The 576,716-nt window shown below is 47.0% G+C and overlaps 2 protein-coding genes across 3 annotated transcripts; both read right to left on the reverse strand.

Moving 5' to 3' along the window:
* Positions 1 to 47,591: 47,591 nt before the first annotated feature.
* Positions 47,592 to 324,082, reverse strand: NUS1 (NUS1 dehydrodolichyl diphosphate synthase subunit). 2 transcript variants are annotated; one of them, XR_011260485.1, is made up of 5 exons: positions 323,458 to 324,015; positions 237,633 to 237,758; positions 163,162 to 163,334; positions 125,114 to 125,213; positions 47,592 to 50,228 (listed from the first exon to the last, which is right to left on the reverse strand). XR_011260485.1 is itself a non-coding variant. In XM_069606624.1 (5 exons), the coding sequence occupies exons 1-5, from the start codon at positions 323,807 to 323,809 to the stop codon at positions 50,138 to 50,140; spliced, it is 822 nt and encodes a 273-aa protein (XP_069462725.1). In that variant the 5' UTR covers positions 323,810 to 324,082; the 3' UTR covers positions 47,592 to 50,137. The 2 variants fall into 2 exon arrangements, 1 of the variants encoding a protein (XP_069462725.1); XM_069606624.1 differs by having other exon boundaries at positions 163,182 to 163,334; positions 323,458 to 324,082.
* A 142,864-nt stretch (positions 324,083 to 466,946) lies between these two features.
* LOC138452894 (nephrocan-like) lies at positions 466,947 to 505,754 on the reverse strand. Its single transcript, XM_069605238.1, has 3 exons — positions 505,704 to 505,754; positions 496,582 to 497,483; positions 466,947 to 468,777 (listed from the first exon to the last, which is right to left on the reverse strand). The coding sequence occupies exons 1-3, from the start codon at positions 505,752 to 505,754 to the stop codon at positions 468,327 to 468,329; spliced, it is 1,404 nt and encodes a 467-aa protein (XP_069461339.1). The 3' UTR covers positions 466,947 to 468,326.
* Positions 505,755 to 576,716: the final 70,962 nt, after the last annotated feature.

The following is a 576,716-nucleotide window of genomic DNA, read 5'->3' on the forward strand; positions in this document are numbered from 1 at the left end:
GTGGAATTATAGGCCGTGAATAGAAAATAATAACCTATAATAAAACATCTATAGCCCCTGTAAGAAAAGGCACGGACTGGTGAAATGTATAAGGGGAGCAACCTAATTAAATAAACACGGATGTTCCATGAAGGTCTGTGAAGGCTGACAGGAAAATGAAAATAGGTATGTGAGTATGTTCAAATACAACTTCGTGAAAATAGCCGTGCCCGTGACCAAATGTCTGAGTCACAATACTGACGTTATACGGGGCTACTACACATTCGGAAACAACTATAAATCACCACAAGCTCTAAGTATAATGCGCCACTACGCGGCGTTGCAACTAAGAGCAAGAACAAATCACTGCGACAACGTGCAAATGTAATGTGGCAACAAGCCACCAACAGTACTTGCGTGAGCGCATTTGACTTGAATCTTCACTCGAGGGTCTGAGGACAGCCGTCGCCGTGACAGAATAAAATGACCTCAGGTGAAGGTAAGAAAAAAAATGAAGAGGCAAAGAAATGGTGATTCGGAGGGGAAGCAAGAGGAAGGGAACTATGGGAATAAAATTAAACAGAATATCTGTGACTGAAATAGCTGAGGTACCTGGAAGACAGGGGTAAGCGTTGTACTGCAGCTGCAGTCAATGACGCGAAGCACGGACCTCCACGGGGGCGGGGCTTATAAGGGAAACTGAAACAAATGCCTAGACCTCTAAGATTGGTATTACTGAGGCTCAAGCAGACGGCCATGATAGGAAACCAGGAAGTCCTATTATATCAATGGGAATCTAAGACTCTACCTGATCTAAGCAATACCCAGATGCCCAACTAAGATTAACCATTCAAGGTTTTCCCTTTGGACCCTACACTTGGGAGCCTGGCCAGTGGTCATACAGTATTCCCCCCCAAAGACTTCCTACCCGGTTTGTTTGGGTGGTTTCGATGAAACTTTTTTTAACAATCTAGGGCATGGATGTGTTCCAACGGTTCCCAAGATCTGTCTAGTGGTCCATACCTCTTCCAGTCAACCAAGTAAAATAATTTGCGTTGCACCACTTTGGAATGCAAAATTTCCTTAACTTCAAACTCTGGTTGATCGTTTTCAATTTCTACTGGAGTTGGTGCCTGTTGTAAAAGAGTACCTGGACTAACTGGTTTTAATAATGAAACATGAAACACTGGATGAATTTGAATCTTTTTTGGAAGTGTCAATCTCATGGCCACTGGGTTAATGACAGCTTCTACGGTAAATGGGACCAAATACCTGGGAAGACATTTCTTGGAACCTTTCAGAGCCAGGTTTCGTGAAGCCAACCAGACAGAGTCCCCTACTTGAACTTTTGGAGTATCACTACGATGGCAATCAGCGAACATCTTTTGAGTCTTTTGCTGCAGATAAACTGGTTTGAGCCTTTATGGTTGCAGTCTCTACCTGATCTAAGCAATACCCAGATGCCCAACTAAAATTAACCTTTCACGGTTTTCCTTTTGGACCCTACACTTGGAGTCTGGCCAGTGGTCATGAAAGCTGTGTAGTTGTCCACCTATTGGACCAGAAAGTAAAGAAAGCATAAAGTAAGCCTGGTTTAAAACAAGAGAATAAGTCAAAGTAATGTGTCCTAAATTCAACAATATCAATTCATTCCATCAGACGAGAAGTGGAAATGTCAGAGAACCAAACCTAGACATTCTGAAAATGTAGCTAATAAAGTGGCAACAGCCACATGCCTAAGGCCAGGTGGAAATTCTGCAGAAACAAGTTCACGTGCAGTACTGTAATAATTAAGGGTTGGTGTTGAACCCCCCCCAACCCAAGCCCTACGTCTGTGTCAATACAGCAAATATAAAACCATTTTGTTTGCGGCAAGTGTAAATGGCTTTTCGTTGACTGCAACCATAAAGATAATGTGCTAGAGTGGGCATATTTAAAAGTAGTGAATACTTGTTCTGCTTCAGAAAACCAGCACTTTAGGAGAACGTGAGGGAGGTCCAGTAATGTTTTAACAAGGGTAGCATACCCAAATATCCACTGTCAACAACATCCAGCCATTCCTAGAAAACAACACCTTTGACTGATTATTGGTAGGTGTAGGCATTTCATGATCGCTGCAATACAAGTATCTGTGCCAGTAGATACTATATCCCAAATAGAGTACTCTTGCTTCACATAGTTGCAGTTTCCCTTTAGATGCTTTATGAACTTTCATCCCTAAAACTTTAGAAGCATTGTTTGCAAGCATCGGATGACTGATATCATGCACATATTACACCAATATAGGTGTTCCAGGACACACAATGTGGTGAAATGACTTCTGCCCTGCAGGAGAACAAGGATGAGCAGAAGCTCAAACACTCACTCAGCCCTGACCCTTCTACAAACCAAGAGTCAACACAGACATAACGGTAAAATAAAGTCAACAGAGATACCTCCTTTTCCTTTTGTGGTAATGTGACCCAATGGGAGGCTATACTCTTAAGATGGGTGTGAATGTGATTCAGTAGTGACCCAAAAGGTAAAGTATCACAGCTCAAACTAAAGGGAACGTCCAATCAAGATTCTTAAAATAGAAGAAAAAAATGGAAAGGACAGAGGGGATGCAAGAATAGGGAGGAGGCAGCGCTCTGCATGAGAACACAGACGTGAGCAGGCAATTTCAGCGATCACAATGTTCTTTGTAAAGGGAATTGTTTGGGAGGGACCGGGATAGAAGGTGAAACCCAACCCAAAATGGACCAAAGGGGCATTTATCGGTCAATAGTACCTTCTTGGCGGTTTGACTACAGCAAACCAGGTTGTTCATGCCAGGCTAGGCTGTTCAAGTGCAGCGATCAGAGTCCTAGACGGAGAGCAATGTCGAGAAGCTGGTCGAACTAAGCTTGTTGCAGTTCAAAGGCGATGTGCATAGACAATCGGATCATAAGGGACACCAGAGTCAGTTCAAAGAAGCTGGTAACTGAATTCGCAGGTCAGCGGGATGGGTTTGATGAAGTGCTTGAGCTGATGCAGAGAGCAGCGACCACCATGGTCTGTTTCATGGTTGAGTAGATGGCAAAGACACTGGCAACTGGATGTGCAGGTTGGTTACATTCTCTCTAGCAGTCCTAATATGAGCTCCATACTGGCTTCTCACTGCATTTCCTTGGTAGTACAAAGCAGGTAAAAGCGGTTTGGCAATAGGGGTGGCATACAGGATATATAAGGGCACAAATATTTCTATTGGCTGGGCTTCCCTTATTCAATGAAATTCTCTCATTTATTCATTTTTATTTGGCACAAAGCCATAAAAAGCACAACACAAAAAACAATAATACATTGAGACAAAAGTTATGATTTAAAAAGCTGTCACTTAAAATTGCAGTACAAATCACACTTGCGTTGAGAAACAACATAACCAAATGTATCGGCAGGAAGAACGAGGGAGAGTATATACTGGCAACCCCCTTGTTTGAGGCCAGGTCACGTATTTGGATTCAGTATTGTTATATCTACAATTGGGCCTCAACAGTGTCATGGACTCAATGTCGACATACAGACAAGGGAGAGAACATTTTCTTAACAACCACCCCCACCCCGACTGCTAGATTCTCTATGTGACTATAGTGATGGATGGCATAGTTGCCTTTAGACAATTTCTGCATGATATACTTTAGGTTTTGGTAGCCACGTTCGATGTATGAATTTGGACACTCTAAATACAACGTTCATCTCATCCGTTCTTTAGCAAATGTCCAGGACCTCACATGTGGTACGCATATCCACTGTTTCTTAAAATTCGTTTGAGGTAGAGTGCTCTCAAGCTCTGTGTCTTGGGGGCATAAAAACAAAACGTGAGCATGGTCTCCTTACAAGTACTACAATGTGGGCACAAGCCTGCATTCCCTTCTCTCTAAGCCGTTCTGAAATTAACCAGCTTCCGCACGCTCAATGGAAAATTGATATACAAAGCATGTGCACATGGCGGATCAAGGTATTTCTCAAAACCAAGTTCACAATTTATCCTCAAATAAGTAGGGGCCAAATTCATTTTAGTACATGCTGCCACTATGTTCTCACCTTAGTGATCTATACAAAGCTTGCTTTTGATTCTCTTAGATACAATTCTCTAAATCTGGGCAGGCTATGATCATAACTCCTGCGCATTCAGGTCACACAGGCCATTTGTGACGTGGCAACCCATGGCAATTTCATGCTACCCTCCAGACTCAGCAGCAACCTCAATGTGGCACACAAAAGTTTCTAGATGCAATAAGGTGCTGGGTGTGGCGGTAATAGCAGAATAGACTTTAAAAATGTATTGTCTAGTGACGATCGGCTTTACATTTACATACCCACAAAGAGGGCCGCAGTTGTGGCAGGGGTGTTGCAAGGCCTGGAAAAGATCTGGGGCTATGTTAATTTTGGGACTGTCGGGACTGGGCGCTAGCTAGCCTTTTTGGTTATAACCCCCAAGCTTCTATCCGGGGCTACAACCAAAAGACCCGGGGCTATAGACCCCTCATCCCCCCCTAGCAACGCCTCTGAGTTGTGGCCTGTTTCACATATAAATCCAGGGCAGGTCTTATTGCCCCTCAGCCATGCCCGTTGAAGAAGACACGAATCCCATCACTATATTTCTCCAGTTTAACTGAAGCCTTTGCGTTGCCTGGCTCAGTGTGTTTTGTGAGACAGTACTGGCAGGAGACTCTTGGTTCACAGAGTACCCAACACTGTTTGCAGTCTTTCTACACTTGTTTCAGCAGGAGGAGGAGGAAGAGCAAATCCAAACACATCACAACGGCGCGAAGCGCGGCACAGTGTGCTTTGTGTATGACAGATGGTGTGAGGTGCTGGGGCAAACATGTAGTTGAACCGCATCAGTGCAGACACGAGAGCTGAAAGGCACATTGGCTGGAGGTAGAGGCTACTGCGGTCTACTGGGACCACTTACCAGGTGCGCCTGAAACTTGCTCAGAACGCTCGCTCCTGAACACAGCGTCTTTACGTGTCTGCTTGTAAGAAGCATTGCTATGGGTTGCGGAGCGCAGGCATTAGCACAGGGAAACGTGCCCGCAGCTCATCACATGGCAGGTAAAAGAAAGCCGTCTCCAGGTCCACAAAAAAAGGGAAGAAAGGCAAGGAGGGAAGGAGTAGAAAAGTGCAGTTGAAAATCACTGCTTCTTTGGGGAAACCAATACCGGTCATGTCTGTGGGTGTGGCTCCCCTCATGGTGCGGTTGAATGATGAAATTACCTCCTTTCAAGGCATAGAGTCAGCGGTAAGGGAATTCACCCACAATTGATAACAATGAGTCCTTGTTAAAACTCTGCCTGAATTTAAAACCAAACTCGCTGGGTCCCTCTTGTAACACTGCAAATATTGATATACCCACAAATTTCTCTGCCTCCCCAGATCTGGAACAATATGCTTCTACCTCAGACTTTACCACCAGTGATAGCGAAGCTGGGGGGATGGTATCCCTTACTTCATCGATTGGCCCTCCTGGCCTTTTCCCAATTGCAGTCTATTGAAGCAAAAATAGAAAAACCTCTACAACTGTGCGCCAGCATGGCAACTGAACAGTCAGATCTGAAAAGGATTACGGTGAAGTTGGTGGAGTATTTGGCTATGAATGGCCAGGCATGTGGAAATGCCAGCAATGACGTGCTGGACATGAATGTGTCCGAGACAACTGGCAGGGGGAGTGAGCACGAGTGGTTGACTATACCTCACAGGGACGTGGTACGAAAGAGTATGATTCCGTCACTATCATTGCCTGAGGATCAAGCAATCGACGCTCTATGTGCAGAATTACCGATGCTAAACAGCCCTCTCTCCTCATGTGATGAAACTTTAAAGGAACCTACTCAGAAAGGGAGCCGATCTCGACCGGTATCCAACCTGGAAAAAAAATAAAAAATTGCTGACGTTCAAGAGGTCTAAGCGGGATGCTGATAGTGGGGTGCCGGACACATCCACCGACCCATATACTACTACTAATAGGCCTGGTGATGGATCTGTGCACCAGGTGCAGTTGCATCGGCCTATGGCCAAATGGTTGGGAGCTTCGTGCACTGCAGAGACGGAGTGCCAGATTGTGATGGAGCATTCTCAAAGGACCTTTCGGAAATGTATACAAGCCAGTGTTTGATCTAAATAAAGTGACAAACTTAAAGGGACGTACTGTTAATAAGGCTAAGTGCCCTGTCTGTCCGATCTGGCTCCCCCATCCCCCCAACACCCTGACGGTTGGAGAGGAAGGAGGGGGCGAGTTCTCAATCCGGGGGTCCCTTTGCCTAGATACACAAATGGAACCCAGGAAGAGGTTGTCAGCATAGATATGGGGCCTAAGGGCACTGAGCGTACAATGCCTAAGAGGAGGGCCTGTACCATGAAGGCCTTTACCCATGATAGCTGGCTTGCGCATGTGGAGGCCCCTCGGGTTGCAAGGACAGCTTTTGTCTCGTCCTTGCCTGACCCAGATTGTTATGCTGGTCTGAAACACCTAAAATTCCTTGAAAGACACTTCACGGGAGGCAGGCCTTTTCTTAATAAGACTTGGTTACTGGATTTATTGCATCAAATTCCTGTGCAATATCACAACGAAAGACACTGCAAAGAATTGGGTTCTAATCGCCTTTGGTGGTTGAACGTATTTTTTGAATCCGAGATTTGACATTTATGTTTTTTGTCCATCTCAGCCATCAGATTATGCCTCTGACTTTACACACATGGCATATACTGATCGGGTTGAGGTTAGGGGCTCGGTCCTGATTTTTGGAGAGTGGAAGAGGAAGGTGGGCACTTGGGTAGCCCCTCCTCACTTGTCATGTTGAAATAGGGACTCTGCCAGTGCTCCCTTCCGGGTCATGTCTTGGAACACTAGAGGTCATCAGTCATTTTTTAACAATAGGGCTTTAATGATAATGATGTCTCATTATACAATAAGGCTTCGCTTGATTATATGATGTTAAATGACCTGTTTCTCTTACAGGATACTTGGCTTACTTCTCAATTTGATTCAGATGGCTACACATAATTTTTTATTGCTATCCCCCATACCAAAAGCTGGACGCCCGGTGGATGGGTGAAGTATTGGCGCAAAAGCCATCTATCAAATGAAATAGATTACTAACGTATGCATACATTTCTACTCTGTGTTGTACTTGGAGGGCCACCACTTGGCGGTGGCAGCATGCTGGTAATAACGCTCTATGATCCACCTGGTAGCACCATCACCACTGGGCTAAAGAAGGCCCTTACTGACAGACTACGAATTGCAATTGCAATATCCTAAAGTGGGTATCTTGGCGGCAGGTGAGTGACTTCAATGTGAACTGCTAGGATTATCGTCAAAGAATGGTTTTGGGGACTTTGGGGGGGGAAAATCATTATTGTCAGGGTAAAGATTGGAGAGAACTGATGGGGGAGTTTGACCTACAGCTTATAAACCCGACTCCCAATGAAGAACATTATACTTGGACCAATAGCAGACAGCGTAGCTGCCTTGATTTAATCTTTGTTAATGGCCTGTTCCTCAATTACTCCCGTGCTCCAATACATCCGGTACCCATGAGTGACCATGCAATACTGGTAAAGGAATTGCAGGCAGGCCATAATGAAAAACTTGATAAAACAGCGTATAGCCCAACTGTAAATGCCTAGGGAAATAGACTGCGATGGACGCAGGGGAATATTTGTGACCTACACGCTAGATTGATGCGGGCAGATGCAATAGGGGTTCTGACAGTGCAGTTATGCAACTGGAAGTTGGAATCCTTGCTGGATAGGTATGGACCACAGCACGATAGGCAGATAGGCAGCAGTTGACATTTGGGTAAGCTGGGTATCCCTTATGATGTGGTGATAGCAAGAAGGAAAAGAGAATTGCAGGTGGCTATTCGTAAAGTCAGGAGGAACAGCAGCTTCAGTCATAAAGAGAAATAAAACGCATCCGTGTTGCTAGAGCCTTATATAAACTATGGCTCCTTAATCATCGACACAGTAAGGCTGGTGCTGGTCAGAAGTTCATTAACCAACTTATGAAAGTGGGGGGATTCTAGAAAATTCTGCCATCTAATACGAAACCATGTGGCTGGCACCGGGACGATTGACGTCTGCAGTTTAGCAGGTATTGACTGGGAATCATTTATTAAGGAGAACTATTGGGTGGAGAAGGAAAGCCTCCTGGCCCCTCCTTACAGGCCTATGGTTCATACTGAGCTTTGGAGGCAGGTGAATGACGTGGCTATGAACTTCATTATAAAGCAAACTAAATGGATCACAATCAGCTGGCCAGACGTTTTATGTAATGTTATTTATAAGAGCAAACCAGAATATTGGGCAGCAGCATTGCAGCTTTTATTCTTGCATATTTGGGAGAGAGGCTGCATTCCTAAGTCTTGGCAGCAGTCCACATTAACAATGGTGCACGATAAGGGTCCTCAGCAGCTGCCTCAAAATTACAAACTGCTCGTGATGCAGGACAGCAGGTCCAAAGATCCTGGCGAAGCTACTCTTGGAGCTGCTGTCTAGTTGGGATAAAAGTAGGGGCCTCTTGAATCTCACGCAGACGGGCTTTCGGAAAAACTACTGCACGACCTATCCATTGTGGGTACTCCTTACATTGATCTCAGATACACTACAAGTCACCAATCTTGCATTGTACATATGTTTTGTGGACATAGCTCTGCCTTTGATAGTGTTCAGGATAAACTCTGGAGAAAGCTATAAAGTTGGGAGTTAGACTACTGTTTTGTATTTTCTTAAACTCCTCCTTAGTGACACACAGCTAAAGGTACGCCTTTCACAAGGGGGAAACCTAAGAGAATCTTTTCCCACTAAAAGGCAGGGTTGTGTACTCGCCCCTCCTCTATACAATTTAGATGTGTCTGATTTTGAATCGCATTGAGGCCTGTGAACAATTATCCACCGCAGTTTGGTAATGAGGACATATACTGCCCCACCTACGCTGATGATTTGGTCATTCTTGACAGCACTGCTGTGGGTTTACAGCACTCACTTGATGTATTAAATACATACGCGATGGAAGATGGACTCCAGGTAAACGTTGCCATGACCAAAATAATGACAACTGGGAGGCGTGCCTATGGGGCCCCGTCCTTTGTCTGGAAAATGGGTGGCCTTTCTTTGAACCTGGTAACAGAATATAATTACTTGGGTATGAGTGTCAGGGCGTCTAAGAACCAAACTCATGTGGGCAAGGCAGTTACATCTAAGGCCTAGATCAAATGGCTTACTCTTAGGAGGATTGACAGCCAAGGGAGGCTCTAATGAGACCAAGATTAATGTGTATAAGCCCTTGATAATATGCATTGGAGATGCTACGGGAGAGTGCTGTGGGCTGGTCGACACTCGTGGAGGCGCGAATACTGCGCTCACTTTTGGGCTTGCCTAGTGCAGTACCATTCCAGGCGATTAGGCTCGAACTTGGTCTCCAGTCACTGAACTCACTTTGAAAGGTGGCAGCGTGTAGGCTCTGGGCTAAGATCAGCTATGGTGATCCTAATAAGCCAAGTCTCCTGAAACTTACAGTGGGACATTCGCATAGGCTTTCTAGGAGCGTCTGGTTTAGAGAGATGGAACAAAGGGTAATGAGACATCTCTCAGACATAGGTGTGAGCGAAGTGCCAAAGACTGATGTTGAATTCCTTCTACCCAGGATTGAGAAAAAATCTAGGCATCAAGACAGCATATTGTCTCTTTCCCACTTAGCACTGTGACCCACGTATGTACAATACACACATCAAGACATGTTTTGGGATATAACACAACTATCTCACTAAGCTGCGAATTCCTGGGCTGGTTCATTTCATCATTAACTTAAGGTTTGATATCTTGTTGGTTTTGGGTTACACTGAACCCTGGGAAGGCACTCCTATAGAGATGAGACTGAAGTTGTTGAAACATTTTGACACACATTAACACAATGCCCCGATTTACAACGTTTGTACACAAAGGGATATGCTAAGATTTGTGATGTTAAACAAGATCAATCTGGAGTTTGCTCTATGGGGCTTGAATCACTTGTAGTCTCAAGTGCTTACACCATTTGGAAAATTGTCAAACAGATTGTTGGATTGAATGGGCATATATGTAATTCCTTTTTTAACATAGAATGTACTTGGAAGGAAATTGTTTTTTATAATCTTGCCATGAAGTGTGAAATTTTCGTTGTTTTGTACACATTTATTTATAGACTGCAGCCTTTGCCACCTGGCTCAACCAGTAACCCTGCTTATGGAAGTGTATTCCTAGGTAGTCATACGACGGGACTTTCTCCAGTGCAGTACCCATAACACTGGCTACCATTTTCAGTTTCCCAAGGTTGGGCTTGACTGCAAGGGTCTTTGTTTTACCAATGTTAAGGCTCATCCTCAGCTCTCCCACACTTACCCCACACACAGGATCCCCGAGCACGTCTCAACTCCATAGGGGTAGCAGCCAGAATCACAGCAACATCCGCAAAGAGTGCAGGATACGTGTTTTGGCCTAATTTTGGGAGGGTCCTTGCTTTCCACAAGCAGGGTGTTGATGATCTTCACGTATATACAAAACAGTAGAGGGGCCAAACACAACCTTGTCTGACTCCCTTGGTTACATCAAGATGTTCAGTAACCTCACCACCCAGTCCAACTCAGACAACTGCCTTGTTATTCCTATACAAAGATTGAACTGTAGTAACCAAGCTTTCAAGCATGTTTCTTTTGGCAAGCACTTCATTGCCAACCAAAACAGATAACCTTTATCTCTTGTCATATCAGGAGTTGTAGACCTTTCCTACAGCTTCCTGAGCAGTTTCTGCAGGAATATCTTCAGAACGTTGCACAAAAAATATCTTTAACCTGTCCAGATAATGCGCAGGAGATTCATTTATTCTGTTTTCAGTTACTAATTTTGGCCCAGTTCCCTTTCCTTTTCCTTGCACTCCCTTCAAGGATTGCTGCTATTAAATCACCTCTTGCTTGCTTGCTTAATTTTATGCCGATATCTGAAGAACTGGCCAAAACCATTGCCCAATTAAAAAGCACAAGCTGCAAGGGGGATCCTTGCTCTGCTGTTATGATTAAGGAGTGCTCTCCCATATAGATCCCGGCACTTATGAAATTTTATACCTCCTCCTTTGAACAAAATCGGGTTCCAGATGACATTAAAAAAATGCATTACCACACAAAAAAAAAAAAAAAAAAAAAAAAAAAATGAATCTCTGCCCACTGACACCATCCAATTACAGACCTATCACAAATATTGCTTTCTTGTTGAAAATTCTAGATCGAGTCGCTTATAATGAAATGTTGGCGTTTTTAGTTAAGAATCAAATTCTTCACAAATATCAATCAGGATTTCGACGAAACCGCAGAAAAGAGACCGCCCTTCTAGCTCTGAAATCCCATCTCCATCAAGGCATGGACAAAGGCCAAATCTGCCTACTCATGATTCTAGACCTTTCGGAAGCCTTTGACCTGGTGGACCATGCCATCTTGTCCACAAGGTTAAGGGATAATGCCAACTTTCCTACTAAGTCGATCCAATGGATCTCCTCTTTCCTGAGTGGTAGACAGGTGAGAGTTGCAAGTGACCTCGCAGAAGCTAAACCAACATCTCTCTTGTATGGTGTTCCGCAGGAGCATGCGTCTCCCCGTGTTTTTACAATATCTTCATGATCCCATTTATCTATATGTTGGAACATGAAGGGATTGTTTTTTGTGAATTACGCTGACGATACGCAATGAGTCATCCCCATTTCAGGCTTGCATAGTGAGGACAAATTCCACATCAGCAAAGTGTATCACAAGATTCAAAACTGGACGGTGGCAAATAGTCTGCCCTTAATAGTTCAAAACCAGAACTTATGCTTGCTGGCTCAGACTCTAAACTTGAGAAGTGGGGTCTGATATACAATAATTTTAATATAGAAAGCTGCTGTACTGAGGTTCAAAGTAAGGTGAAGACCTTGGGCATTCTTCACGATAAAAATTAAAAAATGAAGGCCCAGTTGAACAGTCCGATCCCAGCCTCTTTATTTCATCAAATTGTTCAGCCATCTTCGCCCTCTAATATCTGAAAAAAATTCTGAGACACTAGCCAGAGCCATTATAGGATCCAAACTGGATTTTATTGTTGTAGCCCGTTAGTGGGCATTTCCCAAACAGACCTCCAACGCCTCCAGGTTATTTAGAATGGGGAGGTGAGGGTCGTCAAGGGCCTCCACTGGAGAGACCATGTGTCAGAGGCAAGGAGTCTCCATTGGCACCCCATAAAGGCTAGGGTACATTTTAGGCTATTGCTCATAACCCACAAATGTTTGATGGGCCAAATGCCATTCTACCTAATGAAAACTATTGTAAAAAAAACCTAGCACACGGTCCCCAAGATCCGATAACAAACCTCCTCAACACCATTCCTTGCAACACCAATAAAAGCATGCAACAGAGCATTTAGTTAGCTCCAGTCAGTCCTCCAGTCAGTCCTTTAACAGTTTATACTCCACCTGTAGCTTGCAATGCCCTAATGCCGGCACTGAGAACCATTGCCTCGACTGACGTTTTCAAAAAGAAACTGAAGACTGTTCTCTTTTTCTAGTTATTAAGATATCCACCGAATCTACAGGGCAAACGTTCTTTCCAGGCCTGTTTTTATTGTGTTTTTGTTATCGGTCAGTAAGTTAGCACCCGTAAGCCTTCGGGTACCAGGAGTGCTCTACAAATGCATAAACATTCGATGAAGAGTGCACCTATTCCTGCGTCCACTCCTAGCAAGATACTGCGTTCCATTAGGAATTGCCAGATGCCAGCTGGCAAAATGATCCTCATTAACCAATTCATTACAGCTCAAAATATGTAGTAATGCAAAACCACTGCCTGATGTTCCTATAAAAAAAAATATTCAGGCTCTTCCCTTACATTTAGAAACTTAGTAAACAATTTTCCAAGGTCTCCAAGAGTCCATGGGGCATGTACAGTTACGAAATATGATCAGTTATTGATCCCAGGTTGCCATCTGATATGATATATGATCATTTATTTATATAGCACCTATACACAATGTGTTTCAAAGCGCTTCAAGGCAAGGGAGGGAACAAGGGAAAAATACAACCACATTCTTACAGGCCATGAACACTAAGGATGTGAAATTAACTATCGTACTCGGCCCGATGACATTTCAGATAGTGCAAGAGCAAAGACATAGATAAGGAAGGGAGGTGGAGAGTGGAAGGAAATGGAAACAGACAGGTGACTACCGTACTAGGCCTGACGACATTTCTGGTAGAGCCGGAGAAAAACAAAAGGTGAGAGAGAGGGGTGCAGAAAGGGAGGGGAGGAACAAAACAAGAGACTATCATACTAGGCCTGACGACATTTCAGATAGTGCTGGAGGGGTGGTGAGGAGGGAAAAAACAGTAAAGGGAGGGTGGAGAAAACAGACGAGGCTGCTATCATATTAGGTCCAGGGACAATTCTGATAGAGTAAGTGCATAGAAGAAAGTAAGGGGAGGAGATAGGAAAAGGGATAAGGGAAAAGGGAAAGGAGGAGAGAACAGAGAGTAAGCAGTCAAAAAGAGTGGAGAAGCAAGAGTGGAGAGCGAATACAATTGCAGAAGTCACTAGTAACACATAATGTTGCAAGCCAGGATACAAGATGAAGATGGGAACAACATGATTCAGGGCCACCATGAGTACAAGATGCAAAGGAAGTCCAGCATGAGAGTTGAGAAAGAGTGACGCACCATGAATGAAGTCCATAAAAGTCAAATCCAGCATTGGCCACAAGACGGTGATGGAAGGCACCAGGTGGGCGGGGCTTGCTAAGTGGTGAAAAAGAGCATCAGGCAGGAAGGCACGAGGTGGGCGGGGCATGCTAAGTCGTGAAAAAGAGCATCAGGCAGGAAGGCACCAGGTGGGCGGGGCTTAGGCCAGGTGACCTAGATCCACTTGCATCTGCTCCCCATCTGCAAAGGAAAAGAAGCTGGAGGGCTCCTTAAGTAAGGAAACAGGGCGCCAAGCAGGAAGGCACCAGGTGGGCGTGGCTTGCTAAGTGGTGAAAAAAAGCAGCAAGCAGGAAGGCACCAGGTGGGCGTGGCTTGCTAAGTGGTGAAAAAGAGCAGCAGGCAGGATGGCACCAGGTGGGCGGGGCTTAGGCCAGGTGACCTAAATCCACTTGCACCCGCTCCCCATCTGCAAAAGAAAAGAAGCTGGAGGGCTCCTTAAGTAGGGAAACAGAGCGGCAAGCAGGAAGGCACCAGGTGGGTGTGGCTTGCTAAGTGGTGAAAAAGAGCGGGAAGCAGGAAGGCACCAGGTGGGCGGAGCTTGCTAAGTGGTGAAAAAGAGCGGCAAGCAGGAAGGCACCAGTTGGGCGGGGCTTGCTAAGTGGTGAAAAAGAGCAGCAAGCAGGAAGGCACCAGGTGGGCGGGGCTTGCTAAGTGGTGGAAAAGAGCGGCAAGCAGGAAGGTACCAGGTGGGCGGGGCTTGCTAAGTGGTGAAAAAGAGCAGCAGGCAGGAAGGCACCAGGTGGGCGGGGCTTGCTAAGTGGTGAAAAAGAGCAGCAGGCAGAAAGGCACCAGGTGGGCAGGGCTTAGGGCAGATGACCTAGATCCACTTGCACCTGCTCCCCATCTGCAAAGGAAAAGAAGCTGGAGTGCTCCCTAAGTAGGGAAACAGAGCGGCAAGCAGGAAGGCACCAGGTGGCCGTGGCTTGCTAAGTGGTGGAAAATAGCGGGAATCAGGAAGGCACCAGGTGGGCAGGGCTTGCTAAGTGGTGAAACATAGCGGCAGGCAGGAAGGCACCAGGTGAGCAGGGCTTAGACCAGGTGACCTAGATCCACTTGCACCTGCTCCTCATCTAAAAGGGGTTTGGAATTACACATGGTCACAGATCTTTCCTCTCCATGTGGTTGAGTGAAGGGGCAGAAGCATCAGTCCCCTAGGCCCACTCAGGAAGTAAGCTGGTGGTGGCAATACTGCAGGTAGCTGAGGTGGCACCGGAGTTTGAAGGACAGGACACCTTGCCTAGATCGGGGCACATGCTTCGTTGGGTCAGATTGTTACTGTAGAGCTGGTGATTGTGGCGGGGAACTAGGAACAGATAAAGAAACCTATAGCATCTGCTCTCTTTGCTTTCCTATGTTAGTTGTGGGGGTACTATTGGATACCTGTTTTGTTCAGTTTTTATCCTAATTGTTTTTAACCCCTTCATTTGAAATCACTTCCCAATATGGCTGATTCCTCATACCAATCAAAATAACTTCCTAACTGTTCCCGACGTATTTTCCTCTGTGAAATTTGAGCACTTTTTTCAAATGCTTAAATGTATAGTATCTCCGTTTTTGGGACCATCATTTACATATATACAACTTACATGTTTACCTTTCAGTGGAATCTGCACACTTCTTTAGACCATCATGCCCCTTTTCAGACAATTGCTCTCTAAACCAAAAGAACACAACTCCGCTTATTCACATGACCCAAGGAAGGGAAAGTTATCAATTAATCAAAGGGATACTCTGCCTAGTTATGCGGCAGAGGCAGTATACGGGGGGGGGGGGGCACTCACTACAAAGAGAAACAATTAGGTGCAGATCAAAGAAGGAACTGATCCATACAAAATCAGATAACCACCATTGCCTTTGGAACGGACTCACAAGGGATGCCTTGGTGTGGATGGAGCAAGTTTAATACCAGACCTGGTCAGCAATTTTGTTACATGCATTTAACACCAGTCAGTCCTTTAACAGTTTATACTCCACCTGCTTAACCCTCTAACTGTGGGGCTTTCCCATTCATGTGACAGCCAGGTCGGTCATTTTCTTGATTTTCAAGTTGTGCCTTCACAGTTTCCATGTTAGTGTATTCCCGACCTAATCTGTTCAGTCCTTATATGGTTTTTCAGTTAGTAAAAGACAACAGTTCCCTCCCTCCCCATTTGTGCTTGATCTTGGTTGCTTCTATGGGAGGGGGGAAAAACATTAGTGCAAAACCACAAGTAACATTAACCTTGCAGAGAAGCCCGCTCTTGATCCCATTAGAGGCTTCAAAGGGTCCCTTACCACTCAGCTGGGCACAAGGTGTTTCAGGGAGAAAAATCCCACAATCCTGTCATTGTCACACTGGGCGAAACCACCCAAGTCACAGCACCAACTTGTGGAAGAAAAACTCTAGATTGAAATTGCAGGTAGCAACAGGTCAGAAACAATGCATGTATTGCATATGCAAGAAAATACATCAACCAGGTATCCCATCTGACCAACTGAACCTAAAGGCTAAAGATACAGACCCATGTTATAGCTTTTTATTTAGTATAGCTTTAATTCAACAATTGTCAAAAAAGCATAACACAAAGCAATTTCCACATGTTTCAACAAAAAAAGCAGAATAATAAAGTATAAAACATTGTTGCTGATGGGATATTTCCTGGTAAATGACCAGTTGCAACTGATAATGTTTTCGGTTTTGCAAACAGAGCACAGAGATAATGAGAAGGGTCACATAGTTCTGCTACTTCTAGAACCACTTGAAGCCCTAGCTGATGAGACTATCCTCAGATTTAGTTAGATAATTCAGAAATTGTTGCAATATGCAAGAAAGATGGGAGAGGGCCTCACAAATTATTGGCCAATCTCCCTTTTTGAGTATGTGGGAAAGATGTATGGGAAAGCTCATTAAAACATTTAGAGGACTGAGTAAGCTCAGATAATAGATCTAACTTGTAAGTCGGATGCCAAAAAGGAATTTGAACGATTGAGCAGTTTTTTTTAATCGTTTTTATTGATTGCAAAATTTGTTGAGTTCAGGAAGTTAGACTTTTGAGCTTCATTTGAATCAGTTTGAGGCACAAATTATGTTATGTACTAGAATAATTCAATATACCAGTTACACATTTGAGGGTGATCATGACCTAAAATTCAAGCAACTGTTTGCTGTGGTCTAGGAAGAAAGTGAGGAACACCATGGTTTTGCCTATTGAGAAAGAAGACAAGACGGGTGTGTTTTGGCCAGTCTTATTTAATCTTTTAAATCAATGATCCAGCTGAAAAATAACTTCGATCAGCAGATGCAACAGTCTTAAATGGTTCGGAAACAGGTTTTCTAATATTTGTTGATGCTAGTTTAGTGTCAAAAACACAGCCAGGTTTGAAAAACAGTTATTTGCAGACCTGTGTACTGAAAAGGGTCTTGGATTTAATTACTTGGAGAAAAAAAAAAAGATGGTACGCACAGGAAGGAAAAGGAAAGTTAAAGGCCTAAATGGATCAATCAATGGTTTTAAAATTGAGGAGGTAGCCTTTTAGAATTATCTAGGTAATAAAAAAAGAATAAAAAAAGGTTCTTGACAGGACCAAGTCACTGAACGTATTTAAAGCGAAGCTTAGAAAAGCATGTTCATATGGCACTAAAGTTTGGGGTTTATGAAATGTAACTTATTGCCCAAAAATGAAAAGGCATTCCTAAAACAGTTAATGGGACTCCCATTAACAACTTCAAATATGGCTGTTGTTGGGGTGGTGCTCCATTTAATCATTAGTTTGCTTGAAGCCTTTCCTATATTATGTTGAAGGTTATTATACCACGCACTATCAACATATGCGTCCTTCGCGCTCTGGCGGATCTGTAAAGCAAGAGGTCAAGGGGAGGTGTAAGTTAGTGGGACTGAGCAAGAGAGCTGTGATGTGCGGTTGGCAGCTTCAGTTTGGTTTACACTGTTCACGTAGGTGTGATTTTCAGTCGGTAGGCATCATCTGCTGTTGTACGAGGCTACGTGTGTTTTGTTGTGTTGTGGTGTACTGAAGTAAGTGCGATTTGTAGTGCTGTAGAAGTATGGTTGTGTTTAGTTCAGAGTTTGGGAGGTGTATGCCGAAGGATGAGTTTTATTTTTTTAGCAGGGTTGGTTAGTTGCAGTACTCTTTCTTACCCCTTCCATTTCGACTCAATGCGTCACATATTCCTTCCCATCATACACTGTGGTTTGCAACAATTACCACTCACATATTGTGTGCAGAGGTGTGGGTCATCAATAGGACTATTCAGTGGCGGTACCCTCTGCGCCCAGTGTTCAAAGAAGGAGATTTGTTTTTTGACCGACAGCCAATGCAGCATTTTTAGCGCTGGAGTGATGTGGTGCCTTTGCGAGAGTTTGAGGGGAAGTCTGGCCGCTGCTGTATACGTTGCAGTTTCTTCAGTAAATCTGGCATTCCGAATTATAGGCTGCTGGCGTAATCTATCCTGGACATGATGAGGGAGAGATTGGCCAGTGTTTTGTGCGTGAAGGGGAGGAATGGTAGAATCTTTGCGATTGTGTGTAGATGAAGCATTTCTTGATTATCGCATTAACTTATGGTTCTAGGGTTAGCTAGTTGTCCATTAGGATTCCAAGGTTTTTGACAACTTTGGATGGTGTGGGAGCGGTTCCAAGTTTTGTGGACCACAGGATGTAATGGTTGCTTCCTTGGTAATTGGATGTGATCATGATTTCCGTCTTGCCCGGGTTGATTTTGAGGTTATTGGTGTTCATCCATTGGTAGAGTTCTTTGAGACAGTCTACTAGCATTGTGTTCTCTTCTTGATCACTGTCGATTTTGTAGATGATTTGGGTGTCATCTGCATAGTTGTAGCAAGCGAAGACTTGTTTTTGATGAGGTTGATTAGTGGAGTCATGTAGAAGTTGAAGAGGAGTGGGGATAGCTAGAATCCCTGTGATACTTGTGAGAAACCAAAGGGTGTCTCACCTACTAGTCCCCAGGGATCTCTCGTGGCCAGGGCACGGCCAGCGCCTTTGGATCCAGATGCTGGGAGTGGACCAGTGCGGGAGGACCACCTGGGTGAGGGGTGTTCAGGGAGTGAGGGTGAGGCAACCGATGGTGGGTCGCAGCATTCCCCCCTTTCCCATACCCATCCTATTTTTAGGACCTCCAACGTCCCAACCCCTTCCCCCACCCCTTTTCTACACAAACACTGGGAGAGTAAAGAGGCTAACCCTTACTCATCTCATTGGACATGCCCCGCTAATCGGGTCAGGCAAAGTCACGCACTGGACTTTAATTACTTACATCTGATACCCATTAGCTCTCCCCACACGGATAAAAGGCAGAAAATAGAGAGACACTCTGAGCAAGGTGGAACACAAGAAGGAGCAGAACTTCTGGGACAAAGGCGACCCTACTGGAGCAGAGCGACAGACAGAGGGACAAGACCCAAGAGAAACCTACTGCAGCAGAGCGACCGACAGAGGGATGAGAGCCAAGGGTAGAGAAACCCAGGAGATCCTGAAGGAGGTCATTGCCTCTGAAGAACCGTGAAAGATATGCAGAGAAGGCTAAAACCCAGAGAAGAAGACTGCATTGTGTTGCAAGGGCGCCAGCGAAACTCCCGGGTGAACGACAGAGTTGGGGAGGCAAGGCCAAACCTGTGGTATTAACCTTGACTTGTGAATTAAAAACTGAAAAGACAAGAAAGGAATGCACACAGCTGGTGAGTTGGCGAGCAACATGAAAGGAAAGGCCAGTGTATGTTAAGGAAGGATTGGAGTTGCAACAATATATCACACAGTTGAAGACTGCACGCATGGGGATGAGATGCAAAAGGCAGACCTGTGGTGAACTTTTAAATTACCAAGAACTGTGAAGCCAGTGATACAGAGTAGCGGAGTGGTCCGGCCAAAGGAAGTAGCCCATTCGAAAGTCTAAGCAAAAGGTGAAATGCTTTGTTATAAAGCGACTAAGTGAATGAAATCTAAAATCGTTAGGATCAAGATTAAGCCCGGAAAAATGGGAAGTGAATGTTGAACTTTGTGCTTATGATATGGAACTACCCAGAACAAGAGATCCTGGGGCAAGTAACGCAAGAGTGTGAGCTGATGTGAAAGTCAAAGTGGTCCTCTGAAGGTGTATAGTAAAGGCCTCGCACATTCTAAAGTCTTCGACATCAGGAAAACGTCCGAGCCCGACTGAGGGAGACCGAAAGTGTGATAAGTTAGGGGAAAGGAACCCCTAAATAATGTGAATTAAACTAGGGGAAGGGAACTGCTGTAAGTGCTATGATTGAAAGCTCTGAGCCTGACCGAGGGAGACCTGTGTGAACTTTTTGTTGAACTGTGAAAGAACTTATGAAAGCTGGAATAAGTGACTTTAACGTGGAAAGCCAAGCAGGCCTCGATCCACGTTTTGAACTGCCTGTATTTTGAGAACCTGGACCGGAGTGTGCTATCCTGTTTACGGGGTCCGCCTTACTCCATGCTATCCAACGTGGGAAGGAGAGCTGCCTCAGCCACATTGATTCTTTGTTATTACACTAACTTTTCTTTGCATACATATTCCCCATAACACACTTTTTGTATAAGAGATGGGGCAGGCATCAGATTTTGTTAGTATAGGCCATTTTGATTTGACAGAGAATGACTAGGACTGTGTTTTCTTTATTATTTGATGGTAGAGACTACTCCAATCTCAGCTGTAGGGCAAAGCAGGAGTTTTTCTAAACCACGCAAATTGAATAAAGGTTTTGAAATTGTATCTCGCGTCAGTGTCATACTTGTGATAGCATGCCGCCCTTACATACTCCACAGGTGGTGTCCCATGGTGCCGATTTGAATGGTTTCAGCTATACTTTTTCTGTTCTTCCAGGACAGGAAAGATTTAATCCAGAGCAGTGCCATGTCGGTGATGCCCATTTCTTAGAATCTCTTGATGAGGGTGTTGTGGCCGACTGTGCCAAATGCTGCAGAGAAGTGGAGCAGTATCATTGCTGTGTTTGTGTGGGAATCTGCGTTGGTCTTAAGGTCGTCCCATATAGGGCAGTGCTGTCTCCATCCCTCTCATGGGTCTGAAGCCGACGTGTGCCTGGTCCAGTAGTTGGTTATTTTCTACAGGTTCCAGTGTTTGTTTATAGACGTAGGTCTCTAATAGTTTTGCTCCATAGGGGATGTTTGAGATTAACCTGTAGTTTGAGAGGATCTTCCACATTGCCTGTTGTATCTTTGGGTTGTATATGTTTTGGCCATTGCACAATTGGTCGCAGCTGAATTGACCACAGTCAATTCGGCCGTGAAGTCAATTTAGCAGCGGCAAAAAACGTCCAGTTTAAAGGTCCCCCTAACCCACCCACCCCTTACTTACCTTTACACCGTCTGTGCCTTTTCTGACCCTGCAGCATCCGATCCATCCCTCCTACGCGGGTCAGATCCAACGCTGCTGGGTCTGCTTTTTTTGTCCCCCGCCCCCATACATCTGGAAGCTGGGGGACACCCCCGCTACCCCCAAAGGCAATCACTACCAAACAAGGAGTGCGGGGGACACCCTTGCAACCCCCGTTCCCCACGTTTGGTAGCGATTACCCAAATTGGTCATTTCGAAATTACTAAATGGTACTGGCCAAATTCGGCCAATTGTACCATTTGGTCAATTCAAAATGACCAATTTGGGTAATACCTATCTTTGAGGAGTGGTTTGATGTACGCAGATTTGAATGCTTTCAGTACTCTCCTGTTGAGATGGATATGTTGAAGAGGTTTGGGTAGCACTGAGGTGTGAATTTGGATGGATTGATTTGGGAAGGGGTCCATTGGGGACCTGCCCTTTTGCTTTTTTTCACCAGGTTGAGGAGTCTTTCTCTTGACATCAAGACAATGCTTTCCAGTCTGTTCTGTGGAACTTGGGTGGGGGGGTGGTGTATGGTCTGGTAGCCAGTGTTAGCCAGTGATTTTATTCTTAAAATGATCTGCAAGATCATTACATACTATTTGTGAAGGTACCAATGGGTTATTGCATCCCAGGGGATTTCTCATCTCGTCTAGGATGTTGAAGTTTGTTTGGGGTGTTGGTGACTTTTGTTATCCAGTCGTTGTGGCATTTCTTTTTGGCTTTAAGATTTTCCTTTGTATTGAGGTGGGGCGTAAACCATCTTGCCACTGCTTTCTTTCGTGATGGGATGAGTTTTATTTCCAGGGAGATGCTGTCATTTGTTTCAGTGATCCAATTCTGGATTGGATAAAAGTATATTGATCACCAGATTGTCAACTTACAAGACAGCCATGAATGACGTACTTAATCAAAATGTATCCAACATGCTCCAGATATGTGAGTAACATCCACCAAACTACTGGAGGGCCTAACATTTGGGAAAACGCGAACAATATAAATGAGACAAACGCTTTAACTATTGAGAAATATTTATCCTGGTACCCAGTGATGCTTTTTCATCAATGCTCAAACAATGATTTATTTTTCCCTAGTTATTTCACAATTGAATGCATTATTGAATTTGATAGTAGACCACTTATAGCATTCAGGTGGACTTAACAAAAGACATTCTATTTCTTCATGGTTATGAGCTTCCTTACAGACTGCTTAGCATGCAAACAGTATACTCCTTGCACTTATGCACCCGGTAGTCACATTCCTCGTTTGTCACCCATGCATCCGCGCCTCAAGACCAAACCGACCTGTCTTCATTTAATAACACGCTATATCCCTCAATATTCTGCAAACCCTTATGGAACCTGCTGCTTTTAAGAACAATGAATCATGGGTCCCACCAATTCCAAGGGCCTGCCTTTTGTTGGCACAGGAGAGTGAGCTGGGGAAATCTTTCCTCATAGTGCAATCGTTTCCAATAGGTCTGTTTATTACATGCATTCTGGCATCTCCTAAGTTTCATGCAATTGTCTGGCACCAAAAATACATTTTGAAGTTGGCACTAAGGTTACCACGACCAGCTATACTCGCACCAATTCTTCATCTGGGTCACTGGCCGGGCATAAACCTGTGAGACATTTTTGAAAACCAGAAACCAGTCTCTTACAGGGAAATGGCAGGGGCAGGAGATTTCTAGATATGTAAGATTTTAACTGATATACAGTGTTGTATTGGGAATCAACTCCACAGTAGGAACTTATCCTCAGAACTGTTAGCTACTGATGAACTAAGTTGATTAGACTTTCCCAACATCAAACCAGTAAATGGACCCGTTTACAGGCTGGAATGGGTAGGATTAGCGAAGCAATGGTCCGATCTAGGAATCACATAAAAAATTTCAGCGTTTGTCTTTCTGGGATGCGGTCGCAGAGGTTTCCTTTAACCTGAAAAGTAGAGGGATCCAGTTTAAAGCACTGCAGCATTTCTATAATTTACCTGCTCCGAAACATGCAATGGCTGTTACTCGCTCTCCTGCCTGTTGGGAGACTGGAGAGGGGGGCGGTGGGAGGGTCAACAGGACTTTTACTCTGGTCGTGGAAATACTCGCAACACATTGGAACTGTAAGAGTGGCTTCTCACCAACATCACCTCTATTTGGGGAGGGCATCCCATTTCTCACACCTGCCATTGCTGAAAACAAGCTGATTCAGAATGTACTATTTGTGGTACACATGACGACTCTGGTTATGTGGAAAACGACTAGCCCGATAGATGGGTCTCGATGGAAAGGCCTACCCCAACTTTGCATGGAGAGGGGAAGCCTACAGAAACAATCCAATTCTACTAGATGCGAGTTTAGTCGACAATTCGAGAATTACACAATAAATTGATACATAAACCACTTAAAGATACTCTGGTCGCTCCACCATCTCAGTTCCATCCATTCCTGAGCGCTCCACCTTCTCAGTTCCATCCATTCCTGGCGCAAAGCACTATGCTCTTGAAATGTAACAGTATAAATGTTAATGCATCACTGCAGAGTGGAGTGTGCGCAAGGTATCTTTTTAAACCACCCAACTAACTCTTTTTGCCTCCTGTGCTCTTGTAGGATACTATATGTAATGACAGACTACATAGCATGAACTTCATCCAGCAGGCATGGGGTATCAGGAAACAGACTAGGGGTTAAGGCATCTGCACCTCACACCCAGCTCCCAGCACCAGATGTCCTACACTAGGTTTTCTGCATCTTGGTAGATTTATATTATAACCTTGTTGGCACCCTTATATGCAGGCATTGCACACAGAATGCCTCATAATGAAACTGGTGCGTTCCTTGATTATATATCAAGAAATAGTAACATTGCATGTAGGAAAAGACTATTTCCGGATTTTTCACTCATATTGGACCAATTGGTCTTGAACATGATATATCTGGCAGTAATGGCATTTTCTTGTGTACCAATGAGGAGGATAACGGTTTTAATTTCATATCTTCAAATTACCATGCTTCTTTGTTGATAATCATGAAATGCTGATGCAGTAAAAAAAATTAAAAAAAAAAGACATTCATTGAGTAACACGCAGCACATTGGTGGTGTTTTAAGGAAGGTTAATGTTACTTACATGTAACAATTGTTCTCCAGCACAGGTCTGGCATGGATTCACATGCTCATGAACATTCCCCATCGTCAGGCTGGAAATCCTCGGTAAAAGAAAAAACAGTTTCACTTTAAAACTGTATTTCTCCTATAAACCAATCACTGTCCTCTGAGTCATACTGCCCCCATCCAATGACAGTCCTCTCCCTAAGCTCCACCCCTGCAGGCCATCTTCAGATTTGGTAAGCATGTAAAGTGGCAGTATGAATCAAGAAGTGTGACAGAGGGGAAGACGGGAGGGTTTGCAGGTCAATCCATGCCAGACCCATGCTGCAGAACAACCATTACAGGTAAGAGACCTAAACCGTCTCTAGCATGGGGTCTGGTATGGATTCAAACTCATGAATAACGACTACACAGCAGTATATACAACCACAGGAGGGGGGTTGGGGGGGGGGCATGGCCTGAGCATATGCAGTGAGGACTGGTCTCCCTGATGCTCCTGCTGAGATCCTGAATTGATCCTTGTTTCAGCGACAATAACCGCTTTATTTCCGCAGCTGATCGCATTTACAGCAATGGGAACGTGGCTTGGGTCCTTGCCACCTACCAAACAGCCTTGCAGTCCCCCCCCCGCCCCTGCTGCTGGGGAGGAACCCGGACAGAGGAGCAGAGCAATCGCTATACTCCCACCTGCGGTAACACCAGGCGAGCGGGCCTGGGGAAAGAGTCCTCCCTGCATAGGGTAATCGCTGCATGCACCTGTATTCATCCTCACTCCGGCCCAGCTACGCATCTGCAGACAGGGGCTCCTACCATTGCTGTGAGCGCTGGGACAGTCCTTTCAGCCCGTGCTCGGGCAGCCGGACTGAATTTTTAGGACTGCCACCCTGCGGTACATAGCGGAGTGGGCTGCCCACACAATTTCAGCAGTGGACACTGCGTGATCTTGGCAGCCCACCGCTGTGATCCACCACTCACAACTGCCTTCCCCATCATGCAAGCTTACCCGGCTGCAGTGGTGCCCTGGACTGGATAGCAGGAAAACCATCCTACCTTTACGTTGAACCGGATAATCAAGCTGGGGTAACGTCCCTCCTACACTGGTAAGCCAGAGCCGGCGATAGCTGCCTGCAGGGTGGCGGCACATTCCAACACCAGCACCCCACTTTCCACATATACCGAGGATGGGCTAACATTATGCTGAACACATCAGATTAGCACTGTGCTGCCCCAACTTGATATAATGCAAAACCACCAACTGCCTCACTGCGCTGCACACTCGAGGCCGCTCACGCACAACACACAAGTACCATCTGGTTTCTCCACCACTATGGTTCTCTTTGGACATACGCCGACACCTGCTGCTCACTGGCCCTCGGAAGGCACAGGAGGTAACCCCCAATTGGTTGCATGCACCTTAAAGCAACTAGGAGCCACCGCCTGGTCGCTACAGGCCCTGCAAATTTGGGGGCTGCACATCTGGCCAACTCCCTCCAAGTGACTGTTAACTCATCCTCACTCACACGTCAGCTGCACCCAAAGTGGTCGTCCCCGGCCCAACTCAGAGGCAAGGACAACAAGGTCGAACAGCCTTCCCACCCTCACTTGCAACTAACTTTGTATAGACTCATGAACTACTGTCCAAACCAGCTGCAGGAAACCAGGGCCCACAGGAACATTTCACCCTCACGCACAAATATCTGGATTGTGTGGTGCCTGCCCCCGCCTCAGCACCTTGGACTATCGCCAACAAAGAATAAGGGCAAACCATCCACCATGGACTCATTTTCCGGCCAAAGGAAACAACGTGAGGTCAGCCAGTCCGAGGATGGCATGCAAAGCGGATTACCCACCCAAACTCAAAATCCCAAGTTCTTGCTGCTCTAAAATCAACCCCCTAAACCAGAATTGATGAGATCAAGGTCAATGTACAACTCCTCCGTCAAGATGTTAGGCAACTGGCTGAGAGGGTCACACCAGCTGAACTCGGGCTAAAAGAGTCAACCGACACCACCAAAGACCTGGTAGCACAGGTAAAGGAGCTTGAAATGTGGAACAAAGCATTGAAATCACAAGCTGAAGAGGCAGAGGACAGATCCCACCGGGACAATGTATGCATGCTGGGCCCCCCAGAGGGAACCGAGGGACCAGACCCTACATTGAGCATATTTTGCTACAAGAAATCTGTCCTGGCAACCTCTCACAGGGTTTCACTGTTGAACGCACTCATTGCTCACTTTTTAAAAAAAAAGGCACCGCCTGGATCCCATCCAAGGCCGATCACAGCCAGGATTTTGAATTTCTGTGACAGGGAAATGATCCTCAAATACTCCAGAGAGTGTGGTGACATGCAAAGGGACAGCTCCAGGATCACAATATACCCAGACTATACGCCTACAGTCCAGAAAGCCAGGAACTCCTTTGTGCCAATAAAGGCAAGGCTCTGCCAATTGGGCCTTAATACATGCTTATGTACCCTGCCAGACTGAAGATCATCTACAACAATAAAATGCCATTCCTTTAAAGTCCTGCGGCAGCCACTGTATGGATGAAGCATAATAACCTGGCTAACAAAGAGCACACAGACACCTGAACGAATACCTGGCCCGAGCAACCTTCTCTGAGGCCCCTGTCACTACGACACCGTTTAAGCTACAACATTCTGGTGATGTTTAAGGTACCATTAAGACATTTCCTGAACTTGGAGGCCAGACAAGTCATAGGCCCATCATACCATCAAGCTGTAATTGTACCCGAAACTGCTTCAATAGCACCTTTTTGTTCAGCAGGGGCAAAAGGCCCAGTCTCCCACTGCTACTCTTATCGGCCCACCCCAAGTTGATACTGGAACCAGCCTGTTGCTGGCTCTCCCGTCCTGGGACTCATTGGCTGATTCTGGCCTTGGTAGTACCGGTATACCAGAGAAATGACCCTCTGCTGGGAAACGTGTCACTGTTCTGTTATCTTTCCTTTGTTCACTCTATGCACTATGGCTCTTAAGTTGCTACGACAAAGGGGGTCATGGAGACTTGGAATGGGTACACTAGGCTTGCCTCGCCTCTTGTAGGGTGTGCAGCCTGCCACTACACTGACAGACAAGCACTGCCAGTGTCTCTATGGTACAAGATGAGTATGTCACCGTGGGTTGTGGAAGGTGAGGTTCTAGCTGGTGTGGTTTCTCTTTTCATTAACCTACGGCCCCAATTAGAATAATAACTTGGAATGTGAGGGGGGATGGGGACTGATTCTGTAGGAACAGGGTGAAATCCTTCCTGAAGCACAAACGAATATCCACAGCACTGATCCAGGAGACGCATCTGCTGGCAGACTAACAGGAATCAATTTTGAACTGCTGGGGCGGGACAGGATATGGGGCCTCAGTGTGCTAGGGGGATGCTCGCCTGGATAGACAATTCATTAGCATTCCAACTACTACACATTGAGAGGGATACAGAGGGATGGTATGCAATTCTATGAGGCTATCCAGAACACAGGGAAATCTGTATTGTGAATTTGTATTTCCCAAACCATAACATCCCATTCCATGTGTGGGCCATAAGCAGCTCAGCTGCGTCGAGACATAGGGGCTTTTTCCTATGGGGCAGAGACGTTGACTGCGTAAGGGACACTACAGTGGACATATCCTCCCCCAGCCACTATCACTTTAAACGCAGCAATAACGGACTTAGATCTGGTGGATGTCTGGAGAGAATTACACCCTATCATACGCAAGGGTCCACAAAGAACAGCTTCCCACCTTCACAGACACAAGGTCAAAATAGTGCACAACTGTCACCAAGCCAGCAATGTCATAATTTGTATAGACAAAAAATGTGAAGTTCACATATTTTAATCAATATATACAAAACATCAACATAATAAATGGGCATTAAAAACACGTGGAAGTGACATTGACATGGGCCTTATCTGACTGGGGTGCATACACCCAAGGCTTATTCCATAAATTCGAATCAGCACAGCATTTATGTGAGGTTAGTAAGAGTGAGTGATGTATTTCCATAGGTTTGTAGAGCATCTTTGTTCTAGAACTCTCCTTAAACTTAGTCAACACTAAACTGTGTTTCTAGGTGTCGGAATTAAGACTGTATGCAACTGGTTCAGTCTAGTTTGCAACGTCTGTTGGACCAGTCTTCAGGACACTGTATAGTAGCACAGATAAATTGGGGATGTGTAACGCTCACCTGATTCCCGTAGAGGCGCCGGTCTTGACTGGGCGTATACCGTATCTGCAAAGGTGATGTGTAACACACGGCTGGCTCTTTGGGCTGGACCTCTGTGCACTGTATGTCTGACTTGAAGGGTAAAATGTCTGCAGATAGAAAATATGGGATTAAGGAACTGGGTTATTGAATGTCTCTCTCTTCTTCCCTTTCTCTTCTCCTGTAGAACCCCAAAGGTTAACGCTCTCACCTTAGGTAAGTGAACGCCGTGCTCTCCATCTGCCTCGGGGCAGGGTGCTGTAACCAGTTTCTTCACTGGATAAGGGGAGCAGGCCTCTTGACTTCAGAGGACTGCTGTCCGTCGTTTACTGCACGAACGGTAAGTTTCGAGTAATTCTAATGTCTTTAAAGTCTTTAGTAATGATGTTTCTTGTTTTGCAGGGTTCCGGCGATGGCGGATGACGGGCTGAAGTGAGTTGAAGATGGAGCCCGTGTGATGAATAGAAGCGCCTGGAAGCACGTAAGTAAGCGCTTGTTGCCTGCTTCACGATGCGCTCTAACTGTCTTTTTATTTTGCAGGTACACGTTCGGAGCGGCTGCAGGGTGCCGGAATACCCACTGGGTTAGATGTGGAAAGGAGTAATGGCACGTGAGTATTAAAGTTCCCCAATGTCTTTAAACGCACCTTGTTTTGTCTTTCAGATGCGGGATGCAGCGCCGAAGGCCTCCGGAGCGTGCAAAGAGTTGGTAAGCTTTTGTCTTTCAGATGCCGGAATGCAGTGTGAAGACCTCCGGAGCGCACGAAGAGTAGGTAAGCCTTTGTCTTTCAGATGCCGGAATGCAGCGCGAGGCGTTGGCGACAGCCGATGGACCAGGTAAGTGAAGAGCTGTCACTGAAGACCGTAATGCTAACCTGTTCTTTCTTGTCTTTATAGGTGTTGCTGAAGACTGGATTCAGGATGGTAAGCCTTTTTCCTTAGGCCCAGGATCAGATGCAGAAGACACGATGAGCGTTCTGCTGCAGAGGATGCAGAATAACGCAAAGCAAGATTCATCCATCAGGTGTGGTTAAAATAGCCTCCTGTAGTGCTTAGGTGTCTCCTTCCACAGCCACGCCTAGGTAAGAAAAGAGTTCCTGCTTTCCAGAAGAGTTCCAGTGTTCTGAATCTAGGGAGTGGCTCCTGCCCCACCCAACAGGAAAAGTAGTTCCAAACAGAAGAGGATCAGAGGCTCAACTGGCAGGCAAGTAAGCAGCATGGTCTGCTGCAGGTAAGTCCACCCAAGCATTATGAGCCCGGCGCTTCCAGCGCTGGGACTGGGCATATTTATGAGCCTGGTGCCACTGGCGCCAGGACTGGGTCCAAAAGGTCCCAATTGGGACTGGTTGGCACTCGGAACCTGGGTTATGGATCTGCTACCAAGGGAGTTGGGAAAACCCTGACCTTTTGGAAGCAGAGATCATGACAGGATGGCACGATGTATCGGAATCTTCTAGTCTTGTTGATCTTAAAAAAAAAAGTGCGTATTGGTCAATGCTCACTTTAAAATCATAGTGAACTATTATGTTGGTGAGTGGTGTTGTGGCTCTCAGCACTGACCTTTCAATTTCTTTCATGGTGCGTGAGGAATTGTCTGAAATGATGACAATAGTATTTCTTCATTCATTAGTTGCTTAATACCAGCTGTTGCATGGCTATAAGAAGGAAACAGTTTTGAAGTTAATCACTGCTGTTTGCTCTAATCTCTTTTATATTAGTTTGTCACAAAAGAGCTGTTTTGTTGTCTTATCAGCAACACCAATATAGAATCAAACAATCTAATATTCTAAAAATTACAATGTTTTATAATTCCAAGAAAGTGTTTATTTTTTCATTAGGTCTCACATTTGTTTTAATTTGCTTATTATTTCAAACCGTTGTTTAATTAGTTCGATCAACAAACTTTTACAACTTTTTATAAAAATATTTTCTATGTTGCACAATTTAACTATGTTGCACATAATCTATTACAAAATTTCATTTCAATTACATTATTCATTTCTTATACGGGATTTGCTTTGCCTAATAAAGACAATTTTATATAAATAGAATTTTGAAACTTATGCTATATAATTATTGATACATTCTAATGTAGTCTTATCTCATCTACATCATTTCCTTTTGCTAAACCAACAGACTTGCGAAGAGACTTTAACAACAATGTTTCATTTCATGTCTTCAAGATAATAATAAAAATGCATCACCATATTGAATCTGACTAAGAGACATCTTTGTAGACTTAGGCGTATATGTCAGTAGAGTGAATTTGCCACACACTGTAATGCGGAATTCTCACAGCTAGTCTATATACTTTATCTGGTTAGCTGATTTGCAGCTGCGATATAAATAGCATCAACAAGTTTATTACACCATTTTCTTATTGAACATCCTCACCAATTCACTGTTTATTACCAGTAAAAATCTACACAAGGCTATTATGAGGCTCGTTCGAGTCCCCCACATACAGGCTAACCATATCCATTCCCTAGTCGCCTCAGTTAGTGAGCAATCACTTGCAATTGTTAGTGCACGGATTGACTCAAAATGAGCGCAAAATATTACTAGATGTTTAAGGGTTTCTTGAGTTGCACTATCTTTACAAAACCTACACCCTAATCCCACCTGTACCTTCCAATGCTGGCTCCAGCCACTAATTCTTTCTAGGGTCAGGGATTGGTTCATTTTGAAGCGCAAGTAAACTTCCCTAGCTTTATTACAAGGAAACTGGATTACATAAGGTTTATGCGGTCGTCTTGAGGAGCAGAAGCGTGCTGCTTCCTTGTAGCCCTTGAGATCTGCAATCGCAGAAACCGTTTTACACCAATCATTTTCTATGATACGATGTTTGACAAGGTTAGACCTGAATTCCAAATCTGCTGGTGTAAGTGCAATCTCATCCAATAGTTGAAGCATTTGTGCATGATAAGTCGTCAAAGACGATCGTTCCGGTGCAATCATTAGTTGCCCCAAATCTTCATATAGGCAGTTGGCGGGTGGATATAACATTCTGGCAAAGTTAGCCAACATGCGCCAGTTACGGCGTGCAGATAGTGAAGTGAGACCCAATTCCTGCCGTAATACAGTATTTGGTGTTGCTTTGGCTAACCTCAGGGCCCCCTTCCACATACAGCCTTGTAGTTGATCAAGGTAAGTACTTATATTTATAAGGCACATGTCCAAAGCAAAAAGAATAACTGACTCTACTTTTAAGATGTAAAATTCTATAAGTGGCAACAATGAAAATTTACAGAACTTCAGGTATACTAGTCGCATTTGCGTAGCGAGCGGTGCAGCCTTTTTCTGTAGAGCCTCTCTCCACATCGCCATCGAGTTGGAATCAGTTATGGTATATCCGAGATAACGAATTTGAGTAACTGTGGTTAGAGGAAAGTTATCAAGACTCCACTTTCGTGTGATATTACCCTTTTTGAGATTCCTGAACACTACTATGTTAGATTTTTCAACATTGCATTTTAGATTATGTGTCAAGCAATAGGACGCAAATAGATCTAATTTGATTTGCATACCTTTGGGCGTTCGATCAAATAATACAATGCCATCCACAAAGGCTAACCAATGGATCTTCAAATGGCCAAGCCTTGCTGGATAGGAGATATAGGTATTCCAAATCTCATTGATACCACATAGGTAAAGATTGAAAAGCGTGGCTGCTAAATTCCTGCTTGACACCTATGCCGATGTTTATTGGGTGAGTTGTTGCTCCTTCATTGTTTACCCTTACTAAGTAAGCTGTATTTGTGTGGAGCTTTGATATCAATTGTATAATATAAAGAGGTATCTTCATCTCAACCATTTTTTTCCACAGCAGTGCTCGTATAACTGAGTCAAAAGCAGAAGTAAGATCGATCGAGGCCATATACAAGGGACCCGAGTCCCTAATTTTATGCTTGGCTAAAAGATGCGCCATAATTGACGCATTTAGAGGTGTACCCATCCTTGAGCGGAAGCCAATTTGAAACTTGGATAAGATCTTGAGCTCGCCAATAACCGCTTGTAGTTCACCTAGGAGCAAAATGGCAAATACCTTTGCAGCTGTATCGATGAGCGCTATCGGTCGAAAATTACTTGGATCAGACCTTAATCCTTTTTTGTAAATGGGGACAATGATCGAATTTAGCCAAGACGGTGGAGTAAATGTAGTTGTCAGCATGTTGTCAAACAGTTTCTTCAGTATACCGGCCCACATAGTGGGGTATCGTTTAAATACACAAGATGGAATCCCATCCGGGCCAGCTGCCTTTGAATATTTAAGGGCAGATAAAGTGGCTTCAATAGTAGGAATCTCCCATAATGGGAAGGAAGCAGGAGCCAAATGGGTCCATTTGAATTCCAGATTTTCAAATGTTACTGGGAGAGCAAATTTTTTTTCAAAATAAGTTCTCCATGTGTGTGCTGAAATCGATGATGACTGGTCGGAGGTGAGTACAGAGGTTCCTGCCCTAAGTAAGCCCCAAGTAGACCTTCTGTCCCTGTGACAAAGTGTGTTTAACATGTTTTGATTCAGTTGGTTTTGAATGAAGTGCCTGTGATCCCTACATTGGTTCCGATAGGTATTTAATATCCTTTTTTTTCTATGCAGTAGCTCGCCCAATTTGGAGCCATTTTAAGAATCTGCCTCAGGGCCGCTCTCTTTGCTCTTTTAGCTTTCACAATAAAGTCGGAATAATGCGGGGGAGAGCCAAAAACAGGGCTCGTTGCCTTGGCACGCAAGGATTGAATTATCTCGGTTGTTATGTTAAATAGCTCATCAAGCTCTCGGTTTGACGTGGGGAGATGAGAGGTAGATCTTTGATATAGTTGGAATCGTGCGTAGATCATGTCATTGACCTTATCGCAGAGGATAGTAGTCCAACGAAGCGATAGGCCAGGCCTTAATTTGCTTAATAGATGGTGAAGTTCAGCACTATCTATAAGGAAAACTATATTGTTCAAACGTTTAACAAATAGTCACGTTTATTTTTAAAAACAATCACCTTCATTCCATTAATTTGTAACTTTGCAGAACTGTCCGGAATAGTCTTTAACAGGAGGAAATCAGTCCTATTCCCCCTTGTTGCCCTCCGAAGGGTAAGCAAGGCCTTATTAACAGACCATGGTCTTCCCCAAGAGGTGCAATCTTTCAAAAATCTGGGGATTCACAACACACACACACACACACACACACACACACACACACACACACACACTTAACACTATCAGGGTCATGGACAGCCTAAGGGCGGTCCATGTCTTTCTGGTCCAGACTACCACTGTCCCTTATGGGTAGAATTGCTATCGTGAACAAGATTGTTCTCCTTATATATCTGTACTGTTTCACAAATGATTCCTACTACATTGGGGCCCAATTTTATCATCTCCTAGATACGCCACTTAGGGATTTCCTCAGGAGACTGAACCGTCACAGATTTCCCCTAAAGGTGCTGTCGCTACCATATAGTGCAGGTGGTGTACAACTAACTCAGGTGGAACTATACTATCTAGAAACCAAACTAAACTCTGTCACAAAATGGTTGTCAGACAACCCCCACCTGCAAGTCAATGCTGCTTCTGCGCTTGGTCTCACCCGCTCGCTTCAAAGAAATCCTATGGCTCTCGCCCAGCTGTATGAACACCCTACCAAACCTTGTAACCCAGGGCAGGAAAATTTGGTCCTGAGCGATGAGGCTCCTCCATCCGTCACCCTTCCTCATCTAACGCTCCCATTGCGTCAGCTGTATGTAAAACTAAAGAGGACCTGGCATTCATCAGGCACTGGGAAGTATGGGGAATTTCTACATCAGGTGACATGTATGAGAACAGGACGTTCAGAGAATTAGATAACCTGAACCAACAGACTGGGCTTTAAAAGGGACAATTTCTGGGATACATGAAAGTCAAGAGTTGCAGGTGTCAGTTGGCAGGGGTGGCCGTCCGAGCCTGAAGAGACAGAACTCCTGGCCTTAATGTGTATGCTGGAGGATGGCTGGAGTGTTTCCAGACTGTACTGCTGCCTACTAGGTGGCTTAAACTTACAAAAGCTGAACCTGAAGACACTATGGGAATCAGATAAAGGTGCCGTGATTACAGATCATGAATGGGTACTTGTACTACACTTCCCTGAGAAAGTCTCCCGGAATGCCAGATTTAGGCTTCTCCAGATTCATGTGCTCCATCGCACTTACATGACCCCCCACCCCCCTATTAGAGTGGCGAAATTTAGCAAAGTTAAGTGTTAGTCTTGTCCAAGGTGTAAACTTGATGATGCAGGCCTAATCCCCATTTTCTGGGAATGCCCCAAAGTACACATTTTCTGTTACCGAGTTGAACACTCCTGCAGGGTGAACGGTATTGCCAGAAGAAGGGAAATCAGACATATCACCAGGTTCATAGACTGAGCCTGCATACTCGCTAAGCGACGCATCGCCATGTCTTGGAAGCAAACAAAGGGGCCGCAATACAAACTGTGGTACCTTGAATTCGCGACGCTGAGGCAAAAGCATGGGTCAGGTCACAAGGCCTAGTCTAACTTCAAGCGGGAACATATGAATCTTGGAAAACACTTCTTTGATATGTTCCACGCCTCAGACGACAAACACCAATGAACCCCCACCAAGTATTATGCCTTTTTTGCCCGACAGTATTGTGAACTGCCTCCACCCCTTATAAGCCCCTTTTTACTTTACTAAACTGGACCCCTCTAACACCCATTCCTATGCGCCCGCATCATGTCTTTGCTCCTGTATAAATGCCCCAGTTGTTTCACCCTGAAGGAGAGCCCAGTTGTTAAGCATGGAAAATGTGTTTTAATGTTTGGTTTGTTTCCAGCCCCCATGGCACAACAATAAGCACTGAGTTGTTACCCAACAATGCTTAGTTATTTGTATACTGAATCTGTTAATGTTAACTGATGTTCTGTCATTTATACCAAATGCCACTAAACAAAGTTTAAAATAAATACACAACCACAGGAGGTGGCAAGGCTCAACAGAAGCAATAAACACTCAACCCTGGAACAGACGCCCCTCAAACAAACAGGTTGCGTTGCACCACTTGGCCGGCTCGGGACGCCTCTCTGGAATCCCTGCTGACGCAGTAGAATCTCATGAAGGTGTGCATGGACCTCCACATAGCAGGGCTGCATATGTCGAGCAGGGGCACACCAGAGAGAAACGCTGTTGTAGCTGCGATGACTTTGGTGGTGTGTGCTTGACGGCCTGGCAGCGGCCAGCTAGCCAGTCGACGACAGTGCATGAAACAGCTGGAGAGCCACTTGGAGAAGGAAGCCTTTGACAAGTTATTTCCCTGATGTACAGGTCCAAAGTTGACGAACAACTGAGAAGTCTTCTGAAAATCCTTCATACATGCCAAGTAGAATTTCAAGGCACAAGCAACGTCCAGCAAATGCAAGGCCCTCTCCACCAGCGACGATGGATTCGAAAATAAGACAGGAAACACCAAAGGTTCGTTGAGGTAGAATTCAGACAATACCTTTGGCATAAAGGTGGGAGGGGGTGTACTCAGTACCACCCTTGAAGTGTGGAAAGACAAGTAAGGCTGCTTGCAACACAGGGCATGAATTTCCCTGACTCTCCTGGCCGATGTGATAGCCATGAGGAAAGCAGTCTTCCACGAGAGAAACTTGAGTGGGGCCTGATGCATAGGTTCGAAGGGTGCTCCCAGGAGCTTAGTTAGCACATCATCGAGCTCCCATGCCAGGGCAGGGCAGAAACCTTCGCCAGCGGGAAAGTCCTGAGGATTCCCTTAAGGGACTCCTTGACGAGCCTGTGATACCACAGTGAAGTTCTGCTCAGAGACCTGGTATACCTGGATATGGCAGCGCGATGCACCTTGATACAGAAGTGAGCCAATCCCGCTTTGGCCAAGGAAAGTAATCCGAGTCCAGCACCACTCGGAGAAGCATTTCCATTTATGTACGTAGCACTTCTACATTGACTAGGCTCTGGCCCTGGCCAGGATGTCCTTACATTCTGCGAGTAAAGCATAACCTCCAAACTCTAGGTCTGCAGGAGCCATGCCCTCAGGTTCAGAGACTCTGGGTCATGATGCAAAATTGCCACCCCATCCCCTTCTCTGCGAGAAGGCCCGTGGACAGCGGTAGCCCGATGCATGAGACCACCGACAGGCCTATTAAGTCCGGATACAAGATCTGCCTAAGCGATTGGTATCCTGCAGCGGTACTATGAGTGTTTTGACCACATGTGGGAGTAGTGGAAACGGGGGGTGAAAGCGTATAGGAACTGTCCCTCCCACAGGAACGCGTCCCCCAAGCTCCTCGGTTGCGGGAACCTGCTTGTGAACCTGCACTTGGTGTTCGCTGCAGTCACTAATATCAATCTAGGGTTGCCCCCATTTGTCAAACAGCAGACCAAGAAGCTCCCACTCGTGGCAAGAATGCAGTTCCCTGCTATGCGACTCTGTTTTGGTGTTCTTGACTCCCGCCAGGTGAAACAGAAAAGAGGGACATGCCTTGATGAATGGCCCACTGCCACAAGTCCTGGGCCTCTTTGGATAGTGGCAGAGATCGCCCACCCATTTCCGAATGTAGAACATGGTCGTGGTGTTGTCTGAAGATCCTCACCAACTTGTCCTTCAATGACGGCAGAAAAGACTTGAGGGCCCAGAATACGGGCTGAAGTTCCTGGACGTTGATGTATAGGTCCTTTTCCTCCGGTTGCCAGAGGCCTCTGGTGTGCAATTGCCCAGTGTGGGCTCCCCATCCCTCTAGAGAGGCATCTGTGGTGACCATCTCCTAGTAAGGAGGAACCTAAAACAGAGCTCCCAGGACGAGATGCTGCCGAACACCCCACCACTGTATCACCTGACGGAACTCTTCGTTGAGAGATCTTGTCCATAAAGTTCCGATACTTGCATCCACCTCAAATCCAGGAGCTCCTGGAGAGGTCTCATGCAGTCTGCAGAGGCAAACAAGGTTTATGCAGGAGGACAACATGCACCCAAGTGACTTGATGGATCGCACCGTCACTGCCTGGGCCAACGACAAGCGCTACACCTTGCCTTGTATGGTTTTCACCCTCTCCTCCGAGGGAGACGCCAGGCAGGTCACTCTGTTGAGTCGTGTAGCTAGGAATAGTGTGTCCTGAGATGGCTTCAAGCAAGACTTTGTATAGTTTATGGAGAACCACAGCTCGGTCAGCAGACACATGGTCCTCCCTGTGTGCTTGCTTGCCAGGGACTGCGAGCGGGCACGCACTAGCCAGTCGACCAGGTAGGGTTATACGTGAATGCCCTGCAAACAGATGTGCCGCCACCGGAGCCAGTCACTTCGTAAACATCCTCAGGCCAAAAGGCAGAGCCTTGAACTGGTAGTGCTGACCCTGAACTATGAATCGGAGAAGCTTGCAGTGCTTTCTGTGAATGGGGATGTGAGTAGGCATCCTCCAGGTCCAACAATGTCAGAAAATCTCCCTGCTCCAGCTGGCCAAGCATGTGCTGCAATGGGGCCAACAAGAACTTTTGAGACTTAAAGTACTTGTTGAGAACACGTAGATCCAGATTCTGCCTCCAACCCGATGTCTTCTTTCGAACTAGAAAGTATCTGGAATATACTCTGAGCCTCAGAGTCACGGGGGGGGACAGCCTCCTTTGCCCCTTTTCGTAACATGGACCACACCTCCTGCAGAAGCTGCTGCCCGGTGCAGTTCTTGTTGCTGAATCTGAGGGATACAAGGACACGCGTTGGAATTCTAAGGTGTGCCCTTGTCCGAGAGTGTCCAGTACCAATCTGTCCGTGGTGAGCTTTTCCCACATGCTGACGAACTCTGCCAGTCGGCCTCCCACTGGGGTGCATAAGTGGGGGCCCAGAGCCAGGCCAGTTCAGGCCTGCTTTTGCAGGGTGTTGGGGAGGGGGTAGGTGTTCTGCCTTGCAGATGGCGCTGCTGCTGACTTAAGAGCACCCCCTGTACTTTTGATTGGAAGAAAGCGAAGGCTGCCTGTAAGGGGCTATAACCCTTTGAAGATCTTCCTGGCTTTCCACTGGAGGAGTGAAAGGACGTGAATTGTCGCTCGTGCAAAGTTCCCACGGAACGTGCCGTCTCCGCGTCAGTCTTTATCACCCGCAAAGACTCGTTGACTGCCTTTCTGAAAAGGTTTTCCCCATCGAACGGCATACCCAGCACCTTGGTCTTAACATCCTGGCAGACATTTGCCGTCTTCAACCAACCTTGACAGTGCAGGGCCAACCCATTCCTCATCGGGCGAAAACTTGTGTCTGCGATGTCTACCACCACCATGATGGCGTGATCCAGGGCCACTTCACATTCTTGAAAGAGTTCCAGTACTTCGACCTTAACTTCGGGTAGGAAGTCCAGCATAGGGCCCAACTTGAACCAGAGTTCCCACTTGTAACGGGACAAAATGGCTAGGGCATTCACTACCTTGATGGTAAAGGCTGCCATGTAAATTATCCTCTTGCCCATCACATCCAGCTTGTTCCCTTCCTGGTCTGGAGGCACCATGGCTGCCGATGACTGTCGCTGAGAATTTCCTAGCCGCGGCTCAGACCACTGAATGCTAAGAGCTTAGGCACCTGGGTGCCGAGTCGTGTACCCTGTACTTCTTTTCCAATCTGTCCCGTTTGGTCAGGGCTGTACTTGGATTCATTAGGGCTTGGCCCTCCTCCCAGATTTTGTCCAGGAATGGAACAGACATGAGGGTTTTCCTCCTAGTCTCATGTAGTTGTAAAGGAAGCCCTCCTTCTTAGTCTCCTTGGGACTAAGTGAAACAGTTCCGAGGTTCTGGAGAGGACCAAATGAAAAGATCCAACTTCGTCCGGAGGGGCGGCCCCATGGGGCTAGTCTGCATGTAGAGTCTCCCCACCTGCCACAATGAAATCCTTGTCCTCGTCAGTACCAGTAGCCGTGGTAGCCATGCCTGTGTATGTGTGTGGATCCGGAGCTCAGGTAGGAGTCTGTGGTGACGAGGTGGTGGTGGTGGCAGTGACAGCAAGGTCAGATGATGCAGAGGACCTGTGTCCCCCTTGTACTTCCTCTTCCGCTGAGGAGCGTTTGCCCTCGTAGGTTCTGGAGGTACTGGCCCAACACTGCCATTCTTTGTCGGATTTCGGTGACCAGTGTGTGCAGGGTGGATAGAATGTCCAGCGATGCGTCCCTAGGTTGAGTGGTCAACGGAGTAGGATACAGGCCAATTAGTATTCTTCGGCACCGCGGACTGAGGTCTTCCCTCTTGTCCTTCCCCCTCTGAGGTCTGAGCAGCACCCCTCATGAGGTTCCTTGTCCTCTTCAGTACTAGAGTAGATCTGATCCTGTCTATCCTCAGCAGCCTGACAGTCTGCATACCTGGGCGGCTCCACAGGTGGGACAGCTTCCCTCCCGGAGGCTGTTCGGCCAGAGTGGCTGCCTGGTCTCTCCCTGGCACTGCTTCTGCAGCCGTATCTCGCGTAAGGCAGCAAAAACACCCGCTGGGCGGCCGCCACTTCTTTCCTGGACGCACTCTTTCAGAGCTACGGTGGACGTCATTGACCTAGACAAAGTACTTGTGGCAGAGGCAAAGACAGGGTAGGGCCCGAGCAGGCAAGGCCCTCCCAAAATCTATAAATGCCTACTCAGATGCGTTGTGTGGGCATTTATAGATGTTAATGTCACTGCAGTGGGCCCAACTATATTAGCGTCAGGCTTGACTTGTTAGACAATCCTGGCTACGCCTCTGGCTTGTAGCTGCCCTCGTCAACAGTGCCGTTGTTAACTGTTGACTTTACCTCATGGAAGCCTTAGCTGGCTTTGATGGGTCCTCCCCAGACTTTTCCCTCAAGACTATCCACGGACACACACACAGTTGATTGGATTAGCGACTTTCTCTTCGAAGAAGCTCCTTTCGTTGGCAGGCTCACCGTGGAGGGTGATGGCAAACACCTTTTGTCCAACCCAGGAACCGCATAAGCGGCGCACCCAGCAGAGCTAGCGTCAGAGTCTGGGCTCCTCATGGACCACCATACCCAGGGCGTCCTCAAAGAATCTTGACCGGAGGGAGAACGCTCCTCGGACCAGCCGGTCATGGATGAGGTTTGACCCTGCCCGAGGCTGCATCAGAGGCATTGCTCGCCTTGAGCTACACCGACAGTCTGCTGTATCCATCTTTCTTCGAGAAAACACAGCACACCTCGCATCCCTCCTCATCGTGGTCCGGATGCAGGCAGTACAGGCATTTATGGTGTCAATCTTCTGTGAAGACATTTTGTGCACCACACTTCACGCAGAGTTTGCAGAGGCTGCAGCCTTCCTTCTGCTCGGCCATGCTGAAAGGGCACGAAGTAGGCCTCTAGGCCAGGCCTTCTCAAAGCTTCATTGATCCGACGGTGGATGAAGATCTTAGATGTTAGCAGAGCCCTGCTGCCAGTCTCTATCCTTTGGCGAAGTTGATGCAAAGAAATAAATAAAAATAAATAAAAATCAGTCAAATTCGAACTATTTTGTAAATAAATTTACACAAAAACACAAAATTAGCTCAGAGAGCAACTTGAGGAACCCCAACAATGAAGCGTGCAGTATAAATCTGAAGATGGCCACCAAGGGTGGAGCTTAGAGAGCGGACTTCATTGGATGGGGGCAGTATAACCCAGAGGACAGCGATTGGTTTAGAGGAGAACATCAAGTTACTTACCCCTGGTAACGTTCTTTCAACTGGATGTTCCTCCCACGTATTCCTCATCTTTGATATATGTGTATCGTCAGGTTTGCTGCTTTGAAAAAAAGATTTTCACACCAGCGGGCGTTGTGCTCGATGTCGTGGCATCGATGTCCCTCGAGGGTTGCAGTCAGGTGTCAACGTCATCAGTAGTACAAATGGCTCGAGTTGCACCCGTTGGCTTCAGTTCTGTTTTTCCGCTCCCATCAATCGAGGAATTGACCAGGCGTACACAAAGACACCAAGCTCTCAGAAAGCACAGAGTGCAAAACACAAATTGTACGGCGGGGTAGGCTGGGAGGGGCAATGAGGAATACGTGGGAGGAACATCCAGTCGAAAGAACGTTACCAGGGCTAAGTAACTTGTTCTTCGAATGGATTGTGTCCTCCCACATATTCCTCATCTTTGATAGACTCCCAAATTTGGAGGAGGGAGTACCAATGAAATTAGTCATAGACCGTAAGAAGAACGGCCTTTGCAAAAAAAGACCTCCTTGAGACAAGAAGTTGCCATGCCCCTAGCAGAATAAGCCCTTAGCCCATCTGGTGGTTCTTTACCCGCCAGTCGAACATTCTCCAATTGCTAAAATTATCCATCTGTATATAGTCTGTTTAGTTACTGCCAGGCCCAATTTATGGCCGGTATACCCAATGAAGAGTTGATCATCTCGTCGAAATTTAGCAAGTCTTGAAATATAAAATCTTCAAGGCCTTTTCGGGCTAGCCTGTGAAGCCTTTCTTCCTCCTTACCGGCATATGGGGGGGGGGGGGGGGGGGGGGGGAGAGATAAAGGTCAGTAGTGTTATCTTCTGCGACAAATGGAAGTCAGACTACCTTAGGTAGGAATGATGGTTTGGACTCTAAGGATGACGGTGTAAAGAGGGTTACAAGAGAGCCTGTAACTCACTCACCCTGCAGGACGATGTTAAAGGCACTAGTAGGACTGTTTATAATGTAAGGAGCCTTAAAGGACATGAATGGAATGGTTCGAATGGAATGCATGTGAGAAATTTTAATGCCCAATTTAAATCCCAAACAGGCACATTAAAAAGGGACTGGAGGGTACACGTTAGTGAGACTGTTTAGAAATGGCACAATCAAGAGTATCTTGAAATACGAAACCTCTTCAGAGGAGCGCTTAAAAAAATGGAAAGCGCAGCAAAGTATCCTTTTATCGTTCCAATCTGAAACCCCAGATTGGGTAAATGCATCAGGAAAGAAAGCACCATAGGTGTGCCACATAGGAAAGGGCCCACATTCATATCCTTGCACCAATTACTGAACTTCTTCCAAAGACACCGGTACAAAGATATGGTTGCTGGCCTTCTGGCCGAAAGCAAAATCTCCATTATGTCGTCTGGGAGGTCCCAATCCTTATATTTCAGCCTCTCGGAAACCATGCGTTAAGGCAGAGTGTCTTGACCTCTGGATGGAGAACCCAACCTTCCTCTTGCGAGAGAAGATCCTCTTTGTGGAAGACGTATTGGAGGGCAGATGGACATGTCCAGAAGGTCCGGGTACCACATCCTCCTGGCCCAATCTGGAGCAATTAGGATCATGGATTTCCCAAACTCCTGATCACGTGAGGAATGACTGGGACTGGAGGAAACATACAGAAGCATAAATTCCCAGTCCACTACGAACGCATCCCCTAGAGATCCTCGGAGGAAAGTCCCTTGAGCAATACTGTTCGCAATTCCGATTGAGCTTGGTCATGAACAGAGACACTTGAGGGGTTCCCAAAAGGGTGATGATCTCTTGAAGGACTTCCTGAGCTAGTTCCCATTCGTGGGAGACTGCTCTGCCTGCTTAGAGCATCCGCCACAGTGTTCTGCTCTCCGGCTAGGTGAACTGCAGACAGCGATTCCTTCTTGAATTGCACATAACCAGAGCTGCATTGCCTCTCTGCACAGTGGTAGTGACCCTACACCACCTCTCTTGTTGAGGTAGTACATGGCCACTGTGTTGTCTGTCATTGTCAGGACATTCTTTCTCCGTACAGAGGGCAGAAAGGCCTTCAGCTCTAGTCCAATTGCCTTCAGCTCCAAAAGGTTGATGTGTAGTCGGTTCTCCGATGGGGAAAAACATCCGCTGATTGTCATATCGTTGGCCTGGGCTCCCCACCCAGTGAGTGAGGCATCCGTCACTACAGTAATCTCCGGCCATGGTTGCCAAAAAGAATGTCCCTGCAGGCCCACTACAGAAGGTCTTGAGCCACTCTGCTCGGAACTTTCAGTAGATCCGACATATTCCCTGAAAATTGGTAGCACTGAGTCCTGAGGGTCCATCGAAGGGATCTCATTCTCAATCGGGATTCTGGAACCAGAAAAATGCAGGATGCCAGAAGAAATCGAAGGCCGGCAGTTGCTGGGCATTTTGGAACTTTGTTACCATCAGCAGAATGTGTTGAGCTCTCACCTCGGGAGGAGAGGCTTTCCCTGAGGAAGTATCCAGGACTGCTCCGATGAATTGGAGTCATATGGGACTTCTTGTAATTGAGGGATATGCCCAGTCTGTGTAGGGAGTGGCAGGTGATTCCGAGACGTTCCGGGTGAACAAGTCCTTCTCAACCGATCATCCAGGGGGGTGGGGGGGGGGGTGGTAGATGTGAAACACCCCTCCCCTGAGACTCGATGCCACTACCGCCATCAGTTTGGTGAAGACCCTCGGGGTGGAGGTCAGTCCGAATGAGAGAACTAACTGCTAATAAGAACCACCAACCGCGAACCTCAGGTACTTGCTGTGCTTGAGATGGATTGGCACATGAAAGTAAGCATCCTGAAGGTCCAATGATACCAACTAGTCTTGAGCCTGAAGGATCTGAGAAAGGGTTACCATCTTGAACTTGTCCTTCCTGAGGAATTTGTTCAAATTTCTTAAGTCCAGGATGGGCCTCAATCCTCCGACCTTCTTGGGAAGGAGACAGTAGGGGGAATACCAACCCTTGTTCCACTCCGCTACAGGTACATGTTCTATTGCACCTTTCTCTAGCAGGGTTAAAATTTCCTGCACAAGAAGCGGATCTGGAATTTTGACAGAGTTGTATCCCGGTGGATGATCTTGAGGTTTTTTTTTTTTTAAAAAAGGAAGGCAGTAACTATGGGCTACTGTTTCCAGTGCCCAAGCATCTGAAGTAATGCCCCGCCATTTGTTCACATGCTGTGAGATTCTGCCTCCCACCAGGGTCTTGTGGGTCAAGGCCTCAGAGTGGCTTAGAGGCGGCTGCAGCAGCAGCCGGGGTTAAAGATGCCACTGCTGGGGCTGTTTTAGCACCCTTTCCTCGTCCACCACGAGGGAAATATTTTTTGTCCCTTGTCCAGCCCGTCCTCTTCCCTTTCCAAATGAGGAATAGAAAGGACAACCCCTCCAGGAAGATGAGCCTGAATAGGGTTGTTGTTGAAGTTAACTTATGGAGGCGCCAAGTGATTTAGCCACCACCTTGGAGGTCTGCAGCTTCTCCAGACTCATCTGCCTTGCTGCCAAACAACCTCAAACCGTCAAAGGGCATATGGAGTACTCCGGCCTGCACATCCGGTGCAAAGCCCAATTTTCTCAACCAGGCAAACCTGTGTAGTACGGTGCTAGAAGCCATGGACCTGCTGATACTGTCACCAGTGTCCAGTCCTGACTGGAGACACCCCCCCCATTGCCTCCTTTCCATCCTTCACTATAGCCAGGAAGCCGTCTTGTGGCAAACTAAGTTGCCTTGAATTCAACTATAACTTTCTTTTACGCAGCATAGTGGATACTTCTGGTTTAACATTCGGGATAAACTAATCAGATGGCAATGCTACATGTTGGACGCCTATTAGGTACAGTCTCTCTCGAAACAGGAGGCTCAATTTCATAATTGCATCAAGCCCATTTAGGGACAGGACTGGTTGTCGTTTCTACCACTGGTAACACAAGCCATTTCTCCATATCTTTTCTGACCGAGTTATTTGATCAATAAGGAAAGTGTATTTCTCACTACCAAAATACTTGCTGTAAAAAAAAAATATATACACATGCTGGGCAAGGCCCTTTTCAGCAACAATGAACAAGTGTGTGAGATAACCCCCAGCCTTGAAGACCACCGTCAATAGGTCAAAACAAGTGTCGCCACTTAGGCACTAGCAATCTTTCAACCCACACATGGTGTTTAGAACATGGAATAAAAGGTTCAAACCAACCTAAAAAAAGTGACTTGCCTTCAATTACGAGAAAGGAAATGCAACTACCAAAACTCACATCTGTACTCAATTATAATTAGCAGACAATTAGCTAGTAATAGACTGGGCCATGTGCTTGGTCTAAGGGGTAGCATCTTTTCATGTTATTGGTCTATAGGCTGTGGGGAAGCCGATATATATCTACCTAAGCAGCAGTCCACCTAGTATCCCTTTTCCAAAGCGTCGCTGAACAGAGAAAGCCCCACTCCCTTTGACGTTTGTCCTGAATGTCCCGATTAAATTTGGAAGCCCTCCTCTAAGCCTGGTATCGATACTTCACTTTCAAGGACATCAGAAGCCACATGTTTAGATAGCAGCAATCCCAATTAAAAGACCGCTCACCCAGCCAAGAGGTCTGCAGCAATGCCTGTTTTAGCCACCAAAAGACATTCCTGTGACCCATATCGTGTGGAGGGAGGGGCGGGGCCAACTGCTGACAGAAACAAGCCATTGGAACAAGTTGCTGTGGAAAAAGATTGTTGCACTTGTAAGCATTTCTGCTCTTCTAAAGGAGCTTGCTTGAAGAGGTCCTGTCCACAACAGAGCTTGTCCCTCCAGACAAGGCTTCAAACAGCGAACAAACCTCTGACGTGTGGGCCAATCGCCCTAGACATTGCGTGTACGGGTTGGCACCAGGACAGCCACGCGACCTGCAGATAGAAAGCCTTACTTATGGAGCAAAAGTGGGAACAGGATACAATAGGAAATAAATGGGTAGTGGACAGCAACAATTCTAATGAACCAGGAATCCATTTGGTATACTGACAATTGCTAGAAATTGGACAACTACTGATGAACCAGATTTATGGGGCAGAGAAGACATTCAGAATGTGTATATGCTGTTAGGACAGAGTGGATTTAATGGCACAGCTGGAAAGCACACAATAACATTGTTAGTAGCACTTGGAGACTCTGCAAAAAATTCATGAAATATCACATCTTTGCTCTTTTGCATTTAATGCAATTATAGGTCCTCAGATAATGTGTAATGAACTTTTTACAGCTTCAATACGACAAAGAGGAGCAGCAGCAGAGGCATGAAGACTACTCTTAAGAACCACAATGAGCAGTCTAGTTGTTGCTGGTTGCTCATTGCTCAATGAAAAGGAAGAGAGAATCGGGAAGCAGTTGTCTAATCCTCCCTGTGGGAGCTGCAGGAGCCAGCACCGTGCAGGAAGTTGGAAGGAAGCAGACCAGGATGCCAAGAGGGAAGCGCTGGACAGACCAGGGCCAGTCCAGAGTGGAAGGACCCGAAACCAAGCCGGTACAGAGAAGTTCCCCAGGTGGACCGGAGCTCACTGCAACTCTCTAGAGAGAAAGAGAGATCTGGAACCCATGAGAGACTTTACAATGGGGAAGGAAAGCCCAGGGGAAGGGAGTCATTCCCCAGGCATTGTGAACTGTGTTGAGAAGCCTGATGTGTTGAACTGTTTTAAGAAGTCTGATGTTGTGAACTGCCGAGAGAAGCCGGAGAAAGGCCTGGAGAAGGAAGACATTCCCCACACCTTTATCAAGCTGCTGAGAATTCTGACTCAAGAAGATCACCAGGGTCTTTAGTTTAGCTTAAAGTGTAAGAGGCAGAAATAGGTTTAGGACACAAGACATTGGACTATTTACTTTTCACGGACATCCTGACAGTCCTTACAATTTGGTTTGAGGCAGGGAAACCCCCTTTAGTAACAGGGCTAGGTAGGTTTTTCCCCCTTTTAATAAAACTCTTTGGCAAGATGCATACCGTCTGGTGTCAGATTCTTACTTCTGCAGCCTTACACAGGTCAAAGAAGTCAGCCAAAAATTAAGGATAAGGAGTGGTGCATGGGCAGAGTGAGCAGGGATGGAGTGTGGGGGATGCAGGGTGAGGTGGAAAAGAGGAGTGCCCAGGGTACACTGCCACCCGGCAGTTTCAAACACTTGCTTAGATCAGTAGTTTCAGGCACTTTTCCCTTTATGCAAATAGGCCTGCTGCTATCTCCCGCGTGCTAGTAAAACACACAACATAAAAAAAAGGTTAAAAAAGCAAGTTAACATGGTCTTAATAAATCGAAAAAAAAGCTGCATTCTTGAATCGATTCTTTTCAGTCAAAAAGCGGATTGTTTTTTACTGTTGGCTGGGGATGAAGTTTTGGGGCAAGAGGTAGTAGCTTTTCATGTGGAATGCAAATGTTGGCTAAAAATCAGCAGATTTGCTTTGGAGCAAATGAAACACACAAACACACACACACACACACACACACACACACACACGATAACAACCAACCACTGCAATAGGCCAGGATTTCTTAATTTTATTCAGTTGAGTTTGTTCAAGTTTCTGTACAAAAACAGGCATTTTCGATTGGTCTAAAAAAGGGCAATACATTTCTCTCAGTTCTGAGTTTCAAGCATAAAATCTGGTCTGTACTTCTGTAGCCTCATTTGTTTCAAACATAGGAACGTCAGTCACCAACATTTTCCTTTAAGAACCACTCCAGCACCACATTGTGCACGCAGTAAATTTGATGGATGGATCCACGCGTTTTAAAACTAGCCTAACTAAACACGATTGCCGCTTGTAGTGATGTACTATGAGAAAAGAAAGGCCAAAATAAAAAAATGACTTCATGAGTGGGGAACTGCTGGAACACAGACACTTGATTCCTGAACACATACACACAATACTAGCCCTCGGATGACATGACTGGAACTAAAGCGTAGTAATTACACGCTTACGAGTCATTAATTCATGAGTGGGAACCCCTCTAAATAAATTGGTACAAAGAGAAAAAAGTGGCAAGCCGCCCCACCTTCAAAGGTTTCAAATGTTAAGAACCATCTTTGCTAACTTGAATCTTAGATCAAAACCAACAACCAGAAAGAACGGATGCGAAACCAGAGTTCATCTCCTCATTTATGGTATAGACCACGTTTGGGAAACAAGCTGATTCTGTACTAGAAGGGTCCCGGTATCTGAAAATGCACTGGCTCATACATATCAGAAAGCATGGATGGTACCACAGCACAGATGGGGATGGATTTTACAGCAAAATGATAAGCTCTTCAATGACATCACACAAAAACCTCATTACAATTATGCAGTTGGAACATTCCCGTGTTTATAATGGGTAAAAAAAAAATAAACACATTGGCACTGGAACCATGCCTTAAAACAGACTCCCAGGGATCTATTAAGTGGTTTCAACTGCACTATTAGAAAGGCCTTTCACGCTCTCAAACATCTCGTCCTCCATTTCCACCTTCCCTTCTTACTCACCCAAGCTGAACACCACAAGTAGGTCACCCAAATCCGCTTTGAGCACTGGAATGAAAAATGCCAAAAACTAATGAATTTAAATCAGACAGAGGAGTGCAAACCGTCTTGCTGCTTCTTTGCGACCAGCACTGGACGTGAACAGTCTTGGAATTTAATGCAGACATAACCTGTCTTGAATGGCAGGTGTAGCTAACCGACAAGGCATGGACCAGAGTGGTCTTCTAAAACTGCGTGAGAAAATCTCTTACTCTGGCTGTGCAAGTGGGAATACCAAAATCGCTCATACTTGTTAAAAATAAAAAAAATAAAAACCTTGATATAATATCGAATTAGTAAACAAATGGTCAGAGCAAAGAATTAGCAAACTACTTACCCGCCAGATGCATAATCGTATAATCTCAGATCAGGGAACCATACATTTACCAGCAAATAATTTGCAGCAGTTGTGCAGCAAACAATGAACCAACCTGCATACTTACAGGAATGCAATAAGTGAGATTAATTTGTGCTCGTTTTAAGCACGGCTAGAGAACACCACATTTTAATTTGCACAGTCTTGGGGGAGAATAGGTACAAAAACATACATGGCACAGTCGGTTAAATGCAAATATAAAAGTACCTTGTATAGCCCTCACGACTAGAAAGATTGAGGGTCTAGAGCATGACGTGTATAAAACAAGTCACCACCATGGATCACTCTCCCATAGGATGCCTTAAAAAGACATTCTAGTTGGAGCATAATATATTAAAACTGAAATCAATAACCGGGCTAATCACCAAAAATAGCAATAAGTCATACGTGTTGCCTTCATGTCTGATAACGTTTTATTTGTCGGTCTATTTCTTTAAAGCTTGAGACCGCCAACATATCTCCAAATTGGGTGCGAGATACACCTGCACCATTGTAGGAATTAGTGCCTGAAATGCGGCCCACCATTTACTAAAATAAAAACTACAATCCCCACCAAAGTCTGACACTCTCAAATACATTGTTGCAAAACCTCTTGATAGTAAAGGAACATTTCCCATCCTTGCATAACTCAGTGCACAAAGAACAAGCACGCAAAATCTGAACAGAAGCCAGACCACATGTTCCATTTTCCAGCCCCGAGTCACAAATAAATGCAATAGAGAAGGGGACGGATTGTAGATGAGGCAATTTTGCGTGGACAAACTATGTTAAAAATAAAGAGGGAATTATTCCAAAGTCAATCTCCTCGTAAAAATCAAGGACTCTTCATAACATAATTTTTCTGATGTCTTAAACATCTTGGTCTTTAATAGTGTTCGATTGTGTGGCGACATTTAGTAGAGCTTGTGGACAACACCGAACGTCTCATGCCCGTGGAGGACCCTTCAACCGCTCTAAGACCTCCTCTACGAATGGTAGCTTGAGCACACAAACGCGCTTACTTTTCAGTAGAAAGGTAAGACACTCGTTTTTTTAAAAAATAGAATGGTCACTGTGGTGGGTTTTCAAGGAACAAAACTGTTGTAAACATCAGAAACTTTGTGCCCCATCTTTAGCAGGATCTGCTATAGAAAGTAGAAAGTCTTTGAATGAGGTCACTTCCCCAGACGCTGCTCGCAACATGCATAGCGACGGAGTGCAGAGTGGAAATCGTCGTAGCTGATGCTCACATGCGAAGGCAAAGAACTGCAAGGAAAGGAAGCAAAAACAATTCTTTAACAAAGATCACTTCAAAACACGAGAAGATTTTACTTTATTCTAAAAAATATATACATTTTAAAAGTGAATGCGGTTTAAAAGAACAGGACCATACAATTCACAGTACATAAACTGCCTGATTCATGGAATTATTTGCGTGAAAAACGCAGATTTACGCACCTTTCTGGCCGAAAATCTGTTCAAAGTATGGGGATTTCCGGGCAGAAAGGCGCGCAAATCTGCGTTTTCCACGCAAAATAATTCCATGAATCAGGCAGAAAATGCGTGACAGGCCATTCGTAGCCACATTATAGTTGTGCGAGATTGTACACAACTGACCAAGGTTTGCACACCGAATGAGCAGTTGCCAATTGGTTTATCAATTTTCATTGGATTAGTACTCATAATCTGGGAGGATAGCTCAGGGACAACGTGTCTGTCTTGGAAGCAAGAAAGCCCATAGCAACAGAGGTTCGAATCCCAGTCTCGTGCTTACAAACTGGTCTGTGGTATTAAGCGCGTTATAAACTAAGAAGTATATGGTTTACATTTTCCATCTAAATCTACCTTTATTAATGTTTTTGTTACACGTTTAGCTTCACTGCCTACTACAAGCATTATTAGTTGAGAAAAAGCTTGGAGGTGAACGCTCATCTGAGACATTGTGGAGCAGGCAGGAAAGTGGCAAATACTATTGAAACTTGCGTTTGTAGGAACCTACAGATGCCCACAAGCAAAACATTCGCGGTACCATTCGGGGAGCAATACAGTAAATCACCATCCATTTGGTATGCGCCATCAGCAAAGTACTGTAATCATTGTTAGATCCAGGATTTCAAAAAGATCTTGTAACATTTCTAGATTGGAGCTACAGGGGTCGGGGCGATGGAATATGTAGAGGCATAGAATTGTTTTAAACAAAAATGGTGCATTCTGCTGTGCATATGTTTTTGGTTGGGATCCAACATATCTTTGGAACAGAAGAAAAAAATATGCTGTAAATAAGCTACACTTTCTGTTGACATTTTAAGTTTGTTTAATTGGCAACTGACCTGCATGAGCCCAGTCAAACATGGCGACCTGTCTCCGGGTATCACCATGTCAGCAGACTGGAGACGCTACATCAGCAGTGCAATTGGTCTAAATATAATTTAGACTGCAGAGAAAGGCGCAGCAGTAGCCATTAGGAAACACATATGCAGAAAGACAGCCTTACAATTGTCCCGTCACATGTTCTGGAAGTCATATTGTTTTAGTTAATATCGATTTGCATAACTGTACATCACTTGTAGCTCTTTTTTAGTTTTGGCTATTAAGTGTGCTAATAGCTCCATCTTCAAAGCCAAAATGATTTGCACAGGAAATGAAGATAGGAAGAAGATGACACGTGAGAATAGGTTACAACCTGTGACAGTGGGCTCCGAGGCCACGTCCTCAATGCCTATTACAAAGTGTGTAGGCCTTCCCAAGGCCACTCACAGCACAAACCACACCCACCGAGGAATTATTTATAAGCGAAGGCACAGTCCACCACATTTTTCCACAAGCAAGCTCCCAGAAACTGCTAGGGTGGAGATTTGTTGCAGTATAAGAGCCCTTTAAAACAATACACCAAATACATTGGAGGCAAACGAACTGGTTAGCCACCTTCCACGAGAACATTGCTGTTTTTCACCACAAACAGGAAAGACCATGGAAAAATGGGGCTACATTTCTTTACATTTACAATCAATTCCCAGGCAAGTTGCTTACTCCCAGGCAGGCATCACGTTTACTCCTTCGCCATAGCCCTAGTCCTTTGTCATAGCCCTTCTTTTGTCCTAGTCAATCTCATTCTCTCATCTGCCCTCATTTCCACACAAAAATAATGGAGAAAAAAAACAGTCTTTTCTTTTTCTCCTTCACATGTCCCGCTTTCCCTGCCCCTTTCTCTCTGGTATGTGGTGGCAGTTGGAGTTGAAAGGGTGCAAGAAAAAGCCAAGAGGCACAGGCGAGTTTTGTAAGAGGGCGGAATAAAAAAATGTGATGTAATCCATTTCACCCGTATGCCGAAACATTCGCCCCCTAAGCATATGGATTTGTGGGTGGTACATTTTGCAACTGGCGAGTCTTGATTGGTTAATGGATTGGATTATGCATGGAATTTATACACAGTGATTCAGCTTGAAACATGCAGGCAAGGAGATTAGAACAGCTTCTTTCAATTGCCCTGAAGTGAATTGGTAAGGCACAAATGCTGTTCAAATGTTTGTCAGCCAGAAATTGTCTTACAACCTCCATGGTAGCAGCTATTTCTTTACATCAGTTATAAAAGCAATTTAGTAAGCTGAAAGAGTGCCTCTTGGTAATGTCTCTACTAGGTACCCACATGGTAATGTCCCCTTTTCAGGACTTATTCACAAAGGTGACTTGCACATTTCATAAGGGTTATGCGCCATTGCAAATGATGAACTGGTCAGTTCTTAGATACTTAGTGTTAGCAATAATATACAGCATTTCACTATAATGTATGTTAAATGGAATACACTGCAGAGAAATCCCAAAAAAAGAAAAACGAATTTCCATCACTGTCGGAGGGATAAAAACACTAGTGGGACCACAACAGTTCACAGTGCAAATGTCCGGTTTAGCATTGGGCAGCTATATATGCATTGAACAGCTCCTTGAACTGGTCCCAAACAGGCTATTGGTGGAGATGTGGATTTTCCTTGTATTGAAAAGTGTGCACAGTTTGGGAATACAAATGGGCTTCCCTTGGTGGAAAAACAGCCTCTCTAATCACCAAACATATGAAATTATGCTGCGTTATTCAGAGGGGACCAAACTGACATTGAAGTCACAATAGAGATGGTACCCTATTATATTTAAGTACCCACATGGATGGTGTGTAATAAACTTGAAGTCCCCACTGGGATGGGGTGTGATGATACTGAAGTCCCCATGAGGATAGTTTATAATGATCTTAAACTCTTCTAGAGATGGTGCATGATAATATAGATGTTTCCACAGATCTGGGTGTCATTATGTTTAAACCACCACAAAGACAAAGCGTCATAATAGAGAGGTTCCCACAAACATAGCCTAGGATGACAATTTCCCAAAGTTGATAGTGTGTGTGATGGTTCGCAAGGTTCCACAAGTCTGATGTGTGAAGATATTGAAGGCTCCACAGGGATGGTGCATGATGATCTTGAAGTTCACAAAGATTACAAATATCATTATATTGAAGTACCACAAGGATGAGGAGTTATGGGGCAATTCCCACACAGATGGTGCAAGATGTTTTGGTTGAGGATATGACTGTCCATACAGTGAGAGTGCTCGATGATTATGATTGCCTCATCAGGATATGTAATGCAAAGGGAGGGTCTCATGTCTTTTTAACAGAGATGGTGATTGATGATACATAGGTCTCTACTGGAATAGTTTGTGATAATGTTGAGGTCCTGACATGGATAGTCTGAGATTACAGCCCACTTATGGATAGTTTTCAATTTGATTCAAGTCTGCACAAGGAGGGATGTGAAATTATATTGAACTATTCACAGGAATTATGAACTTTGCCAGTGATAATCCCAGATGGATGGTGATATGGGAGGGTTGAGGTTCCAAAGCAATGTTATATTATGACTTTGGATGGGTGATACATTCTCCTCATGGATTTATTGTGCTGATATTAAGGTCTCTAAGGTGATGTGCTTTATAATGGTGCTGAATTCCTTACAGAGTGGTGTTTGGTTACATACCTCGATTGTATGTATGACCATACTGCCTGGTGAAGAACCCCATTTAAGAAAACAAACGATTACATGTGGATATATAATACCCAACAGTTGGGCCAGTCTAATGATATTCAGTATCAGGTCCCTAAAGGGATGGTGTGAGATTACATGTAGTCTCCAAGTGTATATTATAATTTGTAATGTCCCTCTGGAATATTGTTTGATAATTCCATACAGGGATATGTCCGATATTGATGTCCCTAGATGGATAGCATGTGATATGGATGTTGCTGAAGGAATGGTGTGTGATTAAATTGAAGTCCCCACAAAGATATTATGCAATGTTGAATGTCCCACATATTTCAGTTGTTGAGATGATACAATGTCTATAGATAGGCAATGTTACCATTTTTAAGTGTTCATCTGGTTGGTGCGTCATATGAAGTTCCCACTGGGATGTGTCATGGTATGGATGAGTTTACAAAGATAGTGTATGATGTTAAGTTTCTACAGAGAGTGATCTGATGCTATTAATGTTTTCACAGTGACGCTTGATGATTTGATGTCCCAGCAAAGATGTTTTTTTTAATGATATGGGAATCAACACAAAGTGTGTGTGTGATAAAACAGACTGGCCTACACGATGACATGTGTTTATATGGAAATCCTCATAGGGTGTCACATAATATTAAAGTTGGCACACGATTGATGTTCATTTATAATGACTACACAATATTGGAATCCCCACACTATTGGAATGTGATAATATTGATGTCCTCACAGATGATATCTCCAAATGGATGTTTGGAGACAGTAAATACATCACTGGGTTGGTAGGTGTTGATGTACAGTCCCCCAGGTTGTATCTGATGATTATCAAGTCTTCATATGGGTAGTATATATGGGTTCTGAAGTCCTTACAGAGATGTATGTGATGTTGAATTCCCACATGGTTGGTCCATAATGAGCATAAGTAATTCCCACAGTGATGGGGCGTATGAGAATCCTGAAGTCTCCACAGACATGTCATCTGCAGATATTGATGCACCCTCAGTGATGGTGGTTGATGAGGATGTCAAATTCCCAACAGAGATTTTGTGTGCTAATATTAATGTTCCCATAGGGATGGTGCAGTATGTTTTAGAAGTCAACAAAGAGTGTCTATAGAGACATAGAAGTCTCCATGTGAACTATGTCTGATATATTAATTTGCCTAGAGGGATAGATTAAGAGTGATTATACCAAAACCCTCGGAGGACTTAAGAAGGACTATACTTAAGTGTATATAAAGTTGATGTTAATATATACCATACATATCACAGGGAACGTCTTTGACGATATTGGAGGTGGGAATTACTGGTTATATAATTTTAAAATCACTTTCCGCATTGTGTGCAAATTAGTAAAGTCCCTTCATGGTTGTACGTGATGTTTCAATTGCCAGATGGTTGGTGTGTCACAATAGTCATGTTGCCAATGAGATTGTGTGTAATGACAAGTTCCAAATGGGACTGAGTGATATTTCCAGTAACAATCTCACAGTCAGCATCTCCTGTTCCTTGCCCTACCTTGCTAGTTTATTCTGCTCTTCCCAGAATTGCATTTTCTGTCTCACCTGCTGACGAGTCCTGGGCTCTTTTATACTTCTCTTTAATAATGCAATGATATAATACTTGTGAATTGTTATTCCCTGGTCTTTCTTTTATCCCAAAGCATAATTGGTTATTCCCCTGTTCACTTTTGAAGTGGGTCCCTCCAAGGCCTCTCACGTGTCACTGCCCTGATGGCGATTAAAATGGATTAAGGCAGTTCACGGGTATAATCAGGGGCCGGAAAAGATTGCTCACTATTCTGCAGTGCGGATGAAGAGTATTTTGATGCTGCAATTTCAGTCTGCATTGCTGTCTCTCTATTAGACCAGTGTTGAATGGTAGAAATTGCTCAGAAGAAATGAAAGGTCATTCATTCCAATTATTAAACTTCATAAACCCAACGAACAAGACTGCACATCTGAACAAGGACACCGATATCTGCAATAGTAGGTTCTATGTATGCAGTTGGTCTGCCTGAAGGGAGTTGTATGTATGAGGGAACACAGAGTGGCGAATTGCTTAGGCAATGGGAAAATTACTCCGATTATCCAAAGGGCAGAGATGCCCAGGTTTGAGAAGGTCTGAAACAGTTAATAATCCCAATGATATAAATCAAGAGTCTGAGAATGGAGGATGCTCTGGGGAATACACAATTTTCTTCCTCTAGAAAGCACATGGCACGAAGGGTGGACAACCCTGGTCAGCAGAGCGAACCCTACAGAATCAACGACTGTCCTGATGGAAAAGAAATGTACGCACTTACACTCCTTAGAGAATACCAAAATCAAAATGAATCCCAGCCTGATCCTTTGCAGACTTGGTGCTGAAAGAGTGCAGCAATTGAAGAAGAAACACCCCACTTCCTGTCAGACTGTCAACATTCAGTGATGTAAGGCATGACAAGAGCCTTACACAAATCGTGAGCACTGGAAACAGACATAACCCATGCTTCCCAGATTAGCAGCGCCAGTGCCAAAGAAAAGAAGAAAAATAGAATGATCTTGATAATGCCATGGAATATTTATCTCAAACAGAGGACGGATCACCTTTTTGCCTCCAGTCCGATAAACTATTAGGTAATTTTGGGGAATGCCAGAGGCTACTGCATGCTTCGCCTGACCCCCTCCTCCATCACATCCAATATGTTATACAGATGGCGAGTAACTTGTATAGTGATAAACACTCAGTGAAACATCTTCATGTTTTACACAGCAGTTTGGAAGTGTTTTGCCTCCACCACCTCACAGATTCCATCATCATTTAATGCAAACACGGAACACCAGGAATTTTTGGTTAACAAAGATGCAAGAGCTATTTGGTGGAAATTAAATATCCGAGCTAAGTGAAAACACAATCGGCCCGTCTACCAGAAAAAGATTGGATAACCCATTTTTTCTCCGCCTTTATGAAGGAGGAGGATGATATAGTTTTTTTAAAAAATGGATTCACAGTCTTAAGAGAAGGATGAAAATATAATGGACAGGGAGGACATTGTGCTGGCTATTACGAATTGAACCGCTCTAGAGCCTGTGGACCACATGGCATAACCAATAGTTTGCTAAGAATATAGAGTTGTGGTCTGAAGTTTAATACAAACATGTCTTGTCAAATTGTTTACTTTTTTTTAATGAAGTGCTTTTATGTTTTACCTTGATGTGTAATTCACTTTTAATGTTTGAAATGAAAATCAATTTGCATAACAGCCTATACTGGTAAAATGTTTTGTCTTTCCTCTGACTGGCTCTTTAGATAAGGTACATATAAACGAAGACTATCCTGAATCTCTTTGTTCACAAGTAGGCAACAGTTTGACTTTCACATATTTGTCTTTTACATCTAGAAGGGTTCTGCATGTTTTACAGTACTGCCTTCAGAGGTACTTGTATAAAAGAAAAGTGCACATTTGCTCAATTGACTTTGCAATCGGTTAATAAATGCACCTCTTGTGCGGACATCAAAGGTCCAGCGCTCTCAATAGGTTTGTGTTGAGGGACAACATAGTATTTCTCTAATGCAGAAAGTAGGCTCGCTTTGCGGTCCTAATTTACATTATCATTATGTAACACCTCTACTGGGCTATGGGCAATGTGGGTTCTTTCAGTTGCACCAGTAAACCAGTTCAGCAGTGGCTGGGAGTTTAGCAGGAGGAAGGGAGTCCAGGAGGGCACCTGCATTTAGACATGGGACAGAGCTGTGACATTTCAGGTTTTGCTGCTGAGTAACCATGATGTGAGAGGCGAGCATACGTGTGTAGAATACAGGTACAAGCAGGAGCTTTTACGATTGTGTTATCAGTCTAATCGGGTTATCCAAAGCAGGAAAGACCCATGCTCTGTACTTTCGCAGGAGAGACAGCAACACTGAACCGTGGACTTCCTGCATTTGGTATATTCCAAAAGACATGCACGCGATCCTTTATTATAAGACCGGTTGATGAGTCTTGGCTAATTGGGAGAAAACATGTGTTAAAGTAGTGGAACTGCTAACAGTAAAAAAAATAAAAGTAGTCGAACAGTGCTCCCAACCATTCCCGCACACTTCAGTGCAATAAGATATATTTTGCTTGTAAAACTCACCACAACGTAATGATCTGAAATGTAAACCCTGAACGCTTTTAATTAAACTAAAAAGGAAAACAACCGATTGCTGTACGTTTTCAATCTGTATGTGCTAAAGTGAACTCTTGCTTCACGTTGTTAAAACATCATTGATGCGACGATGTTTTTCTCTCCAAATGTATGCCCCCCCGAATGCCAAGGGTTAACACCTTTCACGCAGTTGAGCGGAGTTTGACCATTTAAGTGGAAAAGAGGTCGGAGCAGTCTAAAGAGGTTTGTTCTCTCCATCAAAAAGAAATGCGATATCTTTCAACCGCCAGTGCCTATTTTAATTTACAATGTTTTTACATATTCCAAATTGTTGCATAGATAAAACTCTTAAGACTCCATTTTAAAATATCTCTGTATTTGTGTTAATTTCCACGGTATGTTCACTGTTAAACATTATGTTGCAATACTTCATTTTTATAAGTGAAAAAATTACATTAACAACCATCCTCTATATTTCAAGCATGTTAATAGTGAAACTGAAATCTCGAGACTATTAATGAAATACAAAATAAGTGCAATTGTGATAGAGTTGTATTAGATAAATAGGCGAGGATATTGTTTTGAAGGATGAGGCAGTATTTTTTTTATACAGATCGGATTGAATGTATCACTTATCCAATAATGATGGTATTGGCAGAAATGCGTCATTTTACGAATGCACTGTGAACGCCAGGAAGAACTTTATACTACGCCGGTCCGACATATAGGGTGTGATCTGGGTATTTGCATAGTGCTAAACCATATTATAGACACCAATCGGCTGCATTCACGTTCGCACCTCTCCCACACTACCCAAATGGTGATTTGCCACCACAGTTACGTGACACTGATACTCAAGGTATAATTCGGAGAAACCTAGGCTAGGCAATGAATCAGAGCAGATGCCGATAGTGAAAGAAAAAAAAAAATAATCAACTTGTTGCATTTTCAAATTGTTTTGGGAGCATTCGAATGTTGATGCTCTGCTGATATCCATCAACCAACTAAAATGTGCTCAATAGTACAGCCCATTGTGACGTTCGTCCCTACGTATATCCTGCCAGGATCATAGCCTACTGTTCTATTTTCCCATTGTGATATCTGCCAACTCCAATATTGATGATCATTTATTCTAGTTGAAGTCTACGAGGTTTGTTTTACCACTACAATGTACGCTTTCTGAGATATTTACCTAATGTAACGTTTGCTAGAAGATACAGCCCACTGGAACACTAATAGTTTTCTGCTGTGATATGTGCTCCTATGTACTACCCACTCGGATGGTTGCTCAGAGGACATTTGCTCACTGGAAAATGTTCTCGTAGGTGCAGCTCGCTGGCTCATTTCGGTTCCGTGAAGCTTTCCCATCGAGATATTTGTAGCCCTGGGATAGCTGCCCACTAATATTTGCCCACTGTGGTATTTGCGCTAGGTACAGTCTTAGAATAGCTGCACATTGAGATATTTGCCTATGCATGTATTGCCTCCTATGTAGAACCAACTGTCATAACTGCCCACTGTGACATTTGCGCATCACTCAATTTGTGTCCATCACTACACAGTAACCAGTGCTGCCCATATCGCTAATCACTGTACTTTACACCATGGGAGTCTCCGCTGTTTGATACACCAAAGAGAGTTTGCTTCTGAGATAGGCATATTAACCCATGTTGTGCACAATCAGCTGTACACCAGAACCTCCACATCCATTTAAAATATTGAACCTTGCACACACCATACAGAAGCCTATTCCTATGCATATCCTCCGCTGGAACTAAAACCATTGAAGGAGATGGCTGCCATAATACACTTACACTTGGTCTGCAACCTATTAACCTGACCTGTTGGCTAATAACCCAAGAGTCTGAGCTGCATGGAGCAGATCTGAGGAACACATTGTGTGGTAAATTCTGCCTCTGAAAGTGAGCTCCGCTCATCGGTTTTGCTTTCATAAGTGTTCCATGCCAAAAGTACATTGTACTCAAACAACTTACTGTGCTTTGTACCGGCATTCAGCAGCAGCTGTCCTGCAATGGCAGCAGGGCAGAAAGGTTATACAAGCATCCCTTAACACAGCTGCTGGAACTCTCAAAGTCCCAACAGGCAAGGTTGCTCTCTGCCCGTGGTTCAAAATAGAATTGTGTACCTCAAAAGCCTGGTGCCAGAATAATACATGCAATATATAGATCACATCAGGTTTTAGCATGGTGGCTACTGAGATTACGCAATCACATAGCCACAAGCATTTGATATGATTTTATGGTCATCTTGGTAGACAGCGTCTCATTCATGATGAGGCCTGGTGTTTATTAGACTATCTTGACTGTGTGTACCCACAGCAACCCCCCCCCCCCTTTCTTGGTTCCAACCCATGAAGCCTTTTATTTGATCCCCCAAGAAGAGCTGACACCTTCATCCAAGGAACAGGAACACTTCATTGGAGGTCCCCTGGAAACCAGTGCTACAAAGCCAGTCCTGGCATTACAATGGCCACTTCACACCAGGGTGCGGATTAGTGGAGATGGACAGAGGATGGAGCGGAGTTAGAATAGCTTAGAGGAGAGCTTCTTTCCACAAAAGGGTCTATCTTGGATTTTGCTAGAGCTCCCAAATGTCCTGTCCCCTTTCTCTACTTCCTTCAGATAAAACACTCCGAGTATGACATCAGGAGGTCAGGGATGTTTGCTACAGTAGCCTCAACTGGATCCAACAGGCTTGTTCACAAACCACTGTAGTATTTTGAACATATAAAATCACTCTTCATTTAACGCGTTTAGTACTCTGCTAGGTTTATAAGCACTGTCCGATTCGAACTTGTAGAAATTGCTGATTCTTGCCCCATTTTATTTAAAAATTGCTATTTTATAATCTTACCAGATTTTAAAATACTAGGTTTTATTGATTCTCTACGCTGAATTTTGATATACTGCTTTTCCTTATTTTTAGCACCGTTTAACAAGTGCATTGCCGTCTAAAACGCTACTCGTTGTAGTGTAACTCCCTCTATTTTTGTAGTCAATTCAGTTTCCTCAATTACGCTGACCAAGCGCGTATTCGCCGGTGCATGAGGAACAAGCCAGTTAGTGCCTGTTTGTGCAAGGTTGGAGTATTAGCGTCTCCTCCTTACCGGGCTAGCACTTTGCTTAAAGGGACTCTTGGGCAAGTGCCCTCTTCTTGATCAAACTATAGTCATTACTTACCGGGCTAGCACTTTGCTTAAAGGGACTCCTGGGCAAGTGCCCTCTTCTTGATCAAACTATAGTCATTACTATATATTACTGTGATCATATCTTCCCCTGTATGAACACATGCTCAACAGAGGTGTGCTGATATTGTTCAGCAGTATCTGACAATGGTCTCTCCCCTGGGACGTTAGATTCACCAGAGCACCATGCGGATGCGCCCATTCCAGTTAATGTGGTGTCTATTAATTCAATTCCCAGCAAGACAGATTTACATATCACAAAGGAACCTATTTTGTCGCCTGCACCTAAGCTAATCACATCCAGTAAAAACACCTAGTGTACATTCTTACAGTATGACTGCCGATCATGCTAATATTTTACAAATCACTGATGTTGATTTTTCGCCCCCCGATGTCCTCACTGGCGCTTATTCAACCCGATTCCATGACTGTTCCAAAAAGTATTTTTACAATTGTCCTTTTGAACACACATTCCTTATGTGCTCATGATGTGGAAATTGGTGAGTACATTTCTCAATTCAAACCGGATCTGATTGCAGTCACAGAAACCTGGCTGCATGATACGGCTCAAATATCTGCTAGTAATGCTACACCGGTGGACTGTAATATTTTTAGAGCAGAGGCAATAGGGAAAAGAGGTGGGGGTGTGGCGTTGTTTGTAAAGGAGCACTTGGACTGCCACTCTACCCCCGATCCCCCTCTAGAAGGATGTGAGAATATGGTTATTAAACAGAAAACAGATCATAGCGTATCCACTTCCATTCTTCTATTGTATAGACCCCCTTCCTCCATTTGAAGAATAGATTTTGGCACTCGTGACTACTTTCTCAAATGGGAACTCGCACACCATTATACTTGCTGATTTTAATTTATGGGCCGACGAGGAAAATAACTAATGCCCAGTCATTGTTATATTCCTTTGACGCTATACGATTTGTTCAACTTATGGAGCAAAAAACCCATCAAGGTGGCCACATAGTAGACTGGATCAAAATATCTCAGACTCTAGTATCCATATTCGGACCTGCCCATGGTCAGATCACTTGTTAATTATATTTAAGTTTGGTCTACCGGCTGTAGCTCTTATTGGACTCGAACCCACGGGTTGAAATAAAATACAGAAAACTTAATATCTGTATTTTTGATTTCTCCAATGCACTTGTTTCCAAGATAGACGAGACAGCCATGTAGAATGACCCATCTGATTTGGCTCACTATCTAGTCAAACCTCTGCAGGGTACCATTGACACTCTAGCCCCAGAAACAAAATCACAATGAAGACTGAAACTCTTTAAAAAAAAACCTGGTTTAGTGAATCCATCATTGAGGCTAGAACAGCTAAGAGCTATGGAACGCGAATGGCGGAAGAAGCCAAGCTCTCATATCTTACGTAATTATAAGAATGCAGTAAGTTATAAAATTAGCATTACCGAGGCTAAGGCACACAACTCTCGCATTGATTGAGCCAAATCTTCATCTAGCGAACTCCTCAAAATTCTCAAGGTTTGAAAACAAAACCTCACCCTTTAACCCATTCACGAAAGATATTGCTTGGTGCCAGTCTTAACGATGAATTCTTAAATAACCTTTCTGGCCATCAAGCCAAGATTGCTAAACAGTCAACTAACATTGCTCTGGTGCAGGACTCATTCCCTGTTAAAATACCCCCCAAAATAAACTCTCCTACAATACTCCCTAAATGTGACTTCCATCAATGAACAGGAGATTCATGATACCATTATGAATCTGAAATCCACCTCATGTGCTGGTGACCCATGTCCCTCGAAATTAATCAGGGGATCTGCCGATGTGTTGACCCCTTGGATAACAAAGATGATAAATGCTTCTTTTTGTGAAGGAACTGTTCCTGCCTCACTGAAAAGCGCCTGGATCACATTGCTTTTGAAAAAGATCGCTTTGGATCCACAAGTTGCTGAGAAATACCGTCGCAATACATCGGTACCTTTTCTTCTCAAGATTATCGATAGGGTTGCCAATGTGCAGTTGCAAAACCAGACAAATGGCACTGTAGGCTTATGGCAGTCAGGTTTCAGAGCCCAACAGGGGACTGAATCTGAGCTTCTGGATCTTAAGTCAAGTATATAAAGTATCGCAGAAGGGCCATCCTGCCGTCTTAATGCTTTTGGACCTCTCTGCGGCATTCGATCTTCGAGATCATGGACTTATCCATGAGGATGATGAACGTTGCCAACTGCTCTGAGAAGGCTGCTTAATGGCTTTCATCCTTTTTGGGACCTAGATGGTCTAGAGTGGCTATGGGCAATGCAGAGGCCACTGTGGTTACTTCATCATGTGGAGTACCACAGGGTTCCTGTGTCCCCCACGTTCCTTTATATTTATCTAAGACCCTTTGACTTACGAGATAACCTGGATGTACTCTATGCAAATTACACAGATGATACCCAGGTTCTTGAGCTCACTGGCATGATATCAATGTGGCGCACATATGTAATGTATACAATGAGATTCAAAACTGGATGGCTCTCAACTTGGCATTAAATAATAAGACGGAGCTCCTAGTGGTTGCATTTGGCCAATGCTTAAAAAAACATGATTCTAGATACGCCCATTTTAATATCTTGGGCAGTGTAATTCCAGTCAGCACCATGGTGAAGCTTGGGATTCGAGCTGGACTTGGAACTTACTATGAAGCAACATGTCACCTCTGTTCGGTCCTCTTGTGGATACATTACTAGGCTTCTCAATCAGATCAGACCTTTATTTCTGTAAACAATAGATCTCTCCTAGTCACTGCATTAACTAACTCAAGGCATGATTATTGCAATAGCCCGTTTACGGGTTCCTCACAGTCCAATCTGCATCGCATCCAGACTACACAGAATGGCGCAGTTAGAGCTGTTTTTAGTCTGTCCAGAATGGACATTTGTCTAAATTTAGGAGAAAACTATATTGGCTGCCGGTAAAACAATGAATCGGGCACACAATTCTCACCTTGACTTGGAAATGCTTGAACTCCCACACTCCTCAATACCCGATTGATAGGATCTCTCTTCAGGAAAAACGTAACCCTTTGTTCTACTAACTCCCAGACTCATCAGCCCTGCTTCAAGTTGAAACATTTAATGGTTCTAGCTTTGATGTACAAGCTCCTCAAGAATGGAACTAACGTCTCATTACCATCATTCCTTACCTACTTATAATCCAACCTCCCTCATCCCTCCTTCCCTCCTCCCACCTACCCCCCACCAGCAGCCTTCAATTTTGTTGATCACAACATTCTTGGCCAACACCTCACCACCAAATGTAACTTCTCCAGAAAAGCCACCAGCTGGATCAAAGCCTCTCAGCAAGCGATCATCAAGGGACCACCACATACAATTAGGACAGGTGTAAGCAAAACCAACCTTTGGTAGAAGTCTGCACTACACAGTTTTTGGTAGCAAGCGGAGCAGCCGTGCTTATCTCAAGAGGGAATGTGAGCAGTACAAGGATGTTACACAGAGCTCTTACAATCACAGTGGTTCAAGTAGACACTCAAGGCTTCTTAGTAAAACACTTAATAATGTATTACACAGTCATTTAGAAAACATTCACTAGAAGGAGGCAATTTATTATACACAAACATACTTCAATACCAAACCAATAAGTGAGTAAATTAGGCTCCCCTGAAATAGGAGCAAAATAGCATTTCATTTACTTTGAATGGGAGAAAAAAAAGGCACAAGTTAATAGAATAGATCACAAATACTTTCTTAGGCAGTGCAAATAGGTTCAGTTTGCTAGAGGACTCGATTCAGTTCAATAGGCCTAGGCCAAAGTCAAGGGGTTAGTGCCTTGGATAGGAAAGAGCAGTTCTTGTAGTAAACGGTACAGTCTTTGCCAATGTTCTCAGAAGTCGTTTGTACGAAAAAGAACAAGTTACTCTCTTACCTGGTAACATTCTTTCGATGGGCTGGTCCGACGACGTATTCCATATCTATTTTTTTTATTTTTTTAAATTTTTTTTAAAGTATTTTATTGGCATTTATATAAGTACATAACCATCAAACGGTAACATAACAAACTATAACTAATTAACTACCACAGTCTTCGTAGCTCAATATGATGTTCATAATTGTAGCGGGGGGGGGGGGGGGGGAAGAGGGGTCGGTAGTCGGCGTACCCGAGGTCGCGGGGGATGGGTTTTCAGGTTGTCCATTCTTGGGGGTAAGCCTCAGGCAAGTCTCTAGCAAGGGTGAAAGCTCAGGGGGGTTTGTGGTCTGAGGCATATTGGATGTCGCGCACCAGGGCCTTCCATGATTCTAGGGTGTCATTGGAGTCATCATCGTTTGAGTGGATTCCATCCTGCCAGGCTCTGGTCTCTGCCTCCGTCCACTTTTCTAGGTCCTTAAGCCAACGTCCATGCCTCGGGCCCCCTGGTGATTTACATGCCATAGCTATGGACCTTTTTGCGAGGATGCAGGCTAGGTCCATTAGTTTGACCAGGTGTTTGTATTTGCTGAGTCTGGGATGGGCTCACAGTAAGCATTCCTTCGGGTTCCACTCATATCTCGTGAGTCCCGCTTTGGTGCAGGTGCTTTCCACCATGGACCAGAATTTAGCCGTTTTGGTGGAGGTCCAGAACATGTGGATCATGCCCGCTTTATCATCTCCGCACCAGGGGCATTTTGGCGGTGCTGGTTTGTTAAAGGTAGCAACTCTTAATGGGGTCATGTAAGTTCTGTATAGCACATTCAATTGGACTTGTTTGAATCTAATGTTCCTCGACACCTCTTTGGGGTATAGTAGTATTCGCTCCCATTCACTGTCAGCTAGCGTGGTCCCTAATTCGGTTTCCCATTTTTGTCTCAGGGACGCGCTTTTTGGGTTGGGTCTATCATTATGTTTGATGTATAAGCGGGAGACCGTCTTCCAACCGTCCGCTAAATCGTACATCTCCTGAAGGAGGGGGTCCGGTGGGGGTTCCTCTGGCCAGACAGGCCACTGTGCCCTGGCTGTCTGCTTGAGGCGGTGGTACCACAGGAATTGGGTGTTCGAGATGCCTTCATTAGCTTGCAGCGATTCGAGTTCTCTGAACATGCCGTCTTCAAACAGGTCTCCCCATGTGTAGATTCCGGCTCTCTCCCATTTCCTGGCTGTCGCTAAGTCTGCCCGAGTTTTGCATACATCCGCCAGGATGGGGGTATTGGGATTGTAGGGATGTTTCAGTTGTCGAAGGAAGCCAATTCTGGCCCATACCTGCCTGCCCAGGATAACAATCATGGGAACTTCAGAAGTTTGTTTCATCGGGTTCCAACGCATTTCTTTAGGGAATGGCTTGGAGGTCGGATGTCGCAGGAGCCCCACTTCCGCCGACAGGTCATCGGAGAGCCATTTCGTCCCGTGGCTGAGCTGCGCAGCTAGGTAGTACCTTTGCAGATCGGGTAGTTGTATCCCTCCTTTGTACGGGAGCGTGAGTGTAGGCAGAGAGAGCTTGTGTCTGGACGACCCCCATATGAAGTCCTTGATTAGAGAGTCTAGTTTTTTGAAGAAGGGAGGTCTGATGTAGAAGCATACGTTCGTGAAGTGATATAGGAAACAGGGGAGAACTATCATCTTGACTATTGCCGCTCTGCCCATTACTGCCAGTGGTAGCTTCGACCAAAAGTTCATAGATTTGCGGAGGGCTCTTACTGCTTTTTCTGTGTTGTGTTCGTGCGTGAGCGCAGGGGTTTGACACTTCGATTCCCAGGTACTTAAACTGCTCTGGTTGCCATTGTATCCAGACCCCCCCCCCCCCTTTAGTTTGCTAAATGTTATCCCAGAGTATCGAGCATAGTTGTCTAGGATGTCCAACGCGACTTGTGCATTGAGCTGAGGGTTATGCAGATACAGGAGGATGTCATCCGCATACATGGATATTATGGCGTGATCACTGCCCATCCCAATGCCCGCGTCGAAGTGTTTCCTGAAATAGGCAGCCACTGGCTCTAGGCCCAGTATGTATAGCATCGGGAATAGCGGGCATCCTTGCCGCGTGCCCCGCTGTATCGGCCAGGCTTCGGACACCGTCCCGCCAGTATTCACTCTCGCTGTCGGTGTGTTGTACAATACCTCGACCCACTTTACAAAGCTCTCACCAAAGCCGAATTCCCTTAGCACTTCGATCAGCCACTCCCAGTAGATGTAATCGAAGGCTTTTATAGCATCCAAGGATAGCACTGCTAGGGTCCTCGTCTCGATCATAGGTCTCTGACATGATGTGTTGGAGCCTCCTCAGGTTCGCGGTGGTGTTGCGTCCTGGTACAAAACCATTCTGGTCCTCATGAATCAGGGTTCCTATCACCCTCGCCAGCCTCTTAGCCAGGATTGTGGTCAGGATCTTGCAGTCATAGTTTAGCATGGCGATTGGGCGGTATGATTTACAGTTGTCGACAGGTTTGTTGGGTTTGAGTATAGGGATGATAATAGTCTCTTTCATGGAGGTGGGTAGGTTTCCGTTTTTTCGTATGCCTCCATATACACCTTGTGCAGTGTTGGGGCAAGGGTCAGTTCATACGCTTTATAGAATTCTGGTGGAAGCCCGTCACTCCAGGGGGTCTTGCAGGTGGTTAGCGATTTGATCGCCTCCGTCATGTCCTCTGGAGTGATTTCCGCGTCCAGTAGCTCTCTTTGGGCCTCCGTCGGTCTTGGGAGCTCAATCTCAGCCAGTGTGGCCTTTATGTCCTCCACTGGTATTTTGGTGTCGTGGGCGTACAATCTGGAGTAGAAGGCCGCAAATGCTGAGTTAATGTCTTGTTGCGTCCTGTGGGTTATCCCCTTTTCATCGGTTATTTCGGTTGGGAGGTGTCTTGGGAACTCGCGTTTGCACAGCCAGGCCAACATTCTACCAGGTTTATCTGCTTCTTTGTGTGCCCTGGCTATGTAGGTCGTGTAGTCGAATTTGGACAGTCTATTCCAGGCCAAAAGGCACTCCTCCCGGGTGCCCTTCAGTTCTGTTTCAACGTCCGGCATGATGTCGATTTCGGATTCCAGGTGCGTGATCTTGTTCTCCAGTTCCTCCAGTTCCAGGTTCAGGTGCTTACGGATGCCACCAGCACTTGATCTAACTTCTCCCCGTGTTACAACCTTCATGGCCTCCCATAGTGTGCTCCAGCTTGACACTGAGCCTGTGTTAATGTCTAGGTATTCCTCAAGTTTGGTACCAAGTTCCTCCTTAAATGCGTGGTCTGTGAGTGCTGCGGGTGGCATTCTCCATAGCGGGATTGGCAGTCTGGGTCCTCTAGGAGCCCATTGCATGATCAGCGGTGAGTGATCGGATATGGTTCTGCATAGGTACGATGTGTCGTCCACTTGTTGAGCCAGCTCACGATCTATGAACAGATAAGTCTATTCTCGTGTGGACCTTGTGCAGGGCTGAGTAATAAGAATAGCACCTCTCGGTGCGATGTTGTCCCCTCCAGATGTCTACTAGGTCGAGCTGTTCTATTGCGGTGTTTAGCGCGTTAGCGCGTTAGATGCAGGGTTATTTGAATGATGGGGGGGGTCAGATCTGTCCACAGCTCCGTTCCTGATGCAGTTGAAGTCGCCACCCCATATGAAGGCACTCTCTCTGCGAAGAATCATTTTGGCACTGAGCATTTCGAGGTGTGAGGGTATTCCGTGTTGCGGAAAGTATGAGTTCACCAGGCAGACTGGTGTGGATTCAATGGTACCCCATATTATTAAGTATCTGCCCTCTTTGTTGGCTTCATAGCCCAGTAGCTGGAAGGGCACAGTCGGGCTCACCCACGTAAACACTCCTCTGGCGAATTTGGAGTATGGCGCCCCTTTCCCGATCCCTCCCCATCTTTCGGACAATTTGGCCGTGGTTTCTTTCGTGAGGTGAGTTTCTTGAAGCATCGCTATCGACACCTTTTTCCTGCGAAGGTAGGAGTGGATCCGATTCCTTCTCAGGCACGTGCCCATGCCCCTCACATTCCATGTCATCACCTTAAGTTGGAGTGCCATTGGGTTTGTGTCTTGGTTTCATCATTCCGGTCACCCCCGTTTTCACGGGGCAGCCCTTCTCCAAGTGGTGAGGCTCTCCCTCTGGGTTCTGGTGTTTTCTCTTCCTCGGCCCCCAAGGGCCTCCGGTCCCATATTTCCGCTCCGCTAATAATTCGAGGACTGTGGTGTGAACAAAACAATTAACAAAACTAACTGGTGTGCCCAGCAACGACAAGGTCCTGCTGGTGCTCTCGTACCGTCAGGACCCATCCGGGTGTCGGGCACGAGGGGTCGGTCAGGCAACTGGCCTGTCCTGTACTGTACTGTTCGTGGGGGTAGGGCTCTGTGCTTGGCGTGGGCCGAGCGAGGGCCGCATCTTCGTTGCTAACTGTCGGGTGATTTTACTTTCTCTTAGATCATTTGCCTTGCGTCCGAGTTGGCTTTATGAGTCATGGCTTCGTCCATGCCTCAGGCGCAGGAGATTCTTCAATTCTCTGTGGGCTGAGGGTCCTTGTCCGCAGCTAGATTGTTGTCTTCCAGCCACATGTTTGCAGCTGCCGGGGATTCCAAGATCGCCCTCCCCTTGTGAATCACTTTCAGTCTGGAGGGGTATAACAACATACTTCAGGTTCAGTTGCCTGAGTCGGGCTTTAATCGGCACAAATGAGTTCCTCTCCCGTTGGACTTTCGGGGTGTAGTCGGGGTAGATCGTGATCTTAGAGCTCCCGCGTTCAATGGGGCCCTCCTCTCTGGAGTGCCGGAGGATGGTCTCTCTATCCTGGAAGTTAAGTACTTTAGCGATTATAGGGCGAGGGTGTGAGCCCGGCGGGGGTCTCTTCTGAAGTGATCTGTTTGCCCTTTCGATCGAGAATCCTTGCGTTAGCCTTCCAGCGCCCACCTCCTGTTGTATCAGGGATTCTATATAGGCCGTCGGATTCGGGCCCTCACTTCCCTCAGGTAACCCCAGTATTCTGATGTTGGCGCGTCTGGCCCGACCCTCGGCCTCCTCAGCCATGGCCTCGAGTGTGAACACCTTCCGTTCCAGGTCCAGTACCTTAGCTTTCAGCTCCGCTTTGTCTCCCGGCGTCTTTTATGGTTGTTTCGGCGGTGGTTACTCTTTGTTAGATTGCGGGCGTCCTGGCGCATGAGTTGTAGCTCGGATTTTAACTCTCGGATTCTGGAATCTATAAATGCGCGCAGTGATGCAATTGCCTCCAGTACCTGAGCTTGATTTTCGGGAGAGTCCGCCGGTTTTGCTCGGGGAGGTTCGGGAGTGGAAATGCATGGCTGCGGAGGAGTTTTCGCTTTAGCGGACACATACGTATCCATGGTGCTTGTCTTAGTCTTGTTCCTGGCCGCCATGGTGTGGGGCGGTCGGAGACGCCACTCGGACGTGTGGGGGTAGATGGTGGTGGGCATCGTTTCCTCAGCAATACCCTCACCAACCCAGTGATTTCAGTGTGTGGGCTGGGGTCAGTGTTCAAGTTCTCAGAGGGATATACAACGGCACATGTTCGAATGGTTTATGCCCTCACCCAGTGCTCTCCTCATCACCTTCTTCTGTTGTCAATGGCGGGGCTCCCCGCACCAGGGGGTCGGCGTGGCCACTCACGGTGCCGTAGTCCAGGGCCCGGGCCCGGTCTCCCCGGCCGGGAGCTCCCGGTTGGCTCCTCAGTCGGTAGCTATCGCAGCAGAGGTTCGCACCCGGGTGGAGGGGGAGGCTCCTCTCCCTTGTTTCAGTCGTGCCAGCAGCTTATGGATCGGCTTCGCTGCGAAGGCGGCTAGCGTTTTCCTCCGGCATCAGCTTCAAAAGATGGCCACCATCTTAGGTCCCGCCAACAGGGGGGACCTTTATCGGGAAGAATCCGTGGGCTTGGAGGTCCGGATCCAGGAGAAGCCCACAGTATCGTGTCTGGGGTCGGTTCCCCTTCCCTCGGAACCGGTTCTTTCCGTCTCAGGTGCGATTTCAGGCAGGTAAAAGGATCGAGATACGGCGTCTCGGCCGGAGCACGGCGACTCAGCTTCCACTCGCCATGAGCTCCAGGCCACGCCCCCCCCCCCCGACGTATTCCATATCTATAACAGTAATCACCACAGCTGTGCTGCTTCGGAAAACCTGTCTGTCTGCGTCCTGCGTCGATGACGTCGATACGCCGCCCTCGAGGACCTCCCCCGACGGCTTGTTATAAGTAGGATGCACAACGCCTGTAGCCTCAGTTGTAGTTTTTTTCCCCAGAACTTGTGGCACCAGTCTTCTGCCAGTCTGACCACACAAAGCCTTGCGGAAACGTAAGCTGCAATAGCATAAGAAATTCTGTAGCGGTGAAGGCAGGGAGGCAGCGATATGGAATACATCGTCGGACCATCCCATCGAAAGAACATTACCAGGTAAGAGAGTTACTTGTTCTTCGAGGGGATTGGTTCCTCCGACGTATTCCATATCTATGACAGACTCCCAAAGCAGTACCAAAGTAAGGAGGTGGGAAAAAGAATTTAGAAGATAGAAATGTAGAATGCCCAATAAAATTGCAGAGTAAAGGACCGCTTTGCCAAAGGCCGGATCCTGCCCACGGATACAATCGAGGGAGTAGTGACGTACAAAAGTATGGACCGAAGCCGAGGTGGCTGCATCACAGATGTTACGAATAGGAACACCCCTCTGCAGGGCAGTAGAGGCAGCCATACCCCTGGTAGAATGGGCCCGCAAGCCTATCGGAGAGTCCTTACCCGCCAAGCGGTAACATTCAGAAATGACCAGGATAATCCATCGAGACAAAGTCTGCTTAGTAACAGCTTGTCCCAAACGCCTTCCAGCGTAACCAATAAAGTCGTCCACTCTGACCCGGTTCATGCGTGAAATATAAAAGCTTAAAGCTCTCCTAGGATCCAGCCTATGGAGCCTCTCCTCTTCCTTACCAGGATGCGGAGGAGGATAAAAAGCCGGAAGAATAACCTTCTGGCTTAAATGAAATTCCGACACCACCTTCGGAAGAAAGGAAGGACCAACTCTAAGGTCAACCCTGTCCTTGTGATATACAGTGAAGGGTGGCTTAACTGAAAGTGCCTGTAACTCACTCCCTCTGCAAGCGGAAGTGACCGCAACTAAAAATACAGTTTTAAGAGTTAACAGTCTCAAAGGGCAGGAATGCAAAGGCTCAAACGGAGCACCAATTAGAAACTTGAGAACAAGGTTCAAATCCCAACCGGGCAACTGGAAAGGTGACGGAGGGAACACATTAGTGAGCCCTTTTAGAAACTGAGAAATTAAAGGGATCTTGAAATAAGAACACTTCAGATGAGCGCTTAAATATGGACAGCGCCACCAGGTAACCTTTAACGGTACCCACTTGCAGGCCCTTGTGGGCCAAAGAAAGCAAAAAAGACAGAACCACAGGAATGTCACATGAAAAAGGATCCACATTCTTAACCCTGCACCAGTCACAGAACTTTCTCCAACGGCAAAGGTACAGGGACTTAGTTGCCGGCCGTCTGGCCGAAAGCAACACCTCCATCATGTCTTCAGGGAGGTCCCAATCCTTATACCTCAACCTTTCAGAAGCCAAGCGTGAAGGTTGAGGGATCTGACCTCTGGATGGAGAACCTGACCCCCCCCCCTCCCGTGAGAGCAGATCGTCTCGGTAGGGAAGACGACGTGGAGGGCAGATGGACAAGTCGAGAAGGTCCGGGTACCACGTCCTCCTGGCCCATGCCGGAGCAATGAGGATCATCTGGGAACCGAACCTCCGTAACCTCTGCAGCACTTGAGGAATGACGGGGACTAGAGGAAACGCGTACAGCAGTGGGAATGACCACTCCACCACGAACGCGTCTCCCAAGACTCCTCTTGGAGGAAATTCCCGCGAGCATAACCTTTCGCACTTCCGGTTGACACTGGAGGCGAAGAGATCCACTTGAGGGGTCCCCCAAAGGGCGAAGATCTCCAGGAGAATCTCCTGAGCCAACGCCCACTCGTGAGAGATCGCGCTCTGCCTGCTCAGAGCGTCCATCTCGTTTTCTTCTCCGGCCAGATGAACTGCTGAGACCGGAATTTCCTGCTGGATTGCCCAGAACCAGAGCTGAATCGCCTCCCTGCACAGAGGAAGTGACCCTGCCCCCCCCCCCCGTCCCTCTTTTTGTTGAGGTAGTGCATGGCCACTGTGTTGTCCGTCAGAATCGGGACATTCTTTCCTCGCATAGTCGGCAGAAAAGCCTTCAGGGCAAGCCCGATGGCCCTCAGCTCCAACAGATTGATATGGAGTCTGGACTGAGACGGAGACCAACGACCGCTGACTGTCAGCTCGTTGGCATGAGCTCCCCATCCCGTGAGGGACGCGTCCGTCACGATCGTCACCTCCGGCCAGGGTAGCCAAAATGGAGCCCCCTTCATCAGATTGCCTTCGACAGCCCAACACAGAAGGTACTGGGCAACCGAGGCAGTACCTGAACGGGGTCCGACATCTTGCCTGAGAACTGAGACCACTGGATGGAGCTTGAGTGCCCATTGCAAAGATCTCATCCGCAACCTGGCCTCTGGCACCAGAAGAATGCAGGATGCCATGAGGCCGAGCAATCTCAAGAACTCGAACGCAGGGAGACTCTGGGCATGTTGGAACTTTTGCAGCATCTGCTGAATGTGATGAGCCCTCACCTGGGGAGGAAAACCCTGCCCCCGGAACGTGTCGAGCACTGCTCCAATGTACTGGAGCCTCTGAGTTGGCGTCAAGTGGGACTTCTTTAAGTTGAGGGAGAAGCCCAGCTTGTGGAGGGAGTGGCAGGTGACAGACAGATGATCCAGGATTTGCTCGGGAGAGCACACCCTGATCAACCAATCGTCCAGGTAGGGGTAGACTTGAATCCCCCTTTCCTGAGATGCACTGCCACCACTACCATGAGCTTGGTGAAGACCCTCGTGGCGGAGGTCAATCCGAACCGCAGGACCCGAAACTGAAAGTGCGAGTCGCCAACCGCGAACCTCAGGTACTTCTTGTGCTTTGGATGGATCGGCACATGAAAATAAGCGTCCTTGAGGTCAAGAGACACCAACCAGTCCTGAAGTTGAAGGGCCTGGAGGACTTGAGAAAGAGTAACCATCTTGAACTTTTCCTTCCTGAGGAGTTTGTGCAAACCGTGCAAGTCCATGATGGGTCCCAATCCCCCCGTCTTTCTTTGAAATCAAAAAATAAGGGGAATACCATCCCTTGTTCCTCTCCGCTACAGCTGTCATGATGCCTACTCCCGGGAAGCCAGTTCAGGCCCAGGGTCCCCGAAAGCAGACATGTCCCCAGGGAGGGACCCAGCAACCCCTTATAGGTGCTCTTTGGACATTGTCCTGGCGCCTTTGGCGCCAGGCTCAGAGAAGGCATCAGTCCTGGCACCATAGGCGCCAGGCTCATTATGCTAGTGCTTGGATGGACTTACCTGATGCAGACCATGCTGCCGGATCCAGACCTCCTTGAGGTCTGAAAGGGACTATTTTACCTATGGGACTATTTTACCACTCGGGCGTGGCTGAGGAAGAATACTTACCTGGAACTACTTTGGGGGCTATTTAAACCATGCCCCGACAGCAGCTGGACGCTCACCGCGTCTGCTCCTGTATCCTGGCTCCAGCCACGCCCGCCTGCAACCTGGAACACCTGAAAAGGAAGGAAAGGAGAGAAAGGTGAATAATTGAACTTTACCTACCTCCATCCGGAGTCCGGAACCATCACTCCGACGATCCTGAGAAAAGACATTTTTAGAAGCGCATCGCATCGCTCGCTGCAGCGCCGCGTTCCACTCACCTTCACGAGGCGCCCTCGGGCTCTTCAGCGACCATTGGCACCATCCGTCGCCTTTCAGCGCCTAAGGAGAAAAAGAGACAAAACAAAGGTGAGCAAAGGAACAGATTGAGGAAGGCCTGATTCTTCCACCTTAAGACTTACCTGATTTTTGTTGGGACAATCTTTCCTCACCTCGGGTCGGCGCCGCTTCTTTGACACTTCCATACCCCGGCCCCTAAGGGGAAAAAAGACACATGCATTAGTGGGTGAAAGCAAGATCACTAAGGAAACCATCCATCAAAAAGACTCACCAGAGTTTACCTTCGGCGAATCCATTCCTCTACGCGGATTCTTCACCCTACATCTGAAATAGAGAAAAGGACAACGGACAATTAAGGCTTGAACTTTGGCAACTGAATACTTACGGCCTCATATCGGAAAAGTCAAGCGGAGTTGAATACTCACCAAACCCGAGATCCAGTGAAGTAACTGGAAATCAACGCGCCCCTGCATCGGAAGCAGGATGGAGAGCTCGTCCTTTCAGACTCTAAGGTGAGACTCTACAGGGAATCGCGGAGGGGGTTGAGGAGTGTGAGAGGGGGAAGGGGGGGGGGGGGGGGGGGGGTAATCCGACACATTATCCAGCAGACAGTTAATCCCCTTTTCCATCTACAGAAGGATTCTTCTACGGGCCAGACAGGCGAGGTTTGGGGGTCCGGTCCAGTCCGTCTTCCGAGTCCTGCGCATCACCTTAGAAGAGGTCACAGCAGTCCAGAACAGGTCGGCGCCTCCATGGGAATCAGGTGAGCGTTACAACAGGCACCAGTTCTATGTCACCTTTCTCCAGCAGGGATTGAATTTCCTGCGCAGGGAGCGGATCCGGACTCTTCAAAGAGGTTCCCTGGTGGATTGTCGTGAGGCCTCTGCCAGAAAGGAAGACAGTAGCCGTGGGCTAGGATCTCCAGAACCCACACATCTGAAGTAATGGCACGCCATGCGACAAGATGCTGCGCCATCCTTCCCCCAACCAGCGAACCATGGGACATGGCCTCATGACTGAGCTGAGCGGCTGCGGCGTTGCCCGAGTGCAAAGAGGCAACAGCCCGAGCGGCCTTGGCACCTCGAGTACCTTGTTTTCCACCTCTGGCACTCCTACGGTAGCCCCTTTGACTAGCAGCTCCTTTCGCTTTACCAAAGGATGAGTAATAACGAAAGGAAACTCTCCTCCATTGCTGTCCCCTAGGACGAAAAGGCAGAGGTTGGCAAACTGCAGCGCCCAACGACTTCGCTGCAGCTTTTGAGGACTGCAACCTCTCAAGGCTCTCGTCAGCCTTGCTGCCAAAAAGATGGACACCATCAAAGGGCATGTTGAGGAGCCAGGCTTGCACATCAGGAGCAAACCCCGACTTGCGCAACAACGCAAACCTGCGTATTACGGTGCTCGCCGCCATGGACCGGCTGACGCAATCTGCCATGTCCAAACCCGACTGAACGGCCTCACACATGGCATCCTTGCCATCCTGGACCATAGCAAGAAAACCATCCCGTTTGTCCCCTTCGGGAATATGTTCAGCCGCTAAGGAAACAGTTCCACAGAGTGTGAAACGTGACAAGGCACATACGGAGTTGGCAGCCTGAAGAGCCATACCCCCTGAAGAAAACACTTTCTTCGCCCAGCCATCAAAACGCTTGTCGTCCCCATCAGGAGGGATGGTAGGATACGACACCACCTTTTCTGGGGCCGTAGCCGCATGCACCACCAAACTCTCCGGAGTGGGGTGCGTGGTCAAGTAGCAGGGGTCGCTACTGGCTGGGCGGTATTTTCGCGGCAAAGACTTGCCCACTGCCGGGAGACTCTCCGGAGCAGTCCAAGCCGCTGCCACCCTCCTCTGTAGAGCCATATGGAACGGCAGTACCGGGTCAGTTGGTGGACCTTGGTCGAGGATATCCGTGAGGTCATCCTGAAGAAAAATCCCCAGGGGGAGCAGACCACCCCAAGTACTCGGTGACACTTGACATAAGGCGTCGGTGCAAGGAGTCGGCATGGGTGCCAGGCTCAAGCCTGCAAAAGTCCACCTCCGGAGAGGTGTCCATACCACTGGCGTCGTGCAGTGACTGACGCAGGTCCTCAATCTGACTATGTCCCGAGAAAATCTCATCTGGCACTGTATCAGGAGCCATGCCATCATAGCCCTCATCCACCTCCGAAATGTAATCAAGATGGTGGAAAGTGGGCACAGAATGGGGAACAAAGCCATGTTTGGCCTTGGCCAGAGCCTTTCTAGGGGGTTCCACCGTACCCCGGGGTACCCCCGTCGAAACAGCCTTGAAAGGCGTTGAGTGAATCGGCGTCTAATGCGGCGCCGACAGCGTCGACACAGGCCCCGAAGGCAGAGCCCCGAGTGTGTCCTTCGACAGCCTGGGTGCCGATGGGGTAGACGACTTCCTCGGAGGCGGAGCCTCGAGAGAGTCCCTCGACTACCTCGGCGCCACAGCCGTCGACGTCTTCTTCGAAGACATCACATGTGCACACGGTCTCGAGAGCGTCGAGGACCGGGTCCTGGAACGGGCACGACTAGAACGATTCCCCTTGTCCGAGCAGGACCTTTCCTGCGAATCGTGCCGACCACCCGACCCCGAAGGCGTACGAGCAGTGTCTAGTATGGTCACGCCCAACCCCACTCAGAGGCGCGGATGGACCGGTGCCCTGCGATTCAAGAATCGCCAGCATTTCCTTACCGAAGGAAGCCCATTCCTCCGGAGTCGCATGCTTGGTGGGATAAACGACCCGCCGATGGGCGGAGTCCTCGGACGAGGACGGGGAAGGCGACCGATGACGGCGCTTCCGGGAGTACCTCGAAGATGCAGAGGAGTGGCGTGATCCACTCCGGGACCGAGACCCCCCCCCTAGACTTACAACGATGCGGAGAGTCGCCCCTCGAATCGTCCGTCGAAAGCCCAGTGGACCTCGACTTCCAGGGCTTGGACACCTTACCGACCGTTTCTTCTTGCGCTCCCGCAAGGCTTTGGACGTAAGCGACTGGCAGTCGACACAATCATCCATGTCGTGGGCCTCCCCGAGGCACCAGAGGCAGGCGTTGTTCGAGTCCGTCACCGACATCTTGGACCCGCATTTCTTGAAGCCCGGATGCGGGGTGGAAGAAGAGGAAGACATCTCGAAAACTTCTTACAACCGAACAGGTTCGAAGAACCGAAAGAACAGAAGCTCCAAAGAGTCGAGGCGCGCCAAGATCTCCGAAGCGAACACGTTCGCGGAAAAAACGGAACTGAGGCTACGGGCGTCGTGCGTCCTACTTATAACATCCAGTGACGTCGGCTGCCAGAGGAGGTCCTCGAGGGCGGCATATCAACGTCATCGACGCAGGACGCCTAAAGACTTTCCGAAGCAGCACAGCTGTGGCGATTACTGTCAAAGATATGGAATACGTCGGAGGACCCAATCCCCTCGAATCATATGTTGGGTCATAAGCTGATTAGGCCTGCAAGTTGGGAAAGTTTCACGAACTTTCACCGCGAGAGGCAAGTTCTCTCAATTGGGTTGGCACAGTACCTTAGTATGAAGAAAAAGATGCAGCTGAAGATGGTTCCTGCAGATCTTACTGTTCCTGAGCCTCAGTCATGGGGACAAGAGGGAGGACGTCGGGGGACTCCTGCACTCCACAGGGACGGGCCAAACAAGCTGGCAAAATGGAAGCTCATTGGTTTGAGTAGCTGTCTTTAAGCACACAAGCTGATGTCCTTCCCCCTGGTTAATCCTAACCAGCTCTGAGAATGGTATCCAGGTGGCTTACGAGTTGATTGTTCCCTCCAACTCAATGGAAGAAGTCGTCCTTGAAAGGGCTTCTCTGTCGAGAAGAACTTGGCGATTCGGACCTGCAGCAGGGCTTCACCGGGGAAACCAACGGTCCAGGAGTTGCAGCAGCCGTCCTCTTCCAGCTCGTCTTCGGTCTTTCATTCCAGTGGTCGACTCTGCTTTCCAGTACAAGAGACTCGCCTTTTAAACAGTTTTCTCCCTTTCATTCCAGCCTAGCTGCCACTCAACCAGCAGGGTGGCTGTCCTTACTGGGCAGTCAGCCAGCCAATCATGCCAGAGTGCATTTTGCTCTCCTAGGAGATGAAGCATAGGAAGTTTCGGGCACCTCCCTCACTTCCTGCCCACCCCATACACTCAGGCGCCAGAGGCTGTCTTCAGTCCTGAAGCCCGCCAAAGGCGTACGAACAAAGAGACCAAACCTGGTTTGGCGCACAGATATTCTAGAAGGATCTTTCCAAAAAGAAATGGCAAAAAGAGAAGACCGGGACCAGTTTAAACAAAGGTTTAAGGCGCCATCTCCAAAAACATGGCTCACGCAATTTTTAGCTACCGGTGTTCACGGTCGGGAAAAATCATGGTAGTTCATTGTAAAACCACTGCCACCAGCCATTTCGATAGGAAAGGGTAGCATTTGACCGCTACATGAGTTTCTAGACATAGGGGAATACTAGGTAACCCCCTCCAGTTCTCTATAGAAAGATAAAGTGTGCTGGGTGTATGAATTTAAAAAGACTAGTAAAGCCAACTTAACCGTACATTCTCTGGGAAACAGTAGTTTATCCCAGAGAAGGTATTTAAACCTCATGGAAGTCTAAAAAGACATCCCTGTGTTACTGCACTGAGGGTGCTGTGTAACACACATGAAAAGATGCCTATGGAGTTATCTTAAAACTCCATAAACACCACAAGAGTAAAACACACATCAAAATACATGAGAGTGGGGGCATAAAAGGCTCACTCTTTCCAGGTAAAAAAATCAAGTCCTTAAAATCCTGCAAAGTTGCTGGGGGTCTCTAAGGTGAAGGGAATTAGCACATTTATGAGAATTCTCCACAACACATTTCTTGTTCACTTACTGCTGGATTTTGGTACCATGACATTGTTGCTTGCATTGCTTCTGTACCAGCTCACAGCCATCCTGAAATGTATAGAACACCCTTGCCACGCAATAGCAAATGGGGTGGGGAAGTGTGTCGTGCTGTGGCCCCTTCATCTCTCTGATTGGGATCCTTGCTGGTTCCAAGAATTGAGGGGGGCTCGGGAGGCATTTCATCTGCCACTCATCCCTGTACTCCTGTAGAGCAGTAGTCATTTTGTCACACCAGGCATTTTCACATTGAGGGGAGGAGGATAAATGAATTTAAAAATGCAAATAAGCTCAATGGAACATGCTAAAATTCCAGTCTTTAGCCCAAACCTCCAGGGATGCACGGAGAACCCAGGGAAAATGTCCAAAGGCAGATAAATACATCCAAAATCAATTTAGGTATATTCTAAAGTTTCCCCACAGGAATCAATGGGACAGTGTCAGTCAGGCACAGTTGTGGATATGGGGAAAAGGAAAGTAAGTACCAGTTTTAGCCGCAGCTGGGGAAAAAAGACAGCAACCAGCGGCTGGGAATGCCAGGATCAACCTGCTCAAAGATCTCCAATGACAGGATCAAGACCAGCAAGAGAAGCATGCAGCCGAGAAGGATTTGGCCTATTAGAAGTCTATGGCAAGCAAACAGCAGAGACCTTCAACCATGGACCACATTAGTACAGGTGACCAAGGATGTCTCACAAAAACAGGAGAGTTGGGGAGGTATAAAAGAGTACCTATTTTCACAGTGTCAGGATGGATAACTCAGATGGAATAAGGCCCTATATTATGTACTCTTCACCTTTTTAGACTTCCCTGATCTAATGTACATAGCCATGGTTATAATGCCAAGCTAATTTCTGATATTATCAGGGTTCTATGCCCTTTTCCCAGTTTCTGAAGGTCGCATATCAAAAAGACCTTTTATTTCGGTGGATTTTGTGCGCCACTCAGAAAACGGGAAAGGGATATCACAGCAGTTTGTTTGGGCGTTTCACCCCTCCACCCCAAAGTCAAGCCCTTTGCTTCCCGTCGCCCCCACCGCATACACACATTTTGTCACACATGCGCACACAGATTGACACACACAGACACTTACCTCTGACTCCCGCAAATCGTCTATCAGTCTCGCTGTGCCAGTCAGCTCCATAATGCACTCATGTGCGGTGCAGGGGCTGACAGTTCAATTTATAAAGACCACTCTGTGCCATCACAGACCAGTCTTTCTAAATCTATCTTTTTCGGTTTCACAAAAAAAGAAAATAAAATTCTTTTGACCAAATACCCATTGCAGTCACAGGGATATGATGGCAAGCACTTTATTGGCTCCTCAGTCCAGCAAGCACTCATTCGCCTTCTTGGTGCAGATACTCACCCTTTGACCGTGCGTCATCTTAGTTTGCTTCGCTCATATTAGTTTGCACACTGTTACCAGCAAGTACTTCTCCCTTGCATTAGGGTATGACTCTGCAAGTATTTCTTACCCCTTGCCTATGGCCTTTGTCCTTGCTGTGTTAGTGCAACCCACCAAGAGCTGCTTTCGTACACCAAGGCACTAGCCACACACAACATTCACATCCACCAATACGCTGGCGACACACAGCTATAGCTCAAGATCAACTCCATCAAGGACATCCACAGGCTCAAAACCTGCCTTCGCTGATCCAGTCTTGGATGTCCAGTGCATACTTGAAGCTCAACCCATCCAAGACCGAATTCCTAGTCCTCACCAAATACACAGAACATCCAGAAATAAGGACTTCACACCCAAGCTCACCTCTTGCGCCAAGTACCCTGGGGTCCACATCGATAAAGACTGCACCTTCAAGAAACACATAAGAAACCACAGAAAGCTTGGTATCAGCTCTCCCTCCTGCAAAAAGTCAAGCCCTTTCTCCTTCCGGACAGCTTTAAATCCACTGTGCAAGCACTGTTCCCTGGATAGGGTAAAGGCCCTCCTCGAAAGCCTCCCGTCGTCCTCCCATTTGCCCTTGAGAAGTGAGCTACATGCGGCTGCACACCTCATCAAGGATCTACGCAAATAGGACCACATCACCCCCGGTCCTCATCAACCTTGACTGGCTCCCACTGCATGCATAAATCACCTTCAAGTCTTGCTGCATCCTCCATAAGGTAGTAACCCACAAGTCACCCAGGTGCCTTGCTGAGAAACTCAGCATCTCCAGTGAATAATGAATCACCAGAAAATGTGCAGACTTGAAATCCACCGCTGCAAAAAGGAAAGAACCAGAAAACAAGCCTTTTCTGCCTACACCCGAAGACTATGGAACCTCCTCCGAGTCGGTATCAAACTCGCACCCACGCTCCTACAACTCAGAAAAGAACTCAAGACCCATCACTTCAAGGAGTCTCTCCTCCTCAACATGTAGGCCATCATTTCACCCCCCCATGCCACCTGACTCACTTGATGCCATTCCTCCCGCCACCCTGTAAAGCTATACCGCTCTGTATCCAACCCCTGATGTACATCTGTTCTGGTACCTCTGAAAAGCATTCCGTTATGTATCTGTACAGTTGTATACCTCAACAAAGCGCTCAGTTGCCTCTCGAAGCTAGGTCCGTGGTCAATAAATACAATAATAAAACAGCTATAATGGATTTCTGCTTCTCCATTAAATTTTGTGGTTGCTACCAGGATCTGGGTTACAGCTCTAAGAAGTTTTGCCGAAACATGTCCTTGGCTTGTGCTCTAAGTGCAGGATGTAATCCTCCTAATCAAGATAGTAGAGCCCCAACTTAAACCCAGTATCAGGGTACTAAATACACAAATCAGACAAAAAGATACTCTTGGGTGGAATAATATAAAAAAAATACAATCCTATAACAGTTGCCTGCAAAGGTCAACATATAACCTATGTGATTCCTAAGGACTGGAATGCTGGACGCAAGTAGTTTGTGACAAAACAGCAGACTTGCTTTATTCTAATATGAAAATATCAAAAGAGCATACAAAATATATTTATTACATAGTTTGGGCTAAACAGCTCCATATATAATCTAGTTTCACCAATACGCAATTGTTTGCTGCCACCATCTTGTACAATACATTTAAAAGCCTGACAATTCAGGTTTTGAAATCAATACCTCTGTACACAACCAGGCCTGCCAACATCCAGGCTTTTACAAATTATACGCCATCAAACACCAACTGGTTTCGGCACCACTCCCTGAATATGATCGCCTTCATCAGGGTGAGTTGTGTTACGCTCACCTGAGATCCCCGGGGGCGTCTGGAAGGTTCAGATCTGGAACCCTGTATGCATAGTTGCCCAGTGCTGAATAATGAATCTTAGTTATTTGTAGGATGAGCTATCCGTCCTGCGTTTCTTGTGCACAGGCGCTTGATGTTTGTTGGCGAGCTGCCTGAGGTGCAGTACGCCTTCCTTGGGAACATGCCTGCTGTGACCCCGAATCTGCTGGTAGGCAGGTAGGTTTGTTAATTGTTAGTCTTTGTTCTGTTTATGGTGGGAATTCGTTAATGTCTTTATCTCCTTTTCGGGTGCGAAGGTCTTGATGCTGGCGTGCCAGACGGAGAGGCACGTTTCTAGGTAAGAGAAAGCGCGAAGCGCAGCGCCTTCATTGTCATTTGGAGCTAGCCTGTGTTTTCTTCTCCTCACAGGCAGCTGTGGTGCTGCAAGTGGATGACAGCGCAATGAAAAAACAGGCCCGCGGAATCCGTTAAGGGAGTGCAGCGCTTTGCGGTTGTTTAATATTGAAAGCGAACCTGAATGTGTCTTTTCCTTTGCAGATGTTGCTGTGGTGCTCCGGATGGAAGTGTGGCGTAGCGATTTGGAATTCAGGTAAGACTGATGGAATTCGATTTTTTGGAAGCGCGCATTCTAATATTGTTTTTCCCTTTCTCGTTATTGTAGGTCGCAATGTTCGAACAGCAGCTGTGGTAGCGGTTCGCCGGAAGTCCTTAAGCTAGTACTCACAGGTGTGATGTTTCTTCTTCTCTCGGTTTCCACAGATTGCAGCCCAGTTGAGATGCTGAGTGCTGGATGGTGTTTTCTCAGGTAAAACCGAATAATCTTGTTCTTGCAGAAAGATGCTGAAGACCAGAAGCTGGACATGGTGAGCGTCATGCTGCTGGTTGCAGAATAACACGAAGCATGTTCTGCAGTCACGGTGTGGTTTATATAGCCCAGGTAAAGTAGTACCAGGGAAAGTAGTTCTAGGGAAAGTAGTTCCAGGCCTGCCACACCCAAAACACTAGACCGCATGGCTTGGTTCTTAGAACTAGACTGTGTGGGTGCTTCCATGTTGGATTTAAAGGCCCATGTACATAAATGGGACCTAGTTTGAACAGCCCTTCCTTCCTATATATGAGCCTGGTGCCAAAGGCGCCAGGACTGGCTCCAGGAGCCCTTTTGCAGTGGCTTTAAGGCCCTCAGGGTTCTGGTGGGAGCCTGCTTGTGGCACAACTTTGCCCCCTCACAGTGGTCATGACAGTTGATTTTTTTATCCGGCGGAAGCAATATATAGGTTTCAATTATTCTCACAAATTAAAACCATAAGTCAATCTGTTTGTAATTCAACATGTTTTGAGTTCTCTTCCAGTCTCTGGTCTCTGCATTTGTCTGTGCTAACATCCAGAACAGGCCTGCGACAATCCCTCTTTGGCTTTTTTGCTCTTTCTCTGCACAGGATCACTGACTGTACCATTCCATGCCTTGAACTGGGCTCTTATATTGGGCCCATGACTATCTTGTTCAACCAATTATTCCTAGGATTCGCCCATATTTAGTCATGTTCCCCGTCTTTCCCAGGATCTGCCCTGCTTTGGTCTCTCTTAATTTAAGATGTGTTTCTTCTTACCTTATTGCTATGACCAGGTGCCAGCCTTCATCTTCCTACTGTTTGCCGGAGACTGACACGACACAGCAGCAGGGTAGGACATATATAGTGATGAAGAGGTGGTGGTCTCACCAAGGGGTTCTCCCAAAGCATTCTATAGGAGAATCACCCGAAGTCCACCCTGGCACACAGACACTCCCTGAACATGGGAAGAGGAGTCAAATGGAGGGCTACTGTGGAGAGAAAGATTGTTCCAATCAACTTTGAGGGGGGGGGGGTGGAATCACCTACCTGATCAGACCTGGTCAAATCCATCGCCCAGCTAGTTGGTGAGAGGATAAGGGTCTGGGCAACACAGCTGAATTTAGGAAGGGGAGAGACTAACCCTGCAGTGTTCGAAACAGCAGGAAACCAATTTGAAGAGCATCCAAGTCAGAAAACCAAACTCTGAATTCCCATCCCATCACAGAGAACAGGGGACTCCGGTCCTGTGGAGATGATCCACAGAAATCAATAAATCCAGACCTTCGTGTGAGTGTCTACTGAAGGCAGTGAGGGTGCTGGCCCCTCTGAATAATGTGCAGTCCAGCCTTCATGCTGATGTGGGGGACCAGACAGAACTTTGCTTCCCCTCCATGATGACCGAATTCTACCACCCTACATCCAGCAAACAAAAAGGGGGGTGGGGGAGAAACAGTAATGTTGGAGGAAAACCCAGACCTACCTCGCGACTGAAACTACACGCGGGACAAGACCTCAAGATGGGACAAACAGACTCCAAGGACATCCCAAGCTGGAATTGTAAGAGGAGGCCAAGAAAGTTATGCAAGATGGCAGAGAACCAGAACCAGTTGCGGATAGCGGACTCTACATTGCTGAGTTCCCTGCGAGACCCAAACAGGATGCGGAAAAATGGCTGCAGATCAACAAAAAAAAACGTGTAGAGCAAATATTGTTGTTCTTGGTCTTTTCATTTTAGGTTTTAAATTGTCATAATTTGTACATCCCTGGTGTTACAATTATTTGTTAAGAAAGAAAGTATGCGATTGAACTTATTCAAGATAATACTACAGATCAGTCATTTAAATTGTTTGTTTTTACAATATTAGGCGTGCAGAGAGTGCGAGTGTTCCACAGCCAGTGGACACCAGTTTCTTTACTACCCTTCTTAACCATGCACATTCTTTTTGGGGAAGATCTCCCGGACACTTTTGGAGGTGCAGTGGATGAATCAGTGCACACCTGATTGTATTTGAGGTGGTTCCGTTCTGAGTAACTAATCTCAGACACTTAGTTCTGCAAACTTAATGCTCAGTGTAGAAAGTTATCTTTAATCAAATTGTATGTGCTCTGAATGGCTTTCTGAAACGTCTTGGTTTCTTGCATGAGAGAAAGTCATCTGACTCTTCTGTCCCTTGGACCATGGTCTTAGAGGTCAAAGAGGAAAGCATCATAATTGCTTTTTCATGCATCTTTTTCCTATTAGTACCCAGGAGAAGAACGTCTGGTTAATCAGGTGGCTGCAATTGTGGGTGGAAACTGACAGTTACTACCCAGTTTCTCTCAGCCACCGGCGCATCTTCTCAGGTGCTCCATTTTATTTTAATCTGGTGTCCAAGGCCCCTTGCCCACAAAGGCTGTAAAACCATCACCTTTCGCCCCATGAACCACTTGCCACACCGCACTTGCTTAGCCACTCTGCCTCTGCCCTCCTACCTGCTCCTGACCACACCACATTACTAGTAAAGGGATTTACTGCCTTTGCTATAGGGTACGGCAGCCATTTTCATGCATAGTTTTATAAGAGAAACTGGGCACATGTTTCCATTTCAACTGTAATTTCCTGAACAAATTGAAAGCCCTGGGGTGCTCATAGTGATTAGCCACACATTTCCACTTGGCTCAGGTTGGTGGGACGCTTTTGGCCATAACCACCCTGGAAAACAGGGATTATTACTAAAATATGAATGCCATTTTTCCTAGGATTGTTTCTGGGTATTTCATTGTGAAAGGTTAGGTGCCTCCCTGCCTTATGAGTACACTCTCCAGGGGTCTCCTTCTCTGTCAATTTTGCAGTAAACCAGAGTCCAAATTTCAGTGCATTTGTGGGATGGTATCTTCTTTGGGGTTTTACCTCCTCTGGGCCAGTATTTCTTGCCCTTTGTCCAAACAAGACTCTTTACTCTGCTCCACGGCTACCTTCTGCATTCTTGGAAAGGTTCTCATCACTCAGGTATAGTACAGAAATCCCACCACTCCTTCATCTACACTGAATTTAATTACTTAGATGTTAGTATGACCTCAGCATAGTTTGACAACGACCTCTAGCTACTTAACTAAACTAGCCCAAACGGCACTACTTACCTGTGCCATCATAATTATGGCCACTGCCATCTTAAACCCCCCCAAGGATAGAAACCTGAGACTTCGGTCTAGACTGTCCCCTATTTACGAACCTTATAGAAACCTACCCAACAACGCAAATAATCGAACTATTACCCGGACGAAGAAGTCCTCTTCCATATTAACGCAAACCCCCAATACCACTGACCAAACTCCCCCCAAATATGACACCTCCCGAGATACCCGTTCTCACAAAATATTGCCAACTGCCAACCCTGACAGTACTCTAATGCTAACAGGGTCCCTCAAACTCTAGATCAGTAGTAGCCCATGCTACTGAAATTGCAGACATTTTAAACAACGATAATCTCGATTTACTGTCCCTAACTGAGACCCGGCTACACGAGGCCGCAGGACCAACTCTCATGTTAGCAGTACCTGACAACTACCAAATCATTAGAGTTGACCGGCCTAATGCCAGAGGCGGTGGCTTAGCCATCATCTTCAAAACAACGCACCCCATTAGACTTGCCACCCCAGCTCCCTTCACATCCTGTGAAGTACTTACCGCCAAATTGCCCCCCTCCAACAACCGTACTCTAACTATCCACTTGATTATATAGACCCCCTGGGCCCTTAGGAACCTTCGAAGATGACCTAACCAGCCTTCTAGCCAACACTAAAATTACTCTCAAACACTACTGTTGGGACACTTCAATCTAGACTTTAATGATACTGACAACAAACATGCTGAATCTATTGCAACCCTACTAAACGACTAAGGCCTCACGCAAAAAGTCCTCTCACCAACGCATATCAAAGGAAGGACCCTTGACTGGGTATCCGAACTAAACTGCAATCTCGGCATCACCGATATTGTCCCACAATCATGGACAGATCATCACTTAATAAACTTCTCTGCCGCATAAAACCTCCTCAGCCCCAAGCCTAGCATGGCACCACCTCTCCCCACCAGAAGTAAGGAGGATATTACTGCTGAAAAACTAATCCCCCCTTCTCCTCCCTGCCATCTCTGGAATGGAAAATACCAACCCCCACGCATTGGTAAATACATTCGACAATGCTATGAGTAAGGCACTGGACATGATTGCTCCCGTCAAACTGCGCAAAGCTAGGCAAGTAGCGCACCTGAATGCCTGGTTCACCCCCCAACTTCAATCCTAAAGATCACAAAAAAGTAAACTTCAATCCACTTGGCGCCACTCCCCCTCTGAAAATAACGAAAACAACCTAACAGAATTTGCAAAAATGTACAAAAAAGAAATAACTAAAGCCAAAAAGAACACCTTCAATGATAGAATTGAGAAAGCTAAATCTAACACTAAAGAATTATTCTCCATCCTCCGCGAACTAGAATCCCCAATCCAACTGGAAGACAATGCCCCAAAGGATAAAGTATGGTGTACTAATGTACAAAATGCCCTACCGAATAAAAGGTCATCATTACATGCAAAATTGCTAAAAAAAAGGCTTCACTACCACTCACTGACCAACAAACTAGTCAACCCCCGGTGCCTGGGACAACCACACCCTTTAGATTCAAGACTATCTCCATTACCGAAACAGAAAAAATAATACTCTCCCTCAAACCTTCTAACTGTAAAGGCGACACGTGCCCAGCACGGATAATAAAGGATGCAGCGAGAGATCTCGCCCCGTTTATCTCCAAGTTGATAAATTCCTCATTTAAAACTAACAGTACCAGCCAACCTTAAGGAATCTTGGGTTCTACCATTACTAAAAACACAAACTTTGGACCCCTCTATACCCACCGATTACAGACTCATCACCACTGTGCCATGTCTTCTTAAAATCTTAGGTAGAGCTGCTTACATACAAATTCAGAACTATCTGGAAGCCAACCACTTACTTGGCTCACGACAATCGGGCTTCCGTCCTCTCTATGGCACTGAAACAGCGCTGCTAGACCTTAAGACTCAAATTGAAGAATTAAAGGACAATGGAAAAATAGCTTTGCTACACCTATTGGACTTGTCGGCAGCGTTTGACTTGGTGGACCATGCAGTGTTATGCAACCACCTTCAATCGGCCGCCAACTTCACCAATGATGCTACAACTTGGGTTCAATCCTTCTTAGCCAAACGTACCATGAGAGTCTTCTCTACTTCAGCATATGCCGACCCTATCAAAATAACCTGCGGGGTCCCACAAGGTTCCTGCGTATCCCCTACCATGTATAATATCTTCACCAAGCCTTTGTTTGACAAGTTGGATAGACTGGGTGTCACCTGCACTAATTATGCAGATGACACAGAGATCCTCATACCCCTTTCGGGCAACTTCGAGGCAGACTCAGCCTTGGTGAACAAAATATACATCCTCATTCAGGCATGGATGGCATCCCATGGCCTCTGCCTGAATGACGAAAAAACTGAGTTACTAATCTGAAGTTAATATCCAAAAACTCAGCCCAAACTACACATCCTTCAACATTGATAACAACCCTATCAAGGGTGATGTCTGTAGTTAAAACTTTAGGATTCTATTTGGACTCCTCTCTCACTCTCATAAAGCAAGCCAACTCCCTTGCCTCATCCACAACGTACACCTGCAAACTTATCAGAGCTCCCAGACCTTACCTCTCTCTCTCGCTCGAGAGAGAGAGAGCTGTATAATACTAGCCAATGCTGTTATTATGTCAAGATTAAATTACTGTAATGCCCTGTACTCAGGAGCCATTAAATATATTACAAACAAAATTCAAAGACTGCAGAATAACACCCTGAGGGCAGCACTGAGCATCCCCTACAGAGAGCATATTACCAAATTCAGGAAAGAGGTTAACTGGCTGAAAATAACGGACAGAATTCCCCTCAAAACAGCATCCCTCACCTCCAAATGCCTGAATAAATTAGCACCGCCATACCTAATGGATAAAATAATTAAGAGAACAGCTACCCGCCCTACAAGATCCGCCAACTCATTTATGTTGGAGGTTCCTAGGTTCAAACGTTCGATAGCAGGAGGAACCAGCTTCCCTGTCAAAGCTGCACAATGTTGGAACAAACTACCCATCGACCTCGGACTAGTACAACCCTACCCTAAATTCAAACACAAGATACTTAATTGGCTACACACTAATGACACCTAACTGACGAACTACACTTCCACCCCCTACACGATCCTTTGTTTCCACCAGACCACACCATAGCTTGGTTAACTTTGCACGTAGTGTATATGTAGGCGTGTTTTTACTGACACTCTAGATAATGCTTTCGTGACCTACCAAGACCACTGCTTTGTATTTAATGTATCTTTTACCTTGTACCTGGCTCCTATTGCAATCACTGCTCTATGTATTGCTACCTTTGCACTGTAACTAAGTTTTAAGATTTCTTATTTCTGTTGCGCCCGTCTACCTAAGGGTTTGGTGCGCATTACCAAACAAATAAACAAACAAAAACTCATCCAGCTATCCTAGCCCTCGCACTCTTTTCCATACCACCCTTCCGACTCAGCTTCCAACCCCGTTTTATCCTGCTAGGTTGTCTTTTTGTCTTTTCAATTTTATGTTTACATGGCCTTCCCCACATTGTGACAGATTCTCCAGCTCACAACCTGGGCCTTAACTGTCCTCCTGGAGCCACAGTCCTGTGCAACGCAATGTACTGACAAGGACGGTGTGGCCGGACAAAAGCTAAGAGTTTGAGAAGTAAGGATCTTGGACACAATTACTATCCAGCAGATAAGATATAGGGAATTAGGGCCTAGGAAGTTTCCATGATCTCCGCATTGCAAGCAAATTTCCAAACCATTCCAACGAATAACGCTGCTGAGTGGGTGGAGAAAAGATACCCCTGAGAGGTCCCAGGCTGCAAGTGCCTTGGGAGGCTAAAGTTCGCAGCTGAGAGGCAGGATCTGCTCGGTAGTCCAATCTTGCCAGGGGATGCTGAATTTTGTGATGTGGACATCAAGGTCCGATATTGTTTTAGGGCAAGAGCAATAGCGACAAAGCTTAAGGAAAAGGGGAATTGCTGTCAATGGAATGCAGCAAGGCAAAGTCCAAATCGTGGATGCCGAACCTCAAGATGGCCAAGCTGCATTTTAAAAGCCTGGTCCTCGAAGGATTACCGCAAATTAATCAAACCCGAAAATGTCTCAAGGAGGAAAAAAATAAAGTTATTTTACCGAACATAATGTATGGTTTCTCCCCTGGACATTTTGAAAAAGCCCCTTCCCTCACCTGTGGGCTGCACAACTCCTTGTGTGCCACCATTTCCTGCATCCATTCGCGACACTGGTTCCCTTCACTTGTGTGGATGGGAACCAGCGCCACAGGGTACCCCTTTTCTTTTTTTTCTAGACCTTAACGGGTGCCACCAAATGGGGGGTGGGGGGGAACTTGTTCAAAATGTACAGCCGTACATAATTCGATCAAAGTCTCCCATTTCCCCCCCCCCCTTGTTTTTTGTATTGATTCCGTCCGCAAATCCATAGAAGACCAACGGCTGCAGTCCCTCTGCCTGGGAGTGGAGGCTGGTGCCATAAAACCAATCCCAGGCCCTAAGCACTTACCCAAAAATTGCGCATGAGGATCCGGAATCAAAAAGTGCATCCAAATGGAAAGATCAGGAAGAGGGTATGAAAGTAACATAAGAGTAGAGAAAGAAGCAAGAAATTAAGACGTTTTGAGGAATAGACTGTAAAATGGGGATGAGGTAATGATACAACCCTGTAAATATGGCACTCTGTATAAATCAAAAACGAAGAGGGACATTTGTTAGGGGAGTTTTCCAAAAGTCCCACTTGGAGGCAAGATTTTATTGAGCTATCGCAGTGGTTTGTAGATCCCCAACCCTTAATATCAGTCTGTACTACTCAAGGATCTTAAGAGGAAGATGTGAGCTGTAGGTAAGTACACTGAACCCAGTCAGTAATGCACCTCAAAGAACACTTACATTTATATTAAAATATATGTATTATATACACAAGAGACACTGTTAAATACTTAGCACAATAAACCAACACACAATATGATATTTTATTTATATAGCGCCCATGCACAAGTGTTTGAGCGCAAAGGTATACTTCAATACTTTCCAAGGGTCACTTCTTAGTTGGTAGTTGCTGAACATATACAATTGTTACAGGACTTTTGACAGTTCTTTCGGTAATACACGCACCGACAAAGCAATACAGAAATTGTATTTAGTCTGCATACACATACAAGATAGTGATTTTTGGCAAGGAAAACCATTGGTTAGTGTTTTCCTAGAATAGCTTCAGGTTCCAAAGGCAGTTTTGCGGCATAGCAAGCCTTTCAAAGTCAAAAACACAACCCTAGCTAAAAGGCAGTTTGTAACGGCTTAAAGTCTTGCAAAAAAGAAAAAAAAACGTTCCTGTGGATACTTTCTAGTCTCTAGGAAGGAAGCTATAAGAAGGCTTAACCAACGTTGGAGACCCTGTTAAAGCACTGTAAAAGGGACACAAGCAGCGGCTTGAGTCCGAGGTAAGAGGGGGCTGCACTGGACACCTCAATGTGTAGCCCAATGATCTGGAACAACTTTCTGGAATCAGATAATCAATACATTTCCCCCATCCCCACACACAGTACCTTAGGTTAGAAGGAAAAGTTTGTTATGGATGCTCCGCGATGCTTCAGCTTTGGATCCAACCTTCGGATTACTTGGTCTGATTACTGAAGGCAGGACAAGACAATGGACTGATCTCTCAGCAGCAAAGGGAGGATCTCTGGCATGACTTTCAGCAACTTCTATGGTCACTCAAGTTTGTGCCTTTCCTGCAGCACCAACAAAGCATCCAATCCGCCCAGTCAATCTTCTTCGCTTCCTGCAGTCCGCACTCTGATGAGGGGGGTCTGGGCGAGTTGGTTTGGATCTCGAGTGTCCTTGAGAGCTCAGCAAAGATTGACGGATTCGGCCTTTTTGCACAACGATGCACTCGAAATGGGCAGGTCTCCCGCAGCTCTCGAAACTCACACGACCTCAGGTGATGGCTCAAATCAAAGTTAGTCTTGGGACTGGTTGTTCCCATCAGCCAAAAGGTAAGGAGTCGTCCTCTTCAGAGCTCCTGTGTCGCACAGAAAACGGGGTCAGGACAGCAGTGGTCGCTTCACTGTGTTGCAAAGGGTCTGCAGGCATCTCTGGTCGACTTGCTTTTCACTCCAGAAGCCTCACCTTTTATACAGTTCCAGCACACACTCCTCTGCAATCTATCTCCTCAATTTACAGAACGGAGCGTTTGGCTGTCCAATCAGGACAGGCAGACCCCCAAGGGAGCTAGTTCTAGTCAGGCACTCTGGCAGACATAGAACAGGGGGGGTGGGAGGAATCTCCTCCTCCACTTTCTGCCTGCCCAGGGACACCCAAGGGTGGGTGGGTACGTACACACACACACACACACACACACACACACACACACACACACACACACACACACACACACACACACCTCCCTCCCCACCTCCACACACATCTCCCTCCCCACCCTCCCTCCCCACCTCCCTCCCCACCTCCCTCCCCACCTCCCTCCCTCCCGGTAGAAGGGATAACAAAACAACCACGCTAGTAATGGCGAAGGAGGGAGGACCCCAAGTTGGTACTTGGGTGCCCTATTGTGCACTACCGAGGCTATGGCCATAGCCTGCAATACAATAATTACATAATAGATGGTACAAAACACCCACTGCCACCAGCCATAACTAGGAGATTGTGACTAAAGTCATAGGTGCAGAGAGAAGGGGAATACTAGGTATCCCTTTGGCACTCCACATTAGGTGGTGCATGCCAATCTCTCAGATAATAATGTTTTTGGAGTATCTATCATTCAGAACTGTAGTTACTCTAGGATAAAGAAAATAATCTCAAAGGAGGACCCCAAGGGTCCCCAGCAACACTGCCTACAAGGAGCTGTGTGCTGCAATAGTAAAATACAGATGCCTTTAAGAGCTATGGAGGAAAATAGACTCCATAGCATAGGTAAAATAGTTCCACAAGACAGAGCCCATAAGAATGAATGAGTGGAAAAATGCTCCACTCATTTAGGATTTTAAAAAAAGTTCCAGAAGTCCAGCAAATCATTACATTTACACGCCCAGGAAGGCTTCATGGTTTACTAATACTAGGATGACAAATTACTGAACTAAGGAGCATAATGTGTTTGTTTTTCCACTGCAGTTTCCCCTTGCACTTTTGCTTGATGTCTTTTTGACAGGTTTTTTTGTTTAAAAGTATGTTATTCGTGTGCAAGGGTGAATGCGCTAGGGTGTGTTAGAAGGGGGTTTGGTGGGGGGGACCTACACAAGTGAAGGTTCATACATCAGATCGTCGACTTCATGCAGTCTGGTCTTACTGTGTAGGAAGGCATTCCCTTTGGTTGGTGGGAACATTAATGCATTAGGTTTGAGCTTCTTTGCACAGGTCATACTGTGACCAGCTTTACCAATATTAAAAACCAATATTAAAAAGGTAGGTCCTTCCATTGAAAAGAATTACCTTGTATTCCTCGACTCATTTCAAAAGGGGAAAGCTTTAGAGCTGGATGATCATAATAACACACTAATTATTTAAATTGTCATCATGTGTGGGTCTTAGATGACCTTACCTCTCAAAGATGGATAACACACAGAGTAGCAAGAAATATCACATTTATTTTACATCTGAACTCCAGAGGCATGAAGCTGCATTCTATAAGCTAGAATGTGAGTCGGAACAGGGCTACACAATTGCTTAAAAATACATAAATATATTTTTTTTTTTTTAAAAAGACTGAGTGCTTTTAAGACTTTAGGCAAACCTTTGTAATGCATGAGAAAAGTAATTCTTCTCTTTTAGGGTTCAGTTAGGAGATCAGACCCCTACAGAGATTCACAGAATTTTGCAGCAAATTGCAGTCCCCAGAGCCTCTGTCTCACACAACATTCCCTCTCAATTCTCATCCGACTTCCTGCTTTTTTTCACCCACATAAAAAGCTATAAATGTGCACGCTGAGATGACCCTTTAAGAATAGATTGTGACCTTGTAGAGATTGAACAAAAACTCTAAGAATGCAATTCAAGTTTTCAACACTATCCCAGTGGAGAAATTAATATTACTAAATTATCATCTTAGTTTGTGAGGTTTTTGACATCACTCATCATAACCCACCACTGTGGGAGTGCATTTGAAAAACGTGTTTCTGGGTACTTTCCCCATCAGTATATAATAGCATATCATTGCCCTGGAAACATTGCTATAACTATCAAACACAGGGATGTCATATAGGGGTCACCAGGGGTCGCACTTGCCACCCCTCTGGTCTCCCTGGCTACCCCTAAAAATATAATGTAAAATCCCCATTATCACATATCAGTTCTCTGGTGACCTTAACATTATTCATATCTCTTGAGATTGCAATCATCAAACACCGTTGCTGTGGGAAGTTTAAGCTCCCCATCCCGACACCGTTTTTGTGGGGACCTAAACATCACCATCATCACATACCATCTTTGTGAGGACTCCAATTTCAGCCTAATTACATACCACCTCTCTGGAGACCAGTACCATAATAATCGCATAGGACCATAACCACATACTACCATTGTGGGGACTTCAATACAACCATGATCACACATTTCTGTAGGGACTTAAAAATGAATATAAATCAAAAATCTCTTTAGGGACTTTCACATAACCATCATCACACACTAAATGTCAACAACATCACATACCATCTTTGTAAGATCTTTACTATCAGCATAATCACTATCTCTTTAAGGCCTTCAACATCATCTAAAGCAAACACTGCCTCTGTGGAGACTTGAATATTATCAATACACACCATACCAGCGTGGACTTCAACATCATCATAACCACACACTATCTCTATTAAAACATTTTTCTCACCACTTAACATCCCCAGTAGACTCATCTTTTTAGGACCATTCACAAATAGGAAATGTGGTCAAGTAGCTCAATTGATCACTAGGGAACGATGGAACCTGACCTCTAGTTCGCTCATTCTCTTCTTTACCAGCACATACCATATAGAGACTTATAAATCACCATCGCCACAGAACATCTCTTTGGAAATGAGAACATCCATATCGTCACACAAACTCCATATTGGGAGAGTAGCATAAATTATACAGTACAGCCTATGGAGAAATGTCAATCATTGCTATCTGACATACTGTAATAGGGAGTTTAACATGGACATAATTGCACATTAACACAGAGCCATAGGACAGCTATTAACCCATACAGTGAATTTAGTGATATTAACTTCACTATTATCATACACCACTGAAACCTCAACAGTAACTTCTTTACCATTGTACCATTCATGGAGCGTTTTGTAGTGTAGGAAAGAAAGTCGTAAATGGAGAATGATGAACTTGCCTTCAAATCTTAGTTCTCCCTTAATCAGTGTGATCCTGTGGCAATTATAAAATATGCCTGTGTGTTTTCTTATCCGCCCCGTTAAGACAATTTAGAATAAATCTTTATGCTCGAATGAAGTGCCTTATGCGTACATGGAAATGAAAATTGATAACCCATCTGTTATTGCCACTAATGGTATATAAAATAACTCTTACTGAAAGAGACTTGTATACATTATAGGAAGTACTTTCAATCAAGGATCAATTACTTTTCACATGAATGCATTCCATTCCAAATAAGAATCATGAGTTAAGTCCCCATAAGGATGGTAACACGTTCCAGTTCTCAATGATGGTACCGTACGCACAATTAAAAGATTGCATTTTTTGATAATTTGAAGCAGGATCGTATATTAATTTTTTTCTGAACATATTTCTGCTACTGGCACATTGCCAAAACCTTCAGAACGGTTTGACCCCCCTACAAGGCAGTTTTCCACACATAGTCCCCACAAGGTAAATAAAACGTGAGTGTGCGTTCCCCCAGAGTTGTGGAAGATGGTGTACTGGTTTCACTCACCTTCATTAAAATGAAAGCAACAGTATTCCAGAAGAGAAATCTCAAAACCGAAGGGTGCAAGGAATCAAATGGAGGCTTCCTTAACCTGGATAGGACAGTAGTGAATTAAAGGAGGAAGTCACCTGAGCACTGGTGCAAATGTCCACAAGAGACTTTTGTGGGACTGCGTAATGAGCTGAAACCATAGAATTGTATTGCATACCTACCTCGAAAGCCGCGTAGCGTTTGCATGCCTTTTTGTTATTGGCAAGAAGATGGGAGACAAGTAAACCCTGAGGGAGAGACATTCCTTTTGCACGTGGCTTCTGTGAGGGGAGTGCCTATTTCAGACCCTCCTGGGCCTTGCCATTTGCACTTTTTAATATCTTCGTAGGCCCCTAGTCTGCGCCTGCACCCTTGCACGTTTCTCCGATTCCTCCTTCCCTCCCTGCTCCCGCCTCCCAGCCCTCCCCACTCCCTCCCCTGATAGGTTTGAACTCCGTTCTTAACCGACCATCCCAGGGAAACCCTCTGCCCGTGCAGCCCCTGCGGTTAAGGTCCCCAGGCAAAGAGCAGCTCCCCATCATGTCTGCAGGTGTCAGCAGGGGAAGCCATCGGCCAGCCTCAACCAGCAGCTAAGTAAAGAAGGAGTGGCCTGGGTCAGGAATAGAGCCTTCATTCTACCCTGAACACCCTGCCACTTAGACTCTCAGATTTGGGTGTGTTTTCTCCGGTATTTAAAATTGCATTGTGAAAGCAGGGCCATTCTGTGGTTTTTGCCTTCTTAGCAAAGCATTCATCTAGCAAATATTTCCACCATTATCTGAGCTCCTGTCTTGTCCAATTGTCTATTGTCTCGTCTCTCCGTCTTCTTACGCCCCTCCCTGTGTCCTTCCCTAGAGTTCTCCCCGCAACTTCCACTCTCCTCTCCCCATCTACTCTATGGTGCTCTCTGTTTCTCCTATCTTTTCTAACTGCTTTTATAGCATCTATCCTGCTCTCCTCACTAAATCTGGTAGGAAGAAGTTTAAAAATGACATCCTGGGCCCCAACCCAGGCCTTCTTATAGCCAACACCTAAACCAGCGCCTCCACCAGGCAAACCCTCACCAACGTCCTTTTTTTCGTTCCCTCGCCACACCTATGGACTGTTCATATGGTCTCCGAGTCTTCTCCTTTCTCTTCTCCCATTATTGGTGGAACCCTGTGGGAGACCCTCCTGGCCCCCTTCTACTCCTCAGGCCAACCTTCTCTTGGATAAACGCTTCCCGTGCCTCAATTTCCTTTCCTCTCCTGCTGTCCCCTCTTCTCCCCCCCCCATGCTTCCTTGCCTCACCCCTCCCCCTCCCCCTCCTTGGCTACTGTACCCTCTCCTCCTTCCTCTTCTGCCCTTCCCTCCTTCCTCTTCTGCCCCCGCCCCCCCTTGGGCTTATTCTACACCTCCATAGGGCGTACCTCTGATTTGTACCCCTCCCCGGAAGTCTTTCAAGGACAGCAACCTTCTCCATATTGCCATTCAACTCTCGCTCTGCTGTCAAACATGCCTCTGACATCTGCCACGTCCTGGAGGAATTGGACCTCAATGTTCTCGGCCTCACCGAGACATGGTTCACAGCCGGCTCCGTCACAAGCTTTGACACTCTCCTCCCGGATGGCTACAAGATCCTCTCTGCGCCCATAACCTTCCGTTGGAGGGGTGTAGCCCTGACCGTCCCCGAATAGATCCCTGCCTCTGTCATTCCTACACAGGCCTACTCTTTCGAATGCCTCGTCTGCAGGCTCGCTCTCTCCTGGCGATTCCCTTACTGTGGCTACCATCTATCGGCCACCTGGTCAGATCTCCTTCCTCTCCGAGTGGGCGGACCTCTCCTCTTCCCTCCTGGTCTCAACCACTCAACTCCTTCTTGGAGACTTTAACATCCACCTGGATGCTTCCTGTCCTTCCTCTGGACTCTTTCGCAACCTCTGCGACTCTCCCTCACTCTCTATTCTCCCCTCTGGCCCGACACTCTGGATGTTCTGATCTCTTTAGACTTTCCCCTTTCTATCCCTCTCATTACTCCTCTCCTGGAGTGATCACTTTCTCCTTTCCTCCCAGCTCACTGTCTCTACCCCCCCCAGGCCAAGCCACTTCCAGCACTGCCACCTACCTTCTCGGTTATCCGACCCATGAAGCGTGCGTCAGTTGAGGCTGTTGCTGCCACTTTCTCCCCCCACCCCCTCACCCCCTGCCCCCTTTTGGCTGACTCACACCCCGACACAGCCCTTTCCATGCTCCACTCTGCTATATCTGATACTCTTGATGTTCTTGCTCGTCATGAGGATTCGTTTGAAGCCCAAAGTGGAACTCCCGATACTATTCAGACCTTGCTACCCTCAAACCCAAGTGCAGGATGGCTGAGAGGAAATGGCGTGCTTCCGGTACATCCTCTGGCAAACTGGCCTGCTCCCAGGGGCTGCAAGGATCAAGTTAAAAAACCTCTGCATTGTCCACAAGGCCTTCTGGGGCCTCAATACCTTCAACTCTCTTCCTAAATATCTTCCTTCTCAAGCTCTTCCCTCATCCACCTCAAACTCTCTCAGGGTCAGTCGCTTCTCCAAGCAACAAGTTGGTGGTAGATCTCGGTCTTTGGCTGGTGTCTCCCTCTGGAACAGCCTCCCCGCTGCTCTGAAAATTGAGGAAAACCATCTCTGGTTCCGGAAACACCTCAAGAACTTTTTTTTTATAACAATTTTTATTATTTTTTAACAATACAACCAAACTTTCAGTACAGTTAACATTAATATAATATTATATTCCTTTAATATATACTGCTTCCTCTACCCACCCCCCTTCCGAGCCTATTCTTCCACACCTCCTGTTCCTGCGCCTTGCAGGTGGAGTCCTTCATCCGAATTCTCTGAGTCGCGATCACTCGACCCATCATGCGTGGGCCCAAATATTGTAGCTACTAGATGTTTCCAAGCTATCAAGGTTTCTGCTTCCTCCTCTCCACCAGAGTTACTAGTCTGCTGCCATACTGCAGTTTCAGCTTCTGACCACTTTTGTAGATCTTTCCACCACACTTCTACAATCGAACCATGGCATGCCTTCCAGTTCATAGCAACACTACGTTTTGCAAGTATATACGCCAGGTCTTTAAGTTTACTGACGTGCTTCAATTTAAGTGGTCTGGGGAACCCTCCAATCAGGCACGCCCACGCCGATTCCATCGTTAGCTTAACCCCTTTTGTGCTCAGCCTATCCGCCACTCCCCTCCAGAAAGTTTCAATCACTGGGCACCCCTAGAACATGTGCACCATCCTAGCATTATTCCAGTTACATTTAGGGCATGCTTGCTGCCCTGCATTCGCAAATTTAGCTATTCTTTGGGCCGTCATGTAAGCTCTGTGGGTGATATACAACTGTATCTGCTGGAACCTGGCATTTCCCGACACCACCTTGTGATATCTTCGAGCTCTCTCCCACATCCCATCTGTCATAGGGGTGCCCCCCTCTTTTTTCCAATTCCTGTCGTAATCCCATTGGTTCTTTCCCCACTTTGGACATAACCACCTCATATAGACTGGATATCTCATGTCCTGTAATGCTCGCCTGGTATCCACGGGGACGTCACTCAGCCTGTTCTGACCTCTTACGACCTCAAACCCTTCCCTGGAGTCTACCCGACTGGAGACTGGGCCTGAAACACAGGATTGGTAGAGTTTAACTCCCTATTGTCTGTGTGCTTGAACCCCTTCTTCCCCGGGGTCCAACCCTTCCCTTTGATCCACAGCTCACCTTGTTTTCTTGGAAAGTGTGCTCTCCGTCCAGCTTTCAGCACAGGGGCACGTTGATTGATGTGGGCTTGTTGCTGCCTAGTTACTTCACTGGCAAGAGTCCGACAGGCAAGTATGAGTCTTTTGACCAGTTCACCAACTTCGTTCCTTTTCCTTAGATGATGGCCGGCGTCCGGGGATGGCGACGTGCTGCTGAGATGAGTAGCGCTGAAGGTGAGTGAGAGCGCGATGCGACCCTTTCGTATTTGTATTGAACAGAGTTATTTTTCTGCGTCTTTTAGGTGCTGCAACGTTTTCAGCGTGGATGCCGGTTATGAAGAAATGCGGTGAGTAAGCGCGGTATGCGGCGCATCTAGATGTTTCCACGCTAACCTGGAGTGTCTTTTCCCTCTTGCGGATGGATGAGAAGTTCCGAAGACAGAGCTCCCTCAGAGCGGCTGGGATTCAGGTAAGCGTTTGAAGCTCGTACAGTCTTTAAAAATAAGCGAAGATTTGCTGTATGCTTACTAATGCATTTTTTCTGTTCTTTTCACTTTTCCTTAGGAAGCGGCGTGCCGGGATGGGAATGACACTGCCGAAGATGCCCGCAGAACAGAAGAAGCGATGAATGATGGGCAGAAGCCCTGCAAGGTAAGGCTGTTCCCAAAGGTGTTCTTGCAGGAGCTGAGCGCAGAAGATAGATGCAGGCCTATTGGAGACCGATCCGAACACGGCGAGTGTCACGCTGCAGGTGCAGAAAACACAAAGCATGTTTCTCAGCCTGGGCGTGGCTTAAATAGTCTCTGGGTATCCCAGGTTTCTCTGGGCTGAACCACACCCAAAAGACTAGACTGCACATGCATCGTGGCCTGACTCCAGCCTGACATCTTGGAGGGCTGGGGACATGAGGGGCAGGAATCATGACATGTCCTCCCTCTGCTATGTCGTATATAACCTCTAGGGTGGCATCCAGTTGGCCTTCCAGTATTATCTCTAACCACGTTTCTGTAAGCCCGCCGCACCACCCTGTGGTATGTAATATATTGTCCCTTGTGTAATCCGGTTTCCACTACCAAAGTCTCAAAATCTGTAATCTTCCCATCCTGCCATACATCGCCCAGCGTTGCTATCCCAACTGGTTCCCAGTGCTTCCTGATCGTTTTCATTAGTTGGGCGTCTTTTCCCACCAGTGCCACAAGTGGCACCTGTGGAAAGCATGGGGTAGGGCTCTCCATTACCCGACAGTCCCTGTACCATATGTCCAATCCCAGCAACATAATTTTCAGGCACTCTTTCATATTCTCTCTGGGTAGCCACATCATTTCTTGTAGAACAAACAGTGCACATTCTGAACTAAACAGCCTAGATTCTGAGGTTGATTCTTCCGATAACCATTTTGCTACATATTGCAATCGACTCGCTAAGTAATAGGCCTCGTAGCATGGCAGTTTTATCCCTCCTTTCTCATGCGTATTTTGTAGCTTCCAGAGGGCTATTCTATTTCTAGTCCCACTCCATAGGAAATCTCTACATATGCTATGTAATCGGGCAAAGAATTGTATTGGGATCAGGTGCGGCATATTACTAAAGTAATGCCACAATCTCGGCAAGACCACCATTTTTAACATTGCCCCTCTTCCCATCATCACAAAAGGAAGCTTTGCCCAAAACTTCATACTACTATCGATACCCTTGACCGCCCTCTGTTTTGCAGGTGCTCCGTCTCCACCGTATGGTAGATATCTATTCCAAGGTACCTAAATGTGTCCACTTCCCACGGTATCTACCCAGCGGGAACACGCATGACTTTTTAGAAACGCAAATTGTTCCATCACCTCCAGCGCATATTGGAGGTTTTCTTCCGAGTATTTCAAGTACAACAGTAGGTCGTCTGCATACAGGGAAATGAAATGTGGCTCTGCTTTAATGGTGATACATATCACATTATACTGTTGTCTTAGGTATATTGCTAGTGGCTCTAGGGCTAAAATATGTAACATAGGGGACCATGGGCAACCCTGTCTAGTGCCCCTGCTAAGCTGCCACCTCTCCGAGATTATCGCTCCTGTTTTCACCCTGGCTAGAGGCACACTATATAACAATTGGGCCCATCTAAGGTACCACCGGCTCTTAGCTGGTCAAGGAAGCCATCATCCAGGGCCATTTTACTGAATCAAATGCTTTTATTGCGTCCAATGATACGATTGCCATCTCCCCCTCTTCTTCATTCGCATACTCAATGACTCGATGGGGTCGCCTATGGTTATTTGTAATATTTCTGCCTGGGACGTACCCAGTCTGATCTGGGTGTATGAGTTTGGTGATAATTCTTCTTATTCCATTTGCTAGAACCACTGAGTATTTTTCTGTCCTGATTTAGCATTGACAATGGTCTATATGATCCGAAACCTAATAAGTCGACCAAGGATTGTGGAAGTGGTATGATTATCGCCTCTCGCAGGGACTCTGGGAGCCCACCCTTGTCATACGCCTCATTTAGCATTGCCAACAGCGGGGGAAGCACCTGGTCTTTATATTTGTTATAAAATTCGCTTGGGAATCCATCGGCTCCTGGGGTCTTGCTTGTGGGTAGCTGCACCACTACCTCCTCCAATTCTTCCAGGGTGATCGGGGCGTCTAGCTCTTCTCGTTCTTCCAAACTAATCTATGGCAGACCTATGTCTTCTAGCGTTTCATTTATTCTCCCATGATCACTCCCCCCTTGATCGTCATATAGGGTTCGGTAGTATTCTACAAATTCTTGATTAACCGCTTCTTGGGTGTCCGCCGTACTCCCATCATCTCTCGCAATTGTCCTGATTGTGGGTCTGGGGGTTTCATTTTTATAGAGCCATGCCAACATTCTTCCTGGTTTGTCCCCTCCCACATGCAATCTCTCTACGTGCTTCCTATAATTCAGATTACACAGTCTCTCCCAGCATCCCACACATTTTTGCTGCAGCCCCATTGTCTCTACATTCTCTTCCTCAGTGGTACCATCCCTTCCAGCGCTTTCTCCAACTCTTCTTCAGCCTCTTGTAATTCAGCCACTATACCCCCTTGCAGCCCTTTGGATTGCATTATGGCCATTCCCCTTACTACTTTAAAAGGACTCCCACAGCACACCAGCGGATTCCACACTACCAGTATTAATTTCAAAGTAGCTTACTATGTCGTCTCGCAGGCTTTCTCTTAATATAGTATCTCATAGCACCTCAGCACAGAGGCGCCAAGTCGGTATCCTTGTTCTCGGGGGCTGATGTTGCCATTCCAGCATAAACAGTGAGTGGTCCGATAGCCCCCTCGCTTTGTATTCTGTAAGTGTTACCTCTGACATTAGTTCATGCGTGACAAACATGTAATCCAGCCTAGTGTGCAAATTTTGTGGTGCTGAGCAATGGGAGTATTGTCTTTGACATGTGTTGCGCTCTCCATGCATCTTCAAACCCCAGGTCCGTCAGCAGTGTCTGCAGCAGTGTCTGCAGCGCTCTGGCCGCCGGGGCAGGTCTATTTTATTATCCGATCTATCGATTCTCGGATTCAGCGTGCAATTAAAATCTCCTCCCCAGACTACCCTCCCCCCCCCCGGCAACCAACCCATCTTACTGTACAGAGACCTAAAATACGTCGCTGTATCTTGGTTGGGGGCTTATGTATTAATAATACTTATTTCTCTATTTTCTATCAACCCTCTTATCATTACCATCCTTCCGTCCTCTGCCACTGTGGATTGTAGCAATTGGAAAGGGACATGCGGCGCCACCCATGTGATCACACCTCTGGTATAGGCCGAATATGTGGCGCCTACCACAGTTCCCCTCCATTTTTTTTATCACTTCTTATCGGGCGTGAGTGTGTTTCTGGATCAAAGCTATATCTATTTTTTGTCTGCGCAGGTACATCATAACCTTGTTCTTCAGGTAACCATTGAGCCCTCTTACGTTCCACGTAGCAATTCCGAGTTTCCCCATTATTTATCAATCTGTCGCTAATCCAACTACCGGTGCAGATTCCATTCAAAGCGTTTATTCTCACCTGTAGACTCATAGGCTCGGTCCCAAACTCCAAATAACACACTCAACTCCACAACACCCGCCCTACCCTCCCTTTTCCCATCCCCTTCCCCAACTTGCCCAAACACAATATCTACCCCTCCACTGATTCCCAACCCTCCCAACTGTTGCCCAGCTCCTGGATCTCAGGCACCCCCGCATCTAGCCCTTAACCCGACAACACACGCGTCCAGTCCAGAATATGTCCAGCATCACTCATCTTGAGCAATCGATGTCATGCCCCTAGGTAGCCCCCATTATATCTCTTTTGCGGCAACCCATAGCATTGCCACACATCACTTATCTTGTGCCTCTCGTCTCGATCCTCTTCAACGTCCAGGCATCCTTGGGCATCCAGCCAGTTCGTCGCTTCTTCTGGGGTGTCAAAGAAATAGGTTTTGCTCTTGTATATTATCGAGTCTTGCAGGATACAGAAGCATGTATTTAAGGCCAGCCGTGCGTAGTCTCCTCTTCACGGCTACAAATCCATAGCGTTGCCTTTGTACTTGCATGGTATAGTCGGGGTATGCAGTTATGGTCGCTGCGGCTCTTTTTATCGACCCTCCTTTCCTGAAGAACTCCAGGATCTTCTCACGGTCTCTATAGTTAAGGGTTTTCGCCATAATCTCTCGGGTCGGGGTCCCTGGTTGCGGCCTCCGCATCAGGGCTCCATGTGCTCGTTCAATTGCGAATCCTTGAGAAAGCTTGCTGGCTCCAATCTCCTGCATAATCATGTTCTCCACACAGTCCGTTGGATCTTGGCCTTCCTCTCCTTCTGGAAGGCCCACCACACATATGTTATTACGTCTCGCTCTTCCTTCGGCTTCCTCGGCTCGGTTCTCCAAGTTCGATACTTGTTCCTTTAGTACATGGACCTCTTAACATTGCTGGTGCTGGTTTCTGTGTTGGTTTTCACCGCACTTTCCAGACTGGTCGTCCTCTCCGCTAGCGCCCTCATGTCTTGCCGCAATAGATTGACCTCTAAGCCCACTACGTCTATTTTAGTCTCCATCGCCCCTTTCAAGTCTGCCATTGTTGTCCCCCACAAAGTTAAGTTCGTGATAGCAGCCAGAATCGCCTGGTCATCTCTCAGGGGGGCAACTTCCACTGACCCGCTTGGGGGGGGGGGGTCTGTGCTGGGGTGGTCGGGGTCTTAGAGAACATATCCATGATTGATTGTTTAGCATTCGCTTTACCTCCTCTCACCGACATTATCCCACTCTTGGTTGAGTAATTGCAAGTCGTCACCACCTGGGCCTTGCCCTGGAACCAAAATCAATTCTGCTTTATGTGGTGTGTTGACCAGAGTTGGTCTCTGCCCCTCCGATGTCCACCAGCACCGATATGTCCGTGGGGATTGTGCATGATGCATGCCCACTTGCTCCTCCGTCACATACAGCACCTTTCACCAACAGTGTTCGTGTGTCTGGCCTCCTCGCCCCGGCATGCGTTATGTTTATTTTCTGTCTATAGATACCGACCTTCGGGTAGGAGTGGGCACCATCTTGTTTGAATCTCTGTTTTCCGCTGCTTCACTTCACGGAGATGCTTTGATTCACATAGGCCGCAATGTACGATCCTTGTTACAGCCGTTCACTTGTATCCAGGTCCTCTCCAATGTTTCAGATCCGCTTTTATTGGCGAGCTACGCCGTTCCGCAATGTGCCAAAGCAGCTGTCCTAAGGCTCACCCCTTTGTGCTCTCGTGGGCGCCATTTTGTATCTCTCGCCTACCGAAGCTCGTCATCTTCCTTGGCTCACAATACAGCACTTTGTACACGGGTTGCGCCAGCTCCACGACCTCCATATGCCTCTCATATTCATGTATTCATAGTTCCAATAAGTCAGCACTCCACCGACTCAAAGCATATTTTTTTGGTCGGGTCAGCAGGAGCTCATAGGGATCACGTCCTAGCCCGTGGCCATGTAGCCACGCCCCAACACCTCAAGAACTTCTTTGCTTCTGCTTTCTCTCCTCCTCTCCCCTGCTGAACTCCTGTCTGAAACTGAAACTGCACTGGACACCTGGCTAGCCTCTGTTCTTTGGCCTAGGTCCCCTAACCGCCAGTTGCACACCTGCACTGCCCCCCTGGCAGCCCTTGCCTTCTGGGGCCGTTTCTGCATCCCTATAGCCCCCCCCAACCAGCACTTGACACCCGATGTCTGCACTTACCCATGCACCTGCCACCAGCTGGCCACACTTCTCATTTATTGTTCTTACTGTTTATCCTATGTACTGCACCTCCCCTCCCTCTTTCCCCACACTTTTCCCCTCCCCCCTGCACTTGAGCAATCTCAATGCCACCCCTGGCCTAGTAAAATCGTTGTCTCCATCTTCCCTCTGTTCCCGTTCCCCTCCCTTGCCTTGTTGCGCCGTGAAACACTTGTGTATAGGCGCGTTATAAATGCCATATCATATCCCTCTCTCTTGGTCTATCGGCCTCCTGGCTCTTTTTGAAACAGTTACAGAGTTGAGACTTCACGGTTCTGGAGCAATATTGTAGGTACTGATATTTCTTCTAGTACCACTAATTCACTCCCTTTGCACAGCTCTTGCGACTTTACGGCTCTTTGCTCAGCCATGGTCACCTCTGGCGCTGTTTACAGCAGCTAGACCTTGCGGCTGTCCATCTGAGCACTGGTTCTCGGCCGAGCTTGGTAGTCTCCGTCCGGCCCAAAGGCAAGCAGAGCGGTGCATATCCTATTGCCCCATAGCACTTCATGCATTATGCAAAGCCACTGTAGTGTATCAGCATGCCGTTGTGCAAGCTGAATATTTGTCATAAAGCACCAAAGTATTGACTGAAAAGGATACGGTACTCAAAAGGATACAGATGGTAGGGTCTTCCGGATCCCTCTTCACACGATTTGATAGTTGTGAAGTCAAGTTTAGACCTTCCAAATGATACAACTCTCTGACTGATGAAACAGGCAGAGAGATGGATCACTGGAAAGGGCGTGGGTAAAGTATAGGAAGTCAGCCTAGAACAAAATAAAGTATCCTAAGAAACTGCCCCAAATCGGCTCTCTATGATAGAACAGTATTTGGCATTAATTCACACACTGACCTTATGACTAGGGTAGAAGAATCAAGGAGAAGTCTCTTGAGGAAAATCCAGAAGTAGAACAAACGACAAGGAAGGGAAGATTAGTAAGGGAGACTTATCCCGAACGGAACGAGGCTCACGCTAGATACCGGGTTGATGCACCACAGGATAGCGTCCAAAGTACTGTTCACTATCACCTTCTAACAGTCCTTGAAAAGCTTCCTTCCCACGTAGAGAAAAGTATAGAAATGAATAAATCCACCTGTTAATTTCACAGGTGCAGGAGTTGGAAATAGCGCCCTTTTGTGGAATAAACAAAGTACACGCGGTTCTGAACAGCCGCGAAGAAAATAGTGTGCGCGTGTGGAATTACACGCGAATAGGATTCACGCAGTCTTGGAAGCAGGCTTGAAGACAACGTGTGCGTATGAAATTACACGCGAACAGGATTCACGCAATCCAGGCCAGCCGCGCTTGAAGACAGCGTGCGCTTGTGGAATTGCACGCGAACAGGATTCACGCAGCCCAGGCCAGCAGCGCTTGAAGACAGCGTGCGCTTGTGGATTTGCACGCGAACAGGATTCACGCAGCCCAGGCCAGCAGCGCTTGAAGACAACGTGTGCGTGTGGAATTACACGCGAACAGGATTCACGCAGTCCAGGCCAGCCGCGCTTGAAGACAGCGTGCGCTTGTGGATTTGCACGCTAACAGAATACACGCAGCCCAGGACAGCCGCGTTTGAAGACAACGTGCGCGTGTGGAATTACACGCGAACAAACAGCTCCAGGAATCAGCGTGTGGCGGAAAACACGCTATAGAAGCCCCAAGAAGCAGCTGAGGAAAACTGCAAGGACGCAGATCGGAGGTTCAGCTACACAACGCCAAATGATTCGATCAGAAGCAGCGAGTGAAGTTTCCACGCTACTTATATACGTAATGCCGTAGTTCACGTGACGAAGCAGAATTCACGTGAATTTAGCGACGTGAAAAGTGCAGACGTCGTTTTCCCGGCAATGCATCGAACAACCGCCATTTAGAATAGAACGGTCTAGCTGTTCTATGAGCGTAAGAGGTAGAACCACGTCCAGCATTAGAACCACGTCCAGCATGCATGACAATATTCCCATTTTGTGTCTTGCGACGAAGTTGCAGTGAACTACGCTGAGGAGCTTTTTAAGTAGGTTCAGTCACTCACCTGCCTCCCCTAATCAGGCGATTCCCACACAAAGGCTCTGCGACCCTCTCCACATTCTTTGATGACAAAATTACTATTAGGCAGAAGATGGCTAACCATCTGACCTGGTCCTCCCATCTCTGGTCCGCCTTTCTGGTTTTTCAGGATTCTGATGTTATTTAAGCAACTCTGCATGAAAAATCGGCATCCCCAGCAAAGAAGATTCCTCTCAGCATTCTGAAAACCATCATCCCTACTATTGCACCTCTGGTCTACGCAGAGGTTAATCTGGCCTTCTCAAATACTCACACATTCCTGTTGCACTTAAACATGCCCCGATTATTCCCCCTTGTTAAAAAAAAAAAAAAGAATCCAATGTAGATCATTCTATTGCTGCTAATTTCCGACCTCCCCCTCTTTCTCTTCCCATGAAACTTTTGGAAGCCTTGGTGACTGCTCTCCTTTTCTTGAAGACTTTGGATTCCTCGATCTTTTCTAGTCTGGTTTTCGGCCTGGCCAGGGAACTGAATCGGTCCTGGCATCTGTGGCTAATGATTTGGCCCAGATTATGGTGGTATCACAGCCCTGATCCTTTGGGACCTCTCTGCTGCATTGTGGACAGCAGAGGACCATGGCATCCTTATTGGAGAGGCTGTCTTTGGCAGGTGCCTGCAGCCCGGTCCTGAACTGGTTTCAGTCTTTGTTTCAGATTGCTCAGGACTAATCATCTCATCTTTTAAGCTCCTCACTTGTGGTGTGCATCAAGGTTCTGCTCTTTCTCCTTAATGTCTACATTCAGCCTCTTGTCAAACTGATCCACTCTTTTGGGTTTGTGTTAATCATATGTGGATGACATTCCAATCTTGGTGCGGCTCGATCTTTCTCTTCCCACGCCTGCTGAGTGGTGTAGTTCCTGCTTATCTGCCGTCCATTTTTGGATGGCAAACAATTGGCTTTGCCTCAACAGCAAAAAAACAGAGGTCCTATTGTCATCTCCTCTTTGTCAACCCTGACATAGTGGTTAAAAAAAAAAAAACCTGGCCGTGAAGCGTTCTGCCTCACTGTCTATGCAGGCCCACATTAGTGCAGTGTTCCAGTCTATCCACTCTAAAATGCACATGCTGCAGAAGGTTCTTCCTTCCCCTTTTGTTTCGCCTCCTGGTCGTTTCCTCCTTGATGTCTGGCTCCCAGCACCACTTTAACTCTCACGCAACCTGCCTATCTCCTTCACTGACGGCAAATCCTTCAGAATTCTGCAGCCAGGTTGGCCACTGGCACTGCCCGGTATGCCTCTGCATCTCCTTTGCAAATGATTAGCACTGGTTGCCTGGCTCAATGCCCTTTGTATAGTTCAGACCTTTTACAAAAACGGGCCCGAATTTTTTCAAGCCAAATTCATTCAGTATTTTCCCTCCAGTTATGCGTGTCATTATTCCTTGTTTCAAATATTCTTGCATGGGAAGACGTTGCTTTTTGGTTGCCGCTGGGCAGTTCTAGAACTCCACTCCTGCTGTGCCTTTGTGAGATCTCGAATCACCTTTCCTTTAAACACGTCTTGAAGATGTTCTTGTTCACAGCAGGAGTCCTATGCCCCTTCATGATGCCCTAGTTGGTGAAGATTGCACTCTAGAAGTGTGTGTATGCATATATAGGTCTGGCAATGAAGTTAAGCAAGTCCTGAGGCACACACCACATGGACCACCTCTTCCATAATTTTGGCGGGTGGAATGTGTGGAATCGACCCTTCCGGCTAACAGCACCTCTGTGCACAGCTGGAAGATGAAGTGGTCAATTTCAGCCCCCCCACCGCCAACTCAGTTGTAATGATGCTGGGCTGTGGTGATACACCAAAGCCAATCAGACCTGAACAGCTTTGGTTGCACGCATAAGTTTATGGTTATCTACTCTGAGATAAACTGGTCTGGTACCAAATCAGTCTGGCCCTTTTTGGAACTATTATTATAATCTTCCAGTGGGGCAGTCAGAAGAGAGCCTGAACTTCGCGACTGCTAACAGTTTTAACCCCACAAAGAGGTCCAACAATGTCCCCAAACCCCAAAACCCAGAAGATCTGAACCGGTTGGGTCTGATCGAATTCCCACTCATGAGTAGAGGAAATGTCCCTGCTGAGGGCATCTAACAGGTTGTTGGATGCACCCAATTGTTACATCTGGATATGAATGCTGTCGTTTCTAATTTCCGCAGAGTTTGAAACTTGTTTGGCAATTGTGCCACCCTGCTTGCATAAAGAAAACATGCACGTGGTATTATCCATCTGCACGCTCATTGATGAGCGCACAGTTCTTGACCATAAGCTCTTAAAGACCAGCTGAATTGCCTGCAATTCCAAGATGTTGATGTGGAGGAGAGGGTTGTCTGTCACCCCTATCCCTCTCCTTGTTAAGAAGTTGGCTGTATTCATACCATCCCAGAAGTGAGGCATCTGTTGCTACTTTGAGAGAAGGTCCATACTGGCGTTGGACTACCACTGCAAAACCAAACTTTGGTGATAATGGTGCTCAAATGGACATGGATACAAATCTTGCAGTGTCAGCGATTGGAGAAACAAACGAGAGGGACAACCCTTTCAGTCATCTTGACATTACACAGACCCTTAGTTTTGGTTGAGGTATGGAAATACCTCCTAGAGTAGGTATAGTGGGGCCTTTTCCAGCCCCCTTTTATTTTGAATAAATGTTTATAGCCAAAACAAGGAGCCTTCTGTCCACTTCTCAATCCTGGCTCCTCACACAAAGCTGAAGGAGGCCATTACTATTTTGGGGAATCTGTATGCAGAAGGCGCCAAAGCTCATCCTGCTCAGAGGGGGTAAGACTGCACATTTTTTCAAGAGGGGCAGGCAAACACGATCAGCTCCACCATCTGAAAAACAAATTAATGGAACAGAGGGATAAGGTGGTACTGTTTCTTGGTGGTTTATCTGCAAACATTAGGGCTTTGCTTCTGTTGGGTAAGTTTTTCTTTTGCAGCTTTCCCTCCATTGACAATGGAAGCACCCTAATATTTTGCTGTGGCCTGAACCCTTTCCTGACTTTTAGAGGACGGTTACGTCTTTTTGCTTTTCCTTCCTTGCTCTGCCCATCTTTTGTGGGCACTGGTACACCCTTATGGTACCATGAACAAGGATGCTGTCACCTTTGATAGATTATTTTGTAGCTCACACATCATCTTAAAGTGAAGGTATGCTGGGGTACTTTGTATCCCCTTTTTACATGTGTCCAGGACATGCTGGTACCATATACTCAAAATGGCTGTGCCTTGTCCTTTGTAGGCCTTCTGTGGTCAGGAAATGCCATGAGGTAAGGCCCCCCCCCCCGCAACTCCCATAGTACAGCCTTAGGTTTCCCAGGCAATGTGGGGGCGTGTGCGCCTCTTGGCCGGTTACGGTTGGTTGGTTGGTACAGCCTTTCCCCAAACCACATTCCAGACAGGGTATGCCTGTTGCTGGGCAGATGTGGGGCAAGATGATTGTCAATGACTTGCCAGTTTGAATAGTGCAGATCCTTGACATTGGTGATCTGGACAGCCACAAGCTCACATTTGGGATAAAAGGTGGATCCTGCAGCCATTCCTCAAATTGTCATTTGGAGCCAAGAACCCTACGAAGATGAGCAGCCTGCCGAAGACCAGCATTATCACCAGTGAAATCGTGGCAAAGCCATGCCTCCCTCCAACGATCCACAGAAGACCCTAGTCGTTCAGCCGCTTGGGCTGGTGAAATGCACCAGTCCAGACCCCCGCTCGAATTTCCCACTGTCAGAAGCGTCCCGGAACCAAAAGGTGTCCTGGCTAGCTCTGTCAAAGGCATCTCCCATTTCAGTTCCTGAAAAAAGACAACTTGGAACTCCACAGATGGTCAACCCGTGGCCCAAGACCAGCCCTCCTGCACCTGCTGCTCTTTTGAAGGAACAGAGCCTTGCTGGAGCCATAGCTTCATCGCCATGAGTGTTGTCCGCAGCCCCTGATCAGTGTGACCTTGGCGGATAAATACAACAAGTTGAAAGTTTGCAGACCATGGTCCACAACTATTGGGAATGCCAAAGATGTTGGAGGACATTACTTACAACTATTTATTTTTTTCTTTTGAATACAGGTTTGTTTTGGTCTGTAGAGGCTCTTGGTGTAGAATAATTAAAAGGAGCAGTCTGCCCTTGAAAGTACAGGGATCACAAACAGTTTTCAACATTTCATATCTTTAAACTTAATGCATAGTTTGTCGGGCAAAAATGTTGGTTGAGGATTCTTTCCCCATCAGTTCAATACACCCTGCCCACATTCATTACTCTAGGGAAAGATTCAATCAGAAGGGACACTAGCTGTTTGGGGGTTGAAATTAGTTCAAGTTCTTTAATAGTGTGCCTCCCATGTTGTGGTAGAACATTTATTCCAAGTTGGGGAGGCAACCTAATACTTGGAAAGGCCCCTTTGCTAGTGGTATTGATGCTTATTGGACAAACCTCATGAAGGAGAGGAGTCCAATGTATCGAACATCCCCGCACTATCTGAAAATATAGAAGTAGAATTAACAAACATGGTACTTAACAGCTGCAGCCAGGCCTCCAGATAAGGTGTGTACTAGGCCTTTTTTTTTTTTTAAACATGAAAATCTTGTAAATACGAACTATTATTTTCCTGTGTACATTTACACACAGGTTTAGAGCAGAGGGCAGTGTAAAGGTCCGGTTACTTGACAGAAATCGGAAGGCTTCTTTTGATTTTTAGCAACATTGATATAATTGCGAGCCACCTCTGAAACAGAGCATTTCTCTGAAGCCTCAAACTGCACACTGTGATAAAAGGAATGGTCTCTTTCCATTTAGCTTCAGAAGCACTGCATATTTTCATAGAACTTAAGGATTGTATAATTTATCAGATGGAAAAACTAAGTTGCAATTGTGAATTAATATTTTGTAACAAATGTTGCTTTTTTTTCCAGTGAAAGCAAACTATTGTTGCACAATTGTATTTTTCAGAGTTTCAGTGCTGTGTGCATAATCACGCGGATGCAGATCATTGCTACACTTCTAATTTAATTTACACTAATTATAAAAGTAGTGTAAAATGACGACTATGCACGGTCTAGTTTACATCCATTCAACCTTACAGTCAATGGGGTACATTACTATACATAATATATTGTATTTATATAGCGCCTATACACAAGTTGCAGCAGAGTCTTTGCTCAAGTATGAATAATTGTCATTACACCAATCACAGGTGTTCTAGCCTCTCAAATTTTCAAGACTGCAGCTAAAACATCCAAATCCAGACTCTCCAGGAAGTGCAAGCGCTGTTCAGAAACAAATTAAAGTTCCATTAGTAATTGAAATAGAAACTCAGCAAAACCTGTCCCTGTGATAATCCAGATAGGTATTAAACTTTATGTAGCGCTTCATGAATGGTTCGTCCAACATGTAGGTACTGTGATTATTATACCTCAGTCAATACACTGTTAACCGACCTCTGAAGGATGTTAGCCAATAAGACAGCTCAGCCAGTTGAGAACTTGTTGTTGCAATCTATGCGTGATCTGTAGGTTGCAGGTTCAAATCCCGGCAGCTCCAACTCAGCCTTTCATCCTTTAAAGATCAATAAAGGAGTACAGACTTTGGTTTGGTGATAGATGTGTTCTATGTACAGCGCTTTGCCAAAAGCGCTAGATAAATTACCATTTGACCATTAGATTAGATATAGAATTCAGCATGGAGTCCTTGCCTCTCACCACTGTTGTATCATAACATTGGCATACCATTTGGTAGTAATATCTCCAGGAAATGCAGACTTCAACATCAAAAGACAATTCTGCTATCAAACCTCAAAACACACAATACAATTCACGTTTGCTTTACTATGCAATTGGCTAGGTTTTTGTGATTTCAACCTTGTGTGACGACACTGAGTGAGCAGTCTGCAGTCCGTGCATGTCCACTGCTCGCAGCCTGGAGTTTTCCAGTCATTCTGTGGAAACACTTCTAATAGAGCGAATACCTGTGTCACGTGAGTGCATCCTCCGTTGCGCTCTCCTAAAGGAGACCTAAACGTTTAGATTTGTGATTTTTTTCTGCCCATTAACCTTCGTTCATAGTCCATAACCCCCGATCGGCACTGTGGTTTTGAGCCGGTCCGGTGATAGCGGTCTGCGTACAAAGGTTGACCGCACACTCAGTGTCGTTGGAGTAGCTGGTCTTTACTTTTTTTTGTCGTGCACAGTATTTTGGTATTGCTACTTCTATGAGCACAGTGAGTTCAGTGAAGCTATGGCCTATAAACACTGACTTTCGGATTATTTTTTATTATCTTTATTTTACCCGTGCACAGCATTGCACATTACCTACTGTACTGGCTCGGAAAGAAACTCCTTTTTGTTCTTGACTATATTCGGAGTCGCCTGGCTTACTGGCTTTGTTGAAAATCCTGGAGAGGAGTTGAGTACTTCCATCTACTCAGAGAGGTGCTGTCCATTAACTGCAGTTCTCCAGTGAGAGACTGTTGAAAGATGAGGACTGCGGGTCTAGAGCCTTTGAGTCTTTCCGTAGCTTTGTATCCAACTACTGGGGGACTCTTTACGCAGTTCATAATGACCATTTTTGCTGACTGCCAAAATGGATTATTGCTGCTATTCACTATTGATTACGAGAGGCGACTGTGGGCCCTGTGCCTTTGAGCCTCTCCTTATTGGTTCTTGTAATCTCCTTGTTGAAGGATCTGCTACCTTTATATCCTAACTCATTCCCGGGAAATTGGTTGTCATTATATAGACGGCAAGAGGTGACTGTGGGCTTTCTGCCTTTGAACCTCGGTGACGGGAAAAACTTTGCGATAATACCTAAGAGGATACTTGTGAGGTTATACCTTTAGTATCTACGTTGGTATTCAACTGCCGACTAATGCCTGCTCTGAGAAGTGGCTTTGGTTCTATTGAAGAAGCCAGTAAAAAGGAGTCGGATTCCAAGTCTAAAACTGGTCACTATGAAGAGCAAGGAGTATGAAACTCCATTAGAGGGGGTCACAGCCTCCTCCCAGCAATCAACTACAGGGGTTGAATAAGCCAATGATTAAAAAGGGTTCAAGAGTGACTATTGAGTCTGATGCCATGGACGTAAATGTAGACTTGGGAAATGTATCACCATCCGAGAATGATAAGGGGGAAGACGCCACCAGAGAATTCGCACCCAGTCACTATGGATGATGCTATATTAGGAACTTCCCCTACCACTATGGGTTCACATGAGTTAACGGATGCAGAGTGTTTACAAGAAGGTTTACCCGCTGTAAGAAGGGTTGTATGCCTCCACACCATTGTTCACTTGCCCCTTGAATTGTCCACTTGCAGAGACCCATGAATCTTATATCTGATTTTGATTCCTCTAATGTCTTTGTATTTGGAGGACCTGGTGGTGTCTCCAGGTTTGCACCTGAATCCCTTAGCCTTTCCAAATGAGGATGTTCCTCAAAGCACCAGATCCCTGGTTCAAACCAGTCCCAGGACATACATTGGACAATGTGCCTGGGCCAGAAACAGGGGGGAGTTGGTTTGAAGGACTCATTTTATCAAGCTGCAGATGCCACAGGGGATTTGCTTAAAGAAATTATAGATCTGGGTATGCCATTGAGGATAAACAAACTCAACTATACTAAGGGAAAAAGGAGTTTGTCTGAGGGTGGATTTTCCTCAGAGGTTCCGCTGAGTTGCAATTGTAATTTTGTGCCCTTTTGCTCAGGTGCCTCACAGAACCGACTCAAGGAATTAAAACTATCATTACAAACAAGAGATCTTATCCCTGGCACAGGGGGGCTAAAGGCGTTTGGGCCAGATGATAAACTCCTCCATTGTGCGTTTCTGCTGAACGTGATCAAAGTAAGGTCTGCTATACCCCAAAGACAAAAGGAGGGACCTACGCAGTTATGGCCACTTGAGAATGAACAAGAAATCATGGCGGGTCAACAAGCAGCCTTTAATTAGTCGTCTGACATTTTTGGAGGGATTAGTTGGAGGCAAACCTCTGAATGATCATAACCCCAAAGAGGATAGTAGGTTGATGGCGGATCAAAATATTAGATTATCGATGCTAAATTTACCTTAATGGAATTTGTAACCTCAGGTGAGCGGGCATCCTCTTCCAATACTAGGGGAACGATAAGGGGGGGGCAGTGTTTTCTTGTCAAACCTCAAGAGAATCTATACAAGATGGGGTATTCCCCCCCCCTCATGTACTTGATAGTCCTACGGCTCTGTTGGTTGCTATGGGACAAATTGAGGAGGACAATCCTCAACAGGATGATGAATCATCCATTAGAGGGAGATCCTCAACTTTCTGCAATGAATAAATAAGGGAAGTATCAAAGATTCTCCCCCCCTTAGAAGGACTAAATGTAAGAAAAAGTCAAAATTTGCTAGAAAAACTTTGGAACTAGAGGTTGAGATACCAACTAGGGAGGGAATCTTGAATGTTTCCAATGAAGAAATAACGGAGGCACTCAAGACTATTACCCCCCCCCCCCCCCCCAGCAGGGGGAGAAAATGCACGAAAAAGTCTAAATTTGCAAGAAAACCCAAAAATATGCCTAGGGCAAAATAAAGGGGAGGAATTCAAATCTGAAGGCTAGTTGACCAATATCTGACCAAGAGGAACAAGCTGTCATTATAAGCCCTTGTAAACCTACCCACAGAGAGGATGTTCTCATTTCCAAGGAGCTAGTTTTCAATAATCTCTGTATGGTCAGCAGCTTCCATTCGGAAATGGCAGAGGATATGGTGAGAGGCCAAGATAATAACCTGGAGTCACTGGGTTTTAATTTGGTGGCACTTTATAGTGCTACAGAGGCAAATACTTTTCTCGCATACAAAGAACCTATGGTTATACCTGTTGTGCAAGCTGGAATTTCTAACGCTAACCTTCCACGCGATTCAACTTCAGCACTGTTGCTTATTTCCAATCTCCTAAACAATGGACAAGACTAGTCTTGGTTACATTCAGCTCTTAAAACCTTGGAGACTATAAGACAAGGAACAGGGTGTGCATGACAATTGATCTAGAGATTATCTCGTGGAATGTGTGGTGGTGCGAATCTCACTAAATACATGGCTAATCTTTCTCCAAACAGCCTTTCGTGCATCTATATGTTCCAAGAAACTATGACTCTTAACCAATCTGCTATAGAGGGCTTCCATACCTTCTCGTGCCCTGCAGTAAGGGGAAGGGTGTGGGGGGGGGACCTAGTGGAGTTTGGTCTATAGCGGTAGATCGTAACTTGGGGCTTAATTGTGACAGTCTGTAGTAAGGAATGGTTCTTTAGGTATTGCGCTGGCTACTGAATTCTTTGGAGCCTATTTCGCTTCTTAACCTGTATTGGAAACCTCCTAGAGTCCGTATTGAAGAAGGTTTGAGCGAGATTTTGTGAATGGTGTGAGAAGGGCCACGGGAAACGTGTTGTGTTGGGTGGAGATTTTAATTCATGGTGTGCCGATGGAACAAAATGGTGCTATCCCCAATGTTCTCCAACCCAATGTCAAACACAGAATCAGATGGGATCTCTTTTGGGGGGATGGGATTTGGCTATGTTGGATCACCCCCCCACCCCTCCCAACTTTTGTAATTCTAAACATACATGGCATAGGGGGCACATAGCTCTAGGATAGATTTTTCTATATTTCTTATGGACTGAAGAATGACAGTAGTTATTTGAGACCTATGCAGGCTAATCTAGCAGATCATATTCATCTTTCACCTTGACCATATCTACTCCCACTATCCACCTTAGGCCGGATTATCAGTAAACAAGCTAGAACAGTTAACTGCAATAGAAACACTATCCTGAGGTTTAAACATCTTCTTATGGACTCTGACGGATATGGTTTCCTCCAATGGGGTGGGGGCTAGTACTCAAGGTCCTGAGAATTCTTACTATAACACTATATTTGCCTCTGCTTTTAAGGTTAGCAAACTGGGAGATAATTACTAAGCTAAGCGGACCCGTGAGTGACATCAGAATTTATCATTCTAAGCTCTCCAAATGTAGGGACACTGCCACTCTCAAAAAGCAGGGCCTTACAGTGATTGAGTTAGGGGTCTTAAAAAGAAAAATCATGTTCAGGCATAAAAATCTCATGAGATCTTTGAAGATGGATCAATATCTTAATTTGCATCAGAATATGATGGAACATCTATGCAAGGGAAAGGGTGGCAAAATTTGGTCCACGGTCAATAGGACCTTTGATACCAATTGGGGGGCGAGGGGGAGGAGTAGATTGCCCTATACAAGCAAGTTGAAGGTTCTGACCTGGGACCTCCTGTGGCTGGTCAGTGCACTTGGGACCGTGATGACATTCTATGGGCAATAGGGAAACTCAAACCTTCTAGTGCTCCGGGGCCAGATGGCATTCCACCCTTTGTTCTCAAGGAAGACCCCGGTCTGCGGGCTGACCTTCTGAAGCCCATGTTTAATTACATCTTTTTACACACACACACACACACACACACACACACACACAGTTCCTGCCTCTTGGGTCCAGCCCATGGTTGTGCCCAGACAAAAAATAAAAAAAAAGGGTTGATTAACTTGACCCCAACAACGATAGGCCCATACAGGCTACGACTAAAGTATTTTCCATCTTGCTTCTCAGGGACCTCAATTCTGTGGTCAGGGGCAACTCTTTTGAGCAAATTTCAAGTTGGCTTTAGAGAGGACCTAGGTACTACCTTGAATGCAACAATACTGGCTCATCTGAGACACTAGAATACCCCAATCGAGTGATGTCTTTCTGGCCTCCTTGGACCTCTCTAATACATTTGATTACGTTATTAGATCTAGGCTTTGGTCCAAGATGTTGGCTATGAATATTCCGCATAAGATTGTTCCGCTTCTCGCACTCCTACATACCCATACTACAATATGGGTTCGTTTGACTAAGGAGGGGTCACTTTCACAGGAGATTGTTACCTATGTTGGGGTTAAACAGGGCTGCACATTGGCTCCTATACTCTTCAACCTGTAGGCCTGTGATGTGGAGGGACTGTGGCAGGGTCCTTTCATCACACCCGCCAGGTTGGGGAGCACTAGGATAGAATGAATTATGATTTTATGTTATTAGATCATACTCTGAGGCCTCAGGACTAAAATGCAGTTGTTTTTACATTATGCCGCGGCTAACTATTTTATGCCCAATGCATCTAAATCCCAGGTTCTTGTTTTTTTCTAGAAAAAAGGTGCAGATATTGGAGTGGGCTATGGGTCAGGAACAAGTTGACCAGGTTAAGACAGTCACTTATCTCGGATCTAATCTTACTGTTACTCACCGGTGAGGAGAGTGCGTGAAACCGGCGAATAGAACCGTAAAGCCGGGAAGTTGCTTGAAGAGCTATGGGTGGGGCCCCCACCCAAGCCTCTTCTCTGTGAGGGAATAAGACCTTCTAAATGATATGACCCCTTGCTGTATAATAACCAGGAAAATGGACCCATCACCCAAAAGAGCAGGGAGAACGCACTGCCACAGACCAGGCTGCAAAGGAAAGAACAAGTAGTAAGTGTTTTGAAGGTAGCCCTTATCCCCTGAGAGTCTTACTAACCAATGGAATACCTGAGCATTTCCCCCCGTTGTATGGAAAGTAAGGCACCACACAGGAAACCACCTAGGAAAATAAGACTTAGAATCTAACTGGATTAAGCTATGACATGAATCAGGAGGTGGACAGGATCTTACCAGTGGATGAGGATTGAAGGGTTGGAGAGAATCAGAACACAAGGGCAAGGATAAAATAAGAAAAAGGGGTAGGTTAGCAGGATACTAATACCCGAGCGGCATGAGGGTCGCAATGGTTTCGGGATGGTGCACAGCTGCAGAGCGTCCTTACGTGTACAAGCAAAACGAAGTTCAATCTAAAGTTCAGTTCACGAAAGCAGAATAGTCTTACCACTGGTGGCAGTAAGATGGCAGTTGTAGGAAAGAAAGCAGCAACCATACGGAATGGTAGTTCAGGGAGGAAAGGTAGTTCATGAATGCAGGCAAGATCTGGCACACTAGCGGGCAGCAACCATGGCAAAAACGTCTAGAAAAGCAGTCCGGGAACAAACAAGGGTCTGATACACGTGCAGGCAAGGACAAAGACAGAACATTCTCTTAGGGAGTCCGTGGAAGCAAGCAGGGGTTCGGTACACGTACGTACAGGAACAAAGGCAAAACGTTAATGCGGGGTCCAGGAAGATCAGCAAAGTTCCGATAGACGGGCAGACAGGTACAAGCCAGGGATATACAAAAGCGAAGTCCAGTAAACGAATCCGGGTCGATAACGTAATGAAATAAAGGCGTTGGCATTTGAAGGAGGAACTTCTAGGAGCCGGGGGTAACTTTAAACAGAAGCAGCATCCTGGCTGCAACCGCGGAATACATCAGTAAAGGAGGCGGGGCAAGCCAAGGCGAGGCTCCACAGCCAAACTACAGCACGGAGCTAGGGTTTCTGGGAAGTGTAGTTTCGTGTTGCTAACTTCCATGGTAGCTGCCACCGCGTATAGACTGGAGCAGCATTATGCCGTATCCCTTTGGGGAGTGCTACAACCCTCCTGACATTCCTTATAGCTGTACTTAGGAAACCGACTGCTCTAGGGAGCCGAGCTGCTAAGGATGCAGGAGGCAGGAGCCCCGGCACAGGACGAGGTGAATGCCCAACCGTAACACTTACTAACAGGGCTAGCCCTGAATTTTGGAAATCTGGCCTTACTAATAAAGCCTTTCAACTTAAAGCTCAACTAAAATTTTTGAAGCAGAAAGTATGTACATTTTCCTTACTAGCTATAAGGCGTTACACACTTGCTAAATTTGATCGCTTTCTTCTATATGGTTTTGACCTTTCTACTCATGATATGGGTCCCACCATAATATCATACAAGGGAAACTCTGGAAGGAATTGCTGGGCTTGTCCTTGGCCATGCCCAATGCGGTCATACGTCACAAGCTTTGTCTAATATCCCATAAAAAAAAGGTATGTTTGGAAACAAAGCGTTAGAAAAATAAGTGACCCTCCGAAAAAATTAATTTATTAAAACTTTGTGCGGTTATGTGTGCCGACTCCGTCCCCTCAATGCAGGAATTTTGCTCTAGAATGAACTTGGTCCTGGTTACCCTAGGGGCAATGGTGGAAGATCTTATTTAACGACCGGGGATACTGAAGAGGACTCATTCGGGCTGACTGCAAGGAGACCATTGATCGTATAGACACTTATACGACCTACAGGGAATATTCTAAATTTGGGCATGCTAGGGAATGTATACCACTAACTTCAAAGGTTTCCATGCCCGAACGGTCAAATGAGCTCCATGTGATTTAGGCTTAACCAGATGCCGACTCTCGAGAGGCTCAAGTATAGGAAGGACTCCCCTACAATGCTAGCACATAACCATCACGAGAACCAATGTAGACTTGGTGGTGTCAAAGATTCTTCTGAGACCTTGAGGCACACTTACTGTGTGTCCTTATTTTGATGCTATGCGTTTGGAGAGCTTCAAGACAAATTTGATAAAAATCTGGAGGCCTCAGCAAAACTTTTCTGGTGTAGATGCATGTGTGACACTAACATCTCTCTGATCTTGGCCTTAAATGTGTTTGATGTTGCTAACAATAGAATTTGACAAAAAGAATAATGGCACTTAATGGGCTTCTGTAGATGTTTGACTTGGTCATATGGATTGTGGCCATCTGTGAAGTTGGTTAAAAAAAAAAGATTAAGTTTATTTTTTCTGTATCTGATGTTATAGCTGAAGATATTGGGATGTTTGTTGAACTCCTATTTTCTATATTTTAAAGAGTTTTCTAGAGATAAGATACTTTTCTGTCTTCATTCCTGTGGTCCTTTTATATTTACTGTACTTTTCTATTTTGTACATTTTTGTATGTTGTATAAGGTTTTTGTTGTAAACTATGAACAATAAAATAAAAAAAAGATCTCTATATACAGGAGGGATCAAATGGCCAGACCTTAGAGAAATAATGAAAGGTATACTCTATCACAATGCAGAAAGCTGCCGCATAGTAATGATTTCCATAGAGTTTTTGCACACATCGGCTGGATGTCACATACATTTTACTCTTGCAAAGGAGAAAAGTCATTTTTACTCTTAAAATCGCATTTAATCTCAAAGTTTAAAAATAGGGAGTAAAAGATAAGATTTTGAGGTGGAGCACTAGCTGCAGCAACTAGCGCTTCCCCCAAATAATAAAACAGCCAAGAGCAGAAGGAACGCGCTGGCAAAACATTCTGGTCCACTCTTTCTTTGCTTGATCTTAAAGACGAGCTTTATTACCAGAGTTTAAACAAGTAACAGTTGATTATTTCTCGCACTTGTGAGATAAATAAGGGACCTAAAATCAGGTGATGAAATCCTTACCCATTTGTTTTCCTCATCAGATTTAACTAAAGTTGCACTGTGCAGCCGCTATTCCAGCCCTTCCCGCCTCTACACATTACACTCTAGGTAAGACTCCTGATCCGGTCCTGCCCATACAGTCCCAGCAAACTGATCTTTCTGACACATTGCATTTTCATGGAGGAGTGCTTGGAAGCAGAGGGTTTCAATGCTAATTCACATCAGTTCCTTTGCAGTATTGGCGAGTCAGACAACTGGACTCTGCAATGCACGTTCCATACGCAACAAAACTTCTTTTCATCTCGTCCTCCGACGTATGCTACAGTTTCTGGATCCCTCTTGGGGCCTCTTCATCCATTTGTGTGGATATAGATTTTCTGACTTCCATCCTCCGACTTTGCCTTCTTGCTCTTTGGTGACTTCAGCCTCCACCTCCTCACGATTAATTGGACTGCCCTTTAATTCCCATCACAGACACCATTCAATTGATCTATCCACCCCTCCCACATCTGTGGCTTTTTTTTTATCTCATCTTCTCCAAGCAACCTACTTATTCCCAGATGTCTGAATCATGTTTTGTCAAGTGGCCATATATCTTGCACTGTAGAAACGTTCAAAAACAAGAGACTTGCTGTGGGGAATGGAACCCAGGAGAGCTTTGGGGGGACGAGGGGGTTACCATATGGCTGAGGCTTCCATCTTGGACAGTTGGTTAGAGGATGAAGGAGAAGCCGGACCTTTTCTACTCCTGTGGGCCTGGTGACTCCCTCTGATTGCCCCCCCCTCCCATCAACTTGACATAGCTGGGAAAAACCAATAAAGCCTGCCCGTGAGCATCTCAAATGTGCTTCTTTAGATTTATCCATTTAATACATTTCCTCATGATTCTTAAAATCTTGCCCCACGCCTTTCTTCAAAATGCCATCTTCCTCCTAAACTCTTCAAATGCACTTTCTAGTCCCAACAATCTATATCTTGATTCCAATTCAGTAATACCCAACTTCAATATGATTTTCTTTAGGCTCACCCCACCGAAATTGCTGTTTTGCAGGATTTGTTTAGGTTTATCCATAATTCTAAGTAATCCTCACTTTTTCTCTTCATCTCGTCCGCAGTTTTTGACAGAGGCTCACCATTTGCTGCTCTGGCTTCTGCGTATATATTAGAAGTTTTCTGGCACTACAGTCTTTCTTTTCTGCCCATCTTTCTATTGCTGCTATTAGGTTTCACAGGCTGGCTATTCCTCTTGTGCTAAGTTTCAGTTTCCAATAAGGACTTGGTCCTTTATTACCCTCTTTATATTATTTCTTTATATTCTGTTTATTCTAGTTTTGGGTCTCAACTGTCCCTTTTACTCTGAGGATTTCCAAATATTTATTTTCAACTTCATACTTCCATCTCCAATCATGTTCTGGGTGCTCACCCATTCTGTGCACCTGAATTCATCCAAGGCCAAGATTCTCTTTCGCTCATCACAGGAGTCTTTCCTGCCAACTTTTGCCCATGCTTCTTCTGCCCTAAATCTCTGCACCCTTTCTCAATGTTCACTTTCTTAAAAATTCAAACAAATACAAAATGACACAAGTTCCAATTCTACTATAACTAGAACACAAAAAGGCACATCGTAAGAATGACAAATTGCACTCACATGATCTCAGTCAACCTGATGTGCCAAGGCAAGAACCCCAACGTGCTGTCTATAGATCCAAACTTCAATATTAGATCTGGGTCAGGAAAACCTTGGTTACCTACAAGGAAAGAAAAAAGAAATGACAAGAAAATCCACAAGGAAATAAAAACATACAGAAATATTTTTCATTTAATTCTGAAAGAATGTGCCACTTGAACCAGACGCACATTAGTTATGCTTGTCGCAAAGCACAAAGTAATGACTTGTGACTGGATTCCTCACACTCTTCCCGCAATACTCATCCATCAATAACTTACTGCAAAAATACAAACTCATTGCGCCCTCACTAAATTCTGCATTTACAATTGTTATATCTGGAAATAGTAGAGGGGGATAATTCCATATATCGTGTGTTCTATACATCAGCAGATTTGGCACCTTAAGCCCGCAACTTGCCTGTTCAGAGGCAGGTATCCCAGCGATTTATTTTGATTTGGTCATTTACATGCATACATGAGAAATCCCTTTTCACAAGGCACCAAACTAATCTTTAGTAGCACGCAGAATACCAGAGACCAGTCTGAGCGCAGGACTGGGAGTCACACCTGTGTTGGACTGCGCCATCTTACTTCCAAGTCAAACGCATTGCCTCTGAGCTAGCCTCCTGGCCAAGAAATCAAGAAAGTTGCCTTTACTTTAATGCTTTAGAGAAAATTTCTGTAAGAGTTAAAAGTTTAGGACCATGTATACAACAGCATTCAAGTACCAACTTGGCGCTGGAATGGCAGCGCCATATTATGTTAACTTTATTTACCACATGATCCTTTTTGAAAATGGGTACATCTGGCTGGCAAGGATATGTGTGCAGGACGCTTGGATAAGGAATCTCAGTTCAGAAAAGGGTACACACTCTTTGCTTCCACTCCCCATCTTAATAGACCTCGGCGTTATCGGGAGCAGGCTACTGGAAGAAAACAACAAGTTACTCTTACCTGGTAACGTTCCTTCGATGGGATGGTCCGACGACGTATTCCATATCTATGACCGTAATCACCAGAGCTGTGCTGCTTCGGAAAATCTTTCGGCGTCTGCGCCCTGCATCGATGACATCGATACGCCGTCCTCGAGGGCCTCCGTCGAGCCGACATCACCGGATGTTATAAGTAGTACGCACAACGCCCGTAGCCTCAGTTGTAGTTTTTTCCCCAGAACGTGTGGCACCAATCTACTGCCAATATGACCACAGAAAGCCTTGTGGAAACGTAAGCTGCAATCGCATAGGGAATTCTGTAGCGGGGTAGGCAGGGAGGGAGCGATATGGAATACGTCGTCAGACCATCCCATCGAAAGAACGTTACCAGGTAAGAGTAACTTGTTCTTCGAGGGGATTGGGTCCTCCGATGTATTCCATATCTATGACAGACTCCCAAAGCAGTACCAACGTAAGGAGGTGGGAAAAAGAATTTAGAAGATAGAAATTTAGAATGCCCAATCAAATTGCAGAGTAAAGGACCGCCTTGCCAAAGGCCAGATCCTGCCCATGGATAGAATCAAGGGAGTAGTGTCGTACAAAAGTATGGACCGAAGCCCAAGAGGCTGCATCACAGATGTTACGAATAGGAACACCCCTCTGCAGGGCAATAGAGGCAGCCATACCCCTAGTCTAATGGGCCCGTAAGCCTACAGGAGGATCATTACCCACCAGGCGTTAACATTCAGAAATTGCCAAGATAATCCATCTAGACAAAGTCTGCTTAGTCACAGCTTGTCCCAAACGCCTTCCAGCGTAACCAATAAAGAGCTGATCGTCCACTCTGACCCGGGACATGCGTGAAATGTAGAAACTTAAAGCTCTCCTAGGATCTAATCTATGGAGCCTCTCCTTGTCCTTACCAGGACGCGGAGGAGGATAAAATGCCGGAAGAACAACCTTCTGGCTTAAATGAAATTCCGACACCACCTTCAGAAGAAAGGAGGACGAACTCGAAGGACAACCCTGTCCTTATGAAACACAGTGAAGGGTGGCTTAACTGAAAGTGCCTGTAACTCACTCACTCTGCGAGCGGAAGTGACCGCAACTAAAAATACAGTTTTAAGGGTAAACAGTCTCAAAGGACAAGAATGCAAAGGCTCAAACGGAGCACCCATTAAAAACTTGAGAACAAGGTTCAAATCCCAACCGGGCACCTGGAAAGGTGACGGAGGGAACACATTAGTGATCCCTTTCAGAAACTGAGAAATTAAAGGAATTTTAAAATAAGAACACTCCTCAGACGAACGCTTAAATATGGACAGCGCCGCCAGGTAACCTTTAATGGTACCCACTTGCAAGCCCCTGTGGGCCAAATAAAGCAAAAAAGACAGAACTACAGGAATGTCACAAAAAAGCATCCACATTCTGAACCATGCACCAGTCGCAGAACTTTCTCCCAACGGCAACGGTACAGGGACTTAGTTGCCGGCCGTCTGGCCAAAAGCAACACCTCCATCACGTCTTCAGCGAGGTCCCAATCCTTATACCTCAACCTTTCAGAAGCCAAGCGTGAAGGTTGAGGGATCTGTCCTCTGGATGGAGACCCCCGACTCCCCCTCCCGTGAGAGCAGATTGTCACGGTAGGGAAGACGACGTGGAGGACAGATGGACAAGTCGAGAAGGTCCGGGTACCACATCCTCCGGGCCCATGTCGGAGCAATGAGGATCATCCGGGTCCCGAACCTCTGTAACCTGCACAACACTTGCGGGATGACGGAACTGGAGGAAACATGTACAGCAGTGGGAATGACCACTCCACCACGAACGAGTCTCCTAAGGCTCCTCTTGGAGGAAATTCCCACGAGCAGAACCTTTCGCACTTCCGGTTGACACTGGAGGCGAAGAGATCCACATGAGGGGTCCCCCAAAGGGCGAAGATCTCCAGGAGAATCTCCTGCGCCAACTCCCACTCGTGAGAGATCGCACTCTGCCTGCTCAGAGCGTCCGCCGTCTCGTTTTCGTCTCCGGCCAGATGAACTGCCGAGATCTAAATTCCCTGCTGGACAGCCCAGAACCAGAGCTGCATCGCCTCCCTGCACAGAGGAAGTGACCCTGCCCCCCGCCCCCCGCTTTTTGTTGACGTAGTGCATGGCCACTGTGTTGTCCGTCAGAATCAGGACATTCTTTCCTCGCACAGTCGGCAGAAAAGCCTTCATGGCAAGCCTGACGGCCCTCAGCGCCAACAGATTGATATGGCGTCTGGACTCCGGAGACCAACGACTGCTGACTGTCAGCTTGTTGGCATGAGCTCCCCATCCCGTGAGGTACGCGTCCGTCACAATCGTCACCTCCGGCCAGGCCAGCCAAAACTGAGCCTCCCCCCCCCTCATCAGATTGCCTTCGACGGCCCACCACAGAAGGTCCTGGGCGACACCTGAACGAGGTCCGACATCCTGCCGGAGGACTGACCACTGGAGCTTGAGAGCCCATTGCAAAGATCTCATCTGCAACCTGGCCTCTGGCATCAGAAGAATGCAGGATGCCATGAGGCCGAGCAACCTCAAGAACTCGAACGCTGGGAGAGAATGGGCATGTTGAAACTTGTGCACCATCTGCTGAATGTAGTGAGCCCTCACCTGGGGAGGAACACACTGCCCCAGGGACGTGTCGAGCACTGCTCCGATGTACTGGAGCCACTGAGTTGGCGTCAAGTGAGACTTCTTTAAGTTGAGGGAGAAGCCCAGCTTGTGAAGCGAGTGGCAGGTGACGGACAGATGAGCCAGGACTTGCTCGGGAGAGCGTGCCGTGATCAACCAATCGTCCAGGTAGGGGTAGAAGTGAATCCCTCCCCCCCCTTTCCTGAGAGGCACTGCCACAACCACCATGAGCTTGGTGAAAACCCTTGGGTCAGAGGTCAATCCGAACGGCAGGACCCGAAACTGAAAGTGCGCCAATCGAAAACCTCAGGTACTTCTTGTGCTTTGGATGGATCGGCACATGAAAATAAGCGTCCTTGAGGTCAAGAGACACCAACCGGTCCTGAAGTTGAAGGGCCTGGAGGACTTGAGAAAGAGTAACCATCTTGAACTTGTCCTTCCCGAGGAGCTTGTTCAAACCGCACAAGTCCATGATGGGTCTCAATCCCCAGTCTTTCTTCGAAATCAAAAAATAAAGGGAATACCATCCCTTGTTCCTCCCCGCTACAGGCACCAGTTCTATGGCGTCTTTCTCCAGCAGGGATTGGATTTCCTGCGCAAGGAGCGGATCCGGACTCTTCAAAGAGAGCTGAAGCGGCTGCTGCAGTGCCTGAGGGCAAAGAGGCAACTAAACGCGCGGCCTTGGCACCTCGAGTAACTTGCTTTCCACCTCTGGCACTCCTACGGTGGCCCCTTTGACTTGCAGCTAAAGGACGAGTCATATCAAAAGGAACCTCCCCTCCATTGCTGTCACCTAGGACGAAAAGGCGGAGGTTGGCGGACTGCAGCGTCCAACGACTTCGCTGCAGCTTCGGAGGTCTGCAACCTCTCAAGACTAGTCAGCCTTGCTGCCAAAAAGAGGTTCACCATCAAAGGGCATGTTGAGGAGGCGTGCCTGCACATCAGGAGCAAAACCCGACTTCCGCAACCACGCAAACCTGCGTATTACGGTGTTCGCCGCCATGGACCGGCTGACGCAATCAACCATGTCCAGACGCGACTGAACGGATTCACACAATGCATCCTTGCCATCCTGCACGATAGCAAGGAAACCATCCCGTTCCTCCCCTTCGGGGATAAGATCAGCCGCTAAGGAAATACAGTTCCACAGACTGTGCGTGAAAAGAGACAAGGCACAAACGGAGTTGGCAGCCTGAAGTGCCATACCCCCCCAAGAAAACACCTTCGCCCAGCCGTCAAAACGTTTGTCGTCCCCATCAGGAGGGATGGTAGGATGCGACGCCTGCTTTGCGGGGGCCGTAGCCGCCTGCACCACCAAACTCTCCGGAGTAGGGTGCGTTGTCAAGTAGCAGGGGTTGCCACTGGCTGGGCGATATTTCTTCGGCAAGGACTTGCTCACTGCCGGGAGACTCTCCAGAGAAGTCCAAGCCGCAGCCACCCTTCTCTGCAAGGCCATATGGAATGGCCGCACTGGGTCAGTTGGAGGACCTTGGTCTAAGATATCAGTCAGGTCATCCTGCTGAAAATCCCTGGGGGGGGGTGGGGGGAGGCAGACCAACCCAGGTATTCAGTGACCCTCGACATGAGGCGCCGATATGAAGATTCAGCATGCGTGCTAGGCTCCGGCCTACCAAACTCGACCTCCGGAGAGGTGTCTAGACCAGTGTCGTCGTGCAGTGACTGACGCAGGTCCTCAAGTTGGCTGTGACCAGAAACAATGTCATCAGGAACCAATGCAGGAACCTCACCTTCCTCAGACCCCTCATCCACCTCAGAAATATAATCCAGAGGCTGGAAAGAGGGTACAGAAAAAGGCACAAAGACATGTTTAGCCTTAGCCATCGCCTTTCTGGGGGGTGCCACCGTGCCACAGGGTACCTCCAACAAGGCTGCCTCGAAAGGAGTCGATGGAATGGGCGTCGATGTCTAGCGCGGTGCCGACAGCGTCGACACAGGCCTCGAGGGTGGAGCCCCGAGCGTGTCTCGACAGCCTGGGCGTCGACGACTTCCTCGGAGGCGGGGCCTCGAGAGAGTCAGTCAACGACCGCAGCGCCGCCGGCGATGAGGTCTTCTTTGGAGACTTCAGTGTCTTGCAGCCTCGATGGCGTCGAGGACCCGGACCAGGAACGGGCATGCCTAGAGCGACCAACCTTGTCCGACCGGGACCTCGGACGGTGCGGCTGGACCGGAGCCCTGCGATTGAAAAATCGCCAACATCTCCTTTCGGAACGAATCCCATTCCTCAGGGGTGGAATGCCTGTTGGGACAAGCTACCCGCCAACGGGCAGAGTCCTCGGACGAGGACGGGGAAGGCGACCTGTGACGGCGCTTCCTGGAGTGCCTCGAAGAGGCAGAGGAATGGCAGAACCGACGCCCAGACCGAGAACCCCCAGACTCACGACGACGATGCGGAGAGTCGCCCCTCGAATCGTCTGTCGAAAGACCAGTGGAACGCGACTTCCCGGGCTTGGCCACCTTACCGACCAACAGCTTCTTCTTACGCTCCCGCAAGGCCTTCAAAGTGAGCGATTGGCAGTCGACATAGTCGTCCACATCATGGTCCTCCCCGAGGCACCAGAGGCAAGCGTTGTGCGTATCTGTCAGGGACATCTTGGACCCGCACACCCGACACTTCTTAAACCCGGACCGCAGAGTGGAAGAAGCCGAAGACATTCGATAGCAATGAAGAAACAGGTTCGAAGAACCAAAAAAACAGTATTCAGTAGAATCGAGGCGCGCCGAGATCTCCGAAGCGAACATGTATGCGGAAAAAACGGAACCGAGGCTACGGGCGTCGTGCGTCCTACTTGTAACATCCGGTGACGTCGGCTCGACGGAGGCCCTTGAGGACAGCGTATCGATGTCATAGACGCCGAAAGATTTACCAAAAGCAGCACAGCTGTGGTAATTACTGTCATAGATATGGAATACGTCAGAGGACACAATCCCTTCGAAAAAAGATACAGATGGACTGCAGAATAGCCTTCAAGGATGCCCGGCTGCATATTTTAGTGAAGGTAGGTAGCTTCTCCATTGTAGGAATCGGGAGTATCTGGGAACACAATGGGCAACATCTGTGCTGCCACTTTGAAAAGAATTGGTGCCAAGAAAATATTCACTACTGAAGGGCATTTTGCAGTGCTTTGCTGCCTGCTCCCATCCTCTGGGGCAGTGCTTCGCAACACTGCTGCAGTGGTAACTTTGGCCACTGCAGCCAAGGGCTCTCCCTTTCCCATAAAGCTATATAGAGTGTTGAAAATCTTCGTTTGCGACTCCGACTGCCTTAGGGTAGATTAACAAACTCCACATGCATGGGTTTCAGGCTCCATATCCAAGCACCAAAGCAATTCACCAGTGCAGATTCAACATCTGCCTAGATAGGAGCATCAGACCCTCATGAATTAGGATTAAACTAATGTTGAGAAGCTGGGTTATTAGATCGTCACTTAGTACCAACCTGAATTGCGAGCATCCAGCATATCCCATTCAAAGCCAATACAATTCTGTTTAAAGAGAACCTCCCAGCAACAAAAAGCCAGTTATCCGTGAGGGAGGGGTTCAGAACTAATTAATTATATACAAGTCCAATTGCTGGAGTGCCTTATGCCTCGGTACAGATTTGCTGTAACAAGGAGATGCAGGCTTGCTGGGTTATGACATGGCACACATGCAGACAAGGCTTACAAGGGAGATGAGCAGATGTGAACAAAACATAGCGGAGCCAGAGGATTGTTTGGTTGTCAATGGCACACAGCGTTGCAGTCTTTTGTGGGCTAGCCAGCTCGCTTATGATTTCGCTCAATCATCCCGCGAGAGACCGTTTAACCCCTCATGTGTGAGAGCTACGAGTATCGCGAGGGGGTTGGGCATAGTTTGAGCAGCAATGTGTGCATTTTAGTGGAATATATGACATCCGAGATCTTTTATAGAAGAGACAAAATGTAAAGGGGCTCAATCCATTGTTTGAAAAGAAACTGCTCCCAATATAGATACATCAATGCTGAACTTTAAGAACCAGTTTAATTTGCATTCTGCCCAGAGACCTGGGACAGATCAGACTAGTTGGAACAGACTGAATAACCTATTCTATGGTTGGAAGTCACATTACACATGTGGAGTGACACTTTCATTTTGAACTGAACTGGACATTTAACATGGGCTGAGATTGGGGGCGAAAAGAGTATTTCTTTGCTCTTGGCAGTGGTCTCCAAGCGGATGGAAGCGTTGTATTTATGGCAAAGCTAGATTGTTAGGAAACAGTAGAGGCAGCACATTAGCAATACCATAATGCATATTGGAAAAAAGATGTGTTGTAATCGTAACTGAGCTATAGCCACATCTTTGACTTTTTTTTTTAATTCATGTTTCTATCAAACAACTGAGCTTTTGCATGCGAAGGAAATATTGGATTCAAGTTAACATACCAGTTTAAGCACAACTGAAATCAATTTGGAACTCAATTTCGTACTATCAAAATGCCTAGTGCAACTATAAAGAATTGGGACAGTAGTCAAAGATGTATTGTGTGTATGGGCATGTATGTAGTAGGTTTTAACAAAAATCAGAAATCTAATGTGATGCTCATATTTTCTAATGTTAGATACTTGAAAATTTGAGATGGTGCCAAAAAAAAGTGTTGATAATGATGTGTTGCTAATACGACAGGTCAGAATATGATGTACTTCCATCTTTAATATTGCATGTTCTAGGAGATTACAATAGGTTATTCTATTTAAGGTACCAAATAATTATCCCCCAACTCTCACCTCATGCCCGCAACCTTGGTCTCCACATCGACCCCCACCTCTTTCTTTCTCACCACATTTCTCTCACTGCTAGATCTTGCCACTTCCACCTCTACAACATCCGAAAAATTTGTCCTCTAACTTTTCACGCTAAACTCCTAATCTCCTCCCTCATCTTCTCAAGACTTCTACTGTTCCACTCTCTTCTTTGGACTCCCCCTCAAATCCATCTACCACTCAGCTATCCGCTCCCTCTGCCTTCTCTCACCTCATGACTCCATCTCCTCTTCCCTTGACTCACTAGGTTGGCTCCCTTTTCACTCCTAGCTTAAATTTAACTTCCTCCATCTAGTTTTCAAAGCTTTCCCCCCTCCTCTTCCCCCCCTCTTTTTCTTCCCCCCTCTCTTCCCCCCCTCCTACTCTTCCCCCCCCTCTTTCGCTCCTTCCAACTTCTCGCTCTTTTCCATTGGAACCGCCTTCCCCTCCCCACCCGCTCCATTACCTCCAACCCCTCAATTCACACGTCTCCAAAATCCTACCTCTTCCATTCACCACCCTAGCATCTTTCGGCTTCCTCCCTCTCCACTGAATCCTCCTCCTTTACCTACTAACCCCCCCCTCTCTCTTTGGTCCCCCTCCATATGCACTTAACCTCACCAATAATGTAAATTGTTTCTTCTACTGTTTTCAGGTTTCATTCAATGTCATGTATCGCTTGTTGGAAATGCTTGTTCCTCATGTAAAGCGCTTTGGATTAAAGTGCTATACAAATCTAAATAAATACAAATGTCAGGTAAAAAGGGTCTTAATGCGTACAGAACCAATTTGTTACAAACTTAAGGTGGCAGGAGCACATAGAAGGTGGGACTCAGTTGGATCACAGGGGATTTCTTTATGAACATGGTCTCTCGGCATGGCGCCAAATGCCACAAAGAACCATCTTGTTTTCCTAAAAAAAACACGTTCAGTCCATAGAGAACATGACAGCCCTGCATACATCTAGAGCGTGTAAACATCTTTCTGCCTTGGAAAATGGTTCTTTGGAGAATGTTTAACATGAAACGGATGAATTTTGGTTAAAACTTTGGGTGCATCCTAAACTCCACCTTGTCTTTGTTTATTACCACAAAGTGTTCAACTCAGAGGGCTTGCAGCTCACCAAGCCTTCAAATAAATTGAAGTTACTGCATTAAATAACGTTACTCTGCAACTTTGATCCTTAAGGGAACATTTCTGTGTGGGTTCAAAATGCAGTGGCAGGACAATGCAATGAATAGCATTCAGGTCCCAACTTAGCACTGGGACGGCAGGAAGTGGTGTATTATTTTAACACTTTCCAACACATGGTCTTTTTTGTAAAGTGGTACATCTGGCCATCAAGGATAGTTGAAGCTTAAGTGAACTGTATACTACTCCACTGTGCAGTGGTATTCAAACTGTGGGGGCGCAACCCTGAGGGGGGGGGGGCACTGCCTTATGTCCAAGTGGTCTCTCACACACAGTCTGAAAATAAGAAAAGAAAAATGTTATTTTTGGAGTCTGGAATCTAGAGCCCAAAGTGCCCAATTGTTTATTCTAGACAACAAAAAATCTGGGCTTCTATCTCTAGCGTTACAATAGCCAAACAGTGCACCATCACAAAGGGTAGATTTTAGATTTTTCAGGAGTGAAACTAGGCTAAATGGCTACTTGAAATGCACTGCCCTGCAGGCCTTTTAGGTATGGAATGGAAGCAGCCTGCCCTCTTGCAGAGGGTTAATTCTTACTACTCTGACCTCCAATTTCTCAGGACACATCTCTGGAAAAAGTTCTCAGCATTTCAATAGAACGAAACCTCCAACAATTCCGGCGATTCAAAGAACCAATGAAAATGCTTGCAAATTGGTGCTCATTTGTTCCTGGTCACATTTACCACAGTTAGTAACCCAACAGCGGGTTTTACCGGCAGATTGTATTTTTCACTTTTGTAATGTGAATTTCATTGAGGCTGGTGGTAATTGACAATTGTCATCAGCGCTATCCGTTCTACTCATGCAACACGGTGTATTAACGCCGAGAACCTTAAACACAGACGGGAGTCTATAAGATACCTTCACTATACAAACCAGAAAGCGTTTTCAGCTGGCATCATGAGCACCTTCATCCACTCCATACTTTAAGAGCACTTTGCACCCTGGGACTTGTAGGTCTGCTTCATTTACTATTTAATTACTTGAAGTGTTAGAATCTTTTCAACATGCCTATACATTTTTGGTATGTTTAATTAGTAAATTCCCATAGAAGACGGAAGCGCTTGGCTATCCAGTGTGTAAGAGCTACACAATCTGCAAAGTACAAATTGCAATTCTCAGTAAGATGCGGCAGAGACTGGGATAGAATCCGGCAGTATTACGACTAGCACACGCACTACTTACTGTGTTTGGATTCAGTAGCCCACATCGGATTATTGATATTCCAAGCCCTACTAAAGAACTGTGGCCCTTAAACCTGTATATTTAATACGGTTCTCTTTGGGTAAAAGGGTCACTTGTGACATACTGAAACATTCCATTAAGCGTCAAATTCTAGTAATCTTGGGAATTGTTTCCAAGCATACTGCGTGTTGGTGGCTCTCAGTTTTTAGAACATAAATGGATCTTTAAAAAAAAAAATACAGCAGCTGTCAGCGATTGTCCAGTAACAACTACCATGCCTCCCTGCTGCCCCCCCCAGTGCCAATTGTAAACGGTTTGCTGAACCTCTCGATTGGTTTGGGCTCCCTCACTACGCTTGGTTTGGTCGGTATGGAATATCTAGGGGACACATGTATGCCCCTCCCCCACACAAAAAAAAATGTAAAAAACAAAATTCACCAGCTACCACTGGTCCTGGGAATGTGGTGGGAGGAGGAGGAGGGGGGGGGGGGGGGGGGGGGGCTTGGGGGAAATGGGGGAACACAGGGTCTGTGGTGGGGCAATTGATTCATGTTATTTATAATGCACCTATACACAAGTGTTTCAAGGTGCACCCAGGCAAGGGAGGGAGAACCAGGGAGGACAAGACAATCTTAGGCCTAGTATCATTTAGATCATGCAAATGCACAGACAAGAAGTGCAGGGGAGACGGTAGGGGGAAACGTGCACCCAGAGCAGCAGGGCCCCGAGTCAAGTGCAAGGAAGGCTGGGACTCAATGGGAATCACAACCTGGTAGTGCAAGGGAGGCAGTGCTTGTCTGGTGTTTTTGTGTGTGGGGGGGGGGGGGTGGCTGCCTGTTGTCCTGTAAGACTCAGAGGAACACCAAGCAACCAGTCAGCAGAACGGTACAGGAGCAAGGGAAGGTTAACAGGGAGGGGAGATGGAGAAAGAAGGAGGAGAAAAGGAGGGTCTACAGGAACTTAAGGCGATCTAGCTCAAGGCCGAGAGAGGCTGGGAGGCTGCTCTAGAGGGAGGCACCTGCCGATGAGAGATCTACCCCCAATCTCTGCTTAGAGAAGCGACTCGCCTTCAGAATTAGAAGAGCAAAGGGCTCTAGTAGGAAGGTACTTCGGAAGAAAGGGTTGGAGCTAGCGAGGGCCCCAGCCCGGAAATCCTTGTGGACAGTGCAGAGGGTCTTCAACTTGATCCTTGCAGCCACGGGAGCCAGTGAAGGGATTCCAGGGCCGGAGAGATGCGGTCCCTGGGTAGAGGCCAAGGAGAAGTCTTGCGGTCCTGTTCTGGATGAGTTGTAGAGGGCGAAGAGTAGAGTTAACCAGATTGAGAAAGAGGCTGTTGCAGTAGTCCAGCCTAGAGAGGACCAGGGCTCTGGAGATGGTGAGCATTTGTGGGTATGTAAGAAAAGGGAGAATACCTCTAAGAAGGTGCAGCTGGAAATGGGCCTTTCTGGAAAGGTATGTGATGTGTGGACAGAAGGAGAGTGGTATCGAAGATGGCCCCAGCGTTTTTTTTTTTTCAAAATGTATAGTTTATTCAATAGTTAAACAAAAAGAAACAAATTAACTAGACAGTAGACATTGGAATCAGCACAAGGTTATGATAACATAGTTCATTACAATGGAAGAGTGGATATCTGAGTGGGGTCCCGTATGCAGTTAATTCATAACGATCTATTGATGGGGAGGGAGTGGAGGAGGGGGATGGTTCTGGAGGGGGCCGAGTTATAGCCATGCAGAGTTCACTTAAGCCAGCGGACACTGGGCGGCTTCAGAGTAAGGGCAGGGAAGCGATCCGCATAGTCTATGAATGGGGCCCAAGTGTTCAGGAAGGGATTAAGGTTGCCCCGGCGGGAAGCCGTGATTCTTTCTGCTACAATGATGTCCCAGCACTTAGCCCACCAGAGTGGAATTGAGGGGCCTTCGTAGAGCTTCCAGAGACGAACTAAGGCGATCTTGGCTGCCAGAAGTAAGTAGGAGCAGAGACGGGCTGCGTTTCCAGACATTGGCAACTCCCCATCCCCCGGGTCTCCAAGTAGAATAATTCCGGGGTCCCATGGGATGTTGAGGCCTGTTATTGCTCGGATGCGAGTCAGTACCCCCTTCCAGTAATGCAATGCTTTTGGGCAGTCCCAAAGGAGATGGAAAAGTGTCCCCCTCTTGCACACATCCTCTCCAACAGTTCGGTGAGGGTCGCACCCCCGCTTTGTGTAATTGAGACAGTGCAATATAGTACCTAAAGCATATTTTATAACCACCTTCTCTGTTGGTAAGTGGTGAGTGTTCTTGTGAAGTTTAGTCCAAATTTTGTCCCAGTTTTCAGGGTCGAGGGGACGCCCGAGATCGCGCTCCCAGTTCAGCATATACTTTTCCTTTGATTCGGGGTTGAATTTTTCTAGGGGGTTTATTAAGGGTAGAGATCTTGCCTCTTGGGGGGGGGGGGGTTGCCGTTAGTGAAAGTTTGAGGGGAGTTAGATCCCTGGAGCCTTGGTCCCTGATAGAGCGCTGAGAGATCCAGTGCCTGATCTGAGTGTACCGGAATCGTTCCTCCTCGGAGACGCTGAATTTCGCTTTACAGTCTTCAAAAGAGCGGCTGGCCATCAATTAAAAAGTCTGAGATTTTGTGGAGCCCACCCCTAGACCAATTGGCAAAGCTTCGGCGACATAGGCCGGGGGAGAAGCCTGGATTGCCGGATTAGGGGGCCCAACGAGCTTTTGATTCCCCATTTTCTGTTTGCGGCTTTCCAATTGTCCACCGTGTTACAGGCAGTGGAGGTGTTGCGGGCGGGGTATTTCGAGATTGGATGTGGGGCAGGTCTGATAAGGGAGACGAGCACCATCCTTCCTCAAGTTGTAGCCAAGCAGGGCGATCCCCTACACGGGTCCAAGCGAAGGCGTGCGCGAGCTGAGCTGCGCAGCAGTATCTAGCGATGTCCGGGACCCCGAGACCACCGAGTTGTCAACTACGGGTCATGATTCTCCTAGCGATGCGGGGCCTTTTGCCGCCCCAGATGAATTTCATAATATCGCGCTGCAGGTTTACCAGTTCCGATTCGGGGATATGGGTCGGGAGCGCGTGTCATTAATAAAGTAATCTTGGGAGCCCCAGCGGTTTTTGCCTCACAAGAGGGTGAAGACTGAAAGAGCTTCATGTCATCCGCATAACACTGAAAGTTAGAGGAAAAAAGGTAGAGATCAGGAGGGCCAAAGGGGCCAGATAGACATGGCAAAGCCAGAGAGAGAGAAAGAGAGAAAGAGAGAAAGAGAGAAAGAGAGAAAGAGAGAAAGAGAGAAAGAGAGAAAGAGAGAAAGAGAGAAAGAGAGAAAGAGAGAAAGAGAGAAAGAGAGAAAGAGAGAAAGAGAGAAAGAGAGAAAGAGAGAAAGAGAGAAAGAGAGAAAGAGAGAAAGAGAGAAAGAGAGAAAGAGAGAAAGAGAGAAAGAGAGAAAGAGAGAAAAAGAGAACCCACATTGAACCTGGGAAGGTCGGTCCAAAAGGAAAGGACAGCCATGCCAGAGCCTGATCCATGACGCCCAAGGTATCACAGACGAGTGTTCAGGATGTTGTGGTTCACCATATCAAAAGCAAAGGATAGTTCGAGGAGAATGAGGACAGAGGGACAGCTAGAGTCAAGGTTAATGAGCAGATCTTCGCAGGTGTTCAGGAGAGCAGTTTATGTGCCTCTGGCTGCTCTGAAGTCAAACCGATAGCCATAGAGGCAACCAATAGCTTTAATGTGGATGATTACTTCTCCAGGAGTTTGTCCAGGAAAGGAGTGATGGAGATCGGGCGATAGTCTGCCGGAACGTAGGAGTCGGCAGAAGGCTTTTTTTAGTAGGGAGTTAACAAGGGAGTGCTTAAGAAGAGAGGGGAAAACTCCAGTGGCAAAAGAGTGATTGCAGAAATCGGCCAGGGCTGGAACGAGAGAACTAATGTTGTCCTTAATGGTTCTGCAGGAGCAAGGGGGCACCTGTTTGGATGAGACTTTCATAGACCGGACTTGACTGAAACATCAGCTGTGACAGGAGAGAGGGAGGAGATTAAGGGGCGGCCAAGGAGGGTCAGAGAGGTAGAGGGCGAGAGACGAAGAGTGAGATATCCTGGATTTTAGGGATGAAATGAGAGGCGAGGACCATGCAAAGGGCCTGGGAAGGTGTAGAACAGTAAGATACTGCAATAGGATTGGCCAGCCCCTTGCAGATTTTGAATAGTCATCCGTGTTAGAGGTTGCAGAGATGCGGCCTTGATTACGGACCCTCTTTTTAGAGAAGAGGGTCTGTATTGCCTTTGGAGTAGGCGGCAGGCCAGTTTGTCAAAAGGGTGCACCCAAAGTGCCCCATTTCCGTTCAGTTGCTCTACATGTGCGTTTCAGAGCAGCCAGATCGCAGTCGTACCAAGAGTTGCACTTTTTGGTAGGCTTCATGCGGATCCTCATGACAGGAGAAAAGGATAACCAGAGTGTTCCAGATAGAAAGGTGAAGGTCCAGGAGAGAGGCGTAGTGGGGTTTTGAGAGGGGGATGTCTGAAGAGATGAGCATCCAAGGTGTGCCTGGCAGAGTGAGTCGGACCAGCAGGTAGAATGGAAAGGCACATAGTCGCATAGGTTGCGGAAGAGCCCAGGTGTCTGGAGAGTCCAGGTGGATTTTGAGATCTCCAAAGAGAAAAAGCTGGGAGGTAGAGGAAAGCAGAGAATAAGGGAGGTCAGCCCATTCAGAGAGGAAGAGGGTAACCTGGCCAGGTGGCCTGTAGAAGGTGACCAAGGTCTGAGAGAAGCCAGGAGAGATGGAGAGCCTGCAGACTAGACATTCGGAGGAGGAGTAGGTTCAGGTGGGGATGAAGGGGCAGCAATGGGGATCGTATCGCTCCAGGACTGAAATCTGTGCTGCCTCCCAGTGGCTGCGAGGATTATTGAAAAGCCTCTGCATCATCCACAAGGCCTTCTGGGGCCTGGGGCCTCAATACCTTCAACTCTCTCTTCCTAAATATCTTCATTCTCGAGCTCTTCGCTCATCCGCCTCCAACTCCCTCAGGGTCAGTCGTTTCTCCAAGCAACAAGTTGGTGGTAGATCTCTTTCCTCAGCTGGTGCCTCCCTCTGGAACAGCCTCCCTTAAACATGAGGAGAACCATCTCTGGTTCCAGAAGCTCCTTAAAACCTTTCTCTTTGCTTCTGCTATTTCTCCTCTCCTCTGCGGACCTCCTAGCTGTAACTGGAACGGCACTGGCTGCCTGGACACCCTCTGATCTCGGGACCAGGTCCCTCCCCCGCCAGTATTTCACACCTGCACTGCCCACCTGGCAACCCCCTCACTTGGGATCCGTCTCTGTATCCCTACAGTCCCCCTCCAAACCCCTGATGTCTGCACTTACCCATGCACTTGCCACATGCTGGCCGCTACTTACTTATTGTTATCATCTTTGCCATGTACTGCACTGTCCCTGCCCCCTTCCCACGCACTTGCGTAATCTGAATGACACCTGGCCTAGTAAGATCGTTGTCCATCCTCCCTTTGTTCCCCATACCTTGCCTCGTCGCGCCTGGAGAGGATCTTGCAGCCCTCGGGGAGGAATGTGTCGAGCTGGCCGTAAAACATATCTCGGTAAGAGCGAGTACATCTAGGTCCAGCAGTTCAAGGAGGTGGAAGATGTCAGATGCGTGTTTTGACAATAGAGCTAGAGTTAAGTAGCAATGTGTAGCAGGTTGCCACTTTTGAAAGCCTTCCGTGGAGGGGTACAGGTAAGAGGTACCCATCAAAGAGAGCACGTAAACAAGGCAGCAGCAGGGAGTGAGAAACAGCAGTGGGAGCAGGCTCTGAAGACCCTAGGGAAGAAGAAAGGCCCGGAGGGCAACAGTAGTGAAACACAGAAGAGGGGAAAGGCCTAGTGGACAAAGCATAGCATGTGAAGCACTTCCAGGAACACTTGTCTAAAGGAGAAAAAAATGCAGTAATATGCAAAAAGACAGATCAATACCATCACCCAGAGAGAGGAATCAAGAGAAAAGCTAAGAAAACAGTTCAGAGATGCAGAAGAGAGAGTATGGCTACCCGGGAGAGGGACAGCCTAATGGATGCATGGAGACAGTGCAGGTTAAGAATCGCATTGAAAAGGGTGTATGTGCGAGGTAGATCATTTCAGTAGTCTGCAGTAAATGTTGCACCCACCCCTTTCTTACCTTGCAATAGCTGCTGGTCAACAGCTGCGCTGCATGCTCGCACTCTTCGTTACGATCCCATTCTCACCAAACACCTGCGTCGATCACCACCACATCCTTGTCCTGCGAGGGATTTGCTGCAGAGAGTCCAATCCTCTGTTCTTAAAGGCTCAGAAGCATGGACAAAGCGATGCATGCTACGTGTTGTTGGGCAGCGTCTCCTGTGGCACCTGTGTCACTCAACATTGCGGCCTTGTCCTGCGAGGGGACGGGATAAGAAGAGCCCAGGGACTGGGCTAGGAGTGGGATGAGGGAGTTGTGGGACTGATGGGAGAAGGTGGAGAGCCCAGAGACTATACTGGGAGCATGGTGCGGCAACAACGTGCAATAGTTAATAGCCATTTGGACTTATTGTCCATTTGGCAATTTTTGGGTGTGCCCAGCTTGCCCACATTTTGCTCAGGGTGGCCCGGGCCAAAAAAAGGTTTGAAGACCACTGGTCTAGGAGATGTAACAAACATCAGTCTACATCTGACTTGGTGAAATGCGTTGGATTCTTTGCCAACACATACCTCTTCATATTTAAAGTAGCAGCGTGAGTTAGATGTACAGCCCTTAGGGATTCATCCATCTTTGGGGCAGTGTAATTGTCCCAATTCCGAGACATCAGGATCTTCTTCGCTATGGGAAGAACTAAATATTGAACATCTAAAAATCAATTTATCGAGTAGACAGCTTAGCAAAACAGAAGTACTATCCAGGGGCATTAATCAAACCTGGCCTCTGGACAGTATGCACAAGTACTCATTGATTTGCAAAAATTCATCAGAAAGATTAAACTAATTAAATTCTATGCAAACCAATCTAATACAATAAAATAGTATAAACACACAGAAGTGACATCACAGCTGAAGATTAAGGGGTAGTTCACTCAGAAATGTTGTTTAAAAAGATGGGCATAATCCACAATACAAATATTTTTAAAGGAAGTTCCTATGTTAAATTTTAAGGAAATGAGGCTCAAAGTCAGAAATTGTAAGCACTAAGAGGCATCCATTTTGTGAAATTAATGAGCCTCCCGTGCTTATGTTAAGCTTTGCTCTTGCAGCAATAATAAAGCAAAAGCCCCCTACTAGGAGCTATTTCTTATTACAGCCAGAGAACAGAGAATTCAGTCAGCCCCTGCCCTGCGCTACAGGCGAGTGCTTTTGGTCTCCCCTCCTTTTGTCCACTTTCCTCGGCTCCCGCGGCCCAGGGGAGCCCAGGGGACAAAGCGAAATTCCTGGCAATCAACCTCGCTGCTTGCCGTGATCGGCATGCAGCGAGGTATTTATAACTGCTGTGCGTTTCTTTAAGTCTTTTGGGCTCCCCAGAGCCAGGGAGCCCAGGAGAACTAAGTAAGAGAACAGGCAATTATAAATACAACAGAGCCTGGGAAAATGAAAGGCGCAGCAATTATGAATACTTCTCCAGACGCCGGCAGAGTACTCATAATTGCTGCAACCTTCATTTTCAGTTTCCCGGCGAAATATTTATAATGTACCTTTTCTGTTCTTCCGTGGGATTGGGGAGCACAGAAAACGTAAAGCGAAAGTCATGGCTGTTACTGTGGCCCCGCCTCACCATGTTAAGCTCTGCTCTCTGGCAGTAGTGAGCAGAAGATCCCAGTAGTGGGCTTTTGCTTTAGTTCCGTGAGAGCACAGCTAAACATGAAGAGAGGAGGCTGCTTTTTACAAAATGGATGCTCCCCAACATTTTACATAGGAACTTTGTTTAAAAAAAATGTTTATGTATATATTTTTGATTATGCCCATCTTTTTAAAAAATAACAATTTTGAGTGAACTACTACCCCTTTAAAGACAAACAATACAAGTGTATATATTCCCTTAGACACAACATGGCACAACACTATTTCAAGAATAAATATCATGCTAAAAGAGGAGAGTGGTTTGAAAGCTAAATTTAGACTTGCACTATAATATGCAACTGTGTGTACCTGGACATTTAGGCAGATCTGGTCTTGGAAAATTGGAAGTTAAATTAACCAAGACAAAAAAACACGAGCCACAGCATTGGCATACAATTAACAATATTAACATTAATGGTACAATAAAGCCCTCTCATAAAGGGGCAATACCATTATACTGAACACTCAGGATTATGTGGATGAGGCCATGCGTCGATGGAGGGATGTACACTAGTATAGAAAATTGGACAACAATCCAACTCCCGTACATAAATGTGAATTTTATTCTAAATTACAAGGATGGTATGACAATGGCCTCACAGAATGGTAGAAATAAAGTACAACCCAAAGTACAAAATAATATGTAGACCACCAGGCAGAAGAATAGTCTCCTAAATAGGATCAACCAAACACCCATTTTCGTGGACAAATTCTTATTTCCCTTTGTAGAAACCTTACATTAGGGATACAATGGATTTCTTGAATAAAATCTCAAACATACCATAGCAGAATACATATCTTAACATTAGATGTGGTCTCTTATACGCATGATAAGGGTATATTAGCTATTAAAAGGCACATCTATGAAATCTGAGTTATAGGGAACACATATTCTAGAGAGTACAGACTTGAACACAATGTCTTTCTGTTCAATGGGGCAGATCATGTACAAACATGTGGACCTGCGACGGTAATTACATTTTCACCATCATATCCATTTAGGGTTTCCATGGGAAAAGTGCTCAACAGTTTGCACAGAAACAATTATATTCTGGAGCCAACATATTGATTTTTTTCATCATTTGGGAAGGCTCCAGTAAGAATTGGGTGAGCTTTGTGACCAAGGTTAATGATAACGTGCACAACATAAGGTTCACAGAGCGTCATAATAAAAGTGAAATATACCTTTATGCGAAGGTTTATATTGCTGATGGACAACTATGAAGTTCTATACATAGAAAAACAACTAGTAGAAATGCAGTTCTGCACATGGATAGTTGCCACCCTAAGAACTAACCATAGGGTTTAAAAAGAAGAAAAAATAAAAAAAAAATTAAAAAATGGACGGAAAGATTCATAACTACTCACTTCCAATTTCAAAAATATATTGGAAAAATCCTACAGATAAGGATATCAGTTCACACATTGGCCAAAGGGTACCGATATTTAGAAAACCACAATCTCTACAAACAGATCAGCGTCCAGTTTTTTTGACGATAAAAAAAACGGAACAGAGCGATTGGTTGACTGCAACATTACAAGTTTGCCAGACGATATCAGAGCCTGACTCCTTAAATTAGGTGTTTGTAGTACACCATAGAAAAATGTGCAAGACTGAGATCTTGACCAAAAGTTCAAACCTGTTGAGAGAACGCTGATTTACCATTATTTTTGTATCTGTGATGTGTTTTTTAGCAAGATCATTGTTATATGAGTGACAGATGGTCATTTTTACCAATTTGAAAATGTATTAAAAATTGTTCTTTTGCTAATACCTATGTTCATGTGATTCATGCAGTTAAGTGTATATAATAATCACTTACAAGAATCCTCATCTCTCTGACAGTGTGTTGGGAAGTTGGGTAGCAAGTGGTATATCTTTGCTTGTGTTTATCGTATACTCCTCACATACCCTTGCCCCCTTACAAAAAAAAAAAAGGAAATAAGTGACTGTGCTCAATCCACTTACCAAATATCTATATGGGCAGTTTCCTACCACTCAGCAATTCCCTTTTTTAGCTAAATATCTTAAGATGGAATGCAAGATTCCATTTTAACTTTATCTCACTGTGGTATGCACAATCAATTTTGAAATATGGAGCGATGTGTCGCAAAAATGTTTACCTATCAACCGGACAGACAAGTAGATAGTGTACATATGAGTCATGTTGGAACATTACAATTGAGAAAGTAGTACACACACTATGCACAAAGTCAATCATCTTCATCTGGAATGTGTACGTGTACACGAAGCTCAATGCAAAGTGATCTAATTTCTTTTCACTAGCTATAACATGAATATGAGCACTATGTACTTTAAAAGCGGAAATTAAATCTCGATTTGGAGGCTATGAAGCACTAAAACTTCACTGTGAAAGTGCAATGCAAAAATGTATTGCCATCTGCTACAACACATCTGATTTTAATATTGTTGATAACGCTTTAAAAAGAATAGTGATACGCTTTTTAAAAGTACATAGCATTATACCATCCTAATAGTGTATGTGCAAGAATAATGACCAAGCTCATTTAAAAATGGTACATCACTATAGACCTTTCTTGATTAGAATCATTTTATTGCCTATATATACACACAGAACATGATAGCATAGAAAAAAATTGTGAGATAGAAATGTTATTTATGAACATGGATTATATAAAAAGAATATAGAATAAATGTGTTTTTTAATGATGAAATTCCAAGATGGCAACAATAGTTGTTCTCCTATAGACATAGGCGGAAGTCACAGTAATCCAAGATTGACTTTTTAGTGAAGCACACCCATAAATGGAGATCAAATGAGTGTTGGTTAACTCGGAGGAAGCCCTTAAGGGTGAAAAGCATCCGTTTTGTTTTCGTTGTCATACAAAAAAAAAATAAAAAATAAAAAAAACAATTTGTGACGAGGAAGGAGGAAGTGAACCTTGTATTCTTTTGAAACAGTGCGATCCAGTTGGGTGTGCCGAATCATCGGAAGGAGTTATACTTCATTTAATATAGATGTACTAACACCTATAATTCTAGGACTAAACATGAACACATGCATGACAAATCTTACATATATACAGTGCAATTAAATATCCACATTTACAGGGGTGTGGCTGCTGCAGTCAGCCACAGCCAGGACTACACTGTACCTGGTCTTTCTTTCCGCTGATGTGGTGTGTGGTGCCTACCCCAAAGCTGTGACAAGGGACTGCCCCCTCTGCCTCCAAGCACTGATCTCCATTAGGTGGTGTCCTGTGAACTGCATGGGGCACCACATTGCTGTACTTTTCAAAAGTTCTATTGCAACCCCATGTGGTGGGCCTCTGCCACAACCAAGGCACAGCCCCATGCCCCTTCATTGTTCTTGGTGGCGCCAAATGCACCACCACGCATTATCCTAATCAGGCGGCCCGTCCACCACATGGGGCCGCCTGCGTCACTACTGTGAGTTCCATTCTAGCTGCACCCCCGTTGCTATAGGGACAGTGCAACAGTTCACTGTGCTCTCAGACAGGATGGGCCCACCACCCTTCTCTGCTTCTATGAAGCACAAAAGGAGAGGCCTGCAAAATTAGTCAGTGCTCCAGCAGGTGTGACTGAGTTCCCCTCTTCATCCGGGCCAGATGGACAAAGCGTCCCACAACCGTCCATCACTACCCTGCCCGATGGGCGCGAGACAGACAGCAGCTGCGCTCCACTTCACCTCCCAGTACACCTCATGCAAACTAGGCATAAGAGGGCTTTTTTTCTAGGCCCTCACAGTCGGGCATGGTTAAGGGAGACTTTGGGAGGTGGTAAGGACAGCTTTTTTCTTTTTGTTTTTTTTTTATAGGCAACTCTAGTTAGATCACCCTGTGGGTGTTCAGTTTGCAAGGCTATCTGGCTGGCCAGACAGTTCCCAGCTTAAGGTGAATATGATTGGAAGTAGTGGGGAGAGGAAATTACAGGCAAAACAGTATAAAAACACAGGTATCTGTTTTATCAAATTTTACTGCAATATCTTTGAAGGTAAAGCTGAATGAGCGTTGGACATGTACGTTCTGGAAGAGAACTGGAGAGGAGCTGCGACTACCGACCGAGGTCAGGATGTCTATCAGGTTCTGGCATATATGGTTGAAAAGCTACATAAGGTTTACTACTCTAGATTGATTTTGCTCTCCTTTTCCATAGTATAAGAATGCAGTGGAATTTGGCCACACTGGGTAAAAAAAGTTGGAAGCAACGTTTGAAGTCATCCATTACCCACTTCACCAGGATTCCAACTTGTTTTCACTGGGTGTAAGGGGATTCTTAGGCCTCATATGGTACAAGAAATTATTTGTATTCAGAGCACTGGCAGTGTCAAAGCAGAATATTGCAGCCAAGTGGTGCACTGAGATATTCTGCTACAGTGCGCAATGGGGAGGAATGGATCACTGCCGGTCCCTGGAAAAGAGGAACTGTAGGGTATGTAGCGGAGCCCCAAAAATATGCAAAAATCCAGAACCCTTGGGAAAAGCGGTTTTGTGCAGAGACGGCGAATCAGGGCTGGAAGAATAATTCTCCGTCACTAAACGTGGATAAATGTTGAATGGATTTGTTGCTCAGAAGGAGGTGGCCTTTCAAAAGGATAAGGTGATGCAACATGATGTTAATATACCAAGTGCTTTTACTGCAAATGGGAACAGGCAGAGCTGCCCTCTGTTGCTCTACGCCCTTATAATGGAGTCAGTGGCTTAAAAGTTGAGCACCGAAACTAGGGGGTTGTGGGGATAAGTGGAGGTACTGTGAGGGTGTCTAAGTGGCATGGTTATGGATATAGACTTAATAAGGAGAAAAGATCCTCAAATATCCCCAACTTCTAAGAGGGGATTCTCTGTCTTAAGACTAATACTAAAAGGGTCATGTCAGAAAGTCTGGCTCTCTGTCCGCACCAGGAGGAGAGCTCACATCCAAGCCCGCGTCTCTGCGGCATCTAATAACTCGGCCAAACTCTTTAAAATCTGCAAGGGACTGGCCAATCCTGCTGCAGTCTCTACCTCTCCTTTCCCTTCCCATGCCCTCTGCACGGCTTTGGCTTCTCATTTCATCTCTAAAACGCAGGACATCCTGTCCTCTCCCTCTCCCCATCCACCCTCTACTCCCTGCTCTTCCTCCGACCCTTCTTCGGCCACCTCTCCTCCCTCCTTCCCTGCCTTTCCCCCGTTCTCCTCAGACGAGGTTTCTAGACAAGTCTAATCTATGAAAGTCTTGACAAAACAGGTTCATTCCATTTCCTCCAAAGCTATCAAGGACACATCGACCCCCGGGCTCCTGCTCTGGCAGACTTCTGCAACCACTCCTTCACCACTGGAGTCTTCCCATCCCTCCTGAAGCACTCCCTAGTGCACCCTCTTAAGAAACACTCTGCCGACCCGTCTTGCCCGGCTAACTATCGCCCAATCGCCATCACTCCTGTCCTGGGCAAACTCCTGGAAAAGCTGGCCATCTCCCAGCTCAATCTCCACACTGAATCTGTTGGTTGTCTTCATGATCATCAGTCTCGCTTCAGAGCTGCCAGAAGCACAGAAACTGCTCTCCTGAACATCCGTGAAGACCTGCTCTCCAACCTTGATGCCAACACCCCCAGTGTCCTCATCTTACTTGATCGCTCTTCTGCCTTTGACACAGTCAACCATGCCATCCTGCTCAACCATCTACGTGATAACCTGGGTATCACCGGTCAGGCCCTGGCGTGGCTGGCTTCTTTCCTCTCTGATCGACCCTCCCAGGTCCAGTTTGGGTCCTTCCTCTCCTCCATCTCTATCTGCATCTGTGGTGTTTCCCAGGGGTCTAACCTCTCTCCCTGGCTGTTCAACCAATAAATGGCACTTCTTGCCCACTGCATTGCCGCTCTCTGCCCCAACTTCCAGTGCCATGCGGATGACACTCGCCTCCTTTTCAGGCTACCTTCAGCCACCCCTTATCTTTCACTCATCTCTGTTATTCAGGAGTGATGAGCCGCCAATGATCTCTGCCTTAATGCCAGTAAGACTGAGATTCTCCTCATCGGCACACCCGCTCCCTCCTTTCCTGCCACTCTGGCCGGCCTCTCTTGGCCCTCTTCCTGCTTCCACCTGCAAGGCTAAAAACCTTGGGGTCATCTTCGACTCCACTCTCCTTCTCTCCTCACATCTATGAAGTCTCTAAGAAGTCACACTACCAGCTGCACCACCTCAGAGGTATACTTCCTTTCCTCTCCTTCCCCAAAAAGCTCACCGTCTCCAGCGCTCTGGTTCTCTCTAGGCTGAACTATTGCAACAGCCTCTTTCTAAATCTACCTGCTTCTACCCTCTGCAACTCATCCAGAACAGGACTGCGAGACTTGTCCTTGGCCTCAAGCCCAGGGATCGTATCTCTCCAGGACTGAAATCTCTGCACTGGTTCCCAGTGGCTGCAAGGATTAAGTTCAAAACCCTCTGCATTGTCCACAAGGCCTTCTGTGGTCTGGGGCCTCAATACCTTCAACTCTCTTCCTAAATATCTTCCTTCTCAAGCTCTTCGCTCATCCGCCTCCAACTCCCTCAGGGTCACTCGCTTCTCCAAGCAACAGGTTGGTGGTAGATCTCATCGGCTGGGGCCGCCCTCTGGAACAGCCTCCCTGAAACTTGAGGAGAACCATCTCCAGTTCCGGAAGCACCTTAAAACCTTAGTCTTTGCTTCTGCTTTCTCTCCCCCTCTCCCCTGCTGAGTTCCTGGCTGAAACTGAAACTCCACTGGTTACCTGGCCACCCTTCCGATCTCGGGCCCAGGCCACACCAGTTGCACACCTGCACTGCCTCCCTGGCAACCCCCGCACCTGTTTTCTGTATTCCTACAGTGCCCCTACCAGCACTTCTGTCTGCACTTACCTTGCAGTTGCCACCAGCTGGCCATATTTTTTTAATTCATCTTATTCGATTATCCCATGTAAAGCACTTTCCCCTCCCTCTTCGCCCATGCACTTTTCCCCTTCCCATGCACTTGCCCGATCTGAATGACACCTGGCCTAGTAAGATCGTTGTCCGTCTTCCCTCTGTCCTCCGTCCTCCTTGCCTCGTTGCACCTTGAAATACGCGTGTATAGGCGCGTTATAAATGCCATATCATATCAAAGTAATTTCCACCATCCTGTGTCACAACCTACTTCTATCCCTCATACTACAATAAAAGAAAGTTCCTTCTTTAAGGCGAGTGGCTCCCTTCTCCTGCTTCTTTGATGGTGTTCAGAAGAACAAGTTACTTACCTACTAACGTTCTTTCGATTGGATGTTCCTCCCACGTATTCCTCATCTTAGATATATATATCCTTACCTTCAGTTTCGCCTCAGAAAACTTTTCCTCTCTCCAACAGAGGGCGCTCCACTCAAGGTGACGACGTCGATGTCCCTCGGCATACTCCGTCGAGCACCGACGTCAGTTGTATAAAGGCCTCGAGCGCGCCCACTGGCTTCAGTTCTGTTTTTCCATGCATCAGAGCCCATGACTATGGTTAAAGCTGTCCCTCTTTTGACCCCAGCCTCAAAAGAAATGAGTCTAAACCACGTAAACTGTACTGTGGGGTAGGTTTGGAGGGTCAATGAGGAATACTTAGGAGGAACATCCAATCGAAAGAATGTTAGTTGGTAAGTAACTTGTTCTTCGAATGGATTGTGTCCTCCCACGTATTCCTCATCTTAGATAGACTCCCAAAGCAGTTTTCTATTCGAGGCGGGGGTACAGATATCTTTTTAGTCATGTACTGAATGTAGCACAGATTTGGCATATAGACCTCCTTCAGAGGTAGTGGCGTCCAAAGCATAATGTTTTACGAAAGTATGCATGGATGACCATGTGGCTGCTGCACAAATATCTTGTACAGGAACACCCCTTTTAAGTGATGTTGAAGTTGCGATGCCCCTAGTTGAATGAGCTCTTAAAGCCTCGGGGATCTTTTCCAGCTAGCCTATAACACACTGTTATGGCTAAGATTATCCATCTTGATAAGGTTTGTTTAGTTAGTACTAACTTACGACCAGTGTATCCCACAAACAGTTGGTCACACTGACATTTTTGACAATCTTGCGATATAAAAGCCAAGAGCCCTTCTAGGATCTAGCCTATATAGTCTTTCCTCTTCCTTACTTGTGTGAGGAGGAGGGTAGAAAGTAGGTACAATTATTTTCTGTGACAGGTGAAAGCCTGAAACTATTTTTGGCAAAAAAGAAGGTTTGACTCCAAGGACAACTTTATCTTTATGAAAGATGGTGTGAGGAGGACCACTTGAAAGTACCTGCAACTCACTCACTCACTCACTCTGCGGGCTGATGTCAATGCAATTAGAAGTATAGTTTTCAGAGTAAGAAGCCTTAATGGGCAAGAATATAAAGGCTCAAAGGGTGCACATGTCAGAAATTTCAGTACCAAATTTAAATCCCACACAGGAACCTGAAAAGGTATTGGTGGAAAAACCTTGTTTAAACATTTTAGAAATTGTATTATTAAAAAGGTATCTTAATAAGATTTTTCTTCTGACAAGCGCTTGAAGATAGATAGCGCTGCTACGTATCCTTTAATTGTACTAACCTGGAGCCCCAGATTAGCCAAATGTAACAGAAAAGATAATACCATTGCAATATCACATTGAAAAGGGTCCACATTCTTATCCCTGCACCAGTTACTGAACTTGTTCCAACGACACCGGTACAGAGATTTTGTTGCTGGCCTTCTGGTCGAAAGCAAAATCTCCATATCATCATCCGGAAGGTCCCAATCCTTGTATCTCAACCTCTCAGAAGCCATGCGTGAAGGTTGAGTATGTTGACCTCTGGATGGTTAACGTGACCTCCCTCTTGCGAGAGAAGATCCCCTCTTTTTGGAAGACGTATTGGAGGGCAGATGGACATGTCGAGAAGGTCTGGGTACCACGTTCTCCTGGCCCAATCTGGGGCAATTAGGATCATGGTTTTCCCGAACTTCCTCAACCTCCCGATTACTTGAGGGACCACAGGGACTGGCGGAAATGCGTATAGCAGGGGAAATTCCCAGTCCACTACAAATGCATCGCCTAGAGCTCCTCCTTTGAGCAATACAGTTCGTATTTCCTGTTGACACTGGTCGCGAACAGATCCACTTTAGGGGTTCCCCAAAGGGTGAAGATCTCCAGAAGGACTTCCTGAGCTAACTCAAACTCGTGTGAGACTCTGCTCTGCCTGCTCAGAGCGTCCGCCGCTATGTTTTGCTCTCCTGCTAGGTGAATGGCAGATGGAGAGGTCCCTTCTTGTATTGCCCAGAACCAGAGCTGCATTGCCGCTCTGCACAGTGGTAGTGACCCTAGACCTCTCTTGTTGAGGTAGTACATGGCCACTGTGTTGTCCGTCATTATCAGGACATTCTTTCCCCGTACAGCTGGCAGGGAGGCCTTCAGTGCTAGTCTGATTGCCCTCAGCTCCAATAGGTTGATATGTAGTTTGGACTCCGATGGAGACCAACGACCCCTGATCGTCAACTCATTGGTGTGAGCCCCCCATCCCGTAAGGGAGGCGTCCGTCACTACTGTTATCTCCGGCCATGGTTGCCAAAAAGATTCCCCTCTGAGGATGTGCTGTCTGCAAGTCCACCATTGTAGATCCTGTGCCACCCTGGTTGGAACTTGTAAAAGATCTGACATTTCCCCTGAGAATTGGGACCATTGAGGCCTGAGAGCCCATTGAAGAGATCTCATTCTCAATCTGACCTATGGCACCAGAAAAATGCAGGATGCCATGAGACCGAGCAACCTGAGAAAGTTGAAGGCCGGTAGATACTGGGCATTCTGGAATTTTGTTACCATCTGCAGAATGTGGTGAGCTATCTCTTCGGAGGCGAGGCTTTGCCCGAAACTGCATCCAAGACTGCTCCTATAAACTGGAGTTTCTGTGATGGTAAAACCCTAGTTTGTGAAGGAAGTGGCCAGTCTTGGATAGATGGTCCTGGGCTTGTTCTGGGGAACGCGCCCTGATCATCCAGTCGTCCAAATAGGGGTAGACATGAATCCCCCCTCTTCTGAGACTCGCTGCCACTACCGCCATCAACTTGGTGAAAACTCTTGGGGCGGAGGTTAACCTGAATGGCAGAACTCGAAACTGATAGTGAGAATTGCCAATCGCGAACCTCAGGTACTTTCTGTGCTTGAGATAATTGCCACATGAAAGTAAGCATCCTGAAGGTCCAATGATCCCAACCAGTCTTGAATTTGGAGAGCCTGATGGATCTGAGAAAGAGTGAACATCTTTAACTTGTCCTTCCTGAAGAACTTGTTCAAGTTTCTCAAGTCCAAGATGGGTCTCAGTCCTTCTTTTGAATGAGGAAATATGGGGAATACCAACCCTTGTTCCTCTCCGCTACAGGTACATGTTCTATTGCACCTTTCTGTAGCAGGGTTAGAACTTCCTGCAACAGGAGTGGGTCTGGATTTTTGGTAGAGTTGTATTCCGGTGGGTGATTGAGGTTTCTTTAGAAAGGGAAGGCAGTAACCTTGGGATACTGCTTCCAGCGCCCAAGCATCTGAAGTAATGCCCTGCCATTCTTTCAGATGCTGTTAGATCCTGCCTCCCACTGTGGTCTTGCGAGTCAAAACCTCAGAGTGGTTTTGCGGCAGCTCCAGCAGCGGCTGAAGGGACAGATGCTGCTGCTGGGGCAGATCTAGCACCTCTTCCTCGCCCCCGAGGAAATTTCCTTTGCCCTCTTTGACTGGCCTGTCCCCTTCCTCTCCCAAATGAGGAGTAAAAACAAAAGGGACGACCCCTCCAGGAAAATGAGCCTGTGTAGGGGCGTTGCTGAAGTTGTCTTATAGCAGCACTGAGTGACTTTGCCACTGCCTTGGAGGTCTGCAGCTTCTCCAAACTTTCATCTGCCTTGCTGCCAAACAACCTTGAGCCGTCAAATGGCATATTAAGAAGTTTAGATTGAACATCTGGTGCGAAACCAGACTTCCTTAGCCACGCAAATCTGTGCAGCACTGCGCTAGACGCCATGGACCTGCTGATCCTGTCAGCTGTGTCCAAACCTGCTTGAAGGCATTCCCCCGAAGCCTCCTTGCCATCCTTCATGATGGACTGGAAACCATCACGTTCCTCTCCTTCCGGGATGCGTTAAGCAACCACTGACATGCAGTCCCATAGAGTATAAGTGAATCTCGCCAGAGTGCAAGATACATTCGTGGATTTTAGAGCCATACTCCCCGATGTATAAACCTTTTTCGACCATGCATCGATCTTTTTGTCATCCCCATCAGGGGGAATTGTAGGGTATGCAGCATTTTTTGTTGATGTGGCAGCCTGAACTACCAGGCTCTCAGGAGATGGATGCTTACTCAAGTACTCTGGATCAGAGTTACAAGGTCTGTATTTTGCCACATATTTTTTATTTACTGCTGGAATGGATTCAGGTTTTTCCCAAGCAGCATTTACTCTCCTTTGCAATGCAATATGAAAGGGAAGTATGGGATCTGGTTGAGGACCTCCTGACAAAATATCCGTCATATCATCATCCTGGTATACAGGCGGGTTCCTACCCCATCCCATCCCATAAATTCTGTTACTTTGTTCATAAGTTTTCTGTAACCCAAATCAGCATGTTCTGCTGGATCTTGTTTTTCAAACTCGTATTCAGGGGACGTATCTAGTCCACTTGCAGATTGTAAACATTCATACAGGTCTTGCATTTTTGAGTGAGGATCAATTAATTCCTCAGGGATCTCCCTTGCACCATATTTTACCCCTGCTGATGAAAATTCAGGTTCATCTTCTTCATCCTCATTTCTCCATATATGGATGACATAGTTTGGAAAAAATCATGCCCGCTTTCTGGGTGAAATACTTTCTCAGGAATAGGTTTCACTCCTGTAATTGGTGTCAACGTCACCAGGAGCGTCGATGGCGTCAAAGTCGTGGCCGTTACCTTCGATGTTGTCGAGGCATTCTTCGACATTCGTAGCGCCTTCGAAAACATCGAAGGTATCTCCGAGACAATCGATGCCGTCGAAGGAGTCTTCGTGGTTGTTGATAGTGTACTCGACGTAACTTTTTTTGAGTGGGTCGTCAACCACTTATACTCGACAGCCTTTGATGGAGGATTCAAAGATGTTTTCGTCGAGGTTCTTCATGATGTATCAACGTCTAAAGTCTTTTTCTTAAGGTCTGCCTCCTGTTTATGCACTGGAAGGCTTTTCTTTTTAGGTGTTTGGGAAGAATCCCTAGAAGGCACCCTCGACAATTTGTCAGATTTCCTAGTTTTAGACCTTCCCCTGTCAGTTTTTTTGTGCGTAGAGGCATGATCTTCAAACATTTTTTAGGGGGTCTGGGCCGCATTCTCAAAAATGTTCATCGATGCTCTAAATGCTTTCCACTTTTTAGGGGAGTCTTGCTTTGTTGGACATGTAACAACTTCCTCCGATGTAGTCGAGGAAGAGGGAGATCTGTGCCGTCTTTTCTTTGCTTTTTTTGGACGAAGAAGAAGAGGACTTCCTCGATCTACTCCTCGATCTGGTTTTATGGTGTTTCACCGAAGACTCAGCCGAGTCTTTCTTCCCTCTCGAAGAAAACTTGAGGATTCCTCCCCCACCGCCAGTTTACCTCGTCTTTCTTTCAAGGCCTTATGGGTCATTGACTGACAAGAACCGCAGTCGATTCGATGTTCAGAACCGAGGCATCAGAGGCAGTTGCGATGAGGGTCGGTCAGACATTTTTCTTCCACACCTTTGGCATTTCTTAAAACCCATTTTCAGAGTGGATGGGTTCGAAGAAGACGACATCATTCTCTATAACTGAAGTCAGTCTGACTGGGCCAACTGAAACTGCTCGAGCATCTCTGCCACCCGCACCAGAGGTTCCCCCCCCCCCCAACCCTGCTGGGTCTACTGTACCTCCCTTTACCTCCTCGGGGCTCTATGAACATCACCTGGGCTTCCTGAGACAGGGATCTGCTTGGTTGGCTCTTCCGGCTTCTCTCTGTGTAAGGATGCACAACATGGAATCTCCCTGCACAGCTCTGCTTTTGTCCTTCCTTTGGTCTTGAAATTGGGTCTGCACTGACAGACCCAACTGGGAATTCACACAGCTGCTCACCAGCGCTCATGACGTCCCTCTCCTGCTGGACCACCAGCAGGATTCTACGCTCCTGTGCTGGAGATTGCCTGTACCCGTGTCTCCTCACGGCAGCGCTTTACTCTGCGGCTGGGCTGCCTTCTCGGATTGTCCTTTGTTGCACTTTATATACTTTGAATCCAGTTCCTCCCATGCGGTTTACAAGAGTCCTTCAAATCTGTTGATTGATCTACCTGCCTCCGCTGGACCACCTAGTATCAGTATAAATACAGTCAATGGTCTTGGTCTCATGTGTTCTTCCTCATTCTAGTACTTTTGGTGTGATGTTCGCGATCACAGTAATCCATACGTTTGCCTTCAATGTAGTGGCTCTGGACATTGGGGGGGCTGCTACGTAATGCAGCGGAATGACAACATTCAGTGGGCTGTATCCCACAGAGGGAGTGGCCTTCCCGTAAGGTCCTCCCCATTAAACCACACTGGGGGTGTGGAGGGTGTTGGGGGTGGGGGGGAGGGGAGCACTATTGGGTAGCGGCCACACCTCCAAAATAGAATTAGCTGAGATATATATATATATATATATATATATATATATATATATAGCTGCGCTCTTTAAGAGTACTCCAGGAATACATACTGGTGATACTGCAGAGGCCAGTAGATATTTGGAGAGTAAATTATTCTGAACCAAAAAGGAAAATATACAACACTTGAGATGCTTACTAGCTTAAATGGCATAACAGAAATGGATAACACTGCCGATCTTGATGGGGGGCAGGGTTGCATTGGGCAAAATGGAGGTAATGCACAAACTGCTTTACCTTTTTGTTAGTAGTTCATGCTCTTGCGCGGTTGCTCAAAAATAATTTGTGCCGGAAAACAGGCATGCATGAACCTAGATGTTTATAACAGACCACTGAAACGTGGACTAGCCATTACAGACAGGTTTGCGTGTTACCTGGTGGTGCAGCTACAATATGAGATTCCCTGGGCTGGGGGCAAAGGGGACTCCATATGTCCCAATTGAACAAGCAGAAGCCGCTCCATAAAACCACTTTCTACATGGAAACCGGGCTAGGTAAATATTAAACCCAAGGCAACGCACTATTCTAGCCTGGAAAATGTATATCAATACACCTGAACCCATCCACCTTACTCAGCACTTATCCAAATAAAACGGGCACCACACGCATGTTATTGCCATCAGTCCCGCCAGCAGGATGCAGAACACAGACTGCATTCTGGCACTGGGGAGGTTTTTCTGGAAGGTAGATTTATTGAACTCTAGAAATTTAGGGAGAAGACTGGCTAACAGGGAATGGCCACATGTCCCTATGCACAAATTCGATTACTGAAAGCCACTTTTCCTTCAGACCCAGCAATCAGCAGGCTTCCATAATACAGGAAGTCCGTGGCTGGATGCCACCATTTATTCACTGCATTGCACAGTAGTAGTAATGATGACAGGGTTAAGGAGCTGATCAAAATAAAAAGGCTGCTTAGGAGGCAGTTAGGATCCCAGATTTCTGAGGAGACGTGGACAACACATTGTCTTGCCAGGGCAGTGCCCGACTCGATTTTATAGGACTCCTGAATGGCTGCATATTCTATTTCTGAGGCAACCTGCACAAAACGTGAGCATAGCCAGGCCATGTTCTTAGATTTGCTATAGGACTGCCCAATACATCAATCTTTTTCCAGTAAAATCTCAGATCTTGGGTAAAATAGTACTATTGGGTTCCCACCTACACAGGCACTTTTTGTTAATCTAGCCATACTTACCAAGAGAAGGTCTTGCCTAGGCCAATTATCCGAGCAGAGCGTGTAAAGGACGTGATTTATTACATATGCCTGGAAATGAAAACCCCAAAAGGTAATCCATGCCATCGGGAGCTGTCATTTACACAACTGAAGCAAAAAAATAAATTATTGCTCGTGGACTGTTTTTCTTTGTTGGCTTTTTGTTTAGAGTATGGAAGGTCGGATGCTGACAAGGCCTCCAAAAGATCCGAGTGGACACTGGCAGTGTATACATTTGATCCTGAAGAGATTCAAAACAAAAGAGGAATTGCCCAGACTGCTAGAGAGCCTCGAGAAGAGACCTGCCAAGTCTAAAGGTTTTGCGGTTGGAAGGAATTGGTCTCCTGCTGGCACCATTACCTTGAGAGGCACAAAAGTACACCAGAACGACTGGTTGATTCGATAGGAGAAAATATATATAGATTTTTTTATTATTGAAGGCTGTTTCCATTTCTCCGAATACAGCATATTGAACTTTTTTTGTAGAATGTATTTTAAATTAGTGGGCGACTTGAGTTCATGTATGTGTCAAACAGTGACGTGTACCATTCCTGAGGCTAAGTCGACCTGCCCCATGGATAGCAAATCCTTAAGAAGTACATTTTGCCATTAGCTCGATTTGCTTCAGATATGTGGGAAGACTTCAGAATCCAAAGTACCTTGCTTCGCAGTCTCTTAATCTAATGAAGACAGGATGAACAGTTCTTTGCCCAAAGGGAATGTCTGGATAAATGAAACCCAAGCAATCTTGAACAGGTAAGGGAGCTTCTTAGGGGAGAAATTCTCTGTGGGCCATATGAGCAGGATGCATCTACTGGTTATTTGAGACACAAAGTGGTTTTTGTATTTATGTTCATGGCTCACACATAGCTGTGAAGCAAAAGAGCACTACCCCAAGGGCATACAGTAATGGTGTCCCGTCATGGGAGCAGCACGGCTAATTAAGGTAAGTCTGTGAGGAGGATGAATTGATTAAGAGTAATGAATTAATTTTAACTCCAGTATATTAAAAAAAAAAAAAAAAAAACCACACACAAACCCTGCATTACCCTTTTCTAAACTTAACTCCATACACAGTTTAGGTGTTTTTTAATGTTGACTTTCCCTACTCCGATTACATCTGATGCTACTGCATATATGATCATACACTATCCTTTACTAAATCGCCATCTTGGTCTTCTCATTATGGTTAGCTTTCACAGATGCCTATGCGACCTGCCTACCTCCACGGTAGAGGCTCCTCAAAAAATAAAAAACTCACTCTGTGATCAAGGTGTGGATTACCTCTGGGGGCCAGGCTATGGCCTAACCCATGCCATACCACAAGAAGATGGGTGGGGTGAGGTAGGTGGGCCAATTTCTTTTGGCTCCTGTATTGGACCCTGGCAAACTGATATTTTTTAAAATAGATCCACATGAGAAGGAAAAAAAACTGGTAAGATCACTAGGAGTATCTAAAACAAGTTGAGTATCAGTATCAATCCTATCCCTAGTCCGATTGACTATAAAAAAAATAAAGTCACACAGTTCTTATGAAGAAACTAACATTTACAGGGGCATCTATATGCTTCAATTCACTAAGGCAGCGAAACGGCACATTTGTCCCATTTTGAATCGCTAGTAAGCAGATTAGCAGGGAACATTTCTTTAATTTTATAAATTATCCTTTCATATTGATTTTATGGTTATCTCATTGTTCTGTAAATGGCAAATGTGTGCTAAAATTTCTTCTGAAACAAAGTTTTGATGAAAACCGAAGCAGTTTTTTTAAAAATTTGGTTTACCAAGCGTTTGTATAAGGGGAGATATTCTAGGGCGTAGGCGGTGAGGAGGACTGTAGAGGTCACAGGTGTGGCGGGTTTCGAGCACACAGCTATTGCAACTTGACTGTCTGGTGTCAGTTCCAGTGACAGCCTAATGACTCGCATTCACAGGTTGTGCCAGAAGATGGACCTCAAGATCCCAACTAAAGACTGTCTGCTACAAGTCTCATGACACAGAAGAGTGAAAGATGTAACTGGTGGCGGCCAGCCTCGAGATTGCCCAGCAGGCAGAAATGGAAGACAAAGGGACTAGGCTCCAGACTAAGTCGACTTGGTGGCAAACAGTTGCAGCAGCAGAGCAAGGCATGATGTCCAACAACGATGCAGCCAGCTTGGGCGCAGCACTGAAGGATTACTCTGAAATCAGACGCAGGCAGAGACCCTCAAATGGAAGTGGGGCCAAAGATTCAGGGGGCCATCGCAGATTTTGGACAGTTCACCAGAAGACACAAGGACAGCCTTTCCCTGGTCGAGACAGGAAGCGCTTCACCTTACTGGTGGCAGGTGTGTAGTTTGTCCTTTAGGTGCTACGGAATCAGAGTCCAATGGCCGACTAGTTAATAGCTCCAAATCATTCCCAGACGCACAGTAAGCTTGGCTGTGGTGCTACCGCAACTAATCCATCACGAGACATGCAGCATTCAAACCCAGAGGTTATCCAATCCTGGATAAAAAGCTTGAATGCTTCCATTACATCATTCAGGACGTGTATTAGGTTGCATTGAACCCCCCTACCCAGTTCCAAGACACAAAGGTGCCATGATTGCATGCTGAAAAGCCTATGAAGAGGCATGGCCATTCCCATCTCTAAACAGAAGGAAGATTGCCCAATACAGCCAGGGCATACAGCCAGGGAATTATAAAGTCAGGGCTTACCCAACAGTGTAGCAATTTTGGCCACTTTACTGGACAAAAGGCAACCTTGCAGTAAAAACACCAAACACAAAAGCTGCAAAGTTGTCCACCTAAAATACGTAATATGGTTAAGCCTGCCTCACTAGAAAATCCACCCAGGGTTTAAACCCCTCTCCCCCCCATAGAATTAGCCGTCAAAGGGATCAGTTGCACTACAAAAATAGATAATTGGCCGGTTAGGGTACCCGTGCAGAGACAGCTATAGGGACTGGTCATTGTTGTACTAGCAAGTGCAATGTGTCAGAAAAAACGAATTAGATAGCAAATATGCTGTGGTGGGTGTGGTCAAAGAAGGAGGTTGACAAAAAAACAAAAACTTCCAAAGAGCAATGAATACTAGTCTTCCCCTCCAATTCACCCATTCCATCCCTCAAAAGTACTGCTCACGCCACAGACTAAAACCATGGAGACTGCCCACCACAGGTGGCCACATCACAGACAACTCAAGAATACCATCAACGCTACCTGGCAGAGATGCACTTTACAAACTCTGCACACAGGAACATCCTACGTAGATTAATAAACTGCTGAAACATTCTTGCCAACATGCAGATCCTTAAAATACTTTATTTGCATTTTAAAAGCAATAAACGTGTTAACCACGCCTATCAAGAGACATTACCTAGTCAAGGGACCATAGCGAAAGCAGCCACCATGTCTATGAATCTATTATGGGCTCCACCCCTCAACAAATGTTCTTCTCCTTTCTTTCACACACCTTTCATTATATCCACTTCAGCCTCATAAACTAGTACCCTCTCTACGCCACCAACCATAGCAGAGCTCTCGATAGCTCTCTGCCCGTACCTAGTAAAGCAATGGCTCCCATGATCAACCATGCCGCCAATACATTTTACATAAGCCCGAACCAATTCGCACATGCCTCTCCATCTCGCTAATTCTGCTCTCCCATCCCCTCCTCTTCCAGAGCCATGTGCAGATAGACCAGTTCCATGTGTTAATATCCCCGCAAAAATATCGGTACACAAAAATATCGGCATATTTTTGCGGCAATGTTAAGGCATGGATCCTGCAAGGGACACACCCGCAACCTTTTTAAAGGAGCAGGAGATACCCCTGAAACCCCCGCTCCCAAAACCCCCCCAAAATTATTGCTTATGGCCGTTCCAGACCATATATACTAGATATTTTTGGTGGGAGTAATGTGTAGTGATACCAAGAGAACAAAACAGTGACAAACATTGCACAATGCAACCAATTTACATCACATCTTATTAAGAGTAATGTTGAACTTTGTCTTCCTGAATATATACTTTGTCTACCTTAAATTGGAGCTACTAGTCTTCGATTGAAATGTCCCTGCTCACATTTCTCCCTCGAGCTCACTTCACAACTTTACATTTCATTTTTACCAATAGGCTGCATTTGTATAGAATTCAGTCCTCACATATTCTAGTTTGGTTTTCATTTATATTCACTCCAAACTCCTATGCTGAGCTCTCCAAATTGGTGCAACTTCTCACTGGCTTTCCCATTCTCACTGTTGTTGGTCTTTCCTGTTGACACTCAACTCATCCTTTTCCTTTCATCCAACACTCTCCTTCCCAATCTGGTTTTTCAGCTACTACCCTCCTCTCCAATCCAAAACAATAAAATATGCTTTGCTTCAAAGACAAATTGCTGGTCTTAGACTTTACTATTGTTGGATTTCATGTGTAAAGAACTTTCATCATGTACTTTGACTTGGAAAAAATAACTACAATCACATTTTACACCCGATTGGCTAGCAACTTGAATGACGCAAGAGTGCAGCACAGAGTCCCATATATTTCATGATTTGACACATTTATGCTTAACCCAGGTAGTAGGAGGAGAAAACACATACACTCACACTCACCCACCCAGGATACAGCTTACTTTGTAGTAAATTATCCAATAAATTAACATCCATATCTGTCGGTGCCCTTTGTTTCTGTGCTACCAATTGGCAAAAGTTTTGAGCAGCTTGCACAATGCCTCCCTTTCCATCTTCTGAGGAGAGCATCTTCACGGTTGTTCGAGACTTTAAAACTGAAAGATAGAATAGGCCTCATTAGAAAAAGGGCAATGTAGAACAATTTGAAGCAATACAGGATGGTCAGCAAAAGCACGCTAGCATCCTGTTGGAAGCACAGAGAATTGAAACCCAAGCATTTGCAATACAATTCCATTTACAGAAATAACCATGCACCAACCTGTAGTGGAATTGAGAAACTGCCAAGATGCCTAAAACTCAACGTGGGGCTGGCAACACGTAAAGACCGAAATGCGTGTCATTTTTTATCCCAATACTGACAATTAAAAGTAGTGATTAGCAAAGGCCGTTAAAAACTGGGAAACATTTTCAATTAAAATAGTGGCCCTACAAGACCCATACTCACCAAGAGGTAAAAATATGATTTAACCTAGAGTTCATGCCTTTTGTATCATTTGTATAAAAACAAAATAAATACATTGACTATTCATGCAAAGTAAGCGCCACAGTATGCCCCTTACAGTCATCATTCACTTTATACCACAAACAGAGCTTACATGTTATGTTATTGTGCATTTATATAGCGCCTTATGTACCACTGGTATGGTCTGAAGGCGCTGGTAGGTTGAACACCCTTGAGAACTGAAGTTCAAGTCAGTAGAGAGAGTAGAGAGAGTCAAAGGTGCGTGTGAGCACCGGATATGTGTGCAGCTGGTATGGCATTCATGTAATAGCTGCTTCTTAGCGGTAGGTGTGGTGGTTGAGAGATCAAGAGTATGTGTTCGTTTTGGAAGGATTTATCCAGACTGATTGTGGCTGCGTTAGGCCTGAGGAAAACGCCTGGCTGGGGTGTGTCTAACCAGCAGTGATTAGAGTGATGGGGAGTATGAGGCAGATGTTGATATGAGAACAGCTATACCGAATGGTGTCATAGTATCTCTGTGTTCTAGTTGAATGGTGTGTAAAGAATAGAGTAAGCGTGGTGATGTGATATGATGGGTTACATGCTCTTTCAAACGTTCCATGCACTCCAAACCATTCTATTTAAGTCGCGCAATTCTATGCACTCTAGTCCGCTCCACGCACTTGAATCCGTTCCATGTACTCCGATCCGTTCATTTCTAAGTTGTTTTATGCACTCAATCCACGCATTTCACCCGTACCATCCACATATTACACCAGTACCTTCCCCATACTTCAGCCATTCCTTCCACATACGACACCCGATTCCATCGACATACGTCACCCGTACCATCCACATACGTCTCCCATTCCATACGCTCTACGCACTCATCCACCCTATGCACTCATCTGTTCTATGGACTCATTCGCTTTATGCACTCCTACGTCACGCTCTGGGCAACCATCAGCTCCACGCACATGTTCTTTCCACGCACTCATCTGCTATATGTACTCATCTGCTCTACAAAGTCGTTCGCTCATACGCACTCATCCGCTCTACACACTCGTCCGTTCTACACACTCATCCGCTCTGCGCATTCATCTGCTCCATGTACTCCTGCGTTTTACACACTCCTCCGCACTTACGCACTCATCTGCTCCACACACTTGTCCACTCTACACATTCATCCGCTTAACATACTCATCCGATCTACAGACTCATCTGCTCAGCGCATTCATCCACTCAGCGCACTCATCCGTTCCACGCACTTCATCCATTCCAACGATTTCATCCATCATGCATTATCGATTCAGGCCATGTCACCTTTCGTACGCACTGGATTTGTTCTGTGCTCCGTTTCATGCACTACCCCGTCTCGTGTACTTGAATCGTCTATTCTGTACTTTCCATTTATGTCATGCACTCATACAGTCGGTGTCAGTCTGTGTACTCATCAGTCTCTTGACTTCATCTTTCCATCCTCTTCTTTTTATTAATTTCGCCCATTTTGTCCATTGCACTTATTACATCCATTCCATTAATTTAAACCTCCTTACTGTTTCGTACAATTTATTCTTTTTATCCACTTCACTGCTTTGATCTAGTTTACTCATTCTATTCTGTTTGTCCTTTTAGTTTACATTGGCGGTTATTAGTTGTCGATTTCTCACATGGATCTTGATGTTGTGTTTTTTGTTTCATTGTTATTCAAGATTTAGTAGTTTGTTGGGTGTCATTGAGATGCTGTTCAGTTTGGGTTAGTTTGCGTACGGGTTGGTTTTAGGTGAAGAGCCCAAGTTTTCAGTAGTTTGCGGAAAGACATTAGATCTTCAGTTAGGCAGATGTGGGGTGGCAGTGCGTTCCACAGCGTGGGGGCCAAGGCTGAGAATGACGATCCGCCTAACCCGACTGAGTTTGTTTTAGATATGACTAGGAGGCCGGCTGAGCTTGATCTTAGAGTACGTGGAGGATGATAGGGTTTTAGCTTGTCTTGAAGATATTGAGGTCCGGTGTTATGCACTGCTCGATGAGAAATGCATAAGGTTTTGAAAGTCACCCTTCGGGCCACTGGAAACCAGTGCAGAGTTTTAAGGGCTGGCGAGAAGTGGTCTCTCGGGCCGAGCGCTAGTAGCAGTTTGGCTGCAGTGTTTTGTGCTCTTTGAAGTTTATTCAGTTGGTAAGCGTGGACTCCGAGGTAGAGGGAGTTAGCGTAGTCCAGTCTTAATATAACAATTGATTGGACCGTGGAGAGTCTGCTGGGAAAGGAGACTTTTGGAAAGAAACTGCAACGGGATCCCACGGTCCTTGTCCCTGGTTCATGTTACTACTCCCCTCCCCCCACCCCTCTGCATCATCTGGTCTTCTATCTACATCCTTCACCCGTTGTGAAGGGCACTGGTCCATCGCTCTGTAAATCAATGTTACATGTTTTGCAAGCATTTTGTGCCAAAAAAAGCATGATTTTCCCTGTAATCTTCAATAAATAAGAAGAAGCCAGTACCAAGTCTACCAAAGTTAGCAAAACGAAAATCAAAAAGCCAATTCCGACTCACAGTAGGGACAGAGGGCCAGGCAAAACAGACACCAACAGGCACACTTGACACATTGAAGTAGCCATTCTGCCTTCCTTCCACCTTCCTGTGTTCCTATTAAACTTCAAACTTCAAAATACTTGCATCAAGCAGGAGATCATATGATGCCCAAGAGTGCCCCATCACTTGGTCCTAAAACATGGCAAGGATTACAGTAAATTTGAAAACTATCAATCTCCTAATCTTGATGTCACAATCCCATTAAGAATCTGGGTGTAAAGGAAACATCATTCACACTTCGCAAACAGAACTCACGAAAAAACAGGAACGATAATTAACGGGCTGAGTTTTAATATCAAAGACTCTACTTCAACAACGCATTTCTTCAACACAGGGAAGTACTCGATTGGGTGGTTTGTAGCATCTAAATTGTACCTTAGGTATTTATTTACCTTCATATAGAGAAACATGCCATTTTGGTCACAAAGGAGTTTATGAAAGTTAATATAGCAGATGAACGGGAGGCAGTGAGACTCTTAATGGGAAGAGTTTGAGTGGCATGTTGACTGGGTTTGAGAAGAGGTATATTGGACACATACCAGGTTCTTCTTGGACCTTCCTATTTACAATAGGTCTTACAATAGGCCCTTCCTGGACCTGGACTTCCCAAAAGTTTCACAACAGGGCCATTTGGGCGTTGGCTCCTCAATGGTTTAAGCTGGTCAGGCAGCAGATATTCTTAACCCTCCTCCCACAGCTTCTGGCCCTTCAAGATTGCTGGTGGATGGTATTCGGATTCAGCCTTCCAATTCACTGTAGGCAGGAGAACAGTTGAGCACAAGCCTGGGATTCTCTCTTCCAGGGTATTAAGGTGAAGTGGTTTACACCCTGGCTCCCTCCAACTGAGCACCAAGTCTCTCAGCCTTTCTCCACAGAGTCCCATCACATCCAGTCAAGTATTTAGAATTCTCCCTTTGCATCAAAGGAGAACTGGAAGGCAAGTCTGCCTTCTCTGAGAGTCTAGCTTCAGCCGAGTTTTCCTACCTTCTCATCTGGGAGCTTGACTGATACTCCCCAAAGACAGGTCTCCTGCCAAGGTCGTTTAAATTCTGTGAGCCAATATAGTCTGTTACCCTTTAACTTGTTACAATTGAGGGCGCCATCTATAGATCTGAGCTTATTAAGGGTGTTAGCGTGAGCCTGTCAGGGTATGAACGTACCAGAGTGTGATCTCATGAAAACTTGCAGTGGATTTTGCCCAAACAAGGAGAGCAGTTCCAAGTTGTGCAGAGTGCATTCTGCAACGCTGGTGTTCTGCCATCAGACAGTGGTCTACTGCTACTAGGCAGAGTTTGGGTACTTACTGTGATCTGTATAGGAGCTTGAAAACTTTTGTTCCCGAAACCGCAGTTCATGATCCGAGTATGGAGGCTGCTCCTGATCCGTTATCACCTGAGCCAGAATTAATACCTTTTAAACATACCCTTATTTTTCTCTTCCAGGCTGTGTTTCTCCACGCTTTGATATTGTAACACAACAGCTATGGTTCACCCACCTAGAATAAGGTCTTTGGGTTCTGGGCTATGGCTCCCAACGCCACTCCTCCAGTTTCACCCTGGCTTTGGTTGCTACCAGGATATGGTTCAGAAACACTTGGGATTTCTCTTGCAGACTGGCTTCAGGGTCGGCGATAGAACCCTCAAAAGGCTCTTCATTTTCCTTTACTCCAGGTATATGCCATTCTTGGGGATATAGATCTGAACAGGTTGCTGATCAGGGCCAGTTCAAGGATTTGAGCTGCTCTAGGCAAAAAGGTCACATTGGCGCCTCCCCTCCCCACACTGGCAGTCATTCTCCAAATGCCTCCAAGCATACATGGCCAACACATTGCAAGCTATGTGAACAAACTCCACCCAACTGCTCCCATTTTAAATTGTATTTAAGACAATCACTCGTACATATCCACACAAAATGATAAAACAGATATTTAGAACACTGCCTGGTTTGTTTAGAGGAACAACTGGGCGCATTTTCCCTAACTCCCGCCCCCACATCGCCATCAAACTGGAATAGCAGTAGAAGGGCCATGTGATACTCCATGTGTTATGCCTAATCGAGCGAATGAGAGACGATATGCACTCAAACAGCCGTACCAAATGTACCCCCACACTGAGTGGAAGGATGTCAGCACACACCATTGGACATCATGGAGCACGGTTTGAAATCTAACGTGGGCAGAGCGATTTCAAAGAAGACATACAATGCCATGCTGAAACGATATGAAAATACTCAAGCAGTGATGATATACTCAAGCAGGGATGATGTAAAAAGTGACGGGAGAAGTAATCATGAAGGCAAAAGAAGTTAAAGTAACTTGTTGACCAATAAGTGTAAATACGCAGAAATGCAAGGTAGAAAAGATAAAAGCTTGCCATCGAGGAATATATAACGTGGCAAGGACGGCCATTGTTGGAAAATGGACACTGGCTCGTGCAAAGACCGGGTTCTATATTGAGATTCGATGAGCAGGAGCTAAAACCAGCTCCTAGGGGTCAGGCATCACCCTGTAGACAGGAGCTACTGCAGGGGAACCAGGAGCTACCACAGATGTTCCTTTAACTTTGTGTCCATTTTGTATGAACCATTGGGTTTAAAAGTGTATTAAAGGTGTTCCAATTCTTTATTAGCATTCTTAAATACTCAAAGTTAATATATTTACATGTATGGAAGGCACCAGTTGGCATTAGGAGCCAAAGGTTTCTCTTGGTAGCAGTTGGTTTCAAGCTAACCAGGCTCAACTATGCTAAAAGCAGGAGCTAATTAGCTATAGGCTCTGCTCAATTTCAAACCCTGAACGATTAAACTCCGAAACAGACCAGGGTTGAAGAGTCCAGAGACGCTGGAAGAACAGCTTTGTGAGCAAAACAGAGGAGTCGATGTTAACTTGGGATCAAGGAGGCTATTTTTAAAGAATAGCTGCAAAGCACAAAGGGAGGCCGATGGAATGGACATGAGACATTTCTCGAATATTAAAGAAGAAAACACTTGCAAGAACCAAGTATTGGACAATTAAAGTGTATAAAGTCTATGCAGGGTTAAGTGAGCATGTCTCTAGAGGCCAAGAGGAGCAATGGCCCAGTATAATTAAATTAAATAGCAAATAAGAGGCTGAAATTGACAAATTCGTGGTCTCTTCACACGTGACCCAGAAGTCGAAAACAAGGTAAGCCTCTAATGAAGATAGTGATGTGCTTGCACTCCTTTAAATGTCCTAGAACAGAGAACATGCTACAAGGTCAATTAGAGACGGGGAAACATTGGCTCATGACTGGACTGATGAGAGCCAAGAGTAATTGGGAAAGGGAGTAAGTAGGGAGTAATCTGGCGTGATTCAAGCACCTGGGTTTTAGTTTCCTTACGTGCTGCTAGCAGAGTCGAAATTCCAAGTTTGGGTGGGAATGCCAACCAATCAGTGGGTCTATGGAGCAACCTAAAATGGGGTGAAGGTGGGCAACACTAGTTGTATTCAATTTTGTAAAGACCTCTCAATCTCAATTAAAAATCCATTTCCGGAGCGAACAGAAGAAAAATCCATAGCACTGGACACTAGCAAAAGATCTGGGAACAACCCCGGTCCAAAATGTTGCTCACAGTAAGTTAAACTGTCATTTAACATGATTTGCTCGAGTTCAGTTAAATATTACTTTACACAATTCCGATGGGTAAAAAGCTCAGTATATATTTATTTCATCATTTATTTATTTCTTAAATGCAGCATGCAGTGCTGAAGGCAATGCATTTCGAAGTAGCGTCAGTCTTCAGGGCTAACAACTGCAGTTAATAATAATAATAATAATTTTGCATTTATATAGCGCTACGAACCCTCAGGTTTCTGAGTGCTGCTCATTATTACCCACGGTGTGTGGTGCTCATTTATCGACCTCGGAAGGATGAAAAGCTGAGTTTGGCACTGCCGGGATTCAAACCTGCGTTAGCAAGCTCTGCACGGATGTCAAAGCGAGCGCTCTACTTGCTGTGCCACTTGACCGGCCAATGAATATCATGATGTGATACAGAGTCTTCTGCGGTCACCATGTAATAGGTCTTGTAAGGTGCTGGTGCCTTAGTGAGTTACTGCCTCTATGTGGGGGTCACTATATGGGGAGCCTATCAGTAACTCACTAAGGCACTGTTAGCTTTTGGTTTGCCAGTCAATGTGGGTTCTACTAGGGCCTGGCTCTTCCTCTATGGATCCTTATCTCCCTTCAGTCTGTCTGAAGCTCCTTGCAGGTTTTTATAGTGCCTATTGTCTTGTTTACTCAAGAACAGTTGTGGTTCATTCTTGCCTGGCCGCTTTGATAGAGATTGGATATTCCTACAGTTCCCTTCTGAGACACTGCAGGAAATTTGGGAAAAAGGCAATTGCCTGGTGAAGGTCATTCTCTCCATGTTGGTAATTAGGTTGGATTGGTCCTGGGACAGCAACAACAAGAATAAAGAGCTGTCCACCATTTTTAAGCCGGGTGGAGAAGTAATGGCACTCAGGGCCCAGCGCTCTTATCTCACTTTTGAATGCCCATTAGCTGGCAATCACCCGTTGGATAAGATTTTACATTTAGAGCTAAATCTACCTCACCTGTGAGAACGCCACAACTTTTGCTGGACTAGTAGAGCATTTTTCCCTATACCTCAGTGAGTGGGAACCTTGATATTACTCGTACATTGTATTAAGTGAAACCAGCACACCCCACCTTATGTAGAGTTCTGGGGAGATAGTGCTAGTGAGAAAGGGGATACATTTTAACAGAATTGTTACAGGGACAAGCTTACCTTAAATGGCTGGTGGAAGTTCACTTTTTAACAAATTTGGTGCACCTTTACCGCAGAATGTTTTCACAATGGCGGCAAAGGCATACATGGGTGCCTATTTTACCAAAATAGCTGTCTTTTTGCCATTTTTGCCCTTCTTGATTGTTCCCCTGCCGTCGAGGGCGGGAAATACCTTTGTGTGATTTTTATCTTCGGCGGGAGATCTTGGTCAAGCCCGCCCAGGCTCCAGTGCGTTATTGAAGCCAGGAAGCGAGAGGAGTCAAAACCTCTGCAGCCCTTTGTCTTGCAGCCGGATTGCAAGAATCCAGTTCAAACTGAGAGGACAGTCCCCCCACGATCCCCAACCGAGTTTGAATGTTGAACGTCCAATTAGCTGGGTTCCTGTATAAAAGTCCAATCCTGGACGCTGAAGAAGTAGTCTACCACTGGTCCTGAAAACGAAGAAACCACGACCGAGGTGATTACCAGTGACTGGAGAGCCTGCTGTGTAACCAGAGCCTGCAGTTATCGTTCCTTCCAAATGACCTGGGGATTTCCGGAAACTACGACCACGACTCAGAGGCTGGCGAGAACCAATGGACTCAAGAGCTGTATTTTGAGCCATCCCATGCCGTGCTGTGACTTTGCGGGGCTGCAATACACTGGGACCTCGAGCCATTGTGCGATGCACGCTCTTCAGAATCGAGCGTAATGTTTGATGGCATCCTGCTGTACCTCCAAAGATGCGATTCCAGTCCTTGAGTGCTGGACCAGATTAGCAATGCGAATTCAACAGCGATATTCTGTCTCCTGAAAAAAGCAGCAAAAACTCTTGCCTGGAGCCTTCACCACTGATCCTCGCTGCAAAATCCCTTCCTAAGTCTGATCGCCCATCTTCAGGACTAAGGAATCCATCGACAGGAATTTTGGCTGCAGATCCTGAAGTCTCCCCTGCGGCAACTCTTCTTCTGTGTTGAAGGGGTATATTTACCTTAAGCCTTTGTGATTCCTGTGCAACTTAGGTGTTTCTTGTGATTGGGAGTCCTCTCATCCAGTTCACCCAAGCCCACTGCTGGAATCCTCCTAGGACGTCTTCTCAAAAGTCCCTGGACCCTTTCAACCTCTCGAAGTAAAATGCTTACCCGTTTGAACAGTCTTCCTTGGGAACGCTGCCTTTTGCTACTTCTGTGCCTTCTTGAATTGTCTGGAGACCTAGCGACCCCCTTCTGACACTGAACATGCATGCTCCAAGAATAAGGAAAATACTTTAAGGATTGGGTCTGTTGCCTAGAGAGGAGAACACCCGTTTAAAACGTACTTATTTGTAAATGAGTTGGTTGGTAACTGAGTGAGCAATTACAAAAGTTCTTACTTACCTTGAATGTGTGTTGTGCCATTCATCGGTTATTTTACTCACCTGTGGACTGGTTGTGCCTCTTCCCAAAAGTAATGCTGTTGGCTTCACCCAACCATTTCTTCCAGAATATTAGTGTAGGTTCACCAGCTGGGTCTTGCTTCCCCTGACCTCCGGTATAGCCTGTCTAAACTCAGTCTGCCTTGGGCTTTACCTACCTGGAATAGCATGGAGTAATTCTTAAAGCGTAACATTGGGTTTAGCTTTCCCTGGTCTGTTTTATACAGATGCTAAAACAGTCTTAGGTTTATACATACCTTTAAGTTGGCGATAGCTCCTTTAAAAAGGGTATATGGGGTTTTACTTACCTTGGTCTGCCTTGGGCCATCCTAAACAAGTTAGAAAGTTATTGCTCACTTTAGTCTGTGTCCCAAAAACAAGGGTAATAGTATATTACAACATTTGCTTTTACCTGCCTAGAATAGCTGTGTGCCATTCTTAAAAAAAGTTCTCTGTAGGTGTAGCTTACCTTGGTCTGTCTGGTGCAATCCAAAATTAGTATAAAACATCTGTTAAGTGATTTCTTAACTGAGAGTCCCTGCACAACTGCTAGGGTCTACCATCCTTGTATTATTGAAAGTAATCAGAAAGCAACTTATGGTTTTACTCCCATGAATAGGTGTGCCCTATACTAAATGTGTTTAATAAGGTCCGATTTCCCTAGAAATACTGTTTATTTTCTAAACAAGGTTTGTGCTTCGGTCTGTGTACCTTCAAGCACCGTGTTGTGTTTTTATAATTTGTTCATGACTCAATGACCAAGTACCTACACCCCAAGACGTAAACTGACCTAAATGTATTTATAATAAACCGTTATTGTTTATAATACTTCTAGTTGTAAGTGTTTCAGTTGAACTGTTGGTATACTACAATTTCTTTGTACATTCCTACCGCCCTTTCTCCCTCCCAAGATGAGCCTGGCTGCTCGGTCTATGCTGCCATATACTAGGTGGAACAACCTTATACTAAGAGTGGAGTTTTGTACTGTCTTAGTTGTAAGGTTGTACAAAGCCCTTTGTTGGATTACAGCAAAACTGTCCTAACACCATCTGTGGGAAACGTAAGCACAATACCATGCTACGACCCAACCAAAACAGAGGCTGTAAGCAAATCCCGGACAGTTATAGTTTCAAGACCAAATTAATGAAGACAAGATATTGGGAAACCAAACACCTTGGACTCCATGCCAAGGGCGCTCATTAAGGAGATTTGTGGCGAGTTTACCTCTGGAATCAGAACAGTGGACAGACAGGGCACAGTTAGCTTTTGCGTGCAGGTTGTGGGCATTGTAAGAAGGAGGCAGAACCGTTGGCATGTTCTTAGCCAAAGACTTTTATTCTTAACAGAAATAAAGAGGAAACCCTACCTTTCCCTAACTTGAACAATATGACATGCATTACTTGCCATAATAGCATTTCTGATAATTGTATCTGCTTGGAGTCGCATGCTGTGCATATGACCCTTGTCCCTCCAAAACCATCAAGGACCACATTGACTCACTCCCCCCAGCCCTGGCAGATCTTTGCAATAACTCCTTTTCCATTGCAGTTTTCCCAACTGCTCTTAAGCACTCCCTTGTGCACCCTCAACCCTCTGCTGACCCTCCCATTCCGGCAAACTACCGCCCGATCTCCATCACTTCGTTCCTTGGCAAACTCCTTGAGAAGTTGGCCATCTCTCAGCTGAACCTCCATACTGAATCAATTGGTTGCTTCCATGACCATCAGTCTGGCTTTAGAGCATCCAGAGGCACAGAAACTGCTCTGCTGAACACCCGTGAAGACCTGCTCTCAAATATTGACACCAACACACCCTCTGTCTTCATTCTCCTTGTTCTCCTCCACCTTTCACATGGTTAAACACAACATCTTGATCGCACGTCTTCCCGACACTCTGGGATTCACAGGTCAGGCCCTGGCGTGGTTAAACTCTTCTCTCCGACCGCACCTCCCAGTTGGAACTTGGAGCCTTCCTCTCGACTATCAACTCTCAACCTGCGGCGTTCCCCAGGGATCAAACCTATCCCCCTGTAAGGCCTATATTGCTAGCTTGGCACGCGTGATCGCCACCTTCACCTCTAATTACCAGCGTTATGTGGCTGAAAGGCAACTGTCCTTCACGCTACCCTCAGCCGTTTCCTCTTCCTTACTCCTAGCTGACTTTCTGTCATGGTGTGCTGCAACCGACCTCTGCCTCAACACCAGTAAAACTGAGATCGTTCGCATTGGGACCCCCCTGCTCCCGCTGTCCCACTTTCACTCTGGCCAGCCTCCCTTGGTCCCGTGCCCACCCCCACCTGTGGGGCCAAACACCTTGGGGTCATCTTTGACTCCACTCTCCTTCTCGCAAAAAAGTCAAACTATCAACTACACCTCCTCGGAGGCACTCTACCTTTTCTCACTTTCCCCCAGCGTCTCCACAGCCCTGGTACTCTCTAGGCTGGACTACTGCAACAGCCTCTTCCTCAACCTCCCTGCTTCTGCCTTACTCCCTCTGCAACTCATCCAGAACAGAACCGCAAGAGTCATCCTTGGTCTAAAGTCCAGGGACCGCATCACTCCAGCGCTGAAATCCCTTCACTGGGTCCCTGTGGCTGCAGGGATAAAATTCAAGACCCTCTGCATCGTCCACAAGGCTTTCTGGGGCCTGGGACCTACTTACTTGCAACGCTGCCTACCTAAATACTGTCCCTCTCCAGTCCTCCACTCATCTACCTCCAACTTTTTGCGAGTGAGCCGGTTCTCCAAGCAGATATCCTCCCTCTGGAATAGCCTCCCTGCCATGCTCCCTCTTGGGCCCGATCTTCTTAAGTTCTGGAAACTCCTCAAAACCTTCCTCTTCTCTTCCTCCTTCTCCATCTCCCTCCCCCTACCCTCTAACCTAGCTCTCTGCTCTATACATCTCTCCCTCTTCTTCCATACAGCTCTCTGACTGGCCGCCTGGTTTACCTCAAAGTCACACGTCCCTGGCACACCGCCAGTCCTCTTCGCACTTGCCTCAGGGCCGTGCACCCCCACCCCCCGGTCACTGCACTTCTGAATAAATCCAAGAGAGCTCTCTGCACTTATCCACTTATCCCAGTCTCTACCAACTGGGTGCACTTGGACACCCCGCCCCCTTGACCGTCTTGTACTTGCACGAATGGAATGCATCTCTGCCTGAAGATCATCTGTCTGTTCGCCCGTGTCTTCACCTCTTAATGTGCACCTGAAAAAAAATGCAGCATCGCCGTCAGGCCTATTTGATGTATCTAAACGGTCAAATGCATAATTATTCACTTGCTCTGCCTGTGCAGACTTATCGTCCCAGAATTTCAAGGGCTCTGAGGGACTGTTTCCCCCCCCCCCTACCCCAATTCCCATCTGTTCCCACCCTCCTTGAGTGCTTTGAAACACTGCCTGTGTATAGGCGCTTTATAAACAATACCATATAGACAGACATCTAGTGATAATTGCAGATTATTGCATCTTTCTTTCGAGGATCGAAGGGGGACATCCACATGGGCGTGCCTGTAACACTATCCCCAACGTGAAGTCTAGTGTACCCAAAATCCCTCACGCGTCAAGGTCCCTGCGATTGTGTTTTTTCTGCCATGAGGGAACCTTATGACCATCATGAGAGAGTACAGTGACAGATGGTGTAAAATGTCCATGTTCCTTCTACTCCAAGAGGGGAGGAAGGGTGGGTGCATGTGCACCTAAGCAGATACAATCATCAGAAATGCTATTACGGTAAGTAAAGCAGGTCTTCTGATGCTTGTTAATCTTAATCATGATGTGCATAGACTAGCGAGCAGTACTCTGGGATGGCGTTGGGATGAGTGAAGGAACAGTAGCAAAGAGATGTCTTAGCACCACTTGTCCCACCTGAGAATCAGACCTAGAGTGTGTATTCAGGCAGTAGTGTTTTGTAAACGTGTATACAGAACTCCAGGTTGCTGCATCACAAATGGACTCAAGAGGAACATTTGCAATAAATGCTATGGAAGCCCCTGTGCCCAGAGTAGAGCGCTCTAGGCTTGAAGGGCAGATCTCCCTTGACAAGAGAGAAACAGTGTGATGGAGTTTACAATCCACTTTGAAATTTCTGATTTAGAGATAGGGTCTCCTTTACCAGCCGCCACTGAAACTAAAAATTGGTTTGTCTTGCTTAGTGGTTTTGTTTTTTCCAGATAATAGATCACTGCTCACCTTACATCAAGTGTGTGGAGGCTTCTTTCTGCCATGTTAGTGGTGTTCTGGAAAAAAGGTGGGTAGTTCTATTGATTGGTTCACAAGGAACTTTGAAATAAATGTGGGCGCACATAGTGGGTGAGTGCGCAGGACCACCTAAACCTTGTGAATCGTGACAAATGGGTCTTAGGGCTTGCAGTTAACCAACTCTACTTATTGATGCGACTGCCACCAAGAAGGCGGTCTTGTTAAGTGAGTGGTTTAAGGCTAGCCTTATGCATAGGTTCAAAGGGAGGCCCCATTAGTTTAGTAAGTAGAACGTTCAGTTCCCATCCGGGAGCTGGGATGGAGAAAGGGGGATGAAGTCTTTTAACCCCCTCCATAAAAGCCTTGATTACTGGAATGTTCCACCACAAAACCTTTTGAGACATGGTATAAGCTGGAAGTGCAGCTTGGTGGACTTTTAAGGAATTGAAAACCAGGCCTGAATCAAGTAGGTGAGTCAGATACAGGACAAGATGTTTTGGTGAGCATTCAATAGGATTGATGCTCTTTGCATTGCACCAGATGACAAAGCACTTTGCCGGAGTAGCAATGTCTGACATTAGGTTTTCGTGCTTCTGTAAGTATGTCCATACATCTTTGAGGGAGTTGGTGCCGAACTCTATGACCTTAGGAGCCAGACTGCTAAGTTCAGAGTGTGCGGCCATGGATGAAGTGTTTCCCCAGTGTCTTTTGACAGCATGTTGTACGGGCACGGCAGCATCCTTGCAGGGGAGACTGACATTACCATAAGATGAGGCCCACATCGGGACCACCAGAATAATCGTGACTGGATCCTAGTGCATCTTGTGAACTATCATGTTGAGTGGGTGAGAAGGGAAGAGCATAGACAAATTTCCCTGACCATGTTATCCAGAGTGCGTTCCCCTTGGAGAGGTTCTGCGGGTACCTGGAGGTGTAATCTGGGCAATGTGCATTCTTCAGAGTTGCAAACAAGTCGATCTCCGGGAAGCCCCAGTCTACGAAGACATTGAGAACAAGGTCTTTGTGCAATCGCCCCTCGTACTCTACGGGTAGGGGGGGAATTCTCTGCTGAGCACTTCCACCAGAAGATTGAGTTCCCCTGGAACGTGTTGACAGGAAGAACATCTTGTGTTTCAGAGCCCATCTCCATATGCTCCAAGAGAGAGAGAGAGAGAGAGAAGGAGACCTTGTTTCTGCAGGTAATACATGGCCGTGGTACTGTCCGTGACGAGGACTGTCTTCGCCTGGTAAGTGAGTTTGAAAAGCCTTCAGGGCCTTCAACACTGCTAGCAGTTCCAATAGGTTTATGTGGTTGGATGCTACCGCTGGGGACCAAACACTGTGCGCCATCTGATAAAGGAGATGAGGGCCCCCCCCCCCGTCCCCTCTTCTAATGCATCTGTGGTGAGAGTGGCTTCTACTGCAGGGTTGGTGAAGGTTTCCCCTTAACCACCACTGCAGAGACTGAAGGAGAGCTGCCAAGACAACCACTAGATCGTCCCATTGCCCGAAGGCCCGACAGCATTGGCTCGAGAGCCACTCTTGCATGAGGCGCAGACATGCGTGTGGGACTAGATGGCTACAGGAGGCCATCATCCCCAACAGTCACATAGCTTTGTGTACGGTCACCTTGCGATTGGCTACATAGTAAGAGATCTGGAACAGCATGTTTTGAACCCTCTCGTTGGAGGGAAAGGCGAGCCAGTCTTTGGTCCAAATTAGAGCCCCCAGAAACTGCTAGACTTGGCTCGGGTCTAAGCTCGGCTTTCTCATTGATCGAGAACCCTAGACTGAAGACGAGATCTACCGTCTTCTGGGTATTTGATAGGCATGTTCCGTATGAATCCCCCGTTATTAGCCAGTCGTCGAGGTAAGGATAGACTGGAATGGACTGCCTGCGCAGGTGAGCAGCTACTACCGCCATTACATTTGTGAACACTCTTGGGACTCAGGTCATTCTGAAGGGAAGGACCCTGAACTGATAGTGATGGTCCTCCATCTTAGGTACTTTGTGTGCTGGCAACATTGAAATATGAAAGTATGCATCTTTCATATCCAATGTTGCCATGTAATCCCCCTGCGCCGTAGTGGGATTACTTCCTGCAATGTCATGATTTTTTTTGCGGCTTGACAAATTTGATCACTGGGTTGCAAGCCTAACAGGGCGCATGGTGAGATCCTTTTTAAGTACAAAGTACACTGAATAAATGCCCTAGTTTACCTGATGAACGGGGACAACTTCTATGGTGCACTTTTCCTGAAGGATCTGCACCTCTTCCAGCGGTATTTGCAGGTGTGCTGGTGTGGATGGTATCGAGGTGACCGGTGGAACACAATGCAATAACCCTGGGTGGAGGTCTTGAGCACCCACTGGTCTGAAATAATCCCTTCCCATGCATGAAGGAATGATGACAAACAACCCCCAACCAGTGAGGCATGGGAGGGGACCCGGACTGGCAAGTCATTTTGAAGCTGAGGCCGAGGAGCCTCTTGGGGTGGAGTTTCTGCCTCTACCCTTTTCCCTTTATTGTCCCCACTGCTGGTATTGGCCGCTGCCAGCTGAGCCTTGCCCGAAGCATCATGGGGTACCTCCTGCGACATACTGGCCGTGTGGAGATCGGGAGAAAGACTGGCCCCCAAAAGGAACGGCAAGAGTTTGTCCTGCCGCCCTTTTGAAATGATTTGGCTGTGATTTGATCGAGAGATCTGAGTCTCTCATGCTCATTCCTCGCCATTGACAAGGCATCACCCACAGCCTTACCGAACAAATGTGTTTCTTTCATAGGTTTGTTTCTCAAAAGGAACCAGAGTGACTTTTTTAGCCAGGCATGCCTTTTGAGAAGAGTAACTTGAGCCAGGGTACGTCCCGCTGTCTCAGCAGCGTTGAGCGTATTCTTAAGGATGTTGTGGGTCACCAGTCTTCTCTCAGAGAGAACCGCCAGCAGGCATGATCTCACAGGTTCGGGGACATCTTGGAGGCCTTCCTGAAGCAGCCTCTACTGTACATCACTAACTCGCAAGAAAAGTATTATTATTTGCAATTCTTGTAGACTATACTGCCGAATTGTTGATACATTTGCCAAGGGCATACAGGTTTTTTTTTGCAGTCTGTCGGAGGGGCACCTCTGCAGTAGACAGTGGCACCCCAACCCTTTTCCTGGTGGTGGTAACGACCAGGGAGTCTGGTGTGGTATGCCCCTGGATGTACATAGGGTCAGACAGAAAGGGGCCAAACGAGGGCGAATGGCCATTTTAAGGGAAGGGGACAGTAAGGAAGGTGCAAGGTGCTTCTTAATGGAATTCAGCAGGGGAATAGACTTGTGAGGTTTTCCCTTTAGAATGTCCACAAAAAAAAAAAAATCTGTGTCCTGAACAGCTTCCTGCGTGGCAATTTGGAAGTGGTCTGTAGCCCTTTTCAGGATTGCATTGAAAGCCATGTGTCAATAGGCAATAGCTGTCTCGGTTGAGGGGAGTAGGGAGGATCCAAACAAATAATGTCTGGGTTAGGAGTGGGTGAGAGCCAAGGCAATTCCTCTGCCGGCTGATCTGGACCCCAATCTGGGCACTGGTCAGTTGTGTCCTGCCCAAAAGGATTGTTCTCATGACTATAGAGAACCTCGCAAGTCTCTTCTGGTTCCGAAAACTCAAAAGCTGCTTCTTGTTGAGTTGGAGTTTGGCTTGTAAGCTTCTGCACCTTGGGTAAAACAGGGCAGGAATCCTCCTCCCTAGGTCTCTTGGGAGTAATGAACTTTTCAGAAAAGTCGACAAGCTGACAGTTTGTCCATGTAGTTCTCAAACCTTAATCTGGTCCACATGGATGAACCAGAGAGGTCTGGAGGAAGACGAGGCTTTCTAGAAGGAAAGGGTGCTCTAGAAGGAGGGGACGTATCAGATAAAGCCTTCGAGAGGGGCTGGGGCCCTTCAGAATACTCTTGTTGATGAGGGGGTGCTTTTTGGTTGTGCCACCACCAAAACTATAGCCGCGAGACTCAGCTTCAGCAGCTGTGAGAGGGATTTTGACGTGCCTGTAGGCTACGTTGCAGTTACCGGCTCCTCCGAAACCCTTGGGGCTTACTACATGCTCTTAGACGGCGTGTCGGCACTCGTGTGCTTTTGAGAAGAGACGCCCTTAGTAGTTGAATGCCTGGACGTATGCCAAGTAGAAGGATGCTGAGAGGGTGACGAATAGTGAAATTCGGCAGGCGCCGTCAAAGTTTTCAGCGGGCCTGTTGGGGTCCGATTCTTTGACGCATCCTTCGAGGGAGCTCGGGGGGGGGGGATGTAGTGTTATCCTTGGGTGCTGCGTGTGTGCCTGTGGCCAGGGTGTGATCTCCCCATAGCAGTACCAGTGGCCTGCCTGTCGGGGCTGGGGACCGGCACCTGGGAACCGGATGGGTCCACTAAAAGGTCTATGGCCTCCACATCGGAGCCATGGCTGCTGCTAGAATCCTTGTCACTTGAGGGGGAACAACTCTTGGCCTGCATAGCGTCGGCCGCACACCGTTTTGTCAGTCTATCTTTTAATGGCCTAGGACGAAAGAGTTTGCAGGACTTACAGAATTGCTTGTCATGATCACGAGGTAAGCACCTATTGCACCGCCGATAGGTGTCCTTACAGGGGTATTTTCTGTTGCAAGATGGAAAAAACTTAAATGGAGTCCTCTCCATAGCAGAGGTGAAAGGCGGCAGCAAGACCAGAACGGGAAAGGAAAATCATTCTCAGAGAAATCAACCCCGGGGTCCCACTCTCTCTACTGTATAGGCCTGGCCGGAGAGCCAAGGTTATGCGGTCGACAGATGTCGACCGATGCACCAGTCGCTGAACAGCAGTGGATGTCTTCGGCGTAGGGGGTCCACAAAGTAGCCGTCAAAGTTGAAAGTCGAAGATTATATGACCATTGGTCGTGGAACAAAGGAGTAACTATATTTGCAATATATCTTTCGAGCTCTGCATATGGCTACAAACTAGTTGGGCAGAAAAAAACAACTGGAGGGAACTCGACGCATGAGGGATTTTGCGTACACTACACATGTTTGGGATAGTGTTACAGGCAGGCTCATGTCAACGTCCCCTTTCGCTCCTCGAAATAAAGATGCAATACTCTGCGATTACCACTAGATGTCGGACTATATGCACAGCATGTGATTCTAAGCAGATTAACAAGCAGCAGAAACTAGCATAATTGGACACACGAGAAATATAGTGAGAAACAGATAAATAAGGTGATGGATAAGGCTGCCTGGGAAGCTGAATGAAAGTGTAAACAAGCACCCTTGGAAGAAAGGTAAAAGCCACCTGAAGTATGTGTTGAGTAAACACTCACACAACGCAACGAGTGTTGTGAATTAAGACTGGCAAGTGAAACCGATAAGAAAAAACAGAATCCAGCGAGGGGAAAAAAGTCACAAAACCTCAGAAGAGTTGAAAATGAGAAATATAAAACCAAGGGAAAGTGTGAGACAGCAAATTGTTCAGTTGTCCAGATAGGATTTTTGGAGTGAGTATTTTACTCCCAATTTTTTGAATTGAGAGTAAATCCAAAGAGTAAAAATTGGTTACCTCCTTTGCAAGGTGCGACAACTATGCAATTTGTGTGTAAAATTAAAACTTTGTTTGAAAACATTAGTGACAACACAGCTGTATTGCAATGCGGTTCTAAATAATTGCACTTGTGGAAAACATTTTCCCCACACAAGAACCTTGTAGATGCATACCACTGAGCTTCATCTTCATGAAACTTGTGCACAAACTTTGCTCAGAGCAACTACGGATGCCAGCTAGTTCCATAGGGTGATTCGTCAAGTCCCTCACTCTACCAGCATCCCTTCTCTGCCTCCTGTTGCTGCCTGGCACTACCTGCTTGAGAGCCACTCCATGTTTTTGCTTAAGTGTTGCAATGGCAATCGTTTTTTTTTTCCTTCGGTTGTAGTCTCTACTCTTTCACTGTCTCTTATGTTATTGGCCTGTCCTGTTCTAGTTTTGCTTTTTTATTTCCATCTCTCCCCACCGGCTGTTGATCTGCATTTTATTTTACTGTCTATACGTCTCTGCTTCTATCCGTCACCCCTATTGTGTGTTTGTCCTAGTTTCTCTGCTCACTTTGTTGCCCTATCATGTAGCTCATTGTTCTCTTCCTGTTGCTCAAATTCCTGTTATGGGTCATCCAATATGTTCTGTCCCTTCGCCCCCGAACCTCCCCCCTCCAACCCCCCCACACCTTTGTTCTCCTTTATTGCTTAAGGTCAGAGTTGCTCTTCCTCTCCTGTTTATAGCACCTATAAATATCCAAAAAGCTGAAAATGCTTTTTCCATTTATTAACAGAGTGCAGCTTTACCATCGGGTGCTCCTTTTTAGATGTGTGCAAACCTTTTGCCGTTGAGGCTGGGCATTAGAGACAGAAGCTTGTCTGACCAGAAGCAGCAGTTGCTTCAATGCAGATGTTTACCAACTCTGTATGCCATTACAAGTATAAGAGCCCATGAGAGCTGTGTTATCTGAGCCATTACAAGTATAGTGGTCGTCATACGATGTGTGTGTTCCATTTCTAAGCCATTACAGGTATAGCACCCTGATGAGGCATGCGTTCTGAGCCATTACAAGCATAGCAGCCCTGATTATTTGTGTTCTGAGCAATCACAGGTAGAGCAGCCTTGATGAGGTATGTGTTCAAGGCTGCTATGCTTGTACTGGCTCAGAACGCACACCTCATCAGGGCTGCTATACCAGCAATTGCTCAGAATACAATTCTTCAGGGCTGCTATGCTTGTAATGGCCCTGATGAGTTGTATTCTGAGCAATCACATGTATAGCAGCACTGAGGAGTTGTGTGTTCTGAGCAATTACAAGTAGAGCATCCTGGAAATGTGTGTGTTCTGAATCACTGAATATTTAGTAGTCCTTTTGACGAGTTGAAAGTTAAGGCAACTGTTACAATTGAATGTTATATGCATCTTAAATGCACATCTCTGATGCAGGCTCATTAACTCGCCCATCAACAGGATTTGAACTACCAGGTTACACAATCTCTGCAGCAGGGTTATTGACCCACTCAGCTGCCTGCCTGACTTAAATGGCTTGTCAAAAGCTCTAAGCTCTAATGTAGGATAGGACTACCCTACATTAGTCAGGAGAATCATAATTAGGCTCTGAAATGTGCTAGATTCTTGGTAGTGGGACTCAGTAATCTGACATGGGAGAAGCAGAAGTTTTGAAAAGCGCCAAAACTGAGTAGAAGGGATTGAAGCATAAAACAGCAATACTATATTGTCACACTGTGGGAGGTTGTTGGGAAGAGCTCAGACGCTGTACTTTTCGCTGCAGAAAATTCCAACATATGTTTGTGCTTTTTTAACAGCAGCTCTGTTAAGAAATTCAGATACTGTCCCAAAACGTGGCAGTCCCGCTAAGAAATGTGGGCATGATGCAATCAGCCCTGCTGTCAATATTTGGCATTGTGCAAATAACACAGAGGGGCCGATTGGTCAGGCGTAGGGTACTTCGGGCATCAATTATATATTGAAATACTACAAAACCCAACTTGCAGTTTGTTGCGCTTACAAAGTTACACCAAACTAGATTCTGCCTTTAATTTCTTGTTTTGATGCATTAGTCACCCAATCTTGAGTGTATGCTATTGCACATCGCTCACAAAACACAAGTCATTTATTTTTGCACAATACTTTAATAAAAAACAGTTTCCTATAAAAAAAAAACTTCATAAAAAATGATTCAGAATACAGATTTAAAATCCATCAAATTGGACTGATTAAGTCATTATTAGATGCAAGTGTGTACATATGTTATTGACCAAACATAGCAGATGTCCAGACAATTATTTGAAGAAATGAAAATAAATGTTATAACCATTTGTACAAAGTTACTACTTATTTAACATTTGTAGAGCGCGCCAGACCAAGTGAAAAAATTATACTAAATTAATCAGACTAAAAATAGCTAACTGACAAATCCATCCATTGTGTGCAGTTTGACTTTCATGTTTCAGTTCCAATGTTGCTGTGGAACTTTCTTCAGGGCAATATTTCTTATTTATGTTATCAATTTCCTTTAAATGGACATCTATATTCTGTTTCATTTAACAAAACCAATAGATATTTGCTTATCTGAATAACTCCAAGCCCATCTGGACATGAATGCACAGAAAAACACACAAACACAAAAGGGAAAAAGAACCCACATAAGATCCTGTCAAAAAGAGATGTAAGGCCTATATCTCAGTGAACCGCAATGACCTATATCATAGGTTTTTTTTTGGGATGGAAATGGGGGCTGGGGGGTGAGGAAGTCTTCACCTCCTCAATACCAATGAATAAAGGGTATATTCTCACGATTACAGGGACTGGGTAGAAAACGGATTGCGTACTTACCTGGACCAAAAGAAACTCCTTTCTTCCTTTCAGATTAGACAATCTAGAACAAGGGAGGCGTGGTGCACCAACATCCAGGGCCGCTTATCTCTGGTGTTATATATTTGTGAGATTATGTTGGAAAGCTCAACTGTATCTTATGAAAATCATTTGTAATGCAAGGAAGAGCACGAGTAATATACCAAGATATGTTTTTCTGGAAGAACGTAACAAAATCCAACAGGATAGACTCCTATGTGTACATATTTCACATTTATCATTTAAATTGAAGGAAGCCATTAGTAATCATTGGCACATTTTGGCAAAGAATGATTTACATCTACCTTGCCCCTGATTTGCTTTAAACAAAAAAAAAGCAAACTTATAAGGAATGTGGGTTAGAAGTGATGCCCGCATTCATTCGCGCAATGAGGAGAGAACTCTGCCCGACATGTGGTGCTTACCCAGAATTGTGGGTCATGCTCCATGAGGCATGTGCAGTGTTTGCAAATTCTCATCCCATTCCCTTGAAGTCGATGTGGGCATAAAAACATATGGAAACAAAAAGCATTCACCAATTGTAATTCAAAGATGGTGATATATTGCATCAGGTACCCTTGCAATAAAATATATAGGAGGAACCACACGCCCCATTAAAATCAGAATTGGAACACCCGAGTTGCATCTGCAATTCTTCCAGATAGACTTCTGTAAATACAGATAACGGTCCAGTCGACTCCTTCCTTACACAGGGCCTCATCCATTAGGTTTGTAATGCAGCACCTAGGCATTTTGCCTCGACTCATTGCGAACAGGTCAGCTCTTCAATAGCACCAGCTGACATGAGTCAAGTCGATAGTAGCAACATGACTGTCTCCATTGGGCCAGGATTCCCATCTAGCGTAATGTTACAGCATCTTGGGCTTCAAATTAATGTGTTTGGACAGCTGGATTTCTGAACTCTGGCCTGGTGGGCAGAGGTACAGAAGGCCAGCCTAGTTTCTTGGAACAGGGTAACCTCTGGACAAGCCAGACCAATCAAGGTAGCTATGGCAGGCGGTCAAGACTAGGTCTCGGGAGGGGTGAGGGTGACTGAAGCACATCAATGAGCACACAGAGCAAGGACACTTACAAATTACTCCCAGACAGGTGTATATATCAAAAATATAAACACATTTATTACAAGGCCTTTGTAACTCAAACATTAAAAGAATCACAGCAATACTACTAAACCATCACAACACGATCAAAGCAAGATATATACAAGACCATTGGGGTCTAAAGGGTTAGCAGCACAACATATGTCCACAACCTAGAAGGGGAGGAAACAGGCAGTGCAGGTAGTCTTTAGTCCCCTTCAACATCAAACACACACCTAACTAAGAGGCAGTCCAAGCCCTAAGGAGAGGAGCCTTGTGCTCAATAATACATGCAATGCAAGCGCACATGGTTGTTCCAATGGGCAAAACGGGGTCTCTTCAGGGTTCTCTAGCAGCTCTGGAAGGTGGGTGAGGCGATGAAGACTAGATTTCCACTATTCAGGGAGGACCTCCACTTGAAAGCAGAGGCAGTTGCAAGGTTCGGGAATAGTTCGTACTAGCAGTGGAAAGGAGAGGGACCTCCAGGGGCCAATCGTGTGTAAAAATGGATGGAGGTACTAGGGACCACAGGAGCACTCGGACCAAACTTCGCCTGTCTAGTCCACTGCGGTTGCAGGTTCAAATGCGACAAAAAGGAAATCTCTGCAGCTTTCAGTTCCGAAGATACAGCGATGATTCCCAAATGGGACAGTGGCGATTTATCCGCTCCTGATGGATTGATCAGGCTCACTGCAGGGCGCTTCAGGAGCACGAGAGCTACAAATGCAGCGCACCTGCAAAGATCGTTGCCGCGGCTAGGCAACACGGTAACTACGTTTACTCCGGTCCTGGCGCACTAGTCAGACCTGGGAATAACAAGTGTCTGAAATTCGGTGCGAGGGTACAGGGGACACAGAGCGAGCATTATACCAATATACCAAGTTCCGAGGGCCTCCTCGAAACGGCAGCGGAGACGGAGCAAAGGTCCTGCGACTTACTTGCAGGTTTTGTTGAAGGTGCCGAGAATAGTCAGTCCCACTATTTTAATGGGTCAAAGCGTCTTCGCAGACCTTTTAGGACGACCAAATGCAGAGGGGTCCCACGAGACGACAGCGGACTCAGGGTGCCAAACCTTCCCAACAGTTCACCAGCGGTTCCTGGACTCTGCTTCTTAGTTTCAGGATACTCGGATCCTATCCTTCGTCCAGCGAGCACTCCAGAGATCAACTTGGTATGGGTGTTTTTGGCTTCCTCTTATCCAGAGTCCTTTGTGCCAAAAGAAAGAGGACCCGATGGGAGATCGGCTCACAAACACTCCATACGTGGACCAATCATGGACCACTGGGGTCCCAGGCATTCACAGCACTCCAGACTCTGGCACCCAGGATGTGTATTGGGGACAGACACCCAAGCCCACATCCTGGAGGCACACACACAAGGCATGCAAAAGCTAGCGAAAGCTTGACGTTTCGCAGGAAACTGCATGACCAAATAAGGACTGACCCGGGGCCGGTTTGACCTGGGGAAGGCAAAGGGACAAGATGGCTAAAGGACGGGACAAAGAACCTCGTAGCATGGCCATTTTGGAGCCAGGCCACCTATTCATGCCAAAAGCGGTACTCACTATTTAAATGGCAGAAAAGGGTTAAAATTACATGAAAAGATAAGCTGCCACCAGCCCTGTCCATGATACATCTGCACATCTCCTAAAAAGTCCTATGAGTGTATATAGGGTCTTTACAAATTACTAGGAGACCCAAGTGCACTGTAAGGTACACTGTGCACTTGTTATATGTTTCAGAAAAGTTGCAACATTGGAAAAAGGACTAAGGAAAACAAAGTCTCCCAGTACTGATGGTCTTAAGGGTATGTCAGTTTCCCATAAAAAGTGAGCGAAACCACAGAGGAGTGCAGAAGTTACTTTTTTACAGGAAACTAAGTATTGTGCAAAAATAAATGAATTCGGTTCCATGAGCGATGAGCAATAGCATGAATTCCAAGAAATAAAAAGGCAGAAATCTAATTTAGTGTAACTTTGTAAGCACAGCAAACAAACTACAGGTTGGGGTCGTTTAGCATTTTCATATAATATTTGGCATTGTGCCACGACATGCGTATAGCAGCTCTGTTGATAAACAAGGTTCCTTTGCCTGAATATATAGCAGTCTTGTTAAGAGGTATTGGTACAATCTAGGCCACTGGAAATATATACAGCACTGCTACCTGTATCCATTATACCGGTGTGTGTTGGGTGTTCAGAAAGGGAGTTAAAAATTCAGACCACATGCCTAGCCATTTGTTGCTCTCTAAGAAAAACTGAGTGCCCTTTCATGCACGCAAACGCATGCAATCTTAAGACAAAAAAGAATCTTCATATAGAACACCAAAAATGTTTTTCCTTCTCACAAAAGTCAAACACCTGCTTGCTGGGAGGCTCTCAAACACTTCAAAAGATCAAGAACCCCACGCCATAGAATACAACTGATGTGCTTCTGTGATGAAAAGGAAACAAAGTATGAAATGGCCCTGCAACTGCAATGCCTCTATTAAAGCAGATTGAGACGAGGAAAAAGAAGCCGAAATGCAAATCTTGTTTAAGATTATCATTTTACACCACACTACCCTTGTCCTAAAGTAAAGTGAAAAGCATGTTCATGATTAAAGGTGCTTTAACTCTAACCCACAAAATGCAGGCAGGCACAGAGTGTAAAAACACAAATTCTCTTTTACATTACTCAAAGTATTATCTTGATCGAATCGTTAAACAGACCAGGACTTGCCCCAGTTGCTTTTGTCAAGGAACTGTGTAGATTGCTAATGTAAAGAGTGGATTTGCAATCTGCTGCTGGCTAGGCTGCCACCAGTGAGATCCATGATTTATGAGGGTCCTCCCTGTGTAAGTGGTACGCAAGGAAGAATTAAGGGCTGTACTGACAAGATTTCTGTACATAAAATGTCCAGATACGCACCTTATCTGGAGGGCTGATAATCATTATAAGCAGAATATTAAGAGCGTACAAGACCCATGAACATTTGGGAGGAGTTACAGGAGCTCATAATTAAGTGTGTAAAAGATGATCATCCCAAGAAAAATATTTTCAACCAGAGACATTTTGTATATGGACAATACACCAGAGACAAGATTAAAAACCCTGAGAAAAAGCCGCAAGAGAAGGCATCAATGGAGGCAACCATAATAGAGACATCCTTTAGGCCATATTAGTGATAGGGGCCGATGGATTGAGGCCATTTTACGTTGGACTTCCTGACGACAGACAAGCACCTTTGGATAGGTAGGAAACATCCCCATAGCAATAGGGAGAGATAGGCCATTTCTTTAGTAAACATGTCCATAGTGTGTCTGACTTCTGACCCACCACAGCTCTCTATGCACCACAGATTTGTCCAGGGCCCGCTGGCAAAACAGGCACTTGCTCTTGTACTGGGATCAAGTCTCATTTTAACAACATATGGGTTTCTATATGAGAGACCTGTAGCAGCCAGGGTGAGGTTATTGAGAAAGGGAGAACAATGGATGCAAGTATTTTTATAGAATTTAATTTCCAATCACCAATGTGTTCCCTTCACCAGTTTGGGGTGACATGTGCCTATTCAGGTTATTTTGGGTTCAGGTGGAAGGCACGCATGGCAACTAATGAAGGTGTCATGGAGATTCAATTCATAAGCAGAAGGTGGGAGGAGGCGAACATTGTGAATATGAGGTCACAGACAGAAATGGTTTCTATAGGAGACGCTGAGAAAAAAAGGTTACAAAAGTAAACGAGTAAAAGGAGACAGGAGTAAAGGAGAAAATGTGCAAAAATTGACATTAGGCTCCGATAACAGTGCAAGAGAAAGACATGATTGGCTACAAACATTTAGGAGGCACAGAAAGACTGGCAATACAGGCAACCAAACAAGACCGGGCCAACAGAGAAAAATACCAGATACAAGATAGTGGGAGAGACAGGTGGCAGAGGAAAAGGCAGTGAACACAATCGCAAAAAGAAAAGGGAGCCCTGAGAAAGTGAGACTGGAATGCCAAGACTGCGTGAAAGATGACCAAGGTAATTGAATACCCCACACTCTCCTGCGCAACTCCCTCCACTTACCTCCAGGTCTGTGGCGCAATCATCTGGCTTCCCTCCAGGCCGTGCAAGGTGGGATGTATGGGAGCCAGCCTTCTGTATGCAAGTTTTTAGGGGCAAGGCCGTACTGTATTGTTTTCTGAGCCCACAGCACTTCCCTTCGGAACTCTCTCGAAAACGGTTTGCGTCATACTCATCCCCCAATTGCTCCTCTGCAAAAAAATGCTAACTAAAAGCAACATTTGCCATATTTTCTAGTTTGGTCTGAAAAGTTGGAAACCTCTAAACACCCCATGAGTCCATAGCTTGCTGCTCTCAAAATTTTATTTTTACCACTAGTGCATAAAACCACAAGTAGTGCCCCCAAAAACATTGCGCGCACACAAATTAAGGGAATATGGACATATACAGAGTTCAGCATCTCTAAGGTTACGTCCTTGGCTTCAGTAGTCAATCTCCAACTGTTGTTGGTGGAATACTTTTCGAAGATTCCATCAGATTACCATCTGCTTCGAAAGACAGTTTGTCAATCTCCAACAGATCCACTTTGGCTTTAAAAAAGCTTGAAAGGGCATGAAAACCTGAGCCATTATGTTCCTCCAGGAGTTCCAGGAGACGTGCCCTTTGCCAGGAATGCCCAGACTGCACTTCTGACTCAGTATGGTAGCTGGAGCTGAACGGGGCTCATTTACTTCTGATCTGAACCAATTAAGCAGTACGCTAGATATATTTATTCATGAAATACATACTTGCATGCATTTGTTTTAACTTTAGTTTAATTTGTGCTGTTTTGTAATCTAAAAATTAAAAAAATATTTTCACTTCATCAATTGTATCATCATTGATGATACTGTTTGGCATGACTGTCTCTATAGTTATTGTCCTTAAATTCTAGTACCACCCAATTATATTTTCATCAATTGGTTTTTGGTCGTTTAGCCTTAATACCATTCATCAATTATGTTTTCATTGATATGGACGTTGTCTTTATGTACATGGATGGCACAAAAGCTAAACAATCTGAGAGAAAATCCAATCAATCAATTGTGTTTTCATTGGTTGGATTTTCTCTCTCTCCTTGTAGTTAAGTAAAATCCTTAAACCGTGTTCCAGGATGCGGTTGTCCTCGGCGTCCTTCCCGCGCTTAATGGGGTTTATGCACAATCTGCTTGAAGAGCATTAGCATGTCAGAGTATCAATATACCAGTCTTGTCTGCCAGTCCATCCTGATGGACAGGACCTGTCCAAATTAGGCAATGCGAACTGGGTGCAAGAATCCGTTATGGCAGACGGATACACTGTCATAGTCAATAGCCCATCGAATGGAATGCATTTGCCTAAACACTCAAATATTCCTCGTTGTCCCCTGGCTGTGTGCTTTAGGGGGGTTTCTATGTACACATCTACATACAGGTTAGGTTACTGGAACATATGCCATGCTTTGCTGTCATTTGAATTGTCTCTAGGGACTCTGGCTAATCTGAAAAACTGTCTGTGTGCTAGCAAGTTACTATTGTTGTTTTGGAGTGCAGAAGCATGAGACTCAAAAGGCGATACTCATAGGCCTGTGTTGCTAGGATGCAGAATCCAGGATTGCGATATGCAAGTTGGTTGTAAAGGTGTAGTGTTCTAATGTTCACGGTCTGTTGGAAGCGGTATTAATTTGCAGTGTGTGAGGCTTTCTTGGTATGCATAGTGTGTGGTGGAGAGTGTAGGTAATTTAGTGAGCCGTTCGATAGCCTGACGGGCAAGTTCACCTACCGTCCAATCTTTTGGGTTACCAGAGTGGGTGAAAATACAGAGTTATGTTTTTCGACAGATGAGAGCTCATTGAAGTCTATGGACAAGTAAGGTGCTTTGTAGGTGAACCAATTCCATGACGGTGATACCTGCCAAATCGTGCGAGTTGAGAGTTATGATGTTGTAATTGATGCAGACAATCTTGAAAACATACAAAGTAGCATCATGGCATAGACGTGCATAAAAGGCAGGTATTCTCAAAGCACGTCTTGACAGTGCATGAAAGCTTAACTAGGCAAAATGTGGGGCAATCGCAAAAACAGGCCTCTCCGGAACACACGGGTCACAGCTTCTCTCCTGCAGTCTACCATCTGTCCCCCTCAGACACATCCATTGCACCAGTGCGGTTAAACAAAAAACGGAAAAAATAAAGGACTTGAAAACAGACACAGGAGCCTACCCCACTGTTTGTTTCCACCCATACAGACAGATTATGTATCTGTGGTACCAGCAGAGCAGTAGCATAGGAAGGAGGACGAATATTAACAGGAACTTTAAATTAAACCTGAATCTTACAATTTGTGTAAATTACTTGGTGCACATGATTTTCAGAGATAACGGTTTCAGAGATGCTTTTTTCCAAAACTTTATTTATACCTTTAGGACCATACAGCAGCAATCAAACTTATTACAATATCTCAAATGCACAAAATTACATTTAGTCATACATAATCTCCTAAAATAATCTTTGTGAAGCAACAGAATTCAAGGAGGAAGACAAGGAAAGAAATACAATGAAAAAATAAGAGTAAAAGCAAAAACAAAGCAAAACAAGAACCCTAGAACACGATCAAATGTTCAAGCATAAACATTGTTAAATGCACCCCATATCCTCCCATATTCATCAAGCTGATCTTTTGGTTTAAAGGATATTTTCTCCCCCCTGGACAAAAGGGACAAGCTCTGCAGCCAATCGTGAATATGAGGAGAAGTATAACTTTTCCAAAATTTCAAGATTTGCTTCTTGGCTAACTAAAGAGCTCTATATATCCAAAACATTTTACTTGCAATCAACCCAATATTTAAGGGCAGTAAATCTAACAGTGACAAGTGGATCTCTGGGTATGGAGAGATCCAGAACCAACTTCAATCTCTGAAAGACACCATCCCAGAATAATTTTAATTTACCACATAACCACAACATACGGAGCGTAGTGCCCACCTCCCTTTTACAACATAAGTCCCCATTACACAGTTTACTCATTGTCATCTTCCATGGCGACCAATATAAATAACGATTAATCTTTTGCTGTGTGTATCTCAAATATAAATCTACTTTATATTTTCCTGGACCTGTACATATGCGGCTCCAATCGATATCCGACAATGAGCAATTTAGATCTAGATCCCAATTCCCTCTACCACATTGCGATGGTAACTTAGATGCAGAGGGTGTAACCAATTTATACAGAGTAGATGCAGACATGGGCACAGTCCTTGAAAGAACAAAAATTGTAGGAGAAGCATTCATGGTAGCATTCAACGGCGAGCAAAGCCCAACAAAAAGTTTCCGAAGAAAATTATATCGACAAATTTCAGACGCTTTAAGCTTATATTTAAAGCGCAGAAACTCAAACACAAGCATACTCTGACCATCATAAACATGCCCAATCTTCCAGATACCTGCTCTCTGCCACTAGATCCATGACAAGACACGGTTATTTTGTTTCACAGCCTGGTTTTTCCATAAACTGGAGACGGCACACAATAAGTATTTCTCCTCCCTAATCTCATTACATTCATGCCATTCCTTCACAACATGCTTTACAAAAGGTGGAATAGTACCAACAGGTCATCTTTTATCCATAAACAAAAGAACATCCAGTACGACAGGAGAAATGGATTCCTCCTCTATTTTAATCCAACCTGCACAAGTACTGCGATCAGACAACCAACAATGCAACGCACGTAGCGTAAATGCAGAATGATACCGCTTCATTTCGGAATAACCAAAGACAGCCAGCTTCACGGATTTATAAAGAACAGCTTTCGGGACTCTTGCTCTATTCCCTTCCACCCCACACAAACTTATTGAAGGATTTATTAATGCTACCTAATAAATTTGAAAGCGGCAATGGGAGCATGCTAAAAACATACAAATTTCGGAAGGGACATCTTAACTACATTAACTTTCCCCCACAAAGTTAGTTTCAACTTCTCCAATCTACAGCAAAGACGGTCCACTTCCGTAACTTTCAAACTGACATTATGTGCAAGCAAGGACTCCACATCCCCATTTATATGAATACCCAAATATTTAAGACCTGAACCAACCCACATTTCACGACCCACCTCAAACAATCCCCTATGACACAATGTTGAAATTGGATAAATCAAAGTCTTTGCTACATTGACTTTATAATTAGAGAATGTGCCAAATTCTTGCAGAGTTGCTAGAAGTTCTGGATATGAACGCTGGGGGTTCGAGATCAGGACCAAAAGGTCATCTGCATACAAAAGTACCTTGGACACATACTGCCCAAAAAGAATACCCATTATATTAGGATGATTCCTAAGCATAATGGCAAGAGGTTCAATAAATAAGTCAAACAATAGTGAAGACAAAAGACACCCTTGCCTAGTTCCATTTAAAATCCGAAAGCACTCCGAACGGCTACCATTAATTACCGCAGCTCTTGCATCTCCATATAAGGCTCCAAAAAGTCTAAGAAAAACTGGTCCACAATTCATCTTCTGCAAAACCAGACGCAGAAAAACCCAACTCACTCTGTCAAAGGCTTTCTCAGCGGTGTGCAGTCATAATGTCGACATCAATAATGTCGACAGTCAAAATGTCGACAAATTAATGTCGAAAATCAATAATGTCGACATACAAAAATGTCGACATTTTACATTAATGTCGACATTTTTTCGAAATGTTGTATAAATAAATAAATATATATTTATTGTTGTGTTGTATGTGTTGAGTATGAGGGGTGGGGGGTGGCAGGGGGTATTGGGTGAGAGGGGTTGGGGGGGACATCCCCATAGTAAATGATATTCTTTTTATTTATTTGTTTATTTATTTATTGAATAATAAATAAATAAATAAATATATAATTACTATGTGTTGGGAATGAGGGTGAGAGGGTGGTTGGGGGGGTGGGGGGGTGTCAGGGGGGTGTTGGGTGAGGGGGGGTTGGGGGGGGACCCCCCCCATAGTAAATGATACTTTTTGTTGGTTATTTATTTATTGAAAAAATAAATAAATAAATAAATAAATAAATAGATTGTGTTGAGTATGAGGGGTGAGAGGGTGGTTAGGGGGTGTGGTGGGGTGGCAGGGGGGTGTTGGGTGAGGGGGGGGTTGGGGGGGGACCCCCCCATAGTAAATGATACTTTTTGTTGGTTATTTATTTATTGAAAAAATAAATAAATAAATATATAAATAATTAGAATGTGTTGCATATGAGGGGTGGGAGGGTGGTGGTGTGGGGTGTGGGGGGGTTGCAGGAGGGTGTTGGGTGAGGTGTTGATAGTGTTAAGGGTTTATAGTCATATTGTCGAAAAAAAAATGTCGACATTTTTTTTTCGACATTATGACTTTTTACATTAAAAGTATAGAATGTCGACATTATTATTTTCGACATTATTTTTTCGACATTTTTGTCTGTCGACATTTTTTTGTCGACATTATGACTATAAACCTTTCTCAGCATCTATGCTTACTGCTGCATACACATCCACAGAATTTCTCTTTAGATTACATCAAGCAACTCTCGCAAGTTATTACTACTATTCCTACCACTCACAAAACCAGTTTGATTTTTGTGAACTTTGGAAGCAGGCCATTTAATCTTCTAGCAAATATCTTTGCCAGAATCTTCACACCCACATTTAAAAGTGAGATGGGTCGGTAATTTCCACATTGAGAAGGATTCTTACCTTGTTTAGGAATATCCAATATTAATGAGATCTTCATCGAATCAGTAACCTCCTCATTATTAAAGAATTTCTGCAAACAGTTTAACCAGAAAAGGTGATAGGATCTGTCCAAAGGTCTTGTAAAATTCTATTGGAAATCCATCCGGACCAGGGCATTCACCTCTGGCCAATGTTTCAATTGAGTTCTCAATTTCCTCTACCGTTATTGGTGCATCTAAGCCTAATCTCTCCTGTGCATGTGAGCTCGGCATTTCTAACCCACTAAGAAAAGTATTAATCTCCCCTTCATAAATGGGTTCATTACTTCTGTACAAAGAGGCTTAATATTGCCTGAATTCCTCACAAATTTCTGCATTCTTCCTCTTCACCATCCCCTTATTATCTACAATAAAAAGCACTTGTCTATTTTCTTTCGGTTGTATGCGACTCGCTAATAAGGCCCCTGACCTTTCACCCCTCTCTCAAAAAGCCTGTCTCGAGTAAAATAGTGTTTCCGCCTTCTGATGAAGTTCACAATCTAAGGCTCGCTTCGTGTGAGCCAAAGCCAACATATTTTCTGCACTCGGACTGTCACAATACCGTACTTCACACACCTTATACTCATCCTCAAGACTAACCATAACCTTCTCCCATTGACTTTTTCGATACGACACAAAACTTATGATTTTACCCCGCAATGTTACCTTCAGTGCATCCCAAACCATCAACAAACTGTTCACTGAATAGAAGTTATCCTCTAGAAACAGCGATATTCTGCTTCTATGTACTTGACAAATTCCTTGTCCAAAAGTAATTGCGTATTCAAATGCCACTGCCTCTTAGGCGGTGAACCACAAGCAGCTTCGTCCAATGCCAACATAATTGGAGCATGAACAGAAATTACCACATCTCCAATGGAAGCAGTACAAGCGTCTCCACAAATGCTCCTGCTAACAAGGAAAAAAAAAAAAAAAAATTAGAAAGTAAAAATACACAAGAATATGTTATCTGAAGCCCTGGTCAAGTGTACATATTATATTTCAATCCAGAAGTCTGCCATCATGTGCATCTTTGATCTTTGGTGATTTGGACTGCAAGAAATAGACAACAGACCACACTACAAATGTGTGAAAAGAATCTAAGTTTCACTAAGCACCAAGCTTATCCATTCACTTAATTACGATTATGCCTCATAATATGGTTTCCTTATTATAAGAAATGCACCCAAGATATCATGGCAAAGGTGTGGTAACTGAATCACCAAATCAGCCTGAGAATTAAGGGAAATAGACCTCTTATTCTCCCCTTAGAACTTCGGCATTCGAAAAGCAGCCAAGTAGCCGGGATCAGCTGAGAGGACTTTGCACTCGCTGGATATGGCTAGAGCGCTGAAGTTGTACGTGGACCGCACGAAGAGTTTTCGGAAGACATCACAGCCGTTTGTGAACTTTGGCCCTGTGAACCAAGGGAAGGCCCTCTCGAAGGCTTCCATTTCCAGATGGCTCTCTGGCTGCATCATGCACTATCAACGGTTGGCAAACCGACCGTTGCCCAGCCGTCCGAGAGTCCATTCAACCAGAGCGATCGCTGCTACTACGGCGTTCCCGTCTGGTGTGCCCCTGCTGGACACCTGCAGAGCTGCTACGTGGAGGTCGACCCACACCTTCACGAGATTCTACTGCATCGACCAGGATTCCAGGGAGGAGTTCAGAGTCAGCCAGGTGGTACTCTGCAACCGGTTTGCTTGAAGGTGAGCCTGGTGAGGGGATAAGAGATGCTTAATGTGGAGTTGTTGAAATGCTTAATGTGTGTACTGCTATGTATTCATGAGCATGTGAATCCATGCCAGACCCCATGTTGGAGAAGGGCGGTAAGCCTGTGTCGCTGAACACCCCATAGGGGACAGGGTATTCAGAATCCTTTGGAGGAGACTCCTCTTAGGGGACAGAAAAATGCTAGTTAGGAGGTATAAGTCACCATCCCTCCCCGCTAGACCACAACAGCTTCATGGGATATACAGGTGATAGGTGGATTGATAACCAAGTCCACTCTTTAAATCATGGCTGACTTGGCTTCTCACCCTCCCTTTTCCTAATCTTCATGAAGACAGCAGATACATGAATGAAACAATCCTAACCAGGGAAGAACCAATCAGGAGATAGTCTGCAGCCCCACAGAACTGAAACACGTTGAGCAGATGACAGTGGAAGGAGCCAGCGAGAGCACGCCAGTTTTGGGGCGCAGGGCCATGGTGTGCACTGGCAGATTGCAAGAAGGCACAGCGTACGAGCAGCTAGAGCAGCCCTGGTAGCCCACAGGGACCAAAAACCCAGGAGGACCGAGCAGGCATATGGCTGCAAAGCTGTTTGACTGCTGCATCGTGCAAGCCAGAGAAGAGACCCCGCCAAAGCACAGCCTAGTTGACAATGACAAGTCACATAAGCAGTTTCACAACGAGAGAAGACCCCAATCACCCAGACGCCCCTGCCGAGGAGCACAGCCAATAAGCAACCAGATACGCAATGGCTCCAGTGAGAAAAGGTAAGAGCAGACTAGGGAGACAGAGGAGGAAGTTCCCCAGAGTTACTTTCTTACCTGGTAACATTCTTACGATGGGATGGTCCGACGACGTATTCCATATCTATGACAGGTAATCACCACAGCTGTGCTGCTTCGGAAACTTTTTTCGGCGTCTGCGTCCTGCGTCGATGAGATCGATGCGCCGTCGCCGAGGACCTCCTCCGACGTCCGACGTCATCCGATGTGATAAGTAGGACGCACGACGCCCTTAGCCTCAGTTGTAGTTTTTTCCCCCAGAACGTGTGACATTAATCTACTGCCAGTCAGACACAAAGCCTTGCGTAACGTAAGCTGCAATCGCATAAGAAATTCTGCAGCGGGGAAGGTAGGGAGGGAGCGATCTGGAATAAGTCGTCGGACCATTCCATCGAAAGAACGTTACCAGGTAAGAAAGTAACTTGTTCTTCGAGGGGATTGGCTCCTCCGACGTATTCCATATCTATGACAGACTCCCAAAGCAGTACCAGAGCAAGGAGGAGGGAAAGAATTTAGAATTAAAATTTAGAATTGCCAATCAAATAGCAGAGCAAAGGACTGCCTTGCCAAAGGCCAGATCCTATCCTCGATGGAATCGAGGGAATAGTGACGTACAAATGTATGTACTGAAGCCCAGGTGGCTGCATCACAGATGTTGCGAATAGGAACACCCCTCTGCAGGGCAGTAGATGCAGCCATACCTCTGGTAGAATGGGCCCGCAAGCCAGCCAGTGGGTCCTTACCCGCCAAGCGGTAACACTCCGAGATTGCCAATATAATCCAGCGAGACAAAGTCTGTTTCGTCACAGCTTGTCCCAAACGCTTTCCAGCGTAACCAATAAAGAGTTGATCGTCCACTCTGACCTGGGACATGCGTGAAACATAAAAGCTTAAAGCTCTCCTAGGATCAAGCCTATGGAGCCTCTCCTCTTCCTTACCAGGATGCGGAGGAGGATAGAATGCCGGAAGAACAACCTTCTGGGCCAAATGAAATTCCGAAACCACCTTCGGAAGAAAAGAAGGACGAACTCTAAGGACAACACTGTCCTTGTGATATACAGTGAAGGGTGGCTTAACTGAAAGTGCCTGTAACTCACTCACTCACTCTGCGAGCGGAAGTAACCGCAACTAAAAACACAGTTTTCAGAGTTAACCGCCTCAAAGGGCAAGAATGTAAAGGCTCAAACGGAGCACCCATAAGAAACTTAAGAACAAGGTTTAAATCCCAACCGGGCACCAGGAAAGGTGACGGAGGGAACACATTAGTGAGCCCTTTCAGAAACTGTAAAATGAAAGGGATTTTAAAGTAGGAACACTCTTCAGACGAGCGCTTAAAGATGGACAGCGCTGCCAGGTAACCTTTAATGGTACCCACTTGCAAGCCCCTGTGGGCCAAAGAAAGTAAAAAGGACAGAACCATGGGGATGTCACATGCAAAAGGATCCACATTCTGAACTCTGCACCAGTCGCAGAACTTACGCCAACGGCACAGAGACTTTGTTGCTGGCCGTCGGGCCGAGAGCAACACCTCCATCACGTCTTCAGGGAGGTCCCAATCCTTATACCTCAACCTTTCAGAAGCCAAGCGTGAAGGTTGAGGGATCTGTCCTCTGGATGGAGAACATGACCCCCCCCCCCCATCCCGTGAGAGCAGATCGTCTCGGTAGGGAAGACGACGTGGAGGGCAGATGGACAAGTCGAGAAGGTCCGGGTACCACGTCCTCAGAGCCCACGCCGGAGCAATGAGGATCATCCGGGAACCGAACTTACGTAACCTCTGCAGCACTTGCGGGATGACGGGGACTGGAGGAAACGCGTACAGCAGCGGGAATGACCACTCCACCACGAACGCGTCTCCTAAGGCTCCTTTTGGAGGAAATTCCCGCAAGCAGAACCGCTCGCACTTCCGGTTGACACTGGAGGCGAAGAGATCCACTTGAGGGGTCCACCAAAGGGCGGAGATCTCCAGGAGAATCTCCTAAGCCAACTCCCACTCGTGAGAGATCGTGCTCTGCCTGCTCAGAGCGTCCGCCGTCACGTTTCTGTCTCCAGCCAGATGAACTGCTGAGATCGAAACTTCCTGCTGGATGGCCCAGAACTCAAGCTGCATCGCCTCCCTGCACAGAGGAAGCGACCCTGCCCACCCCCCCTTTTTGTTGAGGTAGTGCATGGCCACTGTGTTGTCCGTCAGATCAGGACATTCTTTCCTCGTACAGTCGGCAGAAAAGCCTTCAGGGCTAGCCTGACGGCCCTCAGCTCCAACAGATTGATATGGACTCTGGACTCCGACGGAGACCAACGACCGCTGACTGTCCGGCTGACTGTCAGCTCGTTGGCATGAGCTCCCATCCCGTGAGGGATGCATCCGTCACGATCGTCACCTCCGGCCAGGGAAGCCAAAATGGAGCCCCCCCTTCATCAAGTTGCCTTCGACGGCCCACTACAGAAGGTCCTGGGCGACCGAGGGCGGCACCTGAACCGGGTCCGACATCCTGCCGGAGGACTGCGACCATTGCATCTTGAGTGCCCACTGCAAAGATCTCATCCGCATGAGGCCGAGCAACCTCAAGAACTCGAACGCTGGGAGCGTCTGGGCATGCTGAAACTTGTGCACCATCTGCTGAATGTGAAGAGCCCTCACCTGGGGAGGAAAACACTACCCCAGGGAAGTGTCGAGTACTGCTCCTATGTACTGGAGCCGCTGTGTTGGCGTCAAATGGGACTTCTTTAAATTGAGGGAGAAGCCCAGCCTGTGAAGGGAGTGGCAGGTGACGGACAGATGATCCAGGACTTGCTCGGGAGAGCTCCCCCTGATCAACCAATCGTCCAGGTAGGGGTAGAAGTGAATCCCCCCTTGCCTGAGATGCGCTGCCACCACCACCATGAGCTTGGTGAAAACCCTCGGGGCGGAGGTCAATCCGAACGGCAGGACCCGAAACTGAAAGTGCGAGTCGCCAACCGCGAACCTCAGGTACTTCTTGTGCTTGGGATGGATCGGCACATGGAAGTAAGCATCCTTGAGGTCGAGAGACTCCAACCAGTCCTGAAGTTGAAGGGCCTGGAGGACTTGAGAAAGAGTAACCACCTTGAACTTGTCCTTCCTGAGGAGTTTGTTCAAACAGTGCAAGTCCATGATGGGTCTCAATCCCCCGTCTTTCTTTGAAATCAAAAAATAAGGGGAATACCATCCCTTGTTCCTCTCCGCTACAGGCACCAGTTGTATGGCGCCTTTCTCCAGCAGGGCTTGAATTTCCTGCGCAAGGAGCGGATCCGGACTCTGCAAAGAGAGGTTCCCCGGTGGATTTCTGTGAGGCCTCTGCCGAAAGAGAAGACAGTAGCCGTGGGTTATGATCTCCAGAACCCACACATCTGAAGTAATGGCACGCCACTCTACAAGATGCTGCGCCAGCCTTCCCCCAACCGGCGAACCATGGGACATGGCCTCATGACTGAGTGGTAGCGGCTGCGGTGTTACGTGAGGGCAAAGAGGCAACTGCCCGAGCGCCCTTGGCACCACGGGTACCCTGTCGTCCACCTCTGGTACCCCTGCGTTGGCCTCTTTGACTGCCAGCTCCTCTCGCTTTACTGAAGGACGAGTAATAGCGAAAGGAACCACCCCTCCATTGCTGTCCCCTAGGACGAAAAGGCGGAGGTTGGCGAACTGCAGCGCCCAACGACTTCGCTGCAGCTTTGGAGGTCTGCAACCTCTCAAGGCTCTCGTCAGCCTTGCTGCCAAAAAGGTGTTCACCGTCAAAGGGCATGTTGAGGAGCCGGGACTGCACATTAGGAGCAAACCCTGACTTCCGCAACCACGCAAACCTGCGTATCACAGTGCTCGCCGCCATGGACCTGCTGACGCATTCAGCCATGTCCAAACCCGACTGAACGGACTCACGCATGGCATCCTTACCATCCTGGACCATAGCAAGGAAACCATCCCGTTCGTCCCCTTCGGGAATATTCTCAGCCGCTAACGCAACACAGTTCCACAGAGTGTATGTGAAACAAGACAAGGCACAAATGGAGTTGGCCGCCTGAAGCGCCATACCACCTGAAGAAAACTCTTTCTTCGCCCAGCCATCAAAACGTTTGTCGTCCCCATCAGGAGGGATGGCAGGGTACGACGCCTGCTTTGCCTGGCCGTGGCCGCCTGCACCACCAAACTCTCGAGAGTGGGGTGCCTGGTCAAGTAGCAGGGGTCGCTACTGGCTGGACGGTATTTTTGCGACAAGGACCTGCCCAATGCCAGGAGACTCTCCGGAGCAGTCCAAGCCGCCGCCGCCCTTCTCTGTAGAGCCATATGAAACGGCAGTACCGGGTCAGTTGGGGGACCAACATCAAGGATGTCCGCGAGATCATCCTGCACAAACTCCCCTGGGGGAGCAGACCATCCTAAGTACTCGGAGACCCTAGCCATAAGGCGCTGGTATGAGGAATCGGCATGAGAGCCAGGCTCAGGCCTACAAAACTCTACCTCCGGAGAGGTGTCCAGTCCACTGGCATCATGCAGTGACTGCCTCAAATCGTCAAATTGGGTATGGCCCGAGACCATCTCATCTAGAACCTGACTAGGAGCCAGGCCATCAGAATCCTCATCCACCTCCGAAATATATTCCAGGTGGTGAAAAGAAGGCACCCGAGAGTGCTTGCTCTTAACCAGAGCCTTCCTAGGGGGTTCCCCCGTGCCACGGGGTACCTCGACACCCCGGCCTCGAAAGGCGTCAAGTGAATCGGTGCCGGCATCGAGAGAACAGGCATCGGCGTCGAGTAAATCGGCGTCGACGTCAGATGCAGCGCCGCCAGCATCGATGGCGTCGACAGTCCTCGAAGCCGGAGCTCCGAGCGTGTCCTTCGACGACCTGAGCGTCGACAGCTTCCTCGGAGTCGGAGCCTAGAGAAAGCCCGTCTACGCCCTCGACGCCTCAGGCGTCGATGTCTTCCTCGAAGACATCACAGGTGCACACGGTCCCGAATGCGTCGAGGACCGGGACCTGGAACGGGTACGTCGAGAACGAGTCCCCTTGTCCGAACAGGACCTCTCCCGTGACTCGTGCCGACCACTCTTGCGAGCGGTCTCTCTCGACCTCTCACGGCCGACCCCACTTGGGGGCGCGGACGGCTTAGTACCCTGCGACTCGAGAAACGCCAGCATTTTCTTCCCGAAGGAAGCCCATTCATCTGGCGTCGCACGGCTGGTGGGGTAAGCGACGTGCCGGGCAGAGTCCTCAGAAGAGGACCTGGAAGACGACCGCTGTCGGTGCTTCCGAGAATGCCTCGAAGAGACCGAGGAGTGGCGAGACCGACTCCTAGAAGGAGACCCACAAGACTTCGACGACGACGAGTCACCTCTCGAATCATCCGTCGAAAGCCCGCAGACTTCGACTTCCGGGGCTTGGACACCCGACCTACCGACAACTTCTTCTTACGTTCCCGTAAGGCTTTGGACGTGAGCGACTGGCAGTCAATACAGTCCTCCGTGTCGTGGGCCTCCCCGAGGCACCAGAGGCAGGCGTCGTGCGAGTCCGTCACTGACATCTTGGACCCACACTCCCCGCACTTCTTGAAGCCCGGACGCGGGGTCGAAGACGAAGTAGAAGACATCTTCACACGAAGGATTTTCTCACAAAAATGAACAGGTTCGAAGAACCGAGAAGAACAGAACTCCAAAGAGTCGAGGCGTAACTGAGATTCACGAAGCAACACGTTCGCGGAAAAAAACAGAACTGAGGCTACGGGCATCGTGCGTCCTACTTATCACATCGGATGACGTCGGAGGAGGTCCTCGGCGACGGCGCATCGACGTCATTGACGCAGGAAAAAAGTTTCCGAAGCAGCACAGCTGTGGTGATTACCCGTCATAGATATGGAATACGACGGAGGAACCAATCCCCTCGAACTATAGAGTGGAGAGCGAGAGAGACAAACCCTAGAGTTTGTTTATTTAATATAGCGCAAACCAAGACCCTCAGGTAGCTGGGCGCGAACATTACAAGTATACTTAAAAGCTTAGTTCCAACAGGACATTACAGAATACATTAGGTAGCTGAATTACAGAAGTGGTTACAGAAGAAGGTACATACAGGGAGTGATACAGTTTATATAGGTGGAAACATAGATGCAGTCGTAGGTAAGCAGTGACCGGGTGGTCCGAGTAGAGATGTCATGATACAGGCAGGGATGCTAGTTGGCAGTGGAAAGGAATGCTATCCTTAGGGGTAATCCATGATAGGTAAGTTGGGCAGGGGACGGAAGGGAGGGGAGGCGTTCGGGTTAGGCATCGTTGGTTCGTAGCCAGGTGAGGCTACAAGTGGTAACAAGGAAGAAGAAAGCCCCAGAGAGAGGTTAGAAAGAAAAAACCTCAGGGTGGAGAGGGAAGTCCCAAAGAGGGGAGATACAAGAAAGCCCAGAGGAGGATGAGAGGGTTCAGGGGGGAGTGCACAAGCAGAGTGAGGAGAAAGAAGAAGCGCCAACGTGGGGAGAAAGCAGAAAGCCCAGACTGGTGAGAAAGACAAAAACGAAAGTGGGCTGTGAGAAGGAGAAGAATCCCAGAGTGGAGAGAAACTGAGAATTCCCACATCGGGAGTGAAAAGGAGAGCACAAGAGGCACAGAGATTAGAAGCATCCCATAGAGGGAAGTAAGGAAAAGAGAAGCCCCAGAGGGTGGAGAGACTGAAAGAATTCCAGAGTAGGGAGTGAGGAAGAAAGAAATAGATCAAGGCGAACCTGAAAGAACTTGCATGGGGGAAGTGAGGAACCACACCCAAGAGAGGGGAAGAGGCATCCCGGAGTGGGGAGAACAGGGAAAAAGAATCCCCAGAGTGGAGGCTAAGAAGGTGGGTTGTCCACCGAGTGGTGAAGAGATTGAAGAAAGACCAGAGTGGGGAGGGAGAAGGTGCAGATCCCCGAGCAGGGAGAAAGGACAATATCCCAGAGGGGAAGAGTGACTGAAAGACACCAAGAACTGTAGAACAAGACACAAAGAGGACCTGTGTAATATTTCAGACACCAAGAATTGTACAATTCGAACTATAAAACCTAGGCAAGGGTCTTTGACAAATAGGGATAGGGTTGATGGTTGGAAGTCAGCAACCATCCCTTTGTACAGCCAATTCCCTAAAGTTTTCTTGTCATTTTCTTTTACTAGATGAGAAGAGTGATTGTTCAGAATAGGATTCCACACGGAGAAGTTTGATTATGTTCAGACATCCTGATGAGCACCCTTTTTCCTTTGTTGTTATAGATTAGGGACATATGCTTATAGGTTTAGGAAAAGATTAGGTACGACTTGAAAAGAAATACCCTTCAAACAGGCCTTGCTGTCCGACTCAGGATTATTACCTACCACAATACACATTTAAAAAAGAAAGCTTGCTCTACCACATGCAGATAAAACTGTAGGCTCCATCCCCTGCGGGGTAACTGGAGCAAAGCCATGCGCCAGAGCCCTGCAGAGTAATCTGGCATAAACTGGACTAATCAGTAAACTGTTGTAAGTAAGCGGATGTGGTCATTGGATGGACAACCTACGCCCCTCTGCTGAGGCGGCGAGACCAGAAGCACTCCTATGAGAAGAGGTCTCCACCTTCCGTTGGGTCACTCTTGGACAGAAAAGGTCATTTTTATTGGGGCAGATATATGGGTAGTTGGGAGTGTAGTGAAGGAATAGGTGAGCCTTGCGCTCCCATAAAAAAGGAGGGAAACTGCCCAGGTGAGTTGGCCCACTACCAATTATGCCAAATCCTCAACCATTAAAGTGCGAGCCTGGTTTATCCAATACAAGGGCGATCCAAAATAAGTAAGATGAAACTACTGTGTGTATTCCAACACCCCTGACTGCATTACGGGTAAAAATACATAATGTTCTAAGGTACTGACCAATTCCAGCTTAAAATAGGCAGTATTTATTTATGGCGAACAAAATCATTCCAGTTCAAATGTAACCCTAGTTGCGAGGAGTTACAATGCTAACCTAATCGAATATAGTGTAATAAAAAAAAATAAAGTGGTGGGGGGCTGGCAGCCAAGCTGAAAACTAACAGGAACACAATCCAGAACTACAGTATGAGATATAGCCAAGCTAAAACCAGAGCCTTGCAGTGAGGGAGGATGTCAATTCAGCCATTGGAAAACGAAAACCTATGGACTTGAGGCAGGAGAGATCAGGCTTTACCAAACATTGGCAGCCAATCCCCTATACAGTAGAATGCCCACAATCCTATCAGAAAGCATTCCCGACACTTACTTCAGGAAAAGATTCCCCTAAATAAAAAGAAAACAGAAACTTTTTTTTAAAAAAAACACACACAAGCCTCCACCTACAGTTCCAAGTGGGATTTATCCACATTCAGCCATGGCAGAGTCACCAAATCCACCTGGGCCTATTTTAGAGGATGGGGGGGCTTGCAGTGGCAGAAGGAGTTCCACAGTGCAGGGAGGACAAACGGAGAAGGGCATGGTGTTGTGGGCGGCATCACAACAATTGGGTGTTGGATCGTAGCCACCCCCATCGAGGGCACAGAGTACAGGGGAGGAGTGCTGTTGGGGAGGGGATGGAGTTTGCGGAGGCGAGGGGTACGTAGTGTGAGACCCCCACTACAAAGCAAAGGGGGGAGGGAGAAGACGCAGATTCAGAGGGACAGGGAATAGGATTCAGCAGGTGAGGTTGCGAGAAACAGATCCCAGGAGGTTCCATGTGATAATGCTGCAGTGAAAAAGTTAAGTTGCCAGGTAGGCGACTATTTTCCTGAGCCATACAATTCGCCAAATATTCTACAAGGGGTAAATTATGTATTACCTACAATATTTGGGGAAAGTGTTTGATTCTCTTGAGGGGGCATTTTTTGCAAAATGTCACCACCTGGCAGCCATTTTCACAGCAACATTATCACTGGATACCTGAGGTGTTCCCAGCAGAGCACTGCCACAGGAAGTAGGAGTAGTATTATTCTTGAGTGATTTGAAGAGTAATGTTTGAAGTAAAAATGAATCTCAATTTTTCATTATCACAAGAAATATTAGTCAGAATATTGCTACTCACAAAAAGCACACCGATTGGAGGAGAAAGACAGTTTCCAAGCACAAAAACCTTTTAATGCCCCCCTCCAAAAATGTAAAAACAACAAACTAAGCAAAAAAACACAACGCGGTTATTTTACTTTCAAAGTGATCATTTGCCAGGGGAAGAGACCACAGAGATCGGAGACATTGACATGTGTGTAATGCCTCCAAGAAAGGACTAAATACATTAATTTCCCCCAGGATACTGTGGGCAACAACGGCATAGACCCAATTTGTGGTCCCCAGCAAACAATTAGAAGAATCTACTAAATTGTGTAAAAAAAAAAAAGATCCAGTTGCACCTGTTGGCTTATATTTTACACAGCAACCATTTTCCAAGGAACATGACTTCCATCCATGATTTGCATACATTGACGCTTACTCGCATTGTGTACGGGCAACAGAAAAATCTCATTCAGAACACGCATTCACGTTTCTATGAATGGAGAAAATGCATCAGTATTACATAGATTATGTGGCTGGGTCAATTTTACTATAATTGTTATTTCCAATACATGTCACTTTTCCATTTTAAGTAGCAAGACCAAAACAGGCGGGCACCTTTGTATGGTGTGCGTGGCCAACCAAAGCCAGCGTTTGAAAACAATAAAATAGGTCATCAAGCTGGGTCCATAGGATTATGGATTTTTTATTCTTTTTTTCCAGACTTAAAAAAGGGTTTTACTAAGAAACTGCTTCTTTTCCGTCCCGAAGTGTTGGGTTGAATTGTGGAGTTTATTAACAATTACAATGAGATTGCGCAAATTTGTGGGCATTTTGTACAGTCCAAACTGCAAGCATAGTCCACCTGGTTTTGCCAAAGACACATAAGGAATACATTCTTCTGAGCTCTCATAGGCTTTTAAAGGATTCCGATCAGTTGCAAGCAAAGGTGAAGGGTGAGACAAAGAGCAGCAAACGATAGAGAAACGAGCAGAAGCAATGGTTGCTTGCATTCCAGTTAGTTGCAGCGACAGGGAAAGAAACCCAAAATTGCAGTAACCAAAATGCACGTCCACAACACAGCCAAGCACTAGAAAGGGTGGAGAAGACAGTGTGTAAGCATTACAGTGGGCCAACGTAGGCTGGTTACTCATGGGGCTAGAGCGAATGACTTCCTGAACATTATATTTTTCAGTAATTTCAAGAACCAGGAGGTGGTTTTTCCTCCCATTATTGAATCTAAAATATACATAAAACTAGACATTGCGATTCTTGCATTGATGGGTGGGCGGTTACATTTCACGTACCTTGAGTCAGCCAAATCAAAAGCCAAGGTTCCATGTGATATTTTTGCCGCAAAAATATCGCAATGCAAAAATATCGCCATATTTTTGCGGCAAAAATAACACATGGACCCTGCGGGGGACACCCCCCGCAACATTTGTTTATGTGCGGGGGACACCCCTGCACCTAATAATTTCGCCACCAAAAATATCGCCTATGGCCATTCCCGACGACCATATGTTCGCCAATATTTTTGCTGGCGAAAATATTACCCGATACCAAAGCCAACAGTGACAGTGTCTTGATCATTCCATTGGAGGATATGCCAGTCCATGGCACGCTTAACATTCAGACAAGGCTACAAGCTCTGCTTGGCAGGCCACAAAAGGAAGTGCCAGTTATTCAATGTCCATAGTAGAGAATGTTCCATCAGAAGAATAAAGTCTGTGTCGAGAGCAGGTGTTTAGAATGACAGGGTAATTCGCCTCAGTTAAAGGGGATTTGTAGTGGTTCCACTATGGGGTGCGGAGATTGGAAGGTATGACCGGGGAAAGTAGCAAGCAATTTCGAAGATCGACATGGATAGCTGCTGCCAGGGCAAGCACGATGGGGTGCAATACCAAGGTGTGCAAATGGAGGCTTGCCCTTGCAAATGTATGATATCTGAGGAATCTACTCTCTGGAAAGCGTAGAAGGGCAAATCTGAGCAGCGACAGCCTGGGATAAAGGGGCATGCCATCCCTTGTTGTCAGAAGAAGGCCACGAAATGCTACTTCACCTTTTGAATTTGAAAAGAATATATGGACTGGCCACCAGGGGGCGCACGGATGATCGCCTATCCCGTGTGAGCTCCGTCGCCGATGGTCCGCGAAGTGACTTGAGCCCCCACGTCGCGACCCCCCCACGGCGACAAACCCGTGAATAAGGCGTCGGAACACTTCCCCCACTGAGCAGGAAGAAACCCGACCGAAATCGGGGCTGGGAAGCCCAGGAAAATCCCATCTGAAGTTTCACCTCGTCGGAAGCTGGAAAGTGAAACTAAGCCGACCCGATGCGGCCGCGCTGGAAGGCGGGCTTGCCTAGAGGAGAACACTCGACTTCTGGAGTTCCCGTCGGCCTGTCCTCCCCAGCCTGCAGCCTTTATTGTTGGAGTGCCCCCGCTGACTCCCCAGCGCGGACCCCCACTCCTGACCCGTGGAACATCGCCAAGGAGGTAGGCCGCACCCCGGGCCGAGCGCGGCCCGCACAGTCAGCTGAGGCCGAGGTGCCTCAGTGTGCCGAGGCCCGTCACTGGAGCCCCCAGTGCTCGGTGGATGGAACCGGGCCCTCCCACCTACGAGCGCCTGGCATAGACGCGCCCTATGCGGCTCCGGTCCCGACTGCCGCCACGTGGGGATACAGTGGTGGCGCGGGACCCAATGTGAAGCGCCTGACCCCCTAGAGAGTAAATAGCCTCCATTGTCCTCCGCCCTATAGACTGGCCAGCGCGAGAGGGTGGGGGCTTGCTTCCCCCTCTCCAGGGGAGAAAACTCTGATGCAGAGACTCACAAACTGAGGGCATGGCGAACGGCGTGATTGTGGGAATCACTCTTAAGCCCTCCACTCTCTAACAAGCTGAAGTTCCACAGAAACAGTGCCCCTGCGAGAGGTACCTTCAATATCATGCACGGACCCCGGGAGCAAGACACTGGGGGAGTGGCCCGAAGCACAGGACTGCAGACTTGATAATTACTGCCCCTTCACAAGAGCAACATTTTACGAATAATCTGTTGGACGCACTCCATTCCGTCCACGTGAGCAAACGGGAACCTGTAGCCTGGCTGACTCGGTGCTACACCACAAACTCGACCCCGGGTGGCCACAGCGCAGGGGCAAGAAGGGGACCCCTTGAGAACACCAATGTGAACAGAAGGTGCACTGATGTTGCACTATAAGTAAAGGTCGCTGAAGTTCCTGGCCGGAAAGCTGAAGCCCCTCTATCCTGGGGGCCCATTGCATACACACGGAGTACACCCCACAGAGCCCGAAATCCTTGATCTGCATCCTGCACCGCCAGTAAACAACGAGCACTCAGAGGTGGAATCTGCCCCCTCAACTCTATATACGAACTGATCCCTGCTCATCGGGGAATCCAGAGAATCTTCACGCTACCGCCCCCTACATTCTCCGCAGTGTTACGGTGGTCACACTTACCCGCCCCTGGTGGACTGTGCTTTGGGGCCCTTGGTGCTCCCGACGGACGGTGTCTCCTCTGGGAAAGTGGTACTGGACCCTGCCCAGGCCGACCCCCCCCCCCCACAGAACACAAAGTTCCACTTGGAGAATTTGCAGCACCTCCCCACGGAATGCGCACCTCAACTTCCGATGGCTTTACGTCAACTTACACGAGATACCAAAATTAGGAGACAGCCTTGAACCTGCAGTCCTACACGTCTTCATAGAGGGTAGGGCCCCCTACTTACGGGCGTGTGCCTCCTCTCATCCGGGTTGCACTGTATGGACCCACTTCACAAACTAGCCAGATTTGCCTACGACCCGCTCCCCCCGCCGCGCAGGCCTGCAGCAAATATGTCCACGGACACATCGGAGGAGTGCTGCCACCACCAAAGGAGACATTACCACATTACTAAATGAGAAAAAACATGGGGGCCAATCTAGGCGGTAAAATCGATAAAATTACCCAGAGAATGGGCAGATTTGAGATAAGATTGCAATGTGTGGAGAATAATCAGGCTTCGATTGACACCCTTGAAACTCAGATGGATGTACGGATTCGTAACATTGAAAAAAGGTTGAGGCGCGGCTCAAGATGGACGATTAAGAAAACAGGGAGAGGAGGAACAACCTCCACTTTTTCGGTATGCCAGAGCGCAAAGGTGAAACTGAAAAGGACCTCAAAGATATCATTCATGATATCATAAAAATACTCACCGCTGATGAGGCAATTGATGAGCCCAAGACCGAGACCGCCCAGCGGCCCGCGTTCCATCCTAACCAAATTCCACCATTATCCAGATAAAACCAGGATTCTGGAGAAGGCCAGGTCCGGAGGCCCACTCACAATGGGGGGCGCCCAAATCACGATCTTTCAGGATTTATCGTCATCAACACTGGCACTCAGACGCCTTTGCAGCCCCCTGACGAAATGGCTCAAGGATCAAGGCACACGGTACAGATGGGGTTACCCTTTCTCGCTCACTTTTGAGCATGGGAGCAGAAAAATAGTTCTACGCTCTGAAGACGAAATCAAAGACTGCATCGCTGACTTCCTTGGCACAGGCCCGAAGGGCAACGAAGGAGGTGACAATGAGCAGCCGGGACCACAGTGGGAGCTCCAGGGCCCCAGGCGCAAGAGGGTGAAGGGATCGAGAAAATATAGACGCCCCAACAACACGCCTGATGAGTAAGGGAGTAAAAGTGTGTACGACCCGGCCAGAATGCAACCACCGGTGAAGGACGAGAGACCGGCCCCCGCAGAGCTGCGAAAAGGCAATATCTGTCGTTGGGGTGCCACCGCTGGCGGGGCACCCCTCTGGTCTAAGTGGCGATGTGAACTCTTGCGAGAGGACCCGGGGAACGCATGCAACGTTAAACTTTTATGTTTGTTGCCATTATTGTTGAAATTGTATAATGTTTTGGGGGGGGGGGGGGGTTGAGACAGGGGCTCACCCTTAAGTTGTGATGGTATATTTGACCGGGACCGTGAGGCAACGGTCCCCACTGATGGTCCGCCAACGGGCCGCACAATGTCATCCGGCCCGTACCGGACGCCGTCAACGGCTGCCCAGGCAGCACCTCCAGTTCCCAAGCTCAAAAGAGCTCCACCAGATATGGCGGAACAGGAGGAGAGGTGAGAGGGGTCATAGACACTTGGGAAACGTACACACATCACCGGGCGCACTCCGAAAATTCACAGTTCAGATGACACTGGGAAATTGCCTACCTATCTGGCCGCAACAGATGAGCGATCCTCGAACCCAAATCATCGATGGCATCATTTGAGAAGTCTAAGGGCAAGGGTCTCCTAAGAGTTGGGACTGTCAATGTGAAGGGACTGAACTCTCCTACTAAGAGATCACTGGTCCACAGAGAATTCCGCAGATCTAACAGACATTCTTCTCATCCAAGAGACGAAATTTGCAAGGGGGAGGAGCGAAGACTCCTGGGAAGGCGCGGGGGCATGGAATACTGGGGCTCCGGCCCACTCAGGAAGGCAGGGGTCGGAATGCTCATCAAGAAGGGAATTGGGTTTGAATTGGAAAAGACTTGGTCGGATCTGTAACGCTCACCTGATTCCCGTAGAGGCGCCGGTCTTGACTGGGCGTATACCGTATCTTCAAAGGTGATGTGTAACACACAGCTGGCTCTTTGGGCTGGACCTCTGTGCACTGTATGTCTGACTCGAAGGGTAAGATGTCTACAGATAGAAAATATGGGATTAAGGAACTGGGTTATTGAATGTCTCCCTCTTCTTCCCTTTCTCTTCTCCTGTAGAACCCCAAAGGTTAACGCGCTCACCTTAGGTAAGTGAACGCTGTGCTCTCCATCTGCCTCGGGGCAGGGTGCTGTAACCAGTTTCTTCACTGGATAAGGGGAGCAAGTAATTCTAATGTCTTTAAAGTCTTTAGTAATGATGTCTCTTGTTTTGCAGAGTTCCAGCGATGGCGGATGACGGGCTGAAGTGAGTTGAAGATGGAGCCCGTGTGATGAATAGAAGCGCCTGGAAGCACGTAAGTAAGCGCTTGTTGCCTGCTTCACGATGCGCTCTAACTGTCTTTATTTTGCAGGTACAAGTTCGGAGCGACGTCAGGGTGCCGGAATACCCACTGGGTTAGATGTGGAAAGGAGTAATGGCACGTGAGTATTAAAGTTCCCCAATGTCTTTAAACGCACCTTGTTTTGTCTTTCAGATGCGGGATGCAGCGCCGAAGGCCTCCGGAGCGTGCGAAGAGTTGGTAAGCTTTTGTCTTTCAGATGCCGGAATGCAGTGTGAAGACCTCCGGAGCGCACGAAGAGTAGGTAAGCCTTTGTCTTTCAGATGCCGGAATGCAGCGTGAGGCGTTGGTGACAGCCGATGGACCAGGTAAGTGAAGAGCTGTCACTGAAGACCGTAATGCTAACCTGTTCTTTCTTGTCTTTATAGGTGTTGCTGAAGACTGGATTCAGGATGGTAAGCCTTTTTCCTTAGGCCCAGGATCAGATGCAGAAGACACGATGAGCGTTCTGCTGCAGAGGATGCAGAATAACGCAAAGCAAGATTCATCCATCGGGTGTGGTTTAAATAGCCTCCTGTAGTGCTTAGGTGTCTCCATCCACAGCCACGCCTAGGTAAGAAAAGAGTTCCTGCTTTCCAGAAGAGTTCCAGTGTTCTGAATCTAGGGAGTGGCTCCTGCCCCACCCAACAGGAAAAGTAGTTCCAAACAGAAGAGGATCAGAGGCTCAACTGGCAGGCAAGTAAGCAGCATGGTCTGCTGCAGGTAAGTCCACCCAAGCATTATGAGCCCGGCGCTTCCAGCGCTGGGACTGGGCATATTTATGAGCCTGGTGCCACTGGCGCCAGGACTGAGTTCAAAAGGTCCCAATTCGGACTGGTTGGCACTCGGAACCTGGGTTATGGATCTGCTTCCAAGGGAGTTGGGAAAACCCTGACCTTTTGGAAGCAGAGATCATGACAGTACCCCCCCCCTCAAGGCCCCTCCCAAACCGGGCTTCTCCGGGGGTTTTGGCTTGTCAGGAAATGTTCGGTGAAATCTTTTGATTAGGCGAGGAGCGTGGACATATTCAGCAGGTTCCCAGGATCTCTCTTGGGGGCCGTAGCCTTTCCAGTCAATTAGGTAAAATAGTTTAGATTTGGAGATCTTGGAGTCCAGAATGCTTTTGACTTCAAACTCGAGTTCTCCATCAACTAGGATAGGTTTTGGAGATTTAGTTAGTCGGGTTTGAGGTTGCACGGGTTTTAATAGAGATACGTGGAAGACCGGATGTATCTTCATGTGCGGGGGCAAGTCCAACTTGACCGCTACTGGGTTTACTATGGTAGTGATGGAATAGGGACCAAGGTATCTTGGGTTGAATGTGCGTGGCCCTTTTAGAGGTAGATATTTGGTGGATAACCAGACTTGATCCCCTACTTGATATTGAGGGGCTTCCTTCCGATGTTGATCTGCTCCTTTCTTGTATTGTTCTTTAGCCCTTTGAAGGTGAGAAACAGCTTCCTTAAAGGCTTGGGTGATTGTAGAATGCAGGTAGTCTACTGCTGGTGTTTCAAGATCTTGGAGGGGATCCAACTCCGAGGTTCGAGGGTGACTGCCGTACAAAAGAAAAAACGGGGTTTTCCCAGTTCCCGAATGGACAGAGTTATTGTAGGCATATTCGGCTATCCAAAGGATGACTTTCCAAGTTTTTTCAGTTTGTTGCAGCATGCAGCGTAAATACTGTTCCAGAGTTTGATTGGTCCTCTCGGTTTGTCCGTCGGTTTGAGGGTGGTGACTGGTCGATAGTCTCACATCAATTTGAGCCGACCGACAGCAACTTCGCCAAAAATGAGAAATAAATTGACTACCTCGATCCGAAATTAGAACCGAAGGAAAACCGTGCAGTCGGACGATGTTTTCGAGAAATTCTCGGGCCAGAGTTGCTGCTGTTGGCAAGCCTTTGAGCGGAATGAAATGCGCCATCTTGGAGAATAAGTCCACGATTACTAGAATCGTATTGTATCCGGAGCATGGAGGTAGATCGGTGATGAAGTCCATAGAAAGCGTATGCCAAGGGCGAGGTGGGATGTCAATAGGGCGTAAGAGGCCTGCTGGTCTTTCCTTTTGACTCTTGTTTTGGGCGCATACTCCACAGGACATTATAAAGTCTCTGATATCTTTTTTCCAAGACGGCCACCAGAAGTAGCGCTTGATCTTTTCTGAGGTCTTGGCCATACCGGGATGTCCTTCCATTAAAGAATCGTGATAACAAGAGATTACTTTTTTTGTAAATCTGTGCTGGGTAGGTATAATTGTTCTTGGAAATACAATAAGTTGTCCTTTACTGCAAAGTCCTTTCCCTGCAGATGCCAATTCTGTATGTCTGCTGGAGTTACAAGTTGCCTGGCTTTATCCTTAACTTCCTCTATGGAATCTGTGGCGATTACACCCAGAATTCTTTGTTCGGGAATGATTGGTACAGGTTTAGGGTTGATCAAGTGTTCTTCCACTCCCATCCGAGAAAGGGCATCAGCTTTACCGTTCTTTGTACCAGGTCGATAGGTAATTATGAAGTCAAACTCGGCAAAGAATAATGCCCAACGGAGTTGTCTAGAGGATTGGGCTTTTGCGGTTTTCAAATATTGCAGGTTTCGGTGATCCGTAATCACAGTAACGGTGTGTCGGGCCCCCAGCAGATAATGCCGCCAAGCCTTAAAGGCAGACTTGATAGCCAGAAGTTCCTTGTCAGTAATCGTGTAATTGATTTCAGGAGGCGAGAATTTGCGGGACCAAAATGCCACGGGATGCAACTGATTGGTTACCGGGTCCTTTTGTGATAGAACTGCCCCCATGGCAAGGCTTGAAGCATCAGTTTCCACGATGTAGGGGAGTTCGGGGCGAGGGTGTTTTAAGATTGGTGCAGAGATAAATTTAGTCTTCAAATCCTGGAAAGCTTGTTCCGCCTCGGTAGACCATTCAAAACGTTTGTTTTTCTTTAACAAGGCAGTGATCGGCTGGACTATTCGAGAGAATTCGGGGATAAACCTGCGGTAAAAGTTAGCGAAGCCTAACATGCTTTGCACACCTTTTACGGAGGATGGTGATGGCCATTTGAGAACTGCATCGACCTTCTTTGAATCCATACGCACTCCGCCAGGTGATAATATGAATCCCAAGAATTCAACTTCAGTCACGTTGAAAACACATTTTTCCAACTTAGCGAAAAGTTTGTGTTGACGCAATCTTTCGAGGACCATTTTCACGTGTTTCCGATGTTCAGATTCCGATGAAGAATAAACGAGGATGTCGTCAATGTAAACAACAACAACACACATCTATGAGCTCTCTGAGGACATTGTTCATAAAATATTGAAAGGCGGCCGGGCCATTGCAAAGTCCGAAGGGCATGACCTGATATTCAAATAGCCCATACTTGGTGCGGAAGGCCGTCTTCCATTCATCGCCCTCTTTTACTCGTACCAAGTGGTAAGCTCCTCTAAGATCCAGCTTTGTATATATGCATGCTTTTCTGACTTGGTCCAGGAGTTCAGGGATCAAAGGTAACGGATATCTATTCTTAACGGTGATCTGGTTCAGGGAGCGATAATCTATACAAGTTCTAAGGTCTCCTTCCTTTTTTGGAACGAAGAACAAAGCTGAAGAAGCAGGGGACTTGGAAGGACGAATAAACCCATTTGCCAGCTATTGATCCAGGTATTGTCGAAGGTGAAGGTTCTCAGGCTCGGTGAGGGCATAAATTCTACTACAAGGAGGAGTAGATCCAGGTATCAGGTCTATCTGGCAGTCATAAGACCTATGAGGAGGTAGAGAGTTAGCCTGATCCTTCCGGAAAACATCTTGGTATTCTAGGTATTCGGGAGGTAACTGGGGAGTCTCTGAAGAAATTGCTGCCAGTGCAACACCAGGTGGAGGGTGACAAGTAGACACATTCTGGAAACTGGACCGTTCTTGCTCGCCAATCGATCAGAGGATTGTGTTTCTCTAACCAAGGTATTCCTAGAATAATCTGAAACTGAGGGGCCTTGATCACATCGAACACGATCTTCTCATGGTGTCCATCTTGACTTACTAGCGTCACCTCTTGAGTGGTATGCGTTACTGGCCCGGAGGCTATCTCCGTACCATCCACCGTAGTAATGACGTCCTTTACAGCCTTGGGACAAAGAGTCAGATTCATCCTCAAAACCATTTCATGATCCACATAATTGCCGATGGCACCGCTGTCGACGTAAGCTTCAATTGCATGTAATCGATCCGGATTATCAGGGCTAATGAGGACCATAGGTATCACGAAATGCGAGGTCACGGAACTGGTTTTCACGCTCGGCAAGAGGACCTCTATTCTTGTCAGGCGAGGTCGTTTCCCTGCTCAGAGTTTGTAACTTTGGTAACTGCAGCTCCTACTGCCTTCTTGGCAGGTTTCACCGGACAGTCTCGAAGAAAGTGCCCCGAGTTTCCGCAATAGAGGCATAATTGCAACTGTTTTCTCCTTTCCCGCTCCTTTTGTGTTAGAGGACCTTTCAGACCCCCTATTTGCATGGGTTCCCCGGAGTCTACTCCTTTGGAAGGAGTTGGCGGTTTGGAAAATACTCGAGCATCAAACTTGGAACGATCGGCCTTCCTGTTCTGCAGTCTGTGATCTATTTGAACGACTAAGTCTATATAGTCCGAACAATCTTGTGGGGGATTCACTACTTGGGCTAACACATCTTTGAGCTCTCCACGTAGACCTCTATAAAACAGCGTAATCCTTTTGTCCTCAGGCCATTGAGTTTCCACTATCAGTCTGTTGAAAGACGCAATATAAACCAAAAGGTCTTGATTACCTTGTCGCAACGAAAGAAGCTCATTGTCCAAGGCCTGCCCCTGTGAATGTCTTGCGAACAGTTTTTCCATACTGAGCTGAAAAGCTTGAAAATCATGGAGGACCGGATCATCTTGATTTACTAGAGGGATCGACCAGTCTGCCGCATTGCCACTAAGGTACGAAAGCACGAAAGCTACTTTAGCTTGATCAGTTGGAAAGGCTGCTGGCCGGCATAAGAAATGCAACCGGCACTGATTGATAAATACTGCAAACCTCTTTGGGTCACCAGAAAATCGTTCGGGCGGAGCTAGAAGTACATTCCCAGGTAGGTTGATCTGCACTGGATTCATAGAGGATGTAGAAGGAAGATTTCCCCCAGATGCGGGTAACGGGGTCTGTCCGGCTTGTGACTGTAGCAATTGTCTAGCGAGATCATCTGTTCGCTCCTTGGAAATAATCAGTTCCCTTCTTAGAGCGTTCGTTTCCCGACGGGCTGCATGCACTTCTGCCCTTAGTTCCCCAAGTAACTGGGCTAGCTGGTCGGTATCCGAGGTTTCCATAGCACCTGGACGGGAGTTTTGTGGTAGGCTTTGCGTTCTGTAACGCTTACCTGATTCCCGTAGAGGCGCCGTTCTTGACTGGGCGTATACCGTATCTTCAAAGGTGAGGTGTAACACACGGCTGGCTCTTTGGGCTGGACCTCTGTGCACTGTATGTCTGACTCGAAGGGTAAGATGTCTGCAGATAGAAAATATGGGATTATGGAACTGGGTTATTGAATGTCTCTCTCTTCTTCCCTTTCTCTTCTCCTGTAGAACCCCAAAGGTTAACGCTCTCACCTTAGGTAAGTGAACGCTGTGCTCTCCATCTGCCTCGGGGCAGGGTGCTGTAACCAGTTTCTTCACTGGATAAGGGAAGCAGGCCTCTTGACTTCAGAGGACTGCTGTCCGTCGTTTACTGCACGAACGGTAAGTTTCGAGTAATTCAAATGTCTTTAAAGTCTTTAGTAATGAGGTCTCTTGTTTTGCAGGGTTCCGGCGATGGCGGATGACGGGCTGAAGTGAGTTGAAGATGGAGCCCGTGTGATGAATAGAAGCGCCTGGAAGCACGTAAGTAAGCGCTTGTTGCCTGCTTCACGATGCGCTCTAACTGTCTTTTTATTTTGCAGGTACAAGTTCGGAGCGGCGTCAGGGTGCCGGAATACCCACTGGGTTAGATGTGGAAAGGAGTAATGGCACGTGAGTATTAAAGTTCCCCAATGTCTTTAAACGCACCTTGTTTTGTCTTTCAGATGCGGGATGCAGCGCCGAAGGCCTCCGGAGCGTGCGAAGAGTTGGTAAGCTTTTGTCTTTCAGATGCCGGAATGCAGTGTGAAGACCTCCGGAGCGCACGAAGAGTAGGTAAGCCTTTGTCTTTCAGATGCCGGAATGCAGCGTGAGGCGTTGGTGACAGCCGATGGACCAGGTAAGTGAAGAGCTGTCACTGAAGACCGTAATGCTAACCTGTTCCTTCTTGTCTTTATAGGTGTTGCTGAAGACTGGATTCAGGATGGTAAGCCTTTTTCCTTAGGCCCAGGATCAGATGCAGAAGACACGATGAGCGTTCTGCTGCAGAGGATGCAGAATAACGCAAAGCAAGATTCATCCATCGGGTGTGGTTTAAATAGCCTCCTGTAGTGCTTAGGTGTCTCCTTCCACAGCCACGCCTAGGTAAGAAAAGAGTTCCTGCTTTCCAGAAGAGTTCGTGTTCTGAATCTAGGGAGTGGCTCCTGCCCCACCCAACAGGAAAAGTAGTTCCAAACATAAGAGGATCAGAGGCTCAACTGGCAGGCAAGTAAGCAGCATGGTCTGCTGCAGGTAAATCCACCCAAGCATTATGAGCCCGGCGCTTCCAGCGCTGGGACTGGGCATATTTATGAGCCTGGTGCCACTGGCGCCAGGACTGGGTCCAAAAGGTCCCAATTGGGACTGGTTGGCACTCGGAACCTGGGTTATGGATCTGCTTCCAAGGGAGTTGGGAAAACCCTGACCTTTTGGAAGCCGAGATCATGACAGGATGTGAGTGGTCGAGCCCTTCCAATAGTGGGGAGAATTGCACGAGTCCAGGTCACAATTGCTACAATATACTCTCCCAACAGCGGACAGGCCGCATTCCTTAGAAAAACGATCCCCAAAATTTTACTAGAAACCACGGGTCACCTCATCCTAGGTGGTGACCTTAACCAATGGGTAGACCCCGTCGTAGACTGGAGGCCCGAGGACCCAACATAAAGGGGACCGTACTGAATTTGCCGCCATGATGGATCTATACGACCTACGTGACGTGTGGAGGACTCTACACCCGGACGAAAGTGGCTTCACCTTTTATTTGCATCCCCATGGCACATTCACACGGATAGATTACATATTCCTTTCTCCTGACCTTTCAGAGTCCACAAGCTACTCTGGAATCGTCCCAATAACATGGTCTGATCATGATATGGTCTTAGCGGAATTGGACCAACCTACCGGACGCTGGGGGATCTTGGCGCTGCAATGAGTCCCTCTGGACTGATGCGGTGTTTAAAAACGAAATGGAGAATGAGATCGAAGAATATTTCAAGGTGAACAATGGGGAGGTCTCCAAACAAGTGATTTGGGAAACTGGGAAGGCCACTTGGAGGGGGGTACTGATACGCGAGGGCTCCTCTAAAAAAAGGGAACGTAAGATCATAGAAAATAAATTGCGTAATGAAATACACCAACTGGAGGCGGAAGTAAGAGATAATGCAGAGGTAGACCCCATTAATTTAGACACAGCTCACCGTAAAAGAGAAGAACTACGACTGTTAGAACATGGTCAGGTGGTGAGAAAACTACAATTCCTCAGGCAAACATACTACGAGAAGGGGGACAAGGCCGACGCACTATTAGCTGCCAGGCTAAGAGAACAGAGGGAGGAACGTAAGGTGAGAGAACCGGGACCACTAATCCCACGGTCGACCCTCCCCACTCAATACCCGAGTGCTTCGCCAACTTCTACGAAAACCTATATACCTCTGAGCTGATCTCTGCCCAATCTGACATATCCTCCTACTTGTCCTCAATCAACATGCCTACAGTAACACTCACAGAGGCCGAGCTCCTTGATACTCCAATACTCGAGCATGAGGTACGGGATGCAATTAAACGATTAACACTAGGGAAATCCTCAGGTGAGGACGGTTTCACGGCAGGCTTTTACAAAACCTTTAGCAACCAACTCTCTCCCTTCCTCACGGAACTCTTTAATGAGATAGTGGACACTGGGGCCGCTCCGGAATCTTTCAAGAAAGCCCTCATAACAGTCATCCCTAAGGAAGGCAGGGACCCCAAATTATGCGGATCATACCGCCCCATCTCCCTCCTCAATCTCGACGTCAAGATCTATGCTCGAGTATTGGCCGCAAGACTGGAAACCTTAATGCCTAAATTGATCCACCCCGACCAGGTCGGGTTTATTCTTGGGAGGCAAGGTGTCGACACCATGCGTAAAACTTTACACCTCAATCACGCAGCACACAATCTACCAGAGGACCCGGTTCCCTTATCCATTGACGCAGAAAAGGCCTTTGATAGGGTGGAGCGGGATTTCCTGGGAGCAGTCCTCCAGAAAGTAGGGATAGGCCCCAAATTCCGCGATGGGATACGTGCAATATATGCCTCCCCCAAAGCATAGATATTCGTGAACGGGGAGTATTCCAGGTGGTTTGCGCTACAGCGAGGGACTAGACAGGGATGCCCCCTCTCCGCGATCCTGTTTGCACTTTCCCTTGAACCCCTGGCCCAAAAACTTAAAGACCCCCTAATAGAGGGTATACGGTTGGGAGAGACGGAATATAAGGCAGCATTGTATGCAGACGATATCCTTCTACACGTAACCAAACCCAATAACCATCCCCCATGCCCTAAAACTAATAGAAGAATACGGCCAATACTCTGGCTTTAAAGTAAACAAATCAAAGTCCACACTCTTCCCCCTCCAAGGCACCCCTGACGAGAACAATGCCAAGTTCCTCTCACTTGGGCTTAATCTGTAGCATACAAAACTGCAATACCTGGGTATTCAGATTACCAGAACCTTAAGCAACCTATAAGAGGTCAACTTCCCCCTCCTCCTCTGACGATTCGAGACAGATCTTGAGAAGTGGAGTAGATTGACGATTTCCTGGCTGGGGCGTATCAACGCCGTCAAGATGGTGTGCCTCCCCCGCTTCCTTTACCCTTTCCAGATGCTTCCAATTGAGATGCCCAAAAAATTCACAGATGCCCGTAAGATCATGATGCGATTAATTTGGCAGGGGAAGAGACCAAGGATCGCATATGACACACTCATACTGCCCAAGGACAAGGGAGGAGTAGGCCTTCCCGATCTAACTACTTACTACAAAGCCATCCAGTTACGTGTCTTGATCCCACACCTTAGGGACCACAAACACTAGCAATGGGTACAGATTGATGTCCCCGCCACTGTAGCGGAATGGCTATGGTCACCTTACCAAAGGAAAATTAAACACCATCCCATACTGACTACCATATGGAGCATATGGCGCACTGGGAAAGAGATGCGAGAAGTCACAACCTGGCCATCCCCGCTCAGTCACTTGTGGTCTCCGGTCATAAACGACAACATTCCGAATCTAGAACGGTTTCAGTCATGGTATGAGGCGGGCCTGGAGAGGGTAGGGCAACTCCAAAGAAAGGACTCATTCATAACGCTACCGGACCTAACCTCAGCATTGGGGATAGGTAATTTATCGACATTCCACTTTCTCCAATTGAAGGGGGTGCTAACGAAACCTGAGTGGAGAGAGAAACTGAAAAGAGACCTTACCGCCTTTGAGAAACTACTAGACTCCAGAACGGAAATGAAAAGGTCTTATATCTGTGATGTATCAGACGCTAACAGCAGCAGGGGTGGATCCACAGACTCCCTCAGAGCCAGGTGGGGAAAAGACTTTGGTGAAGAGATACTCCCCGATCAATGGGACTTAATGTGTAGAGCTGCACCCAAATACTCCTTGTCCAATCAATGCAAGCTCCATGCCATAAAGCTCCTACATAGGTGGCATTATGATCCACTCAAACTCTCTAAAATGTTCCAGTCAATGAGCCCGAGATCCTGGAGAAATTGTGGATCAACTGCTGACTACTGGCACATGTGGTGGAGCTGCCCGCATATCAGTGTTTTGGACCGAGGTCCTGGGATGGATTAAGGAGATCGATGGAATCCAAAGGGAGCTCGACCCATGCCTTGTATTGTTTGGCCTTGAGAGAGACGACGAAGACTGGCTCCAGGTGAAAGGTCTGGCCCCCCCAGCTGCTGTTGGCAGCAAGAGCCCTGATAGCGATCAAATGGAAGTCTCCTTTAGCCCCAGGAAAGAACGAATGGATTAAATTGGCCACAAGCATTGAAGTGATGGAAACGATCACAGCCTCCCTGCATAATAAATCAGCTAAATGCGAAACCCTATGGATGGACTTTAAGAATAAATATATCACACCTATCACGGACTCCCAGTCAGAGGAACCCTCAGAAACCTAACTTAATGACGTCAAACTCAAAAGAACACTGCAAGGGATCGGAGACTCATTCCCAGTGGACATGGTGCTGGCAGATGTTGCACTGTGCCTAATATGTGCTCCCAATGTTTATGTTAAATGATTATACTCACGATGTACATTACTCCAAGTGGGGGAGGTGAGTGGGAGCGGGTTGGGGTGAACAGTGTAAGACATATCCAGGCAAATGGAACTGTCACGAAACTAAGTGATTCCAACAGCGTCTTTTACTTTGCATTGCCTCTCTGACATGTACCTCTGGAAGATGTACAACTTTCTTTGATTACTGTTTGCCCTTCTTTTGTCTTTTGTTTTTGTAAAACCAATAAAGACATTTTTTTAAAAAAAAAAAGAAAAGAATATATGAAAAAAGGTACACCATTTGCAACAGCTTGCACACTAGGTACGTGATTAGGTTGCGGTTGGGTTTGAAGATGAAAACACAAGTGTCATGCTTTAAAATTCTACATTACGTTTACTCTGCATTGGTAATGTCGGGCCTGTGCCGACACTTGGGGCCTTGCTATACCTTGCAGTTACAATTAAACATAAATTGTGGTGTGTCGAGTCAGAAGACCACAGACTCATATTTTCTATCTCACTGCTGCTATTTATTAAAGGAGGGTGACATATCCTACCTTTCCCTATGCCAAGGGTGTTCCCTACCTTAAAAAAAAAAACTAAGGTGCTAGCCAGTGAGAGGCCAAATCAAGATTGGACCACTGTCCAAACTAACCTACCACTATTAGAAAAGAAGCACAGGAAAATGACCACCTTCTCTTGCGAGGTGGTCCTTCACCAGGTTCAGTTCAATAAAGTATCCTTAAGTAGTTCTTGGCAATTACTTATCAAATATCACAGTTCCGATACTGGGTTCATCAAGGTTTCAACCGTCTTTCACTCGGTTACTCTTGCTTTCCTTCTTGTTTTTTTCTGGTTGCGTTTGACCCTCTCCTTTCATGGGACAGGTTTCTCTTCATTCAGATTGAAGATTTTCCCTTTATTCAATGTCCACTCTTAATCTCTACTGCGATGAGTATGAGCATTCCAGTAAGGATCTTGGGTCCACCTCCTGGGTCTCCCACTTTCCCCACCCAATTGCCTAGATTGTTCAGGGAGAACGTCAATGGAGTTCCCAACAGGCTTGGCTTGGGCCCTCTGCTGGTCAGGTTGGCTTTGCGTTTCTTCTGTAATGTCACATACGGTTTCTCAGTTTTTTCTTCGGTGGGCTCACTCTGCGACACCGCAATGGAAGTGGTATCAGTGTTGTAGACGGGCCTCCAGGTCTGCCATGACTTGCTGGCCACCACTTATCTCGGATACCTTGTGTCCACCTCAGTTTCTCACTTCTCTCTGCGTATCGGAAGCTGCACTTAGGCTTTTGGTCACAGTACGTCAAAGAATCCTTCAGCGTACCTCTGCCAGCTGATTCGAAACTCGCAGTTTCTCTATCACAAAGACTCCACCTCTACGTTTTAGGACGCTGCTGTGGGACTTCCACTGCATAATGTCGAAGTTCTTCTTCTCTGTTCGATTCATACTCTGTATTCACAGTGGTTTTCTTTGTCTCAGTACCATATAGGTTTTCCTTCACAGCTATAATTCTGGGGAGGTCCTGCTGGCCTCTATCCTTAGGGGATTGCAGAGCAGGCTCACCGCCCAAGCCTCATAGGGAAAGGCTCCCCCTGCAACAGCTGCCAATCATTAAAAGGGTGGTTTATGCTAAACTAGTACTCAATGATAAAAGCACATTTTATTCTTTCACAGGTGAAACCACAAGCATGCAGAAGTTGCAATGAGTAATGTTTACATTTAATAAAGTTGAACACAAACATTAAGACCAACATTTTGAATCAAATTGCATTAGACAATATCTGGTTTACAATAGCAAGGTTACATATCTGAGATAAATGAAACACCAGCTGAAGAGCAGAAAGACGCATTCTCAGAGAAGAATTGCCCATTGTGAAATATAGAAGGACATAATTTGACCTACTCAGACTTCGCAGTAAACGAACAAGGGAGATTTAAAGAATGAACTGTGACAAAAGGAATCTCTGAACCTTAACTCAAGACCTGCACTATAACATTGCGGAAAAGGGACGTCAGGATTGCAGCTAGCCATGATGCGATTTATATAAGGCTTGAGGAAATCCTATAGAGCGCACTCAAAATGGTGTGTGGAAACTCAGAGCTCCCTGGGCACCTGGTGAGCAGATCCCAAGTCCATAGAGGGGCATAACAGATACGACTGGCATGGGTAAGATTGGGTCAGCAACCTTTCTGATAATTCCAGGCAGTATAAAATAAGCACCCCGGTTCTGAAGTATTGCCAAATTCAGATTCCGTTCTTGTTGCTATACTACTTGAGGCAGAATTAGATTTTAGCCCTTATTGTTTATATTTCTTTTCCAGGGCCGTGCTGTATTTGTGTCAGGATTAGCTCTTGGTGTTTCAATTGGTTCTGAGGGGGGGGGGGGGGTGGTGGAGAGGGGGGTACGGGTAGAAGCTGTGGTGAGAGTCTTTGTGCGGCACATTTCAAAACCTTTGCTATCCCTCAATCTTTTTCTGGCCAGGATAATAAGACCCAGAAATGCATAGGTGGATGAACAAGGAATCCAGGTACGATAACTACTATTATACCTGTATCTTTATACCTGGCTTTTAACTGCTTTTAGGAGAGGACAGTGCCCTTCAGCAGCCATGGGAGTATGATCAGGTTTGCCCCCTGGCATTTAATGATATTAAAGTGGCTGAAATATCACCCGACTACTGGCTCGTCAATCCCAACAGCAATAGAGCCTTAGTTTTATGGCCCCATATTTTAGATGGCTATAAACATTCTTGATGGGCTGTAGGCTTTCAATTCCTATAAGTGGAAAAAAGTAGAACGCTAGGACTGTCTTCAAAGTACACCGTTTTATCTTGAAAATAGCTAATTGTCAGACATTACTATCCTTATCACTCATCTCTAAAAGAGACTAAACTTACTTTAATGCTAAACTGATGGATTTGGGCATTCTTGCTGTGCTTCTATTTTAGGAGTAAAAAGTGGCATAATTATTGGAAGTGTAAGCGCTTATTTTAGTGATAAAACTATGTAGAGAGGTTTGGTGATATTCAATGTTAAATCATGTGTAGGCCCGTAGCAACTCTACTAAAGCAAAGATTATAACCTCTGGAGAAGTTCCTTCGATTGGGTATCCTTTTCAGTCACCATTAACTGGGTGTATTTTGTTTACACAACGGGTGAAGCATTGTGCTGGTTTAAAAGTTTGTCAGCTTTCCCACTCATTGGGTGTTCTTGCAGCGATTTTGGTTGACGTTGCGCCTTCTCACATTCATTTAAGGGAGCTGGTGTTCCACTGACGAATGTACTTTGTTTTATGACCCCATTTCTGATCATGTTTCCTAATTAATTTTGGTCTCCTGATCGTTTTTTTTAGCCCTCTTTGAATGTTATGGCACCAATTGATTTGTAAGTATGGTTGCAATTACTTTCGAGTACTCTAATGCAAATTTGCATGCGTTTCTCAATTTATACATTCCCAATGTTCTTTCAGGATTACCCTTATTCCACTGATGACATTTATAACTAAACTTATTAAGTCGAACGGTTGGTGCTTTGGATGTAGCCGGAAGACACTAAAGTAGTCTTTTTTTTTTTTTAAATGTTTATTTAAAATTTTACTACAACAAGAATACATCAATCACAAAGCAAACACAAATTAAAAGCGGTGAACCACAATATAAGTAATAGTAGAATACACAGAGAAAAAAAAAGAACCCTATCAATATATACATTCCTCTTGCCAATACAGGTTTACATACAGTTATTTGCTAATACAGTTCAAGGAATGCATCCCACACCTTAGCATGTATCCGCAATTTCCTCAATCGCTTATACATCACCCTTTCAATATTCGCCAAGGAAATCATCTCATCAATCCAACAATCTGTATTCATTATGTTCTCCCATTGGCTACAGGTATTCATATTGTTGGATCTGTTAGGGAATTGTGGCTGCGATTCCCCACATGCCCTGTTTTTTTTGTTAGTCCCTATGTGCAGTATGTTGCCAAGGGGTTTGTGTGTATGTGGTATGTCTGGATGTGATGCGTGTGATGTCAAATGATTGCCAATTGAATTTGCATTGATATCGTGTTGCTGTTGCATGTAATATTGAACTGTGTTCTTTAAATGAAATGTAAATGCATGTTATCTTCTGATTCAGTATCAGAGTTTTGGACTACATTTATTGTTGCAGGATTAATTTTCAGCTTATTCCGGTCTTTGTAATCTTCAATCTGGATTCCGGTCCAGAATCTGGAATATAGGGACCTCTACCTTTCAGTTTACCTGAATGAGTATCAGTCAGTACTGAAGACCTTGTACATTTAGCCCTAATACATTATCATGGGACAAAAGGAATAATTCAAGTGATGCAGGTTTGTACATAGTCACTTGCCTTTGGAATCAGAAGAAGCCATTTTTGGAGCACACTACTCTGGATTCTGAGGGCCCCGGGATGTAGGCATTTACTTATTACATCACAAGCTTGTTGAATTGCAGTCATTTACAGTCCCAGAAAGGTTCACCAGTAATCTGAAGTGAATACAGAACAAACAGGACCACATACTGAAATGTTCCCTTCTATACCTAAACAATGAACTGCACCGACAGAATGCAGATTCATGCTGAGCTAGGATTTCCTTGATTAAAGCGCAATTGCACTGCAGAACTGCCAAAGCAAGTGACATACGAGAGTGAGTAATGCTAGCTGTCAATAGCTTTATTAAAGGAAAGCAAGGAAAACATTTGAAGCTGCAAGGTACTGGCCAGTCCTTCACTCGTCCCTGCAATTCTCCACACAGCACACCATGCCAAGAGTCCATGATCAACAGCCAAAGGCTAGTGGCACATGAAAATTTAGGCCTGAAGTAAAGTGTATGCAATTTATTTTTAGCAGCACATTAACTCGCCAAGACAGGTTTTGGATTCAACCTAAAATTAGCAACGAACCTGGCAGTTTTCTAGAGTTACAAAGACTATACAACTAGCTTTTGGTTTACATGAGAGATCTGAATTATGAAAAAACATTAACTTATATAAAGCTTCACACTGTTAATTGACTAAGCAAACAGTTTTTTAGTCCATACAAATGTCCATCAGAGGACGGGAAAGGCAACCGGATTACTACAAACTGGCAACCTTTCCCTTCCCATATCAGTTTAGGTTTATTAAATATATAATAACTAATAATAATAATAATAATAATAAGCAAATTCTGCCGACCGTGGCCTTTCATTACGTTGACATTTCTCTAGGGAGAAAAATCAAGAGATAGTCATGGGATTGGCACTCTATGCAGATTTTAAGAGAAAATGGAATAGTCGTAGCTAACATTTTAATAAAGAGCAAGGACACAAAAAAAAAATGCCTGGGATGAGATGATCAAATCAGCCATCAACTTGCAGCACGTTGATATTACTTGGCAGTTACAGGAATGTTCGAACAATTGGCAGCAGCTGGCATACTCCTATAAAGCAGACTGAGTTGCTGTTTGTTTGTTTTTATTATTTATAATGCGCGAGCGTACCCGGGGGTATCCGGGCGCAGCCTTTCAAGAATTTTCTAAGCTTGATTACAATACAAAGAATATGCATAATACAAGAATAAAGTACAACAGAGTTATATACAAATCCGCAGTAGGGCCAACAGGCCAATATATATAGGACACAAGTAAAGTACAGCAGTGTTATATACAAATCAGCAGTAAGGCCAACAGGCCAATATACAAGGACAAGAGTAATGTGCACAAAAGTTATATACAGATCAGCAGTAAATAAAGGCCAACAGGCCTTTATAAACAGGTGGTTACAGTTTGTGCAGGTAGCGCTGGGCACTTCAGTCTTAGTGGGTCTCTAGTTTCAGCCAGGAGACTACCAAGGAGCGGAAGTTCTGATAGGGCAAGTCTGCTCTGAGGTTAGGAGGCAGGGAGTTCCACAGCTTGGCAGCTTTTACCGGGAAGCTATTGCCCCCTATGGTGGCCCGTTTGTAGTGGGGGAACAGCGAGACCGTTTTTGTATGCAGTTCTGGTGTGTCTTAATGAGGACTGTCTGTGGAATCTGTTGATCAGGTAGATTGGGGCGGCATTATTAAGAGACTTATATGTAAGCGATGCAGTTTTTAATAGAATTTTATCTCTAGTGGAGAGCCAGTTCTGTTGGCTGAGTCCTGTAATGTGTTCTCTTCTGGAAATGCCCAGAGCTGCTCTGAGAGCATTGTTCTGAAGGGTTTGCAGTTTACTAGTAGTGGCCTTGGTGGATCCCAGGTAGAGGGCATTGCAATAGTCGAGGCGAGACAATATGAGAGCTCTGGCGAGTGTCAAACAGCTAGAGTCCGACAGGAAAGGTTTAGCTGCACGGATTAGTTTGCACGCATACGCCGTGGAGAATGCAAGGGAGCTCACTTGTCTTTTGAGTGAAAATTTGGAGTCTAGATAGAATCCCAATATTTTGACCTCCTGTCCGACTTTGATGTTGTTTCCGCCAATCATGAAGGAATTGTAGGCCGGGCCAAGTTTCTTTATAGTGAGTGTCGTGCCTAGGATGATGAGTTCTGTTTTATCATCATTCAGGCATAGACCATGAGTGGCCATCCATGCCTGGATGATGTACACCCTATTTAACAAGGCCAAATCCTTTCCATAATCTCCAGAAAGCAGAAGGAGGATCTGAGTATCATCTGCATAGTTAGTGTAGGTGATACCGAGATGATCCAAATCATCGAAAAGGGGCTTGGTAAATATGTTGTATAGTGTGGGGGAGACACAAGAGCCCTAAGAAACGCCACATGTGATAGGTATAGGATCTGCTGCAGCCGTGGGAGAGAAGACCCTCATAGTCCTGCTGCTACGGAAGGATGTGATCCAGGTGATGGCTTCCGTGGAAAAGTGAGCTGAAGTATGGAGGTGTGAACATAGGACGGAGTGATCAACCAAATCGAAGGCAGCAGATAGGTCAAGGAGGAGGAGTAGGGCGGCTTGCCCATTGTCTCCGAGCGAATCGATCTGCGCTTTCAAGTCAATGAGAGCAGTTTCAGTCCTGTGTTGGGGACGGAACCCAGATTGTCTAGATCCTAAGAGGTTGTGTTCTTCCAGGTGCTTCTGTATTTGTACATAGGCAACCTTGTCCAAAATTTTTTATAGAAAGGGAACAGTCATTATGGGTCGGTAATTTATGGGTATGGCTTGGTCGAGAGTAGGTTTTTTCAGTAATGGGGAGTACCCAGGATTGTTTTAGGTTAGTAGGGATAGATCCAGTAGCGAAGGAGGCATTAATCAGTTTTGTAATGAAAGGGGAGATGTCATGGGCAGCATCTTTAATGAGCTGTGCTGGGCGCAGATCTCCCTTGCAATTGGATGGTTTCAGAGACAAGATAATTTTTTCAACTTCCAATGTGTTGACTTTAGAGAACTGGAAGCGGGCTAGATCATCAGGCATAGGCTTGTCGAGAATTTTTAGGTGGAGGGTGTCATTCAAGGAGGCTCTTTTACTGGAGATTTTATTTTGAAGAGTCAATCTTATTTGCTAAGGCATTTTGAATTTCTGAGCACCAATTTTTATCTTTGGTGCAAGTGTCAAGGGGTGTTATGAGGGTTTCTAGTTCTTTGAGGATTGAAAAGAGTTCTTTCATGTTAGACTTAGCTTGGGAGATACGAGAATCAAATGAGGCTCGTTTGGCCAGGTAGATTTCTTTTTTGTAGAGTGAAGCTAGTTTGGAGAGTTTGAGACTGAAGGGGACTTTTTCCAAGTGGCCTCGGAGTTTCTTTTTTGCTGCCTTTGGTTTTTGAGGAATGGTGTATACCATTTGTTGAGGTGCATTTTCGGTTTACTAGATCTAACTTTAAGGGGGGCGATGCGGTCCAGTGAAGTGGCCATAATCTTGTTATATTCTTCAACCAGGGACTCAGGGTCCAGGTTATCGGGCAGTGTGTTGAGAGTGGGGAGTAAGTTAGGGATAAATCTTTCTGCCGTCATGTTTTTCTTGTTTCTAGTAAGAGTAGGTGGGACCTTAATGGTAGGCGGGGGTGGAGGTCTGTTGATGGATAGCATGAATGATACCAGGTGGTGGTCAGTCCAGGCTAGAGGTGAAATATTTGTGATATTCGCTAGGCAATTATAGTCAGCCACCCAGTCAAGAGTTCTACCTTTCGAATGTGTTGGTAGCGTGCATCTTTGCACGAATCCTACTTCAGTGAGAGTATTGGCTATGGTGCTAGCGGGATAGTCTTCCGGGTCGTTGTAGCCTAGGTTAAGGTCTCTGTACCAACTAGTCATCATTTGAAGGATTTTCACGGGGGAGGGGGCTAAGGGGAAGGGGAGCATTTTCTGCATCTGTTCCCATGCCAGGCCATTTAGTTAATTTGTGAGAAAAGCGTCATATTTGAAGTACTTTGGTTTAACTTCCCCAAATCAGCTCTTCTAAAATGACGGAGAAGTTTAGTATGTCCCTGGAATGCGAGGGGTCATAATTGCATCGGTTTTCAAATGGGACAAGTTATCCATCTACAAATCCTTTTCATAATTTGTACAGTGTAGGCAGTCTGCTGAAGCTGGACTCCTTCAACCTACCGGGGACTTACATTTGCTATTAGTAAACAGCTAACAGACACATTAGCCCCAATTTCTTTGGCTAGGCTTTGCTGAAACCAAAATCTGATGTCTTACGGGTGTTCGAGCTAGAGAGAAGCATGAAACTGAAGTTAAGCTAAACAAGAGCAACAAAACTGGGGATAGAAAAAAAAAATACCCACAAGAACCAGAGCATTGGGTTAATGTAAAACAGTGTATGAGAGTGGCCTTAACAGGGGAATACTGGCATGACACAAATGGTCAAGAATATTCTGGTACATTCTCAAGATATAGTTCAGGTAGGTCAACCTTTAGAAGACCTAATGAATCTCATTTCTCTGCATCTTTTAAAACATGCAATTTAGGAATCAAGGTAGCAGGTTATATAACATTGTATAGCAGTTTCTGCCATTTTTGCTTATCATCTGGCATTGGGTCCTTCAAGAAGAGCGGTGTCAAGGACAAGCGAGGAAAGGAGCAAGTTGTGTCTTCCTGGATGTTTAAGGTGCGCATCAGAACAACTCTGTGTGCTCTTCAGCTTCTATGCCTTTAAATTAAGGTGGGTGTAATTTGCCAGAGACACCACACATCTTTATGAGCCTGGTATGGTACTTAAAGTCATTTCTGCCCTACAGGCAACAATGAAGAAAGTATATGTGGTGGAGTTCAGTGAAAGGGGCGAGTGCGCAACATTATCTGAAGTGTGGTCAGGAGTTTGGTCTCTGGTGTGTGGATCGCTGAGCAATGTTCGTGGGGATGGGCAAGTAGTAAGGAAATCAGAATGCCAGAGACACTTGCTGAAGAGTATACAAAAGTACAGCAACGCGTAAAATGGGAAGTGCTGGCCCTCATCCAGATAACAGAGCCTTATGTGTCCAGTCTTTATGAAATTGCCTGACCCTGACAAGTGTCCCCATAATTGCTTGTACCTTATTTCTGGGGCTTTCAGAAGGCAATGTGCTCCAAGGATGCATAGTCGTGACACGCAAAGAGTTGTACACATCAGTGAAAGCTGGCACCTTCTAAGCATTCCTTGTATTATGGTACTATGAAAAAGGTAAACTTGTATGCTCATAGCATTCTTTGTATATGTACCAGAAACACTTTTCTTCACACAACTCCGGGTGTCTACCATAGACACTCGGAAGGTGTTGTAGAGGGTTTTGAAATTAATCTTGTGCTCAACAGGCAGACTGTGTATTGATTGCAGTGCTGGGGATGTAGGTTTGCATCTCATTTGTTGCAGTAAGAGTCTCCACAGCATTCTGAATCCTCTGAAGACACTTGAACAGCTGTTTTGGCACTATCCTCCCATTTTAATGCAAACAGACACCAGAAAAAGGATGCTTTCACCAGAAAGGCAAACAAAACAATTGAGTGGAGTGGTAGAATGTCTTTCATGGAAATCTTAGAGATCCATTTTGGTAGAGGCTTGTTGGAATAGTGCAGCCTTAATAGGACAAGGGAAACAGTAGGACATTGGTGTAGGAACGTCGGGTATGGCATAATGCACTAGAAGACCAAGGGAAAGAAACGGACTCAGATTACTGCTTTTACTTGTGTATCCTGCATGATCGCAAGGTTTTTGATAGCCTAGGTGGCATGCGTGCATTTACCCACCTCTTTAGGTCACAGGATTGTCGTGGTGTGCATGGTCTTGGTAGGGCAGATTGAATCCACACAAAAAATAAATTCTAGTTTCAGCCAGTTATTAGTCATCCCAGAGTCTACAAGCCAGAGGCTTCATTCTAGGCCCAGCGAGTGCATAAGGGAATCTGGTCTAGCTTGTAAGCGTTTTTGTAGCATGAAAGTCCTTAACCATGGATGATATTCTTGAGGGGTATCATGTAGAGAGGAGAGAGGCTCGACACTTTGGGGCCCCAACCAACAGAGGTTCATTTGGGCGGATTGCATCCACGTTCCTTTTTAGGTTGTCTCAGACTACCAACAATGCAGATTTGGACACTAGTGGTCCTCAAGCCTCATTGGGAGACATCAACTACCAATTTATTTAGGACCAATGGAGGTGGCCCAGGAAAAAAAGAAGAATAACTAGTAGTAAGAGTGAGGCATGGTTAATAGGGCAGAGCGGGTTCAGAACAAGTCAGCTTTTCAACTCTGCAGTAATTCAGAGCCTCCAGGGAGGGTCCCATGTAGCTCTCAAATTCCCAGGCCAGTGAAGTGAAGATCTTTGCAGACCCCATTGCCGAAGAGGGGAATCCAAACTTAGGGTGCATCTGCTTTTAGTGTTAAAAATGCCCACCACATTTCCAGTGGACATCAGGGTCCCTCGCAGAGGGTCTTAAATTATCTTGCCTCTCTGCTGGTAGAGGAGTTGCATACATCTTAGCAGACAGCCCAAGAGGGGACATTCTTCATAAGATATTTACCTGCTTTGCTGAGGGAATAAGCTGGTTAGCTTTGTGGGTCAAAACTGCAGCTGTTGCAGAGTAAAAGCATGCGTTAAGAGCAATGATTCGCAAAGAACTAACAAATGTCTGGCCCCAGAGGTGGGAAGAGTCCACTTGAAAGCAGAAGGGTATCCTTCAAGAGAACGATATGCTGGCCATCATCCCCTGGGCACCACTTTCCCCATTCGCGGTCTGCAGCTGCCCAGGTATTGATTTATTTTTTTAAACTCATGCACTCTGACGAAACGACTACTACTCCGAGGAATAGTGGCTAAACTGCCCAATCCGTGCCCACTACTAAACCAGCAGTGATCCCAATCAACGGTGAAACAGGCGGAGAACAAAGGTTTACCTCCTCTGCCTTATGTGGTAATGCGGACTCACCTTCTGGAGGAAGGTAGCTGATAAGTAGCAGCCCAAACAAGTACGAAGACTGCAAATAATAGAATGTACAATCAAGCTTCCATAAAAATAGTAACAAAAATGCAATGCACCAACTAAAAACACTATGAAATATCTACCTCCAATGAAAACATAGAAATTGCAGACTGCTGTAGAATGGCACTCTAGGTAGATGAGCAGGTGTGTCTAAGAACTTAATTGACACAATGTCAACATTCAAGAAAGTCTTCTAAAAACACAGCAGAGAAGGGGTCCTTGAAGTCAACATGGCAATGAAAGTCGACCTGGAAGACGGGGGCTCTTCGCAGTACCTTATTCTTGTCTTCCGGGGCTCATCTGGCCAGGCTGCCCTCAAGCTGATGTTGAGATGGTTCGACTCTATGCAGTGTCACTGGCGGTTCAATGATGCAGGCTCATAAAGTGTCAAATTGGTGTTTGGCAGCAAATCTACTGGTTTGAGTAGTGGCCCATTCAGCAACAAGACTATGGCTTCTTCCAAGTCAAGTTGCCATTCACGGCGCCTTGTTTGATGGTTTCAAGCAGGTCGAGTAGGCGCATGAATCAGTTCCTTCTTCGAAGGTAGAGTATGTGGTCAGGTTGTTCGAGACAGCCTCTGGCAATACGTTGAACTGTCTTCTGGGTGCCTCGAGATGCAGTGTGACGTTTGCGTGGAGGGCACAAAGCACCACTGCAGGACCTGCATCAGTTCGAAGGGCATCTAGCGCGGTCAAAGCAGCTTGAAGATAGCTTGAAATGATGAAATGGGATTCCAACTGCTCAGAGCTGCTCAGAGTCTAAATGTGGGGGCCCTGGGACAAGGAGTCCTTCCGTTGCACTCCCACGAGCTCTGCTGGCACCTCCAGGGAGACCTTCACCTCCAGTGAACAGATGGTGGAACTCTTCTCCAGGCCTACATTGTCTGACTGCTCTGCCACCACTCCCTTCCCATGCCTGCTGGCTTCAAAAACGGACTCATTGATCAGCACCTTGGTATGAGGCTTGTTTGCTCCATCAGTGCAGCCTGTAAAGCACAGTTCCCTGGAGATGACCTGAAGGCAGTTCTATGCCCTGTTGGTGGGCGAATGAGAGGGCAGCATCCTGGCTATCCTTCCACATGGCAGCTTTGCAGACACTGGTATGATCCCATTGCTGTGGCTGTAGAATTGGGTCTCCTTAATTGTCACCATCCCACAACCAGACATGGTTAATATTTTGAGCTTGACATGCCACCCGATTAATGCATACATTTATAATAATTTAGATCAGAGGTGCAGGAGATAAAGCCAACTCTGTCTGCAGGAGCTTTGTTACAGCAGCAGTCAGGAAAGCATTCACATGTAACCTTTGAACCTGCTCTCTGCTACTGGAGAGCTATGGCTGTAGATGGCAGGAGACTCGTAACAGCCAAGGCACACGTGTGCACTAGCATTTTGGCATGGACCCGTAAATAAATGGGAGACGGGTCTGATGAAAAAGCCTCCCTTGCAGAAACAAAACAATTACCAAAAAAAAAAATAATAAATACATTTAAAAAAAAGCCAGGCCTTGCACACACTTGCAGATAGCAATCCACCACACTGTGCTGGCTTTTATTTGGTCATCAATTAGTACAAACTATAGGTTAATTAACATTTCAGGTTGTGGTAGTTTACATTTATAAAGCATAATTTATGACAATTATGTATCAATATAATACAAATTTTAGAGGGTTCCTGAGGTTGGCACATTGTGTACATACGCATGTTCAAGATTTGCTGACCTCGCCCTTTCTGGGTGGGCAGGGTATTTTAGAGAGCTGAGGGAAACGCGAGGCACAGTGCTCTCAATAGCCCATCACCCGTGACCAAACCGGTGTGAACCCCTCTACGAGACTACATTAGTTTGTCTGTGCTGGTGATTTTCCTCCAGTTTAGTGAAGTACTCCCATTTCTTTTTTGCTGTGGTGGTCATGGGTATCTGGCTGCATGCTTCTTGCAGGACTGCTTGAAAGGAGTCTTCGGGAGCAGTTTGTAGAGCGCATCCATTCAGAGTAGGAGGGGGTTTGGGGGGGTGCCACGGTTGTGGGTTTCTTGGTGCACAGCAATTAGTACAGCGCGTGCCCTGCTAAGTGAGCAAGTCCCTTCAGGACAAAAAAACGAGTGGATGGTAAAGTAGAAGAGGTAGGCAGAGAGAATGGAAAGGAGAAGCCACAAGGGCATCAAAACTGGAGATGGGTTAGAGGGGAAGAATGAGTCAACCTCAATGAGCAGGTAGTGGGCCAGAGGAGGACATGGACAAGATGAGAATAAAAAAAAAAGTAAAGTGCATGCGTAAGGTTGCAGAGTATGAGCAAGAAAACTCAGCAATTAAGTCAAATGAGTTCTGCATAGAGTATTGAAAACGAAAAAGGCCAACAGTCGTGGCAAAGAATACCTTGCTCTGATTTGTCATTACTGTTTTTGGCAAACTCCACAGAATACTTTGAACAATCGAGGCCCAGGAGCTCCTGCTGTTTTAAAATTTCATCCATCAATCTGGCATTGTTCCGCTTGAAGATTCCTACAAGAGAAAGAAAAACGGCATTGAAAGACCTGTTCTACTTGCTGTAAACAACACACACGTTTACTAAACAGAGAGCCTCAGTTGATGAAACACTTGAAGGCAGTGAGCACAAGTCGCAGCCACCAGGGACAGCCAGGGGACTTCAAAATACTAGTTAGATCTAGATACATTTAACCTTGGGCCTGGATGATAAAAATCACCTAACTGCACATGAGCAAATGTTTTTGAGAGCCTTTACTTTTTTTATTTAACGTGCATTTAATTAGTCAAACTAAGCACACAAATACAACGATATACATGCCTTAAAAATGTTTCCAACTGAGAAAACAGACATTTCTTTAAAATATATTACAAAATATTACATCACAAATATAGTACCAATTTAAAGAGTTTTGATAATTAAGCATAATACTAATCCATCATTACACAATTACAGTACAAAATATTTTCACATTAAAGTGCTGCTACATAGTGAGTCTAGCTCTACCTCCATATATGAAATGCTGACTCAGACCCATATAATTCACTCAAGTTGATCACGCTCTATATATTCTTCATGCGAGACCAAGTCCAGATATCCCTTATGATATTGTGCTTTTAACATAGGACATGTGGTTAGTACGTGCCTACTTATTTCTATAGGTCCATGAAATAGTCGGCAGATTCTATCTTCATAAGGGACCAACAACCCGTATATTCAAAAGTGGGAAACATATTAAAGCGTAAATAGATTTAAATTAAAAAATCCTCAGGTTCCCCCATCACATAGTTCAGACCAATATGCGCACAGACACAGATCATCTATCTAGAAATCTTGCAAACAATATTCCTGAAATCTTTTCTTCTCATGGAGCTTTAACATGTTGTAAACCCTATCCCAGTCCCCAGTTTTATGTTTTAATGAGGGGTGAGCATTGGGCAAGGCTAACATTTGTCCCAAGGACACAACTATTATCTAAATCTGCCAGTGCCGATTTTTAGTGTTTAAGAATACATTCAAATGATCTTCTCTCATGCCAACAGCAATTAGCCCAAGAAGAGTGCTAGTGTCAATGTTAAACGACCTCAGCAGTACCAAGAGTTTACAGTGTTGGACAAGCCACAAAGATCTCCATGTTATTAATGGCTGCGAATACCGATAGGGCATTGGACCGTTGCAATCAATAAGCATGGTGTCATCAGCATAACATAGCCAGGGGGTGGGTTCACCTATGCGAGGGAGGGGTGGGGGTTTCGCATCGTTTGCATAATATCATCCAAGTCAGACAGACATACAGATTGGCTAATAGGGATGCCAATACGCACCCAAAGTCCCTGGTTTGTGGCGATACGTTCCGTAATGGCCCCTTCCTGATTTAAGTCAAACCACCACAGTAGTATCACTATAAAGGCATTTTATATAGTGTAAAAAACTGGTCTACTACCCATAATTTTAGCTTCTTCCATAGTAACGGGCGCAAGACTGAATCAAAAGCCTGGGTATAAAACAATAGAACAGACGTATATACTTCAATTTAGAGGTTTACTTTCTGATATAAGATGATGTATTGCACATATATTGTGTCGAGTGCTCTTCTAAAGCGTGTCTGAAATTTCTTAAGTCCCTTCTCTTCTGGCCATTTGTGAGTGGGGGGGGGGGGGGAGATGAAGAGCGTGGAGGGGACAGTAAAAAAAAATATCGCACCGGCCCCCCTTTCCATATACTGGGACCAAAATAGACTGTCGAACTAGCTGAAGTCCTGCTCCCAGATATGATCCAATGATACAATTGGGTTAGACGGGCTGCCCAAAAAAAGCGGCGTTAGCCTTGATGACCGTTCCATCAGGGCCAGGATCCCTTGAGCGCTTCAGTTTCTTCATGGCCTCCAAGACATCATCTGCCTCAAATCCCGAGGCAATTCCCACCAAGCCCCAGGTTTGACGTCTCTATGGTCGGGGCTAGCAATTTATCATAAAGTAAAGTAAATTCAAGTGGACCAGCCATTGTTCCGCAGAAATATGATTCAATTCCTGCACAGAGTTAACTGGAAGCAATTGTCTATACCACATACAAAATGCCTCATCATTGGCCCTTAAAAGCCTGAATAAAAATGTCCAGTTTACATTATTCACTGAATAGCAGTGCTGCCCCAACCAGTTCTTATAATGGATTGAGATCGCCAATAATAAGGCTCCACAGTCTGGACCGGATAAACTGGGATCTTTTCTAATCAAGGCTCTAGCTTTGCGATTATATTTCTTTCTTTGATGAATTGCACTGGCAACCAACACAAACAATCTGGTGTTATTTTTACCCCTATGGCTCAACTGAAGGCATTCCCCCAGTGATATGAGTCGCTTGCAGATTCCAGCGGTTAACCTCTAACCGATTTTGCAGCAACAAATGATCTGAACATAATAGGTTTAACATTTTTCACATTAGGTTGACACCCACAATCTACGAGGAGCTGGAAGCACCCCTAGAGTGAACCACCCACATAATCCATAAAAACCATCAACAACGCAAGTACACACCAAGACACCAGAAAGTCTTACAGCTACCGCCACCTGTGACATGCGCACAAACCACAACCCACCCAACATCACACAAACCAACAAACCCGAGGCACCGAGTCTTACCCATACGGTTACAATGCACAGGGCCTCCCGCACCAACTCCGACAAGCAAAACACACAGACGCCAGTTCCTCCTGGCTCTGAACCGATTCCATCTTCACTAACCCCCCCCCCCCATACCCCTCTAGTGCAGAGCCACACGAGCGCCTGGATACTGCCCCTGGGTATTAGCGGTGCGTGGTACAAAATAAATGTAACAAATATCAGACCAAATGATCAGATTACCCTGCACATTTACTCTGATATTGGGGGCAATAAACTCGATTTTATGAGACCCTGCTAACTGCTGTGTTCAAGAGATTATAGCATGGTCACTGAGAATTGTGTCAAATAGGTTTAAAAATGACTACACTGCGTTCACAGTGCTTGGTCAAGGTAAACATTAAATACTCGATGAGGCCTTACCGTTGGTCCAGGTATATTCTATTTAGCCCCCTAGCTTTCCTGTTTAAGCATGCCAAGTCTAGAGAGTTCAACAACTGCCTCCACCGTTTGTCACCCAGTTTCCTACTAGTTCTCAATGGAGAGAACACATCTTCTAGATCTGGCATAATGTGTGTTTACATGGGCAGTATACAAGGGTTAAAATCTCTTGCCACAATAACATTTCCACCAGGTTGAAGTGCATACCAACAATCAAGAAGCTTTTCCAAGTTCTTTGAACCTCCTTCAAAGCCACAGCTCCTGGGAGATCATATAGATTAACAAGGACACTATTGTTAGAGTATATCATTCAAGGCAGCCGAAAAAGTAGATGGAATCAGACAGCCCAACTTGAAGGCCTGTAAATGCATCTGCGATTTTACCCCGATAGCTAATCTCCACCCCAAGCCAATCTCCACCCCAGGCGACCCCAGCTGGGCAGCCTCTGGGGTATAACTTCGCGCCCCATGGACAAATCCTCACCAAACTTTGAAAAAAAAAGTATTTGGCCCACTCAGAATTTTGTTGCAACGTTTGGTGAGGTTTGGTCAAGGCGGGGGCAAAGTTATAGGGGGGGAGGTCCCCAACATTTCTTTTTTCCATAGACTGAATGTAGAAAAACTTTCCTCATGCCTACAGCCCAAACTGCTGGACGGATTTTCACCAAATTTGCGGCAGGAGCGGTGGTCTTATCCCAAAAGCGTGCCTTCGTAAATTTGGTGGAAATCCGACGAGTAGTTTTTTTTTTAAAGTGAGATATCTCGCTCTGCGGACACACTTCCCCGTTCGGTCTGCAGACAGGACACTAATTGGCTTAGAGGGCAACATGGCGTCACGCCCACTGATCGGATGGTGAAAAGCGTGAAGTGATTTTTGGAAATGCCCGCCATCACCAGCGGACAGCAGCCGGTGTCCGCGGACATCGCAGTAAACAAAAAAAACCCACACTATTGCACTTGTCAAACTTATCAAATAATCTCTGGGGAGGTGAGGGGTGATGAGGATGGGATATGGCTGCAAGAAGCAAAAATAAAAATAAAATAAAAAAAGCGTGTTTTCTTTGCTGCAAAAGTCCACAAACAGTTCGAATGTTCGCAGACAGTCCTGAGAAGTTCGAGGACATTTCAGATGTTTGGGGGCAGTTTTTGGATGTCTTATAACTTTGCAAAGCCTTTCAGTATCAGGTCTAGAATAGAATTCCAAAATTTCATGCAGCAGTTTCATTGAGTGGTGCCAAAGTTTGGTGGGATTCTGTAAAGTGGAGGTGAAATTAGAGGGGGGTCCCAAAATAATGTAAAGGCTTATAAATGTGTTGCCATCTGACGACCATGCACAAAAGTTTGCAAAACGATTTTAAATCTAGATATAAATGTTTTTGTAAAGTTTGGTGGGATTTTCTCAAGGGGAGGCTAAATTAGAGGGAGTCTCAACATTCTTAGATGGCTTATAACTTTGTTGCTGTTTGATGAATGTGGACAAAGGTTTTCAGAAAGATTATAGACTGAACCTTTAATGTTTCTGTAAAGTCTGAATGGATTTTGTCAAGTTGGGGATTAAGTTATACGACTAATGTATGTACATACATTTTCACAATTTTGAGAAAAACAAAACATTCAAGCAAATTCATGTAAGAGCAATGGCAAGGACCTGAAAGCATGGCTTTGCAAACGTGCCTGTGTTTTAATTTTTGACAAGTGTCATAATGTAGGTACAAAAAAATAGTGATACAAAAATAGTCATATACCTTTGGTGACTGAGGTATATAGCCTGTGGCCATCGGCAGTGGCCAGATTGTCAGGGTCATGGTATAAAGTCATGACCCAGACAATCTGGCCTTGACCGCAAGGGATGAAAAATTGAGTTAAAGTGGCCATGTCCACCTGGGACCGGCTATGTGATAGTTATTCAAAAGTAGGATAGATTTGAAAGTGGAAATAAATGTGCTTGTGGTAATAGGTCATAGGGTTCTGATTTGCCTTCTGCAGGCTGCCATGGAAAGGAAAGCGGGGCTCTGTACCGAGCCCCACCTTCTCTTTCTGCGGAAGCCATCTTGGAAAAGGATTTTCCTACCCACAGCATGACGCTGCAGGCATCCCCCTGTAGGAAGAAAAATCTATTTTTTAGCACACCGGGTTCTTGCTTTAGGAACCAGGGGTACAAATGGCCTTTATCTGCCATTACAGGGGCTGCAATGGAGAATAATGGTCTGGAGCCCTGGTTATTTATAACGCACCGAAGCCCGCAGGCATCAGGGCGCACACAGACACTTCACTTGGGCTGCCGGGCCGTTACCCCAAGTTGCAGTGCCTGGAACGTGGGAGGAACGTCACATTATTGCCATTAGCATAAAAGAAAATGCTAATGGAAATGTTTGAAAAATATATTGAGTCTATGCATGGTCACATGGCTCTGTCCGGAAGGTCCACAGTGATGTCAGACGTTGGCGGACGTCAACGTAAGCAAAAACATTGGAAAAAGTATAGAAGTGTTAAAAATGATACCATAATGGGTTAAGTATGATATTAGTAAGTTGTAGGAAAATAACATGCACTGGTAAAAACCCATTGGGACGTTGTTACAGTCAAAACCGAAAAACCTCTGAAATTCGCCAATTATGGCAAGCTAAGCAACCATAACCACATTTGTGATATCATCTTTGAAGTCCTGGGTGTTAGTCTAAGCAGTGCATGGTGGTGGCACAAGTTATGGTTGATTAGCCTACCATAACTGGCGAATTTGAGGTTTTCCGGTTTTACCTGTAACCGCAACGCCCCCAGAACAATTTTCAAAGGTTTTTATTAGTGCAACTTGACCATAACGTCCCTTAACATTTTATTCACTGAAATAAATTATATATATATATATATATATATATATGGGATACATTACTCACCGTAATCGTATTTCTGATGCTTGTATCTGCTTAGATTCACATGCTGTGCATAGGCCGACATCTAGTGGAAGCTGCGGAGTATTACAGTTTGTTTTTCGAAAATCGAAAATGGGCGTCGACACAGGCGTGCCAGTAATACTATCCCTAGTGTGACGTCCACTGTACCCAAGATCCCTCACGCGTCTAGGATCCTCAGATTGTATTTTTTCTGACATGAGGAAGCATGAGGAGTAGCGCGAGTACAGATAATCCAAGCAGATAGACAGAAAGGTAAGACTACAAGCAATCATGCGCCTTCTCTCGGAGGGGAGGAAGGGTGGGTCGCATGTGAATCTAAGCAGATACAAGCATCAGAAATACGATTACGGTGAGTAATGTATCCCTTCTGAGGCTTGTGGAATCTGCTTAGATCACATGCTGTGCATAGATTAGCGAGCAGTACCAGAAGAAGGAGGTGGGATGTGAGAAGGGTCATGAGCAAACAGGTGTCTTAGAACCGCTTGTCCCACTTGTGTATCTGTCTTGGAATGAGTGTCAATGCAGTAATGCTGAGTAAAAGTGTGAATAGAGCTCCAAGTAGCTGCTTTGCAAATGGTGTCGAGGGGAACATTTGCAATGAAAGCCAGAGTGGCACCAATGCCTCTAGTAGAGTGGGCCCTTGGCGTAAAAGGCAGAGTCTTTTCAGAAAGAGAGTAACACAGCTGTATACAGTTGATAATCCACTTCGAGATAGCGCCCTTAGAGACGCGATCCCCCTCTCTGCCTGTAGCTACGGAGACAAACAGTTGATCTGTTTTCCTTAGCGGTCTGGTTTTATTTACATAGTATAGGACCGCCCTACGCACATCTAGGGTGTGTAGTTTCACCTCAGCCGAGCTTTGCGGGTTTTGGAAGAAAGCCGGAAGCTCGATGGACTGGTTTACATGGAACTTGGATATGAATTTAGGTGAGAACCTAGGGTGTGTGCGTAAAACCAGTTTGTCCTTGTGGATAGTAAAGAAAGGATCCTGCACTGACAGAGCCTGAATTTCACTGACCCTTCTTATGGAGGTAATGGCTACTAAGAAGGCCGTCTTATAAGTCAGGTGTTTGAGACTACTTTTATGCATGGGTTCGAATGGGGGTCCCATGAGCTTAGCTAGCACCACGTTGAGGTCCCATCCTGGCGGTGGGTTCGAAATAGGAGGGTGAAGTCTCTTTACTCCTTCCATGAAGGCTTTAACCACTGGTACTTTCCACCACGAGACCTTGTTATGGGATGTGGTGTAAGCCGAGAGGGCTGCCAGGTGTACTTTCAGCGAGTTAAAATCCAACCCTGCATCCAGCAGGTGGAGCATGTATGTCACAACGTTGGAAGGAGTGCAATCAACCGGGTTGATTTGTTTATTTTGGCACCAGATAACGAATCTTTTCCACTTATCAAAGTAACAGTGCCTTGTATTTGGTTTCCTGGACTCTTTTAGAATGTCCATACACCTCTGTGGTAATTTGAGATGTCCAAACTCTATGACTTCAGGAGCCATGCTGCTAGGTTCATAGAGTTGGGTTCCTGATGCACTGTTTGACCCTGTTGCTGGGACAGTAGGTTGTACCAGGCTGGGAGTCTGATGGGCTCGCACACCGCCATCCTGCGTAGGTGTGGAAACCATGGTTGTCTCGCCCACATGGGAGCAACTAGGATGAGCGTCATCGATTCCTTGTTCATTTTGTACACCACTTTCCTGATGAGAGGAGTTGGTGGAAAAGCGTACGCAAACATCCCTGACCAGTTCATCCACAGGGCATTCCCTTGGGAGTCTGGCTGGGGGAACCTGGATGCAAATCCTGGGCATTGTTTGTTTTCGCTTGTGGCGAATAGGTCTATAGTGGGGAAACCCCACCGAGAGAAGAGATCTTCTACTACGTTTCTGTGAAGGACCCATTCGTGTTCTTCTGGGAGGGAGTCTCTGCTTAGAGCATCCGCTAGGGAATTGAGCTCCCCTGGAACATGTTGTGATGACAGGAAGATGTTCCGTCTGAGTGCCCATATCCATATTTTCTGGGCAAGCTTGGACAGATTTGGCGAACGAGTCCCCCCTTGCTTGTTCAGATAGAACATGGCTGTCGTGCTGTCCGTCCTGATCTGCACCGACAAGTTCAGTAGATGGGGCTCGAACGCCTTTAGCGCTCGGAATACTGCCAGAAGCTCTAGCAGATTGATGTGGTTCTTGGCTACTGAGTGAGACCAGAGACCCTGAGCTGTGTGGTGGAGATGGTGAGCTCCCCACCCAGTCAGGCATGCATCTGTAGTCACCACGGCTTGTACTTCGGGATCGTAAAAGGGTTTCCCCTTTGCGAGATTCTCTCTTGTCCACCAGTGTAGGTTCTGTACGAGTGTTGGCGAAACGACCACTAGATCGTCCCACTGACCACTTGCCTGAGACCACTATTTCGCCAACCATTCTTGCATGGGACGCATGCGCAGACGCGCGTGGGGGACCAGGTAAATGCATGACGCCATCATGCCCAGTAACCGCATAGCTTTGCGTACTGTTATCTGTTGACCTGACTGATAATGCGGAATTTGCCGAAGTATATTCCGAATTCTCTCTTCCGAAGGGAAGGTCAATCCTTTCTGAGTATCTAGGATAGCTCCTAGAAACTGTTTTGAGGTGCTTGGCACCAGACTTGACTTTTTCTCGTTGATAGAGAAGCCTAATTCGTGGAGGAGGTCGATAGTCCTCTGAATGTTTGACCTGCAAATTCCTGGGGTTTCCCCCGTTATGAGCCAGTCGTCCAGATAAGGGTACACCGGGATTGCCTCCCTGCGTAGGTGTGCAGCTGCCACCGCCAGTACCTTGGTGAATACCCTTGGTGCTGAAGCTATCCCGAAGGGCAGTACCTTGAATTGGTAGTGGCGACTGTCCACCTTGAAGCGCAAGTACTTTCTGTGCGCTGGGAGCATGGAAATATGAAAATAAGCATCTTTCATATCCAAGGTTGCCATGTAATCCCCCTTTTTTAGGAGGGGGATTACCTCTTGTAGCGTGGTCATACGGAATTTTTGGGGCTTGACATACTTGTTGGCAGGCCGTAAGTCCAATACTGGGCGCATTGTCAAATCTTTCTTTGGCACAAGGAAGTAAGTTGAATAGATACCCTTGTTTACCTGGTGTCCTGGGACGAGTTCTATCGCGTCCTTTTCTAGCAGAATGGCGATCTCCTCGAGAAGGATCCTTTGATGCTCTAGGGAGTGCACTCTTTGTCGTGGAGGATGGTTCCGGGGACGCTGCAGTAGTTCTATACAATATCCTGCGGATACTGTTGACAGCACCCATCTGTCTGAGGTGATCCCTTCCCAAGCTTGGGTGAAGGTGGAAATGCGTCCCCCTACTGGGGTTGCGTGACAAGGGACCCTGAACTGAGCGTCACTGTTTTGGTGGAGGCGTGCCACCTCCCTTGTTGGGGCTGCCTCTGCCTCTTCCACGACCTCTCTTGTTACCCCTGCCGTAACTCTGGGTAGACTGCTGGTTGTTATTCCATTGTGTACCCTGTCCCTGGGCATAGTTGCCTCTTTGTGAATTTTGGCCGCGTGGGCGACGAAAATTACTGTTCCCCCTCTGGTTAGGGGGTTTGTTGGTAAACTGGCCAAGGGATTTGAGAGTCTCATATTCATCTTTGGCATTTTTAAGTGCGTCTTCGACCGCTTTCCCAAACAATAGGTCGGGTTCCACTGGCTTGTCTATTAAAGAAGCCTGGGTTTCTGTCTTGAATCCCGACTGCCGTAACCACGCATGTCTCTTGATAACAGTACCTTCTGCTATCAATCTCCCTGCGTTGTCAGCGGCGTCGAAAGTTGCTTTTAAAATGCAACCAGACACGGCTCTCCCCTCTGCCGAGATCCGAGCCAGCTGGCCCTTTAACGGTTCTGGAGCAGAGGCAATGAGCGCCGCAACTTCTTCCCATTGATGGCAATTGTAACTAGCCAACAGGGTGGTGGAATTCGCAATCCTTGCTTGGTAGGCGGACGTTGAGGCTACCTTCCTGCCAAACCCGTAAAGTTTTTTGCTCTCCTTGTCGGGAGGAGCTTCTGATGAAGATAAGGGCGTTCCCGCCCTTTTTCTAGTGTTGGTAACCACTAGGGAATCTGGTTTAAGATGTCCCCTTATATACAGAGGGTCAGACTGGGCTGCCCGGAAAATCTTTTCAATTCTGGGGTTGACAGCTCTGGTGAGGTTAGGATTCACCAGGGAAGGATCTATTCTTCGTTGGATGGACTTGAGGATAGGGATGGTCTGAGCGACCGGTCTCCTTTCTCCTACAAACTCCTCCGCGAAGTCCCTTTCCTCCTGTACACCGTGGGTGTCGATGTGGAAATGTTCCGCTGCTCGAGCGAGAACCTCGTTGAGGAGGGGCTGGTTATCAACTGGAGAGTCGGTAACTGGGGCTTCGCTTTGTACTGGGGAATCTACTCTGTAAATTTCCTGCTCATTTTCTCCCTCCTCCAGGTCCTCATCCTCTGCAAGGTAATCTGTCCCGGTTTGTTCTTCCATAAATTCAAACTCCTGGTCCTCTTCAGGGAAAACTTGTCCCTGGTAACTGGGGAGTGGAGTAGAATATGGAATGGAGTAAGGCTGAACCTCGAAGGGTTCAGGTCTTTCGAACCGGGGCTTTTTACTTAGCGGGATAGGATCGGAGGAGCCTGAGGGTGTGGCCCCTTGAGGGTTATATGAAAGAAAATGTTCTGGGTTCTTATCATAAAAATCAGCCAAGGAAGACATCCTAGACATAACCCTGTCTATGTCTTCACTGGACCATTCCCTGGAACAGGGTATTACTTTAGTAGGTGATGATTTATGGGACTTTTCAAGGGTAGACTTGTGTTTGCTTGTCTGCCTAGGGTGAGAGGATGGCTTTACAGGAGTGGAAGGCTGTGCTTTCCTCTGTTTCCCCCCCCTCCCCGTGCGTGGAAAAATGTTTTCCCTGTCCCTTGGAGGCCCCAGAGACTTTCGACGCCTGGCGCCGAGGGTCTGGAGAGGTATCTGTGTGCTTTCGTGGGGCCTCACTGGTGTTAACCGCGGTCTCGGTATCTTGGAGCGCGGCCTGGGGGTGGAAGTCGTCTTCGTCTCCCGACGATCGAACTTCCGTTAATGTGTGTAGCGAGGCACTCTTGGCAAGAGTGGATGATTGCCTTGCGTCGTGAGGTGATCTCGATCGAGAGCGCCCAGAGGACACCGAGTCGGACCGTTCTTTTTGTGCCTCTTTCCGGGAAGTCGACGTCGTCGAGGTCCGGTTGGTTTTAGTGTGTTTAGTGTGTGTTAGTTGTGTAGCGCTTGCGTCGCCGGGGGTCTTCCCCATAGCCGCCCTGCCGGACGACCTTCCGAGGTCGGGGACCTGCGCTCGCCGGCTGTCTTTCGACGCCGTAATGCCCTCGCCGTCCGAAAGTACGGCGTCGCTGCCATCGCTGAAGGCGCCCTCCGCTGCCATGGCCTCCTGCCTGGCGTGGTGGGCCCAACGCTTTGTCGAACGGTCCTTAAGTGTCTTAGGTTTAAACCTACTACACGCTCTGCAGTTCGCTTCGGGGTGATCCCTCGGCAAGCAGAGATTGCACGTGGCGTGCCTGTCGACCCAAGGGTATTTGCGATTGCACTTGGGGCAGAATTGAAAAGGGGTACCCTCCATACGCACCTTAAGGCAGCGGGCTGCTAAGTGTAGGAATATATAAAATGTAACTATATATCAAGAGTGAAGAGTGAAGAGTATGTACCACCCCCCACTCTCCCTACTTGTAAGGGCCGAGGCCAGCGGCCTACTAGGCCCGGGCCGAGGCCAGCGGCCTTCCGAGGCCCAGATCCGTCGTGCAGCAGTCGACGGTCGATGACTTCTCCAGCCGTCGTCGAGGTCGAGGGTCGACGTTGGGGTGGGGAAGGGAATGAATAAGAATTATAATTATAATAACAGCAAAAGTATGGCTAAGGCCAGGGAACTCCGCAAGATGCTTCCGACCAGTATGGCGGAAAAAAACAATCTGAGGATCCTAGACGCGTGAGGGATCTTGGGTACAGTGGACGTCACACTAGGGATAGTATTACTGGCACGCCTGTGTCGACGCCCATTTTCGATTTTCGAAAAACAAACTAATACTCCGCAGCTTCCACTAGATGTCGGCCTATGCACAGCATGTGATCTAAGCAGATTCCACAAGCCTCAGAAATATATATATATATATATATATATATATATATATATACACACACACACACACACACACACACACACACACTTCCAGTGAAGAATTAATAGATTGTAATGAACTGTCTGTATCACCGACACTTTCCAAAATGCTAGACAAAGTTCGGTGTTGCAGAAAGCCGCTTTCCAATGACTATTCAAATTGTCTGAAGGATTCGTAATGCAACCAGCTAGCCCTAGTGTCCTTTTGTAGGCCCAAGTTCAGATTTAGTAAAGAATTATTGTCTATCAAAGGCGAGGAAACCGCTTCCCTCTCTCTCATTAGTACAGGGAGATGAAGATGCTGGGCCAACTGTTATACTTGGTCTGTCGGCTAGAAGAGGAGGGACCACCCCAAAGTAGCCAGTAATCTTTGGACGCACATTCTGGCAAATATCTTTTTTTGTCCTTTTTAGAGACAGGGGATTTGGAGGGGACCCTCCTTACGCTTGAAACAGGGGAGCTGTACGCAGTTTCCTGTTTGCATGCTCTCACTGCGCAAGCCGTACTTCGTACTATCAGAGTGTTCATACAAAATGGTAAAATGACTGGCTATCTAAGTAATTAGATATCAGTGCACCCACCGGATTTTGGGAACTGCTCTTTACTTTCACCTTACAGAATGAGAAGTTATTTTGTTGCAGTATCTGCTGTTCGAGTGTTATTCAGTTAACCAAACTGAAGGGTCTTCCCTAGCGGACACTTTCTGCCACTTGCACTCTCCGTGCCTGAGCCAGCGATATATGCAGAAAATCCTTGCAGCAAGCCGCTCCTTACAGTAGAAAGTGATAGCAGACTGAAACTGATAACCTGATCCAAAACAGCAGACCACTTTCTGCCACTTCCACTCGCCGAGCCTTTACAGGACTTAAAACAGTTCTTCCTGCTTCACCATATGGGAAGCACAGCACTAAAATGCAAAGGAAATATTTACAACTAAAAGTTACATTTTTATTCAGGACTAAAAACGACAATGCGATCACTTGACAAGTCGCTTGCCGTCATGCAGCACAATTTTATGAAATTACAGCATATAACATCTTTAACCAGGAAAAATTAAAACATTTGCCCTAAAATGCACAACATGCAATACATCATTTATGAAGGTCCTTTACAGTGGGCAAGTTTGGGAAAATGGAAGTAAAAATCAGTTGCAAAGCCACTAAAAAACTCTAAATATTGTAATTCAGAAATATTTGCATTGCAAGTTATTTATTTGTACTGTTAATGGATAGGGCACAGTGTCTTGGGGCACAGTGTTTTAAACTGGACTGTATATGCCGGTATTACCCAAATTGTTTGTTCACAATTGACCGAAATATATGGGTTTTGCCGTTGGGTGGGGGTTGTGGGGGGTTTCCCCCCCCCACATATATGGTACAATTGACCTTCACAATTCGGTCAATTGTGACAAGGTCAATTGTCATTCGAGCAGTTGTAAAACTATCAATTTGTATACAACCTGTATGCCAGCCAAGAAAAAAAAAAAGCATAAATGGAAACTGAACTGTGCATGCAGAAAAACTAAAAAAGCATAGGAACATTTTGCAGATATACAGTATAGATAATAATGCTAGTTTTGACACCAATGAAACGCATGATGATTTTGCCCAGATAGTGCCAGTATTTGCTCCTGCAGGAACACAACTTAGATGGTTTCGTCCCAAAAGGCCAGGCAGAACTTGCCCCTGCCTTGCATTTGCCCATATACAGTATGCAATATCTGATATTAGGTCTATGCATAAGATCGTGTGCTAACCCCAAGTTACACACATTTTCCATAAGAGGCATGTACCAGGTATAAAGGTACTTTGTAAAATTACAGGCCGTTCATCTTCATCTCAAAATGCACATTATTCAGCTTAGGCACTTTAGTTTTGTCATTTGGGCACCAGATATCGTCTACCCCCATGCAACCTACACCATTTTCCTTCTCACCTCAATGCGCAGGATGAAGGATAGCTTGAAAATTGGATGTGTGGTGGAAAACACAGTTACCACCTCATGCCCTACGACTCAGACTACGACCATGCTAATAATCAATTGTGGGAGGGGAATGACACTACTGTAACAGTGTCAAGGTCTCTGCCTCAGTTTTGTGATATTTGTTTGATGGGAAGAAAACATACAATCTTTTCAAGCATAGAGATGGAAAAGGAAAAAGAAAACCTGCCAAAAAGAAATCTTGACGGTAGTGTGATAACTAGATGTAAAAATCAAATTGTCCATAGAAATGGAAGATAATGTTGGCAATTGGTAAGAGGGTTGAGAGCCCCAATTCCTGATAGACTGGCCAATGTAGTTCAAAGTAATGATCCGGCTTAATTGGCAGCAGTACTTGAAATACTATTTAAAAAAGGCATGCGATAAGGGTGAAATACCTGAATCGTGGAGGAAGGCGATACTAATGTCGGTTTACAAAAAGGGATCCTGCTCATCACCCTCAAATTACAGACCGATCTCCCCATTAGGCGTGCCAGGGAACATGTTTGCTACCTTTTTATTGCAAGAGTTGCAGTCCTGGGTCGAGAAAGCACATATGCTAGGTATCCTTCAGACAGAATTTAGAGCGAGCTCCTCTACGGCGCAGAATATAAATGTTGTTGGATGCACTAACCAGGAAATGGTTACGTAAAAGGTAGCCCCACCCTTGTATGTACGGTTTGTGGACTTCACGGTTGCCTTTGACTAGATAGTTTCGCTCCGTCTATGGCAGAAGTTGAAAGCACATAACATTCCTGGTTGGATACTGCAACTATTGATGCAGTTGCACAAGAATACTATGGTGCAAGTGAGACTTCGCGGAGGGGCAGGTACCGCTCCCATACCTACTAATAATGGAGTAAAACAGGTTTATGGGATTACCTTTAGCCATCCGTCACCTCTGGAGGTGACTCATAATACTGACCATCTCCCTGAATACTTATGTACTTACAGCATACCAGACCGCATCTGCCATTATGGGCAACCCCGTTTATGGACAGCACTGCGATCCCTAATGTACACATAACCTACACAAGGTAGGGTTTTAGACTAGTCACTCCTTGTAATTTCTTTTATTAATTGTTCTGGATAACAATTGAAATAATGGGACACAATACTTATACTGAATTTTGTCAGAAGAACCAATTAGTTGAGCATAACCTACACTGCGAAGCAAGGATGCCTACCGTCTTCCAGACCTAGATAAGATCTCCATCTGCCTAGGTGCTTTGGTTACCTCTGTCACACAATGGTTTATTAGTAATTCCAACCAACTATAATGTTCATGTTCTTACAAACAATACTTACCGAATTGTGAAGTTGCTGAAGAGGATTTTTCCTCTGGGTGAGAATTGCAGACTTATAGTCAGCCTTTGGAATCCAGGTGAATAGAGTCCCTTAATATGGGAGCTAGACTTTTTTTTGCTTCTCCAACAGTCATGTAGTTTTACACAGAAATGGCTAACAAATTGTATTTACATTGTAGTAGTGTAAGATTGAGAGAGTTGAACTAATAACCTAATTTAAAGGTCCTGACGAAGGGGATTACCCGAAACGCTTAGAGCTCTGTATTGTGAAGACATTATTAAATGATTGAATTTGACTAGAATGTATCTTAATTACAAGTGCCTTTGAAATCACTGTTTTTGATGACTGTGTGCCAAGTAATTCTTGTTGTATACAAGACTATTTTTGACCATTCACAGTTTGTTTGTGCAGGGGACTCGAGTCTCTGTATTTTCATCACTAGTTTATTCTATCATTGCCTGCCATCATTAAATCCCAGCCCACCCGCCCGTTACCCAAGAACACCCAGCAATCACCAAAATCTAGTAACTATACCCAGATCCCTACCCGAGTTAACCAGGAACCTGCAATCCCCATACCCAACTGCACTACCCCTTCCAACGCATAGTACTCCGCCTAGACCCATAGAGGAACACCCAAACCTAACCTGCTAAGTGGATAGCCAACCTCAAAGGGCATACAGTTAGCACAACTTAAGAGGATAAAACCCATCATCATCCAAATGCAAGGCCCAACAGGTGAGCTACTGCCCCTGTAAACTCAAAACCCAAACCATACTACCACCACCAAGGACACAGTGTACCGACATAGAATTGGACGCTGACAAAGAATTGTAGCAAGATCCATCCAAACGTATTTGCACCCTCAACCGCCTCCATTACAAACGTCACGAATACAGAAACCTCAGCAAATACCACAACAGAACTTCATAAGAGAAAAATCCCCATACCTTCACTGTACCTCACAAAAACAACTGCAGAACCTCGACACCAACGCCACCGACATGTTGAGACAATCTAAGTACCTTCTGGAAACCAGGAAAAATAAAAAAAATAAAAGTACTCAAGAAGCGAAGGTTACGATACCAACGCCCTTACTCCCTATATCACAAAAACACAAGGGCACTGCCAACTACCACATCAAAACACGAAAGATAAGCTGTAGAATTCAGCAACCCAATTATCAACCTAACAGACCACCTAAACAGCGAAGCAGCCTCCACGGAACCCCAACCAATCTGTGACAACAAAACAGAAGCACTCCAAATGAACATCCGCAAGTCAAAACAGGGATCATTATATAAACCTAAGCACACCAAAAAGATCCATTGCAACCTAATCAATGCTTGGTCAAGGTCTAAACATGCCTCCAGGATCCAAGACCTCCTGTGCGACAGAGGTATAGACATCCTATTCATAACCGAAACATGGCTATACGACAGCTACAAAAATCATACTCCATAACCGCCTTCCTGACAACTTCAAGTGCACACAAGGACTGGAAATAGCATACAAGGAACACATGAAAATTTAAATGTAAGACCCATTAAGTATCAAGAACTGTGAATCTTTAATCCTTCGCCTGATCAACTCACTCTAAAATAAACCTCAAATTCGTTCTGGTATGAAGACTAACATACGACGCAACCTTAATGGACTCCTTCATGGAAGCAATAACCAACCTACCCATCCAAGAGGAGCACCTGATAATCCTTGGTGACTTCAACATTTGGTTTGATGAAGAACCCACAATCACAAAAATCACTAACCAAACAACTGAAGACAACAAGACTACATCAACTAGTTAAGGAGACACTCACGCGGCGGGACATACACTAGATACAATCTTTGCCAACACAAACCACCACCAATTCAGATTCCTCTGGAGCGATCACAATCCTCTTTGTGATCATGCTGGCTACACCAAAAACCCGACAATCTGCCAACATCATGAAGACGAACTGGAGGACCATCAAAAAATAGCAGACTAACTGAACTACTGGAAATCAACAAACTGGCAACAATGGATGAAGCGGACCTGACTTGACAGAAAAACAGAACTATTTCACAAGTGATCACCACAACAATAGAGGAGATCTCCAAGGAAAAACCTTTTACCCCATCAAGCAGAAGAGCGACAGCAAAATGATTCACCCCGCTACTCGGCACCATGAAAAGAAAAAACAGGAAACCTGAACTAGAAATGGAGGAATAAAAACAATCGGGCCAAGAAATTTCAATTCCAAAAACAAATCCACTCATACAAAAATGAAATCCTAAAATGCAACAGAATCACCAAAGCCGGCAACAACCCAAATTAATCATAAACGAAATGAGAAACCACCGGGCTGCAACAACACACTGATACCGTCGCTGGAACTATGCAACAACCTTGCAGGCCACTTCAAAAACAAGGTTAGCACCATCCAACAGATAATACAAAACAGACCAAGCAACCTCAACATCCGAGGATCGCCAGAACAAACTCCTAGGCTCCCCCCAAATATCAGAGTAGACATTTGTCAAGCTGCTAAAGAATAGCAACAAGGCAGGCTCCCCCATGGATGCAAGCCCCCCCCCCCAGACATACACAAATCAATCCTCACACAAAGGAGCACCCATGGAATACTACTGGAACCTTTTCAACCAATTGCAATAGGGAAAGTACCACAATCTTCGAAATCAGCATACATCAAGCCGCTTCTCAAGTACACATCAGGCAACATGGAGGACCTCTCCAACATCCCTTACCCAGCGAAACCTACATCTATAGAAAACAAGAATTCATAAAACACCTGCTGCTGGATCAGGCACAAGTAGGCTTCAGACCAATGAGAGGAACAGAAACGGCACTACTTTCAATCTGGGAGGATCTAAAGGCGATTGCAGACTTAGGCAAAAAGCACAGCTCTAATACTTCTGGATCTCTCCGCAGCATTTGACAGTCAACCACGACTTCCTCATTGGCAGATTGGAAGAAATAGAAATCATGACCTAACCTTACTATGGATAAAATCCTTCCTAAAAGAGAACAGAAAACCTATGGATCAAACCTTTCAAATCCACCTCAAGAAAATCCACCTGTGGAGTACCACAAGGATCATCTTCCCCCCTGCCCCCTGTTGCTGTTCAACATATACCTGGCTCCAGTAATCAAGCTCATTAAAAAGACACGGCCTCACATGCTACAACTACGCCGATGACACACAAAAAGTCTATAAAATACAAGCCACACAAGAAGAAAACGCCGCCTCCAAGAACTCTACAGCTGGACGAACTTGAACAACTCAACCCAGGCAAAACAGAAATAAATTATATCCAAAAGCCGAGAAAACAATCACTACATCCCATGGCCGACGGAACTTGGTACAGCGCCAGATACATCAATGATACTAAAGAACCTGGGAGTTTTGATGGACAAGGAACGAATGCTAGAGCCACAAATAAACACTAAAATCAAGAAATGCTTCTTCCTTCTACATGAAACAGAATCCTACCACTCCTCTCTTTCACTCACAAAAAGCTCACCATCATCGCTCTCACCATGTCCAGAGTAGACTACGCCAACAGCCTATACCTAGGAATGCCAGAACTACTCTTCAGCGCATACAAAACGCTGCAGCCAGACTCCTGCTCAAACTACAATTAAGAGAAAACATTACACCAGCACTGAAAATCATACACTGGCTACCAATAAAAAAAACAAATAAAGTTCAAATCAATGTGCATAATGCAAAGAGCAATCCATGGCCAAGGAGCAGAGTTCGTAAGACAGAAAATAAACATCTACCGCCCATCAAGACCACTCCGATCAAGCAACAACATTCGCCTAGAACCAAAACCCTACAACAAAAGAAATTGAGGATAATCTTTCTCTCAGCTGGCATCAATCACCTGGAATGAGCTACAAAAAAAAAAAAAAAAAGAAAAATATATTAACACATACCTAAACACAAGGGATCATCTTCAATTCAGAAAACTACTCAAAACTTGGCTCTTTGCCTCGGAAACAGACGGAAACGACTAGGAAACGTTTACATAGTGGGAAACAAGGATCCCAGAGAGGGAAGCCAACCTCCCTAACTACCCAACTTATCTTCCCTAAACGCAGGGGTGGGGTGGGTGCAGTTATTGCATATCGCCATAACAAAAAGGAAACTTTGGTAGGTCAGGATCCCACCTGGGAAAGGGCAAGAAGGGACCAGGAGAGCAGGGGGAGGACGCCATGTCCACATACCGCTAGTCCACAGTGGAAACATAGGCAGGTAAGGCCCACCAACACGGGAATGGGCAGGATGGGACCAGAATCCTCTAAACTAAGCCTCGCCAACACCAGAGTGGGCTAACACACCGCCTTCAACCAGGTACACAAACCAGAAAAGTAGCACAGAGGAAAATTGCCACCCCTATCACACCTGCAAACTAGACTGAAAACTACAATACCAAACTCACAGGCTAACCATAGATGTGGAGCAACAAAAAAATTAAATAAAAAAAAATAACCCAAACTACAAAGTAACCTCAACTTTCTGTATACACTTCTCACACAGAAACTCACACAACCACTTCTCCACACAGCAATCTGCATGTACTTCACCACACCGCAAAAAAACACAACCACCGACCCGATAACCGCAGTCATGCCAAGTAAACAGTGAAAAACGAACTGAAGCTGCCAACAGAGCATCACAACTCTCTCCCGCTACACCCTACTAACACCCCCCAACCCCAACACCACCTCTTTCAGATCCGCCAGAGCGCCTGGGGACCACTGCGGTGGCGACGGTGTGTGGTACAAATACCTTTAACATTAACCATTGGATGGATTCCAAATTAGAAAGTGGCATTTTTTTTTTTTTCTTTCTCAAAGTTCGGGATTTATGGGACTAGAATACAAACAATGAACATCTTGCAAATCTAAAAATGTTTTTCGAGATTTCTAATGTTAACCATAAATTTAAAGAAGCGCAGCAGTACATGTGTCATGCCGCGGCGGGGATGGAATCGCTGGCGGTTCTGTCTGCCGTAGCATTTCACTCCTCGTCTTTTCCACGTACCGCTCTGGTCGTTGTACGCGATCGTGACCCGGAAGTATAAAGCACTCCACTTCCGGGTCGCATACACGTTGCAACGTTTCAGGGTTCCCTCCTGTGTTGCTGCCGCTCCCGTTACTGGTGAATTTCCTGTCTTTCTGCCTTTTGTTTCGCTGTTTCCACGCAGCTGTGTTCCACCCTTGTTTCTCTGTCTTGCGCATTGCCTCGCCCTTGTTTAGCCTTCCTTTCTCCCCTTCTTTTTTTGCCTCTTCCTACCTCTTCCTTTACCCCTTTTTTCCCCCCTTCCTTCCCAGTTTTGTCCTTCTTTCCTATCCCTTATACCCTTTTTGGATCCTCCACCTGCCAGACCTGTGCCTGCCTACCGGACTGTCTGTGTTCAATCCCTTGTACCCATTTGGAACTTCCGTCTACCAGACCCATGCCTGCTTACCGGACTGCCTGTGTTCAATACCTTGTACCTTTTTGGAACTTCCGTCTACCAGACCCGTGCCTGCTTATCGGACTGCCTGCGCTCAATCCCTTGTACCTATTTTGGAACCTCTGCCTGCCCGACCTGTGCCTGCTTATCGGATTGCTCTTCCATCAGCGAACTTACCTTCTTCGATCATCCATCTGAAATACTACTTCTAGGGGTTTTTTGTGCCTTCCGGCTTTCCCCCCCCCCCCTGTGAGGCGCTCTCGGTGGGATAACCCCCGTTGCCCCTATCTTAGTGGCACGGTGGCATCCTATAGAGGGCGTCCTTATCTTCACAAGAAAAAAGAGAAGCCTCCACGACATAAGGACGGAAGGATCAAGCAGAAAGAGGAAGGTGAGGAGTTGGGGAAGGGGGAGAATCTGCAATTTCATCCGAAGAAGATGATATAACTGACATTACTGACAACATGTTGCTTTTTCCATCCCCTGCAGTGCGGAGGTTTGATAAAGGGGCCGCAACTCAAGCTTTCTCTGGAGAAACGTTCATGTTGGATGTGTAAATAGACCCACATGCTAGAAACAAACTAACGTCTTAACAGAAGATAGGGACATGGGAAATGTTTACATGTGTATTTTAGAAAAATGTATATACAATTTGCGATATGATCAGTAGCAATTGTTGGCAGTATGGTCTTAATTCTGGTAAACCTTGTTTGCACATTGCACTTTACAGTGTATGGCAACAAGTCTTGGCCAGGGAAAATAAGTAATATTTACACACGTCTTTCCGGTACTGTACGCCGACGAAATTGTAAGATAAGTATGTTTGTAATAGTTTTTATTGGAATTTTAAAGGCAATGTTTTTGAGTGATGTCACTATGTATATTTTTTAATGCATTTGTTTTTATGCGAAAAGTTCAAATTGAACTAAAGCACTATTAATAAATGTAAAGGATTGAGAAAGAAAGCGCGCAAGCGAAAAAAGAAAGAATACGGATAGCTCTTTTAGGGAAAGCGTCACATAACAGTGTAGATGTGTTATGTAGTGTGTTATATTGCCGTAGATAAATGAGCACAGTATAATAACAAAGAGACCAGGACTTAAACCTTTCTAACGTTCAGTGTTAGGAAACATGAAAAAGGAAGGCGTTTTGTATTCTCTCAGAAAATGTAATAAGAAAGCAGATACTTAGTCTAAGCATTTCAATACACAGGACTTGAACCATTCGAATTTGAGGACATAGATACGCAGTACAAGGGCAACAAGGGGTTAAACAATAATTTACATCGGAGCCGAATGCTAAAGTGCCAGAAGCTTTCTTGTGTGGGAAATGACTGCTGTCCAGGTGAGGTCCCAGAGCATTGTCCCAATAACAGGCATCATTCATAATTGTTTTTGCAGTCATTTTGCTTATTTTTTAAAAATAAATGTGGTTCCCCTCTTTTTGTCAACTATAAATCCAACATTCAGACCGTGTGGCTGTCTTAAAGTCTCATAAAACGTGTAATTCAAAATGGCACCAACCGATAAGCACCATCTTTTTAGGTTCCTTTCATCTCCTCTTTACCTTCTTTGTAAAAATCATCTACTAAAATGTTCAGTAGCCCATGGTCGCACTACCGATTGGTTAAAAGGAGCTCCTCTTGTCCCACTTCCAGCCTATGACAGTGTACAGTAAAACTAATTCAGACAGCTAGGGTTTACCGCAGGTAAATAATATATATTTGCAACATAAACTAAGTGCTGCTGGCCAGCGTACTTGTTTGCCGCCATGTTCCACAAGATCATGACATTTTTTCGCCCACCAAGCACTATAAAGTAAGCATGTGGATCACACTTCAGGGCCACTCGGGTGAGTTCTGCAGTTCAGCCACATCTGACCAGAGCACAGCGCTGTGTAAAAGCCTATCCCTTCACTCCTCGTGGGCTAGGTTATCCCACGTTTTGATGGATCTACCCTCTCACCAGGCCTTCATTAGTGGGAACCGATGGTGGATGGCACAGTGAAGCGGCCCTCTCCCTCCTTGGCTAGTTGATTGAACCACCACATAAGGGATGCCAGACTGGAATACAAACTGAGCAGACGGCTATACGATTCACCAGATGGGATCAATGGAGATTTAGGAGGGGCTTTTTGAAAAGGGCCAGTGTCAATCATTTCCCGCACTGGTACTCCTCAAAGCGCCTGCTCGAGTGTAGCATTACAGAGTCAAGGGAAGCCCCAGTTTTCCTCACTTAAACCCTCGACATTTCGCACGTGTGAAAGGTGAGCAGTGCCAAAACGGTCCCCGTCCTAGGGTTTATTTTTGGGCTAAGGAGGGAATCACAGGTTCTGCATTTACTTCAAAATGGGAAATCCCACGTCACTGAGATATTGCAATCTCAGACCTAAATAAGCAGATCTAGGCCTAAACAACTCCTGTACAGTGCTCTGTAGCTCTCAGGCTCGGTTCGTGTTAAAGCACAAATCCAAAATAGAGCCTTTGTACAGTGTCTACATCTCTTAGGGATGATTCAATATTTATCCCTACGCATCAGGTTTTGTGTATTCCCCAGAGCAAGCATCCAGATCAAGATATTGATCAATGATAAAGGCCTATTGGAGGCACTGAACTCTGGTCATTTGCACTTTGGCCATTACAATCTTGAGTTCTAGGAGTATACCATTTTCCCCAGTTCTCTAGGAACGTGCCCCGCATGGCTTTCACTGTATCTCCCTTCTTGGAATTCTATAGGGAACCAATTCAATTCCAGGGTTTTCGCCTATGTTTGGTCAACCATTCTCTACTTCAGCACCTTGTCAAATTAGTCTCCTGCTGTGCATCTCTTAATTGGTAGGTGAGTGAAGAGATCGCAGGTGGTGCTTGCAGGTAAGCAGTTTATTTCATAGATACCTGCACATTACAGCAGGTGCTGCACTACACAGCAGCAAACTGACATACAGAACGTCGAGGTTGGAAGTAAATCAACCTGGAACTCGAACACAACATCTCCCCCCTTTAAACCAAAACAGACAAAATGTAAAACAGAAACAGAACCAAAATGGAATAACTAACAAAGAAGAATTGGAGGGCATAAGGTATCCCGGATTTATGAACTGGTAATGTCCAGGGTGGGGAAGGAGGTGACCCAGCTGAGACGGGAGTGGGAGGACGACGCTGGGGAACCTATGCAAGAGGGGCAATGGGAAAGAGCACACAGGTACCATAAGAAGGTGTCCAGGAGCGCGAGACTACAACAGATTCAGCCATATGTAACCCATAGGGCGTACATGATCCCCTCAGAGGATAGCCTGTTTAAAGAGCAGAGAGACACAAACATGCCCCAAATGTGGCGAAGTGAATGTGGGGATGAAAGCGCAGTCCCAAATCCCTTGAACCAGTGAGGATGCCCAGGTACCCATAGCCTAAACGCTCTCTGCCCCCTTCTATAACAAATGTTTCTTCGCTTAGCCACAAATCCAATACTTTAGCACCTCTTGGCTTAGCCAACACTTGCACCACAACTCATAAGGGCATTGCAAGTCAGCATGGTGCCCAATGCGTGTCTCATTGCCACAGTAGTCCAGGGAGCAGCAGTCGCTCGCGCCACTACATCCTTTTCACTAAGGCCGCTGGCACGGCTCTAGACGCTCACGTTGGGGTGCTCCCATGGGGCACTGTACTGGGATGATCTGTCCCCGCCATCACCGATACTTGGCCGAGACCCTGGGGCCCACGGACTACCCAGAGCAGCTCGGCTGCCCAAACAAGGCAGCAAAGCAGGCCTGCTTCAGCATCCTCCACGCCCCTACACGGACCAGCTCTTCGCCATCAAAGGAAGAGCTTGCAGTTAAGCAGTTTTTTTCATAAAGACCTGCAGAGTACAGCGTGCGCCACACTACAGAGCAGCCAATTGACATTAACGCCCAGGTTGGCAGTAAACCAACCGGGAGTACACCAGTGAGGTACTTCATAAAAGCATGAAATTCTACCTCACACGCATCCCTTTTAGCTGTATACATCTCCTGGTATTTTGAGAAGGTCTCCCCAAGTGTCCCCTCTTTCCCAATTCCACCACACATCTACCCTTTTCAGCTTTCAAAAAACCAACTGTTCCAATTTATCTCCTGGTTTGTAAACCCAACAGTTCCTGGCCCAAATTTGACATTGGTCTCTGTAGAGCGATTGTATGCACAATTCCTCTGTAACCATCTTGACAATCTTTAGCACCACCCCTTTATATTGTGACAAATATTTGCGTTTGTGCTGATCAAAAAGGCTGCTCTGTCTTCTTACCAGTGTCATTATTTTTATTACTCAAACTGCCAATTTTTATTCCCTCAGATCACAGCCTTCTGAAGAGAAAAAAAAAAGCAGGTAACGTCCAGAGATGTATTGTGGGAGAAATCCCCCCCTCAGAAAAGTAACCACCCCTTTGAGACCCTTGTTGATCTTTCCATCAGAAATAGTAATTCACAGTAAAGCCATGGGGACACTGCAGCTTTTATTAATACAGCCCCACTTCTCTTGAGTAGTCTATATCAGCTGCCAAGGTTATTTAACCCATTTCTCCTCTTAGTTACGCCCTTATGCCTATGGGCCTCATCTGGTGCATTACAAATCAACTAAACTCCATAAGCAAGAATAACCCATGGGGAACGAGGAGCTAGTACACAGTGTTACACATACCTAAACTTCTGCAGCAGCTGCAAATTAATTTAGTATGCATTACCATAGTACCTATTATGTTTTCAAACTAGTGTAAGGTGGTTTTTAATGGCCACTTATATACACATACCCAAACACACAGTATTAAGTAAGTTTGTATAACACCAATTGGCCTTGTAAACTATTAGTGTCTGGCTAAACATGCTCCACGAGGCTACCTGAAGTAGTAAATTACGTCCCAGCAAATGTTGCCTGTGAACAGACTCTCAATCATTCATTTTTTTTTTACTGTACAAAATGTTAGAATGCATTGCCAAGCATTAGCAGTGCCAAATACGTCCAGTACTGATGTTGATAGGTATAGATAGAACTGAAAATCTCCACTTGTCAAAACCGTTGGTGAAAATTAAGAGCAAGTTGTGGGATAACACTACTGCTTCCCTCAATGGTTATTTAACCAACTCTTTCTGATTGAGCAAATGCATTCAACATCTATGGTATCTTGAGCCTTGATGGTTCCGATCTTACGTTTCACTGAAACCTAGTTTTATGGAGACTCTTATATTTTCTTTGATGATCTGGCTTTGAAGGGCTATACAATTCTACATGTGGACCTCATAATACTAAGGCGTCATAGGAACTGGGAGCCTCAGATGAGTATTGATCACATCAACATGCTCCTGACCAAAATAAGATTAGGGAACACTAGCTGCCTCTAGCTGCTTTAAATTTACGTTCCCTCAGCTGTGGCGCTAAACACATTATCCTGTCTTTTATGGACTATTGGGGAGATCATGCTAAATGCTCCCGAAAATCTTTATCAGGTTTGATGCAACGGATCTGAGTGATCTGCTCGCGGCTGCATTTCCCGCGACGGAAATGTTCGCATGGGAAAAGCACCAACACAAGATGTTTGTACATTTCCCATGTGAACATGCAGGGGTTTGCCCCGCAACCCCCGCTCACTATGCGGTGTAGTATAGTGAGCGGGATGACACCCCTGCAGCCTCAGTTTGTTTTTTTTCTTCCCTACTGTTCAGTTGGGAGAGCTCAGGGGTGTCTCCCACAACGCCCACTCACTGCAGCCTTTAAAAAAAAAAAAAAAAAAAAAATTACTAAATAATCTCAAAAGACAAAAGTCATACCGACCTCACCAAAACACCTAAACACATATCATGAAAAGTACAAACTTTTGGTAGTTACAACTTTTCATGGTGTAGGTCAGTAATTTTTAATCTGACATTTCGTCCTATTCCGATGTAACAGAGGATTAAAGCGCTGCTTTTGCAACAACCAATTATTTTACATCTACACCCATTAATAACCAAGCCCACCCATGTGAAGGAGCGATCCCTTGATAAGCTATTTAGCAATCTTAAATTAGTGCTGAAGTGCCTTTTACCCCTAGTTTGGTAAACTCACTTTCTTAGGAGGATACAAATCCTCTCACCCTCCAAACCACATGGTAAAAACTATGTGGCTCCGGTAAAATCTTGTAAAGTAATGACACCAACAGCTTTAAAGAACACATACGTCAGTAAAGTGTGATACCCTCAAGGATGTGGAGTTCATCGTGGACCTGTTAAAAAACTTTCCACTTCTATAACGGCTTGGCAGGATGAAAAACGATCTAGAGTGTTACCCAGAGCTGTGCCAGTGGTTAGGGTGGATTCAAAACCTTCCAGCCATCACTTTTTGCCAGTTCAATAAGTTACATTTTATGTTGAATAAGCTAGCCCTTCTTAAAGGGTTATGATCAGGAAAGAAAAACCCTTGGTTTTCAACAGATGTAGAATACCTTGGGTAAACAATAAGGATAACGGAGACAAATGCATTCGTCTTTCCACGGCTATGCCATACATCATCGCAAGACATAAAAAAGACCGATAAAGAAGGCTGACAACTTTTACTCAGAACTGATAAAGCAGTCAGTATAGCAAAAGTACCCGTCTATTATTTGCATGCCAGCAAACAGCTTTAATCAGAAATGTTGTGCAAGTACGTAGCTTTCTTCGTCTCAGATAATTACCACTATACAATCAGACATGGGAAAAAGTTCATATCAGTCTAACAGAACCAATTAACAAAAATAGGACAGAGCCTGGCTAAATAGGTCCTATTTTAAAGTTCTGATTGGTCCCAACACTTTGATGGAAGTAAAACCTCAGCATCACCAATGCATACAATTCTCTCGCAAATGTAAAATGTTAATTCCTGCTCTAATTAACGATTTCGGGATACTCCAGAATGTCTGGTCGTCCCAGGGAACTCTGCCGATGGGGTTACATTTGCTGTAGTTAAACCACTTCTTAAGAAATGTGAGTAAACGTTCTGTCTTTAATCGTATCCCCTAAATAGCTTTTCTATTAAGAAGGTATTGGATAAAGTAGTGGCAAGAGATCGCCCGACATTTGCTTATGAAAACTGCTTGCTTTATGACCACCTGGCTAGTTTTACTTCAGTCTTTAGTACATTATTTGTTCTGGTAAACGTGGTGGATGATATAATAGCCATAATTACGAGTTCTGAGGGCCGTACCAATTGCCCTTGACAAGGAACACTCGCTATGGCCCTCGGGAACTCGCAATTATGGCTATTAGCATGCCAGGTTAACGCAAGCACATAACACATTCCTAAACATGGATTCCATGAAAATGTATGGAGGCACTGATCTGAGCAACTCTTGCTTTTCCATTGTGTCCCCGTGGAAATGAGGAGCAGTGTCATTGCAACCCCTTCAGGTAAGTAGAGGGGGGTGTGAGGGGAGAAAGAGGTGGGAGGTTTCGCTGCTGGCTTCTGATCCCCAACGGCGTCCACTTTTAGAGAAGGCCTGTGCTCATAGTTCTAGTTCACAGTAGAGAGTTCTTGGTGGGCTGACTGCTGACTAGAAGTCCCAGCCTCAAGTCTCAATCCATCCTTTTGCAGTTCCTCTGAGGCATTGCTCGTCTCTACCCCCTTGGGGATTGTGTTACTTTCTCTTCACTCAGGAGGAAGTCTGTCGGTACCCACACTATGGGCTTTTTTCTCCTCATCACTACCCCACTTCAGGGTAGTCTCAGTTCTCCCACATGCTCTGGCTTTTCTCAGCCCCCATTCTGGGGCTCCCTCCCCTTCTCACTCCCCACTCTTTTTTTTCTCCTTCACCTGCCTTATTCTCCTGTTGAGTCACCACTTACCTGCTTGTTTCGAGCGGTGCTGCCCAGGAGGGGCATGGGATCCGTCTGGCTCACTTGTCATCCCCGAGCTGCATATGCGCCTCTTCTACTGGGCTCCGCGATGGGTGGCCAAGGTTTGGCTCGCTCACAGTCTCTCCGTAGAGTCGCTAAAGTGACTTCTCAGCTTGCCTCCAAATCAGCTGGTCAAGGATCGGTTTGCTTGTTCGCCTAGGCTCTCACGGATGCTTTGGTCTGCTGTTGACCAAATCCTGAAGCCCCTCCTGATGTGTGTCTGGGACCTTCACGCTGATACCGCCTTTCCCTCCGGCCACACCTCTATTAATCTCCTTCACACAGTTAAACTTAGCGGGACCTGGTGAAAGACTCGTGATTGGTTGTTCCAGGGGGCCGATTCACTCATTTCCCCTCAGTCTTCAGAAGAGATTGGGTACATATATGGTCAGAAGCCAGGTCAGTCATTGGTAAGGGTGTAGGATATCCTGGGGAACACCAGTCCCACTAGATCACCTATTCCTAACCCATTTCTAGGGTAAGAATGAGCTATATCCATATTGGGGTCTCTGCTACCCCCGCCCCACAAAGGGTGACCCACTTCACCCTATTCCCTAGGGAGCATTAAGCGTAGTGGGCTCACTTCCCTAGTCCCAAAGGGAGGGAGCGGGTGGGTGGGGTGGGGGGGGTGAGCGTCCCCCTTGGTAAGAGGTGACCATCTCCCTGGGTTCATCGCATGGGATTGATTTAAAAGGTGAAGAGAATCCGAAGAGGAACTAGAAAAACTAAGCAGGAAGTTGGAAGAACGAGGGTACTCAGAAGGTGATTTACAGGCAGCAAGAAACAAAGTATCCACCAAGTGTTCGTGTCGAAATTTTCTTCACAAAGTATGTAAATCAAAAGATGCATCAACAAGCATTGGTCAATACGCAAAAGTGATGAAAGAACTAAAGATTTGTTCACTGATACTCCCACATTTGCATACCAAAGATTGAGCAACTTTAGGGATTTACTAGTCAACACCAAAGACAACAAGACGAGAAGAAGCAAACCCAAAAAGTAGGGACTTAACCTTGCTTAAATTGCAGTAATTGCAATAATGTCATAAAAAGGTGGAGTTGTTCCACATCCATACACTGGAGAGAAAAATCACAGTAAGCCGCTATGCGACATGCAACACAGAAGAACAAGTTACTTTCTTACCTGGTAACGTTCTTTCGACGAGATGTTCCTCCGACGTATTCCTTATCTCTGATATACGTTTCCAGCTTGCTGGCCTCGGAAATTTTTTCTGTAGAGGGCGCTGCGCGTCGACGTCCGCCGAGTCGATGTCCCTCGACGGCCACCGTATCGGCGCCAACGTCACCCTGCCCATAAATAGACACGCGCTGTGTCCGTTGCTCAGTTCCATTTTGTAGTATAAGAAAGACATGCCTGAATTGGTTAGTAACCTTGAAGGAGTGAAAGCTGCAACCACAAGGGAAGTTATCACTGCGGGGATGGATGGGAGGGGCGATGAGGAATACGTCGGAGGAACATCCCGTCGAAAGAACGTTACCAGGTAACAAAGTAACTTGTTCTTCGAAGGGATTGTGTCCTCCGACGTATTCCTTATCTTTGATAGACTCCCATAGCAGTGGTATGTAATTGGAGGAGGGAGTGATAGTGTTATGTATCCCTTTAGGGATAGACCGAGTAATACGGCTTTGCCAAATCTGGTCTCTTGAGCAGTGGAGGAATCCAGATTGTAAAATTTTGTGAATGTATGTGCGGACGACCATGTGGCAGCCGCACATATGTCCCGGACCGGTACCCCTCTCTGGAGAGCCGAAGAAGCCGAGATACCCCTGGTTGAATGAGCCCTGAGGTTTTGGGGTGGCTCTTTCCCTGCTACTCTAACATTCCAGGATGGCCAAGATAATCCACCTGGAGATGGTTTGTTTTGTTATGGGTAGTCCCAACTTGTGACCCGAGTACCCTACAAACAGCTGGTCTGCTTGTCTGATTCTAGCCATTCTGCTGATGTTAAAGCTGAGAGCTCGCCTAGGGTCCAGCCTGTGTAGCCTTTGCTCCTTTTTTTCCTGGATGGGGAGGAGGGTAGAACGAAGGCAAGGTAATTTTCTGAGTAATATGGAATTCAGAAACCACATTTGGGAGAAAATTAGGCTTCACCTGGAGGACAACCTTGTCCTTGTGGAAGATTGTATGTGGGGGTTTACAGGAGAGAGCTTGTAGCTCACTCACCCTCCTAGCCGATGTTAGTGCTACAAGTAGGACAGTTTTAAGTGTGAGAAATCTTAATGCGCAAGAGTGAAGTGGCTCAAATGGAGTGCCCATTAAGAAACGTAAGACTAAATTTAAGTCCCATAATGGAACCTGGAATGGTTTTGGAGGGTAAACATTAGTCAGACCCTTGAGAAATTGTACCACTAGAGGAATTTTGAAATACGATGGTTCCTCCGCAGTGCGCTTGAAGATAGAAAGCGCTGCAAGATAGCCTTTTACAGTGCCAACTTGAAGGCTCGAGTTTGCCAAGTAGAGTAGAAACGATAGCACCGTTGGTGTATCACATGAAAAAGGGTCGATATTCTCTTCCCTACACCAGCTTCAAAATTTGTTCCAATGGCAGCGGTATAAAGACTTTGTTGCTGGTCTTCTGGCCGAAAGCAACACCTCCATGACGTCATCAGGGAGATCCCAATCCTTGTACCTCAACCTTTCAGAAGCCAAGCGTGAAGGTTGAGGGTTCTGATGTCTGGATGGAGAACCTGACCTCCCTTCTGCGAGAGAAGATTCTCTTTGAGTGGAAGACGGATTGGAGGACAGATGGACATATCTAGAAGGTCCGGGTACCACGTTCTCCTGGCCCAGTGCGGGGCAATTAGGATCATGGTTTTCCGGAATCTTCTCAACCTCCTGATCATTCGAGGAATACCAGGGACTGGTGGAAACGCGTAGAGGAGTGGAAACTCCCAGTCCACGACGAACGCGTCTCCCAGAGATCCTCTCGGGGGAAATTCCCTTGAACAGAACAGATCGCACTTCCTGTTGGTGCTTGTGGCGAACAGATCCACCTGAGGGGTTCCCCAAAGGGCGAAGATCTCTTGAAGGACTTCCTGAGCTAGCTCCCATTCGTGGGAGACTGTGCTCTGCCTGCTCAGAGCGTCCGCTGTCAAATTCTTCTCTCCGGCTAGATGGACTGCCGATAGAGCGATTCCTTCCCGAATTGCCCAAAACCAGAGCTGCATTGCCTCTCTGCACAGTGGCAGTGATCCTACGCCTCCTTTTGTTGAGGCAGTGCATGGCCACCGTGTTGTCCGTCATTATCAGGACATTTCTCCCCTGTACTGATGGCAGGAAAGCTTTCAGCGCTAGTCTGATGGCTCTCAGCTCTAATAGGTTGATATGTAGTCTGGACTCCGATGGAGACCAACGACCGCTGATGGTCAAGTCGTTAGCATGGGCTCCCCACCCTGTGAGCGAGGCGTCTGTGACTACTGTTATCTCCGGCCATGGTTGCCAAAACAGTTCTCCTTTCAAGATGTTCTCTGAATAGGCCCACCATTGAAGGTCGTGGGCTACCTTGTCCGGAATCCGGAGGAGGTCTGACATTCTCCCTGAGAATTGTGACCACTGAGTTCTTGGTGCCCACTGAAGAGATCTCATTCCCAGGCGAGCCTCTGGCACAAGGAAGATGCAGGATGCCATGAGGCCTAGCAACCTCAAAAAGTCGAAGGCTGGGAGACGTTGGGCATTTTGAAACTTGGTGACCATCTGTAGAATATCTTAAGCCCTCACCTCTGGTGGCGAGGCTTTTCCCAGGGAAGTGTCCAGGACCGCTCCAATGAACTGGAGTCTCTGAGATGGTATCATCTGTGACTTCTTTAAATTGAGGGAGAAGCCCAGTCTGTGAAGGAAGAGGCAGACATAATCTAGCTGGGCCCGGGCCTGTTCCAAAGATACGGCCCTGATCAGCCAATCATTCAGGTAGGGATAGACGTGGATCCCTTCCCTCCTTAGACTCGCCACCACTACCGACATCAGCTTGGTGAAGACCCTCGGGGCGGAGGTCAGCCCAAATGGCAGAACTCGAAATTGATAATGAGAGTTGCCAATTGCGAACCTCAGTATTTCCTCTGCTTGAGATGGATTGGCACATGGAAATAAGCATCCTGAAGGTCCAAAGATACCAGCCAGTCCTGGAGCTGGAGGGCCTGAAGGATCTGAGAGAGAGTTACCATCTTGAACTAGTCCTTCCTGAGGAACTTGCTCAATTCTCTTAAGTCCAGGATGGGTCTCAGTCCTCCGTCCTTCTTTGGTATGAGAAAGTAGGGGGGGGGTGGAGGCCTCAGAGTGGTATGGGGGCGGCTGATGCAGATGCCGAGGGTAAAGAGGCACCTGCTGCGGTCTTAGTACCTTTGACCCGTCCACCTCGGGTGGATCTTCTTTGGCCTCTTTGAGCCAGCTGTCCTGTGCATTTTCCGAATGCGGAATAGGGAAAGGACTTTCCTCTCCCAGAAGTTCCTGGGGGGCGAAAAGGAGTTTGGCGGATAGCAGTTCCTAAGGATTTTGCTGCTGCTTTAGAAATCTAACTTTTCCAGACTATCAGACTTTTTTCCGAATAATGAAGAACCGTCAAAGGGCATATTCAAAAGTCTGGCCTGTATAGCAAAGCTAGATTTTCGCAACCATGCATGCCTGCGGATTGTTGTACTAGCCGCCATGGCCCTGCTGATACTGTCAGCGGAATCTATGCCCGTTTGAAGAGACTCGCACATGGCATCCTTGCCATCTTGAATGATGTTAAGGAAGGCTTCCTTCTCCTCTCCATCGGGTATGCAGTCAGCCGCTGATGAAGCACACTCCCATAATGTGTGTCTGAACCTGGCGAGCGTACAGGTGACAATGGACTTCAACGCCATACTACAGGCAGAGAAGACTTTCTTTGCCATAGAGTCGTACCTCTTGTCATCCCTGTCCTGTGGGACAGTAGGGTAAGCAGTCCTACTGCTGGATGAAGTTGCTGCTTGAACCACCAGGCTCTCTGGGGTCGGGTGTTTTGACAGGTATTCAGGGTCAACAGCCGCTACCCTATACTTTGTCGACAGTCTTTTATCGACTGCTGGGATGACTTCGGGAGTCTCCCAATTGGATGCAATTTTTCTTTGTAGGGCTGCATGGAAGGACCACCTGGTCCTCCTGTGGGCCTTTGTCCAATATATCCGTTAAATCATCCTGTTGGAAAACAGGTGAAGGCGCAGACCAACCCATAAACTCAATTATCCTTGCCATCAGGGTTCTATATGGTGTTTCGGCATGTTCCCCTGGGTCTGGGTTTACAAATTCCACTTCTGGGGAAGTGTCAAGTCCACTGGCCTCATGAAGTGAGTCCTGTATTTCCTTCAGCCTCCTTTCTTCAGAGGTGAAATCCTCTGCAGCAGGCAGTGAGGATCTCTAAACCAAAGGTTTCTTGGTCAGAGTCTTCTCTTTCTTCATAAATTGAAGAAAGACCAGGGTATTCTGATCTCTGAAATGGAGTAAAGCCCACCTCTAGGGCTGAAGGAGCCAAACTCGTCGTTATTGGACGAGAAAATGTCGAAGTCGTCGACGCCGATGTAACTGGCCTCGAAGGTGCCGAAAATGGCGTCGAAAAAACTGGAAGGGGCCTAAGAATTCGAGAGGATCGGGATCCTACTCGAGGGCATCGACGACGGTCTCGGCGTCATGCCGGAGGCCCTTGAAAACACTGTTGGCTGTGGAGCCTTGGTCCTCTTTCATCGGTGTCGAGTCGATCGACCGATGTGTCGATGAACCCTTCGACAACGGCGTCGATGGCGCCGACCCGTGCATCGAAGGAATCTTCGACGACGGCGGCGAAGGAACCCTAGACGACGGCGAAGACAGTGCCTTCTTACCCGATGGCTCATGGCGCTCTCGGGTAGAATGTTTCGCCGGGTGCTGCGACTCGCAGCGTTTTGATTTTTTGGGTTTTTCACCCGGGGTATCACCCTCAGCTGTCTCCGAGGGGGTCGAGGCCGCGTTCTCGAAGACGCTTAACATTTTCTTTCTGAATTCCTCCCACTCAGCTTGAGAACTGTTTGGTGGGACAGGAAACTCTTTCTGGGGACACCGAAGACAACGAGGAATGGGACCGTCGACGTCTCTTTTGAGTGTCTAGATCTCGACGAATGGTGGGAGCTGCTTCGAGATCTAGAATGGGAGTGTTTGACAGCGAGGAGACGAATGCCTCGACTTGGCTGACGAAACCTTTGAGGAGGATTTGGCCGATTTACCTCTCTCGAGCTTCCCCTTTCGCTCCTTCAGGGCTTTCGCCGTCATGGACATGCAGTCCTCACACTCCGAACAATGGTGTTCCGACCCCAACCACCATAAACAGACCCTGTGTGGAACCGTTATTGACATTTTTTTACCGCAGTCTCGACATTTGTTGAAGCCGGATTGCGGCGTCGTCGGTTCTGATGAAGAAGCCATCGAGAACAATAAGGAATATTCGTTGAAATAGATTTAGATAAACCTGACTGAACTGAGCAACGACGTTCCGAGGCCCCACGAAGCACGGAAAAACAGAACTGAGCAACGGACGCAGCGCGTGTCTATTCATGGGCATGGTGACGTTGGCGCCGATACGGTGGCCGTCGAGGGACATCGACTCGGCGGACGTCGACGCGCAGCGCCCTCTACAGAAAATATTTCCGAGGCCAGCAAGCTGGAAACGTATGTCAAAGATAAGGAATACATCGGAGGACACAATCCCTTCGAAAACTATTTACTGCATGCGCTGTCCATGCGGACTATATTACGTGGGGGGAAACGGGCCAGAAGCTGAGAATCCGAATGAATGAACACAAGTCATGTATACGCAACAACAATGTGAATTCAGCAGTTGCAAGACACTTTAACAAGCAGAAGCATAATATTTCACAGGTTAAGTTCCAGGTCCTTGAAACTCTCGATACATGGTTCACACACACATCTGAAAAAAGAAGGCACAAAAGGAGGCTTATTGGATCGATCGACTGGAAGCAGTGTCCCCACGAGAGATGAATGAAGAATTCGACCTTAATTGTTTTTTATAATGACATTGCTTATGTTTTTTATGACATTACTTATGTTTTTGTATGCTTTTTCTTGGCTTCATGTTTTCTGTTTGTCTGTCACACTCACCATGATGCTTTAGGTATGCTAAAAGATATCAGTCCGTAATTTTGGGTAAGTTTGAATATGCTTCATGGAAGTATCTTTATAAAGCTCAACACTGTTCACGGAAGTATTTTTACAGAGTTTATCAGCTTGTTATTATCCACTAGATGTATACTAAGATCTAAGGAGAACACATCACAATACAGAGCCTCTAGATATAACGGATAGTGATAACATAATGTGTTGTACTGTAACTGGACATAAGATTCTCAGAATTGTCATTTTCACTGCCTTTCTCTGCGCCGCACTTTATAATTAATTGTTTTATTTGAACACTATGCATATTTGAACAGTGCATCCGACTACCATTCTACAACTTGAAGTGACAACTTGGTTTTAATCGATCACCAGGTCGAATACCGCTTAGGTTTAGCAGCAGTGCTCATCACATATTGATGCCTTTTCTCTGAAAGTTTACCGTGAGTACGGTTGTAAAAGCAACACATGTTTAGTGTTATTTATTGATACTTAATTCGCCCAGACTTAGATATACATGGGTAGCGGAGGCAGCAGAATAGTGCACCAGGCACTCCCTTGTGGCGAGTGCATACATCCCGTGTGCCGCTATGTTTATACCTAGTTATAACGTCCGGCAGTCACTCTGACTGCTCTAATCACATTTTCTCCCATACCAACATGGCCGACGCGTGCAGCCATCAGTGTACCCAAACGTTGCCTTAGCAACACCACGAACCCCGGCTGTCTTTCGCAGTTCTTGTCAGTAGCAGCAGGACGAGCTCTGCAGTGCCACAAGAGGTAAGATTCACAGCGATAACTGTTTAACTTTAACTATAGACCTATGCGTCCCGTTTTATACTGACAGTGATCCAAAAGAGATTTTACACTAACACGCAGCATTTGCTGTTTACAGTGCACGCCAGATAGCGAACTGAAGAGGTTTTTCATTCCCGACTCGGGACAAAGAGTTAATACAAGTTAGTGACCATCCCGGATCACATAGGTTATGAAACAACGTTGTAAGGTTCACGATTGGGGTAAGTGGTACACACATGCCAGCACATACGCACTCGTGAATACATATTCACATTAATATAGTTGTTCGCTTTATGAAGAGTTGACTTCATATAGAACAGATAACTCCGCTTGAACAGTAAGAATTATAATCTCACCTTAATGCATAGTGTCACCTAGACAATGCACTATACATGTTAAACCACCTAATGAGTATGTTAATAGTATACGCAAGATAGCACATTCCGAATCACTACTGGTGGCGCTACCGTTTGATTATGGAGCCAATGCAAAGCAAATGAACTTAGCATACCTTTTCTTTCTCTCTTTTTTTTCGTATAATTGTCTATGGGCCTCATTACGACTCAGGCGGTAAGGGGTTTACGGCAGCGTAAACAGCGCCGACCCTTACCGCCTGATTCCGAGGTCCCTTAGCGCCATGGCGGATTTAACACCTGCTTTTAGCAGGTGTTAAAATCCATGGCGCTAAGGGACCATGTTGTTAATTACGCCACCGTAATTTACGGTGGCGTAATTAACGCCTTCCCCACTCCCATTATGCCCTATGGGGCAAAAATGGGAATGGGGAAGGGTAAATGGGGATTGGGGGCTTACCGCCCCGCCGACCTCGGAATGGGGCGGTAAGTCCGCCAACCACCATGGTGTAAACGTAGTTTACGCCATGGTGGTAAAGGTACGACCCAGGCGGTAATTTACCGCCTGGGTCGTAATGAGGCCCTATGTGTCAATGCCCGTTTTCAGCTGTGGGCGCCCTGTCCAACCTAATAATTGTTTTCCAATTGAATCATTTGATATATGCTAACTGATCGGCAATGGAATATATTGTATTATGTCAATCAACAGTACATATATAACCCGGCTCTGAGGAATGAATTGTTCCGAAATGCATTAGCCATAGGGTTATTGTTTGCCCTAGTCTCAGTACTAGCCTAATTGATGAAGTGAACCAGTTACTACAAGGCTGTTTTGAAATAAATATATATTTCTTGGATGAATAAAAGCATTTGATATATGTTGAAGTTTGCTCTAAATTAATACAAAGATACAAGCAAATTGTTTAACCCATAGTGGGTATTAAGGGTTTGCGGCCCACACCGAAGGCTAACAAGCATAGGTCTGTCTTTCTATAATAGATTTAAAGGTTGCCTATCCTCCAGAGAACAGTGGGTGTGTAAAATATGTTCAAATGGTCCCTAGACAGACACTTAGAAGTTCAACAATGAATTTGATATGGTTGCGAAACTGTTGGCCGAATTGTATGGGGCCGTGTCCAGAAGTAGCTTCAGTGAAAAATCTCAGCATTCTGCTGGATTCCTGACTTTCTTTCTCAAAACAGAGTTTCGAAGTAACTAAGTAATATTATGTACAACTTAAAAAAAACACTATGCAAAATGTTTTAAAGTTCTTTATACCTAATGCACGGATCACCACAATGACATTTCTTTGATTTTTATATATTACTGTAAAGCACGGTACAGGGGCATACAGAGTGAGATGGTTTTCAAAACCCAGACTCTAGCTGCTGGAATTTTATGCAATGTGGGGCAATGTAAATCAAACCCCTCTCTCTCACCGGTTCCCCGCTACAGCCAGAATTCTGTTTAGAGCCCTTTGCCTGACCCATGAAGCCCTATACAAATGGAAGGACCTTGTTGCTTAAATGGAAGCTGCAATTGTAACGCCCCAGCATAAGCACCCACAGGACTACTGACAAATTGCTAAGAATTCCAAATATACCTCACTTCTATGCAATGGAGGGAGATAACCCATCTAGCTGGCGAGCTATGGTATATGTGTTACCGTTTTAGGAGTACATCAGACATACACTTATGGAGGGGATTGAAAACATGTCCATTTACCTAAGAACTCTGGAAAGGATGCTCCAATCCAAATCCAAGCTACCGTAAACCGGATGCTTGCATTCACTGAATGAACATAAAGTTTTAAAAATGAGTAAAGCCAACAGTGCTGGCTTTGCAATTGTGAAGGTACTTGTCTACATGTCCTATGTGCACTTAATCAAACCTATTGTTTTTGCTAATGCAGATAATGGCTGCCATGACGGAGGAGGTATAGTGAAGTACTTATCAGATTCCAAAGACATTGTGGTCGCATTCTTCACAAATAGAAAGACACAGGCATTCATAAGAATGATCACAACAATGTACTGCAGTACAAAACCGAAAAACGTATGAAGCAGCACTGAAACAATACAAGCTCCTAAAAGTAACAAGCCTCTCTCCAAAATAACTTGGTTGCTACTACAACTGAGCTTCCAACATAACGCTCTTGTTCTATGTCAGAGAAGCCAGGACATCTCTAAAATACACGTTCAAGGGTACTAGCAGAGAGCAACATTAAAAAGGTTCCATTCATTTTTATATTCACTGCATTTGGAGTCAAAAACAAAAAAAACACAAAATAAAAAATAATAAAAAAAAAAAAGGTACTCAACGTAAAGTGAGTAATTATACTAGCTGGAACCAACACTCATTGAAGCTTTATCTGAAGTGAAGATCAGCTGCAAACTATGTAGGTTGTTTTATCATGCTCCCAGCAAGATGTGCCTGGATCAGAGATGACAAGGAGCAGGAACCAGGCTGGCCCAGGTAAGTACAAACAGAAGATGCTTCATTCACTTAGTTACATAGTCATAGTTCATGAAGGTAGGAGAGAGGGTCTTGCACATCTGCCCTGGTTCCCTGCCATACTCAAAGTCCCATCCGTCACTTTACAGAACCCCCAGGCCTCCCACACTCCAGGTTCCACCCAACATTCCAAGAGGCCCAGCATCCACACACAGTCCCACACTTGTGATGACCGGTGATGGGATGTAAACCCCATTGGTTTAAAACTAACTGTTCTTTTACAACCTCCTTATTAGGTGCACACCAATGGGGATTACCTCCCATCACAAGTGTGGGAATTGTGCTGCATGTCCACTAACCGAAACTAGACATGAATTCTATATGGGACTAACATTTGGAAACTTAAACATCATACCAACTGTCTAACTAAGAATGTCATCCATGTAATTAAAATGTCCCTGTGACCTGATGTACGTAGGGAAAACCACCAGGGAGGTAAGACAACGTATATCAGAACATAAGTCTTGTATACGGAACAAAGTGGCAGATAAGCCGCTGGTGGATCACTTTGCACAGTGCAATCACAATGTCCCAGACATGAGATGGCTGCTCTGTTAAACCCAACACTAGAGGGGGAGACATGGGAACTATATTCCATCGAATTGAGCAACGCTGGATATATACTCTTGAGACAGTTCGGCGAGGCCGAATGTCTCAGTTGAATGGAATACCCTGGTTATCAAAAAGTGACCATATTAAGTAATTAAGCTGTGTGGATATGGAGAACCACGTACAGAGTGCCACTTGGTATTATTTTCAGGTATTAGCAATATATATACCTGGTTGTGATAACAGCTGAGCGTTATATTTTGATGCTGTTAATCATGTGACCCCTGCTATGCGTAATAGATGGACCCACCAAAGGGGCCCAGTATTTGATGAGTGCCGCATATGCCTTCTGTACGCCCATTATGTCACCAGAGGCTCAATTAACCTGCCAACATAATCTCTCTGAGTTTGCTTACAGCATGAATGTATAGATGTTGGTATTTATCTTCTGAAACTACGAAGATGGGGCTGGCGGCCACCATTATATCAAGCGGCTCCGATTACTCTGGCTCAAATCACAGTACTCTGAACCTTTTGGAATTCATAACAGAGGATGAGTTTAGGTGCCTGCCATGATTCAGGCTAAGTATAGTCCTCTTTCTACCTCTACTAGATGTAAACATAGAAAACGAGTCTTCCACAAGGTATCGAGGAATTCTCAAGCGGGTGTGATACACAGACGCAGTAGTGTGTTCCATTTACGGACAAGAGAAATATATAGGTAAGCCAATGCACCCTACACGCATTAATCCTTTGCAGGGTGGGAATGATTTCTGTTACCCTGTTAATCAGTAGCCGTGTGGCGGTGTGTATGATATGATAGATAATATATATGTACTGGCGGCTGGGATACTGCCTTACCTAGACCACGTACTCTTGTGGGTATAAACTCAAGTGGGAGCATTCTGAGACCTGTACCAAGTGTGGGTTTCTTAACTGTAGCCGCGCCTATTTGCATCTAATGGGATACGAGTACTCGCTCCACACTGCGTTTGAGGCCCACGATTTTGGAATTACAATATATTGATGATACTTTTCACGGTTTAGGAACTACGCCCATATTCATATGCAGGCGCCCCCAAGATCTAGAATAGCAGGTCTCTTGTCAATTGACATGATGTATTTTCCAAGACATTCACAGTAGGTTTCTTTTGCTTTCAGCATGACTAAACAGAAAAAGAATAAGAAACTCATAATAAAAATACAACTAAAAGAAGAAGTGTTTATCCTCTAGTCGACAAGAGGAATTGACCCAATCACCTGCCCTGAGGAGGTAAGTCTGATGGGTACCAAATTATGGTATAGAAATGTGACAAAACCGACGGAAATGGGTTCAAGCCTATCATTTTGCTTGTAGAAAACAGGAACATATCTGTTTGACCAGTGGGAGTATTTCAATCAATAGAAGAACAATGATGGTATATGCGTATGGCATCCTATTGTTTAAATGGAAGTAACTTTTTAAACTATGCACCTAGAACTTGATACTGTGCTGTGAGGTCAAGGTTGAATTTTATTAGAGAATTAACAGGGGATTCCAGTTTTTCATTTCTAGCAGGACCAGAGTCTATACCTAGCTACCAGCGAGGGATTGATTCATTGCACCCGTTACATCTCCAAACATGACATACAGAGGCGAGTAAGGCGTAAGCAACTACTCTTTTGACACAATAAAAAAGTGTTTATAAAGTAATAAGGATGACAAGAGACCATGACAGGTTTTATAGATTTTATTATATGTTCCTGTATAGATGTGGTTCACTCCAGTCCATTAAAAGGCAAGACATCACGAGATCCTTGCTTCAATTCCTGATGACGTGAAACACGCGTCGACCAAGAAAACTGTGCAACAAACGGATATCGACACCTGTATTAAGGATAGGGTCCAAATATGTTGTAAGAGCACATGTCTCAAATATGGTGTAATACAAGGTTCTGTTTACACAGAAAAGTGGAGAGCTGGAATAAAACTGTATATAAAAACAAATTAAGTTAGAGGATGACAGGATTCTCTATCTACTGATCTTTCCACATGCCTGTGTAAACCTTACTACCACTACCTTATGGTAAGATTACTTGCATCACATTGCCACTAAAATGTCCCGATGTACTAATGCGCAAAGTGCCTTATAAGTTGCCTCCCTACTGCCCTATCGACTCATTTGTCCTTGTGCAAGTAAGCATCACCCCTGTGCCATCATTCGCTCTTTCGTTACTCCCCCTCTCCCCTCCGACTGCTTTCACTTCCTGCATGCTATAGCCACACACTTTTTGCCAACCACTCCGTTTAACACATGCCACCCTCCCCTATCCAGCCCAGCTCCGCCTCTAGCGCATACAATCCCAGTGCAGTAACAAGCTACAGCTGCAAACATATCGCTGCTCCTTCAGAACAGCCCTATACGGCATACGTGCCATTATGTCCCTGAAAATAGGCTCATTTTACCCATGCCGACATCCAGCTACAACACTCTGACAGCAGTACCCAACTATGCCCAACTACCCAGCACCCAGACCCCACAGAGGCATACTATCTGCACCTCATGGTGATAATTGCATCTATACCCATTATGTGCGAGGTGCACAACTGCATTACCTGCACCTCGTTGTGCACAGCGACTCTAGTTATTGTGCCCAAATGATAGTCGCATCTTGCCTCTGCCTATACCATGCCATCCCACTGTGATTGATGTGCCTAACTGCTTTATCTGTACCTCCCTGTGGTGCACAACCTGTACCTCATGGTGATCATTGTGCCCAATTGTGTACCTGTACCATATTGTGACTGCTGCGTTTAAATTGCATTACCTGTACCTTGTGGTAATTGCTGTGCCATTGCTGCGATTGCTGTGTCATTGCTGTATCCAATTTCATTACCTTTACCTCACTGCGGTCCTTGCGGCGCACATGTGATCATGTCCTTGGATAGTCGCTTCTTGCCTATCCGCCTATCCTCCTATCCAACCTCACCAACTTTATTACCATCCATCACCATGAGTTAGCCCACATGATTTTATGTCTCACACCGAAAACCGATTTGCACCTAGTCCCGATAGTTCACTTTACTGGTGGTGTGTTCTAGCCCACAATCACACTTCAGCCTTCACCCAATTGAGTCAGCCTATGACCAATCGCAGCACCAGCTAGTACCTAGATCTGCTGTGCTCTGCATCTAGTCACCTCCAACCAAACAACTAGTCACCCTCTACCAAACAACTAGCCATGCCCAAACACAATGTTAGCCCTCACCTTGCTGAAGCAATTACTGTTATCTTACCTCAACTCAAGCATACTAACCCTCCTGCTCCTACAACATTAAAACCAGACAAATCAGCAACTAGAAATCTGAATCGAAGATCCAGATTCATCCAAGCCCACACCAAATACTAAAATACCATTCAAGCCTACAACCACCAATTCCTCGAGCAATACTAGGAAGACTGACATGAATGATGCTAGCAGGAACATCCCCTTGCACCAGTGCTGCCGGCAGCAACACCCTCACCAACTTTAACATGTCCAAAAGGTGCGCTCATTAACGCCAGATCACTAATATCCCATGCTTTAGATGTGGCAGACCTTATCACTGCCAACCAACTAGACTTCCTTGCCATTACTGAGACTTGGCTGCATACTGCAGCAGGTCCATCCGTAGCCCTTGCCATACCAGAAAAATACACCATCACGAGATAGGACAGAAACCTCCAAAGGCGGTGGGGTCTCCATCAGCAAAACTGACCTCGGCATCAGAGCCGTCCCTCACCTGCCTTTCCCTTCTGCTGAACTACTCTCTGTGAAACTCCCCATATCGCCCTCACGCACACTCGATCCATCTTGTCTACAGACCACCCGGTCTTATCTCCACATTCAAGGAAGATTTACAACAACTCCTTGCCACAGACACCAAACCTGGCTTACAAATCTTACTCCTGGGCGATTTTAACCTGGGCTTCCTTGACCCTAAAGTCAGTCCTACCTTGTCCTTAGCGAACACAATAACGGAATTAGGTTTTTCCCACCGCTTTCACAAGCCTACCCATGTCAAAGGCAGAATTCTCGACTGGATAGTTGACCTCAATTGCGGAACTAACACCATTGCCAATGTACCATGTGCATCAACTGACTACCATGCGATCACCTTCACCATGCGGCTCCGCTCATGCACCCACCCCCTTCTACCAGTTTCCTGGCTCCTCCCGTCTTAACTAGAAACAAACAAAACATAATGACTGAAAACCTACTTTCCCTTACTGCAACCTCTTATAAACCATTATAAAAATCAATATTGACCCATCTACCTTGTGGAGATTTACAACCATACGCTCCTCCAAGCCATAACCCCGTTGAAATTACGGAAAGCCAAGCCTCAAACACATCTCAATAAATGGTTCACCTACAACCTTAAAACTCTACGCGACAAGAAATGGAAAGCCTGGAAAAACTAACCTTGACCAGAGATGCCTCCCTTAAAACGGCCAAGGTATACAAGATAGCCATCCTCCAAATAAAAAGAAAAATATATTTAAAAAAAATTACAATGCCAAATCAGGCTCGAAAGAACTTTTTAAGATCCTACGAGAGCTAGAATCGCCTCTCCCACCTCGAGTCCTGTGCCAAAGACAAGGCTTGGCGCACCAAGATTCAATCAGCCCTACTTGATAAAATCTAGCAGCTACAAACCAAAATCAAAATGAAAAACGTAACATTAACATAGACGCAAGACCCCTTAAAACCCATCACCCTGCCGAGACCCCTTGTAACCATTTCAAATTCTCCCCACTAAAGTGGAAAACATTATCACTAGCCTAAAGCCCTCCCACTGCCAAGGCGAGGTATGCCCTGCGGCTGTCAAAGAAGCAGATGTTGCACCGGCCATCACAGCCTTCATCAACTCCTGCTTTGATTCGAAAACAGTCCAGGCCAATCTTAAAGATGCCTGGGTACTACCGCTCCAAAAAAAAAAAAAAAACACCCCCCTTGCTCCAAAATGTCCCCACAAACTATAGGCCCATCGCCACAGTGCCGTTCCTATTGAAAATTCTTGATAGGCTGCCCCATCTCCAAATTCAGACCCATTTGGAAAACAATCTGCTAGGCCTGAGGCAATCTGGATTCCGACCCAAACAAGGCACAGAAACAGCACTTCTAGACTTAAAACACAAAATCGACAAGCAAATAGACAAAGGCAACATAACTCTTGTCCTATAGATCCATCAGCTGCATCTGATCTTGTTAAGCACAAAGTCCTTTGCAACCACCTCTCCTCCACAGCTCACTTCGCGGAAGAAGCTACTGAATGGATTCAATCCTTCTTAGAAAACAGAACAATGCTGACCCCACGCCAGTGGCATGCAGAGTGCCACCAACACTATAACAGTCACCAAGTCTCTATTCGATGATCTGGACCACCTGGGTTTCACCTACACAAATTATGCAGATGACACCCAGGTCCTTATCCTGATTTCTGGCAATCACGACACTGACTAAACAAAATCTACCTCATCATTCAAGCATGGATGGCCACACATGGCCTCTGCCTCAGACTGGCTCACAGCCAAATTACACAATCTAGACACCTCCTTCAGCATCTACGACATTAACATCCCAGTCTCCAAAGTCATCAAGACCTTAGGCGTCTACCTGGACTCCTCAACGCTGACCAAGTGAACTCATTAGCCTCTGCCACAGCATACACTTGTAAATTAATAAACGCCTCCAGACCATTTCTCTCCTCCAGAAGCTGCTCCACCCTAGCAAGAGCATCGATCCTATCCAAATTGAATTATTGCAACACTTTCTGCCTCGGAACTAGCAATAGAAATCTAAAACTCCAGGTCCTCCAAAACTATCAGAGACATCCTATAACATACACCCCTTCCCACCACATCTCAGAAACCAAGCGCAATACCGGTTGGTTGTCCAACAACAGAATCTCTCTGAAAACACTCACTCTGACTCATAAAGTGCCTAACAAACTCAGCACCTAACTAGTTGGCCTGCAGATTCACCAAAAGCCAATCGACCAGATATGCCCAACTACACCATCTCAAAGTCCCTAGGTATAACTGCCAGAATTCTGGAGGCTCCAGTTTCCCGGTATTAGGTTCCAAACTCTGGAACTCCATACCTACTGCCTTCAGAACTTAGAACTGTACTTGCTCTCCCCCAATTCAGGACAAGCACAAATAAATAACTCACCACCCTTAAAACCAACCACAATGGATCCATGTTTAGGGTCCTTTCCCGCTTATACATATTGCCATATATTACTTCCTGCTTATGTAAAATACCAATGATGCAAATATAATGTAACTGTTTCTTATACAATGATCTTGTAACTTGTCTCTATCTTGCACAAAATATAACTGCCCATTATACAATTATCATTTAACTCTTTTATATATCATGCACAAATGTAACTGGAATAATGTGCCGATACCTGAGGGTTTGGCGTGCTACATAAATAAATATGGCTTAGTTCCCTTTATTGGCACCTAGGCCCTACACAACGACGACAAACACTTCCTCTGCGTGCATACTCTTCAGCAAGTCATATAGATGCATTCCCCCTCCCTCTCCTGCCAGGTCCACCCAAACCTCAAGTTTTTAGATCGGCGGGGTGAAGAAATGGTAGTGTGGTATAGATTATCAACTTAAAATCCATATGGGATAGGGAGCAATTCATACTTGTGGCCACTTTGTGGGAACTAAGTCTACACTTCAATATCTTTGTCTCGCGAGGTGCTTTTGAACCCCCAATTGATACCATATGTCTTGCGCTAACAGCGAAGGCCCAGCTGACCGGTGCAAAAAAACAACAAGGATGAACACGATGATGGGCATAAACATCTTCATGAAGGCATAAACACCATCATGATTGCTACGAGCCACAACGGGGCCCAACTAAATGCCAAAGTAAACCAATCACTGTCCTGTACTCCTCCCTCCTTCATGCGAACACCTAGGCCGTGGACAGCTGCGATGCGAGATAATGATGCGTTCTCTGCAACCTCTAGGAGGCACAAATGTGCAGCAGGAATTTTTTGGAAACCCCACCTTCCATTGCTTTTATCATGTCCAACACATCGGTTTTGCATCATCATAAGCCTTAATGCACGCAACTACATTGAACCCATTCTCTGAAAGATTTGCGAAGTGGACCAGCTCCCATCTCACGATCTGCAAGCATTTGGCATTTGCTGCAACCTGCACTATATGCTAAAGAGGATTCTGCTGAGCTGAAGAGCTTGTATTCTTCTGGCATTTCAGCAAGCAATGAAGTGTCTTTGGATATGTAATTCAATCTTTTCATCCTGTGGGGTTGTTGGAACTGTAGTTTTCCTGGCAGGACGTGGTCAACAGGCCCTTATCTTCATTTTCGAATGTAGGAGACAATTGGCCCCTCGGCAGGCACAGCTCCCCCTTCAGGTGTTCTTCTGGGATTACAAGCGCTGAGTGCAATGTGGCCAGCAAACAGCCCCCCCCACCCCGTTCACCCATGATGATGGGAGGTGCAAGTAAGCTTGTTGGCCACAGATCCAGCAGTAATCCATCCTCAGCACTGTTCCTTTCTTCATGTCTGATCAGTAGAGACTTACTGCAACATTAGTTTGAGCCGACAGACTGTACCCTTGCTGCGGAAACCGTCTACATTCTTCTTCCTTGTGTACTCGCACCAGCTTTTCCACTGTTGCAATCACGTCGGCTTTGTGATATGCTCTGTGGGGGTGAGAACAGAGCTACAAAACCATTATATTAAAAAATAAAAAAAAAATAAAAAAAAAGACAGTCACAAGGGGGAACCAGGTACTCCGCTCAACAGGTGGAAGAAGTTATTTGATACTTACCTAGTTGCCATTGGGGAGGTGGGGGGGGGGGGTGAATAAATTTGCCCCAGCCAGAAAGGAAGGGGTCTTGATCCAGAACTTGGGAACAGAAGGACGCAGTGTCTTTGACGGCCTTGCAGAACCCACAGAGATAGGTCAAGGGGAAGAGGATCAGTTCTCAGTGGCAATCAGGAAATTGCAGTCGCATTTTGAACCAAGAAAAAAATGTCACGTTTGAGAGGCACAAGTTTTTCTCAAGGAGCCAAGAACCTAATGAACCTGTGGAAACCTTTGTTGCAGCACTCCGCACTCAGTCATTTATGTGAATTTGGACAGATGGCGGAATCACTAATTCAAGAACAGTTGGTGCGCTGCACGAACAACAGCAGGGTGCAAGAAAAGCGGCTGTCTAAACACCTACCCCTGCAGAAAGCAGAGTAAGCAGCTAGGGGTATGGAGGAGACATCCAAATATATGGCTAGTATGAGGGCGGACAAACAGATTAATGAAGTTGCAGCGATTCGCAATAATAAGAAGACAAATTACACAAGAAGTGAATGTTTTAAGTGTGGTAGTAACAGACATGTTTCATCAAACCCGTTTTGCCCGGCACGGAATGTGAATTGTCTCAAGTGTAAAAAGAAGGGACACTTTGCCAGAGCCTGCAAGGAGACTACTTCAGTGGAGACGTTGAGGGAAATACCAATGTTGGGTGTCCTGAACAGGAGGAAAGTGTCGGAGAATACCAACAAGTCAAACACGTGATGGAAATTGGAGATTTGTCCGGTCATAAGGGACCTATTGATGTATTCATGGTTAATGGTAGGGTAGTCACAATGAAAGTGGACAGCTGCTCTCCATGGACAATCATGTGCAGGAAAACGTTTGAGAAATGTATGAATGGAGACATCAAACAATTGGAGCTTCCGGGCATAGAACCACATGCATATGGGAATGTTAAAATAGGATTGCTAGGAAAGTTCCAGACCACCATAAAGTTTAAAAGGTAGAAGATGTGAAGCTGATGTGTTTGTCACCAAGGAAGATCAACATTGCTAGGATGATCCGAACAGAGAAAACTAGGCATAAAGGATCCAGGCTACTGCTGAGTGCCCAGTCACTGTGGCGGAAGTAAGATCAATAGGAGAGAGGTTTTCCAATGTATTCATGGAGGATCTGAGAAGACTAAAAGGTTATGAACATTGTATCAGACTAAAGGGAGCTGTTCTGAAAATACATAAAATTAGAGCGGTTCCACAGAATCTTAGGCATAAAAGTGAAGGAGGAAATTGAAGTATTACTTCAGAAGGGCATTATAGAGGGATCGGAGTGGTGGTCACCAGTTGTAGCAACCAAAGTCAGCAGACGTAAGACTTTGTGTTGACCTAAGAGACCTCAATAAGAATATTGTTGTAGATTGTCAGATTGTTACCCATCATAGTGAAGAATTAGACACATGGGCAAGGCAAAGTGTTTCAGTGATCGATTTATCTCAAGCTTATCATCAGATATCACTTTCGCCGGAGTGTCAGCACCTAACCTCATTTATCACACCGAAGGAACATTCAAGTACTGCAGGATGCCGTTTGGATTGGCTTCAGCAGTCACTGTTTTCCAGAGGGTGATGGAGATGGTGATGGAGGGGGTTAAGAATGTGATACTTTTCCAAGATGACATTCTAGTATATGCAGAGTCTGGTGAAGAGCACGACTGGTTGTTGACAAAATTGGGGGAAGCGGGCCTTACGGTGAAAAGGAATAAATGTAAGATATCAGTGGAGAGTGTTGAATATTTAGGTCATGTGGTGTCCGTACAAGGGATTAAACCTAAGTCAAGTCTAGTCTAGTCTAGTGGATGCGATCCAGAAAGCGCCATGTCCCAGTGATCAGGATCAAGTTAGGTCCTTTTTAGGGTTGGCGGAATATTATCACAAGTTTGTGAGGGATTTTGCCTGCATTTCAACTCCATTAAGGGCATTATTGAGGAAAGACATACGTTTCCAGTGGTCTACACAGTGTGACAAGGCTTTTGAATTAAAACAAGGCATTGTACGATCTCCCTCTAGGGAAGTTTGATGCTAATGACAGTTCTGTGATGTTGGTCGATGCCAGTACTTTAGGATTGGGAGTTACCTTACTGCAATATGATGCAAACAAAGGAGAGGGTGATAGCTTTCGCCTCTAGAACTCTGAGGAGCTGAAGGGAGATCGTCTGTGGCATTGGCCATGTTCTGGCCAGTAAATCACTTCAAATATTTTCTGTGGGGAAGGAAATTCACAGTACGGTCAGAGCACAAACCCTGAAGTGCAGCTATTTAATAGTGCCAGGTGGGCTATTCGATCACTAAGAATAAGTAGATGGGCTCTTGGTCTTCAACTGTATAATTTTGAGGTTTGCCATTTGCGTGGCAAAAAAAAAAAAAAGAAGAAGTGGTGGATTGTCCATCAAGATTACTGATGTGGCTGAATTGTTTGACCTTGACTCAAGATGAGGAGGAGGGTTATGTAGTTGCTGAATTGGGGTGTGTAGACCGAGAGGAATGGGAACAAGCAGAGCTGGTGGATCATGACCTCAGTATTATAAAGCAGTGGACTATTGAGGGGTGGCCGGAAAGAGTTGATAGAAAAATAAAATTGAGATATGGTGGAAGATACGCGATAGGTTAAGCCTAGTGGGGGGTAGGTTAAGGAGGGGGAGCTGCATAGTGCCCCCTCAGGCAGTAGGAAGGAGCTTGCTAGAGCTAGCACACCAGGGGCATGTTGGTGAAGGGGCTACAAAAAGGAGAGTGAGACATTGTTACTGGTGGCCCAAAATAGACAGAATGGCGGAGGATCTTGTGATACAGTGCAAAGCTTGTCAAATGAGTGACAAAAATATGGTGGTACGGGAAGTACCTTTAATACCAAACTGTGTACCAGATCAGCCGTGGCAGAAACTGGCAGTTGATATTCTGGGACCGGTGTCTGGTTTAGGAGATGGGTTCAAGTATATTTTCGTGCGTGTGGATTTCCATTCCAAATGGGTAGAATGGGAGGTGGCGAGAGGTGACAGCAGTGGAATTAGTGTCCTTTTTGGAAAAGGTTCTTAAGGAAGGTTGCCCTGCTGAATTGGTTTCTGACAATGGGGTACAATTTGTCTCTCAATTCATGAGAACATTTTTAGAGGACTATGGCATTAAGCATGTCATGAGAGCTCTACCACCCAAGAGCGAATGGGTTGGTTGAAAGATTAAATAGATACATTAAAGGAGGGATTCAGTAAGTGATGCACAATAGACAACCTTGGAGGGAACTATTGAAACATGTGATGTGGAGTTACTTGACAACTCTACCCTCCACTACGAAAGTTATATCCGGGTTGGTTAGGTTTGACAAGAATGGTGACAGTTGACACGGAAGAGATTATGAGGTTGATTGCCAAAAGCCAAACTTGTAATAAGGAGTCGTCTGACAGGAGGGAGTGTGCCAAGAGTAGAGAGTGGAATGTTGGAGATTGGGTGCGGGTAAAAAATCCCAGGGCTACACAATAATGTGTAGACAGTAAATTTTTAGGTCCCAAAAGAAATGCCTCAGTGCGTGAAGTGTTATCATGGAGGGAGGAGAAGTATGGTCGCAGGGCAGGTTGGCTAAAGCTGAGAATCTTGGAAATGGAGTAGGTGAGGAAATGCAGAAGGGGGAAGTGATGATGATGATCCTCTTACAGACGATCTTCCTGCAACAATGCGTGTCAGATCGGATAACAACTGAGGGCAACATGAGATTTACACTCAAACCTAACTGGTTAAAGGACTTTACTCAGTGATAATCTCTGTTTCATATTAATTCAAAGATTTAATTTTATCTGTGTGTTATAAGTGTATATGTTTTACTTGTTATAAGGGGGAAGATATGTAAGGGACTTTAATGTGTGACCACATTCCAGTTCCACGAGATACTGTGTTTGTGTCTCGTGGAGCTGGAATGCAGGGTTTGAAATGTATTGATTAGAGGAGAGCAGAGGTGGGCCCGCTGAAATAAAGCTTACCTCTAGGCTTTTGGGGTCCTTGCCTCTTTTCAGTTTGGGTTATCTAAGCATATATTAGTTCTGTGTCCGAGATCAGAACCAGTAGAATTCTGTTTTGATATCTCCTAGGATGTTATTGTTGGGTTCTTCCCCTGCATTCTACAATGTGCCATGGATGGAGCCTTGCTGTCCCGCTATTTCAGCCCTCATCTTGCCTGCATTCTACCATCTGGACTCCACACTGCCTTGGGGTAAGCCCAACTGAATTGTGTGGCGTGATTTGGCACTGATGCGCTAACTTTGCACATTAAATTGTGCCTTCATCACTTCCATACCAATGTGTGCTCCAATAGTATTTTCCTCCATGTGTGTGAAACCCATTTCCTGGGTTTTACTGATCTATTCTTCCTTCTGTGACCCTGCCTCATTGTGCTTGGCCCTTCCAAGATGCCCGCACCTCCTAACATTGTGTGTGCTTCCTTGGTCAGTCCAGACTCCCCCACATCCCATTAGCTGCCTTGGTCCTAAAATGGCCAAAAGCAGCAACCGGCCCATACACCCAAGGCCCACAACAAAGGCCCCTGTCTGCTACGCTACCCGCTCCCCTAGCCCCCTCCCGCCACCCATGGTTGCCTGTGTGGTTGTATGCTGCTCCACTTGCTGCCCAACCCCGCTCCCCAAAATGGAGGCCTGTACTGTATGCCGCTCCCCCTGACCCCCCCCCCAATAGTTCCCTGTGTTGTAGGCCGCTCCCGATGGTTGCCTGTGTTGTATGCCGCTCCCCTTGCCACGCCCACACCACCCATGGGTCACTGTTGTATGCCGCTCTCCTTGCCCCACCCCATGGTTCCGTGTGGTTGTATGCTGCTCCCTTGACAACCCCCCCACAGTTGCCTGTGTTGTTGATGCTGCTCCTCTCCCATCCCCATGGTTCCGTGTGGTTGTATGCCGCTCCCCTTGACACCCCCTCTTGTATGCATGAGTTTCCTGCCTTGGCTTAGTCCCGTCTATCCTACCTTCCCATTCCCCTTAGGCCTCCCATCTCCACCCCTTCCCCCCCCCCCCCCCCCCCCCCGACTCCCTACATCATTCCACTGCAGAAGGTGTCTTCATAGACCATTTCTCTACCATCACCATGCAAATGCTTGATCTTGGACTTACGGACTCATTTGACTCTTGGTGCTTCTCCCATCTCTATTCTCATGCCGGACTTCCGCATGGTGATCGTGTATGCCCATCTTCATCATAAATCCTGTCTTGCATTTGCTGTTCACTGCAACACTGTCATTACTGACTTCTGCAATGGTATCGTCTCTCCCCTCTTGCTTCTCCCCTCTTTTTCACTGCGTACCTTTGTTCTCTCCTTTTCTCCCCACTCTCCTCCCACTCTGTGGACTTACTCTAGCAGAATTGTCCTCGGACACAGTATCAAAGTTACATTGTCTCCTCCCCACTCCCTCTCGTTTCTCTTCTTCCTCTTCCTCACACTCACCCAATATCTGAAATGCTGTCAGGCCTAGTATGTTAGTCACTTGTTTTGTTCCTCTCCTTCCTTATCCTCCCCCTCCCCTCTGGTAATCTTCTGGCTGTCAGAAACGTCGTCAGGCCTAGTACGTTAGTTGCCCGTCTGTTCCCATGCCGTTCCCGCTCACCTCCTCCCTTCCTTTGTGCCTTAGCTCTTGCACTATCTGAAATGTCACCAGGCCGAGTACCATAGTTAATTTCACATTCGTATTGTTCAAGGCCTTGTAAGAATGTTCATGATGTGCGTTTCCCCTTCCCACCCTTGCTTTGAAACACATTGTGTATAGGCGCTATACAAATAAACTATCGTATCATAGGTCTGCTCCAGGTGGGGTAGATTGGTTTGTATATCCCTCTGTGTTGCTTTAAGTATTCCCATTTCTGTTGCAAGGGCTACACCGTGTATGGAAGCCTTAAAGGCTTCTCCCAAAGAGTTGCCTGCTTATCTACTGTACCAGTGTTTATTTCAAAGTAAATACATTTGACAATTGCAGTCCTGAATATAGGGTCTAGTAACTGCGGTTTGAATCTCCATTCCCTTCTTACTTTCAATGCCTCTCCCAGTGACAACCTTATTGTGACGGGGGAGTGGTCCGAAAAACGTCCTGGGTAAGAGATTGGTTTCGCTAAGGTGGTTTACTATCGTGTCTGATACACACCACGTCTATTCAGGAGTGGGAGTCGTGAACTGTGTAATAGTATGAATTGTGTTGGTTAAGTGTCCTCTAAGCATCTACAAGCCCCATTTAGTTTGGGCAGCTTTGTCGGTTTTGGAACCGGATCAGTCGAGGCTCCAGTCCAAGATAGTATTAAAGTCTCCACTCCACACCTCCCCTCCCCACGACAGGCGGAAAGGGATATAGTGCTAGTAGGTTCATTACCTCTGTATAGAATTTGGGGTCATCAGTGTTGGAGCCATACATATTTAATAGTATCATTTCTTGACCCTGTGTCACGCCTCGTAATAGTACATAGCGCCCCAGGTGTGCCTTTATGTGGGTATAGTGTATTGTTTTGTGAATTAGGATCATAACCCCTCTGCATGGAGTACGAGGTGTAGTGAAACTGCAGGCCCCAACTTTTAGCAAAGGCCTCAATGCTTCTGGCCAGTGCATGAGTCTCCTGTATGAATAGGATTTGTATTTTGTGCTGTTCTATGTATAACTGTAGGCGTCACATTTTAACTGGGTTGCCCAATTCCAGCTCATAAAATAAACAGTTCAGTTCCCATTGGGTCGTTTAGTAGCAGAGTTATTGAATTCCATCATGACTATTGTGAAGCAAGTTACTGCCCAGTATTGTCGCTTGATATCAGTGGTTACGAACATGTCAAACACATTATGAATACTGTCCCACAACTCCTGCCCCATTCCTCTCCCAATCAGAGGAATGACTTCCCCATAATGAACACCCCAACTGCTTTTGCAACTGCATGGGGGGCTGTTAGCAGACTGCATCCCGGCACCGGCATAGCTCAACATTACAGCTTTCTAATAGATTATAGGTGAGAACTATGGGTAAAACATTTTCCAGTTGTTATAGCAATCGATGCGAATTACACAGGCATCTACGCCCTCTCCAGTATTTCTATTAGGATCTGTAACCAAGAACTCCATAGGGGTGCAAAGTTGTGATTGGGTCACCCCGGGAAGTGTTATTCAATAAATCTGATGGTATCCTCGCGCATAGTGAAGAAATACACCTTATGCTCAATGCGTGATTTAGAAGGGTCAAGCATGGCGTACTTTACATTGTGAGTGCGGAGCGGTGTTGCAAAAGGACTTCCCATCTTGTTGCACTGATGTTGAGAAATCCGGGTATAGGTGAATAATGCAGTGAAGTTTGCCGGGGTTTTGCTGGTCGATCACTCCACTCGCGTACTCTGTGGCACCCTCCACTCCTCGACTGCCACCTTGGGAGCGGGTTTAGAGACATTGATGGAGCTTTGCTTCTTCCCGGTTCCCTCAATCATTATGTTGAAGCGGTCTGTGGTCGAGGTGCAGCGTATTAGCAATATAGGGAGAAGGGCCTTTATGCAATTGTGTTGTCTCAGTTGGCAGAGTATAGGCCCAGCAGGGTGGTTGTTGCTAGTTGTGGCGCTGCTTTACGGAGTTGTGGTCGTTGCCCTTGGTTCTCACCAGTCAAACGGTGCGAGGTGCACGTGAGGAGAGGGTGCCGGCATGTTACAGGCAATTGTTGGGTTGCGTTCAGCAGTCATGGTATTTGTTTATTAGTACGTGACAGCAGTGCAACACGACGTGGGTCTAAGGATGAAGACAGCCATGCTTCGCTGAAGAGGCGAGGTCTACAAGTTGATGTGCAGCAGTAGCAGCAGCCGTTATTACTGCAAGATGGCCCCAGTCAGGCTGCCAGTGCCCCAGTGTCGAGAGTACTGTTTCGTAGGTGCACCACCATATTAGGAGTTGTGTGCAGGATCTTGCAGGGTCGGTATGCAATTATTGCAGCATCCCAGTCAATGTACCGGTCCAGTTGGATAGGTGCGTCACGTTGCAGTCTTGTGGTCTCTGTCTTGCGTCACTCCAGTCGGACAATGCGGGGTGTATGCAGAGAGATGGTACCGCCATACACTTGACACGTTATGTTGCCCCAAGCATCCATGGCAGGAGCTGCCAAGTCACGGTGGCAGTGCAGCTTGATGTATACAGAAGTGTGGCGGGGGTGGGGGGGGGGGGTGGGGTGTGGAGTAGCTGTGTTCACTGGGGAAGATGCAAAGCAGCAATGCCCACGCAGTCATTTCAGTAAGGTGGCCTGGGCCGACAGCCCTATGTGCCTCTGAAGCTCTTCTTACAGGAGGTCTGGGGATGTGTATACGCTGACCGGTGACCACTTCTTGAGGTCACAAATGATGGTCTTTGCTTGGCTATGTGCGTAAACTGAAGAGAGCCGGGCAAACAGTGCACCACTTCAACGTGGTAAACAGTTTGGATAACTAACTTTTGAGAAGCCAGTTCATTCTCTCCAAAACACCATTGGCCTGTGGGTGGTAAATCAAACACATCCCGTGCTTGCTTCCTAGTGCTGCGACGTGCATTGAAGAAATGTTAGCCACTGTCTAACCTTAAACCTTGCACACACCCCATCGATGGGAAAACCTCATGTAATAAAAAAAATCTAGGGGGCGTGGCCAGGAGCGCCAGCGATGCGGCTGCTTCCTAAGGGCCTCCGTCCGAGACCCGCGGCATCCAGCATTTAATCAATCCCTGGCGATCGGATTGAAGCGACTGATGGAGTTATGGCGAGCTGATATGCTGGGGCACACGCCGATGTGCAGCAAGGCCCCACTGTCCCCCAATTGAGCACTGAATGGCTCGAATTCTCCCGCGCTCGCTGTCCGGCAGCGACGCTTCCAAGATGGCGAACGGGACCCGCTGAGGGAGCGGAGGAGGAGCTGAGAGGAGAGATTCCTCGCTCCGTCGCCCGCGGCATGCTCCCGTAGCTTCCAAAGTGCTGACGGGGACTGCACCGTGAAGACGGAGGGCTCCCCTCTTCGTGGGTGAGCAGCGAGGAGCACCGGAGCTGGACCTGGAGCGGAGACTGGGAGGACTGCGGCACCCGAAAGCGGCGACAAAAAAGAGGCGAGCCCAACCCTCATAAGCATCGGCCCTGCGCGGAGTGAGCGAAACGCTCGGCCCCGGAGGCACTATTAACTGAGGGCTCCGGAGCCTCGCTCCGACACGGCCCAACGGGGGCGAGTGACTTGAGCCCCTGACAAGCGGCAATACTCCGGCTCCCCCCCTCCCCCCCCCCAACACCACCCCAGCTATGGCAGAGGGACCCAGACACAGGAAAGGAGAGAGCCCCGCTCCACGGCCATAGGAGCCTGAATCTGGATCCCCCGCTGGGCCAGCCACCTGACGAATTCCTGGGGCACCCCTGCCCACCGTCACCCTGATATCCCGGATCTCAGCCCAGGCGTAGAGCCTAAAGCATCATCTCCCCGGCGGGCAGTTTCACCGCTTCTTTCTTGCCAATTACACCTGAAGCCTGGTAGCCAGCGGACTGAATCCCATCAGGCCATCATTCCTGGTGACCAAGAAGTTCCCACAGCAGGCCCTACCATCGACAAATCCCTTCCTCCACGTGCCCTCAAACAAAGAGATCTCCGAATCCCGACTGCCCTCCGCGACCCAGCCTGAAGAGGAACCCCAGGGTCACTGTGCTAGCACGATGTCGAAGATCACTAAAGCAACCAACCTCAGACATTTCCACCATGCTCCAAACAGCGGATAAGGCAAAGAAACCGGACCCCTCCCCCTAAACTCACCCCACAGAAGGCCCCTGAAGAACAAGGTAAGCAGGCCACCAAAGATGACATCTTGGCCTTTATGCGAGACATCAAAGTTGAGTTTAAGTCCTGCATGACCGAGCTCACTACACGTCTAGAACAGACGGACCAACGACTCACAGAAGCCGAACAGAGGGTGGGAGAGGTCGAGGACTTGACCCGGAGCCATGACGCAACGTTAATAGAAATGCGACGCGAGATCCAAGCGCTCCAGAATAGAACCGAAGTGCTTGAATTTAAGCAGGAGGACCTGGAGAATAGGGCACGACAGAATAACCTGAGCATTCGAGGGCTCCCGTCGTCCATCCAAGACAGGGAGTTACCGGAATACATAAGCAATTTTTTCCAGGCCCTCCTCCCGCTTACGGACAAAGCCCAACTCGTCCTGGACCGAACCCACAGGTTGCGCCCGAGGCGAGGAGTAGACTCAGATGGTGCCCCGGACGTAATCACTAGGGTCCATTTCTACGCCACCAAAGAGGCCATCTAGGCGATAAGCCGCACCAAGGACTAACTCTCATTCATGGGTACCCCACTTCAGATATTCCAGGATCTCTCCCTGATGACCCTACATAAAAGAAGAGCTCTCAAGCCCTTGACCCTGTTCCTCCAAAGCCAGCAGATCCGCTACCTATGGCTGTTCCCTTCCACTCTTCAATTCACATACCATGGAACCCTGCGCAATATCAGCCATCTAGAAGACGCGAAGTCCATCATGCACGCAAACTCTCCGGAAGCCTCTCTCACCTCCAGTCCACATCTCCCGCCAGAAGAACCAGATCAATCACCCCAAAGACAGCAGCAACAATCCTGGTCTAAAGCACAGAGATGCCGGAAGATTGAGATGATCTAGTCATATCCTTCTATCGTGAAATGACCAATTCCGTGGTGGAAGCCGCACAGAAAACCCGGGCCCTCCACACATATTCAAGTTCACCCTCCCGTTGGAGGTCATAAAACACGACCACTAGAGAACCGCATTGTCACCAAGCTCTTAGATGATGCCTGAAACTCACAGCGCCCCTCCCCCCCAGAAGCCACCCCAGCCATGGAGGAAAGACCACGAAGCCCCTAAACCACACCTAAAAGTAAAGTTCCTGACCCTCAACGTCAGAGGCTTAAACGGGCCGCAGAAGAGGAAATCCATGATACGGCGTCTACAGAATGAAGAGGCCTCGGTCGTATTCCTTCAGGAAACCCACCTGATCCCAGCAGATTTCATTAGGCTCCGCGACAGACATTTCCCCGTTACAATTTCTGGCATCGAACGGCACCAAGAAAGGTGGAGCAGCGTTACTCATCGCTAAGACACTTAGACCACAAATCTTAAACACTTTACTTTGCCCAGACGGCCGCTTCGTAGCAATTAAATGCCAGATCTACTGCCAGCTGTACTCCCTCATTTCGATCTATGCCCCGAATGATAAACAGGAAGAGTTCTACTCAGCCTTGGAAGGTGCCCTCCGGCCATTCGTTGAGGGACAGACAATAATAGGGGAGACTTCAATGGAGCCCCTGACCCAATCAAAGATAAGTCTCACCCCCCAGCTCGTAAAGACTATAGTGTGGCAACAGCCCTGCTCAAACTATTCCGAACCCTAGATGTGGTCGACACCTGGAGAGTCTTACATCCGGAAGTCTGTGACTACTCATTCTACTCCTATGTACACAGAACTTACTCCCGCATTGACCTGCTCCTGGCCTCCCCCCTCTCCCCCTCCCCAAGTAATGGCTTACACCGATGATGTAACCATAGGTCCCAGAATCCTATTGGATCATGCCCCGGTCATGCTAACATTGAGAGCCCATGACACGGATCCGCTCCCAAAACGCAAGTGGTCCCTATATGACCCGATCTTGAATGACATGTCACTGAGGGACTTGGTAGTAGCGAAAGCTATCAAAGACTACTTCAAGGAAAATAAGAGCGAAGACACCTCACCGGCCAATACGTGGGACGCAATGAAAGCGGTAGTGAGAGGGGTCCTAATCTCCCAAGGAGCAGCCTATCACAAAAAGAAGCGACAGTCTCGCCAGATCTTACAGGATGAAGTAGAGAAAGCGGAAGCTGTATGTAAAGCAAAAAACTGGACGCCCAGAACCCATCGAGCCCTGCAGATAACTCGGAAGAAGCTAGAAGCACATTATGCTGAAGACACAGCCCAGATTCTCGCCAGAACTAAGCAGAGCTACTACGCCAAGGGAAACAAGGCCAACAAATCCCTGGTGGAAAAGCTGGCGAAGACCAGAAAGAGAAACTCCATCCTGGGCCTCTGTGATTCCCAGGGCAGAGTCCAGTTCGCAGAGGGAGACTAGCAACGTATTGCAGTAGCTCACCTCACAGACACGATGACAGCTTCCCCGAGATCGCCCGAAGAGCAGTTCTCCTACCTGCTAGACGCAGCGCTTCCCCAGATCGCCCCTACAGTACGAGACGAGCTATAGACCCCGATCACAAGCGAAGAGGTCGACAAAGTCATCAAGAGTCTCAAACCAAGGGCTCCGGGTCCAGATGGATTTTCGACCTGCTTCTACAAAGTCTTCCGCTCCCAGCTGGTGACCCCCTCCCCTGACATCGCTCTTTAACTCTTTCACCGCTTCTGGGTCAATTACCCCATCAATGCAGGAATCTATCACTGTCCTCGCCCTGAAGCTGGGAAAAGACCCCAGAGACATCACAGCGTATAGACCCATCTCCCTACTAAACCTGGACGCTAACATTTACTCAAAAGTCTTGGCTAACCGATTAGCGAGGGTGCTCCCAGACATTATCGACCCAGACCAGACGGGATTCGTACTGAACAGATCCGCTGCAGACAACGTCCGCAGGGTCCTAAATCTGGTCGAAGTCACTCAGCAAGATGCACGAAAATTGACTGTGCTAGCTTTAGATGCGACTAAGGCCTTTGACAAAGTGGACTGGTCATTCCTCCGACTCACCCTAGAGTCCTTTCACTTCGGACCCCCATTTCAGAAACTCATCTTGGCGAACTACCAATCACCGAAAACCTTGCTCCGCGTTAACGGCTCCCTATCTAACCCGATCCCTTTATCATGCCGCATCAGACAAGGATGTCCCTCATCTCCCCTGCTCTTCGCCCTGGAGCCACTGGCCCAACGGATCCGACTGAACCCCAGAATCAAAGGCCTCCAAGTAGGCCCTACTCAACATAAAATAGCACTGTATGCGGATGATGTGTTAACCATATCGCTGAGGTCCTCCCTGGCAGAAATTCATCGCTTTGGTAAAGTATCAGGATTCGCGATAAACTTCGCGAATCAGCTCTGGGGGGTGAGACTGGAGCAGGAAGATAAGGATTCCTTCAAAGCCCTCTGCCCGATCCAACTTAGCGAAAAGTCCATCCCCTACCTAGGAGTACAGAACACAGCCCGACCGGAAGATATCAAGCAAATTTTTAGCCGCTATTCAAGACCTTGGAGGAAGACCTCAATCGCTGGCTCTCACAGGAGATCTCGCTATTGGGCCGTATAGCGGCATGTAAAATGAACCTCCTCCCACGGCTGCTTTACACTTGCTCGGCCATTCCAGTTTTGATCCCCCGGCCCCCACTCTTGCATCTCCAGAGGAAGGTACTATGCTTCATCTGGAAAGGTAAAAAGTCAAGGATCCCGCTCAGGACGATGCTGAGCAGTCCGAACTAAGGAGGCCTAGGGGTCCCAGACCTCCAGAAATACCAGATTGCGGCCCAGCTAGCTCACACTGAAGGCTGGACGATAAGTTCGAACAGACCTAGATGGGTTGAGATTGAACAATCCCGCTTACTCCTCCCCCTCCGCTTTCTCTTGCATCTTCCTCCCGTCCTACAGAGAACGTGGCCGGCCATTCTATCTTCCACCAAGCAGACTTTAAAAGCTTGGGAATGGACACGTAAACGGAGAGGAATCCCCAGAGACCTAGGCCCAGCTTCTCCGGTATTTCATAACCCGGCGTTCTCCCCAGGAGCCCATCCAGCAAACTTTAAGAACTGGATCACCGGCGGCCTCAGCTCCCTAAGCCAGCTTTTTGAGGGGAATCGGCCACTCACCTTTGAACAATGCAAGAACAACTTTGGCCTGGCGGAAACAGACAGATTCACATATGCGCAAGTACGGCATTGGTGTTCCCATCCAGCAACATGCGAGGCAGCGACACGAGACCTAGACCCTACAGAGCTGACAATCGCAGATCCCCCACACCGAGGGCGAATCTCAGCGATGTACAAGCTGTTGCAGACAAATGTTCTCGTCTCTAGAGCAACCTACATGAACCAATGGGAAACAGACCTAGGACACCCGATAGAAGACCAGGTCTGGTCAGACATTTGGTCTCGCACGCGAGCCTCTTCCTTGCATTACTAAATCGAGAGTGTGCCCTAAAACTACTTCTAAAATGGTACTACCCGCCTCTCAGACTGCATCATTTCAACCCAGCCTTGGACCCTCGATGCTGGCGCCGATGCGGCCTCCAGGGATCATTCATTGTGGTGGTCTTGCCCAGTGATTGCAAATTTCTGGTCCCAATGCATCGCCACCATGGCAGACATAACTGAGATAATGCTGCCCTTGGAGCCAGAACCAATTCTCTTAGGAGCCCTGATCCCAGGCATATACCCAAGATCAGGTAGAAGAGCCACCCGCCTTAGTCACCTGCTCCTGGCCTCTAAAATCACGGTGGCACGAACCTGGAAATCGCCAGAAGGACCCCTAATGATCCTATGGTGGCTGAATGGGACATTTTTGTCGCAGAAAAGATTACGGCGGCAAACAGAGGCCTCCTTCACCGCTTCACGAACATTTGGTCCCCAGTAATAGACTATGACCAGAGCTATCCAGCTCTAACTTTTAAGCCAGGGGCGGTAGCAAATGCTCTAATGGCCGGAGCACAGATGATACAACGAACAGAAGAGCAAGATTGGACGCTAACTGAGGGGGAATGGGGTTGGTATGGGAGGAGATGATCAATGAGCTGTATAGATTGTCAAGAAAGAATATGTTGTAATCTACTTTTCTCTGGTGTGTCGATCAAAAATAAACATGTTAAAAAAAAAAAATTACAAAAAAATAAAATAAAAACTAGCAGCACACTTGGCATCCGGGTTTGTACATGGTCCTGCTTCCAATCACCGCGAAAAAGGGCAGACCACTACAATGAGGTCATATTACAACACTCCCCCCATATCAGCATAATGCATGTGTAATTCATGGAACGGGCCAGTAGGGCAGGGTAAGGGGCCCCGCAACGTCCGTGGAGTCATCCCTGCACTGAAACGGACGTGTAGTGCAATGTATGACCATTTCTGGGATAATCTCCTGAATATTTGGTATAAACCAATCTTCCTACATATCTCCGCTGCTTTGAACTGTGGGATGGGTAATTTAACCATTCAAAGGCTACTGCTAGCAGCTCCTGGGGCATTACTAGTCTTCCCAAAGCTCTCCTGTCTCCATAACAGATCTGTCGGGGATTGCTAGCAACCTCTGTAACCACAATTCTTTCTCCCCTTCAGGTGCCCTTCCTTGTAGCTCGATAATCTGGGAGATGGGCAATGCTGGGCAAGGTGCTGGATGTTCGCTTATGGGTGGGGCAATCTATTAGGTATCTAATTTGGCAGATATGCCCCCATGTTGGCGGATTATTCAGCAGCTGCGTTCCGCTTGATATATTTTGGCTGTCCCATTAGTGTGGGCGGCATACTTCAGGACCGCCACAACAGATGGCTGGGACAATGCTTCTATCAGTATTTCTAGCAGTGCCGCATGCAGCACTGGAGATCCATCCGCCCTCCGAAACCCTCTCTTCCAGCGAGATAGACCGGCGTGCACAGTTGCGATGTACCCAGAGCCTGAATATTGCGACATAGCACCCTTTAAATGCTCTCAATGCTTCGATGGGCGCTAGGAGTTATGCTGCCTGTGCAGACTAATGCATGGGCAACCTTTTCATGACAGTCTTGTACTCTCCTTCCTCAAGTCGTACCACAGCTGCCCCGTCCATCTTTGCCCACCCTCCTATCAATTGTGGAAGACCCATCAACAAAAAGCATTGCACCCTCTGACAATGCAGTCCCTTGCTTTGGGAAGGTAGTCCTCCCCCTCTTATGTGGCACAGTTATGCACCATTAAGCCATTAGGTCCTCTGTAGTAGGCATGTCTGTTAAAGATGACAGGGTTCACGGTTTTGCATCTAACCACATGAATATGGGGTTAAGAAATTATAATCTCATACGCTGAAGATCATTGCGTTTCGGGGTAGATTTTGACCTTTCTAGAATAGCAAACATGTTCCATATACAATGTAACTGAGCTGTTCCATATACAATGTAACTGAGCTCCTCACTACAATATTGCAAAACCAGCAGCTGCTAAAGCTTTTTCTCACGCCAACTGCCCTTGCATCACTGCATCCAAAGAGCCGCTATAAAAAGGGTTATGGCCCATAGTGCTCTTCCGAGTCAGTACCACCATCATAAACTGCCCATCTGAATATGAAAACAAGTAACATTTCTGAATGTAATCTGACGTGGCCATTACGGGTGCTGAACTAATGACTGCTTTTAAAATCGTAAACTGTTACATGTCTGCCGTCCACTTTAACTTGAGGTCCTTTGTTTTTTGTGCTTCCCAAAGGGCATGCAAACGTGGCCTCATGTATGCCGCATAGTCTAGGATCCATGCCCTACAGTAATTACACAGGACCAGAAACTCGGCATCTTTTACTTGAGGCAGGTCCGGCACATACTGACACTGGCCTAACGTAGTATTCCTTTACCGTTCAGGGATATAAACTGCCCCAGAGATAGAGCACGTCCTGTTGACAGTATTGCAACTTGACCATGTACCCCTTATAGGCCAGTAACTGTAGGAGTGCAATGAAGTCCGTTCAGCAGTGCCTTTCACTGTCACTACACACTAGTAGGTCCTCCACATACTGCTTTATCAAATATTCCCTAAATCAGCATGCAGTATTCTGTTTAATATGCTTGGGCTCCCACAGTACCCCTGAAGTAACCTAGTATGTTCAAATCGACACATCTGGCCCTGTCTAAGTGCTGTGGGGTACCTCGACTCAGGATGGAGTGGGATCAAGAAGAATGCATTTAAATCCACCACAGTGAAATATGTGGCTTCTTTAGGGCTGTTGCATAAAATTGTCACAGGATTCGAAACGACTGGAAATCTTTCTGCACCACATCATTGAAGGGGCATAATCCTGGATCATTCTCCAATTGCCACTTGTTGATTTCTTGACAGGGGGTATATTGCTGTGTTACACAAGAGACATTGATGGAACAATGATACCCATGTCCACTAGGGCCTGTATTGTCTAATCTAATACCCTCCTCGACCATGGATATAGTCTTACAGCACCACATCTGGTTTTAGTGTTAGACGCACATGGGTCACGTCCTTCAGTATGCCTACAGCATGTGGATTTGTAGTCCACAGCTGTAAATGTACGTGTTGTATGTTTGTCAAAACAAATAGGGGTGGAGTCAATACTGCCATCAGGGGGACACTGTACCCTTCGGTACTGTATCGTTATATCACAGGGGATCCAAATCTCTAATATCTCCCATCTTGTCATTATTCTCAAACATGTAATCCATCATTTCCTTCAGCTGTACGGTTATCTACAGAGCACTGTGTGCCACTCGCACCTGTCCCGTCAATTCCCAACATGACAAACGAACAATTCCTGCAAATCCAGAGACAAGGGCGTTCCCGCCACAACCTCAGGTGAAACTGCAGACAAAAGATCAAATCTGTGATTACTCATCAACGCTCCGAGGCTCCGCCTCCACTAGCACAGCAATACCATAGATCAGAGGTCTTCAAACTGTGGGGCGCACGTGGGGCCCCAGAGCCCAGCATGAAATGTGTAAAAAAACATTTATATATATATATTTTTATGATTGGAGGAAATGGGAAGGGGCAGCTCACATGGTCAGACTGGACCATAAAACCGACCTAGGCACCAATATCACAAATTGTGATTGTATTTATTCAGCAACAAACGGTGAAAACTAATAGCTGCATAGTGAAGTAACTCCTCAAACTGGCCCACATTGGCCGGCTCATCCATAATCGGTGAGGGGGCGTCCACCCACTGGCCATCTCACCCATTATGGAGGAGCTGAGGAGCCAGCCCAGTGAAACACTGAGCACTCCCTCAGCTGCTTTTTCCAGCTGAGGGAGTGCTCCTGGGCTGGCTGAACTGTAAAAGGGAAACACTGTATGCCTTTGACAGTTCATTTCCCCAGCCGCACAGGATCACTGAGCCATGCAACGCTGGGGGCGTTTTGCTTTGCCAGCCTTGGATAGCTCATTGGAAATGCTGGCTGGGGCACTGCATGTATGTATGTGCGAGGGGGTGCTCCTGCACCTCCTCACACATACGAGCAGAGCAACCTGGAGCGGGGCATTTTAGCAACCACGTGCAGGCCCCTGCAGAAGGTACATTTATGGCGATTTATTTTTATTTAAATGTGTATGGATGTGTGTATGCTTGTGTTATGGGACTGTGGTGGGAGCATGATGGACGGCAGCACTGAGATAGTGGTGGGAGTAGAGTGCAGTGACGGCACGCAAACGTTCATAGCGATTTTGACATTCTGTCCATCTGGCACTTGGGGGGGGGGGGGGGGGGGTCCGACCTGCCCAAACTTTGCTCAGGGGGGGGCCCAGGCCAAAAAGGTTTGAAGACCACTGCCATAGATGAACAGATCAGGGTCCACGGGAGTCCCACGGACCGCCACCACCCTTGTCATTCTGTGTATTATCATCGCTCTTATAGCGCACATCCCAAGCATGGAGCAAACTATACCACGATCTGTAAATGACAGTCATATTTAATTTGCTGAGCAGGTCCCTGACGAGCAAATTAACAGGGGAACTCCAAAATATAGTAATGACACCCACACTACCTTCCCTCCCACCTTTACGTCCAGCTCCTCAGTGTATTGAGCCTTGGAAATAGCCCCAGAGAATCCCTGCACGTCAATCCCTCCACGATACATGTTAGTTGCATCAGAGTCCACCATGAATATGAACTGTTTGTTTCCCCATCTCTGCACCCACTATAGGTCCCTCTTCAGCGTGGATAGTCGTTGACAAAACAGGACACGCAAGTGCTCTCTTTGGGCTGTCCTAATCAGGATAGGTGTTCGTTCCAGGGAATGAGAAGGGGGTTGCCCTTCCCCCCTCCCATGCCACCCAGCCACCCCTGCCCCTCCTACCCCTCTCCTTTCCACCCCTCTGGGTCCAAAACTATCTCCTCTTGCTCCTCAAAATCCAACTCTACCTTGCTGCGGTCCTCCTCGTTACCACTGTGGGCTGGGATACTGTGGTCCTGTCCCCTGTCCCACTGTCCTTGTCCTCCTTCAGCCCAGAGCGCAGCAATAGTGGTGCTCACAACTTGTTGGGTACTCTCGGTCTCCCCCCCCCCCTTACCTCTAAAGACATCGACACAGACACCTGAACGACAACCTTTTGCCAATTTCTTTTCTGCCAATTTTGCTTTCTCATGCCATTTCCCCCCTCCTGTTCCTTAATCCTTTTGCAATAATGCACTATTATACTCTGTATTTTTGGCCACCCCTTTGCCTCAATACCATCAGTTTTATCTAAGGCCTACTGCACTTCCTTTGGCAATCCTCGCTCTATAATAAAATAGAAGGATAGTGAACAATCCCACGGTCCTCCCATCTCAGCTCTCCACATCTCCTGTAATTTAAGGACGCTGGATCCTCATCATCCTCCATTGTACACTGCATCAGAGACTGCAAATCAGGGGTATCCGGGAAATCCCTCCAACGCATCCCACACTCGTGCCCCTTAAACTATGCTCCATCATGTTCATCATTCCCCCCCCCCCCCCCACCCAGAGGTTACTCCCGAATACCAGGCTTTAACCCATACGTCCCCAGCCTGGTCCCCAATTAAAGCAAGCTCTTGATGTTCCCATATTGCCAAGGGTACCTCTGCTGTTTGCTTTTCAAATTCAGATATCCACTTGCTTGCCCCTGCTGTGAACTGTGAGAGGGTCTTAATTCAATTTTTATCCATATGGGGCCATGGCACACACCGTGTTCCCCCCCCGCCCCACCCCCCCTTATGCATTAGGGGCATCCACATCATTAACCCACTTCTCATATCCTTCTTCACACTCCCTTCCCCCACCTTTTCCAACTGCTGCCATTCGGCCAGTCCTACTCAATCTGCCTTCCCCCCCACGTGCTTACTCTCAGCCGCCTCTTCTCCCCTTCCATCTTCTTCACGCTGTTCCTCAGTGAACGGGTCATTGTTGTCCTACCTCTCAACATCTCCCACCACTATATCTGATACGAAATATGTCCACTTACACACCGCCTCCTTCCTTATCAACAATTACATTTTTTATTCCTTCTGGATTCATTCTAAGCAACAAATCTCCTGTTCTCCATTCTCCTGATCATCTTCCGGTGCCCTTACATCCATCTTGAGGATTCTTGTATCCTGTTCAATTCTGTTAACAACTCCGACAACCTATCGCAAAATCTTGACCCGACAACCGTAGATGCCAATACTTCAGGAGGGTTTGCCTATGGGGGTGGGAGTGGAGAGCACTTGCCTGTAGTGTTACTGGTGCTGAAGAGGTCCCTGCCACAGCAGAGGAGGACCCCGTCACAATGGTACATAGATTTGATTTGTGTACCATCCTGCAAGATATGCGGTCAAGGGATATAATCCCTGTGCGCCCCCGCCCTCTCCCTCTCCCTCTCCTTCTCCTTCATGCACTTTCTGTCTATGTGCCCCTACTCTGTTCCCTTGGTCTTCATACATACGCCAGAGATATAGAGATATTTCTTTTCTGTAGCTGCTTCCCCTTATGCCTAGCTACTAGAAATGACATGTGTTCCAAGACGCTCTTATTGCGCGATTTCCCCACCCCCTGACCCTCCCTCCTGTCTCTGCAATCCCTATATTTCTCCAACCTGTCATGATACAGTGGCAGGGCCTGCTACCTGTGCTCTATTGGTGTCCCTCCTGCCCCCATGCTAGTGATGTCTACCTCCGACTGACCCCACAAATTCCTGCTAGCACGCTGCCACTTGCAACAAAAAGAAAAATATACCCCCACCCTTTTCTGTCCCTTTTCCTTGCGCATGCACACACACACACACACACACACCACTCCATGAAACCATCCAATGCCACACCACGATGAACACAATTACCACCCATCCTAGGGCCTGTTCTTTATCCAATAAAACACGAATACAATACATTAAAACAAGCTAAAACAACAACCACTAGTTATTCCAGGCCCATTATGAGACACCTACTTTTAATCTCTGTATTCCTTCTTTAAATATACTTTGTGGTACCACCTTCACCCTCTCCTTCCGAGTAGGGGCTCCCTGCCTTACCTTTGCTTTACCTTATAATGCCTTACCAAAATACTCTTTAGTACAAACATTAACAAAACCAACAAACCACCCATGTCACATCAACGGCCTCGCTCACACCTCATTCCCCATGCATCCGTCCCCATGCATCTGTCCCCTACTTGTTATCGTTTACAAGAGTCTACCCACGTGCTCACCTGAACTCCTCCGTCATGGGGTTCCAACGCCAGCCTGCACCCTCCTTGGAGCCACACCCTGTTTCAAAGAGAAGAGGGCTTCTCTTAAAACGGTTCCCGCTAAACCACACGAAACACGTGTTTTTTCAGGACTGGTCGCTGTAGGTGGGTGCGGCTCATTCTGGAGCAGTGGCCTGGAAGCCTCTAGAAACGAGAGGGCGCGGGTGGGGGTAGGGGGGGGGCGTTAGGATCACGCCAGAGTCACCAATTGAAGGCAAGTCCCCGAACGCGCTCACTAGAGGGAATACAACTCGCTAGGGAAGAAAGGCAGAAGTCGATCTTGGAAGGATAACAAGTTTCAATCTCACATGCAGATGAAAGCAAAGAACTCTGCTGCTAAGAACGTTCTGCCGAAAGGTAGTACATGCAGAATCTTATAAAAGAAAACATCATACATAAGGCAATACATATAGGAAAATCCTACGCGGCTGGTTGGTGTGCGCCTATACATTATCCACCTGCTCAATAAGAGATGCCAGGCCATTGGTTCCAGCCCAATCCTTCCATCTTGCGTCACGTGGATGCTGCAGTGATCATCTTCTCACGTCAAAGGTCAAAGAACAAACTAACATTCGGATACTTTATCACTTGCGTAGTTCAACGATGTGCCCCGCCCGTCCTCTTTGAACATCTCAGGACTTGTTGCTTTGGGGTTGGTCGTCGAAGGGCATCTGGTGTCATGGAATTGAAGGATCTTAAGCTTTAGTCAGTTATATGGGCTAGAACTCATGGTCACCTGGGGATGGGGCGGGTCATGCTTTGGCCAGTGTGAGATAACATGAACACCTGGCACCGGTCTGTAATCACAGCCTTGTTGGGGACATTCCTCTCTAACATTTTTGCAACACTATTAGAACAATGAATAGGCGTTGTGGCTGTGGGCTGTCTTTATGGGAGCACGGGCATGGCTGGAGATTTCCCTCGTCTCGCTATTTGGGCTTAGTGCATACAATGCTGCATTCCCTGCACAGGCCTTCCCATCTACCTAGGGTTACTAATATGTATGCAAAATAGCAATGCTGCTCGTGGCCCACACCATACTATGTCGGTTGATTACATTGGAGTGGGGTCCTTTTGTATTGGGAGGTGGCCCCAACACTGTCCCCTCTCCCCCCTGGCCCATCATAGTGCTTCAAACGCATCTTACCTCACTTTAAAGCGCCTGGGGTGGGGTGGGGCGGGGCGAAGCTGCACCCTTCTCAACAAATCATTCACTTCCTTATAGCTATCCTGAGCACAATATTTCCTATATAAATACCATAAACGTTTAGTCATTGGTATAAAATAATTTAAAAATCATTTAAGAGTTGATCACAATAACACAACCAATTCTTAAATTGTGTGCCTAAATTAGTCCTCACTTTTTCTCCAAATCACTCATACTTATTACACGTTTTCATTCAACAATTTTCTCCTTTTGCATACATTCAAGTCATATTTATGCTTATTCTCCCCCCCCCCCCCCCCCCCCAAGTCTAATTTGATCTGACATTTAGGAAAAAGACTCAAGAATGGACTCCAACATCCTACAAATATCATAAAACCATACCTCAAGAAATAACTTGGAGGCACCTCCTTCTACCACTTAGCCGCAAAAACCTGGAACAACATCCCAAATGAAATTAGAAACACAGAAGATCACCTAAAACTCAGGAAATCATTAAAAACCTAGCTCTTCAACACCACAGACTAAAAAAACCAAAACGGAAAAAGGATGACTAAACTGGAAAGGACACGGACAACCCCGAACCGTCAGGGAAGCTCCCGCGGCACCTGGACAGGTGACACCGGATAGACTGGAACACAGGCGACGGACACTGAGTCAACTACCCCAGCCAACCCCACCAACACTTTAGCCCGCCCCTTAGTTACCGCCAGGTACCACAGTGTTGTGGAATTGTCGAGATATAGGAAATCAACACACTACCTGAGATGTTGACATTGGCAGGTGCACTAGCCACAGGAATATGAAGGGAGGACAGGGGTTGGGGGAGGCTATGAGAGAGCGAGATAGAGGTGGGGGCCAGTGGAGCAAGGAACCTGTAAACCAGACGGACCCAGATCAGGACAGAGGCGCATCAGGGGAGACTACGCAAACCGAGCGCCTCAATTCAGGACAGAGATGCAAACTACCCAACCCCACTAACAATTTCCCCTTCTGCATACACCTCTCATACTCCAAACGCAACACAACCAAAACCTACAGCACACCAGACCGCACACACTTCACTACATTGCAACAACAAAACAAAAACTTGCACAACAATACACGACTAATAGCGGCCGCAAACACCCCAGGCCCAGCCAACGGACTCACCGGCCTGAGGCCGCCAACAGCACATCACTGCTCTCTTGCACTTTTCCTGCTTCCTCCCAATAACTCAACCTCCCCTTCTCTTTCAGAGCCACCAGAGGACCACTCCGGTGGTGATAATGTTAAAGGACATTTGTACCGCGCACTAACATTAACATTAAGTGGACAGGTGATATTCCTCAAAATCCAATTTCAAGAAAGGCTTTCAAAAACACTTGATTTTCTGACCAGATGATCCTATTACCTACCAACTGCATTGATTTGGAAACCCATTCTTGCGTCTTTGGGGAGTGCTAATTAACAATTAAAAGTGAGTTTCAATATAATATGATCACTCAAGTCATATCTTTAACTATTTCAGCCAGCCCTTTGCTCACAAAAATATAATCCACTCTACTAGCCACCATGCCATTTCACTATGTGGCCCCATTTCCTTTATCATTAGGTTGTGTAATTCTAACTCATACTCACCCTAACCATCTCATACCATTCCTTAGTTGAATATGATTTTTAATAAATCATTCTGGACAGTTCAGACCATATGGAAAACAAGCTGCTCCCTAATCATCCATAACCATCTTGGCCATGTTACAATATGAATTAAAATCGTCTATCAGAATCAGGTTAGACTTGTGCGGGGCTCCTCCATCCATGGTCTTCATTATGGAATCCATTATGGGTTCAACCCGCTCACCCCTGGGTGGAGAACACACATTTAGTGATAAAACACAACCCTGAAATTACTCCACACTGGACGAACAGGGAGCTGCCGTACTTACCATACTCACGCAACGTATGTTTGTTAGATACATTAATACATAGTACTCCTGATGGATGCCCAACCCCAGAGAAAAAAAAAAAACGGGTTGGTCAAAACACTCAAACCATCCATTACTATTTTGCCACAAACACAAGTTTCCTGAAATGCAAAAAAAGTCACAACTTGTTAATGCCAAACCTGCCCTGAGGCAAGAACGGTAGTCTTGTGAATTCAAAGATAGGAGATTGAATCCTTTCACAATAGTTTTCATTGAACCCCATAGTGCAAACGTTATGTGTGCCAAGTTACCGTTTTGTTATTTTCACCATGTAAAAATTGCTGGCCAGCACATAACATAAGTTGGCCTATTTTCTCTAAGGAGTTGTTAGTACCCCCAAGAAGAGAATGAGACACAAAAGGTTGGGGCAAGTAACTGAAATTAGAATTCAATTTTTTTTTTTTTTTTTTTTTTTTTTTTTTTTTTTTACACACATTAGAATTTCAAAACCCTCAATTGAGCCGCATGTTGCCTTATTTTTCCCACTATAATTGAGGAAACAAATTGGACAATGACGCAGTTATCACAACAGAGCAAATCAGACAAGTCAATACGTTCAATATCACTGGACATGATCATACTTAGTGCAGGAATGTGTTGAAACAGACCTAAAACTCTATGCCGATAAAGGGCTCTGTGCCGTAGTCAAAATCTCAACCAATTTCATGGTTTTGCCCAGCATGTAGTTGCCACCTATGTTTCCATTACTATACACCGAAGGCATATGCCTTTATATACCCCCTCCCCCTCGCCTGCTCTACCCTTGCCATTACATAATCTTTACTTCTCTAGCTACAGGGGGCACAAGTGGAGTTGGCTCTGGGGTATCGTGTGTTACCATTATACATGTATCCAATGGTCTCCCAGCCTTCCACCCACCCCCCCCTAATCTTGTTACCGGGGTGGGTCACATCATATAGTTTATGAAAGCTAATACTAGCAATATTTTCTGTGTCAATCTGTGCCAACAAGGCGTTATTCTTTTTAGAATGATTTATCAAAGCAAAATTCTCGTTTATGTTCTTAGATTTGACCTTCCTTTTGTTACCCTTCTGTCGTGCACTCTTTTTACCCCTCCCTCCCCCCACTCCCCAACTAAGGGGTTTGAACCGACATTAACATTTTGATCAGGGCTAACAAAAATAACCCAAGCCTCCTCCAGATAAGGGCATGCCAGGCCTTTTTACGCATTCAAATATGACCACTTTTCTGTGCATATTTATTTACGCACTATTGGAGAGCAGAGAGCAGGTGACTTGACCTAAGCATCTTGATCGCTATCTGCATGGATGTAAATCGCATGCCTGTAGGTAAGCATTATGAAAACAAGACATTTGCTCTCTTAACTGTGTGCAACAAGCTTTTCTGTGAGCAGCCTGAAATAACTAATGGTTCCTTTTGTTTAAGTTCTGCTGCGTTTTGTTTCTAGATGCTGAAGGACATAAATATGCATGCGTATTTATTTTACTTGCATGTTCGGGTCCTGTCAGTAACAAGATTGAAAACCAGTTGGGAAATATCCTTTGTAACAAGGAATTACTTTTTTTCAGTGAATACTCCACAGTTGCATTGCACAAGAGTATGTGTCCGAGTTCCTGTGTTGTGTGCATTTCTTAGGCTGCATCTATGTGTGCATTCATGCACATTAGTATGGAGAAGGCTTTCAACAAATATAATGCATCGTTTGAAGCTACATAACTGTGTCCTTTCTATGTGTTATTTCTAATGCATTCTATTCTTTTTCCAGATTATTCATGTTTTGGTTGCCTGTGGCATCGGTTTTGCTCTCAATGCAGGCAAACCACTTTTACTCTTACAATTTAACGTGCACTCCAATTATAAAAAGTGTATACAATAGTCCCACCTCAAAACCTTATGCGAGGCATGGGTGAGTACGGAATGCCTAGTTAAACACCCACCAACCTTAACTTGGAGCCAATGTGGTAAATGGTGCTATAAATGGTCGCCGGCAGCAGGACCGTTGCTCAGGTTTGAGCGATAGCCCCTACACCAGTCACAGGTTTCACAGCTTCTTTCAGAACTTCAAGACTACAATTCACACCCGGACTCTCCAACCTGAGCAAACGCTGTGACAAAACAAAAATGATGGTTACATTTGTAAACTAAGCAAACATGAGAGTAAAAGGTAATCCAGACAGGTATTTAACTTCATGTAGTGGTTCATGCTGTCTTCCTTCAACTTCTAAGCACTGTGATTATTATTGCATCGCCAATTTATCGGCCTCTGAAGCGTGCAAGATTAGCTGCCCAGACCGCATTTGACCACAAAGTCATTGCATGCAATGGAAGCTCAAAGTGTTAGTTCTCACCTTTTCCATTGTTGAGAGGGTGCTTGGGCTACGGCACACTGTACTTCTTTTAATTGAACGAGTAAAGCCTGCTTTTCTGCAACTTTTTGCATGCATCGTCTGGATGACATACTTTTTAGTCTGCTGCAAAGGAGAGAACTCATTTTTACTCCACTGAATTGCATTTACTCTCAAAGTTTCAAAAAAAAAAAAAAAGGGAGTAAAATACTTTTATCTGGAGCACTGGCCTCCCTCCCGATGGAGCTTTCGGACCCTTGCTGCTCTATAACCAACGCAACCAAGTGGTTAGTATCCTCCATATTAACATCACACAGATCTTCAATCTTTACTTCCAAATTGTCCCCCTGATAAAAATCAGTAGATTCTTCCCTGTTCTTACAGGTACTATTGCTCAATATAACATCAACGATTTTGCCACAATATTAAGGCCCCAATGCTCCTTCATGAGCATAGGCCAAACACTGCTTCTAGCGTGGCCACCATCTCGTCCAGCTTATTGGACGTACAAGCCCAATCAGCTTTTTCAAACTGTAGAGTCGTGTTCACAAACTTGGGACAAGCTTAGCGGAGGAAAATCGCGCCAGGTGGTTTTGCAAAACATGCAAGATCAGGACTCGCCGACAAGAATTCCACCTACAATAATATTACTGCCTTGTTAATCCGCTGATAGGAAAACAAACACTGCTACTAACATGTATACCTTCACTACTCGACGTGGCTCATTTTAATTTACTTCAGATGGGGTAAAGAGACAAAAAAAAAAAAAAAAAAAAAAAACGGCGTTTCAAATTATACACTAGTTGTAACAGGGAATTATCATCAACCACAGAGTTAGACGGACTATTAGTCAATAGAAAGGGTTCAGATGTATCCACATTTTTACTGTAGTTCATAGGATCCAATGGGTTTGTATTTAGAACTAAAAATTCAGTGATTTGCTACAGTCATACATTGGATGAATACCTGCTGTCCTTTAGATTTTTCAATGTGCGAACATCCGCAATAGAAGAATGAAAATCTCCAGAGTGCCTCGCTTAGTGCCTTGTAACCTATAGGACCTGAGTTTAGCAAGCATTGCATTAGACTTGCTTTAACCCTCCCACACACGTTAACTCAGAGAGAGGGGCAACAGAACAAACACCGCCCTAAAAGCAGAGCCGCTCGCAGGCTAAAATGGGTTCATAAAAGAAGCAACCGTTCAACTTCCCCGACCATCCCCCCACCCCCCGCCCCCAATCACAAGTAAAGGTTGCTGTGAGCAGTTAAAGACTGTAAAATAGATCACTCGCCCACTCGATGCACCACCAGGGGAACTTCAGAACACTGGGCCAAACTACCAACACTGGCCTTAGACAGCAAGCTCAGGGTAGCAGTGACACATCATGCAACTGAAGACACTTCCCCTCACTTTGCGACTTGAGCGTTAAAAAGAAAAAGGTGCAGGTCCAATTTCCATGCATGGTACAACTGTCCAACAAGCACATCCTTACTCCTCCGTGTTCAGCCAAGACACACCGAACACACTTCACCTCAGTTAGGCAAGGGATTTGTAACATTTTCCACTGCACATTTTTTTGGACAAACTCCCATCAGTCATAGCCAGCGTAACCAGACGTAAAGGATCATGGCATTCGTAGTCCAAAAAAGAGCCACTTGTGGCAACCCACTGCCCTAGGCCATCTGCTGACATGCATACGAAACACACCAACCTCACAAAAAATCTGCATTAAGGTTTCCGGCACATAGCTCCCAGACTGTGGAATGCTCTGCCCAACGCACTCAGAGCTGAACAATCTCTATCCACCTTTCGCAAAACCCTCAAAACCACTCTGTTCAAATAGCTTAATTTGCCTATACTGCATAAACACGTGACTATTTTTTTCTGCATCCTCTAACCTTCAAGCGCAATTCCTCTGTAACCAGCAAGTGTACCTGTAACAGCGCCATGATGCACCATGGCTGCTGTGCGCTTTATAAACGTTAATAAAATAACTACAAGGAATGTGTAAAGGAGCATTTGGACACATGTACAAGATGCTTGAAGTATAATGGGTCATATTATGGAGGAAAGGTTACGGTAGGTATCTCGCATAAATATCGATTTGTGACTCACTATTTACTAGCTCCTTGTCTCCCCAGAGTTAGCTCCTAACTGGGTGATGTTGGGTGCAGAGGGGCTGCTGTTAAGATGCACATCAGATCCTTCATTGATCCCCCTCCAGTTTGCTGTGATGGGGATACCTGGTAGCGAGGTGGTAATGCTTTAGGGGGGGTGGGGTGGTCAACTAAACCAATGGTTGATTAATACATTTAGAAAACACACATTTATAAGCAAACAATGTTACAGAACGCAGTTAAAAGTTTCATTTAGGCTGCTGGTGACAGATCATAATTTAATTATTTTTTTTTCTTCTTTTTTTTCCCCTTCAATGAAGCACATCATCGAAAACAATGTGGTACTAACATGTCCCCAAGGGTACGTGTGATATTGTTAATGGAATTATAGGTGTTAAAATGAAATGTCAATCCATTGTTGTTAATTAGCTGGTGGCAGCGACAATTGCTGAGGTTTATGTGAATATGTTGAATTGCTACTGAATAATGGTGCCACTGTTTTATATCATTAAGATCTCAATGTGCATTGATGTCTCAATAAAAAAATGTTGACCAAAAAAAAAGTTCAACAGACTAACATTATACCATGATCACATAAAAGAGGTTCCCAATTACAGAGTTAAAACTAGCAATTTTTCTATGAAGTTTCAAAGCAGTAAATCTAAAAAAATGTTTCGCCATCTTCTCTCAACAGTCATTGCAGTCTACCAAAAACACATTTCAAAATACAAACTCAGTTCTAAACCACATAATCTACTAGGTTTTCAGTCAAGATCACCTGCACACATATACTGTTGATGCGTTCTGGATGTGCCATGCTAGACCTAGGGTCACATTTAGTAAAGGAAGGCAGGACGCAGCGCATTGTCTCTGCTGCGCTTTGCAGGAAGTCCCGAAAACCTGTATTTTGAAACTAGAAAGAATGGACTCAATCAACAGTGCAGACACTAACAAAAAAACTAACATTCAGAAAACAGGACACATTCGGGGCGGGTCAAGGGACCATTCAAAGAAAACCAATGTCATGGAGGCAAATGCAAAAAATAAAACAGCAAGCATTGGCAATGCCAACCGTTTTGGCTTTTGTGTAGGCATAGGAGAGGCAAATGTGAAGTTCCACAAAAAATGGCTTTGCGAGTCAAACTAGCGGAGTTCATTGTCAAAGTAGACCATCTTGAAATTGGGATGTTGTCCTGATATAACGCACAGAATAAAAGGAAGCTACCTGGAAATGCTTGAGGCTTTCACAAACAAATACCATTATGTGCTCATCACTAAGCTTTCTTGGGTCTTTTGTTCTAGACAATGGTCACTCAAATGATGCACTGCCGATGTCCATAACGGGTGACTGTTCGCGAGTTATCCAAGTAAAGACCAGACTCTACAATGGTAAGCCTAGCAGAGCAGGCCGGCTTAACTCTGGGAGGTGAGAGGGGGGGCAGGAGGTACAATTAGTCCTCACAGACACCACACGAGAACACCCACATTGGTATACTGTATAAAAAAAATAAAATCACATGAAATATTCATGATGAGAAAATTAGGTGAACACATAGCGGCAAAGTGTCGACTTAAAAAAATTAATAAAGCCATTAAAGGCCCATGTCAATCCTTGACCTACAATGCAAGCCCCATATGAATAAGCTTTCAGCTCAAGTGAAGAGAAATAACCCTAGACAATATTACACACAGAAATTATGATAGGGTTCCGGATACAAAAAGGTACCAAACAGAACTTAGTGCGGTCGGGCTTCCTTACATTCTGCATAAAGTATTATACTGAACACAGTATAGCCCTTGTGAGCACAGGAGAACAATGGCCAACACAGCTAGGAGGGCTTAGAAAGTCCAGGATATATCTTTTAGACAGACTGTCTGCAGGCCTAGAAGGGCACATTACACATCAAGGAGGCAAACAGTATCAACACACCAGAACACAAAGTATAACCTATGAATGAGTGCAAAGTACAGATTTAAAAGTCTATAGTAAATCTGGGGAAGTCTCTAAAGATAGAGGGCTTGACGAGGAACTCGAGAGCTTTGGAGGATCCCAAGAAAAGATCAGTCCAGATGAGTACCTTGCAGTGTTACTAAGAGTTTCACTGTTGAGAACAGTGCACCATAGGAAACAATAGGCAAAACCAGGTAGGTAGGTTTCATTCCACAGGTATCAAGAAGAAAGCAATCGACCCCAGGGGCCAACAATGGAGGGGTTTGAGACCTAGCAGCAGAGAAAGAGCAGGATTCAAGCACCAATGTTATCCAATGGAAAAAATGTACAAGGGAACCTGCAAAACCCAATGACTACAGTCCACGGAGACCACAGAGGGATCTAGAATAACCCACCATCCTAGAGGCAAGTACTTACAGTGGTTGCCTCCTGAAACTCGGTTCCTATAAGGAGAAACACAGTAACAGCTTCTTTTTAAAAGGTGAAATTAAGGTTCCCGTCACCCAGGGATTGGCACCCTGAGCCAACTATTACCCCAACAGCCCTAGAGAAGAAGAAGCATCATCCTTCAGTAGCATGGAACCTACTATCCAGTAGTGGAATCCATGATGGAGATGGCTCCATGAGGACTGGGACTGAGGAACATGCACACGGCAGACCCCAAAGTTTCGGCAGGCAAATGTGTCCAGCACAAAAACAAATATGGTCCCTGCAGCAGGATAACTGATAAAATCTCCTTATGGGAGAAATGGGGTGTCAGAGGCACCCCTGTGACTGGGCACCTTATGGACGACACAACACCATATAAGTATAGAAAAAAGGGACAAAGTGGCAGTTGGGCTGCAGCAGAAGTGCCTCGGACAAGAGGGGAAAAAAAGCAACAAAAAAATTAATTAAAAAAAAAAAGTAGGGTCCCATAAAATCAGACTGCATAACCCCAAAAATGTAATTCTGCCCCAACCGGTATCGGGGTCATTTTGCCGGCTGCACCCTTCTCTTAAGACCATGGCAGAGGTCTCTGAGGCCAACCCATGATTAGCATGGGAGGTGGCAGGCCAGAGTAGGTGATGAAGGAAGAAGACTGCAGGTGGTAGGCAGAAAATCAATAATTGTTTTGTTGCTTTCCTTGGAGGGGCAGAGTGCGGTGGGGGAGTTTGGCTGCCCGGCACGGACTTGGCAAGGAGGGGTTAATTGGTATTGAGAAAGCATTCTTGCGGGTTTGGTGGTAGAAAGTTGTGCAGTGTATGACCCAACCAGGGAAGAAGGTTTGTGGGAAATGTTCAGGCTTGGACAGGTGGATTATTCCCCCCTTGGAATACAGGGTTTATATAAAATTGTGGTAACAAAGGAAAACAGCACTTAAAAGTTGTATAATCAAATCAAATAAAACAAGGGCTAGTGAGCCTTGTTAAAACCAGTTTTAATAACTGGTCTCATTTGGGAACCTTACCAAAACGTTGCCCTGACAATTATGACTGACAAAAATGCAGACCTTTTTTTGGGACCCCCCACTTACACACATACATGTGGGGGGGTATAGAATTTAATATTAATATGGGGAGGGTTGCAGGGGGTCTCCCGCCGCACATCTATGTGGTGTAGAGAGGTTTTTTAAAAAAAAGTTTGCATTTTCGGCCATTGCAATAATCACATAGATCCCTCATTTGTCTTCAGCTGCTTACTGACCGCGATCAGTGAGAATGATAGGCTAGCTCCACCATATTTTAAACATTAAGCAATGTCAGCTGTACCTTATTGTGCACTGATGGAATTTGATTTCATATAGGAAAGCAAATGCACCGGTAACTAAGAACTGAACCAACCAAGAACAAGATAAGTTTGCTCAAGATTATTGGGTTAATTTTATCACACTAGAAAGCCAAGATTAGGCTTCAGTTCTTCTAGTTCACAAATTATCATCAACATGGAACATCACTACATCTTGCCAATCCCTCCTCATTAGTCACGTTACAGTGTAAAAAACACTGAGCCCCGAAAAGCAACACAGAAAGAGGCACCCAGGGATGTCCAACACCAATGATAACTCGCATGTTCTTTAAACAATTTGTTTTGGAAACCTAAGATTGCAGTATGTTCCTAACATAGATGGAAAATGTGCACCACCATAAGCCAGTAAACCTAAAAAAAAAAAAAGAAGACTTTCAACAGGAGCAGTTGTAGGTTTGGTTACATTTTAGGAATTGCAAAGTATGCCATAATTTTATTATTTACTTATTTTACATTTGTAGAGCGCGCCAAACCCGTGGGTATCTGGGCACTGCAAAGCATGTAATACGCATTACAGGAGTTACCACAGGCAACAAACGATAACATGGGCTCAACATATATCATAATGAACATATTTACAGATGCATTGTTCCAGTAGGTATAAACGTAATAAATTTTTGCGTGTGCAATCTTATTCACATGAGTAATTTACAGATGAATTAGAAAAGATGTATTTACAGAAGCATATTGTGTAGTGAAGATACTGTAAGCACTGAGGCAAAGAGGGCTACAAATTCGATGCGAGTAACCAGGCCTTACGTTTTCTACGGAATGAGGTGTGGGAAGGGTTGGCTCCGATGTCTAGAGGCAGGGCATTCCAGCCTTTGGCTGCCACAACTGGGAAGCTGCGTCCCCAAGCCTTGTTTCTTTTGAATTTAGAACAGTGAAAAGGAAGGCTGAGGCGGAGAGTGGACGCTTGGTGGTTTGGGTTGAAATGAGCAGCTTAGTGAGATATTAGGAGGCATTTGTGGGCGATTGCCATTGTTTTGAATTTGATCCGGTCCTGCACAATGATAGCAAAAAAGTGTCAAGGGAGTAACAACTGCTATATCGAAACTATGCCAAGATCATAATCCAGACATGGTTCTGAAGACGGATTTAGCCCATACCATACACGTATGACTTTCTCGGTACAATATTGTGTTTATACTGGTCAATGTTTGCACATGGTTAAAAAAAAAAAAAAAAAAAAAAAAAAAAAAAAAAAAAAAAGGTACTGTGAGGCCTGAATTTGAGACTGGCTACTCTAATTCTAATGCAAGAGCAGGTCTTGGAATTAGGATTAGTTAAACAGGAGCTACAAACAGCTGCTGAGTATCCAGCAGCACAACAGTAACCTGTCACCAAGAGTTACCACTTGGGAACAAGGAGCTATTACATAGGATTACGCAAATCCAACTTCCACATAAAAATGCAAACAATTATATCCATTATTTATGACCCCTAATGCTTTAAATGTCATGTAGATGTGTCCTAATGTTCACTTTAGATGGTTCCAAATGCACAGAGTTAACTTCACATAGTTTTGTTTGTTCTGGCCTGGGTAGCCAAACGTAGGTCCTGGTAACTGTTCGTTTTAAGCTAACCAGGCTCGTCTAGGCTACAAGCAGGAGCTAAATAGCTCCCCTCCATTTCGAATCCTTAAGAGTGCATCTGCCTCATTTACTCTCCAATCATGTGATTTAATGTAGCACATTATGCTGGTGTTCAGTTTAACATTCCCACGTTTAGCAGATACACATTGAAATACAGCGATGTGCTCGAGATGGCACAATTGGAATCAAGCAGCGAAGATTAGACGCCATACAGTCTAGTTCTAAAGTTGGCAACTTTGAGTAAATGTTTTCCCTCCTTCCTTTCAGATCCTTTCCTCGACTATGCTGCCATAGATTTCCTCTCTTGGAGCAGTGTAGATAAACTGAACATTCTTTTACATGTGGCAGTATGGAGGAAGCCAGCAATTGTTTGCATTTGGAGCTGAGCGAGTATGTGCACGCAAGGAATTGGTGCATCTGTGTTCTTGGGCGATGGTGTGCTGTGGCTAGAGCGGCGATATGCCTCGTCAGGATTCAGAGTGGATTGAGAGGGGAGCGGACCGTTTTGAGATAAAGTGGAGATCTGAATGCATGGTTGTTAATGGAGAAGAACAATGTTTATGTGAGGGGATGAGGAGGATAAAGACTCAGATATAGGATTCCCTGGGGTGGATATGTTGGGTGCATTGATTGCAATTTGGGATCTGCCTGCGCAGAGATTATTGAGCTTTTTCTGAGGGAAATCGGGAGATGTTTAAAATAAACGCAACTTCAAATCCTGTACAAAGTCCGATTTGTTGTAAATCCTGCATGAGGTCATTATAGCTAAACCAGTCTGATTTTTTATTACCACTAAAGTAAATATTGTCCGATTGTTTGCTAATCCCCTGCCAATTGATAATATTAGCAAGCCTATCCCAGCTAATCAGTGTGTATAACCCTTCCCGATATTCAGAAAGAAAATATACTGAAAACAATAGTATATATCCATTGTCTGCCGTCCTTATTGCTAATCTCTTGCCTACTAGTCAATATTGCAAATGCAGCGTGGTCCTTGTTGCCAACTCCTTTTCTTCGTTATTCCTGCTTGAGGCCATTGTGTTGTAAGGGGTAGGGATCTGGTCCGTACTGACCTATGCATATGGGAACACTGTTTGCTTCAAAGTAAAAAGTTCTTATTGGAGAAACACCAAAATTATAATAATAAAAGTCCTTATGATAGTTGTGCTTACTTAGTGACCCCAACACTTTTTTCTGAAAATGAGAAATATGTCAGAAGAAATGAAGGTTTGTGGGAAATCTCCCTGTGCCGCAAATGTCCCTGTGCAAAGATTTTGGAGGGCTCACAGCAAGCAGTTTTGATATGGTGGGGTCCCTGAACCTGCCTGGGACAAAAACAACATGTACATGAATCCCTTCCTCGCCGCTCACCACCGCAAGAAAAGACCCAGTCTAGACTTTGTACAGGTAGCGTCTTGAAACACGAACCAGGTCCTAGCTGGCCCAAGCCCCAAATGGTTCACCTGGACCCAAAAATAGCACCTAGAACAGCTTATTCACACATGCTGGTTGTGCTTATATATTTTGAATTCCATGCACTGCTGTGAAATATTGCATACTTTAAAGCGTTTTCCTTATAGAAGTGAGGGTGCTATTGAACACAGCAAAACGCATAATTTTGTTTAACAAGTCTATACCCCGTTTCCAAGTTTCTATTGCTTGCCCCATCCAATCTTGGAATGTTACAGGACTCTTAAATCACTAAGGATGGTAGCCCTTAATCTCATATGCAAGGTTGTGTTGGATTGACACGCGGGTTTCTGTAGAGACAGAAGAGAAACCAATGTTTTCATGTTTAAAAAAAAAAAAAAAAAAAAAAAAAAAAAAAAAAAAGAAGAGGGGTGAGGCACGCACTCCCAATTCCTGGCCAATATCCTACCAGAAAAAGGAACAAAAAAAAGAGATGGGTTAAATCCCAAAGTGTCCAATTCACTGGGTTAGATCCCAATTGTTGCTATGCTGCATTGGTACTGCTGTTCTCCTCCAAATATTCACAGGGTTGGATCCCTTATGCTGCATTTGTACAACTGTTCTCCTCCTCCTAGCGCTTTCCTGTCCCCAACACTCTTCAGGGAGGCTGTGTTGCCTTTCACTTCGGGTGAGTCCAATTAAATTGCTAATGCAGTCTAAGAATTAAGGGAGCTGTAGTGACATTTGTTCAATTCAGCCTCTCTGAAGAGTGTTGGGACACCCATTTATTCTTTTTCCAGGTAGTATATTGGCCAGGAATTGAAGTGCGCGCCTCACCCCTCTCTTTTTTAAAATGTTTTCATATAACCCTTGCAGACGCTGATTCATCAGACACGCAGAATTATTCATTACCAAGCTGGAGGAAGAAAAAAAAAGGCAAGGGCAATAAGCAATGTCAACAACACAGGAGGAAGTTAAGTTGTCACGCCATAGTCCTGGAATCAGCTGGTTTACTCCTCTCACCCTTATCAGAGTATTTTTTAGGATTACCGCAGCGTCAATATCAGCTACGACTCATTCAGCACCGATTTCGCGACTTAAGAAGGTATTCGATAGTCTGCAACGATAAAGTTCGTATATTTCAGATGGCTCGTGCCCGTTTAACGAAAGCAAGCCGCATTTAGGTTTTAATAAATTCACTCTGCCAGTATTTTCCCTTTGTTTCAATCCAATATTTCTTATTCCCGCGACATACAGTTTAACACCATTAGATTTCTGCTGTGCCGATAAGCTTTCAGTAACTCGTGGACATTGCCGTCGGTTGCGTTCCTTTAAAAAATATATATAACACACTGTGGCTCGTTCAAGCAGGGGATAAGACGCAAATTTTAAGTTTCCTGAAACCACCCCATTAGTTAGTGGTGGAAAATATTCAAAAGCAATCTGGTGACACGCGCAATAGTACATCACTGAGTGTTGAGACTGCAACTTGAGTAACGTGGGACAGACGAAAGGTTCATATTGAACAACAGCTGCCTCATTCATTGCAAGAGAAAGTTTACAACAGAGGTTTCACCACCCCATCGCCAACAACGGGGTCACTCCTATAGGTGTTAACTGTCAGGAAAATGCACACCTGCAATGCAAGATCCGCGAACTGTAATAACTGAATCTCGAACCAGATATTAGCAATACAGGGCTGGAACCGCTGTTTTACTATAACACAGCGTACACGAAGCGGCGTACATGGCAAGCAGCGTGTAGCTCAACGGCAAAGGTAAACATGATTGCATTTGAGAAAAGCCGATTGATTGGTGCAGAAGGTGAATTGTTGATATATATATATATATAGCTTAAAGCCAACACACTTTAATCACAGCAGCGCCAATGCGGGGTACCATGTATGTTGCTCTCATAAGGGAGGAATAGGATCACAAACGAGACTGGTCACAGCTGTCGCTCACCTTGGCTGTCATAGACGCTCACGTAGGAGATGCCCACTGCAACACACCACAGCACCAGGCTAGCCATATCGGGGAAGCTCTGCTCCTCCTCGGCGATCAGCAGACCCACATGCTGAGGCAGTTTCTCAGGCAGCAAGATGCCGCACTGAAGCGGCCGCCGCCTCTTGCCCGGTGCCACTCCACCGACACCCTGTGGGAGCTGCCGAAAGCCTAGAGCTCCTGGAACCAACAGCGCCGCCGCTACCCGCGCAAGTCCCTTCGCCCAGCCGCGACCACATAGTGCACGCCAGGCCAGTATTAACCCGTGCAGCAGTCGCCATCCCAGCGCGAGAATCACTCCTAGCGCTGCCATGGCAGTAATTCAACTGGGCACTAGCTTGGCATTTCCCTGGGATGCATGCGTTCTTCCGCACGGCTTGCAGGTCGCCGGGGGCAGTGCCAGTCTATCAGTGCCAACGCCGCAACCTGACAGTCGCCATTTTGCGCCCAACCTTTCAACTCTCGCCCATGACCTCTGACACACGGAAGATACTCATTGGATGGCAAAGAAAAGGGAGTGACATTTAGTGATCAATGACGTGGCTTTGCTGGTGTCTTCTTTCAAGAACAGAAAACGGAGTTCTGTGGACTAGACATAGGAAATAGAACGACAAAACAGGCTGAAGGGACATTACAAATAGAAGACGGACTATCAACTTCTAGTTTCCCCAACCACAGACTTTAAAAAAAGAACTAAAGGGCTAACATTCGATCGAAGAATGTGCCAGCTCTAGACGCCATAATAGTAGATCAAGCCAAACGCATTTTAAGCCCACATTCTTTTTTTATGTGAGATGTTTATTGAAATATTTTAGAAGTACAGTTAATTGATATAATTGCTTCAATAACCATTGTATTAAAAAGGCACATTTCAGAACAAGGAAGTGAAATAGTGTATAGTGTTTCATTTGAACATTCATCTTAAAGGGGAAATCACGTTATAAAAAGGGATAAATATAATAGAACAAGTGACAAGACGGTAGAGAGGACAGAGACAATATGTTGGGGGTTGCCTGCCATGGCCATCTGACAGGCACCCCTGGTGCTATTTTCTTTACAGCACACAACAGGCCCGGTGCCTGTGGGGGTTGGGGCCTGCCCTGGACATCCGACAGGCCCTCTGGTGCTATGGGGCATCAGCATCATCGGGGGTGGGGCACAGCAGGCCAGGCCCCTGACCATGCAGACCTCTGCCACCGTCTTGGCACAAGGGTCCCACGGCATCAAGGCCTGCAGGCCTGGGCCTCCACTTGTAGGCCTGCAGCCTACGTCATGAAATGAGACACAGACTCAGGAGCACCTCTTCTGGAGTCTGCAGCCTTCTGTTTCACATACCTGCAGGGGCTCCCTTTATTAACTTGGGCGGTGCAATACACATGGGTGAGACACATCCCCTTAAAGGTGCAATACACATGGGAGGGTCACACCTAACACTCCTCCTTTTTCATAACGAATAAAACAAACGTTGTTACACCACACATGCATCCCACCCATTTCAGAACAACAAAATACTTATCACTTAGAACTTACAGGGTAGACCAATAATAGGATATGCCACTGACACATATATAGCTAACTCCAACAGTTACAGACATATCATATACTAACCCATTTCTAAACACACTCCATAGGTGACAGTAGTGGCCGGTGAGCAGCCGGAGGAATATAGGCAGTTCTCCCACAGTTTACAAAACCCTTTATTAACCGGGGGTTCGGAACAGCAACTACACAAACAACGCCCTGGTTGGCGGCTGGCACTACATGCACACCTCGCGACTGCAGGATCACAGCTTCACCTTATTATTCTTTACTGAGACCACTTAAAGCATGTAGTTACTATGCAGGTTCACAGCATCAAAACACACAGGATTACTGAGTCCTCTTTAAGCAATTGTAGGGCAGCAGGAGGAGACCAGTTCATCTTCCATCAGCATCCGTTCAGGAGTCACTTCCCAAGTCCGGGCCCATTGATGGTACAGTTGACGGCCGGTAAAGCCGCACCTGGCGGGTACCAGGGGCCACATCGGCATAGTCCCTTGATGTTCAGAGCAGAGCAGCGAGACGCCGGTTGCAGGGCATCCAGGCTGCTCCATGTGCTGTTGATAGGGCACTGTGTTGTTGATAGGGTAGGGGGTGACAGGACATCACTCACCCCTTTCGTAGGCGATGTTCTCCCGATCTGGCACATCTCTTTCCTCCAGTAGCACAGAAGGGTGCACAAGCACTCATTATGAGCTGCAACCCATTTCTCGACTGATGCACTGATTCTGTGATGAGTGGTGCAATTCAAACTCTTTCTCCCCCACAAGCACACTCTCCTCAGCTGAGCTGTCTGAGTTGTCTGTCTCTTGTAGACGTCGTCGTGCAAGGTAGTCTCTTCCCTTCTTATGATGGATGTGCTTGTCACGGAGGGAAGCCACAGTGACCGCTGGATAAACAGCTGTCCCGTGACTCCCTTTCCAGAACCAAGCCAGAAATCAGGGAAAACCCAAAAGGGAAAAAACCCTGCGGAGTAGTGTAGACTCTTTTAATCCGGATGACAAGATAGTCGCTGAAGAGAGCTATGGAGCGAGGCGGATAGCAGAGTAGAAGATGTCCAACAGTCTAAACCATGGAGTAGTAGAGTCAGGGGAGATGGAGGCTCCTTGTGGCAGTTAGAAGATATGGCACTGGTTCCAGGAAGAGGAAAAAAGGTAAGCAGCAAGCACAGCTCAGTGGAGTCCAGCAGTACGGGAAGGATTCCCGAAATCAGAAGAGAGAGAGAGAGAAACGGAATAAAGCACACCGGAGTACCGCCCGGAGCAGCGGTAGGAAATTGAAGCGAGGAGTAGCGTTCCGAGGAAAGAAGCAGGAACACAGGTGAACAGGAAAACCCTCTGGCAGATCCGAAAGGTGGACGGCAGAGGATCGGAGCGAGGAAACCCGGAAACAGGAAGCATCCAAAGTGGGTTGCAATGCAGCGTCTACCAGGAGGCAGGGAGTTAAAATACTTCCAGCGGCGCTGCATCACACGTAACTGGGGCTGGTAGCAAGAACACAGAGAAAGGACTGAAACACCCTACCTCTGTGTCTCCAGCTCCAACGCGGAAACATCCGCCAATTACGGCTATGGCCGTGACGGCGGATGACAGTATGCCCCTCCTTAGACCACAAGCACCCCGGCTTTCCCGGGTGCAAGCGGTGGAATCTGGCAAGCAACCGGGGGGCATGTACCTGAGAAGCCGGTTCCCAGGAGTCCTCCGACTCCGGGTAACCCTTCCATGACAAGAGTTATTCCAATCTACCACGGTAAAACCTAGAATCTCTAACCGCAGAAACCTCATACTCATCCTGGGTGGATCTAGGCACAGGAATTTGCCGGGAGAGAGACCTGTGGTGGGGATCTGGATAGTAAGTTTTGAGGAGAGAGGAATGAAAAACGGTGAATGCGTTTAAGAGAAGGGGTGAGTTGAAGACAATAGGTCACAGGATCGATCTTGGAGAGAATGGAAAAAGGCCCCAGGAAGCGTGGAGACAGTTTGGAAGGTCTTGTCCATCGGGTAAGGTACTTTGTAGACAACCACACCTTGTCTCCTGGCCTCCAGGAAGGGCATTCTCTACGGTGCTTGTCAGCTCCAACCTTATTCCTTCGTCTGCTATCTTCCAATCCTTGCAATGCGTTGATCTGTGCCTCTTGGATATTTCTCAAAACCTCTTCAGCGGCTGGTGAGTTGGAAAATCGGGGTACCTCTGGTATTAGAAATCTTGGGTGGACTCCGTAAGTACAAAAAAAATGGAGAAAGACCTGTGGCAGAGTGTTTGTAATTATTGTAGGAGAACTCTGCCGTGGGAAGTAGAGAGACCCAATTGTCTTGATGTTGAGAAATGAAACATCTAAGATATTGTTCTAGAGTGGCGTTGAGACGCTCGGTTTGGCCATTTGATTGCGGATGGAAACCGGAAGAAAGGGCTCTTTCTACCCCTAATCGGCTACACAAGGCTGTCCAGAATTTTGAAATGTACTGACTTCCCCGATCAGAAATGATCTTGTCAGGGAGACCATGTAATTTGAAAATGTCTCGGCCAAAGGTCTCTGCTATCTTGGTTGCGGTAGGTAATCTCGGAAGGGGCGAGAAATGTGCCAATTTGGAAAAAGCATCCACCGTCACCATGATACAAGTACATGATTCGGACTCCGGAATATCCACTATAAAGTCCGTGGAGATGAGTCCCCATGGGCGAGTCGGCTTCTCCACCTGAGTGAGGAGTCCTAGAGGTTTGCCCGAGGCATACTTGGCCTTGGCACAAATTGAACAAGATTTCACGTATTCAAACACCTCCTTTCTTATGTTGGGCCAGAGAAACGACCTTGAGATGAGTTCTAAGGTGCCGTCTACACTTCTGTGTCCCACCATACGTGAGTCATGACACCATCTCAGGATCTTCCTGCGTAGCGGTCCTTCTGGGATATACCACTTCTTCTTATAAAACACCCATCCATCCTTTAGTTGAAAGGGGGAATCGGAAAAGAAGGAGATTTGAGGCAATTCTTGCGTGACAGCAGCCTTCACATCTTGAAGAAAAGAACCCACCATTGCTAGGATCTGGTTTCGGTGGAACATGGGCTCGGTCTTGACAGACACTGTTTCAGTATGGGAGTCCTTACGAGACAAAGCGTCAGCTAGTCTATTAAGCGACCCCGGAATGTATATGATCTGGAAGTCGTACTGTGAAAACAGATAAGCCCAACTTGCCTGTCTGGAGTTTGAACATTGCATCTCCTGTAAGGCCTTCAGATTCTTGTGATCTGTGCGGATGAGGAACTGGTGGCGGGCACCCATGAGGAGGTGCCGCCATTCTTCACAAGCCAATTTCATCGCCAGTAACTCCTTTTCAAGAACAGAATAATTGAGTTGGCTGGGAGAGAGAGTCTTAGATAAGTAGGTGACTGGGTGTTCTACATCCTGAAAGGTCTGAAGTAACACGGCCCCAAAGCAATGGTGGAAGCGTCCGTCTCAAGAATAAACGGTAGGGTTTGATCCGGATGTTGTAGCATCGGGACTGAGCAGAAAAGGCTTTTCAGATGACAGAAGCTCTGCTCCGCTTCAATGGACCAGGAAAACGGGTAGGCCTTCTTCTTGAGCAATCGGGTAATAGGATACACCACTTCTGAAAAGTTTGGAATAAATCTCCTATAATAATTCGAAAGCCCCAAGAACCGCTGCACCTCCCGAACAGAAGTAGGAGCTGACCAGTCGAGAATGGCGTGTACCTTGTCTGGGTCCATGGCGATCCCTTCCTCAGACAGTACATATCCCTGTCACACCCCAGCCGAACCGCAGGCATGATTGGCGGCTTTGGAGGGCCTGGCGTTGGCACCGCCATTAGAATGTTCCATTCTACCTTTTACTTCCTGGTTATCCGTCTAGTCCTTTGTCCTGTCTCTTCCTCTATTTAAGCCCGCCCCTGTTTCCGGTTTGGTGCGTTGCAACTTCACTTCCTGTTGTTGCCGTGCTCCGCTTAGTTCCCTGCTTCCTGGTTTTCCGCTCTCTGCCTATTGGAGCTAGTTTCCTCGCTGAGTTCCGCTTTCAGAGATCCCCTTAGGCGGCTTTCGATCCGCCTGTTTTCCTTTATTCTTTTTCTCCTCTGTTTCTTCCTCGTAGTTTTCTTTCCACCTCCTTTCTGTGTCTTTTTGGCCCTTTTGTTTTTTCTCCGGTAGCGGCTTCGCTCCTCGGATCGCTACCGGCTTTCTTCTGGTTCTTTCCTTTTCTTCTGGAGTTTTCTTCCGCTGCTGTTAGTGATTCCGCTCCTCGTATCGCTCTCGACATCTTCCTGGTACTTACCTTGTTCACTGGAGATTTCCTCGCTGCAGTTCTGGTTCCGGTTTGTCAGCAACTCTCTTCAGACTCTTACCTGAGGCTTGATCCAACCTGTTCCACACCTTTGCTCCTCGTGGTCTTGGAACATCTTACCTCATCACACACCAGTGCTTCGCACCGAGAGAAGAGGTTTATTTAAGCTTTGGCTTTTTTCCTCTTCGTTTGGTTTCTGCGGAGGGGGGTCCCCAGCTTCCTTGTTTTTTCAGGGAATCAGGGTGGCTTCCTACCGCGGAAGACTGTATCCCTTCACCAAAAAGAAGAGGATCGAAAGAAGACCCCCATCAACACGGAATCACTCCCGAAGAAACAGGTGAGGAGGAAGGGGAGGTGGAATTGGACATTACCGATATACAGCCGGCTACAGCTAATCCTGACAGATTGCAACGGCCAAAAATTCCAATCATGGCTACCCCTGAACAAGTCCAGGAACTCCTCTCCGCTGTTCACAACTTGACTCAAGAATTGCAGGCCGTCAAGGCCGAGAACACTACCCTTAGACAAAGAGTCGACCGCTATGAACAGTCTCGCAGCGAATTACCTCCCATGCCGCTATCCTGTGGGAAATACGATGGGTCCCCCCATAAATTCAAGGAGTTTATGGAAGCATCCGTTATACACTTTACGTTTAGACCACAGTCATATGCCACAGACCAGGCTCGCATTGGATTCCTGATCTCCAATCTTACTGGAAACACCTTATCATGGGCAGCCCCTCTGGTGACTAGTGCTAGCCCATTACTGCAGGATTATGCCGGATTTACAGCCCAGTTCAAGACGGCATTTGAAAGATAGGAGTCTGCGGTGGTCGCCAGCGAACAACTATTAGATATACGTCAAGGAAACACTGATTTACTATCCTATATTTCTCGCTTCAAGAGAGTGGCGGCTGATGCAGGCTGGCAGGAAAATGCTCAATTCACCATTTTCCGTCGAGGTCTAAGAGAGGACCTAAAGGACGAACTAGCAAGAATGCCACGGCCCGCTACACTGAACGATCTCTGGTCTACTGTCCTCCAGTCGGACTTTCGTCTTTCCGAGAGGCGCTCTGAACGCCAAAAGACCAGAGGATTTCCTCCTCCTTTGGAACCTAGTGCGTCCACCTCTGCTCCCACCTGTCACAGTAAGGAAGAACCAATGCAAATTGGAACAACCAGAGGACCTCTCTCTCCGGAGGAACGCCAACGGCACAGGGACAATAATCTATGCATGTATTGTGGGTCGAAACAACACATTTTGAGGGACTGTCCTGATGTCCCTCCCGAACGGTCGGGAAAAGCCACCCCTCGGAACTAGTTGGGACAAGTTACCGAGGAGGACATCCAAGTCCCTATGTTTCATTATCTGTCTCTCCAGCTAACGCTACCCAGGATAACCGTCTCAAGGTGATAGCAGTCCAGTTGTGTCTCCCACGTCAGACCTCTGAGGCACTTGCCCTTCTGGATTGTGGGGCCGCAGGTTGCTTTATGGACATTGTATGGGCTAACAAGATTGGGATCAGCAGATTGGAAAAGGAGCAAGACCAGAAAGTGGAAGGGGTCGACGGTAAACCGCTGAGCTCTGGGCTCATTACCCACACCACTTCTTCCCTCACCATGAAGATTCTTCACCATACCGAGACGATTCAATTCTACCTCATCAGGGTAGCTCACTTCCCCATTATCCTGGGAATTTCCTGGCTAAGAAAGCATAACCCTCAAATCGATTGGAAAAGAAACCTGCTTTCATTCTCTTCCGAGTTTTGTCGACAATCCTGTTCTACAGTCGACCAACCGGCGATTGTACATACTCTTCCTGAGCTGTCCATTACCAGTGAAATTCTGAAGGCAACAATATACCCAAGGAGTTTGAACAATACCAGGAGGTGTTTTTGGATGAGATACATCAAGAGTTGCCTCCGCATAGGCCAGAGGACTGTGCTATAGAGTTAACACCTAATGCCATAGTTCCCTTTGGACGTATGTTCTCCCTATCCATACGGGAGAAAGAGGTGCTTAAGGAATATCTGGATTCCAACCTTCAACACGGCCTCATCCGCCATTCACGTTCTCCTGCCGGTCCCTCACTATTTTTCGTCCCCAAAAAGGGATAATGAGTTAAGGCCTTGTATAGACTACAGGGGACTTAACCAGGTTACCATCAGGGATCGTTACCCCATACCCCTTATCAAAGACATCTTGGAGGCGGTACAAGGAGCGAAGGTATTTTCTAAGATTGACCTCAGAAGAGCATACCATCTACTACGTATCCACTCCGGAGATGAGTGGAAGACGGCGTTCCGCACACCATTTGGGCATTTGGGCATTTCGAGTATTGTGTCATGCCGTTTGGGTTAGTGAATGCTCCCTCTGTGTTTCAACGCTTTATGGATCGCACATTCTCCGATCTGTTGTTCCATTGTACCATCATTTATATAGATGACATCTTGGTCTTTTCCAAGGATTCTCAATCCCACAATACTCATGTTCAACAGGTGTTGCATTGCCTACGGGAGAACCATCTAAAGGCCAATCCGGATAAGTGTGTCTTCAGTGTTTCGGAAGTACCTTACCTTGGGTTCATTCTTTCTCCTGAAGGAATCAGGATGGACCCCTCCAAGGTTGAGGCCATCCTGCATTGGTCTGCTCCCGGATCAGTCAAGGATGTGCAAAGATTTCTGGGGCTTGCTAATTTTTATTGCAAATTCATCGCAGGCTTCTCTAACAGGGTCTTGCCCATCACGCAGTTGTTGAAGAAGTCCTCATCTCCTTTTTCTTGGACCACAGAGGCCGATCAAGCCTTTCAGCTTTTGATGAAAGACTTCTGCACCACTCCCATCCTCCATCAACCGGACCAAGGTGCGAGGTTTATCGTTGAGATAGATGCTTCTGTGGCGGCCATAGGGGCCGTCCTTCTTCAGGAGCATGAGGGTTCTGAGCATCCCATAGCTTACCTGTCCAAAACCTTAAAAGATTGCCAAACTCATTATTCAGTTATCGAGAAGGAACTATTGGCTATGAAATCCGCTTGTGAAGAATGGTGCCACCTTTTACAAGGAAGTCTCTTTCCCTTTGAAATAAGAACAGATCACAAAAACCTTAAGGCAATACAGGACATGGAATGCATCAACTCTCGCCAAGCCAGGTGGGGACATTTCTTCGCTCAATACGATTTCACTCTTACATACTTACCTGGTTCTAAGAACATCCTTGCTGATGCCCTCTCAAAAAGACCTTACCCGGGCGTCACTCATTTAGAAGTCCCCAGTCTCATGTTTCCCGATATCCGAGTTATCTATACCATTGAGTCCTTTCTGGAAGAGGTCCACAGTGCTTCTTTCTCTTCAGAACTACCCGTGAAGTATTCCAAAGACCTGGTGATTAAGGATGGGTTACGTTTCCACAAGCACAGCTTGTTCCTACCAAACACCCAGACACGGCGCACTGCTCTTCGATGATATCACAACGACCCTTTGGCAGGGCATCGGGGGGTTAAGAGCACCTTGGATTTGGTGCGCCGTCGGTTCTGGTGGCCAGGACTGGCTAAGGAGGTGACTGAGTATGTTCAAGCATGTCCTGTTTGCTGTCGCTCCAAATACCACACCCAAAAATCCATTGGATATTTGCAACAAGATGAGATACCCAAGAGGCCCTGGAGTGTTATATCAACCGACTTCATAGTAGACCTGCCTCCTTCATAGGGATGCTCTTGCATTATTGTGACAGTGGACTGCTTTACCAAGATGGCTCATTTCTCACCGTTGGCAGGCCTACCCACCGCAGCTGAAATGGCGACAGTCTTTGCACGAGACATCTTCCGTCTGCATGGAATCCCAGATAAGATCATCTCCGATCAGGGCACTCAATATTCCTCCCACTTTTGGAAAGAACTGTGCAAAAAATTAGGCATCGAAAGGGCAATGTCGTCTGGTTTCCACCCTCAGACTAATGGTCAGACTGAGAGGACGAATGCCTCCCTTGAACAATACCTCCGATGCTTCAGTAATTCTCAGCAAGACAACTGGGTTAGCCTGATAGCAACGGCAGAGTTCGCCTATAACAATGCCACACACAGTGCCACCAAACTCAGTCCTTTTTTCTGTTCTTATGGCTATCATCCCAGCTCTATCCCTTCGCCTCTTTCTGCTCCCTCTCACATTCCTTCTGTTGACCAACTATTGTCTACGGTAGCTGAGGCTCACAGAGTTGCTACGGAGGGTTTTCAAGCAAGTAGTCTTCACTACCGCACTCAGTGCAATCGCAAACGCCTTCCTTCCCCTGATTGGCAAAAGGGCACCAAGGTATGGTTGGCTACCAAATTTCTACCCCAGTGGTTACGTCCATCTAAGCTCTCCCCTCGTTATTTAGATCCTTTTGTCATCAGTCACAAGATTAATCCTGTTGCCTTTCGCCTTCAATTGCCTCGCCATATGCGTCGGCTCCACCTGGTGTTCCATGCCTCACTCTTAAAGGAATATAGGGGGGACCCCTTTGACCGCCCTTTACCCCGCACCTCTGCTCCTGATATTATTCCTCCGGCGGAGTATGAGGTGAAGTCCATCCGCGATTCCCGTTATAGAAGGGGTCGGTTACAATACCTGGTACACTGGAAGGGTTATCCCCACTCTGAAGATTCATGGGAACCGGTATCATACATACATGCCCCTGTTTTGGTGAAAAAATTCCATCGCGCCTTTCCTGGCAAACCGGGAGGAGTGTCCCTTGGAAGGGGGCATACTGTCACACCCCCGCCGAACCGCAGGCATGATTGGCGGCTTTGGAGGGCCTGGCGTTGGCACCGCCATTAGAATGTTCCATTCTACCTTTTACTTCCTGGTTATCGCTCTAGTCTTTTGTCCTGTCTCTTCCTCTATTTAATCCCGCCCCTGTTTCCGGTTCGGTGCGTTGCAACTTCACTTCCTGTTGTTGCCGTGCTCCGCTTAGTTCCCTGGTTTTCCGCTCTCTGCCTATTGGAGCTAGCTTCCTCGCTGAGTTCTGCTTTCAGAGATCCCCTTAGGCGGCTTTCAATCCGCCTGTTTTCCTTTATTCTTTTTCTCCTCCTCTGTTTCTTCCTCGTAGTTTTCTTTCCTCCTCCTTTCTGTGTCTTTTTGCCCCTTTTGTTTTTTCTCCGTTAGCGGCTTTGCTCCTCGGATCGCTACCGGCTTTCTTCTGGTTCTTTCCTTTTCTTCTGGAGTTTTCTTCCACTGCTGTTAGCGATTCCGCTCCTCGGATCGCTCTTGACATCTTCCTGGTACTTACCTTGTTCACTGGAGATTTCCTTGCTGCAGTTCTGGTTCCGGTTTGTCAGCAACTCTCTTCAGACTCTTACCTGAGGCTTGATCCAACCTGTTCCACACCTTTGCTCCTCGTGGTCCTGGAACATCTTACCTCATCACACACCAGTGCTTTGCACCAAGAGAAGAGGTTTTTTTAAGCTTTGGATTTTTTCCTCTTCGTTTGGTTTCTGCGGAGGTGGGTCCCCAGCTTCCCTGTTTTTTCAGGGAATCAGGGTGGCTTCCTACCGCGGAAGGCCGTATCTCTTCACCAAAAAGAAGAGGATTGAAAGAAGACCCCATCAACACGGAATCACTCCCGAAGAAACAGGTGAGGAGGAAGGGGAGGTGGAATTGGACATTACCGATATACAGCCGGCTACAGCTAATCCTGACAATCCCAAATATTGCACCGAAGGTACAGCAAATTTGCATTTTTCTGCCTTGACCAGTAGATTGTTCTTTTGCAGGCGATTAAGAACTTGCTTGACTTGTTCGATGTGATCCTCCATGTTAGATGAAAAAATCAAGATATCATCCAGATAAATGATGACTTATATCGAAAGCATGTTGGAAAACATCCGGTCCATAAATCTCTGGAATACCGCTGGTGCATTCACCAATCCAAACAGCATTACCTTATATTCAAACAAGCCCAGAGGGGTACGGAATGCTGTCTTCCATTCGTCTCCTTGGGCAATCCTTAGCAGATGGTATGCGTTTCGAAGATCAAGCTTGGTAGATACTCTAGCCCCTTGTACAGCCTCAATGATGTCAGTGATAAGGGGCACCGGATACCTATCACGAATGGTAACCTTATTTAGACCCCGGTAGTCTATACAGGGTCTAAGATCGGTGGAGTCTCTCTTCTTAATGAAAAATAAAGGGGCTCCTGCAGGGGATTTTGATGGTTGTATAAGGCCATTCTCTAAATTGGTATCTAAGTATTTCCGAAGAACCTGTTTCTCCGTCTGCGTGAGAGAGAACATCCGACCAAACAGAACCAGGGCATTGGGTTCCAAGTTGATGGTACAGTCCTCTGGCCGATGAGGCGGCAATTTGGCATGAAGGCACTCTTGAAACACTTCAGAAAATCCTGAGCAAAAACTGGGTAATGCATGGACTCCCACGTGATTGTTGGAAAAAATCTTGACCGGCTGTAGATCTCCCCTATACTCCAACCGAAAACAGTTGGTAGCGCAATACGGGGAATTGAAGCTCATCTGATTCTCAGACCAGTTTATCAATGGATTATGTCTACGGAGCCATGTGATGCCCAATATAATGGGAAAATGGGAGGCCCTGATGATGTCAAAACATAAGATATCCTTGTGTTGGTCTATCGTCAAGGAAAGCTCTTCCGTGGTATGGGTAATAGGACCAGAAGACAATGGTGTCCCATCCACTCCTTCAACCTTCTGACCTTCCTTCCGTGGTATCCGGCAGAGACCCACTTTGTCTGCCCACAGGGTGTCAACAAAGTTACCCGCCGCTCCACAATCCAGTAGGGCTAGGGTCTTAACTTGTCTGTTCTCTAGGTCAAGAAGTACAGGAATAACCATGAGTCTGGAGTCCTCTTTAGACTCAGAAGATGCAACTGAAAGAGAGACATAGGGACGGTGAGAAATGTTGGGAGACCCCCGGTCATTTGTCCATACTGACGCTGAGGGTATTCGTTTCCCGATCTCTTGTCTGGTAATTCTGTGCAGTCTTTGAGAAGATGTTGGTCTGAACCACAGTAGGCATATAATCCTTTTTCTCTTCTGCAACGTCTTTCAGCATCTGATAACGGTGCTCTGGTGGCGCCAATCTGCATTGGTTCTTCGGAAGGAGTAGCGGTAGAGCGCCCAGGGAGTGAGTGTGCAGAGGGTTCTGAAGGATAACCTGGGCTTCTTTGTTTGCGACGCTCCGCCCTTCTTTCCTGTAGATGATACTCTATGTGAAGAGCAGCCGCTAGCAGGTCTGAAAAAGTGGGTGAACGAGGAGACCTGGCCAGTTCATCTTTGATTTCTTCCTTCAATCCTCTCCTGAATATGGCATATTGTGCTGTCTCAGGCCACCGCGCTCCAGCTGCCAAGGTTTTGAAGGAGGAGATGTAAGACAATACATCTAGAGAGCCTTGTTTGACATCCAGTAAATCTTTGCAGGCGGTAAAGGACAGCTCTGGTCGTTCAAAAGTCTGCTTCAGTAAATTCTGAAACCCTGGAAAATCCTGCAAAATGGCGTTTCCACTAGTCACCAATGGTGTAGCCCAGGACAGTGCGTTTCCAGTCATATTTGAAATTAGGAAACCCACTCGGGCTTGATCTGTAGCGAAGGTACGAGGCCTAAAGGTGAAATAAACCATGCATGCTTCCAGAAACTCCTTCACCTTTTTGGGAGATCCATCGAATTTCCCAGAGGACAGCGCCATGGGTGGTAATTCCGGGGGGGCAGGTTCTCTACCTGATACCATCTGTTTAAGCACAGCATTCTCAGTCTTTACTCCTTGTAGCTCCTGAGACATTGCTTGAAAAGCCTTCCACAGTTCTTGAACCTGATCCTAAGCCGACATCTTTGAAGCTTTTGGCGTTGCAATCTGTGATGAGTGTTGCAATTCAAACTCTTTCTCCCCCGCAAGCACACTCACCTGAGCTGTCTGAGTTGTCGGTCTCTTGTAGACGTCGTCGTGCAAGGTAGTCTCTTCCCTTCTTATGATGGATGTGCTTGTCACGCAGGGAAGCCACAGTGACCGCTGGATAAACAGCTGTCCCGTGACTCCCTTTCCGGAACCAAGCCAGAAATCAGGGAAAACCCAAAAGGGAAAAAACCCTGCAGAGTAGTGTAGACTCTTTTAATCCGGATGACAAGATAGTCGCTGAAGAGAGCTATGGAGCGAGGCGGATAGCAGAGTAGAAGATGTCCAACAGTCTAAACCATGGAGTAGTAGAGTCAGGGGAGACGGAGGCTCCTTGTGGCAGTTAGAAGATATGGCACTAGTTCCAGGAAGAGGAAAAAAGGTAAGCAGCAAGCACAGCTCAGTGGAGTCCAGCAGTACGGGAAGGATTCCCGAAATCAGAAGAGAGAGAGAGAAACAGAATAAAGCACATTGGAGTACCGCCCGGAGCACGGTAGGAAATTGAAGCGAGGAGTAGCGTTCCGAGGAAAGAAGCAGGAACACAGGTGAACAGGAAAACCCTCTGGCAGATCCGAAAGGTGGACGGCAGAGGATCTTAGCGAGGAAACCCGGAAACAGGAAGCGTCTAAAGTGGGTTGCAACGCAGCGTCTACCAGGAGGCGGGGAGTTAAAATACTTCCAGCGGCGCTGTGTCACACGTAACTGGGGCTGGTAGCAAGAACACAGAGAAAGGTCTAAAACACCCTACCTCTGTGTCTCCAGCTCCAACGCGGAAACATCCACCAATTACGACTATGGCCCTGACGGCGGATGACAGATTCTTGGTGTTGGGGCCCAGGGCTGCCTGGTTAATTGGTCAGACATGAGTTGTCGACTGAACTCAGGGGGTCCAGCAGGTATCTCCCCCAAGCCCTGTTGAGCCTGGTCCTTCGATGGCATAGCATGCAGGGTGTCGTTAGTGACAGGCAGCCAGGGTGTCCTCAGTGGCAGGCAGTCAGGGCCACTAATATGGCAGGCAGGGTGGCTTGTGTTCAGATGGCGCTACTCCAGGATATGATCACTTCTATGCTGGTTGGCCTTCCCTTTCGATTCCTGTAACGGCATACCAGGTCTTGTCCGGCTGCCAACGCTGTGCTGGATTGGCGTCACAGGTGCGTGGTGGGAGCCACCCTCTCGAACCACCTGATAGCGCATTGCGCCTCTTCCCCAGTGCTGGAGGGCCTTTACCTAGTCCTGCCTTGTTAATGCTACATCCCTTGCTGGATAGCAGGTGCACAATCATACCCGGTCTCTCGGAGTGCCCGACAGTGCAGAATGTCTCTTATCCCATGCAGCGCCTCATGGAGGGCGCTGTTAGTGCGGTGTACAGTGCGCAGATCATTCCAACATCCTGGCTTGGAGCCTCGACGAACATTAGGGTGGAAGTCCCACTGTCAAGGTGTTGGGGTACCTGTGGGTGCTGGTGCCGTAGCTCCGCATTGTGTCTTGTACACTCACAATGGATTACGCCTTGGGACCGGCTGCTGGGGCGCCTCTGGCCTGCAGTTGCTACCTCCATTACCACTGGGCATCATGGGACTCTTTAATTCTTGCTGCCACAGCGAGGCTTGGAATCTTTCAATGGGATCCCTTTTCGATGTCAGGAGCTCCGGCGGGGAGCATGCATTATCTTCTTCACTGCTCCTTCCAGAGCACAGTGGCTTCTCCCCAGCGGCAGCACGGGATCTTCTTTGGGGTGCGTTGGGCAACGTGACCCTCTCCGGGTGCTGCATCTCGTTTGGGTCTGGCAGCAGACACAGTCAGGGCTGTCGCCTATCTTTGTTTGTGTACTCCGACCATAGTTACCGTCACCGCCGATGCTCGGGATCCTGCTGGGGCTTGCCCAGAATCATGCTGGGGCTCTCCTCGATGCCTCTCTGGATTGGGGCACTGTGCTTTCAGTTCACCGCCTGTCGGCCCGGGGTCATGGCAGACCTGTCCTGTTGCTGCTCCTAGACAGGAGCACCTCTTGGCCCTCACCGTCAGGCCCAGGATCATGCTGAGGGCTCTTTTGCCATCTGACTTGGGGCTCCTCGGTAATTCACCCATTGGGCTCAGGATCTGTAGAGGGACACCTTCATCCTATAACGTGTGCCAACAGTCACCGCATCCTGGCCCGGGTGCATAGTAAGAGTACCTGCATGGATCATTATTATAACACTTTGCTGTCATGATCTCTGCTTCCAAAAGATCAGGACTTGCCCAACTCCCTTGGAAGCAGACCCATAACCCCGGTTCCGAGTGCCAGCCAGTCCCAATTGGGACCTTTTGGACCCTGTCCTGGCGCCAGTGGCACCAGGCTCATAAAGATGCCCAGTCCCAGCGCTGGAAGCGCCGGGCTCATAATGCTTGGGTGGACTTACCTGCAGCAGACCATGCTGCTTACTTACCTGCCAGTTGAACCCCTGATCCTCTTCTGTTTGGGACTACTTTTCCTGTTGGGTGGGGCAGGAGCCACTCACTAGGTTCAGAACACTGGAACTCTTCTGGAAAGCAGGAACTCTTTTCTTAGGCGTGGCTGTGGAAGGAGACACCTAAGCACTACAGGAGGCTATTTAAACCACACCCGATGGATGAATCTTGCTTTGCGTTATTCTGCATTCTCTGCAGCAGAACGCTCATCGTGTCTTCTGCTTCTGATCCTGGGCCTAAGGGAACAAAGGCTTACCATCCTGGAATCCAGTCTTCAGCAGCACCTGTAAAGACAAAGAAAGAACAGGTTAGCACTACGGTCTTCAGTGGCAGCGCATCTCTTACCTGGTCCATCGGCTGTCACCAACGCCTCGCGCTGCATTCCGGCATCTGAAAGACAAAGGCTTACCTACTCTTCGCATGCTCCGGAGGCCTTCGGCGCTGCATCCCGCATCTGAAAGACAAAAGAAGGTGCGTTTAAAGACATTGGGCAACTTTATTACTCACGTGCCATTACTCCTTCCCACGCCGAATCCAGTGGGTATTCCAGCACCCTTCAGCTTCTCTAAAGCTCTGAACTTGTACCTGCAAGATAAAAGGGACAGTTAGTGCGCATCGTGAAGCAGGCTACAAGCGCTTACTTACGTGCTTCCAGGCGCTTCTATTCCTCACGCGGGTTCGATCCTCAACTCTCATCAGCCTGCCATCCGCCATCGCCGGAACCCTGCAAAACAAGAGATATCATTACAAAAGACTTTTAAGACATTTGAAGTGCCCAGAACTTACCGTTCGTGCAGTTAACGACGGACAGCAGTCCTCTGAGGTCAAGAGGCCTGCACCCTTATCCAGTGAAGAAACTGGTTACGGCACCCTGCCCCGAGGCAGATGGAGAGCTCGGCGTTCACTTACCTAAGGTGAGGGTGTTAACCTTTGGGGCTCTACAGGAGAAGAGAAAGGGAAGAGGAGAGAGGCACCCAATAACCCCAGTTCATTAATCCCATATTTTCTATCTGCAGACATCTTACTCTTCGAGTTAGACATACAGTGCACAGAGGTCCAGCCCAAAGAGCCAACCGTGTGTTACACATCACCTTTGAAGATACGGCATTCACCCAGTCAAGACCGGCGCCTCTGCGGGAATCAGGTGAGCGTTACAGAACGCAAAGCCTATCGCAAAACTCCCACCCAGGCGCTATGGAAACCTCGGATACCGACCAGCTAGCCCAGTTACTTGGGGAACTAAGAGCAGAAGTGCATGCAGCCCGTCAGGAAACGAATGCTCTAAGAAGGGAACTGATTATTTCCAAGGAGCGAACAGACGATCTCGCTAGACAATTGCTACAGTCACAAGCCGGACAAACTCCGTTACCCGCATCAGGGGCAAATCTTCCTTCAACATCCTCTACGAACCCAGTGCAGATCAACCTACCTGGGAATGTACCTCTGGCTCCGCCCGAACAATTTTCTGGTGACCCAAAGAGGTTTGCAGTATTTATTAATCAGTGCCGGTTGCACTTCTTATGCCGGCCAGCAGCCTTTCCAACTGATCAAGCTAAGGTAGCTTTCGTGCTTTCGTACCTTAGTGGCAATGCGGCAGACTGGTCGATCCCTCTAGTTAATCAAGATGATCCGGTTCTCCATGATTTTCGAGCTTTTCAGCTCAGTATGGAAAAACTGTTTGCAAGACATTCACAGGGGCAGGCCTTGGACAATGAGCTCCTTTCATTGCGACAGGGTAATCAAGACCTTTTGGCTTATATTGCGTCTTTCAACAGACTGATAGTGGAAACTCGATGGCCTGAGGACAAAAGGATTACGCTGTTTTATAGAGGTCTACGTGGAGAGCTCAAAGATGTGTTAGCCCAAGTAGTGAATCCCCCGCAAGACTGTTCGGACTATATTGACTTAGTCGTTCAAATTGACCACAGACTGCAGAACAGGAAGGCCGATCGTTCCAAGTTTGATGCTCGAGTATTTTCCAAACCACCAACTCCTACCAAAGGAGTAGACTCCGGGGAACCCATGCAAATAGGGGGCCTGAAAGGACCACTAACACAAAAGGAGCGGGAAAGGAGAAAACAGCTGCAATTATGCCTCTATTGCGGAAACTCGGGGCACTTTCTTCGAGACGGTCCGGTGAAACCAGCCAAGAAGGCAGTAGGAGCTGCAGTTACCAGGGTCACAAACTCTGAGCAGGGAAACGACCTCGCCCGACAAGAATAGAGGTCCTCTTGCCGAGCGTTAAAACCAGTTCCGTGACCTCGCATTTCGTGATACCTATGGTCCTCATTAGCCCTGAACATCCGGATCGATTACATGCGATTGAAGCTTACATCGACAGCGGTGCCATCGGCAATTATGTGGATCATGAAATGGTTTTGAGGATGAATCTGACTCTTTGTCCAAAGGCTGTAAAGGACGTCATTACTACGGTGGATGGTACGGAGATAGCCTCCGGACCAGTAACGCATACCACCCAAGAAGTGACGCTAGTAAGTCAAGATGGACACCATGAGAAGATCGTGTTCGATGTGATCAAGGCCCCCCAGTTCCAGATTATTCTAGGAATTCCTTGGTTAGAGAAGCACAATCCTCAGATCGATTGGCGAGCAAGAACGGTTCAGTTTCCAGAATGTGTCTCTACTTGTCACCCTCGACCTGGTGTTGCACTGGCAGCAATTTCCTCGGAGGCTCCTCAGTTACCTCCTGAATACCTAGAATTCCAAGATGTTTTCCGGAAGGATCAGGCTAACTCTCTACCTCCTCATAGGTCTTATGACTGCCAGATAGACCTGATACCTGGATCTACTCCTCCTTGTAGTAGAATTTATGCCTTCACCGAGCCTGAGAATCTTTTCCTCCGACAATACCTGGATCAATACCTAGCGAATGGGTTTATTCGTCCTTCCAAGTCCCCTGCTTCCTCAGCTTTGTTCTTCGTTCCAAAAAAAGAAGGGGACCTTAGAACTTGTATAGATTATCGCGCCCTGAACCAGATCACCGTTAAGAATAGATATCCGTTACCTTTGATCCCTGAACTCCTGGACCAAGTCAGAAAAGCATGCATATATACAAAGCTGGATCTTAGAGGAGCCTACCACTTGGTACGAGTAAAAGAGGGCGATGAATGGAAGACGGCCTTCCGCACCAAGTATGGGCTATTTGAATATCAGGTCATGCCCTTCGGACTTTGCAATGCCCCGGCCGCATTTCAATATTTTATGAACGATGTCCTCAGAGAGCTCATAGATGTGTGTGTTGTTGTTTACATTGACGACATCCTCGTTTATTCTTCATTGGAAACTGAACATCGGAAACACGTGAAAATGGTCCTCGAGAGATTGCGTCAACACAAACTTTTCGCTAAGTTGGAAAAATGTGTTTTCAACGTGACTGAAGTTGAATTCTTGGGATTCATATTATCACCTAGCGGAGTGCGTATGGATTCAAAGAAGGTCGATGCAATTCTCAAATGGCCATCGCCATCCTCCGTAAAAGGTGTTCAAAGCATGTTAGGCTTCGCTAACTTTTACCGCAGGTTTATCCCCGAATTCTCTCGAATAGTCCAGCCCATCACCGCCTCGTTAAAGAAAAACAAACGTTTTGAATGGTCTACCGAGGCGGAACAAGCTTTCCAGAATTTGAAGACTAGATTTATCTCTGCACCGATCTTAAAACACCCTCGCCCAGAACTCCCCTACATCGTTGAAACTGATGCTTCGAGCCTTGCCATGGGGGCAGTTCTATCACAAAAGGACCCAGTAACCAATCAGTTGCATCCCGTGGCATTTTGGTCCCGCAAATTCTCGCCTCCTGAAATCAATTACACTATTACTGATAAGGAACTTCTAGCTATCAAGTCCGCCTTTAAGGCTTGGCGGCATTATCTTCTGGGGGCCCGACACACCGTTACTGTGATTACAGATCACCGAAACCTGCAATATTTGAAAACCGCAAAAGCTCAATCCTCTAGGCAACTCCGTTGGGCACTATTCTTTGCCGAGTTTGACTTCATAATTACCTATCGACCTGGTACAAAAAACGGTAAAGCTGATGCCCTTTCTCGGATGGGAGTGGAAGAACATTTGATCAATCCTAAACCTGTACCTATCATTCCCGAACAAAGAATTCTAGGTGTAATCGCCACACAATCCATAGAGGAAGTTAAGGATAAAGCCAGGCTACTGGTAACTCCAGCAGACATACAGAATTGGCATCTGCAGGGAAAGGACTTTACGGTGAAGGACAACCTATTATATTTCCAAGAACGGTTATACCTGCCCAGCACAGATTTACAGAAAAAGGTAATCTCTTGTTATCACGATTCTTTAATGGAAGGACATCCGGTATGACCAAGACCTCGGAAAAGATCAAGCGCTACTTCTGGTGGCCGTCTTGGAAAAAAGATATCAGAGACTTTATAATGTCCTGTGGAGTATGCGCCCAAAACAAGAGTCAAAAGGAAAAACCAGCCGGCCTCTTACGCCCTATTGACATCCCGCCTCGCCCTTGGCATACGCTTTCTATGGACTTCATCACCGATCTACCTCCATGCTCCGGATACAATACGATCCTAGTAATCGTGGACCTATTCTCCAAGATGGCGCATTTCATTCCACTCAAAGGCTTACCAACAGCAGCAACTCTGGCCCGAGAATTTCTCGAAAACATCGTCCGACTGCACGGTTTTCCTTCAGTTCTAATTTCGGATCGAGGTAGTCAATTTATTTCTCATTTTTGGCGAAGTTGCTGTCGGTCGGCTCAAATTGATGTGAGACTTTCGACCAGCCACCACCCTCAAACCGACGGACAAACCGAGAGGACCAATCAAACTCTGGAACAGTATTTGCGCTGCATGCTACAACAAACTGAAAAAACTTGGAAAGATATCCTTTGGATAGCCGAATATGCCTACAATAACTCTGTCCACTCGGGAACTGGGAAGACCCCGTTTTTTCTTTTATACGGTAGTCACCCTCGAACCTCAGAGTTGGATCCACTCCAAGATCTTGGAACACCAGCAGTAGACCACCTGCATTCTACAATCACCCAAGCCTTTAAGGAAGCCGTTTCTCACCTTCAAAGGGCTAAAGAACAATACAAGAAAGGAGCAGACCAACATCGGAAGGAAGCCCCCCAATATCAAGTAGGAGATCAAGTCTGGTTATCCACCAAATATCTACCTCTAAAAGGACCACGCACATTCAACCCAAGATACCTTGGTCCCTATTCCATCACTACCATAGTAAATCCAGTAGCGGTCAAGTTGGACTTGCCCCCTCACATGAAGATACATCCGGTCTTCCACGTCTCTCTATTAAAACCCGTGCAACCTCAAACCCGACTAACTACATCTCCAAAACCTATTCTAGTTGATGGAGAACTCGAGTTTGAAGTCAAAAGCATCCTGGATTCCAAGATCTCCAAATCTAAACTATTTTACCTGATTGACTGGAAAGGCTACGGTCCCCAAGAAAGATCCTGGGAACCTGCAGAATATGTCCACGCGCCTCGTCTAATCAAAAGATTTCATCGAACATTTCCTAACAAGCCCGAACCCCCGGAGAAGCCCGGTTTGGGAGGTGCCTTGAGGGGGGGTGCTGTCATGATCTCTGCTTCCAAAAGATCAGGACTTGCCCGACTCCCTTGGAAGCAGACCCATAACCCTGGTTCCGAGTGCCAGCCAGTCCCAATTGGGACCTTTTGGACCCTGTCCTGGCGCCAGTGGCACCAGGCTCACAAAGATGCCCAGTGCCAGCGCTGGAAGCGCCGGGCTCATAATGCTTGGGTGGACTTACCTGCAGCAGACCATGCTGCTTACTTACCTGCCAGTTGAACCCCTGATCCTCTTCTGTTTGGGACTACTTTTCCTGTTGGGTGGGGCAGGAGCCACTCCCTAGGTTCAGAACACTGGAACTCTTCTGGAAAGCAGGAACTCTTTTCTTAGGCGTGGCTGTGGAAGGAGACACCTAAGCACTACAGGAGGCTATTTAAACCACACCCGATGGATGAATCTTGCTTTGCGTTATTCTGCATTCTCTGCAGCAGAACGCTCATCGTGTCTTCTGCTTCTGATCCTGGGCCTAAGGGAACAAAGGCTTACCATCCTGGAATCCAGTCTTCAGCAGCACCTGTAAAGACAAAGGCCCTCATTATGACCCTGGCGGAAAGTAACTGACCTGACCGCCATAGCGTAAATAGCGTTTCCGCCATTGCACGATGGAGTAAAGTGCGGCTAATTTTGACCCATCGGGCACGAGCACTACGCCATGGCGGAAGTGCAAAGTCCGCGATGGCGGAAATGTCCCCAAAACGCCCCTCACCGCCGTCGTACGGCGCCCTAGGTGCAATTCTGCCACCCATCATAGCGGTCACCGTAATGAGCGGCAATCGCAAAATACGGTGACCGTAAATATACGGAAACGGAAGTAAAAACATGGTCCCGGAACGGGAAACAGCACGCCGTACACCTATAAAATCAGAATCCCAACACAACCATTAAAAATCCTACCCGTTATCCACCCTAGTGAAAACAATAAAAATGGGAAAAGTAGCGAAAAAAGCGCGCGACCGCAAGCGGCAGGTCCACTTCTCCCATGAGGAACTCACCGTGCTCACAGAGACCCTCCAGGAGAATGCTGCCGTCGTCTTCTCGACGCAAATGACCAGGACGGCACTTGCGAACAAGAAGGCCATATGGGCCCTGGTGGCACAGCGGGTAAGTGCGGTGGGGACCGCACCCCGCAACCCACAGCAATGCAGAAAGCGATGGGACGACTTGCGGATACGCGTACGGAGCATACTATCAGCCAACCGTAACATTGCCACAGCTACCGGGGGAGGATCGGAATCACCCATCAAGTTGACCCCCTGGGAAGAAATCTGTGCCTCCACCATTGGAATGGAGAGTATAGAGGGAGTCGGAGGGATGGAGAAAGGAGTGCAGACATCCGAAGAATCAGGTAGGTGGGCCAAATAAAACAATGCTAAATCCACAATGTCCAATCATGTGAAGTACCATGTGTCCACATAGTGCAACAGAAACACATGTCCAGGAGAACGTCCACATACATTGGCCTGATAGCGCACTTTAAAAGTCACAATAAATACATAAATAATTAAAAATCCTAAAAACACCCTCTACACGTGCAGCATGCACACCCTAACTGCAGGCTGCAAAACAACTGCATCCTCAATCCACACAAAAATGAAACCACCTCCAAGGCCCTGACCCAAATCACCCTCAGGTACCACCCCAATGCATGTGATACATTGCCATTCCAATTTCCACAGACCCATTAATAACGCTCGCCCTCCTTTACTCCACCACAGGGTCCGATTCAAACGACGAGCTCCAGGACAACCCTACCAGCACACCTGCAAAGAGGGCCAAGACCAACGGCCAAAGACCCTCCACCTCAGCTGCACGGATCAAGACACGGCAGCAGCACAAATCAAGTGGCAGCACACAGGAGGGGACTTCAACAGGCACCCCAGCAGCCAGCATGCCCACAACAGCAGCACCACAGGTCCCCCCAATGGATGCCACAGAAGGCACTGCTTCTGGTGGCAGCAGCACCATAGGTGACACTGCATTAATGGCAGCATGCTCCGACACAGAAAACGGTGCTGTCGATGTAGGATCCATCCATGACCTGTCTCAATCCCCCTGTTTGTTTCATCCCGTACACCATGAGGATACCACGCAGGGGCACCCACAAGACGACGACTGGCCATCCCCCACAAGCCCTGTGGCAAGGCAACATGAGGTGATCAGCCCCTCTGTGACACCACCGCAAATGGGCATGGCCCAGCAGAGGCAACAGTCCCTCGACCAGGTGATCGTGCAACAGCAGCAACTGGCCACGCTCCTCAAGGAGCATGCTGATGAATGTGGGGGTACTAAGGCAGCCATAGAAACATCTACTGAGACACTTAGGGCAGAAATGGAGAGAAGTACAGAGACACTAAGGGCACAAATGGAGAGAAGCACCGAGAGCCTGAGGGTACAAATGGAGAGAAGCACCGAGAGCCTGAGGGGGGAACTGCATGCGACGTCCAAAGACGTATGTGCTGAACTTGCCGCTGTGCGCCGTGTGCTCACTGAGCTCTCACAAACCCTTAGGGACATGCATGGACGTGAGCAGGCAGAGACATCATCCGTTGCAAGTTCCGTCCAGGGCAGCCCCCAACGTAGATCTGGGAGGAACCTGCGCTCCACAGGCAGGGGTGCCCCTGATACCCGGAGAGGGGGCTTGCAATAGCGTCTGCCCACTGACAATGAGCATCTTTGGACACTGGTGTTCGGGGGGGAGGTAGGAGGGTGGAGGGGGTGTGTTGGGCTTTCTTGGGTGGCGGGTCGATGGGGTGTGTAACATAATTTCACATATGCTATAAACATTTCACAATCATCCAATGAGATGTGTGGACATTGATCTTTGTGTACGAGGCCTTTATAGGCGTACAGTCCATATTGTGCATGTTCCAGACACACACAGTGCCACAAGTCCCGTGTCCATGTATCAGCCACCAGGCGTGAGTGCTAGAAGCATGAATCTATGATAATCTGACGAATTTCACGGCCCTCCTGTGCCTCGCGGACTCCTTGAGGTGCTGCCACATCCCCACCCTCATCATGACCATCTTCAGGTGCTTGCAGTTCTGCGTCAGGGGGCATGGGCACATTTCTACGTACGCACATGTTGTGTAGCATGACACATGCCATGACCATCTTTGCAACCTTCTCATGGCGGTACAGGAGTGCCCCGCCAGACCTGCTGAGGCAGCGGAAACGACCCTTCAGTAGGCCGAATGCCTGTTCTATGACTACACGGGTACGTGAGTGGGCATGGTTGTAGTCCTCCTCATGCTGGTTCTGTGGGTTCCGGAGTGGTGTAAGGAGCCATCTCTTCAGTGGATACCCGGCATCACCTGTATGTGGACAATAAAGGATGTTTGTGGAATGACATTGCTACGTACGCATCCCCCCCCCCCTTCCTGCCAGGTCATTGCCGCATCACATACCCCACATTATCATGCATGAAATGAGACTCACCGAGTAGCCAGGATCTGTTCCCTGCGTGTCGCTCCATGTAGCGTGGTATTGTAGAGTTCCTCAAGACCATAGAATCATGGGTTGATCCAGGAAATCGGGCACAACAATGTGTAATGATCCTGTTGGAGTCACACACCATTTGTACATTAAGAGAATGATATTGTTTTCGGTTGCGGTACTGGACCTCCATGGCATGTGGGACAACCAATTCCACATGGGTGCAGTCGATGGCACAAATGCAACCCGGTATGCAGGCAAGTGCATGGAATCCCACTTTTGTGTTCGTAATTTCCTGCTCCGAGCGTGGTAGAGAGATGTAGTCGTCTGCGTGCTTCAGGAGGGCATCGAGCACTTGCAATAGTGTCCGTGACAACAGTGGCTGTGAAATGCCATGCAACTGTCCGACTGTGTGCTGGTAGGTGCCTGTGGCCAGGAAGTGTAGTACAGACACCACCTTCAGTATGGGTGGGATGGCGGTTGGGCTATCTATCATGCTGACAAGGTCAGCGTGTGTCATGTCCACAATGGCGGTTATGGTGTCCCGGTCCAAACGGTAGAGGGTGTGGATCTGCTCATCAGTGAGGTTGAACGGATGAGCTCGGAGGCGTGGGATTGCGGGCTGCCTGCGTGGTGGTAGTGGCTGTGCTGGTGGGCCTTGCTGGCCCTGCCTTGCCCTCCTCCTCCTCCTGCGTCTCCTCTGTGCGGCCGGTTGTTGTAGTAGTTGGTGTTCGTCTTCTTCTTGAAGTTGGAGTACTTGCAGTGCTATCAGGTCCCCCAGGGCCAACATCGCTAGTCCTGCCGGTAGCATTTTGGAGTGGGTGTGGTTGTGGGAGGGGGTTGGGTGTGCAATTTATGTGTTTTCAGGCAGTATAGCCTCCACCTGTGGTGATTCATTCCACCTGTGCAAGCTGCAATCCCCTTTGGGCGAGCATGTCCCGCACACAACGCTGCAATTTGACGCATGGCATCTTGCTATTACAATCATGTATTTAATCCCGATGGCAGTGAAATATTGGTTCATATGTTCATTCTGCTATGGTCCCATTGTTTCACATACTATCTTTACAGTCGCGAACAAACTTGTGAAGGGTCAGTGGAATGTAGTACTCGATTAACGTTGGACCCTCATGCAGCACTGTACCGAGGTTCACCGACGGGCGGGGCGTCCCATTTGTGAGTGAAGCCAGTTGCCATTTTCACACACTGCCGCACTACATGGATGAATTTGTGATTTCAAGCGGTCACAGATGCCTTTTCGACGTGATGTTGCAAATGAGGAATTCGAAGGACAGCGCTTTCGGTTTTCAGCTAGCGGCGAGGAGACGCCCACAGGTCTGACTGCAGATATAAAGTTCTATTGTTTAATGTCCTTCGGACAGGGGCCATGGCGAGAATGCAATGATTGATATGAATAGTATGGGATGCGCAATAGCGTAGTGGACGATAAGGCCGGACGTTCCCAAATACATGTTACTTCACAACACTGGAATTCCGGGCTGGAGCACAGTGGATTTTGCAGACTGCATTACGCACAGACTCAATGGAAATTTCACATGTTATGTGAGTAAATAATCAGGCGTTTTCATACCGGGATGAGGGAATGATGTATGGATGCATGGACAGATGATTTAATAGAGAGTTTGCCATGTACATGGCTTTTTGGAATCTATCCACTTCCCCTGCGCTATGTGATGCAGGGCTGCCATAGTGGGACCATCGTCTATCTGCCCTTGTTGAACCCTCCCTGTCTCGACGCGCCTTCAAACACTTGTGTCTATGCACGTTACTAATCCCATCTAATGGATTCTGTTTTAACAGACGCATGCACACAAACACTCGTTTGTAATAGTGTTTTCACCTCGATTTATATAGTTATGATTCGCAAGTGATTTTTGGGTGGGAATAATCCTTTTGAGTGGGCTAGCATGCATATGGCTGTAGATTTAGTGTGATCATTGAAGTGAGTAATTCAAATGAAGTTCTGATGCCCATACTATTCTTTTTCATTTCATTTGGGTGACAGGTATCTCCTCCCCTTTTGCCGCTGCCATCTGTATGCCACTCCTGCAGATGGCTTTTACTCCCGACACCTGCTGCTTCGTGTTAATCAGTGGAGCACCATTACGATCTTATGGGACGATCGCCAATGGCCCACATGCCCTTACGCAGTACTAGTGGCTAGGAGCAACATATCGACCTTTCAGCTGGACTAGTGCCTACCTAATGGGACGGCCCTGCGGTTCTAGGCGCTTCCATGTTGCCTTTTTGAACGTGAATGTAGCCCCTGTGTACCATGAAGGTACAGGGCGTCACACAAGAAGAAGCTGGTCATTTATTGTGGATGCAGCCCACAATTATGAAATATATTTTGGAGTTCATGACCTAATAGCTGTATGGGCTTGGTGATTTTGTTGTGCATTAAATTTCTATTCTGATATTAACCGTGTAGCGTTATTCTTTGCAAGTAATGTAGCATATTCCTATTTGTGGAGCGATGTATTGTGAGAAGATCTGCATTGGGTTCCGGCTTCTGAGTATAGTTGCGTGGTACTGTACTGGGCGCGTTTGCCTACGAAGCCCAGTGAGGTCAGGGATAGGGGCTGCCATTATGACTGTTTTAATGATGTCATGCTCAGGGGCGGGGGATTAGCTTTTGTGTAACAGATGCCGGTCAGCCAGGTGGATTGGTGGAATGATGTGATTATCAGAATATGGCTGGTCACAGGTGCCTGTGTTTGCGTGCGTTTCTTGGAGGGAGACTGAGGTCATGTCCATTGGAATAGCTTCTGTATTCGTGCCATCTGTGCCCTGCAGCTCCCATTGGCCCCTCTTGAGATGAGCCTGGCTGCTCAGTCACTCTGCCAACTTGTGTGGTACATGCTTATGCTGATGGTTGGTTTGTTTACTGGCAAGAGTACAGGGCTGGTGCAGTCTCCCTCAGGATACTGCTTTGAATGTTGCCTTGCACTGGTGTCAAGCGATGGGGGGCCTGTTGTTGTTTTGTCTCATATTTCAGTTCATGTTGCTGTACTTGAACCTTCACATGCCTGTGCTGCATCAGTACGGCAATGGTGACATGGCAAATATGGATGGCCACTCACAAGGCACTTGGAGCCCCTACATTCATTTGTTCGTTGGCATGCATGGGTGACTTGTACATTTCACTGGTTGCATTGTGTGACTTCATTGCACCTACGAGGAGTTGTGCAATGTGGCCAGGAAGTGGTGTACAGGCACTCAGTAGGGCCATTTACGGTTGGTTCGCGATGCCGTACTTCTCACCATGGCGGAATGGTACTTTCCGCCATGCTTGATGGCGTTAGGTAAATGTCCGCTAGGGTCAGAATTCGCGTACCGTTGCGCCATGGTGGTAATTACGGTTTTGCATGGCGCGCGTGCGTGTACTTGGTGCGTTGGCGTTCACTACGGTGTCGCTAATGGCATCGTACTTTACGGTGACGGGTCATAATCGCACCGAGCGCTATTCGATGGCGGTATTGCATTTCCGCCGTCGTTTTTCGATTTCCGCCAGGGTCGTAATGAGGGCCAAAGAAAGAACAGGTTAGCACTACGGTCTTCAGTGGCAGCGCATCTCTTACCTGGTCCATCGGCTGTCACCAACGCCTCGCGCTGCATTCCGGCATCTGAAAGACAAAGGCTTACCTACTCTTCGCATGCTCCGGAGGTCTTCGCACTGCATTCCGGCATCTGAAAGACAAAAGCTTACAGCTCTTCGCACGCTCCGGAGGCCTTCGGCGCTGCATCCCGCATCTGAAAGACAAAAGAAGGTGCGTTTAAAGACATTGGGCAACTTTATTACTCACGTGCCATTACTCCTTCCCACGCCGAATCCAGTGGGTATTCCAGCACCCTTCAGCTTCTCTAAGCTCCGAACTTGTACCTGCAAGATAAAAGGGACAGTTAGTGCGCATCGTGAAGCAGGCTACAAGCGCTTACTTACGTGCTTCCAGGCGCTTCTATTCCTCACGCGGGTTCGATCCTCAACTCTCATCAGCCTGCCATCCGCCATCGCCGGAACCCTGCAAAACAAGAGATATCATTACAAAAGACTTTTAAGACATTTGAAGTGCCCAGAACTTACCGTTCGTGCAGTTAACGACGGACAGCAGTCCTCTGAGGTCAAGAGGCCTGCACCCTTATCCAGTGAAGAAACTGGTTACGGCACCCTGCCCCGAGGCAGATGGAGAGCTCGGCGTTCACTTACCTAAGGTGAGGGTGTTAACCTTTGGGGTTCTACAGGAGAAGAGAAAGGGAAGAGGAGAGAGGCACCCAATAACCCCAGTTCATTAATCCCATATTTTCTATCTGCAGACATCTTACTCTTCGAGTTAGACATACAGTGCACAGAGGTCCAGCCCAAAGAGCCAACCGTGTGTTACACATCACCTTTGAAGATACGGCATTCACCCAGTCAAGACCGGCGCCTCTGCGGGAATCAGGTGAGCGTTACACTGCTCTGACTTGGAGCCCTTCACCATTCACCGCCTCTGGGGCCCAGGATCACTGTTGGGGCTGCCTGCACTGAGTGGTTGCAGACATCTGGGCTGTCACAATGATGATTGTTGTTGCTCCGACATGGAGGATATTACTATTCACCGCCACTCGCCTGGGAATCCACACAGCCGCTTTCATTTTTTCTTGTTGCAGCAGTCACCGCAGAGGTGTGCAGGTTGGTTCACTCCTCTGCCCCCTGTCTTTGGCTGCACAGGGGAATCTCCACCCTTCCTTCAGTTGCAGCAGCAGCTGTTTCACTTCTTTGTGGGGGAGGGGCGGGGGCAACACAGCTTCTCTCAACGTGGCGGATGTCGCTTGTCCCTTCATTATCTCGCGGAGGGAGTACCGCCGGAGATAGCAGCATGACTCACCCGGGAGGGCAGGCGCCACACCGCCGAAGTCGCAGCCGCACCTCTGCCACCTCCTCTTCTTGTTTGTTCCCGATCGGAGCAGTCTCCACTGTTGCCGGGGCTGGGATGACCACGGGGGGCCCCGGCATGTCCTCTCTCCACAGTGGCAAATGCGCGGGTGCCTCAGGCATGACACAGCGGTCCTGACCAGCGGATGCCACAGGGGATCGCTGTCCGCCTCCCCCCATCACCACGGATGCTGCAGGGGCAGGATGGCCCCCTCCCGTCAGCACACCAGATGCGAAAGGGGGCAGGATGGCTCCCTCCCTGGTTGCACGAGCACCCTCCTCCCAGAGGGCCGTGGCCAGTGGGGGACCCCGCTGCAGGTCTCTCCACACAGGGCTGTTCCCGGCGGGCTGGACCGCCACTCTGCACCTCTTCCCAGCACGGTGGATGCCGGGGAAAAACAGCTCCTCTCCTCCTTTGCGCGGCATACGCCGCATGGGCCCAGGGTAGATCCTCACCCTGGCCGCACGAGCACCTTCTTTTCTGAGGTCCGTGACCAGGGGGGGAGAAATCGCCGGGATGGCCTGCACCCCACTTCTTCTCTCTTGCCCGGGGCCAAGGCAGCACAACACGCTGTCTTCCTCCTTCGGCGGATGCCACGGGAAAGGGAAGTATCCCTCTCCCTCCATCCTTTCCCTCGCGGCAGCGGCCGCTCACCTTTTCAACCTTTCGGCGGAACGCTGCAAGGGTTCCGTTCCTCTGTCTCCAAATGCTCACAGGCAGCAGGGGGGCCACGTGGACTCGTCATCCTCGTCGCCAATATTGGGGGTTGCCTGCTATGGCCATCCGGCAGGCACCCCTGGTGCTATTCTTTACAGCCCACGACAGGCCCGGGGCCTGTGGGGGTTGGGGCCTGCCCTGGACATCCGGCAGGCCTTCTGGTGCTGTGGGGCATCAGCACCATTGGGGGTGGGGCACAGCCTGCCAGGCCCCTGACCATGCGGACCTCTGCCACCGTCTTGGCACGACGGTCCCCCGGCATCAGGGTCTGCAGGCCTGGGCCTCCATGTGTAGGCCTGCAGCCTACATCATGAAATGAGACACAGACTCAGGAGCTCCTCTTCTGGAGTCTGCAGCCATTCTGTTTCACGTGTCTGCAGGGGCTCCCTTTATTAACTTGGGCCATGACACAGTCATAGCCCATCTTAAAGGGGCAATACACGTGGGAGGGACACATCCCCTTAAAGGGGCAATACACATGCGAGGGTCACACCTAACACAATAGACAAAAATTAAAATTAATTTCTTAGGCCTGTAGTGGCACAATAAGTAATGACTGTAGTGAGTGCCCGTTTAATCGCCTGTGACACGTTGGGTCACGGGACACAGAGAATAAAAGGCAGCCGCCCGTGCTGGGCAGTTAGTCAGCACAGGGGCCGTGTTATAAAACAGCACTTTATTTATTTGTTTTATTTGTAGAGCATGTAGACGAGGCCCGTAGGCATAACAGTGCTAGACAGGACAAAAATGCACAAATACAAAAGAAGTCAGGGAGTATACATCAGGGTCGAGCGCATTCCGGAGGAATAACGGTTAGTAGAAAAGTAAGGTTTTAAGTTCACGACTGAAGGTCAATAAGCTGGTACATGCTCTTAAGTCCGGGGGCAGGGCATTCCAGCATCTGGGTGCAGAGTGTGGAAAAGAGCCCTGTGCACCTACGGCCAACTTAGAGTGGAAACATTGCAAAAGATGGGAGGTATTCGATCGAAGTACTCTGCGCAAGGAAAACCAGCACATTCTCTTGGCCTAGTAGCATGGGTTCTTGCCATAGAGGCACTTGTGAGTAATACAGAGGGTGTGATAGGTGACTCTACTCTCCACTGGGAGCCAGTGCAGAGCCTGCCTTGCCTTGTGGAGATGATCAGCCTTTTGTAGGCCTTCCACCACGCTGACTGCATTGTTCTGAATTACCTGCAAGCGCAGCATTTCTCCTTTACTGATGCCCTGCAGGAGACTTGCACAATAGTCTAGGCAAGCCCCAATGATTGCCCTTGCAATAGTGGCACAATTGGTAGGATTGAGAAAGGGCCTGAGTTGGGCTAGGAGCTTCAGGTAGTAGGCAGAGCTGAATACAAGGCCATTGACATGTGATTTCATAGTCAGTTATTGATACAGTAGCACGCCCAGAGTTCTCACCTTAGGCAGCGTGGCAATAGTGCAGTCATAGATGGTAAAGGACTGATATTCTTTACTAAGCTTCCGCAGCCGGGGGGGCTATACACGCGAGCATGAGCTCAGTTTTTGTTGTTGACCGCCAGGCCGTTGTTTACCATCCATGATTCTATTGCGCTGTAGATATTGTTCACAGTAATGGTGTCTTTTGTGTGGTCGCCTGACAGAGGGATCAGACACTGCATGTTGTCTGCATAATCCACAAAGACAACTCCCAGGTACTCTAGCATCTCAAAAAGGGGGATTGTAAAGATGTTGAAGAGTGTGGGTGAGACGCACGCCCACTCATGTACTCCACACAACATCAAAAAGTCCTCTGCCTTAGATAACATCTTATGGAAGAATGTTTAGTACCATAAAGAGGAATCGTGTTGTTGGTAAATATGTATCCCTGTGCGAAGGTTAAGCGGGACACTAGTATGAATCAATAGCAGCGTTCCGGAGAGAGACGTGGATGAACCTCGGAGGGAGGAGTCAAAGATTCTCCGAAGCCCGGAACAGTCAAACCTGAAGCCCACATAGTATAAGAGGTTAGAGAGCAGGTAAGAGGCAGATACAGTAGAGATCCCTACATGGCAATCACTTACGAAACGTCTGGACTAGGAGTAGCGACGCACAGACCCAATACTCTCGATCCCTTATATTCGATCACATGACCGGTCGGCAACGTCGGGAATGCACGTGTAGCCACTAAACCGGTGCCCAAAGAATAACAAGAAAGGCCGACAGCCATCTTGGAAGGTCCCAGGAACACAGAACAGCAGAACGGGCCACGATGCAAAAAGGACCAACGTTTGTAACAAGACGTAACACTACCCCTAAAAGAGATGCATGTGCGGATGTATACTTTTGGGGCAGAGGTACCACTGCCGCTAGAAGGAGTTTTAATTGCACCTGTTGGACATGAAGACAACATCACCATTAGATTGAGATTTTTTGTTTCCAAAGTGAGCAAAGTAACACTGTTGGCATGCGCCGCATTGGAGGCAATGGGCATCGTGATTTTCGCTTTTGGAGTTTATGTACTAGATATTCAATCCCTGCTAACCAGGTATGCAAAAGTATTTATGGGCATAGGAAGATTAATGGGTGACCCAGTCCACTTGCACATTGATCCTTCCATACAACCAATAGCGTTGAAACACAGGAGGGTGCCATTCTATCTTTGGGCAATGGTCGAGAAAGAACTTGATAACCTGGTCAACATGGATATTATTAAGCAGGTGGAAGGGCCAACCCCATGGGTTTCCCCCATCGTGATTGGCAACAAACCAAGACAACTTGACTCCATCGCATATGTGTGGACATGCGCATCCCCAATAGAGCCCTCAAAAGGGCGCAACACATAACCACAATGCTAGATGACATTCTCGCAGACCTACAAAGGGCTATTTTTTTCTCAAAGCTGGACCTGAGCTGGGGTTACACAAGTTGGTGCCAGACCCAGCCTCCTGTTACATCACCATGTTCACCACTCATAGAGCGCTGTACAAGTATAAGCGCCTCAACTTTGGCATCTCTTCAGCAGCACAAGTGTTCTCGAACAAGATCCACAGGGCTTTAGCAGGACTAAAAGGAGTGATCAACATCAGTGATGACATCATGGTGTACTTCAGCTTGGAACAGGAACACTTGAAGAGGCTAGGGAAAGTACTAGGTCGAACTCAACAACTGGGACTTACGTTACATAAGGACAAATGCACATTCCTGCAAAATAGAATCAAATTCTTTGGATTCATATTTCAGGAACATGGCATTTCTTGTGCTAACCCGATCTCAAGTCCAGCTTTGAAAAGAAGATAGCCCCTTGTTGGTCTATTAGGTCATACGCAATACTAGGCCTCCTAGTGAGTTCGCCAGAACTGTGCAGTACTCTCTTCCCTCATTCCTTGACTTAAACCTCTGCCTGCCTATGGCTCTCTCCATCTCTCCTTTATTCTCTAACTGCTACACTATCACCTATCCCCCATCCCTACCCAAGTCCAACAGGAAAAAGCACAAAATAGATATCCTCAGTGCAAACCCTGGACTTCCCATTGCAGACACCTATGTCAGTGCTTCATCTAGAGAGGCTTTCACTTGCATCCTTTTCTCTGTCCCCTCTCCAGTTCACTGGACTCACCATCTCATCTTCACTCTCTCTCCCTCCTCACACTCTTCTATTAACAGTGGCTTCAAGTTGGAAGTCCTCTTGGCTTGCTTTGCATCCTCTCGTTGTTTCGTTAATGTCTATCACACTGGCACCATTCTGGTTCAGGGCCCACAACCAAACCTCCTTCTCTTTGACCGCACCTTGCCTTCTCTCATTAACTTCCTTCCTTCCTTCTCCCTCATCTCCCCCTTCTACTCTCTCTGACACCTCTGTACCTCACCTCAGAAAACCTTTAAAAGCACTGACCACCTCCACCTGGCGACTCTTAACGCCCGCTCAGCCGACAAACACTCCTCTGACATCTGTCTCCTTCTTGAAGACATTGACCTGGACATTATCGCTCTTACTGAGACTTGGTTCAATGTCAGCTCAGTCACTGCCTTTGACTCCCTCCTCCCTGATGGATTCAAGATCATCTCCAAGCCTCAAACTCACCGCACTGGCAGGGGGGTTGCCTTAATTTTCCCTGAGTGGGTTCCTACCTCCATTTTACCTACCCAGACCTATTCCTCTTTTGAAAGCCTGGTCTGCAAGTTGGTCACCTCTCCCACCTCCACCCCGACCATTGCTACCATCTACCGACCTCCAGGCGCCACCTCCCTTTTCCTCTCTAAATGGGCTGACTTCTGCTCTTCTTTACTTGCTTCCACTTCTAATCTTCTCCTCCTGGATGACTACAACATTCAATTGGACTCCCCTGGCTCTGCGACCACCCTATTCACTGATCACTGCTCCTCACTTTCTCTCTCCATTCTCCCTTCTGGGCCAAACCACACAGCTGGACACACTCGGGCCTTTCTCTCTCCCCCCCATTAGTCACCCCTCTCTCCTGGTCTAACCACTCTCTCCTCTCATCTCACCTGGGTCCCATTGGTCCCCTGAATGCCCACCAAAAATGTGCACCAACTTCGTTCACTAACACCGCCAATGAAACAAGTGACTGCATCTCCCTGCGCCTCCACCTACATCCCCCCCTCACCCTCCCACCCCTGACTCTACCTCTGACTCTGCCCTCAGCAACCTCCATCTTTCCATCATCAACACTCTTGACATTCTAGCCCCAGTCATGAGGATTCGTCTGAAACCTGCCTCAAAGTGTAACACTTGGTACGACTCCGAACTTGCAGCTCTGAAATGAAATTGTAGGGCAGCAGAATGGAATTGGCTAACCTCAGGCTCATCCTCTGACAAACTGGTCTGCCGCCTGCTCCAAAGGCAATACAGACTCGCCATCCGTGCAAAGAAAAGAGCACACATTCAGGCACGAGTCTCTGGCGCATCCAATAACTTGGCTAAACATTTCAAAATCACCAGGGAACTAGCCAACCCCTCTGCAGTCTCCTCCTCTTCTTCTATTTCCCAGGCCCTCTGCAATGTATTGCCATCAATACTCAGGACAATTTGACCTCCCTTTCTGCACTCCCTCACATCCCATCCCACACCCCCCATCCGCACCGCTCCCCCCTCCTTCCTCCTTTCCCTCTTTCTCACCTGTCACACCTGAGGAAGTTACCAGAGTTGTCTGCTCCATGAAGGTCTCTTCTAAATAGGTTGCCTCTTGCTCATACAGGACCATCAGGGATAACATTGGCTCTCTTGCCCGTGCTCATGCTGATTTCTGCAATCACTGTTTTACCACAGGATCTTTCCCCTCCCCCCTTAAGCACTCCCTTGTGCACCCACTCCTAACCTTCCACTGACCCTACCTGCCCTGCCAGCTATTGCCCTATATCCATCACCCCTTCCTGGAGAAGCTTTTTGAAAAGCTGGCCTTGCCCCAACATAACTCTCACACTGAACTTGTTGGTGGCCTCCACAACCATCAATCTGGATTCCGAGCATCCAGAGGCATGGAAACTGCTCTTCTGAACACCCATGAAGACCTGCTCGCATCTCTGGGATCCAACTCCCCAGCTCTCCTTATACTTCTTGATCTCTCCTCTGCATTTGACACAGTTAACCATTCCATCCCCATACAAAGGCTTCACGATACACTTGGTATCTCGGAGTGGGCACTGAATTGGCTGTCCTCTTTCCTCACTAACTGCTCCTCCAAAGTCATCCTGGGCCCCTTTTTCTCTCCTACTTCCATTTCCACCGGTGGTGTTCCCCAGGGCTCTATTCTCTCCCCCTAGCTCTTTAACATCTACCTTGCTCTCCTTACATGCCTCATCTCTTCCTTCTCCAACCTCCAGTGTTACGCAGACAACACACAGCTCTTTTTCATACTCCCTGCTGACCATCTTGCACCCTCCATCATCCCTGACTGCCTATCCACCATCCAGTCGTGGTGCGCCTCCAATAATCTCTGCCTCAATGCCTGTAAAACTGAGATTCTTCCCACTGGGACCCCTGCTCCCTCTTTCTTCCCCTCACTCTGGCCTTCCTCCTTGGGCTCTCCCCCTGCTACTTCAACTGAAGCCAGAAACCTTGGAATCATCTTTGTCTCCTTCCTCCCTCACACTCAGGACATTGCCAAGAAGACCAACTATCAGCTCTTCCTTCTCAAAGGAATTCTACCTTTTCTCACTTTCCCGCTGTGGTTCAATGTGAATGAAGCCCTAGTTCTCTCTAGACTGGACTACTGTAATAGCCTTCTCCTGAATCTTCCTTCTTCCATTCTGCGACCCCTTCAGTTTGTCCAGAATAGGGTAACAAGACTTATCATTGGCCTTAAACCCAGCAACCGCATCTCTCCTGCACTAAACAGTTTTCACTGGCTCCCGGTTGCTGCACGGATTAAATTCAAATCCCTCTGCATCATCCACAAGGCTGCCTGGGCTCGGGGATCACACTATCTTTAACTCTATCTCACTAAATACTCTCCCACTAGACCTCTTCGCTCCTCTGGCACAAACTCTTTGTGTGTAAAACGTTTTGCTAAAAAGAGGGCAGGGGGTCGCTCACTTTCCTCTGCGGGCTCCCTCCTTTGGTATAGCCTCCCCCTGCGCCTTTAGTAGGATCTTCTCAAATTCCGGAAGCTCCTTAAGACTTTCCTCTTTTCCTCCTCCTTCCCACCTTCAACCCTCTGAAATCCCACAGTTGCTGAATCAGTGTCCCCGGCCCTTATGCATCTTCGTGGCCTTGACATCCGACACCAATTATTCCCAGAGCCTGTCTATCCATAGCACTTTGCATCAGCACACCCTCCACTCTGGGGACTCGCACTTACCTATCCCGTGGCCCGGACCATGTAGAACTCAACATTTCTAGCTCTTCCTTCATGGCTCAAGGTGAACAAGCTCGGACTCCACAGCACTTTCCACCTCTTCCTTTCTGCACTTGCATGTTCTGAATACTCACAAGGAATAGTAGGTTCGTCCCTCTTCCTCTTCCCCCTCTTAATATTGTGTTTGTAATGTACCCTCCCTCCCTCTCTCCCTGCCCTGTGGGCACTTTGAAACGACATATTCTTATTGTATAAGCGCCTAACAAGCAACAACAAAAAATGTCTGTGCACCCTAACATCAGCAGCACCCCTATGTCCATGTCCCAAGAGGAGATACAGGAAGCGTCTGCGAACTACGAATGTTTCAGACTGCTACAGTCGGCTGGAACTCGTGGAGCGTGGAGTTGTGTTCTGGAAAAGCCAAATAAATGCACACAGGACTCAAAGAGAGTCCTTGAGCAAATGTGGCGTGTGTGATCTGAACTGACATTTCAGGATAACGGGCTGGTCCTGAGAGGCTCTAAGATAGTCATTCCATCCAGTCTGGTACCGTGCATACTAGAGTTGGCGCACAAAGGACATCAAGGGGTGGCCAAAACCAAGACTTAGAATTAAGGTTTGGTTCCCAGGCCTAGAGGACAAAGTCGAAGAATTTGTACGCACCTGTGTTTGCTATCAGACAACACTGCCACACCAGAGAGAACCCTGTATTGAGTCCATGGACCGGAGTAACATCCCTGGGGGAACAGTACACATGGACTTCGCGTCTACCTGCCGCGATACTCACTTCCTGGTACTAGTGGACCAGTAGTTGCAATACCACAAGGTGGAATTTATGGAGTCCACCTTGCTGGGGGATGTAGTACCTATTCCTGAGAATGGGCCTCATTACGACTCAGGCGGTAAGGGTTTTACGGCGGCGTAAACAGCGCTGACCCTTACCGCCTGAGTACGAGGTCCCTTAGCGCCATGGCGGACTTAACACCTGCTTTTAGCAGGTGTTAAAATCCATGGCGCTAAGGGACCATGGAGTTAATTACGCCACCGTAATTTACGGTGGCGTAATTAACGCCTTCCCCACTCCCATTATGCCCTATGGGGCAAAAATGGGAATGGGGAAGGGTAAATGCGGATTGGGGACTTACCGCCCCGCCAAGGTCGGAATGGGGCGGTAAGTCCGCCAACCACCATGGCGTAAACGTAGTTTACGCCATGGTGGTAAAGTCACGGCCCAGGCGGTAACTTACCGCCTGGGTCGTAATGAGGCCCAATGTGTTTACCACTCACAGACCCCCAGATGAAATCCGCTCAGACAAAGGCCCGCTATTTCTGAGCAGATGATTCTCTGAATACCTCCAAGGGCTAGGAATAAAGCACCGGAAAATAACGCTGGTATGACCTAGAGAAAATGGCAAGGAGGAAAGGATGATATAATACTCAATAAGGTATTCTGCATTGTACATGGACAGGGTGAGTGCGAATGAAGTACCCTATATCAATTTTTGTTAGAATACCACACAACGCTCCCCACTGCTCAACTGGGATACCGCCTGCAGAAGTCCTATTCAAGCGATGCCCAAGGGGACTGCTACCAGACCATCAAAGTCGCATCCCCGGAGAGATTGATGAGGGAATAGTGCTTGAATGTAAGAGGAGGACAAATGGAAAGGAAAACATCAGAAGAGGACTGCGTGATTGACATCTAGAGATAGGAGACAAGGTACTAGTACGTGCCAGACACCCAAAAAACAAAATGGACCTACCTCACAAGCCTTCCCCGATGGAGGTGAAAAGAACAAAAGTGACTATGGTCACCGCCCCTGACGGTAGGGCCACAGTGACAAGGAATGCTAGTTTCACCCAGAGATCGGGATGTCGACAGGGAAGGAAGTGGAGAAAGAAGGTGCAGCCCTACAACAACAGTCTCCCTGTCATGGCCAGGACTAGACAGTGAGGAGTCGGACATAGGGGGACCTGTGGCCAGTGATGATGAGAATGGTCTAGCAGATCAAGGGGGTGGCATGTTTCTGGAAGAAGAAGATGGGGAGGGCAGAAGGCACAACCCCGTGAGACTGCTGCAGGCCACCGGAATACCTGAAGGACTTTACAGTCAGTATTCGTTGACATACACATTTAAATTGTATAACACAGTTGGTCATTCAGACGAAGGTCCTGTTATATGTGTTGTGTAATCCCACCTGTTGTGGCTATATGTGATAATGTTATTTGCATCTTTTGCTTATAAAAAAGGAGGAATGTAGTGTGTGCCCCTTAAGTGCCTGTGATGTCTTGGGTCAAGGGACGTAGAGAATAAAAGGCAGCCGCCCATGCTGCGCAGTTAGTCAGCACAGGGGCCATGTTACAAAGCAGCAGTGTCTCAGTGTATTTATTGAACCGGTGGATAGGCCCCAATCTGGACGGGGTCCTACCCTACCACAATTACTCCACAAAGTGAATGGGACACAGGTTGACTTTTTTTTTAAAAGTTTATTTGAACAGCGCATATCTGTCATGTCTCAATGCATCTCAGAGCATACATGCAAAAATTCCAACGCACATGGGAGGGAGATTTCATCAGAGAAATTGGGATACATACATTTTCAAATAGGACTGCATTGGCATACATGACCGCCCCCTCCCGATTCAGGCGGGAACATTATCCCATACTATTTTGTAACTTAGTAATGGTTTATTTTTTTAGTATAGGCCCTTTTTATTTGACAAGGCGTCACTAGGACTGCCTTATTATTATTTGATGGTTGTAGCTTGCTCCCATCTTAGATTTAGGTTTAGATTAAGTGTTTTTCTCACACATTATACAGTTTAATAAAAACCCTGTGCCGGAAGCGGCTGTGTGTTTTGGGCGTCCACGAGAGACGCTCTGCAGTGCGGCTTGACACTTGCTCGTTGGTTCCTGTTCTGTGTCGGTGGGTCCTCTCCTCTAGCACGAGCGAGGAGCGTGGAACGAGGAGGAAGGAGGAAGAAAGGAGGAAAACTCCTCTGACATTGGGCACAGATAGTGGGAAGTCTTTGGAAACCCTGGTGGCAGCCGTGGTTGTTCGGTGGCGTGAAAAAAAAAAAGTATTTTAAGGTGAGCAGTGGCATGCGCTAAGCTGTGCAAAGCTCAACAGTGCTCTATTGTTGGCCGCTGATCCTGCTGAGCTCTGGTGTGTGTCTCGCCGTGCTCCTGTGCTCTGGAGTTGTAGGAGCCAGGGGGTGTGGCCAAGGGGGATCCTTACCAGGATCGCGAGCAGGGGCTGCAGATGAACCATTAGAGAGAGCGAAAGAGCGGGAGTAAGGAACATTGTACTACCCAATCCTGGTATAGAATTGGTATGAGTGCTCAGTTGCGAGCAGCGAGAGGCCGGAAGACTGCGGGCGACTTGCCTTTGATCCTGACCTCACACAGTCACATAAGCGACTCATACTGACCAGGTAACGCAACTGAGCCTTTCAATTTTATCTCACCCACTCATCTATTCAGCCCAGGACAGGGCACTGCAGGGATACTTTTTGCATTGAAATATGGAATCCCTGCTCTATTAGAGCTTAAAATGCCATCTCACAACCAAAGTATAATCTACGCAATCAGAAGAGTAAAACCAAAGCACAAGCAACAAGTGCTGTGGAGTGTGTAGATGAGAATGTGAGACCAGGCAGAAAATCCAAAAAGCATATCTCGCCAAGCCAGGGAGTAATCATTGGCTTTTTCCTTATTAACCCTCAACCTGAAATCAATTCAAGCGCATTGGAAGAAGCTTAACCAAGGGGCCACAATGGTAGTAATCCCCAGGATATGATGAGCTTTGGGGACATTGATAATAATTCTCTGCTAAAGCTATGCTTAAGCATGCAGAGGCGTATGGCTCCAGCACTAACGAAATCATTAAGCAATAACTCTGACAACCAGCAAAAGACACACGATAAAGTGTTTTCTAATCCCTCTCTCCCTGCCACCAGACTACCAGCTTCACCCAACTGTGTGAAAATGTGTGGACGCATCTTGGAAAATACAAATAAAATGGCCTCTGTCAGTGGCTCAGTTCACCAAATTAGAGAAGAAGCTGACTGTAATTTATCCGAAGCGTCACAAATCCTTGAGGACCCGGAGGCTAAACTTGAGCAAGCTACAGACTCAAATATAGCAGACACTTCAGCTATATTAATACCCAGCGAGGGCGCAAGCAGAATGAAAGAACCATTCTGATTGGCCCTTGCCAAGGCATTACCCTGCCGGGAATCCCTCAGTCGAGATTCCACTGCCATTGTCCCTGGTGGGGGGCGTGGCAGCCCCTCAGCCAATGAGGAGGCTCGAAGCGGGCCATCCCCACTCCGCACCTCCCCGCGGCTGAGAGACTACCTTCGCTCCCCGCCGGGGACTCAGGTAAGGCTTTTTTTACCCCTTCCCCTTTCTTCCCTCCTCCCTGCCCGCCCCACCCCACTTACCTTCTTACTCCTTTGTCCCCAGTGGGGGACGATGGCAGCCTGCAGCCGTGTGGAGACTCGGAGCAGGGCCATCCCGCTCTGCACCTCCACACGGCTGGAGGCATCCATCGTCCCCCACCGGGGAAACACGTATGTTTTATTTTCCTTTTTTTTGTTTCCCCTCCCTTCTGCCTTCCCAACCCCACTTACCTTCTTCTCTGTCTTCCTTCGGGAAGGGACACGCTGGGAACAGTTCTGTTCCCAGCGCGTCCGCTCCCGAAGGCAGCCAGGGAAAGGGAAAACGGACTCTGTTTTCACTTTCCCGGCAGCCATTTTCTTGGTCATTTTATTTATTTATTTATTTTTCTCCCGAAACGCTGCATGCTTTTAGTGCCCCGGCCACGCAGATATTGCGGGCCGGGGTACTAGTAGCTATATGCCCCTCGCGGCGGGGGAATTACCGACTCAGGTAATGCCCAGGCCTTCATTAAGGCCCTCGCTTTGCTTGGGCCTATAACTATGGGCCCCTGGGTATTACCTGAGTCGGTAATGCCCTCGCAGCTCGGAGCATATTGCTTAATTATACTCACGGAAACAACGTTGCTTAGCAAGAAGGGCGGCCATGAGTAAAAAAACATGTGTGGCAGTTTCACCATTAGCTGAAACTGGACTGCCTGAAAAACGTTAAAGAAAAGCTAAAAAAAGAGCTGCTTGAGCCAGAAAGCATATCGAGAATGGAGAGGGTTGCCTAACGAGTTGACTCATTCCAGATAATGGGAATGAATCGCAGGAAGTGAAAACGCTTGAATCTGTGTCACCACAACTCGAGGACGAGGAGGACAATTCCTCCACTCCTAACAAGGGTCAAAGACCAGCCTCTCTACTGAAAGAACCATCTTCACCATTTGTTCCAAAGAAAATGAATATGGTCGAGACATCTGGCAATCAAATTTGCCTAATTAAGAACCTATACCAAGAAAAGGAATGCAAATGGCTAACAATATCTGAATTCCAAATTAGGCTACACTCAGAAGTGCAATTGAGGCTGCTGAAGTATAATGACTTTGAATATGTGGAGCCGCTAGAAGGAATAAACCCAAATATATCAGCTATTGATTGCAAGTTCTTAGCAACAGCACAATTGCTTAGAGCTTATAAAGAGAATTTACTGGTGGCTGATGTTGAATTGGATGTCAACCACGATCAAGAAGATCCGAACTGGCCCAAAAAGGGTAAAGAAGAGGTAAAGAGTGGTGAAAGAGCAACACAACTCCAGATAGGGAAGGAGGGTGGTGTGGTTGATATCCAGAACATACTGAAATGGTTAGCAGCATCCCTTTCAGAAGTTGATCTAAAACACAGAGAACTCACTGTAATATTGTGGAACTGCAGAGGCTTCTCCGATTTGTTCTCTCCCGTGGGCTCACTCCCATATATCATTACTCACACGTGTATATGTTTGCAAGAAACATAGTTAACTTCACCCATGATACTAGATGGCTATCTGATTTATCAATCATTAGCTAAGAAGGGCCTACGAGGAAGACATTATGGGGGTTTGCTTATTGTTGTAGCTCATACGGTAAAGTCATGCCGTAAAAACACTGACTTCAGTGACAATCTCATTGCTCTTGAGCTGGAAAGCTACTATCATGTTAATATGGAAATAATTCTGCTAACCAGCCTGTACAATCCTCCAGGAGCCTGATATGAGAGGGCGACCACAGGAAGCCATGCATGACCTCCTGGTACACTGGACTCTAACACCTGGGAATGGTGCTGTAGTGGTTCTGAGAGACTTTAACTGCCATATGATAGGGGAGGAGGGTACTACGTCAAATCTTAACTTAAAAGCTAAGAGCACAATGGCTCATTCTGTAAGCGACCCTGAGGGACTGTGCTGGCTGAATTGTTTGGAGAATTGGGAGTTGGAAATTGTAAATGGAAGGACAGATAATAATAGCCCTGGGAACTACACCTGGAAAAACGGTACTCGCCAGAGTACGTTGGACTATATATTTGTTAGCCCAGTAATGGCATCTCGGGTGAAGGATATGAAAGTAATTCCAAACACGTGGAGCGATCATGACTCACTACTCCTTACACTGGGAGACCCATTGGGAACTTGTGGGTAAATCATGCAGCAACGCGCATCTCCGGACAGAGAAGAACATTCTGTCAGGTAAGGACAAAGGCAGTGAATATGGCAAGGGAAATGTGCACAGAATCACACAGTGAATAGCTTTGAGTCAAACACATGCACACAGGAACCAAGAGTCATGTATACTAAAACCCAGCAGTGCAAACAGAGTGTGACAACAATACAAATATATCAAAAGGGGTGTGGGGTAAGCATAGAAGCTCCTTATGACTGCAAGGAAAGTCGGCAAGCTCCTTACCCACAATTGCTATTACAGGTACTGACAGTGCTAAGCCCACTTAGAGGGCAAGCAACGGCAGGATCTGTGATCTAACACTCTTGCTGGCATTGAATAAGGAAACTTAAAGACAGTACTCACGAGGACGAGAAATACCACTTGAATGTCAGCAAGCCCACGAACCCTGTTCATCAAACAGGGACCCAGAAAGGCTATAACAGCAATGGGAGGATAACTAAATACATAAGACTCAAGACAAGCGGCAAGTAGGAATAGTGATTACAGAATAGTGAGGAAAACATAGGCATTCACACAGGAGCTAGCTACAACAGCACACCACACCTAATAATCAATGGGAAATAAATGCAGAAGTGCAAGGGAAAACATGGAATGGATTCCAAGAGAGAGTAAAGGAACAGGAGCAGGGAAAACGAAATTACAAAGGCAAACTTCCCCCACCCATCCAAGGAAAAAGGCAGGAAGCTAATCTATTAAGCGGAAAGACTAAAGCATCAAGGTTTACAGCAGCAAAGGACAAATTCAAAGAACTATAGAACACAGGCAAACTGGGCTGCACCAAAAGGGAAAGCACTGAGAAATGCTGCCTGCAAACAGGGGAAGACAGAAAGGGAAATCTAGAAGGCAGAAATCAATTAAGCACATACATTTGAAATCCAGGGATAAGGAACACGGAATAGAAACTTGGAACTAGGCACAAGGCTAAGAACCAGGAACAAGGGACCAGTCACAAACAGGAACACTGCAACAATGACCAGCACTGGACTGAAGCAAACTGAGGCTTTTAAAGCTGCTTAACGAGCACACGCCACCGCAGGTGTGCTGCTTGCTGCACCTGCAGCCACAGGTGTTGCCAATCCTCCACCCAGTCTTGTCCTGCAAGGGTGGAGAGGAAGCTGTGGGCCAGGCATTCTGGGAAGCATAATCATTTGATTAAAGCAGCATACTGGCTGCCAAAAACCTGGAATGGATCCAGAAGGGAAGTAGTTCGGAAAATAAGGCTCACAATTCATCACAGCACTGTAGCATAAGGTTCGGAAGGAAAGTCCAGTAGGGAATAAACCCCAAATCATGCCCCCAAGTGGTGGGAACGGGAGCGACGGGAGCGAATCGTGACACATACGGCAAGCAGCTTGTGCTGTATCAGAAAAGCACATCCCAGATTTTTGTCAATTTAAATCAATGTCGGTGAATGCAATTGTAAGTTGGATCTATTCATTCAAATATGCGACCACTGTAGAGGGAATGATCTCTAGAGACTCAAGTAAGCAATATCCATTCAATAGATATATAAGAAATACCAAAAGAAAATGAAGAGCTGAAATTCGTTAGGCAAAGAAATTAAGTTCTACTTATGAGTCCTTCTACTCCACCTCCAGGGCTATCAAGAATAGATATAGAGCTGAGATCAAAGCTAGGAGATACCTGGAGAAGATCTCTTGATGGCAGAAAACAGTACAAATACTTTGCTGGAAAAACACCAGAAGCAAATGGGCATTATTAGGGGCAGCCCGAGGCAATAAGAACACTAAGCTGATAAATCCCATTGGTGCATTAGTATGGGTAAGCTTCCTGGAAAATCTTAATGCCCCAATAAGTAACAACGGTTCTGTTACATCAATCCCGGCTACATTATGCCCTCCTTTTGAAGTAACACACGATCAATTATTCGGTAAGATCAGGTGTTTAAAATCGTCCGAGCACCAGGCCCTAATGGGCTGGCTAATATCGTAATTAAGAGCAAGCCGGCATTTTGGGCTGGGTTACTAAAATTTGAAAAAGTTTAAACTGAAGATAAAATACCATCCTCTTGGCAGTTTGCCTTATTAATTCCTGTGTATAAGAGAGGCAACAAGATGGATTCCAGTAATTACAGACTTCTGTCCATGCTTGACTCCACTGGTAAACCTTTCGCCACATTCCTATTGAATGAATTACAATCTTGGGTAGATAGGACAGAGTTGTTGTGTCAATTTCAAAGTGATTCAGACAGGGATAATCTACAACCCATTACCTAGCAATCATGGATACACTGCATACGAGAGCCAGAATTAAAGGTAATCCACCACTGTATGCCATTTACATGCATTTTAAGGCATCCTTTGATTTGATACCAAGAGAAAAATGATGGTCAAAATTAAATACTGGACACTTTGGGATTTAACCCAGTAACTTTTTTTCAGGTAATATATTGGCTAGGAACTGGAGTGCGCACCTCGCCCCTTCTTGTTTTTTCAAAATTAAAGACCATGGGCTGCCCTGAGGGATTACTGTACTACCTAAGGCTACTACATCTAAACACTAATGTGTCCCTCCAACTCGATCAACAGGGGAATATGAAAAGAAAGGTAGTGCAAAATCGAGGAGTAAAACAAGGCTGTGTAACAGTCCCTTTACTGTACAATTTATTTGTGTACAACATTCCCATAGCAATTACATCAGTACATAATTGTCCTCCTAGGATAGGCCTGGCTCATTGTCCAGTTTTAGCCTATGTGGACAATTTGGTAGCTCTTGATCATACATTCAGGGGGCTGCGTAGATCCGCGGAAGCCCTATGGGCATACGCGGACAGCAATGGTCTTATAATTAATCGAGAAAAAAGTCAACTGTTAGTATTTGGCAACAAGAAAATTGCATATTCTAGACTAATAGTCTGCGATTCAGATATTATATACGCACCTTATTATAAATACCTTGGTATCGAATTTGACACCTGTAAACAATCACGAAGCATTAGGGCAACCCAGATCAAAGTATTGATGCATCATTTCACCGCCAAACAAGGTGGTTACACGATGTGGGGCACACATCAATTATACATCCAGGTTCTCGTCCCTATGATAACTTATGGACTGGAATACCCTCTCCCTATTGATCTGAAATGGCTTCAAGTCGTTCAGGGCAAATTCCGGCGAAAGATTTTAGGCCTGCCGGTATGTGTTCCGATGGCCATTATCAGGTTGGAATTGGGTCTAATCTCTCTAAAAGCTAATGTTCTAAAAAAGAGGGCAGACCTAGACTTAAAAATGTGTAACAACTCTGATAATGGTCTCTTAACAGACATGCACCAGAAAACATCTAAGGCACACTCGCACTGCAGATTAAATGAAAGTATGGAAACATTCTACACTGATATATGCTGGACCCCCAGATGGGGGAGCGATACTGCAACAATGCAACACTCACTAGCCAAGCACATTGAATTATGGGATTGGCTTGAAAACTATGACCATGTTAGCAACTTGAAAAAATATCATTTCGTGACATATGCGCTATATACATTTAAGAGCCCTCAGTGCTATCTTAACCTCTATCCTTCGAATAGGCTCAGACAATTTATTTTACTATGAGATTGGCACAACTACCTGTTCTGACAGTAACAGGTGTTGATATCAAAACTACCATTCAAGATCGATTTTGCAGAATTTGTAAAAATCGGGACATATCAGAGACAGCTAAACACCTTCTGACCGAGTGTCCTAATATGTTAAGGACGTATGAAATTTACTATGGGGTTTATGTTCATAATCTGGAAGCAATAGGTGAAATGACCTTCTGGGTCCAATGTATTAACACTAAGAACATCAAATTACTAATCACAATATATAATGTTTGGCTGAAGATAGAAACTCTATTAGGAATCTCTATATAAGGAAGAGGAACATTTACTATATAACTATCCATAGAGTCAGGTGGAAGCTGATAAGCAGACCATGACATATTATCATAAGAAGGTACTAGTTGAGCAGAAGAATTAATTGGTTTAGGGATATGAGTAGCTAAACCTGTACCTCCTTTTCAAAATATCGTATGGTCCTGTTCCATAAAGGAAGCAATAGCAGAGGATTGAAATGAATTGTTAATGGCTCCCAACACTACATAGCCGATTACAAGAACTATTAAGGGAGTCCTATGAAAGCATAACCTACTGCATGTTGTGAACACCATGATATGTGATTTTCAATTATGAATTTTGAATTTATCCTATTTTAATTGAATTTCACCTTAGCATATATTAACTATTTTGTAAATAGGAATTTTATGTACATGTTTCTTGATTGTATGTAAATATGTGTAAAGTTTATCTATAAACTATATCACATCAAATAAATAAATTATACAAATAAACACCATTGAACTGTGATCACTTGTGTCTGCCTTTACTGTTGCCACCATGAGCTCCCTAGATATTGTGTCAGCAGTGGAATGTGATTGTGAATGTGATTCAACTGATACAAATTTAAACCTGTGCTAATAATTGTGGTACCACCAGAAGGGGAAAACGAAATAGTTGATTTCCTAGACTCTGACCGCGTATCCACACTGAAAGAGGTGCTGTCCTCTCAACTGCTTGTCCCACCTGGTCAACAGGATTTGTTCTTTAAAACTCAGGTGTTGCTAGATACTCTTCCTCTCTCCCATTACAACATACAACCATGGGGCCGAATAATCTTAACCGTTTGGCCGGTCTTTTCTTTTATCAGACCAAGCGCTCTGAATCCCCCTCCTTCTGAGCCTTTTTTTTCCATGGTACCCAGTCGTCATCTGTCGCAGGATCATCATGGTTAAAGATTAATTTACCACAGTCCACTCCTTCAACAGACTTAGAATCAGAAGACTCTGAGGATTTTGAGAACGTCTGCGATGGAGTTGAGAGTTGTTTCTTTTCTGATTGGGACACCACAGAAGTAACCCTTACACCCACTGGAAGAGATTGCCGACCTAGCCAATGTCATTGCCCAATTGGCCGCCGATCAGATACAGGCTAAAAATAGACTCCAAGAAAATGTAACTAGATTAATTGAATTGCAAGCAAGACCCTTACTACCATATCTTGAAGGCGAAGATCTCGTTCTTTTTGCCATTTGGGTCCCTTGTTGAAAGGCCAACTACAAACCTCCTATCAACTACTTAATCTTGCACAGGGAGCCACCTTTCTATCCATCAAGGAAGGGTTGTTAAAAAGAGTCGGGCAGACCTGCAATTTTTATCGGCACAAATTACGAGCCATTAGGTAAACCCGGGAAAAACTCCTTTAGAGCTCGGTGAACATGTCAAAAACACCGTGGCCCTATGGACTAATAACAAATCCCTAGAAAAACTGACAGAGGTGATTATCTTAGAACAATGTATTAATTCCTTACCCCCTTTCTTGCAAAAATCCATTCTTCAGTTAAATCGACCTACCATAGCCATGGCCATTGAGACTGCCCAGAACCACTCGGATGCAGCTAAACACTTCCACTTGACACATTGATGGGAAGAAAGGAAAGATCATAAGCCTGTTCATCGACCTCAACTGCAGGGAATAGATTGATAGATAACATAGATAAACAAGGGGGGGGGGGTCGCATAGGATCAAGGAAGGGCTGTCACGAGAGAGAGTAGAAATCAGGAAAACTGATCTGAAGGCCAAGGAGGAATGCAAAAGGGAGGAATTAAAAGGAAGCAGACAACCTGCTCCAGTCTGTTTTTCCTGTAGAGAAACAGGACATTTAGCTAGGCACTTGTCCAAATAACATAAAGGAGAATGCGTCCCTAGTTAGAGTGACATGTGTACATGGAGATAATGAAGAATACCCCAAAATACCAGTACACATTGAATCCTGTGAAATATCATCAGCCATAATTCCCGGGCTCCTCGAAGAAGTTATTCTGGGGAGGGACTTCCCTATATTCTCTACTCTCTTATAAGAATCTCCACCTCCCTTTGGAGATTTTCTACCCCAGAGATCCTGGCAGGCGAACTACTACTCTCAAAACTCTCTCATATGGGACTGGGAAATCTCTGAGCCTATGAAACCCAAACAGCCCTTGAAACCAAATTGATAGGTTAGTGTAGAGGGACCAGTAAAACCACTCCACATCTACCTAAACTGACCAAAACCAATCAGTGGAATATGCAAGTGTTCCTGGACACTTAGAAGTAAGGATTGGCAATCGTTTTTTTAAAGTATAAGCTGTTTTTATTTGACAAGATGCCACTAGGACAGCCTTATTATTATTTGATGGTCGTAGCTTGCTCCCATCTTAGATTTAGGTTTAGATTAGGCGTTTCACCCATTATACAGTTTAATAAACAACCTTCAACTGTGATCCCTTGTGTCTCTCTTTACTGTTGCCACCATGAGTTCCTTGCAATTCCTATGGGGAAAATAACGTTTCCCGATTTCTTACACAAAATCTCCCACCTAAGGGGGGTCGGAATGTTGGCATGTATGCATTAGGGCTACAATTATTTTAGGTGGGAAAATGTGAAAAATAGCAATATTTTTCACTGACAAATCAGGAGTCGCGCGTCTAAATCGGGAGGGTTGGCATATATGTCTCAGAGTGTCACAGGAAGCTCACGTGCACTAATAATGTCCACTCTCTAGCACATTTGTGTTTCCACTTCTGCACATTCCTAGATCCTGCAAGACTCCACGAAGTTCCAGAGGGTCTCGCAAGACACGCTTTCCACATATCCCCCTTTCTTCGATGAACAGGAATTCTTCAGTCCATAATAAAGTAATTATAGCTAACAGGCTTCTTATTGACTCTAGCATACCTCTCAACTCTCATGCTTTTGGTGGGTATCACCCACCCTGGAAGCATTTTACTCACTCACCAAGCCCCCTGCACACCCCTACATTTCAATGGAGTGTCACCCCCCAAAACTAAATCTGGTGTCGTCACCCACCCTGGGGATGCACAAGGTTGATAGCTATGCTCTAGTGGCTACAAATAAAACCTCTCAACTCATACACTTTTAGTGGGTGTTATCCACCATTCAATCATTTCGCTCACCCATAAATGCCAACATTTTGGATTGCATGGGAGGGAGAGCGTCATAGAAAGAGGGAGAATTTATTTCCCCCCATTGAAGTGCATTGTGGTAAGGGAGAGTTTAGGAAGGAACAACTAAAAAATAGTAACATTTGTGACAAGTCGCCCACCTAAATCGGGAGAGTTGGGATGTATGCTCATCCGCCAAGCCCCTTACATGCCCATGCACTTCAATGGGCTCTCACCTGCCGAAAACAAAATCGGCTGTTTTCACCCACCACTTGGACACAAAAAGTTAAGAGAGATGTCCAAAGAGTCCACTTCTCAGGAGTGTTACACTCATTCTTTTCTCAGTCTCTTGATCAGAGGCACTTGTAAGAGGACTGTGATGTGTCATCTTCCAAGTTTTTAGATGAAAAGGTAACTCTTGGGGTCACCAGTGGTTCCTAATTGTTCGTCATGAATTAATTCCGCTGTGTATCTCTGTTTTCTGTCTAGCATCACCCTTAGGCTACCCTAAGTTATTACATTGGGTATCTTCTTCCACAGCATAGGGTTCCTTACTAGTCCTGGCAAATAATGCCATCCATTTTTCTTTGATGCACCAAAACAATGTGTTTGGAACAGTGTGCTTTGTTTTATTTGACTACCAAAGCTCTGTAAGGTGTAACTGTTGATGGTAAGCCCATCTACTAGTGTGAAGATTGTTTTTACTCCAGTTTCCAATTTTACACAAGGTGGCAAGTTGCTATCAGAAATGATGGACTAAAAAGTATCTTGAAATAAAACATTTCAAGAGCAAATTGGGCTCCACACTTTTATTTGTACATGCACAGAAATATTAAGCAGCCAATGGAAATTGTGGTGTGTATTCTATGGAAGTGTCTGACTCTTGGACAAGCCAATGGAAGGACTTGACCAATTAAGACGTGCAGCATCATCCATGGCAACGTGTGAGGCTATTTTAGATTATAAATGAGGAGCACAGCAGAAATATGATTATGGATGAATTAACCAGAGTACCCACTTGAGAGCTTCAGAATGTAGGATTCCTGCTCAATGGGGGTGAGCCCTGCATGCAAGGGAACTTGCAGAGAAGGGAAATTGAGGTAGTTCTAACTTCATAGAAACAGATCAGATGGTGTCTCGCCCACTCAGAGATTTCTCATCTATGGGGCACGGGGGGTTTAGGGGGTAGGAAGGGTCCATTCTGATTGCAAAAACTGAAAGCATAATTTCAAAATGAGTATGAGAACTTACCAATAGAAAAGATAAATGCTCTTTAGAATTATTTTCCTGCTAAGTTCCAGAATGGGTATGGTCTGGAAAAGGTGATACTAAAATACATTGGGCTTCATTACGACCCTGGCGGTAGCCGTGCCCTTATAAAGGGCACGGCTGCTGCCGGTAATGATTTTTTACCAGAGCCAAGAAAAGGGCAATAACTGGGTCATGCCGACCTTGGCGGAGCTGGTAATTGCCCTTTTCTGGGCTCCGGTAAAAATTAATCCCCATTCCCATTTGAGTCCCTTAGGGCTCAAATGGGAATGGGAAGGATGCTAACAACAGGCCCGTTAATGATGGACCCATTGTTAGCATCCTAGTCTGCTAGCGGGTCCCAATCAGGACGCCTGGCTAAGCCAGGCGTCCTGATTGGGACCCACAGCAGACCTCGTATTGAGGCAGCCCGGAATGAACGGTGCCGGTCCCTTACCGGCACTGTTCATTCCACGGCTGCCAGGGTCCTAATGAGGCCCATTGCCTTTGTGACGAAAAAGGAACACCGCATCTGACTGCATCATTAAAAATGTACTGCAATAGCATTTCAATCTAAACCAAAATCAGTTCTGTGCAGATAAGATATCTGTGCAACCTGCGTGAAGCTCTTATTAAATTATAATCTCATTAAATGGTACCCAAAGTATTTTCACAGAGATAGTTAACATTAGGCTGTGGAACGAAGATGCCCGTACCACAGCCTAATGAATATTTACTTGATAATGTGTGTTCCGTGAAGGCTACAGCTATTTAATAAGGATTGGGAAATGAAAAGAGGTTTAATTGTGCCATTTGTACTCCCATAGAAAATGATGATAAGGTACCCCTCATTCTTGAAGCTGCACAGTGGGACTATATTTGTGAAGTGAAAGGGGAGGGGCACTTATAACTGTTTGATACAATGAGCGGAGGAAAGCACAGGTGCAACGTGCTGGTCCTGAAAGCAAGACCACGCAGAGCAACAGAGGGTCGAATCCCGGATCTGTGCTTAGAAACCCAACTCAAGTATTAAGCACATTATAAAAAAAACAATTAAATAAAATATATAAATCCTAAAACCATTCTCCCAGGTTGGGTGGGTGAATCAACATTCTGTGCATTCTGAATTGATAACACTGCATCCATAACCCCAAACCTGAAAAATTCTGATGCAACTCAGTGAAAATTGTGAGGGGTCAGAAATGAAAGCCGAACACAAAGTTGTCATGTTTTTGGTTAAATACTTGTATAAATGAAATGGGTTGGAAAAATGCTTCCTGACCCTGCACTAAGAGGAATTTCATTACCCAAAACCAAAACCTAAGGAACTGTCTGTGTCAGGATGTCAGAAATCAAAAGCTGTCCTTGTCTCCAAACGTTCTAACCTGACCCTCACACTATAAACAAAATAACAAAGTAAAAAGGAAAATGCCTTTAACCCGATGCTTGCCAAAAAGTGAGCATAAAATAAAAATAGCACAATTCCAACAAAATGTTCTCCAAGGTGGAAACAACTTACTTAGTTCAGAGGTGATTCCCTTCCCCTGAATTATTTATTGGTTTAACAATGTTTCTTGGGCTAACAGTTCTGGAGGTTTCTCTTGGTTCACAACAATACCAAAAGCTGATCAACCATATTAGTCCTTCTTCAACACAAGTTCCTTCTTTACTCAACAAACACTGTGGTATCCCCAGGCCTGGGTAGGGAGCGAGCGCGGGTCGCGGCAATGACAGGCCGACACAGAGCGGTGCTGTAAACCTCCTTCTTTATTCGTGCCTTAACATTCAACTAACTAGCCCCGCCCCTCCCGCGTCACTTCCCTTCTCTTCCCGCCCGGGTCCCTCCCGCCCCCGTCGTCCAGGATACGTCAACATGACATCTCCCCCCTTTTTAAACTGTTACCACACTCTTCGCAACAGGCGATGATCTGGCGAGTCTCTAGTCCATCTCCTCGATCCACCGGCGAGGTCTGGTCCGGACTCGCTGTGGTCGTGTCAGCTCAGCCCTTGGTGACGGTCTGCTCACGGCCGTCTCGGCTTCTGGATCTTGATCCGATTCGTCGGCGTCCCACGGATCCTCTCCTTGTTGATCACTGTATTCTTCCTCTGGTGGGGCCTGTACCCTGCCGCTCAGGCGTCTTGTTCCGGGCGGTGGGAGTTCCTTGAAGTGGAACGAGTTCCGGGTTATCGCTCCCGTGGAGCCTTGTGCAGTGATCATCGACCCCTTCCTCTGGGTAACGAGAAGAGGCTCTTCCCGAAATGCAGGCGTGTGCTTATGGGTCGAGGGTTGTCGAACGGCCACCACATCTCCTATGGTTATGTGGGATGTCTGGGCTTTTCTGCGGGCGTCGGTGTATTCTTTCATTCTGTTCTTTGCTGCTTCATCCCGCTCTCGGACTTCCGCATCCATCGCCGGGCGTGGTGTACTTGCCTCTGCTTGGGGAATTCGGGTTTGAGGGTTGTGCCCAAACATGAGTTCGGCAGGGGTCTTCCCTGTTGTGCTATGGGGCGTTCCCCGGTAGTCCCGTAGTAGTTGGTTGAGTACCTGTTCATATGGTTGTTCTGTGAGGCGAGCAATTTGCAAGGCCCGCTTGAGATTGGCCATGAACCGTTCGATCATCCCGTTTGCTTGCGGCCACAGCGGGGTCACCTTCCGATGTCGGAACCCCAAGTATTCCGCAAACCTGGCAAATTGATGTCCGCAGAACGGGGCCCCGTTATCGGTCTTGAGTACTTTGGGCACTCCGTAGGCAGAGAAAATGTGGTCCAGTGCTGGGACGACGTGATGCGCGGCCGTGGACGAGATCATCTGTACTTCTGGATATCGGGAGTACTCATCCATTACTGCAAGGACATATCTTCCCCCTTCGATGGGTCCATAGAAGTCGGCGGCCACCGCTTCCCATATGTTCTGCGGAAGTTCGGACATTTGTAGTGGCTCCGGATGTCGATTTGGTGTGATGATGCAGCAGGTGGGGCATGTTCTCAGGGCGGCCTCCACTCGGGCATCCATTCGTGGAAACCACACCTTTTGGCGCAGCATGCGCTGTGTGGAGACAATGCCTCGGTGGGTCTCGTGTGCCAGGTTGATGACCTTCTCCCGCATGGTTGCTGGGATCACTAGCTTGCAGTCCTTGAGTAGGAGATGGTCTTCTGATACGGCTAACTCTTCTTTCACAAGGAGAAGTCGTTCCACGTCTTCCCATGTTTGGCCCCCTGCCGCTTTTCCTCTCTCCTTGGCCCTTCTCCATTGTCCAGATGTGAGACCTTCACATATGATGCGGCATGCAGGGTCGTTTTCAGTTTCTCTTGCCAGTTCCTCTGTGTTAACCCCCTCCGGCGTGGTTTGATGAACCAGGTATCTGAGGTAGCGGTCCGCCACCGACGGTTCAGGTCTGCTCTCGTCCCTCGGTCTCCTCGACAGGAAGTCAGCAGGGTTTTCACCCTTCCCTGGTCTGTGAATGATGTTGAAAGCGTAGTCTTGCAGACGTAGCCCCCACCGGGCGATCCTAGGGGGCATCTTGGCTTGGGGATTGCCATAGAGAAACAGTAGCGCCTGATGATCGGTGACTACCTGAAATGGCTTTCCATACAGGAATAAGTGGAAGTGTTCGCATGCCCACACCACCGCTAGTCCTTCCTTTTCAGCCTGGGAGTAGGCTTGTTCAGTGGCGGATAAGCTGCAGCTGGCATAGGCTACCACGTGTCTCTGTTGTGGGTCTTTGGGATCAAATTGAGCCAGGATGGCCCCTAATCCCACGGGGCTGGCGTCCACTGTTAGTTCCGTTCTCCGGTTGGGGTCGTAGTAGGCCATGTTTTCTGCTTTCGCAACCCTCTCCCTGATGGTTTCGAAAGCTCCTTGACATGCACCGGTCCACTCGAATTTCTCGTTCTGGTGTGTTAGTTTCCGCAAAGGTTCACTGACCGAGGCAAAATCCTTGATGTACCTGCTGCAGTAGCTGGCTAGGCCTAGAAACAAGCGAAGTTCTGACACATTGAGTGGCGCAGCTGTGTCATTCAGGGCTGAGACTTTGTCCGGATCTGGGGTCATCCCCACCTCTGAGAACACGTGGCCAAAGAATTTTAGTGTGCTCTTCCGGAACTCGCACTTGTCCTTGTTGAGTGTGAGGTTTGCATCGTGTAGAGCTTTGCACACCCTCATGAGGGTTTCGTCATGGCTCTTTACGTCAGTCCCAAACACCAGAATGTCATCCGAGTAGTTGAGGCAGTTGGGAATGTGCTTTATGATGTTATGGACCTCAGCTTGAAAGATCTCTGCGGCTGACGACACCCCAAAGCTCAGCCTTTTGTATCTGAATAACCCAACGTGGGTGACAAATGTGGTTATGTTGCGACTCTCGGGGTGTAAGACCAGCTGATGGTATCCCTTCTGGAGGTCTAGTTTTGAGAAAACCTTGGCTCCGTTTAGCAGATGTATCATGTCCGTTATACGTGGCGCAGGGTATCTTTCCCTGCGGATTGCTTGGTTGGGACGTCTCATGTCGACGCACAACCTGATGGTTTCAGATCCCTTCTTCGGGACGGGGACGATGGGAGAAACCCAGGTGGTTGCTCCCGAGGCCTTTTCAATGATGTCCTGTTCCAGCAATTTCTTTAACTCATCCTCCACCTTTTGTTGGATGTTGACAGGGATCCCTCGGTATGGCTGAGCCACTGGGCATATGGAGTCGTCTATGTGTAATTTTACTTGTCGGTTCTTGAGTTTCCCAATTCCTCTGAATATTTTTGGATACAAGTTGTTGATCATGTCAATCGGGTCGATGTATTTGTGAACCATGATGTTGTATAAGATGTGTATCAGGCCCATATCTGCGGCGGCCTTGAAACTCAGGACACATCCGCTGTCCGTTTCGGTGGCCAGGACGTGGATTGGGACTTTCATCTCTTGGCCCTTGTATCGGCATAGCCCACTGAACCTTCCTACGCACTTGAGGGGAGTTTTCGCACCATAGGCGTAGATATCAACGGTGGCTGGCTGGAGCTTTGGTTTCGGGGTTAGTTCAGCATACACCTGTTCACTCACCACGTTGACGGTGGCGCCAGTATCGATGAGGAATTCCGTTGGTCTTTCCTGCAGCTTGATGATGAGGGTGGGGCTATGAGCGGTGGCTGTGGGATTTCCTAAAGCGTAAACGTACGCCTTCTTTTTGTGATCACTCCCGGAAGAACTAGGGTCTGATTCTGTGGGGGATTGTTCGACTAGATAGCGGACGTGGCGTCTTGATCTTCTTTCGGGTTTGGCCCGTGTCACGAATCTTCTCCTTTCTCTCCGCTTTTGGCGGTCGTCGCCGGAGTCCTTATCTCTCTGGTCACTTCCGTGTTGACTTGGAGGGTTGGAGGTGTTACTTGGGGTCGAGTGTGTGCTCGGTGTTCCCCCATATCGATTCCTCGAGCGAGTGGTGCTGTCTCGGGGCCTCTCTCTCCCTCGATCCCTGAGCAGTCTGTATACCGCTTTGAAATGGCCTTCTTCACCGCATGAGGTGCAGCGTTGTCCTATGGCGGGGCATGTCCCTTCATGGGGATATTCGAATCCACACTTGTAGCAGAATAGTTCTTCTGTCCTTTTCTCTAGGTGTAATTTGTTCAAATTTTCGCCCAGTGGTGTGCTCCCGAAACTTTCTACTTGACAGTCGATGGCTCTCTCGACCCTGGCCAGTGCCAGTATTTCCTCTAGCGTGCGGGACTTCTGGAGCAATTTCCTGCGGAATGTTTGGGACTCGCAACCTGATATTATTTGCGACCTGAGGGCTTCAGTGTTCGAATAATTTGCAAAGTCACAGTGCTTGAGCTTTGTGCGGAGTCGCATTACATACGCGTCCATGCTCTCCCCTTTTGCCTGCTTTGTGGTGTGGAACAGGTGCCTTTCATAATCGACATTGGTGTGAGGCGCGAAGTATGCTGCCAGGGCGTCTTTTAGTTTCTGTATGGAGTCTGTGGAGTCCTGGGGCATTTTGTCTATGATGTCTCGGGTGGCGGAGCCGACCGCTAGCTTTAGTAGGCACACTTGCCTTGCATCCGCCACTGGCCCCGTGGCCCCCATGTATAGGTCAAAGTCTCGAATCCATTTGGTCCACCTGGGGCCCATGTTGCTCGTGTCCGTCACGTCAAAGGCTCCAGGCATCTGGGCAACCAGTGTGTCCGGCAGTTGGTAGGGCACGTGATCCAGCATTTGGTCTAGGGGTGCTGGGGGCCCATTTCCTGCAGCTCCCGCACCTTGGTTTGCATCCTGATCAGATATGGTGCTGGGAGCGTGGCTTCCTTATGCGGGATTCCGCTGTCGTGGTGTGATGGCCGCCTTAGGAGGCACGAGCACCATCTCAACCATTTGTGTCACAAAGGCGGGTAAAAACACCAGATTGTATTTTTGGCGGGTGAGAGGCCCATTGAAATGAATGGGCATGCAGGAGGCTTGGCGGGTGAGTCAGCTGTTTAGAAGGCGGGTGACACCCGCCAAAAGCGTGTGAGTTGAGAGCTATGGGGACAAGCCATTGGAAGCTGTTTGTCCTTCTGGCCCAGTTTGTACATCCGCAGCAGTAGCAGCAGGCCACCACGCGAACAAAATGTCAGGCCAGAAAAGTTGAGGAGCAGGTAAGTGCGTTATTATTTTTTCATTTCGGCCCACCGCCCGTGGCGCTCCTTCCTTCTCCCTGCAAACCGCAAACCACCCCCCCAACCCCTGACTCCCCCCACAAACTGCTGTTCTTTTTGTCTGTCCTCCCCCCGCCTCCCCGGCATACACGCCAACCAGGGGAGTATCCAGCCTTGCAAGAGTTGGGGGTGAGCCACGAAAAAGGTCCTGCTGCTTATCCCCCAAATGGCATACACACAAACATTAACTCTCACACACATGCCCTCTGTCTCTTCTACCCCCCGCCCCCCTCTCCCGAGGCACACGTCTTTCACACCCTCTTTCTCCTGCACATTTCGTATCTTTTAGCTGCCACTTATTTGGCATTTGTCCAATAGCTATGCCGTTGTATCCAACATTACCCATTTTGTCAGCCCCTTTCGTTTCCCCTCCAGTAAGGTGCTGCATGAGACATTTCCTTTGATTTGGCATAACAAGGCCGCAGATTTATTTTTACATATACATAACCACTGTAAACAGGTATTAAAAATTAGTTCCAAAAGGTGTGGCGACTGCTCCTCATCCTGCTTCCCCCTTTACCTCCATATTGTTTGCAGGCACAACTCCCCCAAGGCCTTCGAGTCTGAGAAATCGCCTGCCCCTGCAGGTCTTTGCGGACTGGGGGAGCGCCGTTTGTTGGGGAGAAGTTGAGCCCCAATTGCTACCGCCAGACACCCCCGCCGTTTAGGCTCCCAGGAGGCGCTGTCTAGAATGGGCGAAGCCCCTTCCGGTTTAGCAATGGCTCATTCGGAGTCTTTGTCTTATCATAGGTTGCCACAACCCGCCTGTCCATCCTGCGACAACGACGTCCAGGCTCTGTCATAACTGTAGGGTGGGAGGGTGGGAAAACGAAGTCCTCCACTTTTGGCGGGCGCCCAGCTGCTGGAAGAGCTGCAAGTGCCCCTGCACCGGGCGCCCGCCGCTTTTATGTCCCAAGCCCCGCCTCCTTCCTTTGTTGCCCTTCGCGGGCTTTCCCGGGCTCTTGTCGCCCTCTCCTCTGGCTCCTTTGCCGCCCTCTCCCCTGCCCCTGGGGGTGAGGGGCGAGAGAGCGTCCAGGAGGAAGGCCCCTGCCCCGATTATCGGGGTGCCTCCTCCACTTGCTGCGCTTCTCCGTTCGTCACCTTCATAACCTGGGCATTTGTCCAATAGCTATGCCGTTGTATCCAACATTACCCATTTTGTCAGCCCCTTTCGTTTCCCCTCCAGTAAGGTGCTGCATGAGACATTTCCTTTGATTTGGCATAACAAGGCCGCAGATTTATTTTTACATATACATAACCACTGTAAACAGGTATTAAAAATTAGTTCCAAAAGGTGTGGCGACTGCTCCTCGTCCTGCTTCCCCCTTTACCTCCATATTGTTTGCAGGCACAACTCCCCCAAGGCCTTCGAGTCTGAGAAATCGCCTGCCCCTGCAGGTCTTTGCGGACTGGGGGAGCGCCGTTTGTTGGGGGGAAGTTGAGCCCCAATTGCTACCGCCAGACACCCCCGCCGTTTAGGCTCCCAGGAGGCGCTGTCTAGAATGGGCGAAGCCCCTTCCGGTTTAGCAATGGCTCATTCGGAGTCTTTGTCTTATCATAGGTTGCCACAACCCGCCACGCCAAAGGTGGGTTAACGCCCACCGTGGCTCCCCCTTTTCCTATTTTGTAGTTCTAGCAGTTCTGAGTACACCTTGCTGCCCGGTGCAACTCCGTCTATCCTCCTTTGACCAGGGATTTCACCTTTGCCCGTTGTGCCTGATCTAGGGATACTTCAGTCCCCTCCCTCTTTCCGTCATACCTTGACCTGCTCTTGCACAACCGGCTCCCGGGTTGACCACCGCTTTGAGGCCAACTGCCTCCCCTTTCCTCAAACCATCCCTTGGTAGCCCCAACTCTCTCAACCCACCGTGCCTGCTATCCCCCTGCCCCTGCAGGTGATTCTGGGCTGAGAGAGAGCCATTTGTTCGAAGAAGCGGAGCCCTCGTTGCCACCACCAGACGCCCCTGCCGTTTTAGGCTCCCAAGAGGCTCTGGCCCGACTCCGTTTCTTGCATAGTCCAACCACCTCCTTTGTAGACACCGCTCTCTCAACCCTCCATGCCTGATACCCACCTGCCCCTGCAGGTGTTTTGGACTGAGAGAGCGCAATTTTCTCGAGGAAGCGGAGCCCTCGCTGCCCCCACCAGACGCCCCTGCCGTTTTAGGCTCCCAAGAGGCGCCGGTCCGACTCCGTTCCTTGCCCAATCGTCTCCTTCGTGGACACAATTCCCTGCACCCTCCGTGCCTGATACCACCTTGCCCCCGCAGATGTTTTTGAGCTGAGAGAACACCATTTGTTCGAGGAAGTGGAGCCCTCGTTGCCACACCAGACACCCCTGCCTGTATTTGAACAGAAAACAATTTGTTATCCACCCAATGCAGGCATGAGGCCTACTGTGGACACTTGTAGGCTGTGTCCCAAAAGCATTGCCTCGTGGATAGGCACCTTCCCTCATACATAAATGCCTTTGTCAGCTGAGTGAATAATTGACCACCCTGTCATCTCAGGGAAATCTTGGTTGGTGCAATCGCTACCTGTCCGTACGGATCATCTCCCCCAAGGAATGCCTCCCGGAAAACCCTTTCGAGTGGCTCCTGAAAACCAACCAGCCTATTATCCCTCGACCTTCCTCATAACTACTAAGTACTCCCATATCTAAACAACTTCAGGCCATGCTACAGCCTTCTGCCGAATTGCATTCTGGTATTTGTAGTCTCGTTATCCAGAAGTGGGGCTTATTTGTATCCATACAACCTATACTATTAGCCATAGTTTTATTATCCACCCGCCATGTTTCCGCTAATCTTCCAGTAATTGTGCCTCTTAAAAGAATGTTAGGTCCCGTGGCACGCTATCCTGCCCTAAAGACGTAGAAACCCACTTTAAGAAACCTTTACTCGATCCAGATGCACCCTAACATTTTTCTTGGATGTTGCATAAAAATCCAGACGCGCGAGTTCCGCACGTTGCTGTGTTATGGCAAGTGTACTTAACTATTCACCTCCCGCGGGAGGGACCAGTGACTCACTACGCGCAGCAGTGCCCCCCCCACGCAACAGTACCCGGGGCTGTCCCCCCAATTGCCTGGCCATATGCCCCCCTGCCGTAAAGCCAAGCCGATCAACCCAGGAGATATACCCGCACCCATCTCTCAAACCCAACAGTTGTGGGCTGTGTATACGCCTAAGGGATACGCCAGGCACAATCCCTTGGCCATGCACCCTTCTTGCACCTGCTACCATCGATGGCTAGTAAATACCCCAATATTCCATGGCCTTGTGCGTACACCTGTTACCAACAATGTACAGTAATACCCCGGGCAACCATATCCCGTGGCCATGCACTTACACCATGTTTGCACCTACTAACATCAATGGTCAGAAAATCCCTATTCGTAGCAAGTATTCCCTATTATTCGTGTGGACATTACTGGAAACCAACTCTGATTACTTTTGTTTTTTGGAAAAACCAATCCCATGCCTGTGTAATGAAAGAAAATGTCTTCACTGCAAAGCCGCCATTTTTCCATTTCCAAAACAATAGAGAGCACCTTGACCAATGCGTAGCAGCTGCATGCAATCCGCCTTACTTAGAAATGCACATGGCAAATGCCTAAACGCATTCTGGGGCTTAGTCTTGCAGGTATACAGGGCACTAAACCCCGGCCAGGGGCATGACTGCGTCTGGCATAAATTAATTTACCGAATAAAAGCCAATCCGATACCAATCCTGTGCCCAACTACCATTCCCATAATGCACCAAAATGGGCTCAAAACCTTAAACGCAACCCCTAAACACGGCCACTGACCCCATTTCATTTCAGCCCGCAAGTATTGCCGCAGTTCTTTAAAGCTGTGCCCGTACCTGGATCTCACTTGTAAAGGCACAACATTGCCACACCAACCTTAGGGGTTATCCGTTCCTTATGCAATCACGGCCTCCAACCATACCAGCGAACACCGCGCTTACACCATACTGTGCATTGCCCATTGACCCTAAGCGAACCCTCGTAAGTGAAAAGCTCGCCCTGTTTCATCCCAAATGCACATCACACCTGCTTATACCGCTGTAAGTAGCGAACTGACCAGTTATATTACAACCCCAATATCTTTGTTGATCCCCTGAGCTACAGAAACATGGGGGGAGAGGCCACCCCTAAGCGCCAAACCGCGCCTTAAAAACACTAGCGTACCGGTGCGTTACAACTGGCCTATCATAAAAATTCCCCCGCACTTTGCTATTACGTCCCTGCTATACTTCTTAGCCCACATTTGTGCCCATGTCGCACCATCATGCAACTCAATCCTACCATCTTGCCTCGTGGTGCTCCGACACCCGACACCTAGAGTCCAGCCATAATGCTTAATAACAACATTTTGTCCCCGCTGCCTCGTGATGCACCCCCTAACGTTGGAAAGAGGCATGCCATAATCCTTGCAGCGCAACTGGGTGCTACCTGCCTCGTGGTGCTCCCACACATAATGTACGGCGTCATTCAATACTGTTTATAGTGCCCTTTTGTAGTCCCTGCCCAGAGGCCTCACCCATCCCTTGGGAAGAGTCGTATCTGCTTGTCCCGCCGTTGCAAACGTCAGATCTTTCCTTTTCGTACCGACAGTTTAAATAGTTCCCAAGGAGGCGTTTGACAGTAACCTGTGTCGTAAATTGTGCAATTTAAAGACTACCGAACAGTAACTGGTCAAAACTGCTAGGCGCACAGTGAAGTAACACGCCATAGTAGCTTCTACGCATTGTCACTTTCGTGATGCCCCTCCCGTGCCTGTAATACTAAACCAGTTGACCACAACTACTACTGCCCGCACAACCGCAATGGAAGAATTCATGCCCGCCTTTCTAGAACCTCTTAATAATTGTGTATGAACTATGTTAGGTTACTCATACCGTGTTTAATACCCAGGGGCTTCTATGCGCGGAACGAACCTGGAGTGCTTTGTACCGTCATGCTCCCCAGGTGAGCACGTTACCCCTTGAGCTATCCTCTTCCTTATAAAGTAAGAATGCCGCCTTAAAACCCAATTGCCCCGAACCACCGCCGGTTTAGGATAACATTTTCTTATCCATTAGGCCACCGGGACCACTCGTGTGTGACAACCCACCCAGTGCTGTGTTAACAGAAACCACCCGCCTGATCTGCGTGTTGCGGACAACCTCCGCTCGCAACTCCAACCTTCCTAAAATATGTCACCTGGGTGGGCATTAGATCAGTACCCACGTCCGACCCCTAAGGTGCCCTATGTAATTTACTCCGCAAGTTCTGCTGCAGCGCTTATTAATGTGCGAAATCGGACCACTACTCCCACTATTATTCCTTAGTTGTATACTCCCACTTAGTTCCATAACGATTGCCCTGACGCAGCTTCGCCCGACTGAGCTGTTGGACTGGACACCCTGCATCAAAAGCACCTAAAACCTTAAACCCCTGCGGCAATTCCCATAAGATCGACCGCCGACCAGCTCCCTTATTGTCGTTTAATACGAGCGCGCACCCCGAGGGGACAGACACCCCGGAGTGACGTAGACCCAGCGCGGAGATGTCATGACCCAAAACCAAGCCCGAGTAACATTTAGGTTTGCTGTGTTGCAGCACAAAAAATCAATCGGGCTCGCCGCCACACGACCCCACTAGGACCCACCTAATCAAGAGGCCATCCAAACCGCTGACGCTGCCCTGGAAACATAACAACGGGTAACTCGAGTAATGAGGGCAGCCTGCTTCTGCTCTATGTGCCCGTATATAGCGCTACGAACCCGAGCGCTTCTTATTATTACCCATGGTGTGTGGCGCTCATTTATCGACCTCGGAAGGATGAAAGGCTGAGTTTGGCCCCGCCGGGATCCGAACCTGCGTTAGCAGACTCTGCACCGATGTCAAAGCGAGCGTTCTACTCGCTGTGCCACTTGAAACAGATCCTTTACGACGCGTTTCTTCTCGAGTGTATGTTCCCATTGCCAAACGTTTCTAAAATTCCAGCCCTTTTCCTCTGAACACAGGAACACTTTTTCGATCTATCTCAGTAGCCCAGGGGTTATGAACTGAGAAGACATTCGTCACGGAATTAACCCCATATGCGCCCGCCGCCGCTTCAAAAGCGAAATTATTTTTCACAATACTTTCTGAATTTGGAGGTTCCACTCGAGGTACGGATCGAACCGGCAACCTCTTAAGTGCAAGTCAGAACATCTACTGACTGTGCCACAGCCTGGCTAAGCGCTAAAACTTAAACCCCTGCAGCAACCCACCTAACCTCGATCGCCGACCCGTTCCCTTACTCTCCTATTAATACGGAGAGCGCACCCAGCTTTCTTCTGAAGCGACAACAGCTCATATATGGCGCTATATCCACCCCGCTCCTTACCCGACGCATACTCCTAGCTGGAACACCATCCACTCCTTCACTGGAAATCTCCTTGCTGGAACACCATTCCACTCCTTCACTGGAAATCGCCCCAACATCGCCACTCTTCGTCTTTCTGGGTCGAAAAAAGGCACTCCTGCAGCCACAGCATCGCGGGATCACAGACTCACAAACAGCAACCGAAAACGAAGTCCTCCACTTTTGGCGGGCGCCCAGCTGCTGGAAGAGCTGCAAGTGCCCCTGCACCGGGTGCCCGCCGCTTTTATGTCCCAAGCCCCGCCTCCTTCCTTTGTTGCCCTTCGCGGGCTTTCCCGGGCTCTTGTCGCCCTCTCCTCTGGCTCCTTTACCGCCCTCTCCCCTGCCCCTGGGGGGGAGGGGCGAGAGAGCGTCCAGGAGGAAGGCCCCTGCCCCGGTTATCGGGGTGCCTCCTCCACTTGCTGCGCTTCTCCGTTCGTCACCTTCAATTTCAGCCTTTCACCTTCTCAGCGCTTCACATGCAGGCACCCTTTCTAGCACACTTGCTTTCTCTCATGCACCCAGTCACACAAACATGTACTCTGTCTCTCTAGCAGCTTCCCACACACCCCTCCTCTTGCACCCTGGTTCTCTCTCCAGCACCACCTCTCACACTCTTTAACACTGGCTTTTTTTTGAAGCTTTGCCCAATCTCGTCTCTCACACCATAGTTCTGACTGTTGCACCAAAGCTCTCGCTCTCAAACCACAGTTCTCACTCTTGCATGCTGGTTCTCACACCTTAGCCCTCTCACTTACACCCTCGCTTTCACACTCACTATGCAAATCCTAATTCTCACTCTCACTCCTACCTTAGCCCTCACTTTTACTCAAACCTAGGTTTCATGCGTTCGTGCACGATAGCTCTCATTCGCAGTCACCCACACCCTTACTTTCACTTGCACCCCAGCTGAGAACTCTCATTCACAACTACGCTCGCACTCTAGCCCCCACTCTCCCTTGCTCCCGTGCTGTCCTTAGCGTTCACTCTCACCTGCATTCTCGCTCTCACTCACACACACACACACACACACACCCTTGTTCTCTCACTTCCTTACAATAAAAGTCTTTCAGAGTTTTTAATATGTTTACCAGAATCCAACTGCAGTTTGATCTTGTCTGCTATCTCTTCAGAAGCTCATGGGAAAAGGTCCTGATATCGACTAACCCTCGCCTTTTGCGGCTAAACCCTTCAGTCCTAATATTTTTGATATTGTTTTTAATGTCTTAAACGTGCAGTTAAAAAAATCCAGAGTAGAATATTTCTGAGGATATTTAAAACTAATCTTCCTGTAGTCACACCTATAAACATAAAATACAATGAACACCTGCACACGCTAAAATGACTAGCTTTGCCAATGCTTGTCTTAATGGGCTCTTGATTTTTATCTGTCTGCCTGCATCAGGCACTTCATGAGAGGGCTTGTGCAAGCCACGTCCACTCAAAAACATATTTCACTTTTGAACAATATTTTCGGAAGGAATCGTTCTGTACGGGTTCTGTGAGTCTCAGGATGGGGCGTGACTGAGCTCGGACTCTGCGTTTGATTAGGCCCCAATATACTTTTTTGGTAACATTAGTGGAATATGGCATTTTAACACATAACAAAAACAAAAAAAAACTTCAGAATCGTTACAGATGCAGGACAGTCATCTGTTAAAGCTCTGTCCAGGCGCTTGGGAACAAACACATGCAAACCTCCTAATTTGCACATGGATTGCACCAACAGAAATGACTTCACAGAAAAGGACCTCGCAAGGAGCATCATCAGTCTTTGATGTTTAGAGGCACCATGGAAGTGACTTTAGAATGTGTTGTAATACGTAAGCCAAGTGGCAAATAACGTTGTGGTGCAAAATACCTAAATTGCACCATTATTACATATGGAGCAACTCTATAGTCAGTAGGCTTTTTCTTTTTTAAATAACATCATGATATATTAACAGAAACGGTTAATATTAACATAAGTTATGAAGTGAATCACTTACAGAGCTGTAGATAAGACACAGTGCGATTAAATTATTTGCCCAGGATCACACACCTTGGTTAAATGGCGAAACCGGGATGTGGACAATTTAAGCAACTGACCCAGATTTAGTTGATGTAAATAAATAATACTTTATTTATAGCTATGCCTTGGAAGCAAACCACATTACATAATAAACTAGCCTTTCATAGTAAACTAACTATACACTATATAAATTGGGCCTCATTACGAGGTAGGTGGTAAAAAACAGTCATTACCGGCATGCCGGTATGAAAGTGTCCGTGCTGTATCCATGCCGCAAGTGACATACGATTATGAGTCTGCGTGCACGCGCTTTCCTGCATGCCGGTAACGTATGCACCGGCTAGCCATTAAAGACCCCCCACACCCACCGATAGCGGCATCAAGAAATCCGTTGAAACCTCCCTAGGTCCCGTTGGCACCCTAAATAACAGTTCCGGCACTACCTGTACCATCACTACCGGTACCGGAAGTAACGTCATCGTGCCGGAACAGGAAATGCACCGGTGGCCATCTTTAAAAACACAATCCATTGCAATCCTCCGCAGACAAGACCTGAGCAGCCAGCTTCCCAATCCCTACTGGTGGACAATGTCAAAAGTCAACAAGAAAGGCGCAGCACGTATGCGGAAACTGGGTTTCAGCGATAATGAGTTGAATATGCTCGCTGGTACGCTAGTGGAGCAGGTCGATGTAGTATTCAGTGCAGACCTGCGCCGCCCAGCACAGCTACAGAAGAAAAGAATATGGGAGGAGACTGCCAGAAAGGTGAGTGCAGTTGGAACCACCGTACGGTCAGTAAAGGACTGCAGGAAGCGGTGGGACGACCTGCGCCTGCGAGTAGGAAACATCCTATCGGCCAACCGCAGCCAGGGGCAGGCGACAGGCGGCAGTCCAAACTCCCCCATAAAGCTGTCGCGGTGGGAAGAGACCTGTAGCTCCACCATTGACATGGAGGCCTTTGAAGGATTTGGTGGAGCGGAGTATGGAGTCCCTTCATCAGCTGATGACGGTGAGTGACCCTTTGTACACCACACAAGTCCCCACAAACACCTGACATCCAAAGTAAAATGTAGGCCAACAAATGTGAACCTGATGAGAGCAAATACATGGCTCATCATACACACATCCCTGTCGAGAAGCTGGACCCACCAATGTCACATCAAAATGCATGCTGCATGCGGCTCCTATACCCAATACACACCTAATACACAAACAAAAGTCACATTTCACACAGCACGCAACCCACAACAGACCTGTGGCCTCACAGCAGACAACATGGAAAACATGACTACACCTGAGGAATTCCAATACTTGCAAGCACCCTGTCCACCACGCCAACAAGCATGCAACGAACCACAAGGCACAAACTGCATAAACACCAATGCATGCATGATGCAAGTACTACCATCACTGATGCCCCGCCTCTCTGTCCCCCACCTTCACCGATGCAGACAGCGATAAGGATCATGCAGCGCCACAGCCCAGGACACCTGCCAAGAGGTCCAGGGGTCAGGACGATGGCACCAGGCCATCCACGTCCAGGGCCACAAGGATGAGCCAAGTAGCTCACAAAGCACACACCAGTGCCCAACCGGCTGCACAGCCCCCAACACTGGTCCAACAAACACCTGCCCCTGCTCGCCTGGAGACACACATCTCACAGGATGAGCCTACATCTGTGGCAAGCGACCCTGATGGCACGCAGTCGGCAGCCACAAGTTCAGTTGGGGAGGTTGCTGCATCCGCACAACATAGTGCTGATGAGGACGCGGGGCATGAGGAGGTCACCCATGAGGAAGGCAGCATGTTGAGGGATGGTGGATAAATGCCCAGCCCGCAGGACACACCACAGGTCACCCCCTCAGCATGAGCCTGAAGGCCAGGGCAGACGGGGTGTGTGGGGGTGTTGGGGTGAGGGCAGGGGGGAGGGCGTTTAGTTGGGGTGGGGGCAAAGGGGGATGGGAGTGTGTAGGGTGTTGGGGGGGGGTGGAGGGTTCATTCATTTTGAAAATAACATTTGTTCAATACCCCCGTTGTGAAAAAATTTCACATGACTGGACATTGCTTCTTGAGCGTGTGTCAATTTATTGCATTACAGTGTACAATGCAAATTCTTCCCCAAACCCAGTGCCCATATTCCCCCAATCACAGTGCCCAGGCTCCGACATCCATAGCACCCTATGCATCCCAGTGCATCAGAAACTATGGTCTATCACTGATTGGCGCACAGCACGTCCCTCATGTGCATCGCGGCCTGGCCGATGTGCAACATCTTCTCCTTCCTCATCTTCTTCACCTGGTGGTGGCTGGTCCATATCAGGTGGCATAGGAACGTTCTGCCGGATGCACATGTTGTGCAGCATGGCACAAACCATGATGATCCTGCCCAACTTCTCAGGACCTTAAATCAATGCGCCACCTGACCTACTGAAGCAGCGAAACCGTGCCTTCAACAGGTCAAAGGTCTGTTCTATGACTACACAAGTGTGTGATTGTAGTCCTATTCGTGCCTGTTCTGCGGATTCCTGACAGGGGTGAGGAGCCACGGCTTCAGGGGATAGCCAGTATCACCTGCATCAACTGCATGGGAGCACAATAAGGTATCTGTAAGGGTATTTCTTCAATTCCATTTGTGCTCAGAGTGTACATCGTTCATGCTCATATGCAGTATATCGTGAATGCGAGCTATTGACTTCACATCTGTGCAACTATCTGCCCTGTAGACAACTTGGCAATCCATTGTGCTGGTCTTGAGTGACGTACACGACTTAGGGGCCTTGACATTGGAATCACCAACCGCCCAGATGGTGTCACAAGGTCCACATGTGAGGGTTGTGTGGCAGGGGATGAAACCAAATGCATGTTGGGCAATGTTTGATGCATTAGGCTGAAGCCTAACATGATACAAGCTGTATCACGTTAGGCTTCAGCCTAATGCATCAAACATTGCCCAACATGCATTTGGTCTCATCTTAGTCTATCATACTTTTCGAAAATTGTTGACTAAAATATAGAAGAAACGAAGTTCCTATCGATAATAGGAACTCCTGTCCCCTGCACACCATTCAATAGTGGAAAGTTAACTTTCCAAACAAAACTTAGTATTTTCACTGTTTCAATATGATTTTTATATCTGGATGTCAAAAAATGTTTTCACTGCAGTCAGAATTCACAAAAACCATTTGCAGAAATTCAATCAATATGTTCAAATTGTTTTACTGGTGGTGATTTTGAATATTTCACAAAATAATTAGCATAAACTTATTTTCATTGTTTACATGAGTTTTTTTCACTCAGTAAATAAATTCAGTATAACAGTCCAACATAAAACTCTTAGAGAATTCAAAAACAATATATTTACTAATGAGCTTGACGCGTTTCGAGAGATTATACTCTCTTCTTCAGAAGCAACAAATCATTTTTGAATGATACAGCACTAAATATTTTCAACAATTCTTCATTACAACATTGCAAAATGAAACAATGAAACATTGCTTTTGACAATTATGTCCCCAAATTTTTTCTCTTATTGTTTTGTTACAGCTATTTCGTTGTGAAATCATGGAAACGTCATCTATTCTTGTTGTCACCACTCCATTGATGGCAGTCTATGAATAATATGATATATGTGTTAATAATGTAATGGTTCAATTCTGGAAAATTACAAGGCTAGTCCCGCAACTTTGCACCCTTTTTCCGAAACCACCATTAATGGCCTATAACAGAGGAAGGAATTTACGTGACTCACTAGTAAAAGCAGAGAGAGTTAGTACAGTGCAACAACAATTTCTTTCAAAACCTAAAAAGGGAACCTTCCCTTGCCTGAATTGTAGCCAATGTAACAATGTGCAGAAAGGTCCAATCATTAGGCACCCATATACAGGACAAAAAATTACCTTACAACACTACGCAACATGTGAGAGCAAATGCGTAATATATGGATTGATTTGTCCATGTGGCAAATACTATGTTGGCCAAACAATCAGACGTGCAAAAGATCGCATTTCAGAACACAAATCGAATATCAGAACTGGCAACATGAAATCGCCAGTGGCTAGACATTTTAAAGAGCAACATCATACTATTTCACAATTAAAATTTGTGATTCTGGAGACAATAACACAACCTGCTAGAGGAGGCAACTTTCAACAGATATTGACACGGATAGAGATGTTTTGGGTTCATAAGATAGAGGCTCTGGAGCCTAGAGGAATGAATGAAGAACACTGTTTGAGTGTATTTTTATGAAGAGGAGCAGTAGTGGACAAAAGATTGTCATTTTACATTCAGATACTGATTGTGCTTATTGAAGTTGCTCTCATCACTTACAAAAATTGAAGGTGCTAGGTGATTCAACATGAATTCCTTACAAATGAGAAAATATCATGTAAATTACGTTGTGACTTGATGGAAAGATGATCTATACTTTGCGTATTTCCCGGAATTATCATAAACCACAGTACATGATTTTTTAATAATAGAATATTGCACAATGAAGTACAATGATGTTGGAATTAATTTAGTTTAATTATACAGGTATCACTATTATCATTAATCTTTCAATAAGAGTGCAATTAGAATTGCGCACATTACGATTTTCAAAGTGTACTTCTTAATTAATCCAAAAGCGAGCATGTATCTTGGTGAAGTTATATACAAACTCTGTTTCACAGAATGTCTGGATCTTATGAGTATTTACACATTTAGGAAGTAAGAGGACTGAAACTACAACTCCCACAATCCTTAAATATTACATGATTTGATCACATGGCAAGAGGTTGTGAATGAGGATTACTACCATCCTTAAATAACAATGCAATTAGAGTTGCGCACGCCACGAGTACATGACAAAACAAAACGGTGTGAATGAGGGTTAACACCATTGTCAATCCCTAAAAACAGTGCAATCAAAAGTGCATATGCTACGATTTTCAAATTGTTTCTTTTAACTAACACAAAAGCGATCATGTAGCGGTGTAGTTATACACAGATCTGAGCCACTGAACTCTGTTTTTCAGAATGTGAAGATCTTACGAGAATACACACATTCAGATAGGCAGATGATTGAAATTACGACTCCCACAATCCCTATATATCACATGACTTGATCACATGACAATATATAGCTAAATTGCCAAAAAACAAGTTTTTACACCAGGAGAAAGCTGGAAGTAGCAGGCACACGTGCATGGACAGTGGACTTTAAAATACAGGTAAAGTGGTATACATCTCTTATTTTGCAATTAGAATCCACAGTAATAATATTAAGTACCACGCTAACACGTGGTATTATTGAAACAGGTAGAAAGCAGGAACAAACCTCTGTGCGCTGTATGCGCTGACTGAAACCCCGTGCCACATAAGAAAGAAGGCTACAAGAAACTAACTTAGGCGGCAGGTGCGGCCATAACACAGGTAAAAGCAGGAAGCAAACTTACACTTATTGTAAACAGAAAAAAGTGTAAGACATTGCGCTAACAGAGTTAACTAGAGTGTACATAATTACCTTTCAGGCTATCCACTTCCAAGACTACATAGACTGGAAATTCTTTCTGAAATCTGGAACAGGCTCATCATTCAAGCTTATATGAACACACAGGTACATTTATGAATTTATGAGAGCTATTGACATTAGATAAGTGAATTGAACCATTACATTATTAACACATATATCATATTCTTCACAGGCTGCCATCAATGGGGTGGTGACAACAAGAATAGAGGACGTTTCCATGATTTCACAATGAAATAGCTGTAACAAAACAATAAGAGAAACAAATTTGGGGGCATAATTGTCAAAGGCAATGTTTAATTGTTTAATTTTGCAGTGTTGTAATGAAGAATTGTTGAAAATATTAAGTGCTGTATCATTCAAAAATTATTTGTTGCTCCTGAAGAAGAGAGTATAATCTCTCGAAACGCGTCAAGCTCATTAGTAAATATATTGTTTTTGAATTCTCTAAGAGTTTTATGTTGAACTGTTACACTGAATTTATTTACTGAGTGAAAAAAACTCATGTAAACAATGAAAATAAGCTTATTCTAATTATTTGGTGAAATATTCAAAATCACCACGAGTAAAACAATTTGAACATATTGATTGAATTTCTGCAATTGGTTTTTGTGAATTCTGACTGCAGTGAAAACATTTTTTGACATCCAGATATAACAATCATATTGAAACAATGAAAATACTAAGTTTTGTTTGGAAAGTTAACTTTCAACTATTGAATGGTGTGCAGGGGACGGGAATTCCTATTACCGATAGGAACTTCGTTTCTCCTATATTTTAGTTGACTTATTGATACCAGAGTCAGTTCTTTTTCTCCCCGGCACCCTAGAAAAACTGATCAGTATAAAAGCCAGTGGAGCTGCGAATTCAGTAATGTATTGACTTTATACACAGAACAAATATAAGAAATGGTGTGCTTCCTCTCCTTGTTCTTTTTTTGGATAATTGTTGACACCATGCACGTGTCCCTTGATGTGTTCACACCAGTCACAATGGCACAATGTGATTGTTGGTAGGGTCCCCCAGTGTAGGGATATGTTACTTGGATGATGCAGGGTGTCGACTTGCATGCTGGTACTCATGTGCTGTGGGTGATTCCCGCACCAATCTCACCCATGTAAGTGTTGTTCAATACTGGTAAGTATATAGGGCTCAGAAAAAACCCTGCTCCACTTCAGGTCAAGCGCCATACAATAAAGATAGTACAAGGGGTTGTTGGATTTTCATGGAGTATATTTAAACAGACAGTTGCCCTATAGAGACACGTGTTTCGGCGAATCACTCGCCTTTTTCAATCAGGGCTAATTGGTGAGACAGAGATCAAAAGGAGGGGGAAGGGGAAGGATTGTTAGGAGTAATGAAGAAAACATCAAAAAAGAGAGAAAGCAAAAGAAACAAATCGTTAGATTTTTTGTGTATACAAATTATATTTGTATTGGTGTCTTTAAAATACGGAGAGATTGCTTACCTAATTGGTGAGAGATATAGTTCACTTTTTCAAATAGGGTGGTGAATTTCATGGGATCAATCCCGCCTGTTAAAGAATTATACCCAATCGTGAACATACTCATTTGAGATATTGGTTAGACGTTGGTCTGTTGTTAGCGAGCACTGTGCACCAAACGAATAGTTACAATATGTGTGCTCTGGTACTAATGTCAAATCTAATCAGCAACGTAGTGCTCAGCTGGTTTTCCTGATTAGCCAATTTTACATTATTTCTGTGCATTGTAATGTATATATTCTGGTAGCTTTGTGATAAGACAACTGTTCCCTTAGTCAATATACAAGCTGAATTTATGCATTATTTAACCATGTTAATTGGTTCACATAGCTGGACGTAATCAGTAGTCAAACTTGGCTAAACAGTAATAGGGAATGTTGTTTTCCTGACAGCGTGTGGTTAACGCACATTTCGTGTCATACTGCTTTTGGTGCACTAAAGTGCTGGCACGAATACATTTGGAAAGCAATTTAATGCTAAGGTGAAGGGCTTAGAGCTTACCTCACAAGAGGTGGTCTCCTTCACAAGCGTCGGCGTCTGGAAGCGAGCACAGACGCCGCGCTTCGCATCGATAATAAAACTGACGTCGCCATAGTGACGGCAGTCCTTCTACCCTTTCGGTTGTTGGTCGAAAAGCAGAGCGCCATCTTATAGATATGTAAAAGTTTCGAATTTTGCTTTTGTGTGAATAGAGTCGGAAATTATACAGTATGCGAATAGATAATTATGTTTGCGAAAACTTACCCCATGTTAATGGAGAGGTTCTTTGTATTAAATATCATTCAGAAAATAAATTTGCAATAGTATTTACATTCATTTTAAATTGTAGAAATATGGCACGAGCGTAAATAGAATTACCATGGATAGAAACCTGTTGCTGATAGGTTATATGTTATATATGAGGTGGTGAAATTTCACTTGCATATTAGTGTATATATTAAAGCAGCAAACAAAAAGAAACTATTTGTAGTGTTAATTAGTGGGGGCAAGTCGCAATCAAATAAATATTCAGTATTAAGATCATCAATAACATCTAAACTTCAATTCAAGTATTACATTCAAAGAAACATAAGTTTCATTAATTCAAAGGAAGACTCCCATCTCATTGTCCGAGTTCAGGCCCACTTTCGTGGCTCTGAAGTGGCATGTAAGTGTTGTTCAATACTGCATGGGCCCAATTTGAGGCATACTTGTCACATATGTTTTCACATTTGTATTCATCTGCACATGTTGCCATGGTGTTATGCAGTGTTATTATCGGGGAGGGGCAGTGACAGGGGATTTCCCTGAGTAGGAATTAATACTGCGCACTCATGGATGCATGACCTGCGAGGTGCTTCGATGTGGTCATGTGTATTCAGCTTTGTGACTGCATGATGGTGCATTGTGGTGCTGTGGGTACGGTCAGGGGATGTCCAGTGGACAAGTTCAGAGGTGTGCGCCGATTGTGACTCTGACATTTACACATTGGTGTGCGGCCAGAGTATGTTGGCTTCCATTTTATGTGGCATGCATCTTATTTGAATGATTATAGGCACAGTGTTTGCCAGCATGGACAGTGTACAGACACCCCATTGAGGACACTGCCATGTCCCAGAGGGCAGACAGGTTGCATATGCAAGTACCCCCCACCCCCTAAATACACTCCCATGGTCCAGAAGGCAGACAGGTTGCATATGCATGTACCCCCCCAAAATACACTCCCATGGCACAGAGGGCAGACAGGTTGCATATGCATGTACCACCCCCAAAATACACTCCCATGGCCCAGAGGGCAGACTCACCCAGCAGCCAGGCATGTCGTGTAGCATCTCGTTCCATGTAGCGGAGTAGCGAGAAGTTCCGCAGCGCCATTGCATGATGCGTGGATCCTGGGAATCTGGCACAGCAATGTGTTATCATCTTGCTGGCATCACACACCATCTGCACATTGATGGAGTGGTATAGCTTCCCATTGCGGTACACCACCTCCATGGCATGCAGGACTACCAACTCCACGTGGGTGCAGTTGAGGGCACCAATGACATTGGGCATGACTGCCAGTGCATGAAATGCTATTTTGGTGTCATTCACCTCCTGTTCTGTCCGTGGTAGGGATGTGTGGGCCCTTGCGTGCTTTAGGAGCGCATCCAGCACTTGGTTTAGCACACCGGAGAAACATGGTTGCAAGATGCCATGCAGCTGGCCCACTGTGTGCTGATAGGTGCCTGTGGTCAGGAAGTGGAGCACAGATGCCACCTTCAGCAGAGGGGGGATGGCGGTGTGGATGTTGATCAGGCTGACCAAGTCTTCATGTATTAGATCCACTATGGTAGTGATGGTGTCCTGTCCAGGCGGTGCAGGGTGTGGATCTGTGCTGGCGTTAAGTTGAATGGATTGGGCCTTATGCAAGGGATTGTTGGCTGCCTGTGGGGTACCACTGCCTGCACTGGTGCCATTTGCTGGGGCGGTCTCACCCTCTTTCTCCTCCTGGGTCTCCTCTGTAATCCCTGGTGTACTGCCTGCTCAAGGAGTATCAGTGCAGGGATGTCCTCCAGCTCCAGTATGGCAACTGCAAATGGAATCATTTTGGTCTTGGAAAGGGTGTGGTGTGTGGGTGTGCTCCTTTTGTGCAGGACCAGGCTCCATTGCCTCCACCTGTGTTGATTGTGTGCACCTGTGGCAGTTGGGAAAACAGGAGTTTACTATGAACGGGTGATCCACGATGCCGGTATTGCCGGCATCATGATGGCGCTTCTTACCGGCGTCTGGATGCCTGCATGTGCATTTCCCTGCAACTCATTGGGGGTCATTACGACCCAGGCGCAAAGGGATACCGGGCACCGGTAATGACACCGGTGCCGGTAATCCCTTTGCGCTCTATTCCGAGGTCCCTTTGCGGGTCCTTCCTTAACGCCTGGTTTTAGCAGGCGTTAAGGACGGGACCTGCAAAGGGATACCAGGGTCAATAATGGTACCGCAATTTGCGGTACCGTTATTGCCACCTTCCCCCTTCCCATTGAGCCCTATGGGGGCTCAAATGGGAATGCGGAATGGCATTTCAAATGGAGACTTACCGGTCCCGCAAAGGGTGGAATGGACCGGTAAGTCCCCATATGACCATGTCGGTGGCGGTACCGGTATTGGTGCTAGTCATGGCGCCAATAGCACCATGACTAGCACCAACCTCAGAATGAGGGCCAAAATGTCCTCTTCCTAGCAGCATGCCGCTGTTACTGGCACGGCAACCGCACGCATGGCGGTATGGTGGTGCACGGCGACAGCGGGTCCCTGTAGATCCCGGTAGGGCCAGCACTGCAGGTCGTGATGGGCTGGTCTGGTAACCGATGCCGGTAATGCCTTCCCGGTATCGTTATTACCAGACGGTGAACCTTGTAATGAGGCCCTTTGTCATAGAAATATGTTGAGCAATAAGAGTATGGCTTTAGTTTTATTCTCCCCATCTGTCACGTTGTGACCAGGGTGCCTAGACCTTGCTCCTCGTTATGAGGGAAGGCCCATGTTTGGGCCGGGACTAAGGGAAGTGATGTTGGGCTAGGGAGGGGCTGGGTACAAGGGGGGAATGACAGTTACGACACTGCAGGCGTAAAATAAAGACAATTAATCTGTACCAGATTGTGTGCGTCTCATTATTGAAGGTAGGCCCCCCCAACCCTGAGCGGTCCTCTGGGTTGGGGCTGGCTACTACCTTACACTTGCAACGAGGAGTCCCATAAAAGACTCTCGCATCAGCTGGCACCGCGTGGCGGTGAATGCCAGGCAAGATGCGTGGCCACCAACAGCCAAGCCTGAGCACTGGTGATAATGAGCGGCAAGAGGATGCCATTGGGCATGACTTATGTGCATCAGCGCGCCTCCCCACCACAGGTGCCACCACAGAGACATGGTGCAAGAGAGCGCTCATGTAAGTACGGTGGGGGAGGGGCACGAATCAGCTCCTGTGAGGTGCCCACGAACTGCGAAGTGTGCAGGAAACAGGATGCACACTGAGACCCTCCACATAAAAAGAAAAATAACAGTGGCCTGGACCCAGGGAAAATCACCCCCACCCCCTCAGTGAGTGGAAAATAAAGAAAAGGGATGAGAGCACTGAGCACACACAAGCCAAGTGGGAGCAGGGCAACACGGGACCCTCAGGGCACCAGCACACGGACAACTGCACAGCAAGAGCCCCTTAGCCGCTTTCCAGTAGAAGAAGCTAACCAACGGGCACATCATGTCAGGGGATGAAGATGCCTCCACATCAGGAGGCAGTGCCTCGGGACCCATTCTTCCTTCTGGTGACGGAACACAGATACTACAACTACCACATGCATTTGATCTGTGGGACACAATCAATCTCGGGCCACGGTGGGCAATATGGCTGAGGGACTTAAAATTCTATGTGAAGCCATTGGGCTCCCTGACGACGAAAGATTAAAAAACACGTTATCTATGGCCATCGGATCAACAGTCAGGGACATTGCGGGTGAACTACTTGACCCTGACACTGCATCATTCAAGGAGTTTCACAGAAAATTGTCAAAATACTCTGCATCCCATATTAACGTTGATTATGAACGACACATCTTTCACACAACGCGCCAAGACAAAGTATAATCCCTAGACAACTTCGTCATGAGACTGCAAAAAAGCTAAAACACTGCGAATTTCATCGGTACTCCAACGAGAAAGCTTTGAGATCTCAGGTCATCACAGGATGTGTCTCTCAAGCGTTCAGGAAGCAGCTGCTGCAAAAACAAAAGGTCATTGGAGGAGATTCTAGCATTGGCACACAGGGAAGCAGCAGTAGAATTACAGCTGGATAACCTGGACAAAGTCAAAATACAGCCCAAAGCAACGGAGACTGACACAGTTAACAGACTGCACACCGTCCCAAATTTACCGGCCAGACGCTCAGATGCCATGTGTTTTAGATGTGGCTATGAATACCCTCATACCGGGGAATGCCCAGCACTGGGACAGAAATGCCCTGCATGCAGTGGCGACGACCACTTCCTTGTGGTCTGCAAAAACACGCCCATGCCCCCAGCCAGCAGAAGATCACTCAAAGAGCGCCGTAGGACGACACAGGCGAGCCCAAAAGAGGCCGGCCCAGACTGTGAATTCAGAAGATACAGGCGGGACACGCGTAAATAATGCCAACCTCGCACACGAGAAGAGCACAAGCCACTCGAAGGCTCCAGACAAGGGGGCCGCCGATGATGTCTGATATATCATGTTAAATTAGAAACTGGTTCCCATGTTCTCTCGCTAGGGGGGTAGCCTTTCCACTCGACCAGATATTGTAGTCGACCCCTCCTATACCTGGATTCACATATCCTGGACACCTCATATTCCAACTGGTCGTCCACAACAACAGGTGTGGGTTTGAAGGGTTTTCGAGTAGAACTAACGTAGGGTTTCAACAGAGAAGTATGGAAGACTGGATGTATCTTCTTCCAGGAATCCGGGAGCTTAAGTCGGAAGGAGACAGGATTGATGATCTCCTTTATAGAAAATGGACCATAAAAGCGAGGAGCTAATTTGTTTGGTCGTAGATGTCGAGGTAACATTTTCGAGGCTAACCAGACTTGATCGCCAACTGAATAGGAAGGTGATGGTCTTCTCTTAGAGTCCGCATATCTTTTGGTTCGAGTCTGGGCCTGTTCTAACTGATCCTTTGCCTCTCTTTGTAAGTCGATCAGCGTCTGAATCCAAGAGTCAAGGGTAGGTACCGGAGTAGATTCTGGAAGAACTGATGGTAAAACAGACGGGTGATAACCTTGACTGCAATAGAAAGGGCTGATCTTGAGAGCTGAATGATCTGAGTTATTGTAGGAGAATTCGGCTAAAGGTATAAGGAGAGACCAATCGTCTTGAACCTTGGTGGCAAAACAATGAAGATATTGTTCCAGGGTTTGATTTACTCGTTCTGTTGCCCCATTGGTTTGTGGATGATAGCCTGAAGAAAGGGCACGTTGGATTCCTAGAACACGACAGAGATGTTTCCAGAATTGTGCAATATACTGAGGTCCCCGATCCGAAATAATCTTGGAAGGAAGGCCATGAAGACGAAAAATATGTTCCAGGAAAATTCCAGCAAGTTCTGAGGAAGATGGTAGTTTATACAATGGTGTAAAATGAGCTAGATGAGTGAACAAGTCAATGGTTACCATGATGGTTGTATATCCTCGGGAAGGTGGTAATTCAACAATGAAGTCAGTGGCAATAACTTCCCAGGGTCTGGTTGGCAACGTAGGTTGTAGAAGCAGACCCGCCGGCCTCTGATTATCGTATTTGTTCTGACTACAAATAGCACAGGTCTTGATGTATTGAACTACACTGGACTTCATCCCTGGCCACCAGAACTGTCTTTGTATAAGACGGAAGGTGTTGGTTACTCCTCGATGGCCGGAGTGAAGAGTATCATGGCATAGATTCATTACCTTCTGTTGAAGTTCTTTTGTCGGAATGACCACTGAATTGTTCTTGAATAAATATCCTTCCTTGATTGTCAGGCGCCAGGGATTTTTCTTCGATATGTCCTTCCAGAGTTCAGATAATTGAGTCTGTGCTCTGATTTCTTCCACGAGATTGATCGCTTGAGCTACAAAGATTGTGGGTGGAAACATTTTAGGATAGATCCTCCAAGGGAACGTAGTCGGGACGCTGAGAAAGGGCATCGGCAATCAAGTTTTGCGATCCAGGAACATGTGAAATTTGAAATTGATATTGAGCAAAGAAGTAGGCCCATCGAGCTTGTCTACTGTTCCTGCACTCCATGGATTGTAGGACATGAAGATTTCGGTGATCAGTACGGACTTGAACTGGATATTTAGCACCCAGGAGTAAATGTCTCCATTCAGTGAAGGCATGACGAATAGCCAATAACTCCTTCTCCAGAACTGAGTAGTGAGTCTCGCTGGTGGTCAGGGTCCGTGAAAGATAAGCAATGGGATGTTCCAATTTATCATCGGATTCTTGTTTTAAAACTGCTCCTATGTGTAATTGGAGGCATCAGTTTCCACTAGAAAAGGACGATTTATGTCAGGTTGGGCCAGGATGGGGGCCTGAGTGAATTCTTCTTTCAAGCGTTGGAATGCCTTGTCTTGTGGTATAGACCAGTTAAATGGAACGTCTTTCTTCAGGAGATTAACAATGGGTTGAACAATCTCGGAAAAGGTGGGAATAAATTTCCGGTAGAAGTTGGCAAGCCCCAGGAAGGATTGTATTTGCTTAACAGATGTTGGGGCGGGCCAAGCCAGTATGGCCTTCACCTTTGAAGGATCCATACTAATTCCTTCTGAACTGAAGACAAATCCCAGATAGTGAACTGATGTAACATGAAACAAACATTTTTCTGGTTTGGCTAAGAGTTGATTTTCACGGAGACGTTGAAGTACTGCTTTTACATGTTCTTCATGTTTCAAGGAGTCCCTGGAGAAGATCAATATGTCATCCAAGTAGACGATAACATTGAGAAATAACATGTCAGAGAACACCCTATCCATAAAACGCTGGAAGACTGCGGGAGCATTAGTCAGACCAAAGGGCATGACTAGGTATTCAAAGTGACCAAAGGGTGTTCTAAAGGCTGTTTTCGATTCATCTCCTTCCCGGATACAGATCAAATGGTAAGCACCTCGGAGATCCAGTTTCGTGAATATCACTGCACCTCTCACAGCTTCAAGGATATCCGAGATCACGGGTAGTGGTTATCTGTCTTTCAGGGTGTATTGATTTAGGCCCCGATAGTCCAGGCAAGGTCTGAGCTCTTTGGTATCCTTTTTTGGAACGAAGAACAATGAAGCACCAGCTGGTGATTTTGAAGGTCTTATGATGCCGTTCTCAAGATTAGTGTCTAGGTATTCCCTGAGGGCTCTCTTTTCGGGTTCTGAAAGGATAAACATCCTGCCAAAGGGAATCACTGCTGAGGGTTCAGTGTCTATGGCACAGTCTTCGGGTCTATGTGGAGGTAAGGCTTGAACAATGGCAGTAGAGAATACATCAGCATACCCTTGATAGATCTCTGGAACTTGTGCAATATTGGAAACCATGAGTGGTGTCTCTGGACACCTTGGTAGACTTATAGGAGCTGTGACTGAGGTATCCAGGTTTAAACAATGGTTCATACAGGACTCCGAGCCCAGGAATAAGGATCCGGCCGTCCAGTTAATATATGGATTGTGCCTTTGTAACCAGGGCATGCACAGAACCAAGGGGTAATGGGCTGATTTTATAATGTCAAACACAATCCTTTCTTGATGATGATTTATGGAAAGATGGATGTCCCTTGTTTGCAGACTTATGGGTCATGAGGAAAGAGGTCTTCCGTCAATTGCTTCCACTGGCTGTGAAAAACTTCTTGCTTCATATGGAATGTTATGACTTCTGACCCAATCTTGATCAATGAAGACTCCCATTGCTCCGCAATCCACCAAGGCCAGTATGGGGTAGACCTTGTCCTTGGATGGCGATAAAAAGGCCTGTAATATCACCAATTTGTTTTGTCCAGGAGAGTTCAAGGATGGAATTGATGTGGAGCAAACATCGCTCTCCTGAAACCTTGCTCCATTTAGGATCGGGAGCTGGCGTTTCCCGAGCGTCGGGGAGGAGCCAGAGGACACTCTTTAACTAGATGTTTATCTGAGGCACAATACATGCATAAGCCTGTGTGTATCCTTCTTAACCTTTCCTGCAGGGAAATTGGTCCACGAAAGGCTCCAAGTTGCATGGGTTCAGAATCAGTGCTCGGATTCTTGGCAGATTCGGTCCTTGTAGTATTCTCTGGGGAGTTTCTTTGAATTGAGACTTTGTTCTTTTTCTTTTCGGCCTTTCTTTCTTGGATTCTGAAGTCTATTTGCATAGGCAAGTCCAGGAGGGCCTGGAATGAATTGGGACATGCCACTCTGGCTAATTCGTCCTTAATCTCTTCATTTAGACCTCTGCGAAACAAGGTAAAACTGGCTTCCAGGGGCCAGTCCGCCTCTTTGGCTAGCTGTTTGAATCTGGTAACATAGGTCAACATGTCTTGGGATCCTTGTTGGAAGTCAAGTAACTTCTCTTGAGCACCGTGGACCAGCTCTGGACGTTCGAACATGGTCTTGAGTTCCGCGATGAACCCTTCATAATCATCCAGGAGAGCATCCCCTGAATTGAGTAAAGGAGTGACCCATGTAAGGGCATTACCGGAAAGATGCGATATTATGAAGCCCACATTAGCCCTAGGAGTTGAGAAATAGTAGGGCTTGAAGGTAACATGTACCAAACAAGAATCCAGGAATCCATGTAAGGTCTTTGTTGAACCGTCGTATTTATCAACCACTCCTCCCAATAATACGCTGTCCTTGTTCGCGGAGTCATGTGACAAGACAAGCTGTTTTAGCGCCACATTCTCGGCTTTTAAATTCTGCATCTCTGTGGAAAGTTCTTGCATTCCACGCATCAGGTCGTGAATAGCATTCTCCCTGGTAGAATGCGTATTGATCGTTTGGCGTCTCAAACTGTCGTAAATCTCCCCCGTCTCACCTGTGATCGGGATCTCCCTTGTTCGGCCGCAGGACTCTTCCTGTGGATGGTTCGGGTCTTGAATAGGCTCGCCCGAGCCTCCTCAGGTTGCAGGACGCGTTCAGAGTTCCGGGAAGTTCGTGGTTCCAGGGTATCCAGGATTAGTGATGAACAAGTAAGTAAGGGGGGAAATCCAGGAACAGGATAAAAGGCAAGGAAGGAAGTAAGAGGATCAAGGAAACCAATGTAGAGAGTAAGCACACGTCGGGTCACTACCGAAGATAGCGTTGAGACGCGCGGACCCGCAGGGGCGTGACCAATTTATAGTACGTTCCACGACGTGAAAGCTAGTGCGTAGCACGGAGCTCGGTACGGCCATGTTGGGAGGAACAAGAAATACAAGCCCTTCGTGACAATGACCATGAGGTCCAGAAGGGGCAATTTCGCCGGGTCATGACAGTAACACAAGTAGTGAATAGATTGCGGCAATGTGCCAAGGTATATGCATAAGAATGTATAGGCTATGGAAGTTCCACAACGCACTTTAGCAGAGTTTGGCCCCAGTAAATAGACAGGCTTTTTCAGTGTGGCGCAGTTGGAATATGACAATACCAGAGGTAGATTCAAGAAGAGCTTGGTTGGCCCAGTACCAGGAAGTCAAGGCCACTGTGAGCTTGGATGTTCATTCTGTAGCTACAAAACGTGTGAAAGAACAAACTCCTGTTTGAGGTGAGGAGCAAGAATATTGAAGCCATCAAAGGTTCCCATTAAGCCAATCACTTTCCCAAGTATGTATTTGTAGTTTGCCACGTAGATTGACGTCAATGATGATGAGTTTTTACTATAAATGTTGTATTTTTTATGAAATTCGTTGAGTGAAAAGGTCGAGCAGATGTTCATTGATGTTCGTTGTAACTCCCTGTTTTAGATCATTGATATTAAAGCAGACGTACTTTGCCAACTTCCTGAGTCAGTCTGTTTATTGATATTTGAGTATATTCTGCATCTCCATCCATCTCAAAGTATTTCTACCTTGTCTTAACCCCGTAAGTGCCAAGGATGAGCTATCTCCTCCTTGGCATTACGTTCCTGTTGCCAAGGACGAGATGGCTCGTCCTTTTTGGCACTTCATTTTGTGCGATCCCTGCTAAGCAGGGATCGCACAAAATTAAAATCCAATACTCTGGCTATGTGAGGGGGAGGTTCTTCCTCACGGCCCGGGGGTTGGATTTATTTCCGTTTCACGTCGGCTTGTGTAATGCACGCCGACATGAAAATGAAAGTAATTTTCACTGCAGCAGCCATTTTCAGCTGCTGCTGTGAAAATGAAAGGTAAATGTCCACCTTTCTCCCCCTCGCTCTGCGGCACTATTGTGCCATTCAGATCGAGGTAGATGTCATTGGAAAGGGGATACTCTCCGCTTTCCAACCACACCTTTTTTGAAGCATTGCTGGGCGCATATCGGGCACAGAGTGCTCGATCCTCACCCAGCAATGCCACTAGGCCACCAGGGATCTGGTAAAAAAACATTTGGGTAAAACAATAATGATTTGGGAGTGTGGGGGGAGGGACACTACACCACCAGTGATCATATATAATGAAAAGGGGGGTGGCCCTCTTCCCCCCACCCCAAGTAAGGGGTACATGAGATGCCCTCCCATCCATTTGGGGTGGGCGGGAGAGGGCCACCAGAGATCTTGCCACAGGCCCCGGCAAGCCCGGTCAGTCCTGTTTCCCCACCCTAGGGGCAAAACAAAAACAAAATACTAAAAAGTAATAACTTGTTTTGGGTGGGAGGCCACTAAACCACCATGGATGATTTTAGTGAAAAGGGGGGTGGCTAGTGCAATCTGCCCCTAGGAAGGAGTACACGAGATGCCCCCCCATCCATTTGGGGTGGGGGAGAGAGGGCCACCAGAAAACATTGGAATGGCCCCCCAAAGCATGGGGCAGTACGTTTTGCCCATCCTGGGGGCAGATGGGCACACTAATGTGCCCATATGCCCATAGGGAAGAGGCAAAAAAAGCCAATTTGTTTTGGGTGGGGCTGGGGAGGCCACTAAACCACCATGGATGTTTTTAGTGGGAAGGGTGGTGCCCCCCACCCCAAACAGATGGGTGGCATCTCATGTAGCCCTCCAGGGGGGCAGATCAGTACACGAGATGCCCCCCATCCAATTGGGGTGGGGGGGCACCAGAAAACATTGGAATAGCCCTCCAATGAATGGGGCAGTACGGTTTGCCCATCCTGGGGGCAGATGGGCATACTAATGTGCCCATCTGCCCCTAGGGAAGAGGCAAAACAAAAAAAAGAAAACAAAAAAGAAAATTCGTTTTAGGTGGGGGGTGCACTAAACCACTATGGATGTTTTTAGTGGAAAGGGGGGTGGCCCTCACCCCCCACCCCAAATGGATGGAAGGCATGTCATGTAGCCCTCCCTGGGGGCAGATTGCTAGTGCAATCTGCCACTAGGAAGGAGTACTTGAGATGCCCCCCATCCATTTTGTGTGGGGGGGAGAGGGCCACCAGAAAACATTGGAATGGCCACCCATAGCATGGGACAGTATGTTTTGCCCACCCTGGGGGTAGATGGACACACTAATGTGCCCATCTGCCCCAACGGAAGGGGCAAAACTGAAAGAAAATTATAAAAAATATACACAAGTTAGTTGGGGTGTGGGGGTGACACAAAACCATCACAGATGTTTGTAATGGAAAGGGGGGTGGCCCTCAACCCCCACCCAAAATGGAGGGGGACTCTCATGTAGCCCTCCCTGGGGGTACATTGCTAGTGCAATCTGGCAATCTGCCCCTAGGAAGGGGCACATGTGTTTTTACTGGGGGGTGAGGGTCAGTAGACCACCAGGGATGGTTTAAAAGGGGGGCCGTGATCAGAGAGTTGTAGTTAGGATTTGTTTTTACTAGGCTGACATAGGTAACAAATGGTTTTTGTTTCCTTTACAGCTTTTTCTACGTGAGCAGCTGCAACGTTATGTGAGTACTGTTTTTTTTTATTATTCTACGGTTAGGGCCCATTGCCAGTGGGGTGGGCTCAGGCTGCACCTCTGGCTGTGCTGCGTTACAGATGTCACCTGTGTGGAGGAATGGGGATCCTGCTGGGGCTCCCTGGGACTGCTGCTGCACTTGAGATGGTCAACCCACATGGGATACGGGTGCCCAAGCCCAGGTAAGTGATCCCCAACCATCCTGGAATTCTGGCTGGCCTGCGTTACAGCTTCTCCCTCCGGGAACGGACGGGGAATGCCTCTGGCCTTGCGGGAACCACTTCTGGGCTTTGGGGACGTTCAACCCACACGGGAGTCAGCCCGCCCAAAGCCAGGGATATGACCCCCTATGACCCCAGAGCTCTGGCTGGGTTGTGTTACAGCTTCTCCCTCTAGGAAAGGACGGGGACCCTGCCGAGACTCCCTGGAACTGCTGATGGGCTTGGGGATGGTCAAACCACATGGGAGAGCGCCGACCAAGGCAAGGGACATTAACCCAGACTTTCCTGAGCTCTGGCTGGCCTGCACTATAGCTTCTCCCTCTTTGAAAGGTCGGGGACCCTGCCGGGGCTCTCTGGAACCACTGCTGAGCTTGGGCACAGTCAAACCACCTGGGAGACAACTGCCCAAGGCCAGCGACATCACCCCGCCAATCCTGGAGCTCTGGCTGAGCTGCATTATAGAATTTCCCTCTGGGTAGGGATGGGGACCCTGCCAGGGGCTCCCTGGTGCTGCCGCTGTGCTTGGGGATGGTACACCCACATTGGAAACGGATGCCCACGGCCGAGGACATCACCTTCAATCGTCCTGGAGTTATTGCTGGCCTGTGTTACAGCTTTTCTCCAACCGGGAGTCCCGGCAGTGTGCCAATACCTCCCCGAAGGGAAAAGCTGTAACATAGCCCAGCCAGAATTCCAGGACGGTTGTAGGTGATGTCCCTGGCCTTGGACATCCGTTTGGGTGTACCGTTCTCAAGCACAGTAGGAGCTAGCCATGGCAGGGTCCCCTTCCCTCCCCTAAGGGAAATTCTGTAACACAGCCCAGCCAGAGCTCCAGGATAGTCGGGGTAATGTCCCTGGCCTTGGTGGGTTGTCTCCCACATAGGGCAACCATCCTCAGGTGCAGCGGCTGTCCCAGGGAGACTCAGCTGGGTTCCCATCGCTTCCCTGAGGGAAATTCTGTAACGCAGATGTGCCAGAGCTCCAGGATTTGTCGTGGGTGATGTCCCTGGCCTTGGGTGGCTGTCTCCCATGTGGGTTGACCGTCCCCAAGACAGTGGTAGTTCCGGCAGGGTCCCCATTCTTTCCCAGAGGGAAAGGCTGTAACACAGCCCAGCCAGAGCTCCAGGCTGGGCTTGGAGATGGTCGACCCACATGGGAGGCCCATGCCCAGGGCCACGGACATCACCCCGACCATCCTGGAGGTCTGGCTGGGATGTGTTACAGAATTTACCTCCAGGAAGGGATAGGGACCCTCCCGGGGCTCCCTGGGACTGCGGCTGCACTTGGGGAGGGTCGACCCACATGGGAGACAGCTGTCCAAGGCCAGGGACATTACCTCTGACTTTCATGAAGTTCTGGCTGGCCTGTGTTACAGCTTCTCCCTCTGGGAAAGGTCGGGGACCCTGCCGGGGCTTCCTGGAACCACTGCTGCCCTTGGGGACGGTCAAAGCACATGGGCGACAGCCATCCAAGGCCAGGGACATCACCCCCGCCCATCCTGGAGCGCTGGCTGGGCTGCGTTACAGAATTTCACCCTGGGGAGGGAAGGGGACCCTGCCAAGGGCTCCCTGGCGCTGCCTCTGTGCTTGGGGATGGTACACCCACATGGGTAATGGATGCCCACGGTCGGGCACATCACCTCCAACCGCCCTGTACTTCTTGCTGGCCTGTGTTACAGCTTTTCCCCAACAGAGAGTCCGGGAAGTGTGCCAATACCTCCCTGAAGGGAAAAGCTGTAACGCATCCCAGCCAGAACTCCAGGACGGGTCGAAGTGTTGTCCCCGTACCCACAAGCCCCGGCAAAGTCCCAAATTTAGGAAAAAAAACTAAATTTTCAAACATTTCCCACCTGGAAACTACAGAAACACGCCGCCAACAACACATGTCCTACCTTCCCACATTCCCACAGGTGTCCGGATGAAACAGTACCTCACATGTGTGGGTGCACCTACCTGGGCGGAAAAGAAAAAGTGTCAACCATCCACAAGTCCAACGGCAGTCGCGGGGAGCCCCAGGATGGTCCCTCTCTATTCCCGAGGGAAATTCTGTAATGCTGCATAGCCAGAACTCCAGGATGGTCGGGGGTGATGTCCCTGGCCTTGGGTGGTTGTCCCTCATATGGGTTGACTGTTCACAAGTCCAGCTGCAGTTTAAGGGAGCCTCGCTGGCTCCCCATCCTTTCCCAGAGGGAAAAAGTGTAACTTAAGCCAGCTAGAGCTCAAGTATGGTCGGGTGATGTCCCAGGCCTTGGGCACCCATCATCCATGTGGGTCGACCATCCCCAAGCCCAGCCTGGAGCTCTGGCTTGGGGAAGGCTCAGTGCTAAGGTCGCACCCATGGCGGTCCCGGACATTTGCTCAAAGTACGTTTGTTCATACAGAACGTAATTTTTTGTAAGTGCTATTTCCGCCAGCTGCATGACTAAGTTGACTGGAGTGTCTAAAGGTGGATCCAAGTTTCTCAGAGTTTTATCAATGACTATTCAGACGTGACCAAATGCGGATATATAGACAGACCAAGGCACTCTCTGTCGCACGCCCTGGCCGGAACCCTGATTGTGAGGAGTAAAAAAAAGAGGATTGTTCCAAAAAAGAGGTAAGTAAAGGACAGACCAAACGCTCCATAAGCTTCATAGGAAAAGGTAACAAAGAGATAGGCTGGAAATTAGAAAGAACAGAAGAATCAAGAAAATGTTTTTTCAACAGCGGGATTACTGGTGCGTGTCTCAAAGAGGAGGGGATAACTCCAATGTGAAATGACAGGTTAACAGCATTAATGAACAGATGGACCACCTGGGGCAGAATGTCTTTAATCAGCATCAGCGGGATAGGATCCTGCGGAGAGGCTGATTTTAGATTACAAATCGCCATTGATACTTCACTGGAGGAGAAAATGGGAAAAGTGGACCAAGAGCTGACTGGCAGAGAAGCCGGAGATGACAAACCTGATTGAAGAGGCAAACCAGAGGAAAAAGGTGGGGAGAATGTCATGCAGTTTACAAGGAGATCTCCCTGGCGACTTGATAATCAATGGAAATTGCACCGCCATTGAACTGTTCCGTCTTTTCCCCCTATCTCTGTCCGTCACGCTCTAGTCTTTTGCCACGCTCACTTCCTGGTCTGCGTCTCTTAACCACGCCTTCCGGCGCTGTTCAGCGCGTTGCAACCTCTTGCATTCACGCTCCGTACTCCGCTCTGTGTTTACTCTCTCTCTGTTCCTTATACAGTATCTATTTTCCTGTTCGGCGCCCCGCCGTTCGCGGGTGCCCTTTTCTGGTACTACTTTCTTTGTCTATCCCCAGCCGGCCCTTCGGCTCCGCCTTTCTGTCTTTCTTACCTGCAGTCTGTTCAATCTTCCGGATTCCCGTTCTTTTCCTCTTGTATGTTTTTTCTCTGCGTTCCTCTTATCCTTTCCTCTGAGTCTTTTCCATTTTCTTCTTGGCTTATCCCCGATACTTCCCGTTCCTACCCACGTGATCCTGCAGCCTCCGGTTTCATCTCCTCCTTGATCCTATGGAAGCTGCGTATCTTATCCAACCTGGTTGCTGATCTTGTCTGGAAGCCTGTAACACCGCCATACCTTGGCCAACCTGGTCGCTGCTCTTGTCTGGAAGCCTGTAACACCGCTACAAGACCCCGTATTTAAGAGAGGTTTTTTTAAGCATCAGCTTTTTTCCTCTCTTCACGGCCTCTCCGGCAGGGGGTCCCTTGTACCCCTGTACCATCAAGGCGACAGGGTGGCTTCCAACCGTAGAAGGCCATACCTCTTCACAAAAAGAAAATCTACGAGAAGAAAGGGGCGAAACCAAGATCTTTCCACAGAGGAATCAGGTGAGGAGGAGTGGGTTCAGAGAAGAGACATTTCTGAGTCTGGGTTTGAGGAAGGTCAATATATAACTGATACAGCTGGCAGTTTTGACAGTATCAAGTAGCCAGGGAGATCTCCTTGTAAACGGCATGACAGAGAAAGGAGCGAAAATATTAGCCCGAATTGTGTTGATTTTCTCGTCAAAGAAAGTAGATAAAGAGTCGCAGACGTGCTGCAACGGAAGAATGGGCACAGGAGGCGCGGACGATTTTGAACAGATGCTTGGGACGATTGATGGAAGCACCGATGATAGAGGCATAGTGGGCTTGCTTAGCACCGGTGACAGCCCTATGATACTGGCAGTATTACTATCAGATCACGGGTTGGGCGGTACACATTAGTCCCCATTGGGTCCATTGGGGAATTTTTGGTGCAATTACCATCGGCCATTCTCTGTCATGTTTACCCAGCTCGGAGCATGGGTAAACACACCATACTCATGACTGGGCCGACCCTTAAATGTGGCAGTAAACCTGTTACCACAGCATTTAAGGGCTACCGCCCAACTCGTGATGAGGCCCATTGTTTCTCGAGGGTCCAAAATCCACATTTACCATGAGCTATCATCATTAACTCTGTTCAAGCGAAGGAAATGGAAGCAGTTAACAACGTGGGTGAGGAATCACAAAATCAGGTAAGGTGGGGTTTCCCCTTTTATCTATCGTTCAAGCATCAATCTGAGGAATACAGGATAACATCAAAGGACCAAGCTGAAGGAGCACTGACATATCTTAAAGGTCTGCCTACTAATGTAAGCCTGCTACAGAACTTAGGGCCTCATCACGAGTTGGGCGGTAACGCTGGCGCTAATAGCCCTACCGCCAAACCCCCAGGGCTATTAGCGCCGGATCACAGGTTTGGCGGAAGGGTTATTGACCATTCCCCATTGGGCCCATTTGGGAATTCCTCATTCCCCATTGGGCCTAATAGAGAAAATTTGCGCTATTACCGCCGGCCGGTTTCCCGTCGGCGGTAATAGCGCCGAAAATCTGAAATTTTGCAACGGATTTCCCCCCAGCTCAAAAATGGGGGGAAATCTGCCAAGACACAACAAACTTAGAGAGACCAGAGGTAATATTTTCAACGACCACTTGTGAACATCCCTCTACAAAAAACACTTGTTTAACAATACACAATGTTCACTCGGTCACTTGCTTCCCCAACTCCATACGTGGTTGTACCTTATTGCATATGATTAGTAAACATTAGATTCTCATATACTACACCAGTTTATATCAAAAAATAGTTATTTATTTTTTATAGCATATCATCAGTAAAAAAACCTTTTTTTCATCTTTTTTCACATCTACAATTTTTACAGAATTTTTAAATAGTTTAACAAACACTTTATGGACAGTATACATTACTCAATAATTTCTGTGCACATTCAATGTCATGTAATATTCCATCATTTGATACTTTTTGGAATTCATATCTTGATATGGATCTGTAACTTACTCTCCTCTCTCATAGAGAAGTCCATCCCAGTCCGTAAAACATTTCACTTTATATTCATAAAACCCATGCTTACTTTCATACCGCATTCATACCATACCCGACATGTTTCATTCCTATCACACTTTCATACTAATAACAAGGAAATTCTTCAGGGGTAAAATTTAAACCACATTCCATAAAAGGTGCAATTGTATTTGTCTTCTTATAGATTTTTTCTCTTCTAGGGATCGGCTTTCAATGGGGTCCCATTAGTCCTTTCTTAAGTTCCAACCATCAGACGGATACACTGTGGGAAGCAAGTGTGGGATAGTGTTAGGCCTGCCGTACACATCGCTCATGCATACGCCTGATTAAAGACACGGAGCCTGGGGTCCTGTCAACCTACTTCATTTCTCTCTCATAAGTTCTGCCTTCTCCTCCTCTGCCCCTCCCCTTCCGCCTTTCTCCCGCTTCCCTCGCCTTGGTCCTCTTAAAGGGGCCATGTCCTTTTTCCCTATACAACACCTCCCTTGTGCATGAAAGCCCGATTACATCTGTTCGATGAGTCTCATTGGCTTCTTTATTGTCCGAGGGGGTCTCCCTGGTGATTCGCGGCTCTCGCCAGTGATTACACTGGGGGCTCTGTTTCTTCTTCTTCACTACGGTCCTCGGTAGGTGTTCCTTGTGTCTCGGGTTCCTCTAGATATAATTTCTTGAAGAATGAGGAATTGCGGGTAATGTCTCCTAGGTCTCCAGTTGCTGTGACCATGGGTCCCTTGATGGCCGTGATTATTCGCGGTTCGGGACTGTACCGGGTGTCTGTTTTCTTGCGCTGCTTTTGTCGCACGAGGACAGTTTGTCCGATCTCTAGCTGTTGTTCTTTCGCTCTCCTTCTCGTGTCGGCCCATTGCTTTGCTTTCCTCTTCTTTTCGGCGTCTCGTTCTCTGATGGCTAGGTCTTCTTCAGGTGTATAATCTTCCCATCGGGGAATGCGCGTTCTGGGTTGGTATCTCACCATGAGTTCGGCTGGTGGTTTTCCTGTCGCGTCATGTTGGGTATTCCGATAGCCCCGGAGCATGCTGCAGATGGCCTTCGGATGTGGCGTCTGCTCTGCCACTGCCTTTTGTCTTGTCAGTTTGATGGTAGCCATAAATCGTTCCACCATCCTGTTGGCTTGGGGCCACAGCGGGGTGATCTTTTGGTGGTGGAATCCTAGGTGGCTTGCAAAGTTTGCGAATTCCCTTCCTTGGAATGGAGATCCGTTGTCGGTTTTGACAACGTTGGGGATGCCCCATTCGCTGAACAGTTCGTCCACTATGGGTGCGGTTTCCTCGAATGATGTTGACATCGTTTGTTTGACAAAGGGGAATCTTGAATACTCATCTATTATTACTGATAGATAGCCCCCTTCTTCTAGGGGTCCGTAGAAGTCCATTGCGACTCTTTGCCACGGTCTTGTCGGAAGCGTTGTTAGTTGCAGAGGGTTTGGGTTCGGTCCTTGCGCTGCTAGTTGGCAGGGTCTGCAGTGCTTAAGCATGTCTTCTACTATCACATCCTTATATGGGAACCAAACGTAGTTCCTGAGGAATCGTTTGGTGTTCTCTATGCCTCTGTGGCCTTCATGAGCTAGGGTTGCCAGGGTCTTTCTCAGGTCTCTGGGTGCTACTAGTCTCTTCCCCCGTAATAGGAGTCCTTGGTCAGTGGCTATGAGTTCTTCGTGTATCTTGGACAGCCGGTCGAGTTCTTTCTGGTCTACTTCCTCCATTTCCGTTTTTCTTGTGCGATGCTCTCTCCATTTGTTGGAGCGGGTGAGGGAGATCACGGCTCTGATTGTCGGGTCCGCTTTGCTTCTTTCCTCGAATGTTGTTAAGGAGATGGTGGGTGGCGTGGCATTTTCTGACAGGTATGAGATGTATTCAGTGGCTTCGTGTTCAAGTGTGTCCTTTTTGTCCCTTAGGGGATGCCTGGATAGGTAGTCCGCTGGATTGGCACCTCCCCCTGGTTTGTGGATAATGGAGTAATCGTACTCTTGCAGTCTTATCCCCCACCGTTCAATGCGGGGCGGCATTTTCGTCCTGGGGTTTCCAAAGATTGACAGCAGGGCTTGGTGGTCCGTGACCAGGGTGAAATTTCGACCGATGATGAAATGGTGGTACTTTTCGCATGCCCATACAGCGGCTAGGCTTTCTCTCTCCGCTTGAGAGTAAGCTTTTTCAGTGTGTGACAGGGCACGGCTGGCATATGCAACTATTGCGTGATGAGTACTGTCCGAGGGGTCGGTCTGGGCTAGGATGGCTCCTAGTCCCACCGGGCTCGCATCAACCGTAATAATGGTATGCCAGACTGGACGAAAATATGCCAGTTGACGGTTGTTGGAGAGGCCTTCCTTTATTGCCATGAACGCTTCCTGGCAAGGTGCGTCCCAGGTGAATGGTGTATTTTTCTTTAGGAGGTTGCGGAGCAGGTCAGTTGTTGAGGCATAGTTTGGGAGGTAGCGCGCGCAGTATCCTGCCATTCCCGACAGGGAGCGTAGTTCAGCAGCGGTCGTAGGTGCTTGGAGTTCGGTTATTGCTTTTATTTTGTCCGGGTCGGCTGTTATGCCCCTGTTCGAGAAAGTGTGTCCGAAGAATTTTAAGCTTGTCTTGTTGATGTCGCACTTGGGCTCGTTGAGGGTCTGTCCCGCGTCTTGTAGGATGGAGCAGACAGTTCTTAGGGCTTTGTCGTGCTGGTCCTGATCTCTCCCGAATATCAAGATGTCGTCACTATAGTTTAGTGCATTCATCTCCGATGCTATGAGCCGTCTGATGGTCTCCTGAAAGATCTCTGCGGCAGACGATATGCCAAAATGTAACCTTTTGTATCGGAATAACCCATTGTGCGTTGCAAATGTAGTGATGGGCCGTGACTCTGGATCCAGGACAAGTTGATGATATCCTTGGTTGAGGTCAAGCTTCGAGAAGAATCTGGCTTGGTTTAGCCTGATCAGCATGTCTTCTAAGCTTGGGCCCGGGTGCCTTTCCCTTTGGATAGCGGTGTTTGGGATGCGCATGTCAACCCATATGCGGATACGGCCGTTGTCTTTGGGGACGATGACTATTGGCGATACCCACGGTGTTGGACCATCTGCTTTCTCTATGATATCATTGGAGAGAAGAAGTTGTATTTCTTTTGATACTTGTTCTTGAAGGTGGAAACCCACTTTACGCGGGTGTTGTGGGACCGGTCTGATGTTGTTGTCAATGTGCAGCTTGATGCATGAGTCTTTTAACATGGCCACCCCTTCAAATAGCCTGGGGAATTGGCGTTTGAGGTCTTCTTTCGATAGGGGCTTGTCTGTTATTGACCTGATGAGTCCGTGAGGCAGTGGTAGCCCTTCTATTTCTTCTGACGGGTTGTAGTGTAGGTCAATTAGGGCAAGGGCCTTAGCTGTTCGGTAGCTGAGGAGGCAACGGCCAATGGATGGGCTCCTTACAACGTGTATCGTGGCTGGTATTGTGATGTTTCTGTGCCGTAGATTGCATTGGAACTTTCCTTTAGAAGACATGGGTTGTGTTGCTCCCCATTGAAAAATGTGTGTTCTGGATTCTTGTAGGGGGTATGATGGCGCTATGTTACGGTAGATGTCTTCATTCATGACATTTACTGTCGCTCCCGTGTCAATGATGAATCTGTTTCTAATGTTGCCCAGTTGGACCGTTACTCTGGGGGCCGACGTGTCTTCATCTTCAACACTGAGGAGACATACGTACTCTCTGTCGTAGCCATCTTGCAAGTATTGAGTGTGGTCATTCTCTCCTGGGTGATGTTGGGGCGGGAAGTTGAGGTATGGGTCTCTGTCTTGCTCACATAAACTTGTGGTCTCTCCCCTGTGGGTCACTTCATACTCCACGTTTTGCATGATGTTACTCCTGTGTGTGTCATATAGTTCATGATCTTTTTTGTCTGGCTCGATCTGGAGACCTTCAAGGGCTCTTATAGTGTTTGGGCATTGATAACCATTCGCGGAGGTTGGCGTGTTTCTGTCCGTCTGGCGTGGTTGGTCTGTGTGGGTTTCCATCGTGTGAGTGACAGGTCTCGGGCGTGATGATCCTCCTTCCGGTAGTAGTTCTTTACACATCACTTGGAAGTGATTTTCCATGCCGCATCTCATGCAGCGTTGGCCGATGGCCGGACAGGGACCTCTGCGTGGGTATTCAAATCCACAACGATAACATTGGCGGTCACTTTGCGTCCGTTGTGACGGGTACCTCGTGTTCATCCTTGTTTGTTGTGCTGTGTTTCGGGCATAGGGATGTACTGCTGCTATTACTTCACCCTTCTTGGGGTTCTCGATGGCCGCTGCTTGGATGTCCACTCTCTCGTAAACTCTGGCTAGGTCTAATACCTCCTTTAGGGATAAGGGCTTCTTTAGGAGGTGTTTCCGGAACATCGACGATACACAGCCTTCTATTATACGTAGCCTGATGGCTTCCTCATCATTAAAGTTGGCGAAGTCGCATTTCGATATTTTCCTTTGAAGGCGAATGACAAATTCCCCCATTGATTCGTGGGGTAGTTGACTGCATTGGTTGAACGTGTATCTCTCGTAGTCGCAATTGGGTGAGATGACAATTTTGTCATTGATGGCTTGTCGTAGTTTTGCATACGTGGAACGGTCCTGTAACGGGATCGTGCGTATGATGTTCTTAATTTCTCTGCCAGCTACATTTGCGAAGATGCTTAGTATGTTGGGTGGTTGTTGCGTGCCTATGGCACCTACAAAATTCTCAAATTTTTCCATCCACTCTTCCCATCGTTGGCCCTGGTCATGGTGTGGGTTTAGAGTGAACGGCGCGGGTCTCCTCATTAGGCTGGCGTATGATGATGTTATCTCTAGTGGTGCTGGCTGTGTGCCCGTGTGCCCCAGGTGGGGTCTGCGGCGTCTGAAGCCGACATGATGGTGTCACTAAAATTCCTTTTGTTGATTGGTGGCACTTAGGTGCATGTGGTGGTTAACTATGGCGTTACGGTCCTTTTCTACCGTTTCCACGTGGGTGCAGGTTTCCTTTTCCTGCGTGGTGTGGTAATCGTGTATTCCCTTTGATTTGTTTTTTTTTTTCGGAAATGTCATGTGGGAAGACACAGGGTTCTTTTGTGGGAGCTTCCTTGTGTAAATTGCGGTTTCCGCGTATCAATTGTAAATGTCACATGGGGAGACACGGGGTTTCTTTTGTTGTCCCTTTTTCTTGTGACCCGAAGCTGTCACGTGGGAAGACACGGGGTTCTTCTTCTCCCGTGATATTTGTGAGTGTCACGTGTGGGGGGGCACGGGGTTCCTTCCCCGAGTTGCAGTCTTTTCAGACTGCTTTAGCTTGTCACAGTCGGGAGACGCGAGGCTTCCTTCCCCCCCCTCCTTACTTGAAGTGGTCGTCACGGTGCCAGTCTTCTCGTCGGAGTTGGCGCTTCTCTCCTGGGTGCTCGGGCCCACTCTGGTCCTCCGGCTCTTCCCTCTCTTCTTCGGCACACAGGCGTCGCTCCCTCGAGGTGCGCAGACTTCCTTTGTGCGGGGCGCACGGGCCGCCGGTCGATGACGGGCACACGGGCCCTCCCCGTCCACCAAAGCGCGCGGTCTTCTCCCACCTGGGGCACACGGGCCACACCTTCTCGAGGCACACGGGCCTCCAACCAGCCACGGGCACACGGGCCCTCTGGTGAGCTGCAGGGCACACGGGCCACTGCTGGGCCACTGCCGGGCACACGGGCCCCCCTCGTACGGTCCTCTCCTTCTCAAGGCGCACAGGCCTCCGATTAGTAACGGGCTGCAGGGCACACGGGCCGCTGCAGGGCTTCAGGGTACACGGGCCCACCTCGAACTGCCGGGCACACGGGTCCTTCTCACGAGGGCCTCACCTTCTCGAGGCGCATAGGCCTCCGATTGGCAACGAGCACACGGGCCCTCTGTCGAGTTGCAGGGCACACAGGCCACTGCTGGGCCACAGGTACACGGGCCCACCTCAAACTGCCGGGCACACGGGCCCTCCTCGCACAGGCCTCACCTTCCCGAGGCGCGCAGGCCTCCTATTAGCAACGGGCACACGGGCCCAAACTGCCGGGCACACGGGCCCTCCTCAACTGCTGGGCTCACCACCCTCCTGTTACTGCTGCCGGCACGCGAGTCTTCGCATCGGCTTCGTCGCCAGTGTTAGGCCTGCCGTACACATCGCTCATGCATACGCCTGATTAAAGACACGGAGCCTGGGGTCCTGTCAACCTACTTTATTTCTCTCTCATACGTTCTGCCTTCTCCTCCTCTGCCCCTCCCCTTCCGCCTTTCTCCCGCTTCCCTCGCCTTGGTCCTCTTAAAGGGGCCATGTCCTTTTTCCCTATACAACAGATAGTCGGATTTTAGTACTCGAATCACATCCCGGTTGATATTTTTATTGTATACAACCTGCTGTACATCTATTATCAGCAGAGGGGTGTCATCAATTGGACTAACTCCTTCTTTACATCTGTTATAACATCAACTCTCTACCTTGGTCAGTACAGGTTTTACATGATCAGTTAATTCTTGGTGAATTTTATGTCGCCCTACATTAGATAAGTCATACTGTTGTCACATTCACTATGATTTTTAACTCGCTCTTCATTAGGTGCATCGAAATGCTATGCCACTCACTGTGATTACATTACGCATACATGGATGTCTAAAAATTGTTTTTGTACATTACCTTTGAAAGGCTCACTTCTTCTTTCCTTTCATCCTTGTGTGGCCCCTCTAATTCTATGTTCAACCTCCAGGTCGCTCTGATGTCTAAATAGAATTGCTTTCCACCCGGTGTGATGTCTAAGACCACTTGGATAAGTCCCTATTTGGGAAACATTATATATTAGCCATGAGTTTTTTTAATTTTTTCATTATCATATTGTCTGCTATTAGCCCTATAGAACACCATATCCCACAGTCCTTCATACTGACCTAGTGATCTTATTTTGCAGGTCACTGTTCTTAGTGCTTATTGGCAGATCCCGCAAGCATCTCTTTGCTGGCCAGGTCCAGTCATATCGTATTGTCTAGGAGGGGGACCATCCGCATATCTGTTTCTAAAACAGAAAGATACAGCGGGTACGGAACTTAAGTCTTTTGTATGACCGAGCATATTTATGGGCTTCTGTTTTTACCAAAGGTTTATCCATTTTTACCTTTAATTCCTCTTTCCTTGCCGCTCTGTCCAGGGTTCAGATTTTCAATTTCCCTGCTTCTGTGCGGCCATCCACCGCCTTCTCTGCTGGTAGCGTCTCCTTCTCTTTCCGTTATCCGTCTCCTTTCTGTTCCGTTGTCCATCTTCACTTTTTTATTGGGTTTAGCCCCCCCAAGTGACCATCATGTCACGTGATTAGGAGGCAATGTCCAGGTGCTCTCCTTTTCTATTTATGTTTTTTTTTCGTATCCTGCCTTCGGCCCCCTGTTGGTTTCACTCAAGGGCACTCAGTAAACCGACCCACCAGCGCGGTGCAACCTCGCGCCTCACACGCACGACAAAAACACCCGCGTCAGTTGGGGTCGCCTCGCATATCTCCCGCTCGTTAAGTTGTATTAGTTTATAATTCCTTTGTTGGAGGAGGGATATCAGCGATTGGGGACTCTGATTCATGGGTTGACCGTCCATGTCTTCATGACTTGTCGATATCCGCGGATATATATGTAGAACACAGAAAACAACTATTTTTCATAAATGATTACTATTGTTCTGGAGAGGAGCTCACATTTTAATGTGTACTCAAATTAGCCCTACTATGCCGGCTTAGCTAGAGTACCCATTTCTTTCAAAAAACTTTTTCTTGATATGGGTTATCTTCCATCCTTGGTCTTCCTGAATTGCTAATCGCTTAGCTAGTCCTGAGCCTCCGAAGGTAAAAAGATTGATTTCTCATTCTGTCTTCTCATTAAGACCCAATTCCATACTTTTAGTTAGAAAGATCAATTCTTTTTCTTTGTGAGCTAGCTTTCTTCTATCAAGATTTATGTCATTCGTTAGCCTTACCACATAAACGATCGGCCATCTCAGATCTTCTACTTTATGTACCATCTCTATAAAATGTCCAACTAGAGGGGCAGAATGCACTCTATTTTTTTTATGCAGCTCTTGTGTTCTGTGATACGGATTTTGATTTTTCTTTCCGTCTTCCCTATGTATACCTTTTTACAGGGGCACCAGATAACATAAACTACAAAACAAGAGTTGCAATTAGTCAGAACGTTTTGCTTCCATGGACTTTTAAGACCTAGGTCTATTTCCGTTGTTTTTTTAGTCTGTGGACAGCAAGCACAGGATCCACATGGGTAGTGCCCCTCTGGTGCTCGCATTCCCAATGTTTCTGTTAGGGTCATTTGTGGTTTGATCTGTTTAGTAATATCATTCCGAATGATCTGATCTTTTATGGATCTACTCCTTCGGAATGCCATCAACGGTCTCTGTAGTGGTACTTTCCCTTTCTCAAGGATCCCCCAATTTCGATGGACAATTTTTGGGATTCTGTTCGAGAGAGATTACTAAAAGTGTTAACAAACGCTAAATTACCTTTGTTTTCCTCTCTAGGGTTTTGTTCAAGAATTGCTTCTCTGTTATTGTTATCGGCTCTCTTCATAGCTTTTTTTGTCAACCTCGTTGGATAACCTCTTTTATGCAGATTCATTCTCAGTTTCTGAGCTCCTTCTTTATAATCTGCACTGTTTGTACTGTTCATTTTTAGCCGTAAAAACTGGCCAAATGGTAGGTTGTCGCGTGTGTGAATCGGGTGAAAACTTGTATAGTGTAACAGAGCATTACGGTCAGTGGGATTTTTATAAGGGTTTACATAAAGTTCTCCCTTTTGCGAGTCCACTTTGATGGTGACATTGAGATAATTAATCTCTACCTTACTTGAGTTCTCCGTAAATCTCAGATGTTGATTTTGTTGGTTAATCCAATCAAAGAAACAAGTTCCAGTGTCTTCTTCTCCTCTCCAAATGATCAGCACGTCATCTATATACCTCTTCCATGACAGTATGTTCTTTTTATATGGATTGGTATCGGTGTAGATGCAGTGCTTTTCAAAAGCCTCCATATAGAGGTTTGCAATACTCGGGGCCACAGTGGCACCCATGGCCTTGCCCTGTATTTGTTTATAGAATGAACCATTGAAATGGAAATAGCTTTCCATCAGTGCCATTTCAGCACACCACATGATGAAAGACACCAGGGTATTGGTGTTTAATGTTTCTGTAAGTAATCTTTCTTCCAACACTTCAAGTGATGCTCTCTGTGGTATATTCGTATACAGGGCTATTACATCTAGGCTGATCAAGATCTCAGTGTTGCTGTCAAAAGGTCTGCCTTCAATTTCATTTATAATCTGTGTAGTGTCTTTAACAAAGGAAGCCATCTTCCTCACCATTGGTTGCATAGAATGGTCTGCAAATTTGGATAGTGGCTCCAAGATTGAATCGCACCCTGACACTATTGGTCTCCCTGGTGGTCTAGTGAGGGACTTATGTATCTTAGGGAGTATATAGAATTGTGGAATCCTTGGTTTGTCTACTACCAGGAAAACCGCCTCTTTCTTCGTTATCCATCTCCTTTCTTCCGCTTTAGTCACCTTTTGATGGATCAGTTTTTCCAGTTTTTGCGTTGGGATTTTCTTCCACTTGTTGATAGTTGTCATTATCACCTAATTGATTCATGCACTCTTCTATATAGTCTTTCCTATTCAGGACCACCGTGGCCCCACCCTTATCTGCTTTACGAATTATTATCTGATCATTGAATAACAATGTTTTAAGGGTGGCTTTTCCTGCCCGGTTAAGGTTTTGGAACGTTTTTACTTTCTTCGTTCTTTCTTCCAAAGCGGCGACCTCTTGCATCACCCTACTTTCGAATACCCGGGCTTCGGCCGTTTATGTTGGGGGGCAAAAATTAGATTTCTTGTGCAAACCGCTATCTAATTCACTGTTGTCAATTTTATCTTCGAAAAATTGCTTCAAATGGATTTTTCTCATAAACTCCGAGAACTCTTCTCGGAATTTGAATCGATTATGTATGTTAGTGGTAACAAATCCTAGGCCTTTATTCAGCGCCTTTGTCTCTTCTGGAGTCAGTTCATAATCGGATAAGTTTACCACAATGTCTTCATGCTGCGAGTCATTACTCGTTGGTCTGGGTCCCATTCTTGTTGGTCCTGTTCTAAAAAATGTTGTCCGATGGGGTTTCCTCTATTGCTATTCCTTCTTTTACCGCCTCCCCTCCTTAAGCCCCTTCTGCCTGTATTATAATTTGGAGCACGTCCGCCAAGGCCATGATCTGGCGGACCCTTAAATGCAGCGGTAATAGCGCTACCGCCGCATTTAAGGGTTACCGCCAGACTCGTGATGAGGCCCTCAGTGGGGTGCAACAACCACAGGAAAATAAGAGCAGGTAATTTCAGATGAAGGATGGGGGTGACACAGACATTTAGAAAAATTAGTGATCCATCCCCCAGTAACCGAAGAGTGCAGCTTAACATCCTCAGGAGTAATCTATCACACCATCTCTGCTATAATACTCTTTTGATGAATGAGAGGTGGGAACTTGATGAATGTTCAAGAAACTTGCCTCCAGTGGGACACACACACAATGTGAAGACTTTCCACAAACTAAGGTCTGGCGACACTGTGGCAGGGGCGCAACATGCCACCTTTCAGAAAAGGCCAGGCACCATAAGAACACTATGATGGTGATGGGTGCAGTAAAAATATTGGATAACACAACATGTCAGCACTTGCATTTATGTTAATAGCTGTTTCTCAACCGACAGGGGCCGGAGACATATTGAATAAGGGGGGTCGCTGTTACTCACCACACCGATCAGCTTGGGGCGTTGATTACACGTCCACGAGACTCGTAGGTAGAGCAGTGAGAAGACCTCTGAATCACCGCAAACCAGCCTGTATTCAGCAAGAATCCAAGAATACAGGCCTCCTCCACATGAGGGAACTCTTCTTTGCGATACACCCCTCTGCTGTTCTGATAATAGACAGACAGAGGTGTTGATCATATAAAAGAGTGGGGAACAAACACACTGCCAAACCAAAGCTGTAAGAAAACCTCAGAAAATGGTTAGTACCAATTTGAGTCAGCGCTAAACGCACAAGAGGTCAATGAATACTGTATACCTGTGATAGGATGGCTTGTAAGGCGTAATTAATCTGAACCTTTACAGAAAACCATATAAGTATTAAACACCTGAAACATAAATTACTGATATCAGGCATGTGTTAAGTAGTTCAAAGTAATAATCTTACCAAAATGTAATGTAGGATTAGAAGGAGATTATACAGTCTAGAACATAACGTAGGGATAAAATAAGAAAAGGGGAAGTTAGTACAGGTAGTGTAACCTGGGTGGAAGGAGGGACACTCTAGTAACGGGTTGGTGCACTAAGCAGCAAAGCGTCCGTAAGTAAACTTGCTGTTATCCTGTAGAAGTTCTGTTGTTTCCAGTAATATGAGGCAAAATGATACACTGTTGGTTCAGAGGTAAGAGCGAGTGTTCAGGAGGAAGGACTTGGATAATGACACGCAATTGTCTAGTTGAATAACTGGGGTAATGGAGTGAGAGGTATGCACACAAACAAAGAAGGTAAAAAGATTACCGTTAGTTCCACAAGTGTTGCAAGTAGCGGGATACTAGCAACAGGAAAATCTGTTATGCAGGCTGGGTCGGCAGCGGTGGATAACGTAAGGGCAGAATCGTGAGACAAGAAGCAAACCAGGTAGCGGTCCAAGTTTTCAAAAGAAGTCTGTCCATCTAATGCAGGGAAGAAACAGAAAGGAGTCTGGTAACGTAGCCAGGTCAGTAATACACAATAAATCACTGAGTTCCGAGTTCAAGTAACACTGTTATTAGAAGCGCCACCGCACAGTTGAATGCTGACTTTATGCCACAGTAAGAAGGCAGAGCCTACGCGTACGCGTAGCTGGCGGATCAGCTGACATGTCATATGATACGGATGACGCGTCTCAGCATCCAGTTTCCATGGCAACTTCCACCTCTGCCACACGGAAACCTTCATGCAATGCCTCCCGCGGACAACACGCCTGCTAGAGCGCGGAAATTGGTGCAAACGCAACTTCAGAAGTGTAACAGCATCTGCCCCAAAGACGCTGCCAACCCCCTAGAGGCATGGAAGGCACACAAGAGGTCTGGAGAATTAAAATGGACCAAAGGCTCCGAAGTGCGCTACTCGGGTCCGTAACCTTTCCAATCAACCAAATAATAGAGAGAAACCCTAGACTATCTGTAGTCCAAAATGCGAAACACCTCATACTCCTCCCCCCCATCCACCACAATAGGCAGGGGATGCGAGGGTAGACGAGTAGCCAGGAGGCAGGGCTTGATGAGAGAGATGTGGAATACCGGATGGACACAGCAAGCCACAGGTAGAGTAAGCTTGACAGCAGCAGTATTCACCATAGAAGCAATCACATAAGGACCCACAAACTGAGGCAATAAAGACTTCTTGCCAGGGTTCTTTAGATGATGTGAAGACAACCATACTTTCATGCCAGCTCGGTAGACCGGAGCCGGAGTACGGTGCAAGTCAGCATATTTCTTAGCACGCACTTGTGCATGTAGAATATGGGACCTAACGTCCAGGTGCACCTGATCCATGTCATGCACACAAACAGCAGCAGCTGGATTGTCCAATGGCAAGGAAGGATCCAGAGGCAAAGACCGGGGATGAAAGCCGAATAAGGCAAAAAACGGGGAGACCGCCATAGAAGAATGCAATGAATTGTTGTAGGCAAATTCGGCCTGGAACAAAGCCGAAAACCATGTTTGTTGGAACTGAAGACATAAACATCTTAGGTATTGTTCCAGAGTAGCATTAGCCCTCTCCATTTGACCATCTGTCTGGGGATGGTATGATGACGAATACCTTCTGTCTATGCCGAGAGATGCTGTAAGAGCTTTCCAAAAACGTGAGGTAAACTGAGTACCACGATCTGATGCAATGATGGATGGTAAACCAAAATACCTGAAGATGCTAGCACAGAAGAGTTTAGCCAGCTTCGGTGCTGACGGCAAGCCAGTACACGGAACGAATACTGCATACTTTGTAAAACAGTCAACCACCACTCATATGGTGTTGTAACCCTTAAAGACCGGAAGTTTGACAATGAAAACCATTGACACAATTTGCCAAGGCTTGTAAGGAACTGGTAGTGGTTGAAGTAGACCCATTGGTTTGCTCCTGGTTCACTTACATTGGGCGCATACTGCACATGTGGCTATATAGTCTGTAACATCACGAGACATGCAGCCTCATTACGAGGCTGGCGCTCCCGTAATGAAGGGGGACCGGCACCCTTCATTAAGGGATGCCCTATGACGAGGTACCCTTTGCGGGACCCGGTAAGGACACCTGGTAAAACCAGGCGTCTTTAGCGGGTCTCGCGAGGGGACCAGGGAGCTTAGCTCCCTCCCCATTCCCATTAAGCCTTATGGGGGCTCAAATGGGAATGGGGATGGGTCGTTCCAATGAGGACTTACTGGGTCCTCTAAGGTTGGAATAGCCCGGTAAGTCCTCATTGGAGGAACCCGGTACTGGAACCCTGTATGGAGGCAGCCATGCCCTTGTTAAGGGCATGGCTGCCTCCATACTCATAATGAGGCCCATGGTGTCAATGGCGCAGGGATTCCAATGTCTTCTGTTCACCTGGATGAGCCGCGACGATTGAGTAATGGGCCCACTGAAGAGCCAAAGTACATGCTTGCCGAGGCGGTATAAACACACAACCTTGGATAAAAGGCAATCCTTGAACAACATCAAGATTTAGGACTGTAATCTCGTTAGGATGGGAGGAAACCCATTCTTCAATGATTGTTTGCATTGGAAGTTGGGCCGAGCAACCACAAACCACTTTATTAGGAAGAAGAAGAAGCAGTTAATTTTGCATGGTTAAAATTATTTTTTTTTTTGCATGGTTGGATCCTCTGCATGTAGGTGGGACAATGCATCAGCCGATACATGGGCTTTAGCAGGACGATAAGTATTGGTGAACTGGTATTGTGAAAAGAAAAGATGCCACCGAGCCTGCCTGGCCGTGAGGCACTTCATGGATTGAAAAGCCTACAGACTTGTATGGTCAGAATAAACCGTGACGGGATGCCGAGCACCCAGAAGATGGTGTCTCCGTTCAGCGAACGCATCCCTGATGGCCAGTAATTCACACTCAGTGATGGTATAGTTATTTATTTTCATATGTTGTCAGTTTCCTTGAGTAGTATGCAATAGGATGCATCTCCCCAGAGTGAGGGCACCTCTGTGAAAGAACAGCACCTACTGCAAATCTGGAGGCATCAGCCTCAACAAAAAATGGCAAGTCCGGGTCTGGATGCTGCAGAACAGGCACAGAAGAGAAGTAGATTTTAACTGGTCAAAAGCAGCGTGAGCCCCCGGAGTCCATACATAGGGTACCTTTGTGCTGGTCAATGCCGTGAGTGGAGCTGCTATAGCCAAGAAGGCATGGATGAAACGGCTGTAAAAGTTTGTGAATCCCAAAAACGATTGAAGGGCTTTCACAGTTTTGGGTACAGGCCAGTCCATTACGGCTTTCACCTTTGCAGAACTCATACAAATACCCTGATTGGTGAGGTCATAACCAAGGAATTCCACCTCTGATACATGAAAAACACACTTCTCAGCTTTTACAAAAAGGTTGTTTTCTCTAAGACGTTGCAAAACAGACTTGACGTGTCGGATATGTTCCGGTAATGTACGAGATTATATCAAGATGTCATCTAGGTAGACTACAACATATTGGTCTAATACGTCGTGGAAGAGATCATTCTTAAAAGCCGAAAAGTGGCTGGGGCAATGGATAGCCCAAAGGGCATGACCAGATACTAGTAAAGACCATACTGCGTCTTGAAAGCGGTCTTCCATTCATCCCCTTCTCTTATTCTTAGCTCTAGTTTGGTGAATATTTGCGAGGTGCCTAACTGGTCGAGGGGCACCGAGATCAAGGGAAGAGGATACTGGTTCTTTACAGTCACAGCGTTTAAGGCACAATGGTCTATACAGGGCCTATGGTCTCCTTCTTTCTTTGGAACAAAGATGAGTGGAGAGGCAGCCAGGGATGTGGAAGGCCGTATGAAGCCCATAGACAGTGCGTTGTCAATATACTCCTTTAACACAGAGTCTCCCTTCAAAGTCAAGGAATGCACCCTTCGTGCTGGGATTTTCGCCCCTGGTAGTAGATCTATTGGACAATCATATATCCGATGGGGAGGCAGGACTTCAACCTTTCCCTTATCGAACACGTCCAGAAACTCAGTGTATTCGGAGGGTACATTGATTCTTGAAGTACTTTAAACAGCCCATATATGATAAGAAGTAGAAACTAGAGCACTACAAGGACTCTCCAGTGTGATACCATGCGCCAACATACATTGATTGTTGCACATAGCTGAAGGGAATTGAATCATGAATAGGGCCCAATCTATTGCATTATTGTGATACTGGAACCACGGAATACCCACGATGACTTTGTAAGCCGGGGCTTTGATGATGTTAAATCATATTTCCTCGGAATGTCCTTCATCCGTACACATGACTAAGGGTGCTGTTTGGTGGCTTACTAGACCTGAAACAAGAACGAAACCATCCACAGCGTTAACTGTCTCTGGATGTTGTTTGGGCACCAAAGGAATCCCTGAAGAGACTCCAATAAGCTCATCTATGTAGTTACCTGTAGCTCCTGAGTTGATTATAGCCGTAGCCTTAAAGGGGACGCCAGCCGCCACCGCTACCGTAAAGGTGACAGGAACATGGAAGAGCATAACTTGGCCATTGATGAGTGATTCCATTGCAGGACCTCCCGACGTAGGGACTCTACTGTCGGGATTTGGAGTTTCCCTCTGTTTTTCTCTAAGGCTTTTTTTTGCACTCAGGTAGCAAGTGATCCGAAGCCGCACAATACATGCAGAGGTTATGGGACCTACGATACTCCCTTTGTGCTGGAGTTAAAGGACCCCCGATAGCACCAATATGCATTGATTCCGGAGCAGGTACTTGAGACACAGAGGGTTCACGTGGTACAGGGAGCAGAGTTGGTTTCTTTTCACCTCGCCTTTCAGACCTACGGGCATCGATTTGTAATACCAAATCAAGTAATTCACTGAAGGCAGTGGGAACAATGGGTACTGTAGACAAGGTATCTTTCACTTCTTCTGAGTGACCCTGATAAAAAAAACGTTGGCCTTCTTTTCCTCAGGCCAATCAGTCTCTGCAACCAACTGATTGAAACGAGCCAGATAAGTGAGGAGTGATGAATTGCCTTGTCTGTGTTTCAGAAGTCAGTGGCCTGTGTGGTATATCTGGTGTCAAATACTTTGCTCGTCCTAGAAGGTAGAGTCTCACAGTTATATAACACATGACTGTTTGATTCCAACAGCGGATTTGCACAGACAGCGGCAGTACCACCCAGGTGTGACAATACAAAGGCCGTCTTTGTGGTAGATGTAGGAAAGGAAGCAGGGTGGCACATAAAATGCAAAATGCATTGATTAACGAATGTTCTGTAGTGTTTTGGGTCACCCAAGAAAAGCTGTGGTGTGGCCAACGGAAACTGAGTAGACAACACTATAGCCGCTGGTTCTTCTTGCGGAGCAGGAAAACCTGAACCAGAGGCCGTAGACCTTGAAGGACCAACTCCCTGAAGAGCAAGTGTGGTTACCAAAGACTGGATCGTGTCTATGCGCTGATGAAGCGCTTCATGCGTATTGGTCATGTTAGTTTGTAAATCCGTGACCATCTGCACGATCTGTGCCAAGGCGTCCGAAGACATACTTTGCTTTAGGCTTCTAATTCTGTTACCCACCACACCAATCAGCTCAGTGTGTTGATTATACGTCCATGAGACTAGTAGGTAGAGCAGCGAGAAGACCTCTGAATCACCACAAACCAGCCTGTATTCACCAAGAATCCAAGAATACAAGCCTCCTCCACATGAGGGAATTCTTCTTTACAATACACCCCTCTGCTGTTCTGATAATAGACAGACAGAGGTGTTGATCATACAAAAGAGCTGGGAACACATGCACCGCCAAACCAAAGCTGTATGAAAACCACAGAAAATGGTTAATACCAATTTGAGTCAGGGCTAAACGCACAAAAGGTCAACCAATACAGTATACCTGTGATAGGATGGCTTGTAAGGCGTAATGAATCTGAACCTATACAGAAAACCATATAAGTATTAAACACCTGGAACCTAAATAACGGATATCAGGCATGTGTTAAGTAGTTCAAAGTAATATGTTTACCAGAAATATAATGTAAGATTAGGAGATTATGCAGTCCAGAACACAACGTATGGATAAAATAAGAAAAGGGGAAGTTAGTACAGGTAGTGTACCCCGGGCAGAACGAGGGACGCTCTAGTGACGGGTTGGTGCACTAAGCAGCAAAGCGTCCGTAAGTGTACTTGCTGTTATCCTGTAGAAGTTCTGTTTCCAGTAATATGAGGCAAAATGATACACTGTTGGTTCAGAGATAAGAGCGAGTGTTCAGGAGGAAGGACTTGGATAATGACAGGCAATTGTGTAGTTGAATAACTGGGGTACTGGAGTAAGAGGTATGCATACAAACAAAGAAGGCACAAAGATTACAGTTAGTTCTACAAGTGTTGCAAGTAGCGAGATACTAGCAACAGGAAAATCAGTTATACAGGCTGGGTTGGCAACGGTGGATAACGTGAGGGCAGAATCGTGACACAAGAAGCAAACCAGGTAGCGGTCCGAGTTTTCAAAAGAAGTCTGTGCGTCTAATCCAGGGAAGAAAGGGAAAAGAGTCCGATAAGTGGCCAGGTCAGGAATACACAATAAATCACTGAGTTCTGAGTTCAAGTAACGCTGTAATTAGAAGCGCCACCGCACAGTTGAACACAGACTTTATGCCACAGTATGAAGGCGGACCCTAAGCGTACACGTAGCTGGCGGGATCAGGTGACGTGTCATGATACGGACGATGCCTTTTAGCATCCAGTTTCCATGGCAACTTCCAACTCTGCCACACGGAAACTTTCGCTCAACGTCTCCGGCGGACAACACGTCTGCTAGAGCATGGAAATTGTTGCAAATGCAATTTCAGAAGTGTAACAGTTGCAGAGAGACCCAAAATGGTGACCCTAGTCAATGTTTTTCTGTTCCAAGGGATTCTCTCAGAACACTATATGAGCTTCGAGCTTGGGGACGAGGATAAGGCTGGAAGTCGTAAGGGCACACAAAACAGTTGGACCTATAGCCATAGATGCTGAACACCTAGGAAAGAAGCAGCAGTTCCAGTGAGACCAGTTGTGAGGATTTATGCTTGAATTTCTCTGCTGACAAAGAGTTTCATATTTAACAGTGGTGGTTGATGGGTCAAAGATTGCTATGGTGAATGTAATGGGCCTACACTGGTGACCAGGGAATTTTGCCATAACTATTTAAACATACATTTTGTGCAGGAAACGAGGTACAGAGAAGGCTAGGATTTCAGCTTACAGTGTCGCCAAGATGGCAGAAAATACTGGGCCTCTGGTCTGCACAAAAAAGGGTGAGTGCGAATCCTAATGCGGTAATCACTGGGGATGGAGATACGGCAGGTCAAGAAAGATCTCCAGGGTTGAATCCCAGCTGTCAGGGGCCACATAGGTAGCATACCAACAAGACTGTGCTCTTCATACAGCTCCAAGTTGGGGTTGTAAAAATCAAAAGTTTTGTAGGGAAACACTATGGCATGGAAAGAAGGTTTGCTCATTTGTGGGGGGGGATTTCAGTATGGTGGCTAACACAGGAAAAAAGTGGTATTCTCTCTGAAGCAGGGTGCCCAAAGTAAGGGATAGGGATGAAGACAGACTGGTATACCACATACAACTCCATTTCTTATTTGATGCATGGAAGGATTTTACCTTGTACCCCCTGCTCCATAAAACCTATTCCAGAAAGGACTATATTCTCCTGGAAGCAAGTCAGGAGCACAGGTTTAGGGAGTCATCCATACAAACTGTAGGATGATCCGATCACAACATAGTCTCAAATATTCACGATCATGGTACAAGGCCCACAGAGGGAGAGAAGGTGGATATGCAAGGGCACCCTATCAAATACCAACTTTTTAGAATGAAGATGCAGGAGAATATTGATTCATACTTCCAAATGAATGGCATTGGGAAGTTTTGGCTCAGAATAATTTGGGACGCAGTCAATGCCACTTTCTGGGCGCAATTCATAGTGGAACGGGACTTAAGTTAAAGGGGGAAAGGCTTACTGTAATGTAACCTCAAAAAAGAGGTTAAACAACTGGAAATGCTGATGCGGAAAGATCCAGAATGGAGAGATGCCCTATTGCAGGAACTGTTAGACAAAAACAAAGACCTAAGCAGATGAGGTTTCTCAAACAAAGATTTACGAGAAGGGAGCCAAAGCCCATTCACTACTGGCAAATAAGATGAGAGCACAAAGAGATGATTGGTCAGTTGGTGTGATTATTGATGAAAGTGGAGGCAAAGCCACCTGCTCGAATAAAATTGCTCAAAGATTCGTCCACTTCTGCAGGTTACTATATGCAGAGGATGATAGAGCACAGGCAAAGAGAAAGCTTTGTTTCTTGAGAATATCCCTTCACCCGAGTTGCCTCTTGCAGAGGCTGAGGCTCTTGAGATGTGTATTACTTAAGAAGAGACCCATTGGGCAATTGCAAACATAACACCAGGGACAGTCCCAGGGAATAGACGGCTTCACCCCAGCATTATACAAAAGATATATGGAGTTGCTCTCCCCCTTTCTGCAGAAACTGATTAACTCTATATCAGAGGGTAAACAAACCCAGGATTCACTTGTCAAGGCAAGGGTTGTTGTCATTCCTAAGGAAGGGGGAGAAGCTGTACAGAGTTTGACTCATACAGGCTATATTATTACTGAACAAAGACGTTAAAATATTTGCAAGTATCCTGACGCCCAGACTCAGATCGTCTCTACAAGGGTTGATCTACTCTGACCAGATGGGATTATTCACGTGAGACAGGGAGCAGACATTTGCAAAACCTTGTACTTGCTTGCAGCATGTTTGACCGATAACAGGCAACATTTACTACTATCGCTCCATACCGAAAGGTCTTTGACCGAGTTAATTGGCAACTTTTGTTTCTCACCTCAGAGAAGATGGGATTTGATAGAAAATGGCCCGATAGCGTTAAAGAATTGCAAAAAAAATAGGGCCAGTATGGTGGTAAATGGTGGAGCAGGCAAATCGTTTTCTCTGGTGAGAAGGGCCAGGCAGGGCTATCCTCCATCTCCACTAGTATTTGCACTTGCCATTGAACCCTTAGCCATAGCCATTAGGCAACAGATCTTGATCGACGGCTTCCAAGTAGGTGTGAGACCTATCAATTAGCACTCTTCGCAGATGACATTTTAGTTTATTATTATTTATGTTTTATTATAATGGTATTTATTGAGTGTGGACCTAGCTCTGAGAATTAACGGAGGGCTTTACAGAGGTATACAAAAATACAGATACATAACAGAGTGCTTTACAGAGTTATACAACAGTACAGATGCATAATGGAGCGCTTTTCAGAGGCAACAACAGAACAGCTATACAGCGGGCGGGTGGGATACCGAGGGACACAGAGGAGCGGTACAGCCGTACCAGCTGGCAGGTAGTAGAAGGGCGGCCAGTGTCTAGTGAAAAAGGTGGCACGAGGGGCAATATGATGGCCGAGGTGTTGAGGCAGAGAGATTCCTTGAAGAGGTGGGTCTTGAGTTATTTTCTGAATTGTAGGAGCATGGGGGCGAATCTGATGCTGGCGGGGAGGAGGTTCCATAGTCTTGGGGCATAGACAGAGAAGCCTTGTTTTCTGATACTTTCCTTTTCGCATCAGCAGATTTCAAGTCTACATGTGCCCTGGCTTCTACTGGGGCACTGTCCGCAGGGTAGCTGGGTGACTTGAGGGCGACTGCCTTATAGATGATGCAGCAAGACTTGAAGGTGATTTGTGCATGCATTGGGAGCAAGTGAAGGTCGATGAGGGCCTGGCTTATGTGGTTGTAGCTGCGTAGACCCTTGATCAGGCATGCAGCTGCGTGTAGGACACTTCAAAGGGGCACAAGGGAGGACAACAGGAGGCCTTCGAGGAGTGCATTGCACCTGTCCAGGTGGGATAGGACCTGTGCTTGAATGGTGGATCTAAAGCTGTCCGGAGGGAGGAAGGGATTGACTTTCTTCAGGAGGGAGACCTGACAATAATCTGTCTGAGTTTTCCTAGCAATGTGTGTCTTGAGAGAGAGGTGTTTGTCACAGTGTAACCCAAGGGAATTGGCGCAGGAAGTGAGCTCAGGTGTGGCACCCTCGGAGTTCATGGTTGATAGCCAGGTCTGAATGTTTGGGTGTTAGGTGTTGCTGGTGAGGAGTAGGAATTCGGTCTTGTGGGATTGAGCTTCAAGTGCGCACTGGACACCCAATTCTGGATCAGCGAGAGGCAGGTTTTGAGCCTATGGATGTCCTTGATGGAGTCGATCTCGAGGTATAGCTGTGTGTCATCGACGTATTGGTGGATGTAGATGTTGTGTGTGGGTAGGAGGGCTCCCCGCGGCTCCATGCATAGATTGAAGATCACTGGGGTGCGGCTGGACCCCTGCGGGACTACACCGTTGACAGGTAGCATTGCAATCCTGACAAGTCCATCTGAACAAACTGCTAGCGGTAGGCGAGGTAGGACTTGAACCAGCATAGGACAAGGTTGCTGAACCCATCTAGGGTGTCCATAAGCACCTGGTGGTCTACTGAGTTGAAAGCACCCGAGAGGTCGACTAGAACCAGGAGGTATGGCAGCCGTCATCAAGGATGTTGAGGGCGTCAGCGTCGTCAACCACCTGTATGGTTGCTGCCTCTGTACTGTATCTGGGTTTGAACCTGGATTGGTAGGCTTGGAGGAGATTGTTGGTATCGATGTGTTGCTGCAGTTGTGTGGCTACCACTTTCTCAATGATCTTGCCAAGGAAAGGTGATGGGACGATAGTTACCTAGGTTGTTGAGATCCAGAGTGAGTTTCTTTAGTAGAGGGAGGATTTGTCCTGTTTTTAGGGTCGATGGGAAGGTGCCTTGAGTTAGGGAGCTGTTGATGATCTCCGGGTAGGGAAAGAGAGCTTCTGCGTGGAGGGTCTTGAGGATGGATGCTGGGAGGATGTCATCTGTTTACGATGTGGCTTTAAGGGTGGCTAGGGTTTCTACCAGGTCCTCTGTCGAGGGTGTCTTGAATGTTGTACAGGGTGTGGAGATTTCACGAGGAGGGACGTGAGGTGGGTTTGAGGATGCAGAACTGCTGTCTATGTGCTGGTGAATCTTGCTGATTTTGTCAATGAAGGTGTTGATGGCGGTGGATTTTTCGATTGAGTGTGGTATGGCAGGGTCCAGTATCAGGTTGACGCAGTGCTTTACTGCTTTGAAGAGGGGTCTGCTTTTGTTGTTGGCTTCTGCTATGGTGTTCTGATAGTAGGAGGCATTGGCTGTGTTGATGAGTTGTTGGTGGGTTGCTCAGAGTTCCTTGAGGAGTGCAAGGTTGGATGCGGTACTGGAGCAGCACCAGGTTTTCTCTTGTTTCCCGATGACTCTTTTGCTGAGGTTGAATTCTTGCGTGTACGAGGATGCTGATGGTTTCAGTTTGCAGGTGCGTTGTTTCAGAGGAACGTGTTGGTCAATGGAGGCTGAAAGGGTGCTGTTGAGTGCTTCCAATAGAGAGTTGCAGTTTGGTTGGGGGGCTTCGGTCCATGTAAGGTGGAGGTTGGTGAGGTCTTCCGTGAGGGTTTCCAGGAAGTTCTTGAAGGACCTAAAGGTTTGTCTGATGGGTTTTTGCTGGGAATTCTTGACTGAGGTATTGTGCAGGATGTCAAGCGGCAGAGGAGATCCCTAGACTCGGCAGACATATATTGAGCTTCAGAGTTGGGTCAGGATTTTAAATACATTTACGTAAATCACCCCAGAGATTAGAGAGATGCTTGCCCAGTTACAGATCCAAACAAATGACATAGGCATTTGATATCTGGGGTCCAAATCACTAAATCACTGGAGGACCTCTTTGATGTGGACTACCCAGTACTTGAAGAAACAGTGAACTAACTCGATGGTCCAAGTTAGTGTTATCCTGGCCCGGGTGGCCGAACACCATTAAAATGAGCATACTACCAATGCGTCTTTTCCTCTTCTAATTCTTACTGATCCAGGTGCCCTCCCCTTTCTCTGAAGAAGTCACGAGTACCCTTCTTACATTTATGTGGGACAACAAAAATCCCAGCATATCGAGGGGGCAGTGGGGCTCCGATACTTACTTAAAGGGAACTCCAGAGAATCTAAACTCAGAATTAAGGTAGGTCATTTGAGAAATAACAAGGGCAAACAATGGTTTAATGTAGAAAATGTAATAATGGCCCCAGTCTCTGTGTGTACACACTGATGGGCTCCTGTAGAGCGTGAGAGATCACTCAGCTCTACACATTCCCATGTCTCTGTGGAGAAAAAGAAAAAACACTGAAGGGGTGTTCACCTGGCCCTCCCCTCTTAGCTGCATCTGGGCACTGCCAATCAGGGACCTAATGCAAGAACAGCTTAGGTTCTAAGGCTGGCATGAGGCTTGCGCTTCTATAATGGTCCAGCTATGGGACGAGGAGATGCCTATTGGTATAGACAAGCTGGAGGAAGCACTCGGCCTGTCACCCCTTTCACCCTTTACATATTTGTATATGAAAGAGGTTCTCACAGACCCTAAATGGGGGAACAACGTGAATAGGACATTATTGACGTTCTGTTCTGACTTGAGAGTCGTGTAGACCGAAGATACCTCCGTCCTCAAGTGACGCACAGGGAAACCAAAAGTAATCCCTGTGCGACCTTTGGGGCCACAGGTGGGAGATGTCGCTGCCTGGATCCACGGAGCCTCAAGAACCACAAAGCCACTGTAGGAAAAACGATATTAAGAACCAGGCAATAACAGTAATGCAATGCAGTGTATAACAAGTTGAAAGGGTCTTACCTATCCAATGGGTCAGAATGCGGTAAACCTAGTGGTGGTTCGAGACTCAAGTGCGTGGCAGCCCCAAGTCCTGCAGGGACCAGCGCTGCGTGTGGTCGCAGGGTAACCCACCTGAGCGAAGGGTTTGGTTGCGCAGCGTAACTGCCAGAGAATAAGAACGTAGCCAAAGTACTTTCAAGTGTTCAAGGGAAATCCAAGTGCAGTGTGAAAGACGGTCCAAGAGTCGGCAACAAGGTAACAGTTCCAAGGTGACAAAGCAAAAGGGAAATCCAAAGAAGTCCAGGTGAGTAATCCAGGTCAAGGTAATTCCAGGAAGCTAAACAAGACGTAACGCCAAACAGGGTTCAGAAGACAGCTGAGAAGCGAGGACTGTTTCGGGTATCAAGCGTTTTGTATTGGGTGCTTCCTGGTCATGTGACACGTACTGCTGTCACGTGACGGACACCGCATACCACGTGATCTGGTAGAATCAGCTGGGCGATGCGGAAGCGTTCTGCCGATCCTCCTAGCGTGCGATCTCCATGGCAACTGCCAGTGTAAAAAGGGATGTAGGTGAGCCTGCATATTGCACCTGGCACGCGGTAATCAGTCCTGCAAGGCAACCAAAGCACGTGAGTCTTGCACCCTGGAAATGTTGTGCGAGTGGGAGGAAGGTATAGCGGAAATGCTAGTGGTGTTCTGGGGTGTGTGTGGATGAGTGACAGAGTGCCTAACAGAGCCCCCCCAAGGGCCCTGTTAGGCACTCGTGGGCAGGACGGATGGTCCAGATGAAAACGGGTCACCAGTCGGGGAGCATGGACATCCACTGCAGAGACCCAAGAACGTTCCTCCGGACCATACCCCGTCCAGTCCACCAAGTACTGCAGACGGCCCCTAAAGAAACGAGAACCCAGGATAGCAGATACTTCAAACACATCAGGGGTAGACAAAGATATCGGGGCCACCGGGGAACGGAGACGGGAAGCATCGGGGTAGGGTTTGAGAAGGGAGACATGGAAAATGGGGTGAATGTGCCAGGAAGCCGGGAGAACCAGATGGTAAGCCACCGGATTGATCACCCGAGAGATCACATAGGGACCAACAAAGCGGGGCAAAAGTTTGCGACAACCAACCAGGCGCAGATGACGAGAGGACAGCCATACACAGGAACCCACAGAAAAAGCCGGGGCAGCCAAGCGTTTCCCATCAACACCCGCCTTCATAGAGGCTTTCGACTCCCCGAGGTGAGCAAGGGTACGGGCATGAACAGAAGACAGGTCCCTAAGGCAAGCCGCAGCAGCAGGATTCAAGGCCACGGAGAAATCAGGGACGGACAACACCCTGGGATGCTGACCGTAAAGAGCGTAGAAACATCACACTTCATGGAGGGCCACCAACACCAGCGTTTAAGGAGGTCCATGGTGCATTTCTGGCCAGGCTGTCCATTGACGGGAGCGTCATGGGACCATTCGAGGGCCAAATTACGGGTGTGGGTAGAAACAGGCGATTGTGGACAAAGGGCAACCCTTCATGGTAAATCGGGTCCCACTCCTGCAGTTGGTCAGGGGGACCTCTTGTCCATTCACGCACTGAATCCAACAAAGGGAGAGCGGGCGTACAAAGACAAATCACGTGGCATTTGTCGAGAAGAGTCTCAAGGTAACTTGGCAGGGAGACCCCGCCTGGAGAACGAGAGAGGGCTGTAACGCTCACCTGATTCCCGTAGAGGCGCCGGTCTTGACTGGGCGTATACCGTATCTTCAAAGGTGATGTGTAACACACGGCTGGCTCTTTGGGCTGGACCTCTGTGCACTGTATGTCTGACTCGAAGGGTAAGATGTCTGCAGATAGAAAATATGGGATTAAGGAACTGGGTTATTGAATGTCTCTCTCTTCTTCCCTTTCTCTTCTCCTGTAGAACCCCAAAGGTTAACGCTCTCACCTTAGGTAAGTGAACGCCGTGCTCTCCATCTGCCTCGGGGCAGGGTGCTGTAACCAGTTTCTTCACTGGATAAGGGGAGCAGGCCTCTTGACTTCAGAGGACTGCTGTCCGTCGTTTACTGCACGAACGGTAAGTTTCGAGTAATTCTAATGTCTTTAAAGTCTTTAGTAATGATGTCTCTTGTTTTGCAGGGTTCCGGCGATGGCGGATGACGGGCTGAAGTGAGTTGAAGATGGAGCCCGTGTGATGAATAGAAGCGCCTGGAAGCACGTAAGTAAGCGCTCGTTGCCTGCTTCACAATGCGCTCTAACTGTCTTTTTATTTTGCAGGTACAAGTTCGGAGCGGCTGCAGGGTGCCGGAATACCCACTGGGTTAGATGTGGAAAGGAGTAATGTCACGTGAGTATTAAAGTTCCCCAATGTCTTTAAACGCACCTTTTTTTGTCTTTCAGATGCGGGATGCAGCGCCGAAGGCCTCCGGAGCGTGCGAAGAGTTGGTAAGCTTTTGTCTTTCAGATGCCGGAATGCAGTGTGAAGACCTCCGGAGCGCACGAAGGGTAGGTAAGCCTTTGTCTTTCAGATGCCGGAATGCAGCGCGAGGCGTTGGTGACAGCCGATGGACCAGGTAAGTGAAGAGCTGTCACTGAAGACCGTAATGCTAACCTGTTCTTTCTTGTCTTTATAGGTGTTGCTGAAGACTGGACCCAGGACGGCAAGCCTTTCTCCCTAGGCCCAGGATCAGATGCAGAAGACACAATGAGCGTTCTGCTGCAGAGGATGCAGAATAACGCAAAGCAAGATTCATCCATCGGGTGTGGTTTAAATAGCCTCCTGTAGTGCTTAGGCGTGGCTGTGGAAGGAGACACCTAGGTAAGAAAAGAGTTCCTGCTTTCCAGAAGAGTTCCAGTGTTCTGAATCTAGGGAGTGGCTCCTGCCCCACCCAACAGGAAAAGTAGTTCCAAACAGAAGAGGATCAGAGGCTCAACTGGCAGGCAAGTAAGCAGCATGGTCTGCTGCAGGTAAGTCCACCCAAGCATTATGAGCCCGGCGCTTCCAGCGCTGGGACTGGGCATATTTATGAGCCTGGTGCCACTGGCGCCAGGACTGGGTCCAAAAGGTCCCAATTGGGACTGGTTGGCACTCGGAACCTGGGTTATGGATCTGCTTCCAAGGGAGTTGGGAAAACCCTGACCTTTTGGAAGCAGAGATCATGACAGTACCCCCCCTCAAGGCCCCTCCCAAACCGGGCTTCTCCGGGGGTTTTGGCTTGTCAGGAAATGTTCGGTGAAATCTTTTGATTAGGCGAGGAGCGTGGACATATTCAGCAGGTTCCCAGGATCTCTCTTGGGGGCCGTAGCCTTTCCAGTCAATTAGGTAAAATAGTTTAGATTTGGAGATCTTGGAGTCCAGAATGCTTTTGACTTCAAACTCGAGTTCTCCATCAACTACGATAGGTTTTGGAGATTTAGTTAGTCGGGTTTGAGGTTGCACGGGTTTTAATAGAGAGACGTGGAAGACCGGATGTATCTTCATGTGCGGGGGCAAGTCCAACTTGACCGCTACTGGGTTTACTATGGTAGTGATGGAATAGGGACCAAGGTATCTTCGGTTGAATGTGCGTGGCCCTTTTAGAGGTAGATATTTGGTGGATAACCAGACTTGATCCCCTACTTGATATTGAGGGGCTTCCTTCCGATGTTGATCTGCTCCTTTCTTGTATTGTTCTTTAGCCCTTTGAAGGTGAGAAACAGCTTCCTTAAAGGCTTGGGTGATTGTAGAATGCAGGTAGTCTACTGCTGGTGTTTCAAGATCTTGGAGGGGATCCAACTCCGAGGTTCGAGGGTGACTGCCGTACAAAAGAAAAAACAGGGTTTTCCCAGTTCCCGAATGGACAGAGTTATTGTAGGCATATTCGGCTACCCAAAGGATGTCTTTCCAAGTTTTTTCAGTTTGTTGCAGCATGCAGCGTAAATACTGTTCCAGAGTTTGATTGGTCCTCTCGGTTTGTCCGTCGGTCTGAGGGTGGTGACTGGTCGATAGTCTCACATCAATTTGAGCCGACCGACAGCAACTTCGCCAAAAATGAGAAATAAATTGACTACCTCGATCCGAAATTAGAACCGAAGGAAAACCGTGCAGTCGGACGATGTTTTCGAGAAATTCTCGGGCCAGAGTTGCTGCTGTTGGCAAGCCTTTGAGCGGAATGAAATGCGCCATCTTGGAGAATAAGTCTACGATTACTAGAATCGTATTGTATCCGGAGCATGGAGGTAGATCGGTGATGAAGTCCATAGAAAGCGTATGCCAAGGGCGAGGTGGGATGTCAATAGGGCGTAAGAGGCCTGCTGGTCTTTCCTTTTGACTCTTGTTTTGGGCGCATACTCCACAGGACATTATAAAGTCTCTGATATCTTTTTTCCAAGACGGCCACCAGAAGTAGCGCTTGATCTTTTCTGAGGTCTTGGCCATACCGGGATGTCCTTCCATTAAAGAATCGTGATAACAAGAGATTACTTTTTTCTGTAAATCTGTGCTGGGTAGGTATAATCGTTCTTGGAAATACAATAAGTTGTCCTTTACTGCAAAGTCCTTTCCCTGCAGATGCCAATTCTGTATGTCTGCTGGAGTTACAAGTTGCCTGGCTTTATCCTTAACTTCCTCTATGGATTCTGTGGCGATTACACCCAGAATTCTTTGTTCGGGAATGATTGGTACAGGTTTAGGGTTGATCAAGTGTTCTTCCACTCCCATCCGAGAAAGGGCATCAGCTTTACCGTTCTTTGTACCAGGTCGATAGGTAATTATGAAGTCAAACTCGGCAAAGAATAATGCCCAACGGAGTTGTCTAGAGGATTGGGCTTTTGCGGTTTTCAAATATTGCAGGTTTCGGTGATCCGTAATCACAGTAACGGTGTGTCGGGCCCCCAGCAGATAATGCCGCCAAGCCTTAAAGGCAGACTTGATAGCCAGAAGTTCCTTGTCAGTAATCGTGTAATTGATTTCAGGAGGCGAGAATTTGCGGGACCAAAATGCCACGGGATGCAACTGATTGGTTACCGGGTCCTTTTGTGATAGAACTGCCCCCATGGCAAGGCTTGAAGCATCAGTTTCCACAATGTAGGGGAGTTCGGGGCGAGGGTGTTTTAAGATTGGTGCAGAGATAAATTTCGTCTTCAAATCCTGGAAAGCTTGTTCCGCCTCGGTAGACCATTCAAAACGTTTGTTTTTCTTTAACAAGGCAGTGATGGGCTGGACTATTCGAGAGAATTCGGGGATAAACCTGCGGTAAAAGTTAGCGAAGCCTAACATGCTTTGCACACCTTTTACGGAGGATGGTGATGGCCATTTGAGAACTGCATCGACCTTCTTTGAATCCATACACACTCCGCCAGGTGATAATATGAATCCCAAGAATTCAACTTCAGTCACGTTGAAAACACATTTTTCCAACTTAGCGAAAAGTTTGTGTTGACGCAATCTTTCGAGGACCATTTTCACGTGTTTCCGATGTTCAGATTCCGATGAAGAATAAACGAGGATGTCGTCAATGTAAACAACAACACACACATCTATGAGCTCTCTGAGGACATCGTTCATAAAATATTGAAAGGCGGCCGGGGCATTGCAAAGTCCGAAGGGCATGACCTGATATTCAAATAGCCCATACTTGGTGCGGAAGGCCGTCTTCCATTCATCACCCTCTTTTACTCGTACCAAGTGGTAAGCTCCTCTAAGATCCAGCTTTGTATATATGCATGCTTTTCTGACTTGGTCCAGGAGTTCAGGGATCAAAGGTAACGGATATCTATTCTTAACGGTGATCTGGTTCAGGGAGCGATAATCTATACAAGTTCTAAGATCTCCTTCCTTTTTTGGAACGAAGAACAAAGCTGAAGAAGCAGGGGACTTGGAAGGACGAATAAACCCATTTGCCAGGTATTGATCCAGGTATTGTCGAAGGTGAAGGTTCTCAGGCTCGGTGAGGGCATAAATTCTACTACAAGGAGGAGTAGATCCAGGTATCAGGTCTATCTGGCAGTCATAAGACCTATGAGGAGGTAGAGAGTTAGCCTGATCCTTCCGGAAAACATCTTGGTATTCTAGGTATTCGGGAGGTAACTGGGGAGTCTCTGAAGAAATTGCTGCCAGTGCAACACCAGGTGGAGGGTGACAAGTAGAGACACATTCTGGAAACTGGACCGTTCTTGCTTGCCAATCGATCAGAGGATTGTGTTTCTCTAACCAAGGTATTCCTAGAATAATCTGAAACTGAGGGGCCTTGATCACATCGAACACAATCTTCTCATGGTGTCCATCTTGACTTACTAGCGTCACCTCTTGAGTGGTATGCGTTACTGGCCCGGAGGCTATCTCCATACCATCCACCGTAGTAATGACGTCCTTTACAGCCTTGGGACAAAGAGTTAGATTCATCCTCAAAACCATTTCATGATCCACATAATTGCCGATGGCACCGCTGTCGACGTAAGCTTCAATTGCATGTAATCGATCCGGATTATCAGGGCTAATGAGGACCATAGGTATCACGAAATGCGAGGTCACGGAACTGGTTTTCACGCTCGGCAAGAGGACCTCTATTCTTGTCGGGCGAGGTCGTTTCCCTGCTCAGAGTTTGTAACTTTGGTAACTGCAGCTCCTACTGCCTTCTTGGCAGGTTTCACCGGACAGTCTCGAAGAAAGTGCCCTGAGTTTCCGCAATAGAGGCATAATTGCAACTGTTTTCTCCTTTCCCGCTCTTTTTGTGTTAGAGGACCTTTCAGACCCCCTATTTGCATGGGTTCCCCGGAGTCTACTCCTTTGGAAGGAGTTGGCGGTTTGGAAAATACTCGAGCATCAAACTTGGAACGATCGGCCTTCCTGTTCTGCAGTCTGTGATCTATTTGAACGACTAAGTCTATATAGTCCGAACAATCTTGTGGGGGATTCACTACTTGGGCTAACACATCTTTGAGCTCTCCACGTAGACCTCTATAAAACAGCGTAATCCTTTTGTCCTCAGGCCATTGAGTTTCCACTATCAGTCTGTTGAAAGACGCAATATAAGCCAAAAGGTCTTGATTACCTTGTCGCAACGAAAGAAGCTCATTGTCCAAGGCCTGCCCCTGTGAATGTCTTGCGAACAGTTTTTCCATACTGAGCTGAAAAGCTTGAAAATCATGGAGGAGAGGATCATCTTGATTTACTAGAGGGATCGACCAGTCTGCCGCATTGCCACTAAGGTACGAAAGCACGAAAGCTACTTTAGCTTGATCAGTTGGAAAGGCTGCTGGCCGGCATAAGAAATGCAACCGGCACTGATTGATAAATACTACAAACCTCTTTGGGTCACCAGAAAATCGTTCGGGCGGAGCCAGAGGTACATTCCCAGGTAGGTTGATCTGCACTGGATTCATAGAGGATGTAGAAGGAAGATTTCCCCCAGATGCGGGTAACGGGGTCTGTCCGGCTTGTGACTGTAGCAATTGTCTAGCGAGATCATCTGTACGCTCCTTGGAAATAATCAGTTCCCTTCTTAGAGCGTTCGTTTCCTGACGGGCTGCATGCACTTCTGCCCTTAGTTCCCCAAGTAACTGGGCTAGCTGGTCGGTATCCGAGGTTTCAATAGCGCCTGGACGGGAGTTTTGTGGTAGGCTTTGCGTTCTGTAACGCTCACCTGATTCCCGTAGAGGCGCCGGTCTTGACTGGGCGTATACCGTATCTTCAAAGGTGATGTGTAACACACGGCTGGCTCTTTGGGCTGGACCTCTGTGCACTGTATGTCTGACTCGAAGGGTAAGATGTCTGCAGATAGAAAATATGGGATTAAGGAACTGGGTTATTGAATGTCTCTCTCTTCTTCCCTTTCTCTTCTCCTGTAGAACTCCAAAGGTTAACGCTCTCACCTTAGGTAAGTGAACGCCGTGCTCTCCATCTGCCTCGGGGCAGGGTGCTGTAACCAGTTTCTTCACTGGATAAGGGGAGCAGGCCTCTTGACTTCAGAGGACTGCTGTCCGTCGTTTACTGCACGAACGGTAAGTTTCGAGTAATTCTAATGTCTTTAAAGTCTTTAGTAATGATGTCTCTTGTTTTGCAGGGTTCCGGCGATGGCGGATGACGGGCTGAAGTGAGTTGAAGATGGAGCCCGTGTGATGAATAGAAGCGCCTGGAAGCACGTAAGTAAGCGCTTGTTGCCTGCTTCACGATGCGCTCTAACTGTCTTTTTATTTTGCAGGTACATGTTCGGAGCGGCTGCAGGGTGCCGGAATACCCACTGGGTTAGATGTGGAAAGGAGTAATGGCACGTGAGTATTATAGTTCCCCAATGTCTTTAAACGCACCTTGTTTTGTCTTTCAGATGCGGGATGCAGCGCCGAAGGCCTCCGGAGCGTGCGAAGAGTTGGTAAGCTTTTGTCTTTCAGATGCCGGAATGCAGTGTGAAGACCTCCGGAGCGCACGAAGAGTAGGTAAGCCTTTGTCTTTCAGATGCCGGAATGCAGCGCGAGGCGTTGGTGACAGCCGATGGACCAGGTAAGTGAAGAGCTGTCACTGAAGACCGTAATGCTAACATGTTCTTTCTTGTCTTTATAGGTGTTGCTGAAGACTGGACCCAGGACGGCAAGCCTTTCTCCCTAGGCCCAGGATCAGATGCAGAAGATACAATGAGCGTTCTGCTGCAGAGGATGCAGAATAACGCAAAGCAAGATTCATCCATCGGGTGTGGTTTAAATAGCCTCCTGTAGTGCTTAGGTGTCTCCTTCCACAGCCACGCCTAGGTAAGAAAAGAGTTCCTGCTTTCCAGAAGAGTTCCAGTGTTCTGAATCTAGGGAGTGGCTCCTGCCCCACCCAACAGGAAAAGTAGTTCCAAACAGAAGAGGATCAGAGGCTCAACTGGCAGGCAAGTAAGCAGCATGGTCTGCTGCAGGTAAGTCCACCCAAGCATTATGAGCCCGGCGCTTCCAGCGCTGGGACTGGGCATATTTATGAGCCTGGTGCCACTGGCGCCAGGACTGGGTCCAAAAGGTCCCAATTGGGACTGGTTGGCACTCGGAACCTGGGTTATGGATCTGCTTCCAAGGGAGTTGGGAAAACCCTGACCTTTTGGAAGCAGAGATCATGACAAGGGCATCCGCCTTACCATGTGCGACCCCAGGGCGATGCATGATACGGAAATCAAAAGCGGCAAAAAACAGATGCCATCTGGCTTGTCTACTATTGATACACTTCAATGAAGCCATGTCCTGCAAGTTCTGGTGATCAGAGTACACAGTGACTTGATGTCTGACCCCCAGGAGATGGTGCCCCCAAACCCGAAAGGCATCCATTATCGCCAGGAGCTCCTTCTCCGTCACCGTATAATGGGCTTCGGTACTGGTGAACTTGCGGGAATGATATGCTACCGGATGTAGTTTGCCAGAGGTAGGACAGATCTGTGACAGGACAGCACCGAGGGCGAATGAAGAAGCATCTGCTTCGACTACAAAAGGGAGCTCAGGATTGGGGTGTTGGAGGACCGGAGCTGTGGTGAAAGCGGTTTTGAGTGCCTCAAAGGAATCCTGCTGCTCTTTCTGCCAATGATAGGGTACCTGGGGACTGGTTAAAGCTGTAAGAGGCGCTACAATAGCAGAAAACGAAGAAATGAAGCGCCTATAGAAGTTGGCGAAGCCCAAAAACGCCTGTAAAGCCTTGAGTGTCTGGGGAACCGGCCATTCCAGGACCACTCGTACCTTATTGCTAGTCCTCCAGGGGTGATGTGGAAGCCCAGAAACTCAACAGAACTTTGGTGGAATTGGCATTTTTCAGGTTTGGCAAATAGGGAATGTTCCCTAAGGCGAGACAGAACTTCTCGGACATGCTGTACGTGCTCATCCAGATTTCGTGAAAAGATGAGGATATCGTCCAAGTACACTACCATGAATACGTCCAGAATGTCCCTGAAGATGTTGTTCATAAAACGCTGGAAAGTAGCCGGGGCATTGCACAAGCCAAAAGGCATGACTAGGTATTCGTATAATCCATAGCGAGTACAGAAGGCGGTTTTCCACTCATCCCCCTCGCGGACGCGTACCAAATTGTACGCACCCCGTAAGTCTAGTTTGGTGAAAATGGATGCGTGAGACAAACGGTCCAGACGTGGCGTGATCAAAGGGATCGGGTATCTATCTTTTTTAGTAATAGCATTGAGGCAGCGGTAGTCCACACAGGGATGGAGGTCCCCTTCCTTTCATGGGACAAAGAAAATGGGACTCGCGGCTGGTGAAGCAGAAGGGCGTATGTGACCTAGCTGTAAGGCTTTCTGTACGTATAATTTCAAGGCCTGTTCCTCTGAGGGGGATAAGGAATAGATCCTACCCGAGGGAATGACGAGTCAGGGACTAGCTCTATTGGACAGTCGTAAGACCGGTGAGGAGGAAGCACCTCAGAGGAGCCACGGTCAAACACCTTCTCCTAATCCCCATACACAGGCGGAACCCCGTTGGCAATCACCCCAATAGTGTGTGTGCCCGGGAACATGGGCTCATTGTCTTCCATTGTGAGATATGCTATAGTGCCCAGGGCCTGTGGTGGCGTGTCGACCCCATGTTGATCCAGGAGACAGTAGTTTTGACAGATCTCTGATTCAAAGACAACAGTACCCTTTTTCCAGTCAATGAGTGGGTTATGCTCATGTAACCAGGGTATTCCTAATATGATGCCAAACTGGGGCATGGAAATCAAGTCAAAACTCATCGTCTCCGTGTGGATGTCCTGAATGGTCAATAAAAGGGGGGCAGTTTGGTGCTTGATCGGACCAGAAATCAAAGCAGTCCCGTCCACGGCTTGTACCGGTTGGGGACTTAACTACTAAAGGTAAATTGAGTGTGTGAGCCAAGGCAATGTCTATAAAGTTCCCCGTGGCACCCGAATCTATGATTATCATGACTGAGTGAGAAACACCCGAAGAGGGACGCAGGATGGCCTGCACAAAAATGGGGTGTATGCGACCAAAAGCAGGAGGTGTGGCCGAGGATGAAGATTGAGTGCTCGACCTAGTCCCCGGAACTAGGGCCGAGCAGTCTGAAAAACCTGAGGTTTATTTGGGCGTCGGTGGCACTCCTTAACATAATGTCCTGTTAAACCACAATAGTAACATGCATTGTCCACCCGCCTCCGTTCCCTTTCTAGCGAGGTAATGGGACTCCGTATTCCCCCCACTTGCATGGGTTCTTCTGAGGCGGATGCAGTTGGAGTGATGTGTGCTGACTGAGAGAACCCCAACTCGGCCCTGCGCTCAGATCGACATGCGTCAACCTGCAGCGCCAGATCGACGTGTTCTTGATACTGAGTGGGCAAGGAGGGAACCACTGATAGTACATCCTTCATAGGATTATTCAGACCCCTGTAAAAACCACTGCCTGTTTACTTTCTGGCCATGAGGTCGCTGCAACCAACTGGTTGAAGTGTGTAATGTAGTCTATTAGTGAACCCCTGCTCTGGGCTAACTCGAGTAACTCCAAATCCCTGGACTTCACCTTATGTCTGGTGTCGAAGACTCGGGACATTTCGGCCACGAGGAGGTTGAAGTCATAGAGTGCAGGGCTGTCATTCTCTAACAATGGATTAGCCCAGGCAGCGGCTGTACCTGCCAAATGCGATAAGGTAAAGGCTGCTTTGGTAGTTTACACTGATTGATAAAGGTCCTGAATTTCTTGGGATCGCCATGATAGCGTTCAGGAGCTGCTAACGGGAAGGGTGTTGGGAGAACTACGGGAGCCGGGCGGGGGTGCTAGGCACCGGAGGTGGTGTGGGTGGAGCGGCAGCATCCCCGAATTCGAGGTCTGCAGGGAGGGGATGCTGTACACTCTGTATGGAGTCTAGCCTTTGGTGTATGACCGTAATTGCCGCGGCCATATCTGCCTGTAATATTGTGATGGCCTGAACTAGAGCGGCCATGGGTTCGTCCATGGATCCCTGCATGGTCCAACACGACTATACGGCTTCTCAGTCTATTCTGACTTGAGAGTCGTGTAGACCGAAGATACCTCCGTCCTCAAGTGACGCACAGGGAAACCAAAAGTACTCCCTGTTCGACCTTTGGGGCCACAGGTGGGAGATGTCGCTGCCTGGATCCACAGAGCCTCAAGAACCACAAAGCCGCTGTAGGAAAAACGATATTAAGTACCAGGCAATAACAGTATTGCAATGCAGTGTATAACAAGTTGAAAGGGTCTTACCTATCCAATGGGTCAGAATGCGGTAAACCTAGTGGTGGTTCGAGACTCAAGTGCGTGGCAGCCCCAAGTCCTGCAGGGACCAGCGCTGCGTGTGGTCGCACGCTAACCCACCTCAGCGAAGGGTTTGGTTGCGTAGCGTAACTGCCAGAGAACAAGAACGTAGCCAAAGTACTTTCAAGTGTTCAAGGGAAATCCAAGTGCAGTGTGAAGGACGGTCCAAGAGTCGGCAACGAGGTAACAGTTCCAAGGTGACAAAGCAAAAGGGAAATCCAAAGAAGTCCAGGTGAGTAATCCGAGGTCAAGGTAATTCCAGGAAGCTAAACAAGACGTAATGCCAAACAGGGTCCAGAAGACAGCTGAGAAGCGAGGACTGTTTCGGGTATCAAGCGTTTTGTATTGGGTGCTTCCTGGTCATGTGACACGTACTGCTGTCACGTGACGGACACCGCATACCACGTGATCTGGTAGAATCAGCTGGGCGATGCAAAAGCGTTCTGCCGATCCTCCTAGCGTGCGATCTCCATGGCAACTGCCAGTGCAAAAAGGGATGTAGGTGAGCCTGCATATTGCACCTGGCACGCGGTAATCAGTGCTGCGGGGCAACCAAAGCACGTGAGTCTTGCACCCTGGAAATGTTGTGCGAGTGGGAGGAAGGTATAGCGGAAATGCTAGCGGTGTTCTGGGGTGTGTGTGGATGAGTGACAGAGTGCCTAACAGAGCCCCCCCAAGGGCCCACGACCTCGTGGGCAGGACGGATGGTCCAGATGAAAACGGGTCACCAGTCGGGGAGCATGGACATCCACGGCCGAGACCCAAGAACGTTCCTCCGGACCATACCCCGTCCAGTCCACCAAGTACTGCAGACGGCCCCTAAAGAAACGAGAACCCAGGAGAGCAGATACTTCAAACACATCAGGGGTAGACAAAGATATCGGGGCCACTGGGGAACGGAGACGGGAAGCATCGGGGCAGGGTTTGAGAAGGGAGACTTGGAAAACGGGGTGAATGTGCCAGGAAGCCGGGAGAACCAGATGGTAAGCCACCGGATTGATCACCCGAGAGATCACATAGGGACCAACAAAGCGGGGCAAAAGTTTGCGACAACCAACCACGCGCAGATGACGAAAGGACAACCATACACAGGAACCCACAGAAAAAGCCGGGGCAGCCAAGCGTTTCCCATCAACACCCGCCTTCATAGAGGCTTTCGACTCCCCCAAGGTGAGCAAGGGTACGGGCATGAACAGAAGACAGGTCCCTAAGGCAAGCCGCAGCAGCAGGATTCAAGGCCACGGAGAAATCAGGGACGGACAACACCCTGGGATGCTGACCGTAAAGAGCGTAGAAAGGGGACTGGCCCGTAGCAGAATGAGTCGCGTTGTTATAGGCGAATTCGGCAAGGCGCAAAACGCCCAGCCAGGAGGTCTGCTGCTTCATAACCAGGCAGCGCAAATACTGCTCCATGGACTGATTAGTCCGCTCAGTCTGTCCGTCGGTCTCGGGATGGTAGCAGCTTAGTCAATGCACGCCAAAAGCGTGAGGTGAATTGAGAACCACGGTCAGAGATGAGAACGGAGGGAAGCCCAAACAAAGAGTACACAGATTCAAAAAACAAGTCTGCCAGGACTGGAGCTGTGGGAATCCCCTTACACGGAATTAATCGGGCCATTTAGTAAATGAATCCACTACCACCCAGATGGTATCAAAACCCCGAACCCTGGGGAGATCGGTCACAAAATCCATGGTTAATGTGTGCCATGGCCTCGGGGTATGGGTAGCGGTAACAGAAGTCCTATCGGACGACCCCTTCGGTGTTTGCATTGTGCGAGAACGGAGCAAGTGTTCACATAAACCTCTACATCACGCTTCATGGAGGGCCACCAACACCAGCGTTTAAGGAGGTCCATGGTGCATTTCTGGCCAGGATGTCCATTGACGGGAGCGTCATGGGACCATTCGAGGGCCAAATTACGGGTGTCGGGTGTGGGTAGAAACAGGCGGTTGTGGACAAAGGGCAACCCTTCATGGTAAATCGGGTCCCACTCCTGCAGTTGGTCAGGGGGACCTCTTGTCCATTCCCGCACTGAATCCAACAAAGGGAGAGAGGGAGTACACAGACAAATCACGTGGCATTTGTCGAGAAGAGTCTCGGGGTAACTTGGCAGGGAGACCCCGCCTGGAGAATGAGATAGGGCATCCGCCTTACCATGTGCGACCCCAGGGCGATGCATGATGCGGAAATCAAAAGCGGCAAAAAACAGATGCCATCTGACTTGTCTACTATTGATACACTTCAATGAAGCCATGTCCTGCAAGTTCTGGTGATCAGAGTACACAGTGACTTGATGTCTGACCCCCAGGAGATGGTGCCGCCAAACCCGAAAGGCATCCATTATCGCCAGGAGCTCTTTCTCCGTCACCGTATAATGGGCTTCGGTACTGGTGAACTTGCGGGAATGATATGCTACCGGATGTAGTTTGCCAGAGGTAGGACAGCTCTGTGACAGGACAGCACCGAGGGCGAATGAAGAAGCATCTGCTTCGACTACAAAAGGGAGCTCAGGATTGGGGTGTTGGAGGACCGGAGCTGTGGTGAAAGCGGTTTTGAGTGCCTCAAAGGAATCCTGCTGCTCTTTCTGCCAATGATAGGGTACCTGGGGACTGGTTAAAGCTGTAAGAGGCACTACAATAGCAGGAAACGAAGAAATGAAGCGCCTATAGAAGTTGGCGAAGCCCAAAAATGCCTGTGAAGCCTTGAGTGTCTGGGGAACCGGCCATTCAAGGACCGCTCGTACCTTAGATTCATTCATTGCTAGTCCTCCAGGGGTGATGTGGAAGCCCAGAAACTCAACGGAACTTTGGTGGAATTGGCATTTTTCAGGTTTGGCAAATAGGGAATTTTCCCTAAGGCGAGACAGAACTTCTCGGACATGCTGTATGTGCTCATCCAGATTTCGTGAAAAGATGAGGATATCGTCCAAGTACACTACCATGAATACGTCCAGAATGTCCCTGAAGATGTTGTTCATAAAACGCTGGAAAGTAGCCGGGGCATTGCACAAGCCAAAAGGCATGACTAGGTATTCGTATAATCCATAGCGAGTACAGAAGGCGGTTTTCCACTCATCCCGCTCGCAGACGCGTACCAAATTGTACGCACCCCGTAAGTCTAGTTTGGTGAAAATGGATGCGTGAGACAAACGGTCCAGAAGTGGCGTGATCAAAGGGATCGGGTATGTATCTTTTTTAGTAATAGCATTGAGGCAGCAGTAGTCCACACAGGGACGGAGGTCCCCTTCCTTTTTTGGGACAAAGAAAATGGGACTTGCGGCTGGGGAAGGAGAAGGGCGTATGTGACCTAGCTGTAAGGTTTTCTGTACGTATAATTTCAAGGCCTGTTCCTCTGAGGGGGATAAGGAATAGATCCTACCCGAGGGAATGACGGAGTCAGGGACTAGATCTATTGGACAGTAGTAAGACCGGTGAGAAGGAAGCGCCTCAGAGGAGCCACGGTCAAACACCTTCTCGTAATCCCCATACACAGGCGGAACCCCGTTGGCAATCACCCCAATAGTGTGTGTGCCCGGGAACATGGGCCCATTGTCTTCCATTGTGAGATATGCTATAGTGCCCAGGGCCTGTGATGGCGTGTCGACCCCATGTTGATCCAGGAGACAGTAGTTTTGACAGATCTCTGATTCAAAGAGAACAGTACCCTTTTTCCAGTCAATGAGTGGGTTATGCTCACGTAACCAGGGTATTCCTAATATGATGCCAAACTGGGGCATGGAAATTAAGTCAAAACTCATCGTCTCCGTGTGGATGTCCTGAATGGTCAATAAAAGGGGGGCAGTTTGGTGCTTGATCGGACCAGAAATCAAAGCAGTCCCGTCCACGGCTTGTACCGGTTCGGGTCGGGACTTAACTAATAAAGGTAAATTGAGTGTTTGAGCCAAGGCAATGTCTATAAAGTTCCCCGTGGCACCCGAATCTATGATTATCATGACTGAGTGAGAAACACCCGAAGAGGGACGCAGGATGGCCTGCACAAAAATGGGGTGTATGCGACCAAAAGCAGGAGGTGTGGCCGAGGATGAAGATTGAGTGCTTGACCTAGTGCCCGGAACTAGGGCCGAGCAGTCCGAAAAACCTGAGGTTTATTTGGGCATCGGTGGCACTCATTAACATAATGTCCTGTTAAACCACAATAGTAACATGCGTTGTCCACCCGCCTCCGTTCCCTTTCTAGCGAGGTAATGGGACTCCGTATTCCCCCCACTTGCATGGGTTCTTCTGAGGCGGATGCAGTTGGAGTGATGTGTGCTGACTGAGAGAACCCCAACTCGGCCCTGCGCTCAGATCGACGTGCGTCAACCTGCAGCGCCAGATCGACGTGTTCTTGATACTGAGTGGGCAAGGAGGGAACCACTGATAGTACATCCTTCATAGGATTATTCAGACCCCTGTAAAAAACCACTGCCTGTTTACTTTCTGGCCATGAGGTCGCTGCGACCAACTGGTTGAAGTGTGTAATGTAGTCTATTAGTGAACCCCTGCTCTGGGCTAACTTGAGTAACTCCAAATCCCTGGACTTCACCTTATGTCTGGTGTCGAAGACTCGGGACATTTCAGCCACGAGGAGGTCGAAGTCATAGAGTGCAGGGCTGTCATTCTCTAACAATGGATTAGCCCAGGCAGCGGCTGTACCTGCCAAATGCGATAAGGTAAAGGCTGCTTTGGTAGTTTACACTGATTGATAAAGGTCCTGAATTTCTTGGGATCGCCATGATAGCATTCAGGAGCTGCTAAACGGGAAGGGTGTTGGGAGAACTACGGAAGCCGGGCGTGGGTGCTAGGCACCGGAGGTGGTGTGGGTGGAGCGGCAGCATCCCCGAATTCGGGGTCTGCAGGGAGGGGATGCTGTACACTCTGTATGGAGTCTAGCCTTTGGTGTATGACCATAATTGCCGCAGCCATATCTGCCCGTAATACTGTGATGGCCTGAACTAGAGCGGCCATGGGTTCGTCCATGGATCCCTGCATGGTCCAAAACGACTATACGGCTTCTCAGTCTATTCTGACTAGAGAGTCGTGTAGACCGAAGATACCTCCGTCCTCAAGTGATGCACAGGGAAACCAAAAGTACTCCCTGTGCGACCTTTGGGGCCACAGGTGGGAGATGTCGCTGCCTGGATCCACGAAGCCTCAAGAACCACAAAGCAGTTGTAGGAAAAACAATATTAAGTACCAGGCAATAACAGTATTGCAATGCAGTGTATAACAAGTTGAAAGGGTCTTACCTATCCAATGGGTCAGAATGCGGTAAACCTAGTGGTGGTTCGAGACTCAAGTGCGTGGCAGCCCCAAGTCCTGCAGGGACCAGCGCTGCGTGTGGTCGCAGGCTAACCCACCTGAGCGAAGGGTTTCGTTGCGTAGCGTAACTGCCAGAGAACAAGAACGTAGCCAAAGTACTTTCAAGTGTTCAAGGGAAATCCAAGTGCAATGTGAAGGACGGTCCAAGAGTCGGCAACGAGGTAACAGTTCCAAGGTGACAAAGCAAAAGGGAAATCCAAAGAAGTCCAGGTGAGTAATCCGAGGTCAAGGTAATTCCAGGAAGCTAAACAAGACATAACACCAAACAGGGTCCAGAAGACAGCTGAGAAGCGAGGACTGTTTCGGGTATCAAGCGTTTTGTATTGGGCGCTTCCTGGTCACGTGACGCGTACTGCTGTCACGTGACGGACGCCGCGAACCACGTGATCTGGTAGAATCAGCTGGGCGATGCGGAAGCGTTCTGCCGATCCTCCTAGCGTGCGATCTCCATGGCAACTGCCAGTGCCAAAAGGGATGTAGGCGAGCCTGCATATTGCACCTGGCACGCGGTCATCGGTCCTGCGGGGCAACCAAAGCATGTGAGTCTCGCACCCTGGAAATGTTGTGCGAGTGGGAGGAAGGTATAGCGGAAATGCTAGCAGTGTTCTGGGGTGTGTGTGGATGAGTGACAGAGTGCCTAACACCTTCGAATAGGCCTTCAACAAGCAGACTTGCACATGAGGTGTGATATCAAAACAATATAGAGCCCTGCTGCAGCGGGGCACCTCCTAAAACCATCAGAAGATCAAGTTATCCTCGGAAGAAGACTCAGAGAGAGCTTTCTGAGAATTGATGACATGCATGTGTCAGAGGGCTTGGAAATCATCCCTTTCAATGGACTAAAAAATTCACAATTTCAAATAACTGTGCAGATGGCAACATCCTCCTCTTAAATTATTGAACATGTTTCTTAACATGAGTCCACGCTGCTGGAGAGGATGTGGTGTCAAATGCCTCATATTGGCACATATGGTGGGAGTTATTTTTTGATTCATCTTTTCTTGTAAAACAAAAAGGGTTGAATGTAACACCAAAAGGTTATGAGTGACACCTCAACATTGTATAACCAGCTATGTGGGTCTGTTGTTGTTGTAGTATATCCAAGTTGTTCAGACATGCATAAGTGGAGTTAATCCATTTGTTTGTTTATTCACCCCTTGTTGTGACGTGATTTGAATATGTTTTGCATGTATGAACAAAAATTAAAATAAACAACATTTTTAAAAAAATATTCATCGTACTATTTTACAGGATTTGTTCCTTTGTTATCAAAGGCAATACGTTTTCAGAATCACTGTAAATATTACATTTATAGTACATAGAGCTTGAAAAGACATATTTGCAATTTAGGGTTATAATTCATAATTCATTTTGCATTTAATGATGTTTTAAATATTGCTTTATGTTTCAAATCAACTGTTATTAAAAAAAAAAACAAGAATGCACAATATGCTTTTTAAAACCTGGGCCCATCGACCAAACTTTTTCATGGGCTATTTGTGGAGCCTGTTGAATTTGATGTTATTGCCAACCTTAGTATCTTATTCAAATACTTTGAATGATATCTTCTGGTGAGTTAGAAACTCACAGTGCCTTGTTCTAAAGGCAGGCCATGATTTGGTCACCCAGGCATACAGTAATACATTACCCTGATGGAAATGAGCAAATGTGCAGTTTCTCAAGCCAATTGCTGACACCAACAAATGCTTAAGGGATTAGCAACTTTGTAACCAGTGCCGCACATCTTGGAGATACACTGAATGAATTGCTGACATCTGGTACAGTGCTGGAACATTTTAAGTTTGCGTATGTGACATCCTTGCTTCAAAAATCTTTTGCAGACGTGGAAGTCTATAAATGGACCAATCTCCATTTTGCCTTTTCCTTGGAAACTGTTGGAGAAGGCAGTTACTCAACAGATGAATGCTTTTAATGAACCATTCCCAAGCAGGGTTTTGCCTGCTTCATAGTAGCAATCTGTATTTACTTCCCTAACAGATGGCTTTAGCTGGTAAGTTAATATTAAGTAGGAGATTTCATCTAGTCAACTCCTGTTCCTATCTGTATACAGATGAGACAATGTGCATAGAGTATGATAGCCATCTGCAGGTACTGGAATTCTCCAGCTGCAGCTGAGATGCCATACTCGGTTCGGTCCATAAATCTAATGGGCACAGTGAAAAAATGAGCAGGCAGCTCCTTGTACGGGGCTCCACCATATTGGAATTCTGTTCCTACGACATGGAACAAGCAGAGTGGGACTTTAATTGATCAGATCAAAACTCTCACTCAATATTAGGGGAAATGAATTTGCTTCCCAGTTCATTACTCAATAAATAATATATGTTCGCTTTTCCTAAAGATATTTACAAGCATAATATTAATTCCAAATTCTATGACAAGACAAGGAGGCTCGCATTATGCTTATACTTTCTTTAATACTGCCATATCAGCATTTTAAAACTTTAACTTTATGTTTTAGTTTTTCTTACATGCTACTTGGAAAAAAACAAATCAACAAGTTACGAGTTTCATATTTCAACAAAATTCAAACTGGGTTCCAGAAACCACGCTTCCCATAATCCTGAGGCCTTTGTCGTCCTGACCTCTACCCTCGCACCAATCAGTGGCTAGTTCAGGGTATAAACACTCTCCCCCCTAGGTCCATTCCTCTTTCTTTTTGCTGCCATACTGAGATAAGTGTTATGTCTCATTATATGCTCTATAAAAGTTAGCAATTGCCTACTAGAATATAATAGATATTAGAATGCTGTCAATGATATTTTAGATGATAGACTGACAAGTGTTCATTTAACAGCGTTGGTAGCGTTCAGTTTCTGAGGCGCGTGCGCGCGCGTTTTACTGTTTAACCGTAGTAGTTTTAATTTCAGGAGTGAGGAGAAGCAGTGCGGAGCTGCGAGCAAAGCCGCTCGCTTCTGGCAGCCAACCCGTTCTCCTCAGGCGTATGCGCAAATTCGCTCGCGCCAGCGAATACGAAAGCTCTAGGACCCTGTAGCGGCCTGCATACACGCGTATAAGCAGAGGCGGCTCGCGCGCTGCCGAACGCGGAGTACATTAGGACCCAGCGAGGCAGATCACGCCTCAGAACCTTCCTGTCATGCTCCGCGTTCCTCTAACGCTCGTTTTCGCGTAAATATATAGCAAAACGGAGCGGTGACTCGTGCGAGTCAGTGCCTGAGAGGAATTTTCCACAAAAAAACAAAAAAATAAGAAATTAGTTGGTTGAAATTTTGCATGAACTGCAGAGAACGTCGAACAGTTCACAGACAAGCTAGAAAGGCTCAGAGTGCAGTTAAAGCAAACTCTGATTCAGAGCCTTAATTTACGGCTGTCTCCCAAGAAGTTAGCTCTGCTAACAGCATTCAATGGCTCACTCATCGCACCCCAGAGATTCTCAGTCCACCACACCAGAGTGGAGTGAACAAGAGTGGGAAGAAGAGCCCACTTGGCAAGACACTGATTTATCCCTCAGCTTCAAGAGGGTTCTGGGAGAGTCACTTTCACAAGCGGTCTCTCATGGGGTGCAACCTTGGACTGAAAGGTTGGAAATGCTGGAAGCATGCATGGCTGAGCAGCAGGAACAGCTGGCAGCCAGGAAAAGATGGGCAGACAGCCCTGGGGAAGGGACGTCAGCTGGACACCCTCAAAAGAGGGTTGAAAATAAGGGGTGTAAAAAAGCCCAAAAGAGCGCAGACTCTTTGACCCCCTCGGGCACAAAGGATGGGGTTAACTCTGTTCCCGAAAGCCAGAGCGACCCAGTCGCTTAATTGAAAGAAGCCTTTCTAGCAAAGTTGGCAGGCCACAACAGACCCCCTGCCCCAGGCGGTGAAGAAGATATTCCTCAACCCATTCCTCAAAATGTTCCCGAGGAGGAAGACAACATAATTGATATGTTTGACCCAGAGGCCATTAGACACCCATAGTCATCTGAGTGGGTGCCCTCACCCAGAGTAGCGTTATACATGTCACAACACATCAGGAAGCCGCTGGACAGAGAAGTTCGATCCCGCATGCGATCAGAATGTCCACGGCCTGAGCTGCCTGGGAAGCTGGCGGATACACCAGACCTAGACCCAAAGATGGTCACTTTTGTTACCAAATCCACGCAAGACATTAGGAAAGGTGTCGATCGAGCATGGAAAGGGTGTCAGGACAAGCTCCTGGACTTAGCAGGACCACTGGCAAAAATTATGGACCTAGCGGAGAAATCAAAAGACACTGGTATCCCAGTAGACAATCATGCCCTGGGTAACTGGGCACAAAGAGCAGTATGCCTATTGGGTAACGCCAACTGAGCTCTCTTCGGAGAGGAGAAGAGCCGTCCTCTGAGAGTTCGATAAAAAAGCTCAGCAATCTAGCCACATATGAAGCGGATGAGGGCGCCAAAGGCCGCCTTTTTGGTGAGGCCTTTGCGAAGGAGATGTCTCAATTTGTTGGGACATACACAGCTCTTGAGAAAGCCCAGAGCTCTATAAGGAAGATATTTCCAGGGCATGTTTTTGCTGGGATCGGACGATTCAGAGGTCGCTCGTCCGGTCGCTACAACTATCAAAGAAGGCCTCAAGGTCCACGCGCGCAATATTGGGAAAACCATCAGCAAGACACTTTTTTCCCGGCCAGAGGAAGACATCCAAGAGGCTGTAGAGGAAGAGGTTTGTTCCTTCAGCCCGGCGCAACAGGCGGTGAGTACACCAAATGTCCCGATCAGAGGGAGAACTCTCTGCTTTCTGAAAGAATGGAAAGCTTTATCAAGCGATGCTTGGGTTTTGCAAGCAATAGCGGGTCTTCACCTAGACTTCATAGGCATTCCAAGACAGGACAGAGAGCCCGCCCCTATTTGCATGCCGCAAGAAGAGAAAGCGCTTTTACACAGCGAATTAAGCAAATTAGTAGAGAAGAACGCAATAGAGCGCGAGAGCACAGAAGGGCAGGTTTTTCTCAGCAATATGTTCCTAGTGCGCAGAGGGGAAAATATTTGTCCAGTCATAAAAGATTTGAACAGTTGGCTGGAATACAACCATTTCAAGATGGAGGGCATACACCTCCTCCCTCCGAGACCTATTGCGTTCAGGAGATTGGCTAGCCCGCCTAGATCTCAAGGACGCCTATCTAGCAATTCCGAAAGCATCTGCCTTTCGGAAGTACCTCCAGTTCCGATGGGAAGGAGAGATTTGGTGATTTGCATGCCTCCCGTTCGGGCTGGCGTCAGCCCCTTGGGCTTTCACGAAAGTGATGAAACCAGTAGCTACAGCTATCAGGGAGAGAGGTATTCGTATGATCATTTATCTGGACGATATCCTAGTGATGGGTTGCAGCAAAGAGACCCTCACGAGAGATGTGCAGTGGATGTTCAGGTTCCTATCATCTCTGGGATTCTTAGTAAATTTAGAGAAGTCCCAATTAGCACCAGTTCAGAAATTGGAATTTTTAGGCTTCACCATAGATACCGTGAAAGCGATTCTGGAGCTTCCAGGTCACAAAGTAAGAGCGATAAAGAAAGAGCTCAGGACAGTGATTGCAAAGCAAGTTATTTCGCTTCTGAATCTGACCAGAATAGTGGGTCTGCTAGCAGCTTCCATTCAAGCCATTTTCCCGGGACCGTTGCATTATCGAGCATTACAGAGGCTCAAGATCAGACATCTCCGCGGAGGCTTGATATATCATCAGTTAGTGAACTTAGACCAAGAAGCCATGACAGAGCTACATTGGTGGCTGGAGAACATGGAAGCCTGGAACGGACGAGCGATTTTCGGAGACGTTCCAGAACTGACCATAGAGTCAGACACAAGCAGGTCAGGTTGGGGAGCAAATACAGACAGGTGGGAAATGGTCCGATGAAGAATTGAGTCTCCACATAAACTGCCTCGAACTTCTAGCAAGCTCCTTCGCAGTTCAAGCATTCACGAAAGACAAAATAAGATGCTGCGTATTGCTCAAGATGGACAACATCTCAGCAGTCTGCTACATCAACAAATTAGGAGGAACGAAATCCAGAATGTTAGCGGAACTAGCAAAGGATTTCTGGCATTATTGCCTTCAGAACAACATTGGAGTAACCACAGAATACCTTCCAGGGAGTCAGAACAGTATAGCAGACTGGAACTCTCGATATCTTGTAGACTCCAGTGATTGGAGGCTACACCCTCTAATTTTCAAGCGCTTGCAAGGCATATGGGGACCCCTAGACATAGATCTATTTGCGTCCAGACTGAATGCGCAGACACAGAAGTACTTCAGTTGGAGGATAGACCCGGGAGCAGTGGGTTCAGACGCCTTTCTGCACCCATAGAACGGAGCAGTCCACTATGCCTTCCCGCCATTCGCAATGATCACAAGAGCTCTAGCGAAAGTCCGTACAGACAAAGCTGAAGTGGTGTTGGTGCTGCCCTGTTGGAGAACACAGGCCTGGTTTCCAGTAGCGATGAAACTTTCTACGGATTTTCCGAGGATAGTTCAGAACATCCCGGGCTTTCTACTCGACCCGACCGGCCGAGTCCACCCGCTGATAGAAGCGGGTTCCTTGCAGCTGATTGCCTGCAGGGTTTCAGGAGAAGATGGAACTTGCCAGGAATTTTGGACCTCGCTGCAGATTGAATCCCAGATTCCTGGGCGCCTTCCACCGTTAGGAGCTATAACACGTTTTAGAACAGTTGGGCGCAGTGGTGCTCAGAACACAGTCTGGATCCCATTTCAGCACCTCTAGTGAACGTCCTAAATTTTTTGGCTTCAAATTTTCAGGATGGTTGTGCTTACAGAACCATAGGTGTCTACAGATCCGCAATTTCAGCAGGGCATAACAAAGTGGAAAGTAATCCAGTAGGAGAGCACCCTGCAGTCCTGCGTCTCCTCAAAGGTATAAAATTGAGAAGACCACCAGAGACAAAATATGCAGTTTTATGGGACGTTAGAGATGTTTTTCAGCTATTCCTTAGGTGGCCAGAAAACGAACCATTGTCCCGTTCACAATTGTCAGGCAAATTGGCTATGCTCCTGTGTTTAGTAGCGTGCCAGAGAGTATCAGACGTAAAAGCATTGGAGATTGATAGAAAGATATTTTATCCAGAAGGAGTGGCGTTTACTATCGCTAAAAGAACAAAGACCGACTCCAGAATTATTTCCTACCCGTATTTTGCGGAGAACAAGAAGTTATGCGTAGCTCAATGTATTAAAGATTATGAAGCAGCCACAGCGCAGATTAGACCGTGCTGCGTAACCCAGTTGCTTATAGCATGTTTGAAGCCTCACCATGCAGTAGCGACAGCAACCATTGCGAGATGGGTGAGGGAGGTCATGCAATGGGCAGGAATAGACTTATCTTTATTTGGTGCACATTCCGTTAGGGGAGCAATGGCTTCTAGAGCGTTTGCGACAGGAGTGTCCTTGCAAGATATTATGAAATCAGCAGATTGGTCTTTTGAATCCACCTTTAAGACTTTTTATTTTAAACCAGTATCGGATATACCGAATAGAGTGATAGCAAGCTTTGAACAAGCATAATGCGAGCCTCCTGTCTTGTCATAGAATAAAGATTGCCCACGCTAATAGCTCAGGAAAGTCTTCATTCTATTAAAGACAAGGAAGCGAGCATTATATCCCACCCGAGATGACTAAAATGAATGAAAATTGTGCAGTATTGTGTTGCATTTGTAGTTCATTCCTGCCCTCATGTGAAATTTTTCTGTTCTCATAGGAGACGATCAGAAGACTGCGTGAGCAAAATGAAGTATGAACCAATGATCTTCTGGCAAGTTGTCCCCGTTGCACCGATCAGTCTCGCCAGCTGCGGATCAAAGGCAGAGCTTATGGATTGTGTGTAACATATTCTGGACTCTCTGTGGATCTAGAACTCTGATGGCAAAGAAAGAGGAATGGACCTGGGGGGGAGAGTGTTTATACCCCGATCTAGCCACTGATTGGTGCGAGGGTAGAGGTCAGGACGACAAAGGCCTCAGGATTATGGGAAGCGTGGTTTCTGGAACCCAGTTTGAATTTTGTTGGAATATAAAACTTATAACTTGTTGATTTGTTTTTTTCCAAGTAGCATGTAAGAAAACTAAAACATAAAGTTAAAGTTAAAGTTTTAAAATGCTGATATGGCAGTATTAAATAAAGTATAAGCATAATGCTTGCCTCCTTGTCTTTAATAGAATTAAGACTTTCCTGAGCTATTAGCGTGGGCAATCTTTATTCCTCTGCAACTGCCCCACGTTTCGTTTTAAAGGGACACAAAAAACAGCTGAGAATTGTCTATTAGTGTATAAGAAATGGAAATGTTGTGAAACATAAAAAACGATATAAATCCTAACATGTTTAAATACATATTCTTCATTTGCTGCAAACCATATCAGGATTAGCTGAATATTAAGGACACATTTAAATGTTTTTAAAAACCTACAGTGAAGTAAAAGTACATTTAACGCGTAAAAAACTGAATCGAAAGATACCTACAAAACGGACATAAGGTAATGAATTCTAAATAGTACGTTTTCAGTTGCAGAACATTTAGTAACAGTAGATTTGAAGACAATGGCATGGCTCATTGCGCCTTCTATCACCTATGCCTCACATTTATGAACTATAAAGTGAGGCCATACTGATACATTTTCTCTCCACGGTCTGGCAATTTAAGTCTACTGGAATTTCTGAGGTTCAAGACTAGGTTGACGTTCCATCACTTACGAAGCAACAAGACATTGGCACACCCTACCATCTTATCTTAGGATCACTCAAGAGAAGTGGATTTAGGAACAAAACATTTTAAAAACACCCTGCTTAGCTCCAACTAAGTGACACGCAGCAGCTGTTGGGTTATGGTCGTTCTCTGCTTCTTTATTGCATGGGGTCTGCAACCTGTGTCCTTCCAGATGATTGGGACTTTGACTCCCGTTATCACTCACTGTTTACCATGCTGACTAGGTCTGATAAGAGAGTTATAGTTGAAAACAGCTGGGGAGACACAGGTTGTAGACCCCTGCTCTGGTGCCAGGAGACCACCCCTCTGTGGTAGCCCAATAGTGCTATGCAAGCACTACCAACGCAACATAACATCCAATATCTGTTTCAAATATGCTCTGCTACAAGTCCTGCTTTCCAGTGGTCTGTTTATTATTTTGGGATATTTAATTTTAAAATGTAAAATAAAGGTTCACTGCCAAGGAGCCATAATCTATAAAACTACACCTCATGTTCTGTTATATAACATTTATTTCAAGTCATTCGAAGTACAACATGATATCACTAGTCGCAAAACATTTTTAACAATTTTCAGGTGCTGGTTTTAGGAGAGAAAAACCTGTGCTATAAGTTAATTTTGTAACTATTGATTAACATTTGCAAAGTCAAAATCAAGAAAGGCATTACATTTTACATGAAAATGCACCCCCTTTTAAACAAAGCACCCCACATCTGGCACACATTAGACAAATGGAACTTCATATGATAGTTTATTTTATGGACAGTGTTCGAGTTCCTGTACTCTGCCTATGTAATGTTAAAATATATTTGCACTGTGCCAGCCACCATCCTAGTGGTCCAGCAGCACCAAGGCTTGACTGGAGTGTGGCGTATTGTGCCGCTGCCAGGGGTATCCAGAACTTGCTCTGTGAGAGAATAGGAAAGGGCAGCAGAGGAGGGGGAATCTATCGACCTTCCGTACCTAAAAGATGTGCTGTTGGTCTCCTCCATTCCAGGGAGTTCCTATTCCCCATCAGGGTAGTTCTTTGCTACTGGATTCCCTACTATGGCAATGAAGTTTACAACTGAGTAACAGAATCCAACCCTGACATGAGGCTGACGGACCATCAACATCTTCACCTTTTAAATCCTATTCCGGATGAAGCCTACATCGGGTCTGGCTTAACACCAGTTCCACACGATATGCATGCTATTTCAACTGTCTACTCTTGTTGTACCAGTAGGCACACCCATTCCATTTTTAAACCCTCACAATTTTTCAATTGAACGGTTAGTGTGTTCTGTTCCAATTTTGGACACTGGTTATTGCCTTAGTCATGAAATGGAATGCAAATTATTGTTAATGTACACTAATTCCTCTCACCCTTTTTCAGCCTTACCCATATGTACATGCTTGTTTCAACACACCCACATGAGATAAACCTATACAAATAACTCGTTCTAGAAAACCTACTAACAACTTGCAATATGAGGGTAGGATTGTTTAATTGGTTTTGATATGTGAACAGTTTCAGAAACTCTTTCCTGGTTTATCCGTCATGATTCCCTGTATGCCAGGATTTTAGCACTGTCTACCCCTTGTATTTTACTTCCACACTTCTTATGAAATGACATTTTAAAAAAATAATGTTTTTTAACATTAAATCGCAAGATTATATGCAAAAAAAAAATTGTGCGGCAGCCGATATGAGCTTCAATCTAAATAACTGTAAGTGAACAAGTGAATGCAGTTAAGTGAGCAAACATTCTGAGCAATAGACTGACTCAGAGGAATCACTAGAAGTGCTGCAAGTTGCTGCCACCACAAGGGTTCAATTCGTTATTGTGCAAGGTGGAAACATGTACCATCTAAAAATGTATAAATTATAATAAGGTCAACTACGTAAACATATGGTCGATTGAACAGAGACTCTGGATCGTATATGATTAATCAATTTCATAATCATATTCATCGTCTTCCAGCTGGGCTCTAACAATGGCCTGCCCAATGCCGCTCACTTTCCTCCTGTCTTCTTTCCCTTTCCTTGGGGCATAGTAGTAAGGCTGCTCGCAGTGCTGGAGGATCTTCCTTGAAGACATCCAGCTCTCCCCCTGGCATTCCTCAGGGTGGACACATTGCCCACTCTTCACGTCCATTCCTTTCTCAGTCAGCAGCTTTTTAACTTTCAGCAAGTCACAGGTGCAGTTCCATGGGTTGCCATCCAGATACAGGTGCCTGAGACGAGGCAAACACTCCACCACCTTGCGGTCCAAAGCGGAAATCTTGTTGTTTCGAAGATTTAAGACCTGTAGTTGTTTTAGGTGCATTAACTCTTGCTCTCTAATTGCTTCAATATGGTTTCCTTTCAAATCCAATCTTGCCAGTGTGACTGGAAGTCTGAGAAACAAAATATAAATAAAGTTAGTTCACCAATTCATTATTTGCTCTTTAATCAGGCGAGACAACATCTTTTATCAGAGCAATCAGCATATACACCTTATTTATTTATTTATTATGTTTTGACTCCAACCTGATTACAAAAGAAAGCAGATGAGACTCTTTCACAAATTTACTAAACAACAGAAAAGGTAAGCATAAATAATTAAGAAATGTGGCTATTCATTTACATTTTGATAAACACTTAAAATTACAATAATAGGGAAAGTATACAGATCAAATTACACAGGTATAGGGTGGACCAAAGCGGGCGTTTCTTCTTCAACTCCTAACTTTCCTAGCTTCTCCAAGATTTTATATAGGAAGTCACATAGTGCTAGATTGAGACTGCACTTGTCCACCCACCAATCTAACCCACAAAGCTTTGCTCCCTTGTGGTCTGTCTAGATATTTTTATCACTCTTCCTTTAAAGCATTACAACCCATAACCAGATGTTTAGTGGTTTCTATCCTCTCTGTGTTGCCACACAACCTACAAATTCGATTTTCTTTACCACCCTTCCAACTGCCCACTCTCTCAAGTGTATGCATTTGATTTAATCAGTAGTGGAGATATAATAGCCTCCTTCTTGGACACAGGAAGATAAGCAAGTATCTCGGAACCTGTACCCCTCTATACACCAGTTTTGCATATTCCTTATAAAGGATGTACTGTGATAATTCCTCCAAGGTTTTCCCCAATCATATTGGAAACACTTTTGTTTTACTTTTGCTCGGTTTATTATCAGCTCCTCTCTTGCTGAGCCAATTTCATTCAGTAAGTTGCCCATCTCAGCCTTCAGAGTATTAATGGATCCTCCTGAGGCGAGTTTTTGAATTTCACCCCATTTTTCGTACAAGGAGTGTATCGGTGGATTTAATAATTTTGCGTAACCCATCATTTTCCCCCACGCTGGCCTAGTGGCTATTGAAATTAATCCAAACTCATGCCGTATCCCAGCATTAGGCACTGATTTTGCTAGCCTCAAGGTCTCTTTCCAAAGTTTACTTTGAATGATATTTAGATTTTTCCCAAAGTCGTTTAGATTAATGTCTAGCCTGTACAATATTGTCAGCTCCACTTGCATCAGATAAAACTGAATCAGCAGAGTCAGCGAGAAGGTACACATCTGCGCATATACCCACCTCATTAATGCGAGTAGCGGGCCGTATTTAGCGTTTAGATAGTTTATCCCCCTATTTTGGATGTTGAGTTTACAACTTCGTAACCCAAATAGGTCAGGGCCGATACTCGCGCCAATCGCTCATCTGCCTCTTGCCATATCATTATTTTTGGACTTCTCCTTGTTGAAAACACACAGACCCTAGATTTCGAACCATTTACTTTGAGATTATTCTCCACTGTGTATGTGTGAAACAGTGACAATTTACGTTGTAGGGCACATGGGTGAGATCAAACAGCACTACATCGTCGGCAAAAGCTATACAGTCCAGTGTTTCTGAACCTAATCTGACTGGGTTGGTCCCTCCTCCCTCCCAAATCTTCGCTGTGTCTGTCATATACAGATTGTACAGAGTGGGAGCAACAACACATCCCTGTCTTAGCCCCACCTTAGTCATAACAAGGTCAGTCATGGACCCCCCGCCTCCTTGTCCAAACTGACTCTTACCTAAGTGTTTGTTTGTAACAGAGCCAGCATTTTTACTAAGGTAGCAGGAACCCCTGCTTGTTGGAGCTTTAGCCACTATCGACCATGACTAACTGTATCAAATGCACTGGTCATGTCGATTGAGGCTATGTGTACTGTACCTATAGAATTGTTCTTAACTGCTGCTCTCATGTGGGCCAGTGTGAAGGCGTTGAGAGGGGTGCCCATCCCCGCTTGGAAGCGTATTTGGGAGTCAGATAGGAGGTGATGTTTGGTGATCTCTCTTTTAAGATCTCTTAACAGTAGTGTTCCGAAGATCTTACTCGAGGAATCTAGCAGAGCAATGGGCCTAACATTTTCTAGACTTCGTTTGTCCCCTTTCTTATAAATTGGGACAATTAAGGATTGTTTCCATCTCTCTGGAACCTCTTATGAGGAATAGACGTGTTGAAACAAGCTCCACAGGGGAGTAGCCCATATCTCACAGTTTTATTCGATAATGACCGTAGGAATGTTTTCTGGACCTGGGGCCCTGGAGGACTTCGCTCTATCTATTGCCCATATCACATCACTCCATTCCCATGCACACTTCTTTTCTATAAGAAACCCACTGCTATCTAAATCAATTCTTTTTTGGGCATAGCATAATGGACCAGAACTTGCATGCATCTTTTTTAACCAGTGTCTCCACTAATTCCTGGTTTCTCCTGATCTTAGTTTCTCTTCTGATTAAATTTAGTTCTCTCTTGTTATGATCTTTCTCTTTTCTTCACAGTATAATATATCTGAGGAGAATGTATTCCTGCAGAGACCAATTCTGTCATTTTAATTCTCTTTAATTCCCTAATTCTGTTGTCAAGGGAATTTTTGTGTAAGTCGCTTACCTGCCATTTTCCTTTTAAGGATAGTAGTTCCAAACATGTTTGCAACTTAACATTGTAATTCCACACTGTAAGTTGAAGATCCATGTTCCCCATCCGTGCCATTTCCTGGGACCATATCTCAGTAAACACCCTCATTATCCTTGCATTTCATTTAATAGCCCTTCTCTCCTTGGCTACTGCAGTATATGCCAGATTGGGTTCCGTTTGGTGCTTTTTCATTTGCATTGTTAGTTTATACTTAAGAGGCAGATAACCGCTCCCCATTTCCTCCCACTGTGTTAGCTTATTTCCATTTAACTCTACGGATGCAAAAAATGTGGTCAATCCATGAGGTTCTTTCCCCCCTCCTCCATGGTAAATCAATCCGTTTGGTTTTGTTCCCCGGGGGCAGGGCCACAGTTCCCTCTCTGCCATAAAAGTATTCCAAAGCCCTCCCAATTGCTCACTTCTTGTTTGAGTATTTCCTCCTTGCTGGGAGTACTTTTTCCAGTTTGGCCAAACACACGCTGCATTAAAATCACCCGTTAATAGTAGGTTGGTGTTTCTCTCTTTTCCTAGCCATTTCTCAAACAGTGTGACTAACGTTTTCTGAAGCCTTGTCATATGGATGTTAGACTTTTTCCCATAGATGTTAACAATTAGGAGGTTTGGTATCGGGGATGCGTTTTAATGCATATGGCCAATATATCAGGAGAGGCTACACTAACTTCATAGTGATTGCAGTCCCATCCTAGGTCGACAGCCACTGCTAGGCCCCCTTTTCGTCTACCTTGGCTACCCTGTGTAGCATGTTTACAATATGTTATAAATCCTGACAACTCAAAGTCTTCCAATGCCATTTTTTCTTGTGGGATCACAATATTTTCGTCTTTAAAGGGCATCGAGGTGGTATCTATTACCTTATGGAGACCACAGATGTTGCATGATGTTATGTTCACGTAACTTGTTTCAAAGGTACTGCTGACTTTGTTTAACCTTCTTAAACATTTCTTTGGCTCCTTCCAGCCATGCCTATTCATCTCCAGTTCCAGATAGCCTTTGTGTCCCTAATGTAGTATCCATTGGTCTTTGCAAGTTCTTTATTTGTTGTATAGGATTTAAGAAGGTATCGGTTTGCTCCTGCGTCAACAGTTCCTCCAGGGTAAACCCCAAAGTTTGTATACACCTTTATGGTTGGACACTCTAAGACAGGATGATGCTTCCTGGGCGTGGTGCACATTTGACCCTTCAAATAACCCTAAGCAATTCCAGGCCATAGGGCAGATGCCAAACATTCTCGTTGTGGCTCCTGCTTACACATTAGAAACAGGAGACCAGACCAACCCAAGGTTCTAATGAAAGATAAAAAGACACACAGTAGTGAAACGAGGCACTGCTATATGAATTTAATACATTGGCGAGCTGTAATATTTGCATAGACTCCAGCATTGTGTTCTTTCATATCAGAACGCTTCTGGTGTCAGAAGTAGCTTGAAATTACCTCTAACAGTTGAGTCCTGTGGGAGATGGCACAGAGAGTTAAAAACACCTCACTGAGACCAAAAGCTGCCCAGTTGGAGTATGATTCCAAATGTATCCACTAGACATGCTACCCTAAGCTATGTAGCGGTAGATGGCACATGACCCCAAATATTAGAACGGGGGATGAGTTTGGGGGAAGATGCATTACAAGCAATATGATGTTCCATACTGTGAGTAAAAGGGTTTTGCAAGTCAACAAAGAGTTCCATAACCTTATAATGGAAGTGGAAGTCTGCCTTCTGCTCCCCTTCTCTATATTGCAAGGTACTCCTTTGCTACTTGGTTAAAACTAATATATATTTTTTAAGTGTGTCTGTTTGTCTGCTATACTATCTAGAAGTCTTCAAAGCGGTCTAACAGAGTTAAAATTTCAAGAGGAATCTAATGGTGTGGTTTAAAGTTGTAAAAGTGGTGCCCCAGGTGGAGAAAACCAAACAAAAGCTTATTTTGCTTAATTTAAAGTTGCTGAGTTGGAGCCCTTTGTGGATGAAAGTAGCATTGATGCTTATTTTGCTTTAAAAAATACTATGGCTATTTTGCTTGACAAACAACCATGATAAAAGCAAAAAATGCACAAAACATTAGTTCAAGTAATCTGGGAAAATTATTACAGGAACATCTGAGAAAGTAGTCTTATCGAAACACAAGAAGTGCACATCCCCAGTGACGAAAAACCTGTAATTCAATCATCATCATGCCACTCAAGAGACGCTCTACTTTTGGAAGGTCTTCAAGGCCACCACCTAAGGCCGAGGGAGCTGTGCCACAGTATCTGGCCGAGACCCCTGCAACACCACAGCAACTGAGGCCGACCCATGGGCCTGCATGCTCTGATCCTGATTCCGCCACCAGTAAGATGGCTGCCACTGTGGCATTCAATCCTCTAACCCGATTGGCTGATGCATACACCCTATGTTTCTCCGGCTCCTAGCCGGCATGCAAAGCTGGCCACCCCACAAGACCACCATCTAAGGCCGAGGGAGCTGTGCCACAATGTCTCTGCCGAGACCACTCTGCACCGCATGTAATGGCGCAGCCCAGAGAAGCGGCACAGCGGCAAATCGCCTCCAGCTGCAATCTATGTCCCATGGTTAAAGGATCCAGCTCCAGCAGCTGCGGTGTTTGAACACCCACCAGCCCCACACAGTTCGGTTCACGCCTGGAGCTGGTCTCCTGCAATGACGGTAAGTGCCTGATTTTGTCCACCTCACCAGCTCCATTGGCCACCCTTCCACACAAGCGTGACTACCCTTGAAAACCATCCCACATCCCGGTCTTTCCAACTCCTGCCTCATCTTGCCCGACCTTCATTGGCCCCATGGCAAACCCCCTACTCTATCCCCCCGGCAACACCCCAACAGCTCCCACCAGCAATACCAAGAACCAGGACGCCTGCGCAATCACCCTCTCTCCCGGTCCCACTTGAGACGCATTGGCATGTTTTTGGAGCTGCCCGACCACACGAATATCCCACCTTCAACCTTCCTACCCCCAGCAACCTGGTGTGCACCCACCTACCAAACACCCGCACACCCTACATGCCTCTGTACAAACTCATCCTCTCATGCACGCCGGAAACGTGCAACAAACGCCTGTCTTTCTGTATCACAAGACATAATGTGGGTCCCACGGCCTCCTTATCCACCAACAGGAGAAATATGCGGATCGGATCCCACTCCACCAAGCCCCTCAACAAACTACCTCCTCACCCATTTCCCCAGCCTTGGCTTTCACCTACCTCACTATGCCCTCACCCTGCGGCCAACATGCAAGCCAATAGCACCACTGAGCACCAAACACATGCGTTCACTACCAACAGGGCCTCACAAGTGCCTGAATTACCAAAATACGCAGGTCCTAACCTTCCTCCTAGACCTCTCTGCGATCTGCACTACAATCAAAGGCAACAGCTTGGATGCTGAAACCCCCATGCTGAAACCGAGCAGTACTATACCCGCCAAAACCTGTACTACTGTGAATCTTGTTTCCCTTGTGGATAACACTGTTAACACTATAACGGACACTATTGCCATTCATGCATACCTTGTGCATACCACGGTTAGCACTATAACAGACCCTATTGCAAATCATGTTCACCCTGTGCATACCCCTGTTAGCACTGTAATGGACACTATGGCCAATCATGTTTACCCTGTACATACTACTGCTAGCACTGTAACAGCATCAATTGCCAATCATGTTGACGCTGTGCATACCCCTGTTAGCTCAGTTACAAACACTATTTCCAAAGATGTTTACCCTGCGCATACTACTGCTAGCACTGTAACGGACTCTATTGCCAATCATGTTTACCCTGCACATACTACTGCTAGCACTGTAACTGACTCTATTGCCAATCATCTTTACCCTGTGCATACCCTTGTTAGCTCTATAATGGACACTATTGCCAACCATGTTTACCTTGTGCATACTACTGCTAGCATTGTAACAGACACTATTGTCAATCATGCTTACCCTGTGCACACCACTGTTAGCATTGTAATGGACTCTATTGACAATCATGTTTACCCTGCACATAACACTGCTAGCTCTGTAACTGGCACCACAGTCAAACCTGCCACCCCTGCAAGGCACACTACTTCCATTAGCCTTGAGAACTACTTTACTCCCAACATCGCCACTGATGAGACTCCCTTACCTCCACAACACCCAGCACATGTAGCTCCAACACTAACACCACTGCAGACCTCTTAGCAGGTCTAGTCAATGCTAGATTGCTTCCTGCTCATGCACTGGACATTGCCAACCTCATATCGGCCAACCATCTAGACTTTCTAGCCATCACAGAAACCTGGCTACACCCCACCGCAGGCCCTTCACTCTCTCTAGCTATCCCTGACAATTACACTATCTACAGGAAAGACAAACCTTTAGCGAAAGGTCAGGGCGTAGCCATCATCCTGAAAGAAGCATTGACCATCACAGAAACTAGTTGCTCAATGCGAAAATCGGGCAAAGCCCTCTCTATCAAACTTACCCTATCCCACACATGCACTCTAAATCTTCACCTCTTCTACAGACCCCCTGAACCAATACTCTCCTTCGAAGAAGACCTCCTACAACTCCTCACCCTAGAGTCTAAGTCTCTCACAAAAATCACCCTCCTAGGTGGCTTTAACCTAGGCCTTAATGACCCCACAGATGCCCATGCTCTCTCACTAACCAAATCGTTAGAAACATTTGGATTCTCCCAACATATCCTTGAACCTACCCACAACAAAGGTTGTACCTTAGATTGGATTGCAGAATGCAACAGCAATATCAAGATCCTTGCAATTCAGTCATGCCCTTGGTCAGATCATAACGTGATCACATTCGCAATTGTCATGAAGCGCCCGTCATGGAAACTATGGTGGAAATGGAGAAGGGACTAACCGGCGATAGAGTGCTACAGCGGTCTGGTGTTTTGGATGCACTATGGACGCGTATAATTGTACGTCCATCCTGGATTCCGGTGCGTTGCAACCAGTCGCCTACTGTGGGTTAACACGCTGTGTATCTCTGCGTCCTTCCACTTTTGTAAGTTCCTCCTCACTCCTTTTCTTTCGCTTCCGGTTCCAGTTCCCCACTTTCTGCCTACCTTTCTTCCTCCCTTTTGCCGGCTCCGGCGCGGCTCCCATATCTGCCAGTATTGTATTGCTGTCTTTCCGGAATTCCTCCTTGCTGCCTCCCCTGTCTCTGTGCTGACTCTCACCGGTCATGCCCTCCGATTGAGCTCCCTGCTTGTCCTTTCCCTTCTGTGCTTCCTACATTGTTTGCTACTGCATACGGACTGCCTTACCCACCTGTCAAGTACGCGTACTGAATAGTGGAGCTTTCTGGTGCCTTCTGGGATTTGAAGTCTACATCTGCAAGCAAGCTTCAATTCATCTCCAGTGACTGGCATATTCCACCTTCTCCAGGGTTTTTTAGCTACGCTTTTCCCTGGTTTTTGGGGCGAGCCCCCTGGGGGGTCACACTGCTGAGCCACTTGCAATCCGGCAGGGTGGCCTTGAGTAGGGCTCGTTCTCAGGTCTACAAAAAAAGCCAGACACCTCGTGGAGAGAGAGAAGGGTGATCTCTTCCGAAGACTCTTCTGAAGACACCAATACAGGTGAGGAGGAGGAGGAAGCGGGGTCTAAGGACATTGATCAGGTCTGTACCCCTCTGATTTCTGAGAGTTTGCGACACCCAAAGATGGCCAGTCTAGAACAATATCAAGAACTGATGAATGCCATACAAGGTATTACAGCAGAACTACAGACAATGAAGACAGAGAACAATGCTCTCAAGACAGATAACGCTGCTTTGAGACAGCAGGTCTTACAAAGAGAGGAAAATCGTGGGGACCTCCCATCAATAACGTTACCTTGTGGTAAATATGACGGACGGAAGCCCAAAAAGTCTAAAGGTATTCCTTGATGCATGTTTGGTGTACTACGCCTTCAGCCCAAGGATGTTTGATTCAGACAGGACCAAGGTCGGGTTCATTATCTCGAATCTAGTGGGCAATGCCCTTGCCTGGGCGACTCCACTGGTTACCAACTCCGACCCAGCCTTAAATGATTACGAATCCTTCGTACAGCAATTTCGTAACAGGTTTGAGAGACCAGAGGTGTTATATACATCTTATGAGAGCCTCTTGGACACAAAACAGGGACCTTTGGATGTACAAACTTACGTCTCCAACTTCCAGCAGATTGCCCAGGAGACCGGATGGCCGGATTCGGCAAAACAAACGCTATTTAGAAGGGGTTTGCACAATGAAATAAAAGACGAATTGTCCAGGGTTGCCAGACCTGCGTCATTTCAGGAATTGGTATCCTTAGCATTACAGATTGAGTACTGTCTTGCAGAACGACGAGCGGAAAGAAGGAAACCTAAGTCATTTACCCCACATACACCTCCCCCTTGCCCACCTGTAACATCTGAAAGGTTCGCACCTCAGACTGAACGACCTATGCAAATTGGAACGGCCAGAGGTCCTTTGACTGCGGCGGAAAGAAAACGACAGATGGATTTGAGCCTTTGTTTGTATTGCGGCTCAGAAAAACATCTCCTACGGGATTGTCCCGAAGTACCCCCAAAGGAGGTCGGGAAACGAAAGACCCCGACCTTAAACAGGGAAGAGGAAGGGGTTTCAATGGCTAATCCCTGTGTGACAAACCCACCTGCAGCTCTGGATCCTTCTCATCAGTTAATGGTACTCAAGGTAATCATTGAATGGAATAATAACCATGTAGTTGAATGTCTCGCCATGCTGGATTGTGGAGTGGCAGGGAATTTTATGGACGACCAATGGGCAAGGGACCACATTATCCCGAGAAGAGACAAGCTTCAACCAATACCAGTAGAAGGAGTGGACGGTACCCCACTGTCTTTAGGTCTAATGAAACAAGAGACTCAAGAAGTTACGGTCAAGATGAAGACCCACCGCGAAAAAATAGCTTTTGACTTAATAAGAGCAGCCCACTTCCCAGTGATTTTGGGAATCCCATGGCTGAGGAAGCATAACCCTGGCATCGACTGGAATTCCAACACAGTGGAGTTTCGTTCAGACCGTTGTATCCAATCTTGTCTATTACAAGAAGAAAAGCAAATCCACAAAGGAACCTCTGTATCAACAAGGAGTATTAACTCGATACCTTCATCTTATCAAGAGTTTAAAGATGGGTTTGCTGACGTTATGCCTAGACCTTTACCGCCGCATCGACAAGAAGACCGTAAGATAGACCTCATACCTGAAGCCGTGGTTCCTTTTGGTAGAATGCTCCCACTGTCGCTACCTGAGAAAGAAACCTTAATGGAATATCTAGCTACCAATCTTCAGAACAGACTGATACAAGAATCTTCTTCTTCGGCCGGGGCATCCCTCTTATTTATCCCAAAAAAGGGAACCACAGAACTTCGACCCTGTATCGACTTCAGAGGCCTTAATAGACTAACCATCAGAGATAGATACCCTATGCCCCTAATAAAAGATATCATGGGGGCAGTACAAGGAGCAAAATGGTTCACCAAATTGGATCTCAGAGGGGCCTATCACTTACTACGGATACAAAGAGGAGACGAATGGAAGCCTGCCTTTTGTACTCCTCTAGGCCACTATGAGTACAAGGTGATGCCATTCGGCTTGGTGAACGCGCCAGCCCAATTCCAGAGATTCATGGACAAGGTGTTTTGTGATCTTCTATTCACTTCTGTAGTGGTATATTTGGACGATATCTTAGTCTTTTCTAAGACACTGGACCAGCATCGACAACATATTAGGGAAGTCCTAAAAAGACTCTGTCAACACCATTTCTTAGCTAAGCCAGAAAAATGCCTGTTCGAAGTCTCCTCTGTTCCCTATTTGGGCTTTATTCTGTCCGAGAATCAGCTAGAGATGGACCCTAACAAGACTGCGGCCATTACAAACTGGCCCACTCCCACTTGAGTGAAGGAAATTCAAAGGTTTTTAGGCTTAGCTAATTTTATCGCGAATTCATCATCGGATTCTCTAACATAGTATTGCCCATCACGGCTCTGTTGAAAAAAGGGGCAAGATTCGACTGGAATCAAGAGGAGCTGATCTCGCCTTCAAACACCTTAAGAAGGTCTTTACTACCGCCCCGATCCTTAGACAACCTGATCAAACCCTACACTTCATCATGGAAACGGATGCCTCCTACGGTGTCATCGGAGCCGCACTTCTACAAAGGAAGGAAGACCTGCTGGAACATCCAAAAGCCTATTACTCGAGAACCCTTACCAGCAGTGAGAAGAACTATTCAGTAATCGAGAAGGAGTTGTTGGTTATTAGACAAGCCTGCGAAGAGTGGAGGCATCTACTACAGGGAGCCAGGTTTCCCTTTCAAGTTTGTACAGATCATAGAAACCTAAGTATACTACAATAGATGGAATGCAGAAACTCCGGTCACGCAAGATAGGTGTATTTCTTCTCCCAATTCTATTTCGAACTGACCTACCTCCCTGGGAAGGAGAACCATTTAGCAGATGCCCTTTCACAGAGCTATGGAGAGGAATCCGGGAAGTATGTTGGTCAGGAATCCTTGTTGCAAGGGAAGAAATTCATAGGGGCCATTAACACTTTTCTGCAACAAATATTAGAAGCACAGAAGGAATTATCTGAGTCACAAGTTTTGTCTCTAACACAGAGTGGTGAATTCCTGTTTAAAGAGGATTTGCTGTATTTCCCAACTCCAGCCCTTCGATCTCAAGCCCTTACTTGGTGTCACAATATACCTACTGCTGGGCACAAAGGCCGAACAGCCACTCTGGAGCTGCTGAAATGTCATTTTTGGTGGGCAAACATGGCTAAGGATACCCTGAGATATGTCTCTTCTTGTCCAATTGTGCCCAAAATAAATACAGTACAAAAAGACCGTTGGGACTTCTCCAACGAGAAAATCCTCCTGCTGGACCTTGGCAACATATATCCATGGATTTTATTGTGGATTTGCCCAAATCTGAAGGGTGCACAGTAATTATGGTGATAATTGATTCATTCAGTAAACTGGCACATTTTTCTCCTCTGAAGGGCACTCCATCGGCTACCATAACAGCCAATACTTTCCTTATAGACATAGTAAGACTGCACGGCTTACCACTTACCATTGTATCTGATAGAGGTACTCAGTTCACGTCTAAGTTTTGGACTTCATTATGTAAACAGTTACAAATCCAAAGAGCATTGTCATCCTGTTTTCATCCTGAGAGTAAGGGACAAACCGAAAGACTTAACGCTACTCTTGAATAATATATCTGTTGTTTCTGCAATCAAACACAAGATGACTGGTACCAGCTCTTACCGGTGGCTGAATTCTCTTGTAACAACAAGCTCCACTCAGCTATTGGCATGAGCCCATTTAAATGTACTTACGGGTACGATCCCAGACATCTGCCCTTAGCTGAAATACAGCCTACTAATGTATCTACCATAGATCACTTGCTGAACTCCTTAAAACAGATCCGCAGGAGGGCCCAGGAAACCCTGTCAGACCAGTCATCAAGACTATAAGAAATGGGCTGACAAGAACAGAAGGTCAAACCCAAAATGGTAGGCTGGAGATAAGGTTTGGCTGTCAACCAAATATCTGCCTAAGTGGGTTTGTCCGGGAAAGTTCTCTCCTAGATACATTGGACCCTTTTGTATCGACTGACAGATCAATCCGGTGGCTTTCAGGTTGATCTTACCCTCTTCCCTACGAAGAGTACACCCTGTATTTCATGCTTCCCTACTTAAAGAATACAAACCCGACCCACATTCAAGACAGATCAAGAAGAAGATCTCAAGTTCCAACGACACTTGTGAGTACAAAGTGTCCCGTATCTTAGACTCCAGATACAAACATGGAGTGGCTCGATACCTCATTCTTTGGAAAGGGTATCCTTGGACAGAAACATCATGGGAGCCAGCGAGGAATCTCAGGGCACCAAGACTTCTGCATCAATTCCACCGTAATCATCCGGGGAAGCTGGGAGGGGTACCCATGAGAAGGGGTCATACTGTCATGACTGGCCCATCATGGAAACTATGGTGGAAATGGAGAAGGGACTAACCGGCGATAGAGTGCTACAGCGGTCTGCAGCGGTCTAATGTTTCGGACGCACTATGGACGCGTATAATTGTACGTCTATCCTGGATTCCGGTGCGTTGCAACCCGTCGCCTACTGTGGGTTAACACGCTGTGTATCTCTGCGTTCTTCCACTTTTGAAAGTTCCTCCTCGCTCCTTTTCTTTCCCTCCCGGTTCCAGTTCCCCACTTTCTGCCTACCTTTCTTCCTCCCTTTTTCCGGCTCCGGCACAGCTCCCGTATCTGCCAATATTGTATTGCTGTCTTTCCGGAATTCCTCCTTGCTGCCTCTCCTGTCTGTAAAGAAGCCGCCAGACATGGTAAGTAGAAAGCAGTTTATTTGCTCTGTCTTAAGCAGTATACTATAACTATAGCTATAGTAGCTATCTGTGATTCCAGAATAGATTACTTGTTCCTGTGCCATTCTGGAATAAGACATCAATATGTTTATGCTTGAGTTTAGTCAGTTGTACCCTTGATGCTGACTGTGTTGGGGGTCTTATAGTATACTGCTTAAGACAGAGCAAATAAACTGCTTATCAAGTTTGATTAAAGCTAGATCAAAAAAATGTGTCACCTCTTCCAAATCCAACTCAGCAATATCGGGAAGTGTGTCATATATCCTCTGACCTTCATAGCCCAAAAAATACATTAACATCGCTACTTTGCGTTCTACAGACATTCCATTTCCACATGTGGCCTTAACATAATGAAGAAAGCCTTTCTTCCAAGGGACCCACTTGATTTTTGGCGGACCTGGTGTGGGCATAAACACTTGAGGACCGGGTACTCCAGACAAAGCCATGTCTGTCTTTTGCTTTTAGCAGACTGTGAACACCAGTGACTTCCACCAGGACTGGAATGCAGACTAGAACATCAATGAAATGCACTCACAGTACCAACATCCAAATGTTAAACAGTAACTCGTGGAGGACAGTTTAATGTCACTGTGAACCTTAACACTCCCAATTAAGGAAACTTTCCATTATCGATTCCTTTGTGGATCTAATCTTTCCCAGCAAACATGTAAATCTTCCTCCAAAAGTCAGGAAACTCACACTTCCTCACACAGGGAATGCACACTCCCTCACCTGTGTTGCCCCTGGGCAATAATCACTCGCTCGCCTTCCCACAGGGGGCCCTGGGTGAGACTTCGCTATTTTCCTTTACTACGCTCTTGTCAACTGCTGGCGCCACATCCACATTCAGGCAGTCGCGTATCCGACGAACGCGGATCTTCGTTTCCGCGTTGCTACAGCTGACGCCACAACCAGCGTAGCAGGTCCCGTGATGGGTGCGTACAGCCCGAAACTCCTTCGTTTGGGGTCACGGGACTGCAGCGCCGCCTGCAAGTAACCCTTCGCTCGCCGCTACTGACGAGCAAGGAGAAAAGCGGATGGCGGGCAGAACACGCCAGAATACCGCTGCTTAGGCACAGATCAGCTGGGAGTCGAGGAAATGGAGATCGATATCCTCACGCAATACCTGCAGCCTCGGATTCTGTTCACCACCAGCATGCGATCGACGTGGGAACCGGCAACACCGCTCCAGGAACCAATTTGCGGGCTTTCACGAGGCTCTTGGAACTGGCATCCCCGCTCCAGGAACACATTTGGGGGCTACCACGGGGCCTCTTCTGGGCACCGCACGGCAAAATTAATCTCCCTCAGACAGGCACTCCTGGCATCTGGGGACTTGAGCTAATCCGCAAGATCAGGGAAAGCTCCTCCTGGATGTCGGGTCCCACTGACCGCTCCTGACTGTTCCTCACCAGCACCACTACCAGACGCAGTTGGGGGTCTTGGCTTCAACAGGGATTCATCCTCAATCCCATCCTCGTCGCCATTGTAAAGAAGCCGCCAGACATGGTAAGTAGAAAGCAGTTTATTTGCTCTGTCTTAAGCAGTATACTATAAGACCCTCAACACAGTCAGCATCCAGGGTACAACTGACTAAACTCAAGCATAAACATATTGATGTCTTATCATTCCAGAATGGCACAGGAACAAGGAATCTATTCTGGAATCACAGATAGCTTGCCATAAACATAGCAATGGCAGAGACACATAGCAACAACAAATCATAAAGCATTAGTCCTTTATACAACACTCTCTCTGTGCTGACTCTCACCGGACATGCCCTCCGATTGAGCTCCCTGCTTGTCCTTTCTCTTCCGTGCTTCCTACATTGGTTGCATGCTGCATACGGACTGCCTTACCCACCTGTCAAGCACACGTACTGGATAGTGGAGCTTTCTGGTGCCTTCTGGGATTTGAAGTCTATGTCTGCAAGCAAGCTTCGATTCATCTCCAGTGACTGACATATTCCACCTTCTCTCTTTTTAGCTACACTTTTCCCTGGTTTTCGGGGCGAGCCCCCTGGAGGTCACACTGCCGAGCCGCTTGCAATCTGGCAGGGTGGCCTCAAGTAGGGCTCGTTCTCAGGTCTACAAAAAAAACAGACACCTCATGGAGAGAGAGAAGGGTGATCTCTTCTGAAGACTCTTCTGAAGACACCAATACAGGTGAGGAGGAGGAGGAGGCGGGTCTAAGGACATCGACCAGGTCTGTACCTCTCTGATTCCTGAGAGCAATCCCAGTGAGCAACCCACCAATGCAAGTCACCCAGGCGCTTGCTGCCATCCGCATGAGAAAAACTGGTAACATCACTCACGCTAACATCCTCCCACTACTCACTCCCCCCCAACCCCACCTCACCAACACCTCTAGCAAGGTCAACCTCTATAACAACTCGCTCCTCCAACCCATCAACAATATGGTGCCCCTGGCCCTACGGAAACCTAAACCACCAGCTCATGTGAACACATGGTTCACCTCATTGCTCAAATCCATGTGTGGCACCAAACGAGCTGCAGAGAAAAACTGGAAAAAAGAGCCTATAGATGTCAACAAAGTCCTCTTTTCCAAGCTACAACTTACAAACAGGCCATACCTCATCAAAGGAGGATATTGAAAGCCCAATCCGGAACAAGAGAGTTATTTCCCATACTGCGCAAGCTCGAGTCACCATTAGCCCCTCCTGACACCTGCACCAAAGATGTCATCTGGTGTACTAATATCCAAAGCGGACTGCTAGACAAAAGCACATTACTCCAAAGAAAGATCCTAGCAACAAAAAAAAATATCATCTCCAATAGAATACCTTCAGAACAAACCCCAGTGCCCTATGTCCACTCAACCCCACCCAACCATTCAAATTCTCCAAAGTCTCTAATGTAGAAATAATTAAAATCATTGAAGGGCTAAAACCCTCCAGATACCAAGGCGACATCTGTCCAGACATTGTCATCAAAAAACGTGCCAATGAACTAGCCTCCTTCAACGCATCCTTGATCAACACATCATTCACCACTGGCACAGTACCTACCAACCTTAAAGATGCATGGGTTCTCCCTCTCCTTAAGAAGCCAACACTCAACATATGTATACCAACCAACTATCATCCTACCACTAACGTCTCTTTTCTCCTTAAAATCCTGGATTGAGCAGCGTATGTACAAATACAAAACTATCTAGAAACTCACAATCTCCTATGACCGCTCCAATCTGGCTTCCGTCCAGGCCATGGAACTGAATCAGCTCTCCTTGATCTCAAAATACAGATGGACGAAACCAAAGACTGGGGCAAACTAGCCCTCCTCTTACTGCTTGATCTCTCGGTAGTCTTCGACTTGGTAGATCACAAACTCCTTTGTCATCACCTCACCGCGGCTGCCCACTTCTCCTCAAAAGCCATGTCCTGGATCGAAATTTTTCCTTGCATACAGAAACATGAGGGTCTTCTCATCTACGGCATCTGCCCCACCTGCCCCAGTCAAATGCAGGGTCCCCCAAGGCTCATGTGTCTCACCCATGTGCTACAATAGCTTCACAAAGCCACTATTCGACCTCCTAGACTCAAAGGGTATCTTGTATACTAACTATGCTGATGATACCCAGATCCTCTTGCCCTTATCAGGCAACTATGACACTGACACTAACTTACTGAACACTGTCTATCAGAGTATCCAAGCATGGATGGCCATGCACTCCTTATGTCTGAATGACAAAAAGACTGAGCTGTTGCTTATCAGTTCACAAAAGCTCCTAAACAACCTTGACGGTGCTTACTCATCTTTCACTGTTGGCGGCAACTCCATCGCAGTCTCCAAAGAAGTCAAAACACTGGGAGTCTTTCTCGACTCTACCCTCATGCTAACTAGGCAGGTCAATGCCATTGCATCAGCAGCGGCCTACACAACCAAGATCATCAATGCAGGCAGAACATTCATATCCATTTGTAGCTGCCTCACGCTCCACAGAGCCCTCATTGTCTCCAGATTAGACTATTGCAATTCACTCTTCCCTGGAACCACTATACGCAATATACAAAAACTTCAAGTCATTGAAAACAATGCCCTTAGAGCTGCACTGCACATCCCAAAAGAGGCTCTATTTCCGCAGCCAGAAAGAATGCCCATTGGCTCCCCATCAGGGTTGAATTAAATTCAAAACTCTTACCCTTACACATAAATGTCTGGCCCACAACACCGCAAAATACCTATCCAACAAAATCATTAAATCTTAATCTAACAGACCCACTAGAGCCTCCTACTCCCATTGTATATCCATTCCGAGATTCAAACTCAAGAAATCAGGAGGTGACTGTTTCCCGCTGGTGGTGGTGGCCAAATATTGGAATGCCCTACCACCTCACCTAAGAGCTGAAACTTCACTCTGGTTTTTCCGCAAAGGCCTAAAAACCTGGCTCATCTCTCAGAACGCATAATCCCCTGCTAGCCTCCTTTCAGCACAACTAATGGTGAGAGCCTAGTCAATGCGTGTTCTCTTCCTAGCAATGAATATGTGTCTGCACCTACAATGTAATTCCAATGCTTCCAAGTAATGAATGTGGGCCTCATTATGAGGTTGCTGGTCAGGTAACAACGGTACCGTTATGCTTGACAGTACCGTGGTTACTGGACCGGCAAACTCCAAGTTGTGCCCCGGGTGCCTTTCATTCCACCAGGTCTGCCCAGGCGGAATGAAAGGCACCCGCGAGCACCGCAAGCCTTTAGCACCGGCACCATTATGAACGGTGCGGTTGCTACAGGCATCCCCATTCCCGTTGAGCCATACAGGGCTGAAATGGGAATGGGGATCTACCGGCACCAGCACCCGTGAAAGGGCAATTACCGGGTCCGGAGGGGTCAGAATACCCCGGTAATTGCCCATTCGTGGGTGCCGGACTTCCATGCTGGTATGGAGGTAGCCTTGCTGCTCTTACTGGCAAGGCTACCTCCAACCTCGTAATGAGGCCCTATGTGTCTGCACCTACAATGCTCAAGCAAGCAGACAGGCAGCACTGAGACAGCAAAACACACCAAAAAGAGAGACAAGCTAGGCAACAGGCTTATGCAGTCATCTGATGAACAGTGTAAAGAGACAGTCAAGGCAACAGTGGAAAACTGAATGAAACATTTGGGAAAATTGATGCAAGAAAATCCGGGAAATTTTTCTTATCAGCACTTAAGACGTACACATCCCCAGGGACAAAAAAACCTGTAAATTCAATCATCACGCTACCCATGAGGCTATCTGCTTTGGATAAGTCGGCTGATGCTAGGTGGAAAGAGGCAGCCAGGGCAGCAGTGGAACATTTTATGAAAAGCTTGGTTACCGTGTAGCCTGGCCAACACTAGGTATATCTGCTACTTATTTGTTTTTGTGGACACTTATCCCTTATATATTGTACATGAAGGACTGGGGAAAAGATCTCTAAGAAGGCAATGGGAGTGGGTAGCTGGTGAATTTTTTTATTGGGGTGCCATCCGACCAAGGCGTGTTTAGTGGGGCTCTTCCCCAAATACAATTTTATAACTAATCGGTTACATTTTGCAGCCAAGATGTTGAGGGGAGGGTGTCAATGAAACATCCCTGCCCATATCCTGGCACCTGCCATACAGGTAGAGCAGTAGGGTCTCACCACCCAAGGCAGACCTAACCTTCTGGGGGGCACAGGAGAACCATCTAGTCATTTTTCCGCCTGTAGTACACAAGCATGAATGGCCAATGGCCAATGAATGGAAGCAAAACACCTGCAGCCTGCATGGCTCAATGGGCATGCACAGTTGGGATACTCTGTGCATAGGGAAACCTTGCTTCCCTAGCAACACGCTGGCACAGTAGCCCTCCCTCTGCTGCATTCAGCAACCGAGGAACCCTCAGGTATTTACCGGTCAGCTTTGGCTCATCCATAGTGGGCAGTTGGTTGGCGCCCTGTCACCCATTTTAGATGAGCACCCATGAATGGAGTAAAAGATACTAGAGGAGAGACTCGAATCTAAGATTTGAGAAGGCGAAAAACAGAAAGGTCAAACGGAACAAGTGTTTTACAATGGAGACAGGTTAAACGGAACAAGTGTTTTACAATGGAGACATGAGAACAACATTGAGTCTTGAAAAAAGACAAATGCTTGGATCTGGAGGGGAGCATTAGAATGACAGGGATATGTTTCTGCTCCAGCCAACCACTCATACAATTTGAGAAACCCAGTCTAATACTATAATCTTCATGCAGTGGTTTAGGTGTGAAAAGGACGAGGGGTGGTAGAAGATCACATTGAACCAGCAGGCTAACTAAGTCAGTGTAAGTGTCATGTCTCGGCGAGGGTGGCGGATTTGGAACCGCTGGCGCTATGGTCCGCCATAGCTAGTTCCATTGTGTTCTCCCTCTTGCGGGTGTTATCGGTCTAGTGTTTGCACGCGCACGTACCCGGAGGTATTTATTCAGCCGCTTCCGGGTTACGGGCGCGTTGCAACGTTGCCTGGTTACCCACCCGTGTTTCCGTCGCTATCGCTGTGCTTTGTTTTTTCCGTTTCAGACCTCGCGTCCGTTATCACCCTCTCCTCCAGGAGCCCTCTTACCTTTTTTCCACTCTCTTGCTCCTCCTATACTCGCTCTCTCTCTCTCTCTCTCACCCTCTCTTTCGTTCCGTTTCTTCCCTTTTCTCCCTATTCGCCTCTTAGTCATTGCCCCTCTCTAGTTTCTCCCTCTTTCCCTGCCTACTTCCTCCTTCTTTCCTTTACCCTTGTCTTCAGCCTTGTACTTATTAGCCAACCCGTGTACCAGACCTTTGCCTGCCTTTTTGGATTACCTCTGCCACCTACCTTGTACTTGTCAGCCAGCCCGTGTACCAGACCTCTGCCTGCCTTTTCGGATTGCCTCTACCACCTACCTTGTACTTGTCAGCCAGCCCGTGTACCAGACCTCTGCCTGCCTTTTCGGATTGCCTCTACCACCTACCTTGTACTTGTCAGCCAGCCCGTGTATCAGACCTCTAGCTGCCTTTTTGGATTACCTCTGCCGCTTTCATCCTAGCGTTGGTTCCACTTCGTCTTCTGGTTCACTCAAGCCTGTTCCACAACCACCGCGCGGAAGTCTCTCAAGGGGTTTTTTATGCCGTTGGCTTTTTCCCCTATCTGGACGTTCCCGGAGGTTTAACCCCCGTCACACCTGTTACGGTGGCACGGTGGCATCCTTCTGTGGACGTCCCTATCTACATAAAAAAAAGCAGAGACCCAAAAGCAACGAGAAGAGGAAAATAAAGAAGAAGGACAAAGGTGAGGAGCTTGGGGAGGGTGGTGAGACGGAATCTTCTTGTGAAGGAGAGGATATTACAGACCCGTGTGACAGTTTGCAACGCCCCAAAGAACCCAGTATGGCAACACCACAACAAGTTCAGGAACTTGGTGCTGCAGTACAAGGCCTGAACTTAGAAGTACAGAATCTCAAGGCTGGTAATACAGCGTTACAGCAACGTATGACAGAGAGAGAACGACCCTCTACAGACCTTCCTTCGCTCCCTTTGGTATCTGGCAAGTTTGATGGATCACTAAAGAGAGTTAAAGAATTTTTGGATGCCTGGATGCCTGTAATCTTCACTTCTCTTTTCGTCCTCAAACCTTTGTGTCAGACCATGCCAAAGTGGGGTTTATGATTACCCATATTTCTTTCAAGACCCTCTTACAGCAAACCTTTTTGTGCACAGAAAGTACGTTTCTAGCTTCGGAAGACCTTCTGGACATCCGACGGGGGAATTCCGACCTGTTGACATATATCACCACCTTTAAACAAGTTGCAGCTGAAGCAGGATGGCAGGAGCAGGCTCAATATGCCATCTTCCGGCGGGGATTGAGAGAGGATCTCAAGGATGAGCTGGCCCGTATCGCTCGACCAGCCTCATTTGCCGACCTCATCACTGCTACTCTTCGGATAGACTTCCGACTGTCGGAACGCCGGGCTGAAAAGAAGAAGACCAAGTTCTTTGGGCCCCCTGCCCAGGAAACCCATCCTCCTACGTCCGTGCCTTCCTCACGGCAAGGAAAAGAAGAACCAATGCAAATCAGTACAGCTCGAGCTCCGCTCACCCCGGAAGAACGTAAGAGACGTAGGGATGGCAGCTTATGCATGTATTGTGGAGCATCCACTCACTTCTTACGGAATTGTCCAGACGTTCCTCCCAGACGGTCGGGAAACGATCGCCCTCGGTAAGTGTTAGGACTCACTTCCGAGGGGCCACTCCAAGTCCTTAGATAACCCTTTCGGTATCCTCCTCGGAGATACCTGAAGATTCTCATCTCATGGTGCTTTCTGTAACCCTCAAACTAGGAACCACTGAAATAACCTACCAGGCCTTACTCGATTGCGGAGCGGCCGGTAACTTTATTGATACCCTGTGGGTGGAACAAAAGGGTATTATCCGTGTCGCCAAACAAGAAGACCAGAAGGTGGAAGGTGTCGATGGGGAACCTTTAAGTTCTGGGTTGATTACCCACACCACGGAAGAACTCACTCTATCCATTCAACAGCATTCTGAAAAGATTGTCTTTGACATAATTCGTGCAGCCCTCTTTCCCCTCATTTTGGGGATTGGTTGGCTACGAAAACACAACCCTCATATTGGCCCTCATTCTGACTCAGGCGTTAAGGGGTTTACGGCGGCGTAAACGGTGCCGACCCTTAACGCCTGATTACAAGGTTCCCTTTGCGGGATGGCTTTTAACGGCTGCTTTTTTGCAGCCGTTAAAATCCATGCCGCAAAGGGACCTTGGCGATAATTACGGCACCGTAATTTACGGTGCCGTAATTATCGTCTTTCCCCATTCCCATTATGCCCTATGGGGCGAAAATGGGAATGAGGAAGGGTAAAATGGGAAATGGGGATTTACCGCCCCACTCACCTTGGAATGGGGCGGTAAATCCGCCAACCACCATGGCGTAAACGTAGTTTACGCCATGGTGGTAAGGGTACGACCCAGGCGGTAACTTACCGCCTGGGTCGTAATGAGGGCCATTGACTGGACAAAGAACCTACTAAGCTTCCAATCTAAATTCTGCAAGACGGAATGTCTCCGGAGCCAAGATATGAAACATGTAAGACCACAAGTAGCTGTGAACCCAGAGCCGTCCATTGTCTACCGCACCATCTCAAGGAATTTGCTGAGGTAGTTACCGAGAAGATCCCCATAGAACTACCTCCACACCGACCGGAAGATTGCTGCATCGACCTCACACCCGCAGCACTGGTGCCCTTCTGCAGGATGTTTCCTCTATCCCTGGATGAAAGACGTTATCTCAGAGAGTACCTGGATAACAACTTAGCCAATGGACTAATTAGGCCTTCGAAATCTCCATCAGGAGCCTCATTATTCTTCATCCCCAAGAAGGAGACACAGGAATTGCTTCCTTGTATAGACTATCGGGGCTTGAACAAGGTAACCATTAAGGATCGTTACCCGATGCCCTTGATAACAGAGATTATTCAAGCAGTCCAGGGTGCCACCATGTTCACCAAACTTGATCTACGGAATGCCTATCATCTGCTCCGCGTACAGACAGGTGATGAGTGGAAAACGGCATTCAGGATCCCGTTTGGGGTTTTTGAGTATCACGTGATGCCTTTTGGGTTAGTCAACGCCCCTTCAATCTTCCAACGCTTTATGGACCGTCTTTTTTCTGATTTGCTGTGCCATACCACCATTGTATATCTCAATGATATTCAGGTGTTTTCCAACACATCAGAATAACACAAAGAACATGTTAAGGAAGTCTTCCAAAGATTAAGAGACAATCATCTCTCTGTCAAACTCAACAAATGTTTGTTCTCTGCCACTTCCATTCCCTATTTGGGATTCATCCTCTCCAGTCAAGGAATTTCTATGTACCGCCGCAAGGTGAGTTCGATTTTGGAGTGGCCGTCACCTAAATCTGTCAAAGAGATTGAAAGGTTTATTGGCCTAGCAAACTTTTATCGGAAGTTCATCTCCAATTTCTCTCAGAAGATCTTACCTATCACGACTCTTCTCAAGAAGTCGTCGGCCCCTTTCACAAGGTCTACAGAAGCCGAAGATAGTTTTCGCAGTCTCAAAGAAGCCTTTTGTACCGCTCCCATTCTCCTCCAGCCGGATCAAGTTCTACCCTTTATCTTAGAGACGGATGCCTCTGCTGCTGCGATAGGGGCGGTATTGTTGCAGGAACATCAAGGCTTGGAACATCCCATCTCGTATTTTTCAAAAACTCTAAATGCCAGCCAAAAGAATTATTCTGTTATTGAACGCAAATTGTTAGCCATGAAATCGCCCTGTCTTGAGTGGCGCCATTTACTGCAGGGAGGCGAACACCCTTTCACCATCCGGACCGACCACAAAAACCTACAAGTCCTAAGACAATTTGAATGCTACAACACTCGTCAAGCACGATCGGCTCACTTTTTTGCTCAATTTGATTTTGTCATCACTTACATACCCGGTAACCAGAACTTGGTGGCAGATTCCCTTTCTCGCCGGTGCAACTACATGTCTGAATCAGAAACCTCCTGAGAATTGATGTTTCCTCTAAACAAGTGTATCGGAATGCTCTCTACATTCTTGAGACAGGTGAGAGATGCTTCTGGGGAACAATTCAAAGTGGACCAACATCCCAAGGACATCAAGTATAACATCAGAGACGGCCTCTACCTAGTAAGAGGTAAACTTTATTTACCCACGCGAGACCTCCGGAAGATAGCTTTAACTTGGTGTCATGATTCTAAGATTGCAGGTCATAGAGGTGGTAAGGGCACCTTAGAGTATCTACAAAGACATTTCTACCGGCCTGGTATGCGTGAAGATGTCGTTCATTATGTACAGTCCTGGACTGTTTGTCTTCGTAACAAGAATTCACACCAAAAGCCTGTAGGATTCTTGGAACCCTGTGCGGTTCCCGTCGGCCCCTGGAGTACCATCTCGACAGATTTCATCGTTGAGTTGCCCCGATCTCAAGGATGTACATGCATCATGGTGGTGGTAGATTCTTTTTCCATACTGGCTCACTTCTCCCCCTTGCCGGGGGTGCCGTCTGCAACCGAAATGGCAGAGGTGTTCTTGAAAGACATCTTTCGTCTCCACGGGATACCTACAAAAATCATCTCGGATCGGGGAAGTCAATACACTTCCCGGTTTTGGAAAGACTTCTGTGGAAGGTTGGGAGTAGAGAGAGCTTTGACGTCTGGGTTCCACCCTCAATCAAATGGACAGACAGAACGTTTCAATGGAACCCTTGAACAATATTTACGATGCTTCGTAAACCACCAGCAGGGCAATTGGTTCTCACTATTACCCTTAGCTGAGTTTTCTTATAATAACTCTGTTCACTCTGCTCTTGGTATGAGTCCTTTTTTTCTGCACCTGTGGCTATCACCCCTGCTCGATCTTGCCCATTTCTGACTTTCCCTCCAATCTACCCTCTGTGGATTCCTCACTCGCCCTCCTTCGAGAAGTCTATGAGAAAGCTAGGAAAGGTCTCAGTGAGGCTCAAGAGCGCTACAAGACACAAGTCGACAAGCACCGACGACCTGTCCCTGGGTGGGAAGTAGGATCTCGGGTCATGCTGTCTACAAGATACTTACCTAGATGGACTCACCCCTCCAAGCTACCCCCTAGGTTCATAGGACCATACAAGAAGATCACACAGGTGATCAATCCGGTAGCTTTTCGATTAAGACTCCCCATAGGTCTTCGTAGAGTACACCCGGTCTTCCATGCATCTCAATTGAAACCTTTTCATGAGGATACTTGGTCTCGCCATCCCAAGAGTACTCCTTTACCCTCAGATTCCACCCAGGAGGAGTATGAAGTTGCCCAGATCTGCGATTCAAGGTGTCGCAGAGGTAGACTGGAGTATCTTGTGCGGTGGAAAGGATTTGCCTGGTCAGAAAATTCCTGGGAACCTACCGCTCATATCAATGCCCCTTTCCTAGTACGTACATTTCATTTCCATCATCCCGGCAAGCCCGGGGGAGGGCACCCTAGGAGGGGGCATACTGTCATGTCTCGGCGAGGGTGGCGGATTTGGAACCGCTGGCGCTATGGTCCGCCATAGCTAGTTCCATTACGTTCTTCCTCTTGCGGGTGTTATCGGTCTAGTGTTTGCACGCGCACGTACCCGGAGGTATTTATTCAGCCGCTTCCGGGTTACGGGCACGTTGCAACGTTGCCTGGTTACCCACCCGTGTTGCAGTCGCTCTCGCTGTGCTTTGTTTTTTCCGTTTCGGACCTTGCGTCCGTTATCACCCTCTCCTCCGGGAGCCCTCTTACCTTCTTTTCCACTCTCTTGCTCCTCCTATACTCACTCTCTCTCTCTCACTCTCTCTTTCGTTCCGTTTCTTCCCTTTTCTCCCTATTCGCCTCTTAGTCATTGCCCCTCTCTAGTGTCTCCCTCTTTCCCTGCCTACTTCCTCCTTCTTTCCTTTACCCTTGTCTTCAGCCTTGTACTCATTAGCCAACCCGTGTACCAGACCTTTGCCTGCCTTTTTGGATTACCTCTGCCACTTTCATCCTACCGTTGGTTCCACTTCGTCTTCTGGTTCACTCAAGCCTGTTCCACAACCACCGCATGGAAGTCTCTCAAGGTTTTTTTTTATGCCGTTGGCTTTTTCCCCTATCTGGACGTTCCCGGAGGTTTAACCCCCGTCACACCTGTTACAGTGGCATGGTGGCATCCTTCCATGGACGTCCCTATCTACATAAAAAAAAGGAGAGACACAAAAGCGACGAGAAGAGGAAAACCAAGAAGAAGAACAAAGGTGAGGAGCTTGGGGAGGGTGGTGAGACGGAATATTCTTGTGAAGGAGAGGATATTACAGACCCGTGTGACAGTAAGGCACTGAAAAGCCATTTGCTAAACCCATGCGACTTGGCAGAGGGAATTATGAATTATAAATGGACGAGCTAGCTGAGCGTTAGGCTAAGTGCTGGGATCAAGCATGACTCAAGTATTGAGCCACTGCCCGGCAATAACATAAAACAAGGCCTGTCTACAAATGAAGGAGGAACAAAATTCCACCTGGCTCGATAACTCTTCCCTTTATCACCACCACAGTCAACATGAGAAGGATGTCAGTGACAATCGCCAAACAGCATTGATGAAATAGGCCCACATTGGCATGCCAAGCCTGAGAAACAGACAGCACTTTATTTACATCACACTAACTGAAGTGTGTGTTCATTTATGTTTATCTTTTTAATTTATTTGTAGGTATTTTGGGTCTATCAATTTTTCTCTTTATATATTAGGGTGGAGGTAATTTACTGTTACAACCTAGAGGAACACCACAGGATGTTTAGCCTATACTGCAAGGGCATATATTATAAGAGCCACAGCTCTATACCATATAAAAAAAGAGTTGACATCTAGGTTAGCGATGGCCTGCCAGTTTAGAGTGCTTGAGGTCCACTCTATGAAATTGGTGCTGCCACATTCCAACTCGAAACATCAGCTTTATTCTGAGTCGCCCCTCTAGGTCCACTCCTGATCAACATTGGGGTGCCTAGGAGCTCACTACCTAACCCTCTAATTCTCTTAAAACCCTTTCAGCTCCTTTGGCATCAGTTTTCAAATGTGTTGTGCCCACCAAAGGCAGCCAACAAAGGGTTTATGTATGGGTTCCTTCGAGAAGCCGAGGACGAGGTTTGCACATTTACCATTTTTTGCCGTGTTGGTAACTCCAATGTGAGCTAAAGCTTGGTCGCAAGGTGTTAGTCTGCATCCCTCTCCTAACCGAAGATCCAGCATTAGGCCACTGGGGCATCTATGGGCAAATCACTGTACAAACCGTTTTACAGGGAATGGAAGTACTCAAGGTGCCCTGGCCTCAAGACCCACAGGGAATGTGTGCCCCAGCCAGGGTGCTTTACAAAATGGAATCTTCTCACCTTGTGAAGCCAATTAAGTTTCCGGCAGGTGCCCGGTAAAAGATGCCTACCCACCTTTCTAGCTGCACATGCAGGTCCTGAAATGAAAGTGAGTTGCAAAACATGCAGAATGGCCCAAGCGTGGTCAGGCCCAAGGCTCTTTAAACATAAAGTGTGAGTGCTTGCTGCTGAAAAAAAGGTTGCTGCAAGAAGACCAGCGCCCAAAGTCACAAAACCGAGTAATAAGCGCAGGGAGTACCTGGAGAAAAGATAAAGGCTTTCAGTGTGATGAAGCGGAGTCGCTGCAAGAAGCTATGAGCCAGGGCTGGGAGCATGTGCAAGGAAAGTCTCGTATGGGTGTGTTGCTGTGCATCAGGCTTCACTCGTGTCCCCTCCCCGTGGACAATATCCCATAAGTATGGTGGAAAGGGCACAGGGCAATGGAGTGACAGAATTTATGATTCTACTACCTGTCCCACAAATGCATCCCCTCTCTTTTTTCTCTACAATGACATGTCAGTTAATCTGTTTATATTTCTTAAAACCTAGACAGCTCCCTTTACTTCATGCAAAACCACCAAACTCTTGACCATTCATGATCCCTTTTTCTGCACAGAACGGACTCGCAATAGCCATTCCTTTCCCATCACACCGCTACAATAATCCCTTTACATCACTTGCCTTACAGAGGCATCCTTGTATCCACTGACTGCCCAGTCTTTGTGATCCTGCTGTTAGAAAATAGCCTACAATTGCATACAAAATGTTGTACACATCTCATACCATACTGAAGAGGGGTGCTGTGCCCATAGGATAAGGAAGGAAGGGCACGTCCTTAGCTAAGGCCACTGTTGTAGTGCATATGGTTGGAGACTTAGGGGCATTGTTAATTGTGAAAGGAAAGCAAGGTTCATTTTACAAACTGTAAGAACAAATCAATTACCTTAAAGGAATTGCAGTAAGCAAATTCTGTTCCAATGCCAAGTTCGTCAAATGTGCACATCTCTGAAGAGCCGCGCCTTCAAAGTAACTAATTGCGTTGTTGTCAAGAAACAAATGCTTCAAGTCCTGCAGACCCTGGAAATCCTGCAGGGTCACCTTTGGAATAAAGTTACCACTGCAGTCGAGCTTCTGCAGTCTTGAAGGTAGTCTGGGTGGCACAGTTTTCAGCTGGTTCCTGGACAGCTCCAGGGCGGTGAGGTTTGCAGGTAGGAGCGCGCCATCAAGTGAAGAAATCTGATTGTTGGAAAGAAGAAGATCTGTCACATTTTCCAAGTGCTTTACCTCCCTCAGCCTTAAATGCTTAATGTGGTTCCTCTCCAGCTTTATGGATTGCAGGGTCTTGGGAAGTTCATGTGGAATCTTGGTGAGCAAGTTGCCAGATAAGCTGAGATACTGGAGATAAGGGAGATGTGCAAAGAAGTTCCCCGGGAAAGACTGCAGTTTGTTGTTTTCCAAACTCAGATTCTTCAGCCTGGGAAGTCTGAGTGGACCAGAGGCTGTCTCAATGCAATTACCATCCAAAACGAGAGTCTGTAAATTAAAAAGTGGAGAAAACATAACTGCCGAGAAAGCTGTGACAAGGTTGTTTTTAATTTCAAGCACTTGCAATTTTTTTAAGCCTTCAAAATCAGACTGCTGGATGACGTTGATGAGATTATCTCCAAGCTTCAGCACCTCCAGGCTGGACGGCAGAGGTCTGGGGATGTTCCTCAGTTTGTTGTTCAAGAGTTCCAAACTCTTCAGTCTACTTAGTGCTTTGAAGGTATGATTTGCTATGGACTCCGTTCCGCTTGAAAACAGGATAAGCTCTTCCAGGCCTGGCACCCTGCTGAAGTCCGTCACCTAAGAGAGAATCACAGTATTAAAAGGAATCACTGTTTGAGGCATATTACCACTAACAGATGGGTGCTGTGCTTAGCTTGTTACAGGATAGCCTCGAGTCCTTCAATCAGAAAGGGAGATTATTAAAATCTCTTTTGGGGGATTTGCCATGTCTCTTTGCAGACTGTTTCTAACTTTTTTTGCCAATGGCTAGTTCACTTCAGCCTTTGAATGTGTAATAAAAAAACATAGATATATTCTGAAGGACTGAAGGCATAGACACATGATGAATATATGCACAGTACAATAAACGAATTGTAGTAGCCCACACTTGAAAATCTCTTCTCTTAGAGGAGCTTCCAATCGAATAAATAGTAGTTGCACATCTCTAAAAATATATCCAAAATCTTCATGCAGAGGATCCGTATTTTATAAAAAGGGATAGACCTATTTGATAATACAACATATTAATGCAACTAGTATTCTCATTTAATTCACTTACATACACGCATTGTACATTTTAGGTTTCACATACATGCAAACATGGACTGTGAATCCATTATTTAAACTCATACTTCATTTTTCTTCAAGCACATTATTTTGTAAGTGCATTCAGTGAAAACCCAAAAAGTCTGTCCTCACATTAAGTTACCACAGGTTTTCCAAAACCATGGTTATATATCTCATGCAACTAATGCAATATGTAATCCATGATCACTGAGACAAATCAACACATGTCAAATGGAACAACAAAACCAAACAAACATCTGGGAAATCATGTAACAGCCACCGTTAACACTTTGACGAATGTGGAGTAATTATCCCTTCTACCCAGTGGGGAGCTACCCCCTTTCAAGGTAGGTAGGTGAGCCTGCTAAGCAAGACACTCCCTAGGGGTCTGAGCAAGTGGGACCTCACTAGTAGTGACTCCCCTCTTGGGGCAAGGACTCCCATTCTGATAAGGAACTCCCGATCCAGAGACCATTATCTGCCTACATGGGAATTGGAAAGACTGTTCTGTTTTGAATACTTCTGTTTTGAATCCAACAAATAGTGATATTTTCTCAATCTTTTTGGTACAGGTAATGCTGGATCTTGCCTGAACTCCACAGTCAAAGAAGAAAGACACACACCTTTTGTTTCAGATGACGTTGTTAGGCGATCCTCAGCACATCAGGCCCCCCCACATCAGAACACTGCTCACATTCCCCAAACATCTCCACCCCAGCTTCGAGGCTCAAGGGATTCGGTGAACCCACAGAACCGAAAACACCGTACCTTCTTTGGTGTACGGGCTCGTTTACAACCTTTCCTGCATTGGCAACTGCCTTGGAGGATGTATCGCAGAAGGGACGGCGTTACGTCATCACGTCGGTCACGTGATACAGTGTGGCGTTCCTCACGTGATCCTGGTGGACGTCACATGGCCCAGAGACGTCACATGACCCAGGGACACGCAGTATAAAGAACTGAGAGGCAGGACGATCATTGCTTCTCAGCTGGCTTCGGACCCTGTTTGGCGTTATTACTTGCTCCTTGCTACCTCGACCACGGAACTCTATCTTGGACTCTCTTGGACACCCCTTTGTACCTTTGCCTGAAACTGTTTACCTGTTGCCGGATTTCTGGACTGCACATCGACTTGTCTTTGGATCATCCCTGAGTATCTTGCTGTACTTCTACGCCCAAGTCAAGCCCTATCTTACAGGTGGCCTACCTGTATCCACGCTTACCTGCGGTTCTACCACTCCAGGGACCGCTGTATCTTTTTGAGCCTCGAACCTCCCTACTAGGTTACCTGGGTCTCCCTTACACCAGATAGGTAAGACACTTTAGATTCTTTTGTTTACCTGCCTGTATTGTGATTGCCTGGTGCTTAACCTCATTCCTTCTTGACAGCAGCATCGGTGTTCCAGAGGCTCCGTGGATCTGGGAAGACTTCTCTCACCTGTGGCCTCAAGGGTCGCACAGCGGGTTTCTATTTTGTTCCCCTGTGCGTCACTTGGGGACGGAGGTCTCATCGGTCTACACGACACTCAAGTGAGAACAGACTGAGAAGCCATATAGTCGTGTTAGACGATGCAGGGATCCACGGACGAACCCATAACTGCTTTAGTTCAGGCAATTACAATATTAAGGGCAGATATGGCCGCCGCAAACACAGTGATCCATCAAAGGTTGGATACCATACAGAGCGTTCAGCATTCCCTTCCTGCAGACCCTGAGTTTGGAGATGGCAGCTCCTCCACTACACCCCCTCCCTTGGCTACTTCTACAGTCCCGACTCCAATAATCCTCCCAACTCCTTCCCCCCTGGCTGCTCCTGAACGTTACCAGGGTGATCCCAAGAAATTCAGAACCTTTGTTAACCAGTGCAAGTTACATTTCTTATGCAGGCCTTTGGCTTTTCCCACTACCACTGCTAAGGCCGCCTTCGCCCTTTCCCATTTAGCTGGAACAGCTGCCGCTTGGGCTAATCCCCTGTTAGAAAACAATAGCCCAGTTCTTTACGACTTTGATTTGTTGGTCCTAGAAATGTCCCGAGTATTCGATACTCGACACAAGGCACAGTCTAGGGATTTGGAGTTGTTGGAATTGACTCAGGGCAAAAGAACTCTGATAGAGTACATCACCCGGTTCAATCAGCTAGTTGCGGAAACATCATGGCCAGAAAACAAGCGGGCGGTGGTCTTTTATAGGGGGTTGAGTAACACCATGAAAGACGCTTTAGCAGTGATCCCTTCTATGCCTACTCAGTATCAGGAATTGGTTGATCTCGTCCTGCAGGTAGATGCACGCCGATCGGAGCGTAGAGCTGAATTGGGGGCCTCTTCCTCTCCTACTCTTGTTAATACTCCCGCCTCCAGTACTGAAGAACCCATGCAAGTAGGAGGGTTACGCAGTCCTATTACAACATCTGAGAGGGAACGTAGAAGGGTAGATAATGCGTGCTTTTATTGTGGCACCACTGGACATTTCGTGAAAGAGTGTCCTCGACGTCCCAAGAAGAGTCAGGTTTTTCGGATGGCTCGACCTTAGAACCGGAGACCAGGTCGAGTGTCCCATCATCTTCTCCGGGTACCCCTCTTGCCTTTGCTCGTGTTCAACCCATCTCCGTAAAGGCTACTCTATGTCCCTCTACTGGCCTTCTTCATGCAGTCAATATCATTATTGATTCCGGTGCCACTGGTAATTACATAGATATTGATTTGGCCCATTCCCTCAATCTACCCTTAGTGGTAAAAACACGACCGGAACATGTCCAAGCCGTAGACGGCTCCGCATTGGTTTCTGGTCCTGTTAGACATCAAACTGCACCCCTCTTGTTGAACATACAAGACATACACACAGAAACCTTAAGTTTTGATTTGATCACCGCACCTCAATTCGGTATCATACTAGGGATTCCCTGGTTACGTGAACATAATCCACTGATCAATTGGCAAGCAGGCACTGTACTCTTTGAGTCCGATATTTGTCAGAATTATTGTCTCCCGACCCATCAGGCCCCTGACACACCCTCTCGGGTCTTGGGAGCCTTAGCACAACTCACACTGACAGTTGACGATCCAGAAGTCATACAGTCCCATACTGTTGGGGGGTTGATGTCCGGGATTCCGCCAGAATATCGGGCTTTCGAATCAGTTTTCGATCAAGGCTCGTCTGAGGTACTTCCCCCACATAGAACTTACGACTGCCCAATCGAATTGCTTCCTGATTCCACTGTTCCTTCGGGCAGGATCTACTCTTTGTCTCCTTCGGAGGAACTGGTGTTAAAAGAATATGTACAGAACGCCCTGCGTTTAGGACACATCCGCCCCTCCACTTCACCAGCGGCAAGTCCTATCTTCTTTGTACCCAAGAAGGAGGGGGATTTACGTCCTTGTGTAGATTATCGGCGTCTTAACGCGATCACCAAGAAGGATAGATATCCCATCCCGTTAATCACTCCACTCTTAGATCATTTAACACATGCTTCCATTTTTACCAAACTTGATCTACGCGGCGCATACAATTTGGTACGCGTTCGCGAGGGAGATGAGTGGTAAACTGCTTTCTGTACTCGTTACGGCTTGTACGAATATCTTGTCATGCCCTTTGGCTTATGTAACGCCCCGGCCACGTTCCAACGATTCATGAATGACATTTTCAGGGATATTCTGGATGTGTACATGGTTGTGTATTTGGACGACATCCTGATCTTCTCTCGGGATCTTGATGACCATGTAAAACACGTCCGAGAAGTATTAACCCGTTTAAGCAAACATTCCTTATTTGCCAAACCTGAGAAATGTCAGTTCCATAAGACCTCTGTTGAGTTTTTGGGTTTCCACATCACCCCTGGGGCGTTATCCATGAACGAGTCTAAGGTCAAAGCAGTCTTAGATTGGCCAGTACCTCAAACACTCAAGTCCTTGCAGGCCTTTTTAGGATTCGCCAACTTTTATAGGCGTTTCATTTCTTCCTTTTCTACGATTGTAGCCCCACTCACGACCCTGACTAGTCCTCGGGTACCATATCAGTGGCAGAGAGAACAGCAGGAGGCTTTTGAGACTTTGGAAACCGCCTTTACTACCGCACCGGTACTCCAACATCCCAATCCTGATCTTCCGTTCATAGTCGAGGCAGATGCCTCTTCCTTTGCCCTCGGGGCGGTACTGTCACAAACATGTCCTAATACAGGCAAATTACATCCAGTGGCATACCACTCCCGTAAGTTTTCCAGTACTGAGTCTCACTATACCGTTACGGAAAAAGAACTCTTGGCTGTCATGGACGCTTTCCGTGTTTGGCGTCATCATCTTCTGGGGGCTAAACATCCCATCACAGTATACTCCGATCATCGGAATCTACAGGATTTGGCCTCTCTGAAATGCATTAATAGCAGACAGGTCCGATGGCATCTTTTCTTTTCCTCTTTTGACTTCCGTATTATGCACCGTCCTGGAACGGCACATGGGAAGGCGGATGCCTTGTCACGTTCCCCGGGGGGGGTCCAATTGCCTACATTCCCCGACACTGTTCTCGGAAAGAGTCATGTGATTTGTCTCTGTACTCCCTCATTGTCACTGATAGACTCGGTTCGATCCTGGACTAGCGATCATTCTGACCAGTTGCGAGAATGGGACCCAGTGTTTTCTGATGGATTACCGTTCGTACATGAACGCCTGTTCCTTCCCACACCTGACACACGTAATCTGGCCCTTGAGTGGTCTCATGACGCTCCCTTTAACGCTCACCCCGGACAAGAGCGCACTTTAGATCTTCTCAAGCGTTGGTGTTGGTGGCCTTCTATGAAGCGCGATGTAGAATGTTATGTTAGAACATGCGCAGTATGTGCTCAGGCTAAACATCAAAGGGGTCGACCAATTGGGTTGTTGCTTCCGCTTCCGGTACCTCCCAGGCCCTGGCATACGTTGACGATGGATTTCGTTACTGATCTCCCCAAGTCGAAGGGCTTCGACTCCATCTGGGTGGTGGTGGACACATTCACTAAAATGGCCCGTTTTGTTCCCTGCAAAGGTATCCCTTCGGCTCCTGTATTAGCGGATTTGTTTTTTGAACATGTGTTCATGCTATTCGGCCTTCCTTCGGTCATTATATCTGATCGAGGGTCACAGTTCACCTCTTGGTTTTGGAGATCCCTGACGAAGCTATTGGGCATTGATACCAGGTATTCTTCGGCCTATCATCCTGAGACCGATGGACAGACCGAAAGGACGAATCAATCTATGGAACAATACCTTCGTTGCCTTATATTACAACATCAGACCTCTTGGTTGGCCGCTTTACGGCTTGCGGAGTTCGCATATAATAATGCGGCTCATTCAGCCACTGGTTATTCTCCTTTTTACGCCCTCTATGGCCAACATCCCAAGGTCTTGCCGGTCCCTGATGCTTCTGATTCTGCGAACCCTGCGGCCACGACATGTCTTAGGGATCTTTCTGCCTTACACGCTAGTACAGTGGTTCATCTCACTGAAGCAAAAGCTGCTATGAAGGCCCGTGTGGATGGCAAACGTCGGGCTGCTCCCCCTCTGGTGGTGGGTTCCAGGGTCTGGTTGTCTTCCCGTCATCTTCGCCTAGTGGGTTGTCGGAAGTTGCTACCTCGCTTTGTCGGTCCTTATGTGATATCAAAGGTGGTTAATCCGGTGGCTTTCCGTCTAGTGCTTCCCATCTCCTGGCGCATCCATCCTGTGTTTCATGTCTCCCTCCTCAAACCTTGTCCCGACTCTGTCCGTCTTCGTACCCCTGTTGCGCCGGTGTCCTTGTCCTCTCCTGATGTTTTCGAGGTGTCGGCCATTTTGGGCTCCAGATGGTTTAGGGGAGGGATCCAGTATCTGGTGGATTGGAAGGGTTACGGCCCGGAGGAACGTTCATGGGTTTCCGCCTCTGACCTGAACGCCCCTCGCTTGGTAGCCCGTTTCCATTTAGACCATCCATCCTGCCCACGGGGTCGTGGGCCGTTGGGGAGGGGCTATGTTAGGCGATCCTCAGCACATCAGGCCCCCCACATCAGAACACTGCTCACATTCCCCAAACATCTCCACCCCAGCTTCGAGGCTCAAGGGATTCGGTGAACCCACAGAACCGAAAACACCGTACCTTCTTTGGTGTACGGGCTCGTTTACAACCTTTCCTGCATTGGCAACTGCCTTGGAGGATGTATCACAGAAGGGACGGCGTTACGTCATCACGTCGGTCACGTGATACAGTGTGGCGTTCCTCACGTGATCCTGGTGGACGTCACATGGCCCAGAGACGTCACATGACCCAGGGACACGCAGTATAAAGAACTGAGAGGCAGGACGATCATTGCTTCTCAGCTGGCTTCAGACCCTGTTTGGCGTTATTACTTGCTCCTTGCTACCTCGACCACGGAACTCTATCTTGGACTCTCTTGGACACCCCTTTGTACCTTTGCCTGGAACTGTTTACCTGTTGCCGGATTTCTGGACTGCACATCGACTTGTCTTTGGATCATCCCTGAGTATCTTGCTGTACTTCTACGCCCAAGTCAAGCCCTATCTTACAGGTGGCCTACCTGTATCCACGCTTACCTGCGGTTCTACCACTCCAGGGACCGCTGTATCTTTTTGAGCCTCGAACCTCCCTACTAGGTTACCTGGGTCTCCCTTACACCAGATAGGTAAGACACTTTAGATTCTTTTGTTTACCTGCCTGTATTGTGATTGCCTGGTGCTTAACCTCATTCCTTCTTGACAGCAGCATCGGTGTTCCAGAGGCTCCGTGGATCTGGGAAGACTTCTCTCACCTGTGGCCTCAAGGGTCGCACAGCGGGTTTCTATTTTGTTCCCCTGTGCGTCACTTGGGGACGGAGGTCTCATCGGTCTACACGACACTCAAGTCAGAACAGACGTACATAGAAACCAAGAGGAACTTTGAATCGAAGAGAAAGAATCCTACACAGAGGCGAGCTTCTGACAGAAAGATGTCCCGGGGAGGTGGAGCCACGCTAGATTGAGGAGCCAGCGGAAGCATGAGGAGCAAATGAGTCACCCACAAAACGCTGGAAGGCAGGCGTCATGACCGACCGGGAAGCCAAGGTCAGGTAAGAGACAGAGAAACAACCATCTCCTCTGGTGGCACGACCACAAGGAAGCCGTGGTGGGCCTGGGGCCTGGTAACTGATGCTAAGACCAGACTGTAGAAGGGAGTTCGGATCCCTGAGCTCCACACAAAAATTGCATTTGTTGCTGATATGAGCAACAGCAGGGAAGCAAGCGCACCCGAGGAGAGAACACAATTGAGAGGTACAAACATTCATAATCAAGGCTGGGGAGGCCGATGAGGTTACAGGAGCCTGATAAACCCAAGGAGAGAGAAAGTGAGCCCATGAACTCATGGGGCTTCGCAGAGCCCTGAAAAACAGAGAAACTTTAACATAAGGGAAGCAAACGCTCCCAAAGAAGTAATGCAGCTGAGAGAGGCGAACAGTCAACAAGGTTACAGGAGTCTGATAAACCTGGGTGGGCAGATGCCCTATTTAAACCAAGTTACAACAAAATGAGTAGAAAGTCAGAGGACTTTGGGGAGTCCTGAGAATCAAACAGACTCTAACATTCGAGGCTGGGATAGCCACAAGGGGCTGTGAGACAGCAAGCCTGTTCAAAGGCCAGAGGATTTTAGAGAGTCAGAGAACCACATAGTCTTATAAAGAGAAATATAGAAGAAGAGAAGCTAGAGGGTTTCATGCATCTACCCACAATACTGTCTCACAGCCCAGTCTTCCTCAGGGTCCACATTTTGTGATCTAGGGATGTCACACATTCTTCCGGCACACTAGCAGTACCCTAGGGTAGGCCTCCGATATTCATAATGGAAAAAGGACCAATACAGGCTTGAGAGGGCCTCATTACAAGTTTGGCAGTATTTCGGTCGTGATCCACCAAAATACCGGCTAACTCGATTACTGTTTCCACCACTTGGTCCCCCAGTTTTACCGTGGGGTTACAAGTGGTAGTAGGGAAGTGTAAATCCCTATTTTGTAGTCCATAGGTCTCAATGGGGATTTTTGCATAATTATTCCGCTGCTGATTTGTGGATGAAAAGTGGAGGATTTACCTACAGCTTTTTGCTGATGGTAAATCCTCCACTTTTCCTCCAAACTAAGAAATGAGTGGTGAATAAAAACAGCTGCAATTCTGTTACAGCTCACAAAATGGGAATTCCCACCACTATTTTACTGCAACGCTCAACTCATAATGAGGCCTCAAGTTTTTTTTTTTTTTGTTGCAGAAACCAGGAAGTGACAGCCGAGGTAGAGTACGTCTACCTAAACACAGACGAGAGAGGTAGAACCGTTGAGTCAAGGGAATTTTCACAAGGCTCAGGGCCAGACACTGATAGAGCTGTCAAACTTGGTTTAACGTTCAACATGGCTGCGTAATAGCCAATGCCAGCGACAGGTCAGGATGACTTTCTACTTGTGAAAGGAACCAGGCATTCTCGGTTCCTTTTTGACACAAAAATACAGAGACTAGAGAATTCAAAATTGGTTTAGACTCATCTGTTGATCCTGCATCTGTCATAGTGGACACTCCCTCAATGTCCTCTTTGATAACAACCCCATCATACATAAATTGCGTATTAAGCCTCAGGTGTGGTACTTCTTGACAGACACACCTCCCAAAGCCTCTTTATAAAAAATAAACCTACAGAAAACCCCACTGCTGATTACGTTGAAGACTGCTGCATCACCATTAACCAGAAATGGCATATGTATGGCATACACAGGCAGGAGCTGGACTTCCTAGCCAATGAGGCTATCAATTCAGCTGGCAGAGCAGCTCCTTTGAAGAAAAGAAGATGTACAAAACTCATTCAGATACATAGTTCACCAATGACCTACAGTCGGCCACACAGAAATGTTATTGTTATTGTTGTTATTTTGCATTTATATAGCGCCTTATATACCATTGGTATGGTCTGAAGGCGCTGGTAGGTTGAACGCCCTTGGGAACCGAGGTTCGGGTCAGTGGAGAGATTAGAGAGGGTCAAGGGTGCGTGTGCGCACCAGGTATGTGTGCAGCTGGTGCGGAATTTCTGTGGTAGCTGCTTCCTAGCGATAGGTGTGGTGGTTGAGGAATCAGGAGTATGTGTTCGGTCTGGCAGGATTATCCAGTCCGAGTGCGGCAGCGTTAGGCCTGACGAGAACGCTTAGCTGGGGGTGAGAAACCAGCAGTGTTTACTTAGAGTGATGGGGAGTGAGCGGCGGATGTTGATATGAGAACAGATATACCGAATGGTGTCATAGTATCTCTGTGTTCTACTTGAGTGGTGGTGTAAGGAGAGAGTAAGCGCGGGGTGTGAAATGAAGTATGCTCTTACAACGGTTCCTTGCGTTCCACATCAAAGTCTGCACATTACGCAGACCGGTCCGGTCCGTGCAATGTGTTTTGTTTCTCATCTGCTCTTATGCACTATTCATCGGGTCGGCGAATTCTTCCGTATAGCGTACTCCTCCATCTAGCATGGAGGAATACGCTAATCATGCGCTCTGGTCCATTCATTCATTTGTTTCGTGCGTTCACCCGCTCCCCAGGCTCATCTGTTACGCACTCAATCGCATCAGATGCTCATCCGCCACTTGTCAGTTCTGCATTCATCAGCTCCGTTCACTCTTCCGTACAATGTACTTAACTGTTTTGTGTACACTCGTTTTCTCGCTCTTATTTCTCGTTCGATCGACGCATACCCGTTCTCTCGCCATACTCAGCCGCTTACTACACTCGGTCGCCCGACATACTCAGCTGCTTGTGATACTCAGCCGCTCGCTACATTCCGTCGCTCGTCAGATTCAGCCGATAGCTGTACTCAGCCGTTCCCTAAGCTCCTCCGCGGTCCATGTTCTTCCCCTCATTACACTCAACCGTTTTCTACATTCATGTGCTCTCCATATTCATTCAGCCGCATTCTACACTCGTGTGTTCTCCACATTCATCTGTCCACCACATTTATTGGCTCTTCATATTCGTTCGCTCTGTACGCTCACCGCCCTTCACAGTCATCCGCCTTCCGCAGTCATGCGCCCTCCGCAGTCATGCGCCCTCCGCAGTCATCCGCCCTCTGCAGTCATCCGCCCTCGGCAGTCATCCGCCCTCGGCAGTCATCCGCCCTCCGCAGTCATCCGCCCTCCGCAGTCATCCGCCTTCCATGGTCATCCGTCTTCCATGGTCATCCGTCTTCCACGGTCATCCGCCATCCACACTCATCTTCCAAAGGCATCCGCCCCTCCACAGTCATCCGCCCTCCACAGTTATCCGCCTTCCACAGTCATCCGCCCTCCACAGTCATCCGCCCTCCACAGTTATCCGCCTTCCACAGTCATCCGCCCTCCACGGTCATCCGCCCTCCCCGGTCATCTTCCACGGGCATCCGCCCTCCACACTCATCTTCCGCAGGCATCCGCCCTCCACAGTCTTCCGCCATCCACACCCATCTTCCACAGGCATTCGCCCTCCACAGTCGTCCGCCCTCCACAGTTATCTGCCTTCCACGGTCATCTGCCTTCCACGGTCGTCTGCCCTCCACGGTCATCCGCCCTCCGCAGTCATCCGCCCTCCGCAGTCATCCGCCCTCCGCAGTCATCCGCCCTCCGCAGTCATCCGCCCTCCGCAGTCATCCGCTCTCCACAGGCATCCGCTCTCCACAGACATCCGCCCTCCACAGTCATCTACCACAGGCATCCACCTTCCACATTCATCCGCCCTGCTCAGTCGTCCGCCCTCCACAGTCATCCGCGCTCCACAGTCATGTTCCACAGGCATACACCCTCCACAGGCATACACCCTCTACAATCAACCGCCCTGTCCAGTCATCCGCCCTGCCCAGTCATCCGCTCTCCACAGCCATCCGCTCTCTACAGTCATTCATCCTCCACAGTCATCCGCCCTCCACAGTCACTTTCTACACATAGCCGCTCTGCATACTCGGACCGCTTTCTACAGTCAATTGGTTTACACACTCATCTGTCACCCCCATTGATTTTGCTCGTATTATTCATCGGGTCTCCAGACCCAACCGTCTTCCAGACGCACTTGTCAACCGCTTTCATCCTCCACATTCATTTATACTTGTCTAGAATCATCTTTATTTATTCGCCCTTCTCACTTATCCGTTCACCCCACTCATCGGCTTTCCAAGCTCGTCTACACTCTATTTTTCTTTTGTCCAGTGATCAATTCGTGTTATTGACTTCACTGTTTAGATCTACATTACTCGTTTTAATTTCTTTTGTGAACATTTGATACAATCCGTTTTTTTTTTTTTTTTTTTGCTTTTGGTATCGTTTTAGGTGCTTCGCTGGGTCGGTGTTATTATGATGATGCTAGCACGGAACCGGTTGGTTTACGGAAAGAGCCAGGTTTTCAGTAGTTTGCGGAAAGCTGTTAGCTCCTCGGTTAGCCTGATGTGGGGTGGGAGAGAGTTCCACAGGGTTGGGGCTAGGGCTGAGAATGATGCTCCGCCTAACCTGACAGAGTTAGTCTTAGGAATTACTAGGAGGCCGGCTGTGCTTGATCTGAGGGTGCGAGTGGGGTGATAAGCTATTAGTTTTTCTTGAAGATATTGCGGTCCAGTTTTATGTACTGCTCGATGGGTGAGGCATAAGGTTTTGAAAGCTACCCTACGGGCTACTGGAAGCCAGTGCAGTGTCTTGAGGGCTGGGGATGCGTGGTCTCTTGGACCAAGCGCAAGTAACACTTTGGCCGCTGCATTTTGTGTATAAGTGGAGGGGAGAGGGAACAACAGTAGAAGTGTGCCAACAAATATTGTTAAGAACTGCGCGTAAAAAGTATCATCAGGCTATATGGGCAGCCAAACAAGCATTTTGGCACAAAGGTACTTTTAAAGACAGTGGAACATCCTGGCAAGTTATTCTAATCCGTGCAAAACACACTCAACCCTGATAGCAATTCTTACCACATTTTCTGTAAATAAAAATGTGCACCTATGGAAGTGCATTAAAGTTATTGTTAAGCTTGTTGCCCACTCAAATGTGTCGCCCGAGTTCCTACTAACAAGGTCCCTGTTCCTCTTTCCCATTTATCACTATATATAAGCTGTGATTGCACAAGACGTAGGCAGCTGAAACTCAAGTATTGTCATGATGAGCTCTATTTGCTTTCTTTCCCACCACTTGGGTGCATTATTTGGGGTCCATTCCCTATTGGACTTTGCAGTTAATGGCAAATAAATGTTCACTGTGCATGGCTGTCCTTTGGGTGGCAGCATTGCACCACATATGTAGTGTGCTTATGATGACGTGCATCTTTTTACAGAAAGCACTGGTAAATATGTTGCCTTCCATCACCATGGGGCGAGTGCATTTCTCTTAGGTTGAGTATGTAAACTAAGGAACTCGCCCTGAAGGTCTAGTGTGATTTCAAGGCCTGACAGAGTAGGGCCGGCATAAACATTAGGGAGATCTTGTGTATAAGAAAGCCATGTTACATCAAAAATGTCTGGAGTAGGGAGTGTGAGCTAGGGAGGTAGCAACTTGCTTCAAGGTTGAGGCGTGGCACAGAGGGACCACCCCAGACTTGGAGCCCTAATTGTTTTTGTTTGTATGATGCTTTATAATAAAGTTGTCAAATGACTTATTGAGAATTTTGCCACAGCTGACAAAAGGTTCACAAGTCCTTTGCCAATGGAATGTTGACTATGTTTTTCAGTATTAAGTATACATTTGGTTTTTAAAGGTTTACACAAATCAATGTTTTGGTAAACGGAATGGCCATTGGATTTTATCATTGCTGAGTACAGAAAGTGTGCAAGGTACTTACATTTACAAACCTATTGCTTAGAGTTGCCTAGCATTTCGGTGCTGGACTGCCCCTGGGCAGGACAAAGACTGATATGCAGGTATATTTCTTCTCTGTGAAAGGGACAGTGAGCTAAAGACTTGGTTGAAACTCTCAGAGGGGCCATCCACCCAAGAACAGGTCAATGGGCTGTGTTCGTGCTGGTAGAGAGACTCCCAGAACCCCCTTTGTTTAGAATATATTGTAACCTGAGGTCCAAATGATCTTTGAGAACTACATGGTTTGCTTGTGTGGAAACCAAGACTAAATCAAACATTCGCAGTAAGGTTTAACAGTTGAGTAAATGTTTGCAAACTTACAGCTGACAAACATTTTTATGAAGTACTCATAATTAGTAAAAAATTATTTTTACACCTTGCAAACGTAATTATCTGTCTACCTCTAGCAAATGTAGAGGCCCACAAGCTTGGTATCAAACACTGACAGTTGCGTGCCTTGCTTGTAGTGCTGGCTTGGTCTTTTCCGGGAATAGTAATGGTCTGCCCTTTTGGACAGCCACCTTGACCCCTAATAGCACAGAGAGAAGCTGGTCCTACGGCCAAATCCAAAAGGCAGAGGAAATTCCCAATTAGGGAAAAAAACCTCTACTGAAGTTGTGTGCAGCTCTGAGGATTCCAGGTAGCTATACTGATATGGCAGCACAGCATGTAGCTCATAACAGGGCGAAGAGAAAAGAGGAGCCAGGAGAGAGAGCGTGGACAGAAGAGCCAAAAATGAACAACTAGAAGCAAGTCTGGAGTGAGGCAATAATGGAGACCAAAAGGAGACAAAAAGAAGGGAAAGTCACAGAGCGTCAGTGCAACAGAAAGCAGTTGCGTCACGTAGCTTACCGGAGCCGCATAATTTACATAGCGTTTCCTTTGACAGGCGGGACTTCTGGAATGACGCGGCTTTCCTGAATGCAAAGTGCAGACCGGCAACCATATTGCAATTGGTTGAAACAACCCGGTGCGGACGCCATGATGGGAAGGGCGTACAGCATCACCATCGTAACCAGAGTGTCGGGAGAGCAAGCTGACATCATGCCCCCTCCCAAGTCTGGAAGGGCAGGGTTTCCAGGGATGACTCTGATGAAACCTTTTCACTGAAGTAAGCACATTCATGAGAGGCGTCTTCCCATGTTCTTTCAAGAGTACCCCTTCCAATCAACCAGATATTGTAGTCGTCCACAATAGTATCTTGAGTCGCAGAGTTGTTGTACTTTGTATTACATCTGTTGGTTATGAATTATTGGTGGAGGAACCTTTTTCATTGGATGCATTGAGGAATCGGACACCCATGGTTTTAACAAAGAACTGTGAAATGCACGGTGAATGCGTTTCCGGGAGGATGGTAAAAGTAAGCGGAAGGCCACAGGATGGACAACATTTTCCACTAAAAAGGTGCAAAGAATCTAGGAGAAAATTGCCAGGAGTACGATGGGATGGCAGGTGCCGAGCAGATAACCATACTTTGTCACCAATCTTATAAGGCACAGAATCTTGACGTTTTGTATCAGCATGTTTCTTAGTGTCCTCTCTGGCTTTTGAGTAGGTTTTGTTTGGTTTGTTGGTAAATCTTCGGATGTTGAAGGAGCAAGTTGTCTAATGCTAGAACAGATGAACCAAAAGGTAGACTGGCTGGAATCCAGGTAGGAAGAAACCCAGTAGCACAGTAAAAAGGACTCATTCCGATTGAAGAATGTAAAGAATTATTGTAAAAGAATTCTGCCATGGGTATAAGGGTAGACCAGTCTTCCTGTGTAGCGGTAACAAAGCAACAGAGATATTGTTCTAGGGTTCAGTTGACCCTTTCAGGCTGCCCATTACTCTGGGGATGGTAGCCAGAGGATAAACTGTGTGGGATACCTAGTTTCCCACATAGTTTGGTCCACAATTTGGGCGTAAATTGCAAAACTCTGTTAGATATGATTTCCTCAGGTAAGCCATGCAAGCAGAACATTTCTTGTAGAAATATCCCACTCATTTGTGGAGCGGAAGGAAGTTTGTCCAAAGGAGTGAAATGGGCCATTTTCGTAAAGAGATCATTGGTGACCGTAATGGCTCTCCTCCCCTTAGATGGGGGTAGATCTATTACAAAGTCAGTGGACATGATTTGAACTGGTCTAGAAGGTACGGTGGATTGCAACAGTTTACCAACATTTTATTGTCTGGGAATTTTCATTTGGGCACAAAGATTGCAGGATTTCATATAGTTCAACGTATCTTTGTAGATACACGGCCACCAAAACTGACGTGTTAGGGCCTCATGAGTAGTTTAATGCCCCGGTGTTCTCCTATCATAGAGTCCTGAAACAGTGTGAAAAGATTCAACCTAACCGATACCAAAGGTATATAGAGCTGGTTTCCTCTAAACAGAAGGCCATCCTTATATTTCACTGAAAATTTGTCGCAAAAGTAATGCGCTGGTGGGTTGGCTAGAATAACTCAATGGATGTGTTGTATTGTGGAATCAATGGCATAGACAAACGTAGAATTTGGTAACATGTTCTCACCCAGAAATTGAGAAGCATAATTTTGACCCTGTCGAGATAAAGTGTAGGCTACAAGATTCTTTGATCCGGGAAGATTAGTAAGGTTGAACCGGTATTAGGAAAACAAATTAGCCCAATGTGCTTGTCTGTTGTTACGGCAGTCAAATGATTTGTGCATTTGTAAATTACAGTGGTCCGTTCTGATCTCAATGATTTCAGGTACTCCCAATAACAAATTACGCCATTCGATACAAGACAGTTTTATGACAAAAAGCTCCTTTTCCAGGACTGAATAGTTGTGTTTAGATATAGTATTTTTTTTAGTGGGTTTGGTCTAAATGCAGAAAAGAGATGAGCAGGTGAATGCCACATTAGGCCTTACATGATAGTAAATGGGATATTCTTCTCTGTCTTTTTGTAGTTTTCTTAGGGCAGCGCCAACTGCCTTGTCAGATGCATCTGACTCCAAAATAAAGGGTATGTTGTAAACCCAAGACTAAGCCCCCAGTGTCAAGGAGTTCCCCCCTTCTCACCTGAGCCCGGTCTTTGCTGGATTTCTTGGCCGATGCCTTCTTGCGGACGAGTCGTGTCTTGAATAAGGCTGCACGAGTCTCTTCCGACTCCAGCGTGCGTTCAAAGTTCTGGGATGCAACAATCCAGGAGTCCGGGAAAGTAAGAGGGTGACTAGGAATGGAGTTTAGAAGGGACAGAATCAGGGAAAACAATACCGCGAGCTATGGAGCACACGTCTGGTCGCTACTTCGCAATAGCATTGACACACGCAGAGCCGCGGGGGATGTGGTCTATTAATAGAACATGCTACGTCCAACGCGTGGAGCGAGGAAGGTGTTTCACGCTGGACGGCCATGTTGGGAATACCAGGGAGTGTAAGCCCCGCTGAGACAAGGACAAGGAAGTCCAAAAGGGGTGCGTTTTGTAGGTCATGACAGCATGCCTCCTCCGAAGACCCGTTCCTCCAGGTTTGCCCGGGTGTATGAGGTAAAATTGAGATTAGAAAGTGGTTCCAAGGTTCTTTCACTAGGAGGATATCCCTTCCATTCAACCAAATATTGAAGCTGACCCCGTTTATACCTGGAGTCGCATATTCTGGAGACTTCATATTCCAGTTGGTTGTCGACCAGTAGAGGAAGGGGTCTGCAGGATTTCCGGGATGATTGGATTATTTCCGGGTTTTAATAAGGACGTGTGAAAAACTGGGTGAATTTTCTTCCAGGAGTCTGGTAGTTTGATCCGTTATGAGAGTGGATTTATAATTTCTTTGATGGGAAATGGACCATAGTGCCGAGGGTCCAATTTGTTTGGCCGTAGATGTTGGGGTAGTAATTTCGAGGACAACCAAACTTGATCACCAATTGCATAAGAAGGCCCTGGTCTTCTTTTGGAATCCGCATACTTCTTAGTCTGTGTTTTGGCCTTCTCTAACTTTTCTTTGGCCTCCTGGTGTACGTTGATGAGGGTTTCAATCCAGGAGTCGACAGTAGGTACCGGCGTGGGATGAGGGAGAACAGAGGGTAGAACCGATGGATGGAAACCATGGCTACAATAAAACGGACTGGTCTTAAGTTTTGAATGATTGGAATTGTAGGCCAATTCAGCCACGGGTATCAGGAGCGACCATTCATCCTGAACCTTGGAGGTGAAACATCGAAGATACTGTTCCAGGGTCTGATTAGCACGTTCTGTGGGCCCGTTGGTTTGGGGATGATAACCTGATGAGAGGGTGCATTGGATTCCCAAAATGCGACAAAGATGTCTCCAGAAGGGGGGTGGCCAGGAGCGCCAGCGATGCGGCTGCTTCCTTGATGGCCTCCGTCCGGAGCCCGCGGCCACCAGCTACCATTCGATGAATTTGGATCGGATTGCGCTGTTGCGCGGATCAATGACTTCCTGAGATACTAGAGCATCTGATGTGAGCCGGTGGGACCCCGTTTCCCCCTACTAGCCCTTGAATCGGTGATGCCCCACATTCGCGCCGAGACGCGACCGGCACATCCAAGATGGCGGATGTGACGAGCCCCGCGCTGTAACAAGGAGCGAGCGGGAAGCTATCCCTGTCCTGCCCCGGATGCTGAGGTGGAGCCCTGAGGCAGCCAGAGGCGGTGGCTACGAAGATACTGCACGGGGGTCTGGCCCACCGACTGCTGGAAGAGCGAGTGCAGCGGGCGGGGTGCGGCCTTCGTCCTACCTTGGTGCCCCCCTCCCCCACGCCAATCTTCCGCGGTGTCCCCGACGAGGGAAGAAAGGGCCCTGCCCCCGTGGCTCTGGTCGAGCGGGAGCTCCCGAGCCCAGAAGCGGTGCTATGCTGAAGCCGGACGAGGAGCCTGTGGCGGATCTCCCCGCCCCTGAGAAGTTTGAGAACGGTGGCTGGGGTCCCCCGGCCCTGAAGAAGGTGAGGGCTGGGGGGTGCTGGCTTCCCGTGGCCGCTTGAAGCGGTCGCGATCACTTCACCTCCGGGCTGTGCATTGGCTGGGTCTTCCTTCACGTCTTCCCAGGGCGCCCCGCCCACCGACCCTTGACTGGCGCACAGCCTGAGGCCCTGCACCAGCGACAGCCCCCCCTAGATCCAGCAAGAAGCTCCGGGCTCCCGGCCTGACCCCGCCGTCCCGAGGCGCTGAACTGGCGACTCCAGCGCCACTGGGATCCTAACATCGGAGGCTCCTGAGATCACTGAGGCTTCCTGGGGCGCCCCTGCCCATTAGTCCCCGCTACCCCTCGAGTGTCCTGGGCCTCCACCCCTACAACTGTGGGGTCTCTCTTGCCAGTGATCGGCGCTTCGGGTTCGCCCTTGGGACCCCAGTCTACTGCCGACTGGGGTCCCAAGGCCGAAGAACAGGGAAAGCTAGCCACTAGAGATGACATCCAGGCCTTCATGCAGGACATCAAAGCTGAGTTCCGGTCTTGCATGACTGAAGCGTAGCAGAGACTTGGAGAGGTAGAGGACCTAACTCAGATCCACGATGCCGCATTAATAGAACTGAGACGCGACCTCCAGGTGTGTAACGCTCACCTGATTCCCGTAGAGGCGCCGGTCTTGACTGGGAGTATACCGTATCTTCAAAGGTGATGTGTAACACACGGCTGGCTCTTTGGGCTGGACCTCTGTGCACTGTATGTCTGACTCGAAGGGTAAGATGTCTTAGGTAAGTGAACGCCGTGCTCTCCATCTGCCTCGGGGCAGTGTGCTGTAACCAGTTTCTTCACTGGATAAGGGGAGCAGGCCTCTTGACTTCAGAGGACTGCTGTCCGTCGTTTACTGCACGAAAGGTAAGTTTCGAGTAATTCTAATGTCTTTAAAGTCTTTAGTAATGATGTTTCTTGTTTTGCAGGGTTCCGGCGATGGCGGATGACGGGCTGAAGTGAGTTGAAGATGGAGCCCGTGTGATGAATAGAAGCGCCTGGAAGCACGTAAGTAAGCGCTTGTTGCCTGCTTCACGATGCGCTCTAACTGTCTTTTTATTTTGCAGGTACAAGTTCGGAGCGGCTGCAGGGTGCCGGAATACCCACTGGGTTAGATGTGGAAAGGAGTAATGGCACGTGAGTATTAAAGTTCCCCAATGTCTTTAAACGCACCTTGTTTTGTCTTTCAGATGCGGGATGCAGCGCCGAAGGCCTCCGGAGCGTGCGAAGAGTTGGTAAACTTTTGTCTTTCAGATGCCGGAATGCAGTGTGAAGACCTCCGGAGCGCACGAAGAGTAGGTAAGCCTTTGTCTTTCAGATGCCGGAATGCAGCGCGAGGCGTTGGTGACAGCCGATGGACCAGGTAAGTGAAGAGCTGTCACTGAAGACCGTAATGCTAACCTGTTCTTTCTTGTCTTTATAGGTGTTGCTGAAGACTGGATTCAGGATGGTAAGCCTTTTTCCTTAGGCCCAGGATCAGATGCAGAAGACACGATGAGCGTTCTGCTGCAGAGGATGCAGAATAACGCAAAGCAAGATTCATCCATCGGGTGTGGTTTAAATAGCCTCCTGTAGTGCTTAGGTGTCTCCTTCCACAGCCACGCCTAGGTAAGAAAAGAGTTCCTGCTTTCCAGAAGAGTTCCAGTGTTCTGAATCTAGGGAGTGGCTCCTGCCCCACCCAACAGGAAAAGTAGTTCCAAACAGAAGAGGATCAGAGGCTCAACTGGCAGGCAAGTAAGCAGCATGGTCTGCTGCAGGTAAGTCCACCCAAGCATTATGAGCCCGGCGCTTCCAGCGCTGGGACTGGGCATATTTATGAGCCTGGTGCCACTGGCGCCAGGACTGGATCCAAAAGGTCCCAATTGGGACTGGTTGGCACTCGGAACCTGGGTTATGGATCTGCTTCCAAGGGAGTTGGGAAAACCCTGACCTTTTGGAAGCAGAGATCATGACAAGGTGCTACAGAACAGGAACGAGGTACTCGAATTTACACAAGAGGACCTTGAAAATAGGTCTTGTAGAAATAACCTGCGTATCCAAGGGGTCCCGTCATCGGTCCCAGATAAAGAATTACCAGAATACATAGGCAATTTCTTCCAAGCCCTCCTCCCACACATGGACAAAACCCAGCTCATTTTAGACCGCACTCATAGACTGCGCCCAAGACGAGGGGTGGACTCTGACGGTCCTCCGGACGTAATCACCAGGGTCCACTTCTACGCTACCAAAGAGGCCATCTCGGCAATAAGCTGTACTAAAGATGAGCTCTCGTTTATGAGCACTCAACTTCAGATCTTCCAAGACCTCTCGCTGATGGCCCTACAGAAAAGAAGAGCCTTGAAGCCCTTACCTGCGTTCCTGCAGTCCCAGCAAACACGCTATCGATGGCTGTTTCCGTCCACTCTCCAATTCACGTTCCAAGGCGTTCAGCGCAAGATCAGTCGGCTGGAGAACGCGGAGTCCATTTTGCACTCTAACTCTCCGGAGTCCTCAACAGCCCACAGTCCCCTACATCCCTCGTGGGAGACGGAGCAATCACCCCAGAAACAACTACAGCAACCCTGGTCCAAAACCCAGAGACGCCGGAAAGTAAAGTAACCCTTCCACCCACAGCAATCATGAAATTTCCGATTCGATAAGCCTAAGAAAACGTCAGATGCCGCGGGCCCCGAGCGGCCCATGCCCCACTCCAAGGAGTATGTCACCGATCCACTCTTGGAGACGAACCCAATTACGGGGTTTGATCCTAGCCCGGTTGGCTGGGAGTACAGTTACAGGAATCCCAGCCCCGTTGGCTGTCAGGACAGTTGTGGCCCAGTTGGCCAGGGGAAGGCCTGCAAGGGAAATGCGGGCCCCCCACCCACTTAAAGGTTTACCCTCCCGTTGGAGCGTACAGAAAACCCAGCCACAGGAAAACCACACTGAACTTGAGCCACGAGATGACGACTGAATACCCCCATCCCTCCCGCGACAAGCAGAGCCCCATTCCAGAGGACGCTCAGGGAACGCCCCCTCCACACCAGAAACTAAAGTTCTGACACTGAATGTCAGGGGCCTCAATGCCCCGCAGAAGCGGAAAGCGATCCTGAGACGCATCCAGAATGACGAGGCCTCCATTGTCTTCCTCCAGGCGACTCATCTGATTCCAGCCGACTTCACGAGGCTCCGGGACCGGCAATTCCCACTGCAATTTCTGGCATCCAACGGAACGAAGAGGGGCGGGACTGCAATCTTGATCACCAAAGGCCTTAAGCCGCAAATCCTGGACTCCATGCTATGCCCGGAGGGCCGCTTTGTGGCGGTGAAATGCCGAATGCTCGGCCAACTGTACACATTGGTTTCGGTATATGCTCCTAATGAAGAACAGGAGGTATTCTACTCTGCCCTAGAAAGCGCCCTCCTTCCATTTGCTGAAGGCCAAACCATCATCGGAGGAGATTTCAACGGAGTCCCTGACCCCTTAGCAAACAGATTGCACCGCCCAGCCCGCAGAGACTTTGGCCTGGCGACAGCGGTACTCAAACTCTTCCGAACCCTGGATGTGGTAGACGCCTGGAGAGTCCTTCATCCAGAGGAGCGAGATTATTCGTGCTATTCTTATGTGCATAGAACATACTCTCGCATTGACCTCCTGTTGGCATCCCCGCAGATCCTGGCATTCACAGATGAGGTCCTCATTGGACTCAGAATCCTCTCGGACCACGCGCCCATAACGCTAACGCTCAGAGCCCACAACCCTGACCCGTCCCTACGGCGCAGCTGGTCTCTCTATGACCCGATTTTAGAAGACATGGCCACAAGAGACGTGCTGGTCAAAACAATAAAGCAGTACTTTGAAGAGAACAAAAATGAAGATACCTCCCCGGCGACCACGTGGGACGCAATGAAGGCCTTGGTGAGAGGGGTCCTAATATCCCGAGGAGCGGCCTATCACAAACAAAAACAACAGACCCGCCGCATTCTAGAGGACAAAATTCTGGAAGGGGAGACGGCGTGTAAGGCCAGAAACTGGTCCCCAAGAACATACCGAGCATTACAGACGGCTCGAAAGAAATTGGAGGCCCACTACACAGAGGACACAGCCCAGCTTCTAGCCAAAACAAAGCAGAGCTACTATGCCAGAGGTAGCAAGGCGAACAAATTCCTAGTGGAAAAATTGGCAAGAGTCAAGAGGAGGAACACTATTATAGGCCTCCAGGAACCCCAAGGAGCAGTCCAATTCGCTGATTGGGATAAATTAAGAATTGCAGAGGCTTACCTGACCGATAACAATGTCGGCCACCACAAGATCTAGCGAAGAACAGCATTCCTACCTGCAGGGGGCCGCCTTACCCCAGATCGCAACTCCAAGAAGAGAAGAGCTGGAGGCCCCGATCACCAGCGAAGAGATCGACGAGGCCATCAAAAGCTTAAAACCAAGAGCCCCGGGACCAGATGGGTTCTCACCACGATTCTTCAAACTCCTCCGACCCCAGCTGCTGGCTCCCATGACGACTCTCTTCAACTCCTTCGCCACCTCAGGATCGATAACCCAGTCGATGAAAGAGTCGATCACAGTCCTAACGCTGAAACCAGGAAAGGATCCCAGAGACATCGCGGCATATCGACCCATCTCCTTGTTAAATCTAGACGCGAACATTTATTTAAAGGTCCTGGCGAACCGTCTAGCGAAGATACTCCCGGACCAAACAGGATTCATCCTACACAGAGCCACCACGGACAACACACGCAGGGTCCTCAACCTGGTCGAGATTGCTAAGCGAGACTCTCGGAAACTCGCCCTGCTGGCTCTGGACGCGACCAAGGCCTTCGACAAGGTAGATTGGTCGTTCCTTCGTCTTACCTTGGAAGCGTTCCGCGTCGGGCCATCCTTCTCAAAGCTCGTCTTAGCGAATTATCAATCCCCGACGACTCTCCTCCGAGTGAACGGCCTGATGACTGGCCCGATCCCCCTAACATGCAGCACCAGACAGGGGTGTCCCCTCTCCCCCCTCCTCTTTGCCATGGTTATGGAACCCTTGGCCCAGCGGATTCGCCGCTGTGCCAGAATCAAAGGCCTTCAAGTGGGCCCTACCCAGCATAAGATCGCTCTCTACGCCGATGACGTGATGCTGACCATAACAGACACTTCCTGGTCCCTGAGGGCCTCCCTAGCGGAAATCCATAGATTCGGAAAGGTCTCTGGATTTGCCATCAATTTCGCGAAATCTTCAGCCTTGGGGATAGGCCTAGACCAGCGAGATAAGGAGTCCTTCAGATCCCAGTGCGCGATCCCACTAAGCGAAAAGTCTATCCCCTACCTCAGGGTGCAGATCCCCGCTTCTCCTGCAGACACCTACCTCACAAACTTCCCGATCCTACTTAAAGCCTTAGAAAAAGACCTGGACAGTTGGCTCAAGCAGGAAAGCTCACTAATAGGTTGCATTGGGGGGCGTGGCCTGATGCTCAGGGTGTGAGGACGCGGTTCCCTTGAGCTCCGGCCGAGCCGCGCAGTCTGATCCTGATTTGGGCACCAAAAATCCAGCAATACTGCCCATCCTTTGGAGCAGCTGTACATCAGGCGATTAGCTGCAACCTACGACTTCCCCCGAAGGAAATCGGGGACCAGGGACCATTCCCGACGCTTCGGCCCGGCCCCCCCTATCCCCTGAGGGAGGCGCGCGGGAGCGGCGAGCCGCGCAATCACTCCTCGATTTGGGTGGTGTGGGCTGCCTGCAGCACCCAGCCTTCGGTGTAGCCGTACATCAGGCGATTGACTACACCCGACGATTTGACCCGACAAAAATCGGAGCTCCGGGGCCCGCTGGGACGCTCCGGTCCGGCGCCCCCCTGCACTCCATAAGGGACTCCCAAGATGGCGGCCGTGGCGACATGAGCGGATGAGGAGCGTGCACCCCGAAGCGACCTGATCCTGGGCCCTATCGATACGCAGGCTAGGAGCCAAGACTGGGCGCCCGATGCTGGAGCCCGCAACGACGTAGATGAAGTGCGACTGGGGCAAGACCACCGGATCCTCAGGGCCATCCACCGCGACCCCGACTTTCAACTCCCCGGCGAGCGGAGCCCCCCGGCCTGCGCAGACCTGCAAACCTCGACCTGGGCCGGCGGTTGTCTCCAGATCTGCCCGGACTATAACGCTCACAGGTGAGACCCTTCCCTCCTTGGGATCAGACCCCGCCACAGTTTCCGGGTTGGGTCATACCTAGCCAGGCCCGACTACCTACTCACCGAGTTGCGGGACCCTGCCGACTCACCCCGAGCAATACTGAGAGCCCACACCGCGGCGCTCCCACTGAACTCCCTGCTCCCGCATCCCCCCCCAACCAACCTTACCACACCAGGGGACCGGACCCACAACGCTGCAGCCCTGAACGACCCGGGCCCCACTGTCTCCTGTCCCACTAAAGCAGGGACGACCACATCCGTTGGGCACCCAGACCCCGGATCAAATAAAGCCTAATATCCCTGCACCACCACGCATTAAAATCAACCCGGGGGAAAAAAACGAGAGAGCCCGTCTGCCTCAACCAGGCCTGAGACAATCCAAAATGGCAGCAGCAAGAAACAAAGCCAAAAATGCCACCCTAGATCCTTTTGTCACGGCGAAATCTAACCCCACCACCCAGACCACATCGGACGACCCAGCAACACGGGATAGCCCGGACACCAGACACAATCAGCTGCTGGGGGCGATTGAGGCCCTAAAATCATTTATCGACACGAAGATCGGTGAAGTAAAAGCCGACATCCAACTGATAAGGCAAGATGCCCGCAACCTAACGGAACGCGTCACCATTGTGGAGTCCTCTCAGGAGGACATGGCAACTGAATCGGCAGCCATGAAAACAGAACTCGCAGACCTACAACGTAAGGTAGCCCTGCTGGAGGCGAGGTCCGAGGAGGCGGAGGGCCGCGCTAGACGCAGTAACATTAGGATACTGGGCGTACCGGAGGGGACGGAGACTGCTGACCCGACGGCCTTCGTTGAATCCCTAATCCAACAAGAGATCGGGGTGGCAAATCTCTCACAGGGCTTCGCCATAGAGAGAGCTCACAGATCGCTCTAGAAGAAACCCCCCCCAGGCTCCTACCCTCGCCCCATCATAGCGAAGCTCCTTAACTTCCGAGACCGGGAGGTGATCCTGAAGTTCTCGAGGGAGGGAGGAGAGATAGAGCGAGGCAACTCAAGAATCACGATATACCCCGATTATACTCAGTCGGTACAAAGAGCGAGGAACTCCTTCGTCCCAATCAAGGCCAGGCTGAGGAAATTAAACCTAAAATACATGTTGCTCTATCCCTCCAGGTTGAAGGTAATCTATAAAGGAAAAGCGATATTTCTCGAGACACCAGCCGCGGCCAACCTGTGGATGGAACACAATAACCTGGCCGAGGTTCCTGTCGAATCCCCGCATGGGAAACACAATGAGGGTGCCCAAGGATGAGGGCAATACGCCCCGACACAGGTGCTTGCACCCTCCCACAAACACCTGAGAGATCAGGAGACCCCAACCTTAGAAGCAAAACTACAATGTGAGAAGCTAAATGACTGCGGGGCTCACCCGATCTACCACACATGAACACAGACCACGACCCCACGAAAGATCAGTGCAGGCCAGTTGCCAGCACTCACCTACTCGCGCCAGACACCCGGATTGGGACAGGCGGCGCGAGAGCACCCGAGCACTCCACCGTTGTGTCAGTCGCTGGGTGCACCAGTTATAATTGTTCCACACAAGTTAGTACTGTTTTAACTGCCTTGACTCTGAAGACCTTTGACCAAATGGAATCGAACCCAAAACTAACCAACAGAGTTAACCACTCCACGCGACCAGAACCAACCATGGCTCACAATAACAAGCGAACAAGCCCCAGAGAGGACATATATCTCTCCCCGACAATTAATGCAATCAAGCAATGGCGCCAAAACTTAGGGTAATCACATGGAACGTAAGGGGGATGGGGTCCTATCTCCGGAGAAATCGAATACATTCTTACCTGAAGAGGAAGAAGGTATCAGTTGCCCTCTTACAAGAAACGCACCTCACTGCCGACTCTGCAGATAAGCTAACAAATTACTGGGGGGGACAAGGTAATGGTTCATCTTACTCGAAGTATGCAAGAGGAGTATACACATGGGTGAGCCCGGGCACACCATTCCAACAGCTGGGGGTAGAGTCGGATAAGGAAGGCAGATACCTGCTGGTATGGGGCATGCTGGAGGGCAATCGAATATGTATAATGAACTCGTACTTCCCCCAACATGGCATACCTTCCTACCTTAAGGGGCTGTGCGCCAAAGTCCTGCTTCACAGGGACCACTCTCTGCTGTGGGGAGGAGATTTCAATTGCGTCATGAATGCGGAAATGGACAGATCCACCACCCCACAATCGCACAATTACCTCCCTGCTCGGGCCCTCCACAAAACAATCGAGGACTTGCACTTGGTTGACACCTGGCGGGACCTTCACCCCACGGATAGATCCTATTCATTCTACTCGGCCCCTCACAACCTGCACACCAGGATAGACTACCTCTTTATAAATGACGAGCTGACCCCTCGGGTCGAGTCTGCGGAGTACCTGGGCAGATCAATTTCAGATCATTCCCCGCTAATAATACAACTTTGCCTGCGCCCCCCCCCTACCTCCTATCCCAACGTGGCGTATGCCAGCGGAGACACTAACTGACCCCGCATTCAGGGAGCACCTGGCCGAGAAACTAGAAGAGTATGTGGAAATTAATAAGGGATCAGTTGAAAAATGGAGTACTCTCTGGGAAGCATTGAAGGTGGTGACAAGAGGAGAGGTAATAGCTGAGGCGGGTGGAATTAGGAAGCAGCTAAGAAAGGAATTAGAAGCTAAGGAGGAAAAGATCAGGCACCTTGAAAACAATTCCCCTCCCACAATTGAGACAGAGACCAAGCTGAGGGAGACCACGGAGGAATGCAGAACCGCATGGGAAAGGCTCGCGAAATTTGACTTCTCCACTCGCACCACGAGAGCTCACAAAGAGGCAGATAAACCAGGCAAGATACTGGCTTGGCTGTGCCGGAAGGAACATCCGAAGCGGGCCCTTACAGCGATCAGGGATGATAATGACACAGTCCACAGAACACAGCAAGCAATAAATGAGGTCTTCACCGACTTCTATGCAGAACTGTATGCCCACAGTGACCAAATTCCCGAAGCAGACATAAGAGACAGCCTGGAAGAAGTCGGCCTACCAAAACTGAACCAGGAGCAAAGAAAAATGCTGGGAGAGGACATTACTATCGAAGACATCACTGAAGCGATTAGATCCCTCTCCACATGCAAGACCCCTGGAACCGACGGCCTTACCCGTGAGTTTTACAAGGCATATGAAGGGATCCTGTCCCCCATACTGCATGAAGTCTATGCGGAGGCATTTGAGACGGGCACACTACCAGGCACCATGAGAGAAACCCTCATAGTGCCAATGCTCAAACCTGGCAAACCGCCCGAAAAATGTGATTCATATCGCCCACTCGCACTCCTAAACTACGATAGCAAAATACTTACGACCATACTGGCCAAGAGGCTCTCAAAGGTGATAGGTTCCCTGGTTCACGCAGACCAATGCGGCTTTGTCCCTGGACGCAACACTACAGCCAACCTAAGAAGGCTCCAGCACATAATGGCACAAACAGAGGAAAGCAAAGAAGACCTAGCGGTACTCTCGCTTGATGCCATTAAGGCTTTTGACTCGATCTTCTGGGAGTGGCTAATCGAAACCTTGAGAGAGTTTGGAATGGGCGAACACTTTATCCGATGGGTCAAAGTACTATATAATAACCCGATGGCAAGAGTCAAAACAGGGGGCATGGTGTCAGGGGCCTGGGCTATCCAAAGGGGGACCAGACAGGGATGCCCGCTCTCACCAATGCTATATATCCTAGGGCTGGAACCAGTAGCAATTTATTTCAGGAAACAGCTATTCGACGCGGGCATAAGCATCGCCGGTACAGACAACATCATCTCCCTATACGCCGACGATGTTCTTTTATATCTTCGTGACCCTCAGATGAATGCCCCGATAGCTCTAGATATCTTGGATAACTTTTCGAAATACTCAGGCATAAAGTTCAGCCGGCAGAAATCATCCGCCTTCCCTCTGGCTGGCCTCAGGGGAAGGAGCACAGAAGAACTCCCCGAGATTGGAATCCAGTGGCAAACAGAGTCCTTCCGCTACCTGGGCATCACCATCAAGCACACACCAATCTCCACTCACGAAAGCAATACTGAAGCCGCATTATCGGGGGTACGGAGTTCCGTCAAATTTTGGTCGAAGCTTCCGCTTTCGGTGATGGGCAGAGCCGCAATATCCAAGATGATAATATTGCCCAGATTCCTCTATTACTTCACCAATATAACATTTTACATTCCCCCATCCTTCTTCAGGAAACTGGAATCCCTGATCAAAGATTTTCTTTGGGGTCGATCCAGGCACAGGCTTGCACTGAACATCCTCACACATCCCTACTCCGCAGGCGGTATCCAACTACCGGACTTCAGAAGATACTACCTAGCGGCCCAACTAACACACGTCGCCAAATGGCTGAGCGATGAGCCCTCAGCTGAGACAAACCTCCTCTGCCAACTAATCTCACCCCTACACCCTAAAGAACTGATATGGAACAACAAATTGGGGCCTCCCGACCCGCCCATAATAGTACAGGTGGGTCGACAGGTGTGGAAAAAGGTTAACTCTATGCTGGGGCTACAACACTCGTATTCACCCGAAACCCCTATCCTAGCAGACATGTGTAAAGCCCCCGGCGACCTACCAACAATGAGGAGATGGGAAAACTTCGGCATCTACACGTGGGGAGATATCTTTGAGGAAGGACAATTCAGGGACTTCGAATCACTGCAAGAGAACGAGGGGATCACCCTGAGCCACTACTTATGGTACCAAAAGGTGAAATTTATCGCCAAGAAGAAATGGGATGTATGGCCCGAGGAGCCTGAAACACACGCCCTGACCCGGGAGATGTACGGAGTAAGCGATGGCTGGAAACCAACATCAAGGCTATACGCCCAAATAAACGATAGGCCTAACCCAAGAAGCACACGTTTGAAAGAGAGATGGGAATCCGACTTAGGGACCGAAATGACGGAGGGAGAATGGTCGAGAGCCCTAGCATACCCGAAGGAGATATCTAGGAACGCAAGATTTAGACTAATACAACTCAATGTCCTCTATAGGACCTACATGTCCCCACATAGAGTATCCACCTTCAATGACAAAGTCAACCCGGCATGCCCATGGTGCTCCTCTGATCAAGCTGACATGATTCACATGTTCTGGACTTGCCCTAAGTCTCAGAAACTATGGTTCGCAGCCGAACAGACCTGCAGGGAAGCTGGCCTTGAGCTATATGAATGGACTCCGAAAGAGTGCCTCCTAGGCATCTACCCGAGACTGGGCAAAATCAAACACTTGGTGAAGCTGATGGACATAGCATGTGTGCTTATAAAGAGAACGGTCGCAATGGCCTGGAAATCCTCAGCAGGCCCCAGGTACGAACCTTGGATCAGGGAGATGGAAAGATGGACGGCAGCAGAAACAAGAGCATGGGAGGAAGCGAATAATAGGGGCGGAGAAGACCTGAGCACCACACTGGAGGCCTGGAAGACCCTTCTGAGAGACATGATCTTCTCGACGAGCTATAAGCCTCCCTGAGCCAACCCTCCACAACCGGCAAAACGGCCTAACCCACGCACAGTAGCATTCATTCTACACCCACTTCCCCCCCTATGTGTCAGGGGCACCAGCCAGAGCCCAATGGAGTGGAGACTGGGGTTCATCTACGGAAATGAGGACTATAACCACACAGAGTTCAAAGGACAGTCACTGTTACCACTGTTACTTGTTCTGTTTTCTTTCTTTCTCGTTACTTCTTTGTTTGTTTTGTTTCTTGTTTAATAACACCCATGCCTTGTAAGACATAAGAGATTTGTAACCATGCATAGACATAAACCACGATTGTACTGGTTGGAAATATAACAGCGAATGCCAAATGCCAATAAAAACATTTTAAAATAAATAGGTTGCATTACGGCCTTTAAGATGAACTTACTACCACGATTTCTTTACGCCTGCTTGGCCCTCCCCATTATAGTCCCTCGTACCCCGCTACAGCGACTTCAGAGGAAGATATTCCGATTTATATGGAAGGGGAAGTAAGCCCGCATCCTGCGGAATACCATGCTACGTGCCCCGATCCAGGGAGACCTCGGGGGCCCCGACCTCCAACGGTATCAGATGGCAGCACAGATAGCTCACACTCGGGCTTGGACCATTGCCTCAGGGCGCCCCAAATGGATGGACATAGAACAATCCCGTTTACCTCTCCCCCTGCGCTTTCTCCTACACCTTCCTGCCTCACTGCGGCGAACGTGGCCGTCCATCCTATCATCGACTAAGCAGACATTAAAGGCATGGGACTGGGCATGCAAATCCAGAGGCATCCCGAGAGACCTTAGCCCGTCAGCCCAAGTGTTCCACAACCTGGCCTTTTCGCCCAGATCCTCCCCCTCGAACTTTAGAAACTGGATCGCTCGAGGCCTTAGCTCCCTGAGTCAGCTATTCGAAGGTACCGAGCCGCTGACGTTCATCCAATGCAAAAGAGCCTTTAATCTCTCGGAGTCTGACAGGTACTCGTATATCCAACTCAGGCACTGGTGCTCAAATCCCCAGACTAGGTTGGCGGCCACACGGGAGCTTGATGCTCTGGAACTAACGGCGGCTGACCACCCAACCCGAGGACGTATTTCAACGCTGTACCGTCTGTTCCAAGCAAACCCATTGGCACCTAAAGCAACATATATGTCGCAGTGGGAGAGAGACCTGGGACATCCGATCCAGGATCAAGATTGGACTGACATTTGGTCACACACGCATTTGTCCTCTTTCTGCATTACCAATCAGGAATGCGCGCATAAACTTCTCTTGAGATGGTACTACCCAACGCTCCGACTGCACCACTTCAATCCATCCCTGGACCCGCAATCCTGGTGCCGCTGTGGCTCACCAGGCTCTTACCTACACATGTGGTGGACTTGCCCAGTGGCGGCGGACTTTTGGACCCAGTGCAGGGCCACCATTACAGACATTACCCAGATCATGCTGCCACTGGAGCCGGAGCCACTCCTACTGGGACCCCGATCCCGGGCATCTTTCCAAGATTAGGCCCGCTAGCGGCCCTCATTACACAACTCCTCCTGGTTGCGAAAATCACAATAGCCAGGACATGGAAATCCCCAGAGGGCCCCCTAATGGTACTGTGGTGGTTGAAGCTCTGGGACATCTTCATCGCCGAGAAAATCATGGTGTCAAGCAGAGGCCGCCTCCACCGCTTCACAAACATGTGGTCTCCGGTGATAGACTATGACCAACGCTTTCCAGCCCTGACACATAAACCACGTCTGGTGTTGAATGCACAGCGGGCAGCAGACCGGAACCGGACTCCATTGGTGGATGAGCAGGTCCCGGAAGATAGCCAGAACTAACGGGTGGGGGGCGGAATCTCAGATACATGAAAAGGACCTAATGAGGTACATGACTCTGAGGGCTAGAGAGCCGGTGTTTGGACTCAATTGGCGAGGGAGCAGGCCTCGGGGGACAGTTAGTAACAAAGTATGGGGGCGGGTACAGGGGGATGCACGTTTATGAGTCAATGTTGTAAAGAAGTGCTGAATTGATGTGATACTTTGTTTTCCTGTGTGCTAACTAAAATAAATATGTTAAAAAAAAAAAGATGTCTCCAGAATTGTGAGACGTATTGAGGTCCTCAATCAGAAATGATCTTGGAAGGAAGTCCATGGAGACAGAATATGTGTTCCAGAAAGATTCCAGCAAGTTCGGACGAGGATGGTAACTTACACAGGGGTGTAAAATGAGCCATATGAGTGAACAAGTCAATGGTAACCATGATGGTCGTGTATCCTCGGGAAGATTGGTAATTCCACAATGAAGTCCGTAGCAATGAATTCCCATGGCCTTGTTGGCAGTGTAGGTTGCAGTAGAAGACCCGCCGGTCTCTTGTTATCATGTTTATTTTGACTACAGATAGCACAAACTTGGACGTACTGCTGTACATCAGTCTTCATTCCAAGCCACCAAAACTGTCTTTGTATGAGGCGGAGGGTGTTGGTTATGCCACGATGTCCGGAGTGAAGGGTAACATGACAGAGGTTTATTATTCTTTGTTGTAATTTCTGTGTGGGAATGACAAGTGCATTGTCCTTAAATAAATATCCTTCCTTGACTCTTAGATTCCATTGATTCTTCCTTGAAATAGCCTTCCAGAGATCAGAGGATTGGGTTTGCACTCAAATTTCTTCCAGGAGATTGACTGCTTGAGCTACAAAGATCGTGCGGGGAAACATCTTAGGGTAGGCCTTATCTTCAGTAGTTACATAGTCAGGACGTCGAGATAAGGCGTAAGCAATCAGGTTTTGTGATCCAGGAACACGAGTGGGACTGGTACTGGGCAAAGAAGTAGGCCCAACATGCCTGACGATTGTTCCTACACTCCAATGACTGTAGAATTTGAAGATTCCGATGGTCCGTGCGGACCTGAACTGGATGTCTAGCACCCAGAAGTAGATGTCGCCATTCAATGAAGGCTTGGCGGATGGCTAACAGTTCCTTTTCCAGGACGGAGTAGTGTGTCTCACTGGGAGTCAGGGTTCGTGAAAGGTAAGCAATGGGGTGTTCCAGTTTATCCTCAAATTCCTGCTTCAACACCACTCCTGTGGCGTACTTAGAGGCATCCGTTTCCACTAGGAATGGTCGATTTATGTCGGGTTGGGCTAAGATGGGGGCTTGCGTAAACTCTGCCTTTAAACGTTGGAATGCCTTATCTTGGGGTGTAGATAAAGGGGGTATCTTTCTTCAAGAGAGCAACGATCGGCTGAACAATCTCGGAAAAGGTGGATATGAACTTCCGGTAGAAATTGGCAAGCCCCAGGAAGGATTGAACTTCTTTCACAGACTTGGGAGCCGGCCATGCCAGTATGGCCTTTACCTTTGAAGGGTCCATACCAATTCCTTCAGGGCTAAGGATGAATCCTAGGTAGTGAACAGAAGTAATGTGAAACAAGCATTTTCCGGGTTTGGCTAAAAGTTTGTGTTCACAGAGTCGTTGCAATACTGTCTTTACGTGTTCTTCATGCTTTAGAAGGTCCTTGGAAAAGATCAATATGTCGTCCAGATAGACAATGACGAAGAGGAATAACATGTCTGAGAACACCCTATCCATGAAACGTTGAAAAACTGCGGGGGCTTTAGCTAGTCCAAAGGGCATGACTAGATATTCATAGTGAGCAAATGGTGTTCTAAAGGATGTTTTCCATTTGTCTCCTTCCCGGACACGGATCAAATGGTAGGCACCCCGGAGATTCAACTTCGTGAATATTACGGCGCCTCTCACAGTTTCCAGGATATCCGAGATCAAGGGCAATGGGTACCGGTCTTTGAGGGTGCATTGATTTAAGCCACGATAGTCGAGGCAAGGTCTGAGTTTCTTGGTGTCCTTCTTGGGAACAAAGAACAACGAAGCACCCTCTGGAGATTTAGACGGTCTTATGGTGCCATTTTCGAGGTTGGTATCCAGGTATTCTCGGAGGGCCTTCTTTTCAGGTTCAGAAAGGATGAACATTCTGCCAAAGGGAATCACTGCTGAGGGATCTGTATCTATGGCAAAGTCTTCAGGTCTGTGATGGGGTAAGGCCTGGACTATGGCAGTTGAAAATACATCAGCATATCTTGATAGGCCTCAGGGACTTGTATGATATTGGAAACCATGAGCGGTGTTTGCTGGTCTCTTGGTGGTTCTTTAGGGGGTGTCAAGGAGGGATCCAGGAATAGGCAGTGAGACATACAAAACTCTGAGCCTAGGAATAGTGATCCTGCTGTCCAGTTGATATACGGATTGTGCTTCTGTAACCAGGGCATACCCAAAACCATGGGGTAATGAGCTGACTTAATGATGTTGAATCTGATCCGCTCTTGATGATGTTTTATGGAAAGCTAGATCTCTTTAGTCTGCAAGCTTATGGGCCCTGAAGTGAGGGGTCTTCCGTCGATTGCTTCCACCGGCTGCATGGTGCTTCGTGTCTCGTATGGAATATGATGACTAACAACCCAATCTTGATCAATGAAAATTCCCATAGCTCCACAGGCTACCAAGGCCAAGATGGAATAGGTCTTATTCTTGGAGGGCGATAGGAAGGCCTGCAGTATCACCAAATTGTTTTTTCCAGGAGAGTTCAAGGATGGAATTGATGTGGAGCAAACGTCTCTCTCCCGAAGCTCTGCTCCATCTAGGATCGGGAGCTGGCGTTTCCCGAACACCGAGGAGGGGCTAGAGGACACTCCCTAACCAAGTGTTTATCTGAGGCACAATACATGCACAACCCTGTATGGATCCTTCTCATCCTTTTTTGTGGGTATATAGGTCCACGGAAGGCTCCTATCTGCATGGGTTCTGGTTCAGTGACTGAGCCTGGGTTTGTGTCCATCTTGGTGGTACTCTTAAAGGACACTTTCAGAGGATTTCCTCTGGATTTCTTCTTTTCTGCCTTCCTTTCCTGGATTCGAAAGTCTATTTGCATGGCAAGGTCCATTAGTGCCTGGAATGAGTTTGGGCGAGCCACTCGGGCCAACTCATCCTTAATCTCCTCATTCAGTCCTCTCCTGAAAAGGGTAAAACTCGCCTCAGGGGACCAATCAGCTTCCTTGGCTAATTGCTTGAATCGGGTTACAAAGGTGAGCATATCCTGGGATCCCTGCTGGAAGTCTAACAGGCGATCCTGGGCGCTATATACCTGCTCTGGGCGATCAAACATGGTTTTAAGGGCCTGTATGAACCCATCATAGTCAACTAGGAGGGCATCGCCGGAATTAACGAGGGGCATAGCCCAGGTTAATGCATTTCCTGAAAGGTGAGAAATTATGAAACCTACTTTAGCTCTGGCAGTCGAAAAGTAGTAGGGTTTAAAGGTAAAGTGGACCAAATATGAATCCAGGAATCCACTAAGGGTTTTTGCCGACCGATCGTATTTGTCAACTATGCCGCCCAGCAATACACTTTCTTTTGTGGCAGAATCACGGGATAGAACCAATTGCTTAAGAGCGGTGTTTTCCGCTTTGAGATTCTGTACCTCAGTTGATAGTTCTTGCATGCCACGCATCAGGTCCTGAACGGCCGCTTCCATGTCCATATCGGTCGGGTGGCGTCTCAAACTGTCGAGGAGTTCCCCCTTTCTCACTTGAGTCTGGTCTTTGCTGGAATTCTTGGTCGAGGCCTTCTTGCGGATGGATCGGGTCTTGAATAAGGCTGCACAAGTCTCTTCCGACTCCAGCGTGCGTTCAAATTTCCGGGATGCAATGATCCAGGAGTCCGGGAAAGTAAGAGGGTGCACTACACAGCACACGAGTCCAGGAAGTAAGAAGGAAAGGAGAGGGACTAGGAATGGAGTTTAGAAGGGACAGAATCAGGGAAAACAATACCGCAAGCTACAGAGCACACGTCTGGTCGCTACTTCGCAATAGCATTAAGACGCACGGAGCCGTGGGGGGCGTGGTCTATTAATAGAACACGCTACATCCGACGTGTGGAGCGAGGAAGGTGTTTCACGCTGGACGCCATGTTGGGAGTACCAGGGAGTGTAAGCCCCGCTGAGACAAGGACCAGGAAGTCCAAAAGGGGCGCGTTCTGTAGGTCATGACGCCCAGGATAAACACAAGGGGAAGGTAGTTGCTGGTACTATGGGGGGAAGTTCTTTAAGTAGATGCCATCTTTGCCCCTCTTGTAGGTGTGTCTGGTGTGGCAAGAGAAGACTTGTAAAGGCAAAACCAGGAAAGACTACATTTCCCAGCAGCCTCACACCTCGTGATTACAGCCCCAGCCGCCCAAATTCATTGCCGGGAGAAATCAAGCACATGGAGCCTGCAAACGGCCCATAACGCCCAAGCCAACGCCCCAAAGCAACACGCATGCGCAAAAGGACTCGTGCGCATGCGTGAGTCGCGAGCGCTTGTTCGCGCTCAACTCTGCTTCCGAGAGAACGTATTCCACAGAGCTCCAGCAAAGTCTTACGCGGGGCCGACCTCGCTGCTGGAACACTATCTTCAGGCCCCACGACATCAAAGATAAGTGATTTGTTTTGGCTGTCATTGCGGAGCATGCTGCAGTTACTTACCTGATAAACAATTCCTTGTTAGAGGCTCCGGTTGACTGTCTGACAGCTGGGAGAGCCGAGCAGGTACATAGGAGGGAATATCCGAACAATCGGAATGTTTTACTAACTGCATGCTGAATTACACTCGCCAGTTGCAGGTGCTTGTGAGTGGGTTAACAGTTAACAGAAGTTCATGAAAGCCACACGCTAATTGTTCCCTTTCTTGCCAGGAGCATTTCGTCAGCTTTAAACGCCCAGACTCCCCACAGGCCCACAGACTGCGGAGCCGGCGGGCGGAAAGAACTCAAAGAGAAGCCAGAGCTAAATGCTTTTGTGTGTTCTATGTAATGCATTGCCACAGTTAATGCAGATGTACTATGTTGAAATTCATGCTACAGACATACTAAGGAGGCGAAACTCAGTGAAACAATTAAACTGAGTGCTGAGCCTCATCTTGGGTAACGCATGCATGTGATACTATTGTAAGGGGGCATAATTTAGCGCAAGTTAATAACCGAGTGCGGAGCCTCGCTTTGGGTAAAGCATGCTTGAGACATGAGTGAGTGCACGGATGTGTGAATGAGAACACCAAGTAATTTATGTAATCACAACCACCAAAGCAGACTCACCAAGGTCGGAGTCAAGGAGCATGTTTTTCCTATTATCCCCCTGCCTGTCCATAACCCCACCCTAATCCTCAATCCGGTTACCCTAAATTCCCCCGAACCCATCCAACCCGTGGACCCTAACCCTCTTTCCCCGTGGGGATCGCGGTGGCCTGCGTTTATCTAATCCAGGTGACAAGACCACCAAGGGGAGGTAGGAGTTCTTGCTACTTCTGCGTTGGGACAGATCTCGCCTCGACAGGGTATTCTAATGTTGCGCGGCACAAAATTAGGGACTGTTGTGAAGTAACCCTTAAGAAATGAGAAAACATTGTCAGCCATAGTATCCCAATTAAATCGATGACCTTTCTTAAGGAGTTATGTCAAAGGTAGGACTTTTTCTGAAAATGCCGGAATTAATCGATGGTAATAATTTGCCAGACCCAGAAACTGTTGGATCTCCTTTATGTTGCGGGATGGCTTCATATCTAGTATGGCTTGTATTTTTCTAGGGTCCATGGCAATACGATGGGATCACAATATGTAGCCCAAATAGAGAACGGAAGATGTGCCAAAAAGAAATTTCTCAGATTTTGCCTTCAAGGAATTTCTTTGTAGTCAACGTTGGACTTCTTTCACGTGTAGCTGATGTTCCTCAGGGGCAGAGGTGTGGACAGGGTAGGGTAGGGCCTGAGTAGGCAGGGCCCACCCAAACCCGGCAAATGCCTACTCTGTAGCGCTGTTTGGGCATTTACAGATGTAAATGTCACTGCGGTGGGCCCAACAACATTAGCTTCCGGCCCCACTTGTTAGACAATCCTGGCTACGCCTCTGTTCAGAGGTACTAGAATAGATTAAAATATCGTCTAGATAAACTATCACTGTGTGTTGGAGAAGGTCTGAAAACATATGATCCATGAACCTTTGAAACATTGCTGAGGCGTTGCAAAGGCCAAAGGGCATTATGCAGTATTCAAAGTGTCCATAAGGGGTTCTGAATGCTGTTTTCCATTAGTCCCCACTCTTGATCCAAACTAAATGATAAGCCCCTCTTAATTCAAGTTTTGTGAATATTGTAGCACCTCTGATGGCCTCCAGAATATAAGGTATAGTAGGTAAAGGGTATTTATCTTTGCAGATAATCTGATTAAGACCCCTGTAATCAATACATGGTCGTAACTCAGTAGTGTCCAGTTTGGTGACAGAAGATAGAGAGGCACCCCCAGGAGATGTGGATTCTCATATCAGGCCATTTTCCAGGTTTTCCTTAAGATAAGCTTTAAGGGCAGACCTTACAGGTGGAGACAAGATGTACATTCTACTGAATGGTAGATTCGCATCGGAAAAATGTAAATTCTGTAATCCTCTGGTATATGTGGCGGTAGTGTCTTGCTAACTTCTTTTTCAAACACTTCTTGAAATGCAGAGTACTAGATGGAAATGATGCAGATGATTAAACCGCATTTCCCCTTAGCTTTCTGATTTTCACACAGGATTTCCATTGGTGGAAGAGAAGACATATAACAAGAAGTACAGTACCAGGAACAATGTACTTGCTGTCCAATAGATACATGGGTTTTGATGAGTGAGCCATGGAATGCCGAGGATGACAAGATGGTGTGCAGCATTGATTATGTCAAAGGCCAGAATTTCATGGTGTTGAGCTATTTGCATGTGCAAGTCTGTTGTTTTTTCCTTAATCGGACCTCCTTCCAAAGCTCTACCATCAACCTTCCAATAGGGAGAGCAACATTGTTGGTCACACAAAGAACTCCATTTTGTATAGCCCAAGTATGGTCCATAAATACTCAACACGCTCCTGAGTCTACCATTGCAGGAACCTCCCAAGAGACTGTATCAGAGCACCAAAGAGTCACCTTAATGATTAACAAAGGTGTCTGATGGGATTGGGTAGGACCCATAGTTGAAAATGACTATAAAGAGGGACGTGCAGCATCCTGACATACATATGCCCTTTTAAGGATGTGAGCTGGCATTTCCCTGCCGTCTTGATGGAGTCAGAGGACAAAACCGTATCAAAAGGCCAGAGTAACCACAGTACATACATAATCCTTTGGCCCGCCGATGCATTCACTCTGCATCGGTTAGGGGACCCCTTGCGGCACCTATCTGCAATGGTTTGCATTAATTGGCTATGGAACCCGTATTCACTTCTGGAGACTGTACAGGGACTGACCGTGGTAGGGGAGGCCTTCCCCACTTCTGTTGTGCCTTCCTTTCTTGTAAATGGAAATCAATCTGTGGTACCAAGTGTATTAGTTGGTGAAATGATGGAGGTCTTGGGATTCGGGACGATTTGTCTTTTAACTCGTCAAATAGGCCTCTCCTAAAGGGAGTAAAGCAGGTATCTTCTGGCCATCTGGCTTCTACAGCTAGCTGTTTGAAATGTGTAGTATATGTTAGGATATCAAGATAATTTTGACGGAAATCCAAAAGCTGTTCATGAGTGGTATAGGTACGGTCTGGTCTATCGAAAGAGGCCCTAAAAACAGTCACAAAGGTGTTAAAGTCATTTAAAATGGATTCATCTCTTGTGACCAGAGGAGTAGCCCGAGACAGGGCACTGGAGGTCATGTGGGTGACCAAGAAACCCACCCTAGCTCGGTCAGTCTAGAACATGGCCTACCGAAATGAAAAAAACTTTGGTACAGGCATTAAGGAATTCTTTTAACTTTTTGGGATTCCCATAGCAATTTTCAACCTGGGGACCGTTCGCTAGGGAACCCACAGGTAAGCTGTCTTGCGCAGCTAAGGCTTGACGTAACACGACATTTTCATTTTTAAGAAGCTAGACCTCTGCCGTTAGATTTTGTACGCCGGCCACTAGTTCCTGCATTTGTGCCATGTTTTCTTCTATATGCCATTGCAATCTGTCAGTTGCACGCTCGACATGTGGTGCTGGCTTGGTCTTTTCAGGGAAGAGAAAGGGTCTGTCCCTTTGGGCAGCAACCTCAACCCCTAATTGCACAAGGGGAGAGAGAGGCTGGTCATAGGGCCAAATGCAAAAGGCAGAGGAAAAACCCAATTAGGGGGGAAAAAAACTCTACTTAGGTTGTGTGCAGCTCAGAGGATTCCAGGTAGCTATACCGATATGGCAGCACAGCGTGTAGCTGATAAGAGGGCAAAGAGAAAAGAGGAGCCAGGAGAGAGAGCGTTGGAAGAAGAACCAAAAAGGAACAACTTGAATTGAAGCAAGGCTGGAACGAGGCAATAATTGTTATGTTTTTTTTTGTTTTTATTTGAAAAAACAACTTTTCAAATACTTAACATATGAGTTAGCATTACACATTTTAAAATTTCAATTTCCTTCTTTTCCAATATTTCACAACATGAGTACATGTGTCCCCACAGAAAAACCAGACAAGATTTTTAGCAAATCAACATTCACTTATGTGTCAAAGGTAAACAAATTTTGTACCAATATTACTATTCAAAGTCTTCTACTAAATGTGTCAGTGAACTCCATTACTCACATAGGTAAAATCATTTTTAAATATTGCACTATTGCTATTTGTACTGCAATTCGCGGATTTGAAAATAAAAATTTCCATATATTTTTTTTTTTTTAAATAATTTTTATCATTTTATAAACAACACTTCAAACATTACAAACAGTGAGGACTTTCATGTTGAACTTCACAGCATTACATTATAAATTACTCTTTGCGGTCCTCCCCCCTTCCACTCCTTTAACTCGAGCCCCTGTGTCCTTGTTATCATCCCACTTTCCTTCAGGCGTAGCTATTGCCGTTCTCTTTCCGTATCATCATCACTATGGTTGGCCTGGGAGGGGCCCGTCATTGAGGCCACCAATTGTCTCCATGTTATTAAGGGTCCCACCTCCCCCCCGCCCCCCTTCTGACTGCTTCATACCAGACAGCTGTCTCTGCCTCTGCCCACTTCATGAGGTCTGCCCACCACATCTCAATTCTGGGCCGATGGGCTGCTTTCCAGCACATCACAATTCTCTGTTTGGCCAGGATGTAGGCCAGGTCCTTCATCTTACTGATGTGCCTCAGGTTGCGCGGTCTGGTAAAACCCCAAGCATGCATTCCCAAGCTGACTCCACATCCAGCGTAATCCCTTTTCCAGCTAAGCGTATCTTCAGCTCTGTCCAAAATCTTCCCACCTCCGGGCAAGCCCAGAACATGTGTAACATCCCAGCCTCCTCCTCCCCGCACCGAGGGCATTTCTGTATCACCGGGCCACCAAACTTGCCAATTCTGCTGGGGGTCAAATATGCTCTATGAGTGACATATAATTGCATCTGCTGGAGCCTCGCATTTCAGGACACCTTCTTATGATACTTTTGGACTCTATCCCATTGCCCATCTGACATGGGTTCTCCCACCTCCTCTTCCCAATCTCGCCTCAGTTGGAGCAGCTCCTTCCCTACTCCTAGACCCCAGTAGCTCATATATGCGAGATATTTCATGCCTACCCTCCAAGATATCATACATCGTTTCGATGGTAGCATCAGGTTGTTCCACAAGCACTGCCTCAGGCCATCTTTCTCGCACACGTTTCATGATTCTGGAAAAGGTAATATGTTGGCCTTTATGCACCCCGGTGTCCTCTGTTAACCTCTGAAAGTCCAGCGCCTCTCCCTCCTGCCATATATCTCCAAGGGTAGCCAGGCCCATCGGTCCCCAATATTTACGGACCCCTTTCATCATTTGGGAGTCTTCCCCGCATAGCGCCACTAACAGCACCTGCAGGGAGAACAGGGCTGGGTTTACCACAGTTTGCCACGCTCTACACCACATTTCCCATCCCAGCACCAACAGTCTCGCCATTCCTAGTACCTTTGGTTTAGGCAACCACATTGTCTCTCTATAGAAGTAAGGAGCATGATCCTTACACAACAGCCTGGCTTCAGCCATTTCTTCTTCCGACAGCCACCTGGCCACATATTGCAACTGTCCCACCAAGTAATGTAACTCAAAATTCGGCAGGTTTATACCCCCCCCTGTTATACGAGTTTTGTAGTTTCCAGAGGGCCACCCTGTTCCTAAAATTATGCCATATGAATCCCCTGCACAGACTGTGGAGTTTGGCAAAGAAGCGCCTAGGGATCACATACGGGATGACCCTCCCGCAGTGTGGATCCCTATCTACCCGTATTGTTGTCTGAGGCAGACTGCCAAAGGCTCCAACGCAAGGATATACAGCATGGGCGACCATGGGCAACCCTGTCTAGTGCCCCTGCTAAATTGTCATTTGTCAGAGATTGTGCCTCCCGTTTTAACCCTTGAAAATGGGGAACTGTATAACATTTTGACCCACCTCAGGTACCCCGGCCCCATCCCGTATGCTTTTAGAGTCGCTAGCAACCAAGGCCATCTCACTGAGTCGAAGGCCTTAATTGCGTCCAGCGAGACAATCGCTGGGGTCCTTCTCTGTTTGGTCGATAATATGGTGAAGTCTCCTATGGTTGTCAGTTATGTTCCTGCCAGGAACATAGCCTGTTTGGTCAGGGTGTATCAGTCTACCAATGACCCGCTGAAGCCTGTTTGCCAGCACTGCTATGAGGATTTTGCTGTCCTGGTTAAGCATCGATGGGGGTCTGTTTGACCCACAGTCTTTGCCTGGCTTACCTGGTTTTAGGAGCGGGATGATCACCGCCTCCCGTGGGGACTCCGACGGCCTACCGCGCTCGAATGCCTCGTTAAGCATGGCCAGCAGCTGGGGGAGCAGCTCTTGTTTGTATGTTTTATAAATTTTGCTAGGGAGCCCGTCCGACCCCAGAGCTTTGCATGTGGGCAGCTGCTGGATCACTGTCTCTAGTTCTTCTGTAGCAATTGGGGCATCCAGGTCTGCCCGATCCTGGTCGTCTAATGTGGGCAAGCCTATGTCTTCTAATGTTTCCTGGATCTCTTGATCCATTTCTTCCCCTGCGTCCTCATAAAGAGGTTTATAGTATCTGATGAACTCTTCGTTTACTCCATCCTGGGTATCCCAGATCTGGCCATCATCCCCTCTGATTTCCCTGATCACTGGTTGTGCTGTTTCATTTTTATATAACCAGGCCAGCAATCTGCCCGGCTTGTCTCCGCCCGCATGCTGCCTTTCGACATATTTCTTGTAGCTCAACTTACATAATCTATCCCAGTGCTCACTGCTGGCTTGGTGTAGCAACTTCATCCTTTCCTCATCCTCCCGAGAGGTGCCCACCTTATGTATTATGTCCTCCAACTCCCTCTCCGTTTCCTGCAACTCCCGTTCTATGCCCCCCTGGAGCCCTCTAGATTTTGATATGGCTACACCACGCACTACCACTTTAAATGCCTCCCACACGGTTCCCTCAGATTGAACGCTTCCGGTGTTAATGTCGAAATACTCAGTGATCGCCTCCCTCAGGTCCTCCCGGAAACCCGAGTCCTGCAGGGCCTCAGCTCTGAGCTTCCACGTCGGGATTCGCGCTCTAGGGGGTTGGTGTCGCCATACCAGCACCAGGGGGGAGTGGTCTGAAAGCATTCTGGCCCTATACTCCGCGCCGGACATTTCTCCTACTAACTCAACAGCAGCAAACATATAATCCAGCCTTGTGTGCAAGTTATGTGGGGCCGCGTAATGCGAGTACTGCCTGTCCGCTGGGTGTAGCTGCCTCCAAACATCTACGAGTGCAAAGTCTCTCAGCAGGGCATGTAATGCCTTTGCGGCCGGGGTGGGTTTGTCTAGTTTACCATCTGATCCGTCCAATTTAGGATTTAATGTACATTTAAAGTCCCCTCCCCATAGGATCGCGCCACCCAGTAGGGGGCTAATTTTGCTGTATAAAGACCTAAAATAAGCCGCTGTATCTTGGTTGGGGGCGTATAAGTTTATAATGCTCACTTCCCGGTTTTCCAGTAACCCCCGCACTACTACCATTCTACCTTCTGGGTCCATTGTAGACTGCATCAGCTGAAATGGTACATCTGGTGCCACCCATGTAATAACTCCCCTTGCATAAGCTGAGTATGTGGCTCCTGTGATACTCCCCTTCCACTTCCTCTAGATTACCTCCAGTTTCTCCCTAGTAAGGTGGGTTTCTTGTAATAATGCTATGTCAATCCTCATCCTTCTTAGGTACATCATAACCTTGTTACGCTTCATATAGCTATTGAAGCCCCTCACATTCCAGGTCACCACTCTAAGGCTACCCAACGCCATCTATTGGATATCCCGTTTCCCCTCCCGCCTGATTTGACACAACATTTGGCTCATTCCCCTCCCTCTTCCAACAAACTCCCCCTCCCCCCCTTTCCCAACTCTAAACCACTTCACACAACCCCTTCCCTCCCCCCCTCCCTACCCAACCCCAACAAGTGCCCAGCTCCATCCCTGGATCTCAGGCCCCCCGTGTTTGGTCCTGCCTTGGAATGCCGAGGCCAGGAACCCGGCAGGGTGTCACCGGTCTACCGGTGACCTAACTAAACTCCTCGTTGTGGGGATGTGAGGGCTGGCTCCGTAGGCTCCCGCACTAATACCAAAGTTTCTAGTGCTAACTGCCAGGCTTCGGCTCCACCTCCCCTTTCTCCTCACCTGATTCTTTGGATGTTAGGCCCTTGAGAGTCGCCTTCTCCCTTGGACAGTTCTTCTCCTTGTTGGAAGTCTTGTCCTTATGAGTCCGGACCTTCCACTCATGTAAATAAGGTCTGGCCCCTCCGGAGGCCACCTTGACAGTGATCTGAACCTGCCTCGGGGGCTCCCAGGGGGCCAGCCTCCACTCCCAGGGAAAAAGCCGAAAGGTAGAAAAAACTCTGGAGATCTTGTTTGAAGGAGATGTGGTAAGAAGATTTCCGGCACCAATGAATCTTGAGGATTATACTTCAAGCAGCTGAGTTGCCAAAAGAACACACTGTAGATGGCTGATGGATACTGAGTCGGAGGATCTGGAATGCAGATAAGTCTCAACAGATAGAAAGATGAACTTTAGGGGACACCAGATAAAAGGGAAAAGGAAAGAGACAGGTTCCAAGAATACAAACTAGCGGAAGGCAGAATCCAAAGTGGAAAGAAGAAACTGCCAGATGCCGCAGTAGAATTAGTAAAATAAGAGGAAGGAGAAAATGAGAGCCGCAAACAGTCGAAACGACCTCAGGCGGCGGAGCTGGGAACAGCGAGAGACACCGAAGCGAAAGGTAAGAAAAAGAGGAAGGAGAGGTGCAGAGCTGCACGCAGTCGAACGACCGCAGGTAGCGGAGCTCGAGGAACGGCGAGAGACGCCGAAGCGAAAGGTAATCAACACGGCTCAGGGGCCGAAGCGGAGACAAAGTAGACAAATGAAGGTAGGAGTGAACAGACGAAGGAAAAGGCAGACAGGCAGTAAATAGATAAAGAATAAGCACAAACAAACGACTAGGAGGACCCGTAGGAGGGAGGCAAGTACTACAGAGTAAACAGAGCGTCAGAGTGAAAATACACAGATACAACGCACCGAACCAGGGGGCGGAGCCAGATCTTATAGGAGACTCCGCCATGTTTGGTGAGGACTAGAGCGTACCTCTGCAGTATGCTAGTACCTCCATTGATTCCAAACCTTCCACCCTCGGTTCCTGACAGTATACCCCTTCTCCTCGTGGGACCCCCAGGTTTACCCGGGTGTAGCTGGTGAAATCTCTTCACCAGGCGGGGAGCATGGATGTGGCTCTCTAATTCCCAGGATCTTTCTTCAATGAGATAGCCCTTCCAATGAACCAGGTATTGCAATCTGCCCTTGCTGTATCTGGAATCGACTAGACGAGCCACCTCATATTCTTCCGGAACCTGTTCCACTTGGGTGCGTCCTTTATGAACTGGCCTTTGGAATGGATCTTCCTTATGCTCCTTGAGTAGGGAGACATGGAAGACAGGATGCACTCTCTTGGGATAGTCAGGGAGTTTGAGCTTAAAAGCCACTGGGTTCCCCTGTTGAACAATAGGAAAGGGCCCAATGAAACACGAGGAAAACATTCCGGTATGGACCCATTTAGGTAGAAATCTGGTGGACAACCAGACTAGTTGTCCTGTCTTCCAATCAGGATTGGAGCGTCTGCTCCTATCAGCCCATCTCTTTTGTGACTGTTGGATAGCCAAGTGTGCCTTCTTGGCTACCTCATGTACCTCGTGTAGGTCCTTCAAAGCCCAGTCCAACGCAGGAACCTTAGTTGCAGGTGGACTAAGCCAGGGCAGGTGTTGGGGATGAAATCCGTAAGTACAAAAAAAATGACTCATCTGAATCAAAGTGTGAATGGCATTATTATAGGCAAACTCAGCTTGAGGGAGAAATCGATACCACTCTTCCTGCTGGGGACTACAAAAGCACCTCAGATAGTGTTCCAGGCTGGCGTTAAGTCTTTCCTTCTGGCCATTGCTTTGAGGATGGTACCCAGAGGAAAGGGCCCTATGGATCCCCAGGACTTGGCAGAGAGTAGCCCAGAATCTTGAGGTAAATTGAGGTCCTCGATCCGAGACAATGGTCCTGGGCAACCCATGCAAACGGATTATGTCTCGAAGGAAGGCTGCGGTGGTGTCTGAGGCAGAAGGAACCTGTTGGAAGGCTGAAAAATGTGCCAGTTTTCTGTACGAATCAATCGTCACCATGATCACAGTCATGCCATATGACTGAGGAAGATGAACTATAAAATCCATGGATATGTGTTCCCATGGGCGTTCTGGTTATGAATTTTGCTGCAGCAGTCCCAGGGGCTTACCCGTCTGATGCTTGTTGGAGGCACACACTGGTAGACACGTACTGGTGTACGTCGTTTCTGAGGGTAGGCCACCAAAAACCCCTACGTAGTAAGTCATAAGTATTTCTAATACCTAGATGTCCGGTCAAGGGCGTATCGTGACACCAGGAAAGAACCATATTTTGGAGTCTCTTCGTGGGAATGAATAGAGCCTTTTCATGGTAGTACAACCCATTGTTTCCTTGAACTATCGAGGAAGGAAGATCAGTGCAAGTCTGGTACTGGGGTATCAATTCTTTAAGAAATGTGGTCGTAGAAGCCAGAATCTTAAGCTCTGGGAAAACCAAGTCATGTCCCTGATAGGACCCAGAGCCTTCTCCATGACTTCATGACAAAGCATCAGCCTTCTTGTTTTCTGTTCCAGGAATATAAGTAATAACAAAGTCATACTGCAAGAAAAAATAGGCCCATCTGGCATGTCGTGCATTTGTACATTCCATTTGCTGTAACACTCTAAGGTTTCTGTGATCAGTACGGATAACAAAGCAGTGTGCAGCACGCTGCAAGAGATGGTGCCACTCCTGGCAAGCCAATTTGATTGCCAATAGCTCTCTTTCCAGTACTGAGTAGTTCCGTTCACTGTTAGTCAATGTCTCGGAAAAGTATGCCACTGGATGTTCATATCGGTCGTCTGATCCTTGAAGTAGAATGGCCCCTACTGCTCCTATAGAAGCATCAGTTTTGAGGATAAACAGCTTGGTCTGATCAGGTTGAGCTAATATGGGTGCTGTGGAGAACCTCTCCTTGAGGGTAAGGAAGGCCTCCTGGGGCTCATTATTGAAGGTAAATTTAACATCTTTCTTGAGTAGTGAATTAAGAGGGAGTACTGACTTGGAGAAATTGGGAATGAATCGCCTGTAAAAGTTAGCTAATCCCAGGAAACTCTGAAACTCCTTAATGTTTACCGGTTCCCTCCATTCCTGAATTGCCTTGACCTTATTCGGATCCATTTCAATTCCTTCCTGGGATAAGATGAAACCTAGGTAAGACACAGAAGTAACCTCAAACTGGCACTTTTCCGGCTTGACTAACAGCTGATGGGTAAGCAGACGTTGTAACACCTTTTTGACCAGTTGCCTATGTTCAGTTAACCTCTTGGAAAATATCAGGATGTCATCTAAGTAGACCACCACTGACAAGAACAACATGTCTGCAAATAACGTATCCATATATCTCTGGAAGGTTTATAGTCATAATCTCGAATACAAATATGTTGAAAGTCATAATGTCGAAAAAATAAAGTCGAAAACAAAAATGTCGAATTTCTTTTTTTTGTTGATTTTTATTCGAAATGGGGGGGTCCCCCCCAACCCCCCTTTTTAAATTTTTTTTTATGTTTTACCCCTTTTTTTACCACCGGAACCCCAAAAAAACATGTAAATTAAAAAAAAAACAATTCGACATTTTTGTTTTCGACATTATTGTTTCGACATTATTGTAATTCGACATTTTGTTTGAGATAATGACTGGACACCCTCTGGAAAATGGCTGGTGCGTTCACGAGACCGAACGGCATTACCCTATATTCAAACAGCCCAAAGGGGGTACGGAAGGCCATCTTCCATTCATCTCCTTGTCTTATTCTCAGGAGGTGATAAGCACCTCTCAGACCAAGCTTGGTAAAGTACATAGCACCTTGAACTGCCTCCAAGATGTCTCGTATCAAGGGCATAGGATATCGGTCTCGGATATTTATCTTATTGAGACCCCTGTAGTCTATGCATGGGCGTAACTCAGAGGAATCGTTTTTTGGAATAAAGAATAACGAAGCTCTGCAAGATGATTTAGACTCCTGAATGAGCCCGTTTTGAAGATTGGCATCAAGATAGTCCCGTAGGGAACTTTGTTCCGGGAGAGACAAAGGGTACATCATTCCAAAAGGCACAGTTGAGTCCGGAATCAGGTCAATACAGCAGTTTTCTGCCCGGTGTGGAGGTAGTTGTCGGGGTATCGTATCCAGGAACACCTCTGTATATTCCTGATACTGGAGTGGGACTGAGGATACTATTAAGGGACCAATGATATTGGTTCCTTCCTTAGTTACTGCCTTGGTAGTAGAAGGATTCTTGCAGTTTGATCTGCAAAACAAAAAGTTAAAGCTCACCCTATTGGCAGTCCAATCAATGAGAGGGTTATGCTTCCTTAACCAAGGTATTCCAATTACCAAAGGAAAGTGAGCTGCTCTGATTTGGTTGAATACCAGAAATTCCTGATGGTTGCCCACCCTCTGTTACGCCTGAGAGCTACTATTACTTTAGACAGCACAATAAGTGGGATTCACTAACCTGGGCAGCTGGTAGATTCCGTAAACAGCAACACTGCAGATGAAAAGGCTTCCTGGGAAACTCTGTTCCCTCCCAGCCGATTAGCAATCTCAGCCGCGGAGGAAACACAATCCCCAGGGAAAACCCTCCGGGGAAGAAAAACCCTGCGTAGCGGTGAAAGCGGATCAGGTCAGCAGTCGGCTTCCGGGAGAAATCTGCCTAGCTTCATCCAGGGAATCAGGTGCGGGCGAGACTTGTCCTGAGCAAGAGAAATAAGAGGTGAGTATCCGTCCACAGAAGATAGTCTGAAGTTCAGATCGGAAAGTTATGACTCAACTTACTCTGGGTACGGAGTTAATTGCATTCAGTATGCTGGGTGGTGTCTTCCGAAAGGGAGTGATTCACTAGTCCTAAGGGGATAGAAAGACCGTTTCCGGAGACAGGAAGCGGAGATCAGTATAACAGCTAAGGTTAGGGAAGACATTAGATGAGGTTAAAGAAAGATCCCAGGGAACTCACTCTTCGGGGCGGCAAAGGGACATAACGGATGGGACAGATGAGCGATGGGCGGTCTGATGAAAAGAGAGGCTCTAAGGGAGAAATGACAGAAGGATCGGAAATTATTATAAGTCCAGAATTCGAAGGACAGTAGAATGTGGAGATAAGCAATATTTTCTAGGAACAAACTTACGAAGCGCCGTGCTGGAGAGTAGCGACGCACTTGCTGAACTTCCTGGTCGAACTATATGGAGTCACATGATCGTTGCGGCACGAACGCATAAAACGTGCAACCTCTGCACCGTTGCCCGCACAGACGGATTCAGGGGCGTCGGCCATCTTGGATGAGTAAGATTGTAGCACATTACAAACACGACGTTGTCACCAGAGCGACCATCGGTGCAAAGGTGTAACACCCTCATCGGCAGAGGAATCGTCTCTCTCATGATAGGTCCTGAGACAGGGGTTTCCCATCCACACATTCTACTGGAATAGGTCTTGACTTGGGTCTTGTGGGAACAAGGTTCTCCTTGGCCCAGTTAAGGTCCATGAAATTGCCGGCTGCACCGCAGTCTAACATTGCCAACACTTCAGTGGGTTCTGAATCAGACAACCACAAGAAGACCTTGAAAACCATCAAACTGTTCTCTTCAGTATCTTCTAATGTTCTTGAGTTGTAGCAAGGGTGATTGGTAGATCCCCCAAAACTTCCCTTGCAGCAGATCGGGGGTTGGAGTTTTCCTTCCTCCTAGGGGGAACCTCTGGACAATTTTGTAATAGATGTTTTGAGGAACCACAGTACATGCACAATCCGGCATCTCGACAGCGTTTTCAATCTTCAGGGGTAAGAGGTCCACGAGTGGCTCCTATCTGCATGGGCTCATTAGTCGAAGAAGTTGACCTCTGAGCCGGAGTCTGGGAGGGTAGTCAGATAGCCTGCAGGGTTCTGCAAATACGTTCTTGCCGACGTTCCTGCAACCTAAACTCGATCTGGAGAGACAGTCATCAAATCCTGGAATGACGTGGGTCGGGCTACCCGAGCAAGCTCATCCATGATCTCATCTTGGAACCCTTGTCTGAAAATTGTCTGCCGGGCTGAGTCGGACCAATCAGCCTTTTGTGGCTAGTCTCAGGAAGCGGGAAATATAGGTTTGGACATCAGTGTTTCCCTGGAAAACATCCAAAATAGCTTCCAAGGAAGAGTACAAAACTTTGGGTCTGTCGAACCGGTCCTTAAAGGCTGCTACAAATTGGTCATAGTTATTCAAGGAAGGATCATCGCTGGAGACCAACGGTGTAGCCCAGGATAAGGCATTTCCTGTGAGATTTGCAATGATGAAACCGACTCTGGATCGGCCCGTCTCATAAGCATGGGGCCGGAAAGTAAGGTATACCTTGCAGGAGTCTAGGAAATCCTTGAGTCCTCCTGGATGACCATCATATTTGCCAAATGAGAGTGGCATAGTAGGTAAGTCTTTTTTTTTTTTTAACACACAAGAACACTTGTTGGGATCCACCTTTTCAGTGTGGAGGCTGATCCTTATTTTGGTACCATTTAATGGGTGACCTCAGAGGATAGGTTTCACAGAAGATTCCTCATAATGTATGGGGGCTCCTGTCCTTAGGCATGGGGTGCCTGGGGCTGTTGCCTATTTCAGAGACAATTGTGTTGTTTCTTAAGAACTTGGGGCCACATTTCAGTGAGGAACTATTTTTTCTTTTTATTCGACCTTCATAAGAAGTGTGTGGTCCCTGAGTTAAAGATCACTCTGTGAGTCTTCAAGAGTGAGGTTTTCGTAGGAAGAATTTAAAAGCGACGAACTTCATCCATAGTGCAGAGTTATATGGTGTTGCTCACTGGGTATCCCGGGTAGATTTTTGGGATATCCTTAGTTAAAAAATGGTCGACCGGTTTCGATGAATTTAATTGATCATCTTCTTCAGGACCTTGATTTTGGCTTGTCTCTATGAGATCAGGAGTGTGGGAAGGGCATAGACATCATCATCCCTTTTACTTCTTCAACATTCTCTGGGATTTCCGCTTCCCTCCGCTCTTGGCTGCAGTATCCGATTGGGATGGGACATTACACTGCTACCACCAGTTGTAATCAAGCGGAAGTTCCTCGGACCAAGTGGCGGTAACACTCATTTGTTTGGGCAGTATTCTGGCAGATTTACGCCGGGATACCGCCCCAAGTCTTAATGAGGCCATCTATGTTTTATGCCACTGGAAAATCACTCATTTGTATTACAAAACACAAATATCTCTTAGTTGTGTTCCCAGATATCTTGCGTAAACAATATTTATTCTTAAAGAAATGTTTCTTTATATTCTGATTTTTCAAAAAAGGGGAATTTTGATTCTTGATGTGATAATCCCATGGTCAGTCGACACGTGTTTCGACCCAAGGGATCTTTATCAAGGCTGGTGCGTTATTGTTCATTGACCGTTAGGTCGGTTGGTTATTGGTGGCGGGTTGGGGTAGGTGGGTTCCACTCCTTGAATAGGCTGGCTTGCCAGCCTATTACCGCTGCGAACAATGTCCCTGGTGTTTGTGGCCCTCAAATATCTCTTGTCATAACTGATGTGGCTGTCAAGAAACTGACAGAATACATTTGCCGATGGATTAATGGCAATTAAAAGCAATGTGTCAAAAACATGCTGAAAGAGTTGAAGTGCCACTTTAATGAAGTAAGTCAAGGGCCAAGAGAGCATGTTTCTAATAAAGGGTGCAAGGATGATAATTGCATCAGAACAACTACACCTTAGAATATGATGATCCAAAATTCCTTTACCTCTGCTTACTATCCACATTATGTTATCCTGTGGGTAGTGGTTACACCAGCCTTAAAGCTAAGAGACATATGCACCATGCATTTTTACACCCTAATAAAGGAAAATGTGCCTAACAAAAACGAGAAACAATGAACATATCATTGCTTCAACCCACAAAGCTCCACTGATATTTTTTCGAATTAGTGACCGGTAGGGCAGTGGCATAGGAAGGAAGGAACTATAATAATATTAATGCCCAATCTCAAAAGGAATTTTATGGGGAAAGAACATCTTTTAATAAGCAGAATGTATCCCTATTGGCAAAGCTATTTATTTTTTTACTCCCTGAAAAATCATTTGACTCCAAGTAGGGAGCACAATCTGATTAGAGCCCTGCTTGTACCCCTGACATAGGCAGTGAAATGACAGTGTATAGTTTTGTCCACCCTTCCTCACCACAGCCTAGATAAAATTAAACAAGAGACTTACTGAGGTTTATTATGAAGCCCTGTTGAAGAGAATCACACATATATGCCTTTTAAGTTAATTGCATCAATTCATCAGAGATAAACATGAGGAGATGCTAGAGACTGTACACACAGAGCACATGGTTATATTGAAAAGCCCTCAGTAGCTGAGCATAGAAAGAAAAAGAAGGTGCTGTTGTCTAGATGGGTACTAGAATTTCCTATCCTTAAGCAAACACACAACACATTTCTTTTCAGTGTACTGCTGAAAGTCTGACTTGGTCTTTGAAATGTGCTGTTTTGTTCATCACCCGCAAGGAGTGATGCTTCCACCGATACCCTTCCCCGGCCCCTGTGCTAGTCTCTAACACTAGTTGATAGAGCACTGTAAAAAGTGAGGGACTGTAGCAGTAAACACTCACTGGGATATTTGCAGTGCCACAATACTTTGCAAGCAAGGCATATTTAAATGCCTCAACATATGATGTGCATTTTAAGAATGTCATGAATCTGCATGTACACAATTCTTTTGCAGTGCATTCAAGATTGTTTGCAACATACTCCACCCATATATCATTGTGTAGGATTACACAAGTGTTCAGTGAAACTGTTTTTGTATAGAAGCGAGTTACCATATAATGTGTGAAGCTCTATGCCCAAAGGAACTCTGAACACTTGGAAACGATTCAGATTGTATGAAAAGCATTCTCCTGTCTGAATATCCGGTGCCCTGATACTATGGACGAGTAATCCCAGGCATAGTCCATACCCATTGTCCCTTGTAGGCTAGGTAAATTATTTTGCAATGTTGCTCTCTACTTGTAGGGTAAGTTTAGTAATGCTAAAGTAGGAGACGCCGAGCATCACATTTGTCTTTTCAAAATCTTTAGAAGGCAAATTAATATTTGAGTTTTATAATGCGTTAAATTACAAGGGGGCCACTTCAAAGCACTTGCTTGACATATGTACCAAGAAGATGAAGTATGGGATTTGGTTACACATCCAAGTAGCCCGCTTGCTTACAGTCATTATCCAATATTTGAGCTGGTAATTAGAATATATAGTGTGGGTGACCCTTTAAGGCACAATCAGTAAAATAAATTCTGGCGTGTGAACATTATTCATGTTACAACAAACATAAAACAAGTGGATGTAGGCACAAGTCTGCTAACCTTTCATTGAGCCAAGAGAGGAAGAGTCAAGGTTGTCCGGTAGTATCTTAATGTACTGTGGGGTAGAAGTTAGTCATAAGGTAAAAGTGTGGTAGAGTCAGGTTTAGGAGTCATGGGTGGGGAGGAAAAATGTTTGGTTAATGTGTGCAGGCATATCTTGGTTAGATTCTTCTGTTCATGGAGCCAGTTTTTCATATTCGTTTTTAACCTCTTGTGTTGTATTTTGCTGTTAGGGATTTTAGATGCATAGTAGTGTAATGCAAATTAGCAGAATATCAAGACCAGTTGCTTATTTTAAGAGAATGACATTTTCAGGTTATTGCTGTGGTTTGTGCCTTATTAAATCTTTTTGAAAAGGTGGGAATTGTCTGTGTGCACTGCTAAAAATCTTCTGAGCGGCACCCAGAAGGAAGCTGGGCAAGCGCACATGCGCACAGCTTAGAGGGAACATTGCCGGTAACGTTAAATCCCCATGCTAATTACGACCCGGCTCACCGCTATTAGCGGCACCGCTAAGTACGGTGCCACTAATAGCGGCCAGTCCGCGGGCGCGCGACCCTCCATCCCGTAAATAACGCCATGCCGCTAATAGCACACCATCACAAGGCGAGCGGACATGCCAATAGTGGCAAGGTAAAGCCCCCAAAACCCCTTACCGGCATGGCGCTAATACCGCCATTGCGAACCACCCGTTAAAATAACTGTGTAGCGTTACCACCGGCCACAGGTGGCCACAATCGGCACAGGTGGAGGCAATGGAGACTGTGGCTGCTCAAAGGGAGCACACCACACCCCTTCCCACACCCCTTCCCACACCAAGATGGTTCCAATACTAGCAGCATTACATGGCCTGGAGGACCTGATAGCAGCGCAGCTGCAACAACAACAGGCAGCACAGAGGAGATGCAGGAGGAGGAGGAGGGCAAGACAGGCACAGCAAGCACCACCACGGCACCTAATCATACCACAGAGGCACCCACCAATTCCCAGGATCAGAGCCAGTCCATTTAACCTAACACCTGAGCAGATACACACCCTGTACCGTCTGGACCGGGATACCATCACCAGCATCGTGGACATGATACACCACGACATTGTGAGCCTCATAGACATCAGAACTGCCATCCCCCCTCTACTGAAGGTGGTGACTGTGCTCCACTTCCTGGCCACAGGCACCTACCAGCATACAGTGGGGCAGATGCATGGCATCTCCCAACCAGTATTCTCACGCACACTGAACCAGGTACTCGATGCCCTCCTGAAGCATGCATCCGAACACATATACATGCCACGGACTGCCCAGGAGATTGCAAACACCAAAGTCGGTTTCTATTCACTGGCAGGCATCCCAAGTTGCATCGGGGCCATCGACTGTACACATGTGGAATTGGTCGTCCCACATCACAATAAAGTAGTGTACCGAAAAAAGGAAGCAATTCCACTCCATCAATGTCCAAATGGTATGTGACGCCAACAAGATAATCACACATTGCTGTGCTTGATTTCCCGGATCTACCCATGATTCCATGGTCCTGCGGAACTCAACTATCCCACGCTACATGGAGCGACAAACGGGACAGCGTTCGTGGCTACTTGGTGAGTAGCAGGCCAAGCACATGGCAGTGTGCGTTGGGGGGGGGAGATAGATACTCCAACTGGGTGTGCGTGGGGGGGGGGGATAGATACTCCAACTGGGTGTGCGTGGTGGGGGGAGATAGATACTCCAACTGGGTGTAGCCTGTAGTCCATCGTCCAAATGCACATACAGATGTAAGCCAATGAAATGAACAGGCCACACTTGAGGTGAACAGTAACAGGACCCCATTCCTCCCCACATATAGGTGACGCCGGCTATCCCCTGAAGAGGTGGCTCCTCACACCTCTACGGAACCCACAGGACAGGCACGAAGAGGAATACAATCGTGCACATACCCGTACCCGCATCGTGATCGAGCAGACTTTTGGCCTATTGAAGTCACGGTTTAGGTGCATTAGCAGGTCTGGTGGCGCTCTCCTGTATGGCCATGAGAAGGTGGCCAAGATCACCATGGCATGTGTCATGCTGCACAATATGTGTATCAGACGGAATGTGCCACTGCCCCCTGACGTTGAAATAGAATCACCTGATGAGGATGATGATGGTGATGAGGATGGAGGTGAAGGGGATGCAGGTCATGCAAGAAGGGATGGCCAGGAGGGACATGCTGTGAGGCAGCATCTGATCAACCAAATATTCTGAGTAACAAGTTATCGTACTGTCACCTGGATATGGCTAGTGGTGCACTGGTGTCTGTTTGTTAGCTCACAATGGACCCTGGCGTCAATAAATCAAACATACACAATGAAGAAGTCCAGGCCTGTGTTTTGCTCTAACACCAGTGTATTTATAAACTCAAACAGGAAAATGTGCATGTACCCAAACATCCCACCACCCTACCCCCCACCCCCCACAACTGTCCCATCACACCCTACCCCACAACTGTCCCTCATGTGTCTTCCACAATTTTTGCATCCAGGCATGCACGCGGAAGCATGGATATTCACTCCCCATTGGTCATTTGCTGATCCAGCATTTGGAGGCTGCCGGGAGGAGCGCCTGGTGGTGCGTGCGGAGCGTTGGAGTGGGCTTGTCTGCCGTGATCCGGCGTACGAAGAAGTGGCAGACTGTCCTGGTGCTGGTGGTGGTGGAAATTGACGGTCCATTGCATCCGCAATGCGTGTGAGTACCTCACAAACTCTGATGAGCTTCCCACACAGCCTGTCTGTGCAGGTCTCCATACTCTCCCTGGAGTGCCTGGATGTCTCCCCAACCTCCGCCCTGAGACGGGCAGCCTCTGCCACATGCTGACCAACCAGCACAGTGAGACCCTGCTGCCGCTGGATGATGCTGGCCAGGTCAAGGGCAGTGTCGGCCTCTGGTGGTGTGGCTGCTGTGCATTGTGATCCTGGCAGGTGTACAGATGGAGGCACCGGGGGTCTACTGAAGGATCCCATGGTCTCGTCACCAGTGATGTTGGAGCCAGGTGTGTGATGGGGTGATGGCTCGGGGGTTCCAGGTTGGCATGGGGTGTGCATGCCCAGCTCAAATTCAGTTGGGTCCTTCACATCAGTTAATGGTGAGGTGGCTGCCGCCTCTCCTGCCGAACTAGCAGTAGCTGAGGGTGGTCCCTCGGTGGCTGTGAGTGGTGGTGGTGAGTGAACCTCCTGAGGTGGGGCTGTTGGGTTTGGTGTGGCCTTGGCAGTGGCGCTCGAATGCTGTTTGGAACTCTGCAAATGGAGCCTTGCGCCTTTTCCCCTTGATGTCGTGGGGGTGTCCTCGGTGGGCTGTGGCCTTTTCTTCTTCTGCGCAGGGGGGGCCTGGGAAGCATTGTCACTGTCTGTATGTGACCCTGTCGGGACAAGAAGGGGGATGGCATTGGTTAGGGTTTGATGTACTTAATGCAGGATATATCATCAATGCAGTTGTGGGCATTTGCAATTCATTGTGAAGGGTGCAGGTGATGTGCTCATCCATGCAGTGTTGTGTGTGGCACTTGGCTCTGTTGATGTGTGCATGTGTGTGTGTTTGGGTCTGGCACTGGCATGGGCAGGGTGGGATGCATGTGTGGATGTATGGCCATCCATGAGGTGAGCCTGGGCTGACATTTGTGGGGACCTGTAGATACACATTGCATGCTTTCATCAGTACACTTACCTACATCCGACGTGTCTGCCACGCCATGCTCCATCCTCCCGACTCCCTCGATACATTCGACTCCGATCAGGTTGGAGCATGTCTCCTCCCATTCCTTTAGCTTGATTGGCGACCCAGATCCGCCAGCGGTGGCAGTGTTATGATTCTCTGCCAGGATCATTCTGACCCAGAGTCTCAGGTCATCCCATCTTTTCCTGCACTCACGTACATTGCGGGTGCTGGTGCCCACGGCACTTACTTTAATTGCCACTTCGGCCCAGATAGCTTTTTTCTTAAGGAGGGTCTCCCGCCGCATGTCGTTAGCGAAGACCACTGCAGCATTGTCTGCTAAGGTTTGGATCAGCATGAGTAACTCCTCATTAGAAAACCTTTCTTTCCGCTGGCGGTCAGTTGTTTTTTTCAGTGCCTTGGGCATGGTAAGGGTATTCCAGTAAATCTCAGACAGCAAAGTACCACAAACAGGTTCAGGGGGCAGAGGATGGCAATGGATTGTGTTTTTAAAGATGGCCGCTGTGCTCTTTCCCGTTCCTGTGCGATGACGCTATTTCCGGTTCTGCAATTTAACGGTCACCGCTAATAGCGGTGACCGCTATTTGCATGCAGTGTGAGGGCGGAGGTGCTATTTGCACTTTCGTCGAGGGCGGTAAGGGACTTTTTGGGGTCTTTAGCGGCATGGCGGTTGGGTCATTACCGGCATGGCGCTATGCTTGTGGCCGCGTACTCGTAATGGTGTGCTTTTAGCGCCCTCTTGCGAGGCCGGACACGTTAAGAGCGCCATGCCGGTAATTGTGGATTTTTACCGCACAACGTGTAATGAGGCCCTATGTCTTTGGAGATGTAATCTCTGAAACAAGACAATGCTCAGTTACGACAACAAGTCGCTCGAGATTTTTCAGAAGCTCCCCCTTACGCTTTACATACCGACAAATATGACGGAGATCCTCACAAACTCAAGGAGTTCCTTGATAGTTGTACGGTTCAATTTACCTTTAAAGCCCGTTTTTTTCCCGACCGATAAGGACAAGGTAGGTTATTTGATATCACATTTAACGGGTCCTGCATTGGCCTGGGCGACTCTTCTAGTGACTTCGGGGAATGCCATATTAGACTCATACACAGCCTTTACTAATAGTTTACGATCTATGTTTAGCCGGCAGGAAATATCGGTATCCACTTAGGAGAAATTATTAGATTTAAGGCAGGGCAATAAGGATCTCATGAGTTACATTACTCAATTTAAACAACTATCGGCCGAAACTGGGTGGCCGGATGATGGTCTCCTCATGTTATTTCGCAATGGTCTTTCCGAGGACCTGAAAGACCAAATTTCTAAAGTGCCTCGACCAACCAATTTAGCTGAGATGATTACGCTCACTATGCAGATAGATTACCGTCTCCACGAGCGCTCTCATGAGAAGAAAAAAGGGAAAATCACTAAACCCTTCTCCAGTTCTCCTTCCCCTTTATCCAGACCTCATACTACAGACGAACCTATGCAAATAGGAATAGCCCGAGCTAGTGAAAGAGAAAGACGACTGAATCAGGGCCTATGCATGTACTGTGGGGCTTCGTCTCATGTGTTAAGGGATTGTCCCATCGTTCCTCCTTGTCGGACAAAGAATCCGATGCAGGGAAATGCCAAGACCCTGCCGTAAGGGGAACCACGGCAGGAAGTTCTGAACTGAGTTCCCCAAAGAGACTAGGTACTTCTTTGAAAAACGATACGACGGAACACTCTATGTTAGTACTTCCCCTGATCATAAATTTACCAGACTTGGTGTTACAAGGAGTCCCAGCATTTATCGACAGTGGAGCTGTGGCAATTGTTTAGACGACCAGTGGGCTGCTAAGCATGGGATCACCAGATCCGCCAAGACCTGTATTACTCCCATTCAGGGGGTGGATGGGTGCCCTCTCAGCTCCGGGCCCATTAGAGAACAGACAACCCCTCTAACATGCCTGAATGCCGCACATAAGGAGACATTAGTGTTCGACTTGATTAAGACTGCTCATTTTCCCATCATATTGGGGTTACCGTGGTTGCGAACCCATAATCCCTTTATAAATTGGGCGGCAGGAACTTTATTTTTGGGTTCTGAATATTGCGTATCCCATTGTCTTTCTCAATCCTCTGTTGGGATTCAGTTCCTTCCATGATGGTAGAACCCGCTGAAGGTCCATCGATAGGGATGATAGGCGAAATCCCGAGGTGCCACCGACAATTCCAATCGGTATTTTCTCAGCCAGAATTCCCTAAATTACCTCCTCATCGTCGGGATGATTGTCATCTGGATTTGTTCCCGGATCAACCTATACCCTTCGGTCGAATGTACATATTATCGCAGCCGGAAAAGAAGGCACTCAAAGATTATCTTCAGACTAATCTTCAAAATGAATAGAATAATAGCAAGATATGCTATTTAAAGTACTCAACAATAAATACGTGTATTCCTCTTTGATTTCTTCACCGATCCTGATGGAAACGGACTGTTATTTGTTTCATTCCACAAGATTTCATAGTTCCGTATTTATTGTCGTATTTATTGTCGAGTACTTTAAATAGCATATCTTGCTATTATTCTACTTGAGGCTGGGGCCACAGTGGTACAGTATAGTGTTTTGTACCCAAATAGATGGAATCGGATACTGCAGCCAAGAGCGGAGGGAAGCGGAAATCCCAGAGAATGTTGAAGAGGTAAAAGGGATGATGATGTCTATGCCCTTCCCACACTCCTGATCTCATAGAGACAAGCCAAAATCAAGGTCCTGAAGAAGATGATCAATTAAATTCATCGAAACCGGTCGACCATTTTTTAACTAAGGATATCCCAAAAATCTACCCGGGATACCCTGTGAGCAACACCATATAACTCTGCACTATGGATGAAGTTCGTCGCTTTTAAATTCTTCCTACGAAAACCTCACTCTTGAAGACTCACAGAGTGATCTTTAACTCAGGGACCACACACTTCTTATGAAGGTCGAATAAAAAGAAAAAATAGTTCCTCACTGAAATGTGGCCCCAAGTTCTTAAGAAACAACACAATTGTCTCTGAAATAGGCAACAGCCCCAGGCACCCCATGCCTAAGGACAGGAGCCCCCATACATTATGAGGAATCTTCTGTGAAACCTATCCTCTGAGGTCACCCATTAAATGGTACCAAAATAAGGATCAGCCTCCACACTGAAAAGGTGGATCCCAACAAGTGTTCTTGTGTGTTAAAACATTGTTTCGAATAACACTTCGGGAAAAACTTTGAAGCCTATTCAACGCCTCCCTGAATGTGATCCAATAGTAGGTAAGTCACCATGATCATCTCGGTGTAATACCACCAGTTGTCGAAGAGCAATGTTTTCCGTTCTCAATGCTTGTACCTCTGCGGTAAGATTCTGCATTGCAGCTACCAGTTCTTGGTACTGCTCCAAGGACGCCATGGATTAAGGTGGGCGTTGTATGCTGTCAGGCTTTGGCTCCACCTCCCCTTTCTCCTCACGTGATTCTTTGGATGTTAGGACCTTGAGAGTCGCCTTTTCCCTTGGACGGTTCTTCTTGTTGGAAGTCTTGTCCTTATGAGTCCGGACCTTCCGCTCGTGTAAATAAGGTCTGGCCTCTCCGGAGGCCACCTTGACAGTGATCTGAACCTGCCCTCGGGGGCTCCTCCGGGGGCCAGCCTCCACTCCCAGTGAAAAAGCCAGAAGGCAGAAAAAAGCCTGGAGATCTTGTTTGAAGGAGATGTGGTAAGAAGATTTCCAGCACCAATGAATCTTGAGGATTATACTTCAAGCAGCTGAGTTGCCAAAAGAACACACTGTGGATGGCTGATGGATACTGAGTCTGAGGATCTGGAATGCAGGTAAGTCTCAACAGATAGAAAGATGAGACATAGAGGCCACCAGATAAAAGAGAAAAGGAAAGAGAGGTTCCAAGAATAAAGTCTGACAAACTAGCGGAAGGCAGAATCCAAAGTGGAAAGAAGAAACTGCCAGACGCCGCAGTAGAATTAGCAAGAAAAGAGGAAGGAGAAAAACAGAGCCGCAAACAGTCGAAACGACCGCAGGCGGCGGAGCCGGGAACAGCGAGAGACACCAAAGGGAAAGGTAAGAAAAAGAGGAAGGAGAAGTGCAGAGCCGCATGCAGTCAAACGACCACAGGCAGCAGAGCTCGGGGAATGGTGAGAGACGCTGAAGCGAAAGGTAATAAACACGGCTCAGGAGCCAAAGCGGAGATAAAGTAAACAAACTAAGGTAGGAGCGAACAGACGAAGGAAAAGGCAGACAGGCAGTAAATAGATAGAGAATAAGCACAAACAAACGACTACAAGGAGCCGTAGGAGGGAGGCAAGTACTACAGAATAAACGGAGCGTCAGTGAAAATACACAGATACAACGCACCGAACCAGGGGGCGAAGCCAGATCTTATAGGAGACTCTGCCATGTTTGGTGAGGACTAGAGCGTACCTGTACAGTACGCTAGTACCTCCATTGATTCCAAACCTTCCACCCTCGGTTCCTGACACTAACGCATCATGCATATATCTATAGCCCTAATCGCACCCACCCACAGGTTATGTCCTGTGCTATATTCAAGTCCCATTCTCTTAGGCTGTGACACTGTGGGTGCCGCAGACCCATGTTACTTATCTTCGCCTTCTTCTGTCTGGATACCCAGTTCTTGGGGGCAGCTCTGCGCGTCCAACCATCCCATAGCGTCCGCCGGGGTGTCAAAAAACAAAGTTCTGCTCTTGTGGAACACCTTCAATTTTGCCAGGTAGATCAGCATATACTTATGGCCCGCATCCTGCAATCTTATTTTCACAGACCCAAAGTTCATGCATCGGCGCTGCACCTGCAAGTTATAATGTGGGTATGCCGTTATGTTTGCCGACCCCCTTTGTATTGTTCCACCGTTCCGGAAGTGTTCAAGAACTTTTTCACGATCTCAGTAATTCAGGATCTTGGCTATCACCGGCCTAGGGAGATATCCCGGCGGTGGCCTCCTCATCAGGGCCCTATGCGCCCTTTCCACAGCAAACCCCTGGGTCAACACTCCCCCAGTTATCTCCTGCAACAGCATTGACTCGATGAACTCCGTGGGGTTGGATCTCTCAGCACCTTCTGGCAATCCAACGATGCGAATATTGTTCCTTCGGCACGTCCCTCCGCCTCCTCCGCCTTACTTTCCAGGTTTGCTCAAGCGTTGTACTAGGGCGTGAAGTTCCGATTTATGGGCTGCACAGTCCATCGTGTTCGGGGCCACCTCTTTTTCTAGGTCATCCGTGCGTTCTGCCAGTGACATTACATCTTGGAGGTGAAGATTCACCTCCTCCTGTACTGCCCCAACTTTGAGCTCAAGTGCCACTTTCAATTTGTTCATGGCCTGTCCCAGTTTAGTTTCCCAAGCCACTTTCAGATCAGCAATCGCCGCAAGTATCTCCTGGTCTTTGCCCATAGTGTCCGTGCCCCCAGCGGGGGTTTTGTCTTTGCTTCTGGCCCCTTCAGCACCCGGCGATGTTCTGGCGTATTTATCGAGTGTGGGTTGCTTGCCCTTTGTTCTCAGGAGTTTGCTGGTCATCGTGATGCGTCAGAAACGTATGAGCTGGCCCCACTGCTCGTGGCCCCTGGCCCAAGCGAGTTAGACCGCCAGTAGTGTCAGGGCCCGGCCAGGCCGTGTCAGGGGTGTCCTCAGGATGCCTGTTCTGCTCCTGGAGTGGGCTGTGTCCTCCCACGTAATCATGTGGGTTTATTCAATCCACTCGGATCTCGAGCCATGGCCCCAGTTGGTTTGGGTCCTCGGGCGCCCTTCCTGGTGCTTATGGATCCCCCCGGGCATGTATGCTGGCCCAATGTACATCCCCCAAGCGCCCCAGCAAATTACTGTCACCACCCATCCGATGGTGGTGTTTTATGAGGCTTCTCACCAGGCTCACCTCACGAGCAAGCTAAATTGAGAGTGCCCACGAGCTCCAGTTATGCACTTGGAGTGAGCTGCGACCCTCCACGTAGTCATTTGCTGGCATAAAATGGGGGGGGGAGGGAGGTGTCTCCTTCCACTCACTTATGCTGCAGTTGTTCAAGACCCGGGATCAATTGGGGCCCCGTGCTGCTTCCATGATGCCTTCTGTGTCCACCTACTAAATGCAGCGCCTCGCTCATGGCCATGTATCCGAGCGCAGCACAAATCACAATTGCAGGTCTGGGGTACGTGTGTATAGTTGCGCTTATGTGCGGGATGCACGCATCCGGGCCATGCAAGTCCCGCATTATGTTAACAGCTGGGCTGTTACGCCACGGGCACTCTCCTCTGTTGAGCCCGCCGCGGTTCTGATTCGTGCGGGGGGGCCAAGGCCGTCCCTGCCTCCCCGCCCTCGATGCGCTCCAACCCCCAGGCGTGCGGGGGCTCGCAGGTGTCCCTGATGCGGCCGATTTCTCTCCGGGATACCTGCACATGCTCCCAGGGATGTGGATGCCGGACTAATCCGCCGGCGGGTCTTACATGCCTGGCGCGGCCGAACCCTCGCCTACTTCATCGCTGGAGGCGGCCATGCCCCAACGCGTCGATACTCAGATGCGCCCCGGAATGGGGAATGCAGCAGTCGCATGCGCCAGCTGGCCTCCGGACACCGCGCGCCAACACTCCAGCAGGTGTCTCAGGGGCCCAAGCGCATCGCTACCCGCATCCGTCTTCCCACGCCACAGTGCCACAGCCGTTTCCTTTCCAACCGTTGGAGCCTTTGTTAGCTCTTCGCGTATGCCATTTTGGGGACTCAGCCCTGAGGTACACGGGCACAACGAAGCCCCCAGGGCCGTCCTCCTCCTACGTTTCGACTCCAAATTTCCAGTATGCCTGTGCGCCCCACTCACAAGCAGGCACGCAAATTCTCAGGGCGTCAGTGCATGTATTTGTGCACTTTTATAAAGGACCAGATGCTGAATCCCCGGAGCTCTCTCAGAGCTCAACTGCTCACATGGCTCTCCTAGCCACACCCCCAAAAATTGCCATATTTGATCTCGATATACATGACTATTGACAATAAGAACTCTTAAAACATATTTCTCGAACCATTCTTAATGCAGTGCACTCCACTATAAGATGCTGCAGAGTTTCCTTTTGGTTCACATTCAAGCAATATCGACAAAAATTTTGTTCAAGCGATACTAGTTTCCTTTTGCAGAACGAGGCAATAATGGAGACCAGAAGGAGAGAACAAAAGTAAAGTCACGGGGCGTTGGAACAACAGAAAATAGTTGCGACATGTAGCTTACCGGAGCAGCGAAGTTTAGACAGTGTTACCTTGGAAGGCAGGACTTGGGGAATGATGTTGCTTTACAGCATGCAACATGCAGACCGACGGCCATATTGCGTTAGGTGACACAACCCGGCGCCGACGCCATGTTGGGAAGGTATCGCCATCGAAACTAAACAGTGTCGGGAGAGCAATCTGACAGACACTGCCGTTCGATACCACATATCTTGGGTTCTTCACTCATCCGTACTGTCTTATTTTTCTAAACGTTTACGGTTAAAGGCACTATGCACTATTACACATGGTGTTAATTGCTACTGGCACAAAATGCTACTTTCCATCAGTTACTCAGGAAGACTTCTGCGAATCCCCTATTTTAACAAATCTAGGTTGTTCATTGTGCACTTCCCTACCGTCATTTGTAGAATTCTCTGACTTTTAGAGTCCCTAAGAATTATAGTCCTTTCACTGGTTTTTAAATGTGTGACTTTTTGTGAACCTGAAGTTTGGCTGGTGTGAAGGCATCATGAAGCAAGACACAGACAACAGACCTAAAGTTCAAATTAAAGATAGTTATTAAGTTAAATGTCAGGATGGTAAAAGGCCTAACTTGCCCTATGCTAAGGTGGGTTTTCCCTACCTGAACAAAACTAAGGAAAGTCTGAGTCAAAGAGTTCAACTCAAAGGTCTGACTGTGTCCAAAACCTATACTTGCCCTAACAACTAAAGCTAAACAGTGCATAACTTACACACTGTAGGATGTCAATAATCAAAGAAATAGTGATCAACACAAAGTCTAAGCTTCTTCCTGCTCCCAGCTTATTCTTCAACTCCCCTTCCCAGAGGTATAACAGTTCCACAAAAAAGTTTACCTTGTTCAAGTTCAAATAGTTCCACAAACTTCTAAGGGCTCCCTTCCCCAAGTTCAAAGGAACACAATTTAAACAAAAGGGTCTTGTAGTTCATCAAGTCTTAGGGTTCCTTTCCCCAACACTTTAACGTAGAAACCAATATGTAATTCCGTCTTTTAAAGTTCAGCTTAATTAATTTATTTTATTTATATATTGGACATTTGTATGGCGCCTATACACAAGTGTTTCCAGATTCCACAAGACAAAATGGCTGGGCAGCGCTGGGGCGTGTGGGGTATGGAAATCAATACAGTAGAGCAACAAAAATAAATAACAGCTATATTGGCCATGTGACAATCCTACTGTGCAGGTGCTTGAGAAGGTGGTAAGTGCAGGGGGTGGAGGGTAGGGGGAGAAATGCAAGAGTGGGTGCCCCAAGGAAGGTGGGTGAGTATGTGCTCAGTGGGCCAGGGTGGCAAGTGCCAGGGAAAAGGGAGGATGAGTGAAGGGGCAGGGAGGACCAGGTTGGGCTAGTCTGGGAGATCGAGCCTGAGGGCAAGTGCTGGCAAATGATGCAGTGTGGACAGGTAGGGGTTGGACTGGCCCCTGTATGACTCTGAGGGGACCAGTCCCCAATCCCCAGTTGCAACGGCAGAGGAAGAGTTGGCACAGGAGGGGGAGAGGAGAAAAGGAAAGTCTTGAGAAGTTTAGGCAACATTAGACGATCCGGCTCAAGTCTGAGGGGGGGAGGAAGTCCGTTCCAGAGGGAGGAGTCAGCCAAGGAAAGGGATATACCTCCCACTCTCTGCTTGGATAAACGTTTGACCTGCAGAATTGGAGCCAGAGGAACAAAGCACTCTGGCCGGGGGGTATTTGGGAAGGGAAATCTGGATGTAAAGAGGTCCCAGGTCCCAGACTGCCTTGGGGGTGATGCAAACGTTCTTGAATTTGATCTTTGCGGTCACTGGCTGCCAGTGGAAAGATTTTAGGGATGGAGAGATTTTTGCCAAAAGCACTAAAAACAGTACAACATGGTGGTGGAAGCACAAATTAGAGCAAACCTAATTTCCGTCCTAGCCAAAAGCACTAAACACAGAACAAAAAGATGGTGGATGCAAAATTAGAGCACACCTTAATTTGATTTTAGCCAAGAGCACTAAATACTGTACAAAATGGTGGTGGAAACACAAATGAGAGGACACCTAAATTCGATTTTAGCAAAAGCACTAAAAGCAATGCAAAACGGTGGTGGATGCATAGTTGGAAGCACACAAGAGTAGAATTGTACAGTTGAAAATCATTAGTTATTAATTTTCATGATCAAAATTAAAGAAGGGCCTTGAGGGAGCCATAGCAGACAGTATGATACACATGGTACTGATGGTGAAGAGCATTAGAGGTTACAGATAGGGCCTTAGGAAAGCAGAAAGCAGTCATTAGAGCAGATTAAGTGTCCCAGGAGGGAGGGGGGCCACTGAGATCCAAGAATTGCTTGTGGACATCTCCACTGTATGTCACCAACTCTGCCATTCATTATTATACTAGTCTCTGTAGGCAGTTGCCATGCAAGACACCCAAAGCAGACACTGTTCTGGCAGAAGCCAGGGAGTAGGAAAGGCAGTAATGCAAAGTTCACTGGGGCAGAGGAAAACAGTGAACCTGTGGACCCTGTGGCACAGCAATCGCCGCAGCGTGTCTGCACATGGAGGTATCAGTATCATGTATAATCACCAGAGAGGAATCCTGGCGCCAATCGCCTTATATTCAGCCCAGGATCAGCCGTGGGACTTGGATCTGAAAATTAGTACGCTCAACGAGAGCCCACACAGGCCGGCAGTGTCCCAATCTCCATGACATACAAAGCCAGATGGTCTGCTCCTGCTGAGGTGAAGCGCGAATGCGGAGGTCAGCGCAGGTTCTGGCCCCTCTCAGGCTCCAAGAAACCACATTGCACCAGTCACCCCACCTCACGTTACCTCAGGGGAAGCTGGAGGGAGAGCAAGCCTCCTCGGCTCGTGTCTGTGGCATCTGGCAGTCTGCAGCTTGTCTGATGGTGTGCCGGAGCAGCTGCCGGGTCATGAGGATCCCGGCTCTCACCACAGGGATTCCGCCCCTGCAGCTCGTCTCCTCTGTGCTCATGCCGGACTGGAGGCCGTGCACAGGAACATGGTGCAGAATCTGCCAGCGGTGTCTGTCGGGTCTGCAAAAGGGATCAAGAGCTGCCGCGCACATGCCCACGCAGGTAGCCAAAACAGCAATCGGTGAAACTGCATCAGAACTGCAGGACAAATGCCAGACTGTAGATGGCAGAGCAGGTGCTCACTCCAATGCAGTCGTCTTGAGCACAGCCTCAATGTTTTTTTAAAACTGGGTCAACCTGACCCTCCTTTTACTTTGCCTTACCAGTTCACTTGCAGCGCTCCATCTTGGTTGGTTTCACCATGTCTTTATTTTCACAGTGCAGGGCTCACTGGTCTAGGCACAGTTATCAGACCACACGGTCCACCCATCACATCAAAGGTTGCTCAACGAAGACCCCTTTGGCTATTCAGCCTGCACAGGTTTCTCTGCATTCGCCCCCGTGTACAAGGTCACGTTCCCTACTGGCCTCTTGGGTCGTTGTGCAATATTTTCACTCCTCTGGCTTCTCCTGATTAGCCTCTTGGCTCTACCAGCATCCACTCACAAAGTTCACTTGATGATGGTCTTATTCATTCCCCACCTTTGGTTGCACTCCTTCATACTTGATTCCTACACCATAAGTTGCTTTCATATGGACATTTTCCTGTTTATCCCTTATTAGCCATTTGCTTTGTTTATAAAGTTTATATTTCCTTTCAATATTCAATCTGGTTTTAATTCTTAGGTTTTCCGTTAATTCGGTATTCAATCTGCTTTGTTCAAAACTTCCATTCAGCTCAGCGTTTAATATGCGTTGCTTAATTCTGTTTACAACTTTCATTCAGTTCGGTATTCAATATAGGTAGTTTTAAGGCTGTTTTCAGCTTCCATTCAGTTTAGTATTCAATATATCTAGCGTTAGAGCTATTGTCAGCTTCTAACCAGTTCAATATTCAATTGGCATAGTTTAGCGCTTATCTTCACTTCCATTCAATTCAGCATTCAATATATACAGTATAGCACTATTTAGAAACTTCCATTCTGTTCAGCATTCAATATGTACTTATCGTGCTTTGAAGTTTTAATTCATACAGCACTTAATTTGTTGCATGCAGCCCACCTGAGCTCCCCGGTGTGGAAATGGCAGTATTCATATGTCACTTGTTGTTTACTGTGGGTTTTCATTTGACCAATGTATTGCGTGACTTCCATGTTTCCCAAATGTCTTTTCCACCTTGCACTGCATATGACTGTATATTCACTGCACTGTTTATGCTAGCTGTTTACATCTGTCAAGTGCTTGCATGTTCCCCAACATTGCCTGATCACTATATTTTGTACCTTCATAATCCCTATAGTTGCTTGTTTCTGGCACACTGGACTTTGTTCACTTGGGGGCTCCACTCCTAGGCAACCAGCCTACAGCCAGTAACAAAGGGATCACATTCCCCCCAAAGGCCTGGCCAACTCTCCTGTCGGAAAACCTGTTCTGCAGCCTCCTTGAGCCAGAAACCAGCCCCAGTCTAATCTGCCGCCTAGGGCTGAATCTTTACTCCCCTACCCTGAGACCCTCCTCCACCACCCAGTGACAGTTGGCCTGCCCTTTGCAAGTCACCAAGCTAGTTCCTGCTGGGAGCCTACATTCCCCACCCAACAATTAGCGTACCCTTTGTTCCCAACTGCCCTGCACTGTGTAATTTAATCTCCCCATAACCTATAATTAACATCCCCTCTTGGCTCAAGCTCCCCAGAGCTGGGAATCACACAGAATACCTGAAAGTGTGTGTCCCACTCTGCATCCCATCTCCCCTGAAAACGACCCTGGCAACACTTGCCCAAAAAAACATTTGCCTAGGTGAGGCTGGCTGGCCTGGAGGGGGTGGAGCGACAAAACCTATCCTGGCAATGTCTAAACAAACACTTGCCTGAGCGAGGGAGGCTGGCCTGGAGGGGGCGGAGCGACAAAACATATCCTGGCAATGCCCAAACAAACACTTGCCTGAGTGAGAGGCTGGCCCTGCAGTGGGTGGAGCTACAGCCTCATATAAGACTGTGGAGAAAGGACTGGGGACTCACTCACTCTTTGGTTGCTGGCGGTGGTGTGCTGACAGAGGCCCCTTCCAGATGTAGCCTTGTCTTCCCTCTCTATTTCTTCCCACTGGTAGGGTTCCTGGCCTGTCTGCCTTCCCCCCTGTCTTGCTGTGTGTGTGTGTGTGTCTGTGTGTGTGTGTGTGTGTGTGTATGTGTCTGTGTGTGTCTATGTGTGTGTGTCTGTGTGTGTGTAGAAGTGTGTCTGTGTGTGTCTCTGTGCCTCTCTGCACCTGCCCCTCTATCTCTTTTCCCCCTCACCATCTTTACCGGCCCTTCTCCAACTCCCCCTCCAACCCATCTCTTTCTTCTTTGGGATCCAGTCTCCTCCCTTGCATCCAAGTGTACTCCCCAGACCCCCGGTTCCATGCCATTCGGTGTGCCTAGCTAATCCGGTGTGTCTAATTTATCCTGCTGGCAATGGGTTTACTCCTCTTCCTGTAATACACCTGTTACTGGTTTCTACAAAGACTTTGGTGCCTTCATTGTGTTCCCACCTTCCAATGTAACTTGCCTGTTATTACCAGAGGGGGATTCAGTCCGTCTGCACACACAAAGCACCCCCACCGAGTGTTGACTCCCTGGTCCAAAACTGTGGCCCTATCTGGGGTCTCCCTCATGGCCTCCTTCATTTTGCAAAACAAAAGAGGTAATGGCTGGAAGGTTTAGAATGAATCTTAGTTAGGGTAGTCCTGCCTGAACTGCTAGGTCACATCCCTTCTGCACGAGACCACATGCATCCCCAGACATGTTTCAGCCTTGTTGGGCGTCATCAGTGAGGAGTAACTTGGGTCTCTAGGCCCAGCAGGCACGGGACCCACGTCTGGGCATACCCATCCCACTCGGGGTGACAAGAGCAAAACAAAAGAGGTAATGGCTGGAAGGTTTAGAATGAATCTTAATCTCTGGCATTGCTCTGGGCAACCCTCCAGACCATCGTTCTTCGCCTGCCAAGCCATTACAGAAGAGGAAAGACCATATCCAAATCAGGCTTGGCCCCACCCCCAAAGGGGTAGTCCTGCCTGAACTCCTAGGTCACATCCCTTCTACACAAGACCACAAGCATCCCCAGACATGTTTCAGCCTTGTTGGGCGTCATCAGTGAGGAGTAGCTTGGGTCTCTAGGCCCACCAGGCACGGGACCCACTTCTGGGCATACCCGTCCCACTCGGGGTGACAAGAGCAAAACAAAAGAGGTAATGGCTGGAAGGTTTAGAATAAATCTTAACCTCTGGCATTGCTTGTTAGGAAAGATTTCGTTATTGTAGGGAACTTTCCTTCCATGTGGCAACCCCTAAACTTTTTGCTATTGTTTTCAACCTGTTTTCTTGACTTTGCCAGAGAAGTGCAGCCTTCTGCTGTACTCCTCTGGGCTTTCGCTCCTTTCTTACGGGGAAACTGACATGCCCTTAAGACAGTCAGTACCGGGGAACGCTGTTTCCCGTAGTTTCTTTTATCGTGTCGCCATTTTAGTGCAACACGACACAAGAGGGCACTATAAGCTAAGTTACAGCTCTCTTGGGTCTCTAGCCTTCTACAGACCCTAGACACTCTTGTAGGATGGTTTTTGGATCGGTGCAAGTCATTCAGGGACTGGGCTGGTGGCAGCGATCATTTGGTTTATTTTGAGCTCCTTTTGCCGTTCTGAGCACGTTTTTGCCGCGAACACAAAAGGGTGGCCCGGCTACACAAAATGGCCGGACCACGAGGCTCCTTTGTCTCGTCCACTGTCCGTCTTGCTCCCTTTACCTTCCCCCAGGTCAGGCGACCCGGGGCCTTCCTTATTTGGGCATGTAGTTTCCCGCGAAACACGGTTGCTTTCGCGGGCTTCTACATGTCGTTTGAGTGCCCCCAGGATGTGGGCTGGGCTGTCTGGTCCCAATACACATCCTGGGTGCCAGAGAGTCTAGGGTGGTGTGAATGCCTGGGACCACTGTGGTCCGTGATTGGTCCACGTATGGTATGGGTGTTGATGAGCGGATCTCCCATTGGCTCCCCTCCGTTTTGGCGCGAAGGGAACCGTGGATAAGAGGGAGCTGGAAACACCACTACCAGGTCGATCTCCTGAGTTCTTACGAACCCAGGGATACAGGAGCCAAGTATCCTGCGAACACGAGGCTGGACCGAGGAATCGCTGGTGACCCCCTGAAGAACTTCTGCTCCTCATTGCTGTCGTCCGGTGAAGCCCTTTCCACCTAAGATCGAACAAGAAGGCCTGTACTGGCGCTTCGACCTATTGGAATAGCAGGACCAGCTATTCCCGGCACCTTCATCAACTCCTGCTGTAAGCCTTCGGAAGTGTCTCTGGGCCATCCAGTTGACTGACCAGCTTACTAAGGAGGCCTGCTCTGTAATCGCCGACAGGTTGGGTGGTATTCCGAGTCCGGGGCATGCTCACACGCTTCGTTTGCTTAGCAGTCCTAAGCTAGAGGTGAGCAGTGCTCGTTTGGCTTGAATACACCCGGCCGTTCCGTTGCCCTGCTGTGGCGACAAAACTGTGCTTGTTTCTTCGATCGGGACGTCTTTTTACTCTGCACGACGACGAGACGTTCCCTGCTCTTCAGAACCTGCCAGAAGCTGTATCTATCGAGGAGAAGCTCGGGCCTGCTTGCTTCGGGGACCGGTGAGTAGATTAGCTAGGATCTGGTCGCCCTCCTGCAGTGCCCCTTGCTTTTCCCCGCTGTAAATACAGCACCCCTTGTCCGTACTCGCGCCCTGCTTCTGCCTCACAGTGGAGGCTGCGCTAGAGTCGCGGACCGTGTTCTCCTTCATTAGAGCTCCCTACAGAGCTGTTCAACGTCCTCCGAAGAGCTTCACCTTCTGCCCATTGGCACCGGCGTGTGCAGGTACTTTTGAGCGCTAGGCTCCACTCTTCGTAGGGATTGGACTACCATCTAGTTAGGGGCCTCAGAAGGCGGACATATCACACGCATTGGTTCGCACTGCCTGTTTTCCTTCCCCTGCAGGTGGATAACATATTTCGTGCTGCTAATGCTGTGAAACTGTGTATTCTGTATATATATTGGGTGGATAGTGTATGTGTTGGTTTAATATCGTTGTATATTGCTGCTTTTACTGTAGTTATTAGTTTCAAGGCCTTATAATAAATGTGTATCTATTTTTGATATAAACAACTGTTTGGAGTAGTTTGTAAGCGCTCTTGCTTTGTGTGCTCATTGCGGGCTTTCAGTCACCCTCACCCCTCTTGAGACCTAGTCTTGACCGCCGCGATCGCTACCTTGATTGGTCTGGCTTGTCCAGAGGTTACCCTGTTCCAAGTAATTAGGTTGGCCTTCTGAACCTCTGCGCCACCAGGACAGAGTTCAGAAATCCGTCTTAACATTGCTCTGGGCAACCCTCCAGACCATCGTTCTTCGCCTGCCAAGCCATTACAGAAGAGGAAAGACCATATGCAAATCAGGCTTGGCCCCACCCCCAAAGGGGTAGTCCTGCCTGAACTGCTAGGTCACATCCCTTCTGCACGAGACCACAAGCATCCCCAGACATGTTTCAGCCTTGTTGGGCGTCATCAGTGAGGAGTAGCTTGGGTCTCTAGGCCCAGCAGGCACGGGACCCACGTCTGGGCATACCCGTCCCACTCGGGGTGACGAGAGCAAAACACTGGTTTCCGAGTGTCTTTCCCCAACACTCACCCTTCTGCTGCGCCTTTCTCCATCGGCTCTTGCTGCTTTCTCAGGCTTCCCAGGCTGGCGCTCCGACTTCTGTGAGCCCCGCTCATATGTCACTTCCACTTAGGCATGCGCCAGCAACCCTGTTGCCTCTGGGTGGATGCGGCCAGCGTCCTTTCTTTCTCCTTTGCTCGTTTGCAGCTCCCAGCTGCTTAAGCTCCATCACAGAGGCTCCCACACCTCGGGATTGTCGGCCGGCGTCCTTGTCGCACTTAAGGTCCCACCACGGCTGCCTGCTCATAGAAAGGGTCCCCTGGTCTCTCCTACACAGACCTCCCTGTCACTCCCCTTCTCTCCTAATGGTCTCCCTTTATACACCTGTAGCCTCTTGACAGGCTGCAGGTGTGGGTGTCTAATTAGACTTGACAGACGATAATTAAGAGGACTTGCCTGACTCTCACCATACTTTACAGGCATCTTCCTTGTCTCAGTATCAGAGTGGTAAAATGAAGGTGTAGTACTCATTACTCTTAGTTTCCTCTTCCTCATCCCAGTACTTTCAAGTGTTAAATGTGTGGAATTGAGGGGAGAGGTCTTGCAATAACCCATAAAGGTCAGGGAAGGTCTAGGTTGGTCAAGATTAGGAAAAGGGGGATACCATGTCTCTCCTATTTTATCCTTGACCCCTTTCTTCTTCCTTCTCTTTGTAAGGCTTCTAGGGGCATAATATCTTTCAGTATTTTCTGGATCAGTGGGACAGGGGTGGTAATACCCTATTACTACCTCTGGGATAGAGAGTTCTTTCTGCAGGAAATATGCGGAATACCGCATGTTACCTGAGGACCTTTCACTCCCAATCCCCAAGGACCGCCGACCCAGGTGATCCTCCTTCGCTTCTCCACCCCCAGGGTTGGGATCTAAGAGTGATGGCCTTTCCCTGGCAATCTGAGAAGAGGATCCAAGGGGAGTAGATCTGAGGACGCCCTCTGGGTTGACACTGAGCAAGCTCGTAGTCTGATGACATACAAGCCCTTTTGAAGAGCGCTCTTCCTTGATTGAGGGATCTAAAGAAAACTTGAGACACACATTAGTCTAATAAACAAAAAGGTTTACTTTAGATCAATAGAGTGGGGTGGAATAAGTGTGGACCTAAAGTGAATGCTTCTCCTTAAAAGAGAGTGAGAGGAATGTTCATAAGGCTCATTATTATTCTGTAGGAGGACCATTTTCCTGGATCCAAATGTTCCAGTCTTCCAGTTACTATGGGATTCTTGTGAAAGGATTATGGAAAAGCAAAGTCACTCTCTAATGTCTGGGCTTGTGGATGCAACACCCCTTAGTGGTTGATACAACGAACACTGCCCCGATCTAATGTTGGCTCTCCTGGGCTGTGCTCATCTAGCACTGGAGAACTTTGGCCCTCCAAGGCTGCCCTTCCTTGGCACTGGCAAATGTTGGCTAGGCTGTGGTCCTTGGCACTGGTGCTCCTGCGCTATGGTCAATCAAGTGGCCACCCAGGCTCTGGTTTCTCGGTGAGCACTCATGGTTCAGATTCTCTAACAGTCCTCCTGTGCCAGGTTCCCAGTGAGTACTCTTGGCTTTGAGTCAGATTCCTGACTCAGATTGCAAGGAGCCATTCTGGCTTGGATTCTCAAAGAGCCTTTCTACTCTGATTTATAAGGAGCCCAATTGGCTCAGAGTCTCAATGTGTCCACCTTTTCCATGTGCGCAACTGACTAATGAGGTAAGCCACTTTGTGAGCTACCGTCGCAGAAGAGTTTGGAAAGGAATTTCCTCTTCCCAGCCACTGCAATTTTTAAAAATCTAACAACACTTTTTCAAAACACATAGGCTAAAATAAGTCATATGTCATTATACAGAAAACTCATCAACCAGTCCAAGACTTCAATATCTGCCACAGTACCTTGCAAACGTACTTCTGCGCAGAGAAAAATGTCGGCCTCATTACTAGTTTGGTGGTAAGTGGTAAAGTTTACCACTACGTCAAATTATGATTTTGGGCCTGGAGTGGAAGATTTGCCTCCAGGAAAATCCTGGAGGTAAATCGTCCAACGGAACGCAAAAATCGTCTGAATTTATGCTGCGGTAATTCTGCCAAAAAGCCACATTGAGTCCAATGGACCCAATATGAACTCAGTATGAATGGGGAATTGCACCGCCACCACCAGTTGTAATCCTGCGTATATTCCTAAGGACCAAGTGGCGGAAACAGTAATTCGTTTGGGCGGTATTCTGACAGATTTACGCCGGGATACTGCCCCAAGTATTAACGAGGCCCTGTATGTTTTATGCCACTGGAAAATCACTCATTTGTATTACAAAACACAAATATCTTAGTTGTGTTCCCAGATATCTTGTGCAAACAATATTTATTCTTAAAGAAATGTTTCTTTGTATTCTGATTTTTCAAAAAAGGGAATTTATTTCTTTATGCGATAATCTCATGGTAAACCGACACGAGTTTCGGCCCAAGGGGTCTTTATCAAGGTTGGTGCGTTATTGTTCATTGACCGTTAGGTAGGTTGGCTCTTGGTGGTGGGCTGGGGTAGGTGGGTTCCACTCCTTGAATAGGCTGGCTTGTCAGCCTATTACTTCTGCGAACAACGTCCATGGCGTTTGTGGCCCTCAAATACCTCTTGTCATAACTGATGTGGCTGTCAAGAAACTCAGGTAGAATACATTTGCTGATGGATTAATGGCAATTAAAAGCAATGTGGCAAAAACATGCTGAAAAGAGTTCAAGTACCACTTTAACAAAGTAATTCAAGGAGGGGGGGCGTAGCCGGCGCGCATGGCGTAAGGACGAAACTTGCCAGCGCTCCTGTCCAGGATCCTGATATGGACCGAATGGTTCGACAAATACTCGACGAACGGTCATGAAATTAATAGCACCACAGAAAGGAACCGATTTCCAACACTCGGACTACCAGAACATGCGGTTGGAGAAAGCAAAGTGGAGCCCACCCGACCCGCAAGATGGCGGAGCCCGAGGCTCCGCTGTAGACCGCAGTGATGTGGAGCAGGCAGCCCGCGGGGCAAGGGAGCGCAGGCAGCTACCCTCACACTCACCCAACAAGAGCTCCCTGAGAAGCACCAACGACCACCGTAGGACACATCCTGTGACCCTGCACCCTGCCACACGGGCCGAACCAGAGACGGTTTCGGCGGGCGCGAAGCCCAGAGGTGGAAGAAGGCATCAGCGGCGAGCGGCCACGAGGAACGGACACCGCCCAGCGGGACCCCTGCCGACGAGGCGTGGAGGGAGAGCCGGTGCTACAAACGCCCGGAGCAGGCTGGAAGAAGAAACCCGCCGGGACGACAGGCCCGACGGACCTGCAGAAGAGGCAGTTCAACCTCCAGGGACCTCAGGAGGTACGGGCGGAGACCGAAGAGGACTGCAGCCCAACACAGAACGGTGAGCCTGGGTACAGCCGCATCCTGCTAGGAAACAGGAGGCCAGTAGAGCGACGGAACGGAGGGGCCGGGTGTAATCCGGAGAGCCCGGGGGGCACTGCAACAACGCAGCAGCGTATGGGCAGAAGGTAGGCCCCACAAGAGGATTAACCCGCATGTTGCATGAAGTCCGGCAGCCCGCGCCCTAAACCCCAAGAAGATGGCCACCATCCAACGGACGGCCCAGCAACACTAGGGCTGCGACGGCCTGGAAGTAGGAAGGCACGGGCACCATCCCTTACCACCTGGGAACGTGAGGAAAGCGGCACCATAGGGGGCAAGACACTGAGAAAATCAAACCTCTTCAGAGGGCTCTGGGCCCAGAAGGTCAGCGCACCCCAAGCCCACAGTAGCAAAGGCTGAGACAGCAAGGGGCTGAAGCCACGACTGTCCAGCTACAGAAAGCAATCGCGGCTGCCGCCAATCCGGAAAAACACTGCTCTGGGCATGCACAATAGTGTGGAGAAGCCACACACTTCAGCGGCCAATAACACAATGGCCACCTGATCCTGAAGCGATAGCTGTTGAAATCACAGCCAGTGGACGGGCGAGTACCACCGACACGAGGTAGCGAACTGAATGCCCAGAGACAGGAGATGTCACCCCCCAAGGGCAAAGCGAAAACTGCAACAATGGACTCCTACATGACGGTTAGACCCAAACAACAGCAGGAAGCAAGGACTGCAGAGGAGCTATCGACCCAAGAAGAAGAACCTACGAACGCGCAAGTACTGCAGGCCATAGCAGCGTTACACACCTCTATTGAAACTAGAATAGATTAAGTAAAATCGGACATGCAGTTGATAAGGCAGGATGCCCGCAATCTCACCGAGAAAGTGACCACAGCGGAGGCTGCCCTACACGACAATGCGGAAAGCACGACGGATCTCAAATCTAAGTTCCAGGACCTGGAACTGAAGGTAGCACGGCTGGAGGCGAGGTCGGAGGATGCGGAAGGGCGAGCCCGCCGCAACAACATTCAGATCCTGGGGGTCCCGGAGGGAATGGAGCGCCCGGACCCAACAAAATTTATTGAGACAATGCTACAACAGGAAATTGGGGCCGGCAACCTGACCCAGGGATTCTCGATAGAAAGAGCCCACAGATCTCTGCAAAAAAGACCTCCCCCGGGGTCGCACCCGCGCCCAATGATTGCAAAAGTCCTAAATTTCCGCGACAGAGAGACAATAATGCGATTCTCTAGAGAAGGAGGAGAAATCAAGAGACAGGATGCTAAGATAGTCATGTATCCGGACTACACTCCCATTGTGCAAAGGGCAAGGAACTCATTCATCCCGGTGAAAGCAAGGCTACGAGAACTCAACCTCAAGTACATGCTAATGTACCCGTCGCGCCTCAAGGTAATATACAAAGGAAAAGCCATCTTCCTAGAAACTCCGGCGGTGGCGAATATGTGGCTCGAGCACAACAACCTCGCAGATGACAAAGAAGGGGCAAAGAAGGAGATCACAGGCCACTGAGCAATCAAAAGCAACAGGAAACGATCGATGCTCGCACAATGCAGGAAAAACCACGGCACCACACCAAGAACCATAGTAATATGAAAGCAACATCGGGCAGGAGCGCACCGGCACACACGAGCGCCAATGACGACACACCCCTTCAGGAAACGTGGAGGCCGACTGCCAACACACAACCCGCACCGGGAGGCCTGGAAAGGCCCAAAAGGCTCGGGAGCCCCTGAGCGCTGCAAGTTCGAAGCAACTGCTGGGGGCAGTTCAAAGTTGCACAGTTTGTTATTCTCATTCACTAGAATGAACGACTATTGTTGGTAAGTCTCCAGATGGACCGGGGGGGGGAGGAGGGGAATCGAATGGAAGATGGGGGGGCCTGGGCTCTAACCCACGCACAGGAAGGGACTTCAACACCAGAGCCGCGATCACAAATGAGGCAGAGGGGGATGCAGGACAAACGTAATATCCCTTTTGAACCACCATGACCTCAACAGCAATTAAAATAATGACATGGAATGTGAGGGGTCTGAGAACATACCTTCGCAGAAGCAGAAATAAGACCTACCTATACAGAAAAGGGGTGATGATAGCACTGCTGCAGGAGACCCACTGCACGGCAGACTCTGTGACTAAACTCCAAACTCACTGGGGGGATAGGGATTTGGCACCACTTATTCCAAATATGCAAGAGGAGTTTACACCTGGATA

The sequence above is a fragment of the Ambystoma mexicanum genome, chromosome 4p, assembly GCF_040938575.1.
Source record: "Ambystoma mexicanum isolate Mex_15411 chromosome 4p, UKY_AmexF1_1, whole genome shotgun sequence".
NCBI classification, from domain to species: Eukaryota; Metazoa; Chordata; class Amphibia; order Caudata; family Ambystomatidae; genus Ambystoma; species Ambystoma mexicanum.

Excerpts from the sequence above, each read along its gene's own strand:
- LOC138452894 (XM_069605238.1), bottom strand. The coding sequence starts at position 505,754 with ATGTGTGACATCCCTAGATCACAAAATGTGGACCCTGAGGAAGACTGG. Across the intron at positions 497,484-505,703 it reads ACCCTGAGGAAGACTGGGCT|GTGACGGACTTCAGCAGGGT; the intron begins GTGAGACAGTAT and ends ATTCTCTCTTAG. Across the intron at positions 468,778-496,581 it reads CTTACTGCAATTCCTTTAAG|ACTTCCAGTCACACTGGCAA; the intron begins GTAATTGATTTG and ends TTTGTTTCTCAG.
- NUS1 (XM_069606624.1), bottom strand. The coding sequence starts at position 323,809 with ATGGCAGCGCTAGGAGTGATTCTCGCGCTGGGATGGCGACTGCTGCAC. Across the intron at positions 163,335-237,632 it reads TAATGACAAATCAGAGCAAG|TTTTAAAGTCTCGAACAACC; the intron begins GTATTCTTTGCC and ends TCTATCTTTCAG. Across the intron at positions 50,229-125,113 it reads ATCAGGTTGACTGAGATCAT|TTCTTTGCCTTCGCATGTGA; the intron begins GTGAGTGCAATT and ends CTTTCCTTGCAG.